General features: G+C 47.8%; 2 protein-coding genes and 1 long non-coding RNA gene across 3 annotated transcripts; 2 read left to right on the top strand and 1 right to left on the bottom strand.

The window, feature by feature from the left end:
* The first annotated feature begins 7,315 nt into the window (after positions 1-7,315).
* LOC134910831 (uncharacterized) lies at positions 7,316-7,732 on the top strand. Its single transcript, XM_063919214.1, has one exon. The coding sequence runs from the start codon at positions 7,316-7,318 to the stop codon at positions 7,730-7,732; it is 417 nt and encodes a 138-aa protein (XP_063775284.1).
* Positions 7,733-102,139: 94,407 nt separating this feature from the next.
* On the bottom strand, positions 102,140-109,694 carry LOC134908877 (uncharacterized). Its single transcript, XR_010175814.1, has 3 exons — positions 109,474-109,694; positions 102,651-102,713; positions 102,140-102,266 (listed from the first exon to the last, which is right to left on the bottom strand). It is a non-coding gene; the product is annotated as an uncharacterized LOC134908877 (long non-coding RNA).
* XKR6 (XK related 6) lies at positions 109,057-451,020 on the top strand. The gene is given in 4 exon segments (XM_063915086.1): positions 109,057-109,322; positions 109,324-109,734; positions 412,976-413,172; positions 449,983-451,020. Coding segments are annotated over 4 exon segments (1,812 nt in total). The 5' UTR covers positions 109,057-109,083; the 3' UTR covers positions 450,948-451,020.
* Positions 451,021-527,727: the final 76,707 nt, after the last annotated feature.

Raw genomic sequence — 527,727 nt, 5'->3', positions numbered from 1 at the left:
AGGAGCGCGGCAAGAAAGTTGAGCAGCTTATAGTACCACGGGTCCATCAGGCTCTGGTCCTGGAAGATGCCCATTCACAGTTGTGGAGGACATTTGGTGGAGGTGAAAACTCTGCAGAGGATAAAGCAGCGTTTTTTCTGGCTGGGAATCTGAGCGTCGGTAGCAAAGTACTGTCAGGAGTGTCCCATCTGCCAGCGTACCGCACCAAAGCCCTAGTACAGAGCTCCCCTCATCCCTCTTCCGGGAATTTCCATTCCCTTTGAAAGGATTGGGATGGATATTGTGGGGCCAGTAGAGAAATCAGCAAGGGGACATCAGTATATCTATGAAGACAGCAACCAATGCCGGCTGCTGGGGGTTAAGAAGATTTGCACCTCAGTGTATCATCCCCAGACTGATGGCTTGGTGGAGCGTTTTAAACGCACACTCAAGCAGATGCTCAGGAGGGCAGTCGCCCAGGACAAAAGGGATTGAGACCAGCTCCTACCACCGCCATCCGAGAGGTTCCCCAGTCTTCTATTGGCTTCAGCCCCTTTGAGATGTTGTACGGCAGACAACCCCGGGAAATCCTGGAACTCCTAAATGGGGGATGAGAACAACAGACATCCCCGGAGCCAAATGTAGTACAGTTCGTTCACCAGCTCTACGGGCGGTTCCAGCAGATAGCTCCGTTGGTCAGGGACCATATGACTCAGGCTCAGTCTAGACAGAAACATCATTATGATATCCCATCTGAGAAAGAGTTTTAACCCTGGAGACAAGGTCTTGGTCCTGGTACCCACAGTGGAGGGCAAGCTTTATGCCCATTGGCAAGGGCCATATACAGTGCTCGAGGCTGTGGGACCAGTGACTTATCGTGTGAGCCAACTGGGAAAGCGAAAGCTTACACAGATCTATCATATAAATCTGCTGAAGCCTTGGAAGGAAAGCTCAGAGACAGCATCTGAAAGAGTGGCCAAGATATCGGCATGCGCAGTCCCTATTGACAAAATTATCGACGAGGTCAAGACGCGTCAAGCTCAAGACATGGTTAGGAGAAATTTAGATGTCTTTTCGGCAATTCCTGGGAGGACTAAGATCGAGCACGATATCGTTACTCCTCTGGGGGTAGTGGTCAATCTGCGGCCGTACCGGACAGGGACGCAGTACACAAGGAAGTGGAATAAATGTTATGCCTGGAGGTTATTGAAGAGTCCACCAGCGGGTGGTATAACCCCATAGTGCTGGTTCTCAAGTCGTCTGGAGCACTGCGGTTCTGCAACGACTTCCGCAGGTTGAACCAAGTATCTAACTTTGAGGCCTACCCCATGCCACGTGTTGATGAGATGATCGAGCAACTGGCCCAAAGTCAATACTTGGCCACTCTTGACCTTACTAAAGGCTATTGCCAAATTCCCCTCACCGAGGCTGCCAAGGCGAAAACGGCTTTTCTCATACGTCCTAGAGGATGCTGGGGTCCATATTAGTACCATGGGGTATAGACGGGTCCGCTAGGAGCTACTGGCACTTTAAGAGTTTAATAGTGTGGGCTGGCTCCTCCCTCTATGCCCCTCCTACCAGACTCGGTTAAGAAAATGTGCCCGGAGGAGCCGGTCACAGCTTTAGTTTTATTATTTTTCTAAGAGTATTTTAGGCACAGGGAGGCTGGCAACAGCCTCCCTGCTTCGTGGGACTTAGGGGGAAGTAGTGTCGACCCTGAGGGGTTTTGAGACACTATCTCTGCTGACAGGACACTGAGCTCCTGAGGGTGATGATCGTTAGCCACCCGAGGCGACCGCTCACTCCCGCAGCATGCCGCCACCCCCTAACAGAGCCAGAAGATTCCGGTGGCGAGTGAGTCACCGACCCCTCTGGCAAGCGGGCAGCCGGTGTGAAGATGGCGGCAACAGGGTGGGAGCGCAGTACTAACTGTGCTCCGGAGGCTCAGCGGTATACAGTGCAGCGATTTGAGGGGCGCCCCAAGCCCTGGAGCCTATACCCTACACTGGTCACCAAGGCTGTCGGGGACCTCGGTAACACTGCCAGCACCATACCTCAGGCCAGTATAAAGAAGTGAAGAGTGGGAAGCAGCGCCATGTTCAGGGGGCGGAGCTGCTACTCAGAGCGGACCCAGCAGCGTTCAGCGCCATTTTCCTGCCTGCAGATCCAGTACAGAGACGCTGACAGGGAGAACTGTCCCTCCACGCAACTCCAGCTATCCTGTGCGGTACCAGGGGGTTGTAGAAGGGGGAGAGGCTGTGAATTTACTGTGTAGTCTGTTAAGGTACACAGTCAGCACCAGGTAGTTATATTATATCTACCTAGGGAAGCGCTGTGTGTGTGTGCTGGCTCCAAGCTCTGTGTTTCTCTGTGGCATACTTGGGGGGAAACTGTGTCTGACATATTCCTGTGTGTTTGTGGGGGTTTGTTTTCTCACATAGCCATGTCTAGGGACTCTGTGTCTTATGCTGCTGAGGACATTTCTTCTCCAGAGGAATCCATTCCTTGTACACAAGAATGTAATGTCTTGTCTCAGATCCCTATTAATGAGCCTGAGTGGTTGTCCTCTATTAAGGGAATGATCTCTCAGATCTCTACTAGGGTAGCTCATACTGAGACTCAAACTCAGGTTTTAAAGAAGTCTATGGCAGTTTTGTCAGGTTCTGTTCCTATTCCTTCAAAATCCCCTAGCATATACCCCCAGAAACGTGCACTTGCCCAGATTATGCAAGCCGACACGGATACCGACTCTGACATGGCAGACGGTGATGGAGATGTGCTGAGGGGGCGGCATCCCTTGCAAAGGTGGTGCAGCTCATGATTGAGGCCATTAGAGATGTGTTAAACATTACTGACACACCACCTGAGCAGGTTGAGGAGGCTTACTTCACAGACAATAAGAAAGCCTTGCTAACTTTCCCTGCATCTAAAGAATTAAATGATTTATTTGAAAAATCCTGGGAAGCCCCGGAGAAGAAATTCCAGATCCCCAATAGGATTCTGGTTGCTTTTCATTTCTCTGAGGAGGATAGAAAAAAAATGGGAAAACCCACCCATAGTTGATGCATCTGTTTCCAGACTGTCAAAGAAGGTGGTTTTACCTGTCCCTGGATCTACCGCGTTAAAAGAACTGGCTGATCGTAAGACTGACACTATGCTCAAATCCATATACTCTGCTTCAGGGGTGGCGTTGAGGCCCACTATTGCCTGTGTGTGGATTTCTAAAGCTATAGTAAAGTGGTCAAGCACGTTACTAGAGGATTTGGATACAATGGATAGAAGTGACATTGAATTATTTTTACGTAACATACAGGATTCTGCGGGGTTCATGGTGGAATCCATGAAGGACCTGGGTACAATGACTGCACGGATATCTTCCATGTCTGTCTCAGCTTGCAGGGGTCTCTGGCTACACCAATGGTCTGCAGACGCGGAATCCAGGAGAAGTGTGGAGAACCTACCCTACACAGGTCAGGCTCTATTTGGGGAAGCATTGGATGCGTGGATTTCCATGGCAACCGCGGGTAAGTCACCTTTTCTTCCCTCAACTACGCCTTCTATGAAGAAACCCTTTTCTACATCTGCATCGCAGTCCTTTCGGACCGCTAAGACAAAAACAGTCCAAGCCTCCTACCACCTTCTTTAGAGGTGGTCGTGCAAAATCCAAAAAGCCTGCACCCGCAGGCTCCCAGGACCAGAAACCTGCTTCTGGTTCCTCAAAATCCTGAGCATGACGGTGGACCGCGAAGCCTGGAAAACGGGCTGGTGGGTGCGAGGCTCAGACATTTCAGCCTGGATCCCTGGGTACAGGATACTGTGTCCCAGGGGGGTACAGAGTTTCAAGAACTTCCGCCTTACAGAGTCTTCAAATCAGGCTTGCCAGCTTTGCTGGCGGACAGGACTATCCTACAGGAAGCCATCCAAAACTTGAAAAAGTTACAGGTCATTGTCCCAGTTCCGCTTCATATGCAAACCAAGGGTTATTATTCAAACCTTTTCGTGGTACCGAATCCGGATGGTTCAGTCAGACCGATTTTGAACTTTAAATTGTTAAACCCTTATCTGAGGTAGTTCAAATTCAAAATTGAGTATCTGAGAGCAGTGATCTCATGTCTGGAGGAGGGAGAGTTTCTAGTATCCCTGGATATCAAGGATGCGTACCTCCACATTCCGATTTGGCCGCCGCACCAGGCTTATCTCAGATTTGCTCTGTTGGACTGTCACTATCAGTTCCAGGCATGGCCATTCGGCCTCTCCACGGCACCGAGGGTGTTCACCAAGTTGATGGCAGAGATGATGGTTCTCCTCCGCAGACAGGGGATGAACATAATCCCATATCTGGACGATCTGCTGATAAAGGCATCGACCAGGGAAAAGTTGTTGCAGTCTATTGCTCTCCCGACTCGTCTGCTCAGGGACCATGGTTGGATCCTGAACCTTCCAAAGTCACATTTGGAGCTGACAAGTAGATTGTCTTTCCTGGGGATGATCCTCGACATGGAAGTGCAGAGGGTGTTTCTGCCGGAAGAAAAAGTATTGGTGATTCAAACAATGGTCCGGGATGTCCTGAAGCCAGCCCGGGTATCGGTTCATCAGTGCTTCGCCTTCTGGGGAAGATGGTTGCCTCCTACGAGGCTCTACAGTATGGAAGATTTCATGCTTGATCCTTCCAACTGGATCTCCTGGACACGTGCTCTGGGTCTCATCTACATTTGCACCTGAGGATTCATCTGTCGCCGAAAGCAAGGATTTCACTCCTCTGGTGGCTGCAAATGTCATCTTCTGGAGGGCCGCAGGTTCGGGATTCAGGACTGGATCCTTCTAACCACGGATGCAAGCCTCCGGGGATGGGGAGCAGTCACTCAAGGGGAGACCTTCCAAGGAAGGTGGTCATGTCTGAAATCCGGTCTTCCAATAAACATTCTGGAACTAAGAGCCATGTACAACGGTCTTCTCCAAGTGGCACATCTTCTGCGAAATCGAGTCATTCAAGTGCAGTCGGACTATGTAACGATGGTGGCCTACATAAACCGACAGGGCGGAACGAAGAGCAGAGCTGCAATGTCAGAGGTAACAAGAATCATCCTCTGGGCAGAAAAACATGCATTGGCGCTGTCAGCAATTTTCATTCCGGGAGTGGACAACTGGGAAGTGGACTTCCTCAGCAGACACGATCTCCATCCAGGAGAGTGGGGCCTCCATCCAGAGGTGTTCACGGAGGTGACAAATCTTTAGGGGGTTCTACAAATAGACATGATGGCCTCCCACCTCGACAAGAAGCTTCGGAGGTATTGTTCCAGGTCGAGAGACCCGCAAGCAGTGGCGGTGGATGCTCTGGTGTCTCCGTGGGTGTTCCAGTCAGTGTACGTGTTTCCTCCGCTTTCACTCATCCCAAGGATTCTAAAGCTCATAAGGAGAACAAGAGTTCTGGCAATCCTCATTGCTCTGGACTGGCCAAGAAGGGCTTGGTACGCGGATCTTCTGGATCTACTGCTGGAAGATCCGAGGCCTTTTCTTCTTCTGGAGGACCTGTTACAACAGGGGCCGTTCGCTTATCCAGACTTACCGCAGCTACGTTTCACGGCATGGAGGTTGAACACCAGATATTAGCTCGGAAGGGCATTCTGAACAAAGTCATTCCTACCCTGATACAGGCTAGGAAAGGAATAATAATAAGTATGTATCTTGGTGTGAATCCAAGAAGTTTCCTACGGTGGAGTTTCAACTGGGACGGTTTCTCCTCTTCCTGCAAGCAGGTGTGGATATGGGCCTGAGGTTGGGATCCGTAAAGGTCCAGGTTTCGGCCTCATTCGTTTTCTTCCAGAAACAATTGGCTGCCCTCCCTGAGGTTCAGACTTTTTTGAAAGGGGTTCTGCACATCCAGCCTCCCTTTGTGCTGCCTATGGCGCCATGGGATCTTAATGTGGTGTTGCGGTTCCTCCAATCGGATTGGTTAGAGCCTCTACAGGAGGTTGAGGTCAAGTTTCTCACGTGGAAGGCTGTCACTTTGTTGGCCTTAGCTTCTGCTAGATGTGTGTCGGAATTGGGGGCTTTGTCTTGCAAAAGTCCCTACTTGATCTTCCATGACGATAGGGCTGAGCTCCGGACACGTCCGCAGTTCTGCCAAAGGTTGTGTCGGCTTTTCATATCAACCAACCTATTGTGGTGCCAGTGGCTACTGACTCCTCAATTCCGTCTATCCTTGGATGTTGTAAGGGTTCTGGAAATCTATGTGAATAGGACTGCTCGTCACAGGAAATCGGACTCTCTGTTTGTCCTCTATGATGCCAAAAAGGTGGGTGTCCTGCTTCTGCTTCTAAGCAGACGATCTCTCACTGGATCAGGTTCACTATCCAGCATGCGTATTCTACGGCCGGATTGCCGTGTCCAAGATCTGTTAAGGTCCACTCTACTCGTACAGTGGGTTCTTCCTGGGCGGCTGCCCGGGGTGTCTCGGCTTTACAGCTTTGCTGAGCGGCTACTTGGTCTGGGTCGAACACGTTTGCTAGGTTCTACAGGTTCGATACTTTGGCCTCTGAGGACCTGAAATTTGGTCAATCAGTTCTGCAGGAGCCTCCACGCACTCCCTCCCGTTCTGGGAGCTTTGGTACATCCCCATGGTACTAATATGGACCCCAGCATCCTCTAGGACGTGAGAGAAAATAGGATTTTATTTACGTACCGGTAAATCCTTTTCTCGTAGTCCGTAGAGGATGCTTGGCGCCCACCCAGTGCTTTGTTATCCTGCAGTGGTTACTTGGTCAGTACTGCTTTGTTCTTAGTTAAGTACTGCGTTATTACTTGGTTCAGTAATGTTATTCAGCTGTTGCTGAGTTTTCAAGCTAGTTAACTTGACGTGCCTTGTATGTGTGAGCTGGTATGAATCTCGCCACTATCTGTGTTAAATCCTTCTCTCGAAGTTGTCTGTCTCCTCGGGCACAGTTTCTAGACTGAGTCTGGTAGGAGGGGCATAGAGGGAGGAGCCAGCCCACACTATTTAACTCTTAAACTGCCAGTGGCTCCTAGTGGACCTGTCTATACCCCATGGTACTAATATGGACCCCAGCTTCCTCTACGGGCTACGAGAAAAGGATTTAACGGTAGGTAATTAAAATCCTATTTTTCCACCCCAGATGACCTGTTTCAGTATCGAGTCTTGTCATTTGGTGTTCACGGGGCCCTGGCCACATTCCAGCGGGCTATGAATAAGCTCCTCCAGCCCCACTGAAAGTATGCAACCGCATAACTAGATGACATTGTTATCTTCAGCGACGACTGGGAGTCTCATCTGGCCAAAGTGGAAGCCATATAAAAGACTCTGAGCTTCCACGGCTTCATGACCAACCCAGAGAAGTGTGCGATAGGTATGTCGGAGGCCAAGTACTTGGGGTACGTGGTGGGCCGGGGCCAAATCAAACGTCAGGTCAATAAAGTGGAAGTGGTTGCTGCCTGGCCAAGGCCTGAGAGGAAAACCCAACTCAGGGACTTCTTAGGCCTGGTGAGATATTACCGCAAGGTTATCCCGAACTTTGCCACCAGAGCAGCCCCGCTCACTGATTGCTTGAAAAAGCAAAGTCCGGACAAGCTTGTGTGGACATTCCAGGTACATGAGGCCTGGAAAGACGTAAAAAGTGCCCCGTGTAAAGCACCAGTGATGATAGCCCCGAACTTTGGTATATGGTTCATCCTGCAGATGGATGCTTCAGGAACAGGCCTCAGTGCAGTGTTGTCTCAGGAGGTAGGTGGGGAATAGAAACCAGTCCTCTACCTCAGCAAGAAACTACTGCCTAGGGAACAGCGATATGCCACGGTACAGCAGGAATGCCTGGCTATCAAGTGGGCGGTGGAGACTCTGAGATACTATCTCCTGGGACGGGAGTTCACCTTAATCACTGATCACGCTCTGCTCCAATGGTTGTGCCTAAATAAGGAGACCAACGCCCGGTTAACATGGTGGTTCCTTGCCCTCCAGCCATACCGCTTCAAGGTCCACCACAGAGCAGGAGGATTACAGGGCAACGCAGATGCCCTTTCAAGGAAGTTCCTCTCCTCAAAAGGTGCAGAGCTCTGTGGGGTGAAGCTAGAGGGGGGGGGGAGGACTCTGAGAGAGACCGTCCCAAAAAGGTGTACGCCTGCTGAGATTGGCGAGCAGGTATGTGCGCCAAAGAAGGACTCGGCTTCACCCGTAGGCTCGAAGTTTAGGGGGAGGATATGTGTCAGTCCTGTCCGGATGCCACCCCGGGTGTTTGCAGGACAGGGCACAACAGTTCAGGTGCCCCGAGCTAAGGTGACCTGGGATAAGGCTGGACCAAGAGGAAGCCCAGGGAGGTGTTGGGACACAGCAGGTTATCTCTAATGTTGTGTCAAAGATTATCTGGCAGTTGGAAATTATAGTATTGTATGGCTGTTGACACACAGAAATACCCTGCAATTTCATACATGAGATCCCATCCATGCAGGTCCGGTTCAGGTATTGGAGCAAGCGCTCCCAGCAATCAGGCACGCCTGTGCCACACTTTTATAAGGCTTGTTAGGGCAAGGGCTCAAGGCTCCTGATGCCAACAAGTGGCCAGGCGATAGAGGGCGAGCCAGTGGGTTAGAGACAGGGAGCCTGAGATTGTGTACATGCTGTTTGCAAACTGGTGCCTAAGTAAGGTATCCCTTGAACATGCTGTGAAAAGTCTGTTTACTGTGCTGTGGAAGTAAACGGTCTGCTTTTCTTTCATACAACTGTGTCAGCGTCTTGTCTGGAGGAAGGTCACTTGTTACACATCCTATAAATGCCACATGCAGGGGTGGAACTCGCAGAGGCATTGGAGACACCTGCCTCAGGACTCCCAGCCCTGAAGGGGGACCTGCATGTACAGCAGCACCTCTGTGGTTCATAGTGGGATACAAGTGTACTTCTAACGGAGCTCGGCGGGGCACCCGCTCCTGCTGCAGATTTAATAGGCTCTTTCCCAGGAGCCCTGCTAACACCTGCAATAGGGGACAGGACGGCTCCCACCTGGTATCACCCAGCCTGCGCTGCAGCAAGAGATGGTGCACCCACTGCTGCTGCAGGACTGTGAGGTGGGACCCACCGGTGAATGCTGATTCTGCATGCCACAGACAGCTGAATCTCGCAAATCTGACCCTGAACCACCTGCTGTTTTCACACAGCGAAGCAGGAGTCTTGCCAATTCAACTCCAATTAGCCTCTGGGCGGCTGGGATGAACTTACACCACCGGCCGCATGAAAAAGCACTGAAGAGGAGTTCCTTATGTGCAAGTTGTACCTAGAGAGCAATTGACACTTTTCTCCGTCCCCACTTTGTTTTCAGTAAGAAATCTATTGGGCACGTCACACACTCACCAAAACCGTCTACGGCACCGATGAGAAATGTACTGGGTATATATGCTGAGCGTTCCTGTTAGGTGGCTACTCAGACGCACAGCCATGGGGAGTCATTCAGTCCTGATCGCTCGCTAGCAGTATTTGTAGCGCTGTGATCAGGTCAGAACCGCGCATGCGTATTCACTGCAATGCGCAGGCGCGTCGCACAGGTACAAAGTGGATTGTTGCTCTGGGACGGGTTTGTGCGAAGAATCAATTCGCACCGGCGATCGCAAGGAGACTGACAGGAAGAGGACGTTTGTGGGTGTCAACTGACCATTTTCTGGGAGTGGTTGGAAAAACGCAGGCGTGTCCAAGCATTTGCAGGGCGGGTGTCTGGCGTCAATTCCGGTCCCGGACAGGCTGATGTGATCGCAGCGGCTGAGTAAGTCCTGGGTAACTCAGAAACTGCACAAAACCTTTTTGCACACTTGCAAAGTGAAAATACACTCCCCGTTGGACCGCGACTATGTGAACCCAGGACTGCAAAAAAAAACCTAGCGAGCGAACAGGTCTGTATTACCCCCATGGTCTGTATTATGGGCGTGTTAAGGGAATGCACAGGCGTGTCGTTTACCTGGTTGCAAACTGATGCGTAATCACTCACGTTGGAAGCCGTCCTCTGATGGAGATTCTGCACCTAACCTGTAGTGACCCGAATTTCATTGGTGCAGCAAGAGACACTCTCACATTGCTAAGATTACACACTGGTCCAGGCGTACAGTTCTCCTTAATGAATGTAAAATACGGAAGAATAAAATGTACTTAGCACCACTCACGGGGGGTAATTCTGAGTTGATCGCAGCAGGATTTTTGTTAGCAATTGGGCAAAACCATGTGCACTGCAGGGGAGGCAGATATAACATGTGCAGAGAGAGTTAGATTTGGGTGGGTTATATTGTTTCTGTGCAGGGTAAATACTGGCTGCTTTATTTTTACACTGCAGTTTAGATTTCAGCTTGATCACACCCCACCCAAATCTAACTCTCTCTGCACATGTTACATCCATGCTTACCGACACTGTATTTCTCCGCTCCGGGAGAAGCCCGGAGAAGAAACGCTGCAGGTGTCTTCGGGGGGCGGGGCGGACTGTGACATCACTAAGCCCCACCCCCGCACCGGGAAATGCCGCAATTCGCGGGTCCACGGGAAGTGGGCGGGGCTAAAATGACGCGATTTGCGTCATTTTAACCCCTTCTCCACCCGACGGACACGCGAATGCGGGAGGTTATCTCTCCATCGTGCTCGCATCACTAGGGTGCGAGCAGGATGCGGGAGACCTGCCCACTCTTCCGGGGGTGCGGGGGGCTACCCCAAAATACGGGAGCCTCCCGCAGCTTCCGGGAGAGTAGGTAAGTATGGTTACATCTGCCCCACCTGCAGTGCACATGTTTTTCCCCAACTGCTAACAAATTTGATGCTGCGATCAACTCAGAATTAGGCCACTGTTTCATGTACCTGAATATTTCTCTCCAGATTTTGCAGATCTTTGTAGGGTTTATTTCATGTACAAAGCATTTCCACTAGAAGAGGAACGCGGCGAATCGCTCCCAGCGCCCAACAGCTGTCATTATGCTAAATTTAGCTCATTAAACACACCGCTGTCCTCATTTCACATTTGTCTCTTTGATATGAAAACTAGGGAGCCAATTACAGGCCTTCTTTCTGATTGCTTTTCCCTATAATGAGATTTCCACGCTGTCCTTCCAAGAGACGGCCACTAGATGGGGCGCTGCAGCACCCTACATTCCGAATTCCAAAGGCGTTCCATTTGTACTGGAACGGTAAAGGGGATTTAATGGCTTGGCACAGAAGGGGTGGCTGGGGGGAGAGAAACATCTGCTTTGCAGTGTTGTTATAAGCTCTGCCGCCTGCAGCAATATTTGCTGTATACATTGACAGGTGAGAAGCTGCTCGCAAATTATTGATATAAAACCAGTGTAAATGTGAATCCACAGAAGCTTCAGGCGCAAATGATGTGTGCGGCTATCCTTGCAAAGGAAGGCATCGGTAACATGTGAAGGAACATCCCCTCGGTGAATATGACACAGTTCCATAGCGAAGGATTTGTCCACCTTTGCAGTCTTTAGCACTCTCTAACATCACCTTTATGTACAGGAATTCTCCTTCCGTTGGAGAAACCACTGGTTTAGCTTTCAGGCTATAGGTGGTCATTCCGAGTTGTTCGCTCTGTAATTTTCTTCGCATTGCAGCGATTTTCCGCTAATTGCGCATGCGCAATGTTCGCACTGCGACTGCGCCAAGTAAATTTGCTATGCAGTTAGGTATTTTACTCACGGCATTACGAGGTTTTTTCTTCGTTCTGGTGATCGTAATGTGATTGACAGGAAGTGGGTGTTTCTGGGCGGAAACAGGACGTTTTATGGGAGTGTTTGAAAAAACGCTACAGTTTCTGGGAAAAACGCGGGAGTGGCTGGAGAAACGGAGGAGTGTCTGGGCGAACGCTGGGTGTGTTTGTGACGTCAAACCAGGAACGACAAGCACTGAACTGATCGCAGTGGAAGAGTAAGTCTCGAGTTACTCAGAAACTGCACAGAGAAGTCTTTTCGCAATATTGCGAATCTTTCGTTCGCAATTTTGATAAGCTAAGATTCACTCCCAGTAGGCGGCGGCTTAGCGTGTGCAAAGCTGCTAAAAGCAGCTTGCGAGCGAACAACTCGGAATGAGGGCCATTGACCTTTAAAATCTCTGGCAATGGATCAATGGCGCTGCTGTCGGAACCTTGCAACAAAAATGTATGTAGGGTTCCGTGCCCCTGGCAAAGTGAAGGACGGTCGCTAAGTGTGTGCTTCTAAGCTACAACATCATGGAGGCTCCGTGTCAAAGACCAGAGTCAGGAGCACAGAGTGAAAAGCAAGGCTGAGGTAATTTGAGGGGAGCCCTCATCTGTGTCAGGTGACCGCAGGCGCCCAGGTGTTGCAATTTGTGAATGGCCGACCCTGTTGGCATATACAAAGGCTGTATGCAAAATCCCACTTCTGAATGCTTTATTCCCAAATCTTTTAAAAATGACATTAACACGATCCATTGAAACTGTGCACCATCTGCCCAAACCACTCCCAACCGAACATAACCAAGCTCAGACTCACCTGACATTCTTCTGAGGCCGTGTCCTTCGCTGAGTCAAAGAATAAAATTTGTTGGTGGTAAGTGGTACATTGGCCAGAAAGGTGAGCATAATTCTACTAGCAAAATAATAGTATCACAGAAGCAGGTCGAGGCGGCATAATTAGTACTAAACCTACAATATACCAAGTGCTACTTACAACTGGCCCTTTTACATAAGGATGAATGGTAAATCCCATAGAGATATAGGGCCTCATTTAGAACTGGACTAACTTGTGCCCCAAATATTTGTAGATAAAGAGGTACATGGGCAAGTGCTGTCGTTCCTTTGCTTCTCTTCACTTAATTTGCAAAATATCAGATTCCAGGTTCCAAATTATCTGGCTGATTACACAAATGGCGTATCTCCTTTTGTTCAGTGATATCCGGACAGCCAGTGACGGATTGGGGTATAGAAGGCCTAGCAGGGAAATCGTGACCCCATGTAAGGGGGTAGCTAGCACAGGTGCGGCCTGTATAGTTGTTATAGGCCCCACAGCTAAGGAGGGCCCACCCAAGAGCATAGCTACCATAGGTGCATGGAGTGCAGCTGCTATGGGGCCCAGAGCTGAGAGGAGCCACCTTCCGTGTCACAGTTACATGTGTTATATACAGGGTGTAGCCAGGGTTTAAAGTGAGCCGGAACGGGGCGGATGTGCGTTCCGTCAGTTCCACTTGGAGACGGAACACAGTTCCGCCTCCTCCGGCTCACCTCACCCGATGTGTTCCGGCGCCGCAGGGAGATGCCGGGCGCCTGAGATTGTGTTACCAGCGGGCGCCCGTCTCCCTGCACAGCGGCAGCCGGAGGCAGGAGCTCAGTACTGAGCTCCGGCTCCCAGCTCTGTCAGTGCGCGCTATGGGAGAGACGTCATGACGTCTCTCCCATAGTGCCGAGGAGCAGACGCCAAGAGAGGACTGCAGCGGTCAGACGCGGGAGCGGGGCACGGTGAGTATTGTGTGTTTGTTTTTTATTTGTGTGGCGGCGCATCTACTGGGGGGCCATCCACTGGGGGCAAACTACTGGGGGGGCATTACTAGTGAGGGGCATCTACTGGGGGCAAATTACAGGAGCATTACTACTTGTGGGCATAACTACAGGGGCATTTCTACTTGGGGGCATTACTACTGGGGGGCAAACTACAGGAGGGCATAACTACAGGGGCATTACTACTTGGGTCATTTGTAAAACCCCACTGGTACTAGGTATGCAAAAACTGCAGTCACTGTGTATAGTGCATCACACTTACTCTGCCCTGGCTGGTCATGGGTTCAGGCACAGATACCAGAGGGTCCCCTGAATAATCGCATTGTGGGAGTGGACTACAGGTGTCGGTGCAGCGCATAAAGAATTGGGCGCCAGGCCATCTCATAAAACAGAATAACGGTTTATTTAACATCATAGCAGGGATAACTTCCGAACACTCCTCCAGCACAAAGCATAACGGTTACATTAGATCACATATCAGGGCACCTCCTCCAGCACATTACTTAATTGCAGCGGCATGAATATGGTGAACAGCAGTACGTACCAGGGCATTCTGTGACCAGTAGTGCTACACATACCAGGTTACCGTCTCTCTCTCTTCCATAGCGAGGACTCTTGTCCATGGGGGCTTCTAATCATGCCGCGTGGCTTCCGACCACTCACCCAGATACATCCTCTCCCAAGACTCACACCCGTAACACACTCTTCTCCTGGCATCACCCTTTCACTGGATTCTGAGTACTGCTGTGCTCACACTGCGGTCTCTCCCTCTTTCAGGTGCCTTGCTGCGTCTGGCATCTCTCCCAACATAAACATGTGAGGAGCCCTCACTGGGGCTACATCTTTCCAGCTCACACACCACGCTTCTCTCCTAGCTGCAAAGACCATGCTGCTGCTGCTGCATGACAGCCTTTTGTAACCTTTTATTCCCGGGGAGACATTCCATCTGGGATTTCCCGCCCTGAGCTGCAAATGGGTGAGTCTTGCCCTTGCTTTTTGCAGGCTGATCTGTCTTGCTGTGAGCTGGGCTGTTAACCCCTTCTGTGCTGCAAGCTGTAGGCTGCTGGCTCATTTCTATGAAGCTCCAGCAACCCTTTTACTTTTATTACACAGTCATGCTGGCACCTGTAGTGCCACAGTTGCTTTGTGCTTGCAGGCCCTTGCAGTTCCAGGGTATTACACATTACTACTAGGGGGCTAAACTACTGGGGGCATAAGTACTTGGAGGCATTACTACTGGGGCCTATACTACAAGGGAGCATAACTACAGCGGCTAAACTACTGTGGGCTAAACTACAAGGGAGCATAACTACAGCGGCTAAACTACTGTGGGCATAACTACAGGGGCTAACCTATAAGGGGGCAAACTACAGGGGGTCATTACTACTGGTAGCTAAACTACAAAGGGAAAACTACTGGGGCTAAATTACTGGGGGCATTACCGCTCGAATGCTAAACTAAGGGGGGGGGGGGGCTAAACTACTAGGGCCATAACTGCAGGGCCATTACCACTGGGGGCATAACTACTGGGGCTAAACTACAGGGGGCTAAACAACTGGGGGCATTACTTCAGGCAACATTACTACTGGGGTACAATACTACACAGGGGCATTACCATTAAGGGCATTACTACTGGGGGCACTACTAATGAGGGCACAAGGGGCATCACTCCTGGAGACATAAGAGGCACTACTACTGGGGGCATTGCATAAGGGGCAGCACTACTTTGGGGTCTATATAAGGGGCACTACCACTGTGGGCACTACCAGTACAGTGGACATTGCATAAGGAGCACTACTACTGTGGCATTGTATAAGAGGCGCTACTGCTGTGGGCATTATGTGTATTATGGGGTGCTACTACTGTGGGCATTATTACTATTGTGTGACCATGCCCCTTTCTTTTTGAGACTACGCCCATTTTACCTTTGCTACATGGGCGACGTGGGGAGGGGGGTGAGTTCCACCACCTCTCTAGGACCACTTTAAGCACTGGGTGTAGCTACCATAGGTGCAGGGAGTGCAGCCACTATGGGGTCCAGAGCTGAGAGGGGCCACCTTCCCTGTAACAGTTATATGTGTTATATACAGGGTGTAGCTACCATAGGTGCACCGTGCAGGGAGTGCAGCCGCTATGGAGTCCAGAGCTGAGAGGGACCACCTTCCCTGTCACAGTTACATGTGTTATATACAAGGGTGTAGCTACCATAGGTGCAGGCAGTGCAGCTGCCATGGGGCCCAGAGATGAGAGGGACCACCTTCCCTGTAATAGCTACATATGTTATATACAGGGGTGTACCCACCATAGGTGCAGGGAGTGCAGCTGCTATGGGGCTGAGAAGGGCCACCTTCCCTGTCACAGTTACATGTGTTATATACAGGGGCATAGCTACCATAGGTGCAGGGAGTGCAGCTGCTATGGGGTCGTCCCATAGAGGATGGGAATGGCATGTAACTAGTCAGCCTTCCAAGAACCTCCCTCCCTTTCTATTAAGCGCCTTGAGTCCTGTTGGAGAAAGAGCGCTATATAAATAAAAAGGAGATTTATGGTAGACTTACCATAGTTAAATCTCTTTCTGCGAGGTACACTGGGTTCCACAGGGAATACATCGGGGGTGTAGAGTTGGATCTTGATCCAGAGGCACCAACAGGCTAAAGCTTTGACACTTCCCAGGATGCATAGCGCCGCCTCCTCTATATAACCCCGACTCCAGACACTGGAGCTCAGTTTTGTTAACCTGTCCAATGCAGTAGCAGGTAAAAGAGAAGGCAGATGTTAGTCACATAGAACCACATTCTCACGACAGGAGAAGGGACCAGCGGCTAATGCCATACAAACCCCAAGAAGCTAAGTGCGTCAGGGTGGGCACCCTGTGGAACCCAGTGTACCTCGCAGAAAGAGATTTAACTATGATAAGTCTACCATAAATCTCCTTTTCTGCAGCGGGGTACATTGTGTTCCACAGGGAATACATCTGGGATGTCCTAAAGCAGTTCCTCATGGGAGGGGATGCACCGTAGTGGGCACAAGAACCCGGCGTCCAAAGGAACATCCTGGGAGGCGGAAGTATCAAAGGCATAAAACCTAATGAACGTGTTCACTGAGGACCACGTAGCAGCCTTGCACAATTGTTCAGCGGATGCACCTCGGCGGGCCGCCCAAGAAGGTCCAACAGACCGAGTAGAATGGGCTTTGATAGCAGCAGGAGCTGGAAGACTAGCCTGTGCATATACTTGTGCAATCACCATTCTAATCCATCTGGACAAGGTTTGCTAATTCACAGGCCAGCCACGTTTGTGAAAACCAAAAAGTACAAAAAGGTTATCGGACCTCCTGAGAGAGGCAGTCCTCTCCACGTAAATACGGAGAGCCCGTACCACATCCAAAACCGCTCTTTGGAGGACAAACCAGAAGAGATAAAGGCCGGAACCACAATCTCTTGGTTAAGATGGAAAAATGACACCACCTTAGGCAGATAACCAGGACGAGTTCAAAGAGCTGCCCGGTCACGGTGAAAAATCAGAAAGGGTGGACGACAGGACAAAGCGCCTAAGTCCGACACCCTCCTGACAGAGGCAATAGCCAGCAGAAACACGACCTTAAGCGCAAGATATTTAAGATCCACAGACTGAAAAGGTTCAAATGGAGACTCTTGTAGGGCATTCAAGACAACAGACAGATCCCATGGAGCCACAGGAGGGACATAGGGAGGCTGAATCCGTAAAATGCCTTGAGTGAAAGAATGAACGTCAGGAATAGACGCAATCTTCCTCTAAAACCACACCAACAAGGCAGAAATATGAACCCTGAGGGAGGCCAGACGAAGGCCTAAGTCTAGGCCTTGTTGCAGAAAAGCCAGAAGTCTGGAAGTTCTGAAATTGTATGCATCATAATTCTTAACAGCACACCAGGTGAAATAAGATTTCCAGACCCTGTAAAAAATCTGTGCAGAAGCCGGTTTGCGGGCCTTTAGCATAGTTTGGATAACCGCCTCCGAGAATCCTTTGGCCCTCAGGAGTGAAGCTTCAAGAGCCACGCCGTCAAAGCCAGTCTGGCCAGGTCTGGGTAGACACAAGGGCCCTGAATGAGGATTTCTGGGCGTTGAGGAAGTAGAAGAGGCCACTCAATCGATAGACCCTGCAGGTCTGAGATCCAATGCCATCTGGGCCACACTGGAGCGACTAGAAGTAGTATTCTTCCTTCTTGCTTGAACTTCCGTAGTACCCTGGGCAGGTGTGACACTGGAGGGAACACGTAGGGCAGCTGAAAATTCCATGGAATTGCCAGTGCGTCCACGAACACTGCTTGAGGATCCCTTGTCCTTGATCCGAAGACCGGAACCTTGAGATTGTGTCGAGATGCCATCAGGTCTACATCTGACAGGCCCCACTTGTCCACTAGGAGTTGAAAGACTTCCAGATGAAGACTCCACTCTCTGGCGTAAATGTCCTGACGACTGAGGAAATCTGCTTCCCAGTTGAGGACTCTGGGAATGAACACTACCGATATTGCTGGTAGATGGCATTCCACCCAACGAAGGATTTTTGACACTTCCATCATTGCCATGCGGCTTCGAGTGACACCTTGATGATTTATGTATGCCACCATGGTGGTGTTGTCTGATTGTACTTGAATAGGTCTGTTCTTTATCAGAGGCAGGGCAAGAGTCAAAGCATTGAACACTGCCCGCAATTACAGAATGTTTACCGGGAGGAGAGATTCCTCCTTGGTCCACCGACCCTAGAGAGAGTGTTGCTCTAGCACCGCGCCCCAACCCCGCAGACTGGCGTCTGTAGTCAGTAGGACCCAGTTGGGGATCTAGAAGGGACGGCCACTGCTCAACTGTTGGTCCCGTAGCCACCAGCTCAGTGACAGACGAACCTCCGGAGTCAAGGAGATCATTTGAGACCTGATCCTATGAGGCAGGCCGTTCCACTTAGAAAGGAGTAACCTCTGCAGAGGGCGGGAATTAAATTGAGCATACTCTACCATGTTGAAAGCCGACACCATGAGGCCTAGTACTTGCATCGCCGAGTGTATCGACACTCTTGGGCGAGAAAGGAAACATCTGATCCAGTCCTGAAGTTTCAAGACTTTCTCTGGAGACAGAAACATTCTTTGGATGTGTGTGTCCAGCAGTGCTCCCAGGTGCACCATGCTCCGAGCAGGGACCAGCGAGGACTTTTTCCAGTTGATGAGCCACCCGTGGGCTTGTAGGAATTGGACTGTCCATTCCAGAGGACTGAGGAGAACATCTTGAGAGTTGGCCAGGGTCAGCAAGTCATCCAGATATGGCAGGATCCTGATTCCCTGATGGTGGAGAAGGGCCATCATCACGGCCATGACCTTGGTGAAGATCCAAGGGGCCGTGGCCAGTCCAAATGGCAGAGCCTGTAATTGATAATGTAGGTTGCCAATAGCAAACCGCAGATATTGCTGATGCGATATGGCAATAGGTATATGCAGGTAAGCAACCTGGATGTCCAGGGATACCATATAGTCTTTGGGTTCCATGGCTAGTACAGTAGTGCGCAGAGTTTCCATATGGAATTTGGACACTCTCACAAATTTGTTCAATGATTTGAGGTTAAGTATAGGCCAGAAGGACCCATTGGGTTTCGGGACTAGAAACAGGGTCAAATAATATCCCCTGCCTCTCTGGGACAGAGGTATCAGCACTACCACTCCTGTGTCCAGGAGGTATCGCACAACCAGGTGTAGAGCTTGCGCTTTCAACGGATCCGATGGAATAACCGTCGTGCAGAACTGGCGAGGGGGACGTTTCTTGAAAGAGACAGCGTACCCGTGAGAGACAACTTCCCACACCCAGCCATCTGAAGTGGTCCTTAACCAGATCTGGGCAAACTGCAGAAGTCGGCCTCCCACCCTGGGATCCCCCAGGCGGAGGCCCGGCCCGTCAAGCCGCAGGCTTGTCTTGTTTGGAAGCAGGCTGAAGGGCAGCCCAGGATTGTTTAGGTTTGGGCTTAGTGGTTTTGGAAGCATGAGCCTGTCTCGGGTACCCCTGACCCTTTGCTTTCCCTGAAGGTCGAAAGGAATGAAAAGTGGTAGTCTTAGCCTTTGGAGCAGAAGGATTAGTACTTGGGAGAAATGCAGTCTTAGCAGTTGCCTAATCAGTCACAATCTTGTTCAGATCCTCCCCAAATAGGATGTCTCCCTTAAAAGGGAGCACCTCCAAGGTCTTATTGGAGTCCAGGTCCACCTTACAGGACCTCAACCACAGAATTCGGCAAGCCAGTATAGATGTAGTAGACGCCTTGGCCGCCATTACACCTGCCTCAGAGCACGCCTCCTGAATATAGTGGGAGGCGGTGGTAATATGAGACAGATATTGTCTGGCAGTGTCAGAAATATCCTGAGGGAGCTATTCCTCTAATGCCTGAACCCATGCTTCAATTCCTTTTGCAGCCCAGGATGCTGCTATAATGGGTCTATGTACAGAAATGATAAGGGAGTAAACAGACTTCTGGCATCCCACCACAGGCTTATCTGTCGGTTCCTTCAGTGTGGTGACAGTCAGAGAAGATGACACCACAAGACGGGCGACATGAGAGTCCACCGGCGGTGGATTTTCCCACTTGTTACTCAACTCTACAGGGATAGGATAGCGAGCTAGCATCTTTTTAGACAGGAAGAATTTCTTTCCTGGAGAAGACCAGGATTCCTGACATATGTCGATTAAATGGTCAGAATGTGGTAAGACTACTTTAGTAACCTTCTGACGTTTGAACTTATCAGGTTTCTTAGACGCAGTAGTGGGATCTACCTCATCATCCATTTGTAGAATCAGCTTAATAGCCTCCACTAGGTCAGGGACATCAACCTGAGTTGTAGGTTCCTCGTCAGAAGCAACTGTATCAGTGTCTGACAGATCAGTATATTCCCCATCCTCATCAGAAGAATTATCTGAAATATGAGTGGATTGTGAGAAGGAAGCGGCCCGCTTAGATGACCCCTTGACCCCAGAGGGACATGGGGTAGACTTTTGTCTCACCAAAGATTGATTCAATTGTTGTATCTGGGTAGACAGAGTGTCCGCCCAGGGTGGGTGAACTACAGGGACAATATGTGGCTGCAATGGCACAGGAGGACCCACAGGGGGCATAAGGCATGTCACAAGTGTATTCAGTATACTTGAGAATGCTGCCCAAGGTGGTTCCTGATTGGCCACAGGTGCTGCAGGCTGACTGGGATATGTATGGCACCCAGTACACGAACCATCAGTTAAAACTTCCCCCTCAGGTAAATCTTTGGTGCAAGCACTGCATGATGCAGAAGCGTCCGCGGATTTCCTGCCCTGTGTGGCAGACATTATAGGGAATGTAGCCATAGAGCGTAACAGTACAATATAGCCAGACAAATACAATACCTGCAAATAACCCCCTAATTTATGTGACAATAGATACAAGACACAAACAGAGAATTAAAGCAGTATGAGGTGACTGAAATACACAGAAAGACACACAAAACAGTATATACTGTGTAGCACTGTATATGAAACCCTTACTCACCTAGCCCCCCAGGGTACAGAATACAGTGATAGCAATAAGTGTGATACACGAGAATGAAATCCACACAGCAGCTACAGGCACACTCAGTCACAGGTACAATGCAGAAATTATTTCAGACAAACAATAAAACTGCACTGGACTAGTAAAACTACGTATATGTGTGTGTGTGTGTGTGTGTGTGTGTGTGTGTGTGTATGTATATCTCAGAATACTTGTACTAAATATTCAGATAGCAGTACACTTGTTCTTAACTAACACTGTCTAAAATGACATCTAGAATACTTAAGTGACTGTAAATGCGCAGTGCTGATGAGGCAGGTGGATTTACAGAGGAGTCATAGCCCTGCAGTCCCGGAGATCAGCCGCAGCGACTTGTGTAAAGATGGCGCCCAAATCTGCGTCAGGGAGTGAGGGAGAGTGAGAAGCAGCTTCGGGGGCAGGAACACCAGCAGTAGAAGGTGCCCGGAGCTGGGGGAGGGGCTACAGGTCAAGAGCCTTATCCCCTATGCTGGTCCTCACCACCGGGTACTGTGGAGCCTTGTTAAAAGGATATTTGTGAAATCCGACCTGTGCTCCCTGCCCTGGTGGATATAGTGGGGCCCTGTACGGCCACAGTGTCCATGCCAGCATCGCGGTCCATCTCCTAAGACCACGACCGGAACGCGATTTCAGCAGGACCCACCTGGTGGACCCTCTTACCTACTCCCAAAGAAGCAGCCATGTAATCCTGGAGAGCGCCAGCGGCTTGTGCCTGGAAACCGGAGCGCCTCCGCCGCAAGTACTCGGGAACTCGGCCAGCGGGAGTATGCGGTGCTGCTGGGGAGGTGTTGGAGCCGCAGCACAGTATGTCACTAGGACATAAAAGTGCTTTTGTTAAGAAGATTCTTCAAGGGCTGCAGCACTTTTCAGGGCTGCCTAGCGCAGCCCCCCCTGTTAAGGCACCAACTTACAAACTGAGCTCCAGTGTCTGGAGGCTGGGTTATAGAGGAGACGGTGCAATGCATCCTGGTAACAGTCAAAGCTTTAGCCTGTTGGTGCCTCTGGATCAAGATCCAACTCTACACCCCCAATGTATTCCCTGTGGAACACAGTGTACCCTGCTGCAGAAATTATTATTATTATTATTATTATTATTATTATTATTCCCATGTATGCTGCTTGACCCATTAATTAGTGAAGTTAATCTTAGGGTGGACATCAATGGTTAACCATCAATGGTGCCATCTGTAGTTTCCATTGATGGCAGGACCAATAAATCGTTTGAACTATCGGTGGACACACTTGATATTGCCAGGTCCAATCAAAGAAGGAGGGACAATGCATGGGCAGGGCTAAGCTACTTGTTACAGGGGAAAAAAAGGTCACCATGTTACTATCGGAACTCAATCAAGGATAGCAGAAAACCATTGGAAGTTTGCAATCAATGAAAAACCAGCAACCATCGATAGTAAACCATCAATGTTTGCTAATTATAAATGATCAATGTCCATCCTTTGTTCTGTTCTCCAGATTCACAGTGGAGCAGAAGATGAGGTCCCGAGGCATGTAGTGAGCCGAGAGAGGAGCAGGAAAGTTCACATTAAGGGGTCATTCCGAGTTGTTCGCTCGTTATTTTTTTTTTGCAACGGAACGATTAGTCGCGAATGCGCATGCGCAATGTCCGCAGTGCGACTGCGCCAAGTAAATTTGCTATGCAGTTAGGAAATTTACTCACGGTTTTTTCTTCGTTCTGGTGATCGTAATGTGATTGACAGGAAGTGGGTGTTTCTGGGCGGAAACTGACCGTTTTATGGGTGTGTGCGAAAAAACGCTACAGTTTCTGTGAAAAACGCGGGAGTGGCTGGAGAAACGGAGGAGTGTCTGGGCGAACGCTGGGTGTGTTTGTGACGTCAAACCAGGAACGACAAGCACTGAACTGATCGCAGATGCCGAGTTAGATTGAAATTACTCAGAAACTGCTAAGAGGTGTGTAATCGCAATTTTGAGAATCTTTCGTTCGCAATTTTACTATGCTAAGATTCACTCACAGTAGGCGGCGGCTTAGCGTGTGCAAAGCTGCTGAAAGCAGCTTGCGAGCGAACAACTCGGAATGACCCCCTAAGAGGAGACTAGAGGAAGGTGACCTGGTCAAAGCAGCTGCCCCAGCCTGCTCCTGCTGGTACTCTGAAGGGGTTCACTACGGCTGGCCGGCGGTCGGGCTCCCGGCGACCAGCATCCCGGCGCCGGGAGGCCGACCGCCGGCTTACCGACAGCTTGGCGAGCGCAAATGAGCCCCTTGCGGGCTCGCTGCGCTCGCCACGCTACGGGCACGGTGGCGCGCTACGCGCGCCACACTATTTTATTCTCCCTCTATGGGGGTCGTGGACCCCCACGAGGGAAAATAATTGTCGGTATTCCGGCTGTCGGGCTCCCGGCGCCGGTATACTGAGCGCCGGGAGCCCGACCGCCGGCAAACAGAAGACCACCCCTCTGAAGATCTCCTCTCCCCTCTTCCCCGATTTTCCAACCATCCCAACCCACTCTGCTATTGCCCCACATATCCACCCCCTCCCCTCTGAAGTGCCCCAAGCAGTTCCCCATTAGATGGACCCCCGCAGCACTGCAGGGCCGTTTAGAAACAGTGTCCTCACTACAAAGGAATCCCATTCTAAAGAAGCAAGAATATTTGTTTAACATTTGTTTTATCAGCACCATAGAAAACATCTAAATAGGGTCTCTACCTACTGACACTTCAAGTTTATGGTCAGATTTATGTATAAACGGCGCTACTACTATAGGCATTGTGTGGCACTACTATTGTGGGCAATATGTGAAAGTGGCACTACTACTGTGGGCATTATGTATAAGGGGCACTACTACTGTGGGCATTGTGTATGAGGGGCACTACTCTGAAGCGTAACATGTATAAGGGATACTGGGGCAGATGTATGAAGCCTGGAGAAGGCATAAAGAAGTGATAAAGCGGTGATAAGTGTAAGGTGATACCGCACCAGCCACTCAGCACCAATATGTAAATTGACAGTTATGAGCTGATTGGCTGGTGCGTTATCACCTTGCACTTATCACTGGTTTATCACTTCTTTATGCCTTCTCCAGGCTTAATACATCTGCCACACTATTCTGTAGTGTAAGGTGAATAAGAGGCACTACTGTGTGGCATAATATGTATAAGGGATATTACTGTGTAGTGTAATGTGAATAAGGGGCACTACTGTGTGGTGTAATGTGAATAAGGGGCACTACTGTCTGGTGTAATGTGAATAAGGGGCACTAATGTGTGGAATAATGGGGGTAATTCAGACCTGATCGCTGGTTAGCGTATTTTGCAGCGCTGCAATCAGGTCAGAACTGCGCATGCGTATGCACCACAATACGTAGGTGCGTCGCACAGGTACAAAGCTGATCACCGCTCAGCGATGGGTTTGTGCGAAGAATCCATTTGTGCGGGCGATCGCAAGGAGATTGACAGGAAGAAGCCGTTTGAAGGTGGTAACTGCCCGTTTTCTGGGAGTGGTTGGAAAAACACAAGTGTGTCCAAGCGTTTGCAGGGAGGGTGTCTGACGTCAATTTCTGGTCCGTCCACAAACAAGCTGAAGTGTTCACAGCGGCTGAGTAAGTCCTGGGCTACTCACAAGATCTGTTCGTACAGCTCTGCTACACATGCGTTCGCACACTCGCAAAGCGAAAATACACTCCCCTATGGGCGGCGACTATCTGTTCGCAGCAGTGCAAAAAAACCCTAGCGAGCGATCAGGTCTGAATTAGGCCCAATGTCAATAAGGGGCTGTACTTTGTATCATAACACAACTAAGAAGCACTACTATGTGGTGTAATATGAATTGGGGGCACTACGTGTAGTGTAATGCGAATAAGTTTGCACTACTGTGTGGCATAATTTGAATTGGGTGTACTATTGTGTGGTCACGCCCCCTTCCTTGTGAGACCACACCTCTTTTGTGCAGTACACCTTCGGCATGCGCTGTCCCTTTATAGAGCATGGGAGAGAGAATTATAAGGGTTTATGTCATCAAGGGGCGCCAAAATCTATATTTGCTTACCAAAAGAATGAACCTTGGGCCGGCCCTGTCAGAAGGAGTGGTGACATACTGCAGGGCCTTATTCAGATACGCAGTGGTAAGGTTGGACGCAAGCCGCCTATAGTGTAGAGATGGAGACCTTGGGATGTCCCCAGTAGAGCAGGCAGGAACTGGCCATTTAGCCAACTATGGGGGTAATTCCAAGTTGATCGCAGCAGGAAATTTTTTAGCAGTTGGGCAAAACCATGTGCACTGCAGGGGAGGCAGATATAATATGTGCAGAGAGAGTTAGATTTGGGTGGGTTATTTTATTTCTGTGCAGGGTAAATACTGGCTGCTTTATTTTTACACTGCAAATTAGGGTGTGTATGTGTACACACGGTGAGATCCTTGCTATGTTCGATTTTTACTTGCGATTTCCCTTGAACTCCCCGGAGCCCAGATAGGACAGATTTTGGCTAACTTTTCTTGAGATATGGACTATGGCCCTCATTCCGAGTCGTTCGCTCGGTAATTTTTATCGCATCGCAGTGAAATTCCGCTTAGTACGCATGCGCAATAATCGCACTGCGACTGCGCCAAGTAATTTTACAATGAAGATAGTATTTTTACTCACGGCTTTTTCTTCGCTCCGGCGATCGTAGTGTGATTGACAGGAAATGGGTGTTACAGGGCGGAAACACGGCGTTTTAGGGGCGTGTGGATAAAAACGCTACAGTTTCCGGAAAAAACGCAGGAGTGGCCGGAGAAACGGGGGAGTGTCTGGGCGAACGCTGGGTGTGTTTATGACGTCAAACCAGGAACGACAAGCACTGAACTGATCGCAGATGCAGAGTAAGTCTGAAGCTACTCTGAAACTGCTAAGTAGTTTGTAATCGCAATATTGCGAATACATCGGTCGCAATTTTAAGAAGCCAAGATTCACTCCCAGTAGGCGTAGGCTTAGCGTGAGCAACTCTGCTAAATTCGCCTTGCGAGCGATCAACTCGGAATGAGGGCCTATGTGTGCTTACGATTTTGGCTTATGTGAGATTTTGGCTTATGTGAGATGTCATTGACATGTGAGATGAACTAGATAGGACACCGATCTAGCAAGGATTGACTTGCCTGTACAGTCTATCTTTTCTTGCGATGCCGACCTGGCGGGGCCGCGCATCGGGATCGCAAAGTGACTTTCACCTTGCGATTTGCACTAACTTTTCTTGCGATTTTGACTATATAGTCAAAATCTCAAGAAAAAATCTCACCGTGTGTACACACCTTTAGATTGCAGATTGAACACACCACACCCAAATCTAACTCTCTCTGCAAATGTTATATCTGCCACCCCTGCAGTGCACATGGGGGGTAATTCCAAGTTGATCGCAGCAGGAAATTTTTTAGCAATTGGGCAAAACCATGTGCACTGCAGGGGGGGCAGATATAACATTTGCAGAGAGAGTTAGATTTGGGTGGGTTATTATGTTTCTGTGCAGGGTAAATCCTGGCTGCTTTATTTTTACACTGCAAATTAGATTGCAGATTGAACACACCACACCCAAATCTAACTCTCTCTGCACATGTTAAATCTGCCCCTCCTGCACTGCACATGGTTTTGCCCAACTGCTAAAAAATTTCCTGCTGCGATCAACTTGGAATTACCCCCTATATCTATACTAATGAATAGCGCAAGACTTCTATGATTAATATACATCAAGATGCATTTAATCAATTAGTAACCTACAATGCATATTGCTCAGCCAGCGATGTGCTCAGTAATCTCAGTGATCCCTTCCAGAAAACTATAATGAATGGGATTACCCTGACAATCCGATCTGCCGACCGGCAGTGCGAGCTTTTGGGATCTCTCGGCGATTAGCATTCTCTATCGTTAGGCAGTTAATTCTTTGCTCTGGATTTCTATATTTAGGTCTCTATCTGGTCTGAACGCAAAATCCTCCTGGCAGTTTCATCCTCAGAACAGCGGCGTATACTGTGAGTTATCGGAGAAGGATACGGATACATTGCGGTGTTTGTGTTTGGGGACCAGTTTAGTTTTGTTCTAGACTTAACGTGGATTTATAAATATGATGGTTAATGAATAACCAAGTTGCAGGTTATTTAGTATCCAAGTTTACAGGGCCTGGCGCCAAGTTGAATGCAGGTAGGGAGCACGGTGTTGCTGCATTGCATGCATTCGCCCGTATGTAGACTTGAACGCATCTTTGCGAACGGTCGCACCCTCCATGCGTCGAGTTTCATTGCTGTCATCATCATCAGTGTAGACTTGCTGCAAAAGTTGCCCAAGGAAATAGGTGTATTTACCCACCCGCCACCAGTGGCGTCAACACACTCTGCCTGAGAACGCTCATTACAGCCCAGTTACACCTATTCATTTGCAAACTGAGATGCGACTGGATTGCGTAGGACTGCACGCATCTACCTCCGTAAGAAGCGCAGTGTGAAATGGCACAGGATGCGCTCCGCATGCCGCCGTAAGCTCCGCCCTCCATCTCTCACATTGCAGCGGGACGGGGAACGGGGGCAGAGCAGTAGCAGGGATGGGTAGGCATGATGCCCTGGCCGCCGGCGGCACCCCTCTCTGCTGGACCTGCCAAGGCACCTAGGGCACGTGCCCTGCTCGACACCCCACCACCACCACCCTTAGTTACGCCTCCCCCCCCCAAAAAAAAAAACCCACCTGCGCCCCTGCTTCAGGAGGAATATTACCAAATTTTGCTTGTAGGATTAGGAGAAGATTAGATATTTCTGTTGGGTGGGATATAAGAACTGAGGTCATGACGTTTTGCATGGTGGAAAGAGGAAGAAGAGAATATAAGTTGGAAGGACCCAGCCTAGTCTTGTGTGTTAAGGTGTGTACACATGATGAGCTAAATCTGTAAGAGTTTGACTATATAGTCAAAATCTTATGGAAAGTTAGTGCATATCTCAAGGTGTTAGGTAGCTTGCAATACAGATTCGATCACGATGCGCGCTCCCGTGGGGTCGGTATCACAAAACTTGATAGACTGAGCAGGAAAGTCATCTTGACTATCTAGTGTACAATCTAGTACAAAGTATAGTCACAATTGGCACTAAAGGGGGGTACTGACGGGAGAGAGGTGTGCTGAGCGATCCTAACACTGACCGCTCAGCACACATCTCTCCCCCCATTCAGCACAGCGCGATGTGCTGAGTGAGGGGGGGAAGGGGACACGGGGGGGCGCTCACTTGACACAGCGGTGAAATGAGTGACCCGCTACATTGAGCCTGCATGCAGGCTCAATCTAGCACTAGCACCTATCGATGGGGGGCATACACGCAGCAGATCCGGCAGATCTAGCCAGATTGCTTAGATTTTAAACACGGATCTCTCCGTGTGTACCCCCCTTTAGTCAAAATCGTACACAGACAAAATCTCATGTGCAGATAGTCAAAATCTGTGCTACCTGGGCTCTGGGGGAGTTCAAGGGGAATCGCACAGTCAAAATCGGACATAGCAAGTATCTCACAGTAGCGGATCTTGCTACGGGCACATGGGATTTTTGCCTGGGGCGCTGCCGCCGTTGCAAGAACCGCTACTGGTGGGGCCCCCCCGGTGCCGGTACTGCTGTGCAGTGCGCGATGAAGTCATCGCACACCGCACTGCATTGTGGGAGCGGCACTTAGACACTAGGGGTCATGATTGACCTCTAGTGTCTATGCGGTTCTGTGGGAGAGACGTCATGACGTCTCTACCATAGATCAAAGGAGCGGCACCAGCGGCCAGAGACGGAGGGCAGCAGCGGTCGGGCATCAGGAGCGGGGATGGTAAGTATTAATTTTTTTATTTTATTTTTAAAGCGCCACAAACGGGAGCAATACTACTGGGGCCACAAATTGGGGGCAATACTACTGGGGGCACATTGACCACACCCCTTTATGAAGCCACACCCCTATTTTCACCCGGGGCGCCACAAGGGCTAGAACCGGCCCTGGATCTCACCATGTGTATGCACCTTTACCCAATTAAGGGGTCTATGTACTAAGCCTTGGAGAGAGATAAAGTATACGGAGATAAAGTACCAGCCAATCAGCTCCTAACTGCCATGTTACAGGCTGTGTTTGAAAAATGACAGGAGCTGATTGGCTGGTACTTTATCTCCATCCACTTTATCTCTCTCCAAGGCTTAGTAAATAGACCCCAAAGTCTCTTGCATCACCTGCCGAGACTTCACCATGTAGGAGAAGAACATAAGCATTGGTAAGTTAAAGAACCAGAAGGGAAAAGAATAAGCATAAAAATAGAATAGTTTGGGGTCAAATTGACAAATTGAGCTCCCAGAGCCAAACATCAGAGCAGATGAAGCCATATGAACTCAGCAACAAAGAAAGGCCAGAGCCAAAATTCACAACTGAATGAACACCCAAAGTCTACCTTAGGAAACCTAAGGGCCTAGTTCTGAGTTGATCACAGCAACTTTGATAGCAGTTGGGCAAAACCATGGGGGTCATTCCGAGTTGTTCGCTCGCTAGCTGCTTTTAGCAGCATTGCACACGCTAGGCCGCCGCCCTCTGGGAGTGAATCTTAGCTTAGCAGAATAGCGAACGAAAGATTAGCAGATCTGCTACTAAATAATTCCCTGCAGTTTCTGAGTAGCTCCAGACCTACTCACAGATTGCGATCAGCTCAGTCCGTTTAGTTCCTGGTTTGACGTCACAAACACGCCCTGCTTTCGGCCAGCCACTCCCCCGTTTCTCCAGACACTCCTGCGTATTTCCCTGGCACGCCTGCATTTTTTTTAGCACACTCCCTGAAAACGGCCAGTTTCCGCCCAGAAACACCCCTTTCCTGTCAATCACACTACGATCACTCGAGCGAGGAAAAAACGTTGCTCGAGCCTGTGTAAATCTACTAAGTTTTGTGTTAAATTACTTAGCGCATGCGCGCTGCGTACCATGCGCATATGCATTTTCCACCTAATCGCTCCGTTCAGAAAAACGGCAATGAGCGAACAACTCGGAATGACCCCCCATGTGCACTGCAGGGGAGGCATATATAACATGTGCAGAGAGAGTTAGATTTGGGTGGGGTGTGTTCAATCTGCAATCTAAATTGCAGTGTAAAAATAAAGCAGCCAGTATTTACCCTGCACAGAAACAAAATAACCCACCCATATCTCTCTCTCTCTGCACATGTTATATCTGCCTCCCCTGCAGTGCACATGGTTTTGCCCAACTGCTAACAAAGTTCCTGCTGCGATCAACTTGGAATTACCCCCTATGTATGGTATACTTGGACATCACGCAGTTGAAAATAGACAAGGATACTGTATGCCTTTATTGACCACAAGAGGGCAGCAGGTGGCAGTAATAATTAATCACTTCCAGGAAGGGGATGGCAGCACTTGGTATCCTGGATTTAGGGGGTAATTCCAAGTTGATCGCAGCAGGAAATTTTTTAGCAGTTGGGCAAAACCATGTGCACTGCAGGGGAGGCATATATAACATGTGCAGAGAGAGTTAGATTTGGGTGGTGTGTGTTCAATCTGCAATCTAAATTGCAGTGTAAAAATAAAGCAGCCAGTATTTACCCTGCACAGAAACAAAATAACCCATCCAAATCTAACTCTCTCTGCACATGTTATATCTGCCCCCCCCCCTGCAGTGCACATGGTTTTGCCCAACTGCTAAAACATTTCCTGCTGCGATCAACTCAGAATTACCCCCTTAGTACTAGCAGATGTGGGTTTGATTACCCAGACAGGAAATTATTTTATTTATTATTATTATTATTATTATTAATGATGATGATGATGATGATAATAATAATAATTACCATTCATTTGTAAACTACCAAAGATATAGGGTGAAATGTAATAGGTATTGAGTTTGCTGAGGTCTGGGATTTCGGACGAGATTGCCTGTATTTTTAAAGTGGCAATCATGTATAAAACAAAACCAACTTGGTTCTGCCTTGTGACAAGCTTCCCTCTTGAAAAAAAGGGCAATCTCGGCCGAAATCCCGGACCTCAGCAAACTAGGACCCTATTATATTTCCCCCGCAGTATTACTGAATGTATAATATAGGTCACAGGTTCTCAAACTCGGTCCTCAGGACCCCACACAGTGCATGTTTTGCATGTCTCCTCACAGAATCAACAGTGACATAATTAGCTTCACCTGTGGACCTTTTAAAATGTGTCAGTGAGTAATTAATACACCTGTGCACCTGCTGGGTTACCTGCAAAACATGCACTGTGTGGGGTCCTGAGGACCGAGTTTGAGAACCACTGATATAGGTGAACAGTAATGTAATATGCTGCTATCCCCATGATCAGTAACACTGCTATAGAAATAGGATAATACCGGATCAAGGGGTTGCTATATGAAGCAGTGAAGAGAATGGAGATGTGGACCGGCAGAGACGTTGCCCATGGCAACCAATCAGCTGGTACGTATAATTCTATTGAATGCCCATGGCAACCAATCAGCTGCTATGTATAATTCTATTGAATGCACATGGCAACCAATCAGCTTGTACGTATAATTCTATTGAATGCCCATGGCAATCAATCAGCTGCTACGTATAATTCTATTGAATGCCCATGGCAACCAATCAGCTGCTACATATGATTCTATTGAATGCCCATGATCAGAGCCAGCCCTGGGCTTGCTAGTACCCTGTGCAAACATTTTTGTAGTGCCCCCTCCACGACGTCCATTATCAATACTTTTGCTACCCCTCCCCCTCCCAAAAAAAAAGTTTCCTAGTTTTAAATTATACAAATTAGTCCACAGCAGTAGAGCCAGATTGCAACCACACTTGCCCGATCACAGTCACGATGCCATGGGATCCGGACTATAGATCTACAATATCTAGGTCAATAGTCAATAGGTCGATACCATATGGTCAACATGGACAAAGGTCAACAGGTTCAAAAGGATCGACATGGCAATGGTCAGTCAATACGCATATGGTCGACACATGTTTTTTTGGGGGGATTTCCTGTTTTTGGACTTTTTCCATTCTTGACTATCCATGTCCCAAATCATAACCTTTACTAACCTTGTGGCGAGCGAAGTAGAGTGAGACACCGTGCCTGAAGCGTGGTGAGCGAAGCGACCCCGCGAGGCGACGCGTTTCTACAAACGGTGGTCCCAGGTGGAAAACTATCCACACTAACCCCAAAAATGCAAAAACAGTGTGTTGACCATTTTTTTGCATCTACCATTGTCTTGTCAACCTCTTGACCCTGACGACCTTTCGTCCAGGTTGACCTTTTCCAGTGTCAACCTGTCATAGTCCGATCTCTTGTCCGTGTCGCCCTTTTGTCAGTGTCAATCTAATGCATATCGACCACATGAGGTCGACCTAATGCCTGTCGACCTAGACATTGTAGATCTTCTATACCACACCCCAATGCCACCGACTCCGCTGACTCCACCCCTGAGGTCAGCCACTCATGAGACGGCCAGGGAAAGGTGTGCGATGAAAGTACTAATAATGGAATATAAATGCAGCAGGCGGCCTTTCAGTAATCCGGTCCCGCTAGGTAACCTTAGCTTTGTACACCTGTAAAACAGTCCCTCCCTTGTGTGAAGCTTTGTACACCTGTAAAACAGTCCCTCCCTTGTGTGAAGCTTTGTACACCTGTAGAAAAGTCCCTCCCTTGTGTGAAGCTTTGTACACCTGTAGAACAGTCCCTCCCTTGTGTGAAGCTTTGTACACCTGTAAAACAGTCCCTCCCTTGTGTGAAGCTTTGCACACCTGTAGAACAGTCCCTCCCTTGTGTGAAGCTTTGTACACCTGTAAAACAGTCCCTCCCTTGTGTGAAGCTTTGTACACCTGTAGAACAGTCCCTCCCTTGTGTGAAGCTTTGTACACCTGTAAAACAGTCCCTCCCTTGTGTGAAGCTTTGTACACCTGTAGAACAGTCCCTCCCTTGTGTGAAGCTTTGTACACCTGTAGAACAGTCCCTCCCTTGTGTGAAGCTTTGTACACCTGTAAAACAGTCCCTCCCTTGTGTGAAGCTTTGTACACCTGTAGAACAGTCCCTCCCTTGTGTGAAGCTTTGTACACCTGTAAAACAGTCCCTCCCTTGTGTGAAGCTTTGTACACCTGTAAAACAGTCCCTCCCTTGTGGGAAGCTTTGTACACCTGTAGAACAGTCCCTCCCTTGTGGGAAGCTTTGTACACCTGTAAAACAGTCCCTCCCTTGTGTGAAGCTTTGTACACCTGTAGAACAGTCCCTCCCTTGTGTGAAGCTTTGTACACCTGTAGAACAGTCCCTCCCTTGTGTGAAGCTTTGTACACCTGTATAACAGTCCCTCCCTTGTGTGAAGCTTTGTACACCTGTAGAACAGTCCCTCCCTTGTGGGAAGCTTTGTACACCTGTATAACAGTCCCTCCCTTGTGGGAAGCTTTGTACACCTGTATAACAGTCCCTCCCTTGTGTGAAGCTTTGTACACCTGTAGAACAGTCCCTCCCTTGTGGGAAGCTTTGTACACCTGTATAACAGTCCCTCCCTTGTGGGAAGCTTTGTACACCTGTAGAACAGTCCCTCCCTTGTGTCACGATCCGGGTATCTGGACGCCATTACTTACCCTTCAGATGCCTCCTAAGGCTGGCTCAGCGTTCCAGGACCGGATCCCGCTGTTCCTGAGTTTCCACATGCAGAATGTCAGAGTGGTGATTTCATCAGCCGCGGCCTCCGCTGTGCCCGCGTGGTTAAATGTGCGCTTGTCAGTCTGGCGTCTCCTGTCTCCTGTGGCCGGCGTCGCCATTACTGTTTCAATTCTCACATGGATTACAAACCAAACTTCCCTCCAAGTGTCTGCATGGGCGCAGCCATCTTGGATTTTGTCATCTGAGCATTTCCACCAATCTGCTGTCTGTATTGTTGATTTGCATAATTGCCTAGCCAACCCCTTCCTTGCTGCAGGTATAAGTAAGCTGTGCCTGAGCAAGGAAGGCGTCAGTGCTTTGGTTGTCTAACCTAGTTCCAGTTTGTCTCTCTCCTGTGGTTGTCTTCCAGGTTCCAGCTCCTGTCTCCAGACTTCTGCTATAGAGACCCGCACCAGCATTCCATCTGCGGTGTAGCCTGACTCTCCGATCCATTCTGGACTCACCTGTTTCCAGCTACAACAATCACCTGCTTCCAGCCCAGCTTCCAGCAGTGTACAGCTTCTCTTAAAGGGCCGGTGTCCTTTCTGCAGTTTACCACTCTCCACCGGTATTATTATTTCTCCGCTCTCAAACAATCACCTGCTTCCAGCCCAGCTTCCAGCAGTGTATAGCTTCTCTTAAAGGGCCGGTGTCCTTTTCTGCAGTTTACCACTCTCCACCGGTATTATTATTTCACCGCTCTCAAACTCCAAACTTCATTATTATTTCATCGCTCTCAAGTTCGTTTATTATTTAACTGGTTCCAGCCAGTATCCACTCCGTACCAACAACAGTCTGGTTCCAGCCAGTATCCACAGCAGCCGTTTTACCTTCAGCAGCCCAGCCTTTCCTGGAACATCAGCTGGTACGATCCTGGGTTCTCTCCATTGCTACAGTCAGGCCTGGTAAGGACTTTCCAACTAGAAGATTATAAGAACTGTCTCACACTACCAGTGCCTGTGGCCCTTGCCACCCTGTAGTACCCAGGAATTGTATTTATCCTCTGTTGACTTTTATGTTTCCTTTTACTGCTGCTGTGTTACGGAGTTTGTCATAATAAACATCATTGACTTTTATCCTGGTTGTCGTGGTCACGCCTTCGGGCAGTTATTCTACATGTTACTTACATGTCTAGGGGTCTGATACAACCTCCCAGGTTCCGTTACATCTCAGCCCCTACAACTGAGGCTGCCTCCCGTCAGCTCAGGCCCTCAGTTGTGACAGTAAGCACTGACCTAATGAATCCACCCGGAGACCAGGATCAAGCGGCCAGGCCGATGCAAGAACTGGCAGCCCGACTTGAACATCAGGAGGCTGCACAGGGCCACATCATCCGCTGTCTCAGGATCTCTCTACACGGCTGGATGGGATTCAAACGACCCTCCGTGGACCTGGCACGTCCGGTGCGTCCACTACAGTAACACCAGCTGTAACCCCACCCACCTTACCCATTTCCAGTCCACATCTTCATCTTCCAACGCCAGCAAAATTTGATGGATCTCCAAGGTTCTGCAGGGGATTTCTCAATCAATGTGAAATCCACTTTGAGCTTCTACCTGGCAATTTCTTCAGTGACCGTACCAAAATTGCCTATATCATCTCCCTTCTCAGTGGCTCAGCCCTTGACTGGGCATCACCTTTATGGGAGAAGTCTGATCCCCTGCTATCCTCCTATACTGACTTTGTAGCTACATTCAGGCGCATCTTCGACGAGCCAGGCCGGATAACATCTGCTTCATCTGAGATTCTCCGTTTACGCCAGGGAACACGTACTGTGGGACAGTATCTTATACAGTTTAAAATCCTGGCATCCGAACTGGCATGGAACGACGAGGCCCTGTATGCTGCATTCTGGCATGGCTTATCAGAACGCATCAAGGATGAGTTAGCTACCAGAGACTTGCCCTCTAAGTTGGATGAGCTAATTTCTCTTTGCACGAAGGTTGATCTACGTTTCAGAGAGAGAGCAACCGAGCGAGGAAGATCGTCTACTCCTAAATCTTCTGCTCCTCCTCCTCGTCAACCATCTCCATCCAAGGATGAGCCTATGCAAATTAGTCGTTCCCGTCTATCTCCCGCTGAGCGCCGAAGACGTCTCTCTGAGTCTCTCTGTCTCTACTGTGCAGCTCCGTCGCACACTATCAATGCCTGTCCCAAACGTCCGGGAAACTCCAGATCCTAGCTCGCCAAGGAGAGGGCCGGCTAGGAGTAATGATCTCCTCTCCATCTCCTCATGACTGTAACCTCCCAGTGTCGCTCCAAATTGCTCAACGTTACAGGAACGTCATTGCCCTCCTTGATTCCGGAGCAGCTGGGAATTTCATAACCGAAGCTTATGTTAAACGGTGGTCCCTACCCACCGAGAGACTGTCCTCGTCCATCTCTTTGACTGCCGTGGATGGCAGCAAGATTTTTGACGCAGTCATTTCCTTAAGGACTCTTCCAGTTCGTCTGAGAGTGGGAGTTCTTCATTCTGAGTATATTTCTTTTTTAGTGATTCCAAGAGCCACACATCCAGTGGTTTTAGGCCTTCCATGGCTCCGTCTCCACAACCCATCAATTGACTGGACGACTACGCAAATACTGGCATGGGGTCCCTCCTGTGCTGAGACTTGTTTAGCCAAAGTTCTTCCTGTTTGTTCTTCCTTCCCCAGGTCATCTGATGTTCCGCCTCCTCCATATCAAGACTTCACGGACGTGTTCAGTAAAGCCTCTGCTGATATCCTTCCTCCTCATAGAGAATGGGACTGCCCAATCGACCTCATTCCAGGGAAGGTTCCACCGCGAGGCCGAACTTATCCGTTGTCTCTGCCTGAGACACACTCCATGGAAGAGTACATCAAAGAGAACCTGGCGAAGGGTTTCATCCGACCATCTTCTTCTCCAGCCGGCGCAGGCTTCTTCTTCGTTAAGAAGAAAGACGGTGGTCTGCGTCCGTGCATCGACTACAGAGGTCTGAACGACATTACCGTCAAGAACCGATACCCTTTACCCCTGATTACCGAGCTCTTTGATAGAGTTAGTGGTGCAACTATTTTCACAAAGCTGGACTTGAGGGGTGCCTACAATCTCATCCGAATCCGTGAGGGTGACGAGTGGAAGACCGCCTTTAACACCCGTGACGGACATTATGAGTACCTCGTCATGCCCTTCAGATTGAGCAACGCTCCAGCAGTCTTCCAGCACTTCGTGAATGAGATTTTCAGGGACATCTTGTACCGCCATGTCGTGGTTTATCTAGACGACATCCTCATCTTTGCTAATAATCTCGAAGATCATCGTTTCTGGGTAAAAGAGGTTCTTTCCCGTCTCCGTGTCAATCACCTCTATTGTAAATTGGAGAAGTGTGTGTTTGAAGTTAAAACCATTCCGTTTCTAGGTTACATTGTGTCCGGTTCCGGACTAGAGATGGATCCTGAGAAACTCCAAGCAATCCAGAATTGGCCTATACCCTTAAGCCTCAAAGGGGTCCAGAGGTTCTTAGGGTTCGCCAATTATTATAGAAAATTTATACAAGACTTTTCCACCATCGTGGCGCCTATCACTGCATTAACCAAGAAAGGTGCTAATCCGTCCAAGTGGTCCGAGGAAGCTACACAGGCCTTTCACCTTCTGAAGCAACGGTTCATCTCTGCACCAGTTCTGAAACAGCCCGACACCGACTCACCTTTTATCTTAGAGGTAGATGCCTCCTCCGTTGGAGTAGGAGCAGTGTTATCCCAGAGGGCCAAAGATGGACATCTACATCCTTGCAGTTTCTTCTCCCGGAAGTTCTCCCCAGCTGAGCGCAACTATGCCATTGGCGATCAGGAGTTGCTAGCCATCAAGCTCGCTCTGGAGGAGTGGAGATACCTGTTGGAGGGAGCTTCCCACTCAATCACCATACTTACCGACCACAAAAATCTTTTATATCTCAAAGGCGCACAATGTCTGAATCCTCGTCAGGCCAGATGGGCACTTTTCTTCTCTAGGTTTGACTTTAAACTCCAGTTCTGTCCGGGTTCTCAGAATCGTAAGGCCGATGCCCTTTCCCGCTCATGGGAGCAAGAAAATGAGTCCGAGTCTGCAGACAAGCATCCTATTATTAATCCGTTGGCATTCTCCACGGTAGGGATGGACTCTACGCCTCCACCAAGGAAAAGTTTTGTTAAGCCAGTTCTAAGGAAGAAGCTCATGCATTGGGCCCATGCTTCCCGTTTTGCTGGACATACAGGCATTCAGAAAACCCTTGAATTTATTTCTAGGTCCTACTGGTGGCCAACTCTGAAGAAGGACGTTATGGAATTTATTGCCTCCTGCCCAAAGTGTGCCCAACACAAAGTCTCCCGCCAGTCGCCTGCGGGGCAACTGGTTCCATTATCTGTTCCCCGTCGACCTTGGACCCATTTGTCGATGGACTTTGTTTCCGATCTACCTATCTGCAACAAGTTTAATACCATCTGGGTGGTAGTTGACCGGTTCACCAAGATGGCACATTTCATCCCTCTCACCGGTCTTCCGTCAGCTTCCAAGTTGGCTCAAGTGTTTATACAAGAGATCTTCCGACTTCACGGTCTTCCTGAAGAGATCATCTCGGATCGTGGAGTACAATTTGTAGCCAAATTTTGGCGAAGTTTGTGTCAAGCCCTCCAAGTCAAGTTAAAGTTTTCCACGGCTTACCATCCTCAGACCAATGGTCAAACCGAGAGGGTGAATCAGGACTTGGAGGCCTTCCTCCGTATATATGTGTCTTCCTCTCAAGATGACTGGGTTCAACTCCTTCCTTGGGCCGAGTTCAGCCACAACAATCAATACCATTCCTCATCTTCTTCTACACCATTCTTCATTAATTATGGATTCCACCCTAAAGTCCCAGAATTCCAACCGCTTCCCGCAACTTCTGTTCCAGCAGTGGATGTCACCTTGCGTCAGTTTTCAAATAACTGGAGGAACGTCCGCGCAGCCCTGCTTAAAGCCTCATTCAGGTATAAGAAGTTTGCCGATAGGAAGCGTAGAGCGGTTCCTGCTCTCAAGGTGGGTGATCGTGTGTGGCTGTCCACGAAGAATTTGAGGTTGAGAGTTCCCAGCATGAAATTTGCACCTCGCTACATCGGACCCTTCAAGATTGAACAAGTCATCAATCCTGTTGCCTACAGGTTACAGTTACCATCCTTCTTGAAAATACCCAGGACATTTCATGTTTCTTTGTTGAAACCGCTGATCCTGAATCGGTTTCATTCCGCACTTCCTCCAGCTCCCAAAGTTCAGACTCAACGGGGAGTCGAGTACGAGGTGGCCAAGATTTTGGACTCACGTTTCCGTTACGGTCAGTTACAATACCTCATTGACTGGAAGGGCTATGGTCCTGAAGAACGCTCTTGGACCAATGCCTCAGACGTCCATGCTCCTGCCTTGGTCCGAAATTTCCACGCAAAGTTTCCTTTAAAGCCTAAGAAGTGTCCTGGGGCCACTCCTAAAGGGGGGGGTGCTGTCACGATCCGGGTATCTGGACGCCATTACTTACCCTTCAGATGCCTCCTAAGGCTGGCTCAGCGTTCCAGGACCGGATCCCGCTGTTCCTGAGTTTCCACATGCAGAATGTCAGAGTGGTGATTTCATCAGCCGCGGCCTCCGCTGTGCCCGCGTGGTTAAATGTGCGCTTGTCAGTCTGGCGTCTCCTGTCTCCTGTGGCCGGCGTCGCCATTACTGTTTCAATTCTCACATGGATTACAAACCAAACTTCCCTCCAAGTGTCTGCATGGGCGCAGCCATCTTGGATTTTGTCATCTGAGCATTTCCACCAATCTGCTGTCTGTATTGTTGATTTGCATAATTGCCTAGCCAACCCCTTCCTTGCTGCAGGTATAAGTAAGCTGTGCCTGAGCAAGGAAGGCGTCAGTGCTTTGGTTGTCTAACCTAGTTCCAGTTTGTCTCTCTCCTGTGGTTGTCTTCCAGGTTCCAGCTCCTGTCTCCAGACTTCTGCTATAGAGACCCGCACCAGCATTCCATCTGCGGTGTAGCCTGACTCTCCGATCCATTCTGGACTCACCTGTTTCCAGCTACAACAATCACCTGCTTCCAGCCCAGCTTCCAGCAGTGTACAGCTTCTCTTAAAGGGCCGGTGTCCTTTCTGCAGTTTACCACTCTCCACCGGTATTATTATTTCTCCGCTCTCAAACAATCACCTGCTTCCAGCCCAGCTTCCAGCAGTGTATAGCTTCTCTTAAAGGGCCGGTGTCCTTTTCTGCAGTTTACCACTCTCCACCGGTATTATTATTTCACCGCTCTCAAACTCCAAACTTCATTATTATTTCATCGCTCTCAAGTTCGTTTATTATTTAACTGGTTCCAGCCAGTATCCACTCCGTACCAACAACAGTCTGGTTCCAGCCAGTATCCACAGCAGCCGTTTTACCTTCAGCAGCCCAGCCTTTCCTGGAACATCAGCTGGTACGATCCTGGGTTCTCTCCATTGCTACAGTCAGGCCTGGTAAGGACTTTCCAACTAGAAGATTATAAGAACTGTCTCACACTACCAGTGCCTGTGGCCCTTGCCACCCTGTAGTACCCAGGAATTGTATTTATCCTCTGTTGACTTTTATGTTTCCTTTTACTGCTGCTGTGTTACGGAGTTTGTCATAATAAACATCATTGACTTTTATCCTGGTTGTCGTGGTCACGCCTTCGGGCAGTTATTCTACATGTTACTTACATGTCTAGGGGTCTGATACAACCTCCCAGGTTCCGTTACATCTCAGCCCCTACAACTGAGGCTGCCTCCCGTCAGCTCAGGCCCTCAGTTGTGACACCTTGTGGGAAGCTTTGTACACCTGTAGAACAGTCCCTCCCTTGTGGGAAGCTTTGTACACCTGTAGAACAGTCCCTCCCTTGTGTGAAGCTTTGTACACCTGTAGAACAGTCCCTCCCTTGTGTGAAGCTTTGTACACCTGTAGAAAAGTCCCTCCCTTGTGTGAAGCTTTGTACACCTGTAGAACAGTCCCTCCCTTGTGTGAAGCTTTGGACACCTGTAGAACAGTCCCTCCCTTGTGTGAAGCTTTGGACACCTGTAGAACAGTCCCTCCCTTGTGTGAAGCTTTGTACACCTGTAGAACAGTCCCTCCCTTGTGTGAAGCTTTGTACACCTGTAAAACAGTCCCTCCCTTGTGTGAAGCTTTGTACACCTGTAGAACAGTCCCTCCCTTGTGTGAAGCTTTGTACACCTGTAGAACAGTCCCTCCCTTCTGTGAAGCTTTGTACACCTGTAGAAAAGTCCCTCCCTTGTGTGAAGCTTTGTACACCTGTAGAACAGTCCCTCCCTTGTGTGAAGCTTTGGACACCTGTAGAACAGTCCCTCCCTTGTGTGAAGCTTTGTACACCTGTAGAACAGTCCCTCCCTTGTGTGAAGCTTTGTACACCTGTAGAACAGTCCCTCCCTTGTGTGAAGCTTTGGAATGCTAAACACATGGGGGTAATTCTGAGTTGATCGCAGCAGGAACTTTGATAGCATTTGGGCAAAACTATGTGCACTGCAGGGGAGGCAGATATAACATGTGCAGAGAGAGTTAGATTTGGGTGGGTTATTTTGTTTCTGTGCAGGGTAAATACTGGCTGCTTTATTTTTACACTGAATTTAGATTGCAGATTGAACACACCCCACCCAAATCTAACTCTCTCTGCACATGTTATATCTGCCCCCCTGCAGTGCACATGGTTTTGCCCAATTGCTAACAAAAATCCTGCTGCGATCAACTTGGAATTACCCCCCATGGATTCAGGTTCTAGCATTGCTATAGATAAGTATATAGGCAAACCAAATACAGCAGTTTAATGTACCCAATGCAACAAAATGTTTATAGACATATGATTGCCTCTTAATGATAGCGTTAGAAGAAATGGGAGTATTGCCAGAGAGATTCCTGTGTTCTCTACCAATTATAACAACAACAATTTTGTGTAGAAAATATCTGCCAATAGGGAGTAAGTGAAGACATTTTAGCCCATTATATTATACATTATATAATTCCTGGTTGCTATTATTGTAGAGGTGGTCACCTGGTACAGTGTCTTCACCATTGGCTTATCTATAACGGGTGTGTCCAAAGGTCCCACACAGCACACCCTGTGCCCATGTTTAATACTTACCTGCCTGCACCCACCTGCAGTGAAGCCACCGCTGTCCAGGGGAACCAACAATATCAGTAGTATATATAATCTATAATGATTAGACTAGAGCTACAGCCACAGCATGCAGTATAAGGGACAACTTCCCCTACCAAGTCTGCTGTGTGAGTGTTGATCTGAAACTCAATCAACTAGACCAGGAAGACCAGAGAGCAGCTGCCAGCAAGAAGAGTCAGGTGTCTTACAGAGAGGTGGGAGAATGTTTAAAAAGCTCTGTTCTGCCTCCTACTGGTTTCACCCAGCTACACCAGCAATAATTTGCCCTCTATTTACAGACAAGGTCCTCTATTGTCTGCAGCTCGTTACTTGCCAGTAATTACATCCTGTCGCTAATTGGCAGTAAGAGACACTCTGGAAACAGATTCAGTACGATTTACCGGCGGGCGGGATGCCGGCTGTCTATACCATGACACAGCATCTTGCCCGCCAGAATGCCGGCAGCGGGGCAAGCGCAAAGAGTCCCCTCGCAGGATCGGTGACTCGCTGCGCTCACCACAGGATCTATTCCCACTCTATGGGTGTAGTGGACACCCATGAATGGGGATAGTCCTGTTTTGCCGGGATTCTGGCGGGCTCTATTGTCGGCTGTCGGGATTCCGGCGTCAGTATCCTGACCGCCGGGATCACGACAGGCGGCAAATTGATCGTATCCCCATGAAACAATTCTTGGTTGAAGTTTACAACAAGGATCCTGTCATACACTGGACTCTGACATTGAGTTTCCCCCAGCTGAGGGCAAGTGCAGCATCCAGGATTACACCTATGGAGTAACTATTTCAGCTGCTGGTATCCGGACGCTGGGTCTACACCACTTTGGTCGACACCCATTAGGTCGACAGTAACTAGTTTGACACTAGAAACAGGTCGACATGACCATTAGGTCGACGTGAAAAAGGTTGACATGCAAAAAGGTCGACATGAGTTTTTCACCTTTTTATTTCTTTTTTTTTTTTTACTTTTTCATACTTTATGATCTATGTGGACTATGATTGGGAACGGTAACCTGCCCGAAGCTGCGAGGGGACACGGTGCACTAATTGGGGTTCCCGGTCACTTTACGAAGAAAACGACACCAAAAAACCCATGAAAAACTCACGTCGACATTTTTTCATGTCGACCTTGTTCACGTATACATAATGGCTGCGTCAACCTATTTCTAGTGTCGACTTAGCCACTGTTGACCAATAGGTGTCAATCTAATGGGTGTTGACCTAGACACTGTTGACCCTGAGTCCCATACCCATCTCTTACCAGCATAAAGACTCCAAATCTTAGCAGCACAAATATACAGAATGTATTCAAAATATTATAACTTTATACAAAATGAAAGATAAAATAGCATCTATATAAACCACTAATTAGCAGCCATCTACCAAGGCATACAAATACGCTTCCTCAGTAAATGAATAAATAGATTAGCGGAGATGCCACATTGCTCTCAGAAATTCGTCTCCAAGGCCCTCATTCCGAGTTGATCGCTCGCTAGCTGCTTTTGCACACGCTAGGCCGCCGCCCTCTGGGAGTGTATCTTAGCTTAGCAGAAGTGCGAACGAAAGATTAGCAGAACTGCTACTAAATAATTATTTGCAGTTTCTGAGTAGCTCCAGACCTACTCACAGATTGCGATCAGCCCAGTCCGTTTAGTTCCTGGTTTGATGTCACAAACACGCCCTGCGTTCGGCCAGCCACTCCCCCGTTTCTCCAGACACTCCCGCGTTTTTCGCTGACACGCCTGCATTTTTTTTTAAACGCCGGGAAAACGCTGAGTTGCCGCACAGAAACGTCCGTTTCCTGTCAATCATTTACCAAACAGCAGTGCGACTGAAAAGCGCCGCAAAAGCCACAGCAAAACTGATAAGTTTTGTGTTAAATAACTAAGCGCATGCGCCCTGCGTGCCCTGCGCATGCGCAATTTGCAACTAATCGCAGCATAGCGAAAATCGGCAACGAGCGAACAACTCGGAATGACCCCCCAAATACGGAGAGTGAGTGGTTAATTAAGCAGTCAGTTCTGTCTCTGTGCCTCAGAATGAAAGGTTCGGATAAACATTCACAGCGCTGTGTATTCATTTTATAGCTGGATTTTGCGCTTTACAGATGTTATTTTATCTTAAACTTCACACGTTAGATGCATTCACACGCCACTCAAGCACACTTAATAAATAAAGACACAACAACCGTAATTGGCGTGAAAGGGGTCAGCTTTTTATTTTGACTGAGAGGAAGGCCTATTAATACTAAACTAAAAATGCAGACTTCCCTCTCTAACTAAGGTGGCGGGGAGAAGAACGGTTAATCATGATACATAACTTAATAAGGGTGATCCAAAATTATATGACAAAATAGAGCAATAAACATGTGTGTGAGGGGGCCCTCTGCCCAGATGTTCCGGGATCGGCCTCCTGCCTCCATCCCGAGCAATAAAAACATATGTGTGAGGGGGCCTTCTGCCCCAGATGTTCCGGGATCGGCCTCCTGCCTCCATCCCAGACATCGGAAATCCAAAATCCAAGGCCAGGGGTCGACCTTCTGCCACTACCCCTGCCCACCAACAGTTGTTGGGACAGAGGTACGCTCCACCCCTACGGGGTAAAAAATTGGGCCTCCGGCCCCGATATCCATACATGTTTATGATCTATCATATAGGCCCCACCAGGTACGGTGGTGCCCATCAATTAATAATAAGACTATAAAAATACCTAAAAGTTCACCCGAACTTACTAACAATAAACTCCTTAAGTTAAACTAAAATAACCATTCAGAAACCGGCCAACTGCCAGGTTACCAACCTGCCACCGCCACCGAACCGAAAAACTCAACTCAACTCAACTAAACAAAGAATAACACGAAGAAAACTCAACTCCACTCAAACTAAAGAAAACCGAACATGAAGCTAAACAGACCTCAAGACCCACGCACACCAGATCATTGCCACCCACATGCAGGACCAGAAAAAGCGGATGCCCGAATCGGCCGATTGCCGACCACAGAGGCCTCTATGCCTCAACCAGTGCACAGCCTGCAGCTCCGGAAACCGGATCGTGTCGCAAGCCAGAGTCGACACCGACGTGGGAATGGCCAACAAGCCATATAAAGCGCGGATCTAGCCACCTTCCTGCAAAAGAAGGGTGTGACTGAGGTTAATAAACGAAATATAGTATGGAGAAAATGGGTAACCTAACCTGCGTCCCTAACAGTGGGGAAGGGGGGAGGGGGTGGGTCGCCCAATTTGACTTGAGTCAAAAACGCAAAACTTCATCAGCCGGCAACAGCCATAATTAAAACCAACGATAAAACAAAAATTCCTCAAGGCCCCCACAATCGCAAAGTGCAACTGCGACGAGCGGCTAATCCTCAAAGGGGCGCACTGGGAGGAAAAGGCCTGTTATAGTGTCTGACTGCACCAGACCTCCACCTACCCAGTGACCGGACTTCGACTTCGGTACAACCCGCCGCAGCGGCTGCTGAAGCAGTGCCGATGCGGAAAGAGTGAGTCCCATAGTCGTCCGGAGAAAGACCCATGTATAAAATACAACGTCCCAAAACCGACCAGAATTGAGAGCTGGTCAACGGGGGACCGTCACCATGGACGAGCCACCCGGAAGGCGTTGGAGGCCGTACGGACGAATAAGACCGGGCCGCGATAACTGGACAAATGCCCTGCACACGAGCCCGACCCACTCGAACCCACTGCCCCGTGCCGACTTCGTCAGTCTTGGAGCGCTGAATCCCATACCACAAACCGTCGGGGCGTATGACGACGTGGGCCGCCAGCATGGGTGAGACAGAAGTCCGAGAAACGGACACCAGCTCACCCACCCTGAACGCACCGTGAAAGGCCATCACAAAGACTGTCATGAAGAGGCGAACCTCGTACCCGGAAGAGCAAATACTCCGTAGGGAATGGGATCCCAAAATTCGCCTCAGCAAAGACCCAGCGATCGGCCGGCAATTGTCCGGCCGAGGCGGGAGCGCCCAAGCCCATCCTTTCAACACCCTCCGAAGGAAAAAGGACTTAGTGAAGGCCTCCCCCCCCCCGAAGCTGCAGAAAGTAAGATATACCCGCAAGAACCCCACCAACATACGCCCGCGAAATCCCGTCGGGGTACAAAAACCCAGATGTAATCTAAAAGTAAGTCGAGAGAGGTCTTACCACTATGGCCTCTCACCATAAGGTAGCGACTCCACCGCTTCCAGGCGGCCAGATAAGCCGCGAAAGTTGCAGGGGCCAACGACCAGTGGGCTAAATCCTCCAATCCGGGCGGATAACCTGCCACACATAAGCAGGGCATGATTCCCCATGGATCAGGGCTGCAGGAGCCAAGCGCCTAAACCGCTGCCAGCCGCCGCGAGAAAAGGCATCAGTAATTTCGTTACGCACTCCCGGGTCATGCTTGGCTTGCAACATAATGTTGGTCACCAAGCATAGCAAGACTATCTGCGCAAGGACCCGCAGGACAGGCAAGGACGTGGACTTCAGCCGGTTTATGGCAAAAAAACACGCCCAAGTTGTCGCACCATAAGATAACCTGTTTGTTACGCAGGGCATCGCACCACAACCCCAATGTGACCAGAATGGGAAAAATTTTCAGCAACAGCATGGTGGTCGTGAGGTGCTCGCCAAACCAGGCATGCGGCCAAGGAAACGCACACCATCGGCCAGCGAAATAAGCTCCAAACCCGAAGGCACCAGAGGCATACGTGAAAAGCTCCTAGGACGCGCTAGACACGACTGCCTCCTGCCAAATACAGACGCCATTGCAATGAACTAGAAATTCGTCCCAAATACGTAAATCCCTCCGGATTTCGAGTGATAATCTAAGCAAATCATGCGGGCGTCTCATCCCAACTGTCGCAATTTTCTACAGAAAATCCTACCCATGGGGGTAACCTTGCAAGCAAAATTAAACAGGCCCAATAAGGATTGAGCCTGTTTTGGAGTAAGCTTGCCCGCAGCGAGCCCAGAGAGGATACCATCGCGAAGACGCAACACCTTGTCCACAGGGAGCCTACAGAGACCACCGACCGTATCTATCCGAATCTCGAGGTAAACCAAGGGGGCGGAGGGACCCTCCATCTTCTCTGGTGCAACCGGAACCCCGAAGTACGCAAAGAGGGCCAATGCCCTCTACAGCAAGCAGACGCAGCGATCAAAGTCCGGTGGGCCAATCAAAAGAAAATAGTCCAAGTATTGCGAAATTCCCCGCTCGCCCGTAGCCTGCTCCAGGCACCAGTGGAGGAAAGAACTGAATCACGCAAGAGATAGAACAACCCATATGAAGGCACCGATCGATGTAATAGCCATCGTCCAGTGTAAAACCCATAAAGCGAAAGGCGGAAGGGTGCAGCGGGAGGAGACGAAACGCTGACTGGATGTCCAATTTACACATCACGGCCCCCGGACCAAAAGACCTAATGGTGGCTATGGCCGAATCAAAAGATAGGTAAACGACCCTACACTGATCAAAAGGGATAGCATCATTAACCGATGACCCCAGAGGACAGGAAAGACGTTCGGATGAGCCGAAATCAGCCCGCGGTCTTCTTGGGCACTATGCCTATGGGGGAAAAGACCAAATCTGGTGAGGGAGGGGGGGGGGGTTCAGAAAGGGCCTATTAGACTGCCCAGCGACACCGCAGCCTAAACATTCCGCCGGAGCACGTCCGGAAACTCCCAAGCCGAACGCTGGTTCGTACCAGCCCCGGGACCCACCAGTTCATGCATCAGCAAGGAGAAGCCAGAAGCAAAAACCCGAGTGTAAGACTTGGGCGTCCACCGGCCGCGGGTACCGTATGAGCACCCGAAGTTTAATAGGGGTGGGGGCTGTGGCCAGGGGCAGTCCGTGATCGCAGGAGTGACGAAAACGACATCGCCCCCCCAAGTCACATTGGGCATTATTGAAAGCAAAGCACGTACCATGCCACGCGCGCAATGAACCCCCTAGAAAGCTGGCAGAAAGAGAGGCAGGTCGGTTTGCCCATCGTGTCGCTGTACCGCCCTCCTCAGTGCCGGCTGAACCCTGCGTCAGCTCCAAGCACAAGTCCACATCCTTTTTACCTAAGTTATAGATAGTGCTGAATGCGCCGGAAGTCCTTATCGTAACGTCGCCAAGCCGACCCTGTGTACATATGGTACAGCACGTGTATAAGGAACGAACTAGTGTCTTAGCTGAAAGCAAGGCTTCACGATCATTGCTAGAAAGAGCAATATATTGACGTATCCGCCCTTACGGATCCGGACCCTGGGCCCGAGCCCACGTTGCACTGCTGCATTGGCGCAGTGAACGGTGTCCGACTCCACCGATACTTGCGAGGCAGAAGGGGTTGAATACTGGCGCTCGTGCCATTTGCGACGCTTGACCCTGTGCAGACTGCCGTCGGAGGAGGACACACCCTCCGACGACACAACAACGGAACAATGTGCACGCGCAAAGTAATATTACAACAATCGATGTAGTTTCACACAAGGTCTAGCAAAGCTTTTCAGTCGCACTGCTGGCCGCAGAGTGATTGACAGGAAGAGGGCATTTCTGGGTGTCAACTGACCATTTTCAGGGAGTGTTTGAAAAAACGCAGGCGTGCCGGGAAAAACACAGGCGTGGCTGGGCGAACGCAGGGCGTGTTTGTGACGTCAAAACAGGAACTGAATAGTCTGCAGTCATCGCAAGCTAGGAGTAAGTATTGAGCTACTCTAAAACTGCACAAAATAATTATGCTGCCGCTCTGCAATCCTTTCGTTCGCACTTCTGCTAAGCTAAAATACACTCCCAGTGGGCTACGGCATAGCGTTTGCATGGCTGCTAAAACTGGTAGTGAGCGAGCAACTCGGAATGAACACCTTTGTCCGTCATTCCAAGTTGATCGCTCGCTAGCTACTTTTAGCAGCCGTGCAAACGCATAGTCGCCGCCCACGGGGGAGTGTATTTTCGCTTTGCAAGTGTACAAACGCCTGTGCAGCCGAGCTCTGCAAAAACATTTTTTACAAAACAAGACCAGCCCTGCAGTTACTTATCCTGTGCGATGATTCTAACGTCGGAGGTCCCGGAATTGACGTCAGACACCCGCCCTGCAAACGCCTGGACACGCCTGCGTTTTCCCTACCACTCCCAGAAAACGGTCAGTTGACACACATAAACGCCCTCTTCCTGTCAATCTCCTTGCGATCGGCTGTGCGAATGGATTCTTCGCTAGAACCATTGCACAGCAACGATCCGCTTTGTACCCGTACGGCGCGTGTGCGCATTGCGGTGCATACGCATGGGCAGTTTTGCTATTTTTTTAAATGATCGCTGCGCGGCGAACAACGGCAGCTAGCGATCAACTCGGAATGACCCCCTTCATGCTGGTAAGAGATACGCTTAGTACTGCTGTGTATCCAAAGATCCGAGCGCTGACCGCAGAGCCGGCCTTAGGCATAGGCAAACTAGGCAAATGCCTAGGGCATTTGGTATGCTTAGGGGCACCAGCAGCTTCTGCTGATTAAAATGATATGCGGCATGCCTATATTCTGTGTGTGTATTCCTGGAAATCACTGTAATGTAGCATTTCGTATGCAGATACAGCCGCATTCGCACAAAGAATATAGCCATGCTGCATATCATTTTAATCAGCAGAAGCTGCTTGTGCATCCTAGCCACACAGCAATGCAAATAAGATGCATTTTCATAAACAAAAGGCACCCGACGTTAGCAGAGCTGCCAGCTGACTCATGCCAGGCATCCCTTGCAGAACTAGCGGCGGTGCTAGGGGGCACCAGCCAAAATCTTGCCTAGGGCATCATATTGGTTAGGGCCGGCTCTGGCTGACCGTATCCTCTTTTTCGTAATCTAGGTTTCAGTGCCGTATGAGGGTGACGGCAAATCCCCTCATCTGTCTCCCATTGGTTATTTGCGGTTGATCACTTTTAGGCGTCTTATTATTTTCGTTGTTGACATTCAGAATGTAGATATCATAGTGTTGGCAGTTATGATGTGCGTGTGCTGAAGGAATCAGTATGATTTACCAGCGGACGGGATGCCGGCTGTCAATATTCCGACAGCGGCATCCCGCTCGCCAGAATGCCAGCAGCGTGGCAAGCGCAAAGAGTCCCCTTGCAGGCTCTCTGCACTTGGCAGTGGATCTATTGCCACTCTATGGGTGTCGTGGACACCCACGAGTAAGAATAGTCCAGTTTTGCCGGGATTCTGTCTGGCGGGTTTGTCGGCTGGCGGGATTCCGGCGTCGGTATCCTGACCGCCAGCAAATTGAACGGATCTCGTGCTGAATGTTAATATGTTCACAATGGTGACATGAAATGCTGACATTCTGCACGGACTGACAGTGGGGGGTTAGAGTTAGGCTACGGGAGGGGAGGATTAGGGTTAGGCACTGGGAGTGAAGGGGTTAGGCTATGGGAGGAGAGGATTAGGGTTAGGCCCTTGGGGGAGGGCAGGGGACAGACTGCGGAAGGAGAGGATTAGGAGTAGGCACTAGGAGGAGGGCAGGGGTTACGCTACAGGAGGGGAGGGTTAGGCACTAGGGTTAGGGTTAGGCTATGAGAGGGAGGTTTAGGGTTAGACACTAGGGGGAGGGTTAGGCTGCAGGAGTAGAGGGATAGAGTTAGGCACTAGGTGGAGGCGGAGGGTTAGGATATGGGAGGGGAGGGATAGGCACCAGGGGAAGTGGAGGGTTAGGCAACTGGAGTAGAGGGTTAGGGTTAGGCACTAAGGGAAGGGTTAGGGTTTAGGATTAGTCATGCGTACTACTCAGAAGCCATAGAGGATCCCTCGGAAGTCATCCTAATGTCACCACCGGACTCAGAAAACATTGCTGGAGCCATCAAACCTTCCATAGCAGTGGCTAACGCAGGATTTCTAGAGGGGGGGTTTCCAAATGCCATCTCCATATATTCCACTCTGTGGAACATTATAGATGATCTATAGCAGTGGTTCTCAACCTCGGTCCTCAAGTACCCCCTACAGTTCATGTTTTCCAGGTCTCCTCACAGGACTGCGAGTGAAATAATTAGCTCCACCTGTGGGTCTTATAAAATGTGTCAGTGAGTAATAAATACACCTGTTCAACTGCTAGGTCACCTGGAAAACATGAACTGTTAGGGGTACTTGAGGACCGAGGTTGAGAACCACTGATCTATAGTATAGGCTGTAAGAAACATTTAAATTATAAATAATATAAGTGGTCTGAAAAAGGTTAAACATACTATAATAAAGGCACAAACATTATGGAACTAGTACCTCACTTTCTAAGCAAACATTCTCCCACCTCATGGTAAGGCTCCTGTCTCTTCTTTCTGGTAGCTACTCTTTGTTCCAGTGCACTGAATGAGGGCTCATAACCACACACACAGCAAACCTTGTAGAAAAAGCTGCTACTGGGTATGTGCAGCAGCTCTGCATGATGCGGCGGCAGCTCTTGTAATCATATTCTATACCATTGCTATTGTTGTCATAGTTTGCCACTTGCCAAAGGGAGGGGGTTTCTGGGAAACCAGAAACCCCCCCTGCGTGTGCCTATGCATACCAAATACATGGTATAAATACATAGCAATGTTTTGTCAATATTCTAATCATGTCAACATTTAATCAGAGGCGATGTGGTCCATGTCAGCATGCTAAACACACCGACCAGATAACCATGTTGACATTATGGATGTAAACAAAATATATCACACCCCTGGTTATACTACAGGTTGAGTATCCCTTATCCAAAATGCTTGGGACTATAAGCATTTTGGATATGGGATTTTTCCCGTATTTTGGAATAATTGCATACCATAATGAGATATCATGGCGATGGGACCTAAGTCTAATCACAGAATGCATTTATGTTACATATACACCTTATACACACAGCCTGAAGGTCATTTTAGCCAATATTTTTATTAACTTTGTGTACATTGAGCCATCAGAAAACAAAGGTTTCACTACCTCACTCTCACTCAAAAAATTCCGTATGCAGATAGTTTGTTTTAATCAAGATAGTATAAAAACCGGCGCTCTGGTAATCAGAGCCGTAACTAGCTATGGGCGAGAGGGGCTTTGCACACAGCGCAATGCGCTGTGAGGCGGAAAAATCTCCGCAGGCACCTGCCAGGCCACGCTACACTACCACCCACCAGCCAGCGCTGTCATTTACTGTAGCTACAGTGCAATCCGAGGAAAGGAGCACCGGAGTCCCGACTCCCTCCCTCTTTCACTGACGATGCGGGCAGATGGTTGGTTTGTGGTGTGGCTGACGGGTGCTCGGCGGCTCCGCTCTGGCTGCTAGCTGTGATTGGAGCTCTCATCCCAGCTCCGATCGCGCTGCAACAGAGACAGTGGGGGCAGAGCAAGCTACAATGAAGTGCCCGCGGCATTATGCAAGACAGCCAAGTACTAATGAGTCGGCCTGACTCATTAGTACTTGGCAGGCGACGTACCGGCCGTCACAATCAGGGAGGAGGTGAGGTAGCCGTCCGGTCCGCCGGAGGAGAGGACCTTTCTATCCCCTTCCCTATCCTCCCCCGGGTACAATGGGACGCTTTGTGCTTCTTGGAAATGTGCAGCGCTGTTCAGCTGGGGGCTGATCCGTCCCTCCCCTCTCTCACACAAGCCGGGGAAAGGGGGTGGGGGTCCAACTGCTATCATTGTCCCCCCCATCCTAGCGGCAGCTGCAGGCAAACACTGAGTATGTAGGAGGGGAGGGGAGCGCCGTGATTTGCGGGTATATAGGGGTCGGGGCTTAATGCCGTGAAGAGCCCGTCCCCATGAGAGACTTGTGGCTGTGCTGTAGTGAGTAGCGTAACTATCTAATGCTGGCTTCCCCCCTTTCCTTCTCTCTCTGACTGACCTTGCCTTTCTCTCTTTCTCTTCATAATACTCTCTCTCTCTCTTGCTTCTCTCTCCCCTCTCATCCATTTCTCCCTGACACCCCAGGGCCGTAACTAGGTATGGGCAGATGGTGCCGTGGGTACACCATCCACATCCACCACCACTGGCCGCCATCAAATGCCTCGCTCCTGTAATACATGTAAATAAAATGTCATTTGTTAAACCTACTGAGTATCCCATCTGCTGTATTACATACTCTGCACTGTATCATAGGGGGAGATGTACTAATCCTTGGAGCGAGATAAAGTAGACGGAGATAAAGTACCAGCCAATCAGCTACCAACTGCCATGTTACAGGCTGTTTGGAAAAAATGACAACTAGGAGCTGATTGTTTGGTAGTTTATCTCTCTCTCTACTTTATCACTCTCCAGGGCCACACACCCACCTGAGAGGCCACGCCCATTCTTACCATTTAAACCTGTGCCCGTAGCCCTTGGCGTGTCTCTTTAACATTATTTACTGCGATCATTTTTATTCCGGTGCGTAACTACTTTTTAACTAATTTAATCCGGGCGCACGAGCATGAAAACACTGATAATTCTGGCGTCTCAGAGGCGACAATGTGTGTATTCTGCTTGTGCGGAGAATATGCCAACACAGATTTGTTTAGTGTTGGATAATCAGTTGTAATCAGAGAAATTAGAATTCAGCATACTGTTTGTATGGCATCGGCGGGTAGTCTCGCAGAAAAGGGTAAACATCGCAAGACAGCCCTGCGCACGGCTGCCTAATGAGCTGGCTGCTTTCTGATACATGCCAGCAAAGACTGTTAACAAATTAGCTGGTTGGGAAGACTAAACACATATGTTAAAAAATATGTCACCCGACTTTCGCTTACGGATAAACAGAACATCCATTCTCAGTGGTGAGATTATTGGATCCGATGCGTGCCGGGACATATTCCCACCGTCTAGCAGGCCTATGTGTGCGACAGACTGGAGAAAGCCAGACAAGCGTTTTACGTATCTTAATTATTATCTGACGGAACGTCAAAATGCAAACAGCTCTTTTGTTTGCAAATATATACTGGTGCCAGTTACAGATAAAATTAGACTTATACCTAATGTAACACGGGTATTGTAAATAAGGACTCGCAGTTAGGTTTTCCGGTTATAACCACAGTGTCTTTACTGGCATCAGACACTGTAGAACAGCATACAGAGGCATGGGCCTGGTCACACAGGTACATACAGAAAAATGTAAAAAAAAAACGAACATAAAAGGTCCTAGCACTTCCCGTGCTCACAAGTCATTCTGCTGCAGTGGCTTGCAGCTACACATGCCATGCTCTCCTGGCACGGCTAATGTCCAGAGACCCTGGCGCTATAAACTCAGCCCTGCTCACTGGCCTCTAACAGGCACCAGCGCCATGCATTGTGGGTAAATGGGATTTTTAAACCCCTCTCCTGCACCTGACTTCTTGCTGTCTCTGGGTAAGCTGGAAAATTTTGACTTCTGTTTCCCCAGCTGCAGCTGTGCAGAACCATCTCACCACACTGTATGCTGGTATTTCTGTAGATTTTCTATCTTGACGATGAGCTAAGGGGTCGATTTATAACAGACCCCTATTTGCGGCAGCACTTGGCATTCTGTATTGCGCAGCGATACAGACTGTTGTACTGAAGCAATTTATGAACATGAGAGGAGATGGTCTGCAAAAGCGCTGTGATTGTACAAGTTTACTTTGCTGGTGTCAGGCCGCAGCACTTACCGCTGCGGCGGATCCTGGGGTCCGTCCAGGCTCGGTTGGCTGTCTGCGGCGCTGGGCTGCGGGGGAGTGCGGCGTGGTCGGCGGCGGGAGTGACGGCTTCCTGGAAGGCAGGAGGGAGGACCTAGTGGCCAAAGCTTCCCTGTGTGTCTGCAGCATGGGGGCGGCCATGTTGGAGACCGAAGTGCAGCACCAATGAGCGTGATGGGTGAGTGACGGCCAATCCTGATTCCCTGCTGCTTATAAGTAGGCTGGGATTTTTGCATTCTGTGCCAGTGCTTTGTTGTAGTTACTCTGTGCCTTAGCTCTGTGCTCCCGCAGCTTGTTCTATACATCTCCGGATAATTGGTCCCGTCTGGCTCTCCGAGTCCTCTGCCGACTCTCGCTGTACAACGTCCACCAGCGCTCCCGTGTGCAGTCACAGTCGCCCGCTCTCCCACCGGTGCCTTCGGATTCCGCAGGATCCCATGGTGGTTCGCCAGCCTCCAGTTTTCTCAGCTTTTCATCCACATTTTAAAATCATTCAGCACCCAGTTTTCCCAGTTCTTCATACACGTCTTCAAATCATCCAGCACCCAGTTTTCACAGTTCTTCACCCACGTCTTCAAATCATCCAGCACCCAGTTTTCACAGTTCTTCACCCACGTCTTCAAATCATCCAGCACCCAGTTTTCATAGTTCTTCATCCACGTCTTCAAAACATCCAGCACCCAGTTTTCATAGTTCTTCATCCACGTCTTCAAATCATCCAGCACCCAGTTTTCAGTTCTTCATCCACAGCTTCAAATCATCCAGCACCCAGTTTTCACATTTCTTCATCCATGTCTTCAAATCATCCAGCACCCAGTTCTCACAGTTCTTCATCCTCGTCTTCATCCCCTCCAGCAACCAGTCTTCACAGCTCTTCAGCTTTGCCACCGCATAATTCTACAAACTCGACTTTACAATTCTTCAGTCTCATCCTTATATCAACCTACGAACACTCTTACACAACCTCGGCCTCATATCATTCAGTGACTCGCTTCCCAGCAGTTTCCCAGTCCTAAACTAATTATCCCCAGCTCCCTGCAGTCTCATTCATATCTGTTGTCCTCAATAAATATATGAAAAGGAATTACGTTCGTCCTCCTTGTTTCCAGCACTCGGGAGCACCTGCTCCTTCGGTTGGACTGAGTCCAACGGATCCACAAACACCACCTGCTCTGACAGTAAGCACTGGCCACATGGTTCCGACAGGCGACCAGGCCTCTGGAGGCGATGCTACGGCCAATATTCTCTCATGCCGGGAGATTCAGGAGTCCACTCAGTCGCAGATTGTTCAATTCATGCAGACCATGTCTGATCGGATAGAGGCTCTTCACGCGGCCATTAGGGCCCCACAGTCCCCGGCTCCGGTAGCTTCTTCCTCTGCAGTGGTTTCTCCGGTGACAGTCTCAACATCTCGACTGCAGCTACCTCCACCTAGCAAGTTTGATGGCTCTCTGAAACTTTGTAGGGGATTCCCTAACCAGTGTGAAATCCAGTTTGAGCTCCAGTCGGCCAATTTCCCATCGGCCCGCACCAAGATCGCACATATTATTTCTCTCCTCACTGGTCAAGCGTTGGAGTGGGCATCTCTGCTTTGGGAGAGGGGGGACCCAATTCTCTTCAATTATACTGACTTTGTTTCTTCATTCAGGAAGATCTTGGACGAGCCAGGCTGAACAACCTCAGCGTCTCTTGAGATCCTTCGTCTTCGGCAGGGCTCAGGTCCCGTCAGTCAGTATGTGATCCAGTTCCGTACTTCATCTTCCGAATTGAAGTGGAATGAGGAGGCCTTAATTGCTGCCTTTTGGAACGGCGTTTCAGACAGGATTAAGGACGACTTGACGGTTCGGGATGTGCCCACGAAACTGGATGATCTGATTTCTATGTGCAACAAACTGGATTTGCGGTATAGGAAACGTTGTCTGGAGAGATCCAAGCTCGAACGTCCAAGTCTTCGTTACGGTTAAGACCTAGGCAAGATCCCTCGTCATCTCCATCTGTTTCAGCAACTGAAGAGCCAATACAAATCGGTCGCTCTCGGCTTTCGGAGGAAGAACGTTCTCGTCACCACCAGGGGAACCTCTGTATGTATTGCGGTTCTTCAGATCACTTCGTGAAGTCCTACAAACTCCGGCCGGAAAACTTACGCTCCTAGCTTACTCCAGAGAGGTTAAGTTAGGAGTTACCTTGGAATCACGTACTGGAAAGGAGCCAACTTTGCCCATTTATTTGGAAGTTCCATCTTCTGTCCTTTTAGTCTCAGCTCTATTAGACTCCGGAGCAGCGGGGAACTTCATTTCTTACACCTTCGTCCAGCAATTTAAGATTCAGACTGTGCCCTTGGAACAGGCATTTGCTGTTACGGCGGTGGACGGGAGTCGAATCCCCAAAGGTATTATCACCTCTCAAACTACCTACCTTAGAATGAAAATGGGCGTATTACACTCCGAATACATCTCTTTCCTCGTGATTCCCAAAGCCTCGTAATTCCGACGTAATTCTCGGACTACCTTGGTTACAAAAATATAATCCGAAACTTTGCTGGCGAACTATGGAGATCCAATCTTGGGGAGAATCCTGCACCAATACTTGTTTAGCCTCAGTTAAACCACTTCGTTTACTTCATATCTCTGAAATACCCACAGTTTACCAGTCTTACCGGGACGTCTTCAGTAAACAAGGGCCAGATTCTTTACCACCTCACCGTGAATGGGATTGCCCAATTGATTTGATGCCAGGAAGGACTCCTCCCAGGGGTCAAATTTACCCGTTGTCAATCCCTGATAGTCAGGCTACAGCTGATTACATACAAGAGAATTTGGCCAAAGGGTTTATTAGACCGTCGTCATCTCCTGCAGGGGCGGGATTCTTTTTTGTCAAGAAAAAAGATGGAGACCTGCGGCCATGCATTGACTACCAAGGTCTCAATGAGATCACTATCAAAAAACGGTATCCACTTCCATTGATTCCTGAACTGTTTGATCAAGTGAAGGAGGCCACAGTTTTTACTAAACTTGATCTTCGAGGCGCTTATAATTTGATTAGAATCCGAGCAGGGGATGAATGGAAAACGGCTTTTAATACCCGGGATAGGCATTACGAGTACCTCGTGATGCCATTTGGTCTCTGTAAGGCCCCAGTGGTTTTCCAGAGTTCTGTGAATGAACTTTTTCGGGACCTTCTCTATAATTGCTTGGTGGTGTACCTGGATGATATCCTAATATTCTCCAAAGATCTAGAGTCTCATCGTCTCCAAGTTAAGGAAGTTTTAGCTTCTCTGAGGAAGAATCGGTTATTCTGTAAATAGGAGAAATGTACCTTCGAGGTAACATCCATTCCATTTTTGGGTTTCATCATTTCCGGATCGGAGCTTTGAATGGTTCCTGCCAAAGTTCAAGCAATTTGTGACTGGTCAGCTCCCATGTCCCTCAAAGGCATTCAACGCTTCCTTGGCTTCGCCAACTTCTAAAGAAAGTTTATTAAGGGTTACTCCACCTTGGTTGCACCCATCACAGCCTTAACACGTAAAGGAGCGGATCCCTCGAATTGGACCCCTGAAGCCACTAAAGCCTTCCTCGATTTGAAACAAGCCTTCACGTCTGCTCCCATTCTTCGTCAACCTGACCTTAATCGTCCATTTCTCGTGGAAGTGGATGCTTCCACAGAGGCAGTTGGGGCTGTTTTATCTCAAGTTTACGAGGACAAGAAGATCCATCCTTGCGGTTATTACTCTTGAAGATTCCTGCCTGCTAAACGAAACTATGCCATCGGGGAACAAGAATTGCTAGCCATTAAATTAGCATTCGAAGAATGGAGATATCTTTCAGAAGGAGCTCAACATCCCATTACTGTATACACCGATCATAAAAATCTACTGTATCTTCATACAGCTCAATGCCTCAATCCGCGACAAGCGAGATGGGCTCTCTTTTTTGACCTGGTTTAACTTCAAGCTCATTTATCGACCTGTATCCTTGAATAAGAAAGCGGATGCCTTCTCCTGATCCTTCATTTCTTCTGAATCCAATGATCGAAAAGGTGAACAAGCTATTTTAAGTCCAACATCTTTCTTAACGACTCAGATTTCTTCAGTTCCTGTGCCTCCGCCTGGGAAAACATTTGTTGCCCCAAATCTCTGGAAACGGCTATTGACCTGGGCTCATGCTTCATCTTTTATGGGTCACCCTGGGGCCCGCAAGACTCTTGAATTCATTCAGCGATCTTATTGGTGGCCATGTCTTAGAGCTGACGTTTAGGAATTTGTAGCCGCTTGTTCCAAATGCGCCCAACACAAAAACCTCAAGGGCCCACCACCAGGGTTGCTACATCCGTTGTCCATACCCGGAAAGCCTTGGACTCATATCTCGATGGATTTTACAACCGAGTTACACCTGTCTAAGGGTCAAAATACCATCTGGGTAGTGGTGGATAGATTTAAAAAAATGGCGCATTTAATTCCTTTAACCGGACTGCCCTCAGCCCCAGTGCTTGCCAAATTATTCGTCTCTGAAATTTTCAAGCTGCATGGTCTTCCTCTGGAAATTGTCTCGGATCGGGGCACGCAATTTGTAGCCAAATTTTGGAAGGCACTTTGTTTTTCCATAGGCATCAAACTAAATCATTCCTCAGCATATCATCCATAATCGGATGGACAGACAGAACGTGTGAATCAGGACCTGGAGACCTTCCTTCGTTTATATATTTCATCATCACAAGATGATTGGTCAGACTATCTTCCGCTGGCAGAGTTCGCTCATAATAATCTCTTCCATTCCTCTACTGAATCCACGCCATTCTATGTCAACTATGGTTTCCATCCGCGAGTGCCGGAATTTCAACACCTTCCGACTCAAGAAGTACCAGCGGCTGATTTAGTCCTCAAGCAACTTTCCAAAGTTTGGACTCACGTACGCAAGTCTTTAGTTAGGTCTTCCAAACGTTATAAAGCCTATGCTGATAGGAGACGAAAGGCAGTTCCCAGTTACAAGGTGGGGGACCAAGTCTGGATATCGACTCATAATCTCAAGTTCAAAGTACCCTCCATGAAATTTGCGCCCAGGTACATTGGCCCATTTCCTATATTGAGAGTGCTGAACCCTGTGTCTTACAAAGGCAAACTGCCGTCTTCCTTCAGAATACCAAATGCCTTTCACATTTCACTCCTGAAGCCTACAAATTTCGTATAGCTTTGCCTAAATCTCCTAAAATTCGCAGTTTACAGGATGAAGAATTTGAGGTTAAAGAAATTCTGGAGTCTCGTCATCGTTATGGGCGTTCTACAGTATCTCGTCGACTGGAAGGGGTATGGGCCCAAAGAGAGGTCTTGGGCGTTTGCTGAGGATGTCCATGCTCCAAGATTAATCCAAGACTTCCACTCCAAAAATCCCAACAAAGCTCGAAGGTGTTCGGAGACCACCCTCAAAGGAAGGGGGGGTACTGTCAGGCCGCCGCAGTGGATCCTGGGGTCCGTCCAGGCTTGGTTGGCAGTCTGCGGCGCTGGGCTGCGGGGGAGTGCGGCGTGGTCGGCGGTGGGAGTGATGGCTTCCTGGAAGGCAGGAGTGAGGACCTAGTGGCCGAAGCTTCCCTGTGTGTCTGCAGTATGGGGGCGGCCATGTTGGAGACCAAAGTGCAGCACCAATGAGCGTGATGGGTGAGTGACAGCCAATCCTGATTCCTTGCTGCCTATAAGTAGGCTGGGATTTTTGCATTCTGTGCCAGTGCTTTGTTGTAGTTACTCTGTGCCTTAGCTCTGTGCTCCCGCAGCTTGTTCTGTACATCTCCGGGTTATTGGTCCCGTCTGGCTCTCCGAGTCCTCTGCCAACTCTCGCTGTACAACGTCCACCAGCGCTCCCGTGTGCAGTCACAGTCGCCCGCTCTCCCACCGGTGCCTTCGGATTCCGCAGGATCCCGTGGTGGTTCGCCAGCCTCCAGTTTTCTCAGCTTTTTATCCACGTTTTCAAATCATCCAGCACCCAGTTTTCACAGTTCTTTATCCACGTCTTCAAATCATCCAGCACCCAGTTTTCACAGTTCTTCATCGACGTCTTCAAATCATCCAGCACCCAGTTTTCACAGTTCTTCATCCACGTCTTCAAATCATCCAGCACCCAGTTCTCACAGTTCTTCATCCACGTCTTCAAATCATCCAGCACCCAGTTTTCACAGTTCTCCATCCACGTCTTCATATCATCCAGCACCCAGTTTTCACAGTTCTCCATTCTCATACCCTCCAGCAACCAATCTTCACAGCTCTTCAGCTTTGCCACCGCATAAGTCTACAAACTCGATTTTACAATTCTTCAGTCTCGTCCTTATATCAACCTACGAACACTCTTCACAGTTATACAACCTCGGCCTTATATAACTCAGTGACTCGCTTCCCAGCAGTTTCCCAGTCCTGAACTAAGTATCCCCAGCTCCCTGCAGTCTCTTTCATATCTGTTGTCCTCAATAAATATATGAAAAGGAATTACGTTTGTCCTCCTTGTTTCCAGCACTCAGGGGCATCTGCTCCTTTGGTTGGACTGAGTCCAATGGATCCACAAACACCACCTGCCCTGACAGCTGGTAACGCAACACTCCAGGAAAGACTTCTGTGTAATCAGAGACTGAGGGGCTGATCCGGAGAGTGGTCGCAAATTTCTTGTTCACGCAATTATCTGATGGTATGTGTCTGATCTGCGCATGTGCAGATTTGGTCCTGCAATGTTGGTTGCAATGCCCCGAAAGCTGCAGCTTGATTGACATGCAGCTAGCATTAGGGGCCGCGATGATCCAGGAAATGGGGGCATGAAAGCCCCATTTTTTGGGGCATGCCGAAGTCAGTGGCTGCATCCTCGGATGCAGTTTCAATGGCCCAGCAGCGTAGATTCGCCGGACTTCTTGAGGAACCTGAAGGTTGCTAAATTGTCCAAAGTGCCAGCTGAAAGATGGCGCTGCACAGTATATGAAAAAAACTCCGGCACTGCGCCATCTTCCGGAACGTCACTACGATTATGTGACCACAGCTGAAGTTTAGGGAGTGGGAGGTATGGACACTGGTCCCGCGGGCGATCAGGGCAGGAAAAATGACTTTATTGTTAAAATGAATAACTTTTTGCTTAGAAGCTGGAAACCATCTGCGGTCTTCCAGCGCCATACGCAAAGCCAGCCCTAACCAATATGATGCCCTAGGCAAGATTTTGGCTGGTGCCCCCTAGCACCACCGCTGGTTCCTCCTCTGACCTTGTACCTCTTTCCCAGCACCATCACTCCTCACCCCTAGCAGTCCTTATTTTGGTGTTTGTACCCCCTATATTTTAAATAGGAACAGTTTGCACATTTGGTGCTCAGCCCAAAAAGGGGTGTGTTTTTGCTGGCAAGGGGCATGGCCACACAATAGTAACCCCAATTCCAATTACGCCACACAGTACTGCAACTTTATTCACATTTGATCATGCGATAGTGTCCATAATTCATATTACATCCCACAGTAGTATCACTTTACCTTATAAATGTTACTCCTCACAGTAGAGCCCCTTATACACATTATATCACACTGAATTGCTCCTTATTCACATTACACCATACCTTACTGCTCTTTATTCACATTAGACGACACAGTAGTGCCCTTTCTATATGCAATGCCATATAGTAGAGCACCTTATACACATAATGCCACACAGTTATGCCCCTTACACATATGAGACACATTATTAATGTCCTTATAAACATAATGCGCCTTACACATTATGACAACCTTTATTAATGCACTTTTACACATAATGTCCCTTACACATATGCCGCACATTATTAATGCCCTTATACACATAATGACACACATAGTGCCCCCTACACATTTGCTGCACATTATTAGTGCCCCTATACACATAATGACACACATACAGTAGTACCCTGTTACACATATGCCGCACATTATTAATGCCCTTATACACATAATGACACACATAGTGCCCCTTACACATCTGTTGCACATTATTTTTACATGACACACATAATGCTCCTTATACATATTCCGAACACTACTGCACAACCAACCCACTCACATGCACACAGCACTCACCCTGCCACTAACACTGTGACCTCTGCCTCTGCTTGCATACAGATGTGTCCTCATAAATCTTGCCTCAATGCTAACGTTGGGCACCTTTTTTTTTATGAAAATGCAGCTTATTTGCATTGCCATGTGGCTAGGATGCACAAGCAGCTTCTGCTGATGAAAATGATATGCAGCATGCCTATATACCGTGTGAGACTGTGGCTGTATCTGCATATGAAATGCTACACACAGAATATAGGCATGCCGCATATCATTTTAATCAACAGAAGCTGCTGATGTCCCTAGGCATATCAAATGCCCTAGGCAATTGCCTAGTTTGCCTATGCCTATGGGCGGCTCTGGCCGTACGTGTCTGTGAAGCGTCAGCGGCGGAACACAGATGTGTCCAGACAGGACCAGGTCTGGCTGGGAAATCACCGAAGGGTCTTCTTACCAAGGCAAGAGAGTATTGACAAGGAGCTGACTATCATTCAGCTGCCCCCACAAAACTTTAACGTTACACTGGGTGGCAAAAGGTTGTCTATCGCCCAGTCTTGATAAAAGGGAAGCCCAGTATATCTCCTTTTGGCCTTACCTGAAACAGGTTCTCCTCCATGTTGAAGTACATGAGTTTCACGTATACAGTAGACGAGTAGAGGTCATATAGAAAGATCGCTATGCCTTGTTTTTGCCCCAACCTGCACCGTTCAAGTTACGCATCAACTCTGCTCTCACAGTAGACGACCTAGGGGACTAATTAAGGATTGATCGCAAAAGCAAAATCTTTCTCTAATGGGCAAAACCATGTGCAGTGCAGGGGGGGGGACAGATGTAACATGTGCAGAGAGAGTTAGATTTGGGTGGGGTGTGTTCAAACTTAAATATAAATTGCAGTATAAAAAATAAAGCAGCCAGTATTTATTTACCCTGCACAGAAACAATATAACCCACCCAAATCTAACTCTCTCTGCACATGTTACATCTGCCCCACCTGCAGCGCACATGGGGCCTAATTCAGACCTGATCGCTCCTCTGCGAATTTGCAGAGGTTTGCGATCAGATAGCCGCCACCCAGACAGAGTGAATACCCGCCCCGTGCAAGTCTGCGTACACCATGCGAAAAGCTTTGCAAACGCCGGTCAGCTGCAATTCCATTCGCAACTCACTCACCATCGAATGTTTTTTTCCAGCCTGTGCAGTGTGTGCGTAGCCCAGGACTTACTCCTACAGTGCGATACAAACAGGCTGTTCGGGCCCAGAGATGACGTCACACACCCTACCTGAAAACCCTTGGGAACGCCTGCGTTTTTCCTGACACTCCCAGAAAATGGCCAGTTACCACCCCCAAACGCCCACTTCCTGTCAGTCAACCGTTTAGGGCTAGCAATAAAAAAAAGATGCTGGATTTCTTTGCAGTTTGGCCTCACGCATACCCACTACGATCTGTACGCATGCACAGTTGATAGATAATTGGCTGCCTTGTGAATTATCAGTGATCAGGTCTGTATTATCTGTATTATCCCTATGGTTTTGCCCATTAGAGAAAGATTTTGCTTTTGCGATCAACCCTGAATAAGGCCCCTAGAGGGGAGTCGTTTAGTTGTCTGGAGAGCCAGAAGATTCCAGAGAGAGAGACGTATGGCGCAAATGTGTAAACGTCCCATCTGGCTCCAACATTCCACCGTGTTACAGTCGCTGCTTTAGTTAAATGACACTGGTGGTCATTCCGAGTTGATCGCTCGCTAGCAGTTTTTAGCAGCCGTGCAAACGCTAAGCCGCCGCCCACTGGGAGTGTATTTTAGCTTAGCAGAAGTGCGAACGAAAGGATCGCAAAGCGGATACAAAATAATTTTGTGCAGTTTCAGAGCAGCGTCAGACCTACTCAGCGCTTGCGATCACTTCAGACTATTCAGTTTCTGTTTTGACGTCACAAACACGCCCTGCGTTCGCCCAGCCACGCCTGCCTTTTTCCTGGCACGCCTGCATTTTTCCGAACACTCCCTGAAAACGGTCAGTTGACACCCAGAAACGCCCACTTCATGTCAATCACTCTGCGTCTGCCTGTGCGACTAAAAAGCATCGCTAGACCCTGTGTAAAACTACATCGTTTGTTGTAATAGTACGACGCGCGTGCGCATTGCGCACCATACGCATGCGCAGAAGTGACATTTTTTTGCTTCATCGCTGCACAGCGAACGAATGCAGCTAGCGATCAACTCGGAATGACCACTGGTGATGCTTATTATTAGGAAAGGCGAAAAACTGCAAACAAGTTTACATGAAATATATACAGTGTCTGTACGACACTAGATATACTATCAAGAGACAAAAAATACAACAGGTGTAACGTCAGGAATAAGTGACATTCGGACATTACTATGAGATAGGTGGTGGGTCACTTGAAAGCCTTATACGGTCACACCTGGCCCTCGGGCATCCAGCAGGACAGGCCAGTCCCTTACTAATGCTGGACACATTACGCTATATGTCGTTGGTTCAGCCGGCGAATGACATGTGGCATCGTGCATCACTGCCGGGTGTGTGCAGAAGATATATACTTACCAAATCATTGGAACGGTTGGCACATCACCCATGTGTGTACCCAGCTTAACCTATAGAAACCGACCTGCTTTATTCACTGTAGTGTAAACTAGACAATTAGGGATAAATTTACTAAGGCTTCTAAAACAGAGAATTGGCGATGTCGCCCATAGCAACGAATCATATGCTGCCTATCATTTCTTTATTGCCTTTTAGAAAATGATAGACAGCATCAGATTGGTTGCTACGGGCAACAGCACCAATGCTCTGTTTTAGAAGCTTTAGTAAATGTACCTCTTACAGTGAGCGTTTTATTGGCTGTGTGGCTGACAGCACATATCTGTCACTTGCTCCATGTTATTGTACAGGCCCCGCTTTGTTGCCCTTGGCAGTGGAGCTGACATCTGCTACTGAACTGTCTCCATCACGGTGTATCTGCAATCTGTGCGCCTCCTCTGCCTATAGAGCATTACACATCAAGCTCTGCATATCACACGCTACCAGCGGATCCCAGCTCTGACGGAATCCTTGCAGTGTTCCCGGCGCCTTCACACTTCATCAAACACTCGCCCTCTGCAAACATTTCAGCATCTTGTTTTGTTCGGCAGGATGATGTGTTGATAAGTAAATGAATTAGCATTGTTTTGCTGTAGTGTCTGCCTGTCTGCGCACCGTGTTCCAAGCAGTCTGCTCCGTTTAACCTTTTATATCAAGGACTAGGTGATTCATCGCGCCCTACAGGCGCTCTTCACACCGTCGTCAGGGGCTATGCCCCCTTAACCCTTGCATACCCTTGTGGCGTGCAATAGTTGTATTATATGGAGTATTACCATAATTGTGTGAGTGGTTAAATATTGCACGGACAAAGGGCGTGCAATGGTTAAGGGGTCGTAGCCCCTTGCAATGGCGTGAACAGCGCACGCAGGGCCTGATGAATCACCTAGTAGGTGCTGTGTGGTTGGGGGAGTGGTGGGTGTGGGAGAGACGCGGATGGGGGAGGGGGACCGGTGGTGCCGCGGGTGGGGGAGGGGTTGTTGTAGAGGTGGGGAAGGGGCTGCTGTGGTGGTTGGGGGAGGGGCGGGTGCTGCAGGTGGAGGTCCAGAGCCACCGCGGGTGGGGGAGGGGCAGGTGTGGTGGTGTGGCGGGAGGAGAAGGGGCGGGTGCGTGGGTGCTGCGGGTGGGGGAGGGGTCCGGAGCCACCATGGGTGGTAGAGGGGGTATATGCGGGTTTCGCGGATGGGGCCCAGAGGTACTGCGAGTGGGGGAGGGGCGGGTAATGCTTCTCCTGCTTCTCCTACTGGAAGCAGCTAGGCTGCTGTCCTCCCTTTGGCAGTGGCTCTCCCGGAGACTCGCACAGCAGCCAGTCACTATTGTTAGCGCCGGTGTCCCAACGTGCCGCATTACAGGGAAGAAGATGCATTCAATAAACTACAGCTCCCAGCAGCCCTAAGGGCCGGAATGCTTCAGTGCTAAGGGCTGCTGGGAGCTGTAGTTTATGTAGTGTGTCTACTTCCCTGTAATGCGGTGCGTTGGGACACCGGCGCTAACAATAGTGACTGGCTGGCAGAACTGACTGACTCGCTGAATCAGTGTAAAAGGTGAGAGTGCTGTGTAATGTCAGTGACACTGCACACCCACTGCACTGCACAGCACTGTCACCTTTTACATTGATTCAGCGTCCAGACATTACCCTCTGCGATATCACCCACTCTATCCGCTACATTAACCATCTCGGGGCTTCCAGGCTGGCAGCCCAGGTGCTGTGTTGCGGAGTCAAGGCCTCTGGGGATCTGGCGCGGCTGTGGTGGGGAGGCACTTCTGTGACATCACGCACAGAGGAGGCTCCGGGGCTCAGAGAGTATGCAGCGCAGGGAGGGCTATCAAAGTCTTCTGCTGCGCCACTTTCATACACATCTATGCCGGTGGCCGCATCAGCTTTTGTTCCACCTGCGGCGCGGCTAGGGAGTGGGGATTGTAGATGCCGGAGGGGGCAGGTGGACTGGCAGCAGGACATTGGTGGTCATTCCGACCTGATTGTAGCTGTGCTAAATTTAGCACAGCTAAGATCACTTACACTGACATGCGGGGGGGACGCCCAGCACAGGGCTAGTGCACCCCGCATGTCAGGCCGGCCCCCCCGCACAAGTACAAAAGCATCGCACAGCGGCGATGCTTTTGTACTTGAAGAGTGACTCTTAGCCAGCGCAGCTCCTGCCGCTGGCCGGAAGTTACTCGTGCTGCCCTGGTCGCAGCAGCTGCGTGTGACGTCACGCAGCCGCTGCGGGGCGCCATCTCACGGTCCGGCCACGCCTGCCGTGCCGCCCCCTCCAGCCCGATCGCTAGGCAACGACAGCCATGCGCCGACGCACTGTGGTTCCGGGGCATGCGCAGTTCTGACCTGATCGATGCGCTGCGATGAACTGCAGCGACTGATCAGGTCAGAATGACCCCCATAGGACGCTGCAGTAAAAGGATTGTTTTTCCCCCTATCTACAGCGCAGAGACTTGCTGCAGATGCAGTGGCATACCCTCCAGCTGCACCTTTTTGGCAGGTACAGGACCTTTTTTATGGTCTATACTGATTTCTGGCTCTCCAAACTTCCATTGAAAGTATAGGAAAAGGGGCGTGACCACGCTACTGTACCCGTGGCCACTCCCCTTTTAGACTTTGTCCCGATTTTTATGTGTAAATTGTTGGAGGGTATGTTGCTGCAGATGCAGTGGGCCTATTTTGGGGTGTGGACCTGGAGCTGCAGCTCCATCAGTCCCATTGTTAATCCTGCTCTGGAAACACACAGCAGCCAAAGGACAGAGCTTCCCATTGGATGTAACCTGTGTGGGAGGGCATTTCTCGCCCAATCAGCTGTGGACTGGGTGTGATAGACCTACCACTAACCCAATGAGAGCTCCTAGCCACGCCCAGCGTTATCCACACAGGCACAAAGTCACAGATCTGGGCTATTATATAGGAGATGGAAAGATGGGTTCCCCTATATGGGGAAGCATCACTGCCTCACAGCACTGTCACCAGTTCAATAATTCCCAGTCATGGCTCTGTGTGGAGATTGTATGTTCTCCATGTGTTTGCAATGAGATACATCCTGGCACTCTCGTCTCTTTCCAAACTCCCAAAACACACTGGTAGGTTAATTGGCTTCTGACAAAGACATTGGGGGTAATTCCAAAATGATCACAGGAAGAAATTTTTTAGCAGTTGGGCAAAACCATGTGCACTGCAGGGGGGGCAGATATAACATGTGCAGAGAGAGTTAGATTTGGGTGGGTTATATTGTTTCTGTGCAGGGTAAATACTGGCTGCTTTATTTTTACACTGCAATTTAGATTGCAGATTGAACTCACCAAACCCAAATCTAACTCTCTCTGCACATGTTACATCTGCCCCCCCTGCAGTGCACATGGTTTTGCCCAACTGCTAACAGAATTCCTGCTGCGATCAACTTGGAATTACCCCCATTAGCCTTACTCTGTATGCGTGTCAATGCGATAGGGAACATAGAGGTCTGGGTCAAATGTACTAGGCATTGTTCTCGGCTGTGTTTGAAAAATGACAGCAGCTGTTCGGCTTGTACTTTATCTCTCTCCAAGGCCTTGAACATTTACCCCAATAGATTTAGGGCTACAGGGGCCCAGGACTGAAAAATGAGCATGGACCTATAGTGACAAATAGAGAAGCTGTGGCCAGTGCTATGTGGGTGTGGCCAGTGCAGTGTGGGTGTAGCCAGTGTCGTGTGGGTGCGGCCAGTGTCATGCGGGTGCGGCCAGTGTCATGTGGGCATGTGCTCCGACTACACTATCAGCTCCAATGTCTCCATAAACATGTAAAAGCAGCAAAACTGCATAATTGCGTAATTTAGATCAGTGACACCCGGTGCGCTAAGCAGTCACCCCTCACGTGGCAAATGCGCGGCGCACATCTGAAAAGGGGCTATAGCCTTGTAATAAGGGGCATGTCCAGCATTCCGTGAGACGCTTGGCTGCCCCTGGAGACTCACCTGCCTGCACCGCCGGCTGCTCCTCAATGGTAGTGCTGCACGATATGGTTTATGGCTGACTGTGCAAGGCAGTGGGTCATTATCTTGTTATTAAGACGATGGGCCTATTGTTATGTGCAGGCCTGGAGCTGTAGTCCTCTCCACCCCATTGTTAATCTGGACCTGAGTTAACGACTTTCTACTTAGAGATGCAGTGAAACATGCAATGTGGCCAGGGATGCTCAAACCTTCACACAACGCTACAAAAAAACAGAAACTCACTCTGTAGTTATAAAATGACAAAGTGCCCGATTTATCACGCGGATGGCTTATGATATAATCGCTGAAGCCGCACTGCGATAATTGGTTACGTCACAAGCTCTGTCCCTACGATGCCACTCCGCAGCATTATCTGGGTATTTTTCATAAAAAATACCCTGATGTCCTGCTGCACATGCACCGCCACCTCCGACTTCGCTGCTACCACCGCCACCGGGTATGCAGCGCTTGACGGACCATTTTTCAGCCACTCACATCAGGCCCCGCACCTACTGTACAATCTATTAGGTTTTAATTTTTGCCAGAAGCCAAATAACGTACCAGGATGTTTTCGATGTAGGAGGAAACTAAAGCACTTGGAATAAGCCCATGCACACACAGGGAGAACATATAAACTCCATACAGATAGGGCACTGGTCAGGAATTGAACTCACAAACACAGAGCTGTGAGGCGGTAATGCTAACCACTCCAAACATGATGTCACAAGTATACACTGTATATATTATGGGCCTAATTCAGACCTGATCTCTGGGCTGCTAATTTTGCTGTTCTGCATTCAGATAGTCGCTGCCCAAGGGGAGTGTAAATTCGCCCGTGCAAGTGTGCAATCAAATGTGTACGCCATGCTACAAATATCCCTCAGTCAGTGGACTGCTGCAAATCTGTTCTCACCTCACTCACCATCGAATGTTTTCACCACTGTGTGTAGTCTGTGCGCAGCCCAGGAACTACAGTGCGATGAGAACAGGCTGATCGGGCCTGAGCTGACGTCACGCACCCTCCCTGAAAACGCTTCTTCCTGTCAATCAGCATTGTCAATGGCTGTGCGATTGAAATTTTTGCACCAGCTTGTCGTTGTTTGGCGATGCCTGTTGTTTGGTGATGTGCGTGCGCATTGCAGTGCATCCGCATGCGCAGTCTATCGATAATCGCCAGCTGTGCGAAAACGTACAGCATCAATCAGGTCTGAATCAGGCCCTATGTACTTGATCACTGTCTCACTCTCTCATGCTAATAAAATATAAAGTCTTAGGGGGTGATTCCGAGTTGTTCGCTCGCAAGCTGCTTTTAGCAGCTTTGCACACGCTAAGCCGCCGCCTACTGGGAGTGAATCTTAGCTTATCAAAATTGCGAACGAAAGATTCGCAATATTGCGAAAAGACTTCTCTGTGCAGTTTCTGAGTAGCTCGAGACTTACTCTGCCAGTGCGATCAGTTCAGTGCTTGTCGTTCCTGGTTTGACGTCACAAACACACCCAGCGTTCACCCAGACACTCCCCTGTTTCTCCAGCCACTCCCGCGTTTTTCCCAGAAACGGCAGCGTTTTTTCACACACTCCCATAAAACGGCCAGTTTCCGCCCAGAAACACCCACTTCCTGTCAATCACATTACGATCACCAGAACGAAGAAAAAACCTCGTAATGGCGTGAGTAAAATTCCTAACTGCATAGCAAATTTACTTGGCGCAGTCGCACTGCGGACATTGCACATGCGCATTAGCGACTAATCGCTCCATTGCGAAAAAAAAATAACGAGCGAACAACTCGGAATGACCCCCTAAAATCCATGATTTTCTGTTTGCAATAATAGCAGCTGGCCTTTTACATGACGTTTTGATCTGGAAACTGTCTTGTGCTAGTTTATTAAGTCGCTGTGTTACTGTACAGTACAGCGTTCTGCATTGTATGGGGGTGGAGGTGTTCGGGATAGACGTGCCTCACAGATGAGGTCAACCACAACACTATAATGCTCCTCTTGTGCCTGCTGCGTGGTGGCTTCACGTAGATGAATGTAGTTTTTTTCTTCATCATCGCCGCTTGCTTATACTATCCAGCAATTTCTGAAAACAGATTCTCTGATTATTTTGTTTTGTCACCAGAGTCTGGCAGCACAGATTGCTTTGCATTGCACACATCTGACGAATGCTTGGCACCCAGTCCATTCCTGTTATTTATAAAAATGATGAGGATGCATCATCAGAGCTATTTTTCATTGCTTCGGTAGCACTGACACAAGCTGGGGCGGTTTAGGGGTCTAATTCAGATCTGCTTGCAGCAGCAAATTTGTTAGCTAATGGGCAAAACCATGTGCACTGCAGGTGGGGTAGATGTAACATGTGCAGAGAGAGTTAGATTTGGGTGGGGTGTGTTCAAACTGAAATCTAAATTGCAGTGTAAAAATAAAGCAGACAGTATTTACCCTGCACAGAAACAAAATAACCCACCCAAATCTAACTCTCTCTGCATGTGTTACATCTGCCCCACCTGCAGTGCACATGGTTTTGCCCATTAGCTAACAAATTTGCTGCTGCGATCAGATCTGAATTAGGCCCCAAGAGTGGAGGGCACTCCGTGTGCATACTCCATGCAGGACTTCGCAGAGGTAAGTATTTAGGCATTGGTGTAGGGGGTGCGGTGCGGGCCCCCCGGACCTGGGAGCCCAGACAGCACCACACTCCCCGCACCCGTTACAGAGATGCCACTGGGAACACGCACTGCTTCTTTTCCTTGCAATGTACTTAGCGACATGAGGTTGTCCTCATCTGTCCATCTCTAGAGCACCGTAAATGTTCACGCTCTTCATTCCTTAGTACTGCAGTACTACAGCACGGTGGGACCTGATACAGAAGTGGTTGGAGTGAGCTACGCTGATGCTTACTTGGAAGCAGCCGCAATGCACAGATATGATAATGCAGCAAGAGGCATCTGGTATAAGTACACGCCTCCTGCATGTGCCATCCAGTGCTGCGTTTGAGGGTGCAGCATTGGATCACCTGGATACCATTGGCCAGCTGAGTGACCCATGAGGTCACACGGACCGGCTGCTGCAGCTCCGACGGCGGCGGACCCATTCTGCACATACATAGTAAGGGTCAGGCTCATGCACGAAGTATCGGACATCGCTTTGTACTTCTGCAAAAATGACCTGCTCCCTCCAGAAACCCGATTTCACGGTAACATTTGCTTGCCTCCAGCCGGAGCTAAGAACAGCAGGTGCTCCTTCTGACCGTTTCAGTTATAAAAGGAGAGACTACAGTACATGCCTGCAAATGTGCAAGCAGACTGCAGTAATGGAAGGAAGGCAGGCTGGTATCAGAGAGATGTTGGGGTCTATTACAGATGAAGAAGACAGATACAGCAGGTTGGTATCTGGATTCCGTCGTTTGGGATGCCGGCAGTCAGAATACCAACAGCGTCATCCCATGCTCAGGATCCTGATGCCTACTAGGTAAGTATGCTATACCTCTGCCCCTACACTCCTAACCCTCCTTACCCGCAGCCTGACCCTAACCCTCCTCCTGCAGCCTAACGTTAACCATCCCTGGTGGTGCCTAACCAAAACCCCTCCTTCCCGCAGCCGAAACCTAACTCTCCCTATCCTGCAACCTAACCCTAACCATCCTTGTTGGTGCCTAACTCTAACCCCCCCCCCCCCCCCTCCTTCCCACAGCCTAAACCCAACTCTCCCTATCCTGCAGCCTAACCCTAACCTCCCCGGTGGTGCCTAACCGTAACCTCCCCTTCCCGCAGCCGAAACCTAACTCTCCCTGTCCTGCAACCTAACCCTAACCATCCTCGGTGGTGCCTAACCCTAACCCCCCCCTTCCCACAGCCTAAACCCAACTCTCCCTATCCTGCAGGCTAACCCTAACCTTCCCGGTGGTGCCTAACCGTAACCTCCCCTTCCCACAGCCAAAACATAACTCTCCCTATCCTGCAGCCTAACCCTAACCTCCCCTTCCCACAGCCTAAACCCAACTCTCCCTATCCTTCAGCCTAACCCTAACCCCCCTTCCCACAGCCTAAACCCAACTCTCCCTATCCTGCAGCCTAACCCTAACCCCCCTTCCCACAGCCTAAACCCAACTCTCCCTATCCTGCAGCCTAACCCTAACCCCCCTTCCCACAGCCTAAACCCAACTCTCCCTATCCTGCAGCCTAACCCTAACCTCCCCTTCCCACAGCCTAAACCCAACTCTCCCTATCCTGCAGCCTAACCCTAACCCCCCTTCCCACAGCCTAAACCCAACTCTCCCTATCCTGCAGCCTAACCCTAACCTTCCCGGTGGTGCCTAACCGTAACCTCCCCTTCCCACAGCCAAAACATAACTCTCCCTATCCTGCAGCCTAACCCTAACCTCCCCTTCCCACAGCCTAAACCCAACTCTCCCTATCCTTCAGCCTAACCCTAACCCCCCTTCCCACAGCCTAAACCCAACTCTCCCTATCCTGCAGCCTAACCCTAACCCCCCTTCCCACAGCCTAAACCCAACTCTCCCTATCCTGCAGCCTAACCCTAACCCCCCTTCCCACAGCCTAAACCCAACTCTCCCTATCCTGCAGCCTAACCCTAACCCCCCTTCCCACAGCCTAAACCCAACTCTCCCTATCCTGCAGCCTAACCCTAACCATCCTCGGTGGTGCCTAACCCTACCCCCCCCCCCTTCCCACAGCCTAAACCCAACTCTCCCTATCCTGCAGCCTAACCCTAACCTCCCTGGTGGTACCTAACCCTAACCTTCCCTCCCTGCATCCTAACCCTAACCTTCTCCCAGCAGCCTAAACCCCCACCCCCCACCCACGGCTTACCTCAATGCAGTCCCAGTAGACCTTCATTCAGGATCCCAGCGCCAGTATTGCGATAGATGTCGGTATCCTGGCGTCGGGATTCGAGCAGTGTCGGGATGCCGTCGTTGGGATTGCAAATGCCGGGGACCTGACCAGTACAGCAATGCTGTGCAAGTGGAAACTAATTTATCAGCCATCAGAGTTAGAGTAGACGTGAATGGGAGCTAGAGTGAAGTGAGGAACCAAAGAGGAGATTTTGATCCTTCTCACAAGTCATTCTCAAGAGTCTCCTGATCTAGACATCTAGTCAGGGCCGGTTCAGGGGCTTTTTGCGCCCGGGCGGAAATAGGGGGCGTGGCTTCATACAGGGGGCGTGGTCAGTTACGCCCCCTGTACAGTAGTAGCGCCGCTGAAATGATGTGCGGTGCGCAATGACGTCATCGCGCACCGCACAGCAAAAGTCCTCTCCACGAAGGGAAACTAGACGCGTAGCGTCTAGTTTCCCTTCGTGGAGAGGACCTTTGCTGTGCGGTGCGCGATGACGTCATCGCGTCTAGTTTCCCTTCGCAGCGGCAGCGGGACACAGTGGGCAGCGGGCGGCACAGCAGCAGCGGATCTTGCCCTGGTGCGGCGCCCTCCGGAAGGCGGCGCCCCGGGCAAAAGTACTGCTTGCCCGTGGCAAGATCCGCTACTGCATCTAGTGCCAGCAGTATGGGAAGTATAGATACCAGAACAAAACATCCAGAAATGTAAGTACAAATGATCTGCCTGGTTAACACACCATTAAGCCCTGGGTAATATACCATTATGGGGCCCCTGTCTCCACCTCTTTGTCAAAAAAAGAGCACAGACAATTTATTTTTGTCTTTGGACACAGCAGCAATGCTGAAATATACTGTGATTAGATCAAGGTAGGGGTGGCCTCTCCTGGGGTAGATTGGCACCTCCAAACACACAGCAGCAAAGAAACAGCACACCAGTCACGAAACAGTACACCAGTCCAGGATTTTCGTGCGTTCTATCCGTAGCTACAGTATTTGTTATTGTGCAGTACAGGAATTATAAAACATACATAGTAACATAGTTTCTGAGGTTTGTCCATTGAGTTTAACCTGTTAGTGGTCTCCTACACTGAAATATTTTTAATACTTAGATTTGGGTGGGTTATATTGTTTCTGTGCAGGGTAAATACTGGCTGCTTTATTTTTACACTGCAATTTAGATTTCAGTTTGAACTCACCCCACCCAAATCTAACTCTCTCTGCACATGTTATATCTGCCCCCCCTGCAGTGCACATGGGTGGTCATTCCGAGTTGTTCGCTCGTTATTTTTTTTTCGCAATGGAGCGATTAGTCGCTAATGCGCATGCGCAATGTCCGCAGTGCGACTGCGCCAAGTAAATTTGCTATTAAGTTAGGTATTTAATTTTACTCACGGCATTACAAGGTTTTTTCTTCGTTCTGGTGATCGTAATGTGATTGACAGGAAGTGGGTGTTTCTGGGCGGAAACTGGCCGTTTTATGGCTGTGTGCGAAAAAACGCTGCCGTTTCTGGGGAAAACGCGGGAGTGGCTGGAGAAACGGGGGAGTGTCTGGGTGAACGCTGGGTGTGTTTGTGACGTCAAACCAGGAACGAAACTGACTGAACTGATCGCAGTGGCTGAGTAAGTCTGGAGCTACTCAGAAAGCAGCTTGCAAGCGAACAACTCGGAATGAGGGCCATGGTTTTGCCCAACTGCTAACAAAATTCCTGCTGCGATCAACTCAGAATTACCCCCATGGGCCCTCATTCCGAGTTGTTCGCTCGCAAGCTGCTTTTAGCAGCTTTGCACACGCTAAGCCGCCGCCTACTGGGAGTGAATCTTAGCATAGTAGATTTGCGAACGAAAGATTAGCAGATTTGCGAATAGACAGTTCTTAGCAGTTTCTGAGTAGCTCGAGACTTACTCTGCCACTGCGATCAGTTCAATCAGTTTCGTTCCTGGTTTGACGTCACAAACACACCCAGCGTTCACCCAGACACTCCCCCGTTTCTTCAGACACTCCCGCGTTTTTTCGCACACACCCATAAAACGGCCAGTTTCCGCCCAGAAACACCCACTTCCTGTCAATCACATTACGATCACCAGAACGAAGAAAAAACCTCGTAATGCCGTGAGTAAAATACCTAACTTAATAGCAAATTTACTTGGCGCAGTCGCACTGCGGACATTGCGCATGCGCATTAGCGACTAATCGCTCCATTGCGAAAAAAAATAACGAGCGAACAACTCGGAATGACCACCATGGTTTTGCCCATTTGCTATCAAGTTTGCTGCTGCAATAAGGTCTGTATTAGGCTCTGAGTAACGCTGAGAAAGAAAAGTGTGATGAGACGCCTTTGAGGCATATCAGGGAGAATCCCGAGACTCCGAATATTTATATTTTAGTTTTCACTTGACGTACTCATGATCACACATTGTAATCAGCTGCAAAAAAAGGCTAGTTAAATAGAAAACATTACCCACGTGAACTTGCACCAATATTATATGTAATATTTACATGTAGCTTGCATTTCTTGGCTAGATGTAAGACTGGAATTACAGTCATGAGGGGCAGAGGGCATAAAAGGCTTAGCAGCCAATGCCCTTTAGACCTCTGCTTGATCAGACTGGATTTCTATTTCAGGACTTTCCTTTTGCACCCACTTCATCGGGTCTCAGCTATACACACGCCGGGGAAAAAGTTATACCAAAGTCTGTGCTCAGGGGCGGATTTAGGGGTCAGGCCACCCCTAGGCACATTATTGCCCCCCCATGTCGTCACTGTCCCTTTTATTTTGGGACCAGTCCAGACGCCTTGAGACCACCAAAGCAGCCCCAACCTCGCCCTACTACCACCTCCCAGAACAAAATGTAAAATTCAATAGAATCATTTGCCCTCATCAGCCTGATGTCCCCCCCCCCCCCATACCGCTCCAAGGAAGTACCACCCCCTTACGTACCTAGTGGGAAATCCACCACTGTCTGTGCATCTCTTTGAAGAGCTATCTCTTACCAGCTAAGGGGGTAGTGTGGTGTTGAATGATCTCTGCCTCAGGGGTGGGGTGGAGGCTGATGATCTTTCCACAGGGACAGGGGGTAGGAATTGAATGATCTTGCCCGTGGGTGCGGTGGAGTCAGGTGATCTTACCATCTTACCACGGGTGCAGGGAGTCAGAATAAAATAATCTATTTTTTGTGGAATTGGGTGGAGTCAGATGAGATTGCTTCAGGGGGATTGGGGGGGGGGGGGGGTTTAGGAGTTGGTTGAATTTGCCTTGTTGGTGGGATACAGTTGGATGATCTAGCCGGAGTGAAGCCTGTTGATCTTGGCTCAGGGGCAAGGGTTAGTAGTCGAATCATCTTGTTTGGGATGGAGTCGGATATAAGGGTTGGATGGGGATGTAAGGGTCGGATGATCTTAACTCGCAGGTGGGATGGAGTTGAATGATCTTGCCTCGGGGGAGGGGGCTAGGATGAAGTTGGATGATCTTGAACCCAAGCGGGCGACTGACGGGTGGATCAGGGCTTCTCCTGGTGAGTACGGGCTAGGGGTATGAATGTACCTTTTATGAACCCACATACCTGCGAGACATGAGTATTTAAATGAAATTGAAAAGGTGGAATGTAATGGGGGCCACAGAAAGGTTTTGTCAGGAACCACAGTTCACGCACTGCTCGCATACGCCACTTACCGGCACGCATGTGTATTCTGTGCCGCAGATCAGCCACTGGTGCTTTCTGTGGTTACTAGCATGATTTCCACTGACTCTGGCAGAGTCACATGATCCAGAGTCACATGATGCAGAGTCACATGATCCAGGTTATCCAGGTAATTACTTCCTGGTTCTGTGCATGCTGCTGCTGCCAGCAGCAACCAATCAGCATCATTCTGGGGGGGATATAAGCAGACTTCCCAGAGTCCTCATTGCCTTGAACAACTTGTCAGTTCTTCTGCAAGTTCTCCAGCGTCGCTCTCAAGGCTCCAGGCTTGCTCCAGAGATCCGTTTACCAGTGTGCTGCTGTACCTGCCTTTCCTGGTTACTTACCTGCCGCCAGAGACTTCCACTATCTCCATCTCAGTGTGTTTTTCCAGTCTGCGGTGCTCAGTCCAGGATTCCCCACACAGGCTCCGGATATCCTCAGCTACCCAAGTACTCCAGAGTTCACCATCTCCGATATACTTACCTTTTCATGTCACCATCGGACTCACCATCGATGGTTAAACACTTCAGCATAATCCGGTAATACGCATCCCTGTATACCCGAGTGTCTCACAGCCTCCACAGAGGAACCTGAGCAGAGGGCCGCGACCTGCCCGTCAGGCGCAGCAAAGACCATATCCCCTGGCGGGGGTCACTGGCGAAAACCCCTGGCGAGTTAGACTCCGCGCCTCTGCTTCAGGTCTCGCCAATTCTCTGTGCTCACTGTGTAATCTTCCGGAGTGCTCCAGCATATGACTTGTCCATATCTCAGGCCACCTACCTTCTGCCTCCCTGCGCCCTCCACTGGCTCACCCAGGTCATTACCGGGAACACAATCAGACCAGCCAATGACAGTTTTTCTTTAAGCAAAATGAGTGAAACATCAGACAGCCTTGGTGATAATAGAAGCACAGGTCGGACTATACTTTGGTATAGAATTAATTTGCACTTTATACAGGAAAACGCATTTGTAACACCATTTAGGAAATGTATTTAAAGACTTTCAAACACTCAAAAGCCCTCTCCCGCTCATGATTTGTATGAGACGTAAATGAATTGGGCTAAATGATGTGGCTGGTCCTAAAGTCAGAGCAGCCTGGATGTTATAGTTCTGACTTGTTGGACTGTATTTATTGCTTAAATCGACCCATTGGGCTTGATTGCGAGCTGTGTTGAATCCCAAATATGGACGCACCAAACTATTTTTGGCAAATGGTACATGTGTCACGGGTTGCATACTGCCTCATACTCATCTTGGTGGCTTCTCAGTTGCAGTTGGGTGGGCATTATTGGATAGAAATGTGGGCGGCATGCAGCTACAGAGCTGCTGCGTCCTGTTCTGAACTACGCTGCGTATGCAGAGATCCATCTGATTCAGTCGGATCTCATGCGCCAAGGATGTGGCTGCTACAGAGGTGGATGAAAGCCATCATGGCTGCACTTGTGAGAAAACAGGTTGAGGGGGAGAGAGGGATGTGGTCGCATAGATGTGTCTGACTCAGAATAACAGCCGATGTTTACATGGGACTTTCGATGCCAGAAAGCAGGAGAAATTGCGTCCGCATTACATGAGACTTATAACCGGGCCCATTGTCTCACAGAAGAGATGGTGCCTTTGGAAGAGTTATGACTGCTGTTCAAAACTGGCCCCAGCAGAGCCGCCTTAAGCATAGGCAAACTAGTCAAATACCTAGGGCATAGGGGCATGCATTCCAGGCCTAGGGCCAACTCAGCTTAACAGCTGGCATCAGCAGATGTGCTGGGTCAGAGGCAGAACTAGTGGTGGTGCTAGGGGACACCAGCCAAAATCTTGACTAGGGCAGTCATGGTGCCTATAGTCTGGCTTTGTAGTCCTTTAGTTAACAACATCCTGGCTTATTGCTGAAGGCTAGCTGGTGTGGGTATCACCATGTTCCAGAACACATAACAGCTTCCAGCTATATAAACTTGCAATCAAAAGTAACATAGTACTAATTACTACTGAATTCTGCGGCACACTACTCATCCCACTTACCTGTTTATGGGGCCTATTTATTGTCGAGGGCCTATAATTAAGTATACTACTCTCCACTAGTTGCCATGGTGGATACTAAAATACCAGAGCAATACCAACCACTGATGATTCCGATGCTAAGTATTAGCGACCTGACTTCACGCAAGGGAGTGGATGCTGTACTGCAGTGGGATAAGGAATCAATCAGATTCCTATGCTCAACCCGGGGCTCCATCACATAAAACGGAGCAATGCTCCGGGGACCAACGCCACCCTAGAGGTTCCCGCAATCAAACTCCAAAAACTTTCATTTTATTCAGAGTTTGCTTGATACATGGTGGCCACATTGTGACTTTAATAATGAATGGGCCCATCCAGGACCGCCATCAGAGAGGTGCTGGGGGCACATCTGTCCCGGGCCTGGCCACTCTGACAGTACTGCCTGCCACGCGCCTGAGAGGGCCCCCGCTCTAAGTATTGAAAATGTCCCTCCCAAAATGGCTGCTGCCTCAGGATAGATCATTATTTTAAATGCTAGAGGAGGCAGCGTCCATTTTGGGACGGAGTTTCTCAAAATGTTGAAGGCAGCAGGCGCGAACAGCGGTCTCTGCCAAGAACGCAGACCTGTGCCGGTTGGCTGCGGCAACTGAGGCGGGGGGGGTTTCCCTTGACAACGAGCAGAAAACTTGAGAACAGGTACTGTTGACTATGGTGACAGAGGCATAACTGTATGGGGTATAATATGGTGACAGGGACATAACTGTGGGGGTGTAATATGGTGTCAAGGGCATTATTGTGGGGACTTAATACAGTGTCAGGAGAATTACTTATTTATTTTTGGGGGAGGGGGGCCCTGCTTATTTTGTTAGTCCCAGGTCCCACAATTTCTGATGGCAGCCCTGGGCCCATCAATTAAGACATGTGGAAACTAGTGTTTGCATATGTGTAAAGGTCCAATAAGTGATCATGAATGGTCCCCTCTATCCCTTGACTTTCTAATGCCACAGTGGACCCGCCCGGCTGCTTTGTTACAATCCACTACTTACAGCAGCGACAAAAAGAAAAAGTTCAATACATACTGTAGCGCCTTTCAGTTGCATTCACTGGTAAGCAAGAAAACCTAAGAAATATTAATTAGTTTCTTGCCAACTTCCTCCGAAGAGTTTAGCATACTTTTGATTTCCAAACCTCCAAGGTTAATTAGTTTCTTAGTTGTCAGCTGTACGGTACTGTATACAATGTTCGGCTGAGACAATAACGATGGTGGCCATATCTACCTTTCTATTACAGCTTAAAGAGAAAAGAGAATCCTATTGTGAGATGGCAGAGTGTTCTGCAGTTGCACTGTACTTCCTATCACCGGAGCCTAGTTATGTCATGCATTTCAGCGTTCCGCCGTCATGTGTGCCGCAGCCTTTGAGATGCACAAAGCATTGTCTGCCTAATCTTTCTGTGTTTGGTGCCAGCAGCAGTCTGCACCGGATCACAATATGGGGAGGTCAGGGAGCAAACCGATTCCTTAGAATATATTCACTTGCAAAGAGCTGCTGAAAGGACTCCTGAGGCGATACATCAAAAAGTTGCACTGAAAACCCAACCAGCCTTTTCTTTTCACGGAATTCCCATCCAATAATATGTGCAGTAAGAAGTGCCTCTGTGTCAGGTCTGTTACTATTGTGAGAATAACTGTACATGGCTTGTGTGCCGCAAAACTGTTTCTATCTATTAAAATCATCTCCACTGTGTTAAATGAGATGTACCAGGGACCGCGTGTGAATACATGCCTGTGGTTAGTGCTGGTGTCGCTGTAAAATACAAGCACAGATGAGTCGCTATATACCAGGAACGTGTTTCCAGCTTAAAGTGGCTCTGAACAAATGTTTCAACTGACCTCATGTTGGTGAGACCAAAGGGGTAATTCAGATCTGATCGTAGACGTGCTAAATTTAGCATATCTACGATCAGTTACTCAGACATGCGTGGAGACGCCCAGAACAGGGCTAGTCTGCCCCACATGTCTGGCCCCCCCCCAGCACGGGTGCAATAGTTTTGCACGGCGGCAACGCCTGCGCACCCCCAAAGGTCTTCAGACTGCGATCCCTGCCGCTGCAGCAATCCAGTCTGAATGACCCCCCAAATCCACTGTAGGTAAGGCCAAAAGAAAAATAGGCAGAAAAATAAATTTTTCCCTAGATGTGTACAAGACAAATATAAATCCCATTACCCCTGCCTCACTGTTCCCAAACCTTAGAACATCCTAGTGACATACAGTAGTGAGTAATATACAATATAGAGAGTATCCCAGTGACTGATATACAATACAAAGAGCAATCTAGTGACCACCATACAATGCAGAGAGCATACTAGTGACCTTCATACAGTACAGAGACCATCTCAGTGTCCTCCATAAAATACAGAGAGCATCCCAGTGATCTCCATACAATACAGAGAGTATCCCAGTGATCACCTGTTCCTCTGATGAAAAGGTAAATACATTCTATAAAAAAGAAAAATAAGCAGTTAAAAAAAACACCTCAGTCCTCTTTTCTGCCTCACTTTAACCTCTCTCTTCTCTTATTTCTACCCTGTCTAATCTCATTCTACAAATCTACACTCTCCACGGCACTAGACAAGGCAGCTCCAGCACCACACACCATCTCTCCAAACAGACCCACCACCTGCAAAAGTTCTCTCATACTGCTGAGCGCCAATCACCCAACACTGAATTTGTTCATTCTCAATTTATGCTAAACAGCCCTCTATCTCACAGAGCAAACCGACAGTACTTCCCCTCAATTCACCCAGTTAGAAACATAGAAACATAGAATTTGACGGCAGATAAGAACCACTTGGCCCATCTAGTCTGCCCCTTTTTTATTTTATCCTTTAGGCAATCTCAACCCTTTTTTAACCTTGATTCTTTGTAAGGATATTCATATGCCTGTCCCAAGCATGTTTAAATTGCCCTACAGTCTTAGCCTCTACCACCTCTGATGGGAGGCTATTCCACTTATCCACTACCCTTTCTGTGAAGTAATTTTTCCTTAAATTTCCCCTGAACCTCCCCCCCTCCAGTCTCAATGTATGCCCTCGAGTTCTAATGCTTCTTTTCCTTTGAAGAATGTTTCCCTCCTGAACTTTGTTAAGACCCTTTATATATTTGAAAGTTTCTATCATGTCTCCCCTTTCCCTTCTCTCCTCCAAACTATACATGTTAAGATCTTTTAGCCTTTCCGGGTAAGTTTTGTGATGTAGGCCATGCACCATTTTAGTTGCCCTTCTTTGTACACTCTCTAATGTATTTATATCCTTCTGGAGATAGGGTCTCCAGAACTGGACACAGTATTCCAGATGGGGCCTTACCAATGACCGATACAGTGGCATTATCACTTCTTTTTTCCTGCTACTGATTCCTCTCCCTATGCAACCAAGCATCTGGCTTGCCTTTCTCATTGCTTTGTTGCATTGCTTTCCTGCCTTCAAGTCACTTGAAATAGTGACTCCTAAATCTCTTTCCTCCTCAGTAGTTTCCATTATAGTACCCTTGATACTATACTTAGCCTTTGGGTTTTTGAGACCCAAGTGCATGATTTTGCATTTTTTAGCATTAAACTGTAGTTGCCACGTTCTTGACCATTTCTCAAGCCTACCTAGGTCATCAATCATTTGTTTGACCCCTCCCGGTGTGTCTACCCTGTTGCATATCTTTGTATCATCTGCAAAAAGGCATATCTTCCCTTCAATACCATCTGCAATGTCACCAACAAAGATATTAAAGAGAACTGGACCAAGTACAGATCCCTGGGGTACTCCACTGGTAACATTTCCCTCCATAGATTGCACTCCATTAACTACAACTGTCTGTTTCCTATCCTGCAACCAGGTTCTTATCCATTTCACTAATTTATAATCCACCCCCAGGCTTTCAAGTTTATTTAGCAGTCTGTGATGTGGGACAGTGTCAAATGCCTTACTAAAGTCTAGATATGCTACATCTACAGCTCCCCCTTGATCTATTATTTTCATCACAGAGTCAAAAAAGTCAATAAGATTTGTTTGGCATGATCTCCCACCAGTAAATCCATGCTGTTTTGGATCCTGTAAGTTGTTTGATTTAAGATATTCCACTACTCTTTCTTTTAATAGTTTTTCCATTACTTTCCCTACTACTGATGTAAGGCTTACTGGTCTGTAGTTACTTGCTTCTTCCTTGCTTCCACTTTTGTGCAGTGGAACTACATTTGCTCTTTTCCAGTCCTCTGGAATATCACCTGTATTTAGTGACTGGTTAAATAATTCTGTTAAAGGTGTAACCAGGACATCTTTTAGCTCTTTGAGTATCCTTGGGTGTATTCCATCTGGTCCCATTGATTTATCCACTTTTAGTTTTGAAAGTTCTGTTAGGACCTTCTCCTCTGTAAATGTATTTTCATCTACCTTATTTTTATGAATGTCCTTGCAATTTAACTGTGGCCCCATCCCTTCTTCTGTAGTAAATACTGAGCAAAAATAATTATTTAGGTGATCTGCTATTGCCTTGTCTCCCTCCACCAAATGCCCACTCTCTGTCTTAAGTCTTATTATTCCTCCATTTGATTTTCTCCTTTCACTTATATACTTAAAAAAAGTTTTGCCCCCTTTATCTACTGACTGGGCCATTTTCTCCTCAGATTCTGCCTTTGCACGTCTGATCACTTTCTTAGCATCCTTCCGTCTGTCCAGATACTCCTCTTTGTCGTTATTATTTTGAGTCTGTTTGTATTTCCTAAAAGCCATCTTTTTTGCTTTCACACTAGTTGATACTACTTTTGTGAACCACACTGGCTTCCTTTTCCTGGTGCTTTTCCTAACCATTTTGATACAAAGGTCTGTTACACTTAGTAATGCACTTTTAATTTTTTTCCACCTCTCCTGCACCCCTTCCAAGTTCCTCCAGTCTGCCAATGAATCACTTAAACATCTCCCCATTTTTGCAAAGTCTGCATTTCTAAAATCCAACACCTTTGTTTTTGTGTGAGAGGAGTTGGATCCTGTCTTTATACTAAACCATACTGCTTGATGATCACTGGATCCCAGGTGCTCACCCACATATATATCAGATATTCTATCACCATTTGTAAGAATTAGATCTAATATTGAGTCTTTGCGAGTGGGCTCCCTCACCAATTGCTTGAGAGATGCTCCCTGTAAGGAATGTAGAAATTTGCCACTTGTAGCTGAACTTGCAGTTGACCACTTGTTGTCAACTGTTTGCTACTGCCAACTGGAATCTTTGTTAAATACACCACCATCCACTTCTTCCCTCACTGTCATTGACTTTGCCACCTACTTTCAAAGGCATAAAATTCTATAATGAGTAAAGAAATCTGCTCTTGCTAGATCCATAACCCCACACTACCATTCTCTTCTAATCACCTACCCACCCTCAGTCCTTTCCCTTTTGTTACTAAAGACAAGGTACTCATTCTCCTCTTCATCGTCTCCATCGATCTATCCCCTCAATCTCGTTCAATCCCAACTCCTCAACACTCAACCCCACAATGCTTGCCTGCACCTGGCTCTCGTCTTCAACCGGTCCCTCTCGACTGGCATGTTCCCTTACCCGCACTCACGCATTATCCTCTTCTCTCATCAAGACCATACCTCAATTTCCAAATGTAACTTCTCCACTTTGCTTCCAAACTACTTGAGTGACTTGACCACCATCGGCTGACTCTCTTTCCACTCACTATCTTCTCAAGCCTCTGCAGTCTTACGCTCTCTACACTCCATCGAGACTGCCCTCATTAAAGTCACCAATGATCTAGTCATGGCTAAGTTAAAGGGTCACTTCTCCCTACTCACCTCCCTGCTGACCTCTCTGGTGCTTTTGATCCAGTTGCCATCCTCTTCTCCTTGATACCCTGCAATCCTTTGACATGTTCTCTCCTCATTTACTTTCTACTTTTATGAATGCTCCTTCACTTATTGACACTTCTCCTTCACTCAATCTATCTTTTGTGGCTCCTCATGGGCCCTTGTTGTCTATTCTATATGTATTCTCTCTGTCAACTTCAACTTAAATCCACTACCATTTCTATGCTAATGACACACAAATCTATCTCTTCTCCCCTGACCTATATCCTTCTCTTTTATCTCATGTCCAAGTACCTCTTGCCAGCCTAACTTCACTTGGATTTCCCAATGCTATCTAATTCTTATTGTCAGGATCCTGCACTATTTCATGCATGTACTAAGTGATCCTTGTTCCTTACCTCCTGTACTAACAGATTTCAGGATTTCTCTCAGTCTTGCAAGCTCCATGCAGACTTCAGTTTCCAAGTGGCAGCATGTGTCTGTGTTACTCTCTCCTGATTAAGCCATCTGCGTAGGATTCCTCTGTGTGAGTAATCAGCAGGATCCTGGGTACAGCTTCTGTTCTCTCTGTCCATTGGGTGATATTCAGTTGATATATTGCACCCCATCCCCCGTCTAAAGTGACGGATGATCGTGGGGCGATATTCAATTGACCCCCATTATCGCCCCTATCATGCCCATAGCAGTCAGTTTTAGCCGCGTAAAGAGGCTAAACTCGAATAATGTCATGGGCCCGATCGCGAAAAGTCCCGTTGTGTCCACATGAAGTTCCCAGCAGCTGCTGCTGTCTCCCATTGTCCTCCATTATGTCTGCTGTCTGGTGTTTGGGCCTAGTCCAGAGTTCCCTCCAAAACCGGACCTGGGCACTGCCATCTTGGATTTGTCAGCTGACCTGACTGTCTTCCAATGGGATTCCTGGTGTGTCTCAGCTGATTCTCTCCACCAATGACAACCTACCTCAGGGTATCTAAACAGGATTCTGGGAACAGGAAGTTGCCTGAACAACTGTTTTCTCTAGTGAATGCAAGCTCCCATTTGCTGTTCTCAGGCTCTGTACTGTATCCTGACTAGGACCTCCAGTGCTTCAAGTATTCACCAGTGCTTACAATGTCCTCCGGTTGTCTTTACGTGTTCTCCAGTGCCAATTACCATTGGATATCTCTACGTGTTCTCCAGTGACGATTACCATTGGATATCTCTACGTGTTCTCCAGTTCCAATTACCATCAGATATCTCTGCATGTTCTCCAGTGCCGATTACCATCGGATATCTCTACATGTTCTCCAGTGCTGATTACCATCAGATATCTCTACATGTTCTCCAGTGCTGATTACCATCAGATATCTCTACATGTTCTCCAGTGCCGATTACCATCGGATATCTCTAAGTGTTCTCCAGTGCCGATTACCATCGGATATCTCTAAGTGTTCTCCAGTGCTGATTACCATCAGATATCGCTACATGTTCTCCAGTGCCGATTACCATCAGATATCTCTACGAGTTCTCCAGTGCCGATTACCATCGGATATCTCTAAGTGTTCTCCAGTGCCGATTACCATCAGATATCTGTACGTGTTCTCCAGTGCTGATTACCATCAGATATCTCTACGAGTTCTCCAGTGCCGATTACCATCAGATATCTCCACGTGTTCTCCAGTTCCAATTACCATCTGATATCTGTACGTGTTCTCCAGTGCTGATTACCATTGGATATACCTACGTGTTCTCAAGTGCCATTGGTTATCTCCAGCATCGATTAACATCAATTACTTCTTCAGCATTCTCAAGTACTGAGTGCTATCGGTTGTCTTCAGCATCGATTAACATCAATTACTTCTTCAGTGTTCTCAAGGACCAAGTGCCCTCGGTTATATCTAGTCTCTTTTTCTTCCAGTTTCTCTAATAACTACGGGGTACCTGTCCAGAGGGTAGCGACCTGCTTGCTGGGTGCTGCGAAGCCCAAATCCCACGCCTCTGGTCAGGTCTCGACAACATCCGGTTTTAGTTACTATATAAGGAAGTCCTACATACGCCCACCTCGTCTGCTGTTGCCTTTCCAACCAGTAACTCCCATACAAAGCTCACCAGCTGAGACCACCAGAGACCAGGTCATGACACTTATTATGTCCCAAAGATGTCATATCATCTCCCCTACTCCTAATGTCACTATTCTTCCTTTAACTTTTTGTATGACCATAATATTTTCTCCCCTCTTCACATAGCTCACTGCTTTGGTGTTATCCTCTATGCCATTCTCAACTTTCATTTTTGGTGGAATCCTTCAATATCTCCTGAGTTTTTCCTGCAAAATAATGTTAGTATTGATATTCCTGCAAAGTGTAAATTGCTGGAGTGTGAGTGGGCATTGGACCACACATGTTGAAACGCCTATTAATGAAGAGGGACCCTTCTGAGCCCTATCCTAAAGGCTTTGCGCACATAAAGCCCATCTAAAAAATGATGTTAGTTTTAAGGGTCAAGTGTAACTTTTTGGAGCTTGATCCATTTCAGAACATGGGGGTCATTCCGAGTTGATCGCTCACTGTCGTTTTTCGCAGCGCAGCGAACAGGTTACTACTGCGCATGCGTATGCACCGCAATGCGCAGGTGCGTCGTACTGGTACAAAGCGGATCGTTGCTGGGCGATGCAATTAACAAAGAATCTATTCGCACAGCCGATCGCAAGGAGATTGACAGGAAGAGGGCGTTTGTGGGTGGCAACTAACCGTTTTCAGGGAGTGTTTGGAAAAACGCAGGCGTGTCCAAGCGTTTGCAGGGCGGGTGTCTGACGTCAATACCAGGACCCAAAAGACTGAAGTGATCGCAAGGGCTGAGTAAGTCTAGAGCTACTCAGAAACTTTTTGTCCTGCTCGGCTGCACAGGCATTCGCACACTTGCAAAGCGAAAATACACTCCCCTGTGGGCAGCGACTATGCGTTTGCACGGCTGCTAAAAGTAGCTAGCAAGCGATCAACTCGGAATGACCACCCATGTGCACTGCAGGTGTGGCAGATATAACATTTGCAGAGAGAGTTAGATTTGGGTGGGTTATTTTGTTTCTGTGCAGGGTAAATACTGGCTGCATTATTTTTACACTGCAATTTAGATTTCAGTTTGAACACACCCCACCTAAATCTAACTCTCTCTGCACATGTTACATCTGCCACCCCTGCAGTGCACATGGTTTTGCCCAACTGACAACAAATTTGCTGCTGCGATCAACTCTAAATTACCCCCATGGAGCCTCCTTTGGGACTACTATTTGTGATCAAAAGCAGGGGGACCACAAAAGATATTGCAGACATCTGATGTGGTCATACATATAGGAGACACTTCTTTTTTGATGGATTTCCTGCAATAGAGGGGGTCATTCTCACCCGATAGCACGCTGCAGTTTATCGCTGCGGTGCGATCAGGTCAGTACTGTTCGTTGCCTAGCGATCGCCTCTGCCTGATTGACAGACAGAGGCGGTCGCTGGGCGGGAGGGGGCTGGATGGCGGCGTTAAGCCGCCATTTATGGGGCACGGTCCGGCCAACGCAGGCGTGGCTGGACCATTGGGGGGGGGGGGGGGGGGGGGCGGGCCGCGGCGGCTGCGTGACGGGCAGCAAAGAGGTTCTTCCGGCCAGCTGCAGGAGCTGCGCTGGCCGGGAGTTACTCCTGAAATGCAAAAGCATCACCGCTGTACGATGCTTTTGCACTTCTGCAAGGGAGGGGGGGAACGGCACTGACATGCGGGGCGGACTAGCCCTGTGCTGGGCTTCCCCCCGCCGCATGTCTGAGTGCCTGATCGTAGCTGTGCTAAATCTACGATCAACTCGGAATGACCCCCATAGTGTTAATAAATAGGTTGCTTAAGTCTTCCCATAATGAACAGTCCTACATCAAATTGGAAAGAAACATAAAATAACGTGACTTTTAACATGATTACTACTACGCCATTTAATTAGGTTTTACTTACACACAGGTAAGGCAAGTACTCCCATAGCATTGGCACTTCATTTATTTACAGATGCAGTTAATCAATGGCTTTAGATTGTCCTTAATCTTAAAAGTACTGTAGATGTGTGTCTGCTGCTTAGACCGAAAACCAAGCTGCTTATTATTGTCTCAACATGATAAAAAAGAAGTCTAATATACGTATATTAATTCTGAGAAATCTATTTCGTCCTCTCCCCAGTGCTCGTCCTTCTTCTGGTTTCAGACAATCTCTGTGACCACAGAACACGTGCCAGCAAAGACATAATACTGAATCCCTCAGAACCTCAGACTGTATGTAATGATCGATAAATATGTAAAAATAGCAGCAGTCTATTAATAACATTCATACAGCAGACAATAAAATGACTAACCAGCGTAAGAAAACTGGTATTATAGAATGCCACCCCAAAAAAACGAAAATAAATGGATGCAGAGAACGTTATAGACAAACCTTAATTGGGCAACATGGTGACCAACCTGGCTTACAAGATCAAGTCCCAACCAAGGTGATGTATGTGTAGAGTTTGTACGTTCTTCCCATGTTTGTGTGGATTCCCTCCCAGTGCTCCTGTTCCCTCCCACACTCCAAAAACGTAGTAGTAGGTAATTTGGTTGATGACTAAGGGGGTAATTCAGACCTGATCGTTAGGCTGCGTTTTCGCTCAGCGGGCGATCAGATCTGAACTGCGCATGCGTATGCACTGCAATTCGCAGGCGCGATGGACCGCAGCAATGGGGATCGCCGGTCAGTGACGGGATTGTGCGAAAGATCCATTCTCACGGGCGTTCGCAAGGAGGTTGACAGGAAGAGGGCGTCTGTGGGTGTCAACTGCCCGTTTTCAGGGAGTGTCTGGAAAAACACAGGCGGGACCAAGCATTTGCAGGGCGGGTGTCTGACGTAAAATCCGGTCCCGTACAAGCTGATGTGATCGCAGCGGCTGAGTAAGTCCTGGGCTGCGCAGAGACTGCACAAAATCAGTTTATGCAACTCTGCTACACATGTGATCGCACACTTGTACAGCTAAAATACACTCCCCCTGTAGGCGGCGGCTATCTGATCGCAGGACTGCAAAAATCGCTGCCCAGTCGTCAGGTCTGAATTACCCCCTAAGAATGTACCCTAGTGGGGGTGTATGAGTGTTTGGGGGAATTTAGACTGTAAGCAGCAATGGTTCCGGGAGTGATGTGAATGACAAATATTTTCTCTGCAGCGCTGCGTCATTGTTGGTGCCATATAAATAAATGATAATAATTATAATAAGTAATATGAATTGGAGAGTTCACGGAGAAAGGGATTAGTTAACAATCCATAGACAAACAATCCAGTGGTTAGTGCTAAAAAGAATAGTCTGTGTAAATAGAAAGCTAATAAGTGTCTAATTAGCAACTTGCAGTAAAACAATTTTAGTGAACAGCTAATACTGTGCTCAGTAATAATACTGCAGTGTCTGGAGAACTGTACTCTATCATCGCAGCATGGTTAAACGGAGGTCAATGTATATTAACGCGGAGAGGACGTGTCGCCTTTGTACGGGTATTCTCTGTAGCAGTCGCTTGTTAAACCTATGAATCTCCAACCTGTGATGATATTATCAGTGCAGAGCATGGAATTGGCAGCTTTTCAGATCGGGCTTTGCCCAGTATCCTGTACCGACAGAAGCTGGGGTAACCGCGGCGCAACTGACAATATGAAGTTTTTTAAAATAACGCGACTATACTGGGTACATCATTTTTTAACGAAGCAGCCTATCCCAACGGATCGGAATGACACATCCAGTGTGTATGCACTATGGGGGTAAATCAGCCCTGATCGCTAGGCTGCGTTTTCGCACAGCGGGCGATCAGGTCCAAACTGCACATGCGTATGCACCGCAATGCGCAGGCGTGTCGCACAGGTACAAAGCGGAACGCCGCTCAGCGATAGGTTTGTGCGACGGATCCGTTCGCACGGGCAAACGCAAGGAGATTGACAGGAAGAAGGCGTTTGTGGGTGGCAACTGACCGTTTTCTGGAAGGGGTTGGAAAAACGCAGGCGTGTCCAAGCGTTGGAAGGGAGGGTTCCTGACGTCAATTCCGGTCCCGGACTGGCTGATGTGATCGCAGCGGCTGAGTAAGTCCTGGGCTGTGCAGAGACTGGACAAAATCTGTTCGTACAGCTCTGTTACACATGTGATCGCACTCTTGCACAGCTAAAATACCCTCCCCCTGTAGGCGGCGACTATCTGATCGCAGGACTGCAAAAATCGCTGCCCAGTCGTCAGGTCTGAATTACCCCCTAAGAATGTACCCTAGTGGGGGTGTATGAGTGTTTGGGGGAATTTAGACTGTAAGCAGCAATGGTTCCGGGAGTGATGTGAATGACAAATATTTTCTCTGCAGCGCTGCGTCATTGTTGGTGCCATATAAATAGATGATAATAATTATAATAAGTAATATGAATTGGAGAGTTCACGGAGAAAGGGATTAGTTAACTATCCATAGACAAACAATCCAGTGGTTAGTGCTAAAAAGAATAGTCTGTGTAAATAGAAAGCTAATAAGTGTCTAATTAGCAACTTGCAGTAAAACAATTTTAGTGAACAGCTAATACTGTGCTCAGTAATAATGCTGCAGTGTCTGGAGAACTGTACTCTATCATCGCAGCATGGTTAAACGGAGGTCAATGTATATTAACGCGGAGAGGATGTGTCGCCTTTGTACGGGTAAATTCTCTGTAGCAGCCGGTGTGTATGCACTATGGGGGTAAATCAGCCCTGATCGCTAGGCTGCGCTTTCGCACAGTGGCCGATCAGGTCCAAACAGCACATGCGTATGCACCGCAATGCGCAGGCACGTCGCACAGGTACAAAGCGGAACGCCGCTCAGCGATGGGTTTGTGCAACAGATCCGTTCGCACGGGCAAACGCAAGGAGATTGACAGGAAGAAGGCGTTTGTGGGTGGCAACTGACCGTTTTCTGGGAGGGGTTGGAAAAACACAGGCGTGTCCAAGCGTTGGAAGGGAGGGTTCCTGGCGTCAATTCCGGTCCCGGACTGGCTGATGTGATCGCAGCGGCTGAGTAAGTCCTGGGCTGTGCAGAGACTGGACAAAATCTGTTCGTACAGCTCTGCTACACATGAGATCGCACACTTGCACAGCTAAAATACACTCCCCCTGTAGGCGGCGACTATCTGATCCCAGCAGTGTAAAGATCGCTTGCTAGTGATCAGGTCTGAATTAGGCCCTATGTCGCTGACGATGCTTGCTCCCCTATGCAGGTCTAACAGGCGGTCCTCCCTGCCATCGCTGCCGGCATCAGCAAGGTAATATGCACTCAGTGGCACAGAGAAGGGTAAGCAGGTACTCTTTACCTGGAGGAGGAGCCCAGTGAGGGCCTGGGTCCCGCTGCCCCATACTCCCCTGCTGCAGAGATCCACACTTTGTGAACGAGAGAGTGAGAGAGCGGACTGCTGCTGCAGCAGTCTCTCTCTCCTGCATACGCTGCTGTGTGCTAGACTGGGGAGACAGGCAGCAGCAGTCATTCCTCTCTTCCTATGGGCGGAAGCAATGCCGCCCGCTCAGACCCACCAGCGCCCCCACCCCCCCATTCGGTGCGCGCCAGCTTTGCAGCTGCACTACCTTTCTCATTTTCTTTAACAACAGGGTCTTAAGGATCTCCCCCCATTGGTCACACCCCCTCCCTGTACCAGGGCCCGGCAAAGCTGTCGACACTCCTGCATGCACTTGTCATGCCATCACCCCCGCTGGGTCCCCTCACAGCCAATGTTGTGCTGGGTACACATCAGTGGCGTGTGGTGAGGTCAGAGGCTGGTGAGGCACTACAGCCATAATGTCCGCCGAATCCTGCCGATGACCCCTACCATCGCCGAGCCAATGCCCGCTACTGCCTCTGAGCCGATGCCTGCTGCCACCGCCAATGGCTTACAAACTTGCCCACCATCAGCTGACCCAGCCCTCCGCCACTAATTTGCATCTCAATCCGATGCCGCCAATGCCCGCTGCCTGCCTGCTCATCATACTTGTGATATATTGTACATTTTTATAGAAAAAAAAAAAAATTAGTGTTTGGGAGTGGGAGGAGGACATGAATGCAATTTTGTTGTCCAGGGCTTCCATTAACTTAATGGAGAAGGGTCTGAATGGGTTAAAAAAAAAATAAAATGCGAGGTCCCCCTTCCTAAGTATAACCAGCCCCGGGCTCTTTGAGCCAATCCTGGTTGTTTAAATACTGGGGGAAAATTGGACAGGGGTTACCCGTATTTAGACAACCAGCACCGGGCTCTTAGACCGGTCCTGGTTCCAAAAATACGGGGACAAAAGATGTAGGGGTCCCCCGTATTTTTAAAACCAGCACCGGGCTCCACTAGCCAGGGACATAATGCCACAGCCGGGGGACACATTTATGTAGGTCCCTGCGGCCGTGGCATTACCTCCCCAACTAATCACCCCATGGCCGGGGTTCCCTGGAGGAGTGGGGACCCCTTAAATCAAGAGGTCCCCCCCTCCAGGCACCCAAGGGCCAGGGGTGAAGCCCGAGGCTGTCCCCAGCACCCCTGGGCGGTGGATGCCGGGCTGATAGCCATAAGTGTGTATAAAAAAGAATATTGTTTTTTGTTGTGGAACTACAAGGCCCAGCAAGCCTCCCCCGCTTGCTGGTACTTGGAGAACCTCAAGTACCAGCATGCGAGGAAATAACGGGCCCGCTGGTACCTGTAGTTCTACAACAACAAAAATACCCAAATAAAAACACAACACACACACACCGTGAAAGTAAAAATTTATTAAAACACACACACTCACACATACTTACCTACATCCCACGCCGGTCACGTCCACTTGTCCATGTAGAATCCAATAGGTGGTTCCTGTAAAAATGAGAGATTACTTACCTACATCCCACGCCGGTCACGTCCACTTGTCCGGTAGAATCCAATAGGGCCGGTACCTGTAAAAATGAAAATTATACTTACAAACAAAGTAATCCACAGGAGGAGAGAGAGAGAGAGAGAGAGCGAGAGAGAGAGAAATTAATGAATATTATGCACTCGCTGACGCAGGAAGACGTTAGCACAGACAGGGGAGAGTGCTGCTGCTGGCTGGGATGATGGAGCAGGCGCCCCCGATAGTTGTGAGCCTAGTAGCTATACCCCTAGTAGCTTTGCCCCCTGTAGCAGTGCCCCGAGTAGTTGTGACCCCTGTAGCTTTGCCCCTTGTGGCTGTGCCCCCAGTAGTTGTGACCCCTGTAGCTGTGCCCATTGTAGCTGTGCCCCTTGTAGCAGTGCCCTGAGTAGTTGTGGCCCCAGTCACTGTGGCCCCTGTAGCTTTGCCCCCAGTCGCTGTGCCCCCAGTAGTTGTGACCCCAGTCGCTGTGCCCCTTGTAGCTTTGCCCCCAATAGCTGTGCCCCCTCTCGCTGTGCCCACAGTAGCTGTGACCCCAGTCGCTGTGCACCCTGTAGCTTTGCCCCCAGTAGCTGTGCCCCCAGTAGCTGTGACCCCAGTCGCTGTGCCCCTTGTAGCTTTGCCCCCAATAGCTGTGCCCCCTAGCTGTGCCCGAGTAGTTGTGCCCCCTGTCGCTCGCTGTGCCCCCTGTAGCTTTGCCCCCAGTAGCTGTGACCCCAGTAGCTGTGACCCCTGTAATTGTGCCCCCAGTTGCTGTGTCCCTTGTAGTTGTGCCCCCCAGTTGCTGTGCCCCTTGTAGTTGTGCCCCCCAGTTGCTGTGCCCCTTGTAGTTGTGCCACTTGTAGTTGTGCCCCCCAGTTGCTGTGCCCCTTGTAGTTGTGCCCCCAGTTGCTGTGCCCCTTGTAGTTGTGCCCCCCAGTTGCTGTGCCCCTTGTAGTTGTGCCTTTTGCTGTGCCTCTTATAGTTGTGCCCCTGTTGCTGTGCCCCCCATTTGCTGTGCCCCTTATAGTTGTGCCCCTGTTGCTGTGCCCCTTGTTGTTGTGCCCCTTGTAGTTGTGCCCCCCAGTTGCTGTGCCCCTTATAGTTGTGCCCCTTGTAGTTGTGCCCCCCAGTTGCTGTGCCCCTTGTAGTTGTGCCCCCAGTTGCTGTGCCCCTTGTTGTTGTGCCCCCCAGTTGCTGTGCCCTTTGTAGTAATGCCCCTTTTGCTGTGCCCCTTATAGTTGTGCCCCTGTTGCTGTGCCCCTTGTTGTTGTGCCCCCCAGTTGCTGTGCCCCTTATAGTTGTGCCCCTGTTGCTGTGCCCCTTGTTGTTGTGCCCCCTAGTTGCTGTGCCCCTTATAGTTGTGCCCCTGTTGCTGTGCCCCTTGTAGTTGTGCCCCTTTTGCTGTGCCACTTATAGTTGTGCCCGTTGCTGTACCCCTTATAGTTGTGCCCCCCAGTTGCTGTGCCCCTTGTTGTTGTGCTCCTGTTGCTCTGCCCCCAACACAAACACATAAAAAAACAACAACACACACATACTTACCGCTCCTGCAGCGCTGTCCTCCGTCTCCGTCCGCCGGCTCTTCTCTACTGTACTATGGGAGAGACGCCATGACTCATGACGTCTCTCCCATAGTAGCGCCGCTCAGACACCAGGGGTCAATTATGACCTCTGGTGTCAGTCAGCGGTGCCGGCTGCAGCGGGCGCCCACACAGCCCACGGCGCCTGCTGCAGCCGGGAAGGGGGCTCGCTAGTGATTGGACAGCGGATCCAGCACTGGATCCGCTGGGCCAATCACATCTGGGGCACTGACAGGGGCGTGCATTCATCGGGGCTGAATGCACGCCCCTGTCATTGCGGCACCAGTATAGGTGCCGCTTCCCCATTCATTTTCAATGGGCTTTCACAGCCCATTGCTGCGCCCCGCCCCCTGCCCGCCCCACGCTGCCCGGACTTTTAGTGTTAGCAGCGGGAGGCACCTCTCCCGCTGCCTCCCAGCTGTCCCTCACAAGCAGCCACAGGGAGGGGAGAATTATTGAAATAATAAAAAAAGATATTTATAAACAGACTGTGTTATAAATATCTTCTTTTTATTATTTTAATCATTATGACAGGGGAGGCACTGCCTCCCCTGCCTCCCCTGACTGCACGTCCCTGGTACACATCGTCCAGTGGCAAAAGTAAAATCAGAATCAAGAGAACTTCCCTTGAGTATATGTTTTAGCGCCGGCCCAACCCATTTTATATCACAGCTTTCAGGACAAAACTCAGAACGAATGCTGATGAAGGCCCTCATTCCGAGTTGTTCGCTCGCTAGCAGATTTTAGCAGCCGTGCAAACGCTATGCCGCCACCCACTGGGAGTGTATTTAAGGTTAGCAGAAGTGCGAACGAAAGGATCGCAGAGCGGCTACAAAATAATTTTGTGCAGTTTCAGAGTAGCTTCAGACCTACTCAGCGCTTGCAATCACTTCAGACTATTCAGTTCCTGTTTTGATGTCACAAACACGCCCTGCGTTCGCCCAGCCACGCCTGCGTTTTTCCTGGCATGCCTGCGTTTTTCCGAACACTCCCTGAAAACGGTCAGTTGCCACCCAGAAACGCCCACTTTATGTCAATCACTCTGCGGCCAGCAGTGCGACTGAAAAGCTTCGCTAGACCTTGTGTGATACTACATTGTTCGTTTTAATAGTGCGACGCGCATGCGCATTGCACCGCATACGCATGCGCAGAAGTGCCGATTTTTTGCCTGACCGCTGCACAGCGACCGAAATCTGCTAGCGAACAACTTGGAATGACCCCCAAAGTGCGTTGGAGCAGACATGTGTATGGTTACGGAGCAGACGTAAGTTTGGGGTGCTCTTTTCACTTGTAATTCAACAGATGTCATGATCTGAAGCTTCCTAATTTCTACCAGGGCATGGGCAGTTCTGCAAGGTCTGTCTTCTCAGCAGAATGGTTCTAATACTTGCAGGTTTCATTATACAGTATACACAACATAAAGAGCTAGATCCATTAAGGGCGGGACTGTCCACCTGCTCATAATGTTGACATGCAGAATGTCAACATTGATCTTGTTGAGATTCATCATTTCAACACTGATGAGATGTCGACATGATAGGATGGTGGCTGACCTACTCCTGGCAGCTGCAGCAACGTCTTCTGGATCCCGTGACTGTCATCTGATGGAGCTGCATTCCAATGAGTACACTGGCTCTATCGCTAACCCTAATCCCTACACCTAACCCTCCCCCTAGTGCCTAGGGACTAACAGGACTCACACTGACCTTGTGGCCAAAGATCAACATTGATGGATTCCTCTATGACAGACACCTAACAGCAGCCAACACTTATGTCCTCTGAAGGGCAGGAAGTTCTATTGCATTTCCAGGAAATCTGGATTCTGGTTTAAAAAGCCCCTCTTCAGTCACAGCAGTTTGTGTTGAAGCTGGAGAGCATTACTGCACATACTCCATTACTGCTCATTTAGGGAGGCTATAATCCTTACCCAAGATGGCCGCCATTGGAGGTTCTGTGAATGCGTAGCGCCATCATGTCACTGGTTCAGAGTACCACAGTGGGAGATGGACGTCTTCCACACTTCCCAGTGAGACCCTGAGATTACTGCTATCAACGAAGCCTACAGAGACACTGATACCGCTTGCTTCCTGCACCGCTACCCTGATACAGTCACCGCCTGGTGACCCAGTATGCTCCGCTTCATGATAAGAGGCTGTATACGCATAACTGTGAGTATGGATGTGCTGCAGAATATACCACCCCACTGGTTAAGTACTGGGCAGTTTGTTGCCTCATGTATCCACTGGTGCGCACCTTTCTTCTGCCATACCACCATTAATAGCACACACATAGTTTTCAGCTCAGCAGTTGATAATGATGATGATGATGATGATGAAAGAAGATTTAGGTGATGTTCCCTAAGCCCTTTGGTGCTCTTAGCAGTACACCAGGGAGATTTGTAACCGGGAAGATGAGGCGTTTCTAGATAAGAATCACACAACAGCACCTGAACAGGCGGGATGTGGTTACAATCCTGATTGGGATCCCAGCGCACGAGCCGGAATCCCGACACATGACGGAATCCCGAAAGGTGATAGGATACCGAAGCTGGCATCCCGGCCGTTGGGATCCTGATTGTTGACACAGAGGTGGGAGTAAATACTACGCAGGGGATGAGGGGGTTAGGTTTGGGCGACCCCTGGAGGACATAGGGTGCCAGGGGGGAATTAGATTTAGGCTGCAGGGAGGGGATAGGGGTTAGGCACCACCGGGGGGAAATAGGGTTAGACTGCATGGGGGTGAGGGACAGTTAGGTTTAGGATGCGGAAAGAGGGGTTAGGTTTAGGCGCCACCCCGTGTGGGTTTTTTTTTGTTAGGGTTAGGCTGCGGGGGGAGGGGTGGGTGGGTTAGGGTTAGGCACCTGAAAGGGAGGATTTTGACTGTCGGGATGCCGGTGTCAGCCCCCTGACCGCCAGCAACCCGACTCGCCATTTCATACCCAACCCGTATAGGCCAAACACATGTGGTAGTACTAATCTCAACGCACCTGGCAAAACATAAATGGAATTTCTACAGCCATTGTCTAGTCAACCAAAGTCCACAGCTTCGGACAAATGGGCTCATTTATCAACCGGTGATAAAACTCACTGTGAATGGTAAAACTTGTTGCGTATGATAAATGGTTCTCAAGCTGCTAACTGCCTTGTGTTTGAAAAACAACGCAAGTTTGATCATACGCAACGGGTTTTATCCCCTTAGTGGCTGGAAAACGAGGTTCCACCAACCAAGCAAATATTATTGACAGCCAGTAACAAGAAGAACAGCGGTTATATTCTGTGCTACAGTATTCGGTTTTACTCCACTTTAAACCCAGGTCAAAAACGAAAAGGCATTAATGGTGCAACCGATGCGACGGATGTCATGGCTGCTCATCAGATGCAGTTCAAGCACAGATACGGACTTTTGAGGGCAGAGCTGGACTGTTCTGTAGAGGCGTCCTGGAATATTCACGCTGTCACGCAGGCAGCTGATCTGCTTTTATCAGTGTTGGCTTGACTGCTAGTTATCCGATTTTTAAAGCATGTGTGTGATTTTAATGAGGCCTCTCCCCTCCGGGGACCCTCACAGTGACGTCTGCAGAAAACCACACTTCAAAGGAGGCACGATGCTGCAGAATCTGCTGAATCATTAGGAGACCTGCGCAGGACGCGAGCGGATTCCTCTCCGCGTTACACATGATCTTACACAGGAATTCCACGTAGTATTGCTTTATATCTCTCCTGGGACCTCTGTAAAGCCCCATACGCTCCATATTGGAGCTACGCGGGGTGTGATATATGCAAAACTGCAACCGCCAATGATTGTATAATAAAGTGTACATGACAAGCAGGTTTATACACACAAGGATAAATGTTGTAAAGCCTGGGCTATACAGTGATTAGCACACACACCATTCTCGGGAAATTGTATTTAGGAGTATGGGGCATATTTATTATAACTTGTAGCTAACGTCTGAAAATGAAGATTCCTATCACGGCAATAAGGATTATTTTTTCGTTCTTCAAATGTATTTGTTTAAATTGCCAGGGCAGATCAGTAACAAATAAAGTCATTATAATCACTTTACTGATATCATATGCAATCGGGCGGGCAACTGCGCATTTGTGGCTTCCAGCATCACATGCGCAAAGCTCTGCAGTCGCCATGCACAGTGGGATCAACTGCAGCCCACCGGATAGGGGGCAGATGTATTAAGCCCGGAGAAGTGATAAAGTGGTGATAAGTGTAAGGTGATAACGCACCAGCCAATCATTACGGGATTTAAAAATGACAGTTAGGAGCTGATTGGCTGGTGCGTTATCACCTTCTCTCTGGCAGTGCTTCCCTATTGAAGGTGGCGTAACGCTCAAGCATGCAACTTGGCAGATATTGGGGGTAATTCAGACCTGATTGCTAGCAGGCGATTTTTGCACTGCTGCGATCAGATAGTCGTCACCTACAGATGGAGTGTATTTTAGCTGTGCAAGTGTGCGAACGCCTGTGTAGCAAACTGATTTTGTGCGGTCTCTGCTCAGCCCAGGACCTACTCAGCCGCTGCGATCACTTCAGCCTGTCCGGGACCGGAATTGACGTCAGGATCCCTTCCTGCAAACACATGGACATGCCTGCGTTTTTCCAAACACTCCCTGAAAACGGTCAGTTACCACCCAAAAATGCCCTCTTCCTGTCAATCTCCTTGCGATCGCCTGCTTTGTACCATTGCGGTACATACGCATGCGCAGTTCGGACCTGAACGCAGGCTGTGAGAAAACGCAGCCTGGCGATCAGGTCTGAATTACCGCCATTGTTAAATACCATCCCCACAGAGAATATTGGGGACAGCTGCTGTGGGGGCCTGGCGGCCGGAGAGCTCTTGCTTTCTGTGGTGGATCACAGGGATACTTAATTCTGCCCTTAAACCTGTGTGAGACAGCAGTTTCCCGATATTTTAATGGCAGAATTGATTAATAAATTAGACTCTAAGGGGTACATGTTCTAAGCAGTGATAAAAGTGGAGGAGTGTGCCAGTGGAGCCATGGCAACCAATCAGCTGCTCTGTATACTTTTATAGTATGCAAATTGGCCCTCATTCCGAGTTGATCGGTCGCAAGGCGAATTTAGCAGAGTTACACACGCTAAGCCGCCGCCTACTGGGAGTGAATCTTAGCTTCTTAAAATTGCGACCGATGTATTCGCAATATTGCGATTACTAACTACTTAGCAGTTTCAGAGTAGCTCCAGACTTACTCTGCCTGTGCGATCATTTCAGTGCTTGTCGTTCCTGGTTGACGTCACAAACACACCCAGCGTTCGCCCAGGCACTCCCACCGTTTCCCCGGCCACTCCTGCGTTTTTTCCGGAAACGGTAGCGTTTTCAACCACACGCCCCTGAAACGCCGTGTTTCCGCCCAGTAACACCCATTTCCTGTCAATCACATTACGATCGCCGGAGCGAAGAAAAAGCCGTGAGTAAAAATACTTTCTTCATAGTAAAGTTACTTGGCGCAGTCGCAGTGCGAACATTGCGCATGCGTACTAAGCGGATTTTCACTGCGATGCGATGAAAAATACCGAGCGAACAACTCGGAATGAGGGCCATTATAAATGTAACGTCAGTGCTGATTGGTTGCCATGGGCAACTTCTCCACTGGCTCACTTCTCCACTTTTATCACTGCTTAGTACATGTCCCCGTAAGAGTGAAAGGAACAAACCAACTCCCAGGGCTACGCTTTTACTGTGCCACCTTTCATCTTCCATGCGCACATTATAACGGAAAAGCTAATTTTTGGGTGAATATTGTCCAATGTAATTAAAACATGCACACGTGACGCGCCTGGGACACATGCAGTAGAGACTTTCCTTATGACCACTCTCTTAAGACAAAACATAGGATAACTTGAGGAGTAATTACAATAAAAATGGAAAAGTGAAGCTAAAAAAGTAATTACCAGTAAGTAGCACCCTGACCTTTACATCAATGCTTTATCCTTTATATCACCACGTACATTTGTAGCTGGGCGCACAGTTACCATAGCACCTGTTTATATGTTGTTGTTGTCTTATACCTATCGTTGTATGCAGGTGACAGCTCCTCTTTAGAATGTACCTTCCATGATCTCAATAAGTAAATTATAAAATAAAAGGTATTACTTATAAAAATGTTGTGCCTTTGGGCTGTTGATGTGATGCTGTTATTTTATGTCACATGAACTGTCAATGAAACTAAAGCAGAAGGTGTGAATTACAACAGTTTAGGAGAATGTACTTACCCCTGTGGTGTCTTTAGTACAAGCTGTGGAAACAATAAATCTATGTTGCGGAAATGCCAATTATTGGATATACCCTTATGGCATGGTTATGGTGTTTTGTATGGGATCCGGTCAGGATTCTGGCATTCGGGAAACACCCGGCAGTTGGAACACCACCGTCGGAACCTTGAAGTAAAGACCGCTCAGAGGTAAGTTGCTCGGGGAGGGGGGGGGGGTTACGTTTAGGTTGCATGAGGACGGTTAGGCTGCCGGGGGGGGGTTACGTTTAGGTTGCATGAATATGGTTTATTATATATTTACCAAGGGGAACAGAACATATACTCTATAATAGGTAGCCAAACCTCTGTGGTGGCTGTCCACACCCCAGTAGAGCCTGGCCACACCCTTAACCACGGGCCCCTACAACAGCATCCCCTGGTGGGCCCTTTATGTCCCAGTCCGACACTGGCTGTGGGGGAGGGAGGGTTAGGGTGCAGGGGATGGAGGGTTAGGGTCAGGCTGTGGGAAAGGAGGGTTAGGGAGGTTAGGGATTAGGGGTAGCATAGTTACCTAGTAGGTGTCGGGATCCTGAGCGTTGGGAGGCCGCTGTCGGTATCCTGATACCATCCTGTTCTGTAAATAATAAAACATTGAAATCAATTAAGTTCTGTAAATAAAATACACTGCCTTTAAAGATGCTGCTTTCCTTAGAAGTGAGAGTAGCAACATTTTGGAGAAAGAGGAAGCCAGTTTGCTAATTTTACAACAGATCAAGAAGGAAAATCATTGCAATTCAACACAGTCATGGTCATGTTTGACAAGGGGTGCGTAACCAGGGCTTAATCTGCGGTAGGGGAGGTTATAGAAGGCTCTCCCCATCAGCACTCAACATTGTCCCCATTCCCCCCCCCCCCCCGGTCCCTACCCCTTGCGAACAGAACAAGCATCTTACAGCTGTTAAAGGACCGGTCTTTATATGCACAAGAGGAAGTGGGTTATGCATGGACAGACTGGGGCTGTAAAACAGTCCTGGCATTCGGTTCTGCGCGCATAGGAGGGTCCCTGGCACATGGGTGTGTGGCCAAGACATAGGGGCCTGGCCTCGTGACACGCCCTTATCTCTCCAGGAGGCGGAGCTGCTCGCGGCCAGCCTGTCTCTCTTTGTGCTGTGCAGCCGATAAGAGCTGCTAGACCAGGCATTTAGGCTGGCCCGGTCCATCAGGCCATCAGCCCCTAGGGCAGTAGTTCCCAAACTTTTCTGAGACCCCCCCCCCCGGCACCCTAAAGTATCAGAATTTTTTTCACAGCCCCCCTAGGCCAAAAGTTTAGAAAGAAATATTAAATTAGGTAAAGTGGGTATATGTCATCTTTAGGCTCAGTTATGTGGTGAGGGACAGGATTTGTTTCTGTTTGTCCACATATGTTGTGATTGGAAGACACTAGCACTAGTCTGGCCTGTTACATTGACCATAAATAAATGTAATTTGTCCTGGACCACCAACACAGGGCACCCCAGGGTGCCACGGCGCACAGTCTGAGAACCGCTGTCCTAAGGTTATGCATCTTTGGATCAAATAGATTCCATCACTGGGGGTAATTCAGACCTGATTATTGGGCAGCGATTTTATAGCCCTGCCATCAGATAGTCGCCGCCTACAGGGGAGTGTATTTTAGCTGTGCAAGTGTGTGATCGCATGTGTAGCTGAGCTGTACAAACAGATCTTGTGCAGTCTCTGTGCAGCCCAGGACTTACTCAGCCGCTGCGATCACATCAGCCTGTCCGGGACCGGAATTGACGTCAGACACCCGCCCTGTAAACGCTTGGACACGCCTGCGTTTTTCCAAACACTCCCTGAAAATGGTCAGTCGCCACCCACAAACGCCCTCTTCCTGTCAATCTCCTTGCGAACGCCCGTGCAAAATGATCCTTCGCACAAACCCGTCGCTAGCCGGTGATCCACTTTGCAGCCATCCGTCGCGCCTGCGCTTTGCGGTGCATGCGCACTTTGGATCTGATCGCCAGCTGTGTGGTCTGAATTACCCCCACTGTATGATGAGTAACGCTAGTAACAGCATCACTTATCAACATCTGTGGCCAAACGGTTTTCTGTCAAACTGACCAACCAATTCGCTGGTTGGAATGAAAATGTGGTAATAGATGTGAGCAAATGACAATCAACCATTCACTTCCAAATACTGGAAAACACTCATAAACAGTCGTTCAGACAAATCGGTTACATGTGTTTGATTTAACCAATTTTGCTGAACGACCGTTTTTGGACATTTTCCGGCGTTTGGGAGCAAATGGACAATTGTCATTTGCCCCCATATTTTACCAGACTTTAGTTACGACCAACGGATTGGTTGGTTCATGAATCATATGTACTTCCGGAGTACTAAATATCTTTTATTTTTCTATCTAGATATACATGTTGTAAATCAGACACATTTGATAAAGTGATAATCCCATTGATATAAGTAGAAACATGGGGTTCATTCCGAGTTGATCGTAGCTGTGCTAAATTTAGCACAGCTACGATCAGGTACTCAGACTTGCGGGGGGACGCCCAGCACAGGGCTAGTCCGCCCCGCATGTCAGTGCTGGCCGAGAGAACCTCCTCGCTGCCTGGGTCGCAGCGGCTGCGTGTGACATCACACAGCCACCGCGGCCCGCCCCCCCCAACGGTCCGGCCATGCCTGCATTGGCCGTACCGTGTCCCCCTAAACAGCAGCTTAACGCCGCCGTCTAGCCCCCTCCCGCCCAGCAACCGCCTCTGCCTGTCAATCAGGCAGAGGCGATCACTACAATACAACGGCCTTCGGCCGCCCAGCATGCACCGATGCACTGCAGTGCCGGCGTATGCGCAGATCCGAACCGATCGCTGCGCTACGATAAACTGCAGCGAGTGATCGGGTCGGAATGACCCCCCATGTCCTTTGCAATTAATAACTAAGGGATTGCAAAAATAATATCTTCATTGTTACAGCCATTTATTAAATGAAATCCACTTTAATATTGTCTAGCGTATTTGTTAAATCTGTTAGTGATTTACTAAGCCCCAACAGCCACTATAACTTTTAGGAAGTTTGGAAAGCTAGAAAATAGATTGGGTTTTTATGCTGGGTTTATTAGCAATGAGTGCTAATTACACTAATGATGTCTCAAATAATAAAGTCAGGGTAAAATAAAAATAATAAATGACATATTATACACTTTCTGTGAGAGATTACACAGGGGGTCATTCTGAGTTGATCGCTCGCTAGCTACTTTTTGCAGCCGTGCAAACGCATAGTCACCGCCCACGGGGGAGTGTATTTTGGCTTTGCAAGTGTGCGAACGCGTGTGCAGCCAAGTGGGATGAAAACGTTTTTTGCAGTTTCTGAGTAGCTCTGGACTTATTCAGCCCTTGCGATCACTTCAGTCTTTTTGGTCTCGGAATTGACGTCAGACACCCGCCCTGCAAACACCTGTACACGCCTGCGTTTTTCCAAACACTCCCAGAAAACGGTCAGTTGACACCCACAAATGCCCTCTTCCTGTCAATCTCCTTGCGATTGGCTGTGCGAATGGATTCTTCGTTAAATCCATCGCCCAGCAACGATCCGCTGTGTACCCTTACGAGGCGCGCACGTATCGCGGTGCATACGCATGCGCAGTAGTAACCTGTTCGCTGCGCTGCGAAAAACGGCATGACCCCCACAGTGACCAAGGGTTCTATGTACTAAGGGCCTAATTCAGCATGGGCTGTAGATGTGCGAAAAATCGCACATCTACAACCCTTTACTCTGACATGCAGGGGGACGCCCAGCACAGGGCAAGTCCGCCCCGCCTGCCGGATCCTGCCCTCCCCTCCCAGCATACGAGCGCATCGCAAGATGGTGATGCTCTTGCATGTTTAGGGTTGCCCTCTGCCTACGCAGCGGCTGCGTGTGATGTCACGCAGCCGCCGTGGCCCACCCCGCAAACAGTCTGGACCACGCCCCCCCCAACGCCGCTCCCGATGCACAGGTCCCCTCCCGCGCTGCGAACACCCCTGCCTGATTGACAGGCAGAGGCGTTTGTTGCACATGTGAGATCCCGTCGCATCTCACTGTGTGCGCACGTGCAGTGCGGTTTCTGCCAGTGCGCACACTGCACAGGGCTTCAGCATGCAAACGCTGTCGGAGCAGCATTTCATGCTGAATTAGGCCCTAAGCCTTGGAGAGAGATAAAGTGGACGGAGATAAAGTACCAGCTAATCAGCTCCTAACTGTCATGTTTCATCCACACAGACACCTTTTAACATCAATATTTATTACCCAAAACAATTCTAAGAAAACAAGTGGGGTGACCGAATTGTTCAATGGCAATTTGTTCAGTGTTTTTTTTTATTTTTTCAATTACTGTTTTAATTTAAAAAATTTAGAATATGCCATATCGTACTGTCATTTTTATTTTATTTTTTGACAGATTAGATACCAGGGTTTGGGGTATATTTACTAAAGATCGTTTTCTCAAACCTGCTGACTCTAATTGGCCGGATTTAAAAGGGCAGTAGTCCTACATGCATCATGTGGCTTGTTTTGCTTTTTTTGATGTTGCCCACTTAAATCCAGCGCTCAAAGATGAAAATGGGAAACAATGATATTTAGTAAATACACCACTAAACATGGTAAAACAACAAGGATGAGTGGATTGCCTACAGAACGATTTTTATATGTATAACCGGCATGCATTCCCCAAGGCAGCATTCACTTTGTTGACATTCATGTCAACAGCAGAATGTCGAATGTTATAGTTTCAACATGGTTAAAATGTCAACATAACGTTATGGATACGGTTAGCTGTCGACATTAAAAACATGTTGACATGGCAGTGTCATCATGTTACAAGCCGTCATTATACATGTCGGCATGTACTCTGTTGGCATACAGTATATGTAGTCTACATACTGCATGTCAACATTTTAAGCAGCTGACATATTGTATGAATCCTGTATAACTCATTATTAAGTCTTTAGTAACTTGTAAATCTGACATTGGACTGTGGTGGTCATTCCGAGTTGATTGCTCGCTACCAGTTTTTAGCAGCCGTGCAAACGCATAGTCGCCGCCCACCGATGAGTGTATTTTCGCTTTGCAGAAGTGCAAACGCTTGTGCAGCAGAGCGCCTGCAAAAATATTTTGTGCAAAAAAAACCCATCCCTGGACTTACTCTTCGAGTGCGTTGATTCTAACGTTGGTGGGTTGGCTTTTGACGTCACACACCCGCCCAGCGTTCGGCCAGCCACGCCTGCGTTTTCCCTGCACGCCTGCGTTTTTTCTAAGCACTCCCTGAAAACGGTCAGTTGACACCCAGAAACGCCCCTTTCTTGTCAATCTTTTTGCGGCCGCTAATGCGAATGAAAACGTCGCTAGAACCTGTGCAAAACCACAAAGGCCTTTGTACCCGTACGTCGCGCATGCGCATTGCGGTCCATAGGCATGCGCAGAAATGCAGATTTTTAGACTGATCGCTGTGCTGCGAACAACGGCAGCTAGCGATCAACTCGGAATGACCCCCTGTGACTCTACCAGACCACCATCCACAAAATACTCTGTTCCAGAACTTCTCACTTTAGGGGAGATGTACTAACAAGCTCTGTATAATTTTTTAGTATGCAAATGATAAATGTTACCTCAATGCTGATTGGTTGCCATGGGTAACTTCTCCACTGGCTCACTTCTCCACTCTTTTCACTACTTAGTACATCTCCCCCTTTCTTTTAAAACTGCAGTTACCTAGTGCTAAAGATAAGCATAGTAATAATAACCAACCCAGGTCCCGTAAATGATATAGTACATACAGGGGGAAGGGCACTGAGCGTCTGGTAGCAGGGGTTACGTTAGAGGGTCCTGTGTATAAAGACTTGGAGAAAGTGTATTTTGTGAAAGGGAATCCGGTAGTGTCACAGTTTAATGTCCGATAAACACGTTAATAAAGAGTTAATAATGAGTTATACAGGACACGTTATGTCAGCTGACATATGTATCCTGTATAACTATTTATTAAGTCTATAATCTGACATTGGCCCTCATTCCGAGTTGTTCGCTCGCTAGCTGCTTTTGGCAGCCGTGCAAACGCTAAGCCGCCGCCCTCTGGGAGTGTATCTTAGCTTAGCAGAAGTGCGAATGAAAGGATCGCAGCGCTGCTACAAAAAAGATTGTGCAGTTTCTGAGCAGCTCGAGACCTACTCCTAGCTTGCGATCACTTCAGACTGTTTAGTTCCTGTTTTGACGTCACGAACACGACCTGCGTTCGGCCAGCCATGCCTGCGTTTATATGTGTCACGCCTGCGTTTTTACACACACTCCCCGAAAACGGTCAGTTACCTTCCAGAAACTCCTACTTCCTGTCAATCACTCTGCAGCCAGCAGTGCGATTGAAAAGCGTCGCTAGACCTTGTGTGAAACTGCATCGGCTGTTGTGAAAGTACGTTGCGCGTGCGCATTGCGCCGCATACGCATGCACAGAAGTGCCATTTTTTTGCCTGATCGCTACACAGTGACCGAAAACAGCTAGCGACCAACTCGGAATGACCACCATTGGACTGTGGCACTACCAGACCACCTTCCACAACATGCTGAGTTCCAGAACTTCTCACTTTAGTGCTAAAGAAAAGCATAGTAATAATAACCAACCCAGGTCCTGTACATGAAAGAGTACAGACAAGGGGCAGAGCACTGAGCAGCTGGTGGCAGGGGCTATGTTAGGGGGTCCTATGTATGAAGCCTTGGAGGGACTCCTAAATGTAGCCATGGAACCCCCTGGCAGTCACATGACATGAGCCAGGAGAGCCAGGGGCACAGGGCTGGGGTCCCAGGCTAAAACAAAAAAAAAGAGGGGGGCGGCCATTTTGAACTCTCCTGTGGGCAGAAGGTGTAGAGGCGTCAGGGAGGGGGCGGAAGTGACGTCAGCCGGGCGGAAGCGGAGGGGTTTCCCCCGTTTTGGAGCGGCGTCCAGGAGAGGAGGAGAGGGAGGAAGATGGCGGCGAAGTCGGACGGCATGTTGGGGGTCGGCTCCGGGTTCGCCCAGCTGCACAACCTGGACGCGGCGGCCGGGGAGGGCGGAGGGGACGGGGAGCCCGGGGAGAGCAGCTCCATCCACATCTGCCACTGCTGCAACACGTCCTCCTGCTACTGGGGCTGCCGCTCGGCCTGCCTGCGCTCCCTGCTGCGGGGAGGGGGCGGGGAGGGCACGCCGGGGGGCAACAAGGAGCCCCCAGCAGCCGCCCAAGCCCAGGGGGGAGAGGGCCTGGCTGGACTGCCTGTGGATCGTGCTGGCCCTGATGGTCTTCTTCTGGGACGTGGGCACCGACCTGTGGCTGGCGGCGGACTACTACTCCCAGCGGGACTACCTGTGCTTCTCGCTCACCCTGTTCCTCGTGCTGGTGCCCTCCGTGCTGGTGCAGATCCTCAGCTTCAGGTGGTTCGCGCAGGATTACTCCGGGGGCGGGCTGGGGGCGGTGGAGGGGCTGAGCAGCCGGGGCCCCCCCATGATGGGCAACACTCACCACCACCACTACTACCACCGCCAGCACTACACCACCACCACCACCCCCAGCAACCTCTGCAGGCTCTCTGTCTGGATCTGGCAGACGGTCATCCATGTCCTGCAGATGGGGCAGGTGTGGAGGTAAGAGGGGAGGGGGACTGCTCATTCTGGGGGTGCACTGTTCGTGTTGGGGCTGCTGGGAGGGGGGCACTGTACATGGTGGGGTTGCACTATACATGTTGGGACTGCAGGGGGGGGTGTTAACTGTACATTTTGGGGGTGCACTGTACGTGGTGGGGGGTGCACTATCCATGATGGGGTTGCAGGAGGTGATGCACTGTCCATGGAGGGAGTGCAGGGTGGAATGCACTGTACATTGTGGGGGTGCTAAAGGTGCACTGTCCATGTTGGAGTTACAAGAGGGGATGCACTGTACATGTTTTAGGTACAGAAGAGGATGCTCTGTTTATGGGTAGGGATGCACTGTACATGGTGGGGGGGGGGGGTACACTGTCCATATTGGGGTTGGAGGATGGTATGCACTGTCCATGTTTTGGGTGCAGAAGGTAATGCACTGTACATGTTGGGGGGGGGGGGTGATGCTCTGTACATGGTGGGGTTGCAGGGGGGGGGATGCTCTGTACATGGTGGGGTTGCAGGGGGGGGGATGCACTGTACATGGTGGGGTTGGGGGGGTGATGCTCTACATGGTGGGGTTGCAGGGGGGAGGGATGCACTGTACATGGTGGGGTTGCAGGGGGGGGATGCACTGTACATGGTGGGGTTGCAGGGGGGGTGCACTGTACATGGGGGGGTGATGCTCTGTACATGGTGGGGTTGCATGGGTGGACGCACTGGTGCATTGGCTGCTGATGTGTTAATATATTATAACGTGATATAATGGGAGAGAGCTCCAGTAACCTCCATCATTGAGCAGTGTGGCCCCTTCCTGGGAGCACTAGCTGGGCCCCAGTGAATAACCTTCTGCCATTCCTAGAGGAGGGATTGGGATCAGGAGACACTGCAGCTCTCGGCCCCGGCTGTTACACCCAAATGTTGCAGCCTGCATACACCCCTGTGTGATCCCCCCCAGCTGTACACGGAGTCTGGGCATTTGGTGCAATGTCAGGAGCTGAGCTCCGTGTGTTTGGCAGCCAGGTCAGGTATTGTCTGAGCGCTGGGAGCTGTCCCCAACCCGTGGTGCTGATCTGCAGTGGCTGGATGTGAGAGCAGCAGCAGTTATACAGGACAATGCTGTGCTGCCCCCCAGCTCTGCTCCCCCTGTGGTGCTGCACCCCAGCGCTCAGCTCTGTCCCCCCCCCCCCATGCTGCACCCCAGCGCTCAGCTCTGTCCCCCCCCCCCCCCGGTGCTGCCCCCCGAGCTCAGCTCTGCGCCCCCCCGGTGCTGCCCCCCAGCTCAGCTCTGCCCCCCCCCCCCCCGTGCCGCACCCAGCTCTGCTCCCCCTGTGCCGCTCTCCATCTGTCTCACTGCCCTGCCCTCCCTGTCCTACCCTGCCCTCAGCTCTCCAGTTGTCCCGCTAACCTGCCCACAGCTGTCTCGCGTCCCGTCCCCGCTCTCCAGCTGCCTCGCTGCCCCCCCCCTTCCCCGTTCTCCAGCTGCCCTTCCCACAGCCCTGCTCTGCCTATCCTGCCCTCAGCTCCACAGTCTCGCTGCCCTGAGTTATATCGCTGCCCTGCCCTCAGTTGTACCGCTGTCCAGACCCCCTTTCACTGTCCTGCACCCTCCACCGCGCCATCTTTTCGGCTGTCCTGCCCACCCCTCTCTTCGGCTGTCTTGCTGCCCTTCCCACAGCCCTGCTCTGCCTATCCTGCCCTCGGCTCCACAGCTGTCTTGCTGCCCTGCCCTCAGTTGTATCGCTGTCCAGCCCCCCTTTTCTCAAGCTGTCTCACTGACCTGCCCACCCCTCTTCCTGTTTGTCCTCCATCTCTAAGCTGCCCACCCCTCTCTCTTCAGCTGTCTCGCTGTCCTGCCCACCTCTCTCTCTACGGCTGTCTCGCTGTCCTGCCCACCCCTCTCTCTCTACGGCTGTCTCGCTGTCCTGCCCACCCCTCTCTCTCTCCGGCTGTCCTGCCCACCCCTCTCTCTCTCCGGCTGTCCTGCCCACCCCTCTCTCTCTCCGGCTGTCCTGCCCACCCCTCTCTCTCTCCGCTGCCCACCCCTCTCTCTCTCCGGCTGTCCTGCCCACCCCTCTCTCTCCGGCTGTCTCGCTGTCCTGCCCACCCCTCTTCGGCTGTCTCGCTGTCCTGCCCCCCCAATCTCCAAGTGTCTCGTTGTCCTGCCTACCGCTCTCCAGCTGTCCCGCTGTCCTGCCCACCCTTCTCTCCAGCTGTCCTGCCCACCTCTCACTCCGGCTGTCTCGCAGTCCTGCCCACCCCTCTCTCCGGCTGTCTCGCAGTCCTCCCCCCCCCCCCCCCCCTCCTCCCCCCAGTCTCTAAGTGTCTCGTTGTCCTGCGCACCCCTCTCTCCAGCTGTCCTGCGCACCCCTCTCTCCAGCTGTCCTGCGCACCCCTCTCTCCAGCTGTCTCGCAGTCCTGCCCACCCCTCGCTCCGGCTGTCTCGCAGTCCTGCCCACCCCCTCGCTCCGGCTGTCTCGCAGTCCTGCCCCCCTAGTCTCCAAGTGTCTTGTTGTCCTGCCCACCCCTCTCTCCAGCTGTCTCGCTGCCCTGCCCCCAGCTCTCTTGCAATCCAGCCCTCCAGAGTACACACCCTGTCTTCTCACCTTTACTAATGTTCTCTGGTGTCTCCTAGCTCCTCGCTATCTAGTAGTGTAACTGATCTCTCCTTGATGTGTGGTACACTGACGACTTGTGCACTCTTACACAGGGAGTACAGCTGACTATTCCATTATTGCTGAATGCTGTAACTTACTTTTCTATGTATTTTTATGTCTATATTAACTTTTAATTACATTTTCCATTGGCTGTATGTGTAATTTCTCTTGTTCCTATCTCATTGCTGTTCATATGTGGAGTAAGGATGAGTTTGGTACTGAAAGGCCTAGCATCCAATAAATGTTGTGTTCCATATACTGTAGCCGGTGCTTCTAGATTATGTGCAGTGCTGCCATGTTTGCTTGGTTGATATATTCCGTTTGAGCTGCCGTCCTTCTATATTACGGTTTATACATTATTTACCTTCTCTCGCTATTTACACAAAACTAATATTGAGCGTACAGGTTAGGCCCCTGCAGAGTAGAAGCTTGCATTGCTCTTATATCCGCCTCCCTGTCACTCCTCTACCTCAAAGTGCTCATTATATAGAAGAATTATCCTTCCTTTTATGAATTAGGCTTCTTGTCCCTGGGCAGAGCTGGATTATCTGCTGTCCGCAACCTAACAAATCCCATCTATCCCCCGGACTGACTCGCAGAAATCCTTTTTGCTTTGCAAGGAGATCAGCTCTGCGATACAAGGCACCTTCTTCAGACTGCAGAATAATGTCATACTGTCCGAATCAGCCAGCTATCGTACTGCTCTGTGGTTTATCCCAGCCACCGGCGTTAGGAGATCCCTGGCTTCTTCTGGTAATCGTGTGTTGTATTCCACTGCTATCCTGGATCCTGCTGTTTAAGACCTCCTAGCTTTGAAGCAGTGACATGGCTGGCTCGCTGTAGTGATCAAGCTTGCAGTTGGCTGCTGTGTTCTGATGAGGAGTGTGTGTGTGTGTGTGCAAAGGTGGGAGCCATTGCTTCTCATGACAACTCAGGGCCCCCTCCTTGGGCTTGCTACATGTATGGATTGGTTTCACAGTGTGTGTGTGGGGAAGATTGAGAGAATACACATGTGTGGAAGACGTCAAATTATTGCAATGGTGTAAAATATGCTTTATTCTGGTTTCTGGAAAGGCAACCGTTCTCTGACTGTTGTGAAGCTGCCAACCTCCGATGTATAATACAGATTGCAGTAATATCTTAATTGTGTCAGTTAATACCCTTTTTCTGGTCTCCGAAATCACTGGCTTGTGGAACTACAAGCCACAGCAAGCCTCTGGCTAGTACGTTTTGCTTCCACGCTAGCTGGAGAGCCGTAGCCTGCTTCTGGCACGTTTCCATCACCCTGATTACGCAATTTGTTTCCTGCCTCGACAATAAGGGGGTAACAGAAGTGTTACATGGTGCTTTGTAGTGTCGGAGAATATACTTCTCTGCCTAGCTCTCCCTTTCCCACCTTGGTGGAGCTCAGCGGCCGTCTCCTAGTGAATATTTTTGCTTCGGTTGGCTGGCTTGAGCTCTGGCTAGTGAATTTCATTATGGATCCTGTGTTTCATTTAATGAAGTAACATCTGACTCAGGGGTTACTAGTAGATATGATTTCAGCTTACATAAACTGTAACCCCCCCCCCCCCCCCCCCCAAATAAAAAGGAGGATTATTAACTTATATTGCACTACTGCTCCCAGCACTGAGGTCATAGGTTCTATTCCCACCATGGCCCTAACTGTGTGGAGTTTGTATATTCTCCCTGTGCTTGCGTGAGTTTCTTTCCGGGTACTCCAGTTTCCTCCCACAATCCAAAACTATACCGTTTATTGAAAAAATGAACCCTAGTGTGTAAGTGTGGGCGTGTACATGGGCAGGCTAGATGGGCCGAGTGGTTCTTATCTGCTGTCACATTCTATGTTTACTCGGGTAATATTTACACAGTGGCTGCACAGTATATTGTATACATTTTATGTTCCAACACTTTTTGTTTTCCTTTTTGTGTTAAGTATTATTTTTGTGTTTATTACTGACTGCTGGCTTAGACACGGGGCGCTCACGCTGTGCCCTCAGTTGTAGGAGGGTAGTTGCTGCCACCACCACCAGGCCCCAGCCATTCTCTCATGGAACCATTTGGCTCTGGATGGATACTCCTGACTACTTACTTGGGTCTGGACGGTTGAGTGCCAGCAGGGTAGTGAGTCAGGACGCTGAACTCTGCACAGCCAGCGTTAGGTCTCAGGTCTCGGTGAATGAACTGGGCCAAGCCCTTAAGTTAAGTCTACTCCGTGAGACGAGGGTAGCTCCATTAAGTCATGGCCAAACTACAAACCCCCTGGAGATAATTTGTAGCAGATGCTAGTCCCTTAAGCAGACAGGGATCCTAGAGAGCCGTCTCCCTGCTGCGAATTCTGAATCCTGCGAGGCGGTGCGTATCCATGAGGTGCTATTAAACACCCCTCAGATGCTACTGCCATTTAGGGTTGAAGTATGGTGAAACATGGTGGATAGCTGGCATGGCCCTTCTGGGTCAATGGGGGGGGGGGGGGTCTCATACAGAACAGAGCTCTGCTTCCCACGAACAGGGACCGAAGCGGCAGCATAGCAGCCAAATTCAACACCATCCCCCACTGGGGGTTATGCGTTTAATCCTTTTATCTTTTTTGTATTTGCATTTAAACAGTTGCTGCTTAGTATTAATTAATTTTTTTATTTTTTACACTTATACACATTTTTACATTTATCATACATGTTGGCACACAGGTGCAGTGCACTGCGTCCCGTTGTACAGTGGGATACTGCAAAACATTCCCATAGCTGGTGTCAGATGTGGAGGTTGAGAGGTCCAGCCACAGTCATTTACTAGGAATACGTCTGCAAACTGTAAATGCACCCCGTTCAGGTTAGGTAGTAAATGCACCCCGTTCAGGTTAGGTAGTAAATGCACCCCGTTCAGGTTAGGTAGTAAATGCACCCCGTTCAGGTTAGGTAGTAAATGCACCCCGTTCAGGTTAGGTAGTAAATGCACCCCGTTCAGGTTAGGTAGTAAATGCACCCCGTTCAGGTTAGGTTGGCTCTTTAACCTTTCCTGATTGCTCAGCACACCTTGAATATTGCTGACAGATATTCGGTTATCACCCTTCTGAATGTAAATGTTATATAAATGTACAGGTTTTCAGGATATCCCAATTTGTGCTGTTTTCAAAAAAAAAAATAGTGGTTTTTCTTAGCTTTTTTAAATTTAGAATGATTGTAAGCTTTCAGTGACATCCAGTGGTAAGTCCACTTTTTAACTCTTCTAATTCCAGATCACTCACCTTAGAGGAAACCCTGCATCTTGGCAAAGCTTGTAGTAAGTTTAATCATGGACCAATACTATATCAGAGGGGTCATCCCGGAATCCGGTGACAGAAAATGTGCACACAAGCATCTCCTCAAATGTCTGGTTTGCACCCTGCACTAACAATTAGGGGTGAATTGTTTAGGATAAGATAAATGTATCTAAATAATTTAGCTAACACCATCAAGGGTACAGATCTGTCCACATACACCTATCCCCAAGTCGCGCCAAATAGCCCCGCATGGAGCACCATAGACTTTGCTACTTAGCTGCTCCAAGTGTCCCACTCAAAATATGCGTCTTATTCCCATCATTAATGCGACAAAGTACAGTACATGAGTCCAGTGAACACTGACGCTGGCACTGCATGTGTGTGACTCTGTCGCTGATAAAGGCAAAAGAGAGCGTTCCGATACCTTCAACTGCCCCATGCCTCGCGCCATCATCTAGTGTCCCTGATACACTGGGAGCCACGTTGGGAACGGGTTCAGAGATATTCACAGTGCCAATATTTACGGAGTTCAGCGATTGGTTGGCTGACTGTGCGTGTATTACAGTCTCGCTTCCCACGTTCCCAAGTACCTTCGCCATGTTGCGCACAGTAAGGATGTCTTTGCCAAAAGTGATTGACAGTCCGGGACCGCTTGGGGGCGGTAACAGGGATTGGCTGCAAAAACGCAGCGTGCCGCAACCATTTCCAGGTTGTCTCTCCCATCTACAACTGCGAGTCCGTTTGCAGAAAAAATGGTGCCAGCACCTCAGATGCTCCTGCCATCCTGGGTGACTGTAGCGCGCCATCCTGGGTGACTGTAGCGCGCCATCCTGGGTGACTGTAGCGTTACTTAAGAAGTCAGTGATTGAAGGACCTGCGACCACTGAGGGGTCTTTGTACGCAGCTGCTTGGATCTGCAAAGCTGCCGGTGGGCGTCTCAATACATTTCCGGGTGGCTATAGCATTAGCATAGTGTCTCGCAGTATCTGTGTACAGGATCGCAGCTGTGAATGCATTAGCATACATTTCTGAATTAGGCCCTTTTGTATGCGAATAATGTGGATACACACTGGCCGATATATCGCCCATTCAATTTAACAGCCGACAAATTGTGGGTCCCTCGGCTTGTGTGTACCAGCGATATGTCTGTGAACGACTTCGCTCACAGACATGTCTCGTCTACAGATATATTGGCACATCGTTCTATTGGCGGTATTCAATTCTTTTCACCCCCTTCTACACCTGTTCTATTTCTTCTGACGGGCGTAGTATAATCATCTCAGCTCACTACCCCCCGTGGTAGCGAGGGGTGCCCAACCCTTTACGCAGCTATACCTGATTATTATGGACGCAATATGCTCGATAACGGGGATCACTTTAGAAAGAAGATTGGGCGTGATATATCATTTGAGTACAGCCCCATGTGTACAGGCGGTCAGCCGACCAGCCGTACACATGCCGCGCAAACCGTTGCAGTGATTGACAGCGCAGCTGGACGGGCACATGTTAATTCCCGCCCAGTTGTGACGTCGGCGGGTCGGGCAGTGTGTATACAGAGCACACTGCCTGATCCGTCTACAGAGAGATCTGCAGATCAATTAATCTGCAGATATATCTATAGGTGTGTACCCAGCATAAGACTCATAATTCAGGAAGGAGTAAGAATCGCTGCCAGTGGCGGGTCATCTAAGTCGCGCCGAACAACTTGCCGCAAAACACTTGGTGAGTGAGGACACATCTGTATTTATCAACACAGGGTAAATGTGCACTAACCCACTAATCCAAAATTAGTTTGCTAGACATAGTATAAGTCTATTAAAAAGATGCATTGAGTGTAATTTTATTTGACCATTCCCTGTAAATACAGTTCTTCTAAAAAAAAAAAAAAATAATATAAAAAATATATATTACACTGATTCTCGTGTCTGCACTGCAAACATAATGTAATATTATAGTATAATTCAGCACAAATAAGTTCAAGTCATGAACAGCTCTCACTAATCACCTGATACACTGACACTACGTATGTGTGTGACCCACAACGTTTTCCTCCTTAATCTTAATTTTTTATATATATTTTTTTTTATTATTTTCATGACTTTATTTATCAGTTCTGTATAATTTCATCTTTTGTTGAAGTATATTGATTAAAGGGAAGCTGACATAAAAAAATAAATAAAGGTTTTTGTTTCATCAAACATGATTTTTCCTTATTTCTCTCGTTATTCCATATTATGTAACGCAGTACTGAGCGATGTAGCGCCTGCGAGATTCGTTGCGCATCTTTGAGTTGATGTGCGATAGCTGTCGCTACATTGACCCTTTTCAATTGGTCCTAGTTTGAGGCACGAGGGCGGCACATTGTAGGGAGACGCAGTCAGAACTGTAGGCAGGAAGTTGGTGCCTCTCGTGTATGTAATTATGCCTTTGAGTATTTGTTCTCACATACGTGTGCTGGCAGGAGCAGTGGGGTTCTAGTTCTAGGGGTTCTAGTGGTGTAAGTGAAATGCAATATTATTACGTTATAGGCTCCTTGTCTTAACTATCTCTATTATCTCAGTACTTCATATTCCGATACTTACTGTTGTTTCATCTTCTGTTTTCAAATTCCTATATTTTTTTTCTAAATGCTTATTATTATTATTATTATTATTATTATTAGGTTGAGTATCCCTTATCCAAAATGCTTGGGACCAGTTGTATTTTGGATATTGGATTTTTCCGTATTTTGGAATAATTGCATACCACAATGAGAGATCATGGCGATGGGACCCAAGTCTAAGCACAGAATGCATTTGTTTCATATACGCCTTATACACACAGCCTGAAGGTCATTTTAGATAACATTTTGAATAACTGTGCATTAAACAAAGTTTGTGTACATTCACACAATTCATTTATGTTTCATATACACCTTATACATACAGCCTGAAGGTCATTTAATACAATATTTTTAATAACTTTGTGCATTAAACAAAGTTTGTGTACATTGAGCCATCAGAAAACAAAGGTTTCACTATCTCACTTAATTCCGTATTTCGGAATATTTGGATATGGGATACTCAACCTGTATTATTATTATTACTATTTAATAATAAGTAGGGACCATTTATTACTATACATAAGATAGCTGGTCGCGGGGGCGTGGCTTGGCTGTATCCCTGAGCAGACGTGCTACTCCAGGGCTCCAGGGAATACAGCTTAAAAAACTATTTTGCTGCAGGCAGATCCGGTCTAGATCACCCCTAAGCGGGGTACTGAGGCCAGGGAGTGCTAGCCGTGAGACATCGGGACGCTGCGGGACACCGCGGGCCGCTCCGGTGCCGCGGCCTACATCAGCCACTGAAGCCGGGGCCTTGAGTTTGGCGGCGGCCCGGCGGGAAGCTCCGGACGGGCGCACGGCCGCAGCGGGACCCAGACGGCGCTCCACAGACACTCCTGGAGCTCCCTGACCACCTGGGGACCTGTCACAGACCCTTCAGGTCCACCACAATAAAGGGGAAATCTGCCAGAAGCCCACAGACGCCACACACAGACCTGCTCCCTCCAGCCTGTCACAGCAGCGGCGGCCATTTTGGAGTGTAAAACACAGTGCACACAAGCACACAGAGAAAGGGGCTCCTTTACTCATTCCTCCTCACCGGAAAAAAGGTAATACAGGCCTGATATTCCATATTACATACTATAGTGCACTGATCCCCTGCGAATATTGGGTCCCTGCCTCCCTTGGGGATGCCACACAGTCGTTAGACTCTGCTGCTTCCACATCTGGTCGGCCCCCAGGAGCGAAGTGCACACCTGAGACGGAGCGGTGCCCGACGGCTCACAGGTGCCTCGTGCCTCATACCTACGAACCGGCAGGACTAGGCCCTGATATCGCACAGTGACGATCAGCTCCTGTCGCTGTCCATAATCTACACACGTCACTGACATTCCCAACCCCTACCGACACATATACCATACCTATCATTTACAGTAAATTTCTAAACCCGACCGCAGATTCCCTTGCAAATATGGGAAGACCCCTGGACACTCCTTGGGGGATGTGTCTGCTCGACTGATGCCGCCTTGAAGCCACGTGGGGGGCTACTGCATGGCGAGGGCCCGCGCTTTGTTATATTGCCGGGGACATGTGAAAGTATAATACTACTCCAACCTTATTACAGACCGATCTCATGGTGGGAGGCACGAAGAAACAAAAGGCAAAAACCAAGCCAGACGAAACTCCAAAATACGTGACGCGTCATTCATCGGACCTGCGTCAGTTTCTCACTCCATCAACCGCGGGCCATACTTCCACCCCAGCGACAGCGGATTCCTCGATTCTTCATATACCAAAGGGCGACATGTCGGTCTCCAAAGACGCACATTCCCCATGGACTTCCTCCTCATCTGCAGAAATTAGTGAAATTCTGTCTCACGTCAAGTCGCTTCCTACCAAACAAGACTTCTCCGCGCTAGAGACACGCTTACGCTCTACTATTAAACAGGAGGTGGCAACTCTCCAACAGGACATATCTCAAGTCGCGGCCCGGGTAGATATATTGGAACGCCACGAGACATCTGGCTTGGACACTCTAACTAAATTTCAAGAGGTGCTTACCCATCAGAGGAATGATATTGCCTTTCTTAGGTCACGTATCGAAGATATGGATAACCGCGGGAGGCGGAACAATATTAGGGTCAGAGGCCTCCCTGAGAGTGTCCAACAGACAGATCTGACGTCTGCCCTAACCTCAATATTTGGAGAGCTTATAGATCTGGATTCGAATGAGACAATCATGTTTGACAGGGCACATCGAGCCCTCCGTCCTCGCGGTATACCATCAGACAAGCCACGGGATGTGATTTGCAGGCTCCACTATTATGCCCAAAAGGAGGAGATAATGAGGAAGGCCCGTCAATTGAATGATATCGATTTCCAGGGGGAAAAGATTCAACTATTTCCGGATCTCGCATGGTCGACATTGCAACAACGCCGTGCCTTAAAGCCTCTTACCGATTCCCTCCGGAAACAAGAGGTGAAATATAGATGGGGCTTCCCTTTTTCTCTCCAGGTCACCCACAATGGCAGATCGATTATCCTCTCCAGACCTTCAGAGTTACCAGCTTTCCTCTTGACCGTGGGTTTGCAGCCAATATTGTTACCTGATTGGGACTCTTTTCACCACCAACCTGAAATACCAGAGGTGACTCCTCCAGATGATAGATGGCAACAAGTGCGATCCCCGCAGCCGCGAGAGACTGGGACTGGGAGCGCACGATCTTCCGAGCCTCCATGATGGCGTTGTCTTATTCTTTTGAGGCATAAAAGTTTTTGTTATTGCAGCCGCATAATTGGTTTCTTTTGCTCCTATGTGCCGCAATGCGCTATTGATATATATAATCGGTTCTGTAATGGTTCTTCTAAATGATTGTTATGTTTTAGTTAGCTTGCGTTTTGATTATGTCTAGACTGCATTTTTGCTAACGAGGCTAATACTTTCTTCATTCCTTAGTAATTTTTTGAGTACTGTATAGATTCCTAGACCCGTGGGCGGTCGCCTTCAGTGGCCCCCTGTAGGACCCCCTACATGCTGCACCCCCTACCTCTTCGGGCTGGGAGCTGGCAGGACCCCGCTCCTGTCCCTATTGCAGCAACCTTTATTCTACCACTACGGTTAGCTATGTTTGATATTATAGCACTTTGTGCTGTGGTTTTCCATGCTACATTCTTTTTTATTCTTCTTGGCTATATTCGGACTTTCTTCTTTTTTTTCCTTGCTGTCCTTTTTTCTTCTTCTCCCTCTACTATGGTTGAGATGATTGATATACATCTGGTCAGGTTTAGGCTATAATGAGTCACGGTGATTTACATGTTACTTCCCTCAATGTTAAGGGCTTAAATATCCCTGAGAAAAGGTCCAAACTTCTCAAATGGCTCAGAGATGAGAAAGTGGACGTTGCCTTTATCCAGGAAACTCATTTTAAGATTGGCCATGTACCATCACTTAAATGTCATTATTATCCCCAGGTCTTCATGACTAATAATCCCTCTGGTAAGACATTAGGTGTAGCTATTCTGTTTGCTCGTCACTTGCCTGTTCAAAATGTCACTTCTCATAGACTAGTGGAGGGCAGGGGGTTGCTGGTAAAGTGCGATATCCATAATCAACGCTTTTCCTTTTTGACTGTATATGCTCCCAATATTAAGCAGCCTTCCTTCCTGACCTCGGTTCTGGAACTCGCCGAGCCTCTGTTGGAGGGAGTGGTGGTGATGGGAGGCGACCTGAACTGGACTCTTGACCCTCTCCATGACTCATCTAAAAAGGTATCTCATAAACCGGAGAAGGAGTATAGGAGGATGAGACGTGCTTTGCTTGACCACCAGCTGATCGACACGTGGAGGCTGACACACCCTTCAGAGGTAGACTACTCTTTTTTTTCCCATCCCCATCAGACATATTCTAGGATTGACTACCTGTTTCTAAGCCACAGACACCTACACCTGATTTCTGACACCTCTATAGGACAGATAGTATGGTCCGATCATGCCCCTGTTAATCTCACGATACGCCTTCCTTCAAGTCCACAGCGTCAATGGTCATGGCGTTTCAACGACACACTTTTACGAGATGAGATATGTCGCTCTCAAATAGGAGCGGCTATAGACTCCTATATTGGCGATAATGACCTAGACGATATATCTAAACTTTCGGTGTGGGAGGCACATAAATGTGTCCTGCGTGGGGTTTGCATTCAGATAGGCTCTCGACGCAAGAAGCAGAGAGAACAGCTCAGAGAGGATCTACTATCTAAAATAAAATCCTTAGAACTCTTACATAAGAAGTCCCACACTCCTCAACACTATGCAGATCTCGAGACAGCTAGGGCAGATTTGAATAGACTGCTTTCCGATAGAGTCAAGTTCTCCTACCGGAAATGCCGAAGCAGATATTATCAATGGGGCAATAAACCGGGGAAATTGCTAGCCAGGGCTCTTCGTGAACAACGTGCTACTACTTTTATTCATTGCATTAAGGATGGTCGGGGGAAACCCCTCCACGAGACTCCCCACATAGCTAAAGCCTTCCAGGCTTATTACTCAGCCCTGTACAATCTTTCTGGGCCATCTGGGAGGGCAGACAAGATTTCACACCAAACAGCCATAGCAGATTATTTAAACAGCATAGATTACCCTACTTTGTCAAGAGAAGATGCAGAGGGTTTAGATGCACCCTTCTCTCCTGAGGAGGTTTTAAAAGTCATCGAATCCTCCCCCAATGGCAAAAGTCCGGGCCCCGACGGGTACACTATTGCTTACTATAAGGCCTTTAAGGAGAAATTAACCCCTATTCTCACAAGAGCTTTTAACACCGTGTCGGAAAAATCACAGTTTGCTTCACAATCCCTAGAGGCACATATCACAGTTTTGCCCAAGGAGGGTAAAGACCCCAGCCTCTGCTCCAGTTACCGGCCGATCTCACTACTAAATTTAGATATAAAACTCTTCGCAAAGCTGATTGCAAATCGCCTTAAATTGCTGCTACCAGATTTAATTCATGGAGACCAGGCGGGGTTTGTCTTGGGTCGGGAAGCCAGGGATAATACCTCTAAGGTGCTTAATATGATTTATTATGCCAACCAGGCCACATCCCCCTCAATTATATTGTCAACTGATGCTGAAAAAGCGTTTGATAGGGTGGATTGGGACTTTATGTCCGGCATCCTGAGGCACCTGGGACTTGGCAACGCTTGTCTCCATAGAATCCTATCCCTCTACTCTACGCCATTTGCCAAAATTAAGATTAATGGCTCCTTATCAGACCCCTTTACCATTTCCAATGGCACGCGACAGGGATGCCCGTTATCCCCTCTACTTTTTGTCTTAAGCATGGAAGCTTTAGCGAGAAGCATTAGGGCTAACCGAAATATCTCTGGGTTATTAGTAAGAGGACGCGAATACAAATTAGCTTTGTATGCTGATGATTTGCTGGCCCTAATTTCAAACCCGGTGACTTCTCTCCCAAATTTGATGCTAGAATTTGATAGGTTCGGAGCCCTTTCTAATTTTAAGATAAATTATTCTAAATCCATAGCAATGAACCTAACTACTTCCCCTGGTGTCCTGACCGGCCTGAAGGGCTCTTTCCCCTTTACCTGGCACGAACATAGAGTTAAGTACTTGGGGGTAATGCTATCTAACGATTTATCTAAAATATTTCCCTTAAATTTCGGCCCTTTGTTGAAAACACTCCGTTTAGACTTCCAGAAATGGAAGAAATTGCGTTTATCTTGGTTTGGTAGGATTAACGTGGTTAAAATGAACGCTCTCCCCAGGATTCTATTCTTTCTTCAAACCCTCCCTATATTCATCCCCCCTCTGTGGTTCAGGGACGTTCAGAACCTCATTCGCACGTTTGTCTGGGGAGGTAGAGCTCCCAGATTTAAACATGACATTCTATTCCGGAGGGGACATCAAGGGGGACAACAACTCCCTCATATTCCCAGCTACTACCATGCGGTACAATTAAATAGAGTTTTGGAATGGACAAGGGCTAAAGACTGTAAACAATGGGTGCTTTTGGAAGAAGGATGTCTCCCACATTACATAGAAATAGTCCCGTGGCTGCCCTCCCTCCCGAAAATCGCTCACCCTACGGTCACCCCCACGCTTAAAGTATGGCACAAGCTCAGGTTAAAGACACACATCTCCTCTAAGTGGTCCCCCTTGACTTCCTTTCTTCATAACCCCGAATTTGGTCCTGGACTCCACAGCCTGGCATTTGCTTCTTGGGCGGAGGCGGGGCTTTTCGGGGTCGGTCAGCTGGTGAGTTCGGGTAGAGTGCGCTCATTCTCAGATGTTCAGTCCCTCTGGAAAATATCAAGCGTCGATTTTTGGAAGTTCCTCCAGGTTCATCATTTTCTAGCGTCCTCCAAAAATCTCTCTGACATAACCAGAGGTCTCACTAACTTCGAAAAACTATGCGTTTCCACCCGTTCCCCTACACATACCATCTCCCAAATTTATGTGCTTATTGTGGAGGACCTGTTTTCCCAACCCCCTGCCTTCATGACTTCTTGGGAAAGGGAAATGCGAGGGATAAACTCTCAGGGCGATTGGGACACTATATTTCGTAATGCTCAGGCAAGCTCTCTATGTTTGTCAACGAGGGAAACGGTATATAAGCTTATATATAGATGGTACAGGACTCCCCGTGTCCTTAATAAAATGTTTCCTACCTTGTCGAATCTCTGCTGGAGGTGTAAGGGGGCACCAGGGAGTTTTTTACACATCTGGTGGGACTGCCCTATTATAATTCCTTTCTGGAAGGACGTTTTTAGATGCTCCGAGCTGATAGTGGGAGATGAGATACCCGAGGGGCCTGAGTTTTGGCTCTTTAATCTTACCTCAGCAAGCACACATTCTTATAAATGCTCACTTCTGAGACACCTTAGCAACGCTGCAAGGGCCGTGATACCGGCTCTTTGGAGATCCACCTCCCCACCCTCGATCAAACAATGGTTTAATAAGATTACATACTTTTTAGACATGGAAGACCTTATATCCTTCTCGATGGGAAGAACCACTGACTTTACCACTACCTGGTTTCCGTGGTTTGACTTCATGGAGTCTCCGATATACAGGTCCTATATGGTAACCTAATCATACCCGTATAAATCTCTAGACAAAAAAAAAACTTCATCTCAACTGACTTCTTTTATATTCTCTTCCTTTTCATATTTCTCACTTTCTTTCTGTTTCTACTCTCTTTTTCCTTTCCTACATTTCTTATAATTAATGCTTTATAATGTCTGTATTCCTTTATATATATTTTGATGGAAGAACAGTCAACTTTTCTATCTGTGCTATTATGTTTAAAACAAAGTTACTAAGACGGTACGACCAGATATGTTTTCCTTTGTGTACTTTGGATTCTATTGTTTGAAAATGTTGTACTACTGTTACATCTACAGCATTAATAAAAACAGATTAAACAAAAAAAAAGATAGCTGGTCGCTGATGAACCTTAGCAGACAAACAATGGTAGTTGCTCGGTCATTCCTGGAGATAATTATGTATCAGGTGCTGGAAAGGGGGAGGGGTCACAGACAAACAGACAGAGAGAGGGCGGGGGTGCAAATCCCCACCCCTATATTTCCCTTCAGCACACTAAAAATTACCTGTAACCATACCTGAGCTTATCTGCTAATAGAAATTTAGAGAATTAGTCACACATGTTTAGCTGCTGAGCCACTTCAAGGCTTCTCCGATGTCAGCAGTCCTAACACTACATAATAGCAGTGCCCACATAGGGCCATGTAATTTGTCACAGTAGGCCTCATGATAAAGGCTATTACTAAAACACATCCAGACAGAGAGCTAACTTACCCGGGAGCCACCCTCAGGATCTCCCATTGGCACTACAAGGAACAGCATGCCTTCCAAATACTGCTCCCATTCAATGCCTCTCGCACACAAGCAGACAAACAATGGTAGTTGCTCGGTCATTCCTGGAGATAATACTGATGAACCTTACAGGACAGATAGTTATGCCATTATACCTATCAGCAATGGAAAAGGGGATAACCAACAGTTAATAACAGATAATTTCTAATCTGGGTCCACTGACCACTGCGTTAGGATTATCACGCATCTGATGGCCAGGCGGTAGGTATGGGGCCATTTTAATAGTACAACTCCCATCAGACGCTGTTGGCAGAGACTGATGTGATTGGTAGTTCTGATTTGGCTGTCGAGCCGCAGCGTTCCCTTCCCCGATGCTACGTTTGAATCCTCTAAATAGCTGTTGTGAGGTTTGTTTTCAGTCTGTAAGAATATCTCCGTCTCTCATTTCCCTAGTCATTAAAAATGAATACAGTACATGTGTTGTTTAATCCCTTCAGTGGAGACGCAGTGTGTTGACCTCTCATTCACTGGCTCATTTATACAGCATTATGGACGCCTTTGTGTCACCGAGTGGGAGATAGCAGGGTGGGGGATTTTGTTTAATGAGACTCGTTCTTAGTATTGTATTAATACGAGGTATTACGTTTAGTTGTTTCTTTGTGAACCCATCAAATAATACAGCCACGGCACCCATTCTGATAAGTGACCCTTATAGAAATGCAGCCTGTGCGGTCACTAGCTCTAAGAATTTAGATCCTCATTCATTCATTAAACTAGTTCCATGTGGCAGGCTATAAGAATACGTTTGGAAATGAGCATTTTCCTCTTTGACTTCAGACTGTTATTGATTTAGAATTTTGCAGAGTTTTACGTGTCTACCATGGAAACCAGTCACATGATGTAGTGAGCAGAGAGGCTTTGGAATACCCCTTTGAACTCTGCTCTTCAGAGAGATTTTGAAAAGGAGATAATGACGTGAACGAGTATAGACGAGAAAAATGTATTAATGTTTTCAAATGATTTTTTTTTTTTTTTTTGCGTTAAACATTTTGGAAACCTCGCCTTAGGCCTGATTGCGCAAAGCAATGGTGTTCGGAACTTTACGTATGTTTCGGACCTGTTCTTTGTTATTGGATGCACTTTGGTTGCAGAACTGTCACTGGCAGTCTATTGCCACTTGGGGGCGGAGAGGTGGCGGCCGTGTCCGCCATTTGCCAAAACGGGAGGCATGTCCCTTCTTTTTGGTGGAGTTCCGAGACAAGGATTTCCATCAGAAGATGTAGGTTTCCTGGCCTCTTTGTAGTAACGGTGGCGGTCGATTTGCGCGACCCGTGTGTCGTGCAGCCGGCGGATGGTGTTGTGGATGATCCGTATGCTGTGTTCTAGGATGCACTTATGCAAGCAGGCGGTGTCTCCTTATATCAGACACCTCCTGCGGCATTACCATATTGGTGCTATCCCTGCTGCTTCCATGTAAGCTGCAGCGATTGCACCCCCCACCACCACATCTGAATCGGGCTCCTTGAATGGTGACGGCCCTACTTTTATTTCCCAACACACCACCCACATGGCGTAGAAAGCCATTCTTAGCGGCAGATCTGAGACGCGTCTCCTGAAAGCCAGCGCTGTGTGTCTTTGAATGTTCGCAAATAAAAATAAATTAAAAAAAAAAGAATGCCCCAGGCATAACTTAAATTAAATGTGTAGAATAGTCACTAAGTCAGACATACAGATGGAACCACACTTATCTTGACTTCTCTGCTTCACCTAGGCGCACCATGCTTTATTCGCATAAGCCCTTCATATATTGTTCTCAGCTGCAGTACAATACAGAGAGAACAATACATCAGGGCTGACTGCCCTGGCTCATTTAATACTATTAAAGGCCGAGATAAAGATGGCTCCATCTGTACTCCATTCTGTCCTCACCCTCAGTCACGTTACACTTCTTAATATTTCATAACCAGCTGGAATTATCTGAGAATATTTGTGGCTGAGGCAGGGGGCGATGATAATGCTAAGTGTAGGATAAAGGCTGCCTTATTCACGCATTGCACTTGGGTATAACTCGTCATCATGTGACCGTCCCCCAGCGTGCTGAACCTGAGTCTGTACATTATATGTTATGCCACTCACGTTCTCTTATATGTCATATTCCCTATTAATGGCCATATCCAATTGGCTGCAAGATTTTTGCAGCACCTATAGTGCCTGATTACGGTGGTTATTAGCACACCCTGGTTTTACTGCTATCTAAGCTTTAAAAAAAAAAAATAATTGTTGCAAAAACCGTGAGATAGATATACGTTATGGGAGGGGTCACCATACTGGGGTTCACTATGATATGCCGGCGGTCGGGCTCCCGGCGACCAGCATACCGGCGCCGGGAGCCCGACCGCCGGCTTACCGACAGTGTGGTGAGCGCAAATAAGCCCCTTGCGGGCTCGCTGCGCTCGCCACGCTACGGGCACGGTGGCGCGCCGCGCGCCACACTATTTTATTCTCCCTCCAGGGGGGTCGTGGACCCCCACGAGGGAGAATAAGTGTCGGTATGCCGGCTGTCGGGATCCCGGCGCCGGTATACTGTGCTCCGGGGGATCCCGTCAGTTGGCATACTGAAGACCACCCCCATACTGTACTCAATCAGGCAAATTACTATTGCTTAACATTATAACACTGTATTACTGCCGCAAAGCAAAATATTTGGGGCTCTGGAAAGTAGCTTTAAAAAGAAAAAAGAGTTAAACACTTGGAACTTTCATCTGCAATTTTAAAAACACCTGCCCCAGCCATACAGCGCCCCCATATACCTGCCCCAGCCACACATCGCCCCCATATACCTGCCCCAGCCATACAGCGCCCCCATATACCTGTCCCAGCCATACAGCGCCCCCATATACCTGCCTACCTTTTTTTCTTTAAAATAACTATTTTTCCTGACTGCACCTACAAGAACATAAAGTTGTATTAAATCCTCTATAAATTACTGCAGCTAAAATTCTCATGGCCAGTTGGATAGCAAAAACCCTGCGGCCGGCCGCAATTTCTCGTGTCGCAGGGGGGGGAAAAAAGACGGCCATTTGTAAATGCCTCTAAATGTATGTGTGTATATTATACTATAAAATATATATATATATATATATATATATATATATATATATATATATATATATATGTATGTATAAATTGTATGTTCTAGTCCTGATTATTTGTCTTGCTCTTACATTTAATGGCCAGACCACTAACTAATCTTTACGCAACAACCTGTATGATGTACAGATGACTCGGTACCGAAACAGAGTTCCGCCTGGATTTCATTTAACGTAAGTGACGTTCAGGCAGTTGTATAGCCCATGTTTACTTAAAGGACACTATCACAGCCCCAATTAAGCCAAGGCTAGTATTGTAGAACTGATGTAAGTTACTCTAAATTAACCCATTTCCCATGTTCGCAGAATGGCTGTAACTGTCTCCAGTTCCATATACAGTATTATGGCCACCTCTATACAGTAGTGGGGCCTGATGACTGACACCTGGTAAATAATTCGGACAACCAGCCAGTAACTTCATTAATCATTAGCTGGCTGATAATTCTACTCCTGGATGGTAAGATGTGGCCAAATTGGGCAACAAAGTCTCTGCTTTCACCAACTCAAAGAAGGCGAGTAACGTTGCGCTGACTTGCGCCTTACCCCCGGTCGGCAACGTCTACAGCAGACGTCTGCTTACTGGCTGTATCCTGTGCCAAGGCTGGAATCTGTGTTTTTAACAACTAATTAACAATTACCATGAAATGATAGTTGTGTGTAGAATGAACAATGTTATAAGCAAATTGGGTCCTTGTCTTATTCCGCAACTGATAATTCACTTCTTTTCACCCTGACTGTTCAGCGAAGGGATTTGGGGGAAGGTTGAGAATGAAAACAGCAATTAACAAAAAGCCATTTATACTATTAAGCAAAGTAATTTTTCTTTTCAGACACAATGGGAAAAAAAATGGGCTGCTTCCACTGAAGTTAGAAAGTGGTATTTATGCCAGCGCAGCTGGCACCCATTGAATTTGCGGTTTTGCAGCTGCTTGGCATCGCCCGCTTCCTCCATGTTATCAGTGGAGTATCATTGACATCTCTTTATCGTGAAATGACGTCCGGGTAATATACTGAAAATATCACTAATAATGTCAGGGGGGAAAAAAAGCCTTAAATAATTTTATTTCTCTGACGTCCTAGTGGATGCTGGGAACTCCGTAAGGACCATGGGGAATAGACGGGCTCCGCAGGAGACTGGGCACTCTAAAAGAAACAAAAAAAAGAGAGAAAAGAAGGTTCGGAATGCCCTAAAGTGGTGCAAGAAAGATTAGGTACTATCTGGTGTGCACTGGCTCCTCCCTCTATGCCCCTCCTCCAGACCTCAGTTAGATTTCTGTGCCCGGCCGAGCTGGATGCACACTAGGGGCTCTCCTGAGCTCCTAGAAAGAAAGTATATGTTAGGTTTTTTATTTCAGTGAGACCTGCTGGCAACAGGCTCACTGCAACGAGGGACTAAGGGGAGAAGAAGCGAACCTACCTGCTTGCAGTTAGCTTGGGCTTCTTAGGCTACTGGACACCATTAGCTCCAGAGGGATCGACCGCAGGACCCGTCCTTGGTGTTCGTTCCCGGAGCCGCGCCGCCGTCCCCCTTACAAAGCATGAAGATGGTCCGGAAAATCGGCGGCAGAAGACTTCAGTCTTCACCAAGGTAGCGCACAGCACTGCAGCCGTGCGCCATTGCTCCTCATACACACTTCACACTCCGGTCACTGAGGGTGCTGGGGGGGGGGGGTACCCTGAGCAGCAATAAAAACACCTTGGCTGGCAAAATAATCACAATATATAGCCCCAGAGGCTATATATGTGATAATTACCCCTGCCAGAATCCATAAAAAAGCGGGAGAAAAGTCAGCGAAAAAGGGGCGGAGCTATCTCCCTCGGCACACTGGCGCCATTTTCTCTTCACAGTGGAGCTGGAAGACAGCTCCCCAGGCTCTCCCCTGTAGTTTTCAGGCTCAAAGGGTTAAAAAGAGAGGGGGGGCACTAAATTTAGGCGCAATATTGTTTATACAAGCAGCTATTGGGGAAAATTCACTCAGTGATAGTGTTTATCCCTACATTATATAGCGCTCTGGTGTGTGCTGGCATACTCTCTCTCTGTCTCCCCAAAGGGCTGTGTGGGGTCCTGTCCTCAGTCAGAGCATTCCCTGTGTGTGTGCGGTGTGTCGGTACGGCTGTGTCGACATGTTTGATGAGGAGACTTATGTGGAGGCGGAGCAGATGCTGATAAATGGGATGTCGCCCCTGTGGGCCGACACCAGAGTGGATGGATAGGTGGAAGGTATTAACCGACAGTGTCAACTCCTTACATAAAAGGCTGGATGACGTAACAGCTATGGGACAGCCGGCTTCTCAGCCCGCGCCTGCCCAGGCGTCTCAAAGGCCATCAGGGGCTCAAAAACGCCCGCTCCCTCAGATGGCAGACACAGATGTCGACACGGAGTCTGACTCCAGTGTCGACGAGGTTGAGACATATACACAATCCACTAGGAACATCCGTTACATGATCCCGGCAATAAAAAATGCGTTACACATTTCTGACATTAACCCAAGTACCACTAAAAAAGGGTTTTATGTTTGGGGAGAAAAAGCAGGCAGTGTTTTGTTCCCCCATCAAATGAGTGAATGAAGTGTGAAAAAGCGTGGGTTCCCCCGATAAGAAACTGGTAATTTCTAAAAAGTTACTGATGGCGTACCTTTTCCCGCCAGAGGATAAGTTACGCTGGGAGATATCCCCTAGGGTGGATAAGGCGATCACACGTTTGTCAAAAAAGGTGGCACTGCCGTCTTAGGATACGGCCACTTTGAAGGTACCTGCTGATAAAAAGCAGGAGGCTATCCTGAAGTCTGTATTTACACACTCAGGTACTAGACTGAGACCTGCAGACAGTGCTGCTGCAGCGTGGTCTGTAACCCTGTCAAACAGGGATACTATTTTGCGAACATAAGTCGTCGTCTTATATATGAGGGATGCACAGAGGGATATTTTGCCGGCTGGCATCCAGAATTAGGGAGGGTATTAGAGACCCGACACTGGACAGGTGATGCTGACTTTAAAAGGCACATAGAGCCTTATATGGGTGAGGAATTGTTTGGGGATGGTCTCTGTGACCTCGTATCCACAGCAACAGCTGGGAAGAAAAATTTTTACCTCAGGTTTCCTCACAGCCTAAGAAAGCACTGTATTATCAGGTACAGTCCTTTCGGCTTCAGAAAAGCAAGCGGGTCAAAGGCGCTTCCTTTCTGCACAGAGACGAGGGAAGAGGGAAAAAGCTGCACCAGTCAGCCAGTTCCCAGAATCAAAATTCTTCCCCCGCTTCCTCTGAGTCCACCGCATGACGCGGGGGCTCCACAGGCGTAGCCAGGTACGGTGGGAGGCCGCCTCAAAAATTTCAGCGATCAGTGGGCTCGCTCACAGGTGGATCCCTGGATCCTTCAAGTAGTATCTCAGGGGTACAGGCTGGAATTCGAGGCGTCTCCCCCCCGCCGTTTCCTCAAATCTGCCTTGCCGACAACTCCCTCAGGCAAGGGAGGCTGTGCTAGAGGCAATTCACAAGCTGTATTCCCAGCAGGTGATAGTCAAGGTGCCCGTACTTCAACAAGGACGGGGTTACTATTCCACACTGTTTGTGGTACCGAAACCGGACGGTTCGGTGAGACCCATTTTAAATTTGAAGTCCTTGAACACATACATAAAAAAATTCAAGTTCAAGATGGAATCGCTCAGGGCGGTTATTGCAAGCCTGGAGGAGGGTGATTACATGGTATCCCTGGACATCAAGGATGCTTACCTACATGTCCCCATTTACCATCCTCACCAGGAGTACCTCAGATTTGTGGTACAGGATTGCCATTACCAATTCCAAACACTGCCGTTTGGACTGTCCACGGCACCGAGGGTCTTTACCAAGGTAATGGCAGAAATGATGATACTCCTTCGAAAAAAGGGAGTTTTTAATTATCCCGTACTTGGACGATCTCCTTATAAAGGCGAGGTCCATGGAGCAGTTGTTGGTCGGAGTAGCACTATCTCAGGAAGTGCTACAACAGCACGGATGGATTCTATACATTCCAAAGTCACAGCTGGTTCCTACCACACGCCTGCTGTTCCTGGGGATGGTTCTGGACACAGAACAGAAAAAAAGTGTTTCTCCCGCAGGAGAAAGCCAAGGAGCTGTCATCTCTAGTCAGAGACCTCCTGAAACCAAAACAGGTATCGGTGCATCACTGCACACGAGTCCTGGGAAAAATGGTAGCTTCTTACGAAGCAAAATTCCATTCGGCAGGTTCCATGCAAGAACCTTTCAGTGGGACCTCTTGGACAAGTGGTCGGAATCGCATCTTCAGATGCATCGGCTGATAACCCTGTCTCCAAGGACCAGGGTATCTCTACTGTGGTGGCTGCAGAGTGCTCATCTTCAAGAGGGCCGCAGATTCGGCATACAGGACTGGGTCCTGGTAACCACGGATGCAAGCCTTCGAGGCTGGGGGGCAGTCACACAGGGAAGAAATTTCCAAGGACTTTGGTCAAGTCAGGAGTCGTCCCTACACATAAATATTCTGGAACTGAGGGCCATTTACAATGCCCTAAGTCTGGCAAGGCCTCTGCTTCAAAACCAGCCGGTACTGATCCAATCAGACAACATCACGGCAGTCGCCCATGTAAACCGACAGGGCGGCACAAGAAGCAGGATGGCGATGGCAGAAGCCACAAGGATTCTCCGATGGGCGGAAAATCACGTCTTAGCACTGTCAGCAGTGTTCATTCCGGGAGTGGACAACTGGGAAGCAGACTTCCTCAGCAGACACGACCGACACCCGGGAGAGTGGGGACTTCATCCAGAAGTCTTCCAACTGTTGGTAAACCGTTTGGAAAGGCCACAGGTGGACATGATGGCGTCCCGCCTAAACAAAAAACTAGATATTGCGCCAGGTCAAGGGACCCTCAGGCAATAGCTGTGGACGCTCTAGTGACACCGTGGGTGTACCAGTCGGTTTATGTATTCCCTCCTCTGCCTCTCATACCAAAGGTACTGAGCATAATAAGAAAACGAGGAGTAAGAACAATACTCGTGGTTCCGGATGGGCCAAGAAGAGCTTGGTACCCAGAACTTCAAGAAATAATATCAGAGGACCCATGGCCTCTACCGCTCAGACAGGATCTGCTACAGCAGGGGCCCTGTCTGTTCCAAGACTTACCGCGGCTGCGTTGGACGGCATGGCGGTTGAATTCCGGATCCTAAAGCAAAAGGGCATTCCGGAGGAAGTCATTCCTACGCTGATAAAAGCCAGGAAAGGAGTAACCGCAAACCATTATCACCGTATTGGCGAAAATATGTTGCATGGTGTGAGGCCAGGAAGGCCCCAACAGAGGAATTTCAGCTGGGTCGTTTTCTGCACTTCCTACAGTCAGGAGTGACTATGGGCCTAAAATTGGGTTCCATTAAGGTCCAGATTTCGGCTCTGTCGATTTTCTTCCAGAAAGAACTGGCTTCACTGCCTGGAGTTCAGACATTTGTAAAGGGAGTGCTACATATTCAGCCCCTTTTTTGTGCCTTCTGTGGCACCTTGGGATCTCAACGTGGTGTTGAGTTTCTTAAAATCACATTGGTTTGAGCCACTTAAAACTGTGGATTTGAAATATCTCACGTGGAAAGTGGTCATGTTATTGGCCTTGGCTTCGGCCAGGCGTGTGTCAGAATTGGCGGCTTTGTCATGTAAAAGCCCTTATCTGATTTTCCATATGGATAGGGCAGAATTGAAGACTCGTCCCCAGTTTCTCCCTAAGGTGGTATCAGCTTTTCACTTGAAGCAACCTATTGTAGTGCCTGCGGCTACTAGGGACTTGGAAGATTCCAAGTTACTGGACGTAGTCAGGGCCTTAAAAATTTATATTTCCAGGACGGCTGGAGTCAGGAAAACGGACTCGTTTTTTATCCTGTAGGCACCCAACAAAATAGGTGCTCCTGCTTCTAAGCAGACTATTGCTCGCTGAATTTGTAGCACAATTCAGCTGGAGCATTCTGCGGCTGGATTGCCGCATCCTAAATCAGTAACAGCCCATTCCACGAGGAAAGTGGGCTCATCTTGGGCGGCTGCCCGAGGGGTCTCGGCTTTACAACTTTGCCGAGCTGCAACTTGGTCAGGGGCAAACACGTTTGCTAAATTCTACAAATTTGATACCCTGGCTGAGGAGGACCTTGAGTTCTCTCATTCGGTGCTGCAGAGTCATCCGCACTCTCCCGCCCGTTTGGGAGCTTTGGTATAATCCCCATGGTCCTTACGGAGTTCCCAGCATCCACTAGGACGTCAGAGAAAATAAGATTTTACTCACCGGTAAATCTATTTCTCGTAGTCCGTAGTGGATGCTGGGCGCCCATCCCAAGTGCGGATTGTCTGCAATACTTGTATATAGTTATTGCCTAACTAAAGGGTTATTGTTGAGCCATCTGTTGAGAGGCTCAGTTATATTTCATACTGTTAACTGGGTATAGTATCACGAGTTATACGGTGTGATTGGTGTGGCTGGTATGAGTCTTACCCGGGATTCAAAATCCTTCCTTATTGTGTCAGCTCTTCCGGGCACAGTATCCTAACTGAGGTCTGGAGGAGGGGCATAGAGGGAGGAGCCAGTGCACACCAGATAGTACCTAATCTTTCTTTTAGAGTGCCCAGTCTCCTGCGGAGCCCGTCTATTCCCCATGGTCCTTACGGAGTTCCCAGCATCCACTACGGACTACGAGAAATAGATTTACTGGTGAGTAAAATCTTATTTTTTATATATAATATATAGTGTTATATACTATATATTATATATATATATATATATATATATATATATATATATATATATATATATATATATATATATATATATATCTAGAGTTCACACTACTCCACGTACAAACAGAACAAATGTCAGTAAATCATATAGCAAATATAATTTGTTTTAAAGGACTGTATGATATTCTTTAATAAAGTTTCGAATCTCGAGATAAAGAACCAACCAATCAGCGGCTGTCGTGTTACAGGCTGTGTTTGAAAAAGGCAGGAGCTGATTGGTTGGTTCTTAATCTCTCTCAAAGTTTTTATACATCTCACTGAAAAGAGAAATAAAGAACAGGTTGCCATCCATGTTCATGTCTCCGATACTGTATGTATGCTTTCAAGTTTCCAAACTCAGACACGGATATTGGGTATTTGAGTAGCTGTCTTCCTATGAGACAAGTGATGAATGGGATTCCTGGTGTTGGGTTTAGATTCCTTATCCCCGGTGGATATTCTCTACGCTGTTATTTTTAGCCTAATTCCTATTTTCCATGCAGCCAGATTCGCCCTGAGGCATTTGATTACTCCTGAAGTGGACCCTTTCGCCCAGGTAATACACACACTCACTTGGGATTATTTTATGCCAGTCACAGACACATTCTAGTTGTGATTAAAAATTGGGCAAATCGACCGAACAGAAACATAGGCCCTCATTCCGAGTTGATCGGTCGCAAGGCGAATTTAGCAGAGTTACACACGCTAAGCCGCCGCCTACTGGGAGTGAATCTTAGCTTCTTAAAATTGCGACCGATGTATTCGCAATATTGCGATTACTAACTACTTAGCAGTTTCAGAGTAGCTCCAGACTTACTCTGCCTGTGCGATCAGTTCAGTGCTTGTCGTTCCTGGTTGACGTCACAAACACACCCAGCGTTCGCCCAGGCACTCCCACCGTTTCTCCGGCCACTCCTGCGTTTTTTCCGGAAACGGTAGCGTTTTCAGCCACACGCCCCTGAAACGCCGTGTTTCCGCCCAGTAACACCCATTTCCTGTCAATCACATTACGATCGCCGGAGCGAAGAAAAAGCCGTGAGTAAAAATACTTTCTTCATAGTAAAGTTACTTGGCGCAGTCGCAGTGCGAACTTTGCGCATGCGTACTAAGCGGATTTTCACTGCGATGCGATGAAAAAGAACGAGCGAACAACTCGGAATGAGGGCCATAGGCAGAAATTTTATTGCCTAAAAGTAGGAACAGGTGACGTCAGAAATGCGTCACAATTTCCTGGTGAATGTATAGGCTGCGGACTATAGGATGATATTGGCAATGACAAAATGTGGACAGTGTGTTGTCTCCATTATGTAATAATTGCCATGTTTTTGAAAGCATTTGGGCCGGATGTAAAAGCGCTGGGTTCGGCGGCCGAGCGGGATGCTGATCAAACTCAACTTGTTTTTTAAAGGGGCAATCCTGTACAAGGCTAAACCATGCCTTGTACTGTACATGATTTGCCCCTTTAAAAAAGTCAGTTCAGCTGGCATCCTGCACTGCCACGGAACTTGGGCACTATTACATCCGGCCCATTGAGTCTTGTTAAAGAAATAAGAGTATTTATTCAGAAGTCCATTATGGGACTGTTTTCTAAAATCCTAGCGATATAGGCTATGATGTCATCGATGCATACCATAAATATTTCTCTGACGTCCTAGTGGATGCTGGGACTCCGTCAGGACCATGGGGAATAGCGGCTCCGCAGGAGACAGGGCACAAAATTTAAAAGTTTGACCACTAGGTGGTGTGTACTGGCTCCTCCCCCTATGACCCTCCTCCAAGCCTCAGTTAGGTTTTTGTGCCCGTCCGAGCAGGGTGCAATCTAGGTGGCTCTCCTAAAGAGCTGCTTAGAAAAAGTTTGTTAGGTTTTTTATTTTCAGTGAGTCCTGCTGGCAACAGGCTCACTGCAACGAGGGACTTAGGGAAGAAGAAGTGAACTCACCTGCGTGCAGGATGGATTTGCTTCTTAGGCTACTGGACACTAGCTCCAGAGGGACGATCACAGGTACAGCCTGGATGGGTCACCGGAGCCGCGCCGCCGACCCCCTTGCAGATGCCGAATAGAGAAGAGGTCCAGAAACCGGCGGCAGAAGACGTCTCAGTCTTCATGAGGTAGCGCACAGCACTGCAGCTGTGCGCCATTGCTCTCCGCACACTTCACACCAGCGGTCACTGAGGGTGCAGGGCGCTGGGGGGGGCGCCCTGGGCAGCAATGTAATATACCTATTCTGGCTAAAATATATCACATATAGCCCCTGGGGCTATATGGATGTATTTAACCCCTGCCAGGTTCCAAAAAAAACGGGAGAAGAAGCCCGCCGAAAAGGGGGCGGGGCCTATTCTCCTCAGCACACAGCGCCATTTTCCTGCCCAGCTCCGCTGCGAGGAAGGCTCCCAGGACTCTCCCCTGCACTGCACTACAGAAACAGGGTAAAAACAGAGAGGGGGGGCACTTATTGGCGATATTTATAATATTTGAGCTGCTATAAAGGGAACACACTTATTAAGGTTGTCCCTATATATATTTATAGCGCTTGGGTGTGTGCTGGCAAACTCTCCCTCTGTCTCCCCAAAGGGCTAGTGGGGTCCTGTCTTCTATCAGAGCATTCCCTGTGTGTCTGCTGTGTGTCGGTACGTGTGTGTCGACATGTATGAGGACGATGTTGGCGTGGAGGCGGAGCAATTGCCTGTAATGGTGATGTCACCCCCTAGGGAGTCGACACCAGAATGGATGGCTTTGTTTATGGAATTACGGGATAGTGTCAGCACGCTACAAAAGTCGGTTGACGACATGAGACAGCCGGCAAACCAGTTAGTACCTGTCCAGGCGTCTCAGACACCGTCAGGGGCTGTAAAACGCCCTTTACCTCAGTCGGTCGACACAGACACTGACACTGAATCCAGTGTCGACGGTGAAGAAACAAACGTATTTTCCAGTAGGGCCACACGTTATATGATCACGGCAATGAAGGAGGCTTTGCATATCTCTGATACTGCAAGTACCACAAAAAGGGGTATTATGTGGGGTGTGAAAAAACTACCGATAGTTTTTCCTGAATCAGAGGAACTGAATGAAGTGTGTGATGAAGCGTGGGTTACCCCAGATAGAAAACTGCTAATTTCAAAGAAGTTATTGGCATTATACCCTTTCCCGCCAGAGGTTAGGGCGCGCTGGGAAACACCTCCTAGGGTGGATAAGGCGCTCACACGCTTATCAAAGCAAGTGGCGTTATAGTGTTCACTCTAGGAATTTTTTAGGGCAGGGTGCTGATCACGGGTAGGGCACATTTTTCGTTCGGGAGGGCACATTTTTCAATTAGAAGGGCAAAATTAGGTACATACTATAATGCTTGGTCCTCCCATTCCCACATGATAAAGAATGGGCAGTGCGCGCCAAAGGCGAAAATTTAGGGGCGTTGTTTTTCGTGGGGTTAGGGGCATGGCCACATAATAGTGGCAATTCACATTACACCACACAATAGTGCAGCTAATACACACTGCACCAGGTAGAACCTCCTATACACACTGCGACAGGTAGAGCACGTTATACATATTGCGCCAGGCAGAGCACATTCTACACTTTGCGCCAGGCAGAGCACGTTATACACATTGCGCCAGGTAGAGAGCACTGAGACACACTGCACCAGGTAGAGAGCACTGAGACACACTGCACCAGGTAGAGAGCACTGAGACACACTGCACCAGGTAGAGAGCACTGAGACACACTGCACCAGGTAGAGAGCACCGAGAAACATTGCACCAGGTAGAGAGCACTGAGAAACATTGCACCAGGTAGAGAGCACCGAGAAACATTGCACCAGGTAGAGAGCACTGAGAAACATTGCACCAGGTAGAGAGCACCGAGAAACATTGCACCAGGTAGAGAGCACCGAGAAACATTGCACCAGGTAGAGAGCACTGAGAAACATTGCACCAGGTAGAGAGCACTGAGAAACATTGCACCAGGTAGAGAGCACCGAGAAACATTGCACCAGGTAGAGAGCACCGAGAAACATTGCACCAGGTAGAGAGCACCGAGAAACATTGCACCAGGTAGAGAGCACCGAGAAACATTGCACCAGGTAGAGAGCACCGAGAAACATTGCACCAGGTAGAAAGCACTGAGACACATTGGAGGAGGAGGAGGGGGGGGGGTAGATGGTTCCGCACACACATAAGACAAGGGGTAGTGGGGCCACACACAGGGGGTTGGGGGGGGCAGGAGGGCACAAGGTGTCACACACACGGGGGGGGGGGGGGGCGCACAAACCAGGGTGAGGGGGGTAAAGTGTGCCACACACAAAGGCTGGGGGTAAATGGGGTCACATGCAGGGGGTGGGGGCAGGATATGGCAATGCATTAAAATACATGTTCATTACTTTGTGTGTATCTACTTACTCACACTCTGGCAGCTGAGGGTCACACTCCGGTAGATGGGTACGCTGGCCAGTGGCACTGGCTGGTGGGAGATGGGGGCTGCCCGCGGGTGTCTGGCCATGCACACAGAGAGGAGGGAGGGCTGGGTTTGCCTCGGCGGGAGAGGCAAACCCAGCCCTCCTGTCTCTCGCAGAGGAGGGGAGATGCGGCGGCTGACAACTAAGGACGGACGAGGTGGGCGGGCGGGACGGACGAGGTGGGCGGGACAGATGGGGCGGTACAGACGGGGCGGGCCGCGGAGGTCTCTGTCTCTCATGCAGGGAGACAGTGTGACTGTGATTAAGCACACTGGATTACTGCAGTAATGTGTCCGGTGGCTTGGCGGGGTCCGGCGGGCAGCAAAGTGCGGGGCGGGAGGGCGCACACAAATGGGCAGGGCGGCATTCAGGTGTCTAAAAAAGGGGCAGGGCGCAGCGCCCTGTGAAAGACACCTAGAGTGAACACTAGCGTTACCGTCTCCTGATACGGCCGCCCTCAAGGATCCAGCTGATAGGAGGCTGGAGAATACATTAAAAAGTATATACACACATACGGGTGTTATACTGAGACCAGCAATCGCCTCAGCCTGGATGTGCAGTGCTGGCGTGGCTTGGTCGGAGTCACTGTCTGAAAATATTGATACCCTGGATAGGGACAGTATTTTACTGACTATAGAGCAGTTAAAGGATGCATTTCTTTATATGCGAGATGCACAGAGAGATATTTGCACTCTGGCATCAAGAGTAAGTGCGATATCCATATCTGCCAGAAGAAGTTTATGGACGCGCCAGTGGTCAGGTGATGCGGATTCCAAACGACATATGGAAGTATTGCCGTATAAGGGGGAGGAATTATTTGGGGTCGGTCTATCGGATCTGGTGGCCACGGCAACGGCCGGAAAATCCACCTTTTTACCCCAGGTCACCTCCCAGCAGAAAAAGCCGCAGGCTTTTCAGCCGCAGTCCTTTCGTTCCTATAAGAACAAACGAGCAAAAGGACATTCCTATTTGCCCCGAGGCAAAGGAAAGGGTAAGAGACTGCAACAAGCAGCTCCTTCCCAGGAGCAGAAGCCCTCCCCGGCTTCTACAAAGGCGTCAGCATGACGCTGGGACCTTACAAGCAGACTCAGGGGCGGTGGGGGGTCGCCTCAAACATTTCAGCGCACAGTGGGCTCACTCGCAGGTGGACCCCTGGATCCTGCAGGTAGTATCTCAGGGTTACAGGTTGGAATTCGAGAAGTCCCCTCCTCGCCGTTTCCTAAAGTCTGCTTTGCCAACGTCTCCCTCCGACAGGGCGACGGTATTGGAGGCCATTCACAAGCTGTATTCTCAGCAGGTGATAGTCAAGGTACCCCTCCTACAACAGGGACAGGGGTATTACTCCACGCTATTTGTGGTACCGAAGCCGGACGGCTCGGTAAGACCGACCCAAGGGTACCTCAGGTTCGTGGTCCAAAACTGTCATTATCAGTTTCAGACGCTGCCGTTTGGATTGTCCACGGCACCCCGGGTCTTTACCAAGGTAATGGCCGAAATGATGATCCTTCTTCGAAGAGAAGGCGTCTTAATTATCCCTTACTTGGACGATCTCCTGATAAGGGCAAGATCCAGAGAACAGCTGGAGGTCAGAGTAGCACTAACCCAAGTAGTGCTCCAACAACACGGGTGGATTCTGAATTTTCCAAAATCCCAACTGATCCCGACGACACGTCTGTTGTTCCTAGGGATGATTCTGGACACTGTTCAGAAAAAGGTATTTCTTCCGGAGGAGAAAGCCAGGGAGTTATCCGATCTAGTCAGGAACCTCCTAAAACCAGGAAAAGTATCTGTGCATCAATGCACAAGAGTCCTGGGAAAAATGGTAGCTTCTTACGAAGCGATTCCATTCGGCAGATTCCATGCACAAACTTTTCAGTGGGATCTGCTGGACAAATGGTCCGGATCGCATCTGCAGATGCATCAGCGGATAAAATTGTCCACAAGGACAAGAGTGTCTCTGCTATGGTGGTTGCAGAGTGCTCATCTGTTAGAGGGCCGCAGATTCGGCATACAGAACTGGGTCCTAGTGACCACGGATGCCAGCCTGAGAGGCTGGGGAGCGGTCACACAGGGAAGAAACTTCCAGGGCGTGTGGTCAAGCCTGGAGACGTCTCTTCACATAAATATACTGGAGCTAAGAGCAATCTACAATGCTCTAAGCCTGGCAAAACCTCTGCTTCAGGGTCAGCCGGTGTTGATTCAGTCGGACAACATCACGGCAGTCGCCCACGTAAACAGACAGGGCGGCACAAGAAGCAGGAGGGCAATGGCAGAAGCTGCAAGGATTCTCCGCGGGGCAGAAAATCATGTGTTAGCACTGTCAGCTGTGTTCATCACGGGAGTGGACAACTGGGAAGCAGACTTCCTCAGCAGACACGATCTGCACCCGGGAGAGTGGGGACTTCATCCAGAAGTCTTCCACATGATTGTGGTCCATTGGGAAAGACCAATGGTGGACATGATGGCGTCCCGCCTCAACAAAAAACTGGACAGGTATTGCGCCAGGTCAAGAGACCCTCAGGCAATAGCTGTAGACGCTCTGGTAACACCATGGGTGTATCAGTCAGTGTATGTGTTTCCTCCTCTGCCTCTCATACCAAAAGTACTGAGAATTATACGGCAAAGGGGAGTAAGAACGATACTCGTGGCTCCGGATTGGCCAAGAAGAACTTGGTACCCGGAACTTCAGGAGATGCTCACGGAAGATCCGTGGCCTCTACCTCTAAGACGGGACCTGCTTCAGCAGGGACCGTGTCTATTCCAAGACTTACCGCGGCTGCGTTTGACGGCATGGCGGTTGAACGCCGAATCCTAAGGGAAAAAGGCATTCCGGAAGAGGTCATCCCTACCCTGGTAAAAGCCAGGAAGGAGGTGACTGCACAACATTATCACCGCATTTGGAGAAAATATGTTGCGTGGTGTGAGGCCAGGAAGGCCCTGACGGAGGAATTTCAACTGGGTCGATTCCTACATTTCCTGCAAACAGGATTGTCTATGGGCCTCAAATTAGGGTCCATTAAGGTTCAAATTTCGGCCCTGTCGATTTTCTTCCAGAAAGAATTGGCTTCAGTTCCTGAAGTCCAGACTTTTGTAAAAGGAGTACTACATATACAGCCCCCGGTTGTGCCCCCAGTGGCACCGTGGGATCTTAATGTAGTTTTGGATTTTCTCAAATCCCATTGGTTTGAGCCACTCAAATCGGTGGATTTGAAATATCTTACATGGAAAGTAACCATGCTACTGGCCCTGGCTTCAGCCAGGAGAGTGTCAGAATTGGCGGCTTTATCGTATAAAAGCCCATATCTGATTTTCCATTCGGACAGGGCAGAACTGCGGACGCGTCCTCACTTTCTGCCTAAGGTGGTTTCAGCGTTTCACCTGAACCAGCCTATTGTGGTGCCTGCGGCTACTAGCGATTTGGAGGATTCCAAGTTGCTGGACGTTGTCAGAGCATTGAAAATATATATTTCAAGGACGGCTGGAGTCAGAAAATCTGACTCGCTGTTTATACTGTATGCACCCAACAAGCTGGATGCTCCTGCTTCTAAGCAGACGATTGCTCGTTGGATTTGTAGCACAATTCAACTTGCACATTCTGTGGCAGGCCTGCCACAGCCTAAATCTGTCAAGGCCCATTCCACAAGGAAGGTGGGCTCATCTTGGGCGGCTGCCCGAGGGGTCTCGGCATTACAACTCTGCCGAGCAGCTACGTGGTCAGGGGAGAACACGTTTGTAAAATTCTACAAATTTGATACCCTGGCTAAGGAGGACCTGGAGTTCTCTCATTCGGTGCTGCAGAGTCATCCGCACTCTCCCGCCCGTTTGGGAGCTTTGGTATAATCCCCATGGTCCTGACGGAGTCCCAGCATCCACTAGGACGTCAGAGAAAATAAGATTTTACTTACCGATAAATCTATTTCTCGTAGTCCGTAGTGGATGCTAGGCGCCCATCCCAAGTGCGGATTGTCTGCAATACTTGTACATAGTTATTGTTACAAAAAAATCGGGTTGTTATTGTTGTGAGCCGTCTGTTCAGAGGCTCCTACGTTTGTCATACTGTTAACTGGGTTCAGATCACAAGTTGTACGGTGTGATTGGTGTGGCTGGTATGAGTCTTACCCGGGATTCAAAATCCTTCCTTATTGTGTACGCTCGTCCGGGCACAGTATCCTAACTGAGGCTTGGAGGAGGGTCATAGGGGGAGGAGCCAGTACACACCACCTAGTGGTCAAACTTTTAAATTTTGTGCCCTGTCTCCTGCGGAGCCGCTATTCCCCATGGTCCTGACGGAGTCCCAGCATCCACTACGGACTACGAGAAATAGATTTATCGGTAAGTAAAATCTTATTTTTGTTGCCTAACGATAGGTCTGTGCGGCCTAATCATAACACACAAATTATAGCTAAATACAGCAGACCGATATCCTATCCACCCAATGTACTGCAGTTTTGTTTTCCCCTCTTAACTAGTTTTCTTCATATCCCACAGAGCAATCCCTTAGAAACATATACAATGTAAGGAGATAAGGGTAAGGGCGCCCTTTCCTGGGGTAGTTGGGCAGCTCCAAACACAGCAGTCAGGAGAACAGTACAACAGTCCAGGGTTAGCGTGCAATCTAGCTGTAGCTAGGTTTATTGTGTAGTACAGGTTGAGTATGCCATATCTGGAATGCTCGGGACCAGGAGTATTCCGCATATGAGATTTTTCTGGATAACCGAATACCTGTTATCCAGATGGGTCCTGGGGGTCGGTGGGGGGTCCTGTGGGTCTGGTGCTTCAGCTGAGGGGTCTGCGTGGTGGTGGGAGGGGGCGTGAGTGACGGTGAGGGAATGGCTGCAAAGCCATTCCCACATCTGCCTGTGATTGGCCGCAGACTCCAGTGACGTCATGACGTCACTACAAGGCCAAAATATTCCGGTTTTCGGGTATCGGGATAACAGATACTCTACCTGTATAGATTAAAAAAAAAAAAGTAAATCCTATCTTGCCTGGGCACTAACACACAGGTTCCTTCTCTCAGATTAGTAGGACCTAATGCCCCCTACCACAATAAAGGCATATGCACAGTAATCATGGTCAGTACATCACAGTGTCTCTGAACAAGCATGTACTTGTTCCCCAAGGAATTAATTACCTGAGTAAAGCCCTGATACAGCTTTATTGGCTGATACAGCACTAATAGGCCTAGTAGTGGATAGAGGCCGCCCTCTTTCTCCATCCACAACCTCAGGAACCCTTAATCGGCTTTTACTAAAGGCCAAAACATTTAACGAGTCTGTTTTGCGATCACAGACCTCTTCCTGGGGTTTTAAATCATATAGGTCAGAAACTTGGGACAGATACATCTCCCGTGTACTAACCGTACCAATGCTTTCATCGCAGCATCTTTTATCATACATTGTATCCGTGGCTTTTATTTTTTAGTCTGTTGATTTAGTCAGAAGTTTCAGAATGTTGCGCTGTAAATCCGTGTGCTGGTGCGTGTCTGCTGTACTGAATATTGAAGGTGGGCAGACTGGATCTGTTTATATGTTTGTTTTATATTTGCCTTGTACATTTTTTACTATTTTATTTCACAATTTTATCGATCACTTTTTTTTTAATATTTTTATATAACCAGATATATTAATAAGCTGTAACATACAGTAGGCCTGATTTTCCTGAAAATATCCGTCAGAGAATCCTGAATCGGTAACCGTTCAGACTGGCGAACAGCAATATACACGGAGCCTGTTGTAATCTGTAGAGGTGTGGGAGTCACTTGCCTCTTGGCTGTCCTTTCTCAAGGACATTTTAATGCAGTGCCTATGGATTGAACTTATATTGCTCAGAAGCCTCCAGATAATTGCCAGTGGCTGATATCGCACAGACAACAATGTGGCTTCTCCCTGTCACATCTACAGGAACCGTTGTGTGTTTACGTTTGCAGAACATGCAGGAGTGCGGGCATTCCCCTGTGGATTCCTGGTCTCTTGCATCGTACAAGCTTTACTATTCAATTGCAGTTGTAAGGTAACGGGAGATATTAACCATGGTGGTCATTCCGAGTTGTTCGCTCTGTAATTTTTTTTGCATTGCAGCGATTTTCCGCTTATTGCGCATGCGCAATGTTCGCACTGCGACTGCGCCAAGTAAATTTGATATGAAGTTTGGTATTTTACTCACGGCATTACGAGGTTTTTTTCTTGGTTCTGGTGATCGTAATGTGATTGGCAGGAAGTGGGTGTTTCTTGGCGGAAACTGTCCGTTTTATGGGAGTGTGTGAAGAAACGCTGCCGTTTCTGGGAAAAACGCGGGAGTGTCTGGAGAAACGGGGGAGTGTCTGGGCGAACGCTGGGTGTGTTTGTGACGTCAAACCAGGAACGACAAGCACTGAACTGATCGCAGATGCCGAGTAAGTCTGGAGCTACTCAGAAACTGCTAAGAAATTTCTAATCGCAATTTTGAGAACCTTTCGTTCGCAATTTTGATATGCTAAGATTCACTCCCAGAGGGCGGCGGCTTAGCGTGTGCAAAGCTGCTAAAAGCAGCTTGCGAGCGAACAACTCGGAATCACCCCCCATATTACTGAAAGAGATCTTAAGGGAAGGACACTCGCTTGGTATGAAATATTGCAATGCAAACAGTATGTGCTCCTTATGTTGCATCTTTTAAGTCATCCTAACGTGTATTTATTAGAAATGTTTTCCCCAAAGGATATAAATGGCAGTTATACTTACGTGTCTGTCTGTTGGGGTTGGGTATGATTGGTCGACGGCTGTGCCAACCTGAGAGCGCTAACATGGTAATGCAGCAGGGGGCGTCATACCTTCTGCTGCAATACTGAGATCCGTGCTGAGTCGTAGGACGCAGCATCAGGTGAACTTGCGACACCGTCGGCCAGATGCATGACCCGCGGGGTTGCACAAGCCGGTCGCTGCAGGTCCAAGCAAGAGGCTAGGCTTGGCCAACCTGTGGCTCTCCAGCTGTTGTAAAACTACAACTCCCATCATGCCTTGCCACAGTTTTGCTATTAGGGAATGCTAAAACTGTGGCAGGGCATGCTGGGATGTGTAGTTTCACAACATCTGGAGAGCCACAGGTTGGCCTGGCCTGGTTGCTATAGGCAACGTCTCCCCTTCCAAAAACCTGCAATTTAGTAAATATGCCCCTTAGCCTCTTTCATCATCCACAGAAGCAGTAATATCGATTGGGACGTCCTTATACGCCACCATCGGGCGCAACATCGAAATGTGCCCCAGCGTTATGGCAGCTGCAGTTTCTCTGCCTGACTGTGGCTTCCTATATCTGCGACTGTGTGCCTGTACGCAGCCTCTTCCACCGACACACCCGCACAGCTCCCATGACACGCCCACTGGACGGACCATTTCTGCGTCGACTAGTAGCCGCCTCCCGGTCACCGCCCAGTATCGCCCGTCACTTTTCCACAACATTTCTGATACCGCCCATCTTGATCGAAACAGCACCTTTGTGCGTACACAATGTAACGCATGCACCGCACCGCTTTTCAGACATTTTTGCACTTGCTCATTGCCCAACTACGTGAATAATCAGTTTGGGCGCAGATTGCGTGCGGCTCGGGATGAGGCCGAGAGTTACTATTACATTGCTTCACTTCGTTTTGCAGTGGCACATCCACAAACTGTGTGCGTGTTGTCAAAATACTCCTTGTTCCCAGAAATGGACAATTTTGTATTTGCTTTCGCATTTCTCCGATCAATGCTGTATTTTATTACATAGATTATCCTTATTGGATTTTTCCATTTCATCTTTACTACTGTACTGTATGGGGCGTCCTCACTTATTCTCTCCTCAAGTGTTTTTCCTCTCTATGGGCGTCATTCCGACCTGATCGCACGCTGCTGTTTTGCGCAGCGATCAGGTCACTACTGCGCATGCATATGCACCGCAATGCGCAGGCGCGTCGCACGGGTACAAAGCGGATCGTTGCTGGGCGATGGATTTAACAAAGAATCCATTCAGACGGGTGATCGCAAGGAGATTGACAGGAAGAGGGCGTTTGTGGGTGGCAACTGACCGTTTTCTGGGAGTGTTTGGAAAAACGCAGGCGTGTCCAGGCGTTTGCAGGGCGGGTGTCTGACGTCAATTCCGGGACCGGACAGGCTGAAGTGATCGCAGCGGCTGAGTAAGTCCAGAGCTACTCAGAAACTGCACAATTTTTTTTTGCAGCGCTCGGCTGCACATGCGATCGTACACTTGCAAAGCGAAAACACACTCCCCTATAGGCGGCGACTATCTGACCGCAGCGCTGCAAAAAACAGCGACCGATCAACTCGGAATGACTCCCTATATGTGGCCCACATCCCTGTACACCTTTTCCCTTTTTCTGTACAGCTGCACATGTCTGGCTGAGGTTATTGCGGTGCTGCTGTTATTGGGTGATTATCCGGGATTATTCAGGATTCCGGCATTTGAGATTTCCGAGCCCTGGAATCCTGAACAATCTCTGCCGGGAGTCCCCAGTGGTAAGCCGCCGGGGAAGGGGGGGGCGTTTGGGATTAGGCTGCGGGGAAGGAAGTTAGGGGTAGGAGAGGTAAGGGGGAAGGGTACAGGTACTTACCCACCCCTGTCGGGATTCTCTGCATCCTTATATACACGCTCACAGAGCTACATCTTGGTGAATGTGATTTATATAAGACTGAAGGCTGCGGTGGTGCCTCCTGCCAATGATAGCTTGGTATATTTATAAACATTTTCCCCACCAGGTCGTCATGATTTGTATAATGAATGAGCGAGAGTGACAGAAAAGACATGGGCCCTCATTCCGAGTCGTTCGCTCGTTCTTTTTTTTCGCATCGCAGTGAAAATCAGCTTAGAGCGCATGCGCAATGTTCGCACTGCGACTGCGCTAAGTAATTCTGCTATGAAGAAAGGATTTTTACTCACGGCTTTTTGTTCGCACCGGCGAACGTAGTGTGATTGACAGGAAATGGGTGTTACTGGGCGGAAACACGGCGTTTTATGGGCGTGTGGCTGAAAACGCTACCGTTTCCGGAAAAAACGCAGGAGTGGCCGGAGAAACGGGGGAGTGTCTGGGCGAACGCTGGGTGTGTTTGTGACGTCAAACCAGGAACGACAAGCACTGAACTGATCGCACAGGCAGAGTAAGTCTGGAGCTACTCTAAAACTGCTAAGTTTTTTTTGTTCGCAATATTGCGTAAACTTCGTTCGCACTTTTAAGATGCTAAGATACACTCCCAGTAGGCGTAGACTAAGCGTGTGTAACTCTGCTAAATTCGCCTTGCGACCGATCAACTCGGAATGAGGGCCATGATTCATCCCGTCTGCTGTGTTTGGTTGTGCCACATAGCTTCATTCATTGTAAGGTTTTATGCGCCCAGTTAAACACAAAACAATATTGCAGCAATACCCTATAGGGGCGTTTGGCAGGTTTGTTTGCCTTCCAATTGGAAATGACCTTATAACCTGAGATGGTCGGGGTGGGGGGGGGTGGGGAGGCTTCTGCGGGGGAACAGGCGTTAATACTAATGTCAATTTAACCAAGTTGACGTCCGAGCAGTCAATATTCTGGTGTTGACACTATGACTGGACAAGTCAACTATGACCTCAGAGTCTTTCTGTGCATGCACAGTCAGCGGCCAGCGTATGCAAGAGCCGCAGGGGACACTGGGAGTAATACGATTGGATTATTTCTGAAAATGTGTCTTGGGTGCAACGCAATGCAAATAAGACACACCAGGAGACTGTGCTGAGTACTGTGATACATGACACTTGTATATCTGTGTGTGACTGAGTCTGACTCTGTATACGCATGACACTTGTATATCCGTGTGTGACTGAGTCTGACTCTGTATACGCATGACCCTTGTACATCTGTGTGTGACTGAGTCTGACTCTGTATACGCAGCGCTACAATGTAGCAGCCGCAGCTTTTTCCCAATGCAAGTTCCGCTCGGCTCAGTATACATACTCAGTCGGACACAATATACACGTGTCATATAGCAAATAAATCAGCGCAGTCCCCTGGTGCGTCCAAGTCGCATTATGTGGTGACAGTCACATTTACGGCAAAAAAAAAGACGCCCAACGTTAAAGTTGCACGGGACCTGATCGCTCACTCACGCCTGGCAACCTCGTATGGAGGTTAGATGTATAAGGGCCCATCTGTACCAATATATTCCTGTATGTGACAAAACGGTTAAGGTGATTAAAAGGAAATTCCGGCTTGAAAATGACAGTAAGACGTGTTACGTTGTGTCTCTGACTAACAGGGAGCGACGGAGACGTCCGCTAGGAAATGTAATGATGCCTCGGGCTTCCCTGGGATTGTGCAGGACATAAAAGTGTGAGGCTCGCACATGGCACCTGTCTGCTAATGCAGCTTTTCATCTGCGTTTTATTACACCCAGGGAGCGGAGAGTACGTTTTTAGAGGGGTATATCCACATGCATCATTGATTCCACTTAGGAGATTGCTTCGCCTCTATTGATCCTCTTATAAATAGAAATACGATTTTTTTCTTCTTCTTCTTTTTAATGTTACCAGGAGCCCATTTAAAGGATCGCTAAACCTAAAATTCCCGTTGCCTCATATTAAAGAGCTGCTAATATATATAAATGTTCTACTACAGCGGCAGAACCTGAACTGTTTGATAATCCGTTTACCGCCGGTTGCTGCCAGGACGTCTGCTGTGCACAGGAAAAATATCGCCTCCCCTGAATAATAATTATCTCAAATCATTTCCATTGTGATAAACTCCTGAAACTTTTTTTAAATATAGGGAATAGATCAGGCAGTTCAACATTGCCTAAGTCTAAGCCAAGTGGCCAGCGCCAGTATGCCGCGGTAATTCAAATCTGATCACAGCAGCAAATTTCTTAGCAAATGGGCAAAACCATGGGGGTAATTCCAAGTTGATCGCAGCAGGATTTTTGTTAGCAATTGGGCAAAACCATGTGCACTGCAGGGGAGGCAGATATAACATGTGCAGAGAGTTAGATTTGGGTGGGGTGTGTTCAATCTGCAATCTAATTTGCAGTGTAAAAATAAAGCAGCCAGTATTTACCCTGCACAGAAATAAAATGACCCACCCAAATCTAACTCTTTCTGCACATGTTATATCTGCCTCCCCTGCAGTGCACATGGTTTTGCCCAATTGCTATCAAAAATCCTGCTGCGATCAACTTGGAATTACCCCCCATGTGCGCTGCAGGTGGGGCAGATGTAACGTGCAGAGAGAGTTAGATTTGGGTGGGTTATATTGTTTCTGTGCAGGGTAAATACTGGCTGCTTTATTTTTACACTGCAATTTAGATTTCAGTTTGAACACACCCCACCCAAATCTAACTCTCTCTGCACATGTTACATCTCCCCCCCCCCCCTTGCAGTGCACATAGGCCCTCATTCCGAGTTGTTCGCTCGTTCTTTTTCATCGCATCGCAAACTGCGCATGCGCAATGTTCGCACTGCGACTGCCCCAAGTAAATTTGCTAAGAAGTTTGGTATTTTACTCACGGCATTACAAGGTTTTTTCTTCGTTCTGGTGATCGGAGTGTGATTGACAGGAAGTGGGTGTTTCTGGGCGGAAACTGGCCGTTTTATGGGTGTGTGTGAAAAAACGCTGCCGTTTCTGGGAAAAACGCGGGAGTGGCTGGAGAAACGGGGGAGTGTCTGGGCGAACGCTGGGTGTGTTTGTGACGTCAAACCAGGAACGAAACTGACTGAACTAATCGCAGTGGCAGAGTAAGTGTCGAGCTACTCAGAAACTGCTTAGAAATTTCTATTCGCAATTTTGAGAATCTTTCGTTCGCAATTTTGCTAAGCTAAGATTCACTCCCAGTAGGCGGCGGTTTAGCGTGTGCAATGCTGCTAAAAGCAGCTTGCGAGCGAACAACTCGGAATGAGGGCCATGGTTTTGCCCAACTGCTAACAAATTTGCTGCTACGATCAGATCTGATTTAGGCTCCAATGTTACAACACTTAGAGCATTATTACGCAGATGATGATATTACTTGGATATATAATGTAGACCTGCAAATAAGCAGTAGTCTTGGCACTGCAGCTTTACACTTATGCCCAGATTTATCAAGCCGCGGAGAGTGATAAATATCACGGTGAAAATTTACCAGCCAATCAGCTCCTAACTGTCATTTTTCAAACACAGCCTGTAACATGGCAGTTAGGAGCTGATTGGCTGCTACTTTATCACCGTGCAATGTATCACTCTCCAAGGCTTGATAAATGGGGGCCTTAACTTGGGATGCTGTGAAAATACCGGCAGTTGGGATTTCAACAGTCAGAATACCTACAGCGCGATCCTGATGGCCAGAAACCCCACACATCCTGGAGGTAAGTATAGGGGTTGGGGTGAGGGTTAGGCTGCAGGAAGGGGGGGGGGGGGGGGGGGGGGCTAGGGTTAGGTTCTGGGAGGGGTGTGTAAGGGACAGGGAGAAAATACCAGGATGTGTCGGGATTGTCTGCCAGAATCCCTCTGCTGGTTCCTGATCTACCGGGATTTCATACCCAACCCATCTATGTTTATAAGTTGCTTTTGCTATGTTTATAAGGACAATGGCTGCCTTGATTTTGGGCTTTGCGCTATCCGTTTTGTGCTCCGAAGGTTCCCATCCATCCTAATCACAGTCAAGGACCTCATCTGTTGCGTATTGTTTCATCTGATAAAGTCACGGAACCTTATTACCATTTCTGTGTGCACAGAGAGTCGTCACACCGCCGGTCATTAACATAGGAAGACGTCTCTTAAAGGTCACTGCTTCGGTTTACTTCTATTGGTCACGTTTTAAAACCAAAATCTGTCGCTTACTTTTTTATGTGCGTGTACAAGACACAGACGGTTATTTTTTTTGCGCTAAATGATACCGTGCATTTACACTTATATGATGTTCTGCAGAGTAGATCGAATCTTTCTCTGCCCTGGAGGGGGGTACTGCCCAGCAGCACTTATAATTCCAGAAATGACTTGTATTGAATGCAAGGGCAATGCATGCCGCTAGGTCACATGACTCTGGGCAACGCAGGTTGCCAGGTAGCTTACAGCAAATAATAGTTCCATAATGCTTTGTTTAAAAAGGGGGGGTACAAACGTATTACGCAACGCTGTACTGAGAATATGTCCTCATTCCCATCAGAGCCAGGGCCGCAGAAGGACGACAATACGCACTGGGCCTGGCCTGCCCCCTGCACATGTGACATCATTATGAGGGGGCCAGAGTGTCATAAGGGTACACCGCGTGGCTCTCTAGGCTGCCGGGACCCTGCAAGCCAAATACAGGTTCCATGGGACAGCTTTGGGGCTTCCCACTTTATCCCTGAGCTGTGTCACCTCTCAATACCCAAATTACCACCATGATCAGAGCTGATGGCCTAAGTCCCCCAGAACAAATTCGCAATCGTCTTCTTTGTCCGTAATCTAAGACCAAAGGGCCCATTTATCAACGAGCGTTCCATCGTCTCCCAACTGTCATTTTTCAAACACAGGACAGTTAGGAGTGGAACACATGACAGCAGCTGATTGGCTGGAGCACCATTATCATACACAACAAGTTTTATCACTCGTTAGGAAATAAGCCTCTAAGTTTTCCATCTGTGGGATACAACTCATGCCAACATGAAGAATATACAACATATAGCTAGGGCCCTGGTAGGAATCAAATCCATAGCCCCAGAGCTGTGAAGCAGCACTATGCCACCTATCCAAAGGGAATTTTCTCCATTTATCATTTATTAATTTTTACTATGTTGGCTGGCAAGCTGTCAGGAAACCCTCCTATCATCCTCAGCCTGTAGCATTTGTCCAGTGTTTGTGGAAAATAAGGCAAAGCTAAGATCTATCTCTGAAGTTAGGTATTTTCTCTTTAAGATATTTTATGTTATGTAATATTGAATTATATTGCCTATATGGAAATCTCCTCGGCTTGTGCGCCATTATACGTTAAACATGTTGGCTGTCAGTATAATTTGCATGTGTAAATAGGCCTACTATTTCTATGGGATCAGTATGAGATTCCGGTGGTCGGGAGACTGACGCCGGGTGTGCGACAGCCGGGTTCCTGGCAGCGAGTCCCTTTGCGTGCTCGCTACGCTCGCCATGCTTCGGGCCCGGTGGCGACCTTTGGGCGCCACAGGGTTCTATTCTCCCCCTCGGGTGGTGGCGAAGACCATCGCCCAAGTGGGAGTACCAGCCAGCAGTCAGGACTCCGACTGCGCAGCTGTATGAGCCACCAAAGAGTTTTTTAAGCCGGGTGATTTCAGCCTAAAAAATAAACGTTGAGGACATAAATGTCGTTATCGTTTATTTTTAGGCTTTTATCATCCAGTGTGTATGGGTGGAATATTGATGAATGATGCGCGCTTCCGCGCGTCGATCACCAATATTGAGACGACATGCAGCTCAACCCGTCAATGTCGAGCTGAGCTGCAAGTCCGGGAATGCCGGCGGGGACATCACTGATCGTTATCGTTGAACCCCCTGGCCCTAATCCTAACGGTCACCCTGACACTTACCCTCGGGATGTCGGCGGGATTCCGAGTTGTGTCTGGATTCCGGCGTCAGTCACATGACTGCCGGCATCCTGACGACTGGCATACTGACCATTATAACTACCCTAAACAAATCTGTGGTCGCCATTTATTTCAGAGGGCACTAGATTCTTGTGCAGAATCCTAGGTGGCACATATTTGCCATTCAAAGCAACAAAACCCGCTCCAACTGTATCATTGCGGAGACTGCATCTCGTATCTCTCCATGGCTTCTCAGCTGTGTACATTCGTGAGGGCGAAGTTGGAAATAAAAATATTGTAATAATATATATTTCTCTGACGTCCTAGTGGATGCTGGGGACTCCGTAAGGACCGTGGGGAATAGACGGCTCCGCAGGAGACTGGGCACATCTAAGAAAGATTTAGGACTATCTGGTGTGCACTGGCTCCTCCCCCTATGACCCTCCTCCAAGCCTCAGTTAGATTTCTGTGCCCGGCTGAGCTGGATGCACACTAGGGGCTCTCCTGAGCTCCTAGAAGAAAGTATAGTTTAGGTTTTTTATTTTCAGTGAGACCTGCTGGCAACAGGCTCACTGCAACGAGGGACTAAGGGGAGAAGAAGCGAACCTACCTAAGTGGTGGTAGCTTGGGCTTCTTAGGCTACTGGACACCATTAGCTCCAGAGGGATCGAACACAGGACCCGACCTCGTCGTCCGTTCCCGGAGCCGCGCCGCCGTCCCCCTTACAGAGCCAGAAACAAGAAGGTGGTCCGGAAAATCGGCGGCTGAAGACTTCTGTCTTCTCCAAGGTAGCGCACAGCACTGCAGCTGTGCGCCATTGCTCCTCATGCACACCACACACTGCGGTCACTGATGGGTGCAGGGCGCTGATGGGGGGCGCCCTGAGCAGCAATAATAACACCTTGGCTGGCAAAACTAACACCATATATAGCCCCAGAGGCTATATAGGTGTATATTAACCCCTGCCAGAAACGATAAAATAGCGGGAGAAAGAAAAGCCGATAAAGGGGCGGAGCCAACTCCCTCAGCACACTGGCGCCATTATTCCCTCACAGCTTCGCTGGAAGGAAGCTCCCTGGCTCTCCCCTGCAGTCCTGCACTACAGAGAGGGTAAAAAAGAGAGGGGGGGCACAATTTAGGCGCAATATATATATATATTATAGGCAGCTATAGGGGAAAACACTCTGTATAGTGATATCCCTGTGGTATATAGCGCCCTGGTGTGTGCTGGCATACTCTCCCTCTGTCTCCCCAAAGGGCTTTGTGGGGTCCTGTCCTCTGTAAGAGCATTCCCTGTGTGTCTGCTGTGTGTCGGTACTGCTGTGTCGACATGTATGATGAGGATAATGATGTGGAGGCGGAGCAAATGCCTGTGAATGTGATGTCACCCCCTGCGGGGTCGACACCAGTGTGGATGGACTTATGGAAGGAATTACGTGACAGTGTCAGCTCCTTACATAAAAGGTTTGACGACATAGGACAGCCGGCTACTCAGCTTGTGCCTGTCCAAGCGTCTCAAATGTCATCAGGGGCTTTAAAACGCCCGCTACCTCAGATGGCAGACACAGATGTTGACACGTATACCGACTCCAGTGTCGACGACGATGAGACTAGTGTACCTTCCAATAGGGCCACACGTTACATGATTGAGGCGATGAAAAATGTATTACACATTTCTGATAGTACCCCAGGTACCACAAAAAAGGGTATTATGTTTGGTGAGAAAAAACTACCAGTAGTTTTTCCTGCATCTGACGAATTAAATGAGGTGTGTGAGGAAGCGTGGACTTCCCCAGATAAGAAATTGATCATTTCTAAACGGTTAATGGCTGCGTACCCTTTCCCGCCAGAGGATAGGTCACGCTGGGAAACACCCCCTAGGGTAGATAAAGCATTGACACGCTTATCAAAGAAGGTGGCACTACCGTCTCCGGATACGGCCGCCCTAAAAGAACCTGCTGATAGAAAGCTGGAAAGTACCCTAAAAGCTATTTACACACACACTGGCATTATATTGAGACCCGCTATTGCATCAGCTTGGATGTGCAGTGCTGCTGCTGCGTGGTCAGACTCCCTGTCGGAAAACATTGATACCATGGATAGGGACAATATTTTGCTAACGATTGACCATATAAAAGACGCGGTCTTATACATGCGTGATGCACAGAGGGATATTTGCCGGCTGGCATCAAAAATAAGCGCTATGTCCATTGCCGCCAGACGGGGGTTATGGACTAGGCAATGGTCAGGTGATGCCGACTCCAAGCGGCACATGGAAGTTTTACCCTATAAAGGGGTGGAACTATTTGGGGAAGGTCTTTCAGACCTCGTTTCCACAGCTACTGCTGGGAAATCGACTTTTTTGCCACAGGCTACCCCACAGCAAAAGAAAGCACCGTATTATCAGGTACAGTCCTTTCGGCCCCAGAAAAATAAGCGGGCTAGAGGCTCATCCTTTCTGCCGAGGGGCAGAGGAAGGGGGAAAAAGCTGCAGCACACAGCTAGTTCCCAGGAGCAGAAGTCCTCCCCTGCGTCCGGTAAGTCCACAGCATGACGCTGGGGCTGCTCAGGCGGAATCGGGAACGGTGGGGGCACGTCTCAGGTTTTTAAGCGCACAGTGGGCTCTTTCACAAGTGGATCCCTGGGTCCTTCAAGTAGTATCTCAGGGGTACAGGCTGGAATTCGAGACATCTCCCCCCCCCCGCCGTTTCCTAAAATCTGCCTTGCCGGCAACTCCCTCTGCCAGGGAGGCAGTGTTGGTGGCTATTCAAAAACTGTATTCACAGAAAGTGATCGTCAGGGTACCCCTCCTTCAGCAAGGAAAGGGTTACTACTCCACAATGTTTGTGGTACCGAAACCGGACGGTTCGGTGAGACCCATCTTAAATTTAAAAACCTTGAACACTTATATCAAAAGGTTCAAGTTCAAGATGGAATCGCTCAGGGCGGTTATTGCGAGCCTGGAGGAGGGGGATTACATGGTATCCCTGGACATCAAGGATGCGTACCTGCATGTCCCCATTTACCCTCCGCACCAGGAGTACCTCAGATTTGTGGTACAGGACTGTCACTATCAGTTCCAGACGCTGCCGTTCGGGTTATCCACGGCACCGAGGGTCTTTACCAAGGTAATGGCCGAAATGATGATACTCCTTCGCAAGAAGGGAGTTTTGATTATCCCGTACTTGGACGATCTCCTGATAAAGGCGAGGTCCAAAGAACAGTTGATAGTAGGGGTGGCACTTTCTCAGGAAGTGCTACAACAGCACGGCTGGATTCTAAACATTCCAAAGTCACAGCTGGTCCCGACGACACGTCTTCTGTTCCTGGGAATGATTCTGGACACAGACCAGAAAAGAGTGTTTCTTCCACTGGAAAAAGCCGAGGAATTGTCATCTCTGGTCAGAGACATCCTAAAACCAGGAAAAGTGTCGGTACATCAATGCTCACGAGTCCTGGGAAAAATGGTAGCTTCGTACGAAGCAATTCCATTCGGAAGGTTCCACGCAAGGACGTTCCAGTGGGACCTGTTGGACAAATGGTCCGGGTCCCATCTCCAGATGCAACAGCGGATAACCCTATCGGCCAGAACCAGGGTGTCGCTGCTGTGGTGGCTGCAGAGGGCTCATCTACTAGAGGGCCGCAGATTCGGAATACAGGACTGGGTCCTGGTGACCACGGATGCCAGCCTTCGGGGCTGGGGGGCAGTCACAAAGGGAAGAAATTTCCAAGGACTGTGGTCAAATCAGGAGATTTCTCTTCACATAAATATCCTGGAGCTAAGGGCCATTTACAATGCCCTAAGCCAGGCAAGACCCCTGCTTCAAAACCAGCCGATACTGATCCAGTCAGACAACATCACGGCGGTCGCCCATGTAAACAGGGCGGCACGAGAAGCAGGATGGCGATGGCAGAAGCCACAAGGATTCTCAGATGGGCAGAGAATCATGTGTTAGCACTGACGGCAGTGTTCATTCCGGGAGTGGACAACTGGGAAGCAGACTTCCTCAGCAGGCACGACCTCCACCCGGGAGAATGGGGACTTCATCCAGAAGTCTTCCAAATGCTGGTCAACCGGTGGGAAAAACCACAGGTAGACATGATGGCGTCCCGCCTCAACAAGAAGTTGAAAAGATATTGCGCCCGGTCAAGAGACCCTCAGGCGATGGCGGTGGACGCTCTAGTGACACCATGGGTGTACCAGTCGGTTTATGTGTTTCCTCCTCTACCTCTCATACCCAAGGTACTGAGAATATTAAGAAGGCGAGGAGTGAAAACCATACTCGTGGTTCCGGATTGGCCAAGAAGACCTTGGTACCCGGAACTTCAAGAGATGCTTACAGAGGACCCTTGGCCTCTGCCGCTCAGACAAGACCTGCTGCAGCAGGGACCCTGTCTGTTCCAAGACTTACCGCGGCTGCGTTTGACGGCATGGCGGTTGAACACCGGATCCTGAAGGAAAAGGGTATTCCGGAGGAAGTCATCCCTACCCTGATCAAAGCCAGGAAGGATGTCACCGCAAGACATTATCACCGCATTTGGCGAAAATATGTTGCTTGGTGTGAGGCCATGAAGGCCCCGACGGAGGAATTTCAACTGGGTCGATTCCTGCACTTCCTGCAAGCAGGGGTGACGTTGGGCCTCAAATTGGGGTCCATAAAGGTCCAGATTTCGGCACTGTCGATTTTCTTCCAAAAAGAACTGGCTTCACTACCCGAAGTTCAGACTTTTGTCAAAGGAGTACTGCATATTCAGCCTCCTTTTGTGCCCCCAGTGGCACCTTGGGATCTCAATGTGGTTTTGGCATTCCTGAAATCACATTGGTTCGAACCACTTAAGACTGTGGATTTAAAATATCTCACGTGGAAAGTGGTCATGCTGTTGGCCTTGGCGTCAGCCAGGCGGGTTTCAGAATTGGCGGCTTTGTCTTGTAAAAGCCCTTATCTGATTTTCCATATGGATAGGGCAGAATTGAGGACTCGTCCTCAGTTTCTCCCAAAGGTGGTCTCAGCTTTTCACTTGAACCAACCTATTGTGGTGCCTGCGGCTACTAGGGACTTGGAGGATTCCAAGTTGCTGGACGTAGTCAGGGCCCTAAAAATTTATATTTCCAGGACGGCTGGAGTCAGAAAGACTGACTCGCTGTTTATCCTGTATGCACCCGCTAAGCTGGGTGCTCCTGCTTCTAAGCAGTCTATTGCGCGCTGGATTTGTAGCACTATTCAGCTGGCGCATTCTGCGGTAGGCTTACCGCAGCCTAAATCTGTAAAAGCCCATTCCACACTGAAGGTGGGCTCATCTTGGGCGGCTGCCCGAGGGGTCTCGGCTTTACAACTTTGCCGAGCAGCTACTTGGTCGGGGGCAAACACGTTTGCAAAATTCTACAAATTTGATACCCTGGCTGAGGAGGACCTAGAATTCTCTCATTCGGTGCTGCAGAGTCATCCGCACTCTCCCGCCCGTTTGGGAGCTTTGGTATAATCCCCATGGTCCTTACGGAGTCCCCAGCATCCACTAGGACGTCAGAGAAAATAAGATTTTACTCACCGGTAATTCTATTTCTCGTAGTCCGTAGTGGATGCTGGGCGCCCATCCCAAGTGCGGATTGTCTGCAATACCTGTACATAGTTATTGTTACAAAAATCGGGTTTTGTTGTGAGCCATCTCTTCAGAGGCTCCATTTGTTATCATACTGTTAACCGGGGTTCCTATCACGTGTTATATGGTGTGATTGGTGTGGCTGGTATGAGTCTTACCCGGGATTCAAAAATCCTTCCTTATTGTGTCAGCTCTTCCGGGCACAGTTCCTAACTGAGGCTTGGAGGAGGGTCATAGGGGGAGGAGCCAGTGCACACCAGATAGTCCTAAATCTTTCTTAGATGTGCCCAGTCTCCTGCGGAGCCGTCTATTCCCCATGGTCCTTACGGAGTCCCCAGCATCCACTACGGACTACGAGAAATAGAATTACCGGTGAGTAAATTCTTATTTCTCTGGCGTCCTAGTGGATGCTGGGACTCCGTAAGGACCATGGGGAATAGCGGCTCCGCAGGAGACAAGGCACAAGAATAAAAGCTTTAGGATCAGGTGGTGTGCACTGGCTCCTCCCCCTATGACCCTCCTCCAGTTAGATTTTTGTGCCCGAACGAGAAGGGTGCAGGCTAGGTGGCTCTCCTGAGCTGCTTAGAATAAAAGTATATTTTAGGTTTTTTTTATTTTCAGTGAGTCCTGCTGGCAACAGGCTCACTGCATCGTGGGACTAAGGGGAGAAGAAACGGACTCACCTGCGTGCAGAGTGGATCGGGTTTCTTAGGCTACTGGACATTAGCTCCAGAGGGACGATCACAGGTTCAGCCTGGATGGGTCCCGGAGCCGCGCCGCCGGCCCCCTTACAGAGCCAGAAGAGCGAAGAGGTCCGGTGAAATCGGCGGCAGAAGACGATCCTGTCTTCAGACTAAGGTAGCGCACAGCACCGCAGCTGTGCGCCATTGCTCTCAGCACACTTCACACTCCGGTCACTGAGGGTGCAGGGCGCTGGGGGGGAGCGCCCTGAGACGCAATATAACAGATAATACCTTAGATTGGCTAAAGAATACATCACATATAGCTCTTGGGCTATATGGATGTATTTTAACCCCTGCCATTTTTTACAGAAAAAGCGGGAGATAAGGACGTCGTGAAGGGGCGGAGCCTATCTCCTCAGCACACAAGCGCCATTTTCCCTCACAGCTCCGCTGGAAGGACGGCTCCCTGACTCTCCCCTGCAGACTTGCTACTGAATCAGGGTAAAAAAAGAGAAGGGGGGGCACTATTGGCAGCTAAAAACTATACAGCAGCTATAAGGGAATAACACTTATATAAGGTTATCCCTATATATATATATATATATAGCGCTTGGTGTGTGCTGGCAGACTCTCCCTCTGTCTCTCCAAAGGGCTTGTGGGGTCCTGTCCTCTATCAGAGCATTCCCGGTGTGTGTGCTGTGTGTCGGTACGTGTGTGTCGACATGTATGAGGAGGAAAATGATGTGGAGGCGGAGCAATTGCCTGGGTTAGTGATGTCACCTCCTAGGGAGTCGACACCTGACTGGATGATCGTATTTAAAGAATTAAGTGATAATGTCAGCACTTTGCAAAGAACGGTTGATGACATGAGACAGCCGGCAAATCAATTAGTGCCTGTCCAGGCGTCTCAGACACCGTCAGGGGCCCTAAAACGCCCGTTACCTCAGTGGGTCGACACAGACCCAGACACAGATACTGAGTCTAGTGTCGACGGTGAGGAGACAAACGTAATGTCCAGTAGGGCCACACGTTACATGATCACGGCAATGAAGGAAGCATTGAACATTTCTGACACTACAAGTACCACAAAGAAGGGTATTATGTGGGGTGTGAAAAAACTACCAATAGTTTTCCCTGAGTCAGATGAGTTAAATGAGGTGTGTGATAAAGCGTGGGTTTCCCCCGACAAAAAACTGCTAATTTCTAAAAAATTATTGGCACTATATCCTTTCCCGTTAGAGGTTAGGACACGTTGGGAAACACCCCCTAGGGTAGATAAGGCGCTCACACGTTTATCAAAACAAGTAGCGTTACCGTCTCCTGATACGGCCACCCTCAAAGAACCAGCAGATAGAAGGCTGGAAAATATTCTTAAAAGTATATACACACATACTGGTGTTATACTGCGACCAGCAATCGCTTCAGCCTGGATGTGCAGTGCTGGCGTCGCGTGGTCGGATTCCCTGACTGAAAATATTGATACCCTGGATAGGGACAATATACTGTTAACTATAGAGCATTTGAAGGATGCATTACTATATATGCGTGATGCACAGAGGGATATTTGCACCCTGGCATCAAGAGTAAGTGCTATGTCCATTTCTGCCAGAAGAGCGTTATGGACGCGACAGTGGTCAGGAGATGCGGATTCCAAACGACATATGGAAGTATTGCCGTATAAAGGGGAGGAGTTATTTGGGGCTGGTCTATCGGACCTGGTGGCCACGGCAACGGCTGGAAAATCCACCTTTTTACCCCAGGTCACTTCACATCAGCAGAAAAAGACACCGTCTTTTCAAACTCAGTCCTTTCGTTCCCATAAGTACAAGCGAGCTAAAGGCCATTCCTTCCTGCCCCGGGGCAGAGGAAGGGGAAAAAGACTGCACCATGCAGCCGCTTCCCAGGAGCAGAAGCCCTCCCCTGCTTCTGCCAAGTCTTCAGCATGACGCTGGGGCTTTACAAGCAGACTCAGACATGGTGGGGGCCCGTCTCAAGAATTTCAACGCGCAGAGGGCTCACTCGCAAGTGGACCCCTGGATTCTACAGGTGGTATCGCAGGGGTACAAACTGGAATTCGAGGCGTTTCCCCCTCGCCGGTTCCTGAAGTCTGCTCTACCAAAGTCTCCCTCCGACAGGGAGGCAGTTTTGGAAGCCATTCACAAGCTGTATTCCCAGCAGGTGATAATCAAGGTACCCCTCCTACAACAGGGAAAGGGGTATTATTCCACGCTGTTTGTGGTACCGAAGCCGGACGGCTCGGTGAGACCAATTTTAAATCTGAAATCCCTGAACACTTACATAAAGAGGTTCAAATTCAAGATGGAATCACTCAGAGCGGTGATAGCAAACCTGGAAGAAGGGGACTATATGGTGTCTCTGGACATCAAGGATGCTTATCTCCACGTCCCAATCTACCCGTCTCACCAAGGGTACCTCAGGTTTGTAGTACAAAACTGTCATTATCAGTTTCAGACGCTGCCGTTTGGGTTGTCCACGGCACCTCGGGTCTTTACCAAGGTAATGGCCGAAATTATGATTCTTCTTCGAAGAAAAGGCATCTTAATTATCCCTTACTTGGACGATCTCCTGATAAGGGCAAGGTCCAGGGAACAGTTAGAAGTCGGAGTAGCACTATCTCAGGTAGTGTTACGTCAGCACGGGTGGATCCTAAATATTCCAAAATCGCAGCTGATTCCAACGACACGTCTACTGTTCCTAGGAATGATTCTGGACACAGTCCAGAAAAAGGTGTTTCTCCCGGAGGAGAAGGCCAGGGAGTTATCCGAGCTAGTCAGGAACCTCCTAAAACCAGGCCAGGTGTCAGTGCATCAGTGCACGAGGGTCCTGGGAAAAATGGTGGCTTCTTACGAAGCAATTCCATTCGGAAGATTCCATGCAAGAACGTTTCAGTGGGATCTACTGGACAAATGGTCCGGATCGCATCTTCAGATGCATCAGCGGATAACCCTGTCGACAAGGACAAGGGTGTCTCTTCTGTGGTGGCTGCAGAGTGCTCATCTACTAGAGGACCGCAGATTTGGCATTCAGGATTGGGTCCTGGTGACCACGGACGCCAGCCTGAGAGGCTGGGGGGCAGTCACACAGGGAAAAAAAAAAAAAAAAATTTCCAGGGCTTGTGGTCAAGCATGGAAACATCTCTTCATATAAACATTCTGGAACTAAGGGCCATTTACAATGCCCTAAGTCAAGCGAAACCCCTGCTTCAGGGTCAGGCGGTATTGATCCAATCGGACAACATCACGTCAGTCGCCCACGTAAACAGACAGGGCGGCACGAGAAGCAGGAGGGCAATGGCAGAAGCTGCAAGGATTCTTCGCTGGGCGGAAAATCATGTGATAGCTCTGTCAGCAGTGTTCATTCCGGGAGTGGACAACTGGGAAGCAGACTTCCTCAGCAGACACGACCTTCACCCGGGAGAGTGGGGACTTCACCCAGAAGTCTTCCACCTGATTGTAAACCGTTGGGAAAAACCAAAGGTGGACATGATGGCGTCACGTCTAAACAAAAAACTAGACAGATATTGCGCCAGGTCAAGGGACCCTCAGGCAATAGCGGTGGATGCTCTGGTGACACCGTGGGTGTACCAGTCAGTGTATGTGTTCCCTCCTCTGCCTCTCATACCAAAAGTACTGAGAATCATAAGAAGGAGAGGAGTAAGAACGATACTCGTGGTTCCGGATTGGCCAAGAAGGACTTGGTACCCGGAACTTCAAGAGATGCTCACGGAAGACCCGTGGCCTCTACCTCTAAGAAAGGACCTGCTCCAGCAAGGGCCTTGTCTGTTCCAAGACTTACCGCGGCTGCGTTTGACGGCATGGCGGTTGAACGCCGGATCCTGAAGGAAAAAGGCATTCCAGATGAAGTCATCCCTACCCTGGTCAAAGCCAGGAAGGATGTAACCGCAAAACATTATCACCGCATTTGGCGAAAATATGTTGCGTGGTGTGAGGCCAAGAAGGCCCCTACAGAGGAATTTCAACTGGGTCGTTTCCTCCATTTCCTGCAAACAGGACTGTCTATGGGCCTAAAATTAGGGTCCATTAAGGTTCAAATTTCGGCCCTGTCGATTTTCTTCCAGAAAGAACTGGCTTCAGTACCTGAAGTTCAGACATTTGTAAAAGGGGTACTGCATATACAACCTCCTTTTGTGCCTCCAGTGGCACCTTGGGATCTAAATGTTGTTTTGAGGTTCCTTAAGTCACATTGGTTTGAACCACTCACCACTGTGGACTTAAAATATCTCACATGGAAGGTGACGATGCTGTTAGCCCTGGCTTCAGCCAGGCGTGTGTCAGAATTGGCGGCTTTATCATATAAAAGCCCTTACTTAATTTTTCATTCTGACAGGGCAGAATTGAGGACTCGTCCTCAATTTCTCCCTAAGGTGGTTTCTGCTTTTCACATGAACCAACCTATTGTGGTGCCTGCGGCTACTAGGGACTTGGAGGACTCCAAGTTACTTGACGTTGTCAGGGCCCTGAAAATATATGTTTCCAGGACGGCTGGAGTCAGAAAGTCTGACTCGCTGTTTATCCTGTATGCACCCAACAAGCTGGGTGCTCCTGCTTCTAAGCAGACTATTGCTCGTTGGATTTGTAGTACAAATCAGCTTGCACATTCTGTGGCAGGCCTGCCACAGCCAAAATCTGTAAAAGCCCATTCCACAAGGAAAGTGGGCTCATCTTGGGCGGCTGCCCGAGGGGTCTCGGCTTTACAACTTTGCCGAGCAGCTACTTGGTCAGGGGCAAACACGTTTGCTAAATTCTACAAATTTGATACCCTGGCTGAGGAGGACCTGGAGTTCTCTCATTCGGTGCTGCAGAGTCATCCGCACTCTCCCGCCCGTTTGGGAGCTTTGGTATAATCCCCATGGTCCTTACGGAGTCCCAGCATCCACTAGGACGTCAGAGAAAATAAGATTTTACTTACCGATAAATCTATTTCTCGTAGTCCGTAGTGGATGCTGGGCGCCCATCCCAAGTGCGGATTGTCTGCAATACTTGTACATAGTTATTGTTAACTAAATCGGGTTATTGTTGTTGTGAGCCATCTTTTCAGAGGCTTCTTCGTTGTTATCATACTGTTAACTGGGTTCAGATCACAAGTTGTACGGTGTGATTGGTGTGGCTGGTATGAGTCTTACCCGGTATTCAATATCCTTCCTGATTATGTACGCTCGTCCGGGCACAGTATCCTAACTGAGGCTTGGAGGAGGGTCATAGGGGGAGGAGCCAGTGCACACCACCTGATCCTAAAGCTTTTATTCTTGTGCCCTGTCTCCTGCGGAGCCGCAAATCCCCATGGTCCTTACGGAGTCCCAGCATCCACTACGGACTACGAGAAATAGATTTATCGGTAAGTAAAATCTTATTTTTTTTTTAATTTGGTGTGTAGATTTACGGTATGCTTTTCATACATATCGTTATATCATTAGGCAGAGAAAAGAGTGTTTGGTTGTCCCTGGGATACGACATAAAGCTGATCTCTGCATATAAATGTATCCAATGCAGAGAGCTGCTCCTTTTCCTATAAACAAGTCTCTGATTGTATAAAAGCGTGGCTGAGAAGCACTGAGTACTCAGGAAAGATAAAACTGTCATACAGTTTATGTCCAATTATATAATGTTATCTGGACAAGGACAAAGCCTTCTACCACAGAGGTATCATCTCTCGTTTTAAACGTGTATCCCAAATTGTTTAAAAATTGGATTTTTAATCCAAATTTTTTTTTTTTAAATGTCCTGTACTGTATAAAATATGAATATTGATGTTTCCAGAATAGATAGAGAGGAAGCTCATCTGCTTTTCTATTATAGAATTGTTAGAAATAATTTTGCAGATCTGTGATCGAGCAAAATGGCTGCACCCGTCAGCTCGTGAGGTGACGTTCATTCAGCCCATAAAACTCTACCTTTTGGGTTGCCAGATAAAGCGAGACAGTTATAGGAAGAGCCTATTCCCAATTATCCCGGTCATTTCAGTTCTTCATGTTACAGGGTAAAGAACATTGTGAGTCGGAATTCTGAGTTGGAAAACGAGGGACAGAATTGGGTAACTACCAAATAGTTTACTCAGTGCAAAAAACAAGATTAGGGACAGATGTTTTTTTTTTTTTTCTGCAGCTCTGTATAACCAGACATTGCTCATTCACGTCACTCCCTGCTGCAGCGGAGCTTGCAATCTAATCTTTCCATCAGTGGTACACCCACAACCACCATTGCTAATTTACTGGTAAGCCGGGTCCATAATAAGTAAGTCTTTGGGCAGTGGGATTGAATCGCATGGTACAGGATGTGAGAACACAGAGCTTCTGACAGCATTGCTAACCACTGTGCCACTGCGGTTATCTCTGATATTTTGGTACTGTAAAAATGTCAGCTTCTACTGTAGCCGTGCTGTAGGGATTACATTGTTAATATAAAAGTTGCTATCTGCTTTTCGCAGTGTGGCCGGTCCCAATGTTTTAAATGTGTTTACAGTAAGAAAGATGCACTTACCTCGTTCCCTGGTGGACAGGGGGATCCAGAGCTCTCTATTGGCTGCTGGGTCACCCAGGTCTCCTGCCTTCTTCTGCAGCCTCACGGTTCAAGGGATCTGCAAAGAGCTTGCACTCATTGGCCAGGAGATTTCTCAAGCTGTTCTGGATTTAGCCCAGTGTCTGCAAGCTCAAGCTTTCTCCAGCTGCCCTGCATTAGGCATGGTCATCAATGGGTTATCAATCGATGGTCACCATCGATTGTACCATTGATGGATAATCTCAATGGTGTAAAACCATCTGGAAGGAATTCATTGATTGTTTTACCCATCGATGGTCACCCCTGTATTACTGTACAATGAAATACGGGCCAATCGGAGCCCAGGGGCGTGGCTTCACATGTGTCAGGGGGCGTGGCTAAGCTCAGTGCCCTGACACTTTGAGAAAATAATAATAATAATTCAGTAGCACTGAACCATCGATGGCAGGAAACTATCTGGTTCTCCCCCATCGATGGTAAAAGTATTCGACATCTGTCATATACCATCGATTTTGAGTCATCGATGGTCAATGGCCATCCCTACCCTGCATTGGCTGGTCCGTGGTGGGGGACCAGTGGGAATTAGCTGCTATCAGCCCGGAGGTGTTGTAGCATACCCAGAAGTAAGCGGTTCCAAGTGGCTATTGTTGGAGCTTGGTGGCGGCAGTGAGTTACCCTCCCACTGCGCATTGGGAGGAGTCAGTAACAGTTACTGACGGCAAGTGGGATCAAACAAGCTGTGATGGTCTGGCGGTACGAAGTGCATCCGGTCACACACAAGAAGACCAGTCCTGTTTTCTCTTTACAGTAGAGCAGTGAGGGTGGGAGTCGCACAACATGCCTGCATACCTGACACAAATGCACCAGTGCTTGTTAATTTATATGTAAATGCTACACTTGACAACACACACATGTGGAGGGAATGGGGGTAGAGATTGTGTCAGCTGCAATTTGTGCAGATCATTTCATTTACCCTGGTCACGCAGTGTATGAGCCCAGTTCTCTGTAGAGCTTCAGCATTGCCTGGCTAGGGCTTGACGTTCGGTTACGATTTAATAGGGTGTATTTGTACAATGCAGTTATGAGTATTGTATGTAGTAAAGAGCTGGGCTTGGAGGGAAACGTGGGATTTACTAAATGCTTAATAACAGGGAAAACTGTGTTTGCATTGGCTGGCCTGCACTCCAGAACAGAGAGCTAGTGAGCCTCGCAGGTAATGAAGTATTTGTAATAATATTGGGTCCATTGTAGACGTATTGTATGCAAATACTTTGCCAGTTGCAAATGTGTGCGCAGTGGTTGTGCGGAAATATGCAAATGTCACAGCCGCCGGGACTTGCATTGAGACCCCCACCGGAGGCACCGGAGTCGTTGCTTGTGCATGATGGCGCAAAGGTTGGAGACACATTGGTTGATCGTTGACCTTTGGAGTTACAGTATGGTCACGCAGCATGACTGCTGGAAGTAAAGGCCCATACACACTTGACGATGCACACGTCGTTAACGACCGTCGTTAACGACTTCCCTTGAACAGCTGAGCAAACGACATGAGCATACACACTACCAACGACCAAAGACCATTCATCATTGAAGCATCCAAGCTGAACAGTTTATTAAACTAATGAGCTGGGAACAGGGCTGGTGAACAGTGGCTTGGTCGTTGGTCGTTCACACCATACACATTCAACGACGTCTCTGGTCGGTAACGACCATAGTGGAAATTGAGCATACATGCTCCACAGATAAGCGAGGGTCGTTAACGTCCCGCGGGGCCGCGCATCGGTGGTCGTCGGATGCATACGCACTTGACGATATAATGAGCGACGTCGTTGATGAGGGCTGAAATGAACGACGTCGCTCATTTTATCGTCAAGTGTGTATGGGCCTTAAGAGCCGGAGCCATAGTAACGGTATACAGCATTGCAGTCGCGAGCTGTGACAGACTGTAACGATACGCCTGCGTTTGAGTCACCCCTCCCCCATTAGCTCCCCCACACACTCCCTGTCAGTCACTTTGCAAATAAGTCCTCCTGCGCCTTCTGATCTAGCCGGGCAGATAAATTTGACCCACTTGCATTTTGTGCGGCGCAGGGCCTGAGTCGGCGCTTTCTCCGTGGCTGCCGTTAGTTCAGCCGGCAGAAGGATGGCATCACGCCTCTGTATTTTGCTGTTCTCTTGTGCTGTGAGTCTGGCACGGGAACCTATAGAGGAGCGTGTGCTTCCCTGGCATCCCGCACCACAGACTACACAGGCAGCTGGTAGGGGGACAGGCGCGCGGTACAGCACATATATTCGTGGGCTCAGTTGGGCTACGGTAATTGTTTGCAGAAAACCGAGTATTCCTGGATAGCAGAAGGCGGCTGCTTTGCTGTAAGTGAGTCATTAGCAGTGAGCAACACACACGTTGTCATCAGCAATTCCTCCTACAGAAATGTCACCACTGAGTGAGGAGTCAGCGAGCCGTCTCCCCGCACAGGAGCTGTGCCGCCCTGCATGCTGCGTATAGAGGAACAGCCACCCGCCGCTTACAGGAGGGTGTATGTGCAGAGCGCCCCCCCTGGTGAGGTGTGAGACTTGCTGCAGGATCTCTGGTTACAGCAGGAGGAGGCACTGAGCTTATTACATGTTGGCCAAATGGTTGCTGAACGTTAAAACTTTGGGGGTAATTCAGACCTGATCGCTCGCTAGCGGTTTTTGCAGCGCTGCGATCAGGTCAGAACTGAGTAAGCACCGCAATGCGCAGGCGCGTCACATGGTTACAAAGCGGTTCGTTGCTGTGCGATGGGTTTTATGAAAAATCCATTCACACGGGCGTTTGCAAGATGAGTGACAGGAAGAGGGCATTTGTGGGTGGCAACTGACCGTTTTCTGGGAATGTTTGGAAAAACGCAGGCGCGTCCAGGCGTTTGCAGGGCGGGTGTCTGACGTCAATTCCGGTCCCGGACAGGCTGATGTGATCGCAGCAGCTGAGTAAGTCCTGGGCAACTCAGAAACTGCACAAGATCTTTTTGTACCGCTCGGCTGCACAAGCGTTCGCACACTTGCACAGCTAAAATACAATCCCCATTGGGCGGCGATTATGCGATCGCAAAGAAACAGCCAGCGAGCGATTGGGTCTGAATTACCCCCTTTATTTGTTGCTATTCGTCATAACGGAGTCTAATTAGCAGCGCTGCCACCACTAACACTGTGGGCAGTGCCATGTTCTGAGGCCTGTGGGTTACTGACTTCTACAGGCTCCCTGATGTGTCTGTGAGTGGGTGGCTCTGTGCTGTATACTGTATACTGTGCTGTATGGTGTATACTGCACTGTACAATGTATATTGTGATGTGCACTGTGCTGTATACTGTGCTGTATAGTGTATGCTGTGCTGTATTTAATGTGCTGTATAGCAGGGACGTGCGGTGAGCTAAATAGCTCAGGAGGCACTGGCTAGCACCAGAGCCAGATTTACATGCAATATATGAGCCAAAGGGTACATCTGGACATTATACACAGGTGCAGCAGTATAAACTCCTGGAAATTTGGTGAGTTTTGATCAGAGATGTGCGGAATAGATAAGCAGGTGAGGCACTGCCTCACCTGCCATAGACTTTTTACTCCAGAGTTTTGGCTATACAAATTATTAGAATAATGCAAAGAAGATTTCTCTGACGTCCTAATGGATGCTGGGAACTCCCTAAGGACCATGGGGAACAGCGGGCTCCGAAGGAGGCTGGGCACTCTAGAAAGATTTATGACTACCTGGTGTGCACTGGCTCCTCCCACTATGACCCTCCTCCAAGCCTCAGTTAGATTTTGTGCCCGGCCGAGGTTGGATGCACACTAGGGGCTCTCCTGAGCCTTTAGAAAGAAAGTATAGAAATTAGGTTTTTTATTTTCAGTGAGACCTGCTGGCAACAGGCTCACTGCAGCGAGGGACTAAGGGGAGAAGAAGCGAACCTGCCTGCTTGCAGCCAGCTTGGGCTTCTTAGGCTACTGGACACCATTAGCTCCAGAGGGATCGACCGCAGGCCCAGCCTTGGTGTTCGGTCCCGGAGCCGCGCCGCCGTCCCCCTTACAGAGCCAGAAGCAAGAAGAGGTCCGGAAAATCGGCGGCAGAAGACATCAGTCTTCACCAAGGTAGCGCACAGCACTGCAGCTGTGCGCCATTGCTCCTCACACACACTTCACACTCCGGTCACTGAGGGTGCAGGGCGCTGGGGGGGGGGCGCCCTGAGAAGCAATAATAACACCTTGGCTGGCAAAAATACCACAATATATAGCCCCAGAGGCTATATATGTGGAAAATACCCCTGCCAGAATATAGGAAAAAGCGGGAGAATAGTCCGCGGAAAAGGGGCGGAGCTATCTCCTGCAGCACACTGGCGCCATTTTTCCCTCACAGCTCCGCTGGAAGGAAGCACCAGGCTCTCCCCTGCAGTCTACACTACAGAAAAGGGTAAAAAAGAGAGGGGGGGCACTAAATTTAGGCGCAGTATACATTTATATAGAAAAAGCAGCTATAGGGGACATAACTCAGTTAGTCCCTGCATTATATAGCGCTCTGGTGTGTGCTGGCATACTCTCACTCTGTCCCCCCAAAGGGCTTTTGTGGGTCCTGTCCTCTGTTGGAGCATTCCCTGTGTGTGTGCGGTGTGTCGATACGGCTGTGTCGACATGTTTGATGAGGATAATGATGTGGAGACGGAGCAGATGCCTTTAGAAGGGATGTCACCCCCTGCGGGGCAGACACCTGAGTGGATGAGCCTATGGAAAGAAATGAGTGCACGTATAGACTCCTTACATAAGAAATTTGACGACATGCCAAATGTGGGACAGCCGACTTCTCAGCTCGTGCCTGTCCAGGCGTCTCAAAGGTCATCAGGGGCTCTGAAACGCCCGCTACCTCAGACCGCAGACCCAGATGTCGACACGGATACTGACACCAGTGTCGACGACGATGAGTCTAACCTGATGCCCACTAAGGCCATTCACTGCATGATTGAGGCAATGAAAGAGGTGTTACACATTTCTGATATAACTACAGGTACCACTAAAAAGGGTATTATGTTTGGGGAGAAAAAACTACCCGTAGTTTTTCCCCCATCAGATGAATTAAATGAAGTGTGTGAAGAAGCGTGGGCTTTCCCTGATAAAAAATTGGTAATTCCTAAAAAGGTACTAATGGCGTTCCCTTTCCCGCCAGAGGATAGGTCACGTTGGGAAACACCTCCTAGGGTGGATAAAGCGCTCACACGTTTGTCTAAAAAGGTGGCACTACCGTCTCCGGATACGGCCGCCCTCAAGGAACCTGCTGATAGAAAGCAGGAGGCGATCCTGAAGTCTGTATATACACACTCAGGCATTATACTTAGACCAGCTATTGCGTCAGCATGGATGTGCAGTGCTGCCGCTGCATGGTCAGATAAACTGTCAGAAAATATTGACACACTAGACAGAGACACGATCCTGCTAACCATAGACCATATCAAAGACTCAGTCTTATATATGAGAGATGCACAGAGGGAAATCTGCCGGCTGGCATCTAAAGTAAGTGCATTGTCCATTTCTGCTAGGAGAGGCTTATGGACTCGCCAGTGGACAGGAGATGCAGATTCTAAAAGGCACATGGAAGTTTTGCCTTATAAGGGTGAGGAATTATTTGGGGATGGTCTCTCGGACCTAGTTTCCACAGCAACGTCTGGGAAGTCAGCATTTTTACCCCATGTCCCCTCACAGCCTAAGAAGGCGCCGTTTTATCAGGTTCAGTCCTTTCGGACCCAGAAAAACAAGCGTGGAAAAGGTGGGTCTTTTCTGTCCAGAGGCAGAGGTAGGGGAAAAAGGCTGCAACAAACAGCAGGTTCCCAGGAGCAAAAGTCCTCCCCCGCTTCTTCTTCCAAGTCCGCCGCATGACGGTGGGGCTCCACAGGCGGAGCCAGGTACGGTGGGGGGCCGCCTCAAGAATTTCAGCGATCAGTGGGCTCGCTCACAGGTGGATCCCTGGATCCTTCAAATAGTATCTCAGGGGTACAAACTGGAATTCGAGGCGTCTCCACCCCACCGGTTCCTAAAATCTGCCTTGCCGATTGCTCCCTCAGACAGGGAGGCGGTGCTAGCGGCAATTCACAAGCTGTATTCCCAGCAGGTGATAATCAAGGTACCCCTACTTCAACAAGGCCGGGGTTACTATTCCACACTATTTGTGGTGCCGAAACCGGACGGTTCGGTGAGACCCATTTTAAATTTGAAATCCTTGAACACATACATAAAAAAAATTCAAGTTCAAGATGGAATCGCTCAGGGCGGTTATTGCAAGCCTGGACGAGGGGGATTACATGGTATCCCTGGACATCAAGGATGCTTACTTGCATGTCCCCATTTACCATCCTCACCAGGAGTACCTCAGATTTGTGGTACAGGATTGCCATTACCAATTCCAGACGCTGCCGTTTGGACTGTCCACGGCACCGAGTTTTAATTATCCCATACTTGGACGATCTCCTAATAAAGGCGAGATCCAAGGAACAGTTGTTGGTGGGAGTAGCACTATCTCAGGAAGTGCTGCACCAGCACGGCTGGATTCTGAATATCCCAAAGTCACAGCTGGTTCCGACGACACGGCTACTGTTCCTGGGTATGATTCTGGATACAGTCCAGAAAAAAGTGTTTCTCCCGGAGGAGAAAGCCAGGGAGTTGTCATCTCTAGTCAGAGACCTCCTGAAACCGAAACAGGTATCGGTGCATCACTGCACGCGCGTCCTGGGAAAGATGGTAGCTTCTTACGAAGCAATTCCCTTCGGCAGGTTCCATGCCAGAATCTTTCAGTGGGACCTATTGGACAAATGGTCCGGATTGCATCTTCAGATGCATCGCTTAATAACCCTGTCTCCAAGAACCAGGGTGTCTCTACTGTGGTGGCTGCAGAGTGCCCATCTTCTAGAGGGCCGCAGGTTCGGCATACAGGACTGGGTCCTGGTGACCACGGATGCCAGCCTTCGAGGCTGGGGGGCAGTCACACGGGGAAGAAACTTCCAAGGACTATGGTCGAGTCAGGAGACTTCCCTTCACATAAATATTCTGGAACTAAGGGCCATTTACAATGCCCTAAGTCAAGCAAAATCCCTGCTCCTACACCAGCCGGTGCTGATCCAGTCAGACAACATCACGGCAGTCGCCCATGTAAATCGACAGGGAGGCACAAGAAGCAGGATGGCAATGGCAGAAGCCACAAGAATTCTCCGATGGGCGGAAAATCATGTACTAGCACTGTCAGCGGTGTTCATTCCGGGAGTGGACAACTGGGAAGCAGACTTCCTCAGCAGAGTGGGGACTTCATCCAGAAGTCTTCCAGATGCTGGTAAACCGTTGGGAAAAACCACAGGTGGACATGATGGCGTACCGCCTCAACAAAAAGTTAAAAAGATATTGCGCCAGGTCAAGGGACCCTCAGGCGATAGCTGTGGACGCTCTAGTGACACCGTGGGTGTACCAGTCGGTTTATGTGTTCCCTCCTCTGCCTCTCATACCAAAGGTATTGAGAATAATAAGAAAGCGAGGAGTAAACACAATTCTCGTGGTTCCGGATTGGCCAAGACGAGCGTGGTACCCGGAACTTCAAGAGATGATCTCTGAGGACCCGTGGCCTCTGCCGCTCAGACAGGACCTGCTACAGCAGGGGCCCTGTCTGTTCCAAGACTTACCGCGGCTGCGTTTGACGGCATGGCGGTTGAACGCCGGATCCTGAAGGAAAAGGGTATTCCGGAAGAAGTCATTCCTACGCTTATTAAAGCCAGGAAAGATGTTACGGCAAAGCATTATCACCGCATATGGCGGAAATATGTTGCATGGTGCGAGGCCAAAAAGGCCCCAACAGAGGAATTTCAACTAGGTCGATTTCTGCATTTCCTGCAAGCAGGAGTGAATATGGGCCTAAAACTAGGCTCCATTAAAGTACAGATCTCGGCTCTGTCGATTTTCTTTCAAAAAGAACTAGCTTCAGTACATGAAGTTCAGACATTTGTGAAAGGAGTGCTGCATATTCAGCCCCCGTTTGTGCCTTCTGTGGCACCTTGGGATCTCAACGTGGTGTTGAGTTTCTTAAAATCACATTGGTTTGAGCCACTAAAAACCGTGGATCTAAAATATCTCACGTGGAAAGTGGTTATGTTATTGGCCTTGGCTTCAGCCAGGCGAGTGTCAGAATTGGCGGCTTTATCATGTAAAAGCCCTTATCTGATTTTCCATATGGATAGGGCAGAATTGAGGACTCGTCCCCAGTTTCTCCCTAAGGTGGTGTCAGCGTTTCACCTGAACCAGCCTATTGTGGTGCCTGCGGCTACTAGGGATTTGGAGGACTCCAAGTTGCTAGACGTTGTCAGGGCCCTGAAAAAATATGTTTCCAGGACGGCTGGAGTCAGAAAATCTGACTCGCTGTTTATCCTGTATGCACCCAACAAGCTGGGTGCTCCTGCTTCTAAGCAGACTATTGCTCGCTGGATTTGTAGTACAATTCAGCTTGCACATTCTGTGGCAGGCCTGCCACAGCCAAAATCTGTAAATGCCCATTCCACAAGGAAGGTGGGCTCATCTTGGGCGGCTGCCCGAGGGGTCTCTGCTTTACAACTTTGCCGAGCAGCTACTTGGTCAGGGGCAAACACGTTTGCAAAATTCTACAAATTTGATACCCTGGCTGAGGAGGACCTGGAGTTCTCTCATTCGGTGCTGCAGAGTCATCCGCACTCTCCCGCCCGTTTGGGAGCTTTGGTATAATCCCCATGGTCCTTACGGAGTTCCCAGCATCCACTAGGACGTCAGAGAAAATAAGAATTTACTCACCGGTAATTCTATTTCTCGTAGTCCGTAGTGGATGCTGGGCGCCCATCCCAAGTGCGGATTGTCTGCAATACTTGTAAATAGTTATTGCTAACTAAAGGGTTATTGTTGAGCCATCTGTTGAGAGGCTCAGTTGTTTTCATACTGTCAAACTGGATATAGTATCACGAGTTGTACGGTGTGATTGGTGTGGCTGGTATGAGTCTTACCCGGGATTCAAAATCCTTCCTTATTATGTCAGCTCGTCCGGGCACAGTGTCCTAACTGAGGCTTGGAGGAGGGTCATAGTGGGAGGAGCCAGTGCACACCAGGTAGTCATAAATCTTTCTAGAGTGCCCAGCCTCCTTCGGAGCCCGCTGTTCCCCATGGTCCTTACGGAGTTCCCAGCATCCACTACGGACTACGAGAAATAGAATTACCGGTGAGTAAATTCTTATTATTTTAAACATATTTTTAGTTTCTCTAACGTCCTAGTGGATGCTGGAGACTCCGTAAGGACCATGGGGGAATAGACGGGCTCCGCAGGAGACTGGGCACTCTAAGAAAGATTTAGTACTACTGGTGTGCACTGGCTCCTCCCTCTATGCCCCTCCTCCAGACCTCAGTTAGAATCTGTGCCCGGACAGAGCTGGGTGCTTTTAGTGAGCTCTCCTGAGCTTGCTAATAAGAAAGTATTTTAGTTAGGTTTTTTATTTTCAGAGAGCTTCTGCTGGCAACAGACTCTCTGCTACGTGGGACTGAGGGGAGAGAAGCAAACCTACTAACTGCGGCTAGGTTGCGCTTCTTAGGCTACTGGACACCATTAGCTCCAGAGGGATCGAACACAGGAACTTAACCTTGGTCGTCCTTTCCCGGAGCCGCGCCGCCGTCCCCCTCGCAGAGCCAGAAGACAGAAGCCGGCGGGTTGAACCAAGAAGACGTCAAAATCGGCGGCAGAAGACTCCTGTCTTCATATGAGGTAGCGCACAGCACTGCAGCTGTGCGCCATTGCTCCCACACTAACCCACACACTCCGGTCACTGTAGGGTGCAGGGCGCAGGGGGGGGCGCCCTGGGCAGCAATTGAGTACCTCCTGGCAAAAAGCAGCATATATACAGCTGGGCACTGTAATATGCATGAGCCCCCGCCATTATTTTTACACAAAATCGCGGGACAGAAGCCCGCCGCTGAGGGGGCGGGGCTTCTTCCTCAGCACTCACCAGCGCCATTTTCTCTCCACAGCTCCGCTGAGAGGAATCTCCCCAGGCTCTCCCCTGCAGACTCACGGTAGAAAGAGGGTAAAAAGAGAGGGGGGGGGGGGGGGGGCACATAAATTTAGCGCATTAATCATATATACAGCAGCTACTGGGTAAACACTAAGTTACTGTGTAATTCCTTGGTTATATAGCGCTGGGGGGTGTGCTGGCATACTCTCTCTCTGTCTCTCCAAAAGGCCTTGTGGGGGTCCTGTCCTCATATAGAGCATCCCCTGTGTGTGTGGTGTGTCGGTACGCTTGTGTCGACATATTTGACGAGGAGGGCTATGTGGAGGCAGAGCAGGTGCAGATGAATGACGTGTCTGCGCCGACACCTGATTGGATGGATATGTGGAAGGTGTTAAATGATAATGTAAACTCCTTGCATAAAAGGTTGGATAAAGCTGAAACCTTGGGACAGTCGGGGTCTCAGCCCATGCCTGATCCTACAGCGCAGAGGCCGTCAGGGTCTCAGAAGCGCCCACTATCCCAAATTGTTGACACAGATATCGACACGGATTCTGACTCCAGTGTCGATGGCGATGATGCAAAATTGCAGCCTAAAATGGCTAAAGCCATCTGCTACATGATTATAGCAATGAAGGATGTATTGCACATATCAGAGGTAAACCCTGTCCCTGACAAGAGGGTTTATATGTTTGGGGAGAAAAAGCAAGAGGTGACTTTTCCCCCTTCACATGAGTTAAATGAGTTATGTGAAAAAGCGTGGGATTCTCCTGATAGGAAAGTGCTGATTTCCAAAAGGTTACTTATGGCGTACCCTTTCCCGCCAACGGACAGGATGCGCTGGGAATCCTCCCCTAGGGTAGACAAAGCTCTGACACGCTTATCTAAGAAGGTGGCCCTGCCGTCACAGGATACGGCCTCCCTAAAGGATCCTGCGGATAGGAAGCAGGAAAGTATCCTGAAGTCTGTTTATACACATTCAGGTACTCTACTGAGGCCGGCAATTGCGTCGGCCTGGATGTGTAGTGCTGTAGCAGCATGGACAGATAATCTGTCTGAGGAACTGGATACCTTGGACAAGGATACTATTTTACTGACCCTGGGGCATATAAAAGACGCTGTCCTATATATGAGGGATGCCCAGAGGGACATTTGCCTACTGGGCTCTAGAATAAATGCAATGTCAATTTCTGCCAGAAGGGTCCTGTGGACTCGGCAATGGACAGGTGATGCCGACTCCAAAAAGCACATGGAGGTTTTACCTTACAATGGTGAGGAGTTGTTTGGGGACGGTCTCACAGACCTAGTTTCCACAGCTACGGCTGGGAAGTCAAATTTTTTGCCATATATTCCCTCACAGCCTAAGAAAGCACCGTATTACCAAATGCAGTCCTTTCGTTCACAAAAAAGCAAGAAAGTCAGAGGTGCATCCTTTCTTGCCAGAGGCAGGGGTAGAGGAAAGAAGCTGCACCATACATCTAGTTCTCCATTTACAGAAGTCCTCCCCGGCTTCCACTAAATCCACCGCATGACGCTGGGGCTCCACAGGTGGAGCCAGGAGCGGTGGGGGCGCGTCTCTGAAATTTCAGCCACCAGTGGGTTCGCTCACAGGTGGTTCCCTGGGCTATACAGATTGTGTCTCAGGGATACAAGCTGGAATTCGAAGTGATGCCTCCTCACTGTTACCTCAAATCGGCCCTGCCAGCTTCCCCCATGGAAAGGGAGGTAGTGTTAGCGGCAGTTCACAAGTTATATCTCCAGCAGGTGGTGGTAAAGGTTCCCCTCCTTCAACAGGGAAGGGGATACTATTCCACAATGTTTGTGGTACCGAAACCGGACGGTTCGGTCAGACCCATATTGAATTTAAAGTCCCTGAACATGTATCTGAAAAGATTCAAGTTCAAAATGGAATCGCTCAGAGCGGTCATTGCAAGCCTGGAAGAGGGGGATTTTATGGTGTCTCTGGACATCAAGGATGCTTACTTGCATGTCCCCATTTATCCACCTGATCAGGAGTACCTCAGATTTGTGGTACAGGACTGTCATTACCAATTCCAGACGTTGCCGTTTGGGCTCTCCACGGCACCGAGAATATTTACCAAGGTAATGGCGGAAATGATGGTGCTCCTGAGAAAGCAAGGAGTCACAATTATCCCATACTTGGATGATCTCCTCATAAAGGCGAGGTCCAGAGAGCAGTTGCTGATCAGCGTAGCACACTCTCAGGAAGTGTTGCAACAGCACGGCTGGATTCTGAATATCCCAAAGTCGCAGCTGATTCCTACGACGCGTCTGCCCTTTCTGGGCATGATTCTGGACACAGACCAGAAGAAGGTGTTTCTCCCGGCGGAGAAGGCTCAGGAGCTTGTGACTCTAGTCAGAGACCTCTTAAAACCGAAACAGGTGTCGGTGCATCACTGCACGCGAGTCCTGGGAAAGATGGTGGCATCATACGAAGTTATTCCCTTCGGCAGGTTCCATGCGAGGATCTTTCAGTGGGATCTGTTGGACAAGTGGTCCGGATCGCATCTTCAGATGCATCGGCTAATCACCCTGTCCCCCAGGGCCAGGGTGTCTCTTCTGTGGTGGCTGCAGAGTGCTCACCTTCTCGAGGGCCGCAGGTTCGGCATACAGGACTGGGTCCTGGTGACCACGGATGCAAGCCTCCGAGGATTGGGGGCAGTCACTCAGGGAAGAAACTTCCAAGGGCTGTGGTCAAGTCAGGAGGCTTGTCTGCACATCAATATCCTGGAACTAAGGGCCATATACAACGCCCTGAGTCAAGCGGAGCCTCTGCTTCGCAACCAACCGGTGCTGATTCAGTCAGACAACATCACCGCAGTGGCTCATGTAAACCGCCAGGGCGGCACAAGAAGCAGGGTGGCGATAGCGGAAGCCGCCAGGATTCTTCGTTGGGCGGAGAATCGCGTGAAAGCACTGTCAGCAGTGTTCATTCCCGGGAGTGGACAACTGGGAAGCAGACTTCCTCAGCAGGCACGACCTCCACCCGGGAGAGTGAGGACTTCATCAAGAAGTCTTCACGCAGATTGCAAATCGATGGGAACTGCCACAGGTGGACATGATGGCGTCCCGCCTCAACAAAAAGCTAAAAAGGTATTGCGCCAGGTCAAGGGACCCTCAGGCGATAGCTGTGGACGCACTAGTGACTCCGTGGGTGTTCCAGTCGGTCTATGTATTTCCTCCTCTTCCTCTCATACCCAAGGTGCTGAGAATCATAAGGAAAAGAGGAGTGAGAACAATACTCATTGTTCCGGATTGGCCAAGAAGGACTTGGTACCCGGAACTGCAAGAAATGCTCACAGAGGACCCATGGCCTCTGCCTCTCAGAGAGGACCTGTTGCAACAGGAGCCCTGTCTGTTCCAAGACTTACCGTGGCTGCGTTTGACTACATGGCGGTTGAACGCCGGATCCTAGCGGAAAAAGGCATTCCGGATGAAGTTATTCCTACGCTAATAAAGGCTAGGAAGGACGTGACAGCAAAACACTATCACCGTATATGGCGAAAATATGTTGCCTGGTGTGAGGCCAGGAAGGCTCCTACAGAGGAATTCCACCTGGGCCGGTTCCTGCACTTCCTACAGTCTGGAGTGACTATGGGCTTGAAGTTGGGGTCCATAAAGGTCCACATTTCAGCCCTATCCATTTTCTTTCAAAAAGAACTGGCTTCTCTTCCTGAGGTTCAGACGTTTGTTAAGGGAGTGCTGCATATTCTGCCCCCTTTTGTGCCACCAGTGGCACCTTGGGATCTCAACGTGGTGTTGGATTTCCTCAAATCCCACTGGTTTGAGCCACTTAAGACCGTGGAGCTAAAGTATCTCACGTGGAAGGTGGTCATGCTATTGGCCTTAGCTTCGGCTAGGCGTGTGTCAGAATTGGCGGCTTTGTCATGTAAAAGCCCCTATCTGGTTTTCCATGTGGACAGGGCAGAATTGCGGACTCGTCCACAATTTCTGCCGAAGGTGGTGTCATCTTTTCATTTGAACCAACCTATTGTGGTGCCTACGGCTACTCGTGACTTGGAGGATTCCAAGTTGCTGAATGTAGTCAGGGCTTTGAAGATTTATGTGGCCAGAACGGCTGGAGTCAGGAAAACTGACTCGCTGTTTATCCTGTATGCATCCAACAAGCTGGGTGCTCCTGCTTCAAAGCAAACTATTGCTCGCTGGATCTGTAACACGATCCAGCAGGCTCATTCTGCGGCTGGATTGCCGCATCCAAAATCGATAAAAGCCCATTCCACAAGGAAAGTGGGCTCTTCTTGGGCGGCTACCCGAGGGGTCTCGGCATTACAGCTTTGCCGAGCAGCTACTTGGTCGGGTTCAAACACCTTTGCAAAATTCTACAAGTTTGATACCCTGGCTGAGGAGGACCTTGTGTTTGCCCATTCGGTGCTGCAGAGTCATCCGCACTCTCCCGCCCGTTTGGGAGCTTTGGTATAATCCCCATGGTCCTTACGGAGTCCCCAGCATCCACTAGGACGTTAGAGAAAATAAGATTTTACTCACCGGTAAATCTATTTCTCGTAGTCCGTAGTGGATGCTGGGCGCCCGTCCCAAGTGCGGACTTTCTGCAATACGTGTATATAGTTATTGCTTAATAAAGGGTTATGTTATGTTGGCATCCGTGGTTGATGCTTTGTTGTTGTTCATACTGTTAACTGGGTAAGTTTATCACAAGTTATACGGTGTGATTGGTGTGGCTGGTATGAGTCTTACCCGGGATTCCAAAATCCTTTCCTTGTAATGTCAGCTCTTCCGGGCACAGTTTCCTTAACTGAGGTCTGGAGGAGGGGCATAGAGGGAGGAGCCAGTGCACACCAGTAGTACTAAATCTTTCTTAGAGTGCCCAGTCTCCTGCGGAGCCCGTCTATTCCCCCATGGTCCTTACGGAGTCCCCAGCATCCACTACGGACTGCGAGAAATAGATTTACCGGTGAGTAAAATCTTATTATTTATCATATACTTTACGCAGTCAAAACTCTGGCACAAAGTTAGTATGACAGGAAAGGCTCTGCCTCACCTGCCTCACCCCACCGCACGTCACTGCTGTATAGTGTATACTGTGCTGTATAGTGTATGCCGTGTTGTATACTGTGCTGTATAGTGTATGCCATGCTGTATAGTGTATACTGTGATGTATAATGTGCTGTATAGTGTATACTGTGCTGTATAGTGTATAGCGTGCTGTATAGTGTATAGCGTGCTGTATACTGTGCTGTATGGTGTATCGCGTGCTGTATACTGTGCTGTATAGTGTATACCATGCTGTATAGTGTAGGCCATGCTGTATACTGTGCTGTATAAAGTATGCCATGCTGTATAGTGTATACTGTGCTGTATACTGTTCTGTATAGTGTAGTGTATGCCATGCTGTATACTGTGTTGTATAGTGTATGCCATGCTGTATACTGTGCTGTATAGTGTATGCTGTGCTGTACAAATTATGCCTTGCTGTATATTGTGCTGTATAGTGTATGGCGTGCTGTATACTGTGCTGTATGATGTATGCCGTGCTGTATACTGTGCTGTATGATGTATGCCATGCTGTATACTGTGCTGTATAGTGTATGCCATGCTGTATATTGTGCTGTATAGTGTATGCCGTGCTGTATAGTGTATGCCATGCTGTATAGTGTATGCCATGCTGTATACTGTACTGTATAGTGTATGCCATGCTGTATATTGTGCTGTATAGTGTATACCATGCTGTATACTGTGCTGTATAGTGTATGCTGTGCTGTACAAATTATGCCTTGCTGTATATTGTGCTGTATAGTGTATGGCGTGCTGTATACTGTGCTGTATGATGTATGCCATGCTGTATACTGTGCTGTATAAAGTTTGCCATGCTGTATAGTATATGCCGTGCTGTATACTATGCTGTATAGTGATTGCCATGATGTATACTGTGCTCCACAGTGTATACCATGTTGTATAGTGTATGCCGTGCTGTATACTGTGCCGCATAGTGTATGCCATGTTGTATAGTGTGTATGCTATACTGTATACTGCGCTGTATAGTGTATACTGTTCTGTATAGTGTATGCCGTGCTGTATACTGTGCTGCATAGTGTATGCCATGTTGTATAGTGTGTATGCCATGTTGTATTCTGTGCTATATAGTGTATGATGTGCTGTATACTGTACTATATAGAGTATGCCGTGCTGTATACTGTGCGGTATAGTGTATAATGTGCTGTATAGTGTATGCCATGTTGTATAGTGTGTATGCTGTGCTGTATAGTGTATGCCGTGTTGTATAGTGTACAATGTGCTGTATAGTGTATGCCATGTTGTATAGTGTGTATGCTGTGCTGTATAGTGTATTCCATGCTGTATTCTGTGCTATATAGTGTATGATGTGCTGTATACTGTACTATATAGAGTATGCCATGCTGTATACTGTGCGCTATAGTGTATAATGTGCTGTATAGTGTATGCCATGTTGTACAGTGTGTATGCTGTGCTGTATAGTGTATGCCGTGTTGTATAGTGTGTATGCTGTGCTGTATAGTGTATGCCGTGTTGTATACTGTGCGGTATAGTGTATAATGTGCTGTATACTGTACTATATAGAGTATGCCGTGTTGTATACTGTGCGGTATAGTGTATAATGTGCTGTATACTGTACTATATAGAGTATGCCGTGCTGTATACTGTGCTGTATGATGTATGCCATACTGTATACTGTGCTGTATAGTGTAGGCCATGCTGTATACTGTGCTGTATAAAGTTTGCCATGCTGTATAGTATATGCCGTGCTGTATACTATGCTGTATAGTGATTGCCATGCTGTATACTGTGCTCCACAGTGTATGCCATGTTGTATAGTGTATGCCGTGCTGTATACTGTGCCGCATAGTGTATGCCATGTTGTATAGTGTGTATGCTATACTGTATACTGCGCTGTATAGTGTATACTGTTCTGTATAGTGTATGCCGTGCTGTATACTGTGCTGCATAGTGTATGCCATGTTGTATAGTGTATGCCATGTTGTATTCTGTGCTATATAGTGTATGATGTGCTGTATACTGTACTATATAGAGTATGCCGTGCTGTATACTGTGCGGTATAGTGTATAATGTGCTGTATAGTGTATGCCATGTTGTATAGTGTGTATGCTGTGCTGTATAGTGTATGCCGTGTTGTATACTGTGCGGTATAGTGTATAATGTGCTGTATAGTGTATGCTGTGCTGTATAGTGTATGCCATGCTGTATTCTGTGCTATATAGTGTGTGCTGTATACTGTACTATATAGAGTATGCCGTGCTGTATATTGTGTGGTATAGTGTATAATGTGCTGTATAGTGTATGCCATGTTGTATAGTGTGTATGCTGTGCTGTATAGTGTATGCCGTGTTGTGTGCTGTGCTGTATAGTGTATGCCGTGTTGTGTACTGTGCTATATAGTGTATGATGTGCTGTATACTGTACTATATAGAGTATGCCGTGCTGTATACTGTGCTGTATAGTGTATGCCATGTTGTATAGTGTGTATGCTGTGCTGTATAGTGTATTCTATTCTGTATACTATGCTGTATAGTGTGCCATTTTGTATACTATGCTGTATAGTGTATGCCATTCAGTATACTATGCTATATAGTGTATACCGTGCTATATACTGTGCTGTATGTATAGTGTATGCCATGCTGTAAATTGTGCTGTATGATGTATGCCATGCTGTATACTGTGCTGTATGATGTATGCCATGTTGTATATTGTCCTGTATGGTGTATACCATGCTGTATACTGTACTGTATAGTGTATGCCGTGCTGTATAGTTTATTCCATGCTGTATAGTGTATGCCATGCTGTATACTGTACTGTATAGTGTATGCCATGCTTTATAGTGTATACTGTGCTGTATAGTGTATTCCTTTTGCTGTATAGTGTATACTGTGATATATATATACATAGACAAATTGAATGTTTGGTTTTGATTATTAGGGCCGGATACAAATGATATCGCACCCGCTATCTCCCGTCTAAAGTGACGGGAGACAGAGAGGCGATATGCAAATGTGCCCCGTTATCGCACTGATCGCGCTCATTACAGTCTGGTTTAGGCGCGTCAAGTCGTGAAGAGACCCGTTTGGGCCCCCAAACGGGTCTCTTCACACACATGCTCGTTAGCGAGCTGAAATTAAGTTGTCACGCCTTGCGGCAGGAACATTAGAATACCGCCTGCAGGCGCGAAAGGGGGAGGGAGGGGGGAACATTTGAATCCTGCAGTTAATGTTTTGGGATTTTTTTTTTGTCAGAGGTGGTAACGTCCCATACAGCAAATAGTACTTTACATATCCAGATGGGTGAACTATTACTTTAGTAATCCAAGTCAGTGACTGGTAACATAGAATAACCATCATCTTATAATAAAAGCAGGTCATTTAAGCTGATTGCACCTACCAAAACATGTAAGAATGGTAACATTAGGGCTGTTTCTTTAACATAAATCACTGTGTTTTTACTACATTCTCTTGTTTGTTTATTTTTTTAATCTGACTGTTAACAAATCTGCACAGTGCCATGGGTTACCATGGCAACAACAGTCACATGGCACAGAATTTAGTGAGTAGTGAGGCTTTTGGAAGACTCCTCTGCATGGCCGGATTTGCCACAAAGCAACCTAGGCACGTGCCTAGGGCCCCACTAAATCCAACCCATGTGTTAGCATATACAGCTCATTGTTAGTGTTTTATACACCTTTATTTTATGTAAAATAAACCACGATCCTGGTACTTCTGGCTAGCACGGTTTATGCTTGAGCAGTCCTCAACCACCGTAGACGCACTGCAAAGCAATGTGCACTGGGTGGGCCGCATGCGTGATCGCAACTTGTGGACACACGGAGTCTGTTCTTTTTTATAACTGTCTCTCAGTCGGACAGTGACTATAGGGGAATTATTATGTTTTTATTATTTGTCTCACCCAAAATGGCCGCCTCCATATTGGAGACAATTTTGATCTCTGTACCCATAAAAAAATTTTTTGGAAACGAACCAATTACTTCCACCTGCAAGTCTAAAAACACTTGTCCCACTCATAAAGCACCCCAATATACTTGTCCTATACCTTGTACCCCAATTTCAAACACTTTGCATTTGTTTTACCTCAAAAATGGCATGTCAAATAATTAAAACCTATAAGTGCCTATTTAGTCATTCAGTGGGGTGTCCCAGGGGTTCTCAACCAAATCCCCATATCTTTACCTTAAAATAGGGATTTTGCACTACTTATCACCCGCCCAGAGATGGTGAAGAGAAATTTGCAATAAACCCTATGGAGAGTTTTCGCTGATAACTTTTCATAGCTAACTGATACCAATTTATCGCAAATGTTATAAAAAGCCCTGTCTTTATCGCAAAACCGCGTTATGGCGGCCAAATGGTTATCCCCCCCCCCCCCCCCCCAATATAGGAGAAATACAGTGTATATCATACTTACCTACATTAGATTTCTCCTCCTCGGGAGAAGCCGGAGAGGAGACGCTGCAGGAGTCTTCGAGGAGTGGGGCTGGACTGTGAAATAATCAAGCCCCGCCCCCACATCGTGAAATTCCGTGGGAAGGGGGCGGGACTAAAATTACGCGATTTGCGTCATTTTAACCCCTTCCCCACCAGACGGACCCGCGAATACGGGAGATTATCTTTCCATCCTGCCCGCATCACTAGGGTGCGAGCAGGATGCGGGAGACCTGCCTACTCTTCCAGGGGTGCGGGGGGCTACCCCAAAAAACGGGAGCCTCCCGCAGCTTCCGGGAGAGTAGGCAAGTATGGTGTACATAAACACAGCTGCATCAGTAGACGACACTAAAATAAGTATCAGGGTGGCAGAAAACTGAGGGATTTGGTGCCGTTGAAGGGAGTATGGAGTAGGTGATAGTCTAAGTAAGAGAAGGAAAAGCTCATGAGGGAAGAGGGCCCTGCTCATGAGAGCTTACATTCTAAAGGGGAGGGGCAGACAGACAGGGGTGACACATATCGGATAGTCAATGAACGTGGGACTGAGGGTTAGGATGAGAGACTTGGATGAGGGTTTGGTGAAGAAGACGGTCTTGAGAGCGGCATACACTAATGGAGCGAAGAGGACGGGCGGGAGAGTAAAGGAAGATAAGGTCACAGATGTAACTGGGAGAGGAGTGGGTGAGGGCTTTGTAAGTGAGAGTGAGAAGCTTGAATTGGTTTCGGCAGGGGAAGGGGAGCCAGGGAAGGGCTTGTAAGAGAGGGGAGGTGGACGTAGTGCGTTTGGTGAGGAAGATGAGCCGGGCATCAGCGTTATTGCTATGTGATATATAGAGATTAGCTTCAAAGTGTACAAACTCACAGCATAAAGGTAAATACCAGCACCAACCCCTCTGCACTGGCTGCAGCCAGCAACGGAAGGGGGAGGGGGAGCAGCTCGTTAGTGTCACTGAGCAGCGACAGACGGAGTGCCACGCTTCTGGCCCGGTGGATCGCTGCGCTTGCCACAGGTTATATTCCCACTCAGTTCGTGACGTGGACGCACCAACCGCGTGGGAATAACCTGTGGAGGCCGAGATTCCGTCCGGCGGTATTTCACCGGATGGCGGGATTCCGGTGTTGATCTCCTGAACGCCGGGATCCCGACAGCCAGTATTTTAACTGCGTCCCACCGGTGTCTTGCCTAGTGCCCCCTGAGGTCTAAATCCGTCTCTTAAAAGAATATTTATTTTTCTTTTTTTTAAAGGCGAGTGTGTGTCTGGATATTGCTGCAATGGACAATAAGACCTATTCTGTATTATTATTATTATTAATACCAGTGATTTTTATATAGCACTCACATATTCCGCAGCACTTTACAGAGAATATTTATTTATTAAGTTTCTTATATAGTGCAGCTTATTCCGTTGCGCTTTACAATTAGAACAACAGTCACAGAATAAAACTGGGTAAAACAGACCGACATAGAGGTAGGAAGGCCCTGCTCGCAAGCTTACACTCTATAGGGCACTGATACACAAGGATAGATGCTACCTATTGCAAGGGAAGCACTGAAGGTTATGTGAGTGGGTCTGGAATGTGATAGGCTTGTCTGAAGAGGTGAGTTTTCAGGGAACGTTTAAAGGTTTGGAGACTAGAGGTAAGTGTTATTGTGTCATTGACATCAGTGCACCTTCCCAGCACATCCCTGGGTACTGAAGAAGACGTCACTGAAAGTCCTACAGCCCTGTGTCTCCCTAGGACGTACAGATCTCCGTTCAGCGTACTGTTCATTCTGACATCCGGGAGCCAGCACCTTGCTGGGAATACACAGAGCTACGGTTCCCCCCCCCCCCTCTATTGGCTTTCCTCCAGGTATTTTAGTGCTTTCTGTGCTGAGGAGACACCGCTACGAGTGTGTGCGCAGACTACCAGGCCTCCTCGTCTTCTCTTTTTGTGTTGGTTGCAGCAGTTTTCTAGTTCTTGAATCTTTCTTCTGTTCCGTTTTCTCAGCTTAAGCTTTCAGTTGAACACCAGAATGTGTTCACAGCAGCCATCCTGTAGGTGCGCTCCCTATTATTCTGGGGAAAAATACATTACTGTACAGAAAGTAGGGATGAGCAAACTCTTAGCTAAATTTAGCGAGCGTTGCGGTGAAACAGGCAGTTTCGCAGACATGAAACGTTCCAGCTAATGTATGTGCGGGCCCTGCATTTGTTTCACCGGTCTGTGCTGCGTTTGTAAATTTGCATCTCACGGAATCTGTAGAAGACAACGACGGGCAGCTCTGTAGGGCTTGGAACATTTGAGCTGATTCGGACTCTGCGTCGTTGTAATGCCAGCTCAGACCTAATGTATTGTGACCGTTTCGGGCCGGCAGATATTTTATAATTGTGTAACATCGATTACTCTTATTCTGGTTTGTATAAGGGAGAGAATAAATGTTTCTATGAAATATACTTTTTTATTACTAATAATGAGCATCCAAAACAGATATGCATTGGGTGTGAATTATGGGCGCTTGGCGATCAGGCACAGCTCCACCCCACAAGAGCCGCCTGTAGGGTAGGTGAGTGGTGCCAGTGCTGTGGAGGTGGTTACACAGTGTGAGTGCCACTGTGGCGTCATTCATTCTTAGGGCTAAAACACACGAGCCGGCATTAGCCGGCCGGGAAAAAGCCGGATGGCTTTTTCCCGTGCCGGGATTGTAATGAACAGTGTGAGGCTACAGGTCCTTTCACACTGCACTGCCCCGGCCCGGCTGCCGGGTTGCAGCCGGAACTATCCACTGGAAGGTCCGGCTGCCGGGCCGTCTTTGCAGCCAGTAAAACGTGTGTGTGTGAAGGGGAGCTTTCACACACAACGTTTTTTTCTGAAGCCGTGTCTGATGCTGCGCATGCGCACAGCATCACACACGGCTCAAAGCCGTCCTGTGTGAGAGAGACTGCCGGTTTCTCCCGGATGGCAAAAAGCCGGACAAAGTTTGTCCGGCTTTTTGCCATCCGGGAGAATACGGCGCGTGTGTCACAGCCCTTACTCATTACCCCGGCCACCGCGGCTCAGAGAGGACAGGAAGTGCCCGCTGCTCTCCAGCAAACAACCCTGAAGGGGGCAGATTTTTTGAGAGTCCAATTTACCTCAGGATTTATCCCTAAACCTAATGCTGTTGTCAACATTTTCACTATGTCGATATTTCATATGTTGACATTCTGTCCACACCGGCACTTTCCAGTTGGCGACACTGTGAATGTCAACTTCTTGACTGCATACCGGCCTCTAGGTATTTCTGTAGGGCTGACCTACCATGCAGTGTTCTAGCTATGTTTATGCATAATCAAACATTCCATATAGAATGGAGGTCATTTACAAAGTTCAGCACATCTGCTGCCCCGTGCAGAACCGTCCTTAGCCTTGCCGCCTGCCCCTCTTCCCACAAATGCACTTAGACTTCCACCGGGCCCCAGGGCCAGGCCTGCTCTACCATTAGGCAGCTGTCTAGGGCGCTGGGATCTTGGGGGGTCGCCACTGAGTCTGCCTATCATAAAATGAAAGATGTTTCTGACAGTAATATCCTTGTTGTACTTAATGCAAATGGTGGCTGTGGAACTTATAAGTCAGACTTTCAGCTGAAGGGCTGGGAAGTGGTGTTGGTGGTACTTGGGGTCAGTAGGCTGAAGTCTTGTCCTGGGTGCAGAGAAACCTTGCACCGGTACTGCCCCAGGGGCTTACGGAGGAAGAGGGGGGTGTTTGCAGACGAGCCGCACTGTGCACAGGCAGATGGGTTGGTTGGGAGACATGGGGGGCATTATAGAAAAGTAGGAGGTCTAGGAGCAGAGGTTCATCTCTCGTAGCAAAACTGATAATTACTGTGGTGGAGGAGCCGCTATCTGCTGTGCGCCCTTTCTATAGAGTCTTTCGTCCGATCTGTCTACAGGGGTCCGGTGTGTGCCCCCCGCAAGTTGTAGGCTTGGGCTCCTTCTGTGTAAGTATTTGTGCATTCACTGTTCAGCAGAAGCAAGCTTTCCGTCGCATCCTCAGTAATAATCGTCCCCTGAGCGTGCGCAGGGGAGCCGCACTAAGGAGGTTACAAGCACAAGTGGCCCTTTTATTAATGCTAACAATGCGCAGCCCAAATCACGAGCGAACACAAGTGAGCCCGGAGGACGAGAGAAGCCCCCAGCTGTCAGATTAAAACAACACAGGTTGTCGTGGTAACAGTGCGAGAAAATTATATACTGGAGAACAGTCATCAAGAAATGTACAGTTTGCAGAAGAAGAAAAGAAAGCGGCGAGCGCCACATGAGCCGTCACATTATATTATGTTCTCTGTATCGTTCCGAGGCTCTGCCGCTAAAGTGTTTCAAAAGTCTACTGCACAACCGTTCTGCCATTGGGCCGCTCAAGTTTTGCTGGTCTTGCAGCGCTGAATTTGGTCCCCGGTGTCCCCAGACCTATCCCGATCACATCGCACGCCATCATCAGCCTAGCGCCGGGCATTTACATATACAGGCACCGAGGTACTAAAGCCTGGGAGAGGGAGAAAGTACCAGCCAATCAGCTCCTAACTGCCATGTTACAGACTGGGTTTGAAAAGTGGCAGGGCGTGCTGGGATGTGTAGTTCCACAGCAGGTGGAGTGCCACAGGTTGCCTACTCCTGGATTAGGCCATGCCCACGGTGCACAGTAGAAACTAGGTACCTCCGTGTTATCCTGTGCCCACTAGGGGCCATTAGGGAATTATTGAAGCCTGTGCATCGCGCTGGAGATCCTCCGCAGACTAGAAGATCAGCTCCTGACATTTCCGCGTCTGTGCTGATCGGAATGCATGTAGCATTCAGGCTGACTGCGTGTTCGGATAACTCTGAAAATGACAAAGTCAACCACCCGTAATCCTTCAAATGTCACGTTGGCGAGAGCTCTCTGGGTACGGGCTGCAGGCTCCGTATTAGTCTGATTTCCTGGCCGCGCAGTTGTCATATTAAAGGGACCCTCTCTCTCCTCCAAAGTGCGCCATGTAAGTCTGCGCCTACTCGTAGAATATCGTCCGCCGCTATGTTCTGTGGGGTAATTGTCCACGTTTTTTTACCATTTCAGGCCTCTTGCGTAGAGGCTGTTATTTATTCTTTTAAATGCTGGTAAATGGAAGGTGTTACTACTTTTAAATGTACTAATCTTCAATGGCTAGTTTCCCTTTGTTTTAATCAATACATAAAGTAATCCCTGTCAATTCACATCCGTTGCTGGGACCCTGGCAGGATACGCCGTCCTCTGTGCTGCTGGGGCCCCTGGCTGGATACACCTTCCTCTGTGCTGCTGGGGCCCCTGGCTGGATACGCCTTCCTCTGTGCTGCTGGGGCCCCTGGCTGGATACGCCTTCCTCTGTGCTGCTGGGGGGGCCCCTGCCAGGATACACCTTCCTCTGTGCTGCTGGGGCCCCTGGCTGGATACACCTTCCTCTGTGCTGCTGGGGCCCCTGGCTGGATACGCCTTCCTCTGTGCTGCTGGGGGGGCCCCTGCCAGGATACGCCTTCCTCTGTGCTGCTGGGGGGGCCCCTGCCAGGATACGCCTTCCTCTGTGCTGCTGGGGCCCCTGGCTGGATACGCCTTCCTCTGTGCTGCTGGGGCCCCTGGCTGGATACGCCTTCCTCTGTGCTGCTGGGGGGGCCCCTGCCAGGATACGCCTTCCTCTGTGCTGCTGGGGCCCCTGGCAGGATACGCCTTCCTCTGTGCTGCTGGGGCCCCTGGCTGGATACGCCTTCCTCTGTGCTGCTGGGGCCCCTGGCAGGATACGCCTTCCTCTGTGCTGCTGGGGCCCCTGGCAGGATACGCCTTCCTCTGTGCTGCTGGGGCCCCTGGCTGGATACGCCTTCCTCTGTGCTGCTGGGGGGGCCCCTGCCAGGATACGCCTTCCTCTGTTCTGCTGGGGCCCCTGGCAGGATACGCCTTCCTCTGTGCTGCTGGGGCCCCTGGCTGGATACGCCTTCCTCTGTGCTGCTGGGGCCCCTGGCTGGATACGCCTTCCTCTGTGCTGCTGCCCCCCTGTGTGCTGCTGGGGCCCCTGCTAGGATACGCCTTCCTCTGTGCTGCTGGGGCCCCTGGCAGGATACGCCTTCCTCTGTGCTGCTGGGGCCCCTGGCTGGATACGCCTTCCTCTGTGCTGCTGGGGCCCCTGGCTGGATACGCCTTCCTCTGTGCTGCTGGGGCCCCTGGCAGGATACACCTTCCTCTGTGCTGCTGGGGCCCCTGGCTGGATACGCCTTCCTCTGTGCTGCTGGGGCCCCTGGCTGGATACGCCTTCCTCTGTGCTGCTGGGGCCCCTGGCTGGATACGCCTTCCTCTGTGCTGCTGGGGCCCCTGGCTGGATACGCCTTCCTCTGTGCTGCTGGGGCCCCTGGCTGGATACGCCTTCCTCTGTGCTGCTGGGGCCCCTGGCTGGATACGCCTTCCTCTGTGCTGCTGGGGCCCCTGGCTGGATACGCCTTCCTCTGTGCTGCTGGGGCCCCTGGCTGGATACGCCTTCCTCTGTGCTGCTGGGATTTCAGAATTTTTCCCACATGCACAGTTACACATAATCTCTCTGCTGCGTGAGCTTGGACAGTGCGTCAGAACCATGGGCCCAAGTGCCGCATACACATCCCGCATGTGGCCAAGCTGCAGATTTGTACTCCTTGTTGGGGATACGGTCAATAGGTCGACAGTCATTAGGTCAACACGGTCAATATGTCGACATGTACTATGTCGACGTGGAAAAGGGTCGCTGCAAGTTTTTCCCAAAATTTCCCTTTTTTAACTTTTTCATACTTGACAATCCACATGGACTACAATTGGGAACGGCAACCGAGCGAAGCGAAACATGCGAGGGGACGCGGAGCACTAATTTGAGGTTCCCCGTCACTTTACGAATAAAAAGGACACCAAAAACAGTCAAACTCATTTCGACCTTTTTCCACATCGACCTACTACCTGTCGACCAATAGTGGTCGACCTAATGACCCATAGCCCCCTCGTTGTCTCCTTCATGGAATGATTTAATAAAGGCTTTAGCTTTACCTCAGCTCTGTCTTCATTTCCAACATTTCAACGTTCATTCAAGTTTGGAGGAATTTTTGGGTAAAAATGTTGAAATTTAATTTATAGTAGTTTGGGGAGCGCACAGAGTCGCTATTTGGGGAGCGCACAAAGATTCGCTATTTGGGGAGCGTGCGGATAGTTGATGTTTGGGAAGCGCACAGATATTTGCTATCTTAGCATACAAGGGTTACTACGTGAGGTGAGAAGGCCAATAGCAGACATCGTCTAACTGGATTCACAGCCGTGCTCATAAATGCCCCACATAAGTGGATCATTGCTGTGGCAGGGGCAGGTGCTGGGTATTGGGCCCATTTACTGATTTCAGTATGTATGGGGAGAGTTAATGACCTCCTCAGTGTAGGTATCGTGCCACACTACAGCCTAGGCTGTCCCGAATCTCCCTCCCCTTTCACAGAACCCCCTCAGCAATGCCCCTGAAGGGTTGTTCACACTCGCTGGTGCTTATTTACTAACCCTTAGCAGCCCATCAGATGCTGGTTCTCATTGTCTAACCTGCAGTAGATGTATCACAATGTCATTATGATTGATTGCTTGATTCATTTAACAATTAAATCAAAGATAATAATGAGTCTAGATGCCTGCGCAATTCTCTTAATCTACTGCAGACAGTGATTGCAGATGGTCTGTCCGAGTAGGGTTTCAGTGCATTCAGAATTGCAGAACTAGGGGCCCAACAGTGCCCCCCGCCCCACCTTCATACATCTTTCCTTCCACAACCAGAGGGGCCTCCTACCCTCATACTACTATCCTTCTACCACTCAGAAGTGTCCTACCACCCTCATATAACTTCCCATCCACCAACCAGTAGTCCTTCCACCCTAATATACCTTTCCTTCCACAACCAGCAGTGTCCTACCACCCTCATACAACTTTCCTTCCACTACCCAGCAGTGTCCTTCCTCCCTCATACCACTTTCCTTCTACCACCCAGCAGTGTCACCGTCATACATCTTTCCTTCTACCACCCAGCACTGTCCTCCCACCCTCACACAACTTTCCTTCTACCACCCAGCAGTGTCCTCCCACCCTCATACAACTTTCCTTCTACCACCCAGCAGTGTCCTCCCGCCCTCATACAACTTTCCTTCCATCACCCAGCAGTGTCCTCCCACCCTCATACAACTTTCCTTCCATCACCCAGCACTGTCCTCCCGCCCTCATACAACTTTCCTTCCACCACCCAGCAGTGTCCTCCCACCCTCATACAACTTTCCTTCTACCACCCAGCAGTGTCCTCCCGCCCTCATACAACCTTCCTTCTACACCCAGCAGTGTCCTCCCACCATCATACAACTTTCCTTCTACCACCCAGCAGTGTCCTTCCACCCTCATACAACTTTCCTTCTACCACCCAGCAGTGTCCTCCCGCCTTCATACAACCTTCCTTCTACACCCAGCAGTGTCCTCCCACCCTCATACAACTTTCCTTCTACCACCCAGCAGTGTCCTCCCACCATCATACAACTTTTTCCTCCCACCACCCAGCAGTGTCCTCCCACCCTCATACAACTTTCCTTCTACCACCCAGCAGTGTCCTCCCACCATCATACAACTTTCCTTCTACCACCCAGCAGTGTCCTCTCACCATCATACAACTTTCCTTCTACCACCCAGCAGTGTCCTCCTGCCCTCATACCACTTTTCCTTCTACCACCCAGCAGTGTCCTCCTGCCCTCATACCACTTTTCTTCTACCACTGTCATATTTCTGACCCTTTGTACAGCTGCCCTTTCCCACAGACATTCACTGTAAGCCTACCGCCTTAGTCAAGTTGCATCCTAAAAATTGTTGGCCTTGTGTTCCCTTCTGACCTGGATGAAATTTGGCTGCAAAGTAACATTGGAACACACCAATAGGCCAAGAGGGGATGATTTATTGTAAGTTAAATTAAAAAAATATAAACTTTTTCAGCAATTAGGCTCAGCAAAGGGGTTGGCTGGCAAAAAACAAGATTTTAAACCTACCGGTAAATCTTTTTCTCGTAGTCTGTAGAGGATGCTGGGGACTCCGTAAGGACCATGGGGAATAGACGGGCTCCGCAGGAGACATGGGCACTTTAAGAAAGACTTTAGATCTGGTGTGCACTGGCTCCTCCCTCTATGCCCCTCCTCCAGACCTCAGTTAGAGAAACTGTGCCCAGAGGAGACGGACAGTACGAGGAAAGGATTTTTGTTAATCCAAGGGCAAGATTCATACCAGCCACACCAATCACACCGTATAACTTGTGATATACTATCCAGTTAACAGTATGAAAACGACATAGCATCAGTCCAAGACTGATGAGACTATAACATAACCCTTATTTAAGCAATAACTATATACAAGTCTTGCAGAAGTAGTCCGCACTTGGGACGGGCGCCCAGCATCCTCTACGGACTACGAGAAAAAGATTTACCGGTAGGTTTAAAATCTTATTTTCTCTAACGTCCTAGAGGATGCTAGGGACTCCGTAAGGACCATGGGGATTATACCAAAGCTCCCAAACGGGCGGGAGAGTGCGGATGACTCTGCAGCACCGATTGAGCAAACAGGAGGTCCTCCTCAGCTAGGGTATCAAACTTATAGAACTTTGCAAAGGAGTTTGAACCCGACCAAGTAGTAGCTCAGCACAGCTGTAGCACTGAGACCCCTCTGGCAGCCGCCCAAGAAGAGCCCACCTTCCTAGTGGAATGGGCCTTGACCGATTTAGGTAACGGCAATCCCGCCGTAGAATGCGCCTGCTGAATCGTGTTACAGATCCAGCGAGCAATAGTCTACTTTGAAGCAGGGGCACCAATCTTGTTGGTTGCATACATGACAAACAGAGCTTCTATTTTTCTGACTGTAGCCGATCTGGCCACGTAAATTTTCAAAGCCCTGACCACATCAAGGGACTCGGGATCCTCCAAGTCACGCGTAGCCACAGGCACCACAATAGTTCATATGAAAGGATGAAACCACTTTTGGCAGGAATTGAGGTTGGGTCCGCAATTCTGCTCTATCCATATGGAAAACCAGATAGGGGCTTTTATGTGATAAAGCCGCTAATTCCGACACTCGCCTAGCCGAAGCCAAGGCTAACAACATGACCACCTTCCAAGTGAGATATTTCAACTCCACCGTTTTAAGTGGTTCAAACCAGTGTGACTTAATGAAACTTAACACCACGTTAAGGTCCCAAGGCGTCACCGGAGGTACAAAAGGAGGCTGAATATGCAGCACTCCCTTCACAAAAGTTTGTACTTCAGGGAGAGAGGCCAATTCCTTTTGAAAGAAAATGGATAAGGCCGAAATCTGAACCTTAATAGATCCTAATTTTAGGCCGAAATTCACTCCAGTTTGCAGGAAGTGAAGGAAACGGCCCAGATGGAATTCTTCCGTAGGAGCATTCCTGGCCTCACACAAAGAAACATATTTTCGCCATATACGGTGATAATGTTTAGATGTCATGTCCTTCCTAGCCTTTATTAGCGTAGGAATGACCTCATCCGGAATACCCTTATCCGCTAGGATCCGGCGTTCAACCGCCATGCCGTCCAACGCAGCCGCGGTAAGTCTAGGAATAGACATAGCCCCTGTTGCATCCGGTCCTGATCTTCTGTAAGCATTTCCCGCAGATCCAGATACCAGGTCCTTCGTGGCCAATCTGGAACAATGAGGATTGTTCTCATTCCTCTCCCTCCTACCATTCTCAACACCTTGGGTATGAGAGGAAGAGGGGGAAATACATAGACCGACTGGAACACCCACGGTGTCACTAGGGCATCTACAGTTACTGCCTGAGGGTCTCTTGACCTGGTGCAATACCTCTGTAGCTTCTTGTTGAGGCGGGACGCCATCATGTCTATCTGTGACAGTTCCCACTGACTTGCATTCTGTGCGAAGGCTTCCTAAAGAAGTCCTCTCTTGGATGCAGGTCGTGTTTGCTGAGGAAGTCTGCTTCTCAGTTGTTCACTCCCGGAATGAACTGCTAAAAATGCGCTTACATGATTTTCCGCCCAGCGGAGAATCCTGGTGGCTTCTGCCATTTCCACTCTGCTCTTTGTGCCGCCTTGGCGGTTTACATGAGCCACTGCGGTGATGTTGTCTGACTGGATCAGAACCGGTAGGTGGCGAAGCAATGTTTCCGCTTGCCGAAGGGCGTTGTATATGGCCCTCAGCTCCAGGATGTTGATTTGAATACAAGTTTTTTTACTTGACCCAAAGACCTTTTGAAGTTTCTTCCCTGTGTGACTGACCCCACCTCGGAGGCTCGCGTCCGTGGCTACCAGAATCCAGTCCTGGATGGCGAACCTGCGACCCTGCAGAAGGTGAGCACTCTGCAGCCACCATAGGAGAGACACCCTGGCCCTAGGGGACAGGGTGATTAATTGATGCATCTGTAGATGTGATCCGGACCACTTGTTCCGTAGATCCCATTGGAAAGTCCTCGCATGGAAACTGCCGAAGGGAATGGCCCCGTAAGATGCCACCCTCTTTCCCAGGACCCGAGTGCAGTGATGCACTGACACCTGTTTTGGCTTTAATAGGTTTTTTACCAGAGTCATTAGTTCCTGGGCCTTCTCTATCGGAAGATAAACCCATTTCTGGTCCGTATTCAGAATCATACCCAAGAAGGGCAGACGAGTCATAGGAACCAACTGTGACTTCGGGATATTGAGAATCCAGCCGAGTTGCTGTGACACCTTCAGCGAAAGTGACACGCTGTTCAACAACTGCTCTTTTGATCTCGCCCTTATTAGGAGATCGTCCAAGTATGGGATAATTGTGACTCCTTGCTTGCGTAGGAGCACCATCATTTCCGCCAATTACCCTGAAATTGGTAATGACAACCCTGTACCATAATTCTCAGGTACGCCTGATGGGGTGGATAAATGGGAACATGAAGGTATGCAGCCTTTATGTCTAGATCCACCATAAAATCCCCCCCTTCCAGGCTGGCGATGATCGCTCTGAGCGATTCCACCTTGAATTTGAACCTTTTCAAGTATAGGTTCAGAGATTTTAATTTTAAAATAGGTCTGACCGAACCGTCCGGTTTCGGGACTACAGCCAAGGTTGAGGAGTAATATCCCCTTCCTAGTTGAAGGAGGGGAACCTTGAGCACCACCTGTTGGCGATACAATGTGTGAATTGTATTTAATATTATCTCCCTTTCTGGGGGAGAAGCCGGTAGGGCCGATAAGGAAAACCGGCGAGGAGGCACCTCTTCGAATTCCAGCTTGTAACCCTGAGAAACAATTTCTATTGCCCAGGGATCCACCTGTGAGTGAACTCAGATGTGGCTGAAGAGTCGAAGACGTGCTCCCACTGGGGCGGACTCCCTTAGCGGAGCCCCAGCGTCATGCGGTGGATTTAGTAGAGGCCGGGGAGGACTTCTGTTCCTGGGAACTAGCTGTGCCCTGCGCCCTTACCTCTGGTAAGAGAGGACGCTCCTCGTACTTTCTTGTTTTTCTGCGACCGAAAGGACTGCATTTGATAATGTCGTGCTTTCTTAGGCTGTGAGGGAATATAAGGCAAAAGATCAGATTTACCAGTTATAGCTGTGGAGACCAGGTCCGAGAGCCCTTCTCCACACAATTCCTCACCCTTGTAAGGTAAAACCTCCATATGCCTTTTTTAGTCGGCATCACCTGTCCATTGCATGTTCCACAGGACACGTCTAGCAGAAATCGACATAGCGTTGACTCTAGAACCCAGTAGACCAATGTCTCTTTGAGCATGTATATATAAGACAGCATCTTTTATATATCCTAGGGTCAATAACATGGTACCCTTATCTAGGGTTTCAATCTCCGCTGATAAGGTATCTGTCCACGCTGCTACAGCGCTATAAACCCATGCCGACACAATCGCCGGTCTGAGTAGTGTACCAGAATGTGTGTAAATGGACTTCAAAGTACTTTTCTGCATGCTATCTGCAGGATCCCTGAGGGTAGCTGTATCTTGGTATGTCAGCGCTACCTTTTGGGTAAACGTGTCAACGCCTTGTCCACCCTAGGGGAGGATTCCCATCGTATCCGGGCCCTAGCAGGGAAAGGATACGCCATGAGAATTCTTTTGGGAAACTGCTGTTTCTTGTCTGGAGATTCCCGCTCTTTTTCACACAATTCATTTGGTTCATGAGAGGGGGGAAATGTTATCTCGGCTTTCTTCCCCTTAAACATGTGTACCCTCGTGTCAGGGACAGATAGGTCATCAGTGATATGCAAAACATCTTTTATTACAATAATCATATATTGAATACTTTTCTGCCAGTTTTGGCTGTAACTTTGCATCATCGTAGTCGACACTGGAGTCAGACTCCGTGTCGGTATCAGTGTCTATTATTTTGGATAGTGGGCGTTTTGAGACTCTGAAGGTCCCTGCGACACAGGGACAGACATGGGTAGATTCCCTGTCTGTTCTCTAATCTTTTGTGCAATAAATTTACCTCAGCACTTAATTCCACATATCCAGTCAGGTGTCGGCGTTGTCGACGGAGACACCACACACACACATTTGCTCCATCTCCTCCTTAGAAGAGCCTTTTACCTCAGACATGTCGACACACACGTACCGACACACCACACACTCAGGGAATCCTCTTATCTGAAGACAGTTCCCCCACAAGGCCCTTTGGAAAATCAGAGAGAGAGAGAGTATGCCAGCACACACCCAGCGCTAATACCCCAGGAAAAACACAATGTGTTTACCCAGTAGCGCTGTAATACTATTATTTGCTGCCAATTATGTGGCCCCCCCCCCCTTCTCTGAAACCCCCTTTCACCGTGGATAAGCAGGGGAGAGTCCGGGGAGCTTCCCCTCAGCTGTGCTGTGGCGAAAATGGCGCTGGTGAGTGCTGAGGGAGAAGCCCCGCCCCCTCGGCGGCGGGCTTCTGTCCCACTTAAATATAATAAAAACTGGCGGGGGCTCTTTATATATACAGTGCCTAGCTGACTGTATATATATCTCTTTTGCCAGAACTGAGGTTTATATTGCTGCCCTGGGCGCACCCCCTGCTCCCTTACAGTGACTGCCGTGTGTGAGGTGTGTGGGAGCAATGGCGCACAGCTGCACTGCTGTGCGTTACCTCAGTGAAGATCATATTCTGCCGCCTCTGAAGTCTTCTTTTTCTTCTCATACTCACCCGGCTTCTATCTTTCGGCTCTGTGAGGAGGACGGCTGCGCGGCTCCGGGACGAACTCCAGGGTGAGACCTGTGTTCCGACTCCCTCTGGAGCTAATGGTGTCCAGTAGCCTATGAAGCAGAGCCTTGAAACTCACAGAAGTAGGTCTGCTTCTCTCCCCTCAGTCCCTCGATGCAGGGAGTCTGTTGCCAGCAGGCTCCCTGAAAATAAAAAAACCTAACAAATATACTTTCTGTCAGGAAACTCAGGAGAGCTCCCTGAAGTGCACCCATCTCCTCTGGGCACAGTATCAAACTGAGGTCTGGAGGAGGGGCATAGAGGGAGGAGCCAGTGCACACCAGATCTAAAGTCTTTCTTAAAGTGCCCATGTCTCCTGCGGAGCCCGTCTATTCCCCATGGTCCTTATGGAGTCCCCAGCATCCTCTAGGACGTCAGAGAAAAAGTATTTGCAAGGTGCCGGTCAATGTACTGGGTCGTGACTTTATCTCCGTCCACTTTATCGCACGGTTACAAAGCGGATCGCTGCTCAGCGATGGGTTTGTGCGAAGGATCTGTTCGCACGGGCGATCGCAAGGAGATTGACAGGAAGAGGGCGTTTGTGGGTGGCAACTGACAGTTTTCTGGGAGTGTTTGGAAGAATGCAGGCGTGTCCATGCGTTTGCAGGGAGGGTGTCTGACTTTAATTCCGGTCCCGGACAGGCTGAAGTGATCGCAGCGGCTGAGTAAGTTCTGGGCTGCGCAGGAACTGCACAAGTTCTGTTTGTACAGCTCTGTTACACATGCGATCACACATGTGCACAGCTAAAATACACTCCCACCCGTAGGCGACTATCTGATCGCTGCAGTGCAAAAATCGTCTGCTAGCGATCAGGTCTGAATTAGGCCCATATCTGGAAGCATAGCATTGTCCAAAATATCTTGGTATGTTGAAGCATTAAGATTGCCCTTCTCTGGAGATAAGGGGTCTGGCCCAAATCCTGAGAAACGGCCGCATACCATTATCTCTCCTCTGCCAAACTTCACATAATGTAGTCAGGCAGGTAACGTTCTCCCGCCATCCGCCAAACCCAGACTCGCCCATCTGACTTCCAAACCGAGAACCGTGATTCGCCACCCTACAGGACACGTTTCCACTGCTCCACAGTCCAGTGCCAGTGTGTTTTACACTACTCCATCCAGTGCTTGGCATTGGTCTTGGTGATGCGAGGCTTGCATGCAGCTGCTCGCCATGGAAACCCGTTCCATTAATCTCCCGCCGCACAGTTTTCATGCTTACATTAATGCAGTGGAAGTTCGGAACTCTTCAGTTATGGAATCAGCTGAGCATTGATGACTTTTACTCACCATGCACCTTAGCAGTCGTTGAACCCACTCTGTGATTTTACGTGGTCTTCCGCTTCGTGGTTGAGTTGCTGTTGCTCCTAAACGCTTCCACGTTTCTAATAACATCACAGTTGACCGTGGAATATACAGCAGGGATGACATTTCACGAACCTTCTTATTGCAAAGGTGGTGTCCTATCGCAGTACCACGCCTGAAGCCACTGAGCTCCTCAGAGCGACTTATTTTGTATCACAAATGTTTGCAAATGGAGACTGCGTGGCTCGGTGCTTGATTTGATACACCTGTGGCAACAGGTCTGATTGGGACACCTAAATTCAATCATTAACAGGTGTGGCCAAATACGTTTGTCCATATATTGTATTTCTGTCTCTGTCAGGTTATGTAGCGAGTATTTCCAGCTGCTCCTGAGGGAGCAACATTTTTGGGACGCCGAAATGATATCTTGGCCCCCCAACCTAAAAACATTGTGTCGCCCCTGGGTAGGAGGTCAGATGTTGAGGTTCTGCTTTTAGGACGCCTCCTTTTAAAATTTTACCCGTTCTCGGCACTTTAGTCGTACTTAGGGGCTCATTCCGAGTTGATAGCTCGCTGTCGTTTTTTCGCAGCGCAGATGCGCAGGTGCTTCATACGGGTACAAAGCGGATCGTTGCTGGGCAATGGATTTAACGAAGTATCCATTAGCACAGCCGATCGCAAGGAGATTGACAGGAAGAGGGCGTTTATGGGTGTCAACTGACCGTTTTCTGGGAGTGTTTGGAAAAACACAGGTGTGTCCAGGCGTTTGCAGGGCGGGTGTCAATTCCGGGACCAAAAAGACTGAAGTGATCGCAAGGGCTGAGTAAGTCCAGAGCTACTCAGAAACTGCAAAAAACTTTTTCGTCCCACTCGGCTGCACAGGCGTTCGCACACTTGCAAAGCGAAAATACACTCCCCCGTGGGCGGCGACTATGCGTTTGCACGGCTGCAAAAAGTAGCTAGCGAGCGATCAACTCTGAATGAGGGCCTTAGTAAGGTGTTGTGTCGTTATAGAAGCACCCCTAACAATACTGGTGACGGAATACACGTGTGTGCAGAAACTACGGTCGTGTAAAGCCCAGGCGACTGTCTTTCCATAGTCACAAGCAGAAACAAAAAAAAAGATGCTTTTCTTTTTTTCTTATAGCAGACAAATAAACTATAATTTTAAATGCGTTTCACCGCAGAGAATGATGGAAATGAATTTGTCCTGTGTTCTGGTCACTTTCCCACGGGCCAGCGGCCGCCGGAATAGGAGTAAGGCGGCTGCTTGTATCAGTAACTGTTGGAATAATGCAGCGCGCTCCATGAGCCGGGGTTACTTTATGGTGTTATAGAGCATCGGGCGTCTCTCACTACACTGCTGTGCCCTAGGTCGATAGCTGCCGAGTGTTAGCAGGAACATTTGATGAAATGTCACGTTCTGTTTCCGTCTCTCAGCACGAATCAGACCGCTGTCAGTATTTAGCAGGTGGACGGTCTTTTCTCAGTATGACACCTCTGCCGTTAAAGGGGAACGCAATCACTGTATAAGTAGCAGGCTCTTTATTTATATCTGTAGGCGTTTAATGAAACCTCATTCTACTGGACTGAGAACACTGTGAGCCTGATGACGAGGGGAACACTACGGCAGCCGCATACAAAGGGCCGGATTGAGACACCCACCGGATCCATGCAACTGCGTGCGCAGCGTTGGTCGCAGATTCTCCGCTAATCAACTCTAACCCTATGGTGGCGCAGAATGGCCGCGGGAAGTGAGATGTTGGCGCCATGTTTTCTGCATACGGGATAGCAGTTGTGGGCTGAGGCATGCCCCGAAAGCGGTCGCGACATAACTGCGCTCTTGCCGCCACTCCTGTGACCTCCCCCAATTAGTTCCTGACTGTCAATCACTTTGCAAAGAAACCCCAACTGCGAGCAACATCGCTAGGGTACCTTGGCACGTGCGCAGTGCCACCATGATGGATGCGCTGGCAGATGGTAATTGCGCAGATCCGTAAATATCGCCATTGCATACATCTCCGAATTAGGCCTGAAATGCAGACCAGGGGAAGCCGTGTTTGCCGAGATCAGGAGCAACTAGCAGGGGATAATGACAGGCCCCGGCACTTGTGATTGGCTGTTTGTGATTGGCTCCTCGCTGATTGGTGATTTTATCGCTTAAATGAGCATAATTATCCCAGTGTGTCTGTGTACACGCAACGGAGCGGTTTCTGCTGTATTAGAGATAGGTAACACTGCATGCGTTTGTTGCATATGGTATTGGGTCATCTTAAAATAGATTTTATTTCTTTTTTCTTATATGGTCACAATTGCAATTTTTTTTAGGAGCCCAAACTGCGTCTGCAATTTGGTGGCACAACCTTGCATCAGAGCCTATATCGTTATATACACTATGTAGACAAAAGGACCGTGACAGCAAATAGATCAGCGAGATGTTATTGACGTCCGCACTTTGGGGGTCATTCAGACTGGATCGCTGCAGGTGTTATGTCCCTGCAGGTGTCTGCAGGGACATCACATGGGCAGTGTTCTCCCAACACTTTATTTCTCAGTCAGTCCATGCTATAAAAATCCCCCGGCCTTAGCACTGTAACGTGGTCAGTAAGTTGCGTTGCGCTATTTCTATATGAAACGTCAGTGCAGCGTGACTTTCAGATGCATCAGACTGGAGAACAGAGCATATTGCTCCCACAGTATAAAATAAATGGCATGCAGTTGCCGGGAGTAACAGACACCAGCAAACACACTGAACAGTGAAGAGAATGGACAGCTGCTACATGTTAGATACTGCTCTTTTTGTATAACCAGCAAGTGTGGCAGTATCTGGACATTGCTACCATCTGTGTCCAACCAGCAAGCTAAAATAAAGGGTGAGGCTTGCAAAGGACGGCATACCCTGTGAGGTCACCTTCCTTGTACGGGTGCCCCTTTAACTGGTGTGAGCGCAAGCACACCCACATCCATCCTGCCATCCCTATCTCACAAAACGCAGTCACGGATCCAGGGAGCTGGATGCGCGCACACACTGCAAGCACGCCAGCAAGCAAAAGTAAGTTTTTTTATAGAAAAAAAAAATAAAGCTACTAGCATTACTAATGTGGGGCATACGTGTAAGGTGCATTACTGTGTGGTATTATGTGTATTATGGGCATTACTAATGTGGGGCATATGTGTAAGGGGCATTACTGTGTGGCATTATGTGTATTATGGGCATTACTAATGTGGGGCATACAGTATGTGTAAGGTGCATTACTGTGTGGCATTATGTGTATTATGGGCATTACTAATGTGGGGCATATGTGTAAGGTGCATTACTGTGTGGAATTATCTGTATTATGGGCATTACTAATGTGGGGCATATGTGTAAGGTGCATTACTGTGTGGCATTATGTGTATTATGGGCATTACTAATGTGGGGCATATGTGTAAGGTGCATTACTGTGTGGCATGTGTATTATGGGCATTACTAATGTGGGGCATATGTGTAAGGGGCATTTCTGTGTGGTATTATGTGTATTATAGGCAATACTGTGCGGAATTATGCAGGGTTGAACTGGCCCACAGGGGCATAGGGTAAACCCCCGGTGGGCCCCACTGCCTGAGTGTTGCTGGGTCAGATGCAGAACTAGAAGCGGTGCTAGGGGGCACCAGCCAAATTTTTGCCTATGGCATCAAATTGGCTAGGGACGGCTCTGGTTATTGTTTCTGTGCAGGGTAAATACTGGCTGCTTTATTTTTACACTGCAATTTAGATTTCAGTTTGAACACACCCCACCCAAATCTAACTCTCTCTGCACATGTTACATCTGCCCCACCTGCAGTGCAGCATGGTTTTGCCCATTAGTGTGCTGTTTTGGTTTGCTAACAACTCTGAATAACCCCCTTAGTCTGGGGGGAAAAATAGGAAAACGGTCATGGTCCGTTGTCGCCATCCAAAGATGGGGATTAACATAACAGGTATTGCGGCGGAAGCCTTTGTCAGAAAAAGATAGCTCCACCAGTCATATGTGGCGGCTCTGCGCTGTGCTGCAGTTCCGCCGTCTGTCTTTTATCATTGTGCCTGGATTTATCTAGGTGGCTTTTTGTTAAGATTACATCCTCGTCACTGAGCTCCCATTTATTTCATATATCCTGGAAATGAATGGCAGGGCAGCTAAAAGCCTTTGATGCTGTAAAATAAATGAAAATAACATGTTGCTTGTTGTGATGTGTTACCTGTTGACCCATACACTGCATGAATGCCATTTGCCATACATGATAATGCAAGGCGCGCAGTGCGGAGACGACGTACAGTCCACAATTATCCTTTATACTTACTAGTACTGCAGGAATCATGTACAGCTGACAGAAACGTTTCCGTTCTGCGCAGCACCGATATCAGATATACATTTCCTGTAGTCAGTCGCGTCCCCATACTCCTTATACAGTCACGTTAGAGAAGCCGGTGATATGTGATTGGACACTTATAAATGTAATCGCCTTGTCCTTTGATCTGCTCCACTTTATGAGAAGCGCAATGGTAACAGTCATGCGTTCTTATGGATGGGAGATGTGTTAGAGGCATTGGGGTAGGGCGGGAAGTGTGCTGGAGGCATGAAGGTGTGGGTGGGAGGTGTGCTGGATGGAGGCATTGGGCTGGGACAGGAAGTGTGATGGAGGCATTGGGCTGGGACAGGAAGTGTGATGGAGGCATTGGGGCAGGACAGGAAGTTTGCTGGAGGCATTGGGCTGGAACAGGAAGTGTGCTGGAGGCATTGGGCTGGGACAGGAAGTGTGCTGGAGGGATTGGGCTGGGACAGGAAGTGTGCTGGAGGCATTTGGGCAAGACAGGAAGTGTGCTGGAGGCATTGGGCTGGGACAGGAAGTGTGCTGGAGGCATTGGGGCAGGACAGGAAGTGTGCTGGAGGCATTGGGCCGGGACAGGAAGCGTGCTGGAGGCATTGGGGCAGGACAGGAAGCGTGCTGGAGGCATTGGACTGGGACAGGAAGCGTGCTGGAGGCATTGGACTGGGGCAGGAAGTGTGCTGGAGGCATTGGGCTGGGACAGGAAGTGTGCTGGAGGCATTGGGGCAGGACGGGAAGTGTGCTGGAGTCATTGGGCTGGGACAGGAAGTGTGCTAGAGGCATTGGGCTGGGACAGGAAGTGTGCTGGAGGCATTGGGCTAAGACAGGAAGTGTGCTGGAGGCATTGGGCTAAGACAGGAAGTGTGCTGGAGGCATTGGGGCAGGACAGGAAGTGTGCTGGAGGCATTGGGCTGGGACAGGAAGTGTGCTGGAGGCATTGGGGCAGGACAGGAAGCGTGCTGGAGGCATTGGTCTGGGACAGGAAGCGTGCTGGAGGCATTGGGGCAGGACAGGAAGCGTGCTGGAGGCATTGGGGCAGGACAGGAAGCGTGCTGGAGGCATTGGGGCAGGACAGGAAGCGTGCTGGAGGCATTGGGCTGGGACAGGAAGTGTGCTGGAGGCATTGGGGCAGGACGGGAAGTGTGCTGGAGGCATTGGGCTAGGACGGGAAGTGTGCTGGAGGCATTGGGGCAGGACGGGAAGTGTGCTGGAGGCATTGGGCCGGGACAGGAAGTGTGCTGGAGGCATTGGGGCGGGACAGGAAGTGTGCTGGATGCATTGGGGCGGGACAGGAAGTGTGCTGGAGGCATTGACGTAGGACAGGAAGTGCGCTGGAGGCATTGGGCTGGGACAGGAAGTGTGCTGGAGGCATTGGTGTAGGAAAGGAAGTGCGCTGGAGGCATGAAGGTGGGAGTTGATGTGTGCTAGAGACACTGACATGTGATAACCTGAAGAAGTGCGATGGATGTGTGTGGGATGTAGGGATGGAGCTACCAGTTGGCGATCACATGACATTGCCTACGGTGCCGATGGTTAGGGTGCGTTTAAAACACTAGAACAGTGTCATTACGGACCTGATTGTCAGACACAAGCAGTGCTGATGTTCCGCATGTACTGTGTGTGCGTTAAAATCCCTAAACACCTGCACGCCACTGTTTTGGCGAAAGGGTGCAAATATCGATGGCGGGAACGATGATGGTGCCTGAAGATGCACCAAGCAGTAGTGTGAACATGGTGAAATAGGCTAAACCGGTTGCAGCACATACATGGGCCTAATTCAGATCTGATCGCAGCGGCAAATGTGTTAGCTCATGGGGCTAAACCATGTGGAGTGCAGGTGGGGCAGATGTAACATGTGCAGAGAGAGAGATTTGGGTGGGGTGTGTTCAAACTGAAATCTAAATTGCAGTGTAAAAACAAAGCAGCCAATATTTACCCTGCACATAAACAAAATAACCCACCCAAACCTAACTCTCTCTGCACGTTATATCTGCCCCACCTGCAATGCACATGGTTTTGCCCATTAGCTAACACATTTGCTGCTGTGATCAGATCTGAATTAGGCCCTATGTGTGTATCAGACGCCATTGTGGGTATGAAGACTGTAAACTTGCTCTGCTGCCGGTGTCATGCAAGAATAAGAATGTCATAAATTCGGCAGAGTTTCAGCAAGGTCAGATATTCTGGGGAAGTGGGAATAGCCGGAGGAGCAATGCATTCCGTGCGACCGTGTGCGCTCAGTGCAACGGGGATGACATTTACTAAGGCTCTGAGGGAGTGCTGGCCCCTTCCTGACGGTTGTAGAGCACGGATCCCATCCATTTCCCTCTCTCCTCATTATTCTCATCATTGGTAATCAGCGTGAGACAGCAGACGGGAGAGAGTCTCATGCAGAAGCGTTCTCCAGCGCCGGCTGTACAGTACGTCCGCTCTCAGCAGCTGTGGCACACAGAGCCGCAAAACACTAATTGAAGAGAATCCAAACATTACAGAAACACAACTGCTTAAAGATAATGTTAGACTTCCATCTAAACTAAATGTCATATTTTGCTATATGGGAATTACAGAACAGTAAGTGACGGGAATAAATCCGTCTCCCTAACAATAGGAATGTTTGGGCATTGTGCAAATGTTTTCTATTCTGAACCATTTTGATTGAAAGCGATTAGGCAATGGTATATGTGCCGCGCACGGTGACTGGCGTGGGCCGCATCAGCACCTGGGATTTCCTGAGCAAGCACCTGCGCCGACCAAGGGCGGGGATAGTGGTGGGGGGGGGGGGGGGGGGGGTTGGGACAGGGTTAGACTGCAGGGAGGGAGAGTTAGGTTTAGGCACCACCGAGAAGGGTTAGGCTGCGGGGGGAATACGGTTAGACTGCGGGGAGGGAGGGAGAGTTGTGGCTAGGCACCTCCAGGATGGGGTTAGGCTGCAGCAGAGGGATGGTTAGGTTTAGGCTGTGGCAAGGGGGGATTAGAGTTAGGCTCTACCGGGGAGGGTTTGGGTTAGGCTGCAGGTGGGGGAGGGTTAGGGTCAGGAGGGTTACAGAGTTAGGGATTAGGGCTAGCTGTTTACACAAAAATCGGTACAAATTAGAAAAGAGGGCGTGGTCACGGGTAAAGGGCCTTTTCCTATACTTTCAATGGAAGTTTGGAGAGGCAAAAATGGGTATAGAGTTAGACCATACTTGCCTACTCTCCCGGAATGGCCGGGAGGCTCCCGAAAATCGGGTGACCCTCCCGGCCCCCCGGAAGAGCAGGCAAATCTCCCGATTCGCGGGGTCCCACCTGCCCGTCCGCCCACTTAGTGTGTAAAGTGGGCGGTCCGGGCAGTCGATGACGCGATTCTTGCTGAATCGCGTCATCATAGCCACGCCCCCTGCAGTGTAATGCCGGTGATCGCGGCATTACAGAGCGGGGGGCGTGGCTTAAAGGAGGCATCATCGTGACCCGCCCTTGCTCCGCCCCCCATCCCGCCTACGGCCCACCCCCTCCCCTACGTCGCAGCCTCCCCTGCCCGCCCTCTGAGCCGACCTGGCTGCTCTCTCCCGCAGAATGTCGGTAACTATGGTATAGACCATAAGAATAAGGTACTGTACCTATTAATAAAGGTACAGTTGGAGGGTATGCTTACCTAGTAGGTGTCAGGATCCTGAGTGTTGGGATGCCGCTGTCTATATTCTGTCTGCCGCCATCCCAAGCGCAGGATCCCAGTACCATCCCATATAATGAGTCGACTGGTTTCTATAGTGTCATTATAAGGCAGTGCGGTCACTGGTATAAGGTGATGTTATAAGTAAATCAGATGATTTCTGAGTCTCCCGGACAGAATGGCGCCAAGCACCTAAGTATGAAATGCGCTGTTGATCCGCCTGTCCTGCTGTCAGTACTCTGTCTCCAGCAACTGTTCCAGGTTGAACGTTTCGTCTCCCTCCTTGGAACCCTGTAGGAAATATTTCTGAAGAGACAGATTCTTCCAGATTGTGCTGCAGTTGGTTTTATGTCGGTAATTAGTGTAGAACGCAGCCCGCCACTCTCCCGTACAATCTCTCGCTTCCTGTTACTCTACACAAGTGTTTTATGTTTTTTTTCTGACAGTGCATCAGAAGTAGTGTTTGTGGTGTGTGCTAATGGTAACACGCCACCTCGTTGCTGGAAGAGAGCGATTAACAGCTGCTGCTGTTACCCGTCGCTGTATTTTTACCACCTCGCCTTGTGCGAGTGACGGGACAAACGTGAATGAGATGTCGCATATAATGATAATGCAGCGTGGTACCCAGATATGCGCTGCCGTGCCGCCTCCTCTCTGGCGAGCGACCGTAGTGGATGTGTGAAGTAAACGTGTAGCGTTTCCAGGGTAGCATTATAATAATACAAATGAGAGACTCTGTGGCACACACAATAGTTCAGTAATATGCTCGCATCGTCATCTTCTCTGTATATATCGGTGTATTATTTTGTGCGTATTATATTTGTGTCGGGGTGTTTGTTTCTGTGTAGTAGAGGTCGCCGGGGCATCTGTCATGGAGCAGTTCCCCATTGCTGCGTGTAAATGTATAGAAACAGTGTGTCGGCAGTAATTGGTAGAAGCAGTGCAGGTGACATACGCCGGTGGGCGCGAGGGAATTGCAGCTGGCGCAGCTAATGAAAGCCTAATGCCTGCGATTAGATGAAAGTCATGCAGCCCACGTTATGGGATATAATGGCAATTTGCACAGGAATGTGCTTTATCACAGAGCGCAACATTTCATCATACGGCTTCATACTGCAGTAAATAAATTCAGTGCCGTAACAGAACTGAAATATGTTGTGTCCCGCCCACGCGCTTGTGATGTCACATCTATGGGGCGGGGCCACTCTGACTCGCAAGAAGAGAAGTGCCCGGAGTATCTTACCTATGTTTTCGGCAGTGGCGTGCTGTGGGGTGACGCAGGTGAGGCAGAACCTTTCCTGTCATACTAATGTATACGCCAGAGTTTTGACTATATAAAGTATATGAAAAATACAAAAGAATATGTTAGAAATATCTTCTTTGCATTAATCTAATCATTTTATAGTCAAAACTCTGGAGTAAAAAGTCTATGGCAGGTGAGGCAGTGCAGTGCAGCAGTATATACGTGTGGGCATTATACACAGGTGCAGCAGTATATACATGTGGGCATTATACACAGGTGCAGCAGTATATACATGTGGGCATTATACACAGGTGCAGCAGTATATACATGTGAGCATTATACACAGGTGCAGCAGTATATACGTGTGGGCATTATACACAGGTGCAGCAGTATATACATGTGGGCATTATACACAGGTGCAGCAGTATATACATGTGAGCATTATACACAGGTGCAGCAGTATATATGTGTGGGCATTATACACAGGTGCAGCAGTATATACATGTGGGCATTATACACAGGTGCAGCAGTATATACATGTGAGCATTATACACAGGTGCAGCAGTATATATGTGTGGGCATTATACACAGGTGCAGCAGTATATACATGTGGGCATTATACACAGGTGCAGCAGTATATACGTGTGGGCATTATACACGGGTGCAGCAGTATATACGTGTGGGCATTATACACAGGTGCAGCAGTATATACGTGTGGGCATTATACACGGGTGCAGCAGTATATACATGTGGGCATTATACAGAGGTGTAGCGGTATATACATGTGGGCGTTATACACAGGTGCAGCAGTATATACGTGTGGGCGTTATACACAGGTGCAGCAGTATATACGTGTGGGCGTTATACACAGGTGCAGCAGTATATACGTGTGGGCATTATACACAGGTGTAGCAGTATATACATGTGGGCATTATACAGAGGTGTAGCGGTATATGTATGTGGGCATTATACACAGGTGCAGTGGTATATACTTTGAGGACCGTGGTTGTGAATCCATGCATTAGAGCATAGGTCAGAGGTTCTTAGACGCGGCCCTCAAGGCACCATCACAGTCCAAGATTTCTGTCCATCCATGCTTGGCCACAGGTGACTTAATTAGCGCCTCAGTCAGTTATTTATTATTATTATTACCAGTTATTTATATAGCGCACAAATATTCAGAAGCGCTTTACAGAGATTATTTGCTCATTCACATCAGTCCCTGCCCCAGTGGAGCTTACAATCTATATTCCTTACCACATGTACACGCGCACACATACACACTAGGGTTAATTTGTGTTGGGGTCCAATTGACCTACCAGTATATTTTTGGATTGTGGGAGGAAACTGGAGCACCCAGAGGAAACCCACGCAAGTACGGGGAGAATATAGAAACTCCACACAGTTAGTACCATGGTGGGAATCGAACCTTTGACCTCAGTGCTGTGAGGCAGTAATGCTAACCATTACACCATCCGTACTGTCCATAATCAGTCAATTGGATTTAACCATGTGCGCTTGAGGACCGCGTTTGAGAACCTCTGTCATATAATGAAGACAGTCCGCTGTGATTTCTTATACATAAGATTTCTTATATATAAGCTCTAAATGAACAGTATTTCAGGAGAAATACATGAAACCGCGCTGTTGCTCCACCATTGTAAAGGTCACATATCACAGCGGCTTCTTCCCCGGTAATCCCCGGCTGTATATAAACTGGCGACAAGCAAGTCTACTTATATTATCAGCATTAACCCGCCTTTGTGATGGAGCTGCTGGCTCTGAAATCTCTAATTACTGGAACATGCTCTGACGTTTCAGCCCTGTCAGAGATCTGACATATTTAATTAATCCATGTAATTAATCATCTTCACTATATCATCATTCAAACCTTGGCTGCAATTTCCTTTGTGTGTTGATAGTTTGGTAATTTAGAGACAGCGGGGGGAGGGGGGGGTTTCAGCCATTTGTATCCAAGAATGAGACCAGCAATGTCACTGTGTCAGACATGAAGCAGAATAGCAGCTTTCTCGCTTCTTGCACAAACCAACCTATTTATTTGATGGCATTAAGAAGGGAGACTCCACGTTCTGTCAGCAATTCTTTCCTTCAGAGAACAGCAGTGCAGTCAGCCCTTGAGGGAGACTTGTCTGTTGTCTGCACACACTGTGACGGCAGCCATTTTGTAACCTGAACCAATATACATGGTAATGCTGTATGCAGTATTTAGTCATTAGGAATCAACAGCAGCAGCCAGGGCTGGACTGGAACTAAAAATAGGGGTGTGGATCGTTGGGTCGACAGTAACTAGGTCGACAGTCATTAGGTCGACAGTGACTAGGTCAATACGGTCATTAGGTCAACATGAGGGATTTAAAAAAAAATAATTGGTGTTGTTTTCTTCATAAAACGACCGGGAACCCCAATTAGTGCACATTGTCCACTCGCATGGCTCGCTTCGCTCATCATGCTTTGGTCAAGGTTACTATTCCCAATCGTAGTTTGCGCGTATCATAAAGTATAAAAAAAGTTTAAAAAATAATTTTTAAAAAGTGAAAAACCCATGTCGACCTTTTCATGTGTCGACCTTTGCCATGTCGACCTAAAGACCAGATACCAAAAATAGGCCCTGGCATTGCAAGCACACAGGCCCACTCCAGCGTCAGCATCTGGCTCCTGACATAGACCCCTCCCCTTACTGTTGCTGACTCCTCCTACTTCGTACTTAGTCTGCGTCTTTACAAATATAGGGATCTATTCGTGAAGCAGTGAAAACAGATTAGTGGAGAAGTTGCCCATGGCAACCAATCAGCCAGCATTTCCCTTACATTTTATAAAATGTACTTGTTAATCAAGACTTTTTTCAAAGCTGATTGGTTGCCCTGGGCAACTTCTCCACTGGTCCTTTTCTCCACTTCTTTCACTGCATGAATGGACCCCATAATTACTATAAGAGAAACCTACAAGTGTACATCATTCTCTGCATTAAAATACCCACAACAGAGCTCATCCCTCCGGGGAGTCACACTGTACAGGGCCGTAACTACGTGTGTGCCAAGGGGGCTTGGCACACAGCGCAGTTGCCCTGGGGGCGCACGGCCAGCGGCATGTAATGAGTCAAATTGACTCATTACATGCCGCCTCTGAACTGCGCCGTGCGCCGCACTGTGAAGAGAGAAGACAGGAGCGCCGGGCAGCGGAGGAGGAGCAGAGAGCCGCAGCAGCGCTATTTGATTGGTAGTAAGCGCCGCTGCAGCATCCCCCTCTCCTTCAGAAGGAGAGGGGGATGCTGCAGCGGCGCTTACTACCAATCAAATAGCGCTGCTGCGGCTCTCTGCTCCCCCTCCCTCCTCCTCCTTCTCACCTGCCTGCACCGAGAGGAAGCTGCACGAGGAGCCTGTCAGCGGGGAGAAGGTAAGTATGTCTCTCTCTCTCTCTCTCTCTTTCTCTCTCTCTCTCTCTCTCTCCTGGACACCGTCTGCTGCAATGTGTAAAAAGGGGTCCCATCTGCCGCAATGTGTAAAAAGGGGTCCTGGCTGCCGCAATGTGTAAAAAGGGGTCCCGGCTGCCGCAATGCGTAAAAAGTGGTCCCATCTGCCGCAATGTGTAAAAAGGGGTCCTGGCTGCCGCAATGTGTATAAAGGGGGCCTGGCTGCCGCAATGTGTAAAAAGGGGTCCCGTCTGCCGCAATGTGTAAAAAGTGGTCCTGTCTGCCGCAATGTGTAAAAAGGGGGACTGGCTGCCGCAATGTGTAAAAAGGGGTCCCGGCTGCCGCAATGCGTAAAAAGTGGTCCCATCTGCCGCAATGTGTAAAAAGGGGTCCCGTCTGCCGCAATGTGTAAAAAGTGGTCCTGGCTGCCGCAATGTGTAAAAAGGGGGACTGGCTGCCGTAATGTGTAAAAAGGGGCCCCGGCTGCCGCAATGTATAAAAAGTGGTCCTGTCTGCCGCAATGTGTAAAAAGTGGTCCTGGCTGCTGTAATGTGTAAAAAGTGGTCCTGGCTGCCGCAATGTGTAAAAAGGGGGACTGGCTGCCGTAATGTGTAAAAAGGGGCCCCGGCTGCCGCAATGTATAAAAAGTGGTCCTGTCTGCCGCAATGTGTAAAAAGTGGTCCTGGCTGCTGTAATGTGTAAAAAGGGGGACTGGCTGCCGCAATGTGTAAAAAGGGGGATGCTGTCTGCTGTAATGTATAAAAGGGGCTCTACCTGGTGTAGTGGCGCTACTGTGCAGCATAATTTGAATAATGGAGACTACTGTGCACCGTAGTATGAATTGCTATTATTTTGTTGCCGCGCCCCTTCCCGTGAAGCCACGCCCCTATATATTTTTTTGCGCGCCTGCGGCGCGCACTGCGCCTATCTTGTACGGGGGGGGGGGGGCGCCAATGTCGGTTCTTGCACACAGCGCTAAAATGCCTAGTTACGGCACTGGTCACACGTGCCATAGTCAGACATTTGGGATTTGGTTGGCTCTGTCAGGTAAAGCTGGCGCTTCATTGGTGTAGATCACACAAAGAAAAAGGCATATTCCCAATTGACCAGGCTGTGGTTTAGCAGATGTAGAGGATTAGATGGTGCTCTCTGTAGGAATTAGGGAAGCGGAAGTTTTGGGGGCCATGGCCCGCTATTGCTGTCACAGCCCCCAAACCCCCCGTCCGCCCCTCCTTTAATCCAGCCATGTCCCCCTAAAAGGTGTGGGGTAAGTCCTTCAGACTGCTCCACATTGTACCTGTGTGTCTCCCTGGCAGGTGGGGTATCCGGACTCCAGGTCGACAACAAAAAGGTCGACACACCTTAGGTCGACGCCCATTGGTCGACACACCTTAGGTCGACATGGACAAAAGGTCGACAGGAACAAGGTTGACATGGAAAAAGGTCGACATGAGTTTTTTATGTTTCTTTTTCTTTTTTCGAACCTTTTCATACTTAACGATCCACGTGGACTACGAGTGGAACGGTAATCTGTGCCGAGCGAAGCGGAGCGGAGCGAAGGCACCATGCCCGAAGCATGGCGAGCGAACGCGGTGCACTAATTGGGGTTCCCGGTCACTCTACGAAGAAAACGACACCAAAAAAACATAAAAAACCCATGTCGACCTTTTTCCATGTCGACATTGTTCCTGTCGACATTTTGTCCATGTCGACATTTTGTCCATGTCGACCTACGGCGTGTCGACCAATTGGCATCGACCTAAGGTGTGTGGACCTTTTTGTTGTCGACCCTGAGTCCCAGACCCGCAGGTGGTACCCATGATGAGCTGAAGGAGCGGGGAGGGAAGGCACCTCACTCTGCTAGTAGCAGGGTCCCCCTATTCTGTCAGGGCGGCGGGCTCTGTTGTGTGTGAGGGCGGGATGTACGAATCCTTCAAAAGTGATCATTTCACAGTGATAAAGTAACAGCCAATCAGCTAACAGCTGCCATGTCACAGGCTGTGTTGACAGGAGCTGACTGGCTGGTACTTTATCACCGTGAAATTATCACTTTTCAAGGCTTTGTACATCACACCCTGATGTGTGAAGGAGGGTGTGATGTCAGCGCCGACCTGTCAGATCCTTATATCCGGGACAGGGGTGGACCGCTCAGTGCAGAATTCCACATCCCGAGCGTGCATTGTAGAGACAGAGGATAGCGAGATGGGCAGCACTGCATCACTGCTGCCAGCCAGAAGCCGCCGCTGCTGCAGCATATACAGGGAACGGCTGCTGCTGCTACAGCATATACAGGGAACTGCTGCTGCTGCTGCACTCATATACAGGGAGCAGGCAGGCAGCCAGGGACAGCACTCCCCTCTGCACAGGACTCTTACAGGCAAGTGGGACACTGGGACAGGCGGAGGCAGATTCCTCCGATTCCAAACATGCTGTGTAGGGGCCCCTGGACGGCTACCCCTGTCGCCCCTCCCTTAATCCGGCTATGTGCTAAACACACATGTGCACACCAAAGCAGAGCTGTAACTACACATTTTGGTGCCCTGTGTACATAAAGATCTGGGAGGGGGCGTGACCACACAATAGTACCCCCAATTTAAATTATGCAACACATAGTGCTCCTTAGTCACATTACACCGCACATTATTGCTCCTTGTTCATGTTACGTCACACATTAGTGTAGTGCCCTTTATTTGTGTTATATCACATAATAATGCCCCCTACACCATATTATGCCCCACATAGTAATGCCCCTTAAACCATATTATGCCCCTCATAGTAATACCCCTTACATCTTAATTTGCCCCGCACAGTAATGCCCCTTAGACCATTATATTCCCTGCACAGTAATGCCGGTTGCACTATATTGTGCCCCACACAGGGGAGGCATTTGAAATGCTGGGTGTTGGGATCCCGGCGCTCGCCATACTGCCGCCGAAATTCCGACAGCCGGCATACCGACAACTATTCTCCCTCTTGTCGTGTCCACGACATCCCTGGAGGGAGAGTAAATACCACCGTGCCCGCAAGGGGCTATTTTGCGCTCACCCCACTGCCTGCATGCCGGCGGTCAGGATCGAGGCGCCGGTATGCTGGGCGCCGGGATGCCAAGCATCGGGATAATATATTACACCCCCACACAGTAATGCCTCTTGCACTATATTATGCCCCACACAGTAATGCTCCTTGTACCATATTATGTCTTGCACAGTAATGCCCCATACACCATATTATACCCCCACAGTAATGCCCCATACACCATATTATACCCCCACAGTAATACCTCTTACACCATATTATGCCCAGCATAGTGAAGCCCCTTACAACATATGCCACACAGTACTAATGCCCCTTATACCATATTATGCCCCACACAGTGCTAATTCCCCTTACTTATTATACTATACAGTGTCAAACCAACACCAACCTTTAAACTTTCTCAGTGTGGGGGAGATGTTTCAAACACAGGGACAGATTTATTAAGCCTGGTGAAGTGATAAAGTGGAAGGTGATAAAGTACCAGCCAATCAGCTCCTAACTGCTATACTACAGGCTGGGTTTGAAAAATGACAGTTAGGAGCTGATTGACTGGTACTTTCTCTCTCCAAGGTTTGATACATCTTTCCCATAGTCACGTCCCCTCATGTGGTCCGATATCTGCCGAGCCTAAGGCCAATTACCCCAGGTAAATTCCAATTAGGTCCCTGTCTTCCCTACGTTTGTCAATAAAATTCCCCATTAAAACCATGGCTGGACTTCAAATTGAACAGTTGAGAACCTCTGTAGTGTGGGAGGCACTTACGTGACCGCCGGTCACAATACCGACGCCGGATTCCCGCCCCCTTACAGTCCCGACAGTTGGCATGCCGACTAACAGGGACTATTCCCACTCGCGGGGCTTCGTTCCGCTCAAGGGGCTGGGGACTGCTATTTTAATATGAAATATGGCTGCATCTGCTATGACACAATGTGGAGGCAGCCATTTTGTTTAGGCTCAGCCAATGTTCAACCCATCACTTTGCCTCATGGATCTGTGTTGTCATTCATTCGTAATTAATTCACAGATGGCATACTCCATTAATAATGAATAACCCGGAAAATGGGTGGCTAGGCTCTGTGGGGTATATTTACGAAAGCTTCTAAAATTGAAAAGTAGAGATGTTGTCCATAGCAACCAATCAAATTCTGTCTATCATTTTCTAGGACGCAATAGAGAAATGATAGACAGAATCTGATTGGTTGCTATGGGCAACATCATTTTAATTTGGAGAAGCTCTAGTTAATTTACCCCTGTGTATGTAGTGTGCCTCCCAGCAGTTTGATTTTGGAAGCAGGGTTCCAAATTGCCGGAATGGAAAGGGGTGTGGCTTTGCAGAAAGTGGGTGGAGTTTCAACTTTTAAGCGCGTATTGGGGCGGGGCTTGTGTGGATTGGAGGTGGGGCTGATTTTGTCCCGATCTTATGAGTATGAATTTTGGGAGGTATGATAAAGGTAATGAGGTAGCTATTGAGATAACATATTGCAGCATAATAAATAGAATAGTGTTATAGCAGAGTGTATTATTATATGAGATTTCCAGTCTCTTGTCCAGAAGGGCAAAGAAAATGATTTATTTTAGTCTGTCCAGAGATAGGCCATAGTGAAGAAAGTCCCATAACGCACATTAATTGCGATACCAATGATTCCTTATTTGTGTTTATCCTCATAAACGGTAAATGTCAGCGCCACCTCCATTTTTTATTGAAATACTTTTTTTTCCCCAACTGATAATGAGATAATTTGTAAAACATTAATATCAATTTATCTTAAAAAAATAAAAGTGACAGCAGCGGAGGGAAGGTGGAGCAGTGACCACCGACGTGTCATATCTCTGCTATTAATCTCCGTGTCGGCATCTCACACAGATCTCTGCAGGGGCAATGTCTTATATACAGTGGGGTATTTATTTCAGAGGCAATCCGTTCCCTTAGAGAAATGAAACCATATTGGAGATGGTCATGCAGTGTAACGTCAGCAGCGTGTAATACAAGCTCTATGTGGTACCGGCGTACAGAGACAATCATGTTTAAACTTTATACATGTATATTACATCGGTATCCTGTCTCTAGGTCGACACTATCTAGGTCGACCACTATTGATCGACAGTTACTAGGTCGACAGGGTTTATAGGTCGACAGGGTCTCTAGGTCAAAAGGTCAACATGAGTTTTTCACGATTTTTTTCTTTTTTTTGAACCTTTTCATACTTAACGATCCACGTGGACTACAATTGGGAACGGTAATCTGTGCCGAGCATAGCGGTAGTGGAGCGAGGCACCTTGCCCAAAGCATGGCGAGCGGACGCGGTCACTCTACGAAGAAAGCGACACCATAAAAAACTCATGTCGACCTTCTGACCTGTCGACCTAGACCATGTCGCCCTAAAGACCCTATCGACCTGGTTACTGTCGACCAATAGTGGTCGACCTTCCATACCACACCCATTACATCACAGGGAATAGACCGTATGAGCTCAGCTAGGCTGAGGTGTTAGCAAGTCTATGTATACAGTATATATAAAAAAAAGTCAGAGTTCGGCCGGCATCCCTCACGGTCGCCAAACTCAGACTTCATTACGTCCCGGCCGAAGACATAAATGTATAATAATAATGCTGCAGTCATTTTCCTATCTTTTATAAAGTGGTGCTAAATCTGATCACACACGGGGCCTAATTCAGACCTGATCGGTGCTGTGCGTTTACGCACAGCAGCCAATCAGGTCTGAACTGCGCCGGCGCATGCCAAACAGCCCGACGGCCGTCTCAGCCCTGCGATCGCCTTTGCCTGAGTGACAGGCAGAGATGGTCGCTGGGCGGAAGGGAGTAGGCCGGCGGCGTTTGGACGCCATTTAGGGGGCAACGCAGGTGTGCCCGGACCGTGTGGGGGGCGGGCCACGGCAGCTGCGTGACGTCGCACGCAGCCAATGTGACCCTCACAGCGACGAGTAGCTCCCTGCCAGCGCGCAGGAGCTGCGCTGGTAAGGAGCTACTCCTAAAGTACAAAAGCAGGGGGGGCAGGGCCTGACATGCGGGGCGGACTAGCCCTGTGCAGGGGGGCAGGGCCTGACATGCGGGGCGGACTAGCCCTGTGCAGGGGGGCAGGGCCTGACATGCGGGGCGGACTAGCCCTGTGCAGGGGGGCAGGGCCTGACATGCGGGGCGGACTAGCCCTGTGCAGGGGGGGAGGGCCTGACATGCGGGGAGGACTAGCCCTGCGCTGGGTGTCCTCCATCATGTCTATGTGACTGATCGTAGATGTGCTAAATTTATCTCATCTACGATCAGGTCTGAATTAGGCCCCATTGTACATTTGTATCCAGAAGATTAAAACCCGATTAGACAAGACCTTTGTGGGGCCAATGATGTGACTGTCGGATGTCGCTAACGACACGCAGGAGCATGCCTTGAAAGCGTACACACTAGACAATATCGCGAACGATGTATCGGAATCAGGCACGTTGTCCCCGATAATGGGGGTCATTCCGAGTTGATCGCTAGCTGAAAATGTTCGCTGCGCTGCGAATAAGGAAAAAAAGGCACTTCTGCGCATGCGTATGTGGCGCAGTGCGCACGTGCGACGTACTTTCACAACGGCCGATGTCATTTCACACAAGGTCTAGCGAAGCTTTTCAGTCGCACTGCTGGCCGCAGAGTGATTGACATGAAGTGGGCGTTTCTGGGTGTCAACTGACCGTTTTCAGGGAGTGTTTGAAAAAACGCAGGCGTGCCAGGAAAAATGCAGGCGTGGTTGGCCGAACGCAGGGCGTGTTTGTGACGTCAAATCCGGAACTGAATGGTCTGAAGTGATCGCAAGCGCTGAGTAGGTCTGGAGCTGCTCAGTAACTGCTCATTATTTTTTTGTAGCCGCTCTGCGATCCTTTCGTTCGCACTTCTGCTAAGCTAAAATACACTCCCGGAGGGCGGCGGCGGCATAGCAAACGATCAACTCGGAATCACCCCCAATGTCCAGTATGTAGCCGGCATTTAATGTGCTTTACTGGAGCTGTAATTTGTAGTCTAGTTATCAGTGATAGTGTTTTTGTTCTTTGCTTTATTACTGCAGTCATTTTACAGGTTGTGTTTAAACATTGATAGTTAGGAGCTGATTGGTTGGTATGTTATCTCTCTCCAAAGTTTGATACATTTCTCCTTTGTGTTTTTGAGATGTTGGGGTAAATGTAATAGGGGGAAGAAGGAGGAGTATACAAGGCAAAACCAGGTTGGTCATGCCATGTAAATGATTGCTGCTTTAAAAAATACGGGCATTCTCGCACGAGCTCCCGCACCTCCGGCTTCTTCCGCCCTATTACATTCCCCCCAGTTGGCGTGCAAGTGTGTTTCTCTGAAATGTTTCATTATAAAACATATTAAGGCCCATATTTATCAAGCCTTGGAGAGTGATACATTGCACAGTGATAAAGTACCGACCAATCAGCTCCTAACTGCCATGTTACAGGCTGTGTTTGAAAAATGACAGTTAGGAGCTGATTGGCTGGTACTTTATCTCCATTCACTTTATCTCTCTCCAAGGCTTAATAAATCTGGGCCAAATACTATGTGTATTGGTATTGTAGCTGTGTATAATAAAGCGTTATAAAGACGACGCCTACCGTAGGCTCATCTCTAGCCTACTCATGGATGATGAGTGTCTTGGCCAAGGGCTGCTACTGTGTCCTATTCTCTTAGATTCCCTGAGAGGCTGAGAGCGACTGTCACACGAGAGACGTTCTCCCAGCCTCTGAGAGGATCGCAACTTGCTAGGACAGCGTCCAACGAGCGGAGAGCTGGGAGACTAGCAGCACCGCTAGCTCGGGCTTTCATGACAGCCAAATCGATTTATTCAGTATATTACACATGCTGTATTGCTGGGGGATGGGGGAATAAAATAAAAAAATAAATATTGACCAGGAGACCAGACAGGTAAGCCGTGGGTGGTGAGAGGTTTAGTTTATGCTGCGGGGGTGGGTTAGGTTTAGGCTGCGGGAAGGGTGGGTTAGGTTTAGGCTGCGGGAAGGAGGGGTAAGGTTTAGGCTGTGCGAAAGGTGGGTTAGGTTTAGGCTGCGGGAAGGAGGGGTAAGGTTTAGGCTGCGGGAAGGGTGGGTTAGGTTTAGGCTGCGGGAAGGAGGGGTAAGGTTTAGGCTGCGGGAAGGAGGGGTAAGGTTTAGGCTGTGCGAAAGGTGGGTTAGGTTTAGGCTGCGGGAAGGAGGGGTAAGGTTTAGGCTGCAGGAAGGGTGGGTTAGGTTTAGGCTGCGGGAAGGAGGGGTAAGGTTTAGGCTGCAGGGGAGGGTTAGGGTTAGGCTGCAGGAAGGGGGGGGGGTAAGGTTTAGGCTGCGGGAAGGGTGTGTTAGGTTTAGGCTGCGGGAAGGGGGGGCTAAGGTTTAGGCTGCGGGAAAGGTGGGTTAGGTTTAGGCTGCGGGAAGGAGGGGTAAGGTTTAGGCTGCGGGAAGGGTGGGTTAGGTTTAGGCTGCGGGAAGGGGGGGTAAGGTTTAGGCTGCAGGGGAGGGTTAGGGTTAGGCTGTGGGAAGGGTGGGTTAGGTTTAGGCTGCGGGAAGGTGGGGTAAGGTTTAGGCTGCAGGGGAGGGTTAGGCTGCGGGAAGGGGGGTGTAAGGTTTAGGCTGCGGGAAGGAGGGGTAAGGTTTAGGCTGCCGGAAGGGTGGTTTAAGTTTAGGCTGCGGGAAGGGGGGGTTTAGGTTTAGGCTGCGGGAAGGGTGGGTTAGGTTTAGGCTGCGGGAAGGGTGGGTTAGGTTTAGGCTGCAGGAAGGGGGGGGGGGTTAGGTTTAGGCTGCAGGAAGGAGGGGTAAGGTTTAGGCTGCGGGAAGGGTGGGTTAGGTTTAGGCTGCGGTAAGGGTGGGTTAGGTTTAGGCTGCGGTAAGGGTGGGGTAAGGTTTAGACTGCAGGGGTGGGTTAGGTTTAGGCTGCGGGAAGGGTGGGTTAGGTTTAGGCTGCGGGAAGGGTGGGTTAGGTTTAGGTTGCGGGAAGGGGGGGGGAGGGTAAGGTTTAGGCTGCGTTCGTGGACGCATTGGCAATTCCATGGAACTTTCGGCTGCCGTACGTGTTTCCTCCGGTATCACTTCTGCCCAGGGTGATAAGGAAGTTCAAGCAAGAAGGAGGAATACTACTTCTAATCGTTCCGGCGTAGCCCAGACGGCATTGGTTCTCAGACCTGCAGGGTCTATCGATAGAGCGTCCTCTTCTGCTTCCGCAGTGCCCAGACCTCCTCGTTCAGGGCCCTTGTATCTACCAGGATTTGGCCCGGCTGGCTTTGACGGCGTGGCTCTTGAAGCTTCCGTACTAAGGGGGTACATTCCAAGTTGATCGCAGCAGGACATTTTTTAGCAGTTGGGCAAAACCATGTGCAGTGCAGGGGGGGGGGCAGATATAACATGTGCAGAAAGAGTTAGATTTGGGTGGGTTATTTTGTTTCTGTGCAGGGTAAATACTGGCTGCTTTATTTTTACACGGCAAATTAGATTGCAGATTGAACACACCACACCCAAATCTAACTCTCTCTGCACATGTTATATCTGCCTCCCCTGCAGTGCACATGGTTTTGCCCAACTGCTAAAAAATTTCCTGCTGCGATCAACTTGGAATTACCCCCTAAGAGCCAAATGTTTTTCTGAGGCGGTCATTCAAACTATGTTGAAGGCCCATAAGCCGGCTTCTGCTCGGATATATCATAGGGTCTGGAATTCTTATTTTGCTTGGTGTGCAACTAACAATTAGGATGCATACAAGTTCAGTACCGCCAAACTCTTAGCTTTTCTGCAACAGGGCCTGGACTTAGGCCTTCATCTGGCCTCCCTCAAGGTTCATATTTCTGCCTTGTCGATATGGTTTCCAAAGAAAAATTGTGACTCTGCCTGATGATCATACTTTCACTCTGAGTGTTTTACGGATTCAACCTCCCTATGTCCTGCCTGTGGCTCCTTGGGATTTGTTGGTTGTTCTGGATGCCTTACAAGAGTCTCTGTTGAGCCTCTTGAGTCTGTAGACCTTAAATGGCTTACTCTTAAGGTCTTGTTTCTGCTGGCTATTGCCTCTGCTAGATGGGTTTCAGACTTGGGTGCCTTGTCCTGTCGGTCACCCTTTCTGATTTTTCACCGTGACTGTGCGGTTCTTAGAACTCGCCCTGGTTATCTCCCTAAGGTGGTGTCATCTTTCCACCTTAACCAAGAGATTGTGGTTCCGGCCTTTACCTCTTCAGGTTTATCCTCCAAAGAGCGGTCTTTGGATGTGGTACGGGCTCTCCGTATTTATGTGAAGAGGACAGCTTCTCTTAGGAGATCTGATTCCCTCTTTGTCCTTTTTGGTTTTCACAAACGTGGCTGGCCTGCTAACAAGCAGACCTTGGCCAGATGAATTAGAATGGTGATTGCACAAGCTTATGTACAGGCTGGCCTTCCAGGTCCTGCTACCATCAAAGCCCATTCTACTCGGTCTGTTGGACCTTCTTGGGCGGCCTGCTATGGTGCGACCCTTGAACAATTGTGCAAGGCGGTTATGTGGTCCTCAGTGAACACGTTTATAAGGTTCTATGTCTTCGATACTTCCGCCTACCAGGATGCCTCCTTTGGACGCCGTGTACTTGTGCCCACTACAGTGCGTCCCCATCCATGAAGAACTGCTTTAGGACATCCCCGATGTAATCCCTGTGGAACCCCAGTGTACCCTGCTGCAGAAAAGGAGATTTATGGTAAGAACTAGAGATGAGCAGGTTCAGTTTTCTCTCCTTATTGGCTACTGGACGTCACGTGTTTTGGTTAGCCAATAAGAAAAATCCAGAAAATAAGAAATGGCGATAATTCTGGCATAAAGAACCGAGTAAATCCGAACCCGCTCATCTCTAGTAAGAACTTACCTTTGTTAAATCTCTTTCTGCGAGATACACTGGGTTCCACAGGGCGCCCACCCTGACGTACTTAGCTTCTTTGGGTTTGTATGGCATTAGCCGCTGATACCTTCTCCTGTCGTGAGAATGTGGTGTATGTGGCTACTAACGGTTGTCGTCTCTTTTACCTGCTACTGCATTGGACTGGTTAACAAAACTGAGCTCCTATGCACGGAGGCGGGGTTATAGAGGAGGCGGCGCTGTGCATCTTGGGAACAGTCAAAGCTTTTAGCCTGTTGGTGCCTCGGATCAAGATCCAGCTCTACACCCCGATGTTATCTCTGTGGAAACCAGTGTACCTCGCAGAAAGAGATTTAACAAAGGTAAGTTCTTACCATAAATCTCCTTTTTAATAAACGTCCCCTAAGGTGATGAAAAGGGGGTTGACATAATGATGTCATTACCGCTTGCGTTGCATGAACGATAACGGCCAAACGGACAATCGGATCAAAATTTGGATTGCACCTCCAGTGTGTAGAATTTCATAAACTCCAAAAATGGTCCAGTCACTTTTTACCGCATTTGCTACGGGTGCTCCTCGGGTAACGCCAAGAAGCATGGATTAATATTTACTTACATTAAGACTTCTCAAATTTACATCTCTATAGATTTACCAAAATTTTAACACTCATTTATATTTACAACCATGAAAATCAGAAACTCCCGTGCGAAGAACGGGTAGAACAGCTAGTACTGTATAAATGTGTACGCTTCAGGTTGTTATACTGTATATATGTGTAAACTGAGAGTTATACTGTATATATGTGTAAGCTGGAGATTGTTATACTGTATATATGGGGTGGTATTCATGTGACCGGCGGTCAGACATACTATACCCGTATATATGTGTACGCTTCAGGTTGTTATACTGTATATATGTGTACTATGGAGATTGTTATACTGTATATATGTGTACACTGCAGGTTGTTATACTGTATATATGTGTACACTGCAGGTTGTTATACTGTATATATGTGTAATATGGAGATTGTTATGCTATATATATGTGTACGCTTCAGGTTGTTATAATGTACATATTAAGTAAGATGAGAGTTATTATACTGCATGTGTGTACACTGCAGGTTGTTATACTGTATGTATGTATGTGTGTATATATATATATATATATATATATATATATATATATATATATATATATATATATATGAGCAGTGGATTACTATACTGTGTATATGTGTGATCAATGGATTATTATACTGTATATATGTGTAAAGTGAGATTATTGTACTGTATAGGTGTAAAAAGCAGGTTGTTATACTGTGTATATGTGTGAGCAGTGGATTATTATACTGTATATGTAAAACCCCGCTGGTACTAGGTATGCAAAACTGCAGTCACTGCGTATGGTGCATCACACTTACTCTCCTCCGGCTGGTCATGGGTAAGGCACAGGTACCAGAGGGTCCCCTGAATAATCAAGTGTTTAATTACAGTTGCATTGTGGGAGTGGACTACAGGTGTCAGAGCAGCGCAGAAAGAATTGGGCGCCAGGCCAGCTCATAAAACAGCATAAACAGTTTTTTTTAACATAAAAGCAGGGACATAGCAGGGATAACTTCTGAACACTCTCCTCCAGCACAAAGCATAACGGTTACATTAGATCACATATCACGCCAACTCCTCCTGCACATTAATCGTATCTGTTACATCAGGGCACCTCCTCCAGCACATCACTTAATTGCAGCGGCATAAATATGGTGAACAGCAGTACGTAGCAGGACATTCTGTGATCAGTAGTGCTAAACATAACAGGTTACGGTCTCTCTCATCCATAACGAGGACTCTTGTCAATGGGGGGCACCTAAGCATGCCGCGTGGCTTCCGACCACTCACCCAGATACGTCCTCTCCTGAGACTCACACCTGGCACACTCTTCTAGGGCACCCCTGAAGATGGACATCAACCCCTCACTGGACTCTGAGTACTGCTGCTCTCACACTGCGGTCTCTCCCTCCGTCAGGTGCCTTGCTGTGACTGGCAGCACTCCCCACATGTTCTGTGAGGAACTCTCACTGAGGCTGCATTCTCCTCATGTTACCCTGCAGGAATGGGCTCCATTCACAGCAACCCACATGTGCTGCTGCTTTCTCCCTATCTAGGATGCAGCTCATGGCAGCTATTCCCAAAACCGGGGACCACGGCAATGACGACTATCCATCCCATGGCCCCAGCAAACCTCCTGCTCCTTCTCCTAGCTTACACTCCACTCTTCTGCTCTTTCCTAGCTTACACTGCCTGTCCCCCATTCTGCATGAGGTTTGCACATTTAAGCTGGCTGAGCTCCAAACCTCCCCCAATCAGTGCACAGGACATAGCCCTTGCTATGCATGATAAAGCTACATAGCTGTTAACTCTTGCAGTATCTGTTAACCCTTGCAGTTCCAGGGTATTACATATATATATATGTAAGCAGTGGGCTGTTAATAAATATATATATATATATATATATATATATATATATATATATATATATATATATATAGTATGTATTGTCCTGCACTCATATCAGAAAATAAACAACAGTGAGGTGCTCCCTAGTGGAAATCTCCCTCAACAGGTAGATCCACAATATTTAAACAGGTATCCAACAATGTGGAGGTGCACTCGTCAAGTTCAACCAGTCATCAACTTCAGTTTGTTCACAACAGCTTTATTTCAGTCGATATTCGGCTCTTTAGGTCGACGTTTCGATCCCCATTCAAGGATCTTTCTCAAGACAAGCTTCAATTTACATACATTATTTCGAAAGCATCATATATTGATTACTACAAAAAAAACAGAATAAAAACAAAATAACCACACATTTAAAGGAACAAACACAAACAAAAAACATGAATGGACTACCAAATGCTATCTGAGTGTGGTAGTCCATTCATGTTTTTTGTTTGTGTTTGTTCCTTTAAATGTGTGGTTATTTTGTTTTTATTCTGTTTTTTTTTGTAGTAATCAATATATGATGCTTTCGAAATAATGTATGTAAATTGAAGCTTGTCTTGAGAAAGATCCTTGAATGGGGATCGAAACGTCGACCTAAAGAGCCGAATATCGACTGAAATAAAGCTGTTGTGAACAAACTGAAGTTGATGACTGGTTGAACTTGACGAGTGCACCTCCACATTGTTGGATACCTGTTTATATATATATATATATAGTTAGATAGAGATATGTGAACAGTTAATTATTATACTGTATATGTGTGTGAGCAATGGATTATTATACTGTATATGTGTAAATTGGAGGTTGTTATACTGTATTTATGTGAGCAGTTAATTATACTGTATACAGTATATGTGTGAGCAGTGGATTATTATACTGTATATATATATATATATATATATATGTAGGCAGCAGTTTATTATACTGTATATGTGTAAACTGCAGGTTGTTGTACTGTATATGTATATGTGAGCAGTGCATTATTATATGTGTAAGAAGTGGATTATTATACTGTGTATATGTGTGATCAGTGGATTATTATACTGCATATATGTGTGAGCAGTGGATTATTATACTGCATATATGTGTGAGCAGTGGATTATTATACTGCGTATATGTGTGAGCAGTGGATTATTATACTGTGTATATGTGTGAGTAGTGGATTATTATACTGTGTATATGTGTGAGCAGTGGATTATTATACTGTGTATATGTGTGAGCAGTGGATTATTATACTGTGTATATGAGTGAGCAGGGGATTATTATACTGTGTATTTGAGTGAGCAGTGGAGTATTATACTGCGTATATGATTGAACAGTGGATTATTATACTGCGTATATGAGTGAGCAGTTGATTATTATACTGCTTATATGTGTGAGCAGTGGATTATTATACTGCGTATATGTGTGAGCAGTGGATTATTATACTGCGTAAATGTGTGAGCAGTGGTTTATTATACTGTGTATATGTCTGAGCAGGGGATTATTATACTGTGTATATGTGTGAGCAGTGGATTATTATACTGTATATAAGTGTGAGCAATGGATTATTATACTGCGTATATGTGTGAGCAGTGGATTATTATACTGTATATATGTGTGAGCAGTGGATTATTATACTGTGTATATGAGTGAGCAGTGGGTTATTATACTGTGTATATGTGTGAGCAGTGGTTTATTATACTGTGTTTATGTCTGAGAAGTGGATTATTATACTGTGTATATGTCTGAGCAGTGGATTATTATACTGTGTATATGTCTGAGCAGTGGATTATTATACTGTGTATATGTGTGAGCAGTGGATTATTATACTGCATATATGTGTGAGCAGTGGATTATTATACTGCGTATATGTGTGAGCAGTGGATTATTATACTGTGTATATGTGTGAGCAGTGGATTATTATACTGTGTACATGTGTGAGCAGTGGATTATTATACTGCATATATGTGTGAGCAGTGGATTATTATACTGTGTATGTGAGTGAGCAGTGGATTATTATACTGTGTATATGTGTGAGCAGTGGATTATTATACTGTGTATATGTGTGAGTAGCGGATTATTATACTGTGTATATGTCTGAGCAGTGGATTATTATACTGCGTATATTATACAGCAAATATTTGGACGGTTGCTTATTATACTGTGTATATGTCTGAGCAGTGGACTATTATACTGCGTATATGTGTGAGTAGCGGATTATTATACTGTGTATATGTCTGAGCAGTGGATTATTATACTGCGAATATGTGTGAGCAGTGGATTATTATACTGCGTATATGTGTGAGCAGTGGATTATTATACTGTGTATATGTCTGAGCAGTGGATTATTATACTGCGTATATGTGTGAGCAGTGGATTATTATACTGTGTTTATGTCTGAGAAGTGGATTATTATACTGTGTATATGTCTGAGCAGTGGATTATTATACTGTGTATATGTCTGAGCAGTGGATTATTATACTGTGTATATGTGTGAGCAGTGGATTATTATACTGCATATATGTGTGAGCAGTGGATTATTATACTGCGTATATGTGTGAGCAGTGGATTATTATACTGTGTATATGTGTGAGCAGTGGTTTATTATACTGTGTTTATGTCTGAGAAGTGGATTATTATACTGTGTATATGTCTGAGCAGTGGATTATTATACTGTGTATATGTCTGAGCAGTGGATTATTATACTGTGTATATGTGTGAGCAGTGGATTATTATACTGCATATATGTGTGAGCAGTGGATTATTATACTGCGTATATGTGTGAGCAGTGGATTATTATACTGTGTATATGTGTGAGCAGTGGATTATTATACTGTGTACATGTGTGAGCAGTGGATTATTATACTGCATATATGTGTGAGCAGTGGATTATTATACTGTGTATGTGAGTGAGCAGTGGATTATTATACTGTGTATATGTGTGAGCAGTGGATTATTATACTGTGTATATGTGTGAGTAGCGGATTATTATACTGTGTATATGTCTGAGCAGTGGATTATTATACTGCGTATATTATACAGCAAATATTTGGACGGTTGCTTATTATACTGTGTATATGTCTGAGCAGTGGACTATTATACTGCGTATATGTGTGAGTAGCGGATTATTATACTGTGTATATGTCTGAGCAGTGGATTATTATACTGCGAATATGTGTGAGCAGTGGATTATTATACTGCGTATATGTGTGAGCAGTGGATTATTATACTGTGTATATGTCTGAGCAGTGGATTATTATACTGCGTATATGTGTGAGCAGTGGATTATTATACTGTGTATATGTGTGAGTAGCGGATTATTATACTGTGTATATGTCTGAGCAGTGGATTATTATACTGTGTATATGTCTGAGCAGTGGATTATTATACTGCGTATATGTGTGAGTAGCGGATTATTATACTGTGTATATGTCTGAGCAGTGGATTATTATACTGTGTATATGTCTGAGCAGTGGATTATTATACTGTGTATATGTCTGAGCAGTGGATTATTATACTGTGTATATGTGTGAGCAGTGGACTATTATACTGTGTATATGTGTGAGCAGTGGATTATTATACTGCGTATATGTGTGAGCAGTGGATTATTATACTGTGTGTATGTGTGAGCAGTGGATTATTATACTGTGTGTATGTGTGAGTAGCGGATTATTATACTGTGTATATGTCTGAGCAGTGGATTATTATACTGTGTATATGTCTGAGCAGTGGATTATTATTCTGTGTATATGTCTGAGCAGTGAATTATTATACTGTGTATATGTCTGAGCAGTGGATTATTATACTGTGTATATGTGTGAGCAGTGGACTATTATACTGTGTATATGTGTGAGCAGTGGATTATTATACTGTGTATATGTCTGAGCAGTGGATTATTATGGGAGTGGTATGTATTACCGCTGCACGGGATGCAGAATGTCAGTGTACCGACATCGGCATCCTGAGCGATAGAATACCGGCAGGGTGACGAGCGTAATGAAGCCACTTGCGGGATCGCTGCGCTTGCCACACTGCGGGCTCGGTGGTGAGCTATGCTAGCCACAGGTTCTATTCTCCCTCTATGTGTGTCGTGTACACCCATAGAGGGGGACTCGCCTACCGCGGCAGTATGGTGCCCCCATCAGGATCCCGGCGTCGGCATTGTGGCAGCCGGGATCCCGACAAGCGGTATGTTGACCGCATACCATTGTTTTACTGTATATACAGTATGTGCTGCTCAGAATGGATAAGCAGGAGGAGGCAGACAAGTCGGCTCAGCAGGGGGTGTGGCATGGTATAGGGGGAGGGAGTGATGGGGAGGAGCAGAGGGCGTGGCCGTGAGACTGCGTCATCGTGGCCCTGTCCCGCTACACCATCCCAAGATTACCGGCATAGTAGGGCAGGAGGCAGGGTCACCACACGAACCGCCTTATTGGCACCCCCGCTACGAGGGATATATGCGTGTTTCTCCCGTGGGGGGTGCGGGGGATTGCAACTTTTCCGGGCGGCTGGGAACACCACCCAATTTTCGGGAGCCTCCCGGCCATTGCGTGAGAGTAGGCACGTATGATGTCAGTCCAGGCAAAGTATGCATACTGTCAGGCATTACATGTACTATAGTCTATAGGTGACCTTGAAATACTCTCCTATATTTTTTTTTTCACTCGTCATCTTTGGAAAGTATGTGGCGTGAGATGTCCGGTTCGGGGGGTTGCAGCGATGTATGTTGCGGTGATATTTCCCGCCGGCAGTTTTGGTTATTTGGCCTTGAAGTCTCCTCTCTACCTGACTGCACCGGAAGTCTGGTGTTTCTATATTTAGCTGGCGAGCAGGATCTATAAATAGCTGATCGCAGCCCTGACTTGTAACGCTGCGCTCCCTCTCATTTATAGGTCATGGTACGAGGTGATGTATAATAGACAATACAGACGGTCGCTGTTGTTTCCAGCCATTACCGGCTAAGCCTCCCATTTACCCGGATAATCCTAAACTCCTTTTTAAATAATGAAATAACGCGGAGCAGATACTTACACATTCACTAATGTATAATAAAAGACCAGTGATCAGCAGTACGTGGAGATTATAAATGCAATATAAACATCGTGTTTTTATTCGGGAAAACATATGAGAACAAAGCTCGTGGAACTAGCGAGCGGCTTTGAGAGCTCGCCGGCTGTTTATATTCCTTATTTGCACAGACAATATGTTCTATTGAATATTTGGACGGTTGCTTGCCCCACAACACAGCGACGTGTTTGCAAACATGGATGTAGTGCGTCCGTCTAGCAGATGGGCCGCGCAGCTGCCTCGGATCCTCTCAAAACATCGGCTCTGCATTAATTCACTTTATAAACGTACAGTATATCCCTGTTGCTCACTTACCTGACAGCAGTCCTGATTTTTATTAGGCAGTCCCAATCATTTTATTTTTTTTAAACCCTCTGTGGGGTTTTAGAAAAAAGGGGAGGGGCTTTGCACAGAAGGGGCAGGGGTTCTGGAGATTGGGTGCCTTGGCAGGAGTGTGGGTGCTACGTGGGCAGTTTATTGCCGCACTTAAGAACAGCAAACGTACGGCTAGGCCTTAGGGATAAATACAGTTTTGCATAAGGGTGGATATAGGCATTTAATCCAGCAAAAGCTGGCGATCCCCTCTGCGGTGCTGTCCCGGCAGCCGGGGCAGAGCCGGCTTTAACCAATATGATGCCCTAGGCAAGATTTTGGCTGGTGCCCCCCTTGCACAGACACTAGTTCTGCAGGAGATGCCTGGCATGAGTCAGCTGGCAGCTCTGCTAACGTCGGGCGCCTTTTGTTTATGAAAATGCATCTTATTTGCATTACTATTTGGCTAGGACACACAAGCTGCTTCTGCTGATTAAAATGATATGCAGCATGCCTATATTCTGTGTACGACTGCGTCTATATCTGCATATGAAATGCTACATTACAGTGATTTCCAGGAATACACTGCAACATAGCACTTCGTATGCAGATACAGCCGCAGTCACACACAGAATATAGGCATGCCGCATATCATTTTAATCAGCAGAAGCTGCTGGTGCCCCTAAGCATACCAAATGCCATAGGCATTTGCCTAGTTTGCCTATGCCTAAGGCTGGCTCTGGGCCGGGGGTTAGTGCATTCGGAAAATGCACTAACCGCATTTTCTATTTAGTACATCCAGGCCCTTGTCTCAATTTATAAAAAAGCGAAGAACTGTTAAGCCCAGTACACACTAGCTGATCCTCGCCGATGCCGATATTGGCGGTGGCGGGGTGCCGGAATCAGTATGTTCATACACACTTGCCAATGCCGGCGGGGGAGGGGAACGAGGGCGGGGGGGAACGACGGCTGCAGGATGACTGTCGTTAATGATGACCTCCCTAGTCTGTACATGTTCCGACGAGGGAGGGGGTCATTAACGATGCGCAAGAGCGCGCATCGTTAACGACATTGAGTGTACACACTGGACGAGATTATGAAAGATCTCGCTCAGATCGGCCCTTCTGTGTGAGATCTTTCTCGTCTAGTGTGTATGGGGATTTAGACCACGGCTTATCCCAATTTATCAAGTGACGCATCACTCATCTCCTGATATTCTCTGTGCTGCTGTGGTACCATGTGCCTTTGATTATATAACGCTCAAGTCTGTTGGATGCAGCCCGGTCCTGACTAAGTCACATGACCGGAGGAGACACATTGGGCCAGGATGTAATAACGCCCAAGTTCGGCGGTTGCGCGTTATGCCGGCTGAACTCTGACATTTTTTTAAAGGGACGATCACTTACAAGGCAAAACCATGCGCAGCGCATATCCGCAAAGCGGTCCAAGAGTGTAATAAAGGAGAGGGAGGTGGCACACACCACTTGTCGCTGCCGCGTCCCATGTTTAGATGGGACGTGCTGATGTTCCGTTACATAACAGGATTCCAGAAAGGGTTCTGATCGTTGCATATTGGAAAAGAACACTATATTTTAGTTGTTTTAAAGGACCTTAACTTCTAGCAATGTAATAAGATTCTGATTTTGCATATTTTATTTAATCTTTCAATGGTCTGATCATTTCCTCTTTCGTTGGTTCTTCTCATGCTTGCGTTATTCCAGGTGAAGGGCGATCGCAGCAGATATTGCAGTGCGCTGGTCTGTTTGGCCCCTGAGGACAGCCCTGCAGGCACAGGAGTCCTAATGTGTCCTTTCTCCATCCATTTGTCTCTCATGCTGCTGCACAAATCTGTGCGCTGTGCACATCCCAGTGGCGGGTGGGAATCAATGACGGAGGTTTCACATCTGGGCAGGGTTCTCTGGAGGCACGTTGCCATAGTTACTGGTGTACACATTCCCAGATCTCCTGTCTTCTCTGACCACTTATAAAAAGGAAAAAGACTGATCTGTAATCTGCACTCTTCTCTGCTTCAACTCCGTTCTCCGAGAGCTCGATAATGTCATTTGTGATTACAGCTCATCAGGGTCTGTGGGACGGAGAGATTGCGCAGGCCCAATAAATGGATCATAGAACCCATATCCAGAAGAATTTGTAAAACTGTAGCCTATAGGCTACTATAGCCTAATGCCATCTGGAGATGGCATTACTTATCGGGGCTCCGCATAGCAGCCCCTATAGGGGTCATTCCGACCAGATCGCGATCAGATCGGACCTGCACATGCATGGCGGACGCATTGCGCAGGCACGTCATTGCAGGCAGCGATGTTGCTAACGAATAAAGCGGTCGCAGCGGCGACCGCAAGAAGATTGACAGGAGGAAGGCGGAACCGGGCGGCAACTCACCGTTTTCAGGGAGTGGTGAGTCCAACGCAGGCGTCTAGTTGATCGCATGGGCTGCGAAAAGTTGCTACGTGCAATCAACTCGGAATGACCCCCATAGAACCTATGGGCGCTGCATTTGCCGTCAGAAATGGAGGGACTGCAACATATCCTTGCATGGTACATCTGGTGGACCCTTAATATTTACTGGTACCGCTCAAAAAGGACTGTTTTGGGCAGGGGCGTAAGTTTAAACCAGAGGCCCAGAGGCGAATTAGACAATGGTGTGCCCCCCCCACTCACACAGCCTCGTATGTGCACACACACAGCCACACAAAGAGACACATATACACATGCAAAGCCGCATACAAAGACAGCCACATATACAGAGAGCCACATATACACACACACACAGCTCCATATACATACATACGCACACACACAGCCCCATATACATACATACGCACACGCATAGCCCCATATACATACATACGCACACGCATAGCCCCATATACATACATACATACGCACACACAGCCCCATATACATACATACGCACACTCAGCCCCATATATGCACACTGCCCAAATACGCGCATCGATATAGCAATATAGTATAAACACACAGCCCTATATACAGTATATAGAAAGATAGATATATAGAATATATCCACACAGCCCCATATATATATATATACACACACACAAACAGTCCCATACGTACGTATATATTATATATATATATGTATATACACACACACACACACACACATACATACACACACACACACACAGACCCATATATATATATATATACTTATATATACACACACACACCCATATATACACACACACACACACACACACACACACACACACACACACAGCCCCATATATATATATATATATACACACACACACACACACACACACACACACACACAAAGCCCCATATATACACATACACTACCCCATGTATATACACACACAGCCCATATAGACACACACACAACCCCATATACTGTATATACACACACAAAGCCCCATATATACACACACAGCCCCATACAGACACACACACAACCCCATGTATATACACACATACAGCCTCCTGTATATACACACACAAAGCTCCATATAGGACACACATAACCCCATGTATATACACACACAGCCCCATACATACACACAGCTCCATATAGGACACACACACACACACACACACACACACACACACACACACACACACACACACACACAACCCTATGTATATACTTTTGGGGGAATATCTCACAAATATTGAATTATTAATAGACCCAAGTGCATTATTTTCAGAAATATATTATTTATCCATCTTCAGGCGTGCCCAAAGGCCTTACTAATACTATATCTATGATTGCACAGGTTGGGGTCAGATGACCGACGGTCACCTGACTACATCACGATACCACATTACTTTGAAAAATCGGATGCGTTTGACGTGATTTCCCCCGGTAAATTGTATGTTTTGGCTAATTTGGGTAACAGACGCTGCTTCCAGGTCATCACCGGGATGGGGTCTTATCGGAGCCTGTCTCCTGGGCTTGAGACCCATGGGAAATTCTTGTGAAAATATTCACTTTCACGTTGCAAATTTTTGGCGAAAAATATTTATCACATCCCCATTAAAACTGTGGAATCTGATAAGTATCCCCCAAGGTCTGCGAAGAAAGCTAAAACCAGGAGTCTGTCCTGACGGTAGCAGAATTACTCCCCCCGGTTCACCTCCTCTCTGTGGGATTCAGGCTGTATCTGATGCTATGAATCATTAATGTCCCTCTGCTGTCTGCCGGTGACTACGCTGCGTGCTGCGCTCCCTTGGAGAGTGTTTCTCTGTGGAGTAGTACACGCTGGAGAAGAAAGACACATCCACCCCCTCCTGGAACTGGAGGGATTCTGTCAGCACAGGTCAGGCTATGGCAGAAACAGCACAGGAGAATAAGATCTGCAGCAGAACATTTTCTGGGTGATGTACTTAGCTGACGGCTAAATAAAACGCAGGAGTTTACTGCGAGAGCCCGGTATAACCCATTCCCCCAACACCGGTGTGGGTGTCGTGCCGACGTTTTGGGGACAGTTTTGCGGCGTTGGGGGGGGGGGGGGTTCGGTCCGAACAATGCAGGCGTGTCCAGACCATTTGCGGCTGCGTGACATCACGCTCAGCCGATGAGACCCAAAAGATGTCCGGTTGCCGTCTGCCTTGGCAGGCCCTAAGCCAGGCATGTCCAAACTGCGGCCCTCCAGCTGTTGAGGAACTACACATCCCGGCATGCCCTGACACAGCTTTAGCATTCCCTGACAGCAAAATTGTGTCAGGGCATGCTGGGATATGTAGCTTTACAACAGCTGGAGGGCCTGCCCTAAGCCATGATCCCTGGTTCATTTACCTGTCAAATTTACTATGGAGTCCGTCGCTGTCTTCAGCAGAATTGCAAACAAACATGCGGCGGGATTTTATGCCGCCCGAGTTCGGCAGCCGTGTGGGATGCTCCACTGACACATCACCATCTCCTGATATACTCTGTGCTGTTCTGAACATCACAGTGATGTCATTGGCTACAGGTTGGACTTTAAAACAGGGAGATCATGGTGGAACCGGAGATAGAGAATGAGAACATAAAGACCCCTAGCTAGAATCACCTTGTTACAAATATGATGCAGAAGGAACATGGGTGTCATCACTCCTTCATCCCAGTGTGTAAGGGAATTACAGCCTCTTCTCTGGCTGCTCCGCAGTGCAGGAACTATTTCATTATGGATGGAGATCGGATGTCGGAGAAAACCCGTGCCAGTAACTAGATGGATGGGGGAGGCCTGTAGACTGATCAGCTGGGAACAGGGGTCTTTTGGGACCTCTCACTTTCCGTCCCTCCTTTCTTCTATCCTTCCTTTGCCCCACTTTCTCTCCCTCTCTCCTTCCCTCTCTTATTCTCTCTCCTTTACTCTCTCCCTCTCTGCTAATTCACTCTCTCTTCTCTCACTGTCTACCTTCCCCCAATGGTTGCCATCAATGACACCATCTGTGATAACCGTCGATGGTACATAAACCATCTATGACAAACCATTGATGGTTAGTACCACTCGATGGCCACCACTGAAATGTGCTGGCTGGACCGCGGACCAATAAAAAATGAGGACAGAGTTTAGCAGTGTCGGGGGCGGAGTTATGCTGTGTCCCGATAGCTGGGGGGAAAATGAAAAAAAAAATATATATTTATTTATGCTGTGCCATCGATGGAGGGAAACAATCTGGTTATCTCCTATCGATGGCAAAAGCATTTGACGTCGATGGCCATCCCCCCCCCGCCCCCCATCCTCTCTCTCACCTTCCCCCTCTCTCTCCATTGTCTGCCTTTCATCTTCCATCTCTCCTTCCCTCTATCCCCCTAACTGGCCCCCACCCATCCTCTCTCTCATCTCTCTCTCTCCTGTCTTTCTCCTTCTCTGTCTCTCTCCTTCCCTCTATCCCTCTTACTATTTCCCCCTATTCTTTCACCTCCTCCCCTCTCTCTCCTGCCTTTCTCCTTCCATCTCTCTCCTTCCCTCTAAACCCCTGTCTCCCCCCCATCCTCTCTCTCACTCCCCCCCCTTTCTCCTGCCTTTCTCCTTCCCTGTCTCTCTCCTTCCCTCTATCCCCCTAACTGCTCTCCCCGCCCCTCCTCTCTCACCTCCCCCTCTCTCTCTCCTGCCTTTCTCCTTCTCTCTCTCTCCTTCCCTCTATCCCCCTCACTGTCTCCCCCTTTTCTCTTTCACCTCCTCCCCTTCTCAATCCCTCTCTCTCCTACCCTCTAAACCCCTGTCTCCCCCCATCCTCTCTCTCACTCCCCCCTTTCTCCTTCCCTGTGTCTCTTCTTCCCTCTATCCCCCTAACTGACCCCCCCATCCTCTCTCTCATCTCCTCCCCTCTCCTGCCTTCCTCCTTCAGTCTCCTTCCCTCTAAACCCCTGTCTCCCCCCATCCTCTCTCACCCCCCTTTCTCTAACGTCCTAGTGGATGCTGGGGACTCCGAAAGGACCATGGGGAATAGCTGCTCCGCAGGAGACTGGGCACAAAAGTAAAAAGCTTTAGGACTACCTGGTGTGCACTGGCCCCTCCCCCTATGACCCTCCTCCAAGCCTCAGTTAGATTTTTGTGCCCGAACGAGACGGGTGCAGGCTAAGGGGCTCTCCTGAGCTGCTTAGTGTAAAAGTTTAAAGTAGGTTTCTCTGACGTCCTAGTGCAGGCCTGGCCAACCTGTGGCTCTCCAGCTGTTGTAAAACTACAAGTCCCATCATGCTTTGCCACAGTTTTTCTATTAGGGAATGCTAAAACTCTGGCAGGGCATGCTGGGATGTGTAGTTTCACAACATCTGGAGAGCCACAGGTTGGCCAGGCCTGTCCTAGTGGATGCTGGGAACTCCGTAAGGACCATGGGGAATAGCGGCTCCGCAGGAGACAGGGCACATCTAAAGAAAGCTTTAGGATCACCTGGTGTGCACTGGCTCCTCCCCCTATGACCCTCCTCCAAGCCTCAGTTAGATTTTCTGTGCCCGACGAGAAGGGTGCACACTAGGGGCTCTCCTGAGCTCTTTGTGAAAGTTTTAGTTTAGGTTTATTATTTTCAGTGAGACCTGCTGGCAACAGGCTCACTGCATCGAGGGACTAAGGGGAGAAGAAGCGAACTCACCTGCGTGCAGAGTGGATTGGGCTTCTTAGGCTACTGGACATTAGCTCCAGAGGGACGATCACAGGTTCAGCCTGGATGGGTCACCGGAGCCGCGCCGCCGGCCCCCTTACAGAGCCAGAAGAGCGAAGAGGTCCGGAAAAATCGGCGGCAGAAGACTTTCCTGTCTTCAGATAAAGGTAGGCGCACAGCACCGCAGCTGTGCGCCATTGCTCTCAGCACACTTCACACTCCGGTCACTGAGGGTGCAGGGCGCTGGGGGGGCAGCGCCCTGAGACGCAATAAATCGTTAGAAAACCTTTTATGGCTAAAATAAATGCATCACATATAACTCCTGGGCTATATGGATGCATTTAACCCCTGCCAAAACATACAAGAAAACGGATGATAAGGACGCCGAGAAAGGGGCGGAGCCTATCTCCTCAGCACACTGGCGCCATTTTCCCTCACAGCTCAGTTGGAGGGAAGCTCCCTGGCTCTCCCCTGCAGTCACTACACTACAGAAAGGGGTTAAAAAAGAGAGGGGGGCACAAATTAGGCGCAGTATAAACAATACAGCAGCTATAAAGGGAAAAACACTTATATAAGGTTATCCCTGTATATATATAGCGCTCTGGTGTGTGCTGGCAAACTCTCCCTCTGTCTCCCCAAAGGGCTAGTGGGGTCCTGTCCTCTATCAGAGCATTCCCTGTGTGTGTGCTGTGTGTCGGTACGTTTGTGTCGACATGTATGAGGAGAAAAATGATGAGGAGACGGAGTAGAGTGTCTGTAATAGTGTTGTCACCCCCTGGGGGGTCGACACCTGAGTGGATGTACTGTGGAAATTGCGTGACAGTGTCAGCTTTGTATAAAAGACAGTGGTTGACATGAGACAGCCGGCTACTCAGCTTGTGCATGTCCAGACGTCTCATATAGGGGCTCTAAAGCGCCCGTTACCTCAGATACAGACGCCGACACGGATACTGACTCCTGTGTCGACGGTGAAGAGACAACCGTGATTTCCAAATAGGGCCACACATTGCATGATTGAGGCAATGAAAAAAGTTTACACTTTTCTGATAATATGAATACCACCAAAAAAAAGGGGTATTATGTTGGTGAGGAAAAACTTCCTGTAGTTTTCCTGAATCTGAGAAATAAAATGCGTGGGTTTCCCCCCGATAACAATTGATAATTTCTAAAAAGTTATTGGCAGTATACCTTTTCCCGCCAGAGGTTAGGGTGCGTTGGGAAACACCCCCTAGGGGGGATAAGGCGCTCACACGCTTGTAAGAACATGGGCTCTACCCTCTCTTGAGATGGCCGCCCTTAAGGATCCTGCTGATAGAAAGCAGGAGGGTATCCTAAAATGTATTTACACACATACTGGTGTTATACTGCGACCAGCAATCGCCTCAGCCTGGATGTGCAGTGCTGGGTTGGCGTGGTCGGATTCCCTGACTGGAAATATGATATCCTAGATAAGGACAGTATATTATTGCCTATAGAGCAATTAAAAGATGCATTTCTATATATGCATGATGCACAGCGGAATATTTGCCGACTGGCATCAAGTATAAGTGCGTTGTCCAATTATACCAGTAAAGTGGTCAGGTGATGCGGATTCCAAACGGCATTTGGAAGTATTGCCTTAAAAGAGGGGATGTACCCCAGGTCGCCTCTCAAAATAAGACGCCGTATTATCAGGCGCAGGCCTGGTTGGCAAGCGGACAAAAGGGTTCCTCTTTTCTGCTCGTGACAGAGGGAGAGGAAAATGGCTGCAGAGATCAGCCAGTTCCAAGGAACAGAAACTCTTTTCCGCCTCTGCCAAGCCCTCAGTATGACGCTAGGGCTTTACAAGTTCAGGCACGGTGGGGTCCCGTTCTCAATGAATTTCAGTGCGCAGTGGGCTCACTCGCAAGTAGACCCCTGGATCCTTCAGGTAATATTTCAGGGGTACAAATTGGAATTCGAGACGTATCCACCTCGCCGTTTCCAAAGGTCTGTTTTACCGACGTCTCCCGCTGACAGGGAGGCAGTTTTGGAAACCATTCACAAGCTGTATTCCCAGCAGGTGATAATCAAGGTACCCCTCCTGCAACAGGGAACGGGGTATTATTCCACACTATTGTGGTACCGAAGCCAGACGGCTCGGTGAGACCGATTTTAAAATCTAAAATCTAAAATCTTTGAACACTTGCATACAGAGGTTCAAATTCAAAATTGAGTCACTCAGAGCAGTGATTGCAAACCTGGAAGAAGGGGTCTACATGATGTCTCGGGACATCAAGGATGCTTACCTTCATGTCAAAATTTACCCTTCTCACCAAGGGTATTTCAGGTTATGGTACAGAACTGTCACTATCAGTTCGGACGCTGCCGTAGGGATGGTCCACGGCACCCCGGGTCTTTACTGAAGTAATGACCGTAATGATGATATTCCTTCGAAGGAAGGGAATTTTAGTTATCCGTTACTTGGACGATTCCCTGATAAGGGTAAGATCCAGGGAACAGTTGGAGATCGGTGTAGCACTATATCAGGTAGTGTTGCGGCAGCACGATTGGATTCTCAATATTCCAAAATCGCAGCTGGTTCCGACGACTTGTCTTCTGTTCCTAGGGATGATCCTGGACACAGTCCAGAAAGAAGGTGTTTCTCCCGGAGGAGAAAGCCAGGGAGTTATCCGACAGGAACCTCCTAAAACCGAACCAAGTCTCAGTGCATCAATGCACAAGGGTTCTGGGTAAAAATGGTGGCTTCCTACGAAGCAATCCCATTCGGCAGATTCCACGCAAGACTTTCCAGTGGAACCTACTGGACAAATGGTCCGGGTCGCATCTTCAGATGCTTCAGCGGATAACCCTGTCACCGGGGACAAGGGTATCCCTCCTGTGGTGGTTGCAGAGTGCTCATCTTCTAGAGGGCCGCAGATTCGGCATTCGGGACTGGGTCCTGGTGGCCAGGGATGCCAGCCTGCGAGGCTGGGGAGCAGTCACACAGGGAAGGAATTTCCAGGGCTTATGGTCAAGCCTGGAGACATCTCTTCATATAAACATTCTGGAACTAAGGGCCATTTACAATGCCCTAAGTCAAGCGAAACCCCTGCTTCAGGGTCAGGCGGTATTGATCCAATCGGACAACATCACGTCAGTCGCCCACGTAAACAGACAGGGCGGCACGGGAAGCAGGGGGGCAATGGCAGAAGCTGCAAGGATTCTTCGCTGGGCGGAAAATCATGTGATAGCACTGTCAGCAGTGTTCATTCCGGGAGTGGACAACTGGGAAGCAGACTTCCTCAGCAGACACGACCTTCACCCGGGAGAGTGGGGACTTCACCCAGAAGTCTTCCACCTGATTGTAAACCGTTGGGAAAAACCAAAGGTGGACATAATGGCGTCCCGTCTAAACAAAAAAACTAGACAGATATTGCGCCAGGTCAGGGGACCCTCAGGCAATAGCGGTGGACGCTCTGGTAACACCGTGGGTGTACCAGTCAGTGTATGTGTTCCCTCCTCTGCCTCTCATACCAAAAGTACTGAGAATCATAAGAAGGAGAGGAGTAAGAACTATACTCGTGGTTCCGGATTGGCCAAGAAGGACTTGGTATCCGGAACTTCAAGAGATGCTCACGGACGAACCGTGGCCTCTACCTCTAAGAAAGGACCTGCTCCAGCAGGGGCCTTGTCTGTTCCAAGACTTACCGCGGCTGCGTTTGACGGCTTGGCGGTTGAACGCCGGATCCTGAAGGAAAAAGGCATTCCAGATGAAGTCATCCCTACCCTGGTCAAGGCCAGGAAGGACGTAACCGCAAAACATTATCACCGCATTTGGCGAAAATATGTTGCGTGGTGGGAGGCCAAGAAGGCCCCTACAGAGGAATTTCAACTGGGTCGTTTCCTCCATTTCCTGCAAACAGGACTGTCTATGGGCCTAAAATTAGGGTCCATTAAGGTTCAAATTTCGGCCCTGTCGATTTTCTTCCAAAAGGAACTGGCTTCAGTGCCTGAAGTTCAGACATTTGTAAAAGGGGTACTGCATATACAGCCTCCTTTTGTGCCTCCAGTGGCACCTTGGGATCTCAATGTTGTGTTGAGTTTCCTAAAGTCACATTGGTTTGAACCACTCACCACTGTGGGCTTAAAATATCTCACATGGAAGGTGACGATGCTGTTAGCCCTGGCTTCAGCCAGGCGTGTGTCAGAATTGGCGGCTTTATCATATAAAAGCCCTTATTTAATATTTCATTCTGACAGGGCAGAATTGAGGACTTGTCCTCAATTTCTACCTAAGGTGGTTTCTGCATTTCACATGAAGCAACCTATTGTGGTCAGTGCCAGATTAAGGTCCACATGGGCCTGGAGCTGAAATTTATGAAGGGCCTATTGTGTGCCTCGGAAGGAGGTGTGACAATCGCTGTGGAGGTGTGACTAGTGATGTGACCAGGTATAAATAGGGTGTGTGGCCTGTGCCATGAGTCTGGCTATCGCCGTGGAGGTCATACAGTAGCTAGTGCTTACCTTCAACCACTTAATAGTTAACTATAACAAGAAAAAGTTTGTGACCACCATATAATACATTGCATCAGTGACCACCATATCATACAGGGAGCATCGCAGTGACTGTCATATAATACAGAGAGCATCATGCAAAGTAGGTGGAAAGGGGAGCAAAGATGGGGCAATACAGAGCATATGTGGAAAGATTAGAAAAGATAGGGGCAATACAGAGTAGACCGGCAACTGAGGGCTCCTGGGACACACTTATCGACACAGACACCACTTTCTGACAGACACACTGATACAGACACACACACACACACACACACACACACACACACACACACACACACCACTTTCACAGACTTACTGACACATACACACTGACACATCTTACTGACACTTACTGATACACACATTAATAGACACAGACACCACTTACTGACAGATACCCCTTATGGACACACACATCACTTATTGGCACATACATGCTTAATGACAGACACCCATTACTGGTTAAGATACAATTTACTGACACAAACATACAGGCATAAATACTCCTTACTGTCAGATACCACTTACTGATAGAGATTCCCCTTACTAACACAGATTCCACTTACTGACACAAATGCACTGACACAGGCACACTTACTGACACAGGCACGCTAAATGATACAAACACACTTACTGACACAAACAGCCCTTACAGACACAGAGACCCTTACTGACACAGAGACCCTTACTGACACAGACACCCCTTACTGACACAAACACACTTACATAAACAGACACCCCTTATTGACACAGACATCCATTACAGATAGCACTTACTAACAGACACCCCTTCCTGATACAGATTCCACTTGCTGACAAACATACTGCCAGTCACACTTACTGACACACTTTTTGACACAGATACTCCTCACTGACAGACACCACTTACTGGCATACACACACACACACACACACACACACACACACACACACACACACACACACACACACACACACACACACACCACACCACACCACACCACACCACACCACACCTAAACTTACTAACACAGACACTACTGAAATATGGGAGAGGAGACCCCAGGACCTGGTGTATGCTGCAACTCGCTGGGTTTTGCACACCTGCTTTGATCTGACATTCATGGAGGCAGGGGCAGATTGGGATGGAAAACTAGCCAGGGACATTTCTGAAGTAGCCCTAAATAGGGGGTAGAGTCTATGAGGGGACGAGGCCTGATGGCATGGGGTTGGGTTAATGGTATATACAGTAAGGGGCACATGGAAGTGTGTGGTGACATATATGGGCATATGAATGTATCTGAAGGCGTGTAAGGGGCATTTGGATGGTCTGATGGCATATAAAAATGTACTAAAGCTGAGACTTTGCCTCATGACCCGCATACCCCCCTACGTCCTCCGGCCCCATCCTCTCCTCCATCACTCTGCTCCTTCCCTCACATTGCAGCCCCATCCTCTCCTCCATCACTCTGCTCCTTCCCTTACACTCCAGCCCCATCCTCTCCTCCATCACCTGCTCCATCCCTCACACTCTGGCCCCATCCTCTCCTCCATCACCTGCTCCATCCGTCACACTCCGGCGCCTCCTCTCCTCCATCACTCTACTCCATCCATCACACTCCGGCGCCTCCTTTCCTCCATCACTCTGCTCCTTCCCTCACACTCCGGCCCCATCCTCTCCTCCATCACTCTGCTCCTTCCCTTACACTCCAGCCCCATCCTCTCCTCCATCACCTGCTCCATCCTTCACACTCTGGCCCCATCCTCTCCTCCATCACCTGCTCTATCCCTCACACTCCGGCGCCTCCTCTCCTCCATCACTCTACTCCATCCATCACACTCCGGCCCCATCCTCTCCTCCATCACTCTGCTCCTTCCCTCACACTCCGGCCCCATCCTCTCCTCCATTATTCTGCTCCTTCCCTCACACTCCGGCCCCATCCTCTCCTCCATCACTTTGCTCCTTCCCTCACACTCCGGCCCCATCCTCTCCTCCATCACTTTGCTCCTTCCCTCACACTCCGGCCCCATCCTCTCCTCCATCACCCTGCTCCTTTCCTCACACTCCGGCCCCATCCTCTCCTCCATCACTTTGCTCCTTCCCTCACACTCCGGCCCCATCCTCTCCTCCGTCACCCTGCTCCTTCCCTCACAGTCCGGCCCCATCCTCTCCTCCGTCACCCTGCTCCTTCCCTCACACTCCGGCCCCATCCTCTCCTCCATCACTTTGCTCCTTCCCTCACACTCCGGCCCCATCCTCTCCTCCATCACTTTGCTCCTTCCCTCACACTCCGGCCCCATCCTCTCCTCCATCACCCTGCTCCTTTCCTCACACTCCGGCCCCATCCTCTCCTCCATCACTTTGCTCCTTCCCTCACACTCCGGCCCCATCCTCTCCTCCGTCACCCTGCTCCTTCCCTCACACTCCGGCCCCATCCTCTCCTCCATCACCCTGCTCCTTCCCTCACACTCCGGCCCCATCCTCTCCTCCATCACCCTGCTCCTTCCCTCACACTCCGGCCCCATCCTCTCCTCCATCACCTGCTCCTTCCCTCACACTCCGGCCCCATCCTCTCCTCCATCACCCTGCTCCTTCCCTCACACTCCGGCCCCATCCTCTCCTCCATCACCCTGCTCCTTCCCTCACACTCCGGCCCCATCCTCTCCTCCGTCACCCTGCTCCTTCCCTCACACTCCGGCCCCATCCTCTCCTCCATCACCCTGCTCCTTTCCTCACACTCCGGCCCCATCCTCTCCTCCATCACTTTGCTCCTTCCCTCACACTCCGGCCCCATCCTCTCCTCCGTCACCCTGCTCCTTCCCTCACACTCCGGCCCCATCCTCTCCTCCATCACCCTGCTCCTTCCCTCACACTCCGGCCCCATCCTCTCCTCCATCACCCTGCTCCTTCCCTCACACTCCGGCCCCATCCTCTCCTCCATCACCCTGCTCCTTCCCTCACACTCCGGCCCCATCCTCTCCTCCGTCACCTGCTCTATCCCTCACACTCCAGCCCCATCCTCTCCTCCATCACTCTGCTCCTTCCCTCACACTCCGGCCCCTCCTCTCCTCCATCACTCTGCTCCATCCCTCACACTCCGGTCCCTCCTCTCCTCCATCACTCTGCTCCATCCCTCACACTCCGGTCCCTCCTCTCCTCCATCACTCTGCTCCATCCCTCACACTCCGGCACCTCCTCTCCTCCATTACTCTGAGCTATCCCTCACATTCTGGCCCGTCCTCTCCTCTATTACCCTCCTTACTTTACAGCTGCAGCGTTCAGTAAATGCCAGACAGAGCAGGTCTACAGTATTGCAGCTGCTCCTCACATGTTTCCATGCCTGCCCCCACTACCCCTGCAGGCTGCGCAGCCACTGTGAAAAATAAGGGAAATAAGAAAATGGAGCTCCTTGAAAACTATTCTTTCAAAGTCTGCAAGAATGCTAATACTGGTTATTAAATAAGCCCACTCTGGAAACACAAATAAGGTAAATGCATTACCATTGGTCTTTCTCTGGTAATTCACTCTTTCTATGCCCAGACACCGTACAGGTGAACAGTTTATGACTATTTGAACTACTAGTGTTGGGGTGGGGGGGTAGCTATCAATCCATAACCTGTGCTCCCCGCCATCATACACAGCACACCTCGCACTGTGGTGTGTTTTCCTGCTCAATGCAATAAAGGAGGAGACGGGAGAGTAGGAGGAGTGTCTGAGGGAATCCCAGGCTGCCTCTGAGCTAGAAGATAAGTCCAGCACAGGCTGGAACATTTATTCCGCCGATGGCTAAGGGCACAGGGCTGTGCCCTCCATACTATGGTGCTCTAGGCTTGGGAGGGGGCAGGCCAATACCATAGGGCGAGACGAAAATGTGACAAGCAGCAGTGTAGATTAAAGTGGGCTATTGCTACCTATCACCGCACTTCAACAATAACTATGGCTCTACATTGTATTATTAATATATGTCACATTCACCTTACTGCTATTACTTAGGTGGTCATTCCGAGTTGTTCGCTCGCTTCTGCTTTTAGCAGCCGTGCAAACGCTATGCCGCCTCCCACTGGGAGTGTATCTTAGCTTAGCAGAAGTGCGAACGAAAGGGTCGCAGAGCGGCTACAAAATAATTTTGTGCAGTTTCTGAGTAGCTCAAGACTTACTCCTAGCTTGCGATCACTTCAGACTATTTAGTTCCTGTTTTGACGTCACAAACACGCCCTGCGTTCGGTCAGCCACGCCTATGTTTCTCCAGCCACGCCTGCGTTTTCATCTGGCACGCCTGCGTTTTTCCGCTCACTCCCTGAAAACGGTCAGTTGACACCCAGAAACGCCCTCTTCCTGGCAATCACTCTGCGGCCAGCAGTGCGACTGAAAAGCTTCGCTAGACCTTGTGTGAAACTACATCATTCGTTGTAATAGTACGACGCGCGTGCGCATTGCGCCGAAGTGCCGATTTTTTGCCTGATCGCTGCGCTGTGAACGAAAGCAGCTAGCGATCAACTCGGAATGACCACCTTAGATCACAGAATAAAATTATTTTAGTGTCTCACTGTATAAAACCACCACTGAACTGCATTTGCTGGCAAAGAAAAATTATTATTATTATCAGTTATTTATATAGCGCACACATATTCCGCAGCACTTTACAGAGAATATCGGGCCATTCATATCAGTCCTGGCCCCAGTGGAGCTTACACTCTATATTCCCTACCTCATGTACTGTACACGCACACACTTACACACGAAGGTTAATTTATGTCAGGAAACAACCTGTGGGAGGAAATCGGAGTACCCGGAGGAAACCCACACAAGGGAAGAATATACAAACTCCACACAGACATAGTGGGAATCAAACCCACAACCTCAGTGCTGTGAATAAATGGAGTCATCTATAATTTTATGACACATGAATGACCTTTAATAGGAGAGAGCTCCTCCCCTCTATAATACACTTTCAGATTATCAATCCATTTATGACATAAGCAATACCAGGCTCACCCTACATTAACCAACAGCAACAGCAGCCTGGTTTAAAGAAAATCACCATAAAACTTGTGGAAGAAACACAGTCTATGGGGGAGATTCAAATGTCTGAAAAGTCGGTTGGGTGTCTGTTTTTTCCTGTCTATTAGATAGACACCCAACTGACTTTTCAAACATTTGAATCTCCCCTTATGAGTCTTAAGGTGGGTACACACTGGTAGATATATCTGCCGATCAATTGATCGGCAGATATATCTATGGACGGATCGGGCAGTGCGTTGAGCATACACACTGCCCTATCCGTCGGGGGCTGACGTCATGAACTGGGCGGGCGTGTACACACACCCGCCCAGTTCAGCTGTCAATCACCACCGGCCGCCGCAGCAGCATGTGTACGGACGGACACACACAGCGACGCGCCAATATATCGGTAGATATATTGGCCGTCGGCTGTGCTGCGGGGCCGAAGCGATACGTCTGTGAACGACGGAGTTCACAGACATATTGGCCGTACACACTGGCTGACGGACCCGCGATATATCGGCCGTTCTCTTGAACGGCCGATATATCGCGGGTCCGTCTGCCAGTGTGTACGGGCCTTAACACATGCAGCAAGCCCCCAATAGACTGCCCCTGCGCCCCCCCCCCAATAATATTCTTCTGCTACCTGCACCCCCATTTATATTTATTTAAATTGTGCCTCCTGTACCCCCTTATAAACTTGTGCCATCCCCCCTTATATATTCATTTAACTTGTACCTCCCCCCTATATATTTATTTACCTTGTGCCCGCCCCCCTAGTATATTTATTTATGCTACTCTCATCTTAAATAATATATTAAGATGTGCTTTTATTAATTTATGCCACATGAGCCCTTACACATTTATGTTGTCCCCTGCCCCAGTTATATATATTTATTTACACTATAACCACATTACCCCTTTTATATTTTAATTGCACCTCCTGACCCCCTTTATATTTAACTTGTGGGCCTGCTCCCCCTTATATGTTTATGTACCCTACGCACACTATCCCATCTTTATATATTTATATAACTTGAGCTTCCTGCCTTCTCCTCTATAATATAATTATTTACCCTATTCTCCATTGTCCTGTTAACTGTACATTATATATGTTCTGACGTTCTGACACCACCCCACCACCCACCTTGCTCTTCTGACAGGGTACATGGTGAAGAGGCAGCCAGTTCAACGGTACATCAGGGGCGGGGGCGGAGCTTCGGTAGTATGGGGGCGGAGCCTCGGACGGGTCAGGGGGCGGAGCCTCATACGATTCAGAGGCAGGTGCAGCCAGCCAGTTTCGTGGTCGGAACTCGGAGCTTCGCCCAGCTGCTTTGTGATGGAGGTTACCGAGCAGCCGGGAGGTGAGGGAGCTGTGCTGCTGGTGATGACAGGAATATTTCTTCCTGTCATCACTGGCTGCATTGAATTGGAGCTTGTGGGCCTATTTTCAATGGGGGGCCTGGAGCTGCAGCTCCATCCGCCCCATTGTTAATCCGGCCCTGATTGTGGTACCTGCGGCTACTAAGGACTTGGAGGATTCCAAGTTGCTTGACGTGGTCAGGGCCCTGAAAATATATGTTTCCAGGACGGCTGGAGTCAGAAAATCTGACTCGCTGTTTATCCTGTATGCACCCAACAAACTGGGTGCTCCTGCTTCTAAGCAGACGATTGCTCGTTGGATTTGTAGTACAATTCAGCTTGCACATTCTGTGGCAGGCCTGCCACAGCCAAAAATCTTAAAATGCCCACTCCACAAGGAAGGTGGGCTCATCTTGGGCAGCTGCCCGAGGGGTCTCGGCTTTACAACTTTGCCGAGCAGTTACTTGGTCAGGAGCAAATACGTTTGTAAAATTCTACAAATTTGATACCCTGGCTGAGGAGGACCTGGAGTTCTCTCATTCGGTGCTGCAGAGTCATCCGCACTCTCCCGCCCGTTTGGGAGCTTTGGTATAATCCCCATGGTCCTTACGGAGTTCCCAGCATCCACTAGGACGTCAGAGAAAATAAGAATTTACTTACCGATAATTCTATTTCTCGTAGTCCGTAGTGGATGCTGGGCGCCCATCCCAAGTGCGGATTGTCTGCAATACTGGTACATAATTATTGTTACCAAAAAATTCGGGTTATTGTTGTAGTGAGCCATCTTTTATAGAGGCTTCTCTATTATCATGCTGTTAACTGGGTTCAGATCACAAGTTGTACAGTGTGATTGGTGTGGCTGGTATGAGTCTTACCCGGGATTCAAAATCCTTCCTTATTGTGTACGCTCGTCCGGGCACAGTATCCTAACTGAGGCTTGGAGGAGGGTCATAGGGGGAGGAGCCAGTGCACACCAGGTGATCCTAAAGCTTTCTTTAGATGTGCCCTGTCTCCTGCGGAGCCGCTATTCCCCATGGTCCTTACGGAGTTCCCAGCATCCACTACGGACTACGAGAAATAGAATTATCGGTAAGTAAATTCTTATTTTTTTTATTTTCAGTGAGACCTGCTGGCAACAGGCTCACTGCACCGAGGGACTAAGGGGAGAAGAAGCGAACTCACCTGCGTGCAGAGTGGATTGGGCTTCTTAGGCTACTGGACATTAGCTCCAGAGGGACGATCACAGGCCCAGCCATGGATGGGTCCCAGAGCCGCACCGCCGTCCCCCTTACAGAGCCAGAAGACGGAAGAGGTCCGGAAAATCGGCGGCAGAAGACGTCCTGTCTTCTATAAGGTAGCGCACAGCACTGCAGCTGTGCGCCATTGCTCTCAGCACACTTCACACTCCGGTCACTGAGGGTGCAGGGCGCTGGGGGGGGGGGCGCCCTGAGACGCAATAAAAACACCTTTTTGGCAAAAAAATACATCACATATAGCTCCTGGGCTATATGGATGTATTTAACCCCTGCCAATTTTTACATAAAAAAGCGGGAGAAAGGCCGCCGAAAAAGGGGCGGAGCCTATCTCCTCAGCACACTGGCGCCATTTTTTCCTCACAGCTCCGTTGGAGGAAGGCTCCCTGACTCTCCCCTGCAGTCCTGCACTACAGAAACAGGGTAAAACAAGAGAGGGGGGGGGCATAAATTTGGCATATAAATATATACAGCAGCTATATTAGGGAAAAACACTTATATAAGGTTATCCCTGTATATATATAGCGCTCTGGTGTGTGCTGGCAAACTCTCCCTCTGTCTCCCCAAAGGGCTAGTGGGGTCCTGTCCTCTATCAGAGCATTCCCTGTGTGTGTGCTGTGTGTCGGTACGTGGTGTCGACATGTATGAGGAGGAAAATGATGTGGAGGCGGAGCAATTGCCTGTGTTAGTGATGTCACCCCCTAGGGAGTCGACACCTGACTGGATGGTCTTATGGAAAGAATTACGTGACAGTGTCAGCACTTTACAAAAGACTGTTGACGACATGAGACAGCCAGCAAATCAGTTAATACCTGTACAGGCGTCTCAAACACCGTCAGGGGCTCTATAGCGCCCGTTACCTCAGGTGGTCGACACAGACCCAGACACGGACACTGACTCCAGTGTCGACGGTGAGGAAACAAACGTATTTTCCAGTAGGGCCACACGTTACATGATCACGGCAATGAAGGAGGTTTTGAACATTTCTGATACTACAAGTACCACAAAAAAGGGTATTATGTGGGGTGTGAAAAAACTACCCGTAGTTTTTCCCGAATCAGATGAATTAAATGAGGTGTGTGATGAAGCGTGGGTTTCCCCCGATAAAAAACTGCTAATTTCTAAAAAATTATTGGCATTATACCCTTTCCCGCCAGAGGATAGGGCGCGTTGGGAAACACCCCCTAGCGTAGATAAGGCGCTCACACGCTTATCAAAACAAGTGGCGTTACCGTCCCCAGATACGGCCGCCCTCAAGGAACCAGCTGATAGAAAGCTGGAAAATATCCTTAAAAGTATATACACACATACTGGGTATTATACTGCGACCAGCAATCGCCTCAGCCTGGATGTGCAGTGCTGGGGTGGCTTGGTCGGATTCCCTGACTGAAAATATTGATACCCTAGACAGGGACAATATATTATTGACTATAGAGCATTTAAAGGATGCATTTCAATATATGCGAGATGCACAGAGGGATATTTGCACTCTGGCATCAAGAGTAAGTGCGATGTCCATTTCTGCCAGAAGAGGATTATGGACACGACAGTGGTCAGGTGATGCGGATTCCAAACGGCATATGGAAGTATTGCCGTATAAAGGGGAGGAGTTATTTGGGGTCGGTCTATCGGACCTGGTGGCCACGGCAACGGCTGGAAAATCCACCTTTTTACCCCAAGTCACCTCGCAGCAGAAAAAGATACCGTCTTTTCAGGCTCAGTCCTTTCGTCCCCATAAGGGCAAGCGGGCAAAAGGCCACTCATATCTGCCCCGGGGCAGAGGAAGGGGAAAAAGACTGCAGCAGACAGCCTCTTCCCACGAACAGAAGCCCTCCCCCGCTTCTGCCAAGTCCTCAGCATGACGCTGGGGCCTTACAAGCGGACTCAGGCACGGTGGGGGCCCGTCTCAAGAATTTCAGCGCGCAGTGGGCTCACTCGCAAGTGGACCCCTGGATCCTGCAGGTAGTATCTCAGGGGTACAAATTGGAATTCGAGACGTCTCCCCCTCGCCGGTTCCTGAAGTCTGCTTTACCAACGTCTCCCCCCGACAGGGAGGCGGTATTGGAAGCCATTCACAAGCTGTATTCCCAGCAGGTGATAATCAAGGTACCCCTCCTACAACAGGGAAAGGGGTATTATTCCACGCTGTTTGTGGTACCGAAGCCGGACGGCTCGGTGAGACCCATTTTAAATCTGAAATCCTTGAACACTTACATAAAAAGGTTCAAGTTCAAGATGGAGTCACTCAGAGCAGTGATGGCGAACCTGGAAGAAGGGGACTATATGGTGTCTCTGGACATCAAGGATGCTTACCTCCATGTCCCAATTTGCCCTTCTCACCAAGGGTACCTCAGGTTTGTGGTACAGAACTGTCACTATCAGTGTCAGACGCTGCCGTTTGGATTGTCCACGGCACCCCGGGTCTTTACCAAGGTAATGGCCGAAATGATGATTCTTCTTCGAAGAAAAGGCGTCTTAATTATCCCTTACTTGGACGATCTCCTGATAAGGGCAAGGTCCAGAGAACAGTTAGAGGTCGGAGTAGCACTATCTCAAGTAGTACTACGACAGCACGGATGGATTCTAAATATTCCAAAATCGCAGCTGATTCCGACGACACGTCTGCTGTTCCTAGGGATGATTCTGGACACAGTACAGAAAAAGGTGTTTCTCCCGGAGGAGAAGGCCAGGGAGTTATCCGACCTAGTCAGGAACCTCCTAAGACCAGGCCAAGTGTCAGTATACCAATGCACAAGGGTCCTGGGAAAGATGGTGGCTTCTTACGAAGCGATTCCATTCGGCAGATTCCACGCAAGAACTTTTCAGTGGGATCTGCTGGACAAATGGTCCGGATCGCATCTTCAAATGCATCAGCGGATAACCCTGTCTCCAAGGACAAGGGTGTCTCTCCTGTGGTGGTTACAGAGTGCTCATCTCCTAGAGGGCCGCAGATTCGGCATTCAGGATTGGGTCCTGGTGACCACGGATGCCAGCCTGAGAGGCTGGGGAGCAGTCACACAGGGAAGAAATTTCCAGGGCTTGTGGTCAAGCATGGAAACGTCACTTCACATAAATATCCTGGAACTAAGGGCCATTTACAATGCCCTAAGTCAGGCAAGACCTCTGCTTCAGGGTCAGCCGGTGTTGATCCAGTCGGACAACATCACGGCAGTCGCCCACGTAAACAGACAGGGCGGCACAAGAAGCAGGAGGGCAATGATGGAAGTGGAAAGGATTCTTCGCTGGGCGGAGAATCATGTGATAGCACTGTCAGCAGTGTTCATTCCGGGAGTGGACAACTGGGAAGCAGACTTCCTCAGCAGACACGATCTTCACCCGGGGGAGTGGGGACTTCACCCAGAAGTCTTCCACATGATTGTGAACCGTTGGGAAAAACCAAAGGTGGACATGATGGCGTCCCGCCTCAACAAAAAACTGGACAGATATTGCGCCAGGTCAAGGGACCCTCAGGCAATAGCGGTGGACGCTCTGGTAACACCGTGGGTGTACCAGTCAGTGTATGTGTTCCCGCCTCTTCCTCTCATACCAAAAGTACTGAGAATCATAAGAAGGAGAGGAGTAAAGACTATACTCGTGGCTCCGGATTGGCCAAGAAGGACTTGGTACCCGGAAATTCAAGAGATGCTCACGGAAGACCCGTGGCCTCTACCTCTAAGAAAGGACCTGCTCCAGCAGGGACCATGTCTGTTCTAAGACTTACCGCGGCTGCGTTTGACGGCATGGCGGTTGAACGCCGGATCCTGAAGGAAAAAGGCATTGCGGATGAAGTCATCCCTACCCTGATCAAAGCCAGGAAGGATGTAACCGTACAACATTATCACCGTATTTGGCGTAAATATGTTGCGTGGTGCGAGGCCAGGAAGGCCCCTACAGAGGAATTTCAACTGGGTCGTTTCCTGCATTTCCTGCAAACAGGACTGTCTATGGGCCTAAAATAGGGTCCATTAAGGTTCAAATTTCGGCCCTGTCAATATTCTTCCAAAAAGAACTGGCTTCTGTTCCTGAAGTTCAGACGTTTGTCAAGGGAGTACTGCATATACAGCCTCCTTTTGTGCCTCCAGTGGCACCTTGGGATCTCAATGTAGTTTTGGGATTCCTAAAATCACATTGGTTTGAACCACTCACCACTGTGGACTTAAAATATCTCACATGGAAAGTGGTAATGCTGTTAGCCCTGGCTTCAGCCAGGCGTGTCTCAGAATTGGCGGCTTTATCCTATAAAAGCCCTTACCTAATTTTTCATACGGACAGGGCAGAATTGAGGACTCGTCCTCAATTTCTCCCTAAGGTGGTTTCAGCTTTTCACTTGAACCAGCCTATTGTGGTGCCTGCGGCTACTAGGGACTTGGAGGATTCCAAGTTGCTGGACGTAGTCAGGGCCCTGAAAATGTATGTTTCCAGGACGGCTGGAGTCAGAAAATCTGATTAGCTGTTTATCCTGTATGCACCGAATAAGCTGGGTGCTCCTGCTTCTAAGCAGACGATTGCTCGTTGGATTTGTAGTACAATTCAGCTTGCACATTCTGTGGCAGGCCTGCCACAGCCAAAATCTGTTAAAGCCCATTCCACACGGAAAGTGGGCTCATCTTGGGCGGCTGCCCGAGGGGTCTCGGCTTTACAACTTTGCCGAGCAGCTACTTGGTCAGGGGCAAACACGTTTGCTAAATTCTACAAATTTGATACCCTAGCTGAGGAGGACCTGGAGTTCTCTCATTCGGTGCTGCAGAGTCATCCGCACTCTCCCGCCCGTTTGGGAGCTTTGGTATAATCCCCATGGTCCTTTCGGAGTCCCCAGCATCCACTAGGACGTTAGAGAAAATAAGAATTTACTTACCGATAATTCTATTTCTCATAGTCCGTAGTGGATGCTGGGCGCCCATCCCAAGTGCGGATTGTCTGCATTACTTGTACATAGTTATTGTTACAAAATCGGGTTATTGTTGTTGTGAGCCATCTTTTCAGAGGCTCCTTCTGTTATCATGCTGTTAACTGGGTTCAGATCACAGGTTGTACGGTGTGATTGGTGTGGCTGGTATGAGTCTTACCCGGGATTCAAAATCCTTCCTTATTGTGTACGCTCGTCCGGGCACAGTATCCTAACTGAGGCTTGGAGGAGGGTCATAGGGGGAGGGGCCAGGGCACACCAGGTAGTCCTAAAGCTTTTTACTTTTGTGCCCAGTCTCCTGCGGAGCCGCTATTCCTCATGGTCCTTTCGGAGTCCCCAGCATCCACTACGGACTATGAGAAATAGAATTATCGGTAAGTAAATTCTTATTTTCTCCTGCCTATCTCCTTCCCTGTCTCTCTCCTTCCCTCTATCCTCCTAACTGCCCCCCCATCCTCTCTCTCACCTCCCCCTCTCTCTCTCTCCTGCCTTTCTCCTTCTCTGTCTCTCTCCTCTCTATCCCCCTCACTGTCTACCCCTTTTCTCTCTCACCTCCTCCCCTTCTCCTTCCCTCTCCTTCCCTCTAAACCCCTGTCTCCCCATCCTCTCTCTCACTCCCCCCTTTCTCCTTCTCTGTCTCTCCTTCCCTCTATCTCCCTAACTGCCCCCCCCCCCGCCAATCCTCTCTTACCTCCCCCTCTCTCTCCTGCCTTTCCCCTTCCCTCTCTCTCCTGTCCCCTATCCCCCTCACTGTCTCCCCCCCATATCCTCTCTTTAACCCCCCCCTTTCTCTCCTGCCTTTCTCCTTCCCTGTCTCTCTTCTTCCCTCTATCCCCCTAACTGCTCTCCCTTGCCCCTCCTCTCTCCGACCTCCCCCTCTCTCTCTCCTGCCTTTCTCCTTCTCTCTCTCTCCTTCCCTCTATCCCCCTCACTGTCTCCCCCTTTTCTCTTTCACCTCCTCCCCTTCTCCTACCCTCTAAACCCCTGTCTCCCCCCCAACCTCTCTCTCACTCCCCCCTTTCTCCTTCCCTGTGTCTCTTCTTCCCTCTATCCCCCTAACTGACCCCCCCCCCCATCCTCTCTCACCTCCTCCCCTCTCTCTCCTGCCTTTCTCCTTCCGTCTCCTTCCCTCTAAACCCCTGTCTCCCCCCATCCTCTCTCTCACCCCCCCTTTCTCCTGCCTTTCTCCTTCCCTGTCTCTCTCCTTCCCCCTATCCTCCTAACTGCCCCACCATCCTCTCTCTCACCTCCCCCTCTCTCTCTCCTGCCTTTCTCCTTCTCTGTCTCTCTCCTCTCTATCCCCCTCACTGTCTACCCCTTTTCTCTCTCACCTCCTCCCCTTCTCCTTCCCTCTCTCTCCTTCCCTCTAAACCCCTGTCTCCCCATCCTCTCTCTCACTCCCCCCTTTCTCCTTCTCTGTGTATCTCCTTCCCTCTATCTCCCTAACTGCCCCCCCGCCCATCCTCTCTCACCTCCCCCTCTCTCTCCTGCCTTTCCCCTTCCCTCTCTCTCCTTTCCCCTATCCCCCTCACTGTCTCCCCCCCCACATCCTCTCTCACCTCCCCCCCTTTCTCTCCTGCCTTTCTCCTTCCCTGTCTCTCTTCTTCCCTCTATCCCCCTGTCTCCCCCCTCCTCTCTCTCACCACCCCCTCTCTCTCTCCTGCCTTTCTCCTTCCCAGTCTATCCCCCTCACTCCCCCCCGCCCATCCTCTCTCACCTCCCCCTCTCTCTCCTGCCTTTCTCCTTCCCTGTCTCTCCTTCCCCCTATTTTCCTCACTGTCTCCCCCCCCCTCCTCTCACTCACCTCCTCCTCTCTCTCTCTCCTGCCTTTCTCCCTTCCTGTCTCTCTCCTTCCCTCTATCCCCCTCACTCCCCCCCCTCCATCCTCTCTCACCTCCTCCTCTCTCTCTCCCGCCTTTCTCCTTCCCTCTATCCCCCTGTCTCCCCCCCTCCTCTCTCTCACCACCCCCTCTCTCTCTCTCCTGCCTTTCTCCTTCCCTGTCTCTCTCCTTCCCTCTATCCCCCTCACTCCCCCCCCTCCATCCTCTCTCTCACCTCCCCCTCTCTCTCTCCCGCATTTCTCCTTCCCTCTATCCCCCTTTCTCCCCCCCTCCTCTCTCTCACCTCCTCCTCTCTCTCCCGCCTTTCTCCTTCCCTGTCTCTCTCCTTCCCTCTATCCCCCTCACTCCCCCCCCCTCCATCCTCTCTCTCACCTCCCCCTCTCTCTCACCTCCTCCTCTCTCTCTCCCGCCTTTCTCCTTCCCTCTATCCCCCTCACTCCCCCCCTCCATCCTCTCTCTCACCTCCTCCTCTCTCTCTCTCCCGCCTTTCTCCTTCCATCTCTCTCCTTCCCTCTATCCCCCTCACTCCCCCCCTCCATCCTCTCTCTCACCTCCCCCTCTCTCTCTCTCTCCCGCCTTTCTCCTTCCCTCTATCCCCCTCACCCCCCCCCCTCCATCCTCTCTCTCACCTCCCCCCCTCTCTCTCTCTCTCCCGCCTTTCTCCTTCCCTCTATCCCCCTCACTCCCCCCCCCCCCCCTCCATCCTCTCTCTCACCTCCCCCTCTCTCTCTCTCTCCTGCCTATCCACACTATGGAGCGGGTGACACTGCTGTGAATGAGAGCTGATCCCATGGCTGCTGGCTCTGAGTATGAATGAAGCTCTGGCAGGGTTCCCATCTCTGACCGTATCTGTATACTTTTATCAATGGGCTGTTTATCAGATCACTAATGGCTCCTACTGATATCTCATTACGGCTTGTTCATCGCAGAAAATCTGGCGCTTATTATCCTATTTGTTTGTCAGCGGTGTCGGGCGACGCAGGCAGAGAAGCTGCTTTCTCTGAGCACAGACAGTGGAGTAATATGGGTCAGGCTGTTATTACCCAGACAGGAATTGCTCTTTATACCCACTTACTGTACAGTCGTTGCGCTGCATTATGCTGGCACAGACGACCAGGCCATTGTACGGAACTGGTCTGTCTCCTGGGCGTGTCGGCTAACGTCAACGCTTATTCACAGTGTGTGGACGGAGGTGGAACATCCCGCTCACCCGAATTTTCTAGGCTAGGCAGACTCATTCTCAATGGTGTACACATTCGCAGCCTGTATACAAAAGCCAGGATCATCGGCTGTAAGGCTAGACGATGGCTATGCAGACTGGCTGCCGCAGTAGCGATGCAGACGCCATTTCTCTATCGTCCTAGTGGATGCTGGGGTTCCTGAAAGGACCATGGGGGATAGCGGCTCCGCAGGAGACAGGGCACAAAAAAGTAAAGCTTTAGGATCAGGTGGTGTGCACTGGCTCCTCCCCCTATGACCCTCCTCCAAGCCAGTTAGATTTTTGTGCCCGGCCGAGAAGGGTGCAATCTAGGTGGCTCTCCTAAAGAGCTGCTTAGGAAAGTTTAGCTTAGGTTTTTTATTTTACAGTGAGTCCTGCTGGCAACAGGATCACTGCAACGAGGGACTTAGGGGAGAAGAAGTGAACTCACCTGCGTGCAGGATGGATTGGCTTCTTGGCTACTGGACATCAGCTCCAGAGGGACGATCACAGGTACAGCCTGGATGGTCACCGGAGCCTTGCCGCCGGCCCCCTTGCAGATGCTGAAGTAAGAAGAGGTCCAGAATCGGCGGCAGAAGACTCCTCAGTCTTCTAAAGGTAGCGCACAGCACTGCAGCTGTGCGCCATTTTCCTCTCAGCACACTTCACACGGCAGTCACTGAGGGTGCAGGGCGCTGGGAGGGGGGCGCCCTGGGAGGCAAATGAATACCTATTTTGGCTAAAAATACCTCACATATAGCCTCCGGAGGCTATATGGAGATATTTAACCCCTGCCAGAATCCGTTAAGAGCGGGAGACGAGGCAGCCGAAAAAGGGGCGGGGCCTATCTCCTCAGCACACAGCGCCATTTTCCCTCACAGAAAGGCTGGAGGGAAGGCTCCCAGGCTCTCCCCTGCACTGCACTACAGAAACAGGGTTAAAACAGAGAGGGGGGGCACTAATTTGGCGATATGCTTATATATATATTAAGATGCTATAAGGGAAAACACTTATATAAGGTTGTCCCTATATAATTATAGCGTTTTTGGTGTGTGCTGGCAAACTCTCCCTCTGTCTCTCCAAAGGGCTATTGGGTCCTGTCCTCTATCAGAGCATTCCCTGTGTGTGTGCTGTGTGTCGGTACGTGTGTGTCGACAGGTAGGAGGACGATGTTGGTGAGGAGGCGGAGCAATTGCCTGTAATGGTGATGTCACTCTCTAGGGAGTCGACACCGGAATGGATGGCTTATTTAGGAAATTACGTGATAATGTCAACACGCTGCAAGGTCGGTTGACGACATGAGACGGCCGACAAACAATTAGTACGGTCCAGACGTCTCAAAAACACCGTCAAGGGTTTTAAAACGCCCGTTTACTTTAGTCGGTCGACACAGACACAGACAGGGACACTGAATCCAGTGTCGACGGTGAATAAACAAACGTATTCCTTATTAGGGCCACACGTTAAAGGCAATGAAGGAGGTGTTACGTATTTCTGATACTACAAGTACCACAAAAGAGGGTATTATGTGGGATGTGAAAAAACTACCATAGTTTTTCCTGAATCAGATAAATTAAATAAAGTGTGTGATGATGCGTGGGTTCCCCCCGATAGAAAATTATGGGCGGTATACCCTTTCCCGCCAGAAGTTAGGGCGCGTTGGGAAACACCCCTTAAGGTGGATAAGGCGCTCACACGCTTATCAAAACAAGTGGCGGTACCGTCTATAGATAGGGCCGTCCTCAAGGACCAGCTGACAAGGCTGGAAAATATAATAAAAAGTATATACACACATACTGGTGTTATACTGCGGCCAGCGATCGCCTCAGCCTGGATGTGCAGAGCTAGGGTGGCTTGGTCGGATTCCCTGACTAAAAATATTGATACCCTTGACAGGGACAGTATTTTATTGACTATAGAGCATTTCTATATATGCGAGATGCACAGAGGGATATTTGCACTCTGGCATCATGAATAAACGCGATGTCCATAACTGCCAGAAGATGTTATGGACACGACAGTGGTCAGGTGATGCAGATTCCAAACGGCACAGTATGGCCGTATAAAGGAAGAGGACTTGTTTGGGGTCGGTCCTTCGGACCTGGTGGTCACGGCAACTGCTGGAAAATCCACCGTTTTTTACCCTAAGTCACATCTCTGCAGAAAAAGACACCGTCTTTTCAGCCTCAGTCCTCTCGTCCCTATAAGATCATATCTGCCCAGGGATAGAGGAAAGGGAAGAAGACTGCAGCAGGCAGCCTATTCCCAGGAACAGAAGCGTTTCACCGCGTCTGACAAGTTCTCAGCATGGCGCTGAGACCGTACAGGACCCCTGGATCCTACAAGTAGTATCCCGGGGGTACAGATGGGAATGTCGAGACGTTTCCCCTTCGCAGGCTCCTGAAGTCTGCTTTACCAAGTCTCCCTCCGACAGGGAGGTAGTATGGGAAAAAATTCACAAGCTGTATTCCCAGCAGGTGACAATTAAATTACCCCTCCTACTACAGAAAAGGGGTATTATTCCACACTATATTGTGGTACTGAAGCCAGAAGGCTAGGTGAGACTTATTCTAAAAAATTTTTTTTGAACACTTACAAAGGTTCAAATTAAGATGAAGTCACTCAGAGCAGTGATAACGAACCAGGAAGAAGGGGACTATATAGTGTCCCGGGACATCAGGGATGCTTACCTCTATGTCCCAAATTTGCCCTTCTCACTAAGGGTACCTCAGGTTCGTGGTGCAGAACTGTCACTATCAGTTTCAGACGCTGCCGTTTGGATTGTCCACGGCACCCCGGGGTCTTTACCAAGGTAATGGCCGAATTGATGATTCTTCTTCGAAGAAAAGGCGTCTAAATTATCCCTTACTTGGACGATCTCCTGATAGGGGCATAGTCCAGGGAACAGTTGGAGGTCGGAGTAGCACTATCTCGGATACTGCTACAATCAGCACGGGTGGATTCTAAATATTCCAAAATCGCAGCTGATCCCGACGACACGTCTGCTGTGCCTAGGGATGATTCTGGACACAGTCCAGAAAAAGGTGTTTCTCCCGGAAGAGAAAGCCAGGGAGTTATCCGAGCAAGTCAGGAACCTCCTAAAAACAGTGCATCATTGCACAAGGGTCCTGGTAAAAATGGTGGCTTCCTACGAAGCAATTCCATTCAGCAGATTTCACGTAAGAACTTTTCAGTGGGATCTGCTGGACAAATGGTCCGGATCGCATCTTCAGATGCATCAGCGGATAACCCAATATCCAAGGACAAGGGTGTCTCTCCTGTGGTGGTTATAGAGTGCTCATCTTCTAGAGGGCCGCAGATTCGGCATTCAGGATTGGATGCTGGTAACCACGGAGCCCAGCCTGAGAGGCTGGGGAGCAGTCACACAAGGGAAAAATTTCCAGGGAGTGTGATCAAGTATGGAGACTTTTCTCCACATAAATATACTGGAGCTAAGGGTAAATTTATAATGCTCTAAGCTTAGCAAGACCTCTGCTTCAAGGTCAGCCGGTATTGATCCAGTGGGAAAAACATCACGGCAGTCGCCCACGTAAACAGACAGGGCGACACAAGAAGCAGGAGGGCAATGGCAGAAACTGCAAGGACTTTTCGCTGGGCGGAAAATCATGTGATAACACTGTCAGCAGTTTTTCATCCCGGGAATGGAAACTGGGAAGCAGACTTCCTCAGCACGACCTCCACCCGGGAGAGTGGAAACTTCATTGAGAAGTTTTTTCCACATGATTGTAAACCGTTGGGAAATACCAAAGGTGGACATGATGGCGTCCCGTCTGAACAAAAAACGGGACAGGTATTGCGCCAGGTCAAGAGACCCTCAGGCAATAGATGTGGACGTTCTGGTAACACCGTGGGTGTACCAGTCGGTGTATGTGTTCCCTCCTCTGCTTCTCATACCTAAGGTGCTGAGAATTATAAGACGTAGAGGAGTAAGAACTATACTCATGGCTCCGGATTGGCCAAGGAGGACTTGGTACCCGGAACTTCAAGAGATGCTTACAGAGGTCTTATGGCCTCTGCCGCTAAGAAGGGACTTGCTTCAGCAAGTACCATGTCTGTTCCAAGACTTACCGCAGCTGCGTTTGTCGGCATGGAGATGGAAAGCCGGATCCTAAGGGAAAAAAGGCATTCCGGAAGAGGTCATTCCTACCCTGGTCAAAGCCAGAAAGGAGGTGACCGCACAACATTATCACCACGTGTGGCGAAAATATGTTGCGTGGTGTGAGGCCAGGAAGGCCCCACAAAGAAATTTCAACTCGGTCGTTTCCTGCATTTCCTGCAAACAGGAGTGTCTATGGGCCTCAAATTGGGGTCCATTAAGATTCAAATTCGGCCCTGTAAATTTTCTTCCAGAAAGAATTGGCTTCAGTTCCTGAAGTCCAGAAGTTTGTCAAGGGAGTATTGCATATACAAAACCCTTTTTTGTGCCTCTAGTGGCACTGTGGGATCTCAACGTAGTTCTGGGATTCCTCAAATCACATTGGTTTAAAACCAGTCAAATATGTGGATTTGAAGCATCTCACATTAAAAGTGACCATGCTCTTGGCCCTGGCCTGGACCAGGCGAGTGTCAAATTGGTGGTTTTTTCTCAAAAAAGCCCATATCTGTTTGTCCATTCGGACAGGGCAGAGCTGCGGACTCGTCCCCAGTTCTCTCCCTAAGGTGGTGTCAGTGTTTCACCTGAACCAGCTTATTGTGGTGCCTTGCACCTACTAGGGACTTGGAGGACTCCAAGTTGCTAGAAGTTGTCAGGGCCCTGAAAATATGTTCCAGGACAGCTGGAGTCAGAAAATCTGACTCGCTGTTTATACTGTATGCACCCAACAAGTTGGGTGCGCCTGCTTCTAAGCAGTCGATTGCTCGTTGGATTTGTAACACAATTCAACTTGCACATTCTGAGGCAGGCCTGCCACAGTCTAAATCGGTTAAGGCCCATTCCACAAGGAAGGTGGGCTCATCTTGGGCGGCTGCCCGAGAGGTCTCGGCATTACAACTCTGCCGAGCAGCTACGTGGTCAGGGGAGAACACGTTTGTAAATTTCTACAAATTTGATATCCTGGCAAAAGAGGACCTGGAGTTCTCTCATTCGGTGCTGCAGAGTCATCCGCACTCTCCCGCCCGTTTGGGAGCTTTGGTATAATCCCCATGGTCCTTTCAGGAACCCCAGCATCCACTAGGACGATAGAGAAAATAAGAATTTACTTACCGATAATTCTATTTCTCGGAGTCCGTAGTGGATGCTGGGCGCCCATCCCAAGTGCGGATTATCTGCAATACTTGTACATAGTTACAAAAATCGGGTTCTTATTGTTGTGAGCCATCTTTTCAGAGGCTCCGCTGTTATCATACTGTTAACTGGGTTTAGATCACAAGTTGTACGGTGTGATTGGTGTGGCTGGTATGAGTCTTACCCGGGATTCAAAATTCCTCCCTTATTGTGTACGCTCGTCCGGGCACAGTACCTAACTGGCTTGGAGGAGGGTCATAGGGGGAGGAGCCAGTGCACACCACCTGATCCTAAAGCTTTACTTTTTTGTGCCCTGTCTCCTGCGGAGCCGCTATCCCCCATGGTCCTTTCAGGAACCCCAGCATCCACTACGGACTCCGAGAAATAGAATTATCGGTAAGTAAATTCTTATTTTTTTGCACGTACAAGCTCGGGACTGACGGCAGACACACCCCCCAAAAACTGCCATGACACATTGTGATCGCAACACATGCGCAGTCCAGCGATAATCGCTCCGTTGCGAGAATATCAGCATTGCGTTCAAACATGTATTAGTGCCTAAGGAGGTCATTCAGATCTGAACGCTGCTGTGTGTTTTTTACCTGCGGGCGATCAGGTCAGAACATCGCATGTGTTGCACCGCAATGCGCACGCGCCTTGGACAACAATGGGTATCACCGGTCAGCGATGGGAAGGTGCGAAAAATCCAATCGCATGGGCGTTCGCAAGGTGTTTGACAGGAGGAAACCGTTTGTGGGTGGTAACTGAACATTTACTGGTAGTATCCGGAAAAACGCAGGCATGCAAGCGTTTTCAGGGAGGGTGTGTGACGTCAGCTCCGGGCCCGATCAGCCTGTTCTCATCACACTGTAGGAGTAAGTCCTGGGCTGCGCACAGACTGCACAAAGTGGATTTTAGCAGCACGGCGTACACATAGCATCGCACACTTGCACGGCGAATTTACACTCCCGCTGTAGGTGGCGACTATCTGAACGCAGGACTGCAAAAAACGCAGCCCAGCATCGGATCTCAATGACCTCCTAAGTACGGAGTCTTATCCAAACAAAACAGGGTAATCTATTCACTGGAGTCTATAAATCATATAATCTGTGAAATGAAATGTATGTGTGACTGTAACACTACAGTATAGGCATTAGCATCAGGGTTTGGGATCCCGGCGTCAGAAGACCACCGGTCACATAACCGGATCCCCTGTAAGGTAGTAATGGCTAAACTATTGCCGCTTTTACACCGATCGGAAAACCTGGGTCATGGCCAATCGCGAAAGTGTCGATCTGGGTTGTGAATCCCGGGTCGTTATTGCCTGGATCCAATCCAGGTCAGCTGTCATGTGAACGGCTCTCAAAGCCTGCTGATTGGCTGTGTTTTCCGAAAGTCCACCTATGGGAATAACCTGGGTCCCACGTGTGGTGAGAAGGGGGGTCTACATGGGTTGAAACTGTTCAGTACCCTGGGTCAGAGCCAGGTCAGTCCTGGGATTAATGTGTGAAAGGGATTTAATTAAGTATAATGGGGCTAATTCTGTAAGCCCCGCAGAAGTGCGGAAATCACTATTTTCCGATTTCCGCACTTCTGCGCATGCGAGCACGGCGGTGCGCGCATGCGTAAGGTCTTAAAAGGCAATCACAGATTAAGAGCTGGCGGGGCGGCGATGCTGTGTTTTGTGGGTCGTCGACGCACCGTTTAGGAAGCGCGGCCCGGACCATTTGCAGGGTGGGCTGCGGTGGCTGTGTGACATCACACACAGCCGCTGCGACCCAAAAGATGGCGGGTAGCCATATGTCTTATCATTTCTCCGCTGAGAAAAGTGTTTTCATGATAGCGGGGGGGAGAGAGGAACCGACATGCCACCTTTCCCTGTGCTGGGTGACCCCCATTTGCTGCTTTTAGCAAAACTACAACTTATGCTGAATCAGGCCCAATATGTGTAAAGTACAGTGGTCTAATAGCAATTAATGTCCAGTTATTAACTAATTGTTACTATAATAGCCTAACACCAAATAATAATGCCTGTAGTATTTCTGTATATTCTCTACACATATATCTGGGCTCATATATATATATATATATATATATATATATAAGCATTATGGGAGAAATATGGATCCATGTCTATGTGTATACTGACCGGCATGTGTATAAATACATGATACAATTATTGCATCTCCGATTGCGTATGATACAGGTAGAATATTGCAGTTACAGTATACATGATACACCTGGGGGACTGATGCAGAATTTTGCGTACTTGAAACAATGAGCAGGTTGTGTTATGTAGTGTCCCTGCTACAGATAGAACGTTGCGGCTCGTTGTATATACGTTACAGCGGACATGTTGCTGTGCTTTGCAGAATTGTGCAGTATTTTATATACCTGTCAGCAGGTACTATACACTATAGCAGCATATTAGGCCTGATTCAGGAGCGTTGGTATTAAGCAGGACCCCCCCATACTGCACATGCGCAGTGTACGGAATATCGGACCATCGCAAAACTTTTTTATGGTATAGCGACCGGACGTGAATCAGTCCCAGTGTGTATATATTGTTGCCACTTTTTCCTGATTACTTCAATATCTGTATTCTTATTTTTGCATATCAGGCATATACTACGAGGGTCATTCCGAGTTGATCGCTTGCTAGCAACTTTTTGCAGCGCTGCGATCAGGTCATAACCCGGCAAAACTGCGCATGCGTATGCACCGCAATGCGCAGGCGCGTTGTACGGGAACAAAGGGGATCGTTGCTGGGCGATGGATTTAACGAAGAATCCATTCGCACAGCCGATCGCAAGGAGATTGACAGGAAGAGGGCGTTTGTGGGTGTCAACTATCCGTTTTCTGGGAGTGTTTGGGAAAACGCAGGCGTGTCCAAGCGTTTGCAGGGCGGGTGTCTGATGTCAATTCCGGGACCAGACAGGCTGAAGTGATCGCAGCGGCTGAGTAAGTTCTGGGCAACTCAGAAACTGCACAAAACTTTTTTGTGCCGTCGGCTGCACATGCGATCGCATACTTGCAAAGCGAAAATACACTCCCCCATAGGCGGCGACTATCTGCTCGCAGCGCTGCAAAAAGTAGCGAGCAATCAACTCGGAATGGCCCCCTATTATTGCAGCTGGTAATGTACTAAAATCATGCTCAGTTCTGGAAACCCATGCGGGGTCTATAAACAGGCACTAGGGGAGACTTGCACCCCACTGGTGCATTAGCAATCCCTTACTGGTCTCGCCTTTGTGTTGCTCCCTAGCTGATGCCATACCTGTGAACGTATCACATGTAAAGGGACCACAGTTAGTAAATGTCGCACGGTCATCGCCTCCCTACTGGCACCATTTGTCATTGCATTGGCAGGATACTTGCTAGACGACAGCCATCATTCCCCTGGAAGCACACAGCACTGGTGCAGCCGTCACTGAGAGGTAGGCACGGGCTTTGCCTTGATGGCTCATTGACAGACAATGTGGGAACATATTACAATGACCTCAAGGTCAGAGCTCTGCAAATAGCTTCCCGGCAGGAAGCGGCTTGTCTGAGCGTTACCTGTCCGTCCTATTGTAACGTTATATGTATTAATATCGGCTTTACAGGGCACAAAGGGTCACATCACTCTATTTGCTGTATAGATTGTAAACTCCCACAAGCCGAAGCCCCTCCGAACAGCTGCCGTACCCTGAGTATCTGAGTGTCCTTATCTGTAAGTTACAGATCCTGTATGTTTTGTCGGCGAACGTAATGTCGGCAGTCATTATATAGACACCATAATGTTGACACTTGCCGACATGTCGACAGATTTTCTCTGACGTCCTAGTGGATGCTGGGAACTCCGAAAGGACCATGGGGAATAGCGGCTCCGCAGGAGACTGGGCACAACTAAAGAAAGCTTTTAGGTCACCTGGTGTGCACTGGCTCCTCCCACTATGACCCTCCTCCAAGCCTCAGTTAGATTTTGTGCCCGGCCGAGGTTGGATGCACACTAGGGGCTCTCCTGAGCTTCTAAAAAGAAAGTATATAATTAGGTTTTTTATTTTACAGTGAGACCTGCTGGCAACAGGCTCACTGCAGCGAGGGACTAAGGGGAGAAGAAGCGAACCTACCTGCTTGCAGCTAGCTTGGGCTTCTTAGGCTACTGGACACCATTAGCTCCAGAGGGATCGACCGAATGGAACTGGCCTTGGTGTTCGGTCCCGGAGCCGCGCCGCCGTCCCCCTTACAGAGCCAGAAGCAAGAAGAGGTCCGGAAAATCGGCGGCAGAAGACATCAGTCTTCACCAAGGTAGCGCACAGCACTGCAGCTGTGCGCCATTGCTCCTCATACACACTTCACACTCCGGTCACTGAGGGTGCAGGGCGCTAGGGGGGGGCGCACTGAGCAGCAATAAAAACACCTTGGCTGGCAAAAATACCACAATATATAGCCCCAGAGGCTATATATGTGATAATTACCCCTGCCAGAATCCATAAAAAAGCGGGAGAATAGTCTGCGAAAAAGGGGCGGAGCTATCTCCTTCAGCACACTGGCGCCATTTCTCCCTCACAGCTCCGCTGGAAGGAAGCTCCCTTGCTCTCCCCTGCAGTCTACACTACAGAAAAGGGTAAAAAAGAGAGGGGGGGCACTAAATTTAGGCGCAATATATAACAGCAGCTATAGGGGACATAATTCAGTTAGTCCCTGCATTATATAGCGCTCTGGTGTGTGCTGGCATACTCTCACTCTGTCTCCCCAAAGGGCTTTTGTGGGTCCTGTCCTCTGTTAGAGCATTCCCTGTGTGTGTGCGGTGTGTCGGTACGGCTGTGTCGACATGTTTGATGAGGATAATGATGTGGAGGCGGAGCAGATGCCTATAGAAGGGATGTCACCCCCTGCGGGGCAGACACCTGAGTGGATGGACTTATGGAAGGAATTGCGTGCACGTGTCGACTCCTTACACAAAAAATTTGACGACATGCCAAATGCGGGACAGCCGGCTTCTCAGCTCGTGCCTGTCCAGGCGTCTCAAAGGCCATTGGGGGCTCTAAAACGCCCGCTACCTCAGATGGCAGACGCGGATGTCGACACGGATACTGACACCAGTGTCGACGACGAATAGTCTAGTCTAATGTCCACTAAGGCCATTCGTTGCATGATTGAAGCAATGAAAGAGGTGTTACAAATTTCTGATATAAACCCAGGTACCACTAAAAAGGGTATTATGTTTGGGGAGAAAAAACTACCCGTAGTTTTTCCCCCATCAGAAGAATTAAATGAAGTGTGTGAAGAAGCGTGGGCTTTCCCTGATAAAAGATTGGTAATCTCTAAGAAGTTACTAATGGCGTTCCCTTTCCCGCCAGAGGATAGGTCACGTTGGGAGACACCCCCTAGGGTGGATAAAGCGCTCACACGTTTGTCAAAAAAGGTGGCACTATCGTCTCCGGATACGGCCGCCCTCAAGGAACCTGCTGATAGAAAGCAGGAGGCGATCCTGAAGTCTGTATATACACACTCAGGCATTATACTTAGACCAGCTATTGCGTCAGCATGGATGTGCAGTGCTGCCGCTGCGTGGTCAGATTCCCTGTCAGAAAATATTGACACCCTAGACAGGGACACTATTCTGCTAACCATAGAGCATATAAAAGACTCAGTCTTATACATGAGAGATGCACAGAGGGAGATCTGCCGGCTGGCATCTAAAATAAGTGCATTGTCCATTTCTGCTAGGAGAGGCTTATGGACTCGCCAGTGGACAGGGGATGCAGATTCAAAAAGGCACATGGAAGTTTTGCCTTATAAGGGTGAGGAGTTATTTGGGGATGGTCTCTCGGACCTAGTTTCCACAGCAACTGCTGGGAAGTCAGCATTTTTACCCCATGTTCCCTCACAGCCTAAAAAGGCGCCGTTTTATCAGGTACAGTCCTTTCGGACTCAGAAAAACAGGCGTGGAAAAGGCGGGTCCTTTCTGTCCAGAGGCAGAGGTAGGGGAAAAAGGCTGCAACAAACAGCAGGTTCCCAGGAGCAAAAGTCCTCCCCCCGCTTCTTCCAAGTCCGCCGCATGACGGTGGGGCTCCACAGGCGGAGCCAGGTACGGTGGGGGGCCGCCTCAAAAATTTCAGCGATCAGTGGGCTCGCTCACAGGTGGATCCCTGGATCCTGCAAATAGTATCTCAAGGGTACAAACTGGAATTCGAGGCGTCTCCACCCGACTGGTTCCTAAAATCTGCCTTGCCGATTACTCCTTCAGACAGGGAGGCTGTGCTAGCGGCAATTCACAAGCTGTATTCCCAGCAGGTGATAATCAAGGTGCCCCTACTTCAACAAGGACGGGGTTACTATTCCACACTGTTTGTGGTACCGAAACCGGACGGTTCGGTGAGACCCATTTTAAATTTGAAATCCTTGAAAACATACATAAAAAAATTCAAGTTCAAGATGGAATCGCTCAGGGCGGTTATTGCAAGCCTGGACGAGGGGGATTACATGGTATCCCTGGACATCAAGGATGCTTACCTGCATGTCCCCATTTACTATCCTCACCAGGAGTACCTCAGATTTGTGGTACAGGATTGCCATTACCAATTCCAGACGCTGCCGTTTGGACTCTCCACGGCACCGAGGGTGTTTACCAAGGTAATGGCGGAAATGATGATACTCCTTCGAAGAAAGGGAGTTTTAATTATCCCGTACTTGGACGATCTCCTAATAAAGGCGAGGTCCAAGGAGCAGTTATTGGTGGGAGTAGCACTATCTCAGGAGGTGCTACACCAGCACGGTTGGATTCTGAATATTCCAAAATCACAGCTGGTTCCGACGACACGTCTACTGTTCCTGGGTATGATTCTGGATATAGTCCAGAAAAAAGTGTTTCTCCCGGAGGAGAAAGCCAAGAAGCTGTCATCTCTAGTCAGAGACCTCCTGAAACCAAAACAGGTATCGGTGCATCACTGCACGCGGGTCCTGGGAAAGATGGTGGCTTCTTACGAAGCAATTCCTTTCGGCAGGTTCCATGCCAGAATCTTTCAGTGGGACCTGTTGGACCAATGGTCCGGATCGCATCTTCAGATGCATCGCCTAATAACCCTGTCTCCAAGAACCAGGGTGTCTCTGCTGTGGTGGCTGCAGAGTGCTCATCTTCTAGAGGGCCGCAGATTCGGCATACAGGACTGGGTCCTGGTGACCACGGATGCCAGCCTTCGAGGCTGGGGGGCAGTCACACAGGGAAGAAACTTCCAAGGACTATGGTCGAGTCAGGAGACTTCCCTACACATAAATATTCTGGAACTAAGGGCCATTTACAATGCCCTAAGTCTGGCAAAATCCCTGCTTCTACACCAGCCGGTACTGATCCAGTCAGACAACATCACGGCAGTCGCCCATGTAAATCGACAGGGCGGCACAAGAAGCAGGATGGCAATGGCAGAAGCCACAAGGATTCTCCGATGGGCGGAAAATCACGTACTAGCACTGTCAGCAGTGTTCATTCCGGGAGTGGACAACTGGGAAGCAGACTTTCTCAGCAGGCACGACCTCCACCCGGGAGAGTGGGGACTTCATCCAGAAGTCTTCACGCTGATTGTAAATCGATGGGAACGGCCACAGGTGGACATGATGGCGTCCCGCCTAAACAAAAAACTAGAGAGATATTGCGCCAGGTCAAGGGACCCTCAGGCGATAGCTGTGGACGCTCTAATGACACCGTGGGTGTACCAGTCAGTTTATGTGTTCCCTCCTCTGCCTCTCATACCAAGGGTACTGAGAATAATAAGAAAACGAGGAGTAAGAACAATACTCGTGGTTCCGGATTGGCCAAGACGAGCGTGGTACCCGGAACTTCAAGAGATGATCTCAGAGGACCCATGGCCTCTGCCGCTCAGACAGGACCTGCTGCAGCAGGGGCCCTGTCTGTTCCAAGACTTACCGCGGCTGCGTTTGACAGCATGGCGGTTGAACGCCGGATCCTGAAGGAAAAGGGCATTCCGGAGGAAGTCATTCCTACGCTGATTAAAGCCAGGAAAGATGTAACTGCAAAGCATTATCACCGCATATGGCGGAAATATGTTGCTTGGTGTGAGGCCAAAAAGGCCCCAACAGAGGAATTTCAACTAGGTCGATTTCTGCATTTCCTACAAGCAGGAGTGACTATGGGCCTGAAATTAGGCTCCATTAAGGTACAGATCTCGGCTCTGTCGATTTTCTTCCAGAAAGAACTAGCTTCACTACCTGAAGTTCAGACGTTTGTGAAAGGAGTGCTGCATATTCAGCCCCCGTTTGTGCCTCCAGTGGCACCTTGGAATCTCAACGTGGTGTTGAGTTTCTTAAAATCACATTGGTTTGAGCCACTTAAAACCGTGGATCTAAAATATCTCACGTGGAAAGTGGTCATGTTATTGGCCTTGGCTTCAGCCAGGCGTGTGTCAGAATTGGCAGCTTTGTCATGTAAAAGCCCTTATCTGATTTTCCATATGGATAGGGCGGAATTGAGGACTCGTCCTCAGTTTCTCCCTAAGGTGGTATCAGCTTTTCACTTGAACCAACCTATTGTGGTGCCTGCGGCTACTAGGGACTTGGAGGATTCCAAGTTACTGGACGTAGTCAGGGCCTTGAAAATTTATGTTTCCAGGACGGCTAGAGTCAGGAAAACTGACTCGCTATTTATCCTGTATGCACCCAACAAACTGGGTGCTTCTGCTTCTAAGCAGACTATTGCTCGCTGGATTTGTAGCACAATTCAGCTGGCGCATTCTGCGGTTGGACTGCCGCATCCTAAATCAGTAAAAGCCCATACCACAAGGAAGGTGGGCTCATCTTGGGCGGCTGCCCGAGGGGTCTCGGCTTTACAACTTTGCCGAGCTGCTACTTGGTCAGGGGCAAACACGTTTGCAAAATTCTACAAATTTGATACCCTGGCTGAGGAGGACCTTGAGTTCTCTCATTCGGTGCTGCAGAGTCATCCGCACTCTCCCGCCCGTTTGGGAGCTTTGGTATAATCCCCATGGTCCTTTCGGAGTTCCCAGCATCCACTAGGACGTCAGAGAAAATAAGATTTTACTCACCGGTAAATCTATTTCTCGTAGTCCGTAGTGGATGCTGGGCGCCCATCCCAAGTGCGGATTGTCTGCAATACTTGTACATAGTTATTGTTAACTAAAGGGTTATTGTTGAGCCATCTGTTGATAGGCTCAGTTGTTTTCATACTGTTAAACTGGGTATAGTATCACGAGTTATACGGTGTGATTGGTGTGGCTGGTAGGAGTCTTACCCGGGATTCAAAATCCTTCCTTATTATGTCAGCTCGTCCGGGCACAGTGTCCTAACTGAGGCTTGGAGGAGGGTCATAGTGGGAGGAGCCAGTGCACACCAGGTGACCTAAAAGCTTTCTTTAGTTGTGCCCAGTCTCCTGCGGAGCCGCTATTCCCCATGGTCCTTTCGGAGTTCCCAGCATCCACTACGGACTACGAGAAATAGATTTACCGGTGAGTAAAATCTTATTTTTTTGTAAAAAGGTCAGATTTTACAAATGTAAACAGCTAAAATGCCGACTGGTACATAATGTCAGCACCCAATTTAAATCCTAACAATAAAATTTCTATTGCCGACATTTTGCCAGTATCACCATGGTGGGTGTCGACATTTTTACCATGTCAACATTATGGCATTCAGCATTATAGTGGCGACCTTTGGACTGATGACATTGTGATTGCGGACAATATGAAGGCTTCCAGTCATTTAAACCTCTTGTACGGTTCCGTGCCATGGCCCTCATTCCGAGTTGTTCGCTCGCAAGCTGCTTTTAGCAGCTTTGCACACGCTAAGCCGCCGCCTACTGGGAGTGAATCTTAGCTTAGCAAAATTGCGAACGAAAGATTCTCAAAATTGCGAATAGAAATTTCTAAGCAGTTTCTGAGTAGCTCGACACTTACTCTGCCACTGCGATCAGTTCAGTCAGTTTCGTTCCTGGTTTGACGTCACAAACACACTCAGCGTTCGCCCAGACACTCCCCCGTTTCTCCAGCCACTCCCGCATTTTTCCCAGAAACGGCAGCGTTTTTTCACACACTCCCATAAAACGGCCAGTTTCCGCCCAGAAACACCCACTTCCTGTCAATCACATTACGATCACCAGAACTAAGAAAAAACCTTGTAATGCCGTGAGTAAAATACCAAACTTCTTAGCAAATTTACTTGGCGCAGCTGCAGTGCGAACATTGCGCATGCGCAATTAGCGGAAAATCGCTGCGATGCGAAGAAAATTACAGAGCGAACAACTCAGAATGAGGGCCCATATGCGGTTAGCTTGATGCGGATAATACAATTGAAGGGGGTGTCACATAGAGACATAGGCGTCCGGTTATGGGCGGAGCTAGTTAGAGCAGATATATGTGTACTGAGCTCAGCCAATGTACATAAGCACGGCTGCACTGCGGAGGTAGTGCCAAGAAGGGCACAGTGATTTCCAAGCAGTGGCAGTGCTATAAGAGAAACATAAATATCACAGTAATAATCTTCTTGTTATATGACGGAGTTTTGTCTTGTGACGCAGAGGGATGCTGACATTAGGATAAGAGTTCTCTCTTTATTCTGTATATTATATGAAGTGGTCACCAGTCAGGTGACAGACGGCGGATTCCCGACACCCTGGGGGGTTAGGGTAGGAGACGGGGGAGGGTAAAATTACTTGCCCTCTCTGATGTCGGGATCTTCAGTGTCTGGAAGCCGTTGTTGGTCATGTGACAACCGCAGGGGTACCATACCGATCCCACAAGAGCACATCATAGAATAATGTCAGTGTACTTGTGATACAGGCAGCCCGTGTAAAGGGGAACGTTTCCAGGTAGATTTGGTTAAAGTAACCGTACTAACGTCTGAGTGCAAAACCCATTAACAAAAGGGAAACTGACACTGACAAAATGTACATGCAGCGCTGCAGAACACAGACAGTGGGGGTGATCCTTAAAGCCATAGGCTCTGCATTGCTCTGTTAAGTTGCAGTCATCATGGAGGGGTGTGGTTCGTTTTATCGACAGTATCTAGGTCGACAATGTTTAGGTCGACCACTATAGGTCGACAGTCACTAGGTCGACATGGATGGAAGGTCGACAGGGTTTCTAGGTCGACATGTGCTAGGTCGACAGGTCTAAAGGTCGACATCATAGGGTACAAAGAGCATCGTTGTTTTGCGCTGCTTCTAGCGACGATTCCATTCGCACAGCCGATCGCAAGGAGATTGACAGGAAGTGGGAGTTTATGGGTGTCAACTGACCGTTTTCTGGGTGTGTTTGGGAAAACGCAGGCGTGTCCGGGCGTTTGCAGGGCGGGTATCTGACGTCAATTCCGGGACCTTCGTCGCTGGATTCATCGCACAGAATAAGTAACTACAGGGCTGGTCTTGTTTTGCACAAAATGTTTTTGCACTGCTCTGTTGCACAGGCGTTCGCACACTTGCAGAGCGAAAATTCACTCCCCCGTGGGCGGCGACTATGCGTTTGCACGGCTGCTAAAAGTAGCTAGCGAGAGATCAACTCGGAATGAGGGCCATTGTTCCTAGAAGTCAAAGGTTCAAAATAGACCCTCTTGAATCCCGTCAGTACTACAGAGGATGGAGGGGGTGATGCAGAGAGGACATCATTGACTCTTGAATGACCTCACCTTTGTGGTGCTCCCCTCCTCCCCAATTATCTCAGGGACGTTCAGGACAGGTATGTCTGCAGTTGTGTGTAAGGACCACCAAGACAGTATCGTGTGTGACGTTCACCGGCTCGGCATTAAAGGGCTCATGTAATACCCCTGACCCCGCACACTGGACTTTTAGGGCACGACATTTGCTTGCGTTAATACAGAACATTAGCGGACACACTGTTTCTACCTTGATTGGTCTGCTCAGTGCAGGAAAACCTGCATGAATTAGTGTGAAACAACACGCCTACAGTATAAATACACCGCGGTGTGACATAAAGTAGAGATGAGCGCCGGAAATTTTTCGGGTTTTGTGTTTGGGTTCGGTTCCGCGGCCGTGTTTTGGGTTCGACCGCGTTTTGGCAAAACCTCACCGATTTTTTTTTGTCGGATTCGGGTGTGTTTTGGATTCGGGTGTTTTTTTCCAAAAAACCTAAAAAACAGCTTAAATCATAGAATTTGGCGGTCATTTTGATCCCAAAGTATTATTAACCTCAAAAACCATAATTTTCACTCATTTTCAGTCTATTCTGAATACCTCACACCTCACAATATTATTTTTAGTCCTAAAATTTGCACCGAGGTCGCTGTGTGAGTAAGATAAGCGACCCTAGTGGCCGACACAAACACCGGGCCCATCTAGGAGTGGCACTGCAGTGTCACGCAGGATGGCCCTTCCAAAAAACCCTCCCCAAACAGCACATGACGCAAAGAAAAAAAGAGGCGCAATGAGGTAGCTGACTGTGTGAGTAAGATAAGCGACCCTAGTGGCCGACACAAACACCGGGCCCATCTAGGAGTGGCACTGCAGTGTCACGCAGGATGTCCCTTCCAAAAAACCCTCCCCAAACAGCACATGACGCAAAGAAAAAAAGAGGCGCAATGAGGTAGCTGTGTGAGTAAGATTAGCGACCCTAGTGGCCGACACAAACACCGGGCCCATCTAGGAGTGGCACTGCAGTGTCACGCAGGATGTCCCTTCCAAAAAACCCTCCCCAAACAGCACATGACGCAAAGAAAAAAAGAGGCGCAATGAGGTAGCTGACTGTGTGAGTAAGATTAGCGACCCTAGTGGCCGACACAAACACCGGGCCCATTTAGGAGTGGCACTGCAGTGTCACGCAGGATGTCCCTTCCAAAAAACCCTCCCCTCAGCACATGATGCAAAGAAAAAGAAAAGAAAAAAGAGGTGCAAGATGGAATTGTCCTTGGGCCCTCCCACCCACCCTTATGTTGTATAAACAAAACAGGACATGCACACTTTAACCAACCCATCATTTCAGTGACAGGGTCTGCCACACGACTGTGACTGATATGACGGGTTGGTTTGGACCCCCCCCAAAAAAGAAGCAATTAATCTCTCCTTGCACAAACTGGCTCTACAGAGGCAAGATGTCCACCTCATCATCACCCTCCGATATATCACCGTGTACATCACCCTCCTCACAGATTATCAATTCGTCCCCACTGGAATCCACCATCTCAGCTCCCTGTGTACTTTGTGGAGGCAATTGCTGCTGGTCAATGTCTCCGCGGAGGAATTGATTATAATTCATTTTAATGAACATCATCTTCTCCACATTTTCTGGATGTAACCTCGTACGCCGATTGCTGACAAGGTGAGCGGCGGCACTAAACACTCTTTCGGAGTACACACTTGTGGGAGGGCAACTTAGGTAGAATAAAGCCAGTTTGTGCAAGGGCCTCCAAATTGCCTCTTTTTCCTGCCAGTATAAGTACGGACTGTGTGACGTGCCTACTTGGATGCGGTCACTCATATAATCCTCCACCATTCTATCAATGTTGAGAGAATCATATGCAGTGACAGTAGACGACATGTCCGTAATCGTTGTCAGGTCCTTCAGTCCGGACCAGATGTCAGCATCAGCAGTCGCTCCAGACTGCCCTGCATCACCGCCAGCGGGTGGGCTCGGAATTCTGAGCCTTTTCCTCGCACCCCCAGTTGCGGGAGAATGTGAAGGAGGAGATGTTGACAGGTCGCGTTCCGCTTGACTTGACAATTTTGTCACCAGCAGGTCTTTCAACCCCAGCAGACTTGTGTCTGCCGGAAAGAGAGATCCAAGGTAGGCTTTAAATCTAGGATCGAGCACGGTGGCCAAAATGTAGTGCTCTGATTTCAACAGATTGACCACCCGTGAATCCTTGTTAAGCGAATTAAGGGCTCCATCCACAAGTCCCACATGCCTAGCGGAATCGCTCCGTGTTAGCTCCTCCTTCAATGTCTCCAGCTTCTTCTGCAAAAGCCTGATGAGGGGAATGACCTGACTCAGGCTGGCAGTGTCTGAACTGACTTCACGTGTGGCAAGTTCAAAGGGCATCAGAACCTTGCACAACGTTGAAATCATTCTCCACTGCGCTTGAGACAGGTGCATTCCACCTACTATATCGTGCTCAATTGTATAGGCTTGAATGGCCTTTTGCTGCTCCTCCAACCTCTGAAGCATATAGAGGGTTGAATTCCACCTCGTTACCACTTCTTGCTTCAGATGATGGCAGGGCAGGTTCAGTAGTTTTTGGTGGTGCTCCAGTCTTCTGTACGTGGTGCCTGTACGCCGAAAGTGTCCCGCAATTCTTCTGGCCACCGACAGCATCTCTTGCACGCCCCTGTCGTTTTTTAAAAAATTCTGCACCACCAAATTCAAGGTATGTGCAAAACATGGGACGTGCTGGAATTTGCCCATATTTAATGCACACACAATATTGCTGGCGTTGTCCGATGCCACAAATCCACAGGAGAGTCCAATTGGGGTAAGCCATTCCGCGATGATCTTCCTCAGTTGCCGTAAGAGGTTTTCAGCTGTGTGCGTATTCTGGAAAGCGGTGATACAAAGCGTAGCCTGCCTAGGAAAGAGTTGGCGTTTGCGAGATGCTGCTACTGGTGCCGCCGCTGCTGTTCTTGCGGCGGGAGTCCATACATCTACCCAGTGGGCTGTCACAGTCATATAGTCCTGACCCTGCCCTGCTCCACTTGTCCACATGTCCGTGGTTAAGTGGACATTGGGTACAACTGCATTTTTTAGGACACTGGTGAGTCTTTTTCTGACGTCCGTGTACATTCTCGGTATCGCCTGCCTAGAGAAGTGGAACCTAGATGGTATTTGGTAACGGGGGCACACTGCCTCAATAAATTGTCTAGTTCCCTGTGAACTAACGGCGGATACCGGACGCACGTCTAACACCAACATAGTTGTCAAGGCCTCAGTTATCCGCTTTGCAGTAGGATGACTGCTGTGATATTTCATCTTCCTCGCAAAGGACTGTTGAACAGTCAATTGCTTACTGGAAGTAGTACAAGTGGGCTTACGACTTCCCCTCTGGGATGACCATCGACTCCCAGCGGCAACAACAGCAGCGCCAGCAGCAGTAGGCGTTACACGCAAGGATGCATCGGAGGAATCCCAGGCAGGAGAGGACTCGTCAGAATTGCCAGTGACATGGCCTGCAGGACTATTGGCATTCCTGGGGAAGGAGGAAATTGACACTGAGGGAGTTGGTGGGGTGGTTTGCGTGAGCTTGGTTACAAGAGGAAGGGATTTACTGGTCAGTGGACTGCTTCCGCTGTCACCCAAAGTTTTTGAACTTGTCACTGACTTATTATGAATGCGCTGCAGGTGACGTATAAGGGAGGATGTTCCGAGGTGGTTAACGTCCTTACCCCTACTTATTACAGCTTGACAAAGGGAACACACGGCTTGACACCTGTTGTCCGCATTTCTGGTGAAATACCTCCACACCGAAGAGCTGATTTTTTTGGTATTTTCACCTGGCATGTCAACGGCCATATTCCTCCCACGGACAACAGGTGTCTCCCCGGGTGCCTGACTTAAACAAACCACCTCACCATCAGAATCCTCCTGGTCAATTTCCTCCCCAGCGCCAGCAACACCCATATCCTCCTCATCCTGGTGTACTTCAACACTGACATCTTCAATCTGACTATCAGGAACTGGACTGCGGGTGCTCCTTCCAGCACTTGCAGGGGGCGTGCAAATGGTGGAAGGCGCATGCTCTTCGCGTCCAGTGTTGGGAAGGTCAGGCATCGCAACCGACACAATTGGACTCTCCTTGTGGATTTGGGATTTCGAAGAATGCACAGTTCTTTGCTGTGCTGCTTTTGCCAGCTTGAGTCTTTTCATTTTTCTAGCGAGAGGCTGAGTGCTTCCATCCTCATGTGAAGCTGAACCACTAGCCATGAACATAGGCCAGGGCCTCAGCCGTTCCTTGCCACTCCGTGTCGTAAATGGCATATTGGCAAGTTTACGCTTCTCCTCCGACAATTTTATTTTAGGTTTTGGAGTCCTTTTTTTTCTGATATTTGGTGTTTTGGATTTGACATGCTCTGTACTATGACATTGGGCATCGGCCTTGGCAGACGACGTTGCTGGCATTTCATCGTCTCGGCCATGACTAGTGGCAGCAGCTTCAGCACGAGGTGGAAGTGGATCTTGATCTTTCCCTAATTTTGGAACCTCAACATTTTTGTTCTCCATATTTTAATAGGCACAACTAAAAGGCACCTCAGGTAAACAATGGAGATGGATACTAGTATACAATTATGGACTGCCTGCCGAGTGCAGACACAGAGGTAGCCACAGCCGTGAACTACCGCACTGTACTGTGTCTGCTGCTAATATATAGACTGGTTGATAAAGAGATAGTATACCCGTAACTAGTATGTATGTATAAAGAAAGAAAAAAAAACCACGGTTAGGTGGTATATACAATTATGGACGGGCTGCCGAGTGCCGACACAGAGGTAGCCACAGCCGTGAACTACCGCACTGTACTGTGTCTGCTGCTAATATATAGACTGGTTGATAAAGAGATAGTATACTCGTAACTAGTATGTATGTATAAAGAAAGAAAAAAAAACCACGGTTAGGTGGTATATACAATTATGGACGGGCTGCCGAGTGCCGACACAGAGGTAGCCACAGCCGTGAACTACCGCACTGTACTGTGTCTGCTGCTAATATAGACTGGTTGATAAAGAGATAGTATACTCGTAACTAGTATGTATGTATAAAGAAAGAAAAAAAAACCACGGTTAGGTGGTATATACAATTATGGACGGGCTGCCGAGTGCCGACACAGAGGTAGCCACAGCCGTGAACTACCGTACTGTGTCTGCTGCGACTGGATGATAAATGATATAAAAAATATATATATATCACTACTGCAGCCGGACAGGTATATATTATATATTATATAATGACGGACCTGCTGGACACTGTCTGTCAGCAGAATGAGTTTTATTTTTATAGAATAAAAAAAAAAAAAAACACCCAAGTGAAGTCACACGACGAGTGTTTAACTTTTTCAGGCAATCACAATATAAGTATACTACTAACTATACTGGTGGTCAGTGTGGTCAGGTCACTGGTCAGTCACACTGGCAGTGGCACTCCTGCAGCAAAAGTGTGCACTGTTTAATTTTAATATAATATGTACTCCTGGCTCCTGCTATAACCTATAACTGGCACTGCAGTAGTGCTCCCCAGTCTCCCCCACAATTATAAGCTGTGTGAGCTGAGCAGTCAGACAGATATATAATATATATAGATGATCCTTCACACTGGCCTGAGCCTGAGCAGTGCACTGCACAGTGCACACAGATATGGTATGTGACTGACTGAGTCACTGTGTGTATCGCTTTTTTCAGGCAGAGAACGGATATATTAAATAAACTGCACTGTGTGTCTGGTGGTCACTCACTATATAATATATTATGTACTCCTGGCTCCTGCTATAACCTATAACTGGCACTGCAGTAGTGCTCCCCAGTCTCCCCCACAATTATAAGCTGTGTGAGCTGAGCAGTCAGACAGATATATATAATATTATATATAGATAATAGATGATGCAGCACACTGGCCTGAGCCTGAGCAGTGCACACAGATATGGTATGTGACTGACTGAGTCACTGTGTGTATCGCTTTTTTCAGGCAGAGAACGGATATATTAAATAAACTGCACTGTGTGTCTGGTGGTCACTCACTATATAATATATTATGTACTCCTGGCTCCTGCTATAACCTATAACTGGCACTGCAGTAGTGCTCCCCAGTCTCCCCCACAATTATAAGCTGTGTGAGCTGAGCAGTCAGACAGATATATATAATATTATATATAGATAATAGATGATGCAGCACACTGGCCTGAGCCTGAGCAGTGCACACAGATATGGTATGTGACTGACTGAGTCACTGTGTGTATCGCTTTTTTCAGGCAGAGAACGGATATATTAAATAAACTGCACTGTGTGTCTGGTGGTCACTCACTATATAATATATTATGTACTCCTGGCTCCTGCTATAACCTATAACTGGCACTGCAGTAGTGCTCCCCAGTCTCCCCCACAATTATAAGCTGTGTGAGCTGAGCAGTCAGACAGATATATATAATATTATATATAGATAATAGATGATGCAGCACACTGGCCTGAGCCTGAGCAGTGCACACAGATATGGTATGTGACTGACTGAGTCACTGTGTGTATCGCTTTTTTCAGGCAGAGAACGGATATATTAAATAAACTGCACTGTGTGTCTGGTGGTCACTCACTATATAATATATTATGTACTCCTGGCTCCTGCTATAACCTATAACTGGCACTGCAGTAGTGCTCCCCAGTCTCCCCCACAATTATAAGCTGTGTGAGCTGAGCAGTCAGACAGATATATATAATATTATATATAGATAATAGATGATGCAGCACACTGGCCTGAGCCTGAGCAGTGCACACAGATATGGTATGTGACTGAGTCACTGTGTGCTGTGTATCGCTTTTTTCAGGCAGAGAACGGATTATAAAGTAAACTGCACTGTCCTCACTAGTAAACTCTCTCCACTCAGTCTCTACACTTCTACAGTAACAGTACTCCTCCTAGTCAGCTCCAGTAAATCTCTCTCAGTCTCTTATAATCTAAATGGAGAGGACGCCAGCCACGTCCTCTCCCTATCAATCTCAATGCACGTGTGAAAATGGCGGCGACGCGCGGCTCCTTATATAGAATCCGAGTCTCGCGAGAATCCGACAGCGTCATGATAACGTTCGGGCGCGCTCGGGTTAACCGAGCAAGGCGGGAAGATCCGAGTCGGCTCGGACCCGTGAAAAAAATCATGAAGTTCTGGCGGGTTCGGATTCAGAGAAACCGAACCCGCTCATCTCTAACATAAAGCCCTGATTCTTCTCAGTAGCTTAAATATGTATAGTAGTAATTGGTGTCCATTGTGCTAAATGGGAGATCACCGACGTCTCTGCACCATTTCTCATTATGGGGTCTATTCATGAAGCAGTGAAAAGAGTGGAGAAGTGAACCTGTGGAGAAGTTGCCCATGGCAACCAATCAGCTGCTCCGTACAATTGTATAGTATGCAAATTATAAATGTTACTTCAATGCTGATTGGTTGCCATGGGCAATTTCTCCACTTGCTCACTTCTCCACACTTTTCACTTCTTCATGAATAGACCCCTACATTACTTTGTACATGAGAGAGATGGTCCGCAGCAGAACAGGGGGTTTTAATGACATCTCTTTTCCTCTCTCCCCCCCCCCCCCCAAATCTGTAATGACAGTTCCTGTAAGCGTGTATCATGGCTTTAGTCGTGGTACAATCGAAGCTGCGTGACAGGAACACGCCACGCGGCCCTCGCTGGACACGACCTTCTGCACCTGTAGGGCACCGTCTCCAGGCAATTCCAGCACCAAGCGGAGTAACCAGTTCAGCGCTGGTCCCTGCGAGCTCTGGGAATAACTGTGACTCGTCCTTACGCACAGAGAAGTCATTTTATTTATCACATGAAGTGAATCAATAACAATTATTGGGAGCTTGTTGGCGTCCCCGGGGTTGCATCTTATCGCTGTGTGCTTGGAATCTAGTGTATGCAATCACTAATAGCAACACAGCACATGGCCAAATCTATTTCTAGCATGACTTGCAGTAGGGCCTCATTCAGAGATTGACGTAAATCTCCGACCTCTTCAGATGCAGCAGCGAATCAGAGAAGCCGGCAGGAGGCATCTCTGTACATGAGACAGCTCCTGCGGCCTTTGCACGGCTCAGCACAGATGCAGCGTGCAGTGATGCCTCCGTTGTAGCTGAATCTGCCCCTTGGACTTCATAATATGTTCTTCAAGTGATTTCTATTTATTTGTTATCGGAAGCGCCAACCATGTTTCCATATTATGTCCCAGTTCTGCATTGTGGGGAATGCTCGCCCGCACTGTGGACCCTACTCGGTAAGGATTACAAATTCTGCTCTTTTTTTTGCAGTCCTTTTGCTCGCATTCTGGGGGTCGCCCATTGCAGGGCAACGCCACCCAGCATGCTAAGTGCCCCCCCCCCCCCCTCTCTGCGACCACTATGAAATTGCATGTTCGCAGAAATTGTGGTTGTCTCCTGCCGGCGCAGCCTGGTCGCCATCTTTTCATTTGGAGCGGCTGCATGTGACGTCACGCTCGGAAGCCGCCACCCCCGTAACACTCCGTCTCCGCCTTGGAAACGGAGCATTGCCGCCCCCCTCCTGCCCCGTGAACGCCTCTGCCTTTCAATCAGGCAGAGGCGTTCGCATTTACTGCGGGCCCTGCGCGTGCGCCCGCATCATCAGTGTAATTTTTGCGGTTGGATCGCCAGTTGCGATTCAACCTGATTGAGCTCCAGTGTTTGCAAAATTGCATTTCGTAGCATTTGTAGTCTACAGATAGAATTGGGTCATTATGTGGCTTGGTGGTGTTGGGGTTAGGACCAAGGCCATCTAAGGTCAAATTCCACCAGCAGAACTGGAGGATATGGGTCATAGGGTCGACAGTCATTAGGTCGACCATTATTGGTTGACTGTGACTCGGGCGACACCTGCAATAGGTCGACTTGAAGAAGGTCGGCTTGAAAAAAGGTCAACATGTTTTTGTTTTTTTTGGCATCGTTTTCATCGTAATGTGACCGGGAACAACAATTAGTGCACCGTGTTCGCTCGCCATGCTTCGGGAAAGGTGCCTCGCTCCGCTACTGTTGCGCTCGGCACAGGTTACTATTCCCAATCGTAGTCCACGTGGATCGTAAAGTATGAAAAAGTAAAAAAAAAAAAAAAAAAGAATGAAAACCGGACATCGACCTTTTTCCATGTCAACCTAGTGCGTGTCGACCTAGTGACCATGTCGACCTAATGCATGTTGACCAATAGTGGTCGACCTAATGACGGTCAACCTAAGTGTGGTCACCTAATGACCGTATCCCGAACTGGAAATGTCACCGACAAGTGCAGAACAAGGTTAATATTATGCAGAACACTTTGGAATATATACATTAGAACAAGCAGTGTATAAATTCTCATAGATACATAATCACAGTGTGTAATTAGCATAATCATGTAGAGAAGACAAAGGGGATTCTGGGTTGGACAACATTACAGTCTGTGACAGGTCACGTGCCGCCTGCAAAAGCAGGATGATCATTATATGAGGGCAATGCAAGCCGGCCGGTAATTACCCCCGCATTGCATGCACCAAGCAACGTGGCTATGCACCAGTATGCCTCTATGGGAGCGAACCGCGCCTGTCCGAGCGCATGTTTATAGGCTTCATAGCCGTAGTCACTATAAGCGCACACTTGCTCCTGCCGTGTACTTTGTGCAAAGGTTGTGTCTGAAGTCAGATCTATCTTTGCACATAAACCACTCTGCATAGCCCGCTTTTGGGCCGGCATGCTATTAGTGCGCCATCACTAAAGTTATCCTACGTGCCACCGCGATCCAGTCTCTAGGTCGTCAAGACTTAGGTCGACAATGTCTAGGTCAACTATTGGTCGACAGTAAGCAGGTCGACATGGTTTCTAGGTCGACAGGGACTCTAGGCCGACATGTACTAGGTCGACATGACAGAAGGTCAACATGTTTTTCAATTTATTTATCTTTTCATTTTTTTTTACTTTTTCATACTTCACAATCCACGTGGACTACAGTTGGGAACGGTATGGTGCACTAATTGGGGTTCCCGATCACTCTACAAAGAAAACGTCAACAAAAACATAAAAAAAACTCATATCGACCTTTTTTCATGTCGACCTAGTATCCTTGTCGACCTACTTACTGTCGACCAATAGTGGTCGAACTAGACACTGTCAACCTAAGGGGGATATTCAATTAGCCCCCGAAGAGACATTGGGATTAAAAACTCCCGATGTTTCTTCGGGTTTTGCGGTCGGCCTATTCGATTTGACCGGCCGTTAAAAAGTGCATTTTCACCCGAAAATACACAGGTTCAGTGAAACCTGTCTGTTTTCGGGTGAAATAGCCCCGTTTTTGGGTGAAAACGGGGCTGTTATCGGGGAGGCAGGTGAAACAAAATCCCTGATTAGCCGCGGCAATACTTTTACACCTGCAGTCGGTGCGATTAATTGAATATCCCCCTAAGTCTTGTCTATCCAACATACCACACCCCGTGCCAACACCCTCGTTACCGCCCAGTTACCCTTGCAGCTGCCATTGGAGTTGCTTTGGCCGTGCGGAACGGCCGGGGGAAAGCTCCCATGCCAGTTTGCTCCTCCCCTGAGTTCCCAGCGCTCTTCCTCTACATAGCATGCGCCAATTCCAGTACATGCGCAAAATGTATCCTCTGCGTTAGTGAATGACCTTTTACCATGTTAAACCCTCACTGCTTTGTGGCCATCATATAATGTACGCTGATCGGATCACATTGCGCGCTCCTAACCCTGTACGTTACACACATGGCATTTTCTAACTGTATTGATTGAGAAATCCTTTTAGCATTTGCCTCTCCGGGAAAGAAGTCGTTATTGACATTCAATTTATACACGTTGGATTTTAGCTAAGAGCCCTGACCGCCTCTCAGCAGATGAAGGAAAAGATTTCCTGTGTTACATGGCAGTGCATGGGGGAGACCTGTATATACCGTATCCATTATATACCTCTTTTGAAACCAAATCCACGGCTGTGGAACGTTGCTGACACATGATCATTATATTGAGTTTCTATGCTTCCTGCTGAGACATAAAGTGAGTCCTCTCCGTACAGTAGTGGGGATCAAGTGTTTGTGTTCCGGAGCTGCGTTGGGTGTAGAGGCGTCAAGGGTTTGCAGCTGTAAGGAGCTGACCAGGCACGTCTTCGGCCAAGTGTAGCAATCTCTGTGGGCATAATGTGCCATGTAGATATAATGTGCCGCTCTTTGAAAACCTATCCAAGGGAGTAGAGCTCACATCACTAAAAGTGCATACAAACTTGCCGAGAAAATGAACGACGTCGCTCATTTTCACCCTTCCTGAGCGACGCCATTCATTTTCTCGGCAAGTGCTTTCGCCGGCGACGACGAGCGATGCGCGGCCCCGTGGGTCGGCCGTGCAGGCAGCTCAATTTGGACTGTCGTTCAAGACGACGTCGCTGGTAGAGCATGTCGAGAGGGGGAAACACTAGGCGACGTTGATCGTAGAGCACGTCGAGAGGGGGAAACACTAGGTGATGTCGCTCTTAGAGCACGTCGAGAAGGGGAAACACTAGGTGATGTCGCTCTTAGAGCACGTCGAGAAGGGGAAACGCTAGGTGATGTCGCTCTTAGAGCACGTCGAGAGGGGGAAACACTAGGTGATGTCGCTCTTAGAGCACGTCGAGAGGGGGAAACTCTAGGCGACGTTGCTCGTAGAGCACGTCGCCTAGTGTGTACCCACCTTAAGTGACCTAGCGTAGGCAGCTCTGGGATTTGTGGAACTGATCCTTGAAGACGATCTGTGGCTAACTTAGCAGGACAGACGGGAAAGATATTCAGAGGAAAGAGGGCTTAATTTATATGTGGACGCTATAGCGCAAGTGCTGCGTCTTTGTATGCAGTGACTATGGGAAATTATGCAAAATTCGCAGAAGGTGTCTTAAGTTAAAAGTCGGCAACTGTGATCCGCTGCTTTTTCCAGGGGTTTTTGTACGATTTAGTCTAAAATAAGCATCCAAGGTGACTATAAAACGACAAGACTGCCTCGTAATGTTTCTCGGTCTGGATTGCGCCAAAGTGAAAAGAAGTTCTGTGTCTTTCCATCTTGGAAACACTGACTAAGGCAGGAAAGATATTCGACCACAGAAACATATTCTTGGTCATTAATAATGAACAAGACTTCCTTCCTCTTACAATTAGCGTGCGAACGTGGCGGATCTGCTCCCTTTCATCCAATTCTCATCAATGTGACAGGTTCTGCTCTTGCTGCCTTCTCTGTTTTCACTGACGCTCCGATAACGGAAGAAGCTATGACGTCACCGGCGCCAAAGTTGTATCTGTAGGTGGATTACATTTAAGCTTTATTAATGAACTAAAGGTTCTAAGACGCCAGTCCCGAAACAAACAAAGTTTGAGGAGATTTTCGTCTACGGCGATGTCGCAGTAGTAATTTATTAGATGTGGACAAACACATCTTTAAGACAAGGTCATAATGCAATATAACACAGCTGAGACTGCAGTGACACCTCTGATCCCTTGTATTGGAACCAATCCACACATTTCTGGGGGAAAAAGGCTGCAAGGGTGTCAGTCTCTCTGTGTCTGCTCTGTTACAGGAGCTCCTCCCACTTTATTTTCTGTGCATCATTTAACTCAGTAATGCACCGCCTTTCATGAATATATTATTGTCAAATACTGCCCTTACTGGCGTTATAGGCTCTCCACCAGAGCCGGCCCTAACCTATATGATGCGTAAGGGAAGTTTTTGGCTGGTGCCCCCTAGCACCGCCGCTAGTTCCACCTCTGACCCTGCAACCCTTTTTTTGCCAAAAAGTTGGGTGCCTTTTTTGCCAAAAATGCATCTTATTTGCATTACTGTGTGGCTAGGATGCACAAGCAGCTTCTGCTGATTAAAATGATATAGGGCATGCCTATATTCTGTGTGCGACTGTATTGTATCTGCATACAAACAGCTATGTTACAGTGATTTCCAGTTATACACTGTAACGTAGCATTTCATATGCAGATACAGCCGCAGTCACACACAGAATATAGGCATGCTGCATATCATTTTAATCAGCAGAAGCTGCTTGTGCCCCTAGGCATTCCAAATGCCCTAGGCATTTGCCTCCTTTGCCTATGCCTAGGGCCGGCTGTGCTCTCCACTGTACACTAAGGGCCTAATTCAGACCTGATCGCTGTGCTGCAGATTTGCAGAGGTCTGCGATCAGATAGTCGCCGCCCAGGGAGTGTGAAATCCCGCCCCGTGCAAGTGTGCGACTGCATATGTACGCCGTGCGAAAACTTTTCCAGACAGCGGACATCTGCAAATCCGTTCACAACTCACCATTGAATGATTTTTTCAGTCTGGGCGCAGCCCAGGACTTACTCCTACAGTGCGATACACACAGGCTGATCGGGGCCGGAGCTGACGTCACACACCCTCCCTGACAACGCTTGGTTGGACGCGCCTGCGTTTTTCTTGACACTCCCAGAAAACGGGCAGTTAATGCCCCCAAACGTCAGCTTCCTGTATTGGTTACAAAATGACTCCTTTTCCTGGAGCAAATAAAGGCTACTGTATACTGGTGTTTGACATTTTATTATTTAATAATAAACGTATAGGAAAACATCTGATTGGCTAGGGATTGTTACTATGTATCTATCTCAGATATGGCCAATTCTTCAAACAGGTGAGGTGTAGAACAGGCGAATGTGAGGGTTATTTAAGGACAAAACGACCAGGGTACCTATGTATCAGTTAGAGCCGCGCTGTAGCAATAGGTTTGATTCTTTATCACCTAAAAAATCAGTGATCTCCATGGGAAGTGGGGCTCAGGGATTTGTCTCATTAGGCCACTCCCCCAGTGGCACAGTGCCATGGATTGCGAGATTATGAAGATGGGGCGGGGTCAAGGGGAAGCAATGACCGCATCCCTCTGACGTTCCGGGGAGAGAAGGCATGCATAGACTGAGAAGATGTTTTAGGAGAGGAGAGCTATAGATTTGTGGCTTAGCAATGGAATTACTGTAGGAACCTCAAGGGCTCCCCTGGGGGCTCAGCTGTGACCGTTATATGGAGAAGATGTTCCAAGCCTTGGAGAGAGATAAAATGGAGATGTTGCCCAAAGCAACCAATCGGAGGTCATTCTGGAGTGTAACTAGAAATGTGACCACAGGTGTAGGCAGGAAACAGAAACGTGGACAACTTTGTAGGGTATAGATGCCCTCCTGAAGGCTTGAATGGTCCAGCTCCTGGCATGTAAGCGAGGTAGACAATTTGCATTATCTCAGTGCGGGATATCATGGGTTTCAGGTGAAAGACTTAAAAAGGGTCTAATGGGGGGCGTGGCCTGGACGGGCATGGAGTAGCACTTGCATAGTGCAGCTCTCCAGCCAATTCATCCTTATATATATCCTGTATTCCCCCCCTGGGTCTGATACTGGAGCCATAGATGTGAGAATACCTCCTGCCCCCCCTGGGAAGAGTTTCAGCCTGGTGCCTGTGTCCGCGGGAGTGCTGGAGCCTGTTGTGCTGGCGGGCCCTGATCTGCGCTGGGACTGCTGCTGCCTCGTGTCTCAGCCGGAAGTCCGGCTGCTTCTCTCTTCTCCCCGCTGCCGCCCGCTGTGACAAGCCGAACGCTGAAGCGACGGGCTCTCCCTGCTGCTCCGTCTGCCTCCTGCTGTGACCGGCTGTGCTGTGCTGAGCTCCCTGCATCGCCGTGCTGAGGACCGGAAGCGCGGCTCCCGCTACCCGCCGCCGCCCGCTGCAGCCAGCCGAAGCTCTCAGACCGCGGGACTGTGCTGCCTCCGGGGTGAAGTCGGGAAGGGAGAGCGACCATCCCGCGCACCTCCGGCTGCTTACCAGCCCCAGTCACCATTTCCTGGACCCCCTGCTGTTATGTGGCCCCTACCACGCTGGGATCAAACACGTGAGGCGCACATTGATTAAGGTGGGGGGAGTTACCACCTGGAGTCTTGGCTGGGCTGGCTGGGAAAACACTGGGCTGCATATACCCTGTTTGCCTGCGCTCTTCCTCTGGCTCGCTAACCCGGCCCTCAATTAGGGTGTGAATTTCCCTGCTGCATCTGGAGGTTCCTGCCGGGGGACTGTTTCTATACATCCCACAGAGCCGTCTAGAGGTGGCAGTCCCTGTATTCCCGTTTAGGTGGTCACTTTGCATTAACTCTGGGGACTCTGGCTCTGTTGTGTATCCCTACATATATACATCTACACACACTCTTGCACCCACTGGCCGGTGTATAGGGTGGTGGTGAGGGCGCCCCTTTTCGCCTGCAATTGTTGTGATTTATCCTGCAGACCAGAGGGACCACCAACCTGCTGTCCAAAATGGTGAAGGGTCGCCAGACTGGCACTAATACGGGAGCAATGGATAAATTTGTTCGTGACCCTGGCCCTCAGCAGCGGAGGGGAGAGACTGTGAGACCTGAGGCATCACCTCCATCCCCTGCATACAGTTCCGCCTCCTCTGACCCTCCGGATGCCGCACTGCAGAAAATACTGGATGCGGTGACTGCCAGTGAAGCGCGCCTATCTGATAAAATTGGGCAAGTACAATCCGATCTCTCCATTATTCATCAGGACCTTCAGAGGGTGAGAGAGAGAGTGGGAGAGGCTGAGACCCGTATATCTAATGTTGAAGACTCTGTTGGTCCGCTGGGTCGTCGCACTGATGCTTTGGAATCTCAGATGACAGATGTGCGCAAAAAGCTGACAGACATGGAGGGACGTCTGCGGCATAATAATGTCCGATTCATTGGTCTACCCGAGAAGGAAGAGGGATCAGCTCCTGAAGAGTTCCTCGTGAAATGGCTCCGGGATGCCTTTGGATCTGAGGAGTTTTCGCCCTACTTCACCGTTGAACGGGCCCATAGAGTTCCGATGCGCCCACTGCCTCCAGGGGCCCCACCCCGCACTTTTATTGCTAGGTTCCTCCACTTCCGTGACCGGGACACCGTGCTGAGGCTGGCTCGTATTAAGGGCCAGCTAAAATGGAATGGGTCACCTATATCAGTATTCCCGGATTTTGCAGTGGATGTGCAAAAGGAAAGGGCTCAATTCCTGCCGGTCAAGAGGAGACTTCGTGAACTTGACCTACCATATGCCATGCTCTTTCCGTCCAAGCTGCGAGTGGTGGCCGATGGGGAAACAAACGTGAATCTCCGGCCTGACTTGAATGCTGACAATCTCATGTGTTGTCGGTTATTATGGTAGCTTTACATATGTCAGCTAAAAATTTCTGGTTATATGTTTTTTTTTTATTTTTTATTCTTTTCTCCTGGGATGCGGGGGTGGATGATAGAAGAGTGGGCCCAATGTATCCCTGCTGTCATGTACCCACGGTTAAGATAGGGTATATGATTACTAGCTTGCCTACTCTGATATCTTGGGTATGCTATTGAACTTTTCCTATTTTTGGCGGGTGTTTTTCTTTAGGGGGTGGAGGGCGGGGGTTATATTTCTGGTTTGATATGTCTGGCTCTTGATATTTGTGGCTGTTTTACTCTGGGTATTGAGAGACCTAGGGGGTGGATTTTATGATTTCCCCTCCTTTTTTTTCGGGGGGGTGATGGTTGGAGGTTGGAGGCTATCTCTATTTCTCCCGAGAGTCATTATATTCTTGGCCCCGATTAAGGAGTGTTTGCACCAGTTAATGGTGCTACAAGGTTTTGTCTCTTTTTGATTTTTAAGTGTTCGTATTCAGTTTTGGGATCCAAGTATGCTGCATGTTGGGGGTGGTATACAGGGAGGGGGGTGGGGGAAGACTTTGGGTCGTAGTTATTGTTTGTATGGAAGTGTACGATGTGAATGGATATGGTATGTGGCTGTACTACTGAGGTATCGGTGTCTGGTAACTGAATCTGCGCGTGGCGGAATTGGCTGGCCGCGAGGTGTCACATTTATTTTACCTAGAATGCACTATGACGGGGATTAAAGTACTAGCGTGGAATGTACGGGGGCTCAATGATAGAGTTAAGAGGTCCCTGGTACTCCGACAGCTCAAAAGCTATGCCGCTGATGTTATTTGCCTAATGGAAACACACTTGGTGGGGAGTAAGATTCTTTCACTAAAAAGGCCATGGGTGGGATGGGCATACCATTCCATGCACACCTCTGCCTCTCGTGGGGTGTCAGTCCTTATTAAGCGGACAGTCCCCTTTGTGCTGGAGTCTATGCAGACAGATCCATGGGGGAGATATGTGTTTTTGAAATGTAGACTCTCTTATGTCCCAGTCCTCCTTCTAGCTGTTTATGTGCCTCCTCCCTATTCTCCTGATGTTCTTAAGAAAGCTGCTGGGTTTATGGCCTCATACCCCGGGATATCGGTTATTTGCCTCGGGGATTTCAATAATGTGCTAGATGCGGAGATGGATAGGCTTTCTGTGTCTTCACCGGTTGTACGTCCTGGGCAATCTACTTTTGCTAATGTGGTGTCGGGGTTGGGCCTGGTCGATCCTTGGAGACTGAGACACCCGTCTCTTAAACAATACTCCTGTTTCTCTCACTCCCATTCTTCGTTTTCCAGGATTGACCTGGCCCTCCTCTCGAGTGACATGGTTCCCCGGGTTGGTAGTATTAGATATGAACCTAGGGGTATATCTGACCACTCCCCTGTGACCCTTACTTTAGACCTTAATTGCTCTAGGGGCCAAGCTGTATGGAAATTTAACCCATTTTGGCTTGTTCATATGGGGGACGGGTCTGACCTGGTGGCCGCATGGCGAGAATTCTTTGACTTGAACAGTGCCGAAACGGCTATCTCTGTTTTATGGGACACGTTTAAAGCCTTTATGCGGGGGAGTTTGATTAAGCGAGTATCTAGTTTGAAATCCTTCTATAAGCGACGGGAGGCGGAGTTGGAGGCCCAGAGTGTCGCTGCAGAATTACAGTACTTACAGGACTCCTTGGACAGCTCTAAGATGGCCTGGTTATTGGCTCAGAGGGACTGGAGGGATTATCTAATGGAGAAGACTCAGCATAGACTTCTTTTCTCATCACACGCTATCTACGCTACTGGGGACAGGCCGGGGACATACCTGGCCTCCTTGGCCCGAGGGGATAGACCTAATAATGTGGTGGTTGAGATTGTGAACCCCGATGGCGTATCCCTGACTCAGACTCCACAGATGGCTGCTGAATTTGTATCCTATTATAGCCGCCTGTACGAATCTAAACTAGAGTGCACTCAGTCGCACCTAAACGAGTACCTAGACAGTGTTTGTCTTCCCACCCTTTCTGGAGAGGCCTGTGACCTGTTGGAGGCACCTATATCTTCAGATGAAATTATGGCTGCTATTAAGGCCTCCCCTAGTGGTAAAGCCTCGGGCTTAGATGGAATACCTTCTGAGGTATATAGGCACCACCTAGATTTCTTTGTCCCCCGACTACTCGAGTTATATGGCCAAATTTTTGCGCAGGAGTCTCTCCCCCCATCTATGGCGGAGGCGGTGATTGTGGTCCTTCCCAAACCTGACAAAGATCTTAAGAAAGTTGAGTCCTATCGCCCTATTTCCCTCTTACCCACTGATATAAAAATCTTGGCTAAAGTGCTGGCGGGCAGATTAAACTCCGTTATCTCTCACATTATACACCCGGATCAGACGGGGTTTATGCCCAATAAATCGACTTCCATTAACCTTAGACGTCTGTTTACCCATCTACAACTTCCCCACGGGGACCCCGCCTCCTCCATAGTCGTCTCATTGGATGCCGCTAAGGCTTTCGACTCGGTGGAGTGGGCCTATCTGTGGGAAGTTATGAGTAGATTCGGTATAGGCCCAAACTTCATTAAATATGTTCGATTGATGTATTCCTCTCCTTCGGCGAGGGTGGCGGTTAATGGATTTGTATCTCACTCCTTCCCCCTATCAGGAGGTACACGTCAGGGCTGTCCACTGTCCCCTACTTTGTTTGCTATGGCCATTGAACCCCTCGCGTGCCTTCTGAGGGCGGATGCCGGGATCTCTGGTTTTAAGGTGGGTGGCCTTATACGCCGATGACATTTTGCTGTTTGTGAGTCGCTATGCTGAGTCTATGCCTAGGATTCTGGAAATTATTGCTGGGTTCGGGCGATACTCTGGACTCCTGATTAATTGGGAGAAATCCTCCATTATCCCACTTCAGGGCGCGGTTCCTACCTCCCCGTTGGTGGCTCTCCCGCTGCGTTGGGTAGACTCCTTCAAATACCTGGGCATTTGGGTGTCTAATGACCCTCAAACATTCTCCTCCCTAAATATTGACCCACAAATAACATATCTTCGTAGTCGGGTGAAGGCATGGGGGAAATTACCTCTAACGGTCACGGGGAGGGTTAATATGGTAAAAATGGTTTTCCAGCCCAAACTTCTATATGTCCTGCAGCACTCTCCCATTTATATCCCGCAGAAGATTTTTAAACAAATAAATGGGTTACTCTCCTCCCTGGTGTGGGCTAGTAAGCGGGCACGTTTGAAATTGGATACCCTGACCAGGGCACGTGAAGTGGGGGGTTTGGCTCTACCCAATTTTCGTTTCTACTACTATGCGGCGCAACTGACGTATGTTTGGGAGTGGGTTACCGACCTTGATGCCCTGGCCTTGCACTCGCTGATGCTGCACCATGATTATCCCGGGGGCTCCCCATTACAGCTACTCCTTTGTGGTAGCGTCAAAATGTCTACAATGCCATTGATTAAACAAGCTATCCTAGTATGGAGGCTGGTGCATTCTGCGATGCGTGGCCACGGTGTCGATCCGGATACCCCACTGGATAACGCTCACGGGTTGCCGGAACTGTGTCAGCTTCAGGTCCGGGAGGTCTGGGGTAATTGGGGTGTGTATTCCCTAGGACAACTATATAGTGAAGGGACCCTTACCTCTTTCCAACAACTTCAACAGGCACATAATGTCCCCTCTGGTTTTTTTTTTAGATTCCTTCAGCTGAGACACGCTTTGGCTGCCCAATTTCCAAATGGCCCTCCGGCCCTCATTGACTCCCCGGTCAAATTAATGTTGCAAACACTGGACTCGGGACACCAGGTTTCTAAGATATATAGTCGTATTCTCCAGATGTATCATATGGACCCTCTAACTGTTCTCCGGGGCAAGTGGGAGATTGATGTGGGTATATTATCAGACGATGCATGGAGTACTGCTATGGGAGCCCATCGGATCTCCACTTCCTCTGTTAGGTACCAGCAAATACAATTATACATTCTGCATAGAGTGTATATGACCCCGGTGAGGCTAGCACATATTGGGGGCTCTCATGGCTCACGGTGCCCCAAATGCGGAGCTATGGGTGCCGACTTCTGGCATCTACTATGGGTATGCCCTGGCGTGTCTCGGTTCTGGAAGGCTGTTATACGCGTCATATGTGATACGGGTGTTCCCGCCTCCATATGTACGCCTGCACTGTGTACACTGCTGATTGTGGATGACGAGGCTTTAGACCCGCCTAGCAGGCGATATGTTACCAATCTATGTGCTTTAGCTAGGGTATGTATAGCCCGGTTGTGGCTGGCAGGGGAGGCCCCGGCGCTGAAGGCCTGGATATCCCTGGTCAATTAAACTGTCGCACATGAAAAATTTGTGTTCCTAGCGAGGAAGGTAGAAAGGAAATTGTACATGATCTGGGGCAGGTGGATAGATTCTAGATATTTCAAGGATAGATAAAGTATAGATGAGTATTTCTCTCCTTATTTTACTGAGGAACTTTTTGGGGGAGGATACCCTCGCGGCCGGCCATGTTATGTTATGTTATATTAGGTAATGTTGTGCCTCTTCTGCACTGCCTCTGTCTATATTGGAAGTGTTATGTTTATGGATTGTTATTTTCAGACGCCGACAATCTGTGACTGTGCGATTTACGAGATAATATATTCACTTGACGCTTTATCAGTACCATATATGTACAGCTGTTCATACGCTTTAAGTGTGTGTATGTGATTTTCAGTTGTGTTTGTATAAATTGTCAATGTTTATTTTGAAAATCTAATAAAAACTATTGAATAAAAAAAAAAAAAAAGGGTCTAATGGCGGTGGGGAAAGGACAGACAGGAGATACCATGAGGCCCGGAATCAAGGGTCATTAATGCATTAATATTCATGAACATTTTAATAATGGAAGGTGACGTTTGAGATCTATCGGGCAGCTGTATTAACCTGGAGAAGGCATAAGGAAGTGATAAACCAGTGATAAGTGCAAGGTGATAAAGGCACCAGCCAAACAGATCCTAACTGTTAATTTACATATTGGAGCTGATTGGCTGGTGCCTTTATCACCTTGCACATATCACTGGTTTATCACTTCCTTATGCCTTCTCCAGGTTAATACATCTGCCCCTTTGTTACCTAGGCTTAGTTCTAATGGTCTACGGGACAATGAATAACCACCCATGTGCCTGTAATGTAGGGAAGCTCTGCAAGATTAGAATATAATTTCTATAGTCCATGTGAGGGTATTTGGTTACCAACAGGAGGTGTAAAAGGAAAAATGTTGTATTCTATATTATTGGAACATACAGTACATCACATTTATAGCATAAAATGTACATTGTCATCCATTCAGAGAGTGTACCCCATCATCGTATCTGCAGTTACACCATTACCGTGGTAGGTACAAGAGATCCGTCTCCCCTTCCCCGTATGTGCCACTCAGAATCACACAGAGCTTTTGATACACACCCACGACACCCCATATGACACTGACACAAGTCAGGGTGGGTACGTGCTATCGCATTGTCATCGCTGCGTTCACACCCCAAACCACCATGTTTCACAGAAAGACATATTCGGCCGAGTTCCGTCCAGCTGAGAATAGAAGGGTCATACGCATAGATGTGTAAATTCACTTCTGCGCATGCGCCGTGCGCTAAAGTCACAGTTTGCGTCTGTGAGCAGAGATCCGTGCCATGCAGAATCAGCCACATGTCCTGTGCGCTCTGGAGCTGTTGCTAGGCACGAGGGCTGATGCGGGACGCTTACCGGCAGAAATGATGCAATGTCTGATGTAGACAGCGGTTGTCAGTCATTTCACACCAGCTGTGTCACAGACACCACTTTGTTTGACAGTAAATACATTGTGTCAGGTGTCTGCGTTTGTAGGAAAGCCAAGAGCCGTGTTTTCACCAGGAAGGAAATAATGTCTGTTACTAGCTGAATACCCGTGCTTCGCTAAGGGATGAGGATGGAAATGAGAATTATAGTTGTTCATTAATTTACGGTGGTTGGAGATCTAGTATATAGGCATATCTTGCTTCCCTGACCCACTTTGTAGTGGCCGGACCCCTTTTTGGTCCCCCAAGGGACCCTGCTCTTCTCACTATACAACTCTGTCTGTGGCTTCCTGCTGCCTCCATTCCCCTCCACACATCATGTTATTGCCCCTGTGAAATTATCTATTCATTTACAGTTTCTTATATAGCGCAGCACATTATGCATCTCCTTATATACTCTGTGCTGCTGGGGGACCCTGCTACTTCCACTATATAACTCTCAGTCTGTGGCTTCCTGCTGTCTCCATTTCCCTCCTGACATCATGTCACTGCTCCTGTCACATGCAGCCCTGTCCTGCCTGACATATTATGCATCTCCTAATATACTCTGTGCTGCTGTGGACACTGCTCCTCCCACTATATAACTCTGTCTGTGGCTTCCTGCTGCCTCTATTCCCCTCCTCACATCATGTCACTGCCACATGCAGCCCTGTCCTCACTGACACATGACTCGTCTCCTGATATACTCTGTGCTGCTGGGGACCCTGCTCCTCCCACTATATAACTCTCAGTCTGTGGCTTCCTGCTGCCTCCATTCCCCTCCTCACATCATATCACTGCCCCTGTCACATGCAGCCCTGTCCTCACTGACACATCACTCATCTCCTGATATACTCTGTGCTGCTGGGGACCCTGCTCCTCCCACTATATAACTCTCAGTCTGTGGCTTCCTGCTGCCTCCATTCCCCTCCTCACATCATATCACTGCCCCTGTCACATGCAGCCCTGTCCTCACTGACACATCACTCATCTCCTGATATACTCTGTGCTGCTGGGGACCCTGCTCCTCCCACTATATAACTCTCAGTCTGTGGCTTCCTGCTGCCTCCATTCCCCTCCTCACATCATATCACTGCCCCTGTCACATGCAGCCCTGTCCTCACTGACACATCACTCATCTCCTGATATACTCTGTGCTGCTGGGGACCCTGCTCCTCCCACTATATAACTCTCAGTCTGTGACTTCCTGCTGCCTCCATTCCCCTCCTCACATCATATCACTGCCACTGTTACATGAAGCCCTGCCATCACTGACATATCATGCATGTCCTGATATAGTCTGTGCTGCTGCCATCCCCCTAGGGGTGCTAGAGGTGTGTTACCCCCACAGTGTTAGTTCCCAGATTGTAAGTCATATGTGTACCAAGTGTGGTGTAAATTGCTCCAGGCATTCCAGAGTTACGCTTTCTACTGAAATACTCTGTGCTGCTGCCTCACACCTAGGGATGCTAGAGGTGTGTTATCCCCACAGTGTTTGTTCCCAGAGTGTAAGTCATATGTGTACCAAGTTTAGTGTAAATTGCTGCAGGCATTCCAGAGTTATGCTGGAACATACATATACACATACATACATACATACATACATACATACATACATACATACATACACACACACACACACACACACACACATACACACACATACATACATACATACATACACACATACATACATACATACATACACACACACACATACATACATACATACATACATACATACATACATACAACTATTTTTGACGATTTCCGTGGATGGACAGTGACATTTGTATAACTGGTTCTTAGCAAGCACCTGGGACCTAAGGAGAAGCTACCTGCCAAGTTTCAAGATTGTAGGCCTTGTGGTTTAAGAGATTTCGTGATGAGTCAATCAGTGAAACAATCTCCTTTTTTGCCTGTTATATATAGTTTCTTCAATAGTGTCCAGTAGATACTGTGAGAAGCACTGCTAAACAGATTATTCAGGAGGAGAAAGCCAGGGGCAGAGAGGCCTTTTTTATATGTGTCTTCATAAATTTAGGGTTCATAAATTTTTATTCCAGATTATGTTAAAACCTTTGTGCTCGACATAGGATACAGCACATGTGCAAATATACTACAGCGTAGTAAGGTTTGGATCCATCCTTAGCCGGACCCGCTTCCGTCCTGCCGTTACTTACCCTGTATAATTCGCTACGGTCTGTCTCATTTGTCCATGGACTCAGTGGGAGCTTTTGGGGATTGGGGGCACGTGTATATGCCACAGGCCCCCAGCTCCCACTGGCAGAGCCAGCCCTAGGTATAGCCAAATTAGGCAAATGCCTAGGGCATTTGGTATGCTAGGGGCACAAGCATGCTTCTGCTGATTAAAATGATATGCGGCATGCCTATATTCTGTGTGTTACTGCAGCTGTATCTGCATACGATTGTATTTCTGGAAATCACTGTAACGTAGCATTTCATATGCAGATACAGCCACAGCCATGCCGCATATTATTGCAATCAGCAGAAGCTGCTTGTGCATTCTAGCCACATAGTAACGCAAATAAGATGCATTTTCATCAAAAAAGGCGCCCAGCGTTAGCAGAGCTGCCAGCTGACTCACGCCAGGCATCTCCTGCTGCATGGCGTATTGAGGCAAGATGTATGAGGACACATCTATATCCAAGCAGAGGTAGAGGTCACTGTGTTAGCGGCCGTGTGAGCGCTGTGTGCGGGTGGGTTGGTTGTGCAGTAGTGTTTGGCATATATGTAAGGGGCATTATGTGTGTCATTATGTGTATAAGGGCATTAATAATGTACGGCATATGTGTAAGGGACATTATGTGTATAAGGGCATTAATAAAGGTTGGCATAATGTGTAAGGCGCATTATGTTTATAAGGACATTAATAATGTGCAGCATATGTGTTTGGGACATTATGTGTATAAGGGCATTAATAAAGGTTGGCATAATATGTAAGGTGCATTATGTTTATGAGGACATTAATGTGTGTCATATGTGTAAAGGCACTACTGTGTGGTATCGTGTATAAATACATTACTAATGTGTGGCATTATGTGTATAAGGTGCTCTGCTGTGTGGCGTAATGTATAGAAAGGGCACTGCTGTGTGGTCTAATGTGAATAAAGAGCAATATGGTGTGGTGTAATGTGAATAAGGGGCAATTCAGTGTGATGTAATGTGAATAAGGGCACTACTTGGAGAAGTAACGTTTATAAGGTAAAGTGATACTACTGTGTGATGTAACGTAAATAAGGGACACTATCGCATGATATAATGTGAATAAAGTTGCACTCTTGTGTGGCATGATTTGAATTGGGGGTACTATTTTTCGGCTGTGTGACTAATGTGTACACTGTTCCTATTTAAAATATAGAGGGTAGGAGCACCAAAATGACGACTGCGATGGGTGATGGTGCTGGGAAAGGGGTTCAGGGTCAAATGTGGAACAGCAGCGGCGGTGCTAGGGGGCACCAGCCAAAAACTTGCCTAGGGCATCATATTGGTTCATATTGGGTCTCAACACAGACCATTGTGCATCATGATGTGGATTATTGTGTATTTATGTATTGCCAGTCATATTATTCAACCGTGTACCTGTACGGAGAATTCAGTCACATCGGCCCCTGCCTCTTTGGATCTTACAGTCTAAGCGGGGAAATCAAATATTATTGCACCCCCGATCTCCCGTCTAAAGTGACGGGAGATCGCTGGGTGATATTCAAATGCGCCCATTACAATTGCGCATTTTAGCTTGCTACCCCCAGGGACTAAAATGGACTCGTCGCAACAATTAAATGATTTGTACTCATTGTGGACGAATCTAGTCTTGATGGAATTGGGCGCAAAATCGTCTACTAATTTGGACCTTTTTTATGGAAATATTCCATCAGGGATCATACCGCCATCTTTTATTTATCTGACCCAAAATGAATTAATCTAGACCACTTAGCAGACCGGCATCACTACGCCTGAAAGCAGGCAGAGTTGTAAGTGTAGCTCCGACGTCTCATTGCATGAGAGAGTACTCTGGGGGTCTTTCCGAGTTGATCGCTCGCTAGCTAGTTTTAGCAGCCGTGCAAACGCTATGCCGCCGCCCACTGGGGGGTGTATTTTAGCTTAGCAGAAGTGCGAATGCCTGTGCAGCCGAGCTCTGCAAAAACAGTTTGTGCAGTTTCAGAGTAGCTCTGAACCTACTCAGCGCTTGCGATCACTTCAGCCTATTCGTGTCCGGATTTGACGTCATACACCCGCCCAGCGAAGGCCCAGCCACGTCTGAGTTTTTTCAGACACACCTGCGTTTTTGCAAACACTCCCTGAAAACGGTCAGTTGACACCCAGAAACGCCCCCATCCTGTCAATCTTCTTGCGGCCGTCAGTGTGACTGAAAACTTCGCTAGAACCTGTGCAAAACAACAACGGGCTTTGTAACCATACGACGCGCGTGCGCATCGCGGTGCATACGCATGCGCAGAAAAGCCGGTTTTTAGCATGATCGCTGCGCTGCGAACAACGGCAGCTAGCGATCAACTTGGAATGACCCCCTCCGTCTTGTGTTTTTAGCTGCTGAATGATTTAAGGAACGTGACTTTGATTGTGAGGAAGCAGCATATCGGGAGTGTCGTATTAGGTTCCCCAGGGATGATCTGCAATCAGACACGTCTGGATCTTTCATCTGGTGGTGCCTGGACCTAGGGAGAGTTACCAGACAACATCTAACAAGTATGGAAGAAAGAGTAACATCGATGTATAATGTTCACACCACCCGGCTCGTGCTCCAGGACCTCCGCTTTGTAGCTGCAGGGTCCTCGCCACTTTATCTTGTTTTGTCTTTTTATTTTTGGACATTTGTGGAGACGCTTTTATTTTTGGTGCAATCTTTATTTTATACCGATGATTTATAAACATGAACAGTCATTGAGGAGCATAACCAGTGTCACCGTCAGTTTCTTACTAATGCCAGCAAGTACGTGGTCAGCTCCAGGGGTCGTAGGTCAACCAGGGCCAACAACACCTATTTGTGTCTATACAGATGGAGCCCTGCTCATCTATTCCTTTAATAGGATTAATGGAGCCAGGGCAGTCGGACTTAATACCCTGCTGTAATGACTTAATCCCGTGCTGTATTGTTCTCTCGGTATTGTATTGCAGCTGAGAACAATAGATGAAAGGCTTATGCTAATAAACCTTGGTGCACCTAGGTGCAGGAGAGAAGCCTAGATGTGCGTGGCTCCATCTGTATGTAGAGGTTATTGCGGACATTCCTGTCAAGCTCCATGTACTTTGGACACATCAGTCAGATGGGGACCCATTTGGGCCTAAAACTGACAGATGGGGATTCTATAATATGAGAAAATTCCATTGGCCGATCACAGTACCATCCTGGCCATAAATTACCGGTCTGCTCCATCAAACGCCAAAAGTATGAGGTAAATCTTGTGCTTCGTGGTCCTTGTAAAGATCGGGGCATGGCCTGGAGGCCAAATAATGAAAAATGTCTTTAATTAATTACGTTTGGTCTATTCCCAAATGAGAAATACTGTATGTCTATGGATGTTCTTAACATTCTGTAGATGGCCAGACTATGCAAAACCGTGTGACCAGCCATCCTGAAGGAACAAATGGGAGCTGGATATTTTGTATCTGGTATTTGGATACTGCTGAGGTACAGTAGCTCAAAGAAATCTCTAAAATCATAGAAATATGGAAACAGCTTATGCACAGCATTGCTGCAAATAGGGTTCTGGAGCACCACGGACAGAGGGAACTGCCTTGGTGCTCCCCTATCTGTATACTGTAAGATTGGGTATCATTCTAGAGCAGGCCTGGCCAAACTGTGGCTCTCCAGATGTTGTGAAACTACACATCCCAGCATGCGCTGCCACAGTTTTAGCATTCCCTAATAGCAAAACTGTGGCAAGGCATGATGGGACTTGTAGTTTTGCAGCAGCTGGAGAGCCACAGGCCGGTCCTGTTCTAGAGATTCATTCCTGAGAAATAGATTGAGCACACATTTTTCCATCGTAAATCAGGATCAGAGATCAGCCAGGAGATTTGAGGATGGTACATATGGAGATTAAAGGGTCTGTTTACTAAGCCTTGGATGGAGATAAAATCGCTGGAGCTAAAGTACCAGCCAATCAGCTCCTAACTGTCATTTTTCAAACACAGCCTGTGGCATGGCAGTTAGGAGCCGATTGGCTGGTACTTTATCTCTAGCTACTTTATCTCCATCCAAGGCTTAGTAAATAGACACCATAGTGTTGGCTTTGAGGGGTGTATCAGACTATTGTGGATCATTTGAGTATTGAGCGGCAGCACAGATTTCCTGCTCCCCCCTAGCTATCAGAATATATTTCTGTTTCCTGTAAGCTTTACTTTTTATTTTGGCTTTCTATATGTGTCTTGCTTATTTTTACTTGTATTGTAACCTTCTATTAGTCTGTTTATAGATGCTCTGGAACATAGACGTAATTATAGTAGGGGGCTCGGCACCGAACACCCTGCACCCATTCTTATCTTGAGCCAGCAAGCAGGTCCCTCCTCCTCTGTGGTGACATTTTTCTAGTGACTTCTTCAGAAAGATGGCGTTTTTAGCTCTCTTGGGCGCTTGTGCCATCTTCATGAATATCACTGGGAAGATGGCGCTGCAGAGGAGGGACTGGCTTCCTGGCACAAGGTAAGATGCGGTGCTTGGGGACTGCTCAGAGGAGGGGGTCCCCAGCACATGAGCCCCCTGAGACATTAATATGCCCCTGCTCTGGAACTGTAGACTTAGAAGAAGCTGTTGGTCACTTAGGCTACATTAGAACTATACAGTTTTTTTTAATACTTATTAACTGAGAGTTTGCACCGCCGAGACTGCGCAGTTGTAAATAACGTAGTTTTAGGACTTATGACCCTCAAAACATTGGCGGTGGCAGGTTGCTGGGTGATATATAGGTACTTACCTAGAGGGCTTAGCTAAAAGTAGGGCAAATAATTTGACAATGATGTTGAGCAATGCCATGGACCTGTAATATAGTGTAAGGAGCCAACAGTAGCCAAAACACATTGCATGGACTGCACTTATGTGTATGAAATCCAAAAACCAGGTAAACTGCGAGTAGCTCTAGGCTTTGGGTGGTCCTCAAGAACTGGGCCCACGTTCTGCATTTCTGCTATGCTCAGTCACCCACTGAAATGCATTTTTCATTTACACTTTAGAAAACTCAGCTCAAGCTATTTGTGAGGCATATTTATTAAGGAGCAAAGAGGCCTATTGTTTGCGATGGGTTGGGTATGGGATCTTGACAGTCAGGTTGCCGGCGGTCAGGATCCAGACAGATTTTCGTGAGTATTTTAACCATTACCCCTACCCTCCCTGTATGGACAAGCTTCTATCAAAATGGGTCAAAAAAATGTTTTGGCCAGCCAATGTACCTTTCTATAAAACAAAAGTTAACTTTTTTCTTCCCCATTGATCAGACAATGAAAAACACTTGGGCTGAGCTTTACCCTAAGGGAGATAATGAGCACTATTCCTGGGATCACTAGTCTTTCTCCCACTCCGGCACATGTAAAAAGGGCGTCTGAGGTTAAATATCTGGACCGTCCCCGTGATTATCTATGAGCACTGACCTGTAACGGCTAGTGGCCCGGAATGGTAAGTCAGTGTGTGCAGCCGCTGTAAAATGTACAGTGCGGGAAATCATTACGCTCCCCTGTTAGCCACAATGTAATTTCTTGTGATTTTAGTGAGGGTCAGTGTCATATCGCCTTAGTGTCTCGTGTCCAATCTGCAAGTGCATGCCGTCTGAAGGCTAGAGATGAAGGTTTTATCCAGGGGCAAAAGAAAACATTTAATATGCGTAGTCATGACATGCCGCTGCAAGTATTCATATAGACACAACACAATTATCTCTGGCCCTTTCCATTTATGGAGAAACAATGTGACTGGCGAAATATTGTTTTATGAACCCTCGCCCCGCAGTGCAGTATTTGCAGAACACGTGATGTAAGAGCCGGGTAGCATTGACTCCAAGGGGTCTATGTACTAAGACTTGGGGGTAAATGTAATAGGGTGTGAGAATGCCTATATTTTAATGCGCCGATCATTTACAAGGCAAAACCATTTACAATCCCGCTATCGCCTCAGCCGCCTCAGAAAGATTTTTATGGAAAATTGTGGCGATAGGAAACCTGTTCGCCTCAATAACACTTTAATAAATAGACCACTTACTCCTGAAGATTGAGGAATATGTTTTCTTTTCTTATAACAACTTTCAGACTTTTGTAACAAGAAGGCAATCTACTTAGTGGTTGCATGATGACAGAGGAAGAAAGACTTGGATTACGCCCTCTGACACTACTTCTCCTGCTGCTCTCTCTGCTGGGGGCCTCACATTCACACACACACCCCGACCTGGGGGTCGCCATGGGGGTGGTGTTGGGGTCCTTTTACCTTCTAGTTACTCCTACCAACTTATACCACCAGAACCGTCCCTTACATTCTCTACATTTTAGGTCCTTGCCAAACGCCTCGTCCAACCAGTCCATCTTAGAGTAGCTGTCATTTACCGCCCCCCTGGCACTGCTTCCAAATTCATCAACAACTTTGCTTCCTGGCTTCCTCACTTCCTCTCTTCTGACATTCCCTCCATTATCCTAGGCGATTTCAACATCCCTATTGACATCTTTACGCAATCCCCTGCCTCTAAACTTCTTAACCTCACCTCTTCACTTGGTCTCTCCCAGTGGACCTCCTCACCCTCCCATGTGAATGGGAGCTCACTGGATCTGGTCTTCACTCACCGCTGTGATATTTCTGATTTTTCCAACTCCCCATTTCCCCTCTCTGACCACCACCTGCTCTCCTTTAACCTATCTCTCTCGACTTCCCCATCTCTACCTCCTAAGGCTACCATCACTAAGCGTAACATTGAAGCTATTCTTTTCCTCCCTGTTTGACTCACTTCTCTCCTATTCTCTCTCTCTCATGCCCTGAACAAGCCACTTAAACATACAATGCATCCCTTACTTCTGCTCTTGACCAACCACTATTCACCCTTGCAAATTAACACCTCAACCCTGGTACACCAAATGCACCAGATATCTGAAAAAATGCTCACGTACTGCTGAGCGACACTGGAGGAAATCATGCTCTAAGGCAGACTTCCTCCAAACTCCTTGAGCGTATTGTCTACAACCGCCTTACTTCCTTTCTTTCCTCACACTCACTGCTTGACCCATTCCAATCTGGCTTCCGTCCTCTCCACTCCACTGAAACTGCCCTTACAAAAGTATGCAATGACCTCCATGCTGCTAAATCTAAGGGACACTACTCTCTACTTATTCTACTTGATCTCTCTGCTGCTTTTGACACTGTGGACCATTCTCTCCTACTGCAAATCCTTCACTCCATTGGTCTGCGTGACACTGCCCTCTCTTGGCTGTCCTTCTACCTTTCTGACCGTTCATTCTCTGTCTCCTCTTATGACTCCACCTCCCCCTCACTTCCACTAACTGTAGGGGTACCCCAAGGTTCTGTCCTTGGTCCTCTTCTCTTCTCTCTCTATATGTCCTCACTAGGTAAGCTCATTAGTTCTTTTGGTTTCCAATATCATCTCTAGGCTGATGACACCCAAATCTATCTTTCCTCTCCAGACCTCTCCCCTGCTCTCCTCACTTGTATCTCCAACTGTCGCTCTGTTACCTCTTCCTGGATGTCCCAGCGCTTTCTTAAACTTAACATGTCTAAGACCGAGCTGATAATCTTCCCTCCCTCCCCGCATAACCTCACCTCCTACAATCTTATTATCTATTGATGGCACTACTATCTCCTCTAGCCCCCAAGTGCGCTGTCTTGGAGTAATCCTTGACTCCTTCCTCTCCTTCAAACCACACATTCAGTACCTCTCACAAACCTGCCATTTTCATCTAAAAAATATTTCCAGGATCAGACCCTTTCTAACCCAGGATGCTACTAAGACTCTTATCCACTCACTGGTCATCTCCAGACTGGACTACTGTAATCTCCTCCTGACTGGCATTCCTGACAAATACATCTCTCCACTCCAATCTATCCTCAATGCTGCTGCCCAGCTCATCTTCATCGCCAAACACACTACGTCCACCTCTCCTCTCTTACTAGACCTTCACTGGCTCCCCTTCCCTTTCAGAATCCATTTCAAGCTTCTCACATTCGCTTACAAAGCCCTCACCCACTCCTCTCCAATCTACATCTCTGACCTTATCTCCCTTTACAATCCCACCCGTCTTCTTCGCTCTGCTAATGCACGCCGACTCTCCTGCCTACGGATTACTTCCTCTCACTCCTACTTCCAAGATTTTTCACGTGCTGCACCACTTCTCTGGAATTCCCTACCTCTCCCCCTCAGACTCTCCACCTCTCTACAAAACTTCAAACGGGCTCTCAAGACCCACTTCTTCACCAAACCCAGCCAAGTCTCATCCTAACACTCTGTTCTACACTCTCTATGTACCCCATCTGTGTCACCCCTGTCTGTCTACCCCTCCCCTTTAGAATGTAAGCTCTCACGAGCAGGGCCCTCTTCCCTCATGTGCTTATCCTTTCTTACTTTAATAATCTTCAACTGCCCCAAATCCAGCAGTCTTCTGCCACCTGATACTTACTCCAGTGTCATCTGCTGATGTAACTATGTTCATTTACCCTGTACTTGTCCTATACTGTCATCAACTGTAAGTTGCTGTTTTCCTGTTTGATTATTTGTTTATGTACTCTGTAATTGGGCGCTGCGGAACCCTTGTGGCGCCATATAAATAAAGGATAATAATAATAATAAAGGCGGGGAGATATTGTGGAGTCTCCTCAGTGGTCAGATGATGACAGAGGAAGAAAGGCGGGGAGATATTGAGGAGTCTCCTCAGTGGTCACATGATGGCAGAGGAAGAAGTGCGTGAAATATTATGTCTCCTTAGTGGTCACATGATGACAGAAGGAGGACGGGGAGGTATTGTGGAGTCTCTTCAGTGGTTACATGATGACAGAAGAAGGATGGGGAGGTATTGTGGAGCCTCCTCAGTGGTCACATGAGTACAGAAGAAGGACAGGGAAGGTACTGTGATGTCTCCTCAGTGGTCACATGATGATAGAAGGACGGGGGGGTATTGTTGTGTCTCCTCAGTGGTCACATGATGACAAAAGGATGGGAAGGTATTGTGGTGTTTCTTCAGTGGTCACATGATGCCAGTTGAAGGTCAGGGAGGTATTGTGGAGTCTCCTCAGTGGTCACATGATGGCAGAAGAAGGATGGAAAGCTAATTGTTAAGCACAACGGAATATGCTGCATAATATAAGAAACTGTTGATAAATAAATAAAATAATAAATTGTGATGTCTCCTCAGTAGTCACATGATGACAGAAGAGGGACGTGGAGGTATTGTGATGTCTCTTCAGTGGTCACATGATGACAGAGGAAGGTTGCAAATGCATTCAGTTATTAGTAGCTTGAAGAAAATGAGTAAGGAAAAAGATATGGAGTGACTTGTAACAGGTGTGAGGATGTGGGGTAATTAGCTCGGTAGAGGGGTGTATTGGTGCAGTGTCTAGGTGCTTAATGAGGATCCAAACACAGCTTTTACTGGCAGCATAATAACTGAAATTAAACAACAGCTGGAATTATTTATCTTTTTCTCCACAAAGCTTCTCAGCCAGAGAATCTCTCCCTGATTCACACTCTTCATCTTTTTCTTTTACTACCAGAGCTAAAGCTGCCATTTTTACTTGTGTGCGCTCTCCCTCACTCTGATGTCCTTTTAAACATTGTTTTAATTCTTCCACTTCCTGCAGAAGTACCATACACTCCTGATGCCTTTTTCTTATACTTCATTCTTTGAAAGCAGCACATCATTTTGATATTTGATAATACATTTTAATGCTTTAGCCTCCTCAAGGCAAACACTAATTGGAGGTCTGTCTCTTTAAGAGCTTTAATCTTCAACTTTTAAAGAAGACAAATCACTGTGCAACTTCTCTTCAACTTGCTGATGCACATCTCTTTCATTCAGCTGACTTTTCCTTTAAGTCACTTATTTGTGCATAAAAATATGACTTTCACACTGACATAGCCTTCACCTGGCAGATCCAGCACCTTACACTGACCACACCCTCGTCTGTTTTATTTTGCTTTGTCACTTTAAATGTCTCTTCCTCTTTATCATTGCTTTGAAATGAGTAACACAAGAGGTACAATATAATATCGTCTTTGGTCACCATATTTGTTTCACTTCTAGACTATATATTCCACTCCAGGCTTTATAACGTTCTAGCTTGGCTTTCAATTAGCACAGCAACTGATTAAGTTGTCACTCGTACAACCAGGGCGGGTTGGGATGTAAAACAAGCCCGGGAAATGTATGGAAGCAGCCCTAATGGGGCGGGGTCTGTTGAGGGAGTGTGGTCTGTTGAGGGGAGTGGGATCCCTCTTTATAGGGTCTGACTCTGAGTTGGACAAGTTACAGCCTTCCTTGCACCTTTTGCTGCAGTTGCGTCTGTGACTTTATGTTAATGCAGCTACACCCTCCTCTAGTGAACATGTATGCATCCGAATATGCAAGAACTGAGATGCCCACTGTCAGTGTCTACAGAGGCTGCAATCATTCTTTCTCTATCGTCCTAAGTGGATGCTGGGGTTCCTGAAAGGACCATGGGGAATAGCGGCTCCGCAGGAGACAGGGCACAAAAAAGTAAAGCTTTTACCAGATCAGGTGGTGTGCACTGGCTCCTCCCCCTATGACCCTCCTCCAGACTCCAGTTAGATTTTGTGCCCGAACGAGAAGGGTGCAATCTAGGTGGCTCTCCTAAAGAGCTGCTTAGAGAAAGTTTAGCTTAGGTTTTTTACTTTACAGTGAGTCCTGCTGGCAACAGGATCACTGCAACGAGGGACTTAGGGGAGAAGTAGTGAACTCACCTGCGTGCAGAGTGGATTTGCTGCTTGGCTACTGGACACTAGCTCCAGAGGGACGATCACAGGTACAGCCTGGATGGTCACCGGAGCCGCGCCGCCGGCCCCCTTGCAGACGCTGAAGAGAGAAGAGGTCCAAAATCGGCGGCTGAAGACTCCTGAGTCTTCATAAAGGTAGCGCACAGCACTGCAGCTGTGCGCCATTTTCCTCTCAGCACACTTCACACAACAGTCACTGAGGGTGCAGAGCGCTGGGGGGGGCGCTCTGAGAGGCAAATAAAAACCTTATTAGAGGCAAAAAATACCTCACATATAGCCCACAGAGGCTATATGGAGATATTTAACCCCTGCCTAACTTCAAAAATAGCGGGAGACGAGCCCGCCGTAAAAGGGGCGGGGCCTATCTCCTCAGCACACAGCGCCATTTTCTCTCACAGAAAAGCTGGAGAGAAGGCTCCCAGGCTCTCCCCTGCACTGCACTACAGAAACAGGGTTAAAACAGAGAGGGGGGGCACTGATTTTGGCGATATTGTATATATATAAAAGATGCTATAAGGGAGAAACACTTATATAAGGTTGTCCCTATATAATTATAGCGTTTTTTGGTGTGTGCTGGCAGACTCTCCCTCTGTCTCCCCAAAGGGCTAGTGGGTCCTGTCCTCTGTCAGAGCATTCCCGGTGTGTGTGCTGTGTGTCGGCACGTGTGTGTCGACATGTATGAGGACGATGTTGGTGAGGAGGCGGAGAAATTGCCTGTAATGGTGATGTCACTCTCTAGGGAGTCGACACCGGAATGGATGGCTTATTTAGAGAATTACGTGAGAATGTCAACACGCTGCAAGGTCGGTTGACGACATGAGACGGCCGACAATCTATTAGGACCGGTCCAGGCGGCTCAGAAACACCGTCAGGGGTTTTAAAAACGCCCATTTACCTCAGTCGGTCGACACAGACACAGACACGGACACTGAATACAGTGTCGACGGTGAATAAACAAACGTATTTCTCATTAGGGCCACACGTTAAGGGCAATGAAGGAGGTGTTACGTGTTTCTGATACTACAAGTACCACAAGAAAGGGTATTATGTGGGAGTGGAAAAAACTACCTGTAGTTTTTCCTGAATCAGATAAAATAAAATGAAGTGTGTGATGATGCGTAGGGTTACCCCGATAGCAAATATTGGCGTTATACCCTTTCCCGCCAGAAATTAGGGTACGTTGGGAAACACCCCTTAGGGTGATAAGGCGCTCACACGCTTATCAAGTGGCGTTACCGTCTCCAGATACGGCCGCCCTCAAGGAGCCAGCTGATAGGAAGCTGGAAAAATATCCTAAAAAGTATATACACACATACGGTGGTTATACTGCGACCAGCGATCGCCATCAGCCTGGAGATGCAGTGCTGGGTTGGCTTGGTCGGATTCCCTGACTGAAAATATTTTATTCATGTAGAGCATTTAATAGGATGCATTCTATATATATGTATGTGAGATGCACAGAGGGATATTTGCTCTCTGGCATCAAGATAAGTGCGTTGTCCATATCTCCCAGAAGATGTCAGGGACACGACAGTGGTCAGGTGATACAGATCCCATACGGCAGATGGAAGTATTGCTGTATAAAGGGAAGGAGTTATTTGGGGGTCGGTCCATCGGACCTGGGGACCACAGCAACAGCTGGGAAATCCAACCTTTTTTACCCCAAGTTACATCTCAGCTAAAAAAGACACCGTCTTTTCAGCCTCAATCTTTCCTTTCCCATGAGGGCATGCAGGCAAAAGGCCAGTCATATCTGCCCAGACATAGAGGTAAGGGAAGTAGACTGCAGCAGGCAGCCCTTTCCCAGGAAAAGAAGCCCTCCACCGCGTCTGCCAAGTCCTCAGCATGACGCTGGGGCCGTGCAAGCGGACTCAAGGTGGGGGGGTAGTCTCAAGAGTCTCGGGGCGCAGTGGGATCACTCGCAAGTTGACCCCTAGATCGTACGAGTATTATCCCAGGGGTAAAGATTGGAGAGTCGAGACATCTTCTCCTCGCAGGTTCCTGAAGTCTGCTTTACCAACGGCTCCCTCCGACAGGGAGGCAGCATTGGAAACAATTCACAAGCGGTATATCCAGCAGGTGATAATCAAAGTACCCCTCCTACGACAAGGAAAAGGGTATTATTTTTCCACACTATATTGTGGTACTGAAGCCAGACGGCTTGGTGACACATAGTCTAAATCTAAAATGTTTTGAACACTTACATAAAAGGTTCAAATCGAGATAAATTCACTCAGAGCAGTGATAGCGAACCGGAAAAAAGGGGACTATATGGTGTCCCTGGACATCAAGGATTACCTCCATGTCCAAATTTTGTCCTTCTCATCAAGGGTACCTCTGGTTCGTGGTACAGAACTGTCAATATCAGTTTCAGACGATGCCGTTTGAATTATCCACGGCACCCCGGGCCTTTTTACCAAGGTAATGGCCGAAAAGATGTTTCTTCAAAGAAAAAAGGCATCTAAATTATCCCTTACTTGCACGACCTAAAAAGGGCAAGTTCCAGAGAACAGTTGGAGGTCGGAAGAGCACTATCTAAAGTAGTTCTTCGACGGCACGACTGGATTCTAAATATTCCAAGAATCGCAGCTGTTTTCCGACGATACGTCTGCTGTTCCTAGGGATGATTCTGGACACGGTTCAGAAAAAGGTTTTTCTTCCCGAGGAAAAAGCCAAGGAGTTATCCGACCTGTCAGGAACCTCCTAAAACCAGGAAAGGTGTCTGTACATCAATGCACAAGAGTCCTGGGAAAAATGGTGGCTTTTTACGAAGCAATTCCATTCGGCAGATTCCATGCAAGAATTTTCCAAAGGGATCTGTTGGACAAATGGTCAGGGTCGCATCCTCAGATGCACCTGCGAATAACCCTGTCGCCAAGGACAAGGGTATATCTTCTGTGGTGGTTGCAAAAGGCTCATCTATTGGAGGGCCGCAGATTCGGCATACAGGATTTGATCCTGGTGACCACGGACGCCAGCCTGAGAGGTTGGGGAGCAGTCACACAAGGAAGAAACTTCCAGGGGGTATGGACGAACCTGGAAAAGTCTCTTCACATAAACATTCTGGTACTAAGAGCAATCTAAAATGCTCTAAGCCAGGCGGAACCACTCCTGCAAGGAAAACCGGTGTTGATTCAGTCGGACAACATCACGGCGGTCGCCCATGTAAACAGACAGGGCGGCACAAGAAGCAGGAGTGCAATGGCAGAAGCTGCCAAGATTCTTCGCTGGGCGGAGAATCACGTAATAGCACTGTCAGCAGTGTTCTTCCCGGGCGTGGACAACTGGGAAGCAGACTTCCTCAGCAGACACGATATTCACCCGGGAGAGGGGGGTCTTCATCCAGAAGTCTTCCACATGCTAATAAACTGTTGGGAAAGACCAATGGTAGACATGATGGCGTCTCGCCTCAACAAGAAACTGGACAAGTATTGCGCCAGGTCAAGAGATCCACAGGCAATAGCTGTGGACGCACTGGTAACACCTTGGGTGTACAAATCAGTATATGTGTTTCCTCCTCTGCCTCTCATACCAAAGGTATTGAAGATTATACGGTGAGGAGGAGTAAGAACAATACTAGTGGCTCCGGATTGGCCAAGAAGGACTTGGTACCCGGAACTTCAAGAGTTGGTCACGGACGACCCGTGCCCTCTACTTCTGAGAAGGGACCTGCTACAACAGGGTCCCTGTCTCTTTCAAGACTTACCGCGGCTGCGTTTGACGGCATGGCGGTTGAACGCCAGATCCTAAAAGGGAAAGGCATTCCAGAAGAAGTCATTCCTACCTTGATTAAGGCAAGGAAGGAAGTCACCGCGAAACATTATCACCGCATTTGGCGAAAATATGTCGCGTGGTGCGAGGATCGGAGTGTTCCGACGGAGGAATTTCAACTGGGTCGTTTCCTACATTTCCTACAATCAGGATTGTCTATGGGTCTCAAATTGAGATCTATTAAGGTTCAAATTTCGGCCCTGTCAATATTCTTCCAAAAAGAATCGGCCTCAGTTCCTGAGGTACAGACTTTTGTTAAAGGAGTACTGCATATACAGCCTCCTGTGGTGCCTCCGGTGGCACCGTGGGATCTAAATGTAGTTTTAGATTTCCTCAAATCCCATTGGTTTGAACCATTGAAAAAGGTGGATTTTAAATATCTCACATGGAAGGTGACTATGTTACTGGCCCTGGCTTCCGCCAGGAGAGTATCTAAATTGGCGGCTTTATCTTATAAAAGCCCTTATCTAATCTTCCATTCGGATAGGGCAGAACTGAGGACTCGTCCGCATTTTCTCCCTAAGGTGGTATCAGCGTTTCACCTGAACCAACCTATTGTGGTGCCTGCGGCCACTGGCGACTTGGAGGACTCCAAGTTGTTGGACGTTGTCAGAGCCTTAAAAATATACATTTCAAGGACGGCTGAAGTCAGAAAATCTGACTCGCTGTTGATACTATATGCACCCAACAAGTTGGGTGCCCTTGCTTCTAAGCAGACGATTGCTCGTTGGATTTGTAACACAATTCAACTTGCTCATTCTGTGGCAGGCCTGCCACAGCCTAAATCTGTTAAGGCCCATTCCACAAGGAAGGTGGGCTCATCTTGGGCGGCTGCCCGAGGGGTCTCGGCATTACAATTCTGTCGAGCAGCTACGTGGTCGGGGGAAAACACGTTTGTAAAATTCTACAAATTTGATACCCTGGCAAAAGAGGACTTGGAATTCTCTCATTCGGTGCTGCAGAGTCATCCGCACTCTCCCGCCCGTTTGGGAGCTTTGGTATAATCCCCATGGTCCTTTCAGGAACCCCAGCATCCACTTAGGACGATAGAGAAAATAAGAATTTACTTACCGATAATTCTATTTCTCGGAGTCCGTAGTGGATGCTGGGCGCCCATCCCAAGTGCGGATTATCTGCAATACTGTACATAGTTATTGTTAACAAATTCGGGTTATATTGTTAAGGAGCCATCTTTAAGAGGCTCTTTCTGTTATCATACTGTTAACTGGGTTTAGATCACAAGTTGTACGGTGTGATTGGTGTGGCTGGTATGAGTCTTACCCGGGATTCAAATTGCCTCCCTTATTGTGTACGCTCGTCCGGGCACAGTACCTAACTGGAGTCTGGAGGAGGGTCATAGGGGGAGGAGCCAGTGCACACCACCTGATCTGGTAAAAGCTTTACTTTTTTGTGCCCTGTCTCCTGCGGAGCCGCTATTCCCCATGGTCCTTTCAGGAACCCCAGCATCCACTACGGACTCCGAGAAATAGAATTATCGGTAAGTAAATTCTTATTTTGTGCATCCTTAAATGCCACCATCAGCCGCGCCACTGAACCTTTCACCAGCCCTACGCTAGGTAAAGATCATCTGTCAGAGTATGGCCTCCAGTATGAACAAATCAGCATCTCTATATGCAACCACTTTCAGTAATATGCCCATGTCACTCCAATAACACGCCCATACTACATTACATCTGTACCTGATTAGCCAACCCCCTGTAACCAGCCAAGAATGCCCTGTCTTGGTGCGTGCGTATGAATCTGTACTGCTTCTCTATACAAACACCACTGGGATGCATGCACTATGCAACTCAGAAGCATGCGCAAACAAGAAACATTGCACAAAAAATAAAAAATAAACGCATTGGACCCCACAGGAAAAAACACACACTTTGGCCTCCACAAACAAAAAAAACCCACTGGCTCTCACAGGAGAAAAATAAAACACGGACCCCAGACAGGAAAAAAACAAACAGATCGTCACTCATAGGAGCAAAATATCACAAAGGCACACACAATAAAAAAAATTACATACTAACCCCTACGTGAAAAAAATTACATTAGACCTGGCAGAAAAGAATAAAATACATTGGTCCCCACAGGAACAAAAACATATAATCGTGCATGATGTGCAGTGCTACTGTACTTTTGTAGTACTTTATAGATAAATGAGAATTATTTATAAAAAAATCAACATACAGAATGCCATGCAAGGTCCAAGAATGTCCTGTTCTGTAGTTGTTGCTTTGTATGAGCATGGTGATGTAAGGGCCAAAAATCATGGTACAGTATGTGTACACCGCATGTATGGATGCTTCAAAGGTGCACATTTTAAACAAAAGCCAGGGTCACTAAGCTGCTGAGTAGGAGCATTTCATCTGTCACACATGACCCCTGTCTAGGTGACTCCTGGTGTCTTACAGTCTCCATCATGACATGTTTGTAGAACTTGATTATATTTATTACTAATTATTTATTAACATTAACTGTATGTATAAATTTAGCATCAGCAAATTCCATTGAGCTTTATTATAAATTTATTTGTATTTATTTATATGGTGCCACAAGGGTTTAGTAGCACTGCATAAATGGGATACAACATACATCAAATTTAGAGATGACATGAATGGATACAAAATGGGTGCGGAAAGGGCATTGCAGAGGCAGGAGGGTTAGGACGAGTTTAAGGGTGGGTACACATTAGATGATGTGTAACCAGCCCGACATCGTGAGTGTTGGGGACCCAGCATCGGAAAATGCATACACACTTGCCAATGTTGGTGGCATCGGAGTGACAGGGGTAGCTATGCTGCATTAGGCAGCATGGCTCTCGTTAACAATGTTTTCTGGTCGGTGCTATAGTAGGGGCGATAGAAGACATTGCTAACGACTATGGGAGCATGCAGATGGTGAATACACATTTGATGATTTTGTATGATTTGTCATTCTGAGTCGTTCACAATATCATATGTGTACCCAGCCTTAGGCTTGAATGAAGGCTTGGAGGCTGGGTGAAATTTTAATGAGCAATATGTTACAAATACATTACTACATCACCAAAAGGGCATAGGTTCATCAAAAAATGGATGCTTCTGGACCGATCAAGTTGGAGTTTGGATGTATCAGAGTTTTGTAAATATTAGGAGGTACGTCCACATGCCTCCTAGACAACATTACATGCCCCACAGTCTTCTCCACAAGCCCAGACCTCTCCTACAATCACATACCTCCCAACATGACCCTCTCCAGGAGGGACACAATGGTCTGCTTCTGGACTTTTCATTAATTTATGATTGCCCTCACCTGATTTGAACAGGTTAATGGATAACTACAGGTGATGGCAATCATAAATTAAGAGTAAAATCCAGGAGCAGAGCATTCTGTCCCTCCTGGAGAGGGTCATGTTGGGAGGTATGCAATCAGCCCCTGGGTATGTGCTATATATAGTAACTAACATTAAAATGGTCCTGTCCCCATGCAGAAGTAAAATCACTCCAGGACTCTGAATCGACCTGCAGAGACAGCCCAGCTCCAGGATTGCTGACCCCTGCTGCAGACCCACTCTCCCTGCACGTGCTGAGGCTGTATACTTCAGCAGGGAGAAGAAGGCACTATCGGCCGCAGTTGTAAGTTCTGGCTGCGGGGAGGGTTCTCCCTGCTCTTTCCGCAGTTTTAAACTTCAGCAGGGGGGAGGAAAACACTATTGGCTGCAGGTGTTCGCTCCAGCTGGGTGAAGGGTTCTCCCTGTACATACCGAGGCTTTAAACTTAGCAGGGGAAGGAAGCCACAGCTGTAAGCTCCGGTAGGGGGAGGGGCTAATGCTTGTGGCAGCCAGCCTAGTATGCGGCAGGTGTAGGGGTGACGGCCAGCCCCTGATGAGATGAAGGGACCAGCCGAGCAGAGACTGTCATGGCGTCCCTGCAGGCCAATCCGCCCCTGCGAACAACACTTGGTTTTCAAAAGTATTTTCAACACAGCAAAGCATTTTCCATGTGGCACTACAATAACCAGCAAATACCATGGCACTTGCTCTTTAACTGCCTCTTTGCAAAAGATATGTCCACTCAGCACTTGATTAGACACAGCTCGTATTAATGAGCTAGAGAAACAGACTAGTGTTTCCAGCAAGATGAAACAAACATTTTTTCCATTAACCCTTTCTCTGCTACATGAATTTAACAAACACTTGCTTCTGTTTGCAAAAACACTTCAACAACTGTGTAAAGCAGGGTACACACGGTAAGAGTTTGACTATGAAAGACATCTTTCACTTTTTCCTCAGTACTCTTGAACAAAAGATATAGTGCATACACATTGAAAGATATTGCAAACAGTATGCACTATTTAGGCTTCTCGTCTAATTTACATAATGGGCAGGGATTAAAGAGGGAGTGGGCAGGACTTTAGGGTGGAATCTCCCTGTAGTTTAGACATCCCCCCTGTAAGGCACTCCCCTGTAGTTTAGGCTTTCACCCATCCCTCCCCCCCTCATTCCTTCCTCCCCTTCACATGCAGTCAAAATTTAAGTGTTTGAGAAGTGTTTGGGGAGTCGCTGTGATGAAATCGTTGACTAAATCATTTATTCCAGTACACACTGAACGATATGCACTATATAGTGACCTATCTATCCAAAATAGAGCTGCATATTTAACTGAGATGGCACCTAGTAAACGACCCGCGGGAGCACGCATAGAGAACCATATAGTGCGTACACACGGTGCGATATAGTGCATCAGCTTTACACTTATTTCTCTTCCTTTCCAAGGACAAAAGTGCACACTGCAACACTTGTACTTCTGGCAAACTATGCATCTCCCATATGCCATACCTCCCAACTGGCCAGATTTTCGCGGGACAGTCCCGTTTTTCTGGGACTGTCCCGCTGTTCCACCCGCGGGTCGCAGTGTCCACTGTGGGGTGGCAGTTGGGAGACCCTCTCTCACATGTTGCCCTACTTAGCAGAGCAGCGGTGAATAGTTGCTGTATGTGCATGCGCATGTCTATTCCTTGGGAGAGAGGGACAGGGTGCATGGCCAGCAGCTGACAGAGCATTGTCCATGCCCCCATAGTGATGATAACGGGGGGCATGGCTCACGATTGCGACATTCCACTGAAGCCATGCCCCCTTTACCTGAAGCCACGCTCATTTTTGGGAGCACGCACCTCCGGAGAGTGCCGCAGCCCAGGGAAAGAATTATTGAGAGGTATGCATATGCAGATCATTTTTTTTTTTAAAGACAATGCAACATGTGTGCAGGATCATGGTAGACCAAGTAGCATATTGGGAAACTCCGGCTGACAGTGGTGCGGCAGGGCTACGGTATCTATATGTGTGAGAGGGAAGCGGCTGGGGTATACAGTATGTGTGTGAGAGGGAGGAGGCTGGGGTTTACAGTATGTGTGTGAGAGGGAGGCGGCTGAGGTATACAGTATGTGTGTGAGAGGGAGGCGGCTGGGGTATACAGTATGTGTGTGAGAGGGAGGCGGCTGGGGTATACCGTATGTGTGAGAGGGAGGCGGCTGGGGTATACCGTATGTGTGTGAGAGGGAGGCGGCTGGGGTATACAGTATGTGTGTGAGAGGGAGAAGGCTGGGGTATACAGTATGTGTGAGAGGGAGGTGGCTGGGGTATACAGTATGTGTGAGAGGGAGGAGGCTGGGGTATACAGTATGTGTGTGAGAGGGAGGCGGCTGGGGTATACAGTATGTGTGTGAGAGGGAGGCGGCTGGGGTATACCGTATGTGTGTGAGAGGGAGGCGGTTGGGGTATACCGTATGTGTGTGAGAGGGAGGCGGCTGGGGTATACCGCATGTGTGTGAGAGGGAGGCGGCTGGAGTATACAGTATGTGTGTGAGGGAGGCGGCTGGGGTATACAGTATGTGTGAGAGGGAGGCGGCTGGGGTATACAGTATGTGTGTGAGAGGGAGGCGGCTGGGGTATACAGTATGTGTGTGAGAGGGAGGAGGCTGGGGTATACAGTATGTGTGAGAGGGAGGTGGCTGGGGTATACAGTATGTGTGTGAGAGGGAGGAGGCTGGGGTATACCGTATGTGTGTGAGAGGGAGGAGGCTGGGGTATGCAGTATGTGTGTGAGATGGAGGCGGCTGGGGTATACAGTATGTGTGTGAGAGGGAGGCGGCTGGGGTATACAGTATGTGTGTGAGGTGGAGGCGGCTGGGGTATACAGTATGTGTGTGAGAGGGAGGTGGCTGGGGTATACAGTATGTGTGTGAGGTGGAGGTGGCTGGGGTATACAGTATGTGTGTGAGAGGGAGGAGGCTGGGGTATACAGTATGTGTGTGAGAGGGAGGAGGCTGGGGTATACAGTATGTGTGTGAGAGGGAGGAGGCTGGGGTATACAGTATGTGTGTGAGAGGGAGGAGGCTGGGGTATACAGTATGTGTGTGAGAGGGAGGCGGCTGGGGTATACAGTATGTGTGTGAGAAGGAGGCGGCTGGGGTATACAGTATGTGTGTGAGAGGGAGGCGGCTGGGGTATACAGTATGTGTGTGAGAGGGAGGCGGCTGGGGTATACAGTATATACAGTATGTGTGTGAGAGGGAAATAGGTCCCAGAAATATTAAGTGTCCGGCATGGGTACATGGCCATAAGCATTTCTGTGATATGTGTGTGTGATTACTGACAGGCAGCTGCTACGTAATGCACTGTATCAATAGCTGATATGTACAGAGCTGCTCTTTGTACAATCCTGTGTAACGCTGACACCTGGGGAGCCCCGGCGGAAGGCGCGCGTGCACAAACACAGCCGGGCAAGTGCCGGAAGACGTGATTAAGATGGATAAGTTGGTGAGACGCTTCCAATGTGAGCGGAATACAAAGTGCTGCAGCTGCTCCCTGACTGGAAGCTAGAGATCCCGGGAATTGTGTGTTACCTGCAGTAGTGACGCTTGTGTTACTGCAGGGACGGGGCTACCAGCAACGTAACGTACAGATGGATGGGTGCTTCATTGCAATATCGATGGGTGTCAAACCAAGATGCAGATAGGCTTGTCGGAATCATAATTAAAATAGCTAGATCTATCTCTCTATCTATCTATCTATCTATGTATCGGGACTGTGTTAACCCTTTGATACACTGTTTGTGTCGGCTGTTTGTGTGTTTGGCGTATTGCTGTGTTGTCATCTCTATTGCACAGAGCCACAGACACCCGGCACTCAGGTGTGTCGCCAGGTGTCTCAGGACGGTTTCACCAGAACCATTAGAAAAAAAATCTTCTGTTCTTAGAATAAAGCGTATTTAACTCAGGAATGTTTATCTGACATAAATGTTTTAATCAATTTGTGTCAAAGTAATCTCAACTTTATATACAGTATAATGGTAATAATACGTACAGTACATCATGGGGTAATTCAATGACCTGCATAGCGCGGATGCAGTGACCACAGACAATTCCAGGTGAGTAGGATCGCCCATTTTCCTGCTCACCCCAAAGGTAATGCGAGGTAAGGTGAGCGATGTTGTGGCTTCGATGTGCCGCTACGCGCTTTTCCGCACCATTCCGACGGCACAACACCAGCATCACTCACAACTGGAATGCCCCCTGTGTATGTTGTTGTGTAATTGTGTGTGTACGTGTACAGATGGAGCCACGGTTATCTTGGCTTCTCTGCTGCACCTAGGCACACCATGGCTTATTAGCATAAACCCTTCAGCTATTGTTCTCAGCCGCAATACAATACAGAGAGAACAATACATCAGGGGATTAAGTCATTACAGCAGGGAATTACGGGGGTCATTCCGAGTTGATCGCTCGCTGACTATTTTCGCAGCGCAGCGATCAGGTGAAAAAATGGCATTTATGCGCATGCCCCGCAATGTGCACGTGCGACGTACGGGTACAAAGCTCTTTGTGGTTGTGCTCAGGTTCTAGCGAAGTTTTCCTTCGCACTGACGGCCGCAAGAAGATTGACAGGAAGGGGGCGTTTCTAGGTGTCAACTGACCGTTTTCAGGGAGTGTTTGTAAAAACGCAGGCGTGTGTGAAAAAACGCAGGTGTGGCTGGGCGTTCGCTGGGCGGGTGTATGACGTCAACTCCGGACACGAATAGGCTGAAGTGATCGCAAGCGCTGAGTAGGTTCAGAGCTACTCTGCAAAACCAGTTTGTGCAGTTTCAGAGCTCGGCTGCACAGGCGTTCACACTTCTGCTAAGCTAAAATACACTTCCCAGTGGGCGGCGGCATAGCGTTTGCACGGCTGCTAAAAACTAGCTAGCGAGCGATCAACTCGGAATGACCCCCTAAGTCCGGCTGCCCTGGCTCATTAATCCTATTAAAGGCCAAGATAAAAATGGCTCCATCTGTATGTGTGTGTGTGTGTATGTCCGTGTGTTTTTATTTACTGTATTTATTTGTAGTGAAAGCACAAAATGATGAAAACTTGCCCGGCAAAGCGGTAATTTACCGCCCCAAATGTGAGATTCTAATGTTCTACATTATCGCTTTGTAAGTAACTCTTTATTTCTCTATCGTCCTAAGTGGATGCTGGGGTTCCTGAAAGGACCATGGGGAATAGCGGCTCCGCAGGAGACAGGGCACAAAAAAGTAAAGCTTTTACCAGATCAGGTGGTGTGCACTGGCTCCTCCCCCTATGACCCTCCTCCAGACTCCAGTTAGATTTTGTGCCCGAACGAGAAGGGTGCAATCTAGGTGGCTCTCCTAAAGAGCTGCTTAGAGAAAGTTTAGCTTAGGTTTTTTTACTTTACAGTGAGTCCTGCTGGCAACAGGATCACTGCAACGAGGGACTTAGGGGAGAAGTAGTGAACTCACCTGCGTGCAGAGTGGATTTGCTGCTTGGCTACTGGACACTAGCTCCAGAGGGACGATCACAGGTACAGCCTGGATGGTCACCGGAGCCGCGCCGCCGGCCCCCTTGCAGACGCTGAAGAGAGAAGAGGTCCAAAATCGGCGGCTGAAGACTCCTGAGTCTTCATAAAGGTAGCGCACAGCACTGCAGCTGTGCGCCATTTTCCTCTCAGCACACTTCACACAACAGTCACTGAGGGTGCAGAGCGCTGGGGGGGGCGCTCTGAGAGGCAAATAAAAACCTTATTAGAGGCAAAAAATACCTCACATATAGCCCACAGAGGCTATATGGAGATATTTAACCCCTGCCTAACTTAAAAAATAGCGGGAGACGAGCCCGCCGAAAAAGGGGCGGGGCCTATCTCCTCAGCACACAGCGCCATTTTCTCTCACAGAAAAGCTGGAGAGAAGGCTCCCAGGCTCTCCCCTGCACTGCACTACAGAAACAGGGTTAAAACAGAGAGGGGGGGCACTGATTTTGGCGATATTGTATATATATAAAAGATGCTATAAGGGAGAAACACTTATATAAGGTTGTCCCTATATAATTATAGCGTTTTTGGTGTGTGCTGGCAGACTCTCCCTCTGTCTCCCCAAAGGGCTAGTGGGTCCTGTCCTCTGTCAGAGCATTCCCGGTGTGTGTGCTGTGTGTCGGTACGTGTGTGTCGACATGTATGAGGACGATGTTGGTGAGGAGGCGGAGAAATTGCCTGTAATGGTGATGTCACTCTCTAGGGAGTCGACACCGGAATGGATGGCTTATTTAGAGAATTACGTGAGAATGTCAACACGCTGCAAGGTCGGTTGACGACATGAGACGGCCGACAATCTATTAGGACCGGTCCAGGCGTCTCAGAAACACCGTCAAAACGCCCATTTACCTCAGTCGGTCGACACAGACACAGACACGGACACTGAATACAGTGTCGACGGTGAATAAACAAACGTATTTCTCATTAGGGCCACACGTTAAGGGCAATGAAGGAGGTGTTACGTGTTTCTGATACTACAAGTACCACAAGAAAGGGTATTATGTGGGAGTGAAAAAACTACCTGTAGTTTTTCCTGAATCAGATAAAATAAAATGAAGTGTGTGATGATGCGTAGGGTTACCCCGATAGCAAATATTGGCGTTATACCCTTTCCCGCCAGAAATTAGGGTACGTTGGGAAACACCCCTTAGGGTGATAAGGCGCTCACACGCTTATCAAGTGGCGTTACCGTCTCCAGATACGGCCGCCCTCAAGGAGCCAGCTGATAGGAAGCTGGAAAAATATCCTAAAAAGTATATACACACATACGGTGGTTATACTGCGACCAGCGATCGCCATCAGCCTGGAGATGCAGTGCTGGGTTGGCTTGGTCGGATTCCCTGACTGAAAATATTTTATTCATGTAGAGCATTTAATAGGATGCATTCTATATATATGTATGTGAGATGCACAGAGGGATATTTGCTCTCTGGCATCAAGATAAGTGCGTTGTCCATATCTCCCAGAAGATGTCAGGGACACGACAGTGGTCAGGTGATACAGATCCCATACGGCAGATGGAAGTATTGCTGTATAAAGGGAAGGAGTTATTTGGGGGTCGGTCCATCGGACCTGGGGACCACAGCAACAGCTGGGAAATCCAACCTTTTTTACCCCAAGTTACATCTCAGCTAAAAAAGACACCGTCTTTTCAGCCTCAATCTTTCCTTTCCCATGAGGGCATGCAGGCAAAAGGCCAGTCATATCTGCCCAGACATAGAGGTAAGGGAAGTAGACTGCAGCAGGCAGCCCTTTCCCAGGAAAAGAAGCCCTCCACCGCGTCTGCCAAGTCCTCAGCATGACGCTGGGGCCGTGCAAGCGGACTCAAGGTGGGGGGGTAGTCTCAAGAGTCTCAGGGCGCAGTGGGATCACTCGCAAGTTGACCCCTAGATCGTACGAGTATTATCCCAGGGGTAAAGATTGGAGAGTCGAGACATCTTCTCCTCGCAGGTTCCTGAAGTCTGCTTTACCAACGGCTCCCTCCGACAGGGAGGCAGCATTGGAAACAATTCACAAGCTGTATATCCAGCAGGTGATAATCAAAGTACCCCTCCTACGACAAGGAAAAGGGTATTATTTTTCCACACTATATTGTGGTACTGAAGCCAGACGGCTTGGTGACACATAGTCTAAATCTAAAATGTTTTGAACACTTACATAAAAGGTTCAAATCGAGATAAAGTCACTCAGAGCAGTGATAGCGAACCGGAAAAAAGGGGACTATATGGTGTCCCTGGACATCAAGGATTACCTCCATGTCCAAATTTTGTCCTTCTCATCAAGGGTACCTCTGGTTCGTGGTACAGAACTGTCAATATCAGTTTCAGACGATGCCGTTTGAATTATCCACGGCACCCCGGGCCTTTTTACCAAGGTAATGGCCGAAAAGATGTTTCTTCAAAGAAAAAAGGCATCTAAATTATCCCTTACTTGCACGACCTAAAAAGGGCAAGTTTCCAGAGAACAGTTGGAGGTCGGAAGAGCACTATCTAAAGTAGTTCTTCGACGGCACGACTGGATTCTAAATATTCCAAGAATCGCAGCTGTTTTCCGACGATACGTCTGCTGTTCCTAGGGATGATTCTGGACACGGTTCAGAAAAAGGTTTTTCTTCCCGAGGAAAAAGCCAAGGAGTTATCCGACCTGTCAGGAACCTCCTAAAACCAGGAAAGGTGTCTGTACATCAATGCACAAGAGTCCTGGGAAAAATGGTGGCTTTTTACGAAGCAATTCCATTCGGCAGATTCCATGCAAGAATTTTCCAAAGGGATCTGTTGGACAAATGGTCAGGGTCGCATCCTCAGATGCACCTGCGAATAACCTGTCGCCAAGGACAAGGGTATATCTTCTGTGGTGGTTGCAAAAGGCTCATCTATTGGAGGGCCGCAGATTCGGCATACAGGATTTGATCCTGGTGACCACGGACGCCAGCCTGAGAGGTTGGGGAGCAGTCACACAAGGAAGAAACTTCCAGGGGGTATGGACGAACCTGGAAAAGTCTCTTCACATAAACATTCTGGTACTAAGAGCAATCTAAAATGCTCTAAGCCAGGCGGAACCACTCCTGCAAGGAAAACCGGTGTTGATTCAGTCGGACAACATCACGGCGGTCGCCCATGTAAACAGACAGGGCGGCACAAGAAGCAGGAGTGCAATGGCAGAAGCTGCCAAGATTCTTCGCTGGGCGGAGAATCACGTAATAGCACTGTCAGCAGTGTTCTTCCCGGGCGTGGACAACTGGGAAGCATACTTCCTCAGCAGACACGATATTCACCCGGGAGAGGGGGGTCTTCATCCAGAAGTCTTCCACATGCTAATAAACTGTTGGGAAAGACCAATGGTAGCCATGATGGCGTCTCGCCTCAACAAGAAACTGGACAAGTATTGCGCCAGGTCAAGAGATCCACAGGCAATAGCTGTGGACGCACTGGTAACACCTTGGGTGTACAAATCAGTATATGTGTTTCCTCCTCTGCCTCTCATACCAAAGGTATTGAAGATTATACGGTGAGGAGGAGTAAGAACAATACTAGTGGCTCCGGATTGGCCAAGAAGGACTTGGTACCCGGAACTCCAAGAGTTGGTCACGGACGACCCGTGCCCTCTACTTCTGAGAAGGGACCTGCTACAACAGGGTCCCTGTCTCTTTCAAGACTTACCGCGGCTGCGTTTGACGGCATGGCGGTTGAACGCCAGATCCTAAAAGGGAAAGGCATTCCAGAAGAAGTCATTCCTACCTTGATTAAGGCAAGGAAGGAAGTCACCGCGAAACATTATCACCGCATTTGGCGAAAATATGTCGCGTGGTGCGAGGATCGGAGTGTTCCGACGGAGGAATTTCAACTGGGTCGTTTCCTACATTTCCTACAATCAGGATTGTCTATGGGTCTCAAATTGAGATCTATTAAGGTTCAAATTTCGGCCCTGTCAATATTCTTCCAAAAAGAATTGGCCTCAGTTCCTGAGGTACAGACTTTTGTTAAAGGAGTACTGCATATACAGCCTCCTGTGGTGCCTCCGGTGGCACCGTGGGATCTAAATGTAGTTTTAGATTTCCTCAAATCCCATTGGTTTGAACCATTGAAAAAGGTGGATTTTAAATATCTCACATGGAAAGTGACTATGTTACTGGCCCTGGCTTCCGCCAGGAGAGTATCTGAATTGGCGGCTTTATCTTATAAAAGCCCTTATCTAATCTTCCATTCGGATAGGGCAGAACTGAGGACTCGTCCGCATTTTCTCCCTAAGGTGGTATCAGCGTTTCACCTGAACCAACCTATTGTGGTGCCTGCGGCCACTGGCGACTTGGAGGACTCCAAGTTGTTGGACGTTGTCAGAGCCTTAAAAATATACATTTCAAGGACGGCTGAAGTCAGAAAATCTGACTCGCTGTTGATACTATATGCACCCAACAAGTTGGGTGCCCCTGCTTCTAAGCAGACGATTGCTCGTTGGATTTGTAACACAATTCAACTTGCTCATTCTGTGGCAGGCCTGCCACAAACTAAATCTGTTAAGGCCCATTCCACAAGGAAGGTGGGCTCATCTTGGGCGGCTGCCCGAGGGGTCTCGGCATTACAATTGTGCCGAGCAGCTACGTGGTCGGGGGAAAACACGTTTGTAAAATTCTACAAATTTGATACCCTGGCAAAAGAGGACTTGGAATTCTCTCATTCGGTGCTGCAGAGTCATCCGCACTCTCCCGCCCGTTTGGGAGCTTTGGTATAATCCCCATGGTCCTTTCAGGAACCCCAGCATCCACTTAGGACGATAGAGAAAATAAGAATTTACTTACCGATAATTCTATTTCTCGGAGTCCGTAGTGGATGCTGGGCGCCCATCCCAAGTGCGGATTATCTGCAATACTGTACATAGTTATTGTTAACAAATTCGGGTTATATTGTTAAGGAGCCATCTTTAAGAGGCTCTTTCTGTTATCATACTGTTAACTGGGTTTAGATCACAAGTTGTACGGTGTGATTGGTGTGGCTGGTATGAGTCTTACCCGGGATTCAAATTGCCTCCCTTATTGTGTACGCTCGTCCGGGCACAGTACCTAACTGGAGTCTGGAGGAGGGTCATAGGGGGAGGAGCCAGTGCACACCACCTGATCTGGTAAAAGCTTTACTTTTTTGTGCCCTGTCTCCTGCGGAGCCGCTATTCCCCATGGTCCTTTCAGGAACCCCAGCATCCACTACGGACTCCGAGAAATAGAATTATCGGTAAGTAAATTCTTATTATTTGTATTGTTTGTTTGTTTTAAAACGTTATTCTGCTTACGTACGTATTACGGTTAGCCACTCCCATGTTGCTGTAGTGATCAGCTTAATTTATCTAATTATTTCTTCCCAGCCAATGTCAGTCAGGCACTGGTGCGATTGGCCCATCTGGGGGGGGGGGGGGGGGGGGAGGCAGGCGAGTGGAAAGCAATCCACAGAATAACTAGGCATATTACACATATTATTTTTACTATTAAAATAGTGGAAAACTTGCTGTGTCGGCAAAGCTATTTAAGTGCACGCCTTGGGCAAACCCCCCCCCCCCCAAAAAAAAAAAACATTAGTTGCTTCCGCTGGATACTTTATACGAGATAAACGGTGAGTAATATATGCTGACTGCCGTGTAATGGTAATTTGCTTTATTTGCTGTGGCTGATTATATATGCATGTGAAATTACCTATAAATTAAAGGGATTTTAAGCGTCCTCATCACAGCAGCATAAAACGCTTTATAAAGTACAGAATACTACAGCGCATGAATGTAAAGCTACGGATTTCTCATTGTTACACTGGGTGGTCTAGGTAAATATGGTATGATTTATTAATTATAACAATTTTCTGGGGGCTGGACAATAGCCCCATTCATTTAAAAAAGTTTAAGGATGAAAAAAATTATAATTTCTCTGACGTCCTAGTGGATGCTGGGAACTCCGTAAGGACCATGGGGAATAGCGGGCTCCGAAGGAGGCTGGGCACTCTAGAAAGATTTATGACTACCTGGTGTGCACTGGCTCCTCCCACTATGACCCTCCTCCAAGCCTCAGTTAGATTTTGTGCCCGGCCGAGGTTGGATGCACACTAGGGGCTCTCCTGAGCCTTTAGAAAGAAAGATAGAAATTAGGTTTTTTATTTTCAGTGAGACCTGCTGGCAACAGGCTCACTGCAGCGAGGGACTAAGGGGAGAAGAAGCGAACCTGCCTGCTTGCAGCCAGCTTGGGCTTCTTAGGCTACTGGACACCATTAGCTCCAGAGGGATCGACCGCAGGCCCAGTCCTTGGTGTTCGGTCCCGGAGCCGCGCCGCCGTCCCCCTTACAGAGCCAGAAGCAAGAAGAGGTCCGGAAAATCGGCAGCAAAAGACATCAGTCTTCACCAAGGTAGCGCACAGCACTGCAGCTGTGCGCCATTGCTCCTCACACACACTTCACACTCCGGTCACTGAGGGTGCGGGGCGCTGGGGGGGGGCGCCCTGAGAAGCAATAATAACACCTTGGCTGGCAAAAATACCACAATATATAGCCCCAGAGGCTATATATGTGGAAAATACCCCTGCCAGAATATAGGAAAAAGCGGGAGAATAGTGCGCGGAAAAGGGGCGAAGCTATCTCCCTCAGCACACTGGCGCCATTTCTCCTTCACAGATCCGCTGGAAGGAAGCTCCCTGGCTCTCCCCTGCAGTCTACACTACAGAAAAGGGTAAAAAAGAGAGGGGGGGGCACTAAATTTAGGCGCAGTATACAATTATATAGAAAAAGCAGCTATAGGGGACATAACTCAGTTAGTCCCTGCATTATATAGCGCTCTGGTGTGTGCAGGCATACTCTCACTCTGTCCCCCCAAAGGGCTTTCGTGGGTCCTGTCCTCTGTTGGAGCATTCCCTGTGTGTGTGCGGTGTGTCGGTACGGCTGTGTCGACATGTTTGATGAGGATAATGATGTGGAGACGGAGCAGATGCCTTTAGAAGGGATGTCACCCCCTGCGGGGCAGACATCTGAGTGGTTGAGCTTATGGAAAGAAATGAGTGCACGTATAGACTCCTTACATAAGAAATTTGACGACATGCCAAATGTGGGACAGCCGACTTCTCAGCTCGTGCCTGTCCAGGCGTCGCACAGGTCATCAGGGGCTCTAAAACGCCCGCTACCTCAGACCGCAGACCCAGATGTCGACACTGATACTGACACCAGTGTCGACGACGATGAGTCTAACCTGATGCCCACTAAGGCCATTCACTGCATGATTGAGGCAATGAAAGAGGTGTTACACATTTCTGATATAAATACAGGTACCACTAAAAAGGGTATTATGTTTGGGGAGAAAAAACTACCCGTAGTTTTTCCCCCATCAGATGAATTAAATGAAGTATGTGAAGAAGCATGGGCTTTCCCTGATAAAAAAATGGTAATTCCTAAGAAGGTACTAATGGCGTTCCCTTTCCCGCCAGAGGATAGGTCACGTTGGGAAACACCTCCTAAGGTGGATAAAGCGCTCACACGTTTGTCTAAAAAGGTGGCACTACCATCTCCGGATACGGCCGCCCTCAAGGAACCTGCTGATAGAAAGCAGGAGGCGATCCTGAAGTCTGTATATACACACTCAGGCATTATACTTAGGCCAGCTATTGCGTCAGCTTGGATGTGCAGTGCTGCCGCTGCGTGGTTAGATAAACTGTCAGAAAATATTGACACATTAGACAGGGACACGATCCTGCTAACCATAGACCATATCAAAGACTCAGTCTTATATATGAGAGATGCACAGAGGGAAATCTGCCGACTGGCATCTAAAGTAAGTGCATTGTCCATTTCTGCTAGGAGAGGCTTATGGACTCGCCAGTGGACAGGAGATGCAGATTCTAAAAGGCACATGGAAGTGTTGCCATATAAGGGTGAGGAATTATTTGGGGATGGTCTCTCGGACCTAGTTTCCACAGCAACGTCTGGGAAGTCAGCATTTTTACCCCATGTCCCCTCACAGCCTAAGAAGGCGCCATTTTATCAGGTTCAGTCCTTTCGGACCCAGAAAAACAGGCGTGGAAAAGGCGGGTCTTTTCTGTCCAAAGGCAGAGGTAGGGGAAAAAGGCTGCAACAAACAGCAGGTTCCCAGGAGCAAAAGTCCTCCCCCGCTTCTTCTTCCAAGTCCGCCGCATGACGGTGGGGCTCCACAGGCGGAGCCAGGTACGGTGGGGGGCCGCCTCAAGAATTTCAGCGATCAGTGGGCTCGCTCACAGGTGGATCCCTGGATCCTTCAAATAGTATCTCAGGGGTACAAACTGGAATTCGAGGCGTCTCCACCCCACCGGTTCCTAAAATCTGCCTTGCCGATTGCTCCCTCAGACAGGGAGGCGGTGCTAGCGGCAATTCACAAGCTGTATTCCCAGCAGGTGATAATCAAGGTACCCCTACTTCAACAAGGCCGGGGTTACTATTCCACACTATTTGTGGTACCGAAACCGGACGGTTCGGTGAGACCCATTTTAAATTTGAAATCCTTGAACACATACATAAAAAAATTCAAGTTCAAGATGGAATCGCTCAGGGCGGTTATTGCAAGCCTGGACGAGGGGGATTACATGGTATCCCTGGACATCAAGGATGCCTACTTGCATGTCCCCATTTACCATCCTCACCAGGAGTACCTCAGATTTGTGGTACAGGATTGCCATTACCAATTCCAGACGCTGCCGTTTGGACTGTCCACGGCACCGAGGGTATTTACCAAGGTTATGGCGGAAATGATGATACTCCTTCGAAAAAAGGGAGTTTTAATTATCCCGTACTTGGACGATCTCCTAATAAAAGCGAGGTCCAAGGAACAGTTGTTGGTGGGAGTAGCACTATCTCAGGAGGTGCTGCACCAGCACGGCTGGATTCTGAATATCCCAAAGTCACAGCTGGTTCCGACGACACGGCTACTGTTCCTGGGTATGATTCTGGATACAGTCCAGAAAAAAGTGTTTCTCCCGGAGGAGAAAGCCAGAGAGTTGTCATCTCTAGTCAGAGACCTCCTGAAACCAAAACAGGTATCAGTGCATCGCTGCACGCGGGTCCTGGGAAAGATGGTGGCTTCTTACGAAGCAATTCCCTTCGGCAGGTTCCATGCCAGAATCTTTCAGTGGGACCTGTTGGACCAGTGGTCCGGATCGCATCTTCAGATGCATCGCTTAATAACCCTGTCTCCAAGAACCAGGGTGTCTCTACTGTGGTGGCTGCAGAGTGCCCATCTTCTAGAGGGCCGCAGGTTCGGCATACAGGACTGGGTCCTGGTGACCACGGATGCCAGCCTTCGAGGCTGGGGGGCAGTCACAAAGGGAAGAAACTTCCAAGGACTATGGTCGAGTCAGGAGACTTCCCTTCACATAAATATTCTGGAACTAAGGGCCATCTACAATGCCCTAAGTCAAGCAAAATCCCTGCTCCTACACCAGCCGGTGCTGATCCAGTCAGACAACATCACGGCAGTCGCCCATGTAAATCGACAGGGCGGCACAAGAAGCAGGATGGCGATGGCAGAAGCCACAAGAATTCTCCGATGGGCGGAGAATCATGTACTAGCACTGTCAGCAGTGTTCATTCCGGGAGTGGACAACTGGGAAGCAGACTTCCTCAGCAGACACGACCTCCACCCGGGAGAGTGAGGACTTCATCCAGAAGTCTTCCAGATGCTGGTAAACCGTTGGGAAAAACCACAGGTGGACATGATGGCGTCCCGCCTCAACAAAAAGTTAAAAAGATATTGCGCCAGGTCAAGGGACCCTCAGGCGATAGCTGTGGACGCTCTAGTGACACCGTGGGTGTACCAGTCGGTTTATGTGTTCCCTCCTCTGCCTCTCATACCAAAGGTATTGAGAATAATAAGAAAGCGAGGAGTAAACACAATTCTCGTGGTTCCGGATTGGCCAAGACGAGCGTGGTACCCGGAACTTCAAGAGATGCTCTCAGAGGACCCGTGGCCTCTACCGCTCAGACAGGACCTGCTACAGCAGGGGCCCTGTCTGTTCCAAGACTTACCGCGGCTGCGTTTGACGGCATGGCGGTTGAACACCGGATCCTGAAGGAAAAGGGTATTCCGGAAGAAGTCATTCCTACGCTTATTAAGGCCAGGAAAGATGTTACGGCAAAGCATTATCACCGCATATGGCGGAAATATGTTGCATGGTGCGAGGCAAAAAAGGCCCCAACAGAGGAATTTCAGCTGGGTCGATTTCTGCATTTCCTGCAAGCAGGAGTGAACATGGGCCTAAAGCTAGGCTCCATTAAAGTACAGATCTCGGCTCTGTCGATTTTCTTTCAAAAAGAACTAGCTTCAGTACCTGAAGTTCAGACATTTGTGAAAGGAGTGCTGCATATTCAGCCCCCGTTTGTGCCCCCTGTGGCACCTTGGGATCTCAACGTGGTGTTGAGTTTCTTAAAATCACATTGGTTTGAGCCACTTAAAACCGTGGATCTAAAATATCTCACGTGGAAAGTGGTCATGTTATTGGCCTTGGCTTCAGCCAGGCGAGTGTCAGAATTGGCGGCTTTATCATGTAAAAGCCCTTATCTGATTTTCCATATGGATAGGGCAGAATTGAGGACTCGTCCCCAGTTTCTACCTAAGGTGGTGTCAGCGTTTCACCTGAACCAGCCTATTGTGGTGCCTGCGGCTACTAAGGATTTGGAGGACTCCAAGTTGCTAGACGTTGTCAGGGCCCTGAAAATATGTTTCCAGGACGGCTGGAGTCAGAAAATCTGACTCGCTGTTTATCCTGTATGCACCCAACAAGCTGGGTGCTCCTGCTTCTAAGCAGACTATTGCTCGCTGGATTTGTAGTACAATTCAGCTTGCACATTCTGTGACAGGCCTGCCACAGCCAAAATCTGTAAATGCCCATTCCACAAGGAAAGTGGGCTCATCTTGGGCGGCTGCCCGAGGGGTCTCGGCTTTACAACTTTGCCGAGCAGCTACTTGGTCAGGGGCAAACACGTTTGCTAAATTCTACAAATTTGATACCCTGGCTGAGGAGGACCTAGAGTTCTCTCATTCGGTGCTGCAGAGTCATCCGCACTCTCCCGCCCATTTGGGAGCTTTGGTATAATCCCCATGGTCCTTACGGAGTTCCCAGCATCCACTAGGACGTCAGAGAAAATAAGAATTTACTCACCGGTAATTCTATTTCTCGTAGTCCGTAGTGGATGCTGGGCGCCCATCCCAAGTGTGGATTGTCTGCAATACTTGTAAATAGTTATTGTTAACTAAAGGGTTATTGTTGAGCCATCTGTTGAGAGGCTCAGTTGTTTTTCATACTGTCAAACTGGATATAGTATCACGAGTTATACGGTGTGATTGGTGTGGCTGGTATGAGTCTTACCCGGGATTCAAAATCCTTCCTTATTATGTCAGCTCGTCCGGGCACAGTGTCCTAACTGAGGCTTGGAGGAGGGTCATAGTGGGAGGAGCCAGTGCACACCAGGTAGTCATAAATCTTTCTAGAGTGCCCAGCCTCCTTCGGAGCCCGCTATTCCCTATGGTCCTTACGGAGTTCCCAGCATCCACTACGGACTACGAGAAATAGAATTACCGGTGAGTAAATTCTTATTTTATTGCAGTAACAGATAATTGTTATTTAGCGTCTCTGTCTGATAGCGCCGCCCTTGTGGAGCTGACAGGTGTCACAGCGGTGCTTATACCACGCCTTGCTTGATAAAAGAAAAAATCTCCTCCATGCTCAAGTATTGGGCAGTCACAGCCGTAGGAGGGATTTTCACCACCGCCAATAACAACAACGTTATTCTGTATTTGTCTGCCATGTCTGGCGAACTTGATTGGTGATAATCGCTTCTTATTACATTGTATACACATGTATATATACAGGCTATGTACTCACCATGATAAATCGTGGGGATTTGAAGGGGAATTCAGACCTGATCGCTGGACAGCGATTTTTGCAGCCCTGCGATTAGATAGTCGCCGCCTACAGGGCGAGTGTATTTTTGCTGTGCAAGTGTGCAATCGCATGTGTAGCACAGCTGCACAAACTGATTTTGTGCAGCCTCTGCACAGCCCAGGACTTACTCAGCCGCTGCGATCACATCAGCCTGTTCAGGACGGATTTGACGTCAGACACCCGCCCTGCAAACGCTTGAACACGCCTGCGTTTTTCCTGACACTCCCTGAAAATGGTCAGTTGCCACCCACAAACGCCCTCTTCCTGTCAATCTCCTTGACCCCCTTAGTTTTGAATTTGATCAGTAAATTTAGGCTTGCAGCCCCCGTCAAGGGACCCCATTGTTCTGCAAGTCCTACTTATCACTCAGAATTATAAACAAGGGAATTGCTGTCACATCAGAATGAAACTAAAGATATACAAACTGGTTTAGTGTCCACCAATGTAATTGGACAGAGGAAACCTGCAGCTGCAACATGTATGGAGCGATGGGGTCCTAATGTAGATCAGGTGTGACAGACAGGGCTGGTATCAATAATTGTGGGGTCTCGGACTGATAAAATAGGCAGGGCCCTCCTGTGATGGCTCCTGATTGGCTGCCAGTCCGTGAGCTCCAATTGTCTTGCACCTGGCATCAATTTCAAATTGCCGCCAGCACTTTCTCCATGTCTGCCTGCCCATGCGTCAGCTGCAATCAGCCGGTGTCCCAGAACCAATCCAGGAGAACGTCCCCTTCACTGTCCGGGCCTGGGATTGAAATGGCTTTTCTCTAACCGCACACTTATCAATCGGCTGGTTGACGTGTCTGCCCTGGGCGGGCATCTGAGATGTCAGTGCCTGCAGCAAGTGTACGGGCAGCTGGCGTGTTGCCCATACGCACAGCCAGGCATGCCGATATAATCAGCATTGGCTGTGCTGCAGGGCCGATGTGATATGTCTGTGAATGACGTCACTACTCATATGCAATATATCTGTAGGTGCCGACACACTACAGATATATCGCCTGTACAATGGAGCGGGCGATGGCAGAGTTATACTTGTAGTATCGGGAGCATATCTCTGCACAGACTGAGCACCGGAGACCATGTTACCTTATTTATGACCTTTTCCTCTTCGCCCCCCTGAGACCTCACTGATGGGGGATTGCTGGTACGGCTACTAATTTGAGCCTATTAGACATGGTACAGTATAACTCGCGGCACATGCTGGGCCTGAGTCGGACGCAGCAGGTGCGGACGTCGGCAGCACCCAGACTCCCTACCTTATGCTAATGCCAATGTTATCCCTCACGTCTATGGTGGCACAGCCAGTTTTGTCTGTCCGCAGAAGCCATTAGTAGTGTCGGCACTTACACCCACCCTTCATGCTGAGTGCAGGGGATCCGTTTGGCACAGACACCCCACCTGCGTCCACGCACCCCTTACTGTCGCGGAAGTCGTCCTGTGTGCCAAATAACTCTCATGAGACGGATCTGTTCCATGTCTCCACATGGTAATTACCAGGAACGCTGGTTTCACGGACAGAGACGCGTCAGGTGTGTATCCGCGGTGCGCAGTCTGAGGTGGCTTTCTTTGGCACAGTCTGCTGAGGATTGTGGGATGCGGCCACTTTTGGACTTGCGTCTGACTCGGAATCAAGCCCACTGTATACACGGGCAATATACTTATCCTACACAAAGGCTATCCCTCTGCTTTCAGGGGACACAAACGGGATGAAGGTTTAATATGTGATGCATTGCTTTTATGCTTCATAATCTCCCATTACCCACCTAGACTGAACTTTGTGGGACCTATAGGGATCTTTATGGTCTGTGGCTCCCTTTGAACAGTTAACCATGCTGTAGAAATAAACAGTTGAATGCCCCTCTGTGGGTAGCTAGGCCCATTTGTGGGTAACTGGGCCCCTCTATGGGTACCTGAGCACCCCTCTGTGGGTCACTGGGCCCCTCTGTGAGTAACGGGGCCCTTTTTGAGTAACTGGGCTCCTCTGTGAGTAACTGGGACCCTCTGTAGATAACTGGATCCCTCTGTTGATAACTGGGCTCCTTTGTTGGTAGCTGGGCTCCTCTGTGGGTAACTGGGCTCCTCTGTGGGTAACTGGGCTCCTCTGTGAGTACCTGGGCCCCTCTGTGGGTAACTGGGCCCCTCTGTAAGTACCTGGGCCCCTCTGTAAGTACCTGGGCCCCTCTGTGGGTTGCTGGGCTCCTCTGTGGGTTGCTGGGCTTCTCTGTGGGTAGCTGGGCTCCTCTGTGAGTACCTGGGCCTCTCTGTGGGTAACTGGGCCTCTCTGTGGGTAACTGGGCTCCTCTGTGGGTAACTGGGCTCCTCTGTGGGTAACTGGGCACCTCTGTGGGTAACTGGGCTCCTCTGTGAGTACCTGGGCCCCTCTGTGGATAACTGGGCACTTCTGTGAGTACCTGGGCCCCTCTGTGGATACCTGGGCACCTCTGTGGATACTTGGGACCCTCTGTGAGTACCTGGGCCCCTCTGTGGGTAACTGGGCTCCTCTGTGGGTAACTGGGCTCCTCTGTGGGTAACTGGGCTCCTCTGTGGATACCTGGGCACCTCTGTGGATACTTGGGACCCTCTGTGAGTACATGGGCCCCTCTGTGGATACCTGGGCACCTCTGTGAGTACCTGGGCCCCTCTGTGAGTACCTGGGCCCCTCTGTGGATAACTGGGCTCCTATGTGGGTAACTGGGCTCCTCTGTGGGTAACTGAGCTCCTCTGTGGGTAACTGGGCTCCTCTGTGGGTAACTGGGCACCCCTTGAGTAAACCATCCATGCTTGTTGACAGGAAGCATCATCTTAAACATCTCAGTGTCCTTCAGCATCCTTGTTTACACAGAACACTGTGATTTGCTGAATTCCATATTGATATATTAATTTCTGTCCTTAGGCTACACCATGATAGGGGGCAATCCCCGTCAATGTACTAATCTCAAGGGAAGTAAACAGTCGCTCTTTCAAGAAGCGGAAAACGTCCCTTAATAATATGACAAAATCTGTGTTATCTGAGGAAAACCCTTTGCTCGCCCCGGTAAGCAGTTAGAAGCACGTTACACGGCGACTCTTCATTGTAAACCCTTTCCTGACTTGTGAGTAGTATGCCGACTCAGCGCGACTCCAAGGGGTCTATTCATGAAGCAGTGAAAAGTGTGAAGTGAGCCAGTGGAGAAGTTGCCCACGGCAACCAATCAGCATTGAAGTAACATTTATAATTTGCATACTATACAATTGTACGGAACAGCTGATTGGTTGCCATGGGCAACTTCTCCACAGGTTCACTTCTCTACTTTTTCACTGTTTCATGAATAGACCCCCAACTCTCTTATCTTCCCTGGTTTTATTCATATGTGCCTCAACGCGCTGCTACCTCTCCATGTACTGTACTCTGATCACCGGTCACATAATTTCCCCCTGCATCCCGAACAATGAAAATACCATTGGATACATTCAGACAGACGTCTTCTCTATTTACAATCACAGTTTGCCCCTGAATCTATCTTTTCTCCTCGTGGCGTATGGCAGTAATAGCAGCTGATTTAGGAAGCACCTCTATCCGGGATGGCGCTCTGACGCTATACAGGCCCTGCATGGTCAGGTCTTTGTGTATATCCATCTGGATGACCGGAATGATGTGTGTGCAGCTAACGCTGGAAATTGAGCAGATGTGATGTCACTCATTAGGTGGAGTTTACTGGTATGTCCCCGAGACGAAATTCTGAGTTTAAAGTATGTACAACTGGTTATTCTATGTGGGATCCGTCTGAAGATCGACAGTGTTTAGGTCGACCACTATAGGTCGACAGTCACTAGGTTGACAAGGATGGAAGGTCGACAGGGTTTCTAGGTCGACATGTGCTAGGTCGACAGGTCTAAAGGTCGACAAGAGTTTTTCACATTTTTTTTCTTTTTTTGAATTTTTTCATACTTAACGATCCACGTGGACTACGATTGGAACGGTAAAGTGTGCCGAGCGAAGCGGTAGCGGAGCGAAGGCACCATGCCCGAAGCATGGCGAGCGAAGCGAGCCATGCGAGGGGACGCGGTGCACTAATTTGGGATCCCGGTCACTCTACGAAGAAACCGACACCCAAAAAAAAATAATCCTCATGTCGACCTTTAGACCTGTCGACCTAGAAACCCTGTCGACCTTCCATCCATGTCGACCCAGTGACTGTCGACCTATAGTGGTCGACCTAAACATTGTCGACCTAGACACTGTCGATTTGATGAACCACACCCATTCTATGTTACAGTAATTAAAATTCAACCCAAACTGTGATGACCCCTGTCTGAGGTGCGCTGGGTTAGCATTAGGCTTATGGTTAGCGTTAGGATTAGCATTTAGAGTTGGCATTAGGTTTAGAATTAGCGTTAGTCATAGTGTTAGGTTTAGCATTTAGGGTTAGCATGTGGCTTAGGGTTAGGTTTAGGTTTAGGGTTAGTGTGAGGGTTAGGGTTAAGGTTACCATTAGGCTTACTGTGACAATGGTTCGTCTGTACCTCTAGTGTGAAAATGGCTCCTCTGTACCTCTAGTGTGACAATGGTGCCTCTGTACCTCTAGTGTGGCAATGGTGCCTCGTACCTTTAGTCTGACAGCGGCTCCTCTGTACCTCTAGTGTGGCAATGGTGCCTCTGTACCTCTAGTTTGGCAATGGTGCCTTGTACCTCTAGTGTGCCAATGGTGCCTCGTACCTCTAGTGTGACAAGGACTCCTCTGTACCACTAGTGTGGCAATGGTACCTCGTACCTCTAGTGTGACAATGGCTCCTCTGTACCTCTAGTGTGACAATGGCTCCTCTTTACCTCTAGCGTGGCAGTGGTGCCTCGTACCTCTAGTCGGACAATGGCTCCTCTGTACCTCTAGTGTGGCAATGGTGTCTCTGTACCTCTTGTGTGGCAATGGTGCCTCGTACCTCTAGTGTGACAATGGCTCCTTTGTACCTCTAGCATGGCAATGGTGCCTCTCTGTGTCTAGTGTACAAATGGGGATAGTATTGGAATCTTGGCGGTCGGGATCCTGACTGTCAGAATGCCGACATTTAGAATCCTGAAGGATCCCAGTAAGTATTTTAACTAGAGATGAGCGCCTGAAATTTTTCGGGTTTTGTGTTTTGGTTTTGGGTTCGGTTCCGCGGCCGTGTTTTGGGTTCGAACGCGTTTTGGCAAAACCTCACCTAATTTTTTTTGTCGGATTCGGGTGTGTTTTGGATTCGGGTGTTTTTTTCCAAAAACACTAAAAAACAGCTTAAATCATAGAATTTGGGGGTCATTTTGATCCCAAAGTATTATTAACCTCAAAAACCATAATTTACACTCATTTTCAGTCTATTCTGAATACCTCACACCTCACAATATTATTTTTAGTCCTAAAATTTGACGCAAAGAAAAAAAGAGTTGCAATGAGGTCGCTGTGTGAGTAAGATAAGCGACCCTAGTGGCCGACACAAACACCGGGCCCATCTAGGAGTGGCACTGCAGTGTCACGCAGGATGTCCCTTCCAAAAAACCCTCCCCAAACAGCACATGACGCAAAGAAAAAAAGAGGCGCAATGAGGTAGCTGTGTGAGTAAGATTAGCGACCCTAGTGGCCGACACAAACACCGGGCCCATCTAGGAGTGGCACTGCAGTGTCACGCAGGATGGCCCTTCCAAAAAACCCTCCCCAAACAGCACATGACGCAAAGAAAAAAAGAGGCGCAATGAGGTAGCTGTGTGAGTAAGATTAGCGACCCTAGTGGCCGACACAAACACCGGGCCCATCTAGGAGTGGCACTGCAGTGTCACGCAGGATGGCCCTTCCAAAAAACCCTCCCCAAACAGCACATGACGCAAAGAAAAAAAGGCGCAATGAGGTAGCTGACTGTGTGAGTAAGATTAGCGACCCTAGTGGCCGACACAAACACCGGGCCCATCTAGGAGTGGCACTGCAGTGTCACGCAGGATGTCCCTTCCAAAAAACCCTCCCCAATCAGCACATGATGCAAAGAAAAAGAAAAGAAAAAAGAGGTGCAAGATGGAATTGTCCTTGGGCCCTCCCACCCACCCTTATGTTGTATAAACAAAACAGGACATGCACACTTTAACCAACCCATCATTTCAGTGACAGGGTCTGCCACACGACTGTGACTGATATGACGGGTTGGTTTGGACCCCCCCCAAAAAAGAAGCAATTAATCTCTCCTTGCACAAACTGGCTCTACAGAGGCAAGATGTCCACCTCATCTTCACCCTCCGATATATCACCGTGTACATCCCCCTCCTCACAGATTATCAATTCGTCCCCACTGGAATCCACCATCTCAGCTCCCTGTGTACTTTGTGGAGGCAATTGCTGCTGGTCAATGTCTCCGCGGAGGAATTGATTATAATTCATTTTAATGAACATCATCTTCTCCACATTTTCTGGATGTAACCTCGTACGCCGATTGCTGACAAGGTGAGCGGCGGCACTAAACACTCTTTCGGAGTACACACTTGTGGGAGGGCAACTTAGGTAGAATAAAGCCAGTTTGTGCAAGGGCCTCCAAATTGCCTCTTTTTCCTGCCAGTATAAGTACGGACTGTGTGACGTGCCTACTTGGATGCGGTCACTCATATAATCCTCCACCATTCTATCAATGTTGAGAGAATCATATGCAGTGACAGTAGACGACATGTCCGTAATCGTTGTCAGGTCCTTCAGTCCGGACCAGATGTCAGCATCAGCAGTCGCTCCAGACTGCCCTGCATCACCGCCAGCGGGTGGGCTCGGAATTCTGAGCCTTTTCCTCGCACCCCCAGTTGCGGGAGAATGTGAAGGAGGAGATGTTGACAGGTCGCGTTCCGCTTGACTTGACAATTTTGTCACCAGCAGGTCTTTCAACCCCAGCAGACCTGTGTCTGCCGGAAAGAGAGATCCAAGGTAGGCTTTAAATCTAGGATCGAGCACGGTGGCCAAAATGTAGTGCTCTGATTTCAACAGATTGACCACCCGTAAATCCTTGTTAAGCGAATTAAGGGCTGCATCCACAAGTCCCACATGCCTAGCGGAATCGCTCCCTTTTAGCTCCTTCTTCAATGCCTCCAGCTTCTTCTGCAAAAGCCTGATGAGGGGAATGACCTGACTCAGGCTGGCAGTGTCTGAACTGACTTCACGTGTGGCAAGTTCAAAGGGCATCAGAACCTTGCACAACGTTGAAATCATTCTCCACTGCACTTGAGACAGGTGCATTCCACCTACTATATCGTGCTCAATTGTATAGGCTTGAATGGCCTTTTGCTGCTCCTCCAACCTCTGAAGCATATAGAGGGTTGAATTCCACCTCGTTACCACTTCTTGCTTCAGATGATGGCAGGGCAGGTTCAGTAGTTTTTGGTGGTGCTCCAGTCTTCTGTACGTGGTGCCTGTACGCCGAAAGTGTCCCGCAATTTTTCTGGCCACCGACAGCATCTCTTGCACGCCCCTGTCGTTGTTTAAAAAATTCTGTACCACCAAATTCAAGGTATGTGCAAAACATGGGACGTGCTGGAATTTGCCCATATTTAATGCACACACAATATTGCTGGCGTTGTCCGATGCCACAAATCCACAGGAGAGTCCAATTGGGGTAAGCCATTCCGCGATGATCTTCCTCAGTTGCCGTAAGAGGTTTTCAGCTGTGTGCGTATTCTGGAAAGCGGTGATACAAAGCGTAGCCTGCCTAGGAAAGAGTTGGCGTTTGCGAGATGCTGCTACTGGTGCCGCCGCTGCTGTTCTTGCGGCGGGAGTCCATACATCTACCCAGTGGGCTGTCACAGTCATATAGTCCTGACCCTGCCCTGCTCCACTTGTCCACATGTCCGTGGTTAAGTGGACATTGGGTACAACTGCATTTTTTAGGACACTGGTGAGTCTTTTTCTGACGTCCGTGTACATTCTCGGTATCGCCTGCCTAGAGAAGTGGAACCTAGATGGTATTTGGTAACGGGGGCACACTGCCTCAATAAATTGTCTAGTTCCCTGTGAACTAACGGCGGATACCGGACGCACGTCTAACACCAACATAGTTGTCAAGGACTCAGTTATCCGCTTTGCAGTAGGATGACTGCTGTGATATTTCATCTTCCTCGCAAAGGACTGTTGAACAGTCAATTGCTTACTGGAAGTAGTACAAGTGGGCTTACGACTTCCCCTCTGGGATGACCATCGACTCCCAGCGGCAACAACAGCAGCGCCAGCAGCAGTAGGCGTTACACGCAAGGATGCATCGGAGGAATCCCAGGCAGGAGAGGACTCGTCAGAATTGCCAGTGACATGGCCTGCAGGACTATTGGCATTCCTGGGGAAGGAGGAAATTGACACTGAGGGAGTTGGTGGGGTGGTTTGCGTGAGCTTGGTTACAAGAGGAAGGGATTTACTGGTCAGTGGACTGCTTCCGCTGTCACCCAAAGTTTTTGAACTTGTCACTGACTTATTATGAGTGCGCTGCAGGTGACGTATAAGGGAGGATGTTCCGAGGTGGTTAACGTCCTTACCCCTACTTATTACAGCTTGACAAAGGGAACACACGGCTTGACACCTGTTGTCCGCATTTCTGGTGAAATACCTCCACACCGAAGAGCTGATTTTTTTGGTATTTTCACCTGGCATGTCAACGGCCATATTCCTCCCACGGACAACAGGTGTCTCCCCGGGTGCCTGACTTAAACAAACCACCTCACCATCAGAATCCTCCTGGTCAATTTCCTCCCCAGCGCCAGCAACACCCATATCCTCCTCATCCTGGTGTACTTCAACACTGACATCTTCAATCTGACTATCAGGAACTGGACTGCGGGTGCTCCTTCCAGCACTTGCAGGGGGCGTGCAAATGGTGGAAGGCGCATGCTCTTCACGTCCAGTGTTGGGAAGGTCAGGCATCGCAACCGACACAATTGGACTCTCCTTGTGGATTTGGGATTTCAAAGAACGCACAGTTCTTTGCGGTGCTTTTGCCAGCTTGAGTCTTTTCAGTTTTCTAGCGAGAGGCTGAGTGCTTCCATCCTCATGTGAAGCTGAACCACTAGCCATGAACATAGGCCAGGGCCTCAGCCGTTCCTTGCCACTCCGTGTGGTAAATGGCATATTGGCAAGTTTACGCTTCTCCTCCGACAATTTTATTTTAGGTTTTGGAGTCCTTTTTTTACTGATATTTGGTGTTTTGGTTTTGACATGCTCTGTACTATGCCATTGGGCATCGGCCTTGGCAGACGACGTTGCTGGCATTTCATCGTCTCGGCCATGACTAGTGGCAGCAGCTTCAGCACGAGGTGGAAGTGGATCTTGATCTTTCCCTAATTTTGGAACCTCAACATTTTTGTTCTCCATATTTTAATAGGCACAACTAAAAGGCACCTCAGGTAAACAATGGAGATGGATGGATTGGATACTAGTATACAATTATGGACGGGCTGCCGAGTGCCGACACAGAGGTAGCCACAGCCGTGAACTACCGCACTGTACTGTGTCTGCTGCTAATATATAGACTGGTTGATAAAGAGATAGTATACTCGTAACTAGTATGTATGTATAAAGAAAGAAAAAAAAACCACGGTTAGGTGGTATATACAATTATGGACGGGCTGCCGAGTGCCGACACAGAGGTAGCCACAGCCGTGAACTACCGCACTGTACTGTGTCTGCTGCTAATATATAGACTGGTTGATAAAGATATAGTATACTCGTAACTAGTATGTATGTATAAAGAAAGAAAAAAAAACCACGGTTAGGTGGTATATACAATTATGGACGGGCTGCCGAGTGCCGACACAGAGGTAGCCACAGCCGTGAACTATCGCACTGTACTGTGTCTGCTGCTAATATATAGACTGGTTGATAAAGAGATAGTATACTCGTAACTAGTATGTATGTATAAAGAAAGAAAAAAAAAACCACGGTTAGGTGGTATATACAATTATGGACGGGCTGCCGAGTGCCGACACAGAGGTAGCCACAGCCGTGAACTACCGCACTGTACTGTGTCTGCTGCTAATATATAGACTGGTTGATAAAGAGATAGTATACTCGTAACTAGTATGTATGTATAAAGAAAGAAAAAAAAACCACGGTTAGGTGGTATATACAATTATGGACGGGCTGCCGAGTGCCGACACAGAGGTAGCCACAGCCGTGAACTACCGCACTGTACTGTGTCTGCTGCTAATATATAGACTGGTTGATAAAGAGATAGTATACTCGTAACTAGTATGTATGTATAAAGAAAGAAAAAAAAAACACGGTTAGGTGGTATATACAATTATGGACGGGCTGCCGAGTGCCGACACAGAGGTAGCCACAGCCGTGAACTACCGCACTGTACTGTGTCTGCTGCTAATATAGACTGGTTGATAAAGAGATAGTATACTCGTAACTAGTATGTATGTATAAAGAATGAAAAAAAAACCACGGTTAGGTGGTATATACAATTATGGACGGGCTGCCGAGTGCCGACACAGAGGTAGCCACAGCCGTGAACTACCGCACTGTACTGTGTCTGCTGCTAATATATAGACTGGTTGATAAAGAGATAGTATACTCGTAACTAGTATGTATGTATAAAGAAAGAAAAAAAAACCACGGTTAGGTGGTATATACAATTATGGACGGGCTGCCGAGTGCCGACACAGAGGTAGCCACAGCCGTGAACTACCGCACTGTACTGTGTCTGCTGCTAATATATAGACTGGTTGATAAAGAGATAGTATACTCGTAACTAGTATGTATGTATAAAGAAAGAAAAAATAACCACGGTTAGGTGGTATATACAATTATGGACGGGCTGCCGAGTGCCGACACAGAGGTAGCCACAGCCGTGAACTACCGCACTGTACTGTGTCTGCTGCTAATATATAGACTGGTTGATAAAGAGATAGTATACTACTAATATTATATACTGGTGGTCAGGTCACTAGTCACACTGGCAGTGGCACTCCTGCAGCAAAAGTGTGCACTGTTTAATTTTAATATAATATTATGTACTCCTGGCTCCTGCTATAACCTATAACTGGCACTGCAGTAGTGCTCCCCAGTCTCCCCCACAATTATAAGCTGTGTGAGCTGAGCAGTCAGACAGATATATAATATATATAGATGATGCAGCACACTGGCCTGAGCCTGAGCAGTGCACACAGATATGGTATGTGACTGACTGAGTCACTGTGTGTATCGCTTTTTTCAGGCAGAGAACGGATATATTAAATAAACTGCACTGTGTGTCTGGTGGTCACTCACTATATAATATATTATGTACTCCTGGCTCCTGCTATAACCTATAACTGGCACTGCAGTAGTGCTCCCCAGTCTCCCCCACAATTATAAGCTGTGTGAGCTGAGCAGTCAGACAGATATATATAATATTATATATAGATAATAGATGATGCAGCACACTGGCCTGAGCCTGAGCAGTGCACACAGATATGGTATGTGACTGAGTCACTGTGTGCTGTGTATCGCTTTTTTCAGGCAGAGAACGGATTATATTATGTACTCCTGGCTCCTGCTATAACCTATAACTGGCACTGCAGTAGTGCTCCCCAGTCTCCCCCACAATTATAAGCTGTGTGAGCTGAGCAGTCAGACAGATATATATAATATTATATATAGATAATAGATGATGCAGCACACTGGCCTGAGCCTGAGCAGTGCACACAGATATGGTATGTGACTGAGTCACTGTGTGCTGTGTATCGCTTTTTTCAGGCAGAGAACGGATTATAAATAAAAGTGGTGGTCACTGGTCACTATCAGCAAAACTCTGCACTGTACACTACTGAGTACTCCTAATGCTCCCCAAAATTAGTAAATCAAGTGTCTCTCTAATCTATTCTAATTCTAAACGGAGAGGACGCCAGCCACGTCCTCTCCCTATCAATCTCAATGCACGTGTGAAAATGGCGGCGACGCGCGGCTCCTTATATAGAATCCGAGTCTCGCGATAGAATCCGAGCCTCGCGAGAATCCGACAGCGTCATGATGACGTTCGGGCGCGCTCGGGTTAACCGAGCAAGGCGGGAAGATCCGAGTCGCTCGGACCCGTGAAAAAAAACATGAAGTTCTGGCGGGTTCGGATTCAGAGAAACCGAACCCGCTCATCTCTAATTTTAACCCTACCCCTAACTGTTCCCTCCCACAGCCAAACCCCAACCTTCCCCCCTAGTGCCAACCCTAAACTTAACCCTAACCCCAGTACTTACCGTTGGGATCTGTTGGGATTCTGAATGTCAGGATTCTTCTATCGGCATTCTGACTGCTGGGATCCTAACTGCATCCCGTACACAATGGTGCCTCTGTACATCTAGCCCCTCTGTACCTCAATGGCTCCTCTATACCGCTAGCATAATAATGGTGCCTCTGTATCACTACTGTAAAAATGGTGCCTCTATCCAGTACCTCTAGTGTGACAATGATGCTTTTGTACCATTAGTGTGACAGTGATGCCTCTATACCTCTAGTGTGAAAATAGTGCCTCTGTACCTCTAGTGTGATAATGGTGCCTCTGATGTGACAATGGTGCCTCAGTACCTCTAGTGTGACAGTGATGCCTCTGTACCTCTAGTGTGATAATGGTGCCTCTGATGTGACAATGGTGCCTCAGTACCTCTAGTGTGACAGTGATGCCTCTGTACCTCTAGTGTGATAATGGTGCCTCTGATGTGACATTGGTGCCTCAGTACCTCTAGTGTGACAGTGATGCCTCTGTACCTCTAATGTGGCAATGGTGCCTCTATACCTCTAGTGTTATAGTGGTGCCTCTAATGTGACATGGTGCCTCAGTACCTCTAGTGTGACAGTGATGCCTCTGTACCTCTAATGTGGCAATGGTGCCTCTATACCTGTGCTGTGACCATGGCACTTCTGTGCAGGATTAGTAATGATAAATCGCTATCAGGGAAAGGAAAGATGTTACTTAGGGACTGCTGAGGCGAGTCTAAGCCAATCCAAGCAAAATATATTTTGTAGTCAGATTTGTTTTTTGACATTTAAGACCCGTCTACAACATTAATAACCCCAATGAGACAGAGGAGATGTCAGTGAGTGGCCGCGCGTTCTCCACTGGGTGCTGCCGCCAGCGGACTGATTCCGGCCGCTTCTACCTAATCGCCAGTAACTCGCACACACTGGTGAGAATCCCAGAAGCGCTGCACATGTCATAGTGACCTTTCCTATTCTCACCGCTCCACCTTCCGCTATGTGCGGCCACAGAGTAACCACACACAGGGTCACTTCCCCCGGTGTGATACGGAAATTACTGTAGGGCGATATACATGACAGAGGAATTACGCTGCAGGGACATTTTCAATGAATTAAATATTTGGGGTGGAACAAGTCGTCCCAGCCAGGTAAACGCTACGACAAGACAGCCTTCCGGTGCCGCTTATTCCTCTCCCTCCCAAAGAATGGGGTCTGCAGACTGCAATAACACCAATGGCCCATTCATAGACCAATGGTAGTAAGGGAGGGGGGAGGATTGCAGTCTCCACCTGGACCCCTCCTCTCCAGCCGGCGGCACAAATGAGTAGCCCTGCTGGATCCATGGGCCTGTGTGCACTGCACACCCTGCAGCCATTATAGATACACCACTGCTCCCGGACCTGCTGGATCCATGGGCCTGTGTGCACTGCACACCCTGCAGCCACTATAGATACACCACTGCTCCCAGACCCGCTGGATCCATGGGCCTGTGTGCACTGCACACCCTGCAGCCATTATAGATACACCACTGCTCCCGGACCTGCTGGATCCATGGGCCTGTGTGCACTGCACACCCTGCAGCTACTATAGATACACCACTGCTCCCGGACCCGCTGGATCCATGGGCCTGTGTGCACTGCACACCCTGCAGCCACTATAGATACACCACTGCTCCCGGACCCGCTGGATCCATGGGCCTGTGTGCACTGCACACCCTGCAGCCACTATAGTTACACCCCTGCTCCTGGACCCACTGGATCCATGGGCCTGTGTGCACTGCACACCCTGCAGCCATTATAGATACACCACTGCTCCCGGACCCGCTGGATCCATGGGCCTGTGTGCACTGCACTTCCTGCAGTCATTATAGATACACCACTGCTCCCGGACCCTCTGGATCCATGGGCCTGTGTGCACTGCACACCCTGCAGCCATTATAGATACACCACTGCTCCCAGACCCGCTGGATCCATGGGCCTGTGTGCACTGCACACCCTGCAGCCACTATAGATACACCACTGCTCCCGGACCCGCTGGATCCATGGGCCTGTGTGCACTGCGCACCCTGCAGCCATTATAGATACACCACTGCTCCCGGACCCGCTGGATCCATGGGCCTGTGTGCACTGCGCACCCTGCAGCTATTATAGATACACCACTGCTCCCGGACCCGCTGGATCCATGGGCCTGTGTGCACTGCACACCCTGCAGCCACTATAAATACACCACTGCTCCCGGACCCGCTGGATCCATGGGCCTGTGTGCACTGCACACCCTGCAGCCACTATAGATACACCACTGCTCCCGGACCCACTGGATCCATGGGCCTGTGTGCACTGCACACCCTGCAGCCATTATAGATACACCACTGCTCTTGGAGCAGCTGGAGCACTCATAAATTTCGGGATGTCACACCCTCCATTTTCTTGTGAAACGGGCGATCCTAAGGACGCAAACCCTGCTCTCCTCTCCGGACCTCTCCTGGGTCGGCCCGGACTTGAACTTGTAGAAATCGCCAAGTAGGTGACAATCTGATTGGCTGTAAGGATGGGATGGCCCTGCCTACTTAACAGATGGCTGCATCCCAGACAAGAAGTGGAAACAAAATGCGATTTCAAAGCATAGTCCATTTATTATCCTCTTGTTCACTTTAAAGATTTTCAGAAATAAACACTAGAAGGGAAATACATTGCTCAGTGATTGCCGTATCTCCCACTGCTGCTGTCTTAAAAAGTAAAGTATTATTTCCTCATTCGCTTACAGATGGCTGAAGTTCCGCCCACATTGGGCTTGCTAGGTTAAAAGGCTGACTGCAGTCATTTGAGCTGCTGTGACAACACTGACGCTGCCTTTGGGTATAAATTCACCAATACACACTGCATGGCTGCCATGCAAATCAGTCAGATCCATACAGTATCTCCCACCTGTCCCGTTTATGTGAGATAGTCCCAATTTGTCTTGTTTGGGCCAGGAGGTATATCCCATTCAGATTCAGAGCAGCGGTGAACAGATGGGGCACACGGCACCTGAGAGGTGAATTTAGAGGAGCGTAAAGGTATGGGGGGCACACGTTACAGTTCCTGGGTGTGGCATGTTTGCACAGTGGTTACCATTGCTGTCTCTCTACACCAGAGTTATGGGTTCAATTCAACTCTGTGCAGGGTTTTTAGGTTTTTCTTCCCATTGTCCAAGAACATAGAGAGAGAGTATTTGACTTCTGACAAAATGGACCCTAATATCTGCGGAAGGGACTGTAAGCCCCAGTGGGGCAGAGGCCGCTGTGAATGGTTTGCCTGTCACTGTATAACATATTGTACCTCCCAATTTGGGCACTATCCTGATTGGAAAAGCTTTGTCCTGTGGGCCAGAGGTTTAGGGAGGTATGAACGAGTGCCATGCATCTGGTGCGGCTGGCAGTGGAGGGGTGGCGTGAGGGCGCTTCGCGCTGGCTACGAGTATGTCGGGATATGGAACAGTGACGAAACATCTCTGACTCTCAGAAGGTCAGCTACGTAAATGGAAATGTTAATCAGAATGTAATTATCCGCTTAGTGTTTTCATTCACTGCCAATAACGAGCGCATCTAATCTTTGCGGAGACACGAGGCGAGTTGGCGTGACACGTCACCGGCTTTGATATCTTCTAGCATCTGGGATAACGTCTCTCCTTATACCACGTTGTATGCCAGCACAGACACAAGGAACCATTGTCTGTTCCTGGCTGGAGATCTTATCTGGCCTCTACAGGGGCAAGCAGAGCCGGCCATAGGCATAGGCAAACTAGGCAATTGCCTAGGGCATTTGATATGCCTAGGGGCATCAGCAGCTTCTGCTGATTAAAATGATATGCGGCATGCCTATATTCTGTATGTAGCATTTCATATGCAGATACAGCCACAGTCTCACACAGTATATAGGCATGCTGCATATCCGTTTAATCAGCAGAAGCTGCTGGTGCATACTAGCCACATAGCAATGCAAATAAGATGCATTTTCATAAAAAAAAAGGTGCCCAACGTTCGCATTGATGCAAGATTTGTGAGGACACATTTGTATGCAAGCAGAGGCAGAGGTCACAGTGTTAGTGGCAGTGTGAGTGCTGTGGGCATGTGAGTGGGTTGGTTGTGCAGTAGTGTTCAGAATATGTGTAAGGACCATTATGTGTGTCATGTAAAAATGCATTAATAATGTGCAACATATGTGTAAAGGGCCACTATGTGTGTCATTATGTGTATAAGGGCAATAATAATGTACGGCATATGTGTAACAGGGTACTACTGTCGGTGTGTCATTATGTGTATAGGGGCACTAATAATGTGCAGCAAATGTGTAGGGGCACTATGTGTGTTATTATGTGTATTAGGGCATTAATAATGTGTGGCATATGTGTAAGGGACATTATGTGTAAAAGGGCATTAATAAAGGTTGTTATAATGTGTAAGGTGCATTATGTTTATAAGGACATTAATGTGTCTCATATGTGTAAGGGGCATTACTGTGTGGAATTGTGTATAAATGCATTACTAAGGTGTGGCATTATGTGTATAAGCTGCTCTACTATGTGGCGTTGCATATAGAAAGGGCACTACTGTGTCGTCTAATGTGAATAAAGAGCAATAAGGTGTGGTGTAATGTGAATAAGGAGCAATTCAGTGTGATGTAATGTGAATAAGGGGCTCTACTGTGAGGAGTAACGTTTATAAGGTAAAGTGATACTACTGTGGGATGTAATATGAATTATGGACACTATCGCAAGATAAAATGTGAATAAAGTTGCAGTACTGTGTGGCGTAATTGGAATTGGGGTTACTATTGTGTGGCCATGCCCCTTCCCAGCAAGAAGATGCCCCTTTTTGGGCTGTGCGTCAAATGTGCGAACTGTTCCTATTTAAAATATAAGGGGTACAAGGACTGCTATGGGTGAGGGGTGATGGTGCTGGGAAAGAGGTGCAAGGTCAGAGGCAGAACCAGCGGTGGTGCTAGGGGGCACCAGCCAAAATCTTGCCTAGGGCATCATATTGGTTAGGGCCGGCTCTGGGGGCAAGCTCCTTGTCGTTATATACATTAAGGCAGTGTTTCCCAAACTGGGCACCCCAACGGTCCAGGGGGTAAGGATATCCATTTGTGAGCACAGATGCTAACTGGGAAAAAATGGGATTGTCCCATACAAATTGGGACTTTTGGGAAGTATGTTATAATAGGGTTCTAACAGCATTAGTTATGCAGATTATACATTATGGGGGTCATTCAGACCTGATCGCACGCCAGCTTTTTTCTCAGCGCTGTGATCAGGTCAGAACTCCACATGCATATGCACCGCAATGCGCAGGCGCGTCACATGGGAACAAAGCGGACCGTTGCTGTGCGATGGGTTTTACGAAGAATCCATTCGCACGGCCGATTGCAAGGAGATTGACAGGAAGAAGGCGTTTGTGGGTGTCAACTGACCGTTTTCTGGGAGTGTTTGGAAAAACGCAGGCGTGTCCAAGCATTTGCAGGGCGGGTGTCTGACGTCCGTTCCGGCCTCCGGGCAGGCTGAAGTGTTCGCAGCGGCTGAGTAAGTTCTGGGCAACTCAGAAACTGCACAGAGTTTAGTTGTAGCGCTCGGCTGCACATGCGATTGCACACTTGCAAAGCTAAAATACACTTCCCCCGTGGGCCACGACTATCTGATCGCAGGACTGCAAAAAACTGCTAGCAATCAGGTCTGAATTACCCCCTATGTTACTATTGCATAGGGCAACATCAGAGGTCTTGTCACTGGGATGGGGACCTTTGGCAGTCTGCTGGTTGGCCTAGCCTCACCCTAGTGGGAATTTTTTGAAACATAAAAATAAAGTTTTTCCTTATGCCATATGCTGTGTAGACGCCTACGTCCAGTGCAACACCTCCCACACCCCACATCCTACTTGTGGGAGTGCGGGACTGTGCTTCACAATTGGGACTGTCCCACAAAAAGCCAGACACTTAGGAGGTGTCCTATTGTTGAACTATACATGGTGGACAGAAATGGTGCTGGGCCACTCGGCTGAAACCAAATGACCCTAAGGGGTATATTCAATTAAGTATATTCAATTAAGTTTGAAACTGCCATCGTGTCGGAAGGGGTTCCGACCTATTCAGTCCCCGGCATTTTTATTCGACAAGTTGGGGAATTCGACTTGTCGAATAGTACGTGAATTGGCGGTATAGCTGCCGATTCACGTGCTACTGACGGAAACGGGGCCAAATTTGACAGGTATTGGCCCCGTTTCCGACCGAGATGAGGGACCTGAGAGGCGGAGAGGGGGGAGAGCCGCAGGCAGACGGGGGCCAGCAGCGCTACAGCATAGCGCTGCGGTAGGATGTGGCACAGCCGCCGGTCACGGCAGCGTCCACCCGGAGGTCCCGTCTGCCAGCGGCTTTCCCCCCCTCTCCGGTCCCTCATCTCAGTTCGACTTTTTTTAAAGTCGAATTGAGATGGCATTGAATAGCCCTTGTCGGATCCATTCCGACAAATGCATGTTGGAATGGATCCGACCTCAATTGAATATACCCCTAAATATTCACCTCCAAGCACCCCCCCCCCCCCCCCCCCCCCCCTTTGTGCCCTGAACTGCAGTTACAGGATACTCCTGCAGGGGTCACTGCCTCATCTGCCAGACATGACAAATGTCTGTTCTGTCACATGAGGTCACAGTCCATACTTGCCTACCTGACCCTCGCCATGAGGGAGAAAATGCTCTGTTCCTGGACTTTCCTGGTAATGTATGATTGCCATCACCTGTGGTGAGCTAGGTAATTGATAAGAAAGGTGTTTCACCACAGGTGATGGCAATCATACATTACCAGGAAAGTCCAGGAACAGAGCATTTTCTCCCTCATGGAGAGGGTCAGGTAGGCAAGTATGGGTCACAGTGATGTCACATAATTCCCCACTAGACCCCAGCACCCACGCAGCCGCTTGCACAGGGCTGACAATTAACAAGAGCTGTAAAAGACGGTTCTTTCGCCTGACACAGGAGCAGCTGCTTCTGTCTTTGCTTGGATAACCGTATACTACAGACCATCTGCTGCTCAATGCAAGAGCAACTCCTAAGGATGGTGTCACAGCCACCTCCTCATCTCCATCCATGTTCCCTGTATATGGAAGAGACAGCTACATGGCAATATCCTGCACATTCCGCTATTATTATGTTATACACATACTGTAGATCTCTGCTGTTGCTTAGCAACTACTGTGCATCCAGAACCTACAGAAAAGGGCTGTGACATTCTGTTACGGTGTACCCTCTGACAACTTTAATTGCCTCTTTCCCTAGGTCTAGCGAGCCGAAGAAGAGATGATTAATAACTTACATTAAGCATTTAGAATAATTATTATTTATAGGCTTACAATACTGTCCCTTTAAACCCGGACACTCCTGAGTTACACAGGTTCTGTAAATGTCTTAATTCAAGCTGGCGTTTCACCTGGTTTGAATCGGCCACAGAACCTGTGTAATCCATGAGTGTCCCGGTTTAAAGGGATAATATGGTAATCCTAATTATATTGTATATATACTAAAAGGTATAGCCTGACATATCAGCAGATGTGGCTGGAGGTGCCTGATTTAATTAATATGAGATAGAGATGAGTGGTCCGGATTCCAAGGTATCCTGACCACTCCGAACATCAGGGATCCGAGTCCAGCGGAGACGCAGCGATCGCACGTCGAGGCCGAATGTCATCCACCCGGCGTCAGATTCTCATGGGACTTGGATTCTATATAATGTGCCGCAGCCCGGACTTTGTGCCATTTCACTACTGTGTTGTAATGATGTGCTGTGCCCAGACTCACCTGTGGTTGTGCTCTATAGTGACTGTGTAGAGGGGGCATACTGCACGCTGCTGTATGCTGAGCTGTACTGTGCTGTAATGATGTGCTATGCCCAGACTCACCTGTGGTTGTGCTCCATAGTGACTGTGTAAAGGGGGCACCCTGCACGCTGCTGTATGCTGACCTCTACTGTGCTGTAATGATGTGCTGTGTCCAGACTCACCTGTGGTTGTGCTCTATAGTGACTGTGTAGAGGGGGCACACTGCACGCTGCTGTATGCTGAGCTCTACTGTGCTGTAATGATGTGCTGTGTCCAGACTCACGTGTGTTTGTGCTCCATAGTGACTGTGTAGAGGGGGCATACTGCACGCTGCTGTATGCTGAGCTGTACTGTGTTGTAATGATGTGCTGTGTCCAGACTCACCTGTGGTTGTGCTCTATAGTGACTGTGTAGAGGAGGCACACTGCACGCTGCTGTATGCTGAGCTCTACTGTGCTGTAATGATGTGCTATGCCCAGACTCACATGTGGTTGTGCTCTATAGTGACTGTGTAGAGGGGGCACACTGCACGCTGCTGTATGCTGAGCTCTACTGTGTTGTAATGATGTGCTATGCCCAGACTCACCTGTGGTTGTGCTCTATAGTGACTGTGTAGAGGGGGCACACTGCACGCTGCTGTATGCTGAGCTCTACTGTGCTGTAATGATGTGCTGTGTCCAGACTCACGTGTGTTTGTGCTCCATAGTGACTGTGTAGAGGGGGCATACTGCACGCTGCTGTATGCTGAGCTGTACTGTGCTGTAATGATGTGCTATGCCCAGACTCACCTGTGGTTGTGCTCTATAGTGACTGTGTAGAGGGGGCACACTGCACGCTGCTGTATGCTGAGCTGTACTGTGCTGTAATGATGTGCTATGCCCAGACTCACCTGTGGTTGTGCTCCATAGTGACTGTGTAGAGGAGGAACACTGCACGCTGCTGTATGCTGAGCTCTACTGTGCTGTAATGATGTGCTGTGTCCAGACTCACGTGTGTTTGTGCTCCATAGTGACTGTGTAGAGGGGGCATACTGCACGCTGCTGTATGCTGAGCTGTACTGTGTTGTAATGATGTGCTATGCCCAGACTCACCTGTGGTTGTGCTCTATAGTGACTGTGTAGAGGAGGCACACTGCACGCTGCTGTATGCTGAGCTGTACTGTGTTGTAATGATGTGCTATGCCCAGACTCACATGTGGTTGTGCTCTATAGTGACTGTGTAGAGGAGGCACGCTGCTGTATGCTGAGCTGTACTGTGCTGTAATGATGTGCTATGCCCAGACTCACCTGTGGTTGTGCTCTATAGTGACTGTGTAGAGGGGGCACACTGCACGCTGCTGTATGCTGAGCTCTACTGTGCTGTAATGATGTGCTGTGTCCAGACTCACGTGTGTTTGTGCTCCATAGTGACTGTGTAGAGGGGGCATACTGCACGCTGCTGTATGCTGAGCTGTACTGTGTTGTAATGATGTGCTGTGTCCAGACTCACCTGTGGTTGTGCTCTATAGTGACTGTGTAGAGGAGGCACACTGCACGCTGCTGTATGCTGAGCTCTACTGTGCTGTAATGATGTGCTATGCCCAGACTCACATGTGGTTGTGCTCTATAGTGACTGTGTAGAGGGGGCACACTGCACGCTGCTGTATGCTGAGCTCTACTGTGTTGTAATGATGTGCTATGCCCAGACTCACCTGTGGTTGTGCTCTATAGTGACTGTGTAGAGGGGGCACACTGCACGCTGCTGTATGCTGAGCTCTACTGTGCTGTAATGATGTGCTGTGTCCAGACTCACGTGTGTTTGTGCTCCATAGTGACTGTGTAGAGGGGGCATACTGCACGCTGCTGTATGCTGAGCTGTACTGTGCTGTAATGATGTGCTATGCCCAGACTCACCTGTGGTTGTGCTCTATAGTGACTGTGTAGAGGGGGCACCCTGCACGCTGCTGTATGCTGACCTCTACTGTGCTGTAATGATGTGCTATGCCCAGACTCACCTGTGGTTGTGATCTATAGTGACTGTGTAGAGGGGGCACACTGCACGCTGCTGTATGCTGAGCTCTACTGTGCTGTAATGATGTGCTGTGTCCAGACTCACGTGTGTTTGTGCTCCATAGTGACTGTGTAGAGGGGGCATACTGCACGCTGCTGTATGCTGAGCTGTACTGTGTTGTAATGATGTGCTGTGTCCAGACTCACCTGTGGTTGTGCTCTATAGTGACTGTGTAGAGGAGGCACACTGCACGCTGCTGTATGCTGAGCTCTACTGTGCTGTAATGATGTGCTATGCCCAGACTCACATGTGGTTGTGCTCTATAGTGACTGTGTAGAGGGGGCACACTGCACGCTGCTGTATGCTGAGCTCTACTGTGTTGTAATGATGTGCTATGCCCAGACTCACCTGTGGTTGTGCTCTATAGTGACTGTGTAGAGGGGGCACACTGCACGCTGCTGTATGCTGAGCTCTACTGTGCTGTAATGATGTGCTGTGTCCAGACTCACGTGTGTTTGTGTTCCATAGTGACTGTGTAGAGGGGGCATACTGCACGCTGCTGTATGCTGAGCTGTACTGTGCTGTAATGATGTGCTATGCCCAGACTCACCTGTGGTTGTGCTCTATAGTGACTGTGTAGAGGGGGCACACTGCACGCTGCTGTATGCTGAGCTGTACTGTGCTGTAATGATGTGCTGTGTCCAGACTCACGTGTGGTTGTGCTCCATAGTGACTGTGTAGAGGGGGCATACTGCACGCTGCTGTATGCTGAGCTGTACTGTGTTGTAATGATGTGCTATGCCCAGACTCACCTGTGGTTGTGCTCTATAGTGACTGTGTAGAGGAGGCACACTGCACGCTGCTGTATGCTGAGCTGTACTGTGTTGTAATGATGTGCTATGCCCAGACTCACATGTGGTTGTGCTCTATAGTGACTGTGTAGAGGAGGCACGCTGCTGTATGCTGAGCTGTACTGTGTTGTAATGATGTGCTATGCCCAGACTCACCTGTGGTTGTGCTCTATAGTGACTGTGTAGAGGGGGCATACTGCACGCTGCTGTATGCTGACCTCTACTGTGCTGTAATGATGTGCTATGCCCAGACTCACCTGTGGTTGTGCTCTATAGTGACTGTGTAGAGGGGGCACACTGCACGCTGCTGTATGCTGAGCTCTACTGTGCTGTAATGATGTGCTGTGTCCAGACTCACGTGTGTTTGTGCTCCATAGTGACTGTGTAGAGGGGGCATACTGCACGCTGCTGTATGCTGAGCTGTACTGTGTTGTAATGATGTGCTGTGTCCAGACTCACCTGTGGTTGTGCTCTATAGTGACTGTGTAGAGGAGGCACACTGCACGCTGCTGTATGCTGAGCTCTACTGTGCTGTAATGATGTGCTATGCCCAGACTCACATGTGGTTGTGCTCTATAGTGACTGTGTAGAGGGGGCACACTGCACGCTGCTGTATGCTGAGCTCTACTGTGTTGTAATGATGTGCTATGCCCAGACTCACCTGTGGTTGTGCTCTATAGTGACTGTGTAGAGGGGGCACACTGCACGCTGCTGTATGCTGAGCTCTACTGTGCTGTAATGATGTGCTATGCCCAGACTCACGTGTGGCTGTGCTCTATAGTGACTGTGTAGAGGAGGCACACTGCACGCTGCTGTATGCTGAGCTCTACTGTGCTGTAATGATGTGCTGTGTCCAGATTCACGTGTGTTTGTGCTCCATAGTGACTGTGTAGAGGGGGCATACTGCACGCTGCTGTATGCTGAGCTGTACTGTGCTGTAATGATGTGCTATGCCCAGACTCACCTGTGGTTGTGCTCTATAGTGACTGTGTAGAGGGGGCACACTGCACGCTGCTGTATGCTGAGCTGTACTGTGCTGTAATGATGTGCTGTGTCCAGACTCACGTGTGGTTGTGCTCCATAGTGACTGTGTAGAGGGGGCATACTGCACGCTGCTGTATGCTGAGCTGTACTGTGTTGTAATGATGTGCTATGCCCAGACTCACCTGTGGTTGTGCTCTATAGTGACTGTGTAGAGGAGGCACACTGCACGCTGCTGTATGCTGAGCTGTACTGTGTTGTAATGATGTGCTATGCCCAGACTCACATGTGGTTGTGCTCTATAGTGACTGTGTTGAGGAGGCACACTGCACGCTGCTGTATGCTGAGCTCTACTGTGCTGTAATGATGTGCTATGCCCAGACTCACGTGTGGATGTGCTCCATAGTGACTGTGTAGAGGAGGCACACTGCACGCTGCTGTATGCTGGGCTGTACTGTGCTGTAATGATGTGCTATGCCCAGACTCACCTGTGGTTGTGCTCTATAGTGACTGTGTAGAGGGGGCACACTGCACGCTGCTGTATGCTGAGCTGTACTGTGTTGTAATGATGTGCTGTGTCCAGACTCACGTGTGGATGTGCTCCATAGTGACTGTGTAGAGGGGGCACACTGCACGCTGCTGTATGCTGAGCTCTACTATGCTGTAATGATGTGCTATGCCCAGACTCACATGTGGTTGTGCTCTATAGTGACTGTGTAGAGGGGGCACACTGCACGCTGCTGTATGCTGAGCTCTACTGTGCTGTAATGATGTGCTATGCCCAGACTCACCTGTGGTTGTGCTCTATAGTGACTGTGTAGAGGGGGCACACTGCACGCTGCTGTATGCTGAGCTCTACTGTGCTGTAATGATGTGCTATGCCCAGACTCACCTGTGGTTGTGCTCTATAGTGACTGTGTAGAGGAGGCACACTGCACGCTGCTGTATGCTGAGCTGTACTGTGTTGTAATGATGTGCTGTGTCCAGACTCACATGTGGTTGTGCTCTATAGTGACTGTGTAGAGGGGGCACACTGCACGCTGCTGTATGCTGAGCTGTACTGTGCTGTAATGATGTGCTGTGTCCAGACTCACGTGTGGATGTGCTCCATAGTGACTGTGTAGAGGAGGCACACTGCACGCTGCTGTATGCTGAGCTCTACTGTGCTGTAATGATGTGCTATGCCCAGACTCACCTGTGGTTGTGCTCTATAGTGACTGTGTAGAGGAGGCACACTGCACGCTGCTGTATGCTGAGCTGTACTGTGTTGTAATGATGTGCTGTGTCCAGACTCACCTGTGGTTGTGCTCTATAGTGACTGTGTAGAGGAGGCACACTGCACGCTGCTGTATGCTGAGCTCTACTGTGCTGTAATGATGTGCTGTGTCCAGACTCACGTGTGGTTGTGCTCTCTAGTGACTGTGTAGAGGAGGCACACTGCACGCTGCTGTATGCTGACCTCTACTGTGCTGTAATGATGTGCTATGCCCAGACTCACATGTGGTTGTGCTCTATAGTGACTGTGTAGAGGGGGCACACTGCACGCTGCTGTATGCTGAGCTGTACTGTGTTGTAATGATGTGCTGTGTCCAGACTCACGTGTGGTTGTGCTCCATAGTGACTGTGTAGAGGAGGCACACTGCACGCTGCTGTATGCTGACCTCTACTGTGCTGTAATGATGTGCTATGCCCAGACTCATGTGTGGCTGTGCTCTATAGTGACTGTGTAGAGGGGGCACACTGCACGCTGCTGTATGCTGAGCTGTACTGTGTTGTAATGATGTGCTATGCCCAGACTCACATGTGGTTGTGCTCTATAGTGACTGTGTTGAGGAGGCACACTGCACGCTGCTGTATGCTGAGCTCTACTGTGCTGTAATGATGTGCTATGCCCAGACTCACATGTGGTTGTGCTCTATAGTGACTGTGTAGAGGGGGCACACTGCACGCTGCTGTATGCTGAGCTCTACTGTGTTGTAATGATGTGCTATGCCCAGACTCACCTGTGGTTGTGCTCTATAGTGACTGTGTAGAGGGGGCACACTGCACGCTGCTGTATGCTGAGCTCTACTGTGCTGTAATGATGTGCTGTGTCCAGACTCACGTGTGTTTGTGCTCCATAGTGACTGTGTAGAGGGGGCATACTGCACGCTGCTGTATGCTGAGCTGTACTGTGCTGTAATGATGTGCTATGCCCAGACTCACCTGTGGTTGTGCTCTATAGTGACTGTGTAGAGGGGGCACACTGCACGCTGCTGTATGCTGAGCTGTACTGTGCTGTAATGATGTGCTGTGTCCAGACTCACGTGTGGTTGTGCTCCATAGTGACTGTGTAGAGGGGGCATACTGCACGCTGCTGTATGCTGAGCTGTACTGTGTTGTAATGATGTGCTATGCCCAGACTCACCTGTGGTTGTGCTCTATAGTGACTGTGTAGAGGAGGCACACTGCACGCTGCTGTATGCTGAGCTGTACTGTGTTGTAATGATGTGCTATGCCCAGACTCACATGTGGTTGTGCTCTATAGTGACTGTGTAGAGGAGGCACGCTGCTGTATGCTGAGCTGTACTGTGTTGTAATGATGTGCTATGCCCAGACTCACCTGTGGTTGTGCTCTATAGTGACTGTGTAGAGGGGGCATACTGCACGCTGCTGTATGCTGACCTCTACTGTGCTGTAATGATGTGCTATGCCCAGACTCACCTGTGGTTGTGCTCTATAGTGACTGTGTAGAGGGGGCACACTGCACGCTGCTGTATGCTGAGCTCTACTGTGCTGTAATGATGTGCTGTGTCCAGACTCACGTGTGTTTGTGCTCCATAGTGACTGTGTAGAGGGGGCATACTGCACGCTGCTGTATGCTGAGCTGTACTGTGTTGTAATGATGTGCTGTGTCCAGACTCACCTGTGGTTGTGCTCTATAGTGACTGTGTAGAGGAGGCACACTGCACGCTGCTGTATGCTGAGCTCTACTGTGCTGTAATGATGTGCTATGCCCAGACTCACATGTGGTTGTGCTCTATAGTGACTGTGTAGAGGGGGCACACTGCACGCTGCTGTATGCTGAGCTCTACTGTGTTGTAATGATGTGCTATGCCCAGACTCACCTGTGGTTGTGCTCTATAGTGACTGTGTAGAGGGGGCACACTGCACGCTGCTGTATGCTGAGCTCTACTGTGCTGTAATGATGTGCTATGCCCAGACTCACGTGTGGCTGTGCTCTATAGTGACTGTGTAGAGGAGGCACACTGCACGCTGCTGTATGCTGAGCTCTACTGTGCTGTAATGATGTGCTGTGTCCAGATTCACGTGTGTTTGTGCTCCATAGTGACTGTGTAGAGGGGGCATACTGCACGCTGCTGTATGCTGAGCTGTACTGTGCTGTAATGATGTGCTATGCCCAGACTCACCTGTGGTTGTGCTCTATAGTGACTGTGTAGAGGGGGCACACTGCACGCTGCTGTATGCTGAGCTGTACTGTGCTGTAATGATGTGCTGTGTCCAGACTCACGTGTTGTTGTGCTCCATAGTGACTGTGTAGAGGGGGCATACTGCACGCTGCTGTATGCTGAGCTGTACTGTGTTGTAATGATGTGCTATGCCCAGACTCACCTGTGGTTGTGCTCTATAGTGACTGTGTAGAGGAGGCACACTGCACGCTGCTGTATGCTGAGCTGTACTGTGTTGTAATGATGTGCTATGCCCAGACTCACATGTGGTTGTGCTCTATAGTGACTGTGTTGAGGAGGCACACTGCACGCTGCTGTATGCTGAGCTCTACTGTGCTGTAATGATGTGCTATGCCCAGACTCACGTGTGGATGTGCTCCATAGTGACTGTGTAGAGGAGGCACACTGCACGCTGCTGTATGCTGGGCTGTACTGTGCTGTAATGATGTGCTATGCCCAGACTCACCTGTGGTTGTGCTCTATAGTGACTGTGTAGAGGGGGCACACTGCACGCTGCTGTATGCTGAGCTGTACTGTGTTGTAATGATGTGCTGTGTCCAGACTCACGTGTGGATGTGCTCCATAGTGACTGTGTAGAGGGGGCACACTGCACGCTGCTGTATGCTGAGCTCTACTGTGCTGTAATGATGTGCTATGCCCAGACTCACATGTGGTTGTGCTCTATAGTGACTGTGTAGAGGGGGCACACTGCACGCTGCTGTATGCTGAGCTCTACTGTGCTGTAATGATGTGCTATGCCCAGACTCACCTGTGGTTGTGCTCTATAGTGACTGTGTAGAGGGGGCACACTGCACGCTGCTGTATGCTGAGCTCTACTGTGCTGTAATGATGTGCTATGCCCAGACTCACCTGTGGTTGTGCTCTATAGTGACTGTGTAGAGGAGGCACACTGCACGCTGCTGTATGCTGAGCTGTACTGTGTTGTAATGATGTGCTGTGTCCAGACTCACATGTGGTTGTGCTCTATAGTGACTGTGTAGAGGGGGCACACTGCACGCTGCTGTATGCTGAGCTGTACTGTGTTGTAATGATGTGCTGTGTCCAGACTCACGTGTGGATGTGCTCCATAGTGACTGTGTAGAGGAGGCACACTGCACGCTGCTGTATGCTGAGCTCTACTGTGCTGTAATGATGTGCTATGCCCAGACTCACCTGTGGTTGTGCTCTATAGTGACTGTGTAGAGGAGGCACACTGCACGCTGCTGTATGCTGAGCTGTACTGTGTAGTAATGATGTGCTGTGTCCAGACTCACCTGTGGTTGTGCTCTATAGTGACTGTGTAGAGGAGGCACACTGCACGCTGCTGTATGCTGAGCTCTACTGTGCTGTAATGATGTGCTGTGTCCAGACTCACGTGTGGTTGTGCTCTATAGTGACTGTGTAGAGGAGGCACACTGCACGCTGCTGTATGCTGACCTCTACTGTGCTGTAATGATGTGCTATGCCCAGACTCACATGTGGTTGTGCTCTATAGTGACTGTGTAGAGGGGGCACACTGCACGCTGCTGTATGCTGAGCTGTACTGTGTTGTAATGATGTGCTGTGTCCAGACTCACGTGTGGTTGTGCTCCATAGTGACTGTGTAGAGGAGGCACACTGCACGCTGCTGTATGCTGACCTCTACTGTGCTGTAATGATGTGCTATGCCCAGACTCATGTGTGGCTGTGCTCTATAGTGACTGTGTAGAGGGGGCACACTGCACGCTGCTGTATGCTGAGCTGTACTGTGTTGTAATGATGTGCTATGCCCAGACTCACATGTGGTTGTGCTCTATAGTGACTGTGTTGAGGAGGCACACTGCACGCTGCTGTATGCTGAGCTCTACTGTGCTGTAATGATGTGCTATGCCCAGACTCACGTGTGGATGTGCTCCATAGTGACTGTGTAGAGGAGGAACACTGCACGCTGCTGTATGCTGAGCTGTACTGTGCTGTAATGATGTGCTATGCCCAGACTCACGTGTGGATGTGCTCCATAGTGACTGTGTAGAGGGGGCACACTGCACGCTGCTGTATGCTGAGCTCTACTGTGCTGTAATGATGTGCTATGCCCAGACTCACATGTGGTTGTGCTCTATAGTGACTGTGTAGAGGGGGCACACTGCACGCTGCTGTATGCTGAGCTCTACTGTGCTGTAATGATGTGCTATGCCCAGACTCACCTGTGGTTGTGCTCTATAGTGACTGTGTAGAGGGGGCACACTGCACGCTGCTGTATGCTGAGCTCTACTGTGCTGTAATGATGTGCTATGCCCAGACTCACCTGTGGTTGTGCTCTATAGTGACTGTGTAGAGGAGGCACACTGCACGCTGCTGTATGCTGAGCTGTACTGTGTTGTAATGATGTGCTGTGTCCAGACTCACATGTGGTTGTGCTCTATAGTGACTGTGTAGAGGGGGCACACTGCACGCTGCTGTATGCTGAGCTGTACTGTGCTGTAATGATGTGCTGTGTCCAGACTCACGTGTGGATGTGCTCCATAGTGACTGTGTAGAGGAGGCACACTGCACGCTGCTGTATGCTGAGCTCTACTGTGCTGTAATGATGTGCTATGCCCAGACTCACCTGTGGTTGTGCTCTATAGTGACTGTGTAGAGGAGGCACACTGCACGCTGCTGTATGCTGAGCTGTACTGTGTTGTAATGATGTGCTGTGTCCAGACTCACCTGTGGTTGTGCTCTATAGTGACTGTGTAGAGGAGGCACACTGCACGCTGCTGTATGCTGAGCTCTACTGTGCTGTAATGATGTGCTGTGTCCCGACTCACGTGTGGTTGTGCTCTATAGTGACTGTGTAGAGGAGGCACACTGCACACTGCTGTATGCTGACCTCTACTGTGCTGTAATGATGTGCTATGCCCAGACTCACATGTGGTTGTGCTCTATAGTGACTGTGTAGAGGGGGCACACTGCATGCTGCTGTATGCTGAGCTGTACTGTGTTGTAATGATGTGCTGTGTCCAGACTCACGTGTGGTTGTGCTCCATAGTGACTGTGTAGAGGAGGCACACTGCACGCTGCTGTATGCTGACCTCTACTGTGCTGTAATGATGTGCTATGCCCAGACTCATGTGTGGCTGTGCTCTATAGTGACTGTGTAGAGGGGGCACACTGCACGCTGCTGTATGCTGAGCTCTACTGTGCTGTAATGATGTGCTGTTCCCAGACTCACCTGTGGTTGTGCTCCATAGTGACTGTGTAGAGGAGGCACACTGCACGCTGCTGTATGCTGAGCTGTACTGTGCTGTAATGATGTGCTGTGTCCAGACTCACGTGTGTTTGTGCTCCATAGTGACTGTGTAGAGGAGGCACACTGCACGCTGCTGTATGCTGAGCTGTACTGTGTTGTAATGATGTGCTGTGTCCAGACTCACGTGTGGATGTGCTCCATAGTGACTGTATAGAGGAGGCACACTGCACGCTGCTGTATGCTGAGCTCTACTGTGCTGTAATGATGTGCTATGCCCAGACTCACATGTGGTTGTGCTCTATAGTGACTGTGTAGAGGGTGCACACTGCACGCTGCTGTATGCTGAGCTGTACTGTGTTGTAATGATGTGCTGTGTCCAGACTCACGTGTGGATGTGCTCCATAGTGACTGTGTAGAGGAGGCACACTGCACGCTGCTGTATGCTGAGCTCTACTGTGCTGTAATGATGTGCTATGCCCAGACTCACATGTGGTTGTGCTCTATAGTGACTGTGTAGAGGGGGCACACTGCACGCTGCTGATTGCTGGGCTGTACTGGGCTGTAATGATGTGCTGTGTCCAGACTCATGTGTGGCTGTGCTCTATATAGTGACTGTGTAAAGGGGGCACCCTGCACGCTGCTGTATGCTGCGTTATACTCTGCTGTAAAGTACTGTTTGGTACAGTTTACCTTAGTGCACTTTGTTCATGTGCCTCTATAAGCCCTGTGACTACACGCAGTTTGAACTGAGCTGCAAGTTCAAAAGCAGAAAAATAAAAAATATATGTACATCTATTATTTGCACTGTTTGGTGTGCTTTACCCTAGTGCTCTTTGTTCAAATCCCTGAGATTTGTGCACTGTACCCCAGTAATCTGTGGCAATGTTTCATAAATGTGCCTTTAAACTGCCGTGTGTTTGTGCCGCTGCTCTGTTGCTTAGTAACCAGCCAACTCGCTGCAGCCTTTGGATAATATTGGTGAAAACAATATTGTGAGCTGTGAGGTGGTGAAAGTTGATTGTAAATGACTGGAAATTAATGTTATTGAAGTTACTAATACTCTAGGAACGACAAAAGGCCAGAATTATGTGATCTTAGCTTATTTTTGACAATTTAAAAAAAAATAATAATAATCCAAATCCAATCAAAGTGGTTTGTTAAATCCAAAACCGGATGACAAATCAGAGCCGAATCCAAATCCAGCAAAAATGGTCTGGTGCACATCTCTAATATAAGAGAGGTTATATAGGGAATGCCCATAAAATTATGCCCTGTATGTATGTATGGGGTGAGGGAGGGCAGTTGGGCTATTCCAGGGGTAGTAGGCAACCTATGGCTCTTCAGCTGCGGTGAAACTACATCTTTCTGCATGCTCTGCAACAGTTTTGCCATTAGGGCATGCTAAAACTGTGGAAGGGTGTGTAGTTCCACAGCAGGTGTTTTGCCTCAGGTTGCCTACCCCGGGCTATAAGAGTAGCATGTAACATGCTAGTTGCTTCACTTTCTTCTACCAGAGTACTTACAATGGTAAAACAGAGTGTGGCGAGTACTCACAAATACCGTATATACTCGAGTATAAGCCGACTTTTTCAGCACTTTTTTTTGTGCTGAAAAAGCCCCCTCGGCTTATACTCGAGTCAGTGGGAAGGAGGGACACGGAGGGCACAGTGCGCGCCTCTCCTGTGTCCCTCTCCGGTGGCAGCAGCGTGTGTGTTAAATTAAGTACTCGTTCGTAAGCTCTGATTGGCTCACGAACCGGCACTTTATTTAACACACACACGCCGCTGCCGCCGGAGATGCAGGAGGGACACAGTAGAGGCGCACGCTGTGCCCTCCGTGTCCCTCCTTCACAAAACAGTGCGGGAGCGGCAGAGAGTAAGTTGTAACTGGCACTGGGGGAGCATATTTGGCACTTGGGGGGGCATATGTGGCACTGTGGGGGCATATCTGGCACTATGAGGGCATATCTGGCACTGTGGGGGTATATCTGGCAGTATGAGGGCATATCTGGCACCGTGGGGGCATATCTGGCACTATGAGGGCATATCTGGCACTATGAGGGCATATCTGGCACTGTGGGGGCATATCTGGCACTATGAGGGCATATCTGGCACTGTGGGGGCATATCTGGCAGTATGAGGGCTGTGTACGGCTAGAGCTGCATTTCCCACCCTAGGCTTATACTCGAGTCAATAAGTTTTCCCAGGTTTTTGTGGTAAAATTAGGTGCCTCGGCTTATATTCGGGTCAACTTATACTCGAGTATATACGGTACTTTCATTTCATGTTTTATGTTTGATCAATTTTTGATACCACTACCAGCTACTCAAAGCTCAGATAGGGGCCAACTACCCGCCCATCATCCAACACAATCCCTAGATAGGAGCCAACTGCTCCCCCCCCCCCATCATCCAGCAACTAAATCCCTAGATAGGTCCAACAGCCAGCCCATGAACAACTCAAAGCTTAGATGGGGGCCAACTTACCCGCCCATCATCCAAAAACTCATTCCCTATATAGGGGCCAGCTGCCAGCCTATGAACAACTCAAAGCTTAGATGGGGACCAACTATGCAGGACTGCCCATCTGGCCCTTCTGGCAAATGCCAGAAGGGCCGATGGGCTGTTGGGCCAGGCCTGTCACACAGGGAGCCGGGAAGGGTGCATGCAGTGCAGCTCCTGGCCCTCTGTTTGTGACCCCCGCCGCTCAGTGTATCCCCCCCCCACACCACCGTGCCTGTTTCTTAGAAATATAGGGGCGTGCCGCGAGTCTATGCCCCCTTAATTTGCGGCACCCCCCCGTCTGTAGTGTGCATTTCAATAAAAATGGGGGCATGCAGCGAGTCCATGCCACCTAACTTGTGACATGCACCCTGCACGCCGTGCCTGTGCGCCCCCGCCCGTGAATGCCAGGGCTAAATTGTTGCCACAGTCTGTCCCTGCCACCCATCACCAATAACTCAAACCCTAGATGGCGGCCAACTGCCAGCCCATCACCAACACCTCAAAGCTCAGATGGGAGACAACTGCTATACAATGACCAACATCTCAATCCCTAGATAGGAGCCAACTACCCGTCCATCACCAACAACTCAATCCCTAGATGGGGACCAACTACCCGTCCATCACCAACAACTCAATCCCTAGATGGAGGCCAACTACCCGTCCATCACCAACAACTCAATCCCTAAATGGAGGCCAACTACCCGTCCATCACCAACAACTCAATCCCTAGATGGAGGCCAACTACCCGTCCATCACCAACAACTCAATCCCTAGATGGGGCCCAACTACCCGTCCATCACCAACAACTCAATCCCTAGATGGGGGCCAACTGCCAGTCCATCACCAACACTTCCAAGCTCAGATGGGATCCAACTGCCAGCCCATCACCAACACCTTAATCCCTAGATGGGGGCCAACTACCCCATCACCAACAATACAATCCCTAGATGGGGGCCAACTACCCCATCATCAACAATTCAATCCCTAGATGGGGGCCACCTACACCATCACCAGCAACTCAATCCCTAGATAGAGGACAACTGCCAGCCCATCACCAACACCTCAATCCCTAGATGGGGCCAACTACCCCATCACCAACAACTCAATCCCTACATGGGGGCCAACTGCCAGCCAACCACTAACACTCCCTTGCCTATGACACACAAAAGGCCCACCAGGAAACCTAAACTTGCGTATTGGCTGAGATAGCACCTCAAGACAAGACAGCCTCTGTTACCGTTCTTCCCCATAAAACAATAAAGCTGACATTAACAATAAACTGGTGGAGGCAGAAGACCTCCCAACCAGGATATCACTATTATGGACCAACAACTCACCCCAAAACTATCCCTTTACTGTAACAGGACTCCACAAACCAGACCATCATTATTGCCGCTTTATAATCGATAGACCTGTATATGTGTATTAGTATATAACAGAAACAAATATCAGTTTGAATTTTTCACTTTGTTTTCTCACATCATGGAAACAATACGTGAATACTGCAATCTACAATGCCACAAAATACTCTGTCAAATTAAAAAAAATAGCAAAATAAGAACACTGAGCTTTCTGTTAGTTAATTACAAATTAAAAACAGGTTACAACTGAGTATTCACAGCCTTTTTAATAGACACATAATAAAGCGTGGAGCAATCAGTTGTCTGCATAGGTCACACCATTAATTGGATGGATTCTACCTGTGTGCAATTAAATTGTTTCAGTTGATTTAAAAATAAATACCATCTGCTGGAGAGCACACTTAGGGTTGGTTAGTGCATTTCGAGCATATATAACTAGCAACCCGCCCCGGCTTCACACAGGAGCAATTTTGAATTTACAGCGATAGACTAGGCCAGGGCTTACATATTTTTTCTGAAGACACCGGATAATATGTAGCAATCTCTGCAGAGTATAAAATAAAGTCCATCATTGTTATATATCTTTAGTGGTTTAGGCAGTGTAAGCCAAGACAGTGCTCAGACGTTTTTTTTACTTGCTTCACTAAAATTGTCACTGCTCGGCTCTCTTTTGTCATAGATTAATATTTCATACATTTAAACCTTCCTCAACAAATGATCTATTACAATTGAGAAAAGCGCATCAAAATCTGTGCAGTGGTTCTCAAGATAAGCCCGATCAGACAGACAGATGCGTATCGGGGCTTTATTTTGTACTATGTAGAGATAAGCCGCACTACCGATGTAGGCCGCAGTCAAGTGATAGTTTTTCTACTGGACATGCATCCTAGTCAGACCGTGCATGCGTCCAGAGTCTGTGCGCACAGAGTCACAGTTGCAACTGAGACGTACGGTCTATGAAATGTCTTGAAACTGTATTGGGCGTTCCTATTAAAGGGAGGTGGCTAAGCGGACTCACGGAAATGGCTCCTCTTATGGGCATGCTATGGGAGTGTTGCGTGTTGCTGAACCGGTTGCGGACTCGCGCATAATCACTGACACCTGAGGCCATAGTCTGATGGGCAGTCTAGAACAACAAAAGACCTTGAAAATTTCCACAGCGCTGTTCTTAATCAGTTGGGCAATCTGCGTCTGACATGGGGCTGCTGCATGTTTTGCTGGTGCGACTAGTGGTTGCGTCTAAAGACGCACCGAGCTGTATTTCGGCGCATCAAAGTTGCGTCTCCGTCATTGCACAGCTGTACCCCAGAGGAAGGGCTTGTAACGGTATCTGCATAAAGTTGCAGATGTGTGATTGACAAAAGATGTATGCACAGACTTGCATTCTAGCTTATTTAGTGAAGAAGAAAGTTCCTAGGGGGTCATTCCGAGTTGATCGCTCGCTAGCAGTTTTTAGCAGCCGCGTAAACGCTATGCCGCCGCCCACTGGGAGTGTATTTTAGTTTAGCAGAAGTGCGAACGGTCGTATCGCAGAGCGCCTGCAAAAAATGTTAGTGTAGTTTCAGAGTAGCTCAAAACCTACACAGCGCTTGCGATCACTTCAGACTATTCAGTTCTGGATTTGACATCACACACCCGCCCAGCATTCGCACAGCCACGCCTGCATTTTCCCTGGCACACCTGTGTTTTTCCGAACACTCCCTGAAAACGGTCAGTTGCCACCCAGAAACGCCCACTTTATGTCAATCACTCTGCGGCAACCAGTGCGACTGAAATGCATCGCTAGACCTTGTGCAAAACTGCATTGTTCGTTGTGCCCGTACATTGTGCATGCGCATTGCGCTGCATGCGCAGAACTGCCGTTTTTTAGCCTGATCGCTGCGCTGCGAACAAATGCAGCTAGCGATCAACTCGGAATGACCACCCTAATGCGTTGCTATCAGTTACATCACCTGTTTCTACCAGTGATCACGGTTCCTCTGCTGATTGGGGTACCGTGTATGAAGCTTCCTCTAGAGAACACAGGCCACAAGAGCAGAGAGCAGATGATTTAAGGAACACTTGGGTAATCTGGTTATAAGAGAGTATAGAGGGAGCTCTCTTATCCACACATTGATCACACTACTGACGGCTGTTGCCGCAGCTTCTCCGTGCCGGAGAATTAATAGGTCTTGCAGGATTAATGCCTCTATTTTCCTATGATTACTCCTCACCTCCTATCTTTCATATTTACATAAATAGTGTGCAGCTCAGAGAGGCGGCTACAGGCGCTGCAGCCTAATCAGAACCAGTCCCTGGAGATGGCTGGGAATGGATGCGAGCAGTGGATTAATATAAGAGTACGCTGATAATGCTTGATCTTTATTTATGACAAGGGCAATCCTGTGTCGCACCACAGAGGCCTGACGTCCGTGGCGCCATGATTTTACAATGCTTGTGAATAGTATCAGTTTGGTGTAATCGTTTCCGGTCATTTGTAGGCTACATTATTATCTGTCTAGCAGCTACTGTGTGTTATCATGTTATTCAGCCGGGTAGGAGAAGATATAAGATGGATTTGCAAATAACCAACTAGTTTGAGCAACATCAAAATGTTGATGATCTCTATGCCTACATATAGCTACTAGACAGTGACTGAAACTTTATAAAGTGCACAATGGTACATTGTATCTTCTTGCGTTCCTTGTAGGGCTATTCAGTAACACTGTACTCACCCTTTACTATGTCTGTGTTGAGTGACATTGGGCCTGATTCAGATTTGTTCTCAAATCCAATGGTTTGTGTATAAATACGATGTTTTGGAGTTCTGCATATGGAGGCAGTCTTCCTGGGCCCGACAGTGTGGTTCCAACAGCCAGTCTGAGTAAGCTTTAGCTTTGACATTGTACTCACCCATTACTGTCTCCTGTGTGTTGGGTGACATTGTACTCACCCCTTACTGTCTCCTGTGTGTTGGGTGACATTGTTCTCTCCCATTACTGTCTCCTGTGTGTTGGGTGACATTGTACTCACCCCTTACTGTCTCCTGTGTGTTGGGTGACATTGTTCCCACCCATTACTGTCTCCTGTGTGTTGGGTGACATTGTTCCCACCCATTACTGTCTCCTGTGTGTTGGGTGACATTGTACTCACCCCTTACTGTCTCCTGTGTGTTGGGTGACATTGTTCTCTCCCATTACTGTCTCCTGTGTGTTGGGTGACATTGTTCTCTCCCATTACTGTCTCCTGTATGTTGGGTGACATTGTTCTCACCCATTACTGTCTTCTGTATGTTGGGTGACATTGTTCTCACCCATTACTGTCTCCTGTATGTTGGGTGACATTGTTCTCACCCTTGCTGTCTTCCAAGTGTTGGGTGACATTGTTCTAACCCATTACTGTCTCCTGTGTGTTGGGTGACATTGTTCTCACCCATTACTGTCTCCTGTGTGTTGGGTGACATTGTAGTCACCCATTACTGTCTCCTGTGTGTTGGGTGACATTGTTCTCACCCATTACTGTCTCCTGTGTGTTGGGTGACATTGTTCTCACCCATTACTGTCTTCTGTATGTTGGGTGACATTGTTCTCACCCTTGCTGTCTTCCAAGTGTTGGGTGACATTGTTCTCACCCATTACTGTCTCCTGTGTGTTGGGTGACATTGTACTCACCCTGCTGTGTCTCCTGTATGTTGGGTGACATTGTTCTCTCCCATTACTGTCTCCTGTGTGTTGGGTGACATTGTTCTCACCCATTACTGTCTCCTGTGTGTTGGGTGACATTGTTCTCACCCATTACTGTCTCCTGTGTGTTGGGTGACATTGTACTCACCCATTACTGTCTCCTGTGTGTTGGGTGACATTGTTCTCTCCCATTACTGTCTCCTGTGTGTTGGGTGACATTGTACTCACCCATTACTGTTTCCTATGTGTTGGGTGACATTGTTCTCAAATCCAATAGTTTGTGTATAAATACGATGTTTTGGAGTTCTGCATATGGACGCAGTCTTCCTGGGCCCGACAGTGTGGTTCCAACAGCCAGTCTGAGTAAGCTTTAGCTTTGACATTGTTCTCACCCATTACTGTCTCCTGTGTGTTGGGTGACATTGTACTCACCCTGCTGTGTCTCCTGTATGTTGGGTGACATTGTTCTCTCCCATTACTGTCTCCTGTATGTTGGGTGACATTGTAGTCACCCATTACTGTCTCCTGTGTGTTGGGTGACATTGTACTCACCCATTACTGTCTCCTGTGTGTTGGGTGACATTGTACTCACCCTGCTGTGTCTCCTGTATGTTGGGTGACATTGTTCTCTCCCATTACTGTCTCCTGTGTGTTGGGTGACATTGTACTCACCCTGCTGTGTCTCCTGTATGTTGGGTGACATTGTTCTCTCCCATTACTGTCTCCTGTATGTTGGGTGACATTGTAGTCACCCATTACTGTCTCCTGTGTGTTGGGTGACATTGTACTCACCCATTACTGTCTCCTGTGTGTTGGGTGACATTGTACTCACCCTGCTGTGTCTCCTGTATGTTGGGTGACATTGTTCTCTCCCATTACTGTCTCCTGTGTGTTGGGTGACATTGTACTCACCCTGCTGTGTCTCCTGTATGTTGGGTGACATTGTTCTCTCCCATTACTGTCTCCTGTATGTTGGGTGACATTGTAGTCACCCATTACTGTCTCCTGTGTGTTGGGTGACATTGTTCTCACCCATTACTGTCTTCTGTATGTTGGGTGACATTGTTCTCACCCTTGCTGTCTTCCAAGTGTTGGGTGACATTGTTCTCACCCATTACTGTCTCCTGTGTGTTGGGTGACATTGTACTCACCCTGCTGTGTCTCCTGTATGTTGGGTGACATTGTTCTCACCCATTACTGTCTCCTGTATGTTGGGTGACATTGTTCTCATCCATTACTGTCTCCTGTGTGTTGGGTGACATTGTTCTCTCCCATTACTGTCTCCTGTGTGTTGGGTGACATTGTTCTCATCCATTACTGTCTCCTGTGTGTTGGGTGACATTGTACTCACCCATTACTGTCTCCTGTGTATTGGGTGACATTGTTCTCAGCCATTACTGTCTCCTGTGTGTTGGGTGACATTGCACTCAACCATTACTGTCTCCTGTGTGTTGGGTGACATTGCACTCAACCATTACTGTCTCCTGTGTGTTGGGTGACATTGCACTCAACCATTACTGTCTCCTGTGTGTTGGGTGACATTGTACTCACCCATTACTCTCTCCTGTGTGTTGGGTGACATTGTAGTCACCCATTACTGTCTCCTGTGTGTTGGGTGACATTGTTCTCACCCATTACTGTCTCCTGTGTGTTGGGTGACATTGTTCTCACCCATTACTGTCTCCTGTGTGTTGGGTGACATTGTTCTCACCCATTACTCTCTCCTGTGTGTTGGGTGACATTGTACTCACCCATTACTGTCTCCTGTGTGTTGGGTGACATTGTACTCACCCATTACTGTCTCCTGTGTGTTGGGTGACATTGTACTTCCCCCTTTCTGTCTCCTGTATGTTGGGTGACATTGTACTCACCCCGTTGTGTCTCCTGTATGTTGGGTGCATTGTACTCACCCATTACTGTCTCCTGTGTGTTGGGTGACATTGTACTCACCCCTTACTGTCTCCTGTGTGTTGGGTGACATTGTACTCACCCCTTACTGTCTCCTGTGTGTTGGGTGACATTGTACTCACCCCTTACTGTCTCCTGTGTGTTGGGTGACATTGTACTCACCCATTACTCTCCTCCTGTGTGTTGGGTGACATTGTTCTCACCCATTACTGTCTCCTGTGTGATGGGTGACATTGTTCTCACCCATTACTGTCTCCTGTGTGATGGGTGACATTGTACTCACCCATTACTGTCTTCCACGTGTTGGGTGACATTGTACTCACCCATTACTGTCTCCTGTGTGTTGGGTGACATTGTTCTCACCCATTACTGTCTCCTGTGTGTTGGGTGACATTGTACTCACCCATTACTGTCTTCCACGTGTTGGGTGACATTGTACTCACCCATTACTGTCTCCTGTGTGTTGGGTGACATTGTACTCATCCATTACTGTCTCCTGTGTGTTGGGTGACATTGTTCTCACCCATTACTGTCTCCTGTGTGTTGGGTGACATTGTACTCACCCATTACTGTCTCCTGTGTGTTGGGTGACATTGTACTTCCCCCTTTCTGTCTCCTGTATGTTGGGTGACATTGTACTCACCCCGTTGTGTCTCCTGTATGTTGGGTGCATTGTACTCACCCATTACTGTCTCCTGTGTGTTGGGTGACATTGTACTCACCCCTTACTGTCTCCTGTGTGTTGGGTGACATTGTACTCACCCCTTACTGTCTCCTGTGTGTTGGGTGACATTGTACTCACCCCTTACTGTCTCCTGTGTGTTGGGTGACATTGTACTCACCCATTACTCTCCTCCTGTGTGTTGGGTGACATTGTTCTCACCCATTACTGTCTCCTGTGTGATGGGTGACATTGTTCTCACCCATTACTGTCTCCTGTGTGATGGGTGACATTGTACTCACCCATTACTGTCTTCCACGTGTTGGGTGACATTGTACTCACCCATTACTGTCTCCTGTGTGTTGGGTGACATTGTTCTCACCCATTACTGTCTCCTGTGTGTTGGGTGACATTGTACTCACCCATTACTGTCTTCCACGTGTTGGGTGACATTGTACTCACCCATTACTGTCTCCTGTGTGTTGGGTGACATTGTACTCATCCATTACTGTCTCCTGTGTGTTGGGTGACATTGTTCTCACCCATTACTGTCTCCTGTGTGTTGGGTGACATTGTACTCACCCATTACTGTCTCCTGTGTGTTGGGTGACATTGTTCTCACCCATTACTGTCTCCTGTGTGTTGGGTGACATTGTACTCACCCATTACTGTCTCCTGTGTGTTGGGTGACATTGTACTTCCCCCTTTCTGTCTCCTGTATGTTGGGTGACATTGTACTCACCCCGTTGTGTCTCCTGTATGTTGGGTGCATTGTACTCACCCATTACTGTCTCCTGTGTGTTGGGTGACATTGTACTCACCCCTTACTGTCTCCTGTGTGTTGGGTGACATTGTACTCACCCCTTACTGTCTCCTGTGTGTTGGGTGACATTGTACTCACCCCTTACTGTCTCCTGTGTGTTGGGTGACATTGTACTCACCCATTACTGTCTCCTGTGTGATGGGTGACATTGTACTCACCCATTACTGTCTCCTGTGTGATGGGTGACATTGTTCTCACCCATTACTGTCTCCTGTGTGATGGGTGACATTGTACTCACCCATTACTGTCTCCTGTGTGTTCGGTGACATTGTACTCACCCCTTGCTGTCTTCCGCGTGTTGGGTGACATCGCATTGAGTTCATTCTATTCTATCTTCCTTGTGCTCATACTGTACATTTCTGGGAATAGATGATGCAACTTAAATATGAATACTGTAGCCAGTGCTGTTCTGTGAAATGAGCAAAGGATTTCCCAGCCCTGCTGCATCATCAGCTGAGGAAGTTATGTCATTCTCCATGTGCTGATGTAGTCCAATGTTCATTTTATGACAAAGGAATTTCAGGTTGGCTGTCAGTGATGTAGATAGCAATTATTCAGTTAGCTCCGCAGAGGCTGGAGGTATCCAGAGCAGCGTCTCCTGCTCACTTGATTGCTTGATGCCTACAATGAAAGATAGGATAGATTAGAATGGCATGTAGGCATCTGCCTGTAGTGATCCTCAGTCTTCATACCCTTCCGTATGTGTCAGTATCTGCAAACCGGCAAATGCCCAGTACAGCAATGGGGAGTGCATGCATATTGCAGGGGGATCACAGTAAGACGTAGTGGTTTCTGTTGTTGCTGATATAAATACCATATATCTCTTTGGGTGGTATGTGAACTTGTACGTATACTGTCCAGTCCATGGCACTTTGCCCTTCATTTGAAATTCGTTCCAGATACTATTACTTGTTATCCCTATTCTCTCTGTGATCATCATCTGCCTCCGCTACCACTTTTATGCTGATGCTACTGATTTAACTCTCCACCAGTGACCTCTCTCCTTTTATTCCTTGTGTCCAAATACCACAATACGTGCAAAACTGAGTTTACTCTCTTCCTTCTTGCTACTGTCTGTTCTCCCCCACCCCCCTCACATACACACACACACACACACACACACACACACACACACACACACACACACACACACACACACTATCATGCTTTCCCTGGTCTTGCATTTCTGCAGATTTGGTGCCATCCTTGACTCCATTTCCAACACTCCACACAACCAGCTCCTTGAAATGCCATACCACTTCCTGCTTCGAAACGTTGCCGGAACACGTCCTTTTCTGACACCGGCCATTACCAGAACCATTACCCATTTTCTCATTATCTCAATCTCCGTTAAATCAAACTAATCTTAACTGTCCTTCGTCCTGAACAGGCCTCCAGTCTGTTCAGTTCTTCTCCATATCAATTCACTGGCTCTCCATAAAATCCAGAGCCGTAACCAACACCTCCCTGTCATACATCCTTGTCGCAAGATATGCCCCCCCCCCTCCTTCTGTTTATCACCTATCACTGCTGCTTAGAGAACTTCTCCTGTGCTGCTCCTCTCTCGAGGACTCTCTACCTCACCTGCCCAAACTGCCCCAGTCCTTTCTGTTTCCATGTATGATTAGTTTTTTGGGATGAGTTGCCCTTTGCATCAGAGTTCTGTGGCACCTTATAAATAAACGGTAATGATTTACTGCACATTTGTACTGACCTATAACCCTGCAAATGACCATAGGTTACTGAAGCATTTTCCCAATACCTCTAACACCGACAAAGGCAACTTGTAGAGCTCCCTTCCAGCCGGCATATTATATGGGGACTCAGCCATTGCTTGTTCCCAAGGTGAGGATGGTTCCTGACAAATGTTAATCTTCCTTTATTTTCCCCAAAGCAGAACAAATAGCAACTTGGGGACAAAGATGCATCATGTTGCAGTCAGAGCAGATAATTAGATTTTCCGTCTCGGCCGTGCTGTATGTGCAGCACCGAGTCACTATTTGAGCAGAAGACTCATTTTCCTTTTTTTGCCCCAAAGCTGAAATGGAAAGAAAACAGAAATAGTGAGTAGAGGGCTGTTCCCTGAAGCGGGAGAGAGTCTGGCAGACATAGAGACAGAATCCCAGTCAACGACCAGCGATTCAGCGAACAACAAAGTACAGATATAAAAAAATAATTAGTGTCTGAGGCAGAATTCATTTAAAATGTGTCAATGGAAATGCTGCCTGTCCCTAATGATCTTCATGTCTTGTAAGTCTGCCCCAACAGCACAGTACAGCTTCAGTACAATTCCTAGTATCTTTTATTTTCTGTGTTCTTCACTTAAGCTGTATCTAGGACTCTCTAATATCCAATTCCTATTATTGGTTCTTATTGTTCAGTCCATGGGAAGATTTTCTAAAATTGGACCAATAATTCTATTTTTGTTAAATCATTCACATTATTTGTCTCGCTGCGTTAAATAAATTAAAAAAGTAAATAAAGGCACTATATCTTAAAATACACATGTATTATGTAACCCCTGTCTACAGTGTATCCCTGATATTACAGAGAGAGACTCCACTCCCAAGAGGCTAAGGAGCATATTTGCAAATTATCAGGTTTCAGACCCGATAATCAGAATTTCTTAATAAGAAATTCACATTCTCCCGTATGTAAAAGATCACATGCAAGGACACATAATTCCCCTACTACGGGTCAGCAGACCACGCCAGGCAGCAATTTCCAGGGGAGGGTTATCGATGAACCCTCTCTTGTAATTACTGCGGAATGTAACCCGTAGACTACTATAGGAGAATGCCATCACCAGATACCTACTGATGCCAAACTCCAGAATACGGAATTTGGTAAATCTGACTTTTTGGACTTTGCAGTCCCATATATATCTACAATTAGAGCCTGTAATAACCAGGCCCTGGTTACATCTAACCCTGATCTGCTATAGCATCTGTGTCTCAACAGCAGGTTTCGTATCATAGTGTAGTCATTGCAGCACTGTTCTGAACAACTTGTCTGAATTTCTATGTAACAGCCCATCTTCTTCTTACAATGCTTGTCTCATACTGATCGTGACGCCATTTACTATCTAGCCCACTGCCAGTAGTGACATTTGGGCCAAATGTTACAGTTGGCTTTAGGCCCTTCTGAAAAAAAGGAAAACAAGCAGGGCACTAGTATCTATTTTCTGCAAGGCTCCTTTAGGAAGCTCCGATTCCTGTTTGCAAACTGCCCAGAGACGCAGACCCGGCCTTAGGCATAGGCAAACTAGGCAAATGCCTAGGGCATTTGGTATGCTTAGGGGCACTAGCAGCTTCTGCTGATTAAAATGATATGCGGCATGCCTATATTCTGTGTGTGACTGCGGCTGTATCTGCATACGAAATGCTACGTTGCAGTGTATTCCTGGAAATCACTGTAATGTAGCATTTCGTATGCAGATACAGCCACAGTCGAACACAGAATATAGGCATGCTGCATTTCATTTTAATCAGCAGAAGCTGCTTGTGCACCCTAGCCACACAGTAATGCAAATAAGTAACATTTTCATAAAGAAAGGCACCCAACGTTAGCAGAGCTGCAAGCTGACTCATGCCAGGCATCTCCTGCAGAACTAGTGGTGGTGCTAGGGGGCACCAGCCAAAATCTTGCCTAGGTCATCATATTGGTTAGAGCCGGCTCTGCAGAGACGCCACAGGTCCTGGGAGTCCAGGAGTCACTTTAAAGCTCCAGCTGACTCTGCAATACCAGAATGCAATAAAGAGATAACAGAAAGTGAGGCACAGAGCAGATATGAGCTGGAAGTTCTTAGGCTCATGTATGATGCTAATTCATCACATTCCAGTATCTTCTGTTTTGATACATAACAGAGAATACTCCAAAGGGTGATCCACTGTTGGACAGGCACACAGATCTAATTTAAAATCGAGGACATGTTAAAGCTAAATGGTAATTGTAAACTCGAAGGGTGATATTCAATTGCTATATCGAGCCCAATCTCCCATTTTAAGTGGTGGGAGATAGTGGGGCGATATTCAATTGACCCCCATTATCTCTCCTATTGCGCCCATAGCAGTCGGGTTTAGCCACGTAAAGCCATGGGCGCAATCACTAAAAGTCCCATTTAGGGGCCCAAAAGGATCACTTTTTGCGCATTTCAGCTCGGCACCCTGAGGGTAGCGAGCTGAAATACATATGTTGCACCCGTTGGCAGCTATTTAGGGGGTGGCAACATTTTAATTCCGCCCTAAAAGTCCTTCAGGAAGCTCAGTGGTTTTGGTGCCCAAAAAGAATAAGACTACCAGATTATGTATCGACTACTGGAAACTAAATGATGTAAACTTTGATTCCTAATCTATGTTCAAACTAAATGATTTGCTGGGCCAGTTAGTAAGTGTTCTTTACATAGCTATCATGTATTTGAGTAGGGGATACCAGCAAATACCCATCACCATTAAAGCATAGGAGAGAGGAGCAATTATTGCATTTTGGCATATAAAGCACCAACATTAGAGAAAAAAGCTTCACACACAGAAAAGTGATACATTTTATTTTCTTTATTTGACCATTCCGATGTCACCTTCCTGATTTATTTGAGCCTTAAATGGCTAAACTGAGCATTATTATTGAACAGTATATTTAATTCATAAATGTGGTACTAAACGGGTCAAAATGTGGACTTTGGTGTGCTGTTTGCACCTCTTACATATTTCCACCACTTTGGAAGAGTCACCTTGATGAGTGTGCAACATACAGTAGGCTGCACTTTGCAGGTGACATTTGTGCTACAGCTCAGGGAATGACGGAGAAGGCTTGATTCATTATTTCACACCAGGCTGGAGTGGCCTGTTTCCCTGATTGTCCTTTGTTGCTGAGTGAGGCACAGTGTCTCTGATATCCTGCTGTGGCACTGTGCCTGATTTCAGGGGAAGAAAGTCTCTCACGATGATATTTATACATTTCCTGCCGATATGTCCTGGCCAGTCTCTTTGTATACAGGAGGTGCCGTCAAGACACACAAGACAAAGGTGTGTGGAAGGGACACGCTTGGTTCATATTTATTGCATATTAACTTAGGCACGTTAAATATCTATGACTTTACATTTTAAAAAAAGCAATATCTAACCTTTCTACACCTGCTGTGTAATACTGCTCCTCATACAGACTAGACTCAGGAGCTTAAATATCATGACTGACAGGAGATCACAGGAGCAGCGCATTACTTTGTAGGTATAGGTAGCTAAAGTTTACAAATATACAAGCTGGAGGAATGCAGGAACCTTGGAACAGAATACATGATACAAGTAACAAAAGTACAGGTATGCACGAGACAAGTTTAGAGGAATCCACGTAATACTGAACGAGATATGAGGATGGCACAAAGTAGCTGTAACACAGTAGTATATCAGGATGGCACAAGACAGAACAGCAGAATTACACAGTGCAATTGTCAGGATTGCGCTGCAGGATATCAAGATTGAGCAGTGCAGGTTAGCAGGATTGCCCAGCAGGATCTCAGGATTGCACAGTGCAGATTTTGCAGGATTACCAGCAGGATATCAGGATTACACAGTGAAGGATTACCCAGCAGGATAACATGATTGCACAGTGCAGGTTTAACAGAATTACCAGCAGGATATCAGGATTGCACAGTGCAGATTTAGAAGGTTTACCCAGCAGGATTACAAGATAGCACAACAGGATAACAAAATTCACTATAACGTATATAGGAATCTGGAGCCATAGTACTGAGCCCCTAGGAGAGAAGTCGTACAGGCAATTTTTTTTGCCAGCACCTGAGAAGTTAAATAGGGCACCCGTGCTGTTGATTGGTCCAGCCAGTCATGTGGCCAGAACCTGCCTTCCTAGGATTGGTTGGACATCTGAGAGACTTCTTTCCAAGATGGTGGGGCCCCACAGGTCAAAGGTGCGGGAATGGTCAGGGAGAACAACAGGTAGAGCCGCCCACACTACACTGAGAGGGGAATGAAATAGTAATAAATCCTAAAATGATCACCACAGTGCTGTTTTCAAATCCACCGATGGAGCAAAATTACAACCTCCCCAATTACAGTGCTCTATGGCTGTATGAAGTCACCTGAGCATGTCCAGATTTGCCGCGCTGCTGGTCTCAGTGAGCCTGCAAATACAGTCAGGGTCTCTCTGGCTCTGTGTTCTTCTCACTAGACTCAAATATGGACCTCCTTCCTGTATTGTGTGCAGTCGCTGTAATGCTGAATTGTTCTGAATGGCAACAACTTTTGTTCATATTGTCAATATGTTTACAATGTCTATGAGCAACATGTCAACATTATACACGTCTACACTATTATAAGAGGGTTACACTTAAGGGGCCTACACTAGTGTTACCACCTCATCCCTTTAATTCTGGACACACATGAATTACACAGGTTCTGTGGCTGATTAAAACCAGGTGAAATGGAGTCTTGAAGTCAGCCAGCCACAGAACCTGTGTCCAGCATTAAAGGGAGGAGGTGGTAACCCTAGCCTACACACTGGTCGATATATTTGGAATAAATTAACAATGTTGTTCATAAATGAACGATAAATCGTTCATATCTTTCAGTGGTGTATGCTTCAACGATGAACGATGCGCGTCCCCACAATCGTTCATCGCTGAACGATCATCATTTAAACAAGCCAGTCAATTTGGACGATATAGATGTGTGTACTCTCATATCGTCCAAATTGGCCATCGATATCATCCTGTGTGTAGGCTTTAAATCTTTGGCAGAAAATCGACCATCAATAATATCGACAACATCGCCCAGTGTGTAGGGCCCTTTAGTGTTAAGGTCGGCAGTTTGACTGTCAACATGCTGGACACGCTGAATGTCAGTATGGATAGTGGGATTGTCCAACTCATATACAACACCCACCCTGTATATCTTGAAGGTATACTCATACTCCCTACGCTCATACTCCCTACGCTCATACTCTGTGCTTTAGACTCCTTAGAATGACTTTTAGAAAGACTTTTTGTGAACAAGATTGGAGAAAAGCGATGGATCCCACCACTACTTTCCAATTTCCTACAATGGACGGTCATCGTCCATTGATGTCTAACCTTCATTGATGGATTCCCACAGATGGTCAATGATTTTGCCATCAATTGTGGAGGTGTGATGGTTCTCCGCCGTTGATGGCAGAGAGTCATCAATGTATTTTTTTTCTATTAAAGGGGAATGCAGCATAGTCCCACCCCTCCCCATGCACCTCCATACCCAGCCCCTGTAACCTGATTGGCTTACCGCCCACTCTGTAGGAAAGGAATAGATGCTAAACACTGATGACACCATTGATGGAGACCATCAACGGTCAATCCTCCAATGGCCAACCCTCCTAAATGGGGTAGTCCGCCCAATACATCCCAACTATGAGCTACTAAACGTTATGGCTACTAAATGTTGTTTGGCCCAGGGGCATTACAAAGTAACGCCTTGTGCTATGTACAGTACTGCTGTTATGTTGCGATGCTTACCCTATACAGCGCTCTGGACACTTTGTGCCGCCTTTTATATAGAAGATAATAATATGTTATACTTTTATATGTAAAGCATTATTGATGCCTGTTAGCGAATACGTATTTTGCAATGCTCACGCCTCATCATACTGAATGATGTAAGCACGCTAGTTTTACATGGTTTTTTTTATTTTTACCTTTTATTTAAAGACACTGCATGACATTGAAGAAAGCCAGAAATCAAAATGTGTAGGGGACGAAGACTCACAATTGGAAATATCAGAGAGCTCCAATCAAATCCACAATGAAAACATAGAGTTGGAATTTTCATAAGCAAAAATTGCGCAGTTTCTGACCAGCTCTGCATCATGGGCGGAATCTTTAAAAGTCCTGCAATAATGTACTTAATTTATAGTATGAGACAAGATAAAACACGGAGTCTGGGCCACAATACCTCCTTTTATAATTAATATATATATATTAATAATTATTAAGCGCAGAAAGGAAATTTCCCAGAACATAAAATCCTGTTTTAATTTATTACAAAGTGGAGATTCAATTAAAAGTTCATCGGAGTTTCATATTATAAAATGGTATTTAAAGGCTGGAGAACTTTGAATTGTCATAAATTATTGATACAACAAAATCAGAGAAGGTTTGAAGACTCTGTTATGTTGAGGATAATTCACACGGTTACTGGAATGCAGAGAGTGGGTGCTGGGAGAACTGAGTCACATAATTATAAATGTATTTTTCATTCTGCGCCCATCTCCTGCTCGTGGAAAACTACGTGTCCTGCCACTCAGCACAAGTGGGAGTCACATAGACTTGTTAATTTGCGGTTAGGGTTTTAATGCAAGCTGCCAATAAGGATTTACAGTTAGCAAAGTGACATGCAATTGCCACGGTAACCACAGTCACACAACATATTATGTAGTATGCAGAAAGGCTTCGGAATAGTCAGGATAATTAGCACTACTCCCTCTCCTTCAACTGCCATTATATGAACACTGAGGAGCTTGGTGACTGAATGGCTCTAAGGGATCAGGATACACTCTCCCGTTAACAATCAGAAATCAAATGTTTCTTGAAGTTTGCAGTCAAATAAATCTCCTCTACAGGTGGATTATGCAGGGGGAATGGTGAACAGTTACTGTAAGCCTTAGCTCCATATAAAAATGAGTCATAAGAGTCTTTGTGGGATAGATGCACCCTTAAAGGAGAAGGATTACAAGTTACAGTACAGGGTACAAAGTTAAATTACAATCCTTATTCGTCCCCCACCTTTTTCATAAATCCACAGCTTGGTGTTCATGATGAAGCCGAAATCTCGCTCAAGGTTATTACACAGAAATGGGGGCCTCAGCTGCAAAGAGGTGTTGTAGCCATGCAGTACTGGGGTAAATCAGTTCACACCTGCCTACAATGTACCCAAGGCCCTGGAGTGAAAATAAAATTTTAAACCTACCGGTAAATCTTTTTCTCGTAGTCCGTAGAGGATGCTGGGGACTCCGTGAGGACCATGGGGAATAGACGGGCTCCACAGGAGACTTGGGCACTAAAAAGAACTTTAGATATGGGTGTGCACTGGCTCCTCCCTCTATACCCCTCCTCCAGACCTCAGTTAGAGAAACTGTGCCCAGAGGAGACGAACAGTACGAGGAAAGGATTTTGTAAATCCAAGGGCAAGATTCATACCAGCCACACCATTCACACCGTATAACATGGGATATACGAACCAGGCAACAGTATGAAACAAACCAGTATCAGTCCAAAACTGATCCAACTGAAACATAACCCTTATGTAAGCAACAACTATATACAAGTCCTGCAGGATGCTGTCCGCACAGGGACGGGCGCCCAGCATCCTCTACGGACTACTAGAAAAAGATTTACCGGTAGGTTTAAAATCTTATTTTCTCTTACGTCCTAGAGGATGCTGGGGATTCCGTAAGGACCATGGGGATTATACCAAAGCTCCAAAACGGGCGGGAGAGTGCGGACGACTCTGCAGCATCGAATGAGCAAACATTAGGTCCTCATCGGCCAGGGTATCAAACTTGTAGAATTTTGCAAAAGTGTTTGAACCCGACCAAGTCGCGGCTCGGCAAAGTTGTAATGTCAAGACGACCCGGGCAGCCGCCCAAGAAGAACCCACCTTCCTAGTGGAATGGGCCTTAACCGAATTCGGTAACGGCAATCCATCCGTAGAATGAGCCTGCTGAATCGTGTTACAGATCCAGCGAGCAATAGTCTGTTTAGACGCAGGAGTACCAACCTTGTTGGGTGCATACAGGATAAACAGAGCCTCTGTTTTCCTAACCCGAGCCGTTCTGTCCACATAAATTGTCAATGCCCTGACCACATCTAGGGACTCGGAATCCTCCACGTCCCTTGTAGCCACAGGCACCACAATAGGTTGGTTCATATGAAAAGAAGAAACCACCTTAGGCAAAAATTGGGGACGAGTCTGCAACTCAGCTCTATCCACATGGAAAATCAGATAAGGGCTTTTGTGAGACAAAGCCGCCAACTCTGACACTCGCCGTGCCGAAGCCAAGGCCAATAACATGACCACCTTCCAAGTAAGATACTTCAATTCAACTGTTTGAAGCGGTTCAAACCAGTGAGACTTAAGGAACCGTAACACCACGTTAAGGTCCCATAGTGCCACTGGAGGCACAAAAGGAGGCTGGATATGCAGCACCCCTTTCACGAAAGTCTGGACTTCTGGAAGAGAAGCCAATTCCTTTTGAAAGAAAATGGATAAGGGCGAAATCTGAACCTTAATGGAGCCTAACTTTAGGCCCAAATTCACTCCTGTTTGCAGGAAGTGGAGAAAACGGCCCAGATGGAACTCTTCCGGAGGAGCAGTCTTGGCTTCGCACCAAGACACATACTTCCTCCAGATATGGTGATAATTTTTCGATGTCACCTCCTTCCTAGCCTCTATCAGGGTAGGAATTACCTCCTCCGGAATGCCCTTCTCCGCTAGGATCCTGCGTTCAACCGCCATGCCGTCAAACGCAGTTGCGGTAAGTCCTGGAACAGACAGGGCCCTTGTTGTAACAGGTCTTCCCTGAGAGGAAGAGGCCACGGATCTTCTGAGAGCATTTCCTGTAGATCCGGATACCAAGCCCTTCGAGGCCAATTTAGAACGATGAGAATCGCCTGAACCCCTCTTAGTCTTATGATTCTCAGTATCTTTGAGATGAGAGGAAGAGGAGGGAACACATAGACAGACTGAAACACCCACGATGTCACCAGTGCATCCACTGCAATCGCCTGAGGGTCCCTTGACCTGGCGCAATATCTCGGAAGTTTCTTGTTGAGGCGTGAAGCCATCATGTCTATTTGAGGCAGACCCCACTGACTTGTAATCTCTGCGAAGACTTCCTGATGAAGTCCCCACTCTCCTGGATGCAGATCGTGTCTGCTGAGGAAGTCTGCTTCCCAGTTGTCTACACCCAGAATGAAGACTGCTGTCAGAGCGCTTACATGACTCTCCGCCCATCGAAGAATCCTTGAGGCTTCTGCCATTGCCACTCTGCTCCTTGTGCCGCCGTGGCGGTTACATGAGCCACTGCTGTGATGTTGTCTGACTGAATCAGAACTGGTAGACCTTGAAGTAAGGTCTGCGCCTGACGAAGGCCGTTGTATATGTCCCTTAATTCCAGAATGTTGATGTGTAGACACGCCTCCTAGCTTGACCACAGACCCTGGAAGTTTCTTCCCTGTGTGACTGCTCCCCATCCTCGGAGACTCGCGTCCGTGGTCACCAGAACCCAGTCCTGGATTCCGAACCTGCGACCCTCTAGAAGGTGAGCACTCTGCAGCCACCACAGGAGAGATACCCCGGATCATCTGATGAATCTGTAGATGTGACCCGGACCACTTGTCCAGAAGGTCCCACTGAAAGGTTCTGGCATGGAACCTGCCGAATGGAATGGCCTCGTAAGATGCCACCATTTTCCCCAGCACTCGCGTGCAGTGATGTACCGACACCCTGTCTGGCTTCAACAGGTCCCTGACCAAGTCCCACAGTTCCTTGACCTTTTCCGTTGGGAGAAAGACCCTCTTTTGTTCCGTGTCCAGAATCATGCCTAAGAAAGGCAATCTAGTTGTTGTAACTAACTGTGACTTTGGCAGGTTTAGAATCCAACCGTGTTGTTGTAACACCCTCAGGGAGAGTGGTACTTTGACCAGCAACTGTTCTCTCGATCTCGCTTTTATCAGGAGATCGTCCAAGTATGGGATAATTGTGACCCCCTGCTTGCGCAGGAGCACCATCATCTCCGCCATTAATTTGGTAAAAATTCTCAAGGCCGTGGACAGCCCAAACGGCAACGTCTGAAATTGGTAGTGACAATCCTCCACCACAAATCTCAGGAACGCCTGATGAGGTTGATAAATGGGGACATGAAGGTATGCATCCTTTATGTCTAGAGACACCATATAATCTCCCTCTTCCAGACTTGCAACGACCGCCCTGAGTGACTCCATCTTGAACTTGAACCTCTTTAAGTATAGGTTTAAGGATTTTAAATTTAGAATGGGTCTGACCGAACCGTCCGGTTTCGGGACCACAAACAGGGTTGAGACAATAGCCCATCCCCTGCTGCAGCAGGGGAACCTTGACCACCACTTGTTGAGACACAATTTTTGAATAGCTGCCAAAACTACCTCCCTCTCTGGGGAAGAAGTCGGCAGTGCCGATTTGAAAAACCGGCGAGGAGGCACCTCTTCGAATTCCAGCTTGTACCCCTGGGAAACAATGTCTATTGCCCAGGGATCCACCTGAGAGTGAACCCATACTTGGCTGAAAAGACGAAGAAGTGCCCCCACTAGAGCGGACTCCCCCAGCGGAGCCCCAGCGTCATGCGGTGGATTTAGTAGAAGCCGGGGAGGACTTCTGTTCCTGCGAACTTGCTGTAGTTGACAGCTTTTTCCCCTTGCCCTTACCTCTGGCAAGAAAGGAAGATCCCCGAGCTCTCTTGGATTTATGCGGCCGAAAGGACTGCATCTGATAATGTGGCGCTTTCTTAGGCTGTGAGGAAACATAAGGTAAAAAAGTTGATTTACCAGCAGTAGCTGTGGAAACTAGGTCCGCGAGACCTTCCCCAAACAACTCCTCACCCTTGTACGGCAAAACCTCCATATGCCGCTTTGAGTCGGCATCACCCGACCACTGTCGGGTCCACAGTGCTCGCCTGGCAGAAATCGCCATAGCGTTTGCTCTGGACCCCAGTACGCCTATATCCCTCTGAGCCTCTCTCATATAAAGGACTGCATCCTTAATGTGGCCCAGGGTCAATAAAATAGACTCCTTATCCATCGTATCCATATCAGCAGATAAGGTATCTGACCACGCCAGTACCGCGCTACAAACCCAGGCCGACGCTATTGCCGGTCTGAGTAATGTACCTGTATGTGTGTAAATTGACTTCAAGGTAGTTTCCTGCTTGCGGTCAGCAGGATCCCTGAGGGTAGCGGTATCTTGAGACGGTAGCGCCACCTTCTTGGAAAGGCGCGTCAACGCTTTATCCACCCTTGGGGAGGATTCCCACCGTATTCTGTCCTTGATTGGGAAAGGATACGCCATAAGAATCCTCTTGGGAATCTGCAGTTTCTTATCTGGAGTTTCCCAAGCACTTTCAAATAATTCATTTAATTCAAAGGAGGGTGGGAAAGTAACCTCAGGTTTCTTTTCTTTAAACATGTGGATCTTAGGATTAGGCACCGCGGGGTCATCAATAATATGCAGCACATCCTTTATAGCAATAATCATATAATGGATACTTTTTGCCAACTTTGGCTGTAACCTCGCATCGTCATAATCGACACTAGAGTCAGTATCTGTGTCGGTATCTGTGTCAACCACCTGAGAAAGCGGACGCTTTTGAGACCCAGAAGGCCCCTGTGCCACCGGGAAAGGCAGGGACCGACTCCCTGAACTGTCCCTAGACTCTGCCTTGTCCAAACGTTTGTGTAATAAATTCACATTTGCATTTAGAATATTCCACATATCCATCCAATCATGTGTCGGCGTTGCCGTCGGTGACACCACACTCATGCGCTCCACCTCATCCCTAGGAGAGCCTTCCGCTTCAGACATGCCGACACGCACGTACTGACACACCACACACTCAGGGAAAACTCTATCTGGAGACAGTTCCCCACAAGGCCCTTTGGAGAGACAGAGAGAGAGCATCCCAGCACACACCCAGCGCCAATAACCCTGGAGAAAAAATTTACCCAGATATAGCGCTTGTATATGTATTCACTGCGCCAAATTATGTGCGCCCCCCCCCCCCTTCTTTAAAACCCTCTGTCACCGGTGATCAGCAGGGCAGAGTCCGGGGAGCCAGCTTCTCAGCGTGTGCTGTGGAGAAAATGGCGCTGGTGAGTGCTGAGGAAGAAGCCCCGCCCACTCAGTGGCGGGCTTCGGTCCCGCTCTTTTTCAAAACCTGGCAGGGGATACTCATAAGTAAATACAATACAGTGTAAATACCCATACAGCCAGTCCAAGAGGTATAACATTGCTGCCCAGGCCCCCCCCCTCCCCGCGCCCTGTACCCAACAGTGTGCGCTGTGTGTGTCTCTGTGTGGCAGCAATGGCGCGCAGCGTTACCTCACTGAAGATCTGAAGTCTTCTGCCGCCTCTGAAGTCTTCTGCCTTCCTATACTCACCCGGCTTCTATCTTCCGGCTCTGCGAGGAGGACGGCGGCGCGGCTCCGGGACGAACCGCTAGGGGAGACCTGCGTTCTGACTCCCTCTGGACGTAAGAGAAAATAGCTTTGCCAACACTAAGGATCTCACAGAGGACATCCAATCATATGCTGGCTAATTTCCAGTTGTGCCAACACCAGGACTACCAATGACCTGATACAGTGGTAGTTATAGTAACAGTTGTATTGACGACAAGGGTGGGATGACACAGTTGATAAAGTCCAGGCCTGGTCTTACAAGAGAGGCACACAATGCGGTGTCACTGAATTATTGCTGGTTACTAGAAATGCTTTGTCTTAATCCTACTTTATAGTGCAGAACTGAGGCACACTCTGATCATGTATCCCACCCACAAGGCACCTGGTGGTGAAGTGAAGCAGTGACCATGGATTAGTGATGGGCGGAGCTTCGTGTCGTGGTCATGTGACTCACAGTGACAGAAATCCAACTTCACCGTTCCTCATATGACAAGATACAATCAGTAAGCAGGAGACAGATAATAACCCCACGCTGCTAGAACTGACTGACCCATGAGCAGAACCGGATTACGGTTCGTTGGGTGTCCCAGGGCAACTGACTTGTGGGGGCTCTACCAATATAATGGTCACTATGATGTTATTAATAAGTACAATGTGTAAATGCTCCGAGTACTAGAAATGTGTTAAATATCTGTAGTGACCCTGGACAGGGAGAAGAAAGCCCGGCTGGGCCCAGGTACTTTCAGGGGGCGTGGCCTAATCACAGGAGGCGTGACCATGCACCCTTAGAAAACAATACAGAAATAATTGTATTTTAAGCGCCTCCCTAGCTACACTGCAGCCCAGCACACAGCAGCGTCTACTGGGCTGAGGGGAAGAGATGCAGCTGCTGCTGGCAGGTAGACCTGGGCCCAGGTAATTAGTACCCCCACTCCTTCTCGGTGCTACTGCCCCATGGTCACATGACGCCACTGTTCCTCCCCCCCATGTTGGCAGCGTGTGCTGGGCTGAGGATATGAGCTGCAAGGGGATCAGTATGATATACCACCGTGTGGTATCCCATACCCTCCAACATTTTACACAGAAAAATCGGTACAAATCCGAAAAAGGGGTGTGGTCGTGGGTAAAGGGGGGGGGGCACGCCCCTTTTCCTATACTTTCAGTGGAAGTTTGGAGAGCCAAAAATCGGTACAGACCATGAAAAAAAGGTACTGTACCTATTAAAAAGGTACAGTTGGAGGGTATGCTATCCTGGCGGTCGAAATACAGACGCTGGGATACCGAACATAGAAAGACCAACAGGGGTGAGTTAAGGGTGTTATACCCTCTCCCCACCCCCCTAGCCCTAACCCACCCTGTTCACTGCCTAACCCTAACCACCCCCCTCCCCGAAGCCTAACCATAACCCCCGGGGACGCACCCTAAGCCACCCCCCTTCCCCCCCCCCCCCCCCCCCCCCTTCCATGGCTTACCTCTGCTGCGGTGTGGTGTCTCCTCGTTCGAAGACCCGGTTGTTGGGATTCCGGTGCCGGGAACTTGCTCCCTTTGTGGATGCCGGTGTCGGCATTCAGACTGGTGTCAGGATTCCGGTGTCGACATTCTGACTGTCGAGTCCCCGACAGCTAGGATTCTGACTGCTTCTCACTGCAAGTACTGTTGCCAGGTGTGGGGCAGGGGACTTGGGCCCCCTCTGAGCCCCTTCATCAGGCCTGGGCCCAGGTAAATAGTACCACCCACCCCGCTCTCTGCACCACTGCATGCTGGTGATGTCTCTATGTCTGAGCACCTGCCAGCTACCCTGGTGTTAATCCTCCTCTTCCCACAAGCTGAAGCCACTTCTACTGTCTGACTTTCTACCTGAATTCTATGGGGGGTATTCAATTGTTTGAAAAGTCAGTTGGGTGTCTGTTTTTTCCTATCTAATAGACAGGAAAAAACAGACACCCAACCGACTTTTCAAACATTTGAATTCCCCCCTGTGAGCAAGTGCTAAACTTGTTTATATGTGGTGTTATCCGGTTGTAACAGGAATCCCAAAATGTACTATAAGCGTCTCCCAATTCCTATAGGTGCTCCTATACATGGAACTCCACTTAATAATACACCGTCACAAAACTGTGTTGTGCTTCGTGGTCTGTTCTATATCTTTGCTGGCCTGTAAATGATTCCACTATTCAGAACAAAATCCGATATTCATTAATTCTACCCAGGTTGGTGCAATTTTATAATAAATGAGGAAAACGTTCTCAGTTCTCCTCTCCAGGACAAGTGGAACCCCAGCACAGGGAGCGGATGTTATTCAGGGATGCACAGCTATTTACTACAGATAAAGTATCTACGTGCACCATAGGTGCACCAATAGGGACATTTCTGTAAACTGGTGCACAAAAAGGGTGCTGTAATCTGTAGCCACCAATCAGATTGCTTTCTCAGAGTTTGATTTAATATGATTTATTAAAAAGAAACAAATGATACGGTCTGGCTGCTTGCTAGAACAGCACATGTTTTAATGTCTTATTGAATGTCCCACTAAGGGCCTCTGCGAAAGGCGCTGCAGCACCTGTGAGCGCCTTTTACCGGTGTTGCTTCTGCGACTACTGGCAAATACCGCTTCAGGTCCTTCCCTAGTGTCCAGCAGTGCGTATGCGTGTGGAAGGACTGAGACTCCCACTTTCAGTGTCTTTAGGAGCTCCAAAGCCTACGGTACAATGTGAATGATTATGCGCCCGAGTTTGCCACCAGCTCAGCGACACTCCCGCAAGAAGGACCATCTCCGCACATCTGAATAGCGACTTCCCAGTCACTGTCCAGGGGCATCCCGCACATTCCTGGGACACGCGCTGTACCCGAGACACCCGGACAATAACAACTACGCGAACATCGTCATTGCGTGCAACTTCCAATCAGGCCTTTAGGACCTCAGTACAAATCCTGTGAAGTTTGCATATTGTCGCACAGCCGCCATGCACTGAATCGCAGCCGCAAGGCATTCCTGTACATCCCAGAATCAGGCCATTTGTGGCTTATTTGAACCAATTATTTTTTTCTTTTAGTAGTACTGTCATTTTTCTGCGCTGATTTAGTTCATGCGCGGCGTTTCCTAGTCAGGAAAAGGAACCAGTTCTCCTGAGACTCACACATACGGCACATGATAACTTCAATGGAAATTGGTGGCCCCAAGTGTAGAGAGCAACCTTTCACTTAGAGCCTGTAATAAGCTTTCCCCAAGGATCCTCGCCGACTAATCTGCTCAGAGAGTGTTTAACCTCGGAGTTCTGAGTCTCTAATCAGCCTGAGAGGAATATGCATGATAGCACTGGCTCCATTATACAGTACTGAGACAGTCTGCGCCAAAGACAGCGTCCGCGGGTATTGCGCTGCATTGCAGAGGGACAGACAGGACACGTGGTGACCCATTGAGGCCAACATTGAAATCTGAAGGTAGAAACCATGAAGGTAAAATATATTATGTACTATTAGGCGTGTTGTGAGCTCGGAGTTGCAGAAGATATGGAGGGAAACAGGTCGCGTAACACTGGTCTGCTTCACTTTATATAAATTGCTCCCCCACCAAGTGGCATACTTACCTCCCAACACTGGGCAAGGGTGATCCATGATGCAGCGTACAAGCGTCATAGTGTGCTGGACCACTGGTCAACTTTGTCTTACTGAAACAAACAATTTTTATGTGTATTTTGTGGAAATACCTCCCACAAACCCAAACTTTTTAGCCGAAATCGGAACGGTTGAGATGTATGTACATAAAATGAATGTCCTCCTATCATTAATAACAAAATCCCTACTAACCTTCACCAGCCCCCAATAAATAATAGCCACCCGCAACAGTTCCCACATAACATTAATATCCCCCACACATACACCAGGCCCCACAAAATAATAGCCACCCACAACAGTTACATACATAGTTGATGAGGTTGAAAAAAGACAAATGTCCATCGAGTTCATCCTGTATTATATTTTTATAATAATTAAATGCTGTAACCTTGGATATTTTTTTCAGCTAGGAATCTATCTAATCCATTTTTAAACTTATTGATTGAATCCTCTAAATACTACCTTCTCTGGCAGAGAATTCCAAATCCTTACTGCTCTTACTGTGAAGAACCCTTTTCTCCGTTGTGTATGACATTTTTTCTCTTCTAACCACAGAGGGTGTCCTCGTGTCCTATGTAGCGATTTTTTGATAAACAAATCGTTTGATAAATCCTTGTATTGTCCCTTTATGTATTTATAAATATTAATAATGTCTCCTCTCAATCGCCTCTTTTTCAGTGTAAACATATCTAACCTTGTAAGTCTTTCCTCATAATTCAGTGCCTCTAACCCCTTAACCAGTTTGGTGGCTCGCCTCTGAACCCTTTGGAGTTCCAAGATATCTTTTTTTTTTTCCGTGAGGTGCCCAGAACTGTACACAGTATTCCGGGTGTGGCCGTACCAATGATTTATACAGTGGCAGGATTACACTCTCATCCCTTGTCTCCATTCCCCGTTTTATGAATGATAACAACTTATTAGCTTTTGTTGCTGCATTTTGACATTGCGTACTGCTACTAAGTCTATTATTGATGACCACACCCAAACCCTTTTCAACTACCGTTATCCCTACATTTTCCCCATTTAGTTTATAGACTGCCCGATATCATACCTCCCAACTTTGCGTGAATCGAAAAAGAGGGACATCTGCGCCCGCCCGGAATTAGGGGGCGTGGTCTACTGAAAAGGGGGTGTGGCCTCACGGCAAGTGCCGTGATCGCAAGCCACGCCCCCATTTTCATCATTATGGGGGCACAGACAGCGCTGTGAGAGCTGCTGGCCGTGCCCCCTCTCCCTCTCTGCCAGGAATAGACGCTGTGCGCATGCGCACAGCATCTATTCACCGCTGCTCTGCTCAGAGCAGCGAGTGACAGGGAGGGATCTCCCAACTGCCTCCCCCCCCCCCCACTCGTGGGACTCTGCGACCCGCGGGTGGGACAGCGGGACAGACCGTGAAAAATGGGACTGTCCCGCCAAAATCGGGACAGTTGGGAGGTATGCTGATATGTTCTTTGTCCCAAAGTGCATAACTTTACATTTGTCTGTATTGAACCTCATTCTCCATTTATCCGCCCGGACCTCAAGTCTAGATAAGTCATTCTGTAGAGAGTCAACATCCTTGTCTGAATTAATTATTCTACATAGTTTAGTATCGTCTGTGAAAATTGACACTGTGCTTTACAGTCCCTTTCCTAGGTCATTAATGAATATATTAAACAGCAATGGCCCGAGTACTGAACCCTGCGGTATTCCACTGAGCACTGAAGCCCATTCAGAGAATATCCCATTAACCCCCACTCGCTGTTCGCTATTAAACAGCCAATTACTCACCCAAGTACAGATAGTGTTTTCTACCCCAAGCTCTCTTAGTTTGAGAATTAGTCTCCTGTGTGGAACTTTGTCAAAGGCCTTAGCGAAGTCTAAAAAGACCACATCCACTGCTTGACCCTGATCAATAGTATCGCTCACTTTCTCGTAGAAGCTTATTAAGTTAGTTTGACATGACATGTCCTTCACAAAACCATGCTGATTCCTAGTAATAACCTTGGAGGTATCCAAGTACTCTAGTATGCTATACCTTAACATACCTTCCAGTATTTTCCCCACTATAGATTCCCACATATCATTATTATCCCCCACACATACACCAGCCCCCACAAAATAATATCCTCCCACAACAGTTCCCACATATAATTAGTATCCCCCACACAAGCCCCATATAACATTAATAACTTATCCTCACGTATCGTTACTATCACCCTACATGACAATGAACCATCAGGAACATCTAATTGTGTGACATCTAATTGGTGGCTGAGCCCCAAAGTACCGCAGTGGTGGGGGTAGCTACCTTTAGAAGCATACGAGCCTAGAAAAATCTAGGTATCCAACACGAGTGCCCCAGGAACCCAATCCTGCTCCTTGCCTTTTAGAAACCGGAATCCACACACTACTTAGTCTAAGTTAGGACCACAATGTCATATTAAATGTCATACACAATGTCATATTAAAAAAGGAAGTAATTCAGATCGCATAGTGGGTGGTCTGGTCCTATTGAGCAAATATGTAATACTATTAAATGAGTCTTTCTGAACATATATAAAAAAATGTAGCAGCAATAAAGATAAAAACAGAAAAAGAAAGAAAAAAAAAAAAAGGGGGGAACTGCGCTTTTAGGGAATGATTGTTGTAAGCAGAGTTCTTTTTTTGTGTGTTGCCATGGAAACCATCAACAGATCTGCGGTGTAGACACATTTATATCCAATGCACAGATAATACATAGCCCTGAATTTCTCTCTTGTCCTATGTTAATGGCAACCACAAAAAATCTGCCTGGCCAGCACATTTCAGGAAAGTTATACAGTATAGAGTATATATTCAATTTACAGCCATTTCTAGTCTTAGTTAATTGTACATTTTGTAAATGAATCTTAGGATATTGGGATTTGTCTGAATTATTTGCCCGGTCCTCCTCCGGCCCCAGTCTCCAGATAGCTCATTACTTCGCTAAGCGTCTTCATTACACTTGATGTAGTACAATCTCCTTGCGTTACATAGCACCATGTATTCAGGCAAATTGTAATAGATTAATGAAAGTACAGACTTGGCCAAGATATCAGTTGTACAGTAAATTGGAAATAGAATTTAATAGGGCGTGAGAAGATGTACTGTGATAGTTTCACAACTGTGCGCCGCATTAGTGCATCGTATTGGTTTGCCTGGAGCTTATCGGAAACGGAAGATGTTTGGGATATATGTGGGGTTGTGGGGGAAGGGTTCTCTCCTATGCACATCAGACTTCCTGCGGGTTCCCCCGCTAATGCGACACTGGGATGGCGCTAGCTACCCAAGGACAGGAGCTGCATTTGTATCTGCTGTCCAGGAGAAATAAAAAGGCAGCATGGATGGTGTAATGGTTAGCATTACTGCCTCACAGCACTGAGGTCATGTGTTCAATTCCCACCATGGCCATAACTGTGTGGAGTTTGTATATTCTCCCCATACTTGCGTGGGTTTCCGCCGGGTACTCCGGTTTCCTCCCACAATCCAAAAATATACTGGTAGGTTAATTGTCTCCCAGCGAAACTAACCCTAGCGTGACTGTATCCTTTTTCCAGGTCGACCTAATGAATGTGTCGACCTATTTCTGGTTTCGACCTAGTCACTGTCGACCAATAGTGGTCAACCTAATGACTGTCGACCTAGATACTGTCTACCCTATGATCCACACCCATTTATAGATGGACGCTGATGGTGTCATGAATGATTACGCAGCGACGGTGCGGAAATATGCCGCGGCCGCCTGGATTTGTATTGAGACGCCCACTGAGCCACGGCCGATAATCGCACAACTGCAATGGGGTTTGCGTCTATATCTGTCAGAGTCCCTATGTTAGCCTACTGAGGGGCACTGCATTCGGCCATTACAAGAGAGAAAGAATCCGGCTACTGTGTGGATCTGTTATGTATGTTTGAGCCAATTTTACAAGCTGGACTTTAATGTATATCCTAGATTTAGTTGCCCTTCAGAAATGTGCAGAACAGTTTACATGGAGACTGTACAAAATGAGCAAAATATTAAGCAGATGCAAGGTGGGAAAAATAACAACAGTTTCAGCTAGTTGTTGCATGCCTATTTAATGAGAGTAGAGGTCTAAATCCCGCGGCATCGGCAAGTTTTGCTGGACTTTTGCCGGACGCACACACTGGAGCAATGGCCCTCATTCCGAGTTGTTCGCCCGCAAGCTGCTTTTAGCAGCATTGCACACGCTAAGCCGCCGCCTACTGGGAGTGAATCTTAGCTTATCAAAATTGCGAACGAAAGATTTGCAATATTGCGAAAAGACTTCTCTGTGCAGTTTCTGAGTAGCTCGAGACTTACTCTTCCAGTGCGATCAGTTCAGTGCTTGTCGTTCCTGGTTTGACGTCACAAACACACCCAGCGTTCGCCCAGACACTCCCCCGTTTCTCCAGCCACTCCCGCGTTTTTCCCAGAAACGGCAGCGTTTTTTCACACACTCCCATAAAATGGCCAGTTTCCGCCCAGAAACACCCACTTCCTGTCAATCACACTCCGATCACCAGAACAAAGAAAAAACCTTGTAATGCCGTGAGTAACATACCAAACTTCTTAGCAAATTTACTTGGCGCAGTCGCAGTGCGAACATTGCGCAATGCGCAATTAGCGGAAAATCGATGCGATGCGAAGAAAATTACCGAGCGAACAACTCGGAATGAGGGCCAATATCGGGACAATTTGGCGTTTCGTAAAAAGACAAATCGGCGTCATTGCTCAGTATGTACGGGTAGATTTGCGTGCTCCCGCCGCTGTAAGAGACTGACGTTCATCAGACCTGTTGCACGGCCAACCGGACGTCCGTTGCTAGCGAACTGTGTTATGCAAATAAAGGACGAAACTGCGATCATTCAGTCCTTCATTAAAGCTTTCCAGGGTGTACGGGCGATCTAGCTTAAGGGAAGTTGTCCCTTAAATCTGCCCGATTGCCCGTCGCCCCAGTGTGTACCCAGCTTTAGGGCTTCTCCCTATTTATCAAGTCTGGTGTATCGGTCATTGCTGGGCATATAACGTTATAGCTTTCCTACACACAGCACGGGGATGTTGGTTACCACGTAAAGCGACGTTCCTTCTACTGTACGCTGTTGCTTTTTCATGGCGATATTGGAGATGTTTTTGACAGCATTTTTTATTTACTAAATGTATATTAAAAATGTTTTTTGCTCTTTTTCAGCATACATTTCTAAGATATATATATATATATATATATATATATACATACATACAGGTTGAGTATCCCATATCCAAATATTCCGAAATACGGAATATTCCGAATTACGGACTTTTTTGTGTGAGAGTGAGATAGTGAAACCTTTGTTTTTTGATTGTTCAATGTACACAAACTATGTTTAATACACAAAGTTATTAAAAATATTGTATTAAATGACCTTCAGGCTGTGTGTATAAGGTGTATATGGAACATAAATGAATTGTGTGAATGTACACACACTTTGTTTAATGCACAAAGTTATAAAAAATATTAGCTACAATTACCTTCAGGCTGTGTGTATCTGGTGTATATGTAACATAAATGCATTCTGTGCTTAGATTTAGGTCCCATCACCATGATATCTCATTATGGTATACAATTATTCCAAAATACGGAAAAATCCCATATCCAAAATACCTCTGGTCCCAAGCATTTTGGATAAGGGATACTCAACCTGTATATAAAAACTGGATTAGCTGTTATGGATATACGTTGAATATGTAGGTATTTTGAATATAAATGGTAATATTTTGCTGTGTTACGGGTTACACGTGCAGAACTGTCCCTCTCCTATCTGAGTTACATATAGACACTTATACCCCTTTTACACTCGCAGAAAAATCCCGGGATATTGCACGTGAACGCGCATCATCCCGGGATTTTTGTCAGTGTGAATGGGTACAGGGTCCATTTCCCGGGACAAGCATCCCGGGATTTCATCCCAGGTCTCGACCAGGGTTGAACCTGGGACAGTCCCGGTAAGCTGGCAGTGTAAACGGGTATACCGGGTCAAGGCGACCCGGCACCCGTTCTCTTCTTAGGAGGAGGCGGTGCTTGGAGAAGATTATCTCCAAGCACCGCCTCTGGGAGACTCAGCGGTGACGTCACTGACCCGGCAATATGCCGGGTCAGCCCGCTAATGTGAAAGGGTCATTCCCGGGAATGTGTCCCGGCAAATATACCGGGACACATTCCCGGGAATGAACTTCACTGCGAGTGTAAAAGGGGTATTACTGGTCCCAAAACATCTCCCATCTTTGGTGTCCATTGTGACCCATTTGTCGGCCTCCTTTCCTGTGTTATAAACCCAATACTGTGTGTATGGAGAATGGATATTTGTCAGCTTGGAGCCTATTTATTAACATTCTCAAAAGTTTCCTCCGTTACTATTATTTCTTATTGCAGCAATACGGAATGGTTTTACTTAGCAATTTATCAGAAAGAATCCGCGTGCCAGGACAGGAGCTTCTATCAGACGTCTTCCCTGCATACAGTAACCCCTGCGCGTGGCCCGAGGCACCCCAGGGTGCCACGGCACACAGTTTCGGAATCCTTTGGATTTTGCTATCACTCTCCAGCCGGGTTTTGTTTCCTCTCATTCACAGTAATGGAGGTGTCACTGTCCCACAGGAGACTATTCTGTATCTTATAGACAAGTGTTACTATATACTGTATGTCCTAAATTGCTATTGTGGCGTTTACAGAGATTTGTACATCTTTACATCGTGTATGTTTCTCTATCGTCCTAGTGGATGCTGGGGTTCCTGAAAGGACCATGGGGAATAGCGGCTCCGCTGGAGACAGGGCACAAAAAGTAAAGCTTTAGGATCAGGTGGTGTGCACTGGCTCCTCCCCCTATGACCCTCCTCCAAGCCAGTTAGATTTTTGTGCCCGGCCGAGAAGGGTGCAATCTAGGTGGCTCTCCTAAAGAGCTGCTTAGGAAAGTTTAGCTTAGGTTTTTTATTTTACAGTGAGTCCTGCTGGCAACAGGATCACTGCAACGAGGGACTTAGGGGAGAAGAAGTGAACTCACCTGCGTGCAGGATGGATTGGCTTCTTGGCTACTGGACATCAGCTCCAGAGGGACGATCACAGGTACAGCCTGGATGGTCACCGGAGCCTTGCCGCCGGCCCCCTTGCAGATGCTGAAGTAAGAAGAGGTCCAGAATCGGCGGCAGAAGACTCCTCAGTCTTCTAAAGGTAGCGCACAGCACTGCAGCTGTGCACCATTTTCCTCTCAGCACACTTCACACGGCAGTCACTGAGGGTGCAGGGCGCTGGGAGGGGGGCGCCCTGGGAGGCAAATGAATACCTATTTTGGCTAAAAATACCTCACATATAGCCTCCGGAGGCTATATGGAGATATTTAACCCCTGCCAGAATCCGTTAAGAGCGGGAGACGAGGCCGCCGAAAAAGGGGCGGGGCCTATCTCCTCAGCACACAGCGCCATTTTCCCTCACAGAAAGGCTGGAGGGAAGGCTCCCAGGCTCTCCCCTGCACTGCACTACAGAAACAGGGTTAAAACAGAGAGGGGGGGCACTAATTTGGCGATATGCTTATATATATATTAAGATGCTATAAGGGAAAACACTTATATAAGGTTGTCCCTATATAATTATAGCGTTTTTGGTGTGTGCTGGCAAACTCTCCCTCTGTCTCTCCAAAGGGCTAGTGGGTCCTGTCCTCTATCAGAGCATTCCCTGTGTGTGTGCTGTGTGTCGGTACGTGTGTGTCGACAGGTAGGAGGACGATGTTGGTGAGGAGGCGGAGCAATTGCCTGTAATGGTGATGTCACTCTCTAGGGAGTCGACACCGGAATGGATGGCTTATTTAGGAAATTACGTGATAATGTCAACACGCTGCAAGGTCGGTTGACGACATGAGACGGCCGACAAACAATTAGTACGGTCCAGACGTCTCAAAAACACCGTCAAGGGTTTTAAAACGCCCGTTTACTTTAGTCGGTCGACACAGACACAGACAGGGACACTGAATCCAGTGTCGACGGTGAATAAACAAACGTATTCCTTATTAGGGCCACACGTTAAAGGCAATGAAGGAGGTGTTACGTATTTCTGATACTACAAGTACCACAAAAGAGGGTATTATGTGGGATGTGAAAAAACTACCATAGTTTTTCCTGAATCAGATAAATTAAATAAAGTGTGTGATGATGCGTGGGTTCCCCCCGATAGAAAATTATGGGCGGTATACCCTTTCCCGCCAGAAGTTAGGGCGCGTTGGGAAACACCCTTTAAGGTGGATAAGGCGCTCACACGCTTATCAAAACAAGTGGCGGTACCGTCTATAGATAGGGCCGTCCTCAAGGACCAGCTGACAAGGCTGGAAAATATAATAAAAAGTATATACACACATACTGGTGTTATACTGCGGCCAGCGATCGCCTCAGCCTGGATGTGCAGAGCTAGGGTGGCTTGGTCGGATTCCCTGACTAAAAATATTGATACCCTTGACAGGGACAGTATTTTATTGACTATAGAGCATTTCTATATATGCGAGATGCACAGAGGGATATTTGCACTCTGGCATCATGAATAAACGCGATGTCCATAACTGCCAGAAGATGTTATGGACACGACAGTGGTCAGGTGATGCAGATTCCAAACGGCACAGTATGGCCGTATACAGGAAGAGGACTTGTTTGGGGTCGGTCCATCGGACCTGGTGGTCACGGCAACTGCTGGAAAATCCACCGTTTTTTACCCTAAGTCACATCTCTGCAGAAAAAGACACCGTCTTTTCAGCCTCAGTCCTCTCGTCCCTATAAGATCATATCTGCCCAGGGATAGAGGAAAGGGAAGAAGACTGCAGCAGGCAGCCCATTCCCAGGAACAGAAGCGTTCCACCGCGTCTGACAAGTTCTCAGCATGGCGCTGAGACCGTACAGGACCCCTGGATCCTACAAGTAGTATCCCGGGGGTACAGATGGGAATGTCGAGACGTTTCCCCTTCGCAGGCTCCTGAAGTCTGCTTTACCAAGTCTCCCTCCGACAAGGAGGTAGTATGGGAAAAAATTCACAAGCTGTATTCCCAGCAGGTGATAATTAAATTACCCCTCCTACTACAGAAAAGGGGTATTATTCCACACTATATTGTGGTACTGAAGCCAGAAGGCTAGGTGAGACTTATTCTAAAAATTTGTTTTTGAACACTTACAAAGGTTCAAATTAAGATGAAGTCACTCAGAGCAGTGATAACGAACCAGGAATAAGGGGACTATATAGTGTCCCGGGACATCAGGGATGCTTACCTCTATGTCCCAAATTTGCCCTTCTCACTAAGGGTACCTCAGGTTCGTGGTGCAGAACTGTCACTATCAGTTTCAGACGCTGCCGTTTGGATTGTCCACGGCACCCTGGGGTCTTTACCAAGGTAATGGCCGAATTGATGATTCTTCTTCGAAGAAAAGGCGTCTTAATTATCCCTTACTTGGACGATCTCCTGATAGGGGCATAGTCCAGGGAACAGTTGGAGGTCGGAGTAGCACTATCTCGGATACTGCTACAATCAGCACGGGTGGATTCTAAATATTCCAAAATCGCAGCTGATCCCGACGACACGTCTGCTGTGCCTAGGGATGATTCTGGACACAGTCCAGAAAAAGGTGTTTCTCCCGGAAGAGAAAGCCAGGGAGTTATCCGAGCAAGTCAGGAACCTCCTAAAAACAGTGCATCATTGCACAAGGGTCCTGGTAAAAATGGTGGCTTCCTACGAAGCAATTCCATTCGGCAGATTTCACGTAAGAACTTTTCAGTGGGATCTGCTGGACAAATGGTCCGGATCGCATCTTCAGATGCATCAGCGGATAACCCAATATCCAAGGACAAGGGTGTCTCTCCTGTGGTGGTTATAGAGTGCTCATCTTCTAGAGGGCAGCAGATTCGGCATTCAGGATTGGATGCTGGTAACCACGGAGCCCAGCCTGAGAGGCTGGGGAGCAGTCACACAAGGAAAAAATTTCCAGGGAGTGTGATCAAGTATGGAGACTTTTCTCCACATAAATATACTGGAGCTAAGGGTAAATTTATAATGCTCTAAGCTTAGCAAGACCTCTGCTTCAAGGTCAGCCGGTATTGATCCAGTGGGAAAAACATCACGGCAGTCGCCCACGTAAACAGACAGGGCGACACAAGAAGCAGGAGGGCAATGGCAGAAACTGCAAGGACTTTTCGCTGGGCGGAAAATCATGTGATAACACTGTCAGCAGTTTTTCATCCCGGGAATGGAAACTGGGAAGCAGACTTCCTCAGCACGACCTCCACCCGGGAGAGTGGAAACTTCATTGAGAAGTTTTTTTCCACATGATTGTAAACCGTTGGGAAATACCAAAGGTGGACATGATGGCGTCCCGTCTGAACAAAAAACGGGACAGGTATTGCGCCAGGTCAAGAGACCCTCAGGCAATAGATGTGGACGTTCTGGTAACACCGTGGGTGTACCAGTCGGTGTATGTGTTCCCTCCTCTGCTTCTCATACCTAAGGTGCTGAGAATTATAAGACGTAGAGGAGTAAGAACTATACTCATGGCTCCGGATTGGCCAAGAAGGACTTGGTACCCGGAACTTCAAGAGATGTTTACAGAGGTCTTATGGCCTCTGCCGCTAAGAAGGGACTTGCTTCAGCAAGTACCATGTCTGTTCCAAGACTTACCGCAGCTGCGTTTGTCGGCATGGCGATGGAAAGCCGGATCCTAAGGGAAAAAAGGCATTCCGGAAGAGGTCATTCCTACCCTGGTCAAAGCCAGAAAGGAGGTGACCGCACAACATTATCACCACGTGTGGCGAAAATATGTTGCGTGGTGTGAGGCCAGGAAGGCCCCACAAAGAAATTTCAACTCGGTCGTTTCCTGCATTTCCTGCAAACAGGAGTGTCTATGGGCCTCAAATTGGGGTCCATTAAGGTTCAAATTCGGCCCTGTAAATTTTCTTCCAGAAAGAATTGGCTTCAGTTCCTGAAGTCCAGAAGTTTGTCAAGGGAGTATTGCATATACAAACCCCTTTTTTGTGCCTCCAGTGGCACTGTGGGATCTCAACGTAGTTCTGGGATTCCTCAAATCACATTGGTTTAAACCAGTCAAATATGTGGATTTGAAGCATCTCACATAAAAAGTGACCATGCTCTTGGCCCTGGCCTGGACCAGGCGAGTGTCAAATTGGTGGTTTTTTCACAAAAAAGCCCATATCTGTTTGTCCATTCGGACAGGGCAGAGCTGCGGACTCGTCCCCAGTTCTCTCCCTAAGGTGGTGTCAGTGTTTCACCTGAACCAGCTTATTGTGGTGCCTTGCACCTACTAGGGACTTGGAGGACTCCAAGTTGCTAGGAGTTGTCAGGGCCCTGAAAATATGTTCCAGGACAGCTGGAGTCAGAAAATCTGACTCGCTGTTTATACTGTATGCACCCAACAAGTTGGGTGCGCCTGCTTCTAAGCAGGCGATTGCTCGTTGGATTTGTAACACAATTCAACTTGCACATTCTGAGGCAGGCCTGCCACAGTCTAAATCGGTTAAGGCCCATTCCACAAGGAAGGTGGGCTCATCTTGGGCGGCTGCCCGAGAGGTCTCGGCATTACAACTCTGCCGAGCAGCTACGTGGTCAGGGGAGAACACGTTTGTAAAATTCTACAAATTTGATATCCTGGCAAAAGAGGACCTGGAGTTCTCTCATTCGGTGCTGCAGAGTCATCCGCACTCTCCCGCCCGTTTGGGAGCTTTGGTATAATCCCCATGGTCCTTTCAGGAACCCCAGCATCCACTAGGACGATAGAGAAAATAAGAATTTACTTACCGATAATTCTATTTCTCGGAGTCCGTAGTGGATGCTGGGCGCCCATCCCAAGTGCGGATTATCTGCAATACTTGTACATAGTTACAAAAATCGGGTTATTATTGTTGTGAGCCATCTTTTCAGAGGCTCCGCTGTTATCATACTGTTAACTGGGTTTAGATCACAAGTTGTATGGTGTGATTGGTGTGGCTGGTATGAGTCTTACCCGGGATTCATAATTCCTCCCTTATTGTGTACGCTCGTCCGGGCACAGTACCTAACTGGCTTGGAGGAGGGTCATAGGGGGAGGAGCCAGTGCACACCACCTGATCCTAAAGCTTTACTTTTTGTGCCCTGTCTCCTGCGGAGCCGCTATTCCCCATGGTCCTTTCAGGAACCCCAGCATCCACTACGGACTCCGAGAAATAGAATTATCGGTAAGTAAATTCTTATTTTTTGTTATGTCTTTAATATATTGATCAAATTTATACTGTATCACAGGGCCTATAGATATTTCCATTGTTAATGTATACACATATACATATAATCAGGTTTCACCTGGCTGCTCTATTTTTTTTAGCATTCACTATTCTCTTTTAGATAACAGATAGCTTTGGATGTTAAGGGGTGCAGCACTGATTGGCTCTGAGAATGGGATTATTATTAGTGGTCTGGTCCGAGTTATAAGTACTTAGTATAGAGACCATACTTCTGTATTTGTGATCACAGTAGATGGGTGTTTTTGGAAGGCAATAATATAGACTTAAAAAGATAAATAAAAAAAATATTGCGATGGTGATTTCCCATCTGTACATAACCTTTTGTTATATAAATCTTGCATATACTCTGTGTGTGTGTGTGTGTGTTAGAATATATATATATATATATATATATATATATATATATATATATATATAAAAAACAAAGAATATGCTAGCGCCACAGTAAGGCCAATACACCCAATTATTCTGGGTGTCAGCTGTCCCTTAAGTATGCAGTAATGGTAAGTTATTGGTATAGAATTTTTATGAGAAACAGGTATAAGGGTTCTAGCGACCAAAGGTGTCACAAATGTATAAATTAGATATTTATCAGGCCATGTCTATATCAATATAACAAATTTATTTTGACAAGTAAAATACAATTGTGAACTAAAAAATGAGAAAAATCACAATAAAAATTACATAAAAAATGGGGGTATCAGAAAAATCCTCTACTAAATGAGTCTATGAAATATAAAAAGTAATGTCAAAGGAGAGTCTTAACTTAATATGTAGAAGGTCACAGAGGGAGAGCCCAACGTGTTTCGACCTGTAGACTTCTTCAAGGGACGAAACACGTTGGGCTCTCCCTCTGTGACCTTCTACATATTAAGTTAAGACTCTCCTTTGACATTACTTTTTATATTTCATAGACTCATTTAGTAGGGGACAAACAACAAGATGAGTCAATTGTTTCCCTTGGCGCATAGGGAAATCTATGTAATAGTTATATTACTTTCCTAAATACAGTAGTTGATTTCTACTTTTCTGCGTACCCCCACTCACGTTGGTCTAAAGTGGGTGGCACACATAAAGGTATCTTTGTCCTTTCCTACGCAGAGCTCAGAGTCTGAAAGTAGTCTATGAATGTCGTACCCCAACTCACACGGCAATAAAGGTTTGGACTAGTGATGAGCGAGGTTCGGTTTTACTCGGTTTTACTCGGTTCTCAAAACGGCATCTTATTGGCTATCCAAAACACGTGACATCCGTGAGCCAATAAGATGCCGTTTTGAGAACCGAGTAAAACCGAGTAAAACCGAGTAAAACCGAATCCGCTCATCACTAGTTTGGACTCCTATCAAGGTTTCTTTTAGTCGCCGTCTCAATACGGTCCAGAAAATCCTTCCTCGCCACAAGATGATGTCATTAACATGAAAAATAAAGCAAGGGTATCCAATGTGTAGTATTCCCCTTATTATATCTCATATATTATAATATATGTAAATAGCTTCCGTGCCTTAAATACACCCTGGAAAACTCCAATGTGCCCGGTGTTTTTAAAAAATATGTGTTGTCCGCAAATCACCCCTTCACCAGTTGTATCAGATAGAGTTTGCGTACCCCTAACTCACACAGTGAACGTTGGTGTCTTGAAAAAGGTCCAAGAGACCGAAACGCGTCGACTGCTGTGGTCTGATTTGAGACTATTTCTTGAAGTAAGGAACAAGTAAAAAGATACCTTGATGCGATTCAAACAACATACCCAAGTGTGAGTCGGGGTACGCCCATTTGATGTATTGTGTGCAATATAAAGATACCGTGATAGGATTTACACCAACGTTCACTGTGTGAGTTAGGGGTACGCAAACTCTATCTGATACAACTGGTGAAGGGGTGATTTGCGGACAACACATATTTTTTAAAAATCACCGGGCACATTGGAGTTTTCCAGGGTGTATTTAAGGCACGGAAGCTATTTACATATATTATAATATATGAGATATAATAAGGGGAATACTACATATTGGATACCCTTGCTTTATTTTTCATGTTAATGACATCATCTTGTGGCGAGGAAGGATTTTCTGGACCGTATTGAGACGGCGACTGAAAGAAACCTTGATAGGAGTCCAAACCTTTATTGCCGTGTGAGTTGGGGTACGACATTCATAGACTACTTTCAGACTCTGAGCTCTGCGTAGGAAAGGACAAAGATACCTTTATGTGTGCCACCCACTTTAGACCAACGTGAGTGGGGGTACGCAGAAAAGTAGAAATCAACTACTGTATTTAGGAAAGTAATATAACTATTACATAGATTTCCCTATGCGCCAAGGGAAACAATTGACTCATCTTGTTGTTTGTCCATTCAGTTAAAAGTTGGATTAGGGGTGATATCCATTAGAGTCAAGAGTTTCCATAGGCTGCATCCCCTTGCGCCATTTTTGTAGTGTTTACAAAAATATCATTTAGTAGAGGATTTTTTTGATACCCCCATTTTTTATGTAATTTTTATTGTGATTTTTCTAATTTTTTAGTTCACAATTGTATTTTATTTGTCAAAATAAATTTGTTATATTTATATAGACATGGCCTGATAAATATCTAATTTATACATTTGTGACACCTTTGGTCGCTGGAACCCTTATACCTGTTTCATATATATATACAGTATGTGTGTGTACTCATACGTGTAATGTTTGTAATATATGCTACGTTTTTCCCCCTTCTTATGCTATGTATTCCCCCCTACATGTTGCTGCTTGGCAATGCATTGTACCACAAAAAATTCCTAGTGTACGTGAGTACACCTGGCCAATAAAGCTGATTCTGATATATATATATATATATATATATATATATATACGTATGTGTGTGTGTGTGTGTAGACACAATTGTATGTTCAGCACTAGAGATATGTGATTTATTCAGAGCTGTTCCGCCACAATGTTTTACTTTGCCAGAAAGCAGTCTAGCCGCTGCGCCGTAGTGTGTTGTGATTTTGCTTTGCCTGTAACACGGACATTTACTTGAGGTTAATTTAGGTCAGCGTACAGTATACTGAAGGATTCTAATATTAAAGAATGATCCATGCCAAAATTGTCCTATAGCTCCATCTTGTGGTCAGAATGAAAACTACAACATGCAGCTTTTAGACATAATTACTGTATCTGAACTAACAGGCAACTTGTGGAACTACAACTCACAGCATATTGTTCCAGTCACATGCCATGTTGGTACTTCCACACTATCTGGAGAATCACAGGCTGCCCATAGCTGAAATACTTTTTTTTTTTTAAATAGATTTTTTTCAAAACTGATTAATAATACTGTCAAGGTTTTCTTGCGTTATTTGTCAATAACACGTTTTATTTGCGCTTTTCTGCATTGAACAGCCTCTCTGAGGATGCATTTACTGTAAGATATGTTTTCCAAATACCTGTATTGATTGTCTTTCATTAAACAGGCAATATTAATTATACATGCATTAAAATAAATTACAGGGTACCTATGTTCAGTCATTATAGATTTACAAAGCATGATTTGTAAATGGATGTCAGTGGAGTATTAAACAGGAATTTATTTAGATACAGTTCTTTTGCATGTGCTTACCCAGAAGTCTTTGCAGCAAGTGTTACTCTCTAGTCACAGGTTCACTGACTGTTTGTGAGTTGATAGATTCCAGTAACAATGTATAGTAATTGTTTTGTGTTCTCTCTAGATACATTCGAACCATGTACTTGGGTATTCAGAGCCAGAGGCAGAAGGAACACCAACGTCGTTTTTATTGGGCTATGATGTACGAATATGCAGATGTTAACATGCTGCGCCTCTTGGAGACCTTCCTGGAGAGCGCCCCCCAACTGGTGCTACAACTCTGCATTATGATACAAAAGAACCGAGCAGACACACTTCCATGTAAGTTATTGCAGTTTTCTATCTGACCACAGGAGGGAGCTCTATCTACGTCATGTCATACTCTAGGACAGTGATTTTCAACCTTTTTTTACTCGCGGCACACCAAACAATATTTTAAAATTGCCAAGGCACACCATCAGTTCCCCACAGAAAAAAACAAAACACACACATTGGCCCCCACAGTAAAAAATAAAATAAAAAATCCACACATACATTGGCCTACACAGAAAAAACAATCACATTGCTCCCCACATAAATCATATTGCTCCCCACATAAATCCTATTGCTTCCCACATGAATTACTTACATTGTTCCTCCCATAGATCCTTATTCTCCCCACATAAATTCTATTGAAATCCTATTGTTCCCCGCAGGAGAAATACAATAACAAATTATCAGCTGTCCTCCTCCCTGTCCCTCAGTGGCGGGGGTTGTTCATAGTGAAGTTCTGCGAATACTGAGCAGCGGGTGGTCGGGCAGGTGTGGATGTGGGTGGGAAAGGAAAGCTGTGTATGCAGGCGGGACTTGGAAGATGTGTATGCAGGCGGGTGGGTTGGCTGGGTGGTGAGAGGCAGCGGCCGTGACATATGATATCACATTGTTTTCAAGGCATAGGTCATGGCCAGAGCACGACTGATCCTCTAAGAAGAGCCTGGGCCAACAGTTCATTCTGAAGGTGCAGAAAGCTGCTCTGGCTCCGCGGCACACCTTGCAACTGGTCGCGGCACACTAGTGTGCCACGGCACACTGGTTGAAAAAGCCTGCTCTAGGAGATCTGTCTGTCTGTCTGTCTCTCTCTCTCTAAAAATGATGTCATCACATTGGAATTTAATAACAGTGGTATGAATTTGGACTCCACCCACCAGCGTCAATGATGTCACTTCCTGTTCTGGCATAGCACGAACACTTCTATAATTTCCCACACAGTACTTACTCATCACACTCCGCCTCATGATAATGACACCGACACTACTGGATATCATGCAATAACAACATCACAATATTATCCACAACCAAAAAATGTATAACGAACGGTACTGAAGAGAGATAGAAGGCACGCAGGGATGCACAGGCCACATACAGGGCGGGATGTTCTAACCATCCGCTGTACATGCCGCCACACATTGCATTGATAACAATCGCATATGTACTAACACATGCGATTAGTACCACAAAGGACGGTTCTCCTGATGAGATCTGTCCTTTGTGATCAGCGCTGGTCACTGATCCCAGGAGTCCCTTTGACACGCCTGCCGCAGGGGGTGCTGGGAAGGATCCGATCAGATCCCTCTCATGAAGAATGCAGAAAGGAGCCCGTAGGCTTCTATAGGGTAAGACCAGCAAAAGCTGGCATTACACTCCACACCAAAGCCCCGGCGTCCAGGGCTTAGTACATATGGGTAATGAGGCCAAAGTCCGAAAACGGGCTTTTGGACGCATTTTCCCTTTAGTACATCCTGCCCACAGAAAGAAAAAAAAACACTCTGATGTGGAGGAAGAGTAAAAAGATGAGAAGCTGAAAAGGCAATCAAATTAAATGCTGAAAAGAGAAAGAATAAGAAGAGGGGGAAGAGAGAGATGGATTAAGAGGGGAAGAGAGAGGAGGAGAAAAAGAGGGTGGGGCACTGAAGAGCGGGAGAAGAAGAGGGGAAGAGAGAGGAGGCGAAAAAGAGGGTGGAGCACTGAAGAGCGGGAGAAGAAGAGGGGAAGAGAGAGGAGGAGAAAAAGAGGGTGGAGCACTGAAGAGCGGGAGAAGAAGAGGGGAAGAGAGAGGAGGAGCAAAAGAGGGTGGAGCACTGAAGAGCGGGAGAAGAAGAGGGGAAGAGAGAGGAGGAGAAAAAGAGGGCGGGGCACTGAAGAGCGGGAGAAGAACATAGAGACAGGGAGAAAGAGAGAGAGAGAAAATCCAAAAACCTGGAGCCGAGAGGTGGATGGGGCGTGTGGGGTTGATGCATCAAGCAGTAAAAAGGGTGGAGAAATCAGATTCTACCTACAGTATCATTCTATAGAATGTACAAGATGAATGCTACCTCAGAGCTTATTGGTTGCTATGGAAAATCTCCCTGACTCCCTGAAAGTCCATCAATCTCTCTGATTGCACTTTATCCCCATTATATAGCTGTTATATTCTTGGGAGGGAGAAAGAAATCATAGATACGTACATTCAAATGGCTTGATCAGTGCCATTTCCCTGCATTGGTTATAAGGCACAATGATCCCTATGGCTACATGCATTTTCAAGTAAGGTTTTTCGTGGCCACTTACAGTATATGGAACCTCTTATAAAAGACAATACACGAGCGGGGCGTGGCTTAGCTGTGAAAGGAGATAGGTGTGCTGGGCCCGGGCTCCTGCATAAGCCCTGCTATTTGACCCTCCCCTGGTCTTTTACCTGCTCCTCGGGACCCATCAATCGATACCTGAGGCTCTGCTGCGCTAGGTAGGGGGGTTTGCGGAGCCAGCGGGTGCCCCCTGTGCCCGTGCGGGTTGCGGCCTACTTGCCTGGTGGGAGCCGGGGACTCGTGCTGGATTCTGCCCCGGACCGGAAGTGACGCGGCGGGGCCCCGAAAGTGACGGCGGACGGCCTCCTTCTGCCCCCTCTGAAGCCCCCTCATCTGCTCCGTGTCGGACCGGCCTGTGCGGCAACCCTTCCACTAGCCGCGACGTCCGTGGTGAAGACCCGTGCAGCGGGTGAGTACACGGCGGGCGCTACATCCACCATCCGTCCCCTGCTCTCCGCTGCCGCGCGGTACGGAGGGAGCCCGTGGCTGCCGGGAAGCTCACCACTGCCACCAACGTTATATGAAGGGATCACTGGTACCAGCGCTGCTGTGGCCTAGGGCTGGAGTCTGGCGGCGCCAATTTGGGTCCTGGCAAACTGTGTATATAAGGAGCTGCTGCTTGCTGGGGTGCAATTGCTTTGCTTTCCAGGCTCAGCCTATATAATCCTAACCTGCACTCCTACTGGTTACCCTCTGCATTTGAGGCATTCCCTCTATACCACCACACCTCAGTAGTTGTTGTGCCGCTTTAAAGGGGAACGTCTGGCATCGCTACCTGGATCACCCTAGGAGCTTGTCTTCACCCTTCATATATATCTGTTTATTTTTTTCTTCATTGCACTCGATTGTTGGGAGACGCAGGGAGACCCTCCCCTTCTCGAGCCGAGATGATGTAACCATCCGCGTGATGTTCTGATCTCTCCCTCGCTCTTGATGCTGTGATACCGCTCCTAGCAATTATCAAGCCGGCTTAAGTTTGTTTATCCTCCAGTTTCCAATTTCTATCGTCCACGACTACCGCAGTGGGGTATACCTTCCGGTATTATGCCGCCTAAACGCCAGAAAGACCAGACCCCGGCTCGCCCGGTTGCTTTCTTCAAACAATCTCCCGCATCCCAGGGCTGGAAAGGATCCACTATATCGGATTCTCACCCCAGGCACTCCTCAGAGCATGACGACATGTCAGCGACCCCGTGTAAGTCAAACAAAACTCTCACAACTGGATGACGATGCACCCCTCACACTCGGCTCTATGCGGCAACTTCTGGCTACCTTCAAGGATGATATAATGATGGAAGTTAAGACGGCGCTACAGTGCTGCCAGCAAACGGTCGATGCCATAGGCCAACGCACAGATCACCTTGAGAATAAGTGTGAGGAGGTAGTGAGGTCCCACAATAAAGTGATTACTCAACTTGAAGAGTTACAAGCTGAGGTCGCGGACCTGCGACGGAAGACCTGTGACCTTGAGGACAGGTCACGCCGTAACAACATAAAACTCTGCGGAATCCCAGAAACGGTCCCCAACTCGGACCTCAAACAATTTGCGATGCATCTCTACAAGAATCTCCTTCCTACCAACTCCATTGATGACGTCCTCATCGATCACATCCACCGCCTCCCGAAGGCTAAAAACGCCCCGAAGGACGCTCTGAGAGACACTTTGATGAGGATGCATTATTTCCATGTCAAGGAACAAATCCTACGGGCAGCTATGCGACCGGATCTGCCGGCCTCAACCTTGGGAAATCTGCAAGTGTACGGAGACCTCTCAGCAGCTACTCTAGCTATGCGACGCTCATTGTACCCGGTGACCGCGGCACTAAGGAGAGCTGATATTCTATATCGCTGGGGATTCCCGACCAAGTTACTTGTCAGACGGAACGGAGGCTGGTTTGAAACTTTTGGACTCTTTGAAATTGAAGGTTACCTCCGAAAAAGCCCCTAAAACCCTCAAATTGGCTCAAGAGTGGTCAATTGCCGGCAACTCAATATGAAGAACCGCTGCTATAACCAGGTCGTATGTCAATGCTGGACTTGATTTCTTCATTCATTTCTGTATTGATGTAGACCGTTATGTCCTTTTCCCGGTCAATACTTCTGGTAGTTACTGAGCAAGGTATTTCTACATATATATGTGAGGTATGAGTTTTGTTACGGCTGTACACACTGTGTTTTCGTTTCCATGGCCTTAATGACCAGTGTATGCCTTTAATCTTCTACTGCCAACACCCTATAGGCTACCTTTATATTTCCCTCTCCCAAGTTAGCTAAGCCCCTATAGCTATATCCTTGTCTCTTCTACCACTATCTCCAATATTAGCCATGGGTGCTTCTCGCACACGATCCCAGTCTTTTTCCCTTTTTTTTTTTTTTTTTTGGAGGAACGTGCGGGACTCACCTGCCCCTACGATGTTTCCATGCATTGTTCAGTAAATTGCATTTATTCTATGTCTCTTTGATATTACTGTTACATGCTGATTGTTATAGGAGTGAGGGAGGGTATCTCCCCACACCACGACCCCATGTGTTGCCTATTTAGGCAACCTTGTTTGGCATCCATGTGGTGCCTACTATGTTTTCTTCCTTTACTATTTCTCCCCTTCTTCCTGTCTTTCCAAGTTTTGGTACACATGTATTCTCGTATATATCTCGTTATACAGTTTATATTTGTAGATTGATTATAGCATTGTCGTCTGAGATGCCTAATGGTTAATGTTCTCTCCCTGAACGTGAAAGGGCTGAATTCACCCAACAAGCGGCGACTAGCTCTAAACCACTTTGCAAAATGTAAAGCACACATAGTGGCCTTACAGGAGACCCACTTCATGTCTATTTCACCACCCACCCTTATGGACAGGAAATTCCCCACTTGCTATATGTCCAACTCCCTAAGAAAAAAGCAGGGGTGGCCTTTTTATTTTCTAATACATGCGATTTTTCTCTAGACCATCAAATTTCAGACCAGGAGGGTAGATACCTCATTCTGACAGGTAAACTGGAGGACAAGCCGGTCACCATAGCCACACTGTATGCACCAAACACCAAACAGATACCCTTCTTTAGGAAATTCTTTAAGACCCTTTAGATGCACCTATCGGGCACTTTGTTATTGCTGGGGGATTTTAATATAGTCCCTGACCCCACGGTAGACAGATCCTCGACCCGTTCTACCTCCAGTGCAAGCTTGCTCCGTGACAACTCCCATTCCTTCCGGAATATCTTACACGAGTATGACCTCTACGATGTCTTGAGAGCCAAAAATCTGGCCTGTAGAGATTACTCGTTTTACTCCCCGGTACATGGCTCTTTCTCTAGGATCAACCTAGCAGTGTCGGATAAATGGACCCTACAACAGGTATCGGAGACTTCTATCCTGCCAGTATCATGGTCTGACCATTCTGCCCCCTCTATCCATTGGAACCTCCGACGCACTTGGACCTCACCTACACTATGGCGTCTTGGAGACTATCTCCTCACGAATGCGGAAGCTAAACGATCTATTACGCAGGCCCTTTCCCTATATATCAAAACCAATATCCCAGCTGACACGTCCATATTTACGCACTGGTGTGCCCTTAAAGCGGTGGTTAGGGGAGCAGCAATTCAGGCAGCTGCCTATATCCGTAGAACTTCCCGTGAACAACAGATAGAACTCGAAACCCGCCTTAAAGATTTAGAAAACCAACTTAAGATGGACCCGTCTAATAAGAAAGTATATCGTGACCTAATTCGTGTCAGAGATGAGATTAATAAATTGGCCCTAACTGAGGTCCAGAAGAATCTTTTTCGATTACAACAAAGGTTTTATATGCAAGGGGATAGGGCTGGGGAAGACCGCTAAGGAGAGGGTGAAGTCTATTATCAATTTAAATAACATCAAAATAACAGATCCGTCTGCTATTGCTGATGCCTTTGCCACATACTACTCCACCCTCTACAACTTGAAAGACGACGCATCTATCCCTCAACCCACGCCAGCTCATATAGTGGCCTTTTTGAAGGATATGCATCTCCCCTCCCTTGATCCTGCCGCTCTGCAGGCTTTAAACCAACCATGGTCCCGTACAGAAATTAATCAAGTGATTGACTCGCTCCCGTTGGATAAAGCGCCAGGCCTCGACGGGTTCATAAATAAATTTTATAAATGTTTCAAAGACTCCCTTACTCCGATTCTAGACACAGTCTATAATCACGCCTCATCTGTCGGGAACTTCCCGGTGGAAATGTTGGAGGCTCGTATAGTTGCCTTTCCCAAGCCAGGGAAGAACCCCGCTATGATGCCTAACTATCGCCCCATAGCTCTACTAAATACAGATTTAAAAATCTATGCAAAACTAGTAGCCAACAGACTCAACCCTCTCCTCCCCTCTCTCGTCCATTGTGATCAGGTGGGATTTGTCCCTGGCAGACAGTCCCCCGATAACACTAGACGAGTAATAAATGTCATGGACGCCTTCACTACTTCAGACGCTCCTTTATTGTTACTTTCGCTGGACGCGGAGAAGGCGTTCGACCGCCTCCATTGGGGATATCTTCAGGCTGTGCTACGTAAGTTTGGACTTACTGGCAGAGTACTCACTTCCATTTTAGCTTTATACTCCAACCCCTCGGCAAGAGTGTGTGTGAATGGACTCCTCTCCCCTACCTTTTGGATCACGAATGGCACGCGTCAAGGGTGCCCCCTGTCCCCGCTAGTGTTTGCTCTGGCAATAGAGCCTCTAGCTGAGAAAATCAGATCTTCGACCCTAATTAAAGGCATGGAATATTCAGGACAATCACACAAGATATGTCTCTTCGCGGACGATGTCCTCTTGACACTCACCAATACCGCTAGCTCCCTACGAGATTTACACACACTCTTGACTGAATGAATATTCTGCGGTATCTTATTATAAACTTAATAATACCAAGTCGGAGGCGCTCGCTATTAACTTTTCACCCCCCCTCTTATCCGCGTTGAAAGCTACTTATACGTATTCCTGGCAGGATAGAAGCCTCAAATATCTGGGGATTCATATTACCCAGAAGATGGACGATTTGATCTCCGCAAACTATCCCCCACTATTACGTAAATTTACCAATCTGGTCTCCGACTGGATGATGCAACATGTTTCATGGTTAGGGCGAATAGCTGCACTGAAGATGACAGTTCTCCCCAGGCTTATGTATCTATTTCGGGCCAACCCCATTCTACTACCTAACTATCTTCTGTCTAAATTTAGTGCTATATTCAACTCCTATGTATGGAAAGGTAGGAAACCGAGACTAGCCAGTAGAATGATGATCCGGCCCAAACGAGAAGGCGGTCTGGCCTATCCAGATATACACTCCTATCAATTAGCGTGCAGACTAGCACAAATAGGAGCTTGGTACTCACATTCCGTACATAAATCGTGGGTTCATATCGAACAAGGGCTGGTTGCCCCACTTCCCTAGACAGATATTTTGCAGCTCCCGAAGACTGAGGGCAAATCACTAATCGCCAGATCTCTCACCGTCCAATCTACTCGAAAGGCTTGGTTGGAAGTGGTGCTTAGAGGAAACGATATAATCCTCCCCACCCCTGCCCTCTCACTGGCAGGTATAGCTTCCCTGATTCCTGATCTGAGATTTGACTCCTGGATATCCAGGGGAATCCTGTCCTTACATGATGTAATGGTAGACAACAACCTACTTTCTTTTGCCCAAATAAGGGAAAGATTCTCATTGCCGCATAGGGAATTTTATAAATATTTGCAACTTAGACATTGGCTTCACGGGGCTTCTTACTCCCCCCACAACATATCCCCATTGCCTAAGCTTATCCAGAGTTTCCATGATACTGGGGAAGGCAGGGGAGGTATCACTAAATGGTATAACTATATTATCAACCCCCGACCACTTCAGAAAGCCCCCTTTCAATTGAAATGGGAGACGGACCTTAGATGCTCCGTCTCAGAGGAGGAATGGGAGACGGTTTTCCAAACCTGCTATAAAATATCCAAATGTATTTCACATATAGAATTATTCTATAAACTCCTCCATTGTTTGTACTTCACCCCGTCCCGCTTGCATGCGATGCAACCCTCCACGTCTAATCTCTGTTGGCGCAATTGTGGTAATGTTGGAACTTTGATGCATGTTTTCTGGGAGTGCCCAGTACTTGCCCAGCTTTGAAACTCTGTCTTCCACCTTATAGACTTGGTGTTAGGCCATCATCTAACTCCACACCCACGTCTAGCCCTCCTTCACCTCTATTATGGCGACTTGTCGCTGAGCGATCGATATGTCCTGGGCCATATACTTATCACCACCAAACTTCTAATTGCCCGTCAATGGCGTTCCCCCGGGGTCCCCCGTATAATGGCGATAGAAATGGCTGTACAGTTTCATTGTGAATTTGAAACCGCAGGAGTAGCCTATTCCTCTACCCCGTCCTGTCCTCTTCTTCGCTGGCTTTCATGGTCTAACTACTGGCATGGCCGTTCGCCAGATGTACATGGAAACTTAGTTTGATAAGCTTACACGCAACTGATGTTGGATGGATTCGATATAACGTGGTTTTATTGCTTGTTGATTTTAGTAATGTTCTCTACATAATTATGTACTTGTTGAAGAGTCTGTGTACCCCCCTAACCCTCTCCCTCCCTTTTTTCTATTCTGTACCCCATTCCCATTTGCTTTTGTTCAACTACAAAATAATAAAAATTAATATTGGGAAAAAAAAGACAATACACAAGCAAGCCCTGGAATGTATCAGTGTCTTTTCATCAACAAGTAGATCTTACTGACAGGGCCGCAATGAGAAATTCTGTCCCAGGTGCAAAAATATAATTTGGGCCCCCCTCCTCTGTTTTGTTCATATGTTTGTAAATCCAGTCATCAGGACACAGAGACATGTGAGTTCACTGCTATGCTGTTTATTTCATCACCAACTCCAGACACACTGCACACTGGACCACCCACTTCCCAGCATCCCCCTGCTCCTAGGGACCATCACTGAAGATTCAGGCTTACACAGATTAGCAAGGGAGTGTCTACAAATATTAAGCATTCTAATACACTAACATCACATCCTCTTTTCTTTAAAGATAAGCCCTGTACGCTTCAATGCAACAATTAACAACGTCATATTAAGAACATCATCTAACACGTTTCAATGAGTCTGTCAGGTCTGCGTATTTCCCTTTTGGGTCTTTCATACACAGTCTGTGTTTCATCTGCCATGTTGGACCTTTCTAGATGCGTGGTTTGTTCACAATTATGAGGATCATCATACATGTCAGATGAAGGGTATTCTTCAGTCATGTTGTCTTCATTATGGTTAGGTTGAGATCTTAAATCCACTCGATTTCTTCTTACTTCTGTTCCACGCTCTGTACGTGTAGTATAAGATCTTGGTGCTACTTGTGCTTGCACAATACCTTTCTGCACCCAAATACCTTTCTCGTGATCTCTGAGACGGACTTGGTCACCCGATTTTAGATCAGATAAGCTTTTTGCTCGCCTGTCATGGAACAGTTTCTGTTTCGCCTGTTGACGTTCCTTACTCAGTCTGACCAACGCTGAGTTATGTGTATTAAGCAGTTCATCATGTATCGGGAGATTTGCTCTAATCCTCCTTCCCATCAGCATTTGTGCAGGAGAAAGTCCATTCTGTAAAGGTGTACTGCGGTAGATTAAAAGACTTTTGTAGAAATCTTCTTTACCTTCTTGAGCTTTTTTCATGACTCTTTACAGTTTTTACTGAACTTTCCACCAACCCATTTGAGCGTGGATAATGGGGACTTGACGTAGTATGGACAAATTCCCACTCATCAGCAAATTGTCTAAATTCAGAACTGGAAAACTGAGGACCATTGTCAGTGAACACTTCCATAGGAACACCATACCTTGCAAAGATTGACTTCTTGCAATTGATTACGGCTTTACTAGTAGTTGTATGTAGTGCCTTCACCTCAGAGTAGTTAGAGTAATAATCAGTCACGACAATGTACGTTTTCCCATTACAATCAAACAAATCTGCGCCAACTTTCTGGTACAGTCTCTCTGGCACTGCATGAGGACTCAGTGGCTCGACTTGTTGTTTCGGTCTATACGTAAGACATAATTCACATGTAGCTGTAGTCTGCGCTATGTCTTGGTTCATTCTTGCCCAATACATAACTTTACGTGCTCTCCGCTTACATTTTTCTTCTCCTAAGTGGCCTTCATGTATCTTGCACAGCATAGTTTTTCTTAGTCGTGCAGGTATGACAAACCTATTGCCTTTGTAAATAATACCATCGACAACTGTAAGGTCACTGCGGTACATCCAATAATCATGGATTGACAGCGGGCACGCATGTTTTTCTGCTGGCCAACCTTTCAGAATGATATCTTTCAACACTTTCATTGTGTCATCTGTCTCAGTTTCTTTCCTAATCTGTTCTTGTCTTGCAAGAGACACTGGTAGAGAAGCTATGATCAAATTAACATAGGCTTCTATCTCTTCATCCATCAGACTTTTGGAACCTTCACTTTTGTCAACAGCACGAGAAAGTGTATCAGCAATGTACATGTATTTGCCAGGGCAGTACAGCAAGTGTACATCATATTTCTGTAGTCTGATAAGCATTCGTTGAATTCTCATGGGACAGTCATGTAATGATTTAGTCATGATAGCTACCAATGGCTTGTGGTCAGTTTCCACTGTAAATGTTTGACCATACACAAACTGATGAAATCGCTCACATGCATATGTGATCGCTAGAAGTTCTTTTTCTATCTGAGCATACCTTGTTTCAGCACTTGTCAGTGCTCTTGATGCATAGATTACCGGTTGCCATGTATCCTCATGTTCTTGTAACAGCACTGAGCCTAGGCCAAATTGCGAAGCATCTGCTGAAATTCTTATTCTTTTCGCAGGATCAAAGAATTTTAGCACTGGTTGCTCTGTAATGATCTGTTTCAAGTTTTGCCAACTTTCTTCTTGTTCATGTGACCACATCCACTCGTTATCTTTGTCCAACAACCATCTAAGAGAGGCTGTTCGTTCAGAGAGTTGAGAAATAAACTTTCCTAAGTAAGTAATCATTCCTAGGAATCTTCTGACGTCGTCTTTGTTGTTAGGACGTTCCATGTTCACTATGGTTGATATTTTCCTTGGGTCTGGTTTTACACCTTGATCCGAGACCACGTTGCCCATAAAGGTAAGTGTATTAACGCCAAATTAACATTTGTCCTTGTTTAGCTTTAGATTCACTTTCTTGACAAATTCCATTACTTGTCTCAATCTAGAATCATGTTCTTCCTTTGTAGATCCCCAGACAATAATGTCATCCATCATTGTTTCAACACCTGGAATATGTTCAAAAATCATCTGTATCTTTTTGTGATATGCTTCTAGAGCAGACAATATTCCATATGGTAGTCGAAGAAATCTGTAACGACCCTATGGTGTATTAAATTTACAAAGCTTTGAGCTGGCCTCATCTAGCTTCATTTGCCAGAATCCTGAAGATGCGTACAATTTACTGAACCATTTTGCTCCCGCAAATTGCGACATGATTTCATCTCTGGTTGGTAGTTTGAAATGTTCTCGTTTAATAGCTTTGTTTAAATCTCTGGGGTCTAGACATATTCTGAGTTGTCCATTATTCTTTTCAACAATTACGAAGGAGCTTACCCATTCAGTAGGCTCATCAACTTTCTGTATCACACCCAAGGCTTCCATGCGATTTAACTCTTGTTTCAGTTTTTCTCTCAGCGCAAATGGCACTTTTCTACAGGGGTGTATCACTGAAGAAACTTGCGTGTCTATATTTATTTTATGCTCTCCAGGCAAACAACCTAGACCTTCAAACAAGTCTCTGTATTCTGTAAACATCGATTTGCAGTCATCTTCTACTTGTGATGTCACCATAAAAACTTTCTTTAGCAAGCTTAGTTTCTCACAGGAACTTAATCCTAGAATCGGTTGCACATTTTTATCCACAATCAGTAGAGATGTTTTAAACTGTTGTCCCTTATATTTCAGTGTCACTAACCATGTACCTTTCACAGGAATTTCCTCCCCAGTGTACCCTGTAACTTTCACTTTGGCTGGATGAATTTTAGGTTTTACTCTAAAAGTCTTATAGTCTTGAAACGATATTAAATTCACCTGCGCGCCAGTATCAAGCTTAAAGGGAATGACAATCTTGTTCACAGTTAAAGGGACAATCCATTCTTTCTTATCTGCACTGCAAAGTTCAATGCAATCCACAAAGAATTCCTCTGTTTGTTTAATAGCTTGCACTTTGGTTTCACTTTTCATTTTACAGCATTTGGCAAAGTGATTAAGTCTACCACATTTCATGCAGGTTTTACCATAAGCCAGGCACATTTTAGGACTGTGAGCATTTCCACATCTACTACACATTTCCTTATTAGACTGTGGCTTAGACTGCTTCATTCTTTAGAATGAAGGTTTGCTTGGCTCTGTTTTCTGTACTACATGTACATCAGCTTCCTTGTGTAACGTTTTGGCTTGAAATCTAGTTATTTCTGCAGATCTACACATAGTCACTGCCTTGTCTAGTGTTAGGTCTTGCTCTCTCAGCAGTCTCTCCCTGAGTCCATTATCAGGTATTCCACAGACAATACGATCTCTAATCAGTGAATCCTTTAAATCACCAAACTCACAGGTTTTACTGAGTGATTGCAGCTCTGTAACATACTGATCAAATCCATCTCCAGACTTCTGATCACATGTGAAAAACTTATATCTTTCATATGTCACATTTTTCCTTGGCACAAAGTAATCTTCAAACTTTTGCATTATAGAAGATAGCACCATATTCTGCCCCTCAGCAAACTGAAAACTATTATAAATGTCCTGCACATCCTCTCCTATCACATGGAGGAAAATGGATGCCTTAGTTTTGGCAGCCTCTGTATCAGCTCCACATGCAGCAAGATATATATTAAACCTTTGCTTAAATCTTATCCAGTTTTCAGACAAGTTACCAGACATCAGCATGCCCGTTGAAGGAGCCAGTTTATCCATGGTTACTCACTGTTTGAAGAGAGGAGCACACGGCAGGCTTTGCAGACACTGAGTATCACAGCCTTACAGACTTCTGCAAGATTCTTTCACATTCTGAGAGCACTAGCAGTCCAAGTTAAACTTCTTCTGACACCATGTTTTGTTCATATGTTTGTAAATCCAGTCATCAGGACACAGAGACATGTGAGTTCACTGCTGTGCTGTTTTATTTCATTACCAACTCCAGACACACTGCACACTCGACCACCCACTTCCCAGCATTCCCCTGGTCCCAGGGACCATCACTGAAGATTCAGGCTTACACAGATTAGTAAGGGAGTGTCTACAAATATTAAGCATTCTAATACACTAACATCACATCCTCCAGCCCAACCCAGCCCAATATGCCACATGGCAGTGCGGAGAGGCAGGGGGTGACAACGTAAGGCAGGAGGAGACCGCTGTCAGTATTCTGTCCACTGTCATCCCAAGTGCTGGGATCCCGATACCATCTCATCTATACAGATATACCTATCTCTCTTTACCTATGTGTATACAAATGTATTTATATATCTATAGATATTATACATATGTATGTATAAATATAGATAGATAGATAGATGTAATGAAATCTATACACAGACATAACATTGCCACCTGCATTACACACTGTCCCCATGTATCCACACTTTCATAACTGGTACAAGCCATACACAGCTCACATGTGCTTTCCTCTAGGGGGTACAGTTACTAAGATGGGAGTTCTATTTAAGATGGGATGTTGCCCTTAGCAACCAACCAATCAATCAGATTCCAGGTATTATATTCTAGAAGGTGCTAGATAAGTGAGAAGTAGAATCTGATTGGTTGCTATGGGCAACATCCCGTTTTAAACAGAACTCCCATCTTAGTAAATGTACCTCTAGGAGAGCAAGTAGAATGTGTATTTGATGGAAGCCTGAGGATTGTCCAATATGAGAGGCTTAGGAGTGACACCAGTATAGGCTGATAATATAACGTTTTGCACATTAATGGAACCTTACACACATAGGGGATGTGACTCACTGATGACAACAATCCACACTGGAAATCTGATCATGTTCAGATGTTATGAAAATAGTAGCGTATAATAAGCTGTTATGCATGCTGATGCTAGTAGACCTTTTAACAAGCTGACTAAGAAATATTAATAGTACTAGGTGATTCATCACGCCCTACGGGCGCTCTTCACACCGTTATAAGGGGCTACCCCCCTTAACCCTTGCACACCCTTGTGGCGTGCAATATTTTTATTATATGGAGTATGAGTGGTTAAATATTGCACGGACAAAGGGCGTGCAATGGTTAAGGGGTCGAAGCCCCTTGCAATGGGGTGAACAGCGCACGCAGGGCCTGATGAATCACCTAGTAGGTGCTTTGGTTGGGGGAGTGGCGGGTGCGGGGAAGACTCGGATGGGATCCGGGGGTGCCGCGGGAGGGGCGGTTGCGGTGGGGGAGGGGCTGGTGCAGTGGTGCCGCAGGTGGGGGTCCGCAGCCACCGCGGGTGGGGGAGGAGCAGTTGCGGGGTTCCCCGGGTGGGGGAAGGGCGAATGCGGTGGAGCGAAGGGATGGGCGGGTGCGGGGTTGCTGCAGGTTGGGGAGGGGGTCCGGAGCTACCATGTGTGCTGGAGGGGGTGTGTGGGGGTGCTGCGGATGGGGCCCGGAGATACTTTGAGTGAGGGAGTGGCGGGTAATGCTTCTCCTGCTTCTCCTCCTGGAAGCAGCTAGGCTGCTGTCCTCCCTTTGGCAGTGGCTCTCCCGGAGACTCCCACAGCAGCCAGTCACTATTGTTAGCGCCGGTGTCCCAACGTGCGGCATTACAGGGTAGAAGATGCACTCAATAAACTACAGCTCCCAGCAGCTCTAAGGGCCGTAATGCTTCAGCGCTAAGGGCTGCTGGGAGCTGTAGTTAAGGGGGCATTACGTGTGTAAGCATCACTGGTACAGGGGGCATTACGTATCTAAGCGTCACTGGTACAGGGGTCGTTACTTGTGTAAGCATCACTGGTACAGGGGGCGTTACGTGTCTAAGCGGCACAGATACAGGAGCGTTACGTGTGTAAGCGTCACTGGTACAATGGGCGTTACGTGTGTAAGCGTCACTGCTACAGGTGGTGTTACTTGTGTATGGTCACTGGTACGGGGGGGCATTACATGTGTAAGCGTCACTGGTACAGGGGGCATTACATGTGTAAGTGTCTCTACTACAGGGGGTATTATGTGCGCTGTGCCTTTGTAAAGTATGCGAGGTTGCCAATTTAGTTTGCAGGGGGGCGCCGAACACCCTAGCACCGGCCCAGACTGCACACCCACTGCACTGCACAGCACTGTCACCTTTTACATTGATTCAGCGTCTATACATTACCCTCCGCGATATCACCCACTGTATCCGTTACATTAACCATCTCGGGGCTTCCAGGCCGGCAGCCCAGGTGCGGTGTTGCGGAGTCAGGGCCTCTGGGGATCTGGGTGCAGCTGTGGCTGTGGTGGGGAGGCACTTCTGTGACATCACGCGCAGAGGAGGCTCCGGGGCTCAGAGAGTATGTGGCGCAGGGAGGGCTATGAAAGACTTCTGATGCGCCGCTTTCATACACATCTATGCCGGTGACCGCAGCAGCTTTTGTTCCACCTGCGCTGCGGCTAGGGAGTGGGGATTGTTGATGCTGGAGGGGGCAGGTGGACTGGCAGCAGGACATAGGACGCTGCAGTAAAAGGATGTTTTTCCCCTATCTTCAGCAGAGACTTGCTGCAGATGCAGTGGCATACCCTCCAGCTGCACCTTTTTGGCAGGTACAGTCCCTTTTTTTATGGTCTGTACCGATTATTGACTCTCCAAGCTTCCATTGAAAGTATAGGAAAAGGGGCGTGGCCACACGGATGTACCCGTGGCCACGCCCCCTTTTTCGAATTTGTATAAATTTTTATGTGTAAATTGTTGGAGGGTATGATGCTGCAGATGCAGTGGGACTATTTTGGGGTGTGGGACTATTTTGGGGTGTGGGGCTGGAGCTGCAGCTCCATCAGTCCCATTGCTAATCCTGCTCTGTGAAAACACAGCAGGCAAAGGGCAGAGCCTCCCATTGGATGTAACCTGTGTGGGAGGGCGTTTCTCGCCCAATCAGCTGTGGACTGGGTGTGATAGACCTGCCACTAACCCAATGAGAGATGCGTTATACACACAGGCACAAAGTCACAGAGCTGGGCTATTATATAGGAGATTGCTCCAGTATGGATGACAATTATAGTATATCTTTATGGAATTTATATAAAATGTATAAATTGTTTTCAGCAGCTGCTTGCAGGCTGCAGCATCCCAGCATTTACAGCGGCGGAGGACAGCCTATGGTGAAGGATAGGGACAGCAGCAGCAGCGCCTCTACCAATTACACTGCGCTGCTGCGGCTCCCTCCTCCACCTCCCTCCCCCTTCTTCTCCCCTGCCCGGGATCATCATCCACCATCAAGCTGCACGAGGAGCCTGACTGCCAGTGGAGACAGTAAGTATAATCTTTTCTATCTATATTTCTATCTATCTATCTATCTATCTATCTATCTATCTATCTGTCTGTCTGTCTGTCTATGTCTGCCACAGTGTGTAAAAAGGGGGACTGGCTGCCTTAATGTGTAAAAAGGGGACGCTGTTTGCCGTACTGTGTAATAAGGGGGGACGCTGTCTTCTGTAATGTGTAAAAAAGGGACGCTGTCTGCTGTAATGTGTAAAAAGGAGACGCTGTCTGCCGTAATGTGTAAAAAGGGGACGCTGTCTGCTGTAATGTGTAAAAAGGGGACGCTGTCTGCTGTAATGTGCAAAAAGGAGACGCTGTCTGCCGTAGTGTGTAAAAAGGGGACGCTGTCTGCCGTAATGTGTAAAAAGGAGACGCTGTCTGCCGTAATGTGTAAAAAGGGGACGCTGTCTGCCGTAATGTGTAAAAAGGGGACGCTGTCTGCCGTAATGTGTAAAAAGGGGGCGCTGTCTGCTGTAATGTGCAAAAAGGAGATGCTGTCTGCCGTAATGTGTAAAAAGGGGACTCTGTCTGCCGTAATGTGTAAAAAGGAGACGCTGTCTGCCGTAATGTGTAAAAAGGGGACGCTGACTTCTGTAATGTGTAATAAGGGGACTCTGTCTGTTGCAATGTGTAATAAGGAGACGCTGTCTGCCGTAATGTGTAAAAAGGGGACGCTGACTTCTGTAATGTGTAATAAGGGGACTCTGTCTGTTGTAATGTGTAATAAGGGGACGCTGTCTGCCGTAATGTGTAAAAAGGGGACGCTGTCTGCCGTAATGTGTAAAAAGGAGACGCTGTCTGCCGTAATGTGTAAAAAGGGGAATCTGTCTGCTGTAATGTGTAATAAGGGGACTCTGTCTGCCGTAACGTGTAATAAGGGGGACGCTGTCTGCTGCAATGTGTAATAAGGGGACTCTGTCAGCTGTAATGTGTAAAAAGGGACGCTGTCTGCCTTAATGTGTAAAAAGGGGACGCTCTCTGCCGTATTGTGTAATAAGGGGGACGCTGTCTGCCGTAATGTGTAAAAAAAGGGAAACTGTCTGCTGTAATGTGTAAAAAAAGGGGACGCTGTCTGCCGTAATGTGTAAAAAGGGGACGCTGTCTGCCTTAATGTGTAAAAAAGGGGGGACTGTCTGCTGTAATGTGTAAAAAAGGGGACGCTGTCTGCTGTAATGTGTAAAAAGGGGAATCTGTCTGCTGTAATGTGTAATAAGGGGACTCTGTCTGCCGTAATGTGTAATAAGGGGACGCTGTCTGCTGTAATGTGTAAAAAGGGACGCTGTCTGCCTTAATGTGTAAAAAGGGGACGCTATCTGCCGTACTGTGTAATAAAGGGGACGCTGTCTGCTGTAATGTGTAAAAAGGGACGCTGTCTGCCGTAATGTGTAAAAAAAGGGAAACTGCTGTTATGTGTAAAAAAGGGGACGCTGTCTGCCGTAATGTGTAAAAAGGGGACGCTGTCTGCCGTAATGTGTAAAAAGGGGGCGCTGTCTGCTGTAATGTGCAAAAAGGAGATGCTGTCTGCCGTAATGTGTAAAAAGGGGACTCTGTCTGCCGTAATGTGTAAAAAGGAGACGCTGTCTGCCGTAATGTGTAAAAAGGGGACGCTGTCTGCCGTCATGTGTAAAAAGGGGAATCTGTCTGCCGTAATGTGTAAAAAGGGGAATCTGTCTGTTGTAATGTGTAATAAGGGGACTCTGTCTGTTGTAATGTGTAATAAGGGGACTCTGTCTGCCTTAATGTGTAAAAAGGGGACGCTGTCTGCCGTAATGTGTAAAAAGGAGACGCTGTCTGCCGTAATGTGTAAAAAGGGGAATCTGTCTTCTGTAATGTGTAATAAGGGGACTCTGTTGTAATGTGTAATAAGGGGACTCTGTCTGTTGTAATGTGTAATAAGGGGACTCTGTCTGCCTTAATGTGTAAAAAGGGGACGCTGTCTGCCGTAATGTGTAAAAAGGGACGCTGTCTGCCTTAATGTGTAAAAAGGGGACGCTGTCTGCCGTAATGTGTAAAAAGGGGACGCTGTCTGCCGTAATGTGTAAAAAGGAGACGCTGTCTGCCGTAATGTGTAAAAAGGGGAATCTGTCTGCTGTAATGTGTAATAAGGGGGCTCTGTCTGCCGTAACGTGTAATAAGGGGGACGCTGTCTGCTGTAATGTGTAATAAGGGGACTCTGTCTGCTGTAATGTGCAAAAAGGAGACGCTGTCTGCCGTAATGTGTAAAAAGGGGACGCTGTCTGCCGTAATGTGTAAAAAGGAGACGCTGTCTGCCGTAATGTGTAAAAAGGGGATGCTGTCTGCTGTAATGTGTAAAAAGGAGACGCTGTCTGCCGTAATGTGTAAAAAGGGGAATCTGTCTGCTGTAATGTGTAATAAGGGGACTCTGTCTGCCGTAACGTGTAATAAGGGGGACACTGTCTGCTGTAATGTGTAATAAGGGGACTCTGTCTGCTGTAATGTGCAAAAAGGAGACGCTGTCTGCCGTAATGTGTAAAAAGGGGACGCTGTCTGCCGTAATGTGTAAAAAGGAGACGCTGTCTGCCGTAATGTGTAAAAAGGGGATGCTGTCTGCTGTAATGTGTAAAAAGGAGACGCTGTCTGCCGTAATGTGTAAAAAGGGGAATCTGTCTGCTGTAATGTGTAATAAGGGGACTCTGTCTGCCGTAACGTGTAATAAGGGGGACACTGTCTGCTGTAATGTGTAATAAGGGGACTCTGTCAGCTGTAATGTGTAAAAAGGGATGCTGTCTGCCTTAATGTGTAAAAAGGGGACGCTCTCTGCCGTACTGTGTAATAAGGGGGACGCGGTCTGCCGTAATGTGTAAAAAAAGGGAAACTGTCTGCTGTAATGTGTAAAAAAAGGGGACGCTGTCTGCCGTAATGTGTAAAAAGGGGACGCTGTCTGTCTTAATGTGTAAAAAAAGGGGGACTGTCTGCTGTAATATGTAAAAAAGGGGACGCTGTCTGCTGTAAAGTGTAAAAAGGGGAATCTGTCTGCTGTAATGTGTAATAAGGGGACTCTGTCTGCTGTAATGTGTAATAAGGGGACGCTGTCTGCTGTAATGTGTAAAAAGGGACGCTGTCTGCCTTAATGTGTAAAAAGGGGACGCTATCTGCCGTACTGTGTAATAAAGGGGGCGCTGTCTGCTGTAATGTGTAAAAAGGGACGCTGTCTGCCGTAATGTGTAAAAAAAGGGAAACTGCTGTAATGTGTAAAAAAGGGGACGCTGTCTGCCGTAATGTGTAAAAAGGGGACGCTGTCTGCCGTAATGTGTAAAAAGGAGGCGCTGTCTGCTGTAATGTGTAAAAAAGGGGGGACTGTCTGCTGTAATGTGCAAAAAAGGGGACGCTGTCTGCTGTAATGTGTAAAAAGGGGACGCTGTCTGCCGTAATGTGTAAAAAGGGGACGCTGGCTGCCGTAATGTGTAAAAAGGGAGCGCTGGCTGCCGTAATGTGTAAAAAAGGGGGACGCTGTCTGCCGTAATGTGTAAAAAGGGGACGCTGTCTGCCGTAATGTTTAATAAGGGGGACGCTGTCTGCTGTAATGTGTAAAAAGGGACGCTGTCTGCCGTAATGTGTAAAAAAGGGAAACTGCTGTAATGTGTAAAAAAGGGGACGCTGTCTGCCGTAATGTGTAAAAAAAGGGAAACTGTCTGCTGTAATGTGTAAAAAGGGGGCACTGTCTGCTGTAATGCGCAAATAGGAGACGCTGTCTGCCGTAATGCGTAAAAAGGGGACTCTGTCTGCCGTAATGTGTAAAAAGGAGACACTGTCTGCCGTAATGTGTAAAAAGGGGACGCTGTGTGCTGTAATGTGGAAAAAGGAGACACTGTCTGCCGTAATGTGTAAAAAGGGGAATCTGTCTGCTGTAATGTGTAATAAGGAGACTCTGTCTGTTGTAATGTGTAATAAGGGGACTCTGTCTGTTGTAATGTGTAATAAGGGGACTCTGTCTGCCTTAATGTGTAAAAAGGGGACGCTGTCTGCCGCAATGTGTAAAAAGGAGACGCTGTCTGCCGTAATGTGTAAAAAGGAGACGCTGTCTGCCGTAATGTGTAAAAAGGGGACGCTGTTTGCTGTAATGTGTAAAAAGGAGACACTGTCTGCTGTAATGTGTAAAAAGGGGAATCTGTCTGCTGTAATGTGTAATAAGGGGACGCTGTCTGCCGTAATGTGTAATAAGAAGACTCTGTCTGTTGTAATGTGTAATAAGGGGACTCTGTCTGCCTTAATGTGTAAAAAGGGGACGCTGTCTGCCGTAATGTGTAAAAAGGAGACGCTGTCTGCCGTAATGTGTAAAAAGGGGACGCTGTTTGCTGTAATGTGTAAAAAGGAGACGCTGGGGTATATTTACTAAGGTCCCGATTTTGACCGAGATGCCGTTTTTTCATCAAAGTGTCGTCTCGGTAATTCACTAAGTAAAAATCACGGCAGTGATGAGGGCATTCGTAATATTTTGGAAGTCCTAGGAAAAAATCACGAATCAATACACCATCGGTCAAATACGCCTGCAATTTGCTAGAAATCGGGAATTTACTAAAAAGTGCAAAACACAAACACTGCCGACAATAGCCAAACACTGCCGTGATGAAATACAAATCGTGAAAAAGTGCTAAAAAAAAACAGACCTGCTTTTTTATCCCGTGTTTGTATAGGCATGCACGGATCCATGAGATCCGTGCATGTTTTTCAGTGGGAACGGGGGGGAAATGTTATAAATTTTCTGGAAAAAAAATTGCGTGGGGTCCCCCCTCCTAAGGCAAACCAGCCTCGGGCTCTTTGAGCCGATCCTGGTTGCAGAAATATGGGGAAAAAATGGACAGGGGTTCCCCCATATTTAAGCAACCAGCATCGGGCTCTGCGCCTGGTCCTGGTTCCAAAAATACCGGGGACAAAAAGAGTAGGGGTCCCCCGTATTTTTTAAACCAGCACCGGGCTCCACTAGCTGGACAGATAATGCCACAGCCGGGGGTCACTTTTATACAGTGCCTTGCGGCCGTGGCATCAAATATCCAACTAGTCACCCCTGGCCGGGGTACCCTGGGGGAGTGGGGACCCCTTCAATGAAGGGGTCCCCCCCCCAGCCACCCAAGGGCCAGGGGTGAAGCCCGAGGCTGCCCCCCCCCCATCCAATAGGCTGCGGATGGGGGGCTGATAGCCTTTGTGAAAAGTGATTGATATTGTTTTTAGTAGCAGTACTACAAGGCCCAGCAAGCCTCCCCCGCAAGCTGGTACTTGGAGAACCACAAGTACCAGCATGCGGCGGAAAAACGGGCCCGCTGGTACCTGTAGTACTACTACTAAAAAAATACCCCAATAAAGACAACACACACACACCTTGAAAGTATAACTTTAATACATCCATCCACACCTCCATATACACATACTTACCTTATGTTCCCACGCAGGTCGGTCCTCTTCTCCAGTAGAATCCATTGTGTACCTGTAGAAAAAATTATACTCACATAATCCAGTGTTTTCGGCTCCTCGGTAAATCCTTTTGTAATCCACGTACTTGAAAAAATAAAAAAACGGATACCCGACCACGAACTGAAAGGGGACCCATGTTTTCACATGGGCCCCCTTTCCCCGAATGCCAGAAACCCACTCTGACTGATGTCTAAGTGGGTTTCTTCAGCCAATCAGGGAGCGCTACGTTGTGACACCCTCCTGATCGGCTGTGTGCTCCTGTACTGTATGACAGGCGGCACACGGCAGTGTTACAATGTAGCGCCTATGCGCTCCATTGTAACCAATGGTGGGAACTTTGAGGTCAGCGGTGAGGTCACTTTCGGTCAACCGCTGACCTGAAAGTTCCCACCATTGGTTACAATGGAGCGCATAGGCGCCACATTGTAACACTGCCGTGTGCCGCCTGTCAGACAGTACAGGAGCACACAGCCAATCAGGAGGGTGCCACAACGTAGCGCTCCCTGATTGGCTGAAGAAACCCACTTAGACATCAGTCAGAGGGGGTTTCTGGCATTCGGGGAAAGGGGACCCATGTGAAAACATGGGGCCCCTTTCAGTTCGTGGTCGGGTATCCGTTTTTTTATTTTTTCAAGTACGTGGATTACAAAAGGATTTACCGAGGAGCCGAAAACACTGGATTATGTGAGTATAATTTTTTCTACAGGTACACCATGGATTCTACTGGAGAAGAGGACCGACCTGCGTGGGAACATAAGGTAAGTATGTGTATATGGAGGTGTGGATGGATGTATTAAAGTTATACTTTCAAGGTGTGTGTGTGTTGTCTTTATTGGGGTATTTTTTTAGTAGTAGTACTACAGGTACCAGCGGGCCCGTTTTTCCGCCGCATGCTGGTACTTGTGGTTCTCCAAGTACCAGCTTGCGGGGGAGGCTTGCTGGGCCTTGTAGTACTGCTACTAAACACAATATCAATCACTTTTCACAAAGGCTATCAGCCCCCCATCCGCAGCCTATTGGATGGGGGGGACAGCCTCGGGCTTCACCCCTGGCCCTTGGGTGGCTGGGGGGGGGGACCCCTTGATTGAAGGGGTCCCCACTCCCCCAGGGTACCCCGGCCAGGGGTGACTAGTTGGATATTTGATGCCACGGCCGCAAGGCACTGTATAAAAGTGACCCCCGGCTGTGGCATTATCTGTCCAGCTAGTGGAGCCCGGTGCTGGTTTAAAAAATACGGGGGACCCCTACTCTTTTTGTCCCCGGTATTTTTGGAACCAGGACCAGGCGCAGAGCCCGATGCTGGTTGCTTAAATATGGGGGAACCCCTGTCCATTTTTTCCCCATATTTCTGCAACCAGGATCGGCTCAAAGAGCCCGAGGCTGGTTTGCCTTAGGAGGGGGGACCCCACGCAATTTTTTTTTACATTTAAACTTTTTTTTTTTAACAAAGTGCACAATGAAGCCCAGCACGGATCTCTCAGATCCGGCCGAGATTCATTGTATCAAAGTCGGCAGTGTTTTACAAGTCACTCAAGTAAAACACTGCCAAAAAAACCGAATGACATCGACATCGGAAAACCCGAAAATGCAGAATACGGCAGCTTAGTAAATTAGTCGTAATCAATTCAAAAAGTTGCATATTTACACTTTCGATGTCATTCGTGATTGAACTTTGACCTCAAACGGGAAAACACGAATCTTAGTAAATTTACCCCGCTGTCTGCTGTAATGTGTAAAAAGGGACGCTGTCTGCCTTAATGTGTAAAAAGGGGACGCTGTCTGCCGTAATGTGTAAAAAGAAGACGCTGTCTGCCGTAATGTGTAAAAAGGGGACGCTGTCTGCTGTAATGTGTAAAAAAGGAGACACTGTCTGCTGTAATGTGTAAAAAGGGGAACCTGTCTGCTGTAATGTGTAAAAAGGGGACTCTGTCTGCCGTAATGTGTAATAAGGGGACTCTGTTGTAATGTGTAATAAGGGGACTCTGTCTGCTGTAATGTGTAAAAAGGAGACGCTGTCTGCCGTAATGTGTAAAAAGGGGAATCTGTCTGCTGTAATGTGTAATAAGGGGGACGCTGTCTGCCGTAATGTGTAAAAAAAGGGAAACTGTCTGCTGTAATGTGTAAAAAAAGGGGACGCTGTCTGCCGTAATGTGTAAAAAGGGGACGCTGTCTGCTGTAATGTGTAAAAAAGGGGACGCTGTCTGCTGTAATGTGTAAAAAAGGGGACGCTGTCTGCTGTAATGTGTAAAAAGGGGAATCTGTCTGCTGTAATGTGTAATAAGGGGACGCTGTCTGCTGTAATGTGTAAAAAGGGACGCTGTCTGCCTTAATGTGTAAAAAGGGGACGCTATCTGCCGTACTGTGTAATAAGGGGGACGCTGTCTGCTGTAATGTGTAAAAAGGGACGCTGTCTGCCGTAATGTGTAAAAAAAGGGAAACTGCTGTAATGTGTAAAAAAGGGGACGCTGTCTGCCGTAATGTGTAAAAAGGGGACGCTGTCTGCCGTAATGTGTAAAAAAGGGGGGACTGTCTGCTGTAATGTGTAAAAAAGGGGACGCTGTCTGCTGTAATGTGTAAAAAGGGGACGCTGTCTGCCGTAATGTGTAAAAAGGGGACGCTGGCTGCCGTAATGTGTAAAAAGGGGGCGCTGTTTGCCGTAATGTGTAAAAAAGGGGGACGCTGTCTGCCGTAATGTGTAATAAGGGGGACGCTGTCTGCTGTAATGTGTAATAAGGGGGACGCTGTCTGCCGTAATGTGTAAAAAAAGGGAAACTGCTGTAATGTGTAAAAAAGGGGACGCTGTCTGCCGTAATGTGTAAAAAAAGGGAAACTGTCTGCTGTAATGTGTAAAAAGGGGGCGCTGTCTGCTGTAATGTGCAAAAAGGAGACGTTGTCTGACGTAATGTGTAAAAAGGGGACTCTGTCTGCCGTAATGTGTAAAAAGGAGACACTGTCTGCCGTAATGTGTAAAAAGGGGACGCTGTGTGCTGTAATGTGTAAAAAGGAGACGCTGTCTGCCGTAATGTGTAAAAAGGGGAATCTGTCTGCTGTAATGTGTAATAAGGGGACTCTGTCTGTTGTAATGTGTAATAAGGGGACTCTGTCTGCCTTAATGTGTAAAAAGGGGACGCTGTCTGCCGTAATGTGTAAAAAGGAGACGCTGTCTGCCGTAATGTGTAAAAAGGGGACGCTGTCTGCTGTAATGTGTAAAAAGGAGACACTGGGGTAAATTTACTAACATTCGTATTTTCCCGTTTCAGGTCAAAGTTCAATCACGAATGACATCGAAAGTGTAAAACTGCAACTTTTTGAATTTGTTACGACGGATTTACTAAGCTGCCGTATTCGGGTTTTTCTTTTGTTCCGATGTCGATGTCATTCGTGTTTTTTTTTTTATTTTCACGGCAGTGATTAGCAAAACACTGCCGACTTTTTTACAATGAATCTCGGCCGGATCTGTGTGATCCGTGCTGGGGTTCATTTTTTTTTTAAAATTAAACACTGTAAAATCCAAAAAAAAAATTGCGTGGGGTCCCCCCTCCTAAGCATAACCAGCCTCGGGCTCTTTGAGCCGATCCTGGTTGCAGAAATATGGGGAAAAAATTGACAGGGGTTCCCCCATATTTAAGCAACCAGCATCGGGCTCTGCGCCTGGTCCTGGTTCCAAAAATACGGGGGACAAAAAGAGTAGGGGTCCCCCGTATTTTTAAAACCAGCACCGGGCTCCACTAGCTGGACAGATAATGCCACAGCCGGGGGTCACTTTGATATAGTGCCCTGCGGCCGTGGCATCAAAAATCCAACTAGTCACCCCTGGCCGGGGTACCCTGGGGGAGTGGGGACCCCTTCAATCAAGGGGTCCCCCCCCCAGCCACCCAAGGGCCAGGGGTGAAGCCCGAGGCTGTCCCCCCCCCATCCAATGGGCTGCGGATGGGGAGGCTGATAGCCTTTTGTGATAATGAAAAGATATTGTTTTTAGTAGCAGTACTACAAGGCCCAGCAAGCCTCCCCCGCATGCTGGTACTTGGAGAACCACAAGTACCAGCATGCGACGGAAAAACGGGCCCGCTGGTACCTGTAGTACTACTACTAAAAAAATACCCAAAAAAAGACAAGACACACACACCGTGAAAGTAAAGATTTATTACATACATGCACACAAACATACATACATACTTACCTTATGGCCCTCATTCCGAGTTGTTCGCTCGGTATTTTTCATCGCATCGCAGTGAAAATCCGCTTAGTACGCATGCGCAATGTTCGCACTGCGACTGCGCCAAGTAACTTTACTATGAAGAAAGTATTTTTACTCACGGCTTTTTCTTCGCTCCGGCGATCGTAATGTGATTGACAGGAAATGGGTGTTACTGGGCGGAAACACGGCGTTTCAGGGGCGTGTGGCAGAAAACGCTACCGTTTCCGGAAAAAACGCAGGAGTGGCCGGGGAAACGGTGGGAGTGCCTGGGCGAACGCTGGGTGTGTTTGTGACGTCAACCAGGAACGACAAGCACTGAACTGATCGCACAGGCAGAGTAAGTCTGGAGCTACTCAGAAACTGCTAAGTAGTTAGTAATCGCAATATTGCGAATACATCGGTCGCAATTTTAAGAAGCTAAGATTCACTCCCAGTAGGCGGCGGCTTAGCGTGTGTAACTCTGCTAAATTCGCCTTGCGACCGATCAACTCGGAATGAGGGCCCATGTTCACACGCAGGTCGGTCCTCTTCTCCAGTAGAATCCAAGGGGTACCTGTTGAATAAATTCTACTCACCAGATCGCGGGTCCCAGGGTCCTCGGGGCATCCATTTGTAATCCACGTACTTGCATAAAATAAGAAAACGGAAAGCCGAGCCACGAACTGAAAGGGGCCCCATGTTTTCACATGGGACTCCTTTCCCCGAATGCCAGAAACCCACTCTGACTGATGTCTAAGTGGGTTTCTTCAGCCAATCAGGTAGCGCCACGTTGTAGCACTCTCCTGATCGGCTGTGTGCTCCTGTACTGTCTGACAGGCGGCACACGGCAGTGTTACAATGTAGCGCCTATGCGCTCCATTGTAACCAATGGTGGGAACTTTCTGCCCTGCGGTTGACCTAAAGTGACGTCACACATTACGGCAGCCAGCGTCCCCTTTTTACACATTACGGCAGACAGCGTCCCCTTTTTAAACATTACGGCAGACAGCGTCCCCTTTTTTACACATTACAGCAGACAGTTCCCCCTTTTTTACACATTAAGGCAGATAGCGTCCCCTTTTTACACATTACGGCAGACAGCGTCCCCTTTTTTACACATTACGACAGACAGCGTCCCCCTTATTACACAGTACGGCAAACAGCGTCCCCTTTTTACACATTAAGGCAGACAGCGTCCCTGTTTACACATTACAGCGTCCCCTTATTACACATTATGACAGACAGCGTCCCTTTTTACACATTACAGCAGACAGCGTCCCCCTTATTACACAGTACGGCAGATAGCGTCCCCTTTTTACACATTAAGGCAGACAGCGTCCCTTTTTACACATTACAGCAGACAGCGTCCCCTTATTACACATTACGGCAGACAGAGTCCCCTTATTACACATTACAGCAGACAGCGTCCCCCTTTTTACACATTACAGCAGACAGCGTCCCCTTTTTTACACATTACAGCAGATAGTCCCCCCTTTTTTACACATTAAGGCAGACAGTGTCCCCTTTTTACACATTAAGGCAGACAGCGTCCCCTTTTTTACACATTACAGCAGACAGTTTCCCTTTTTTTACACATTACTTCAGACAGCGTCCCTTTTTACACATTACAGCAGACAGCGTCCCCCTTATTACACAGTATGGCAGACAGCGTCCCCTTTTTACACATTACAGCAGAGTCCCCTTATTACACATTACAGCAGACAGAGTCTTCTTATTACACATTACGGCAGACAGCGTCCCCTTATTACACATTACAGCAGACAGATTCCCCTTTTTACACATTACAGCAGACAGTGTCTCCTTTTTACACATTACAGCAGACAGCGTCCCCTTTTTACACATTACGGCAGACAGCGTCCCCTTTTTACACATTACGGCAGACAGCGTCCCCTTTTTACACATTAAGTCAGACAGCGTCTCCTTTTTACACATTACAGCACACAGCGTCCCCTTTTTACACATTACGGCAGACAGTGTCTCCTTTTTACACATTACGGCAGACAGAGTCCCCTTTTTACACATTACGGGAGACAGCGTCTCCTTTTTGCACATTACAGCAGACAGCGCCCCCTTTTTACACATTACAGCAGACAGTTTTCCTTTTTTTACACATTACGGCAGACAGCGTCCCCTTTTTTACACATTACAGCAGTTTCCCTTTTTTTACACATTACGGCAGACAGCGTCCCTTTTTACACATTACAGCAGACAGCGTCCCCCTTATTACACATTATGGCAGACAGCGTCCCCTTTTTACACATTACGGCAGACAGCGTCCCCCTTTTTTACACATTACGGCAGACAGCGCTCCCTTTTTACACATTACGGCAGCCAGCGTCCCCTTTTTACACATTACAGCAGACAGCGTCCCCTTTTTACACATTACAGCAGACAGCGTCCCCTTTTTACACATTACAACAGAGTCCCCTTATTACACATTACGGCAGACAGAGTCCCCTTATTACACATTACAGCAGACAGATTCCCCTTTTTACACATTACAGCAGACAGTGTCTCCTTTTTACACATTACATCAGACAGCGTCCCCTTTTTACACATTACGGCAGACAGCGTCTCCTTTTTACACATTATGGCAGACAGCGTCCCCTTTTTACACATTAAGGCAGACAGCGTCCCTTTTTACACATTACAGCAGACAGAGTCCCCTTATTACACATTACAGCAGACAGTGGGGTAAATATACTAAGGTCCCGATTTTGACCGAGATGCCGTTTTTTCATCAAAGTGTCATCTCGGTAATTTACTAAGCAATAATCACGGCAGTGATGAGGGCATTCGTAATTTTTTGCAAGTCCAAGAAAAAAATTACGACTGAATACACCATCGGTCAAAACGCGGCTGTTTAAGTATGAATCTCGGTCATTTACTAAGAAGTGCAAAGCAAAAAACAAACAAACACTGCCGTGAAAAATTACAACTCGTAAAAAAGTGCTTTAAAAAAACAGACCTGCTTTTTTTTTTCGTGATTGGATAGGCATGCACGGATCCATGAGATCCGTGCATGTATATCAGTGGGAAGGGGTGGGAAAGTGGTTATTTTCTTTAAAAAAATTGCGTGAGGTCCCCCCTCCTAAGCATAACCAGCCTCGGGCTCTTTGAGCCGATCCTGGTTGCAGAAATATGGGGAAAAAATTGACAGGGGTTCCCCCATATTTAAGCAACCAGCATCAGGCTCTGCGCCTACTACAGGTACCAGCGGGCCCGTTTTTCCGTCGCATGCTGGTACTTGTGGTTCTCCAAGTACCAGCATGCGGGGGAGGCTTGCTGGGCCTTGTAGTACTGCTACTAAAAACAATATCTTTTCATTATCACAAAAGGCTATCAGCCTCCCCATCCGCAGCCCATTGGATGGGGGGGGACAGCCTCGGGCTTCACCCCTGGCCCTTGGGTGGCTGGGGGGGGGGGGACCCCTTGATTGAAGGGGTCCCCACTCCCCCAGGGTACCCCGGCCAGGGGTGACTAGTTGGATTTTTGATGCCACGGCCGCAGGGCACTATATCAAAGTGACCCCCGGCTGTGGCATTATCTGTCCAGCTAGTGGAGCCCGGTGCTGGTTTTAAAAATACGGGGGACCCCTACTCTTTTTGTCCCCCGTATTTTTGGAACCAGGACCAGGCGCAGAGCCCGATGCTGGTTGCTTAAATATGGGGGAACCCCTGTCAATTTTTTCCCCATATTTCTGCAACCAGGATCGGCTCAAAGAGCCCGAGGCTGGTTATGCTTAGGAGGGGGGACCTCACGCAATTTTTTTTAAGAAAATAACCACTTTCCCACCCCTTCCCACTGATATACATGCACGGATCTCATGGATCCGTGCATGCCTATCCAATCACGAAAAAAAAAAACAGGTCTGTTTTTTTAAAGCACTTTTTTACGAGTTGTAATTTTTCACGGCAGTGTTTGTTTGTTTTTTGCTTTGCACTTCTTAGTAAATGACCGAGATTCATACTTAAACAGCCGCGTTTTGACCGATGGTGTATTCATTCGTAATTTTTTTCTTGGACTTGCAAAAAATTACGAATGCCCTCATCACTGCCGTGATTATTGCTTAGTAAATTACCGAGATGACACTTTGATGAAAAAACGGCATCTCGGTCAAAATCGGGACCTTAGTATATTTACCCCACTGTCTGCTGTAATGTGTAAAAAGGGGAATCTATCTGCTGTAATGTGTAATAAGGGGACGCAGTCTGCCGTAATGTGTAATAAGAAGACTCTGTCTGTTGTAATGTGTAATAAGGGGACTCTGTCTGCTGTAATGTGTAAAAAGGGACGCTGTCTGCCTTAATGTGTAAAAAGGGGACGCTGTCTGCCATAATGTGTAAAAAGGAGACGCTGTCTGCCGTAATGTGTAAAAAGGGGACGCTGTCTGATGTAATGTGTAAAAAGGAGACACTGTCTGCTGTAATGTGTAAAAAGGGGAATCTGTCTGCTGTAATGTGTAATAAGGGGACTCTGTCTGCCGTAATGTGTAATAAGGGGACTCTGTTGTAATGTGTAAAAAGGGGACGCTGTCTGCTGTAATGTGTAAAAAGGGGACGCTGTCTGCTGTAATGTGTAAAAAGGGGACGCTGGCTGCCGTAATGTGTAAAAAGGGAGCGCTGTCTGCCGTAATGTGTAAAAAAGGGGGACGCTGTCTGCCGTAATGTGTAAAAAGGGGACGCTGTCTGCCGTAATGTGTAATAAGGGGGACGCTGTCTGCTGTAATGTGTAAAAAGGGACGCTGTCTGCCGTAATGTGTAAAAAAAAGGGAAACTGCTGTAATGTGTAAAAAAGGGGACGCTGTCTGCCGTAATGTGTAAAAAAAGGAAAACTGTCTGCTGTAATGTGTAAAAAGGGGGCGCTGTCTGCTGTAATGTGCAAAAAGGAGACGCTGTCTCCCGTAATGTGTAAAAAGGGGACTCTGTCTGCCGTAATGTGTAAAAAGGAGACACTGTCTGCCGTAATGTGTAAAAAGGGGACGCTGTGTGCTGTAATGTGTAAAAAGGAGACGCTGTCTGACTTAATGTGTAAAAAGGGGACGCTGTCTGCCGTAATGTGTAAAAAGGGGACGCTGTCTGCCGTAATGTGTAAAAAGGGGACGCTGTCTGCTGTAATGTGTAAAAAGGAGACACTGTCTGCTGTAATGTGTAAAAAGGGGAATCTGTCTGCTGTAATGTGTAATAAGGGGACGCTGTCTGCCGTAATGTGTAATAAGAAGACTCTGTCTGCTGTAATGTGTAATAAGGGGACTCTGCTGTAATGTGTAAAAAGGGACGCTGTCTGCCTTAATGTGTAAAAAGGGGACGCTGTCTGCCATACTGTGTAATAAGGGGGACGCTGTCTGCTGTAATGTGTAAAAAGGGACGCTGTCTGAAGTAATGTGTAAAAAAAGGGAAACTGTCTGCTGTAATGTGTAAAAAAGGGGACGCTGTCTGCCTTAATGTGTAAAAAGGGGACACTGTCTGCCTTAATGTGTAAAAAAGGGGGGACTATCTGCTGTAATGTGTAAAAAAGGGGACGCTGTCTGCTGTAATGTGTAAAAAGGCGAATCTGTCTGCTGTATTGTGTAATAAGGGGACGCTGTCTGCTGTAACGTGTAATAAGGGGGACGCTGTCTGCCGTAATGTGTAATAAGGGGACGCTGTCTGCTGTAATGTGTAAAAAGGGACGCTGTCTGCCTTAATGTGTAAAAAGGGGACGCTATCTGCCGTACTGTGTAATAAGGGGGACGCTGTCTGCTGTAATGTGTAAAAAGGGACGCTGTCTGTCATAATGTGTAATAAGGGGACGCTGTAATGTGTAAACAGGGACGCTGTCTGCCTTAATGTGTAAAAAGGGGACGCTGTTTGCCGTACTGTGTAATAAGGGGGACGCTGTCTGTCGTAATGTGTAAAAAAGGGAAACTGTCTGCTGTAATGTGTAAAAAAGGGGACGCTGTCTGCCGTAATGTGTAAAAAGGGGACGCTATCTGCCTTAATGTGTAAAAAAGGGGGAACTGTCTGCTGTAATGTGTAAAAAAGGGGACGCTGTCTGCCGTAATGTTTAAAAAGGGGACGCTGTCTGCCGTAATGTGTAAAAAGGGGACGCTGGCTGCCGTAATGTGTAAAAAGGGGGCGCTGTCTGCCGTAATGTGTAAAAAAGGGGGATGCTGTCTGCCGTAATGTGTAAAAAGGGGACGCTGTCTGCCGTAATGTGTAAAAAGGGGGCGCTGTCTGCCGTAATGTGTAAAAAAGGGGGACGCTGTCTGCCGTAATGTGTAAAAAGGGGAATCTGTCCGCCGTAATGTGTAAAAGAGGCTCTACATGGTGTAGCGGTGCTACTGTGCGGCGTAATTTGAATAATGGAGACTACTGTGCACTGTAGTATGAATTGGTATTATTTTGTGGCCACGCCCCTATATTTTTTTGCGCGCGCCTACTGTGCGCACTGCCCCTGTTTTACTTGGGGGGGGGGGGTCTCCGATGCCGTTTCTTGCACTCAGCGCTAAAATGTCTAGCACCGTTGCTAGGTATCCATTTCCCTGGCCCTGAGCAGATCCCCCTCACCAGATCCTCTCCAAGGGTGATAGGGTGGACTTGGATGGGATGGGGGGGGGGGAGCCCGAAGCATTTTGTCGCACCTGGGCCCACCGCTCGCTAGTTCCGCCACTGCACCCTGCGTTGCCTTCTGTGAGTTGGGTTCTGTGTGAACTTCTACCGTCCTGATGCCGGACCACGTAACAGAGGAGGATGAATGGATAACATTGCAGTCCCAGCTCAGTTTATTATTATTTGCAAATGCAGTGAGAGGGCTAAGCAGAACGATTGTGCTAATCTCTACTTGTGGGCTGCAGCCCTGAGAGCGAAACTTCGATTTTCCCAGCCGTACGGTACATACGTTGTGATCAGGATTCAATTACACAGTCACCGCTCCCTGTAGACACGAGGCACAAAGCCCCGTGTAATAGTCTGCTGGCACGCAGAGTGGCAGGTGATAATACTTGTTATAACAATGTTCCAGTTACGCCTGCAGTAACATAAATGAAGAATATACAGAATACGGATCTAATTATGAGAGGACATTTGTTCGTTTTGCCGGGTGATAAAAATAATAAATACCATCAGCCTCAGCGTTTTCCTTCCATATGTGATGGTTCTATCTAATCATCGCACGTACTGACGTTTCCTTACAAAGGGCAGGATTCAGAGGTGGACGCAGAATGGATGTTTGCGCAGTTGAGTGATTTTTCTAGCAAGCCTGTACTGCGCGTGTACGAACCATAGTGTGTGATGGTGTATTACTGGATCTTAGTGGAAGGTGACCTAAAGTCTCCACAACTATAGGAGGTTTCATGGGTGTGTTATGGGAGCAGGGGCCGATTGGGCCACCAGGAAGCTGAGAAAGTACCTGCTGGGTCGATCTCATTCTCCCCTCTGCTGGGCTCAATCATATGTCTCCCGGGCTGCTGTTGCGCTTTCGGGATTTGCGTTCCACTGTGGAACACAAGCCAGAAGCTGTCATCTGCTCCAGTTAGTGAACACTTCGAGGTGCTATTAGTCGGAAGCAGCGGCGTAGCGTTGGAGGGACTGGTTCCAGTGGGGGCCAATAGGCTAACCAGCTGGGTGACATACGATATCCCCGTGCTTTGGGTGCTGGCTGTCAATATACCAACAGCGGCATCCCAGAGTTTAATTCCCAACAATGGCTAATAAAATAAACTAACCCTAATCTCCAAACCCCCTAACCCTAACCCACCTCCCCAGCAGCCTGATCCTAAACCCCCCTCCTCTCAGTCTAACCCTAACCCTTCCTGGGGCTGCCTAACCCTTCCCCTTTCCACAGCCTTAATCCAACGCCCCACAGCCGAAACCTAACTTCCCCCACCCCACAGCTTAGCTCTTTAAAGTCCCGGCAGTCCTTTGTTCGGGATCCCGGTGCCAGCATTTGGATCCATGTAAGGATCCCGGCATTCTGAATCCCGACGCTGCTCGGAATGCCGACGCCGGGATCCTGACCGCATCCCAACCAGCCCTCCCCATCTGGGATATACAGTACTCAAAGTACTTACCCTAACCAATGCCGTTGCCTCTGAAACATACCCATAGCCTGCCCTTCCCCCCGGCCTCCAGAACAAACCCTACCCACACGGCCTCCGGAACAAAATCCTACCCCCCGGTCCCAGGGACATACACTACCCACCCTACCATGCACCTCCAGTCCCACTGTCCTAAACTAGTCCTAACCCAAGGGACACACACTTCACCCCCTACTCCATAGCTCCCTAGACACTGTACCCTCCCAACCCATACCCCCAACCCCAGGGACATACACCGCTTGTCCTACCCCTGAGCCCTAGGAACATTCGCTGTCCGCCCTCCCCCAGCCCTACATGCTGGCTATGCCCAGTCCCCAGATGCATTACTTTCCTTGGGGCTAAGGCGCCATAGCTTGGGCCTGCTTGGGGCACTGCAGCTCCTTGCTACACCTCTGGCCAGGAGACCACCCGTGAGCCCTGCAGTGGTGTCCCCTTGGGCCGGATGTGGCCCACAAGGCAACTGGACCCAGCCTGATTTGTCTGCAGCACCTGGCATTGCAGTAATCACATTAAACGGCAGCTGCCCGCAGCTCTTGTGCCAGGAGCTAAATAGCCGGAAACACATCGCTCTCGGGGGGTGCTGCCACGCATGCCAGCAGGTTCTGCAGACAGGACAGTCTTCTGTACGTATGTTATATTTTTTCCTATATGACACACACATGAGAGTTTCCACAGCGCTGAGATTTTTATGTTCAAATACCGTAGAACACTCCTGCACACCAAACTTTCATTGTTACTCTGGTATTAAATTCTATCAATGTTTAGAGAACTTTCTTAATTCCACTGAATATGTTCGGTGGGATGTAATCCGCTTGTATGTATCTCACAAACCAATGTATCCAAATGTCCTATCTCGGAAATTTGGAATATAACCAACACCACGGTACACATTCTTAAAAAAAAAATCTCCTTTGCAATAAGAAACTGTCCCATCCATATTAATCCATGTCACTATAGCCAAATATATCAAGTAACCTGGAATATGTTTAAAAAAGCAAATATTTATTCAAATAAAATCTTCATTAAAATTTTTTTCCAAATGTCAGATATTGACAGTATAATCATTTTTCAGAGCCAGTGATAACAGGTCTTAATTGGGGAGCTCACCAGACTTCTGTCTTTAGGTTACTGAAAACTAAAAAATAATGGCCCTCATTCCGAGTTGTTCGCTCGTTAGTGGTTTTCACAACGGAGCGATTTGTTGCAAACTGCGCATGCGCAATGTTCGCAGTGCGTCTGCACCAAGTAAATTTGCCAAAAAGTTAGGTATTTTACTCACGGCTTAACGAAGAAATTTCTTCGTTCTGGTGATCGGAGTGTGATTTACAGGAAGTGGGTGTTTCTTGGCGGAAACTGCCCGTTTTTATGAGTGTGTGCGGAAAAACGCTGCCGTTTCTGGGGAAAAAACGCGGGAGTGGCTAGAGAAACGGGGGAGTGTCTGCGCGAACGCTGGGTGTGTTTGTGACGTCAAACCAGGAACGAAACTGACTGAACTGATCGCAGTGGCAGAGTAAGTGTGGAGCTACTCAGAAACTGCAAAGAAATTTCTATTCGCAATTATGCAAATCTTTCGTTCGCAATTCTGCAAAGCTAAGATTCACTCCCAGTAGGCGGCGGCTTAGCGTGTGCAAAGCTGCTAAAAGCAGCTAGCGAGTGAACAACTCGGAATGAGGGCCAATGATTGTTATATAAAAGGCATACTAACCTTATTGTTTTCTTTCTTTCTTTCTTTCTTTCTTTCTTTCTTTCTTTCTTTCTTTCTTTCTTTCTTTTTTTCTTTTTCTTTTTTCTTTCTTTTTTTTCTTGTTCTTTCTTTCTTTCTCTTTCTTTCTTTCTTTCTTTCTTTCTTTCTTTCTTTCTTTCTTTCTTTCTTTCTTTCTTTCTTTCTTTCTCTTTCTCTCTCTCTCTCTCTCTCTCTCTGAAAAATATTGACCATTTCTATTTTCTTAATTGAGGGAGATCCCAGTGTTTGTTTATACACTGCAGGCAGTCACAAGTATTATGTATAGTGTATATATTTTCAGAGGGTTAGGCAACCATCCTGAATGCCCTGCGTTCTTTTTCTAGGTAGTTCAGATCAGATACATGTAGGAGATGGTCTTATCTGGAATGGCAACAGGAACAAAGGTGGTGCTTCACATGGGCTGTTAAGTTGCTGTATGCAGCATCAAATAATTTCTGTACACATTTTTCTAGAACAATATTTCTTTATAACCCCTTTACAGGAAATTCATGGGAAAGCTTTAAGAAATGAGGTTAACCTGTTGCCTGTTGTTTGACTATCTTCAGGTGTTTCCTCTGTGGCCTCTCTGATGTCCCTAGCTTGGGTGCTAGCCTCCTATCACAAGCTATTACGGGACTCTCGGGATGACAAGAAGAGCATGAGCTACAGAGGAGCCCTCATCCATCTCTTCTGGCGTCTCTTCACCATATCCTCCCGAGTTATCTCTTTCGCCCTCTTTGCTTCAATCTTCCAGCTCTACTTTGGGATCTTTGTAGTGGTCCACTGGTGCGTCATGGCCTTCTGGATCATTCATGGCGGGACAGACTTCTGTATGTCTAAATGGGAGGAGGTGCTCTTCAACATGGTGGTAGGAATTGTGTACATTTTTTGCTGGTTTAATGTCAAGGAAGGCCGGACTCGATATAGAATGTTTGCTTATTACACTGTTATTCTGACAGAGAATGCTGCCTTGACGATCCTATGGTATTTTTACAGAGATCCTAACACAACTGACTCATTTGCCGTGCCAGCACTGTGTTGTGTTTTTCTTAGCTTCGCTGCCGGGATTGCATTCATGTTCCTGTATTATGGCGTGCTGCATCCCATGGGGCCACGAGCTAAGATGTTTGCCAGCTCCTGTTGCGCCGAGCTGCTCTGGGGCATTCCTTTGCCCCCTGATGTTGAGCCCATGGCACCCCAAACCCCTGGGCACAGGGGGACACAGGCAACGCCCACCAGAGCTGTGGCGGAGCAACAGGACGATCTAGCAGCTGACACATGCTTGCCCGTTTTCCAGGTGAGACCAACGGTGCCATCCACTCCATCCGGACGTTCTTATTACCCAGAAGGGCCCCTCATTAAGATCGACATGCCAAGAAAAAGATACCCAGCATGGGATGCTCATTTTGTAGACAGAAGGTTGAGGAGGACTATCAACATTCTTCAGTACGTCACCCCCACAGCTGTAGGTATAAGATATAGAGATGGTCCTCTTTTGTATGAGCTCCTCCAGTATGAGTCTTCTCTCTAATGCTCCAAGGCCAGAGGAACCTTATTTTTGTTTACGAGAATCAAAGCTCACTAAGAAGTAACACAACGAGAAAGAGCTTGTCCTGAGCTTAATTTATGGTCGCTATATGTATACAAAGATATTCTCTATGTTTTGTAAGTTTAAAACAAAAAAAAAAGACTATTCTTTGGTGTTTTACACAAGAGAAACAGTATTCAAACATCCATGCTACGATCTTGGGTGGAGAGAAGATGTCTCCACTCCGTCTTTTATACATTATACACCAAGTGTAGAGAATTCACGGGACTGGTGCTGATAGAACAAACTAACCTTCAACTGCCTTACGCCCTTTGGTGCTGAGTTTCATTAACTACTGTCACCTCTCTAATGCAAAATCGGTGGTTATTCAGTCAGGAAAGCGATGAAGCCTTTTTTTCTCTTTTTTTCTTTCGTTTTTTTTTCTGACTACTTTTATGAGGTCAAGGTGTGGAGCAAAAGCCAAGGCGCAACACACGGCCAACGTGATGCCTCACACCAGGGACAGGGGGCCCCTCCTCCGCTTCTCTCTTAACCCTTTCACTGCTGGGCCCTCCCCCGCCACAGTAAATTGGTTAAGGCGGAACGGGGACCTCGGGCAAGAGCTATGTGGGGGTCAGGCGTATTCTGCTTGCACTGAATTCACATAGTAATACCATTTTTACTTCCAAGAAAAAAAGAAAAGAAAAAAAGAATCAATAAACAACCGTTAACCTTCGGTCAAACACCAAAAAAACAAACAAAAAATAAAACAGTTAACACTTTTACACACGAGTCAGAAATTCAGTAATAATCAAACTCAGCATGGTAGCAAAAAGATTGAAGACAATTTAAAGGCACAATACTTGGTTGGTGACTGCAAAATTAAAAAACAAACAAACAAAAACATTTTCTTTTATATTTAAGGCTGTGTGGAGAACACGCTGTGTTACAATAACCCACTAAAGTCCTGTTTGTGTCTCATGTTTAATCTGAGCCTTAAGGTAATCTTTAGTGTTAATATTATTATTTTTGGTCTGTCTAACGATAAAAGATCTATATATAGGTTATTTTCCTCTAATCAACAGAGAATCAAACAATTACTGGTGCTTCGTACTTCTTTCAGTTGTGATGGGCTATAAACCCTTTCACATATAACTTGGTGCATTCTAGAACTGCAGTGAAAATCATTCTCCTTTGTACAGTGTGAAAATTACTGAAATGAATAAGACTGCTGCTACATTTTTTTGTTTTCCGTTTACCTGCAGTTCTGTAAGATAATATCTATCTTTCTGTAAAGCTTGACAAACCGTACTGTGTTTTAGGTGATCAAACCGATAATAACTGAGTTTTATAAGTTTTTATTTTATTTTCATTTGGTTTATATTTCTGATGCACAAATCATTCTCGTTGCGGCAGTGCTGGAAAAAAAAATTGGTCAAAAACTAAAAAATTTCGTTTTAAAAAACACCTCAGTATACAATGTTGTATTCTAGAGTATTGCTCCTTTAAACGGCCATTTTGTTTCAGGGCATCTATTCCCACATTCGCTGTACTTGGCAAAAAAATAAAAAATGATATAAATATATATAAATACAAATATATATATATATATAGAGAGAAAAAGAGTATATTTAAGTAAATAATGTTAGTCTTTTCTGTGTGTGCAGTTGAAAGGGTTTATGTTTACTTTTTTGGGGATTTTTCTTGCTGAAAGAGTTGTCCGTGGCTCACACCAATGATGGGCAGCGCTAGGGAGATGTTCCTCATTGTGTGTTTGAAATTATTTTTATAATCGCTGTTATTATTTTTTTTTTACTTTACAGTGTCCTAGTTATTCAACAAATGATGCAAAGAGAAAGCATTTAAACAATATGAGAATAACTACATTATGTTTCCTAAATATATTTAAAAAAAATTGCACATTTTTGTGTTGTTCTTTTCTTTGCAAGGGATTATGGGAATTTATTAGAAAGGGCTGCTTCAAAAAATGTGTAGCCCACATACCAAATAAAACATAGCAAATGGTTCTGCTTTGAACCAAACATTCCGTATATACCTATCAAATAGCCCATAATCCGAGGAAGAGATTAAATGTATTATTATTAATTTATTTATTTTATGAAATAAATCAAATTTTTATTCTGTTCAGCATTATTTTAATTATTTTTTTGCTTTTGAGTGCATGTTTGATTAAAATCCACTCTTAAAATAAATGAGTACAATACAGCTATTAAACAACTAACACATAAGATTAAAATAAATAGATTGTGGTATCTCCTTTTTTCACACAGATGTTCTAAATACCTTCTGTATTATTAAAGTGGGTACTGCAAACTGATTATTTTAACAAGCAAAAAAAAAGTAAAAAATTACATTTACAGTAGATGTTTTTTTTTACATTCTGCTGTGTTTTAATTAAAACCTGCACTGAGAGTATTTGATTGGCCTGCTATATTATCATTAACACCCTCGCAGCCAATCAAAACGCTTGGTGTTTAGAGGTTTTACTGTGATATATTTAAAGACTGATTGTGGCTTTTACCATAATTCCTTAATTGCAAAGAAGAAAAGCAATTTTTTTTCCAAATGCATATCCTTTCTTTGGTCCCTTTTAATGAAATTAACATTATTTAATAAGAGAAGCAAGAAAAAAATAACTTTTAACAATTAATAAATTATGGTAAGCAAAGCTGCAAGAATTCACATGTTGTATCTTCCAGAGATGGTGGTAACACTTATATGATATGCAGAGTAATTCATTTAACATATCATAGTCTTTTCAGAATACTGCATACATAGCTGGGTTGTTTTTTTGACACAGCACAGGGTGCATAATTTCTTACAAAAACAACTTAACCTCCCTCATTAAATCATGACCCCCCCATGTCTGGTGCTAAGGGATTACTTGAAGAAATTCTGCATCTTCTGTTATGAAACTACTTACATCTAAGTATATTCATCTTTCAGCAAAATCGTGCTCAGCTATGTCATATACAAACTTAGGAATTGGTTCGCTTTGTAAAACAACTTTTATTCGGTACATTTATGAGGGTAATGAAGACTAGGGGCTGTGGGGCTTGAGAACATATTATTTGGGATTGTATTTGGTCGCTGGGAAAGTAAAAAATGAGGTTTTGCAACCAATGAGGTTGTAGCTCTCCTATATCTAGTGCATTCTTGAAAATATATATAGCTAGAATTTGATTGGTTGCTATGGGCAACATCTCCTCTTTTTGGAAGTTTTAGTAAAGCTGCTGCCTAGGGTGTTTATACTAGCAGTGTGCTGAGCAGATGCTGCTGAGAAATCTCTTGACCTGCCAAGTTGAGGGGTCTATTTACTAAGCCTTTGAATGAGATAAAGTGGGCGGAGGTACAGTACCAGCCAATCAGCTCCTGTCACTTTTGAAACCCAGCCTGTGGCATGGCAGTTAGGAGCTGACTGGCTGGTACTTTATCTCCGTCCATGTTATTTCCATCCAAGGCTTAGTAAATAGACCCCTCAATATTGTGGTTTCTTGTGTATAATGGCAGAGGCCATACCCACAATTGATGATCCTTGTGCTCTGTTTCTTACCACAGTTCCAATACACAGTATTTGTATCTAAGCAGCAGTTTTGTTGAAGGTCCTGTAAACCTATATTATATGTTAATGTAATGTCAAGAGGTATATTGTAACTAAAGAGGAGGTTAATTTACAAGAGTGCTTTGTCAATACTGACGCATTTTGCCACAAAATTTTGCCGATTGGATTTGGCCTCAACCCAACTACTGGACATAACAAAAGGGACGTCATCGCCCCAATTCCATTAATGGAGATGCAAAAAAAAAAAAAACAACCTTAGTGGAACACAAATTTTGTGTACACCTCTGTGACACGTTCAGTTTGATTTCTATGATATTTTCCATGTTTCCACCAAGCTGGAATATTTCTAAGTATATACTGAAAAAATCATAACGGTGTTCTAAATATTCTATATTATTTTCTTCACTTACTTAAATCTGTCCGAGCAATTACCTTCTGTAATTATCCAAATAGTTCAGTGCCATGTCCCCAAGCTTACAATAAGGCTTCTTGTATTGCACGCGTTTTACTGAACTCTTATTGATAACTTTATAGGAGTAATTCCTTCGCAAATTTCTTTATAAATTTGATTTTTCTGTTAAGTTGTGCGTTGAAAGAAAAAAAAAACATTCTCCCGCACAATACGTCTTTTCTCAATTATCTTAAGTATGGACATGTTCCTTTATTTTCAATTTCTAAACTCTTACCGCTTTCACATTATGCATTATATGTTTCATTATGTGGTCATTTAAAAACAATACAAAATAAAACCTGGATTTGAGGTTTACCATAGTGTGTTCTTAAAAATGTCTTAAACACAGCATTAATAGTCGTATTTAATGCCAATTTATTCAACGTGTCTTTTATAAAACATATTCGGATGAAAGGCAATTTGTTTATAGCACACTTGTGGGTTACTGCTCCTTCATCTGCTCTTCTGATGTTGCCTGTTTATTACAGGGCATCCATTTCCTGCACATAGTGGAGGCAGCAGCCATTTTGTGTGTACAACAATATTCAAAGAATGCAGCCTGACAAATAACTAGGAACTAGAGACATTGCTGAGAGATGAGACACCGATGATCCTGGCTCTCTCTCTCTCTTAAACCTAGTAGAGGACAATGACGGAGGCACATGCCATAGCATGTGGCCTCTATCCACATGATGCAGGACCCCCAGAACACTTGGACTGAGGGTCCATTGAGATTTGGATCTTCATATCCACAGTCGTTCCATAAGTTGTCATAGAAAATTGATATTATCATTTTATGAATGTGAAGACACACCTTATGTCTTTTCAGTGAGTTCACTAGTTCATAGTTAATTAGTAGGCTGCATTCTCATGATTATTGGCACAGTACACAAAATGGCCGCCTCTGTGGTGTGTGTAACAGATACACATTAAAACAGCAAATTCCGTAATTTTTTACAGGAAAAATGACAGTGCAAATTTTATATCCTGCTTGTCATTGTTGAAGATGCTGTCTAGTTCTTAGGTGATATCTGAGGGGTGAGAAGAGAGACGTGAAAAACACAATACTGTATATTTCACTACTGGGTACGTTACCTTGTTTTATCTAAAGGGAACCAGGAATTGTGAATGGCAGTTACAATTACAGGGTAGTCCACAAGTGTAGAAACAGCCTTATGAAATTCTGCATCTGTTTGATATGTCTCATGAGTTGCATCCAAGATTGCTGACTTCAAGATGGCCGCCATACTGGTGACGTACCCTAAAAAGTTTTCCCCCGCTGCCATATCATATGGGTAGACACTAGGTTAATATTTCCTTACTCATTTCATTTTTAGAATGGTGTTTCCACACTTATGGACCACTCTATAGTTACAAGCCTGTCTGAATTCTACTTTCCCGTGATCCCCTGAGATTATTCTGTGAACTCACTTTGTGTCTTTCCCTGGGAAATTCTTCTTCTTCTTCTTTTTCTTTTTCTTCTTCTTCGCACTAAGTTGTGTAAGTTTTGGCTGCTCTTGACATCTGTAGTACTGAAACGTGCTGTTCCCTGATTGCAGCCTTGGTACATGCAGTTGGAGCAATGTACATCTTGTTGGAGAGCTGAGGCATTCTAGGCTGTGGATAGGAGGTGTATTATGAATGTGGCAACCAATTTGTTTGGCTGTTGCTCCTATCCAATACGGAAAATACTGTGAATGACTGGAGACCAGTTGAGAGTGGTTGAAATATTCTCCACCAAATGCCAACAGTTCTTCTGGTTGAATACCTTACCTGAAAAAGCTTCCTTATGTTCATCTGCAAAAGAATATTCTTAGATATTTACAAACGGACAAATAAAAGGTAGAAGTAGACAATTAAAGGCTCTTGTTTAAAATAGCCACCACTAAACCCCTCAACCCCCGCACCAACGCATTTTGCATCACTCTAGGTTTGCGATAATGTCAGCAGTGTCAGAAATTTACTGCAGGTTTTATTACATCAGCTGTATCACTTGGTCTGTTAGGATCCCCAGGCAGCCATTTTCAGCAGAGCTAGAGGGAAGTCCATGTAGGGTTGGAAGGGCGGGGCGGGCATCTTGGTCAATGAGCTTTCTGAATTCTTCTTTATTACTTAAGGCCAGTTAGGAAAGATCAGTGGCACCAAGAGAGGGAAGGGGAGGGTACAAATTACCTGGGCCCAGGTCTGATAGAGGGGCCCAGTAGGGACCCAGGTCCATGCCTCCATTGATTAGGCCATGCCCCCTGAAAAGTACCTAGGTCCAGCCAGGCTCTCTACTACCCTGGCTGGGAGGTATGCCATGCTCCTGTGAGTGGGTGCTTCTGATGTGCTAGACATGCCCCCAAAGAGTAGTTGCCATGCCCTCAGCTTGCTGTGGTCACAACCCCTTCAGTGGGGGCAGGGGGCCCCAGAATTTCTCTTGGCAGCCCTGGGAATGATCTGTGCCCCCCAGCATATTGTTACTTTAATGACAGTTTTGCCTTAATGCATTATGATCAGGGGAGAGTCCTGAGAGTTCCTTAGTCTTAGGCTCGCCAGAAGCATATTAGCTTTTTAAATATTTATTTTAACAGTTTTAAATATCGCCATGTGTACCCATCAACCCTATGTGTTTTGGAGGTTGGGGGTATTGTCAACAGAAAGTATACAATGAGCTCTCCTTCTGCCCAGGCTAGCAGGGATGGAGGGGATTTAATTACTCTGGGAAAGAGGTGACACAGTTGGTTGTATTGATTTCACATGGTGGTTTAATAGGAACTGTATTAAGCTTGGGCAAATCACAATGAGCTTGAGAAATATTTACCAAAATGTCATGATGTTTTATTGAACCCTAATCCAATAATCAGATACTCCTAGCAGACCAGATTTTATCAGTTTCCATAATAACATGCGTGGCATACTGTAGCAGAAGCCCTTTATAATAAACCGTGAACCCTGTACGCAAATAGGGTACAGACCTATTACCAAGAACCTGGGGAGCAAATGAGTACATTGCATGCCACTAATACTTAAATACTTTAATAGGGGTAACCAAATCTTTTCAATAGAGGCTGACCAAAGCTCCTCAATAGAGACTGACCAAAGTTCTTCAGTAGAGGCCTACCAAATCTCTTCAGTAGAGGCCGACCAGAGCTCTTCAGCAGAGGTCTACCAAATCTCTTCAGTAGAGGCTGACCAGAGCTCTTCAATACTTTAATAAGGCAGACCAAAGCTCTTCGATAGAGACTGACCAAAGCTCTTCAGTGGAGGACGACCAGACTTCTACAATAGAGGCTGTTCAGAGCTTTTCAACAAAGGTCCGCCAGAGTATCTTCAATACAGTAAAAGAGGCCATCCAAAGCTCTTCAAAACAGTCACAGGGGGGCATTTAATTTATGTTATCTAAAAGAGATAGCCAGAGACTATCCAACATGGCAATACTGAAGAAACTATGCTCTAGGCAACACAGAATATTTAAATATTTTCTTCCTATATTTTCACAAGCGCAAATATTAAAAACATTATTTGGATACTGTGTAAAATATATTCCTTTACGTTTATATTTGGTGCTTTGGAACAAGTTGCATGGTTACACTGTAACCCATAGCAACAAATCATGCAGGGCTGTACTGGTGCTCATGGCTTTATCATACTGTATACATACTGTCTTATGCATTTTTGGGTGGTTCTTCTGTATGAATTTGCCCCATAAAATTCCCACTCTCTTGGTTATTAGGATGGATTTAACTTTTTAGGGTATGAAGAGCCCGGGTTTCTAGATCACTTAAATTAGTCAGGTTTTTCAGGCGGGTTGTCTTTGTTACAAGGAAAATACTTTCCTCCTACTTCCAGTTTATAAAGCATCAGTTTCTAAGGTTATTTGTGCAAACCATACATGTGGTGATGCCAGGCACTAATTTCTGTTTCCTCTTTTTCACTCTTGTTATAGTAGTTGGGGGTTAACCGATTACAGATTTCTTGAGAACAGGCAGTGTTTTTGGACCCTTCTTCTCATTGCTTCGCCAGGCTTTGCAGATCTCCAGGATTTGCACATCTGTTACTGATTTTCCTTCTGCTTTATGGCTAAAATGTATAACTTAAAATAACCAGCTTCTCTGCAGCATAAGAAATTGCAAGTGCTTCATTTTATCCATAAGTGGGCAGAGACATAAGTATCTGTGTTGCTGTGGGACTAGGGTTGTATGTCCCAATTTTTTTAGATATAAAATGTTTGTGTCACTTCTAAGAGCACAAGCTATATATTATATCAGCGTGCAAGGCACATGATCAGGGCCGGCTTTACCATTAGGCAGCTGCCTAGGGCGCCGGGGGGTGGGGGAAAACTGAGTCTGCCTATCACAAAATTAAGGAAGTCTCTGAAAGAAACCTTGTTGCACTTAATGCAAGTGGTGACTGTGGAACTTTCACTTTCATCTGAAGGTCTGGGACGTGGGTATTGGTGGTGGTTGAGGGCAGTAGGCTGAAGTTTTGTCTAGGGCGCTGAGGAACCTTGCACATAACACCAAATAATACACATAACACATGATGATCTTAACGGTGGATCAAATTAGAGATCTTACCGTGTATGGCACAATTTTGGCCTTGGTCATGCTGAGCAAGGGGTGACAAAATTATATCAGGCTCGAGGGGAGATGTTACAAGCTCTGGACATGGATAAAGTAGGGAAGTTGCCCAAGGCAACCGATCTGCTGCTGTCATTTCAAACACTGTGCTAAATCACCGACAGAAGCTGTAGAAGCTCTGCAAGCCTTGATACCTCTCCCCTACAGTCACTCAATGCATTTTCATGTTCATTATTTCACAAATGTAGATGCCAAACATAATAACTTGGCCAGCAGAAGTAAAAGCGGTCATACAATGGGTGAATGGTGGAATCAAGATCTAACTTGACCACATAAGACGGTGGCTGAATTGGACGAGACCCCACCGTTTTGCACCCGGGCCGAATAACTTGTAACTGGGGCATGTTAGAGTCATACGGAGACACAGTCCATGTAGGTCATTTACCCATATCATCAGTAATTTGGGATTAGCGGTTAGAATATAATAGGATACTGTGGATGGAAATAAAGGGCCTAAGTCGGACTCAGTGTCAATGCCGCGCGATGTTGGCCGATGTAGCTCTGTGTGCGTCCCGATTGTTGTCACTGACAGAAGTAGCACAGAATCGGACGCAGGGTCTGGGGATCTTAGTGGGCATTGCTAAGAGGTAACAGGGTGGTAGCTAAGCCAATGCCGCTGTGCCGAAAATATCGTCTTAGACTACGCTACCAAGTCACGGATGTGTCTACAGAGAAACTGCACCTACCTACCATGAGGCTGATGCACATTTTTGATGGTGTGACCGATGGAGGTCGTCTACAGTCGCTCCAAGATGGAAATGTACCGTCTCAAGATTAAGAAAATGTGGCAGGGCATTAGCATGAGGAGCAGGCTGTGCCGAGAGATGCGGTTGCGGCCCACAGAGGTTTGTGGCTACGTTGGCTGCGTCCTACCTCAGGTTCATCATGGTTAAGATTGTTGTATTTACTAAGCTTTTTATTGACATCTGGTTTATGGTGAAGGCATTGAGTACATAGCCACTCAGCCATATGCAGGGACTGTGCTCGGCTAATTTAACGGGGCAGGAAGCACGGTCAGCCTCTCAATGCTGACTCTCATCGGTAAAAGCAAGTTCCATAGACAATGTTCTTCCCTGCCCCTTTCTAGTCCTCTATGAATAAACAGTTACAGATACAGATGCAGTATTTAGATATAGAGGGGAATTCAAAGACGGGTGAAGGGTGCAAATTGCCATGGCGTTTAAACGCCGGCAATGGCACCCCTTCTTGCACCCTTCGCCTGGCCAATTTGCAGAAAAGTGCTCGCTAACCTATGGGGTAGGGAACACTTTTGTGCGAGATCCTGCTGCTGTAAAGTGTGGCGGCTGTAGAGTAGGTTTGGCCGAGGCGAAGGGATTCGCCGTCAATTGAATTCCCCCCATAGTACACAGACAGATTCAAGGGACATCTATTAGTGCAAAGTGGAAATCTTCAGTCAGGTTGGATTTCCAATATGAAAGCTATAGAGAGGGTCACTGAGTCTTTTGGGCTCCTCTGTACACTTACCCTGGGTTGTCAGCCCTGAGTGTTCCCTTGGAAATCACCCCAGACTGTAATAACAGATATTTTTTAGGGAATTTTTGGACAAGACCAAAAAAAAGGATGTGGCTGTGTTAGTGACAGTAGTCATGCATGTAGCACACAGAGAGGACGGTGAAGGGACACACGCGTTCCATCACGTAAGGCAGTCATAGGAACCTTGTGCCTCTCTCAGACAGAGAGATGAGGTTGTCATTGCACACTTACATCAATACACAGACAAGCTGGAGATGAAGTGAGTGGGGTTAGAGCAACCTGCAGCCTATCAGAGCATACGCTGCTGCTGGAACTGCATGGCGTCAGTCGTAACTCTACGCAAAACAAAAGTCATAAATCCAACTCGTTAACTCTCTTATCGGCTACATTTGCATTTTAATTGCAGATGTTATATTAGATGAGTGGCTTTTTTTAATGCATTTTCAACTTCAGTAATAAAGTAAGCCATTAAAAACTGTTACCTGCTATATAATGTAATCTAAAGTAATATAGAACAATGTCAAACGGCAGAGGCTTTAGTGAATGGGAAATTGTAGAAGCAGCAAAGGACCACATACTTCAAGTGGGAGTGTTACACATGGCCCCCCAAAACTACAGTCCTGTCCCATTATAACACTGAACAGCCCATTCCTAACGATCATGCTCCGCCCTATGATACAGCCAGACAGCTTCATCCTGGGATAACACAGAACCGCCCATACCGTGATAATGTCACTTGTCGTCTTCATCACCTACGTATCTGCATTTAAATAAAAATTAAAAAAGTTTATTTCTTTTTCTTTTTTTGACTTTCATTTATTGAATAAGAAAGCTACAGTTGTGCAGAATCTATTTAGCAAAGCTATAAAATACTCATTTTGCAAAGTGCCATCGCAACAAATTGTTGTAATGGCACTTTGCAAAATGAGTATTTTATGTAGTTTGACAGTAAGTAGCAGTTGACGCTTCTAAAAAGTGGAACATTACTGTTCAGAAAAAGGCAAACTACACAATAATAGATTTACATATTTAATATCTTTTCATGCACGAAAAAAACGTTGCAACATGTTTCATTACTGTCTTCAGCATCTGAGATTACACCAGTAAAAGTATATTTCTAAAACAAAAACGCATGTGAAAGTTATGACAGAAACATCACTATTTGAGGTATTAAAGGACTTTCCACATTAACATATGACTTTCTCGTCACATTATTGGCCGTTACTACGTGATATAGTAACTGTCTACAATGTGCCCAGCTACCACCTGAATAGACACTATAGTCCTCCGTTAGTGCATTGTGTGGGATGCACACACTCCTGAATCAATGGGGGCTCGCACTAAACACCCTGTACCTATTTAGCCTTTAGGCTATTTATTTAGGCTCCAATGGGACCATAAATGCCAACACCGTAATCACCACCACTGAACCACAAAGAGAGCCTCCTCTCTCAGCACCCCGGAGTCTTTCACCGACAATGAACTGTGTTTACTTATAAAGGACTGTTACAATGGGCAAGATTCAATTCGATGACCGTTGAATAGCGCCGGGAATTAGCTCCCGTGCTATTCAATGCAGCGCCATGTGACACCCAATGACGGGATTTCTTCTCTCACCCCCGGAGGGGTGTGAGCAGAAATCCAACAAAAGTGCAGGAGCGATGCTGATTTCTGCCGTTAGTGTGGCAGAAACAGCGTCGCGCCGGATACTTAAGTCGGAGAATGCCCGTTCTCCCAACAAATCACCCTGTTTAGTCCGGGAGAATGGGCATTCTCTTACTTACCACTTTTCTGTATTGAATAGCGCTGGGAGCTAAATCCCGGGGCTATTCAACTGTCATCGAATTGAATCGAGCCCTATGATTTCTGTTTAAGTTTAAAATCTACATGCACACATATAGCAATATTTACCAGGATTACATGTGATAACTTCCTCCTATGGGGAACTTAAAAAATATATTTATACTGTATGTATGTATATATATATATATATATATATATATATATATATATATATATATATATATAGGCAAATTAATGCTCCACTTGTTCAATACACGAATATAAGCAGCACAAATGGGATTATGTAATACAGCAAAATGTGCACAAATGTAATGTAACCAACATAGAACACTGACCAGTCAGATTCTTGTGTCTTTGTACAGCACTTTACAAAATAAAAGAAAACAACATTTGCACATATAGCACCAGTAATAAAATTGTGGAATTTAATTAATAACACTGCAAGCAGAAATAGCAGAGATAAAAAGAGAAAGGATAAAAAGAAAGGCAAACAACTCCCTGTCTTACTAGGCCAGTGGTCCGATATCACTGCACATACTGCAGCGTTTGTGGCCAGCATCAAGGTTAAATGGTAACTCTGCCAAAACACCTACGACCACCAGCTAGCAGAACTGTGGTGATTCCATACCAGCATTACCAGAGAACTCTGCACTGTCCGTGCTATTTGTGCTTCGGTAGACAACCCTCATTAGCAAACGGTCACTGCCCGTTGACCACTCTGCATCCCAATCCACACTACGGCCGCTGTTGCAAGACCATCCCGGTACATTAGCAGTGCGTTAGAAATAACATTGGCCATCTGTGCAAATATTGGCATTGCATCCACCTCTCAATCATGCCCAGAATTATCCATCTAAGGGGCATCTATCTTTACATGTAATATTAATAAAAGAGTATTAAATACAGACTAATGCCAGATCTCCAAGCCCTCTATTTGCTCAACTTGAGATGCCTAGTTGATGCCTGTAGGTGGTAATGTGCTGTACAAATGGAAACTAATGCCATGATTTTTTTTTTATAAAATAAAAAAAATAGCTGGAAACAAATTCAAAAGTTTTACAAATATTAAGTCATCCATGGTCAGTGACCCTCAAATTTGGAAGAAATGTGGCAGCCTGCATTGAGCAACTTATTGTTTTATTTCTGAATAAATACACAAGCAAAATAATATTTGAGGGTATTTAGTGACCCCTTATAGACTTATCTGGGGCTTTCCGGGACAAATCACAAAAATAGCACACATTATTGACAGTAGTGGGCAAGTGAAAAAGCATGTTTATTTTGTCCAAGATACAGTCACATATACTAAGTGAATATACGTTAAACCAAATTTGTGTAGTTATGCTTCCAGGTCCCTCATTGTCCTGTATCTACCTCACCTTTATTTCTTTGGTTTCCTGTGAATAAGTCATGTGGAAAATTGTACATGTAGATAATTATAAATATATAAACAGAAATATATATTTTTGTTTTTGCAATAAAGAACAAAGCATACTGTACCACACGATATACTATAAAATTCTTAGAATTATGTTGACTAAGAAAAATCTATATTGAGGCTGTGAAATCAACTGTTACCTTTGGGTGTTTTTCCTCTGGTGAATTGTGAAATGCGTGGGTTACTATATGTATAAAATAAACAAAAACATTTTCAAAAGGTGCTTTGTCTTATTGCAGATGTTTCAGGTCTAACAAAATATTTCACTTCTACTCTCCAGTATAAATTGCTGCTTGAAAAAAAACAACACAGACGTTTAATATGATATGTGTGTCATATGAATGTAAAAATGTACACACACACACATATATATATATATAGATCTCTCTCTCTCTCTCTCTCTCTCTCTCTCTCTCTATATATATATATATATATATATATATATATATAAAAACCCTTCCCGTCAAATAATTAAGGTTGTAAGTTGCGTGCTTATTTATTTAGTAACCATGTTGGCATTTAACATTTTAAACTTTTGGCTGGAAAAGTTTAATGAAATTCAGACCGTGATAGTTAACAAATTAGTGACTAATAATTCTGGATAAAGATGCCATGAGAACTTGCTGTACCTATTAAAAAATATACGTCAATGTATTCAGCGCAGATATCTTCTTCGAATGCATGCTGATGAGGGAAGTTTTCAAATAATTTTTATGAAGGATTGTATCATATCTACAGAAATAAAAATAAAATATAGTTTTGTTCATTGGACCACACCCCACACCCATAAACCTGCATAATAATAATAATAATAATAATAATAATAATTTTATTTATATAGCGCTCTTTCTCCAACAGGACTTCTTAAAAACAAGAATGGGCAATAGTGTAATATTTATTTTCATTTTCACTAAATGAAAAAATCTAGATTCTGGTTTCTCAAACTATTGTATAGATTTTTGCTTCATTTATTCATAATGTCAGTTTACAATCATTGGTATGTTCACATTCAAGCAGCAAACCCACATAGAAAGTCTGTGTTTTGTTTTTGCTTTAAATTACTTTCCTCACCATCTTCTTTTCAAACTCCCTGTAGGCTTCCAGACGCACGCACGCGCGCGCACACACACACACACACACACACACACACACACACACACACACACACACACCTGCACAGGGATGTTGCAGTGCATGGGGCAGATAGAGCTCAGAGGGGTGCTCCAAAGCAACTCTGCTCACTACATCATGTGCCATGTGACTGTGGTGGTCCTGTTACACTGTGCAGAATAATAAATCTTTAATACAGCCTTAAGAAACAAACCAAGGACAAATGCTACTGATGAAGAACCTTCCCATAGCCGGCCACAGTGAGATATGTTAAAAAAAGGTAACTATTTTTTTTTATATGGGATTGTTGTTTCAAGCAGATTGACAAAAGGTCATATGTTTTAGAAATTTTGAAAAATGAGGAGTAACAGTAAAAAAATGTTGTAAAGGACAAACCTAGCACAGTTTACATTTTTACTATTTCAGTAGACCCAAATGGCTTTGTAGAAAAGGGCATTATTGTATTTAATGAAAATTCTCAAAGCCTATGATACACGTTTTGACACCAGGGGATATTATATTTACTAAGGTGCAGATTTTTTTAGAAGTGGTGATGTTGCCGATAGCAATCCAATGAGATTCTAGGTATTATCTCCTAGAAGGTGCTACATAAAAAAGTAGAATCTTAAAAACCCACACCTTAATAAATATACCTCAACTACTATAGAATATAATGTAATTGAATGGGCCTGTACACAATTGCAGCACGTTGCAAATGCTAAGGCTCAGTAATACAGAATTTTGTTAAGTAAATATTAATCTATGCCATTGAGACACATTAATTAACTCTTCTAGTGCTTTGTAAAAAGCAAGGACAAAATACAATTTTTTTTTTTATTTTTTTTAAATGGCCATGCGTTTGACCTGAATGGGCCTAAATTTAGATTTTGGGACACACACAGTAAATGTGTCACCTTGACGTGCTTTAAAAATATAATGTGGCACCACTAATGGCTACATAACGTTAAACAATATATAAAATTTCTTTATGAATGTAGAATACTGTTACAAGTGTGAAAACATTTGGATAAAAGAAACATAATTATTGATATTTAAAAACTAATAGATGTTGTATTGATACCGTGCGCACCTTGATAAAGGAGTGTAATTTTGAAACCTATGTGATTTGTTGAACGATATGTAAATAAATAGCGGCGTAATTCACAAAACAACTTTTTGAATTATGTGAAAGCTGCAATTTCCATCGTTCCACCTAACCAGAGTTCTCCATTAAAAACACACAGTTAATACTAATATTAATAATGTGGGGTTTTTTTCAATCTCTATTTTTTTTTTACCACATAGTACTTTAATTGTAGAAATATATGCTATATTTAAGGGAAGTGTATGAAAGTAGAAAAGTTGACAAATAACCACATTTTAAAGACAAATATGTTAAAACTGCTTCCAAATTTAGATATATTTTCCAATGTTTTGTCACTCTGAGACCTCAAAAATAATATATTTATTTTATTTTTTATTAATACTTATTTAACGCAAAAAAAAAGCACAATACTTTATAGCACAATGAAGAGTATTCATTTAAGTATTTTTATTTTTTAAGACTGACCACTACATAGACATTAATTTAATTTAGTATTTTCTTTTATAGAGATTATTTTTTTCTTCTGTTGTTTTTGACTTGTCTTTAGGTATGTAACTTATGAACGCACATAGCGACTTGTGATATGTGGAGAATGTGGTACATTTTATTTATTTTTTAGGACAAAAATCAGAAAACATTTCTAGCAATAAAGCACAGCTGTTTCTGCAATAGCACACGTAAGCCAGACAATTTTTCTTACTAGGTAGAAAAACATCCTCCAGTATCCAGTGTCTAAGTGACATTATTATATTTATAATATCAGTTTTTTTTAAATTGCACAGTGTATAGATTTTCAGAAACCGGAAACTATATGTCACATTAAATTCTGGGAACCGACTTGTGTGAAGCATAAATTGTCGTTAGGCACCCCTCGTTACCTTATTGATGTTATTTAATTGCCTGACTATATAAAAAAATCCCGAAAAATTACTGGTTCCTAGGAATTTGCTAAACAGAATTCCCATTCAGATTTTTTTACCTGCACAAAATAGCTGACTCCACTGTGGGACTCTAGGGCGATATTTTAAAGCGACAGGAGATTGGGGAAGGGGGCGATATTAAATTGTGCTTTTTATCGCGCTTGGCAACCCCCCCCCCCCCCCCCCCCAGAGAGGTTGGATTTAGCCACATAAAGTAAAGGACACAATGCAAAAAGTCCTGCTTGAGCCCTCAAATGGGTAAATTTTCACTCATTGCAGCTCGCCACCCCAGCGGAGGTGTGAGCTGAAATGCAGGTGCTGGCAGCCGATTGCGCCTGAACAGAGCAGCAACTGAATAGCTTCATTGGGCGCTATCTACTGATGCATCTATAAGAAACAAATCTGACAATAAGATGAGAAGGAGCTGGGGACTGGAGGTGAAGGTTCAAAGGGCTCCCTAGAATAGGGTTACTTAGTTAAATCACAGATTTTAGTTGAATATTTTTCTGCAGAAATAATAATCGATGTATGTTGATTTTGTTCTGCGTAATAAATCTGTGTTTACACTATTAATAGCCCACAGTCCAGCCCCGACTCAGAATATGGCATTGAGGAATAGGAACTGTTGTAATATTACTGGAATTTCTGGGGCGTGGCGGGGAAAGGGTTGTGTATTATGTAAAAGTCTTATGAAATTCTATAACAATTTAGCTTTATAAATGTAAACATTCTTGTCAATAATTGACGCTTTTAGGCACTATTTTACTTGGGTAGTGGTAGGATTTTCGCAGCTGTAACCACAGCCAGCCAATAAAGTTGCTCAGAGTGACAAAACCCATTTTTCATAAATATCCATTTACTTTTCCAGTTCCAAATTACTTTCATCTTCTACACACAGACAGCATTCGCTGTTAGGCTTTCAAAGTGCTGAAATACATTTTATTTTGCTCTGCCTTTTATGTGCAATTTAGTAAGAGAGGAATGCTTTGTGCAACTGTATAAAAATCCTTCCTATTTTTTTGTAAGGTATAGATACACGTTATTAAAGTACCCATGTTTTATATATATATATATATATATATATATATATATATATCTATATATATCTATCTATATATATATATATATATATAATATATATATATATACATATATATATCACGGAGGCAGCCATTATATCCCAACATCACAGAGATGCTCGGTGAGGTCCATGCCTGTCACCAATTCCTAATCCATTATTAGGCTGCATGCAGGCAGAAATATTGGTTTAGCCCCTAAAAATGGCTGCCCCGTGCCGTGTAAGGGTGTACTTTAACCATTATTGTGCTGCGGTTCTCTTTAACTGGTGCAAAGCATACTTCTTACATCAGGGACCTGCCTCTCCTCAATGATAAGCTAACGGTGTTACTGTAATACACACACATCTTATACTGTAACGAACCTTGCACTGTACTGGCTAGTATTTAACTAATTATAAGAAATTCTCAAGACTAGTTTTGTATTTTTGATTATATCTGGAAACTGTAACATTTTTGTACATTGTAATTATAAAAGCGGTATTCTCGTCTTATTTGTTTTAATTTGTTTATTTATTTATTTTTAAATTTGAAAGTAATTTGAGTTGTGCACATTAAGGGAATCACAAGATAGGAAAGGGTTATTCGATGACATCATTAAATGCTGCCACCCGTAGCAGCTTATCAGATATTAGTTTTCACGATCCCGTCTTTCACTGCGCATACTGCAGCTCTAATCTGATTGGATGCTACGGCTGGCAGTACATCTGTGCTAGGTATATACTCATTAAATAAGCCTCTATGTTAGTTATGTCTGGGCGATGCAGGTGTCTTCAAGGAGGTCACGCAGCTCGTCAACATTTAATCTACAGTCCATTGCAATTCCTTCAGTGTCATACTATTTCGCTTTCAAGTATTCTATAAGCGTGAATCCTTTCTGTTGCCAATGTGGATTTATTATAGTCTGAGTTTTAATGATATTTCAGGACACCTGTAGTACATTATAATCAAACATACGTACTATATTACTAAAAATCACCTTGTGGTTTTTTTTATAGGATTATTTTTTTACGCCATTTTGTTTCCAAGACATAGGTCAAATACCGGTTCTATATACTAGTATTCAATAGGCTTTGATCTTTTGCTGTGGGAAGATCAGATACATTTATAGATTAAAAACAAACATCTGGGGGCTTCCTTTAACGATCTTCTTTACTAGTTTATAATATGCCCCATGTCAGGTGCATATTATAATAAAATGTACCATTCAACTAATCACTGGAGAGGGATCCATTTTGTGGGTTAGACCAGTTGTCATGAGAATGCAGTGATTGCAGCCTATGAAATCATTAGCACTGAGTGACATCACTGAGGTATAAGGTGCAGTGATGTCACTAGTTTCTAAGGCAGTGATAGGCCAAATACTGTTTTTGACCCACAAATTGGCAACCTCCGCACTGTGTATACATCAGGTACATTTAATGTAATATTTTTGTAATTATTATTATTTTTTTTTGTTACTTAAGCGGGCAGCCCTATAATATCAGAACATACAGGGTGAAGTCACATTATTATGACCACCAGCTAATAGCCAGAGTAACCACCGTGTACAGCACGGACAGCAGCTAGACGGGCCGAACTGTCGTTTCAAACACACGTCTGGTAGCCTCCAGGTAGAGTGTGACGGTGAGCTGCGCCACTGTAGCGCGTCGGTCGGCCCTCACGAACCTTTGCAGCCGATGTTCACCTCTCACATCAATGGCACGTGGTGCTCCGCAGTTTCCACATCTGTTATTCGCGCCATTTCTCCAGTCACGATACACCTTCACCGCAGCAGCACGCAGACATGTCACACACTGCACCGTGTCAGAAATACCGCCACCCTTGGCCCGAAAGCCGATAATCATCTCTTTTTGCAACTCTGATAAATCTCCCCTTTTACCCATCACAGCAACGAGTGATACGTGTGCAGACGGCCTATCGCACGCCTCATATACCCACCAAACCAGTGCTTGGCACATGACGTACTTCATGGGCTACGCAGGGTCGATGTCACATGTAGGAGGTGGTCATAATAATGTGACCTGACCATGTATGATAAACTATACGCCAGGGTATAAAGATATATATTATATTGAGTAATGATTTCTGACAAGGATTAGCATACAATAAGTCTGTTTACCATATAAGAAATTATAGAGGTTTCAAATGTCAAATTGATAAATTTCAAATGGGTGTCGTGGACAACCACAAGTGGGAATAGCCCTGGGCCTCCTGCCGGCATTATGCGTCGGTATGCTGATCGCCGGTATCCCAACCACTGGGATAACCACATCCCCCATTTAGAGTTGGACACAGGCCTGTTTTTTTATTCTGCTTAGCATATGCATTGCTATACTAAACATGCGCGCTAAAAGTGTGTTACTTCCTCCCTCGGTAAGCCTACATAACAGCTCATATGCCTTCTAGCACCTGCGAGAGACCGTTCTTTCAGGGAATCCCCCCACATGTTTGACCACACCCCCTTTTCTAGCCCCCTGAAATGTCTCCGTGTCACTGACTATCAGTAGCGATATCTGGCTGCTTCTTATTGGCTGATTGCATGCCGACCCCTTCTACTGATAAGTACCTGTAACCATTCGCATTGCGGCAATATTATATAAAGTCAGATATGCCTATTCACATTACTTAACTGCCATTTCCAATAAGACTACTGCAGGGAATAATATTACCATTTGATCTTTTTAATGGGGGAAAGCAACATACTTAATTTAATTCAATTTACTTTCTATTGGTATTTTTTATTTAATTACATTTAATTTTGAAAATGTGACTTTCACATTTATTAATAACCGTCAAGACGATACCCCCCCCCATTCTTATATAGCGCAGCATATTCCGTTGCAATGCTACTGACTTACAGCCGAACGCATGTACCTTTTCTGGCGAGCGTCTTTTACCTACATACGTCTCCAACTCTATATGATCCCATACAATGTTATATATATATATAGATATATTATATATGGGGAGTCCCACACTCTCACCCAGCGCAGGTAACGGCTGGGGTGCCAAATCAAAGTCTGATCCAATCACTGGGTCAAACTCATAGTACAGTACAGTGTTTCTCCACATTAACCGTGGAGAAAGATAGCACTCTCCAGACTTGTTATAATATATGCAATAAAGTCATTTATTCACAAAACTTGGTTCCATGTGTATCTTCATGTCACAAGCAGGGTATATAACAAAAAGCCTTTTTGTTATATACCCTGCTTGTGACATGAAGATACACATGGAACCAAGTTTTGTGAATAAATGACTTTATTGCATATATTATAACAAGTCTGGAGAGTGCTATCTTTCTCCACGGTTAATGTGGAGAAACACTGTACTATATATAGATATATATATATTTTTTGATTCTCACAAAAAAGAAGTGCAATTTTTGCAAATTATATATAAATATATATAAATTATATATAAAATTTGCGAAAATTCCACTTCTTTTTTGTGAGAATCACATTAATCCCAGGTAACATTTACGTGTAATTATCAGCAATGGCCAGGTGAGTGCTATTAGAGATTTGCAACTGCACCAGGTGAGAGATTGTTTGGAAGGGAGAGGTTCCATTACAGGAAGGGGGTTTCAGAAAGTACTAGGATTTTGGGACGCGGGCTAAGAGAAGGCTGTGTATTCTTGTGACATCACAATTAGGTTGTGCCAGCCATTTGCACTATTTAGTATTGTGTCAGAATTCTGTTGACTTTTAAAGAACAGTTGTTGTTTTTTTTTTGCTCTGTGTGCCATCAGCCCTAATTACGCCACTGTTACAACTAATATGATAACGGGAACTTTATTGATATTCATTTCTCTTTTTTAAAAATTGCTGTTTTAACTCAATTCCTCTCTCTACTACAAGTTTTTGTCTGGCACAGTGATGAGCAACAGGCGGTCCAATGGCCTTATGCGGCCCGCCGAACCTACACAAGTGGCCCTTAGTTCCTTACTGTTTTAGAGCTTGTCAGTCTTTTTCTCTGCTATATAGCCTATTGACCCCAGCTGTTTTTCTCTGCCTCATGCCATACTGAACAGCCTCCACTGCACCAACTCTTGTTGAATGAGAATTGTGGCCATGGGTGAAATCCCACAGGAGATAAAGCAGAGAATAAGACGGAACTTGATTTTACTCCTTGCCCATTTCATCTGATTTTGGTATCATGTGACCCACTCCGCATAACACAGGGGGATTGTGTAGTGATGAAAGCACATTTCATCACATTCCAGCCCGTACCATGTGGCCTTTTGCCTTCCCCCACAGGAACTGGCTGCGCCATTCTTAATGGAAAGGGTGTTTGGAAGTGCAAGTGGGATCTACTCTAAGGGCACATAGTGACATCGTCTTTAATTAAATGTATTGTTTTAACTTATAACCGAAATGAATGGTAACGTGTTAGAGGGCTGCCCCGCCTTGAAGTGTATCAGGTTGTCCACTAGTCTACCAAACACCTTATGTCAGCACAATTTAGTATGCATCATTATCCGTATAATTTACTATACAAAAGTGTGCTTGGTTTTTTTTTATATATTTTTACTCATCTTCCGCCTATTACCTGTACAAGCCTACAGATCCATATGCCACCTTGTTTGCCGAAAGGTTCTTGCCCCATATCAAGCTGTGAGCCCTTTCGGTCAGCATAAAATTTAAGCCATTTCTGTATTAAAACCACATCTTTATTCCTTTTGTATTGCATCAGGGTTGGGTGTTAAGTTTTTATCTAACTTCCAGTCAGTATATATATATTTTTTTCTTTGTACTTTTTTTTTAACTTTTTTTTATCATTTAAAAATGTGTAATGTTGTGTTGTCCAAATTATGTATAAAATATGTATATGATGTATCTGATTATTGACAGCCCTGGGCTGTGATTTTAACCAGTATAATTAACAAAAAAATGCATAATGTTGGTGTAAAAAAAAAAAAAAACGAAATAAAATGTTACAAAAAATAAATACAATGTTTGTGTAATCTTGCATGGTAAAAATGTACTTAGTGCATTGAGAAATGTTGTTTAGGTCCTCGTCAAAGGATGGTTTTTCTTTTCAATTTTAAGTGATTGGTTTGTTAAACTGAATCCCCGCCTTTTCCTTATGAAATGTGTGTTTTTTTTGCTTTACTGAGCATATTTTTATATAATTTTTTTTATTATTATAATTATTATTATTATAATTCAGATTCCAGCATAATGTACCTATGTGTAATAATGTTCCTTAAAACCAGGTTGTGGGTGTTATGTTTGTCTGGCATTAATTTATGATAAAAAAAAGAAAAGAAAAAGAAAATGAAACAATGTGTTTTAATTGTGATCTGGCCACTGTATGTAACGTGATAGACTGGCCCAGTTATAAAGATAACTAAACTGACCATCGATACAGCTCTGTATGAACCTATTAGATAAAATTACACAATGGTGCACAATTATAGCGTGTCTATGGGTGCCTGTTGGTACCCATTATGGCACCTTTTACATTTTTAATTGTGCTGAAAGTGTTCAGTGCTCTCAATCGACATTACAGAAAGAAGTATAGAGAAGATAGTATATTTATGTAACTTTTTTTAAAGTCTCCATTAAAGCTTTTCATTATATAAAAACTATTTTATACATAGCCTTTAAAACCAGCATCAGACTTCCTATATTTATGCTGTATGATTTATAATGGAACCCATATTGCATTCTTCAGTATGGCCCTTAACTCCCCCTGGTACAAAATGCTCTGCTCCAAAACTTCCCAATTACAGTAAGTCAACTGTTCTGAAAAAAAATAATAATAATGGTGCTGAATAAACACTTTTGCCACTAATCAATATTATAGCACTGGTTATTGCATCAGCAAATTAAATAGGACTGTGGAAAGCAAAGCTTTTCATAGCTGGATCATGCTGGGGGAGTGCTATAAATCCTGGATTGCCAACAGTAGGCAAAGTGAATGATTTAACTATAAATTAATGTGATAGCTACACACACATTTTGTAAGCTGAACAAATATTTATTAAAAAGTATCACAATGTGCCTCATGACTCAGTAGTGCCAATGGTTGCTAATGATGATGATGATGGTTCAGGCAATATAATGGCCACCCACTCAGCTGCTTATCACCTAGGCATTTGCAGTATTATATTTAAAGATATTGGGCCTCATTCTGAGTTTGAAGTACGTGGGCACGTGTAACGTATCTCGTGGATTTTAGCATACAACGCATGTGCCAAAGGAAGAATACTTGCGAATGGGCATGCGCTGGATCAGATATAGGCATGTGGACAGAAGATCACTAGTGCACATGGACTGATCCGTTTGCTGACATTCCGTGAAATGGCCATTTCTGGGTGGTGACAGAAAGTCTGTTTTGACGGCTCTTTTGCACCCAGTATGGGTTGGGTGCAACTCCAGATACTAATAATAATGGCTGCAGATTTTTGGGACACACGGGCAGATTAGCATAAGGAAGTAAGTAGCCAGCCGTGGCCATACGGAAAAGCAGCTGTGGATATGTCCGGCTCAGAATCAGGCCAATATGAACTTTGCAGCCCATACCTATATACAGCCCTGATATCGGAAATGCTGTACGTTGATTGCCTTATTATGTCCTGTGTAGTGGTACAAGCAACCATGAAAAAGAAAAGATATAGTGGTATACGCAAAAGTTTACGCTTAACTCATGCAGTAGCTCTTAGCCAACGCCCCCCTTGCAACTTTATTGACAACAATGTGCATCCATCACTCACGGCAAAGCTTTATTCTGCAAAACTCAAACTATATTTAACGATCGACAAATAATCTAATTTGGCGGCCTTTATAACTGGGCCCCTGCAACTTTTTGTATTTCCGTCCCATACAGTGGCCTTACTTCTGTGTTTTGTTCTGTTTAAGGCCAAACCCTCCACTGCCAGGGGCACGTGCAATTATCTGACTAAACTGTACCCTCTAGCAGTGCAGGGCTATGAGATTATTATAGGTTTTTCTGTATCTTGTTTACGGTTGTCAACCTCTTTTTTTAATATTGTTTTTTTAATTGTCAAAAATAAAATTTAAATAAATACTGTTTTCCATAAGCTCTTCTAACGGAAGTCAGTGGCCGTCTTCCCTGACAAAATGAATGTATATAATGTAAGTGCAGACTAAGCAGAAAGATTCAAAGGACAAATAGGAGTTTTTTGTAAAGTCTGTTTATTTTTTTAATCAGTTCAACATTTCTATTTTACCACCATTTACGTGGTTTTGGGGAACCCAAGTAGCGTCAAGAGATCATGCCAAAACGAGCCGAATAAAAAAATAAAAGTATTTACTTCAACTTTTTTGTTTTATTTTCCATTTTTCATCTTTTAAATAGTTTCAATGCCATTTTAACTGTTTTATTGAAACGTGCTGACAACAAAAAAGTCATCTTGACAACAGATTTATACATGAATCAGAAAGAATTTATTTGAACTTTGTACCTTTCCATTTTAATACATTATAATGTACTTAACTGAAAAATAAAAAACAATTCATTTTAATAAAACTTTTTAGTCTGTGCGGTTGTTATTATTGTTATATCAGTATATTATTGTTGAACTGCAGATATGTCTTCATCTAACAGAAACTTTCCTGGCCGAAGTGGACGTCATTGAAGTTCTTGGAGAATTGAGCTACAGTTTATATTCTTCAAAGATGGGTGAAACAGAAAATAGTGTTACAGTGTACCAAACAACTTTCTAACATCAAATTCTCAAAAACATATTTTGCAGTATATATTTATTTTCTGGATTAGCGTTGATTACAAAAGTGTTATGGCCTGCAGGGTAATTTTGGACTCCGATTCCAGCTCCTGAAAGACCATTCCACATTGATCAACGCTCAAACTGCTGATTTTCAGTTTAGTAGGAACACTGGGTTACGGCTGTGGGCCATATACACTGTCATTATGAAAATTAATCGCAAGGTGAAACTGGATTGAGACTGGAGGCGTGGCTTAAAGGGAAGTAAAAAAAAATTGCAGAGCACAATAGAAATATATTTAAGTTAATAACTGTGCAGCTAATAAGTACCCAACTCACTTGCAGCATCGAAATTATTCCATGAAGATGCAAAAAAAAAAAAACAGATAGACAGATAGATAGATAGATAGATAGATAGACAGATAGACAGCAGTGGCGCTAATACAATCAAAAGTTGTGCTATTAAAATAAAAAAGTGAACAGTCTCAAAACCTAGAGGTACAACTTCTCAAGGGTAAAACATTCCCCGTTTTTGTTCAGGTGGCAACTCTTAAAGTCCTTTGGCTCACATAGGTGGTGAATGTGAAAACAGTTGAGACAATAGGCACCTCCTAGTTGAATCAGCAATTAAACATGATCAAGTGCGCAAGTACCATAATGCTGCCGAGTTCAAGGAACTGTCCAACTGGAGGCCAACCTCAACGTGTTTCATCCATAATTAGTATTTAGGACTTCATCAGGAGGATAAAAAAATGATGCCACTGCAGCCCCTTAAGTACCCTAATTAATAAACAATTGACATGCGCCTGGAAATTGCAAAAAAAAAAAACGGAAGCTATAAACACTTCCAGTTTACGGATTAAGATCAAAGTGAAAAATAAGATTTTAAACCTACCGGTAAATCTTTTTCTCCTAGTCCGTAGAGGATGCTGGGGATTCCGTAAGGAACATGGGGGTATAGACGGGCTCCGCAGGAGACATGGGCACTCTAAGACTTTAGATGGGTGTGAACTGGCTCCTCCCTCTATGCCCCTCCTCCAGACCTCAGTTAAAGAACTGTGCCCAGAGGAGACGGACAGTACGAGGAAAGGATTTTTGTTAATCTAAGGGCGAGATACATACCTGCCCACACCATCCACACCGTACAACATGGAATATACGAAACCAGTCAACAGTATGAACAAACAGCATCAGCCAAAGACTGATCTCAACTGGAACATAACCCTTATGTAAGCAACAACTATATACAAGCCTTGCAGAAATATGTCCGCACTGGGACGGGCGCCCAGCATCCTCTACGGACTAGGAGAAAAAGATTTACCGGCAGGTTTAAAATCTTATTTCTCTAACGTCCTAGTGGATGCTGGGAACTCCGTAAGGACCATGGGGAATAGCGGGCTCCGCAGGAGACTGGGCACTCTAAAGAAAGATTTAGTACTATCTGGTGTGCACTGGCTCCTCCCTCTATGCCCCTCCTCCAGACCTCAGTTAGAATCTGTGCCCGGACAGAGCTGGGTGCTTTTAGTGAGCTCTCCTGAGCTTGCTAATAAGAAAGTATTTTAGTTAGGTTTTTTTTATTTTCAGAGAGCTTCTGTTGGCAAGAGACTCTCTGCTACGTGGGACTGAGGGGAGAGAAGCAAACCTACTAACTGCGGCTAGGTTGCGCTTCTTAGGCTACTGGACACCATTAGCTCCAGAGGGATCGAACACAGGACCTGACCTTGTCGTCCGTTCCCGGAGCCGTGCCGCCGTCCCCCTCGCAGAGCCAGAAGACAGAAGCCGGCAGAAGCGGAGAAGACATCGAAATCGGCGGCAGAAGACTCCTGTCTTCACATGAGGTAGCCATTGCGCCCACACTAACCCACACACTCAGGTCACTGTAGGGTGCAGGGCGCAGGGGGGGGCGCCCTGGGCAGCAATTGATACTTCCTGGCGAAAACTGCATATAGACAGTGGGACACTGTTATATGTATGAGCCCCCGCCATTTATTTTACAGAAAATCGCGGGACAGAAGCCCGCCGCTGAGGGGGCGGGGCCTTCGTCCTCAGCACTCACCAGCGCCATTTTCCTGCCACAGCTCCGCTGAGAGGAAGCTCCCCAGGCTCTCCCCTGCAGAATCACGGTACAAGGGTGAAAAAGAGAGGGGGGCACATAAATTTAGGCGCATTAATCATAATACAGCAGCTACTGGGTAAACACTAAAGTACTGTGTAATCCCTGGGTTATATAGCGCTGGGGTGTGTGCTGGCATACTCTCTCTCTGTCTCTCCAAAAGGCCTTGTGGGGGTCCTGTCCTCATTTAGAGCTTCCCCTGTGTGTGTGGTGTGTCGGTATGCGTGTGTCGACATGTTTGACGAAGAGGGCTATGTGGAGGCAGAGCAAGTGCAGTTGACTGACGTGTCGCCGCCGACGGTGCCGACACCTGATTGGATGGATATGTGGAATGTGTTAAATGATAATGTAAACTCCGTACATAAAAGGTTGGATAAAGCTGATACCTCGGGCCAGTCAGGGTCTCAACCCATGCCTGATCCTACAGTGCAGAGGCCCTCAGGGTCTCAAAAGCGTCCACTATCCAAAATGGTGACACAGATGTCGACACGGATTCTGACTCCAGTGTCGACGACGATGATGCAAAATTGCAACCGAAAATGACAAAAGCTATACGCTACATGATTATAGCGATGAAGGATGTTTTACACATATCAGAGGTAAACCCTGTCCCTGACAAGAGGGTTTATATGTATGGGGAGAAAAAGCAAGAGGTGACTTTTCCCCCTTCACATGAGTTAAATGAGTTATGTGAAAGAGCGTGGGATTCCCCCCAATAAGAAAGTCCTGATTTCCAAAAGGTTACTTATGGCGTACCCTTTCCCGCCAGAGGACAGGGTGCGCTGGGAATCCTCCCCTAGGGTAGATATAGCTTTCACACGCTTATCTAAGAAGGTGGCCCTGCCGTCGCAGGATACGGCCACCCTAAAGGATCCTGCAGATAGAAAGCAGGAAAGTATCCTGAAATCTGTTTATACACATTCGGCCGGCAATTGCGTCTGCGTGGATGTGTAGTGCTGTAGCAGCAGCTGTCTGAGGAAATGGATACCTTGGACAGGGATACCATTATGCTGACCCTGGGGCATATAAAAGACACTGTCCTATATATGAGGGATGCCCAGAGGGACATTTGCCTACTGGGCTCTAGAATTAATGCAATGTCAATTTCTGCCAGGAGGGTCCTGTGGACTCGGCAGTGGACAGGTGATGCCGACTCCAAAAAACACATGGAGGTGTTACCTTACCTTACAAGGGTGAGGAATTGTTTGGGGACGGTCTCTCGGACCTGGTTTCCACAGCTACTGCTGGGAAGTCAAACTTTTTGCCATATATTCCCTCACAACCTAAGAAAGCACCGTATTACCAAATGCAGTCCTTTCGCGCACAAAGAAGCAAGAAGGTCAGAGGTGCTTCCTTTCTTGCTAGAGGCAGGGGTAGAGGAAAAAAGCTGCACCTTACAGGAACCTTACAGTTCCCAGGAACAGAAGTCCTCCCCGGCTTCCACTAAATCCACCGCATGACGCTGGGGCTCCACGGGTGGAGCCAGGAGCGGTGGGGGCGCGTCTCCGACATTTCAGCCACCAGTGGGTTCGCTCACAGGTGGATCCCTGGGCTATACAGATTGTGTCTCAGGGATACAAGCTGGAATTCGAGGTGATGCCCCCTCAACGTTACCTAAAATCGGCCCTGCCAGCTTCCCCCATAGAAAGGGAAGTAGTGGTAGCGGCAATTCACAAGCTATTTCTCCAGCAGGTGGTGGTAAAGGTTCCCCTTCTTCAACAGGGAAAGGGATACTATTCCACAATGTTTGTGGTACCGAAACCGGACGGTTCGGTCAGACCTATATTAAATTTAAAGTCCTGGAACATTTATCTGAAAAGATTCAAGTTCAAAATGGAATCGCTCAGAGCGCTCATTGCAAGCCTGGAAGAGGGGGATTTTATGGTGTCTCTGGACATCAAGGATGCTTACTTGCATGTCCCCATTTATCCGCCTCATCAGGAGTACCTCAGATTTGTGGTACAGGACTGTCATTACCAATTCCAGACGTTGCCGTTTGGGCTCTCCACGGCACCGAGAATATTTACCAAGGTAATTGCAGAAATGATGGTGATCCTGAGAAAGCAAGGAGTCACAGTTATCCCATACTTGGACGATCTCCTCATAAAGGCGAGGTCAAGGGAGCAGTTGCAGATCAGCGTAGCGCACTCTCAGGAAGTGTTGCAACAGCATGGCTGGATTCTGAATATCCCAAAGTCGCAGCTGATTCCTACGACGCGTCTGCCCTTTCTGGGCATGATTCTGGACACAGAGAACAGAAGAAGGTGTTTCTCCCGACGGAGAAGGCTCAAGAGCTTGTGACTCTAGTCAGAGACCTCTTAAAACCGAAACAGGTGTTGGTGCATCACTGCACGCGAGTCCTGGGAAAGATGGTGGCATCCTACGAAGCCATTCCCTTCGGCAGGTTCCATGCGAGGATCTTTCAATGGGATCTGTTGGACAAATGGTCCGGATCGCATCTTCAGATGCAGTGGCTGATCACCCTGTCCCCCAGGGACAGGGTGTCTCTTCTGTGGTGGCTACAGAGTGCTCACCTTCTCGAGGGCCGCAGGTTCGGCATACAGGACTGGGTCCTGGTGACCACGGATGAGAGCCTCCGAGGGTGGGGGGCAGTCACTCAGGGAAGAAACTTCCAAGGGTTGTGGTCAAGTCAGGAAACTTGTCTGCACATAAATATCCTGGAACTAAGGGCCATATTCAACGCCCTGAGTCAAGCGGAGCTCCTGCTTCGCAACCAACCGGTGCTGATTCAGTCAGACAACATCACCGCGGTGGCTCATGTAAACCGCCAGGGCGGCACAAGAAGCAGAGTCGCGATGGCGGAAGCCACCAGGATTCTTCGGTGGGCGGAGAATCACGTGCAAGCACTGTCAGCAGTGTTCATTCCGGGGGTGGACAACTGGGAAGCAGACTTCCTCAGCAGGCACGACCTTCACCCGGGAGAGTGGGGACTTCATCACGAAGTCTTCATTCAGATTACAAATCGATGGGAACTGCCACAGGTAGACATGATGGCATCCCGTCTCAACAAAAAGCTACAACGGTATTGCGCCAGGTCAAGAGACCCTCAGGCGATAGCTGTGGATGCCCTGGTAACACCGTGGGTGTTCCAGTCGGTCTATGTGTTTCCTCCTCTTCCTCTCATACCCAAGGTGCTGAGAATCGTAAGAAGAAGAGGAGTGAGAACAATACTCATTGTTCCGGATTGGCCAAGAAGGCCTTGGTACCCGGAACTGCAAGAAATGCTCACAGAGGACCCATGGCCTCTGCCTCTCAGACAGGACCTGTTGCAACAGGGGCCCTGCCTGTTCCAAGACTTACCGCGGCTGCGTTTGACGGCATGGCGGTTGAACGCCGGATCCTAGCGGAAAAAGGCATTCCGGAGGAAGTTATTCCTACGCTGATAAAGGCTAGGAAGGACGTGACAGCAAAGCATTATCACAGCATATGGCGAAAATATGTTGCTTGGTGTGAGGCCAGGAAGGCCCCTACAGAGGAATTCCAACTGGGCAGATTTCTGCACTTTCTACAGTCTGGAGTGACTATGGGCTTGAAGTTGGGATCCATAAAGGTCCAGATTTCGGCCCTATCCATTTTCTTTCAAAAGGAACTGGCGTCTCTTCCTGAAGTTCAGACGTTTGTTAAGGGAGTGCTGCATATTCAGCCCCCTTTTGTGCCACCAGTGGCACCTTGGGATCTCAACGTGGTGTTGGGTTTCCTAAAATCCCACTGGTTTGAACCACTTAAGACCGTGGAGCTAAAGTATCTCACGTGGAAGGTGGTCATGCTGTTCGCCTTAGCTTCGGCTAGGCGTGTGTCAGAATTGGCGGCTTTGTCATGTAAAAGCCCCTATCTGGTTTTTCATATGGACAGGGCAGAATTGCGGACTCGTCCCCAATTTCTGCCAAAGGTGGTGTCATCTTTTCATTTGAACCAACCTATTGTGGTGCCTGCGGCTACTCGTGACTTGGAGGATTCCAGGTTACTAGATGTAGGCAGGGCTTTGAAGATTTATGTAGCCAGAACGGCTGGAGTCAGGAAAACTGACTCGCTGTTTATCCTATATGCCCCCAATAAGTTGGGGGCTCCTGCTTCAAAGCAAACCGTTGCCCGCTGGATCTGTAACACAATTCAGCAGGCTCATTCTGCGGCTGGATTGCCGCATCCAAAATCAGTGAAAGCCCATTCCACAAGGAAGGTGGGCTCTTCTTGGGCGGCTGCCCGAGGGGTCTCGGCTTTACAGCTTTGCCGAGCTGCTACTTGGTCGGGTTCAAACACATTTGCAAAATTCTACAAGTTTGATACCCTGGCTGAGGAGGACCTTGAGTTTGCCCATTCGGTGCTGCAGAGTCATCCGCACTCTCCCGCCCGTTTGGGAGCTTTGGTATAATCCCCATGGTCCTTACGGAGTTCCCAGCATCCACTAGGACGTTAGAGAAAATAAGATTTTACTCACCGGTAAATCTATTTCTCATAGTCCGTGTAGTGGATGCTGGGCGCCCGTCCCTAGTGCGGACTTTCTGCAATACGTGTACATAGTTATTGCTTAATAATGGGTTATGTTATGTTGGCATCCATTGTTGATGCCCTGTTGTTGTTCATACTGTTGAGTGGATAAGTGTATCACAAGTTATACGGTATGATTGGTGTGGCTGGTATGAGTCTTACCCGGGATTCCAAAATCCTTTCCTTATAATGTCTGCTCTTCCGGGCACAGTTTCTTTAACTGAGGTCTGGAGGAGGGGCATAGAGGGAGGAGCCAGTGCACACCAGGTAGTACTAAATCTTTCTTTAGAGTGCCCAGTCTCCTGCGGAGCCCGCTATTCCCCATGGTCCTTACGGAGTTCCCAGCATCCAGTACGGACTATGAGAAATAGATTTACCGGTGAGTAAAATCTTATTTTTCTCTTACATCCTAGAGGATGCTGGGGACTCCGTAAGGACCATGGGGATTATACCAAAGCTCCAGACCGGGTGGGAGAGTGCGGATGACTCTGCAGCACCGATTGAGCAAACATGAGGTCCTCATTAGCCAGGGTATCAAACTTGTAGAATTTTGCAAAAGTGTTTGAACCCGACCAAGTAGCTGCCCGGCAAAGCTGTAATACTGAGACGCCTTCGGGCAGCCGCCCAAGAAGAGCCCACCTTCCTAGTGGAAAGGGCCTTTACCGAATTAGGTAACGGCAATCCAGCCGTAGAATGAGCCTGCTGAATCGTGTTACAGATCCAGCGAGCAATAGTCTGCTTAGAAGCAGGAGCGCCAAACATGTTGGCCGCATACAGGACAAACAGTGCCTGTTTTCCTAACTCGAGCCGTCCTGGCTACATAAATTTTTAAGCCCCTGACTAAATCAAGGCATTTGGAATCCTCCAAGTCACCCGTAACCACAGGCACCACAATAGGTTGGTTCATATGAAATGACGAAACCACCTTAGGTAGAAATTGAGGACGAGTCCTCAATTCTGCTCGATCCACATGGAAAATCAGATAGGGGCTCTTGTGAGACAAGGCCGCCAATTCGGACACCCGCCTCGCGGATGCCAAGGCCAACAACATGACCACTTTCCAAGTGAGAAATTTTAATTCAACCGTTTGAAGAGGTTCAAACCAGTGTGACTTAAGGAACTGTAACACCACGTTAAGGTCCCACGGTGCCACTGGGGGCACAAAAGGAGGTTGGATGTGCAGCACTCCCTTTACAAAAGTCTGGACTTCTGGGAGAGAAGCCAATTCCTTCTCTGTAGAAAACGGAGAAAACGACCCAGCTGAAAATCTTCCGTAGGAGCATTCTTGGCTTCACACCAAAAAACATATTTCCTCCAGATACGGTGATAGTGCTTCGCCGTTACCTCCTACCTAGCTTTGATCAGAGTAGGGATAACTTCCCCCGGAATACCTTTCCTAGCTAAGATTTGGTGTTCAACCACCATGCCGTCAAACGTAACCGCGGTAAGTCTTGGAACACACAGGGCCCCTGTTGCAACAGGTCCTCCCTGGGAGGAAGAGGCCACGGATCTTCTGTGAGCATCTCCTGAAGATCTGAATACCAGGCCCTTCGAGGCCAATCTGGAACAATGAGTATTGTCTGCACTCTTGTTCGTCTTATGATTGTCAATATTTTTGAAATGAGTGGAAGTGGAGGGAACACATAGACCGACTGAAACACCCACGGTGTCACCAGGGCGTCCACTGCCACTGCCTGAGGGTCCCTCGACCTGGAACAATACGTCCGAAGCTTTTTGTTGAGGCGTGACGCTATCATGTCTATTTGAGGAAGTCCCCAACGACTTGTTATCTCTGCAAAGACTTCTTGATGAAGTCCCCACTCTCCTGGATGGAGATCGTGTCTGCTGAGGAAGTCTGCTTCCCAGTTGTCTACTTCCGGAATGAAGACTGCTGACAGAGCGCTTATATGATTTTCCGCCCAGCAAAGAATCCTGGTGGCTTCTGCCATTGCTGCTCTGCTCCTTGTCCCGCCCTGGCGGTTTACATGCGCCACGGCTGTGACGTTGTCTGACTGAATCAGAACGGGTAGGTTGCGAAGAAGACTCTCCGCTTGTTGTAGGCCGTTGCATATGGCCCTTAATTCCAACACATTGATGTGTAGACAAGCCTCCTGGCTTGACCATATTCCCTGAAAATTTCTTCCTTGTGTGACTGCTCCCCATCCTCGGAGTCTCGCGTCCGTGGTCACAAGAACCCAGACTTGAATGCCGAACCTGCGACCCTCTAGAAGGTGAGCACTCTGAAGCCACCACAGGAGAGATACCCTGGCCCTGGGGGACAGGCTTATCCTCTGATGTATTTGTAGATGGGACCCTGACCACTTGTCCAGAAGGTCCCGTTGAAAAGTTCTCGCGTGGAACCTGCCGAACGGAATGGCCTCGTAGGCCGCCACCATCTTTCCCAATACTTGAGTGCAGTGATGAACTGACACTCTTTTTTGCTTTAGCAGGTCCCTGACCATGTTCTGGAGTTCCTGGGCTTTTTCCGTTGGGAGAAAAACCCTCTTTCTTTCCGTGTCCAGAACCATGCCCAAAAATGACAGCCGAGTTGTCGGAACCAACTGCGACTTTGGTAGATTTAGAATCCAGCTGTGTTGTTGTAGTACTCTCAGGGAGAGAGACACGCTTCTCAGTAAATGATCTCTTGATCTTGCCTTTATCAGGAGATCGTCCAAGTACGGGATAATTGTGACTCCTTGCTTGCACAGGAGCACCATAATTTCCGCCATTACCTTGGTGAAAATCTTCAGGGCCGTGGAAAGCCCAAACGGCAACGTCTGAAACTGGTAATGACAATCCTGTACAGCGAATCTCAGGTACGCCTGATGAGGGGGATAAATGGGGACATGAAGGTATGCATCCTTTATGTCTAGCGACACCATAAAATCCCCCCCTTCCAGGCTGGAGATCACTGCCCGGAGAGATTCCATCTTGAATTTGAACCTTTTCAAATACAGGTTCAGGGATTTTAGATTCAGAATGGGTCTGACCGAGCCTTCCGGTTTCGGGACCACAAATAGGGTTGAATAATACCCCTTCCCCTGTTGCATTTGGGGAACCTTGATGATCACTTGCTGTTGACACAGCTTTTGTGTGGCAGCTGAAACTATTTCCCTCTCTGGGGGAGAAGCTGGCAACGCCGATTTGAAAAATCTGCGAGGAGGCACTTCTTCGAACTCCAGTTTGTAGCCTTGGGATACAATTTCGACCGCCCAAGGATCCAAATCCGACTGAACCCAGACCTGGCTGAAGAGTCGAATACGTGCCCCCACCGGTGCGGACTCCCTCAGCGTCATGGGGTGGATTTTGTAGAGGCCGGGGAGGACTTTTGTTCCTGGGAGCTAGCCGTAGCAGGCGCTCTTTTCCCTCTACCTCTGGCGAGGAAGGAAGAGCCCCGACCCTTTCTGAACTTATGTGACCGAAATTCTGCATCTGATATTGAGATGTTTTCTTTTGCTGTGGGGGAACGTAAGGCAAAAAAGAAGACTTACCCACGGTAGCTGTGGAAACCAGGTCCGCGAGGCCCTCCCCAAATAAAACCTCACCCTTGTGAGGTAAAATCTCCATGTGTCTCTTTGAATCAGCATCACCTGTACATTGGCGGGTCCACAGGGACCTTCTAGCCAAAATTGCCATGCCATTGGCTCTTGAACCCAATAGCCCAACGTCTCTCGCAGCCTCTCTCATATATAACGCTGCGTCCTTAATTTGACCCAAGGTCAACAAAATGCTATCTTTATCTAGGGTGTCAATGTCAGATGACAAGTTATCTGCTCACGCTGCAATTGCGCTACCCACCCATGCCGACGCTACTGCCTGTCTGAGGAGGGCACCGTATGTGTGTAAATTGATTTTAAGGTAGTTTCCTGTCTGAGATCAGCAGGATCCTTGAGGGCTGCCGTGTCTGGAGACGGTAGCGCCACCTTTTTGGACAAGCGCGTTAAAGCCTTGTCCACCGTGGGCGAGGATTCCCACCGTAACCTGTCCTGTGCAGGGAAAGGATACGCCATAATAATTCTCTTGGGAATAAGCAGTTTCTTGTCTGGAGTTTCCCAAGCTTTTCAAATAAAGCGTTCAACTCATGAGATGGGGGGAACGTTACCTCAGGTTTCTTTTCCTTAAACATGCATACCCTCGTGTTAGGGACAGAGGGGTCCTCAGTGATATGCAAAACATCTTTTATCGCAATAATCATATAATGAATACTCTTGGCCACCCTTGGGTGTAACCGTGCATCATCATAGTCGACACTGGAGTCAGAATCTGTGTCGGTATCAGTGTCTGCTATCTGGGAAAGGGGATGTTTATGAGACCCCGAAGGGCCTTGTGACACAGTCAAAGCCATGGATTGACTCCCTGCTGTTTCCCTGGACTCTGCTTTGTCCAATCTTTTATGTTACATTTGCATTTAAAATATTCCACATATCCAACCAATCAGGTGTCGGCGGTGCCGACGGAGACACCACAATCATCTGCTCTGCCTCCTCCCTAGACGAGCCATCCGCTTCAGACATGCCGACACACACGTACTGAGACCCCCAAACACACTGGGATATACAAATATGGGGACAGTCCCTTTGGAGAGACAGAGAGAGAGTATGCCAGCACACACCCAGCGCCACTGGACACTGGAAACAAAGTCCCAGTCTGTACAGCGCTCTTTATATAGATAAATTATACACTCTTTTGCGCCAAATAAATGTTCCCCCCCCCCCTCGTTTTTGCCCTCTGTTACTTGGTTCAGCAGGGGAGAGTCCGGGAGCAGCTGGTTAGTGCTGGAGGATCAAGCCCCGCCCCTCGATGGCGGGTTTCGGTCCCGCTCAAATTTTTATACTGGCGGGAGTTTTATAATATACTGCTTCTGCAGTATCAGATACTCAGATACCTGTGCCAGTGTAGTGAGGTCATTATTGCTGCCCAGGGCGCCCCCCCTGCACCCTGCACCCATGCTGTGCCTTGTGTGTGTGTGTGTGTGTGTGGGAGCAATGGCGTGCAGCGTGACCGCTGCGCGGTACCTCAGTGAAGATCTGAAGTCTTCTGCCGCCTGTGAAGACTTCTTTCTTCTTATACTCACCCGGCTTCTATCTTCCGGCTCTGTGAGGAGGACGGCGGCGCGGCTCCGGGACGAACAGCGAGGACGACACCTGTGTTCCGACCCTCTGGAGCTAATGATGTCCAGTAGCCTAAGAAGCAGAGCCTATCAGTTAAGTAGGTCTGCTTCTTTCTCCTCAGTCCCACGATGCAGGGAGCCTGTGCCAGCAGTGCTCCCTGAAAATAAAAAACCTAACAAAAGTATTTTCAGAGAAACTCAGTAGAGCTCCCCTGCAGTGCACCCAGTCTCCTCTGGGCACAGGATCTAACTGAGGTCTGGAGGAGGGGCATACAGGGAGGAGCCAGTTCACACCCATCTAAAGTCTTAGAGTGCCCATGTCTCCTGCGGAGACCGTCTATACCCCCATGGTCCTTACGGAGTCCCCAGCATCCTCTAGGACGTAAGAGAAATACAAACTCAATAAGAAAAAAATGCCCCAACCCATATGGCAAATGTGAACAGTTCCTATTTTAATCTAAGCATAACGCGACTCAGTTTTAGTAAGGTCCCGGAAGCAAAACCAATGGGTTTATTACACTGCAGCACCAAGTACATGCAGGAAGGCATTGGCAGAGATCATAACAGGAACATGTACAGCAAAACAATTGAGCAACTGAAAGTGAGCATAGCCTTGATGTGAGAAGTAGTAACAGCATGGCAGCCCAACCAACACCAATCAACATCTTAGTGCAAAAGCTGGCAGAGCGGTGCTGTGACCTCACTGTAGTGTGGCAGAAATTTTTAAAGGTAGTTACTCATAATCAAAAAGCGCTGCAGACTCAACTTATCAGTGGTGGTTGGCATGTGTTGGATGGCCAGTGTCTTAGCAGGATCCAGCTTAACACTCTTCAAAGTTAGGAGATGGCCAACATACTGGACCTCAGTGACTCTGAAACGACAACTGGCAGGGTTTAACTCCATGTGTATTTCACAGATTCATTGGAGAACCTTGCGGAGACACATGGCCTGTTCTTCCATGGTTCCACTGCAAACAAGGATGTCATCCACAATGGTCTCACAAGTGTGTCCCTTGAAAAGATGCTCCATGTAACGTTGGGATACCTCACCGCCAATGCATTCAGAGTAAGGTATACCTGCCCACAGGTGTCATGAACATGGTGGAAATCTGTGGATGCCAGCGTGAGCACGGCAATGGTCTTGATAACCTGGCCACTGTAAGCAATTAGATTCATAGTGCGAGAGCAGTTGATCGGTGTTTTGGGGTTTGTGGCTGGAGGTGTTCAAGTTACACTTGGCACTAGAGATGTGCACTTGAAATTTTTCGGGTTTTGTGTTTTGGGTTCGGTTCCGCGGCCGTGTTTTGGGTTCGACCGCGTTTTGGCAAAACCTCACCGAATTTTTTTTGTCGGATTCGGGTGTGTTTTGGATTCGGGTGTTTTTTTCAAAAAACACTAAAAAACAGCTTAAATCATAGAATTTGGGGGTCATTTTGATCCCAAAGTATTATTAACCTCAAAAACCATAATTTCCACTCATTTTCAGTCTATTCTGAATACCTCACACCTCACAATATTATTTTTAGTCCTAAAATTTGCACCGAGGTCGCTGGATGACTAAGCTAAGCGACCCTAGTGGCCGACACAAACACCTGGCCCATCTAGGAGTGGCACTGCAGTGTCACGCAGGATGTCCCTTCCAAAAAACACTCCCCAAACAGCACATGACGCAAAGAAGAAAAAAAGAGGCGCAATGAGGTAGCTGTGTGAGTAAGCTAAGCGACCCTAGTGGCCGACACAAACACCTGGCCCATCTAGGTGTGGCACTGCAGTGTCACGCAGGATGTCCCTTCCAAAAAACACTCCCCAAACAGCACATGACGCAAAGAAGAAAAAAAGAGGCGCAATGAGGTAGCTGTGTGACTAAGCTAAGCGACCCTAGTGGCCGACACAAACACCGGGCCCATCTAGGAGTGGCACTGCAGTGTCTCACGCAGGATGTCCCTTCCAAAAAACCCTCCCCAAACAGCACATGACGCAAAGAAAAAAAGAGGCGCAATGAGGTAGCTGTGTGACTAAGCTTAGCGACCCTAGTGGCCGACACAAACACCGGGCCCATCTAGGAGTGGCACTGCAGTGTCACGCAGGATAGCCCTTCCAAAAAACACTCCCCAAACAGCACATGACGCAAATAAAAATGAAAGAAAAAAGAGGTGCAAGATGGAATTGTCCTTGGGCCCTCCCACCCACCCTTATGTTGTATAAACAGGACATGCACACTTTAACCAACCCATCATTTCAGTGACAGGGTCTGCCACACGACTGTGACTGAAATGACGGGTTGGTTTGGACCCCCACCTAAAAAGAAGCAATTAATCTCTCCTTGCACAAACTGGCTCTACAGAGGCAAGATGTCCACCTCATCATCATCCTCCGATATATCACCGTGTACATCCCCCTCCTCACAGATTATCAATTCGTCCCCACTGGAATCCACCATCTCAGCTCCCTGTGTACTTTGTGGAGGCAATTGCTGCTGGTCAATGTCTCCACGGAGGAATTGATTATAATTCATTTTAATGAACATCATCTTCTCCACATTTTCTGGATGTAACCTCGTACGCCGATTGCTGACAAGGTGAGCGGCGGCACTAAACACTCTTTCGGAGTACACACTTGTGGGAGGGCAACTTAGGTAGAATAAAGCCAGTTTGTGCAAGGGCCTCCAAATTGCCTCTTTTTCCTGCCAGTATAAGTACGGACTGTGTGACGTGCCTACTTGGATGCGGTCACTCATATAATCCTCCACCATTCTTTCAATGGTGAGAGAATCATATGCAGTGACAGTAGACGACATGTCCGTAATCGTTGTCAGGTCCTTCAGTCCGGACCAGATGTCAGCATCAGCAGTCGCTCCAGACTGCCCTGCATCACCGCCAGCGGGTGGGCTCGGAATTCTGAGCCTTTTCCTCGCACCCCCAGTTGCGGGAGAATGTGAAGGAGGAGATGTTGACAGGTCGCGTTCCGCTTGACTTGACAATTTTCTCACCAGCAGGTCTTTGAACCCCAGCAGACTTGTGTCTGCCGGAAAGAGAGATCCAAGGTAGGCTTTAAATCTAGGATCGAGCATGGTGGCCAAAATGTAGTGCTCTGATTTCACCAGATTGACCACCCGTGAATCCTTGTTAAGCGAATTAAGGGCTCCATCCACAAGTCCCACATGCCTAGCGGAATCGCTCTGTGTTAGCTCCTCCTTCAATGTCTCCAGCTTCTTCTGCAAAAGCCTGATGAGGGGAATGACCTGACTCAGGCTGGCAGTGTCTGAACTGACTTCACGTGTGGCAAGTTCAAAGGGCATCAGAACCTTGCACAACGTTGAAATCATTCTCCACTGCGCTTGAGACAGGTGCATTCCACCTCCTATATCGTGCTGAATTGTATAGGCTTGAATGGCCTTTTGCTGCTCCTCCAACCTCTGAAGCATATAGAGGGTTGAATTCCACCTCGTTACCACTTCTCGCTTCAGATGATGGCAGGGCAGGTTCAGTTGTTTTTGGTGGTGCTCCAGTCTTCTGTACGTGGTGCCTGTACGCCGAAAGTGTCCCGCAATTCTTCTGGCCACCGACAGCATCTCTTGCACACCCCTGTCGTTTTTTAAAAAATTCTGCACCACCAAATTAAAGTTATGTGCAAAACATGGGACGTGCTGGAATTTGCCCATATTTAATGCACACACAATATTGCTGGCGTTGTCCGATGCCACAAATCCACAGGAGAGTCCAATTGGGGTAAGCCATTCCGCGATGATCTTCCTCAGTTGCCGTAAGAGGTTTTCAGCTGTGTGCGTATTCTGGAAAGCGGTGATACAAAGCGTAGCCTGCCTAGGAAAGAGTTGGCGTTTGCGAGATGCTGCTACTGGTGCCGCCGCTGCTGTTCTTGCGGCGGGAGTCCATACATCTACCCAGTGGGCTGTCACAGTCATATAGTCCTGACCCTGCCCTGCTCCACTTGTCCACATGTCCGTGGTTAAGTGGACATTGGGTACAACTGCATTTTTTAGGACACTGGTGAGTCTTTTTCTGACGTCCGTGTACATTCTCGGTATCGCCTGCCTAGAGAAGTGGAACCTAGATGGTATTTGGTAACGGGGGCACACTGCCTCAATAAATTGTCTAGTTCCCTGTGAACTAACGGCGGATACCGGACGCACGTCTAACACCAACATAGTTGTCAAGGCCTCAGTTATCCGCTTTGCAGCAGGATGACTGCTGTGATATTTCATCTTCCTCGCAAAGGACTGTTGGACAGTCAATTGCTTACTGGAAGTAGTACAAGTGGTCTTCCGACTTCCCCTCTGGGATGACGATCGACTCCCAGCAGCAACAACAGCAGCGCCAGCAGCAGTAGGCATTACACTCAAGGATGCATCGGAGGAATCCCAGGCAGGAGAGGACTCGTCAGAATTGCCAGTGACATGGCCTGCAGGACTATTGGCATTCCTGGGTAAGGAGGAAATTGACACTGAGGGAGTTGCTGGGGTGGTTTGCGTGAGCTTGGTTACAAGAGGAAGGGATTTACTGGTCAGTGGACTGCTTCCGCTGTCACCCAAAGTTTTTGAACTTGTCACTGACTTATTATGAATGCGCTGCAGGTGACGTATAAGGGAGGATGTTCCGAGGTGGCTAACGTCCTTACCCCTACTTATTACAGCTTGACAAAGGCAACACACGGCTTGACACCTGTTGTCCGCATTTCTGTTAAAATACTTCCACACCGAAGAGCTGATTTTTTTGGTATTTTCACCAGGCATGTCAATGGCCATATTCCTCCCACGGACAACAGGTGTCTCCCCGGGTGCCTGACTTAAACAAACCACCTCACCATCAGAATCCTCCTGGTCAATTTCCTCCCCAGCGCCAGCAACACCCACATCCTCCTCATCCTGGTGTACTTCAACACTGACATCTTCAATCTGACTATCAGGAACTGGACTGCGGGTGCTCCTTCCAGCACTTGCAGGGGGCGTGCAAATGGTGGAAGGCGCATGCTCTTCACGTCCAGTGTTGGGAAGGTCAGGCATCGCAAACGACACAATTGGACTCTCCTTGTGGATTTGGGATTTCGAAGAACGCACAGTTCTTTGCGGTGCTTTTGCCAGCTTGAGTCTTTTCATTTTTCTAGCGAGAGGCTGAGTGCTTCCATCCTCATGTGAAGCTGAACCACTAGCCATGAACATAGGCCAGGGCCTCAGCCGTTCCTTGCCACTCTGTGTGGTAAATGGCATATTGGCAAGTTTACGCTTCTCCTCCGACAATTTTATTTTAGGTTTTGGAGTCCTTTTTTTACTGATATTTGGTGTTTTGGATTTTACATGCTCTGTACTATGACATTGGGCATCGGCCTTGGCAGACGACGTTGCTGGCATTTCATCGTCTCGGCCATGACTAGTGGCAGCAGCTTCAGCACGAGGTGGAAGTGGATCTTGATCTTTCCCTAATTTTGGAACCTCAACATTTTTGTTCTCCATATTTGAATAGGGACAACTAAAAGGCACCTCAGGTAAACAATGGAGATGGATGGATACTAGTATATGTCACAACTGAGGGCCTGAGCTGACGGAAGGCAGCCTCAGTTGTAGGGGCTGAGATGTACCGGAACCTGGGAGGTTGTATCAGACCCCTGGACATGTAAGTAACATGAAGAGAAACCGCCCGAAGGCGTGACCACGACAACTTGAGTAAAAGTCAATGATATTTATTTATGACAAACTCCATGCATCACAGTAGCAGTAAGAAGTAACATAAAAATCAGCAGAGAAATAATAATACAGTTCCTGGGTACTACAGGGTGGCAGGGGCCACAGAGCTCTGGTGGTATGAGACAGTTCTTATTATCTGCAAGTTGGAAAGTCCTTACGAGGCTCAACTGTAGCAATGAGGAAAGCCCAGGGTCGTACCAGCTGGTGTTCCAGGGAAAGCTGGACTGCTGTAGATAAAATGCTGCTGTGGGTACTGGTTAGAACCAGACAGGTGTTGGCACGGAGTGGATACTGGCTGGAACCAGTTAAATAATAAATAAAGCTTGAGAGCGATGCAATGTAGATGAAATGTAGAATTTGAGAGCGGAGAAATAATAATACCGGTGGAGAGTGGTAAACTGCAGAAAGGACACCGGCCCTTTAAGAGAAGCTGTACACTGCTGGAAGCTGAGCTGGAAGCAGGTGATGTTGTAGCTGGAAACAGGTGAGTCCAGAATGGATCGGAGAGTCAGGCTACACCGCAGATGGAATGCTGGTGCGGGTCTCTATAGCAGAAGTCTGGAGACAGGAGCTGGAACCTGGAAGACATTCACAGAAGAGAGACAAACTGGAACTAGGTTTGACAACCAAAGCACTGACGCCTTCCTTGCTCAGGCACAACCTATTTATACCTGCAGCAAGGAAGGCATTGGCTAGGCAATTATGCAAATTAATAATACTGACAACGGATTGGTAGGAAAGATCAGCTGACAGAATCCAAGATGGCTGCGCCCATGCAGACACTTGGAGGGAAGTTTAGATTGTAATCCATGTGGTCTGGAAAACAGTAATGGCGGCGCCGGCCACCGGAGACAGGAGACGCCAGGCTGACAGATGCACATCCGACCACGCGGACACAGCGGAGGCCGCGGCTGACGTAATCGCCACTCTGAATGCAGAAGCTCAGGGACGGCGGCGGAGGCCGCGGGAGACGCCATGCCAGATGTATAAGGCGTTACTGTGACTGCGTCCAGAGAGACAGGAGAGGATGCGGGAATGTGCACATCAGGATAACAGATGGAATCCGGTCCTGGAGCGCTGAGCCAGCCTTAGGAGGCATCTGATAGGTAAGAAATGGCGTCCAGATACCCGGATCGTGACAGCACCCCCCCCTTTAGGAGTGGCCCCAGGACACTTCTTTGGCTTTTGAGGAAACTTGGAATGGAATCTCCGGACCAAGGCAGGAGCATGGACATCAGAAGCATTGGTCCATGAACGTTCCTCAGGGCCATAACCCTTCCAGTCAATAAGATACTGAAGTTGACCGTAACGGTGACGTGAGTCCAGGATCTTGGCTACTTCATACTCAACGCCTCGTTGAGTTTGGACTTTCGGAGTTGGAGGAAGTGAGGAATGAAACCGATTCAAGATTAGCGGTTTCAACAGGGAAACATGGAATGTCCTGGGTATCTTTAAGAAGGGAGGCAACTGGAGTCTGTAAGCAACAGGATTGATGACTTGATCAATTTTAAAAGGACCGATGTAGCGAGGTGCAAACTTCATACTGGGAACTCTTAACCTCAAATTCTTCGTGGATAACCATACCCGATCACCCACCTTGAGAGCAGGAACTGCTCGACGCTTCTTATCCGCAAACTTCTTGTACCTGAACGATGCCTTGAGCAGAGCTGATCGTACGCTCTTCCAGATATTGGCAAACTGATGCAAGGTGATATCCACTGCGGGAACAGAAGTTGCTGGAAGCGGTTGGAACTCAGGGACTTTAGGGTGGAATCCAAAGTTAGTGAAGAATGGTGTTGAAGCAGATGAAGAATGATACTGGTTGTTATGACAGAACTCGGCCCAGGGAAGTAATTGAACCCAGTCATCTTGAGAGGAGGACACATAGATGCGGAGGAAGGCCTCCAAGTCCTGATTCACCCTCTCGGTTTGACCATTGGTCTGAGGATGGTAAGCCGTGGAAAACTTTAGCTTGACTTGGAGGACTTGACATAAACTTCGCCAGAATTTGGCTGTGAATTGAACTCCTCGATCTGAGATAATTTCTTCAGGAAGACCGTGGAGTCGGAAGATCTCTTGTATGAATACTTGAGCCAACTTGGAAGCTGACGGAAGACCGGTGAGAGGAATTAAGTGTGCCATCTTGGTGAACCGGTCAACTACCACCCAGATGGTATTAAACTTGTTGCACATGGGCAAATCTGTAATAAAATCCATCGACAAATGGGTCCATGGTCGACGGGGAACAGATAGTGGAACCAGTTGCCCCGCAGGCGACTGGCGGGATACTTTATGTTGAGCACACTTTGGGCAAGATGCAATAAACTCCAAAACGTCCTTTTTCAGAGTTGGCCACCAATAGGACCTAGAGATAAACTCCAGGGTTTTTTGGATACCTGTATGTCCGGCAAAGCGGGAAGCATGGGCCCAATGCATGAGCTTCTTCCTTAGTGTCGGCTTCACAAAACTTTTCCCTGATGGGGGCGTAGAGTCCATCCCTACCGTGGAGAATGCCAACGGATTTATAATAGGATGCTTGTCTGAAGACTCTGACTCATTTTCTTGCTCCCATGAGCGGGAAAGGGCATCGGCCTTGCGATTCTGAGAGCCCGGACAGAACTGGAGTTTAAAGTCGAACCTGGAAAAGAAAAGTGCCCATCTGGCCTGACGAGGGTTGAGACATTGTGCGCCTTTCAGATATAGAAGGTTCTTGTGGTCTGTAAGGATGGTGATTGAATGAGAAGCTCCCTCCAACAGATATCTCCACTCCTCTAGAGCGAGCTTGATGGCTAGCAACTCCTGGTCGCCAATGGCATAGTTGCGCTCCGCTGGGGAGAACTTCCGTGAGAAGAAACTGCAAGGATGTAAATGGCCATCTTTAGCCCTCTGAGATAACACCGCTCCTACTCCTACGGAGGAGGCATCCACCTCTAGGATGAAAGGAGAGTCGATGTCAGGCTGTTTCAGGACAGGCGCAGAGATGAACCTCTGTTTTAAAAGATGAAAAGCTTGCATGGCTTCTTCAGACCACTTGGACGGGTTAGCACCCTTCTTGGTGAAAGCAGTAATAGGCGCCACAATGGTGGAAAAGTCTCGTATAAACTTTCGGTAATAATTGGCGAACCCTAAGAACCTCTGGACCCCTTTGAGGGTTAAGGGTACCGGCCAATTCTGGATTGCTTGTAGTTTCTCAGGATCCATCTCTAGTCCGGAACCGGACACAATGTACCCTAGAAACGGAATGGACTTGACTTCAAAGACGCATTTCTCTAATTTGCAATAGAGATGATTGACACGGAGACGGGACAGAACCTCCTTTACCCAAAAACGATGTTCCTCTAAATTGTTGGCAAAAATGAGGATATCATCTAGATAGACCACGACATGACGGTATAGAATGTCTCTGAAGATCTCATTGACGAAATGCTGGAAGACAGCTGGAGCATTGCTCAATCCGAAGGGCATGACGAGGTACTCATAATGTTCGTCACGGGTGTTAAATGCGGTCTTCCACTCGTCACCCTCACGGATCCGGATGAGATTGTATGCACCTCTCAAGTCCAGCTTTGTAAAGATGGTAGCTCCGCTAACTCTGTCAAAGAGCTCAGTAATCAGGGGTAAAGGATAGCGGTTCTTGATGGTAATGTCGTTCAAACCTCTGTAGTCGATGCACGGCCGCAGACCACCATCTTTCTTTTTTACAAAAAAGAAGCCTGCGCCGTCTGGAGAAGAAGAAGGTCGAATGAACCCCTTTGCTAGGTTCTCTTTAATGTATTCCTCCATAGAATGCGTCTCGGGCAGAGACAACGGATAAGTTCGGCCTCGAGGTGGAACCTTCCCTGGAACGAGATCAATCGGGCAGTCCCATTCTCTATGAGGAGGAAGGATATCAGCAGAAGCTTTACTGAACACATCCGTGAAATCTTGATATGGAGGAGGTGGAACATCAGACGACCTGGGGGAGGAAGAACAGACAGGCAACACTTTAAACAAACATGTCTAAGCACAGGAGGGACCCCATGCCAGGATTTGCGTAGTCGTCCAATCAATTGTAGGATTGTGAAGACGGAGCCATGGAAGGCCCAGGACCACAGGATGTGTGGCTCTTGGAATCACTAAAAGTGAAATAAGTTCGGAATGAAGAACTCCCACTCTCAGACGAACTGGTAGAGTCCTTAGAGCAATAACTGTATCAAAAATTTTACTGCCATCCACGGCAGTTAAGGAAAAGGAGGAAGGAAGTCTCTCGGTGGGTAGGGACCACCGTTTAACATAGGCTTCGGTAATAAAGTTCCCAGCTGCTCCGGAATCCAGGAGGGCAATGACGTTCTGATAACGTTGAGCAACTTGAAGCGAGACTGGGAGATTACAATCTTGAGGAGATGGAGAGGAGATCATTACTCCTAGCCGGCCCTCTCCTTGGCGAGCTAGGATTTGAAGTTTCCCGGACGTTTGGGACAGGCATGAATAGTGTGAGACGGGGCTGCACAATACAGACAGAGAGACTCAGAGAGACGTCTTCGGCGCTCAGCAGGAGTTAAACGGGAACGGCCAATTTGCATGGGTTCATCTTTAGTTGGTGACAGTTGGCGAGGAGGAGGAGCAGAAGATTTTGGAGCAGATGATCTTCCACGCTCAGTTGCTCTCTCTCTGAAACGTAAGTCAACTTTTGTACAAAGTGAGATTAGCTCATCTAACTTGGAGGGTAAGTCTCTGGTAGCTAACTCATCTTTAATACGCTCGGATAAACCATGCCAGAATGCAGCATACAGGGCCTCGTCGTTCCATGCCAGTTCAGATGCCAGGATCTGGAACTGTATAAGATATTGTCCTACAGTATGTGATCCCTGGCGTAAACGGAGAATCTCAGACGAAGCTGAAGTTACCCGGCCTGGCTCGTCGAAGATGCGCCTGAATGTTGACACGAATGCAGTGTAAGAAGATAGCAGGGTGTCGGACCTCTCCCATAACGGTGATGCCCAGTCAAGGGCTGAGCCACTGAGAAGTGAGATGATGTAGGCAATTTTTGTACGGTCACTGGGAAAATTGCCAGGTTGTAGCTCAAACTGAATCTCACACTGGTTGAGAAATCCCCTGCAGAATCTTGGAGATCCGTCAAATTTTGCTGGCGTTGGAAGATGAAGACGTGGAGCAGAAACGGGTAAGGTGGGTGGGGTTATAGTTGGAGTCACTGTGGTTGACGCCCCAGATGCGCCTGATCCACGGAGAGTTGTCTGAATCCCATCCAGCCGAGTAGAGAAATCCTGGAGACAGCGGATGATGTGGCCCTGTGCAGCCTCCTGATGTTCAAGTCGGGCTGCCAGTTCTTGCATCGGCCTGGCCGCTTGATCCTGGTCTCCGGCTGGATTCATTTGGTCAGTGCTTACTGTCACAACTGAGGGCCTGAGCTGACGGAAGGCAGCCTCAGTTGTAGGGGCTGAGATGTACCGGAACCTGGGAGGTTGTATCAGACCCCTGGACATGTAAGTAACATGAAGAGAAACCGCCCGAAGGCGTGACCACGACAACTTGAGTAAAAGTCAATGATATTTATTTATGACAAACTCCATGCATCACAGTAGCAGTAAGAAGTAACATAAAAATCAGCAGAGAAATAATAATACAGTTCCTGGGTACTACAGGGTGGCAGGGGCCACAGAGCTCTGGTGGTATGAGACAGTTCTTATTATCTGCAAGTTGGAAAGTCCTTACCAGGCTCAACTGTAGCAATGAGGAAAGCCCAGGGTCGTACCAGCTGGTGTTCCAGGGAAAGCTGGACTGCTGTAGATAAAATGCTGCTGTGGGTACTGGTTAGAACCAGACAGGTGTTGGCACGGAGTGGATACTGGCTGGAACCAGTTAAATAATAAATAAAGCTTGAGAGCGATGCAATGTAGATGAAATGTAGAATTTGAGAGCGGAGAAATAATAATACCGGTGGAGAGTGGTAAACTGCAGAAAGGACACCGGCCCTTTAAGAGAAGCTGTACACTGCTGGAAGCTGAGCTGGAAGCAGGTGATGTTGTAGCTGGAAACAGGTGAGTCCAGAATGGATCGGAGAGTCAGGCTACACCGCAGATGGAATGCTGGTGCGGGTCTCTATAGCAGAAGTCTGGAGACAGGAGCTGGAACCTGGAAGACATTCACAGAAGAGAGACAAACTGGAACTAGGTTTGACAACCAAAGCACTGACGCCTTCCTTGCTCAGGCACAACCTATTTATACCTGCAGCAAGGAAGGCATTGGCTAGGCAATTATGCAAATTAATAATACTGACAACGGATTGGTAGGAAAGATCAGCTGACAGAATCCAAGATGGCTGCACCCATGCAGACACTTGGAGGGAAGTTTGGATTGTAATCCATGTGGTCTGGAAAACAGTAATGGCGGCGCCGGCCACCGGAGACAGGAGACGCCAGGCTGACAGATGCACATCCGACCACGCGGACACAGCGGAGGCCGCGGCTGACGTAATCGCCACTCTGAATGCAGAAGCTCAGGGACGGCGGCGGAGGCCGCGGGAGACGCCATGCCAGATGTATAAGGCGTTACTGTGACTGCGTCCAGAGAGACAGGAGAGGATGCGGGAATGTGCACATCAGGATAACAGATGGAATCCGGTCCTGGAGCGCTGAGCCAGCCTTAGGAAGCATCTGATAGGTAAGAAATGGCGTCCAGATACCCGGATCGTGACAGTATACTTATGGATGGACTGCCGAGTGCCGACACAGAGGTAGCTACAGCCGTGGACTACCGTACTGTGTCTGCTGCTAATATAGACTGGATGATAATGAGATGATATCAATATATATGTATATATAATATCACTAGTACTGCAGCCGGACAGGTATATATTATATATTTATTATGTAATGACTGATGACGGACCTGCTGGACACTGTCAGCTCAGCAGCACCGCAGACTGCTACAGTAAGCTACTATAGTAGTATGTATAAAGAAGAAAGAAAAAAACAACAACCACGGGTAGGTGGTATACAATTATGGATGGACTGCCGAGTGCCGACACAGAGGTAGCTACAGCCGTGGACTAACGTACTGTGTCTGCTGCTAATATAGACTGGATGATAATGAGATGAAATCAATATATATGTATATATAATATCACTAGTACTGCAGCCGGACAGGTATATATTATATATTTATTATGTAATGACTGATGACGGACCTGCTAGACACTGTCAGCTCAGCAGCACCGCAGACTGCTACAGTAAGCTACTATAGTAGTATGTATAAAGAAGAAAGAAAAAAACAACAACCACGGGTAGGTGGTATACAATTATGGATGGACTGCCGAGTGCCGACACAGAGGTAGCTACAGCCGTGGACTAACGTACTGTGTCTGCTGCTAATATAGACTGGATGATAATGAGATGAAATCAATATATATGTATATATAATATCACTAGTACTGCAGCCGGACAGGTATATATTATATATTTATTATGTAATGACTGATGACGGACCTGCTGGACACTGTCAGCTCAGCAGCACCGCAGACTGCTACAGTAAGCTACTATAGTAGTATGTATAAAGAAGAAAGAAAAAAACAACAACCACGGGTAGGTGGTATACAATTATGGATGGACTGCCGAGTGCCGACACAGAGGTAGCTACAGCCGTGGACTAACGTACTGTGTCTGCTGCTAATATAGACTGGATGATAATGAGATGAAATCAATATATATGTATATATAATATCACTAGTACTGCAGCCGGACAGGTATATATTATATATTTATTATGTAATGACTGATGACGGACCTGCTGGACACTGTCAGCTCAGCAGCACCGCAGACTGCTACAGTAAGCTACTATAGTAGTATGTATAAAGAAGAAAGAAAAAAACAATAACCACGGGTAGGTGGTATACAATTATGGATGGACTGCCGAGTGCCGACACAGAGGTAGCTACAGCCGTGGACTAACGTACTGTGTCTGCTGATAATATAGACTGGATGATAATGAGATGAAATCAATATATATGTATATATAATATCACTAGTACTGCAGCCGGACAGGTATATATTATATATTTATTATGTAATGACTGATGACGGACCTGCTGGACACTGTCAGCTCAGCAGCACCGCAGACTGCTACAGTAAGCTACTATAGTAGTATGTATAAAGAAGAAAGAAAAAAACAACAACCACGGGTAGGTGGTATACAATTATGGATGGACTGCCGAGTGCCGACACAGAGGTAGCTACAGCCGTGGACTAACGTACTGTGTCTGCTGATAATATAGACTGGATGATAATGAGATGAAATCAATATATATGTATATATAATATCACTAGTACTGCAGCCGGACAGGTATATATTATATATTTATTATGTAATGACTGATGACGGACCTGCTGGACACTGTCAGCTCAGCAGCACCGCAGACTGCTACAGTAAGCTACTATAGTAGTATGTATAAAGAAGAAAGAAAGAAAAAAAAAAAAAACACGGGTAGGTGCTAGGTGGTATACAATATTATATATATATTATATACAATTATATATATATATATAATATATATTAAACTCATAAACTGGTGGTGATTTATTAAACTGGTGGTCAGGTCACTGGTCACACTATCAGCAACTTGCAAGTAGTACTCCTGAGTCCTAAGCAGACAATCACAATATATATTATACTGGTGGTCAGTGTGGTCACAAACAATGGCAGTGTGGCTGGCACTCTGGCAGCAAAAGTGTGCACTGTACGTTATATGTACTCCTGAGTCCTGAGTCCTGCTCTCAGACTCTAACTGCTCCCCACTGTCAGTGTCTCCCCCACAAGTCAGATAATACAGTCACACTATCTCTCTCTATCACTTCAGCAAGTACTAGTAGTAGTAGTACTCCTCCTAATGCTCCCCAAATTACTACTGTGTCTCTCTCTGTCTCACTCTCTTCTCGAATCTCTATAAACGGAGAGGACGCCAGCCACGTCCTCTCCCTATGAATCTCAATGCACGTGTGAAAAATGGCGGCGACGCGCGGCTCCTTATATAGAATCCGAGTCTCGCGATAGAATCCGAGCCTCGCGAGAATCCGACAGCGTGATGATGATGTTCGGGCGCGCTCGGGTTAACCGAGCAAGGCGGGAAGATCCGAGTCGCTCGGACCCGTGTAAAAAAACATGAAGTTCGGGCGGGTTCGGATTCCAAGGAACCGAACCCGCTCATCTCAGTTGGCACCAGAGTAAATTTTTATTTTCATGGTATTATTTGTCTCCTTGACTTATTATGGTGGCATATATTTGAGTGGAGACCACTGTCTGTGGTGTGTTTTGGCGGAGCATCTACAGTTTCGGCTGCTGGGAAGTGCAGTCTGAGGTTGTGTGTAATCAGCTTTAGTCTTGCACCTGCACTGGCGTGCAAAATTATTTTATTTGCCACAAGCATTGCAGCAGTTATTGAAAGCAGAACATTTGTGGTTTTCATGGGAATGGTCACTGTCACAATTCACGCAGTGTGTTTGACCTCCACTGCACTTTTATTAGACTACTCATGTATACTGCATACGTGTATATCAGTGTCCAGTGTTATCTCCTTCTCACACACTAAAAGTGCATGGGTAACATCTTCTAAGTCCCACACACGATCCTGTCCCTGATGAACGTACTTGCTAATGCACCATAATCAGATTTCTTTGCTAGTAGTTTTCAGTATGGAAGCATATAACTGGACACTATCAGAGGAACTCTGCACAGGATGGTTAAATTTATGTCCAATATAAAATTTTTCACTTGCAGGAAAATATCCTCAAACTTGTTTATTAGTGTGTCTGGTTCTGCCTGATCCTCCAACTTCAAATACTGTAGACATATGTGTCTGCTTTGTCAACAGCTTTAGCACTAGCTAGGTAGAGTAAGGTATACTGCATGCCTGTACCGTTTTTGATTTGTTTGAGAGCCCAGCACAGCATTATACGCTCTATTTCTTATTTAACTTGAGCCATGCATCTGCAATGGCGTTATTGAAAGCTAGCGGATCTACAGTATATGTCGGAGACTTTGTGCCATCACAGCTAGACTTCTGACACCATGTAAAGTGGTTAGTGTGCAAATCGCCAAAGGAGCCAAAATTGCCATGGAGAGCTGCAGAAGTGTGTCTTTACTAGCTGAACAATGATTGCAGAGGCACTTCCTGTATATCAAACACTTCATGTATAAGTGGATGGCAATTATGCAACTTCCACCATCCACATTTACTGAGCATACAGATTTGGGGCTCTTAAAAGAATTCATAAGGGTGATTTTTAAATTTTTTAACAAAAGTGAAAAAAATATAGAAAGCAAGTTTTTTCAGCAAATAAATGCGCTAGTTAAATTTAAGGATGCGTGCAAATGCCTCTGAGGTGATTTCTGAGCCATTTTATTATTAATATTATTATTATTATTATTCTTTATTTATACAGTATGGTGCCACAAGGGTTCTGCAGCGTCCAGTTACAGAGTACATAAATAAATAATCAAAACAGGAAAACAGTGACTTACAGTTGACGACAATATAGGACAAGTACAGGGTAAATAAACATGGCTGCAGCAGCAGATGACACTGACATAAGTATCAGGTGGCAGAAAACCGCAAAATTTGGTGCAGTCGAAGATGGGCTAAGTAAGAAAAGGATAAGTACATGAGGGTTGAGTGCCCTGCTCATGAGAGCTTACATTCTAAGGGGGAGGGGTAGACAGACAGGGGTGACACAGACGGGGTACATAGAGAGCGTGGAACAGAGGGTTAGGATGAGATTTGGCTGGGTTTGGTGAAGAAGTGGGCCTTGAGAGCCCGTTTGAAGTTTTGTAGAGAGGGGGAGAGGTAGGGAATTCCAGAGAAGTGGTGCAGCACGTGATAAATCTTGAAGGTAGGAGTGGGAGGAAGTAATCAGTAGGCAGGAGAGTCGGCGTGCATTAGCGGAGTGAAGAGGACGGGTGGGAGTGTAAAGGGAGATAAGGTCAGAGATGTAGATGGGAGAGGAGTGGGTGAGGGCTTTGTAAGTGAGCGTGAGAAGTTTAATTGGATTCTGAAATGGAAGGAGAGCCAGTGAAGGGCTTGCAAGACAGGTGAGGTGGACGTAGTGCGTTTGGGTTTGAAGGAGAAGGAAGAGTCAAGGATTACTCCATACTTGGGGGCTAGAGGAGATAGTAGTGCCATCAATAGATAATGACATTTTAGGTCACTTTAAAAAAAATGGTTAAAAAGACACCTGTTACTCCCACTTGCAATGTTAAAAAAAACCTGTCCCACCCATAAAGCACTCCCATATACCTGTCCTACATCTTTTCACCCATTATTCTATACTTTGCAGAATATCACCATAAAAATGAAATTATTGGACAAATTAAAGTAATTAAAACATTAAAATTGCCTAAGTAATCATTAGGGGTGGTGTCCCAGGGGTCCGGAACCAAGTCTCAACATTTTCACCAGAAAAATAGGATTTTGTTCCCAACGTTGCATCTGCTCTGGGGCTGTGGGGAAAAACCACGATAAATCCTATTGAAATTTACCATGGTTATATATGTGCAGCTAATTGGACAGCAAAAAACAGCGGCAGCAGCGTTAACTTGCAAATCGGGTTATTGCGGCTAAGTAGATATGCCCCTTAGAGATCCCTATCTGTCCCTGCCACATATAAAAAAAATGAATATTTATTTTGGTACACTAGTAAAAATTCTTATGGTAAACTCCTAATTATTATTATTTATTTAATTTTCAGCAACAGATTTGGACTGCAGAGCACTAATGTGCATTTAATTAAAACAAATAATACATCAGTTACTAGCATAGAGTGTGGTGTAACCGAGCCTGATGAAGGGATACCGTGGGGTTGCTCAGCCCCCTCTTACCTGTCAGCCTGGGCTGCAGTGAGTGTAGGGAGTCTGCTGCCGCCACCAACCAGCAGCAGCGGTCTTCTGTGTCTGTGCGGTGGTGGAGGGGAGGAGCAATCACACTGATTGCGGCCGCCCCTCCTATCTGCTCCTGGCTGGGTTACACAATGGCGTCCACCTACATAGCGTGCGGTGTCATAAATACTATTTTAAATTATGTTTGTGAAGGTGTGGCTGCACTGTCTACGCCCATGTTTACATGTTCCTGACTCATTCGCTAGCTTCATATAAAATTTCAATGAATTCATTTCACTACACTACAACAAAAATGCATCAAATTTACAGTAGCCTCACATCACTTGTCATATCATTGGGGAATCCGCTTCTTCCACTATGTTTGTGTCTTCCTGCTGCCTCCACTGCCCTCCTCATATCATGTCACTGCCCCTGTCACATGCAGCCCTGTCCTCACTGACAGATCACTCATCTCCTGATATATTCTGTGCTGCTGGGGACCCTGCTCCTCCCACTATATAACTCTCAGTCTGTGTGTTCCTGCTGCCTCCATTCCCCTACTCACATCATGTCACTGCCCCTGTCACATGCAGCCCTGTCCTCACTGACACATCACTCATCTCCTGATATACTCTGTGCTGCTGGGGACCCTGCTCCTTCCACTATATAACTCTCAGTCTGTGGTTTCCTGCTGTCTCCATTCCCCTCCTCACATCATGTCACTGCCCCTGTCACATGCAGCCCTGTCCTCACTGACTCATCACTCATCTCCTGATATACTCTGTGCTGCTGAGGACCCTACTCCTCCCACTATATAGCTCCCAGTCTGTGGTTTCCTGCTGCCTCCATTCCCCTCCTCACATCATGTCACCACCCCTGTCACATGCAGCCCTGTCCTCACTGACACATCACCAGAGGCGTAACTAGGGTTTTCGGAGCCCAGGGCAAGATGGAAAATGCCCCCCCCCCTCCCCCCCACACACACACAAAAAACCACACAAAAAGAAGCATGTGCGCGCGCCGAAGGCGTGTGTGGCGAAAAATGGGCGTGGCTACACACCAGAAGGGGTGTGGCTATGCTCCAGAAGGGGTGTGGCCACTGAAAATGGCCCACAGTGCCAGTTACATTGCCCCACAGTGCCGGATACATGCCCCACAGTGCCAGTTACATTGCCCCACAGTGCCGGATACATTGCCCCACAGTGCCGGATACATTGCCCCACGGTGCCGGATACATTGCCCCACAGTGCCAGATACATGCCCCACTCAGTGCCAGTTACATTGCCCCACAGTGCCAGTTACATTGCCCCACAGTGCCAGTTACATTGCCCCACAGTGTCGGATACATGCCCCACAGTGCCAGATACATTGCCCCACAGTGCCAGATACATGCCCCACAGTGCCAGATACATGCCCCACTCAGTGCCAGATACATGCCCCACAGTGCCAGATACATTGCCCCACAGTGCCGGATACAATGCCCCACAGTGCCGGATACATTGTCCCACAGTGCCGGATACATTGCCCCACAGTGCCAGATACATGCCCCACTCAGTGCCGGATACAATGCCCCACAGTGCCGGATACAATGCCCCACAGTGCCAGATACATTGCCCCACAGTGCCAGATACATGCCCCACTCAGTGCCAGTTACATTGCCCCACAGTGCCGGATACATTGCCCCACAGTGCCAGATACATGCCCCACTCAGTGCCAGATACATGCCCCACAGTGCCAGTTACATTGGCCCACAGTGCCGGATACAATGCCCCACAGTGCCGGATACATGCCCCACAGTGCCAGATACATTGCCCTACAGTGCCAGATACATGCCCCACTCAGTGCCAGTTACATTGCCCCACAGTGCCGTATACAATGCCCCACAGTGCCAGTTACAATGCCCCACAGTGCCAGATACATTGCCCCACAGTGCCAGATACATTGCCCCACAGTGCCAGTTACATTGCCCCACAGTGCCAGATACATTGCCCCACAGTGCCAGTTACATTGCCCCACAGTGCCAGATACATTGCCCCACAGTGCCAGTTACATTGCCCCACAGTGCCAGATACATGCCCCACAGTGCCAGGCCCCACTTGGTGCCAGATACTTGCCCCACTGTACCGCCGGACCCCCCGTGCCGCCGGACCCCCCCCCCCTCCCGTCACTCACCGGCCGCTGGCTTGTTGTTATGTGAGGGGAGGAGAGCGCAGCGCAGCGCCTCTCCTTCCCCTCACCGCTCCAGGTCTCCGGCGGCTGTCTGGCGCCGGTTCGCTAGCCAATCAGAGCTCGCGGACCGGCAGCCAATCAGGAGCCGGTCCTCAAGCTCTGATTGGCTAGCGCTGGAGACCGGACACAGCAGCGCTGCTGGCAGCGCTGCTAGTGCTGGCAGCGCCGGTGAGGGGAGGGAGAGACGCTGCGCTCTCCTCCCCTCACATTTAGGGTTGACGGGGGCGAGTGGGGCATGATGCCCTGGACGCCGGCGGCGCCCCCCTCTCCTGGGCCTGCCAAGGCGCCCAGGGCACGTGCCCCACTCGCCCTACCCTAGATACGTCTCTGCACATCACTCATCTCCTGATATACTCTGTGCTGCAGGGGATCCTGCTGCTCGCACTATATAACTCTCAGTCTGTGGCTTCCTTCTGCCTCCATTCCCCTCCTCACATCATGTCACTGCCCCTGTCACATGCAGCCCTGTCCTCACTGACACATCACTCATCTCCTGATATACTCTGTGCTGCTGGGGACCCTGCTCCTCCCACTATATAACTCTCAGTCTGTGGCTTCCTGCTGCCTCTATTCCCCTCCTCACATCATGTCACCACCCCTGTCACATGCAGCCCTGTCCTCACTGACACATCACTCATCTCCTGATATACTCTGTGCTGCTGGAGTACCCTGCTCCTCCCACTATATAAATCAGACTGTGGCTTCCTGCTGCCTCCATTCCCCTCCTCACATCATGTCACTGCCCCTGTCACATGCAGCCCTGTCCTCACTGACACATCACTCATCTCCTGATATACTCTGTGCTGCTGGGGACCCTGCTCCTCCCACTATATAACTCTCAGCATGTGGCTTCCTGCTGCCTCCATTCCCCTCCTCACATCATGTCACTGCCCTGTCACATGCAGCCCTGTCCTCACTGACACATCACTCATCTCCTGATATACTCTGTGCTGCTGAGGACCCTGCTCCTCCCTCTATATAACTCTCAGTCTGTAACTTCCTGCTGCCTCCATTCCCCTCCTCACATCATGTCACTGCCCCTGTCACATGCAGCCCTGTCCTCACTGACACATCACTCATCTCCTGATATTCTCTGTGCTGCTGGGGACCCTGCTCCTCCCACTATATAACTCTCAGTCTGTGGCGTCCTGCTGCCTCCATTCCCCTCCTCACATCATATCACTGCCCCATGTCACATGCAGCCCTGTCCTCACTGACACATCACTCATCTCCTGATATACTCTGTGCTGCTGGGGATCTTGCACCTTCCACTATATAACTCTCAGTCTGTGGCTTCCTGCTGCCTCCATTCCCCTCCTCACATCATGTCACCACCCCTGTCACATGCAGCCCTGTCCTCACTGACACATCACTCATCTCCTGATATACTCTGTGCTTCTGGAGTACCCTGCTCCTCCCACTATATAAATCAGACTGTGGCTTCCTGCTGCCTCCATTCCCCTCCTCACATCATGTCACTGCCCCTGTCACATGCAGCCCTGTCCTCACTGACACATCACTCATCTCCTGATATACTCTGTGCTGCTGGGGACCCTGCTCCTTCCACTATATAACTCTCAGTCTGTGGTTTCCTGCTGTCTCCATTCCCCTCCTCACATCATGTCACTGCCCCTGTCACATGCAGCCCTGTCCTCACTGACACATCACTCATCTCCTGATATACTCTGTGCTGCTGAGGACCCTACTCCTCCCACTATATAGCTCCCAGTCTGTGGTTTCCTGCTGCCTCCATTCCCCTCCTCACATCATGTCACTGCCCCTGTCACATGCAGCCCTGTCCTCACTGACACATCACTCATCTCCTGATATACTCTGTGCTGCTGAGGACCCTACTCCTCCCACTATATAGCTCCCAGTCTGTGGTTTCCTGCTGCCTACATTCCCCTCCTCACATCATGTCACTGCCCCTGTCACATGCAGCCCTGTCCTCACTGACACATCACTCATCTCCTGATATACTCTGTGCTGCTGGGACCCTGCTCCTCCCACTATATAACTCTCAGTCTGTGGCTTCCTGCTGCCTCCATTCCCCTCCTCACATCATGTCACTGCCCCTGTCACATGCAGCCCTGTCCTCACTGACACATCACTCATCTCCTGATATACTCTGTGCTGCTGAGGACCCTGCTCCTCCCACTATATAGCTCCCAGTCTGTGGTTTCCTGCTGCCTCCATTCCCCTCCTCACATCATGTCACTGCCCCTGTCACATGCAGCCCTGTCCTCACTGACACATCACTCATCTCCTGATATACTCTGTGCTGCTGAGGACCCTACTCCTCCCACTATATAGCTCCCAGTCTGTGGTTTCCTGCTGCCTCCATTCCCCTCCTCACATCATGTCACTGCCCCTGTCACATGCAGCCCTGTCCTCACTGACACATCACCAGAGGCGTAACTAGGGTTTTCGGAGCCCAGGGCAAGATGGAAAATGCCCCCCCCCCCCCTCCCCCCCACACACACACAAAAAACCACACAAAAAGAAGCATGTGCGCGCGCCGAAGGCGGGTGCGGCAAAAAATGGGCGTGGCCACACACCAGAAGGGGTGTGGCTACACTCCAGAAGGGGTGTGGCCACTGAAAATGGCCCACTGTGCCAGTTACATTGCCCCACAGTGCCGGATACATGCCCCACAGTGCCGGATACATGCCCCACAGTGCCAGTTACATTGCCCCGCAGTGCCGGATACATGCCCCACAGTGCCAGTTACATTGCCCCACAGTGCCGGATACATGCCCCACAGTGCCAGTTACATTGCCCCGCAGTGCCGGATACATGCCCCACGGTGCCGGATACATTGCCCCACAGTGCCGGATACATTGCCCCACAGTGCCAGATACATGCCCCACAGTGCCAGATACATGCCCCACTCAGTGCCAGTTACATTGCCCCACTCAGTGCCAGTTACATTGCCCCACTCAGAGCCAGTTACATTGCCCCACAGTGCCGGATACATGCCCCACAGTGCCGGATACATTGCCCCACAGTGCCAGATACTTGCCCCACAGTGCCAGATACATGCCCCACTCAGTGCCAGATACATGCCCCACAGTGCCAGTTACATTGCCCCACAGTGCCGGATACAATGCCACAGAGTGCCGGATACATGCCCCACAGTGCCAGATACATTGCCCCACAGTGCCAGATACATGCCCCACTCAGTGCCAGTTACATTGCCCCACAGTGCCGGATACAATGCCGGATACATGCCCCACAGTGCCAGATACATTGCCCCACGGTGCCAGATACATGCCCCACTCAGTGCCAGTTACATTGCCCCACAGTGCCGGATACAATGCCCCACAGTGCCGGATACATTGCCCCACAGTGCCGGATACATGCCCCACAGTGCCAGTTACATTGCCCCACAGTGCCAGATTAATTGCCCCACAGTGCCAGTTACATTGCCCCACAGTGCCACATACATTGCCCCACAGTGCCAGTTACATTGCCCCACAGTGCCAGATACATTGCCCCACAATGCCAGTTACATTACCCCACAGTGCCAGATACATGTCTGTGGCTTCCTGCTGCCTCCATTCCCCTCCTCACATCATGTCACTGCCCCTGCCACATGCAGCCCTGTCCTCACTGACACATCACTCATCTCCTGATATACTCTGTGCTGCTGGGGACCCTGCTCCTTCCACTATATAACTCTCAGTCTGTGGTTTCCTGCTGTCTCCATTCCCCTCCTCACATCATGTCACTGCCCCTGTCACATGCAGCCCTGTCCTCACTGACACATCACTCATCTCCTGATATACTCTGTGCTGCTGAGGATCCTGCTCCTCCCTCTATATAACTCTCAGTCTGTAACTTCCTGCTGCCTCCATTCCCCTCCTCACATCATGTCACTGCCCCTGTCACATGCAGCCCTGTCCTCACTGACACATCACTCATCTCCTGCTATACTCTGTGCTGCTGGGGACCCTGCTTCTTCCACTATATAACTCTCAGTCTGTGGCTTCCTGCTTCCTCCATTCCCCTCCTCACATCATGTCACTGCCCCTGTCACATGCAGCCCTGTCCTCACTGACACATGACACATCTCCTGATATACTCTGTGCTGCTGGGGACCCTGCTCCTCCCACTATATAACTCAGTCTGTGGCTTCCTGCTGCCTCCATTCCCCTCCTCACATCATGTCACTGCCCCTGTCACATGCAGCCCTGTCCTCACTGACACATCACTCATCTCCTGATATACTCTGTGCTGCTGTGGACCCTGCTCCTCCCACTATATAACTCTCAGTCTGTGGCTTCCTGCTGCCTCCATTCCCCTCCTCACATCATGTCACTGCCCCTGTCACATGCAGCCCTGTCCTCACTGACACATCACTCATCTCCTGATATACTCTGTGCTGCTGGGGACCCTGCTCCTCCCACTATATAACTCAGTCTGTGGCTTCCTGCTGCCTCCATTCCCCTCCTCACATCATGTCACTGCCCCTGTCACATGCAGCCCTGTCCTCACTGACACATCACTCATCTCCTGATATACTCTGTGCTGCTGGGGACCCTGCTCCTCCCACTATATAACTCTCAGTCTGTGGCTTCCTGCTGCCTCCATTCCCCTCCTCACATCATGTCACTGCCCCTGTCACATGCAGCCCTGTCCTCACTGACACATCACTCATCTCCTGATATACTCTGTGCTGCTGGGGACCCTGCTCCTCCCACTATATAACTCAGTCTGTGGCTTCCTGCTGCCTCCATTCCCCTCCTCACATCATGTCACTGCCCCTGTCACATGCAGCCCTGTCCTCACTGACACATCACTCATCTCCTGATATACTCTGTGCTGCTGGGGACCCTGCTCCTTCCACTATATAACTCTCAGTCTGCCACTGAAATTCAGTCTAAAAGGGTTTGTATGAATGACTGCCGTCACAATACAGACGGCATTCCGATCTGTGAAATCCTGAAAAGGGCGAGGTAAGTGTGCGAGCTCCTCTCCCCTACCCCTGCAGGCAAACCCTAACCCCTCCCCGTATTGCCGAACCTTACCCCTCCCCCGCAGCCTAAGCAGAACTCCTACCCCCCCATCCTCCCAGGTGGCCTGTTATACTTATGGTTGAGATACCGGCTGTCATGGATTCCAGCGTCGTTCTCCTGACCCTGTCGGGATTCCAGCGTCTGCATTCATATGGGGGTTGGAATCCCGACAGCTGTGATGCTGAAGTGTTTGCTTACACAGGAGATGTACCATTTATTTAGTAGTCTTTAAATGGACAGAAGCTAATTAGTTCATTTGTGCAACTACTCCACGAGGGTGGTATTCAGTATACCGGTTGTTGGGATCCTGGCGCACAGTATACCGGCGCAATTAAATTGCGGGCGCATCGAGAGGCGGCGCCACATACATGGTGAGCAGCCTTGCCCTGTGCTGGGCAGCCCTCAGCATGTGAGCAGACGGACGCAGATCTGAATAGCCCCCATAGTCATACAGAAAGGAAACTCTCTTCCACAATCCATCGTTCACCAATTTATTACTTACAAGATGCTGGGATCAGCTTCTCTTCGGTCCATCTAGCGTCCACGGTCTCGGCAAAACAGCAAATCAACGGACTTGCTCTTCATACAGCCCCACCGTAAGTGACAGGGTAACTCTCTCTCTCTCTCTCTCTCTCAGCCAATTAGTGCATCCCCATTCATTTATATGGAGAGTGGCCAGGAATGACCGGTCAAAAGCGGCTGTCTACAGAGCAAGTTCTTTGGTTTGTTACTTGGCCAAGACCATGGATGCATGGACCATGGACATAAGAGGAGCTGATCCCAGCATTTTGTAAATAATAAATTGGAAAACAAAGGAAGGATGGGGGAGGGATTATTTAATAAATTACTGCAATTTACAACATCTGGGTCCTGTCTTTATTTGAATATTTTATTACAGCTGGACTACAGGTTCCATTGGGCCCTTAACCCCTTCAGTGGCAAGTTTTTAAATCTAAAAACACACCCAGGGGGTCTGTGTTTTTAAATTAAAGTGGGAGAGGGGGGAAGGTGCAGGGGGGGGGCGACTGATGGGGCAGGGCGAGTTAAATCGCCTGATGATCGCCCGCGTTGATCGCCAACCCCAGCGCTGATTCCCGCCGCCTTGCGGCACCCGGGAATCAGCATAATACATTTTACTGCTAAGCCCGCCCCCCGGCCAATAGGAGTCCAGGGGGCAGGCTAAACTCCATAATGGAGTATACTGATTCCCAGGCGCCGTGTACGCTGCACGGCTGTCCCTGGGACATTATTAAGTAGTATGCCCGGAAATCTTCCAGGGGTGTCAGCCCTGTCATCGCTGGCAAGCCCGGAAGATTTCTGGGCATGCCAATTAAGGGGTTAATGTCCAGGCATGCTGGCCCTTGTGTTCTGACAAGTACCATAATGCTGGGGCAGGCTTGCTGGAACTTGTAGTCTAGCTGTGAAATAAATAATATTATTTAACATTTTAATGACTATTACCCTCACACCTACCACCACCAAGTGTGCGGGGAAAAGCCCAGAGATGGTTGTCCTTGGGGTGGGGAGACCCCATTTTTTGGGTGGGTCCCAACTTCCCTAGGGATTCCAGCCCTGGGCTGACCGGTTTGGGGCTGGTTGCCATTATGGCAGGGAGAACCACTGTGTGTACCCTGCTATAGCGTCAGCCCCCTCGCTGGCTCAGCCTGGTGCTGCTGGTTATTGTAAAATAGGAGAGAGCCCCACACAGTTTTCCCCCTATTTTCCAAACCAGACTAGGTCCGTGGTTGAGAATATAGGAAGGGCGGATCCGGGACGGTCTCTACCCTTTGCTGCCTATGGTTGGACACTTGGGATTTCCTTATATCCCGGGGAAGTAGAAATATGTATGTGGTAGTGTCCAACCTATGGGCGGTGGGTATGTATCATGAAAAAAACGATATTTATGGTAAGAACTTACCGTTGTTAAATCTCTTTCTGCGAGGTACACTGGGCTCCACAAGGATTCACATCGGGGTGTAGAGTAGGATCTTGATCCGAGGCACCAACAGGCTCAAAGCTTTTGACTGTTCCCAAGATGCACAGCGCTGCCTCCTCTATAACCTCGCCTCCGTGCACAGGAGCTCAGTTTCGTTAACCAGCCCAATGCAGTAGCAGATACCAGAGATGACAACCGCTCGTAGCCAAGTACACCACACACTCACCACAAGAGAGGGTGTCAGTGGCTATGCCAATACCAACCCAAATAAGCTAAGTGCGTCAGGGTGGGCGCCTTGTGGAGCCCAGTGTACCTCGCAGAAAGAGATTTAACAACGGTAAGTTCTTATCATAAATCTCGTTTTCTGCAGTGGGGTACACTGGGCTCCACAAGGATTCACATCGGGGATGTCTTAAAGCAGTTCCTTATGGGAGGGGACGCACTGTAGCGGGCACAAGAACCTGGCGTCCAAAGGAAGCATCCTGGGAAGCGGCGGTATCGAAGGAATAGAACCTCATAAACGTGTTCCCGGAGGACCACGTAGCCGCCTTGCACAATTGTTCAAGGGTCGCACCACGGTGGGCCGCCCAAGAAGGTCCAACCGACCGAGTAGAATGGGCCTTAATGATAGCAGGAGCTGGACGACCAGCCTGTACATAAGCATGTGCAATCACCACTCTAATCCATCTGGCCAAAGTCTGCTTGGATGCAGGCCAGCCACGTTTGTGAAAACCAAACAATACAAAAAGAGAATCAGATTTCCTAACGGAGGAAGTTCTCTTTACATAGATACGGAGAGCTCGTACCACATACAAAGAGCGTTCTTTGGGAGACAACTCAGGAGAATTAAAGGCCAGAACCACAATCTCCTGGTTAAGGTGGAAGGAAGACACCTCCTTGGGTAAATAACCCGGTCGCATTCTAAGAACCGCACGGTCACGGTGATAAATCAAATAGAGAGACTTGCAGGATAAGGCACCCAAGTCCGAGACCCTTCTAGCTGAAGCAATAGCCAGCAAGAACAGGACCTTAAGGGAAAGCCACTTAAGGTCAGCAGAGGCAAGAGTCTCAAAGGGAGACACTTGCAAGGCCTCTAAAACCACCGACAAGTCCCAAGGGGCCACAGGTGGCACATAAGGAGGCTGAAGCCTCAACACACCCTGAGTGAATGTATGGACATCAGGTAGGGTGGCAATCTTTCTCTGAAACCAAACCGAAAAGGCAGAGATGTGAACCTTGAGGGAGGCCAGACGCAGACCTAAGTCCAGGCCCTGTTGTAGAAAGGCCAAAAGTTTGGCCGTACTAAACTTGAAAACGTCATGATTGTGAGACGCACGCCAAGTAAAGTAAGCATTCCATACCCTATGGTAAATCCGAGCAGAAGCCGGCTTACGGGCCTTCAACATAGTTTGAACTACCGCCTCAGAAAAACCCTTGGCCCTCAGGACGGAAGCTTCAAGAGCCATACCGTCAAAGCCAGACGGGCCAAATCCTGGTAAACACAAGGGCCCTGAACTAGGAGGTCTAGTCGTTGTGGAAGTAGAAGGGGGCGATCCCATGAGAGACCCAGGAGGTCGGAGAACCAGTGCCGTCTGGGCCATGCCGGAGCGACCAGAAGCAGGTTTCCTCCTTCTTGCTTGAACTTCCGTATGACTCTGGGCATGAGTGACACAGGAGGGAACACATAAGGTAGCTGAAAATTCCATGGAATTGCCAGAGCGTCCACGAACGCAGCTTGAGGATCCCTTGTCCTTGCTCCGAAGACCGGAACCTTGTGATTGTGTCGAGACGCCATCAGATCAACATCTGGAAAGCCCCACGTATCCACGAGAAGTTGAAACACCTCCAGATGGAGGCTCCACTCTCCTGCATGTACGTCCTGACGACTGAGATAGTCCGCTTCCCAGTTCAGGACGCCCGGAATGAACACTGCAGATATGGCCGGCAGATGCCGTTCTGCCCACTGAAGAATCCGTGATACTTCCCTCATTGCCATGCGGCTTCAAGTGCCGCCTTGATGATTTATGTATGCCACCGTGGTGGCGTTGTCCGATTGTACTTGAACAGGTCTGTTCTGTATTAGATGCTGGGCCATTGTCAACGCATTGAACACTGCCCGCAGTTCCAAAATATTTATCGGGAGTAGAGACTCCTCCTTGGTCCACCGACCCTGAAGAGAGTGTTGTTCCAACACCGCGCCCCAACCTCTCAGACTGGCATCTGTCATCAGAAGGACCCAGTAGGATATCCAGAAGGGACGGACCCTGCTCAATTGTTGGTCCTGTAGCCAGCAGCTCAGTGACAGGCGAACCTCCGGAGACAATGAGATCATGTGAGATCTTATCCGGTGGGGCAGGCCATCCCACTAGGTCAGAATTAACTTCTGCAGAGGACGAGAGTGGAACTGTGCATACTCCACCATGTTGAAAGCTGACACTCGTCCGCAAGTGTATTGACACTTGCGGACGAGATAGGAAGCATCGAATCCTGTCCTGAAGCTTCAGGATTTTCTCCTGAGACAGGGACAACCATTGGTTGTGAGTGTCCAATAATGCTCCCAGGTGTAACATGCTTCGAGCAGAAACCAAGGAGGATTTCTTCCAGTTGATCAGCCACCCGTAGGTTTTCATGCACTGGACCGTCAGATCGAGATGACACAGGAGAAGTTCTGGGGAATTTGCCAGGATCAACAAATCGTCCAGGTACGGTAGGATCCTGACCCCTTGACGGCGGAGTGTAGCCGTCATGACTGCAACTACTTTGGTGAAAACTCGGGGAGCCGTTGTCAAACCAAAGGGTAACGCCCAAAATTGGTAATGAAGGTTGCCCACCGCAAACCGCAGGTACTGTTGATGAGATACCGCAATAGGAATATGCAGGTAGGCATCCTGTATGTCCAGGGAGACCATATAGTCCCCAGGCTCCATGGCCAGAGCAATAGAGCGCAGAGTTTCCATACAAAATTTGGGGACCCGCACATGCTTGTTCAAGGACTTCAGATTGAGACTAGGCCGCGAGGACCCGTTCGGTTTCGGGACTAGAAACAGCGGTGAATAGTACCCCTTGCCTCTCTGAGCCAGTGGCACCTGTACTACCACTCCTGTAGTCAGGAGGGAATGTACCACCATTTGCAACGTGTTTGCTTTAGCCGGATCCAGAGGCACATCTGTCAGGAAAAACCGCTGTGGGGGACGATTCTTGAAGGGTATGGCGTAACCTCGAGCGACGACTTCCCTCGCCCAGGCATCTGAAGTGGTCTTCAACCATTCCTGGGCAAAACCTAGAAGTCGGCCCCCCACCTTGGGATCCCCCAGAGGGGTCTGGGCTTGGCAGGTCTGGAAGCACGAGCTTGCTTTGGGTACGCCTGACCTTTTGCTTTTCCTGTAGGGCGAAAGGGCCGAGGGAAAGTACTTTTAGCCTTCTGTCTTGAAGGAGCCGTACTAGGTAGGCAAGCTGTTTTAGCAGTAGCCAGATCAGCCACAATCTTATTGAGGTCTTCTCCAAAGAGAATGTCTCCCTTGAAAGGAAGTACCTCCAGGGTTTTCTTGGAATCTATATCCACCGACCAGGATCTCAACCAAAGGATACGTCTGGCCAAGACGGATGTAGTAGCAGTCTTGGCCACGAGCACCCCGACATCGGAGGCCGCCTCCTTAAGGTACAGGGAAGCCGTGGCAATATACGAGAGACATTGTCGAGCATGCTCAGAAGCGCTGGAAGGCAGTTCCGCCTCCAATTCCTGAGCCCACGCCTCAACAGCTTCAGCAGCCCAAGTCGCTGCAATTGTTGGTCTATGCACAGCCCCCGATAGGGTGTAAATCGCTTTTAAACAGCCCTCCACACGTCGATCCGTCGGTTCCTTCAGAGAGGTGACGGTAGTTACTGGTAGAACAGAGGAAACAACCATACGCGCCACATGAGAATCTACAGGCGGAGGAGTTTCCTAATTTTTACATACCTCCGCAGAGAGAGGATAGTGAGCCAAGTCTCTTATTCGGTGTGAATTTTGTCCCCGGATTTTCCCAGGATTCCTGACGTATGTCAACCAGGTGTTCAGAATGGGGTAAAACTTGTTTAACCACCTTCTTACGTTTAAACCTATCCGGTTTCTTGGAGACAGTCTCAGGCTCAGGATCATCAGACACCTGAAGAATGAGCCTGATAGCCTCAATCAAATCCGGGTCATCCACCAATGACTTCGCTTCCATATCAGAAACATCAGTGTCAGTGTCTGTGGGGTCAGTATATGCACCGTCCTCGTCAGAGGACGTGTCTGGAATAGCAGTGGATTGGGAGGAGGTAATGGCCCGTTTAGAAGACGACTTAGTCTTAGGCGGGTGAGAGTGACACTTAGATTTAGTCATAGATCGGTTCAAATGCTGTAACTGAGTGGAAAGCTGATCCGCCCATGGCGGGTTCACAGCAGGGACCATAAACTGTTGCAGTGGCACAGGTGGTCCCACAGGGGGCGTCAATTTAGTCACAAGCGTGTTTAACAATGTGGAAAGTGTAGCCCAAGGTGGGTCTTGTGATGCCCCAGGTGCTACCGACCCACTGGGGGGTAAGGAACCCCCTGAACCTGAACTCTCAGCTGCCATATTATCCTCTGTTACGTCCGCGGCCTCACAACCACGCAGTGTGGGAGAAGCCCCAGTGTCGTTGCCACGTGTAGCAGACATAGCTATGTGCACAATATTGGGCAACCTGGTACAAAGTGTAGCAGCAATATACCTATCAAGAACTCTCAGAAAAGTGTTCCTATGATAGCACAGACTGGGAGTTCAAGAGATATAGATTAAATGGTGACTATAAATCACAAGTAAAAATACACCGTCAGTATATCTTGTGATACGATCCTATTCCTATATTAAACCTAAAGAAAAACCTGAAACACTTGGCCCCCACAGGTATAGTAATATAGGAATAGGCGACTGAGTGAAATACCCTTCAATAAGGCAACCACGCAGCTACATGCACACACACGTATATAGTCACAAGCGTACCATGCAGAAATTATATACCATAAACTGCACTGGACTAGCAATACAAAGTAATACTCAGTATGGCTATATGTGTTAACAATAGATATAACAATGCACAGTAAACACTGGATGTATATCACAGGGTGTTTGTACCACACAACCCTGAATGTATGCACTCTTTCTAAACTAACACTGTCCCAGTGACAGATAGAATACTTAAGTGTCCTGTAGGAAGCACAGCGCTGGCAGTCAGGCGTTTCCACTAGAGATGAGCGCCGGAAATTTTTCGGGTTTTGTGTTTTGGTTTTGGGTTCGGTTCCGCGGCCGTGTTTTGGGTTCGACCGCGTTTTGGCAAAACCTCACCGAATTTTTTTTGTCGGATTCGGGTGTGTTTTGGATTCGGGTGTTTTTTTCAAAAAACCCTAAAAAACAGCTTAAATCATAGAATTTGGGGGTCATTTTGATCCCAAAGTATTATTAACCTCAAAAACCATAATTTACACTCATTTTCAGTCTATTCTGAATACCTCACACCTCACAATATTATTTTTAGTCCTAAAATTTGCACCGAGGTCGCTGTGTGAGTAAGATAAGCGACCCTAGTGGCCGACACAAACACCGGGCCCATCTAGGAGTGGCACTGCAGTGTCACGCAGGATGTCCCTTCCAAAAAACCCTCCCCAAACAGCACATGACGCAAAGAAAAAAAGAGGCGCAATGAGGTAGCTGACTGTGTGAGTAAGATAAGCGACCCTAGTGGCCGACACAAACACCAGGCCCATCTAGGAGTGGCACTGCAGTGTCACGCAGGATGGCCCTTCCAAAAAACCCTCCCCAAACAGCACATGACGCAAAGAAAAAAAGAGGCGCAATGAGGTAGCTGACTGTGTGAGTAAGATAAGCGACCCTAGTGGCCGACACAAACACCGGGCCCATCTAGGAGTGGCACTGCAGTGTCACGCAGGATGTCCCTTCCAAAAAACCCTCCCCAAACAGCACATGACGCAAAGAAAAAAAGAGGCGCAATGAGGTAGCTGACTGTGTGAGTAAGATAAGCGACCCTAGTGGCCGACACAAACACCGGGCCCATCTAGGAGTGGCACTGCAGTGTCACGCAGGATGGCCCTTCCAAAAAACCCTCCCCAAACAGCACATGACGCAAAGAAAAAAAGAGGCGCAATGAGGTAGCTGACTGTGTGAGTAAGATAAGCGACCCTAGTGGCCGACACAAACACCGGGCCCATCTAGGAGTGGCACTGCAGTGTCACGCAGGATGGCCCTTCCAAAAAACCCTCCCCAAACAGCACATGACGCAAAGAAAAAAAGAGGCGCAATGAGGTAGCTGACTGTGTGAGTAAGATAAGCGACCCTAGTGGCCGACACAAACACCGGGCCCATCTAGGAGTGGCACTGCAGTGTCACGCAGGATGGCCCTTCCAAAAAACCCTCCCCAAACAGCACATGACGCAAAGAAAAAAAGAGGCGCAATGAGGTAGCTGACTGTGTGAGTAAGATAAGCGACCCTAGTGGCCGACACAAACACCGGGCCCATCTAGGAGTGGCACTGCAGTGTCACGCAGGATGGCCCTTCCAAAAAAACCTCCCCAAACAGCACATGACGCAAAGAAAAAAAGAGGCGCAATGAGGTAGCTGACTGTGTGAGTAAGATAAGCGACCCTAGTGGCCGACACAAACACCGGGCCCATCTAGGAGTGGCACTGCAGTGTCACGCAGGATGGCCCTTCCAAAAAACCCTCCCCAAACAGCACATGACGCAAAGAAAAATAAAAGAAAAAAGAGGTGCAAGATGGAATTGTCCTTGGGCCCTCCCACCCACCCTTATGTTGTATAAACAGGACATGCACACTTTAACCAACCCATCATTTCAGTGACAGGGTCTGCCACACGACTGTGACTGATATGACGGGTTGGTTTGGACCCCCCCCAAAAAAGAAGCAATAAATCTCTCCTTGCACAAACTGGCTCTACAGAGGCAAGATGTCCACCTCATCATCATCCTCCGATATATCACCGTGTACATCCCCCTCCTCACAGATTATCAATTCGTCCCCACTGGAATCCACCATCTCAGCTCCCTGTGTACTTTGTGGAGGCAATTGCTGCTGGTCAATGTCTCCGCGGAGGAATTGATTATAATTCATTTTAATGAACATCATCTTCTCCACATTTTCTGGATGTAACCTCGTACGCCGATTGCTGACAAGGTGAGCGGCGGCACTAAACACTCTTTCGGAGTACACACTTGTGGGAGGGCAACTTAGGTAGAATAAAGCCAGTTTGTGCAAGGGCCTCCAAATTGCCTCTTTTTCCTGCCAGTATAAGTACGGACTGTGTGACGTGCCTACTTGGATGCGGTCACTCATATAATCCTCCACCATTCTTTCAATGGTGAGAGAATCATATGCAGTGACAGTAGACGACATGTCCGTAATCGTTGTCAGGTCCTTCAGTCCGGACCAGATGTCAGCATCAGCAGTCGCTCCAGACTGCCCTGCATCACCGCCAGCGGGTGGGCTCGGAATTCTGAGCCTTTTCCTCGCACCCCCAGTTGCGGGAGAATGTGAAGGAGGAGATGTTGTTGACAGGTCGCGTTCCGCTTGACTTGACAATTTTCTCACCAGCAGGTCTTTCAACCCCAGCATACTTGTGTCTGCCGGAAAGAGAGATCCAAGGTAGGCTTTAAATCTAGGATCGAGCACGGTGGCCAAAATGTAGTGCTCTGATTTCAACAGATTGACCACCCGTGAATCCTTGTTAAGCGAATTAAGGGCTCCATCCACAAGTCCCACATGCCTAGCGGAATCGCTCCGTGTTAGCTCCTCCTTCAATGTCTCCAGCTTCTTCTGCAAAAGCCTGATGAGGGGAATGACCTGACTCAGGCTGGCAGTGTCTGAACTGACTTCACGTGTGGCAAGTTCAAAGGGCATCAGAACCTTGCACAACGTTGAAATCATTCTCCACTGCGCTTGAGACAGGTGCATTCCACCTCCTATATCGTGCTCAATTGTATAGGCTTGAATGGCCTTTTGCTGCTCCTCCAACCTCTGAAGCATATAGAGGGTTGAATTCCACCTCGTTACCACTTCTTGCTTCAGATGATGGCAGGGCAGGTTCAGTAGTTTTTGGTGGTGCTCCAGTCTTCTGTACGTGGTGCCTGTACGCCGAAAGTGTCCCGCAATTCTTCTGGCCACCGACAGCATCTCTTGCACGCCCCTGTCGTTTTTTTAAAAATTCTGCACCACCAAATTCAAGGTATGTGCAAAACATGGGACGTGCTGGAATTTGCCCATATTTAATGCACACACAATATTGCTGGCGTTGTCCGATGCCACAAATCCACAGGAGAGTCCAATTGGGGTAAGCCATTCCGCGATGATCTTCCTCAGTTGCCGTAAGAGGTTTTCAGCTGTGTGCGTATTCTGGAAACCGGTGATACAAAGCGTAGCCTGCCTAGGAAAGAGTTGGCGTTTGCGAGATGCTGCTACTGGTGCCGCCGCTGCTGTTCTTGCGGCGGGAGTCCATACATCTACCCAGTGGGCTGTCACAGTCATATAGTCCTGACCCTGCCCTGCTCCACTTGTCCACATGTCCGTGGTTAAGTGGACATTGGGTACAACTGCATTTTTTAGGACACTGGTGAGTCTTTTTCTGACGTCCGTGTACATTCTCGGTATCGCCTGCCTAGAGAAGTGGAACCTAGATGGTATTTGGTAACGGGGGCACACTGCCTCAATAAATTGTCTAGTTCCCTGTGAACTAACGGCGGATACCGGACGCACGTCTAACACCAACATAGTTGTCAAGGCCTCAGTTATCCGCTTTGCAGCAGGATGACTGCTGTGATATTTCATCTTCCTCGCAAAGGACTGTTGGACAGTCAATTGCTTACTGGAAGTAGTACAAGTGGGCTTACGACTTCCCCTCTGGGATGACCATCGACTCCCAGCAGCAACAACAGCAGCGCCAGCAGCAGTAGGCGTTACACGCAAGGATGCATCGGAGGAATCCCAGGCAGGAGAGGACTCGTCAGAATTGCCAGTGACATGGCCTGCAGGACTATTGGCATTCCTGGGGAAGGAGGAAATTGACACTGAGGGAGTTGGTGGGGTGGTTTGCGTGAGCTTGGTTACAAGAGGAAGGGATTTACTGGTCAGTGGACTGCTTCCGCTGTCGGCCAAAGTTTTTGAACTTGTCACTGACTTATTATGAATGCGCTGCAGGTGACGTATAAGGGAGGATGTTCCGAGGTGGTTAACGTCCTTACCCCTACTTATTACAGCTTGACAAAGGGAACACACGGCTTGACAAATGTTGTCCGCATTTCTGGTGAAATACTTCCACACCGAAGAGCTGATTTTTTTGGTATTTTCACCAGGCATGTCAACGGCCATATTCCTCCCACGGACAACAGGTGTCTCCCTGGGTGCCTGACTTAAACAAACCACCTCACCATCAGAATCCTCCTGGTCAATTTCCTCCCCAGCGCCAGCAACACCCATATCCTCCTCATCCTGGTGTACTTCAACACTGACATCTTCAATCTGACTATCAGGAACTGGACTGCGGGTGCTCCTTCCAGCACTTGCAGGGGGCGTGCAAATGGTGGAAGGCGCATGCTCTTCACGTCCAGTGTTGGGAAGGTCAGGCATCGCAACCGACACAATTGGACTCTCCTTGTGGATTTGGGATTTCGAAGAACGCACAGTTCTTTGCGGTGCTACTGCTTTTGCCAGCTTGAGTCTTTTCATTTTTCTAGCGAGAGGCTGAGTGCCTCCATCCTCATGTGAAGCTGAACCACTAGCCATGAACATAGGCCAGGGCCTCAGCCGTTCCTTGCCACTCCGTGTGGTAAATGGCATATTGGCAAGTTTACGCTTCTCCTCCGACAATTTTATTTTAGGTTTTGGAGTCCTTTTTTTACTGATATTTGGTGTTTTGGATTTGACATGCTCTGTACTATGCCATTGGGCATCGGCCTTGGCAGACGACGTTGCTGGCATTTCATCGTCTCGGCCATGACTAGTGGCAGCAGCTTCAGCACGAGGTGGAAGTGGATCTTGATCTTTCCCTAATTTTGGAACCTCAACATTTTTGTTCTCCATATTTTAATAGGCACAACTAAAAGGCACCTCAGGTAAACAATGGAGATGGATGGATACTAGTATACAATTATGGACGGACTGCCGAGTGCCGACACAGAGGTAGCTACAGCCGTGGACTACCGTACTGTACTGTGTCTGCTGCTAATATAGACTGGATGATAATGAGATGTAGTATGTATAAAGAAGAAAAAAAAAAAAAACCACGGGTAGGTGGTATACAATTATGGACGGACTGCCGAGTGCCGACACAGAGGTAGCTACAGCCGTGGACTACCGTACTGTACTGTGTCTGCTGCTAATATAGACTGGATGATAATGAGATGTAGTATGTATAAAGAAGAAAGGGAAAAAAAACCACGGGTAGGTGGTATACAATTATGGATGGACTGCCGAGTGCCGACACAGAGGTAGCTACAGCCGTGGACTACCGTACTGTACTGTGTCTGCTGCTAATATAGACTGGATGATAATGAGATGTAGTATGTATAAAGAAGAAAGAAAAAAAAAACCACGGGTAGGTGGTATACAATTATGGACGGACTGCCGAGTGCCGACACAGAGGTAGCTACAGCCGTGGACTACCGTACTGTACTGTGTCTGCTGCTAATATAGACTGGATGATAATGAGATGTAGTATGTATAAAGAAGAAAGAAAAAAAAAACCACGGGTAGGTGGTATACAATTATGGACGGACTGCCGAGTGCCGACACAGAGGTAGCTACAGCCGTGGACTACCGTACTGTGTCTGCTGCTAATATAGACTGGTTGATAATGAGATGTAGTATGTATAAAGAAGAAAGAAAAAAAAAACCACGGGTAGGTGGTATACAATTATGGACGGACTGCCGAGTGCCGACACAGAGGTAGCTACAGCCGTGGACTACCGTACTGTACTGTGTCTGCTGATAATATTGACTGGATGATAATGAGATGTAGTATGTATAAAGAAGAAAGAAAAAAAAAACCACGGGTAGGTGGTATACAATTATGGATGGACTGCCGAGTGCCGACACAGAGGTAGCTACAGCCGTGGACTACCGTACTGTACTGTGTCTGCTGCTAATATAGACTGGATGATAATGAGTTGTAGTATGTATAAAGAAGAAAGAAAAAAAAAACCACGGGTAGGTGGTATACAATTATGGACGGACTGCCGAGTGCCAACACAGAGGTAGCTACAGCCGTGGACTACCGTACTGTGTCTGCTGCTAATATAGACTGGATGATAATGAGATGTAGTATGTATAAAGAAGAAAGGAAAAAAAAACCACGGGTAGGTGGTATACAATTATGGATGGACTGCCGAGTGCCGACACAGAGGTAGCTACAGCCGTGGACTACCGTACTGTACTGTGTCTGCTGCTAATATAGACTGGATGATAATGAGATGTAGTATGTATAAAGAAGAAAGAAAAAAAAACCACGGGTAGGTGGTATACAATTATGGACGGACTGCCGAGTGCCGACACAGAGGTAGCTACAGCCGTGGACTACCGTACTGTGTCTGCTGCTAATATAGACTGGTTGATAATGAGATGTAGTATGTATAAAGAAGAAAGAAAAAAAAAACCACGGGTAGGTGGTATACAATTATGGACGGACTGCCGAGTGCCGACACAGAGGTAGCTACAGCCGTGGACTACCGTACTGTACTGTGTCTGCTGCTAATATAGACTGGATGATAATGAGATGTAGTATGTATAAAGAAGAAAGAAAAAAAAACCACGGGTAGGTGGTATACAATTATGGACGGACTGCCGAGTGCCGACACAGAGGTAGCTACAGCCGTGGACTACCGTACTGTACTGTGTCTGCTGATAATATAGACTGGATGATAATGAGATGTAGTATGTATAAAGAAGAAAGAAAAAAAAAACCACGGGTAGGTGGTATACAATTATGGATGGACTGCCGAGTGCCGACACAGAGGTAGCTACAGCCGTGAACTACCGTACTGTGTCTGCTGCGACTGGATGATAAATAATGATATAAAAAATATATATATATCACTACTGCAGCCGGACAGGTATATATTATATAATGACGGACCTGCTGGACACTGTCTGTCAGCAGAATGAGTTTTTTATTTTATAGAATAAAAAAACACCACACAAGTCACACGACGTGTGTTTAACTTTTACAGGCAGACAGTCAATCACAATACAATATAGTATACTATACTGGTGGTCAGGTCACTGGTCAGTCACACTGGCAGTGGCACTCCTGCAGAAAAAAAGTGTGCACTGTTTAATTTTAATATGTACTCCTGGCTCCTGCTATAACCTAACTGCTCCCCAGTCTCCCCCACAATTAAGCTGTGTGAGCACAGTCAGATATTATACATAGATGATGCAGCACACTGGGCTGAGCACAGATATGGTATGTGACTGAGTCACTGTGTATCGTTTTTTCAGGCAGAGAACGGATTATATTAAATAATATAAAACTGCACTGGTGGTCACTGGTCAGTCACTAGTATAACTAACTAATACTATCAGCAAAATTCTGCACTCTCTGTCTGAGTACTCCTCCTAAGCTCCAGTAAATGAAGTGTCACTGTCTCACTCTGTCACTAGTATAACTAACTAATACTATCAGCAAAATTCTGCACTCTCTGTCTGAGTACTCCTCCTAAGCTCCAGTAAATGAAGTGTCACTGTCTCACTCTCACTCTCCTATCTATTTCTTCTCTAAACGGAGAGGACGCCAGCCACGTCCTCTCACTATCAATCTCAATGCACGTGTAAAATGGCGGCGACGCGCGGCTCCTTATATGGAATCCGAGTCTCGCGATAGAATCCGAGCCTCGCGAGAATCCGACAGCGTCATGATGACGTTCGGGCGCGCTCGGGTTAACCGAGCAAGGCGGGAAGATCCGAGTCGCTCGGATCCGTGTAAAAAATCATGA

The sequence above is a fragment of the Pseudophryne corroboree genome, chromosome 4 (genome assembly GCF_028390025.1).
Source record: "Pseudophryne corroboree isolate aPseCor3 chromosome 4, aPseCor3.hap2, whole genome shotgun sequence".
Taxonomy (NCBI): domain Eukaryota; kingdom Metazoa; phylum Chordata; class Amphibia; order Anura; family Myobatrachidae; genus Pseudophryne; species Pseudophryne corroboree.
The sequence above is the reverse complement of the archived record's forward strand: the minus strand, read 5'-3'. Positions and strand labels throughout refer to the sequence as shown.

Bases quoted from the DNA above. Each gene is read 5' to 3' on its own strand.
- LOC134910831 (XM_063919214.1), top strand. From the start codon at position 7,316: ATGACCAACCCAGAGAAGTGTGCGATAGGTATGTCGGAGGCCAAGTAC.